Below are 571,556 nucleotides of genomic sequence, written 5' to 3'. Positions count from 1 at the left end.
TCAATTTTAAAACCTTGAACAAAGACTGGTTCTAAAAAATGGCAATGGGTAATACGAAGTCCTACACCCCAGTTAATTGTGTAGAAAGAATTGCTACTCCAAGATGGAAGAAAACATGGTATGATGGTTTATTCAATTAAAAAATGACTTTAAAACAAAGAGAGGAAAATAAGGCAGAATAAATGTACAAACCATTTACTGGCTACCTTAATTAATATGACATAATGATCAAATGCATATGGACCAACATTTTATATTGTAGGCTGGCCATTATAAGCTTTTGGGCTTGTGAGGCTGGGCCTTGGAACCAAGACCTGTTAGTACAAACCTGCTACATTCTTTCACCGGCCTATTCACGAAATGATTGTCAACATCAATTTCTCCTTCTTTGTTAGTTACATATTACAAAGAAGAGTGCTTTACCCATATTTGGCTTTGGACAAGATAAAAAAACAACAACTTTATTTAAAAATATTCTATTCCTTTAAAAATATATACAGAGAAAAGGATTTGCATAAAATATGATAAAAGCCACAGGAAACACAAAGCCACATTCTGATAAAGTCAAGAAGTTGGTGACATGCAGATAATCAAAACCAGCCATTACAGTTACAGGAGGGTCAGAGCCAATAAACTGAGGGGAGGACAATCAGATCAAATTTTTCTCATACTCTCTACCCAGTATTTTTGTTCTATAACTTAATAGTCAGCTCGAAAATTTCAAGTGAGGTATCATCTTATTTCTACCCACCTCAGATAATGGGGAAGTCATTTCTATTTGTTAAATACACTATCAGAGGAAGAGACTGTCTCCATTCAGAGAATACAGTAGGAAACTAAGGTGGCTGAGAATTCTTTTATGAATAGCATCATAGAAGCTGGGAAACATTTGTTGAAATCCAGGTGCATTCTCTTGTAACCTGTTACCTCAAGTCAAGACAAAATTGTACTTGTTTCTAAGAGCAGGGAGCATCCCTGGGCTCCTTCACAGGTAATTAGGTAGAGCAACCTCTTAGTCCATAGGCTGCACTGAGGGTTGAATTCTTCTCGGCCATCAGTTCAGAAGCCCAGGCATTCCCGTTGTGCCCAGTGACAGTGAGGAATGAACTAAGGATAGGTGGTGTTAGAAATATAACAGAGAAGATTATTGTACCAGACACCATTATTAATAAGAGGCTTCAATAGCTTTAGGATCTTGGCTATCAATGTAGCTTTCAACATTCAAGTTGGCTAATCTTTCCATTTATAAGCGGAAGTTTGGCACCATCAGTATCTACTGTGGGTTGATGTGAAATGAGTTCTTATGGGGAAGACGTCCCGAAGGTGAAGCTTGAAGACTTTGCACTCTTTCCTCCCACCAGGTGTTTGGTGCTTCTTGACCCTGGAGGGGTCCCCAAGACCCCAGGGTCACTATGGCCTTCCTGGGGGGACTGAGCCTGCTGGGCTTCTCTCAGTTCCCTAGTAATGAAAGAGGAAAAACATATCTTACTCCATCCTAAATTAGAGATATTTTTTTAATCAAAACCAGTGTATACATAGATATTTCTTTTTCATTCAGTATTTATAAACAAGCCTAAGGTATGCACAGAAGAGAAAATTGGCTCATATAAAAAATGGCTGGCATTCCCACGCCACAACACATGGTAGGTTCGGTGTCCTAAATCCTACTGATTGGGGCATAAATGGTCTTTAACTTAAAAAAAAAAAAAGTGGGTGAAACCACTCTACAGGCTACATATGAAAGTCCAGCCCATGGGGCAAATCTGGCCAGCCACCTGTGTTTGTAAATAGTCTATTGGAAAACTTAGCCATAGCCTAGATTGTTTCTCAACTCCGTTATCCAAAACCTGCCTTTCCAGTGTGGCCGTCTTCATCCTTTCCAAGTGCAGCAGCTGCTGGAGCTCTTCTGTCCTCCCCAGGGAGGGACGGAGGATGCGGCTCTGGGCCAGGGCTGCTGCCGAAGGTCTCTCCCCTGGATCGGGGCGGATCATACTCTGATGCCATAGGGAGATAGAAGCTTCACCATTTATGAAATCTCCCCACCCAAGCCAACGCCAGGCCAGCTCTGCTGGCGGGTTTTGTAAAAACTGCTTCTCCTTCATGCAGAGGGAAGAACTAGATGGAAACATAGCTCCACCAGGGAAAGGACAACACCCCTATCTGGTAGCATCAGTCCTCCCTGCCTTCGGTTTATCTTTAGTATCCTCAGTTTAGAGCTAGTTGGACGACTAACTAGGAAGAAACTTGAGGTCCTGAAATAAAAAGTGACTTGTCTAAGTCATGGACAGGACCAAGATGCAACTCCAGGTCACCCAACTCCTGGTTCACCTTCCTGTCTACCACAACGTGCTCCTTTTTCCCTGAAAAATTAAGTAAGGAGAGCACAGCATGACAATATTCCTGTAGCACTTATGTCCAGTGGGGAGTGTCTGTGACCTAACATGACTTGAATACAGTAGAGAATGCCTCATTCTATACAGCAATTAGCAGTGTCATGTAAATGAAGACAACACGGAACCTTCCATTAGGGAACCAATGTTCAGAGCCAGCTCCACCGGTTACTGTGTAGTCTTGAGCAAGTCACCTAACTTTGCTAAAGCTCAGCTCCCCTTTCCTGACATTTGGGATAGCAACGTTCACCTCCCAGACTGTTGTGGCAATTAAATGAATCAACATACATGTATTACCTGAAACAGGGCCGGCACTGAGGTACTCAATATTACCCACTAAATTGAAGGGGGACTTACACATAAAAATAGGTGATTACACTATGAACAAAGACACTGAGGAAGGCTTTTCCTCCTCCTCTCAGGAAAGCAGAAGTCATCTGAGGAGCAACAAGTTGGTGACTAAATTTGAAGTTTTCAGGTAAATTGTGAAACTCAAATGTACTCTCCAAGAGAGTAAATATTTCTAGAACTGTTTTAGGGATTCTAACAGATCCTGTTCCTTAAGCCCTAAAGTACATCTTATATATACATTTTGTTTTCCTAGTATAATTCTAAGCTTCTTGACAGGGTAGATGCTTTTTGTACCTCTCTGTACAATACCTCCCCTTCCTTGTCCCTGCATACACTCAGAGGGCATTGAGTACAAGTGACACATAAATTCCTCAGTTGACATTACTTCTCTTCCAGTAGCTCAAAGGATTGCTGGTATTGTCTGTTATTAATAAAAATAGCTTATACTGCCTAACCAGGCGGTGGCGCAGTGGATAGAGCGTCGGACTGGGATGCGGAAGACTCAGGTTCGAGACCCCGAGGTCGCCAGCTTGAGTGCGGGCTCATCTGGTTTGAGCAAAGCTCACCAGCTTGGACCCAAGGTCACTGGCTCAAGCAAGGGGTTACTTGGTCTGTTGAAGGCCCGTGGTCAAGGCACATATGAGAAAGCAATCAATGAACAACTAAGGTGTCGCAATGAAAAACTAATGATTGATCCTTCTCATCTCTCTCTGTTCCTGTCTGTCTGTCTCTCCCTATCTATCCCTCTCTCTGTCTCTGAAAAAAAAAAAAAAAGCTTATACTTTCTTCTATACACTCAGAATTTCGTTTTTTGTTTGTTTGTTTAGTAATAACATCACTGATTTTTTAAACTATAACAAAAATTATATTTTCTAAATGTCCTTGAGAAGATTTCAACTTGTCCTGTGTCTCTCTGGGCTTTGTTGTAATGGTCCCCTTCTACCAGCGACGACACCCTCACCACCTCCATTCCCTCCCCCTCTTGCAATGACATTTTTAAAAAATAGATATTTCCATCTTTTCTTCATGTCATGAAAGACGTCACCTTGAGTAGACTGTAGAAGTCTTCCGAGAGCGCCTGAGGAATGTGTGGAAGGTTCCCCTCACGGATGTGATGCCACGTGGCACCGTTGCTGGGTAACGACTCTGTTCCTGCAGCCATTGCCATTGTCAGTCCCAAGGCAAATATGTCTCCTTTGGGGAGGTTCTGGTAATCCTTCAAAACAGAAGACGGGGAGGCCAGTTTGTTCACCAAGTGAAGTGAGTTTCTAGACTAAAATACAACTGGCAAGAAAGGTTCACTGTAGTGAGCATAAACGGACTCAGTGGGCAAGGTCCCATTTGCTGTGGTGAGTGGGTTACTTCTAGACAAAACAGAGGACGGAGCACAGACACACCCGATGAATATTGCTGTGCCAGGCCTGCCTCCACAGACATCCTAGAAGGTGGGCTGTAAAGAAAGGTCATTTCATCTGTGAAATATGAAATGTTTGACATGCAGCAAAGCTGCTGTTTCAATTCCTGGTCAGGGCACACACAGGAACTGCTCATTGTTCCTCTCTCTCTTTCTTTCTCTCTCTCTCTCTCTCTTCCCCTTCCTCTCTCTCTCTCACTGAAATTAATAAATGGGGTGTGAATGAATCAACATTCGACCTAACTGTTGTCAGAGTCTCTTTTATTAACAAAAAAAAATCTTAAAAAGAAAGGTCATTTTGATGACTAGAGCTGGTATGCTGTCAGACAGTAGCATGATAAAAGTAGGTTGGACCAAAAAGTCTTCCTTCCTACTAGGCACTCCGTGAGTTCTGGACTTCTAAGAAATACTAGACACTGTAAAGGACCTTTACAGAGAACAGTACAGTTATTGATTAACCCATGAATGAGCCAGCTTTCCTTATATCCTTTTTTTCAAGGGGGGGGGGGTATTTCTCTCCTAACTCTGGTCTCCATTCTGAATAGGAAAAGGGGATGATATACATTAAATCTATAAATATATACTTTTCGTTTGAGAGTCAAAAGGTTCAGCGGACTATAGGGTAGCCCCATCTCCCTCATCTGTACCTCCTGTAGAATCTCTTTAGCCAGGAATTGGATATCTCCCTCTTCCACTTTGGGTTTGCTTATTGATGTTGCAAGACCCAGGTCTCCTAAGAAAAAATGAAAGAAAGAAAGAAATAGAGCTCTTAAAAAGCATGTCTTTCTTAAAACCAGAATAAGCAGAATTATCAGAATAAATTTTATAGGACAGTAGAATACAGGTCAGGGTAGACGCAGACTCACCAATTTTGTATATCACGTTAGCGGAGAGAAACCAATCGGCGTCATTTTCAGTCTCTTCTTGGACTACGGGAGAGTCGCTTTGCATCTGATGACAAATGAAAATGTTACCTGCAGATGTACAGAATTAACATCAATAAGAATCCCTAAGCTTTTTTACCCCCAAAACTCTTTTTATGTATTTGTCATGATAGCTACCCTCCTGTTTTCCTGTTCTGTGTACCTGTAACAGGCTTCTTTTCTGCCCTGGGATCTCACACTACTATGAACAGCTCAGTGATTGATAACACCTAGCTGAGTGAAGCTGACATCAAACATAACTCCATCCTCTGAAGAAGCTGGTGGCCTCGAAGAAATAAGAAAAAAAACAAAACCCACAACACAGTAACATGTCCTTGAGCTTCGCATTGGTGAGGGCCAGAACCACTCATTTCTGCTCGCTTCGCTCTGTGAATGAGTATAGCACTAGTCAACACAGCCAGGGTGTGGCTTGCTGTCACTCGTCTATGTAGTAACTTAAATGTTCATTCTCATATTTCTGGGAAAAAGCCTTTTCTTTCTCTGTCCCCTGGACCTGGGAGAACATGGTAAAGGCTGTTTAGGGAGAACAAATGAAAGAGAAGGATTCTGCCAGCAAACAACATCTTGGACATGTGATGGACACCCAGGCACCGATTCTGACAACAGTGAGAGGAGAACTATTATAAGTGGGGCCGGACGGGCAGAGGGAAGCCAAACTGACTCGGTTTGATGTCCAGGTGCACCATGCCGGCGTTGTGGATGTACTTGAGCCCAAGGGAGATCTGTAGAAGAATGTCTTTGAGTTTCGGCTCTTCGAAATGATGCCCGGACTTTGCGTTTGCAGATATAGCAGCCTGTAAGCTCCCACCTAGAAAAGAACAACCAAGAGTCACCCCGCAGAATGAGAGCAAAGGTACGACTTTCAGAAATGAAAGCGTAGTCAATAGTCAATCAATGTCTTGTGAATGTGCTCAGTCCAGCAAGTCTAGATTACTCCAGCATCAATGCAAAAATGTAAAAGTGTCTTCCTCGTCTATACCACAGACATGTTAGCAAGAAGAATTACAAGGCTTTTACAGAGAAAAGAAAAATGCTGTGTCCTAGATATTCAACATGTGGTCCTATTGCCTTGAGTGTGCCTCAACTAATGTTTTTAAAGTCTTACCTAATTATTAACGAGAAGGCCAATCAGCCTCAGTCATATAGCTGACCCAGAGGTGACTTGTAGGGGATCTTGGCAATGGTGAGGGAGAAGGAGGGAACGTTTACCTGGTTCAGGGCTCTGAAGGGACAATAGGGAAAACCAGGTGGCCACTGATCTCTAGCAGTTATAACCTAAGTCATCTAATCATCTCATTTATCGTCTGAGTTAAAACCATTAACTGTCTGCAGTCCAGCCTGGCTGCTGTGACAAGCTGGGGGTACAGGGGTGAGGGCAGTGTGGGGAGACAGGGCATGAGGGGAAGGGAGGGGTGCAGGGGAAAGAGGGGGGGAAGGAGTGAGGCCCTGGCTATGCCGCTACATTACAGGTGCTTTGGACTCCTCCTTTATTGAGAACCACAGGGCAAAGTCTCTACGTGAGTCATCCTTAAGTACAAACAGGACAGGGGCGAGGCCATGCTTTATTTTCTGTCATTAGTTCACATTTGAAAGATTCAATGTCTCTGAATTACACTTGATAAATCAAAGTTATATTTTAACTGGTAAGTACTCAGGGAAGTCAGTGGGCCACCATGACAAACTGACAGAGATTCCCCATAATCTATCATGTCTGGCTTAGAGCCACTGCCTGGCTTTCAGGACCCTCTCTAGTCTTCCCACACTTGACCTTGCTGAGATTTCCTACTATAGGGGCCACCATCCATCCCATTAGTCTCCTTACTGTCTGCTAAGCTAGACCTGTTCCTGTCCCATCATGCCCTTTGCCTGCAGGCTGTTCCCATAACTGAACGCCTTCCTTCTCCTCCCTAAACTTGTCACCCTTCTGCAGGGTCTCCTGCAAGTGTTACCTCCTGTAGGAGATCTTCTCGGCTACTCAAATAACAACTATCACTGACTTCTTACTATGTATTGGGTATTGTCACTGCGCCAGCATTTAACATGGATGGATGCTAATTCTCAAACCAGCCCCTTAAATAATTACTACAATCCCTCTAAGGCAGTGAGATTAAGTGACACCCCAGCAATCGTCCAGCTTGTGGGGTCTGCCAGCTTTAAGCCCTAGCCCCTTCCACCACTGCCTGTGGCCTCCTGCTCACCTTCACCCTCTCTGAACACTTTGTATCCACAGTTATACCATCTGGCTTTGCACCTAATTGTCTTTTCACTGTAAGAGAGCAAGTGGAATAAAGCTCCTTGAAGATAAGGACTTAACTTATCTCACTCTGCAGTGTTTCTCAGCCTAGAGCTTAATACAGTGTCAAGCCTATAGAAGGTATTCACATGCTTAAAAAAGTTAAAAGATGTTTTGTAGTAGAAATAATCACTGCATCTTATGTTTTTGAAAATTTGAAAAATTTACAGTGCCCCAAGTCTGTTTTTGTCTTGCTTTATTAATTCTTGTTATTTGATATTATCTTCTTTTTATAGTTAAAAGTTATAGAAATAAAACCAATATTCTTATAGAGAGAGAGAGGAAAGGAATAGGGAATCTCAGGTCATGAAAAGAGGAAATTAGGAAGAGGAGATGGTTTTGAAAAGTCTCAATCTTTTAATCCCAAGTCTAACGATGGGGTCCAGTTTTTATCCCAGAGAGACTTAGAGAAAGGGATCTGGGGTAAGCTTACTGGAGGGAAAACCCCACAAAGTTCACAGGCCAGGCTACAAAGGAATCAGGCTGTAAGGAGACGACAAGGGAGAGGTCACATCATTATGTTGCAGGATATGTGTACTGTTTTCTCTGTTTCTAGCATTCCATAATGTTATTTCCTCACTGACTTGTATCCTTACTCTATTTACACAATGATCTCTGTGCTCAAAAGCCAGGCTGGACACACATTCTCGAGGCTCTATGGTGGTTACTACAATTAGTCAAAGACAGATTGTACTGTTAAAGAAGCTCCAGTGGCTATGGAGAGGCAGAGTGTCGGGGAAAGGGGGATGCTGTGACCATGCCAGAATATGGATCATGACTCTTCAAATGGTTGCAAGCTTCTAGTCAATATGGTAGTACATTTCCACTTTGCCACTGAGCTTTCTGATGAAAACTATTTCCGGCCCTGGCTGGTTGGCTCAGTGGCAGAATATTGGCCAGGCATGTGGATTTCCCAGGTTCAATTCCCAGTTAGAGCACACAGGAGAAGTGCCCATATGCTTCTCCACCCCTCCCTCCCTCTCACTTCTCTTTGTCTGTCTGTCTGTCTCTCTCTTTCTCTTATCCTCCCACAGCCATGGCTCGATTGGAACAAGTTGGCCCCGGGTGCTGAGAATGGCTCCATGGCCTCCATCTCAGGCCCTAACAAGAGTCCAGTTGCTGAGCAACAGAGCCACACCCCAGATAGGCAAAGCATTGCCCCCCTAGTGGGATTTCTGAGTGGATCCGAGTCAGGGTGCATGAGAAAGTCTGTCTCTGCCTCCCCTCCTCTCACTGAGTCGGAAGGAAGGAAGGAAGGAAGGAAGGAAGGAAGGAAGGAAGGAAGGAAGGAAGGAAGGAAAAGGGAAGGAAAGGAAGGAAGGAAGGAAGGAAGGAAGGAAAAGGGAAGGAAAGGAAGGAAGGAAGGAAGGAAGAAAGAAAAGAAAGAAAGAAAGAAAGAAAGAAAAGAGGGAGGGAGAGAGAGAGGGAAGAAAAAGAAAAAAAGAGAAAGAAAGAAAGAAAGAAAGAAAGAAAGAAAGAAAGAAAGAAAGAAAGAAAGGAGGGAGGGAGGGAGGAAAGAAAGAAAAGAGAGGAAAATGAAAGAAATGTAATTCCGAGCACAACAGTACATAACTGCTGTTATGTCAACCCCTTAACTGTGGATTAGAAATATGTTAAATCAGAGGACCAATCTTTGTGAATTCAGTAGCCCAGAAACGTAGTTTCACTGGTTACTGTGTACACGTGGTCCTGCAGGACCTAGGAGAGCAGACATGGAGTCACTGTGTGTCTGTCCCAGCGCCCTATCTATACCCTTACTCTAAAGAGAGCACTAATGCTCAAGGGCAAGAAGCAGCAAGAAGCACAGACAACTTCCCAACTTGGGAGTCCACTCAGCAATTAACCAAAAAGTGGCTATATAAATGTACCTCTCCCTCCCCCAAATAGTAGACATGATGCCTTGCATGTTTACCCAGCAAATGGTGAAAGGATGATTTACCATTCAAACCACCAGGTAAACATTCTCCCTTTGGTGTGAAATGTGAAGGGAACAATAGCTTCTATGTACCAGCTACTCATCATCGTAGAAACAAATGTAAAATAGTGTAAACCTGGAATTCCTTTTAACTCAACCATTTCTTACAGCTCTCTGCTTCCAAGCAAAACTCGAATGCAGACATTTAGATATGATTCTACTATGCCTGGCAGAAACCACAAGGGAGAGGTCAACATTTTTTCCTGAAGACTCAAAAGTTCATGTCTCTGTAGATATCAGTCTGCATACTTACCATTGCAATATTCATTCTGAATGATCATGTGGTCATCTTCTACCCACGCAGAGTAGTAACGCACCACGTGGGGGTGATGCCCAAGCACGGCGTGAGCATAAACTTCGTGCAAAGCCGAATTCCTAAGAGACAGAATAGCATGGAGGAAAATGAATCAGGATACTACACATGCAGGTCTTTTTAAAAGACAAGAGATGGCACATTATGACCAATGGCTGAACACTTATTGACTGCTCACTGCTTGCTTACTATTTTATCTCTGATCTTCATAACTGCACAGTAAGATACAGCAGCAAGGATAAAGGCTTTAGAAAGTTCAGTGACTGGTCCAGAGTCAAGCTGGTGATCGTAGACCTCAGACCAGGAGCATGGTCATCTTGGTACCAGAGTCCACGGTTTTTGAATTGAATTTGGCATAAGGAAGGAGGAGCTTAGGTGGTGCCACCTCAACCGCAGATAATGGTCTGGGTCTTAATGTCACTGTACTGTAATAAAAAATTCTTGCTGGGCTTCACAAGAAGGCCACCATGGGCTTGACTGTGGACATTGTCATGGGCCCTCTGTCTTCTCTATGAAGACTAGGCAGTCAGAGTCCATGTAAGACTTGGCCAATATGTAGTCACAGGGACCCCCTTGGAGAGGTATTTATTGTGAGGTAGGAAATCCAACACAAAGCAAAACACAGTGTTTGGTGAGTTTTAGTATAAAAACAGAGTTCTAAAATCTATCATTTCAGGTCGAGCATAAGTATTATATCCCCACAGTACATAAAAAGCATTAGCTGAATCTAAAAATGTGCGTTTTCCTGTGAGAAGGAAGAAGAGTTACTTCTGGGAATGAAATTTACATTTCTGTTTATCCTTGCTGTAGTCCTTGAAACTTGATTTTTGCATTCATCATTAATGCAAAGTACAGATAAAGCAGGGAGTTAACAATAACTTCCTAACTGGCAATATTTCTGATGGACTAAACAGGCACTATAAGATCATTCCCTGAAACTATTTACTTAAAAAAAGAGACTAGGAGTGAAAATCACCAAAATCTCTTTCTCTCTCCCTCCCTCTCCCTCTCCCTCTCTCTCTCTCTCTCTCTCTCTCTCTCTCTCTCTCTCTCTCTCACACACACACACACACACACACACACACACACACACACATACACACACACACACCACAAAATAAGCCAAAATAATTATGGTATATTTGAAGAAATAACTTATCTTTGATCTGGAAAACTCATAAAGACTATAAATGTGAGACCACATACAGTGGATGGGGTAGAGCGATTTTTAAAAGCAGCAAATGTGTTTTAATGACTTTAGTGCTATTAAAATATTTTGACAAGAAAAAACTTTCCAAATCCAAGTTTATCCTTCTAGTACTACATTTAAAAGTACTCACTCATTTGACAATTCTGTAAAAGACTTCATGGAGCGTTTTATTGCATAAACACATCCATCCAGCCTCTTAATGCACTTGTAGACTGTGCCAAACTCCCCGACCCCGATCTTTTCTACCTCCATGAATTCTTTTTCATAGCGGGACGTCATGTTGGTTTCTCGTAGAACACTTCTCTGAAATATTTTAATTTTTAAAAAAGTTAAAATAACCTTTCCTAATATATTGTGAGCAATAGAATTAAGGCATATTATATTCCTCAATTTCCTTAAGTTTTCAAAAAAAAAAAAAAACTTCTGGGGCAAGGCCATTGGTCGCTGACTGTGTCAGTCAGTATGCATGGTAACAAGACCCACCTCCCCCCAGTTGCTGTATACCTCCTTCGTACTCTTTATAACCTTCTATATGACTAGGTCCTGCCATTTCTCTTTTCTCTATTACTTTTTTCTATATTATTTCCTCTGTCTAGCCATACTCTTCTTACCTGAATGTTCTCAGAGGGGACACATCTATTCCTCAGCTGAAGGACTGACTGGGATAGAGCATGTTAGAAAACAAAACCAAACTCTGACATATACCCATGTGTCTCACACTCTGGCTGCTAATGTTTCAACTCAGGTTGAATAAACATACGTGTGACCAATTTTGCTCCCTCAAGGATCTTAGTGTGGAAAGGAATTGTCCAGTTGCTTATTTGAGATTATGTACTCAGATAGAAGAGCCTCTCCCCCTTCTAGCCAAATGCCAGCATCATTCCTTACCGGGTAGCAAATAACCCCAGGCAGTCTGTTCTCTCATAGCAGCTACTCCTCAGGGTTCCTTTAACTATTACTGGGGAAGGGTGTGTGTGTGTGTGTGTGTGTGTGTGTGTGTGTGACTTTATACAATGCTGAGCACAGCAAATTCCCAGTAAATCTGGTGGCTGTGATGGCAAATTTCCATAAATTTATATGAATCTCAAGCCTAGCTGATTTACTCCCACAAAGTCAACATTTCCCAGTATCTCCATTAGCAAAAGCGGTGCTTTTTTTTCACCTAACTTTGAGTTTTAAAGATTTCGACTCTTACTAGCTCTTCCTTTCTGACCGATCGGTCTGCATCAGCAAGCTGCACACGTCCCACTGCCCAGAGCCAGCCTCAAGGTCTGCTTCCCCCACGGCCAGACTGGCCCTGGCTACCAGCCCCTCCCTGTCGCCTCTAACAGTAAGAATTACTTTTGCAAAATGACACAGTAGAATCAGACATAAAAACTCCTGAGCAGTCTACCAGCCGCTCACCCATTGCCCTCCCATCCTCAGCTGAGACGCCAGGGAGCCAGCTAGTCACCCACATCACCCCGCAACCGCAGCCTCTCCCCTCCCCCTTTGTACACTGAACATTAAACACGGCCATGCCTTCATCATAAAAGTCTCAATGGCAATGTAATGCTTCACTGACTTTAAACTGTGATTCGCTTGCCATTTTATTAGGCATTTTGTACTCCCCTCCCCCTTTTACTGTATTTAATTTTTTTTTTTTTTTTTTGCTCTTAGAGTTAAGGCTGTAATAATCATTTCTGGTGATAGTGTTTACAGCATTCTTTTAGGTTAGGTCATCACATGAGAGATACTAGATCAAAGATTGTGAACATTATAAAAATCAATACACATCGGTGCTGACTACTCCTCATAGGACAGTGAAGAAAAAATCAATAGACACATTAATGTATTTAAGAGCTAAATGGTTACATAGGACCTTTGGTTCCATGCCATTTTTTCTCTGTTTTGTTTTTCTATGTTGAGACCTTGGATATCATGATTTTCCCTTTACTTCTCTACTCCAGGAGTGTAGAATTTTCCCCAGATTAAAGACAGAAACAGTAGTCTTTAATATCAAAATACTCCAAGGTGATGATTCAGCAATATACAAATTAGACACTGTCTGGTAAAGTAATAACCAGCTAATGATGTGCAGCCTGATGAGAGTCCAAAGCAATTCAGTTGCAAAGCACATTAGCTACAAACTGTTGGGGGTGGCGTGGGGTGGGGTGAAGAAGGGAAGGAGTGGGGGGAGAGAGAGGAGAGGGAGGAGAGAGAAAGGCAGAGGGAGGAGACAGAGAGGCAGAGGGATGAAATGAGTGTGACTATGGCTGAGCCAAAGAACTGTGCTCACCTTGGCAGGCAGCCCTTGCTCCGCCTTGCCTTCCCCTGGATCAGCTTCCTCCCTTAAAAAAAAAGTGATATCAATATATAATTAGCATTTATTGATCCTGGTACCATGCTGGGTTCTGGGGCTGTAAGGGTAGATGTCACAATTTCTTCCCCTCTTCAGTTTACATCTGAGGACAGGGAAACAGAACATTTCAATGTAAGAACCTCAGTGAGGATAAGAACCAGCTTATCCATGGGTACCATGGACAGCACCCGGTGATTTCCAGAACAACAGTCTTTCCCAACAGAGAGGATGTCTCAGCTAGGATTCCAAGAATGAGCAGGAACCAGATTAAGAAAAGAGGGGGTTTTAGGCATATAGAACAACATCTGCTGGGAACTGGAGGAAGGAGAGCACAGAACACATATGAAACTGCTAGTGGTCTTCCCTGCCACCTGCACATCCCCCTTCCAACACCCTCCGGCCCCAGAACCTGGCTTTGTATGCACAAGGTTCACAGGCAGACTGTCAGTATACCGGGAGCAGCACTAACCCTGGCTAAGATGCTGTTGATTATGTTTCACTCAACTGACATCCCTGACAAACATCCTCTCTGGCATGAGCAGCTGCATCCTGAATCTGTAAGCAGGATTTTAATTTCTAGATCAACCAAACTCCAGCTCTTTCTTCTGGGGACAGGGTAGTACTGGCAAACGGAGGACATCACCCTTGTGGGAATAAATAGATGCTTGACATTCATGACCCTAACATTATGTCCTCCTTTATAAATGAACAGTGCAATAACTAAGAAACCTACTCTCTCAGAAGCACTTAAGTAACATGACTAGAATGTCACCACCCTCCTTGCCAGAAATTCAAATGGACCATCTAGTCCAGCTAGCATCAGTGAGAGGCAAAACCATTCATTCTGTTGGCTCACCAATAATCCTGTACAGCTAAAACTGCAGGAATTCTTGATAACAGGTGGGTGGTTTGCTTGTGCTGGAGTCCTGTTTACCTAAGACCCAGGAGGCGGTGTTACAAAACCCGTTCTGGGCATGAGGCTGGTTAATACATCATCACCGATCCCAGAACAAACAACTCAAGGTAGCACAGTAAATGCTGTGCAAACTTCCGGTTGTGAGCCTCACGTTTAATTTGCTGAGTACGTGTCAGCGCACATGACTGGCCCGTTTCAGAGGTGGTGCCATTCTGTGGAAGAGCAGCCTTGGAGACACACAGCCAAGTAATGCCCCAGAGTAACACACGCAGCACAGCAGTTTGCCTTTCATTTTTTACCACTGCTGAAAAGCAACACTATCTTCCTGTAATCAGTCAATCCCCACCACCTGCTGAGAAGTTCAAATGCTTGCCTCCTGGCTCTCATCACCAGCCAGACAAGTCAGGCTAGAAACAGTGATAGACTCTTTAAAGTGTGAACTTCAACTTCCCAGCTGCTACCCTTCTGTTAGCCAGAGGAGACGCCTGGGAGGCAACTCCATCGCCCATTTAACTTCCCAACGGGAGATGGAGGTCTGCTGCTTGCTTACTCCGTGCTGTCCCTTCATAGAGACAGCACCATATGGTACACTTCAGAACGGAAGATGCTGGGATCTCTGAGATAGAGCTGGTAGGAACCAACACTGACCTTTGGGACCATCAATGTCCATTTCAGTCGAGCAGCCATCTTGTTCCTAATCTCACTTTAACCCACTCCCTTCCCCTTGACCATAGTAGGATCAGTTCTCCAAGTCATGGGCACCAGGACACTTACAGGTCTCCTCGGGTCTTCCTCTTCCCACTAGGCGGAAGAAACTGTTTTCTGTAGGACTCCGGAGTAAAGGGGTTGATATTAACCAGAGCAGATGAGGTCGCTTCATCTGTGAAGGAAACAGGTGCGAGCCTGAAATGCTTCGAGCCCCGGGAGGGCAGCTTCCCTGATGAAGAGATCGCAGACTCGCTCAGATGGCCCTGAATAGGGATGACAAAAGGCAAATCAGAATGGGGCTAAAAACCCAATTTTTCTCTGTTGGTTAACTAGTTAATATTTGGACCAAAGACCGTTGTTGCTGAAAAGGGTCTTAGAGGTTATCTGGTTCAGTGCAAACTAGTTGCCTCCATGCTGGTCCTCTGATGAGAACAACAGATTCCCAGCCCACCTCTAGAAGCTCCGATTCATGGGACCAGCACGGGAACCTGTACCATTCTTGTGCTGCCTCACCTTCCCCGGGGCAGTTCTGATAGCCAGCTGGGAAAGCCACCAGATCTAATCCTACCTCCAACTTTTTAAGGATGACATTTAAGCGTAGACATATGAAAATGACTAGTCCTTGTGTTCTTAGAGTGTATACTTGAACTTCCCTCAGTTATTCACAGAAACATGTTTGGTGCCTGCTAAGTGGCAGGTGCCAAGCTGGATGCTGGGAGGGGTGCAGAGGGGAATTCCAGCTCTTCAGGAAGGAATGGCCCACTAGGCAGCAGTTCACTGATATGTCGGAAATAATCACTTTGTAAGGGAAAGATGTCATAGACTAAACATGGAAAAAGAAATTTCGAATTCTCCTTAAAATGTAGGAAGAGCTGCACAGAATAGAGTTAAAAAAACAAACAAACAAACAATAGAGGCCTCACCAGGTGGTGGTGCAGTGGATAGAGCAGGGGTTCCCAAACTATAGCCCGCAGCCGCATGCGGACCCCTGAGGCCATTTATCCGCCCCCCCCCCCCCCCGCAAAACTTCCGAAAGGGAAACCTCTTTCATTGGTGGTCAGTGAGAGGAGCACAGAATGCGCTGCAAAGCGCGACATCGCTCATGTACAGTACTACTTCCGGTGACGTGGGACGCACGCGTCACGGCTCCGGAAGCGCGTCATATCACTTGTTACGGCTAGCAGTGACAAATATGGAACCGGACATTGACCATCTCATTAGCCAAAAGCAGGCCCATAGTTCCCATTGAAATACTGGTCAGTTTGCTGATTTAAATTTACTTGTTCTTTATTTTAAATATTGTATTTGTTCCCGTTTTGTCTTTTTACTTTAAAATAAGATATGTGCAGTGTGCATAGGGATTTTTTCATAGTTTTTTTAATAGTTCGGCCCTCCAATGGTCTGAGGGACAGTGAACTGGCCCTCCTGTGTAAAAAGTTTGGGGACCCCTGGGATAGAGCATTGATCTGGGATGCTGAAGATCCAGGTTCAAAACCCCAAGGTTGCTGGCATGAGCGTGAGGTCATAGACATGACCCCATGGTTGCTGGCTTGAAGCCCAAGGTCACTGGCTTAGCTGGAGTCCCCAATTAAGGCACGTATGAGAAGTAATCTATGAACAACTAAAGTGCAGCAACTAAGAGTTGATGCTTCTCATACCAATAAATAGAAAAGTGTGTAGGACTTACCACTCCAAGTAGGTTACACTGAGAACACAGGCCTAAAACCCAGCTAGGAGGAAACCAAAAAGTAGAGGGGAGAGGTCAACGTACCAGTGATCTAAGTGTTCAAGAGTACCTGGTAGACATGGGGGTTATGATACAACCTTATGGCGTAAGCATGGTACTGCGAGGCTCTTTCTAGTAGAATTCTACCCTTCTCACAGTCTCTGCCCGTGACTTTTCAGTGTGGAAGCAGAAGGTAGATTATAACACGATTCACTACATACAAATGCAGTTAAGGACTGACTACGAGGCTACAAAAAATGAATATTGAACTTGGACCTACTCACTCAGTGAAGGCCATAGAGCACACACAATAACCTGACTTTTTTTTTTTTTTTAATGAAGAAAAAGATGTCATGGCCAGAGTCAAGAGTTTTTACAAGAGTTTTACCTATGTCTTAGAATTCAAGCAATGAGCAAAACAGCCCTGGGGTTGCCGTCAGAGAGCCATCAGTGACAAACTCACACGCTTCCTATACATTAATTACAGGGCTGAGCATCGGTTCAAAGGAAATACAACTAACTATACCGTATTTCTCAGTTGTCAGTGTGATTCAGGAAGTGACTTTGGAGTTATAGTAAATTATTCCCTGAGAAATAGTTTGTGTGTGTGTGATGCTGATTATCACATGGGAACTAAAAAACGCCTCCATCACATAGGACACAGTGAGGCATCCATACCCGCAAAGCTGCGCAGAGCTCTGATTGCCACACCACAGGGACAACAGAAAGGCCCCTGACACTTTTCAGATAAAAGGAAGGAAACGTATTCGTATCAGGGCAGGTGATATTAGAACCCCTAGTTTGCCAATGTGAAGGCTGATGGATTTTGTGAGCTCCACTTATACTACAAGGAAGATATTAGTTATAGGAATATGAATTGTGTTGCCAGAATGGAGGAATTATGAGGAATCCCTATGCAAACTAAAAGGACATAGTTTAGAAAGGAATTTCATAGAAGCAAAGCAGATTGAAATTTATGAAAAGATGACCAGGTTGAGAGTGTAAATATTCTCCGGAGAGTGTAGCTAATTCCACAAGTAACAGCCCGTTATAGATGGGTAAGAAAGGAAATTTGGGGAGTAGCATCCTGACTTCTGAAAAGGAGGTGAGAAGGAAGCAACCTCCCACCAAAGCATAGCATCGTAGTGACTTGGGAGTGGGGAAAATGTTAAAGGCCAGTTGGTACCATTAGTTCCCTGATGCTTGAATCCCTTCTCCATTTCTACCAAGGGCTCATTTAGAGAAGCATCTGTTTGTCGTTCCATTTATTTATGTGTACGTTGGTTGATTCCTGTATGTGCCCTGACCGGGGATCAAACCTGCAACCTTGGTGCATCGGGACGGCGCTCTAGCCAACTGAGCTCCCATGCCAGAGCTTGTGGGGACTTTTTGAGGGCAGTAAATGGATGTGACAGCAGAGGGTCAGCTTGCTATCAAGGTGTTCAATTCAGTTTTCAACAAATGAATAAAATACATATACCATACCATTGCTTTTTCTTGCATACTTCTGCTCAGCCCATTCTCCACTGACTTCATGTCAAAATCATGCCAACTTTCATTGACCTTCACGTGCTTCCTTCACCTTCCTTTCTTTCCCTATCACCCCGCTGAGAAGCAGTCCACCCAGAGACTTCTGGCCCCTCCTGAAGTACCTATGATGTGGTATCACAGGCATATCTCTTCTCTCAGAGACTGTCTTAGGTCCCTTGCCCACTGTCAGCTCTCAAAAAAAAAAAAAAAAAAAAAAATCTGTGGATGATTGACTGGTTGGTACTGGGACTGCTGAAAAGCCCACAGATGAATATGTGAGCGTGTCAAAGTAGTTTGTCTCCAACTCAGACAGGAAGCCCAGGATCTCCTGGAGATGCGGTGCCCATCCTCAGCAGGCAGGACAGAGATCAGCAGACAGTGACTACGCATCAGAAGTGCAGATGTCATGATGATGAGCTTACGGGCGCCACGCTGAGCCAGCAGAGAGCAGAGCACATGCCATACCACACCTCCCACACCTCCCACACCTCCCACACCTCCCACACCTCCCACACCTCCCACACCGCGGCACCAGCCTGTTGGAGGCAACCCTGCCCCAGCTCTGGCTTTTTTTTTTTTTTTTTTTTGCATTTTTCTGAAGCTAGAAACAGGGAGAGACAGTCAGACAGACTCCCGCATGCGCCCGACCGGGATCCACCCGGCACGCCCACCAGGGGCGACGCTCTGTCCACCAGGGGGCGATGCTCTGCCCATCCTGGGCGTCGCCATGTTGCGACCCTCCTGGGTGTCGCCATGTTGCGACCAGAGCCACTCTAGCGCCTGGGGCAGAGGCCACAGAGCCATCCCCAGCGCCCGGGCCATCTTTGCTCCAATGGAGCCCTGGCTGCGGGAGGGGAAGAGAGAGACAGAGGAAGGCGCGGCGGAGGGGTGGAGAAGCAAATGGGCGCTTCTCCTGTGTGCCCTGGCCGGGAATCGAACCCGGGTCCTCCGCACGCTAGGCCGACGCTCTACCGCTGAGCCAACCGGCCAGGGCCCCAGCTCTGGCTTTAATGGCATGAAAGGTGCAGCAGGAGACCAGTCGCAACAAGAATAAAGAAATGCGCTCATGACTCGGGACCACTGCTTCCTGCAGTCTTCAGCTGACACACAAGTGGCAACAGGTTACCTGCCGACATAGGACACAAGAGCCTGAGCTCAGCAAGCCCAAGGAGGGGAGGGGACTATGCTCCAAGGGCTCACGAGAACATTCCTCTGTTAGGAAATATGAGTAAATAATCCCAGGAAAACAGAGCCTGTTGGCGTCATCAAAAGAATAGACTAGAGCCAAAAGATCGGGTTTCTAGTCCTGTCTCTGCCATTGGCTGAACCAAAAGCCAGTTTCTGTCCTGAGACTGACTTTATCATGTGTCTGTGAAGGGGTTGGGCTTTAGAGCCCAACACTCCTTCGGGCGTCATTGTTCTTTAATACTTAGGGGCTGTGCCTGCTCCCAGCGTTTCAAATACGTGCTGGCACCTGTGGATTTGAGTAGACAGCTGGCGAGGCACTAAATTCCATTTTCTGGCAATTTTAAGCTCCATTTTCACCAATAAACACATAACTGGGGGGAGACAGCCTGGGAGGCAGGTCTATCACCTACACACTAAGGAGCGCATCCCCCTTCTCCATCAGCTAAACTGAAGGAACCTGGGCCCCTGTCCCCCACAATGTACTCACTTTGGGCGTGAAGGGACTGGCACAGTGTGGCAGCCTGCTCCTGTCGTCTGGCTGGGTCGGTGTCGTAGGACATTCGGGAGATCCTGACACCAGAGCCCTCCAGACAGACTCTGGGCTCACGTTGCCTTTTCCCTGAAACGTGCCGAGTCCCCGCACTTTGCTGAGGGGTGTCGTAGGAGGTGTAAACTTGGCCTCCACATCCGGGGCCTCAGACTTCTCTGGGGTGTGGCTCGAGGCCTCCCTGCCCTCTGGCGCCGCGTCCTCCTGTTCTGTGTTCCCGCTCTCCTCTTCAGAGCAGAAGTTTAATTTCTGCTTTAGTTCTCTGTTGATACTGGTCTCATCCATCTCAGCTAGAGAGCCTTACAGCGTACGCAAGGGGACCTGCCGGAGGGTGGGGGGTCCAAAGGTGCCGATCTGAGGAGGGGAGACCTAAGCCCACCAGACCCCCCGTTCGGGCCTGCCTTGCCCTCTGCCCACTTGCCACGTCAGGGGGCCACACCGTTCGCGCTCTCCCTTAAGTACCACGTGCCCATGAGGTCTCAGCTGCTCCCTATTTCCAGGCTGATGAAAGGAAACACCAGCAGCCCTTTGAGCAGTTAAATCCACTGTATGTGAAAACTCTCCAGGAGAGCACACACAGGCTCTTCCGGAACCCCTGGGCTCCAGACTTCTAGAGAGGTTCTGGGCTCCTTTAGTTCTGCACAGGTTTTAAAGCACCCATCAGTCAGTTTGGGGACGAGCTCATTACTGGAAAGAAATGATTTTCACTCTTTTATACCTACCATTTAGAAATCTCACCGTCTCCTGCCTTCCACTCCCCACCCACCACTGGCTGAGAGGAATTCATCAGAATTCAGCATCACCTGGTTGCAATCGTCCTTAAACAGCCTCTCACATATCTAGGCTGGAGTTCATCTCCCAAGTAGACACACCTCAGACCTTTATAGAGACACACCTCAGACCTTTATAGAGACACACCTCAGGTCTTTATAGAGACACACCTCAGACCTTTATAGAGACACACTCAGACCTTTATACAGACACACCTCAGACCTTTATAGAGACACACCTCAGGTCTTTGTAGAGACACACCTCAGACCTTTATAGAGACACACCTCAGACCTTTATAGAGACACACCTCAGACCTTTGTAGAGACACACCTCAGGTCTTTATAGAGACACACCTCAGGTCTTTATAGAGACACACCTCAGGTGTTTGTAGAGACACACCTCAGACCTTTATACAGACACACCTCAGACCTTTATAGAGACACACCTCAGGTCTTTGTAGAGACACACCTCAGACCTTTATAGAGACACACCTCAGACCTTTATAGAGACACACCTCAGACCTTTGTAGAGACACACCTCAGGTCTTTATAGAGACACACCTCAGGTCTTTATAGAGACACACCTCAGGTCTTTGTAGAGACACACCTCAGACCTTTGTAGAGACACACCTCAGACCTTTATAGAGACACACCTCAGGTCTTTGTAGAGACACACCTCAGACCTTTGTAGAGACACACCTCAGGTCTTTATAGAGACACACCTCAGGTCTTTGTGGCGACACACCTCAGGTCTTTGTGGAGACACACCTAAGGTCTTTGTGGAGACACACGTCAGGTCTTTATAGAGACACACCTCAGGTCTTTGTAGAGACACACCTCAGGTCTTTATAGAGACACACCTCAGGTCTTTATAGAGACACACCTCAGACCTTTGTAGAGACACACCTCAGACCTTTGTAGAGACACACCTCAGACCTCTGTAGAGACACACCTCAGGTCTTTGTAGAGACACACCTCAGGTCTTTGTAGAGACACACCTCAGACCTTTATAGAGACACACCTCAGACCTTTGTAGAGACACACCTCAGGTCTTTGTAGAGACACACCTCAGGTCTTTGTAGAGACACACCTCAGGTCTTTATAGAGACACACCTCAGGTCTTTGTAGAGACACACCTCAGACCTTTATACAGACACACCTCAGACCTTTGTAGAGACACACCTCAGGTCTTTGTGGAGACACACCTCAGGTCTTTATAGAGACACACCTCAGACCTTTATAGAGACATACCTCAGACCTTTATAGAGACACACCTCAGGTCTCTGTAGAGACACAGCTCAGGTCTTTGTAGAGACACACCTCAGGTCTTTGTAGAGACATACCTCAGGTCTTTGTAGAGACACACCTCAGGTGTTTATAGAGACACACCTCAGGTCTTTATAGAGACACACCTCAGGTCTTTGTAGAGACACACCTCAGACCTTTATACAGACACACCTCAGACCTTTATAGAGACACACCTCAGGTCTTTGTAGAGACACACCTCAGACCTTTGTAGAGACACACCTCAGGTCTTTATAGAGACACACCTCAGGTCTTTGTGGCGACACACCTCAGGTCTTTGTGGAGACACACCTAAGGTCTTTGTGGAGACACACCTCAGGTCTTTATAGAGACACACCTCAGGTCTTTGTAGAGACACACCTCAGGTCTTTATAGAGACACACCTCAGGTCTTTATAGAGACACACCTCAGACCTTTGTAGAGACACACCTCAGACCTCTGTAGAGACACACCTCAGACCTCTGTAGAGACACACCTCAGGTCTTTGTAGAGACACACCTCAGGTCTTTGTAGAGACACACCTCAGACCTTTATAGAGACACACCTCAGACCTTTGTAGAGACACACCTCAGGTCTTTGTAGAGACACACCTCAGGTCTTTGTAGAGACACACCTCAGGTCTTTATAGAGACACACCTCAGGTCTTTGTAGAGACACACCTCAGACCTTTATACAGACACACCTCAGACCTTTGTAGAGACACACCTCAGGTCTTTGTGGAGACACACCTCAGGTCTTTATAGAGACACACCTCAGACCTTTATAGAGACATACCTCAGACCTTTATAGAGACACACCTCAGGTCTCTGTAGAGACACAGCTCAGGTCTTTGTAGAGACACACCTCAGGTCTTTGTAGAGACACACCTCAGGTCTTTGTAGAGACACACCTCAGGTCTTTGTAGAGACACACCTCAGGTCTTTATAGAGACACACCTCAGGTCTTTGTAGAGACACACCTCAGACCTTTATAGAGACACACCTCAGACCTTTGTAGAGACACACCTCAGACCTTTATAGAGACACACCTCAGACCTTTGTAGAGACACACCTCAGGTCTTTGTAGAGACACACCTCAGGTCTTTATAGAGACACACCTCAGGTCTTTATAGAGACACACCTCAGGTCTTTGTAGAGACACACCTCAGACCTTTATACAGACACACCTCAGACCTTTATAGAGACACACCTCAGGTCTCTGTAGAGACACAGCTCAGGTCTTTGTAGAGACACACCTCAGACCTTTATAGAGACACACCTCAGACCTTTGTAGAGACACACCTCAGGTGTTTATAGAGACACACCTCAGGTCTTTGTAGGGACACACCTCAGGTCTTTGTAGAGACACACCTCAGGTCTTTGTAGAGACACACCTCAGGTCTTGACCAGTACACATGCCTTAATTCAGGCACCACCCCTTCCCCCCAACTCCAGGTATTGACGGTTCAAACTTTTAAGAAATTCTGCAGATTTTCAAATTAACACAAGAAACGGTAGAAAGGTCAGTAACACGTAGAAGCAGATACGTATCCCTTGAAAAGGGCCATGACTTTGGCCTGCAGTGCCTGGGTTTGTAGAATATGTTTTCCTGCCATTTGGATATCTTTGGTGTATGTTATTCAGTTTCTTTCTCAGAGACACCAGCCCTGGGAAGGGGGAAAACTCATTGAATGAAAAGAAAAAAGCCACCCATATCGCTTTATAAGAGAAAGCATGTGAAAGGCAGTCCATGGAAAAGGAAAATGACATCCACGAGCCCCTCCCACATCCTCAGGACAGACTAGGGAGGTAACAGACCTGAAGAGTTATCTTCGTGATAAACATGGACCAGAGGAGAGGCCCTGAGGAAGAATTTGGTCTTGACTGAAGCAAGTTTAATGTTCCTTCTCCTGATAGTGCTTGGCTCCCCTCGGCCTGTCACCCTCTCCCCTTTTCTCTCTCTTCACCAATCCCTCCACCCTTTCTCCTCTCTCACTCCTTTCCCACTTCCCACCTGCTCCCCTCCCCAACCCCGGCCTCACTGCAGTCTGCCCTACACCAAGCAGTCAAAAGGATCCTTTTTTAATGGATCCTGTCCTCAGACCCTCCAGGACCTCCCATTTCACTCTGAAGACACAGCCAGCCCCTGCACCAAGGGCCATGGGGCCTTAGGATCCACCCCACAACCTGGCTGACTCCTTCCAGCCACTGCGCACCTTCAGGTCTGGACTCCTGTCCCTCCAGATGCCAGGTGTCCCCTATGACACCTTCAGGTGTCTCCTCAAAGGTCCTTTATCAGAAACGTCTTCCCGACAACCCCACATAGTCCTCATCCCCCATCCTCTGGCCCCTCATCCCTTATCTTCACAACACTTACGGCTACATCGTATACTACAGATTTAATGGCTCACGTAAAAACTGTCTCCCCCGTCCCACCTTCCCACCCCCAAGAGAATCTAAATTCCAAGAAGACAGGGACTTAACTCGTGTTTGGTGTTCGATGTCTCTTACCTGGAACGGGGCTCGGCACATAGTAGGTGTGCATCAAGGCGCTGCCTGTGCATTCGTTCTGTGCGTCCTCATGATGGACACCCCTGCAGAATTAATATCTTTTATGGGTTTCATATTTTTTATTTTCAACTCCAAAGCAAATTTCAGAGGTCTGGAGAGGCAGGGATATATTGATTTTAGATAACTTAGTACCTTTGAATGTATATTCTGTTTTATTAATCCCTACACCAGACTTAGCTCAGCTTCTGGGGTATGTGATTTACTGTCCTTTCAACTTGGGGCACACCAACAAGGGCCTGCAGCCCCAGTGACTCGGGAGGAGGGAAGGGAAATACCAGTGTGGGCGTGGCTGACGTTACAGCTAGTATGGTTACAGCTAGTGTGGTCTGGCGTATAAAATCAATGTGGGGAGGCCAGGAGTCTGGAGCAGGTAAACAAACTGCAGGATGTCTCTGGTTGGCATCGGGTCCTCAGTATAGGACTGTGGGACAGATAAGGGTGTAGAGAGGCCTTTAACATTAGGAAGATTATTCTCTCCATCTCCTCCATTCACATTCTCAGTTTCACCCGGTTACACCTCAGCTTGTCCCATAATCTGAACTCCTGTCTGGATCACAGTTGATCATAGAGGCAGGTTACCTGGTTCTTGCCTGGATGAAAGACTGTCCCCAGCAGAGAGAATAAAATGGCTTAGTTATATAAATGTGTTGATTCTTCTCCAGTAAATATATAATTGTTGTGCCATTTGAATGGAAATAACCTCACTTGATTTTTTGTTTTGTTTGGTTTGGTTTTTTGGAAACTGGATAAAATGATTTGGTACTAGAGTAAGAATAGACAGGTTAATAGTGAAGAATACATAGAGTAATAAACATCAGTAATTAATATTGCACTTTAAAGGGGAATTATAATCATGGGACATGAAAATTTTACTTAGTAAGAGGTATAGCAGTTATTGGATAGCTATTCAATAAAAATATGTTAGAGTATCACTTCATATCACATATCAATATAAACATTGAGTGGATGAAAAGATCACATGTGGAGCCCTGGCCGGTTGGCTCAGTGGTAGAGCAATGGCCCAGCGTGTGGAAGTCCCAGTTCGATTCCAGTCAGGGCATACAGGAGAAGCAACCATCCACTTCTCCACTCCTTCCCTCCCACCCCTCTCTCTTCCCTTCCAGCCACCATGGCTCTAATGGTTCCAGTAAAGTTGGCCCTGGGCATTGAGGATGGCTTCATGACCTCGCCTCAGGCAGTAAAATAGCTCGGTTGCCAAGCAATGGAGCAGCGGCCCAAATAGCAGAGTGTCCCCTAGTAGGAGGCTTGCTGGGTGGATCCCGGTTGGGGTGCATGAGGGAGTCTATCATTCTGCCTCCCTGCCTCTCACTTAATAAATACGTAAGTAAATAAATAAATAAATTACAAAAAAGACCACACATAGAAACTCAATCTATAACTAGAAGAAAATAAAAGTGAATGTTGATCAAATTTCTGGGTGGGGACCATCTTTCTAAATGTCAAAGAAACCTAAGAAATCAAAAGAATTGCTAAGTTTGACGACAGAAAATTTAGAACTTCAATATTTTCTTAAGCAATTAAACAGCATTGAAATCACATAACAAATTGGAAATATTAATAAAAATTATGCCAGACAAAAGATGAATACTAGTGTATACAGAAGTCATGCAAATTGATAACAAGAACATAAAGACCCCTCAAGAGACCCTTCATGAGCAAAAGGCATCATGAAGAGGAACCACAAGTCACCACCATATTTTGAAGCCATGATTAGATCCAATCACAACGCATCATCCTAAACCCACATGTCATTTCCATCTGGAAAATTGGCAAAAAAGAAAAAGGTTTCTAAATGGCAGTATCGAACTTGAACATGAATGAAACTGATGCCCTTATACGTGAGTAAGTCAACAGTTTGGCAGAACAACCCAGCACCTTAAGAACACAAATACCGTTCAACCCGGCGCTCCTACCCCTGGCAGTCCATCCTAGTCAGCAACCTCATGGCTGATTGCATTTGCCCTGCCTGTCACCCCTTATTCTAGATTCCATTTCTTGCCCGCTGGCTGCCTTTCCTGCTGAGCCATAAACCGGAAGAGAAGGGATGTCTGTCTGCTTCACAGCAGGGAGAGCCTGGGGTAAAGCAGGCACTGAATGTTAGTTTAGGGAGAAATTTGGCCAGTGCTTCAGGCACAACAAAAAGGGGACAGGCTTGATCATCCAACAATGGGAACGAGAATGGTTAAGTACATTTCAAACACACAAACAAGGGAAACCATTAAAATGCTGCACATGAAAAGTTCTAATAGAACGGCAAAATCCTCACATTTTGATGTTAGAGAATTAGAATACAAAATTGATATGCAGTATTATTTCTACATATAAATATAGAAAAGAAAAACATCTAAATCTATATTTTAAGCTATACCATTATTGACATGCTGTTCAGAATAGAAGATGCCCACTCTGACACTCTGTATACGACTGTAACAAATAAACCTCCCACGCAGAAAGGGCCAGGCAAGGACACTTGCTTGTCTCAGTTTCGCCATTGAGTGGAGGAAGAAAAAAACCTCAGCAAAGAATTTGAACTCTAATCCAGGGATCACCCTAGCTTGCCTTTTATTTATTTATTTAATTTACTTTTTATTGATTTGAGAGTGAGAGAAACACCAATTTGTTATTCCATTTATTCATGCGTTCATTGGTTGATTTTCTTGTATGTGTCCTGACAGGGGCTTGAACTTGCAACCTTAGTGTATCTGGACGGTGTTCTAACCAGCTGAGCTACCCAGCCGGGGCAGAGCTTGTGTTTTAAATTCATACTACCAGTGTGGTTCAAAGAATGAATGTCAAGCAGAGAATTTAACTCAAAATAGTCTTGGGTTAGTGGTGCTTCCAGATGGCTGACAAGAGCAACCACAAATCCCCTCTGGGAGAACTGGACCAGGGGAGGGGCCGCAGCAATGTTGAGTCACCATAGGAATGCAAACAAGGCACAGTTTGCATGCCAGAATCCACGAAATCCTAACAGGGGCCAACTCAGTGCTGAGATTAGAGAGCAAAGATACTTTTTCATATAATGTATTTCATATACATACTATGTTTTTATATATTGTAGAAATATTTAGATAATGAAGATCTATTTTACATCATGTATTTATATAATGAAGATATATTTAGTATTTGGAAAGTAAAACGATTGTATTTAAAAACCTTTGAGTTTGAGAAGAAGCATAGCCCAGGGTCTCTGAATGTGCCCTACATCCCTTCCTGTCCCTCAACACTTGGCCCTCACCAGACCTACTCTGATAGCTAAATTCAGAGGTCTGGAAGGCAGGGATATGTTGATTTTAAATAATTTAGTAATTTTGATGCTTCCCTCTCTCTCTCCTCTCTCTTAAGCCAATTTAGAAAAGAGAGAGGAAAAAAAACGTTTTGAACACCTGTAGTAGGCAAGGTACCAGCTTAAGGCTGGCGGGAGGGCCAGCTGTGCAGAGGTGTGAGTCTCTACTTTCACACGTGTGCTTAGTTGACAAGTACTTGGTGAGCACCTGTTACACAAGGCAGTAGGCATTTGAAGATAGACATTGTGGCTGGTGAGCTAGAACCCATACATTAGAGAAGATGGGAAGAGGCACTCGGTTTCCGGTTTGGACATTTTGGTTTCGTGTTTACATAGGAAATTGACTGGGGTGGGTAGTATGAGTTTCTTTCCTGGTATATATACAGTTTGAGGGTATTAAAGTAGAGGGTGCTGGGGTGGGGGACAGGGCTTAGAAAAGATCAGGAAATGGGAGTCCCTCAGGGGAGAAAGAGGACAATCTGACCTAACACTGGTGGCTTTGGACAGTAAGGATTTTGAAGAGCCCTTATTTTCTATTTTAACATAACATTTTGAACGTCTCAACGCTTGGGATAAATCTGGTGACGGAATTACTTTCAATGAACCAGGAGGAGCTATTAAAGTAATGAGAGAGGACATGGTGAGGAGAGGGACTTTTTCAAATACCCAGCTCATCCCAGGGTCAGGAAGGCGGACAGCTTGCCCCCTCTCTGGAAGGACCCGTGCCAGGCGATACCCAGGGGGTATTTATGAAGATTCTTATCCTATGTGCCAGAGACATGATGATAATGTGGTTTATCCCCTCTTCCCAAGGAGATAATCAGTGACTGCCCAGGGCAGTGACTTCCAGGCCAAAACCTGTGACATAACAAAGACTCTATTTATGCAGCATTTTACCCAGAAAGAATAGGAACTGCTTTATCAGTTATAGATTTAGTTCAGCCTCCCCCCTAAGCCCCAAGGACAAGTGAGCATCCACCACACTTTGTGGAGACTTAGCCTGACATGGATGGGGAGCCCCAGGCAGGGGCCAGGAAGGCCAGGGCCAGGGCACCATCCGGCTTGGTCCAGGGTGCATGACCTGGGGTACAGACACGCTGCCCCAAGCCGGACCCCAGGCCCCATCGCCAGCCCAGCTGCTGCTCATGGCAGCCTACATCCCTCCCTCTTCTGCTTCACTTCCCAGCTCAGCGGAGGCTCTGGCCACACACCCAGGATTATGTAATACACATCCGCCATGGTCCCTATGACAAGGGGACTGTCAGAAATAATGGTGACATATACAGATTCGCGGCGGTACAGTTATCCCACGGAATCCTAGGCGAGAAGGCACCATAACCCAGGCCCAGGTAGACAGGTCCAGGTGGCTGCGGGTCCTTCCACCAGGTTCCCTGTCTGCGAGCACGCACAGGCAACCGAGAGCTCCCAGGCCAGGCTCGAAGGTCAGGGAAGCCTGTTGCGAGGACGCCTTCCAGGGCTTGAGCGCACAGCCGACCTGGGCGGGGGGCCAGTGGGGGCAAGGCGGGGCCGCACGGGGCAGGTGCGGCCGGCGGGCGGGAGCGCGGGCCCCGAGGGCCGGCGGCGAGGACAGTTCCGCAGCCCGCCCCTGCGCCCGCCCCTCACCGCCCGCGGCTCCTCCCCGCTTCGCCATGGTGGAGCGGGGCGACGCGGCGCCGCTGCTGCGCTGGGCCGAGGGCCCCGCTGTCTCCCCGCCGCAGGCTCCGGAGCTCCAGCCTGGGGGCCGGGGCTGGGGCGGCGGCGGGGGCGGCCGGGTGGCCGCGGAGCCGCCGAGGAGGAGGGAGCCCGCGGCGCTGGGTGCCTCCGAGGTGCTGCTGCAGTCCGGGCGCCTGGAGCTGGGCGACGTGGAGGAGGACCAGGTGGTGGCGGTGTTTGTGGTTACCTTCGATCCCCGCTCGGGTGAGAGCCTCCCCAGGACCGGGGGCGGGGAGAGGGTCGCCCCCCGACACTCACCCGGCTTGGGGGGGTGGCAAGGGAGGGGCTCGCTGCGCGCGCACCCGCACCCACACACCTGCACCCCCACCCCGCCGCCGGCTTCTGCGGAGCGACCGGGATGTCCCCGGGAGGTCGGGCGCGCGGGACGCGGGGCTTTGTTCCCTGCGCCCTCCGATCCCCTCCTTCCCTCCTCGCTGCCTCTCGGCGGATCGCGGAGCGCGCCCCCTTCCCCACGGCCGTGTTTGCGCTTCTCTGGGAAGAGAGGATCCAGTTTGTGGCCACAGACACGCTGGCTTTTGTTTTCTTTTCTTTCTTGGATAAAAGGGTTTCTTGTTGTTTGTTTTAACCCCTTTGAAGAGGAAGAGTGCTTCCCAGGTTAACTCCTGAAACTCAGTGTCCTACGCGTCCCCGCCCTCGCTCCCCACCTATCCCTGCACGGTAACTTTCCGAGCCGCCACGTCCCCTCTCTCTGACCGCTCTCTCTGACCGCGCTGTTCCGAGGAACCTGTGCTGGCTGCGTTAAGGGATGGGTCTGAGGGACTCAGCTGGAGACTGATTACAGAAGAGGGGAGCCTGCTCGGTCAGGCGGGCGCTTGCTGGGGTGTGTAGAGAATCAAAGGTTATCGCACAGAACCTTTAGCGGCACCAGGTCGGGAAGTCCTGAGACTCCAACCGCGTCCCCAAACGCGTCCGAAGCCAGTGAATGGGTCTTGGCTGGGAGGGGCCTCCCTGGGAGAGCTGCTTTGTGGTTGTGATTGGCGGCAGGAGAGTTGAGGTCATGACTGTAGGGTTTAAGAAAACCCAGGTGCGTGTTTGTGTCCCTAACTTCAGTGGAGTTGCTGGAATGTGGAGTGAAGAAGATAGATCTGCTCTTTCTGAAATTCCCTTCCTGGTACTCCAACCATGAGCGATGAGCATGGCCCCCATTCTGAAGAACTTGGTGGGTGCCCAGCAGTGGGACAGAAGAGGGTAAGGACCCTGAGACGGGGATTCAGACTGGGCAGAAGATACGCCTCCTGCAGGATAATGTGACTTGGGTCAGGAGTTATAAACCAGCAAGACACAGGAAGTGACAGTTTGTGCGGAGGAGACCCGGCCTTTCGGACTCTGACTGTTCCTTGGCCTCATCCCAGTGGCTCTAAACTTTTCTGACTGACCAACCCTATGAAATTAATTTTACATCACAATCAGTACACTCACATAGATATTTATACATACTTAACGCAGACAAAAGTTTCATGAAATGGAACCAACCCCTTCTACAAGTAGTGCATACTAGCATTTTCTGTTCTGTTTGTAAAACAGGTTTATGTTCTGCACACATTGATTCAAGTATGGTTAGGCCTCCCAGTTTGAAAAATGGCTCTCTTTGGACCAAGTAATCCTTTCTGCTAGACAAAAACAGATACATTGTAACTATTAGTATTCATTATGCCCTACCTCATCACCTTCAGGTAGATATAGCAAGTCCACTGATAACATTGTTTCATTCAACTGGTTTTATTATAAAAGGCTAATAAGAAAAAAATCTATTCCTGACCAGGGCCACTGTCTGTGGAGTTTTCACATTCTCCCCATGTCTGAGTGGGTATTCTCCGGGGAATGCAGCCCCGCACCCTCCCAGAGATGCACACAGGAGGGAATGACATTTCTAAATGGTGCCAGTCTGAGTGAGTGTGGGTGTGAGATTGGAAGGCCGTCCTGCCCAAGGTGGCATCCCATCTGTGTCCTGAGCTGCCAGGAGCGTCTCCAGCCACCTGTCACCCTTACCTGTGGGTTGGAAAAGAATGATTTTACTTGTTTGTATTAATCTTCCTTAAATGCTTGTGTAGCTAACATTTATTTCCGTGCTTAACGTTTGTTTGCAGTGTTTTGGGTGTTTATTTAGAAGGTTTGGTGATGTTTTTGTGACCAGCAATATGTTGTAGGAACTTAACTCTTGTTTGTATCAATTGGCCTTTGGTAAGATTGGTTCCATGATATGTCCTTTTTGTTTCAAAGTCGCAGTTTCCAAGACCCCAGGGCCCCTGTTAAGTGAGGACTTGCTGTTGATGGGAGCAGGAGATGCATTCTGGGAAGTGTTTAGCGGAGTAACAGGAGAAGTGGAACATTAACAGGGTCTGATTTAGCAGCAGTAGCACTGGCATGGGGTTTAGGAAGGAAAGGGAGAAAAGAAAATCCTGTATTACCCACAGATGGGATTGATGAAACTGAAAAACGGAGCTGAGACCCTCACTCTGCCTGGTCAGTCACAGCCAGTCAGCGTGGTTTTGTGGGTTTGTGTGATGGTTTTCAGATGAAGGTGTGTGTGAAAGAAGGGATTGTAAGTGAAACCCAAACACTTACTTTATGCAGGCAGGCATTTTACTGTAATGGTGTTTCATTCAATTCTAATAGCCACTGTTATTTGATGATCATTTATACATGGGAGTATAATTCTTCTGGGTAGAGAGGAAGAGAGTAATTCTTTTATCCCTTTAGATACAAGGTTTGGAAAGCTGGGCGTCTGTAGGAAAAATCTGGGAGGAAAGTAGAGACATAAAAGATGTTATTTTCATTGGACTCATGGTTCAAAGGTTATGGTTATTGGATATGCAAATGATGTGAGGACTTAGGGCAGGGGTCAGGAACCTATGGCTCACGAGTCAGCTGTGGCTCTTTTGATGGCTGCATCTGGCTCACAGACAAATCTTTAATAAAAAAATAATAACGTTAAAAATATAAAACATTCTCATGTATTACAATCCATTCATTTCCTACCACTCATGTTCATGGTTGCGGGTGGCTGGAGCCAATCACAGCTGTCCTCCGGGACAACACCGAATTTTTATTGGATAATGTCTAATGTACACGGGTCGTGAGGTCAGGAAGTAAACTTCCCTTCTTTTAATCAAGTAGTCAGCTAGCTAATTGCAGAAACCCTTTTGACGAAGAAGATGGCTAAAAGAAAAAAAGATGAGGAGTATTGTACTTTTCAGCAGGAATGGACAGGAATTTGCCTTTGTGGAGAGAGCAGGTTCTGCAGTGTGTCTAATATGCAATGATAAAACTGCATCAATGAAACGGTCAAATGTAAAGCGGCACTTCGACACACGCCATACTACATTTGCATCAAAATATCCAGTGGGGGACAGCAGGAAGAAAGCATGTCAAGAGCTACTGTGCAGAGTGCAAGCTAGTCAGCAGCAACTCTGTGTTTGGACCCACAAGGTGACTGAAATTCGGCTAGCTTTGCTGGTGCTTTAGCAATTGTGAGAAATGGAAAGCCATTCACAGATGGGAAGTATGCCAAAATATTCGTGTTTGATGTTGCCAGTGAACTTTTTGATGACTTTTCGGATAAAGACAAGATAATCAAACGAATAAAAGACATGCCTCTGTCAGCAAGAACTGTTCATGATCACACCATCATGATGGCAAATCAAATTGAGGCAACACAAGTGAAGGACATAAATGTAGCACCATTCTTTTCTCTCACTTTGGATGAGTCAACAGACATAAACCATTTATCCCAGTTCAGCGTGATTGCAAGATATGCTGTCGGTGACACACTATGTGAGGAAAGTCTTGCTGTTTTGCCTATGAAAGAGACAACAAGAGGGAAGGATTTATTCAAGTCTTTCACTGAGTTTGCTAAAGAAAATATCTACCAATGGATAAACTTATTTCAGTGTGTACTGATGGTGCACCGTGCATGGTGGGGAAAAACAGAGGATTCATAGCTCTTCTTCGTGAACATGAAAAGAGACCCATCCTAATTTTTCACTGCATCCTACATCAGGAGGCGCTTTGTGCTAAGATGTGTGGTGAGCAGCTTGGTGAGGTGATGTCACTGGTCATTCTGGTGGTCAACTTTATTGTTGCCTGAGCTTTAAATGATCGCCAGTTTAAAACACTGCTGGATGAAGTTGGGAATAATTATCCTGGTCTGCTTCTGCGCAGCAATGTGCGTTGGTTGTCAAGAGGGAAGGTGCTCAGCCATTTTGTGGCTTGTCTGAGCAAAATCTGGACTTCTCTTGAAATGAAAACCTTCGAGCATCCTGAGTTAGCTAACACTGAGTGGCTCCTGAAGTTCTACTATCTCGTGGACATGACTGAACATCTGAACAAATTCAATGTGAAAATGCAAGGCATTAGAAATATAGTCTTATCCCTTCAACAAGCAGTGTTTGCACTTGAAAACAAGCTGGAACTTTTCATCGCTGACATTGAAACAGGTCGTTTACTACACTTTGAAAAACTAGGAGAGTTTAAAGATGCATGCATAGCAAGTGACCCTGCTCAACATCTTGATCTCCAGCAGCTAGTGGGCTTCATATCTAATCTCCTGCAGTCATTCAAAGCGTGCTTTGGAGAATTTCGTGAGCGCACTCGTCTTTTTAAGTTCATCACCCATCCGCACGAGTGTGCAGTGGACAGTGCCAACCTGAGTTACATCCCCGGTATATCTGTCAGAGATTTTGAGTTACAAGCTGCTGACCTGAAGACCTCAAACATGTGGGTGAATAAGTTCAAGTTACTGAATGAAGATTTGGAAAGACTTGAACGACAGCAAGCAGAGTTGGCAAGCAAACACAAGTAGGGAGAAATGAAAAAACTTCAACCCATGGACCAGCTGATTGTCAAAACTTGGAACGCACTTCCCATCACATACCACACACTGCAGCATGTGAGTATTGCTGTACTGACAATGTTTGGCTCTACGAATGCATGTGAGCAGTCTTTCTCACATCTAAAGAATGTTAAGAACCAACCTGCGATCATGTTTAATGGATGAAAGTCTCAAAGCCTGCATGAAGCTTAACCTCACCACGTATCAACCAGACTACAAAGCCATCAGCAAAACCATGCAGCACCAGAAGTCGCATTAATGGTTAGAAGTACTTTATTCATCATTGACTAACAACAGCATAACAACGTTATTAAAAAGAATTCAGAGATTTATTGTACTTTAAAAGTGTTAGTGTTGCCTGACCAGGCGGTGGTGCAGTGGATAGAGCATTGGACTGGGATGCAGAGGACCCAGGTTCGAGACCCTAAGGTCGCCAGATTGAGTGCTGGCTCATCTGGTTTGAGCAAAAAGCCCACCAGCTTGAACCCAAGGTCGCTGGCTCGAGCAAGGGGTTACTCGGTCTGCTAAAGGCCCGTGGTCAAGGCACATATGAGAGAGCAATCAATGAACAACTAAGATGTTGCAACGCGCAGTGAAAAACTAATGATTGATGCTTCTCATCTCTCTCCATTCCTGTCTGTCTGTCCCTGTCTATCCCTCTCTCTCTCTCTCTAAAAAAAAAAAAAAAGTGTTAGTCTTAAATAAAACGCACATATTTACTTGTATTTAGTGTTAAACATATTGTATGGCTGTCATGGAATTACATTTTAAAATATGGTGGTGTTCATGGCTCTCTCAGCCAAAAAGGTTCCCGACCCCTGACTTAGGGGCTTCTGTGCTCATGGACGTGCATGCACACACACTCACTCCGACAATCACACACTCAGCCTTTATCTGGAGCAGGGAGTCCCTAGGATGGCAGTGCTGGCCATCTGGGCTACAAAGCTACTATTGAAACCAGGCCCAGATGCTAACGATGAGGCTGGTGGTGAGGTTGGCAGCCAGGGTGTTGCTTTCTCACGTGTTCTACCCATTATTGAGAGCCTTGATTTAAAATCTGTATTTTGTTCTTTGGGTTTCTAAGTAAAACGTTCTTGCTTTCCTCTGCTTCATTAGGGAAGAGGTACTGTCGCACTTGGAAATCAGCCCCCTCCCCGTCAACGGACGTGGCATAGCTGTCTCGCAGTGTGACTGAGGACTTGTTGTGGACCCGCACAGCGTGGCACCTGTGACTCTGTCTCTTGGACTCTGTTTCTTTATGAGATTCACTTTGAATATTCAAAGTGTGGGCAGTGTACATTCTTATGCTGTGTGTGTTGGTAATGGCACAGTTTGCAGGGGGGGGAGGACGTGGCTGAGGGAAAGAGAGACCTCAGAGTTTGTTAAGATGTTTCTTTTCCCTTTGTTCTCCTGATTAGGGGTGAATGACTACCTGTTCCTCCCTCATTCTCTACTGTTGCCCACGTTACATCTGAACACCTGTTTAATTTAGTGCATCCGAATGCCCCTGTGTTTTGTAAAATGAGTGTCAAAAGTCACTCACCCTGCTTTTCACCTCCGTGGAGTCAGGGAGATGCAAGCCTTCCCTTCGTAGGTGGCGGAGACGTGGCGGTGCCCCGGTACTAGGGCGAGGTGTGGCATTCGGGCCGTGACTTGGAGGCTGCCCAGGTCCTCTGACTTGTGCAAACAATAAATGGCTCCAGCCACGGCTGGGAAAGTGACCAGGTGGCATGAGAATGGAAAATTTGGAGCATAAACTTGTGATGCAAAGAGCAGTCCCGAGCATGGCCAGCCGAAGGAGGCCAGGAGAAGGCCAGTTCTGAGAGCCAGCTGGCAGGTCTCTGAGCGCAGTGGTCTCGCCGCGTCCTTTCTCCGTATTATCCCATCAGAGGTCCGTGAAATACAACCGTGGTTCATTTCTTCAGTCCCACACTGGCAGGCTCTTTCCCGGGCTGTTGGTGACCCACCTGCTGTGGTTTCCAGGGGGAAGTGTGTCTGCGGCCATCTGCTGTGACTTCTGTCTCTTCTCCTGAAAGTCTGTGGTGGGTAGAGTAGGTGTGGGAACCTACTCGCACCCACCAGGCACCGAGCGCCCACCCTGTCAGGAACTCTGCCCGGTGTTTCAGGGACCCTGCCTCTAATTTCCCCATCAGTCTTCTCTGTGTTGATGAGAAAAATGGACAAACAGAGCCACTACGTTACTGTAAGTCACAGCGCAGAGGGACAGAGCCTGGCCCATGTCCAGTGCCTGCCCTCCCTCCCCACACCACTCCGCCCAGGGGAAAGGACAGAGGTCTGTGAAATGGACGGTTTCCCACGCACGCCACATGCCCTGGGTTGGCATAGGGCTGACTTGAGAGCCCCAGGGTGAATTTTTTTGTGCCTCAAGATTCTCGATGCTGCCTCTTCCTTCCTCTGCTTCGGCTGTATCCTCGCCCTAGCTGCACATATTTCAAACTGGTTAAGACCGAAAATTAAGAGATACGAGATGTTTACTTTTTCTGTTGGAGTCTAAACCAAACAATCTTTTGAAGTCTCTCCCATGTGACGTCAGGATCACGAGTGCTCCTGGATTCTTGCCTTTATTCCTGAGACAGGACTCCTCTTTATTCTCCCCTGGAATTAGGGCAGGTGTGTAGAATGAAGGAGAAAAGCCGCCAGAAAGGGGAGAAACCAAGGGAAAACTGGTCAGAGGAGGCTGTGACCGGGCCCCCAGCGGGGGCAGCCACCACATATGAAATGCAGACCCCCAAGAGGGAAATTCTTGATGGGAAAGCACCCAACAATGAAAGGGAAGGAGGAAGGAAAGTCACGTATTTCCCAAGAGAAGGAGATTGTTTTGATTCAAGATCATTGCCTTTTGTACTTTAAGTACACCCAATGAACTTCTTAACAGGTAGCGGCAGCTACAGCCTGTTCTCCCTAAAGAAATGCTGGTCCAGGAAATACAGACAGGCCTGGGTCATTTCACATGGAAACAGAAACAGAAGACAGAGGCAGCCTCCTGTGCAGATAGGACGGAGTGTATGCAGATTGTTTCGCTCCTAGAAGGTCCCTGTGCAGCTAGAGGCGAGGCAGGGCCTGTGGGTACCTGTCACGGCTCCCAGGAAAGGGTGGGCGCGGAGATGGCAGGGTGAACCCGTCCACGCCCCGGGTTCCTGGCTGAGTTCCCAAAATGCAGGTGTGCGTGTTTGTAAAGCCTGTCTGGAGTGTGAACACGGAGCGTGGGACAGGGAGTGTTTGGCGTTTCTGGCCTTCACCGGCTTTGCCACAAGGATGGCTGTGTCGGCAAAGTCACTTGACTTGAAGCCTCTGCGAGTTTCGCGTACAAACTGGTTTCCCGTTTCTGAGAATGTTTCTGTTGAAGGGTGACCCGTGGCCACGGTGCCTCTTCAGCCCCGTTTATCACACAGCATCTCACTGATTTTTTACTTTTGCCAAGGCCATTGTGCTGATCTTTCAGTGATGTTTACTGATTTGTCGGTTGAAAATTTTTTAAACCTCAGAAAAGCTGGAAGAACAGAACAGTGAAAACCTATAGAGGGGGATCCTCGGGTTACGACACAGTTCTGTTCCTATGACAGTGACATAACCTGAATTTTGATGTAAGTCGCAACATGCCCTAGCCTAAATCCCTTACTTATGCTAACACAGTTGTAAAATCATCATCTCTAGAACATAAAAACACAACTAAACTACAGAAAAAGAATACTGCATATTCTTCTGCCCTGTACAGCCAAACTAGTTTGCCCAGGTAGTCCGTCAGTACGATGCTAATGGCGTAAGCTGAAACACTCATGTCTCAATTATTTTAAGTTTTTATGGGAGTGAGCGTTGTAAACTCAAAACGTCCTATGTTGAGACTGTCGGAACCCAAGGACCCCTGTAAATCCTTCACTCAGGTTCTTCATCTGTTGACATTTTACCACACTTGCCTTATGCTTAATATAGTCAGTTCTGCCGTATTGTGAATATGCATTCCCTAAAACCACTGTGCTATAAAAATCATGCAGTAAAAGTCACGGGTTTGTGGGTAAATGGGGTCAGGAACATGACACTTAAAAACTGTCTGTGACACATTTAAAAAAAATGATAGGAACGTAATTAAAAAAATGGTAGGACAGTTTTACATCTGATCAATAGTTAAATCCGTAAATACTCAAAATATGGCATTTTGCCTTATAAAACACCTGAGATTTGCACACAAACGCAGGTGTCAGGTTTTGAGCTTGTGAGATATTGTGAAATGGTGGATGGAGAACTATGTGAGTTTTGACGGAAACTAGTAACACGGGAGGCGGCGTGAGCTGAGGGTGAGCTGAGGTGATGGGCAGGTGTTTGAGATACGTATAGGGGGGTGCGTTTTGTGTGCTCCCATATAGCTCAGGTCAGTGGGGTGTTGTCTGCACACGTGAACCTTGTGGTGAAAACCACAAATTAAATACCTGCAAACATGAAATTGCCTGGGATCAGATTGTTTCCCTAATGTATCAGTTGCTGTAGCACAAATTCAGCCAGTACATTATCACAGAACTGACTACTGTATGCATATATAGACTTTTTAAAATTATTTTGCTGACCTGTTTGAAAGTAAGTTGCAGATATCGTGAAATTTCATTTCTAGATACTCCAGTGTAAATCTCCTAGGAGGCTTCCCCTTTCACCATATCCTCGCCAGCTTTGTTGTTGGTTGACTTATAGATGGCAGCCTTTCGACAGGTGTGAGGTGCCTTCTCATTGTGGTTTTACTTTGCATTCCTCTGATGGTGGGTGGTGTTGAGCATCTTTCCACATGCTTGTTGGCCATCTCTGGGTCCTCTTGGGAGAAGTGTCTGTTCGGGTCCTCTGCCCATTTGTTATATGGATAGTTTGGGATTTTTTTGGTGTTGATTTGTTTTAATTCTTTGTAAAATCCTGGATATCAACCCCTTATCAGATGCATCCTTGGCAAATATGATCTCCCGTTCAGTGGGCTGCCTTTTCATTGAGGGTTTTCTTTGCTTTGGCCTTTTGACTTTTTATATAAACTTCAGAATTATTTTGTCAATATCCACAAAATAACTTCTCAAGGTTATTTTGAATCTCTAACATAGGCAGGCACATGTGTAATCTCCTCTGTTCAGATTCTTCCCTAATATATCAATTGTATTGACATAAATTCAGTAAGCATTGTATCAGAACTGACTACAGACAGATACAGATAATCTTCCTTTTTCCTGAGCTATCTGAAAGTCAGCACAGGCATGCTGAATCTTCCCTTCTAAGTTCTTGTGTATAACTATTGCTCCTAGGGTAATAATGAGCATTAATTCATCAAAAAAGTGCCTGTCCTCCATAAAGCTGAGGGTCCTTTTGGTTTTCTTTTGCTTTTAACGCCTGTCCTGTGCTAATCCAAATGTGTATCAACAGTTAAGTAGAGAAACAGTGTTACATTTAAAGGATGGAAATCGTAAATAAACAAAAGTTGCTCCATGCACCAACATGGATGGATCTTGCAAAAAAAAAAAAAAAAAAGCAAACTGTGATCAGAATTCTACAAATTTCAAAACCAGCAAAGCTAATGTATGGTGTTAGAGGTCAGGATAATAGTTACCTTGAGAGAAGACTAATGACCTGGAGTGGGCACAAGAGAGACTTCTGATGACCAGACAATGGTTTGCATCCTGGTCGAGGTTCTGGCTACTTAGGTAAGTGCAAGCCGGGAAAATTCATTGAGCCAGATAACGCTAGCACTTTGTAAAGCATTTTCTTCTATATATGCAGTCCAGAATTTAGGTTAAGTTTTAACAAGTTTTTGAGTCCATTTCTGGAGAAGCTACATGTGCTGAGCTCTGCACGCAGCCTTTTTCTTTGAGTGATTTTGTTTCTCCTCATGTGCGTTCTCCCCTCCCTATAGGAAACATGGTGGAATGGTGTTTACCTCAAGATATTGACCTTGAAGGTGTTGAGTTCAAGTCTATGGCCAGTGGGTCTCATAAAATCCAGTCTGATTTCATGTAAGTACTTCTGAATGTAAATCTTCTCTCCACCCTATACTTTCCCCAGAACATAAATGTTCGTACCAGGGGGTCTTCTGGAAGCATGTGTAAATACCTTGGGGGGGGAATATATATATATATATATATATATATATATATATATATATATATATATATATATATACACACACACACTTTTGTGTTTATATCATTTCTCTAGCAAGAAGGTCCCTACCTTACATTAGGTTCTTTTTTTTTATGATTTTAATTTATGTTTACATAGATTCAAGTGTCCCACCAAATATATGTCCCCCCCACCCCCTTATTCCTCCTTGGCCCCCCCATGCCCCCTCCTCCATCAATACCTTCCCTCCTTCCCTCCCAGATTTGCTATCCTGTTCTCTATAATGTTGTGTTCTGTATATATAATTTCATTAATTTCTTTCCCTTCTCTGATCCCATCTTCTCTTCTACTTTCCCTCTGACTGCTTTCCCTCTGGTCCCCTTGATCCCGCCTCTGCCTCTATTCTGTTTCTCAGTTCACATTGTTCATTAGATTCCTCAAATGAGTGAGGTCATATGATATTTTTCTTTCTCTGCCTGGCTTATTTTACTTAGCATGATAGTTTCCAGGTCCATCCATGTTGTTGAGAAAGGTAAGATTTCCTTCTTCCTCACAGTCGCGTAGTATTTCCATAGTATATATGTACCACAGCTTTTTAATCTACTCGTCCATTGACAGACACTTGGGCTGTTTCCAGATCTTGGCTATTGTAAACAATGCTGCAATAAACATGGGGGTGCATTTCTTCTTTTGAACCAATGATTTGGTATTCATAGGATATAGTCCTAAAAGTGGTATAGCTGGATCAAAGGGCAGTTCCATTTTTAATTTTTTGAGGAATCTCCATACTGTTTTCCACAGTGGCTGCACCACTCGGCATTCCCACCAGCAATGCAGGAGGGTTCCCTTTTCTCCGCACCCTCTCCAGCACTTATTATGTGTTGTTTTGTTAATAAGCGCCATTCTGGCAGGTGTGAGATAGTATCTCATTGTGGTTTTAATTTGCATTGCTCTAATGATTAGTGATGTTGAACATTTTTTCATATACCAATTGGCCATCTGTATGTCCTCTCTGGAGAAGTGTCTATTCATTTCTTTTGCCCATTTTTTGATTGGATTGTTTATCTTCCTGGTGTTGAGTTTTACAAGTTCTTTATAAATTTTGGTTATTAACTCCTTATCAGACATATTGGTGAATATATTCTCCCTTTCTGTGGGTTGTCTTTTTATTTTGTTAATGGTGTCTTTTGCTGTGCAAATCTTTTTAGTTTCATATAGTCCCGTTTGTTCATCCTGTCCTTTATTTCACTTGCCAGTGGAGATAAATCAGCAAAAATATTGCTACTAGAGATATCAGAGAGTTTACTGCCTATGTTTTCTTCTAAGATGTTTATGGTTTGTTTCATGACTTAAATTTAAGTCTTTTATCCATTTTGAGTTTACTTTTGTGACTGGTATAAGTTGATGATCCAGTTTCATTTTTTTGCAAGTACCTGTCCAATTTTCCCAACACCATTTGTTTAAGAGACTGTCTTTACTCCATTGTATACTCTTACTTTCTTTGTCAAATATCAATTGTCCATATAAGTGTGGATTTATTTCTGGGTTCTCTGTTCTGTTCCATTGATCTGTATGCCTGTTCTTATGCTAGTACCAAGCTGTTTTGAGTACAATGGCCTTGTAGTATAACTTGATGTCAGGAAGTCTGATACCTCCCACTTTATTCTTCTTTTTCAGGATTGCTGAGGCTATTCGTGTTCTTTTTTGGTTTCATATAAATTTTTGGAATATTTGTTCTATATCTTTGAAGTATGTCATTGGTATTTTAATAGAAACTGCATTGAATTTATAGATTGCTTTGGGTAATATTGACATTTCAATGGTGTTTATTCTTCCTATCCATGAACATGGTATATGCTATGTATCTTTGTTTGTATCTTCCTTGATTTCCTTTAACAATTTTCCAAGTACAAGTCTTTAACCTCTTTGGTTAAATTTACTCCTAGGTACTTTATTATTATTTTTGTTGCAATAGTGAATGGGATTGTTTTTTTAATTTCACTTTCAGACAGTTTATTGTTGGTTTCTAAAAATGCCATTGATTTCTGACTATTGATTTTATATCCTGCCACCTTGATGAATTTATTTATCAGGTCCAGTAGTTTTTTGACTGAGACTTTAGAGTTTTCTATGTACAGTATCATATCATCAGCAAATAATGATAGTTTTACTTCTTCTTTTCCAATTTGGATGCATTTTATCCCTTATTCTTGTCTGATTGCTGTGGCTAGGACTTCCAGAACTATGTTGAATAAGAGTGGTGAAAGGGGGCACCCTTCCCTTGTTTCTGATCTTAAGGGGATTTCTTTTAATTTTTGCCCATTGATTATGATGTTGGCTATGGGTTTGTCATAGATGGCCTTTATCATGTTAAGGTATGTTCTGTGTATCCCCACTTTCCTAAGAGTTTTGATCATAAATGGGTGCTGGATTTTATCAAATGCTTTTTCTACATCTATCGATATTATCATGTGATTTTTATCCTTTCTTTTATGTGTTGAATCACACTGATTGATTTGTGGATATTGTACCAGCCTTGTCTCCCTAGATTAAATCCCACCTGGTCATGTGTATGATTTTTTTTATGTATTGCTGGATCCAGTTTGCTGATATAAGATCTACCGGAAAGTTCTGTCCGTTTCTATCACAACAAGTTTCGACACATAAGCACATGTCACTTGGCGCATGTGTGCCTCTCTATTTTTATCACTTAATGTATACATACTGACATAGCAAATTAACCAAAACAAAGTTGATTCATGTTAGTCTTATGTGTGAAGTGATAGTGTACCCATAGCTACTGATAAAGTTCATTTACGCCACTGTAATTTTTACGAATTTCAACAAGGAAGAAATGCTACAGAAGCATTTCTGTCACATCCACCATATTCCCCAGACTTAGCACCCTCCAACTATCACTTGTTTTTGTCCTTACAAAATTTTTTGAAGGGAAAATTCAAAAATGAAGAAGATATCAAATAAGCACTGGTTCAATTTTTTGCATCAAAAGATAAAACATTTTTAAAAAATGGGATATACAAATTGCCCTCATGCTGGCAAGAAATCATTAATAATAATCGCAATTATATTATTTAATAAAGTTTATTGACGGTAAGAAAAATTTGTATTTTGTTTTATTCCAAAAACAGACAGAACTTTCCGGTAGACCTTATATTTTGTTGAGAATTTCAGCATCCAAGTTCATCAGGGATATTGGTCTATGGTTTTCTTTCTTTGTGCTGTCTTTACCTGGTTTTGGAATCAGTATTATGCTTGCTTCATAAAAGGAGTTTGGAAGTCTTTCCTCCTCTTGAATTTTTTGAAATAGTTTGAGAAGGATAGGAGTTAGTTCTTCTTTGAATATCTGGTAAAATTCGCTGGTGAAGCCATCTGGCCCAGGACTTTTGTTTGTTGGGAGTTTTTTGATAACTGTTTCAATCTCATTTGATGAAATTGGTCTGTTTAGGTTTTCTGATTCTTCTATATTAATTTTTGAAAGATTATATGTTTTGAGAAATTTTTCCATTTCGCCTAGGTTGTCTAATTTTATGGCACACAGTTCTTCATAGTATTTTCTTATAATCCTTTGTATTTCTGCTGTGTCAGTTGTTACTTCTCCTCTCTCACTTCTAATTTTATTTATTTGAGTCCTCTCTTTTTCTTCGTTAAAGGTTCATTGGTTTTGTTTACCTTTCAAAGAACCAGCTCTTGGTTTCATTGATCCTCTGCATTGTTTTTTTATCCTTTATGTCATTTATTTCTGCTCTGATTTTTATTATTTCCTTCCTTCTACTTCCTCTGGGTTTTACTTGCTGTTTTTTTTCTAGTTCTTTTAGATGCAGGGTTAAATTGTTTAGTTGAGCTTTTTCTAGCTTCTTAAGGAATGCCTGTAGTGCTATGAACTTCCCTCTCAAGACTGCTTTTGCTGTGTCCCATAAATTTTGAGTTGTTGTATGTTCGTTCTCATTTGTTTCACGGAAATTTTTTATTTCTTCCTTGATCTCATTGTTAACCCATTTGTTATTTAATAACATGCTATTTAGTTTCCAAGAGTTTGAATGTTTTTCAGTTTTTCTATTTTAGTTGATTTCTAGTTTCATGCTATTGTGATCTGAGAAGATGCTTGATATGATTTCAATCTTCTTAAATTTGTTGAGACTCATTTTGTGTCCTAGTATGTGGTCTATCCTAGAGAATGTACCATAAGCACTTGAAAAGATGTATATTCTGCTGCTTTAGGGTGAAAGGTTCTGAAGATATCTATCAAATCCAGTTGATCTAGTGTGTCCTTTAAATCTGATATTTCTTTGTTAATTTTTTTTCTTGAGGATCTATCCAGTGATGTTAGTGGGTTATTAAAATCCCCTACTATTATAGTATTGCTGTTAAGCTTGCCTTTTATGCCCATCAAAATCTGCTTTATGTATTTAGGTGCTCCTGTATTAGGCACATAGATATTTATAATGGTTATATCTTCCTGTTGGATTGCTCCCTTTATCATTATGTAGTGACCTTCTTTATCCCTTACTATATTCTTTGTTTTAAAGTCTATTTTGTCTGATATAAGTATGGCTACCCCAGCTTTTTTTTCATTTCCATTTGCATGAAATATTTTTTTCCATCTGTTTACTTTCAGTCTATGTATATCTTTTGTTTTGAGGTGTGTCTCTTGTATACAGCATATGTATGGGTCCTGTTTTCTTATCCATGCAGCTACCCTATGTCTTTTGATTGGATCATTTAATCCATTTACAGTTAAGGTTATTATTGATATGTAGTTGTTTATTGCCATTTTATTATTTTAATCTACATTCCTCTTTTACTAGATCCCCCCCACTTTGTTCTGTTTACAACAGGCCCCTTAACATTTCTTGTAACATTGGTTTGGTTGTAATAAATTCCTTGAGGTTTTTTTTGTGTGTGGGAAGCTTTTTATTTCTCCTTCAATTTTTAATGATAGCCTTGCTGGACAGAGAAGTCTTGGTTGTAGGCTCCTGTTTTGCAGTACTTTGAATATTTCTTGCCATTCCCTTCTGGTCTCTAATGTTTCTGTTGAGAAGTCAGATGTCATCCTTATGGAGGCTTGTCTGTAGGTAAAAGACTGCTTTTCTCTTACAGCTTTAAGTATTCTTTCTTTATCTCTTAATTTTTGTATTTTAATTATAATGTCTTGGTGCTGGCCTTTTTGAGTTCATCTTTAATGGAACTCTCTGTGCTTCTTGAACTTGTGTGAATTTTTCCTTCATTAATTTAGGCAAATTTTCAGCTATGATATGCCTGAACAAAGTCTCTATCCCTTGTTCTTTCTCTTCTTCTTCAGGAACCCCTATGATGCAGATGTTATTTCTCTTCATGTTGTCACAGAGCTCTCTTAGAGTTTCCTCAGACTTTTTGAGCCTCTTTTTTTTTTGCTACTCTGCTTCTGTGCCTTTGTTTATCTTGTCTTCTAATGGGCTGATTTGATCCTCAGCTTCATCCATCCTGCTTTTAATTCCTTCCAGTGTGGTTATTTCTGATATTTGTCATTTCTGACTGATTCATTTTATTATTTCGATGTCCTTTTTTATACTTGCTATCACTTTATTTAGGTGCTTGTTATTTTCATCCATTGTTGCTCTAAGATTTTTAAGCATCCTAACAATCATTATTTTAAACTCTGCATCTGGTAATTTGGTTATTTCTGACTCATTCAAGTCCTTTTCTGGAGATTTCTGTTGATTCATTTGGGTTGCATTTCTCTGCCTTCCCATTTTCTCTATTTACAAGAAGGGTGTGGCCATAGAAGTCTGATGGGTGTGGCCTCTGTGTTCCCTAGGTGTGGTCTGTCGGCAGGCCTGCCACCCCCTCTGGCACAGCCTTGGACTTTTGGATATGAGTGTGTCAGGTGCCCGCCCACTGTGGGCTGTCGCTGCAGTTTCTGCCTCACCTCAGTGGGTGGGACTGTGTTCAAGTACCGGGGCTACAAGCCTTGGCTGGCCTTGGCCTTCACTCTGCCCCTGAGGGTGGGATTGCGCACCTGCGCTCAGCTGCAGGTCTCAGCCGGTTCCCGGTTTTCACCTTGCCCCTGCGGGTGGGACTGCAGGCTGGACCACTCTTGTTCACCCAGCCTGCAGCTGTGGGTCGGACCACTTTCGTGTGCCCCTTCCACCATGGCGGCCACCCTCAGCCTCTGCCCCCCCCCCCCCCGCGGGACTGTGCTCACGCCGCTCTCGGCTGGTCCTGGCTTTTGCCCATGGGCAGTACTGCACTCGTGCCCAGGCTGCCTCCACCGACCAGACTGTGCTTCTGCATCCCGCTGCCACCTGCTCTCCCAGGAGCACTCAACAGTGTGTGTGTGTGTGTGTGGGGGGGGGCGATGCAGCTCAGACTTAGCACTCAATACTGTATCCCTGATGGTGCCCTGCTTCTAAGCGACTCTGCTCTGAGTGCAGCAGGAGAGCTTCTGTTTGGCTGGTGACCTGCTTCTTTTTGCTGGTATTGCTGGTTCCAGGAAAAATATTCACTTTGGATTTGGGGAGTGACGCATCCCAGGGTTTAGGGTGGCTGTCCCTCAAAGTGTTTCCCCCTGTGCCTCCTAAATTACACTCTCTTCCTGCTATTCCGGTCCTCTCATCTCTCCCGTACCCTGGAGTCCCGGGTGAATGGTTGTGAAAGAGATTTTCTGCATGGTCCCTTTAAGAAGAATCCTGGGTCTGATACTATTTCTTTCTCACAAATAGTATCCTGGCTTGTTTTGCATCTAAATACTGTCCATACGCTTCTTCTAGACTCTGGGGCTGCAGGCTGGGGCTTCATTCCTAGGGCCCAGGACCCTCCTCTCTTCGCTAAACTCACTTCCCACTGCGCAAGTCCCTCCGGGCTGCTGTTTGCTCCGGGGAGCTGGGCAGCCCTCTCCGCGTTTCTGCTTTTCCTACCAGTCTCAGTGTGGCTTCTTCAGTGATCCTTGGTTAAAGAGTCCTCTTCGTTTAGTTCAAAGTTGGTTTTTCCAGATGATTGTTCTTTCTTTTTTTTTTCTTTTTTTACAGAGACAGAGAGAGTCAGAGAGAGGGATAGATAGGGACAGACAGACAGGAACAGAGAGAGATGAGAAGCATCAATCATCAGTTTTTTGTTGCGACACCTTAGTTGTTCATTGATTGCTTTCTCATATGTGCCTTGACTGTGGGCCTTCAGCAGACCAAGTAAACCCTTGCTTGAGCCAGCGACCTGGGGTCCAAGCTGGTAAGCTTTTGCTAAAACCAGATGAGCCCACGCTCAAGCTGGTGACCTCGGGGGTCTCGAACCTGGGTCTTCCGCATCCGAATCTGACACTCTATCCACTGCGCCACTGCCTGGTCAGGCAGATGATTGTTCTTAAAAATTAAGTTGTAATACACTTTGGTTCTGGGAGGTGGAAGTTGGTATGTCTGCCTACTCCATCGCCATCTTGCCCCTAAAACTACATTAGGTTCTTAATGGGTGTCGTGGCCCCAAAACGTTAAGAACTCCTTCCACAGAAGTTCTCTCCCTTTCTAAGAAATGATGGGACCTCACCTGAGGTTTGGCTTTAATGAAAGCATGGAATTTTGTTTAGTTTCAGTTAACTGAAGATACTCATGTGCTAAAACTTGACATTCCAGCTTTAAGGTAAGGCCACAGTCCTGTGTAATCTAGATTCTTGGGGGAAAGAACGTCAGGGTAATGCAGCAGTTTTACTCTCCTCCTTGGGCTGAAACCACGGCTGATAGGGTAAGAGAAAGAGGAAGGAAGTGTCACAGCTCCCATCCCATTGCTCCGTTAGCGGCGTCAGGGCCTCAGGAAGTGAGGACATTGTCAACACACTTTGTGCTAATGAGGCAGAACGCTGGTTCTAGATGGGCCCGAAGATGAGTGTTTGTACTGGTTCGTCCATCAATGCACTGGCTGTTATGCGGGAGAGGAGAAGGGATGTATGTGCTCATGGCCATGGGCGGCTGAGGGGCAGGCTTGCCAGAGGTTGGTCCTGGCTCCAGCCAGCTGACCCTTGGCGGGCTCCATCACTTCTCTGAGCCGTGCATGTCTCATGTGTGAGGTTGGGCAGCTGAGGCTAACTCTTCCCCCTCTGAGTCTAAAAAAGTGGATTTTTTTCGAGCTGGGCTTTCTCACGGAGAGCTCTGGGCACAGTCCGTTCTTTCCTTGGGGACTGCATCTCAAATGGGAAAAAAAACCAAAACGAAACAAAATCTCTCTGATTTCAAACCCCACTACGTGTTTGGTCCATTTTAGCTATTTCCGGAAGGGGCCCTTCTTCGGCCTGGCCTGCTTCGCCAACATGCCTGTGGAGAGTGAGCTGGAGCGGGGGGCGCGCATGAAGTCCGTGGGCATCCTGTCTCCGTCCTACACCCTGCTTTACCGCTACATGCACTTCCTGGAGAACCAGGTTCGGTACGTGGCTCCCAGACGTGCGTGGGGAGGCAGCCAGGTGCTGCCAGCGGGTGTCCCAGGGAGCCATCGGCCACCCGGGTGCGTGCCACACAGCAGATGCCTCTCCAAGAACACCCAGGGCCGTGCTTCTGCTTCAGGCGCTGGTCTTTTTGTTTCTGGCGCCATCCCACGCGGTAATTCTTCCTACTGTGATGAAAGCTCTGGCGGAACTACAAGCACTGTCTGCAGGGTCATCCCCATCCCACAGCCTCCTTGTGTGAAGCTTGAAACAGAATGGATGGGAGTCCCCACATTAGAAAGCTGTTACTTGGAGAGAGCCACTTACTGCAGTAATCATTTGTTGAATGTAGTTGATGGTTGTTTTATTTCTTTTTAAAATGGAAATCGCCTGACAGTCTCCTCCAGGGCCTGCCCAGAATCTTCCCCATTTCCTCCTCCCTGAGCCCTGCCTGTGCACCTGGCTAGATGCAGCGGGACCGCTGGGAAGAAGGACCCTAAGGTCCTGCGTGTGAATGGCATGCCACACACGGTCCTTTACTTCTCAAAATAATATTGCGGTGGTACCGGTATCTCCTAAATCATAGCATCTGCATTGTAAGGAGGGAGAAAAGAGCAGGTTTGAAATCTCACAGTGGAGGAGGGGCAGCCGCAGCCCTGACTCTGGGAGCTCTGTCACTCTGCAGGGGAGACGGGTGGAGGCAGCTGGTTGCCGGCTGGATGATGTGAATCTTGACTCTGAGTGGCTTGTGTCTGCGTCTGCAGGGAGCCAGCAGTGACCATGTGGGGAGATGGTTAGTCTTTGATGTTCCGGGCCAGCCATAATCCGGGGAGCCTCCCCTTGCCCAGTGAGGCTAGACTTTGATTCTTTCTGGTTGCAGATGGAAACTGTAGGTGCCAAGAAAACAGAAATGGCCTACAAATGTTTAAGTGCCTTTTCTGTTCCTCCCTGTGTTAGTTTCCTAGGGATGCCGTTATAAAGTACCAGACGCCGGGTGGCTCAGAACAACAGTAACGCATTTCTCACCATTCTGGTGGCCACAGGAACAAAACGTAGACGTTGGCAGGGCTGGCTCCCTCCGAGGCTGGAGACAGGACCCGCCCTGGTTGCCTGCCAAACTTGGCCTCCCCGGCTTCTAGATCATCACCCTGATGTCTGCCTTCGTCCTCTCATGGTGTCTTCCTCGTGTGTGTGTGTGTGTGTGTGTGTGTGTGTGTGTGTGTGTGTGTGTATGCATCCAAATGTCCCCTTTTTATAAGGATACCAGATATATTGGATTAGGACTCACGTTAAGTACTTCATTTTAACTTGATTACCTCTATAAAGACCCTATCCCCAAATGAGGTCATGTTCTGAGGTATTGGGGGGCGTAGGGCTCCAACACCCCCATTAAACATGGTGCCAAATAGCAGTCACCATGCTCCTACATCTGCCTTGAAGGCTGGATTCTCCATCGTCCAGCAGGGCCTCACTGCCGCCTTCCTGGTTTGGGAGTCAGCTGACAGGGCTGCCCACCGCCTAGTCCCTGCCGTCCAAGCAGGCTGGGGGTGGGAAGAGAGGAGACTCTGAGCTGCTTATTTATTACTTGGTGCAGAACTTCTGAGCCTTTAGTGACATCCTATAATTGCTTCCACTGTTCAGGACACAGGGGGAAGTTTCCTATTATTCTTTCCCAATAACAAAGCCAGCAAGCAGGCGTGATTTCTACACAAAGAGCAGCTCAAAGCGGGACTCTGTGGTCCTGCAGGTTACCCTTCCCTCGGCCCACTGCTGCATGCTGGGAGCGCTGGGATCCTCAGCATGCCTTGCTCAAGAACAATGGGCATTAGTCACAGTCTGTTAATCCTGACTGTTTCCCGTGAGAAGGGGAATGTGTCCCACAGCCATTTGGGGAGCCTCAGACCCCATGTTGGGGCTTCTCCTAAGGGTCTGCTCTCACTCCCCAGGAGACGTCCTAGGCAACCCTCCAGGGTTGTTGCCCCTAAGTAATACAGCCTTGGGGCGGAGGCGGAGGGGGCTGTGTCAGGGTGAAGACAGAGAGCTGTGGCAGCCACAGTCTCCGTCTCACTGTGCACCTGCGTGTTTGCAGGCACCAGCTGGAGACGCCGGGACATTACTCCCACCTGGCTGCCTTCTACGAGGACAAGAAAGGGGTGCTCCATGCTGGCCCCGGGAGGGGCGGCAGCCTGCCCCCTGTCTGCTGGCTGCCTTCCATCCACCGGTACATGTACCCCGAGATGAAGGTGAGCTCGGCGTCCTCCCACATGTCCTGGGCTAGTGTCTGTCTACGAAGTGCTTAGTTCTTTTTCTAATTAGTAAGGAATTCATGTCTTGGGCTCATGCCCAACGTCTGCTTCTGATAGAGTAGGAATGCTGACTTTAGCATGTGGGTTCCTTTAAAACGTAAAGCAAGTTATGTTAAACCATGTGCTTTTTAGACATGTCCTAGTCCTTGTGCAGCGCCCCATTGACAGGCCAGTTGTAGAGGGGTTCCCTGGAGGAAGAGGTGGGTTTGGTTCTGTGGATCACTTTCGATATTTTAAAGTCAGACATTTGAGAAAATGATGCAAGTTTAAACTGTTATTTCTTAGTTACAATACTTTGGATATTGCTTATTATGTATTTTTTCTGAAGCACTTTGCCCTTGTACTAGAATATATTTGTTTACAGTTAACAGCACCCGGCCAAGTGTTAGGTATTAAGAGGGATCAAAGATGGGTATGAACTTGAGGCTCCTTCTTTCCAAACCCTTCCTTGTAGATGATCAGAAGATACTTCAGTGAAAACTTGGGCTCCCGGGTAGAGAAATTAGGTCATGAGTTTAAAGTAGAAATCTGAGAAGGCTTCTTGGAAGAGGAGGTGATCCCTGAAGTGTATGGCTAGGCAGAAAGTGAGGGATGCTGACTCCAGACTGGGGGAAGGCATGGGCAGTAGTGGCTCTCAAATTAATGGTTTAAATCAATACATATTTATTATCTCACAGTTTCTGTGGGGCAGGAATCAGGCATGGCTTAGCTGAGTCTTCTATTTCATAGTCTCTCACAAGGCCACAGTCAAGGTGTCAGCCAGGATCGAGGTCTCATCTGGGGAAATGTATCCACTTCCAAGCTCATGTGGTTGTTGGGAGCATGGAGTTCCTCGAGGGCTGTTGAACTGAGGGCCTCCGTACCTTGCTGACTGAGTTGACAGGTTCCTGTGTTTAGCACAAGAGGAGGGACAGTTGGAGTTAAAGAGCAGTGGGCTGTTCAGCAGCAGGCCCTGTGGGTCTTCCTCCTGGTCCCTGTGCAGACACCTCATTCTGCACAGTAACTAGTCTCGCCCGGGACTGTTGGAACATTTTTTTTTTTTTTTACAGAAACAGAGAGTCAGAGTGAGGGATAGACAGACAGGAACGGAGAGATGAGAAGCATCAATCATTAGTTTTTCGTTGCGCATTGCGACACCTTAGTTGTTCATTGATTGCCCTCCCATATGTGCCCTGACCATGAGCCTTCAGCGGACCGAGTAACCCCTTGCTCGAGCCAGCGACCTTGGGTCCAAGCTGGTGAATTTTTGCTCAAGCCAGCGACGTTGGGGTCTTGAACCTGGGTCTTCCACATCCCAGTCTGACGCTCTATCCACTGCGCCACTGCCTGGTCAGGCTCGCCTGGGACTGTTTGTTCACCATTTTATCCCTTCCAGGGCTCAGTAATGTGAGTTGAATGTCGTCACTGAGGCGTGCTGTCCCTTCAAGGACATTTTTACTTCTGACTTTAAGAAGTTACGTTCAGTCCTATTTCCTCGGCATCTCTGTCTCCTGAGTGAAGTAGTTAATGACCCTTGAACTCAAACTTTAGTGTCAGGGGAGCTGTTGAATTATAGAAATCTAATTTAAAGAGGAGACTTTGAAAGGGGGAAATATCCTTGCATCTGTTTGGTTGTACTTTGGGGTTTTTTTTTGGGGGGGTGATTCACAACACCTGTATTGAATATTTTTGCAGCGACATTTCTAACAAGGTGTTCTCCCCTCGCTCCTTCCTTTTTAAATGTTTTCAGATCACACACCCTGCCGGCTGCATGTCCCAGTTCATTAAGTTCTTTGGAGAACAGATCCTCATCCTTTGGAAATTCGCCTTACTTCGAAAGCGCATTTTGATATTTTCTCCCCCTCCTGTGGGCGTCGTGTGCTATAGAGGTAATAAGGGGTCAAAGTCAGGGGCTCTTCCCGAGTCCCCCGGGGCAGAAGCTGCTGAGTCTTTCTGTGGTTGATCAAGTTCAGAGGAGTTAGGGTCATGTCAAGGGGGTGTCCCAGATTTTAGGTCTGGAAGTGACGTGGTTGGATTTATATTTTAGCATGTGGACTCTGGTGGCTCTGCCGAAGATGGACTGGGTGATGTACCAGTAGTCTGGTGACAGATAAGGGTCTGGTCTGTATTATTCAGGTCCTTTGCCCATTTCGTTATTGGACTGTCTGTTTCCTTGGTGTTGTATTTATTACGGAAGCAGCCCTAGTGCCCATCAGAAGATGAGTGGATAAAACGCTGTGGTACACTTACACAATGGAATGCTCCTCGGCCACAAAAGAGGAAGGGAATCTTAGCTTTTGGGACAGCATGGAGGGACCTGGAGAGGATTATGCTAAGTGAAATGGTACAGTTAGAGAAAGACAAGTACCATATGATTTCAGTGACATGTGGACTCTAATCAACAATATAAACTAACAAAACAGAAACAGACTCATAGAGACAGAGAACAGACAGCTGTCCAAGGGGAAGGGGATGTGGGCGAGGGTGGGTGAAAAAAGGGGAAGAGATTAAACAAAGAAAAAACACCTCATAGATCCAGACAACAGTATGGTGACTACCAGAGGGAAAGGGGGCTGGGGGCGGGGGATGGATAGAAGAAGGTGAAGGGGGATAAATGGTGATGGGAGACTTGGCCTGGGGCGTGAACTACAATATACAGAGGATATGCTATAGAACTGCACCCCTGAAACCGATATACTTTTATTAACCAGTGTCACCCCAATAAATCCAGTCTTTATTAGAGCCAAGAACATGGCGTCGAGATATGTTTAAGCGGTAGGCTGGACAGCATTCGGTGTGTGGGTGGGTGGTAGGGTCCTGGCGTGTGTGAGGCGGTAATGGAGGAGGAGTCTAGGATGACAAGGACAGTAGGACCACCAGATGGAGACCGGGGAGGAGCAGGTGGTGTGGGAGTTAACTCTGGACATGGTAAGATGTGAGATGTTCTCGAGGTGTCTGCTGGGCACTGGTATCATTGGGTCAGGACCCCGGGGGAAAGTGAGGCCAGAGATCAAGTTGAGAGCACCTCATGCACATACACCTGCTGGTAACCGTGAGATGGATGGCCTCCCGTGGGGAGAGCAGGGAGGGGAGGAGAGCCAGTGATGACAATGCAGGCACAGGAGCTGGAGGACAAAAGTGGAAGACAGGAGACCGAGGCGGGACTTCAGGAGGGGAGGGAACCAGAAGATGGAAGGGCTACAACAGTGAGAGTTTCGAGGTCAATAGTGCCAAACCATGAGCAAGCGCAGTGTGGGGAAGACTGAGATTGGGTAAGACGGCGCTGGTGTGGCCGTGAGGTCAGGCTCTGCTGGGGTACCGAAAGGGCTCCCCCCACTGCCTCAGAAGGCAGGACCCCCTGGTCCCTCAGGTACTGGGACAGCACAGCAGGGCCCTCGGCAGCGCCCGTGGAGGCTGACTGCTCAGAGATGGACAGCAGGCTCGGCAGGAGGAGGGCTAGGAGGGGCCGACTCCCCCCTTACTGCCCCGTCCCTGCAGTGTACTGCTGCTGCTGCCTGGCCAACGTCTCCCTGCCTGGCATCGGGGGCACCGTGCCCGAGTCCAAGCCTTTCTTCTACGTGAACGTGGCTGACATCGAGAGCCTGGAGGTAGAGGTGTCCTATGTGGCCTGTGAGTACGGGGCCCTCCCTGCCCCTTGCCCATGTCCCTCCCCTGAGGGCCTTCAGCAGTCCCCCAACCCCCCAGTCCCCTTTTCCTTCTGGTCCCGGGGCCCCGGGGCTCCTTGTTCCCCGGGCAGAGTCAGGCTGGTGCCCTTCAGGGACAGCCTCCCACCTCCCCTCTGAACTGGGGCCCCGCAGGTACCACGGAGAAGATTTTCGAGGAGAAGCGGGAGCTGTACGACGTCTATGTAGACAACCAGAACGTAAAGACGCACCACGACCACCTGCAGCCCCTGCTGAAGATCAACAGCGCAGACCGCGAGAAGTACCGGCGGCTCAACGAGCAGAGGTAGCGTGCGCTCCCTCGGAGAGGTGTCCCAGGGGTGGGCACCCGAGCGGGGTCTCTGTGGAGCCCATCCTGCATACCCCTCCCCTCATGGCACATTTCTGCCAGCTGGCCCGCCCCTGGGCGATGGGTGGAGGGAAGCTTGCAGGTGAAGAAGCAGGGCCCCCACATGTTGTCCCCGGTAGGGTGGTGGATAACACAGGGTAGTGGCTCTGGCAGACCTGGAAGTCTGCGAGCCCAGGGAAGAGAACGGGCGCTGGGCCTCTGGTGGACAGCTTGTGCCTCGCCTCCTGTAGTCCTTTTCCCCTGCCTTTGGACTGGGGGTGGGAGGGGGACACGATTACTCTGGGTCACCCTCCTTTCTGGGAGGCGGTGGCCCATGCAGAGTCTGACGGTGACTCTCCACCACAGGCAGTCACTGCTGTACTCCCAGGAGGTGGAGGAGGACTACAGCCCGTGCGAAGAGGACCTCTTTGTGCTGTAAGTCTCCTGGGCTGGGGGCCTCCACGACGGTCCCTGCCACATCACACCACAGTCCAGTGCTTGGGTGTGGGCAGCTCTGCCTTCCAGGGGCAGGAAAACGAAGTTACTCCGGCATTTCAAAGGGCGGGTATCCTGGCTGCGTAAGAAACGTGGGCGGGGCTCAGTGGAAGTCAGGGCTGCCCTTTGCTGAGGGAGTTGCAGGCGTGGGTGTGACTGCCTGCGGTCACCACCCAGTTAGCAGCTGGCGCTCAGACCCTCCGGCGGCCTGACTCTCGGTCACTGGGCTGGTCAGGCCTGCGTTGTGCCCCCTCACACACACACAAGTTGTCAGGTTCACAGTGGGCATTTAGAGCTGGGCTCCCTACAGGCAGCCCTGAACCCTGAAATGCCATTGGTGGGGACCCAGAGGAGTTAAAGAAAGAAGCAGGTGAAGGTCATAAGACACAGTGGGTCCTGGGGTTTGTGTTTCTGTCGGGCAGTTGCGTCCAGATGTCCACAGCATAGAAGCTCTGTCCCTGAGGAAGCAGGGACTTGTCAGCCACAGCTTCCTTTGAATACAGCAGTTCCTTCCACTGAGTATTATGGGATAATCTGAAAGCCGAACTCTCACACTGAATGAAATCTGTCCCCCAGATCTGTTGGTGCTCAGGATGGGAGCCCTGGCCTCTACCCCTTGGTTCAGTTCATGCGCAGCTGTTGAAATAGTGCTCAGGGGTGAGAAGAGAATACAGCGGCTTCCTGTTTGCGCTTCCTTCCAACCCCCTGTCCTGGGAGGACGTGGGGAACAGTGCTTGTATTTAGAACCCTTTCTGGCTTTGATGTTGAGAACTTCATGTTGGTTTTGCAACAATGCACAGTGCTGTGATTCTAAGAAAGTCCATTCTGATGCACACTTGTGAAGCTGTTCAGATAGACAAGTATCAGGGGGTTCGGCAAAGGGCCCGCGATCTCCTCCAGGTGTGACACCTTGCGCCGTACCTGAAATCCCTGGGCCTCTGGAGCTTCCTTGGGCACTAGGCACCTTTGTGAGCCTGGAGCCCCGTGGGACCCAGCGGAAAAGTCTAGACACTTCAGGCCTGTTGTGAACCTGGTTCCTATGTCCATGCCGTACCCGTACCAGAGACATCGGTGACATTTAGATCATGCTCTCCGCATAATTTTTAAAACAGTAACCGAAGAAAAACAAACACCCCAGGGAGATGGGAGCTGTGGCAGTAGCCTGCTGCTTGGCCTTGTCCCTGTGCCCTTCACTTCCAGGGGCCTGCTGGCTTCCAAGGGTCCCCATGCTGCTCCAGCTCCTCTGAGTGCCACCGTTATGTGGGGATGGTCCCTGTCGGCCTGGTGTGGCCTGTGGTGGCTCCGGGGCTGCGGAAGCCCTTCACCTGCGGCTGCTCTGACTACCCCACCCAGGCTCGGGAGGTGCAGTTAGTTCACTTTCTCACTCGAGGTTTTGACCTCAGAGCTGCATTATCAGTTGTTTTGTTATAACTCCCCCCTGTGACTAAGCAGAGTGGGAGGAACACAGGGCCTGGGGGCCTCTCCCCAGCTGGGTTTTAACCTCCAGTCCCCTCTCAGCGGGGAATTAAGTTTGTGGCTCAGAGATTACGCTCATCACACCTCGATGAACGCCAGGGGTTTCTTTGCAGATCTTAGTAGCTCTTTACTAACCCTTTTGTTGAACTTTTATCCCAGTTTCTTCTTTTTTTTTTTTATAGAGGTTTCTGATTTTGAAACCACTTAAAGGCACGTTAAGCAGAATAGAGTTACTTGGTTCACCGTGTGTGGACCGCTGGCTGAGCTGCACTCCCTCTCCTGTGTCTTTGTCTCGTGAACGCAGGTTTTTCCTGGAGCAAAACAACCGGATATTCCAGACCTTGCTGGAGGTGTCCGCCAGTCAGGACAAAACTCTGACGGCGGAGCATGCGCGGGGCATGGGCCTGGACCCCCAGGGAGACCGCAGCTTCCTCATGGACCTGCTGGAGGCCTACGGCATCGACGTCATGCTGGTCATCGACAACCCCTGCTGCCCGTAGGGAGAGGGCCCAACCGGGAGCTGCTGTCACGTGGGACTTCAGCCCAGGCCCCACAGGGCTTTTTTTTTTTTTTTTTTTTTTAATTAAGTCAACACAAAGGAACACCGTTTTTACTTCCCAACAAATGTAACTTTTGCAATCTGTTCTTCCCTTGCCCGGGAGGGGTGAGACAAGGCCGCTGCAGTCTGGTGTCCTGCTTTGGTGGGACGCTGGGGTGCACAACGTCCTCCCAGAGCCGCTGTCTGGTGTGGTCGCTGGCGTTCCTGCCAACGCTGATGGCTCTCGCCTCCCTGCTGAGTGGCTTGAGGTGTGGCAGAGGCCAGGTGTCACTAGGGGTGGGCTGAGCTTTGGAAACTCCAGGGCGGCCTCTTCAGGAAGAGTGTATGGCCTGCATCCCCTACATCTTCAAGAGTGAGACTGGCTGTCTTCCTGGGTGGCCTCGGACAGCTGTGTCTCCTGTGGCAGGAGCCAGACCACACGCCCTTCCGAGGTTGTCGTCAGTTTTGGGGTCCAGTTTTGGGATCAGATCCATCTTCCTGTATATTAGGACAAACCTGTGTCTCCCCATGAGCAGAAGCCTAAAGGTGGGACAAGAGGATGCTTCCGACCCCAAGTACAAGCTTTCTTAAGGACTAGGTGACAGGGAGAGGCCGCGGACCCGTCCGCTGGAAACAAGGTGTAGCACAGAGCCTTGAAACGTCCCTTGAAGTTAATGGCGGCCCCTCCGTGTAATGCTTCTCGTTCTCGAGAGTCCCCCCTCTTAGGGGGGTTGGGAGAGACCTGCGGGCCAATGCTGGGCCTGGAGCTAGCAGCTGGATTCATTTTCCAGTTCAGTCTCCTTTAAGGGCTAACCATCCTCTTGGAATAATTTGGGTATTTTTAAAGAGTAGCGTTTGTTGCCCAGAGAGAGGAATTGTTTGGGACAGAGATGCTGCTTCCTCTGAGGAGTCCCCTGGGGGCGTTCCTAGCAGAGCCCCCGGATCAAAGCGGATTCACTGGGTTCTGGAACCTGGCCGGGATTGGCGCTGGTTAACTCTGAGCCTAACGCATGTTAGCAAGACCGTGCCCTGCTTGGAGCTCTCGCCAACTTCTCTTGGGCAGAGATGACATCCAGTGAGCTAAGTAATGAGGGCTGGCGACCTATCAGATTTGTTAGCAAGTACGACAGTGCCTTCACCCAGGAGAGCACTTGGGGACCCCGAGTGTCAGTGAGGAGTGTCTGCTGTCCTCTGAAAGGTTCAGTCTGGGACAGCACCTGTGGGTTCCCCACCTGCTCTCTCTGGCTGGGCGTCCGATGGATGTCGGCTCCAAGGAGACAGCAATGGTGAACCACAGGAGTCGAGTGCTGGGGCCATAGTTTAGGATTTTGACTTGGGATACTAGGTTATCAGTGACAGATAATTCTCTCCCCTTCGCCCTTCCTGCCCAGCTGTGTGTGACAGGAACTGCCATCAGTGACCAAGTTCCGGCCAGGCCAACTTCCAAAGCAGAGAGAAGTGACTTTCAAATGGATGGAACACGTGTCTTCTTGCAAGGCAACCTTTCTAGGGCTTAACTGCTTTGCTCAAAACTATTTTCACGGTAGAATTCAAGACTACGGAAATTCCCGTGTGGACTTGCAGATGGATACAGCGACGTCCAGGTCCAGGTGGTGTCTCTTATATAAATATATGAACAAGTCCGGGCATTGAAGTGTACACTGTGCATCTAAGACATTTTTCTTCTCTGCGCATGGGTTTGGGCATCCTGTAGGTAACATTCGTGTTTACAAAAGAAAAAATTACCTGTGTTTGGAACCTGAGGTTTCACTGCCGTTTTCCTTGAAGAGCAACATTTCTCTCTTGCCTCTTGAGGGCCGGGTCAAGCAACGGTTACTGTTAGTGGTGTCCAGAAGATTCACGGTTTTCTCAGTTGGGGGTTGGTGGGTGATCAGAGCCTAAAGGGCAGGTCACCTTCTCTCGAGGACACGGACAGACCCTCTCTCTGTGGGACTGGGGGATCTGTTGGAACAAGTCCCTTCTTCAGCACTCCTGCATGGCCTGTCTGCATGCAGCCACTTTTGTTTCTGTGTTTTGTAACCCTAAGCTTGGCAATGCGGAAGAGTAGGTGCAGGGGTGAAAATGAGGTTCCTGCAGGTCCCCTTGAATGGTGGGGCAGGGGCTTGAGGCCCCTCTCAGGTCCACTGCTATAGGCAAGCCATCTGTCTGGCGTGTCCTTGCATCCACCCTCACGTTCATGCCAAGGGCTGGGGGCTGGGTGTCTCAGAGGGGAACGTTCCCGTGGGGCTGTGCCATGTCTCACTTTGGTCATGTGGAGCCTGGGCTTTTCTGTCCCCTCCCTGTGTCCCTTTTACATGGGAACCAGGACCCAGTCCTTCCCTGCTGGGCTGGGACCTCACATGGCGCCGCCTCTGCTGGGCTGAGCAGCATGCTCACCGGCTCTGTGGTTCCCTTTGTCATCGCCCGAGCATTTCTTGCCTTGCTCGAGAGATGGAGGTCACCTTTGGAAGGCTTGCTTTGTACCTGGCTCTCCCGCCCCCCGCCTTCTCCCCAGGACCTCAGGTGGGCAGCACAGCCCAGCAGCATTGGCCACCAGTTTTCTAGAAGGGGGATGAGTGTGCGAGGGACCAGGCCCAAGCCCCTGCTCAGTGACAGCGGGAGCTGGAAGCCACATGGGTTTGGTTTCTGTCCCGGTTGAGATACTAAGAAGCCATCCGCTTTAGTTTGGAAGGTGTTGGTGAACATCCTCCCAGGCCCAGGCTTCTAGGTCCGTAAGCTCGGTAGGAGCGGGATGGTTACTGTGACCACTGACCCGGAACGGGGTGGAAACCTAACCGGGGGTGTGGTGCCTTGACTGAGCGGTGCTGCTGGTAGCAGGTCTCCCCCGTCCTCTGCCCAGCTGCCTGGGTCCCCTGTGCAACTTTCAGCCAGATCTAGTGCCACGCTGGGAGCCCAGTGTGCCACCCTGGGAACATTGCTGACTTGAGACACCCGGGCCCCCCTGTTATCTTGGGACCAAGTCAGGAGAGATTCCAGATGGCAAGAGGACTTGTGAGGCCCAGAATCCAGGCTTGGGGTTTCCTGATGCTGAAGTGGATTTTTTTTCTCAAGTTTGCAGGCTTGGTAGGTGGTAGCATTCAGCCTTTGCGACCACGTCAGTTGTCTTCTAGCTTAGGACTCTTTCTTTGGAAGGAATCAGGAATGGTAGGGCTTATCTCCTACCAGTTACAAAGGGTGGTCTGAGTCACTTGCGGAGACTCAGCGGTGGCTTTGGTCAAGCATGGAGCTTGCCTGGGGCAGACCCACCCCAGTGCAAGTGTCCCTGCTGGGGCCCGCACGGTCCTCCACACGTTCTGGTAGCCATGAACTAGAAGGCACGCGCCTCCCACGCCCACGCGCCTCCCACGCCCACCGTCCATTCCAACATCTCTTCTTCCCGTTCGGCTGGGAAGCGGAATTCATCCAAGTGTGGTGGAAACCTTTAACACTGGGATTTGCATCTGTGTCACTGAACCTTGTTCTGAAAGTCATGGTGGGAAGTGCACGTGCAGCCCAGGGTGCAGGTACCTCACGGGACCCCACGTGAAGGCTTGTTCATCAGCGTAGCGACCTGGGGTGTCTCACCTGGAGGATAAAGACCAATTAAATCAAGGCTGCGTCATGATCTTCCCTTCTGGGGGCCAGGAGGACCAGCTGGTGATCCGTCTCAATTCACTGAATGCCCTTCCAACACAAGAAAAAGATGAGATTATTTATTCTTTAAACCGAGGCCTTGAGGGGACCTTCTGCAAAGAGTGGTAACGATTTAACTTTCTCGTGGTCATTCAGAAGCCTTCCAGGAAGAGGCTGGGACCTCAGGGACCATTTTTGTAGTTTATTGTTTTTTGGTTGTTTTTTTTTTAATAAAACTGCTTTGCCCAGGGAACGGACTGATGCTTCTCCAACCCCAGAGCCACTTGTCTAAGCAGAGGTGAAGGATGGGATGAACATCTAAGACAGGGTTCCGCTTGACACTGAACTTGCCTTAGTGTGATGACAGTTCTAAAACCACGAGCAAGTTAACCTGGGGACCGACCCGCACGCACAGCTTCCCTTCCTGCTAGGGTCCTCAGCACTGGGCTGAGACCCGAGACGAGTGCAGCCCTGGGAGTCTCCCTGCCCTCCTCATCTCAGCTCTGCTCGGGTCCTGTGGGGAAGGCCCTGCAGACTCAGAGGCTATGCTCCCAGGCCCGTCCCCGTCCCCTCGTTTCTCGTTTCAGGAAAACCCTCTTCTGATTTGGGCAGGGGGAGACGAGGAGTTAAGGGCCCCTTTGACTCCCAAGTCACGGCTTTTTAATATTCCATTTGTGTCACTAATATACCTCTGTTCCCAGGAGCTGTTGGAGCGCCGCATGTTATGGGAAAAGGCTAACTGTGAATTAAGTCAACGGTGTTTCTTATAAGAAATGGAAGTTTTATTTTTGTATCGCTATTCCTGTGTGATGAGTTGAGTTTGCAGATGTGGCAATGGAAGGAAATTTCCAGACTGTAATCCCAGAAGACATGGGCAGCTTGGGAATTTGGAAGCAACTGATACCCCCTCCCCATAAAAGTTTTAAGACTTCCGTGTTCTGGAGAGTGAAATAAGGACTGCAAGGTCTTAACAGCACTTTGTAGGCGACGAACTCGACAGTCCTGGGGAGGATGACAGATCGCCCCCAACCTTAAGTACAGAAGGGAGCAGCTGATGAGGCCTCAAGGGGATGGGGAGATTTATTCCTGGCACTTTAACCCCCTTTCAGAGCCGAGCAGGGCAGGCCGCACATCTGGAGAGGAAGTCAGACTCCTAGTGCTGCATAACTAAGGATGGAGGGGTGAAGCCCTGCTTTCCTTTTTTAGTTTGTTCTAGAAGCTCAGAACCCTGGGCTGTCAGAGGTTAACAGGGTCTAAATTGAGGAAATGTACTTACTACAATGGCAGGTAAGCGGGAATGACTCCGAATGACTCACTCAGGTAGAACGCCCATTTAGACTAATGACCTTTTTGTTTTGCTTTCTAAGGACAGCTAGGGAAAGCGAGGTTGGGGTAGGGTGTTATAAATGGGCCGAGGTGATCCAAAAGAATGAAAAATCTACAGAGGTCACTGAGTTAGCTAATGGCTCGTTTGACATCAGGAAAACTTCAGCTGGGCAAATGAAGCAAAGAGAAAAGAACCGATTTTGGATGGTGGCCTCAGGCAGGGTCCAGGCTAGTGTGCCCTCGAACACCATTGAGAGGGAAGTCATAGGTTATGGGCTGTGGACAGACAGGGTTGGAGGGGCACAGAGTAGAAGGAAACAAAATTTCACTTCCTTATTCACCCCAAGCTTGTCGGCTCAATCTTTTGTAGGTCTGGGAAATGAACCCTTTCTGAAGAAATAGTTGTAGCTTTGGAAGAAAACGTCTTCCTACTTTACCAAGTTAAAAAAAAAGCGTAGCTCCCCTGTCGCCTTAAATGTCAAACCCCTATTTTGAAGACTACCCCAGGATAAGAGTTCTAGCAATAACAGAAACAATCTATTTTTGTTTCAAGTCTTTACCTCACGTTATGAAATAACCAAGTCAGCTGGTAAATTTTACCCCGAGTACTAATGCTTACAGGTATGCTGTTGCTCAGTCTGCAATGGTGGTCATTGTAGAGGCCTAAAGGAAAGCTGGGGCTGATCCTGAATTTCAGAGTAAATGTTTCCTGAATTGATTTTATTCTGTGGGACAAATAACATCTATGTATATCATACCTGTATATATCGGAACCAGGTTGTGTGTAGAGGTTGATATAACTATATTTACAGAAAACAATTTTTACAATTAAAATTCACATTTTAACATGAACATGTGTGCTGCCGTCCTTCACCTCGTCTAAGAAACGTTTGTAGTAGGAGGGAGTGACAGCCCAATGCAGGAGCGGGACCCGCGGGCTGCCTGGGACCTCACTTCCTGTGACGGTGAGGGGACCAGAGCTGGTGCCTGTCCTCCTGATGGCCGAGGTCCGGATAAACATCCTCCAGGGGACAGAAAGCTAAGCTGGGAGTAACTGGGCCACCGTTAGGGTCAGGACTGCGCACCCTTAGTCCCAACTGACGGCTCTAGGGAACGACCCCGGGGACCGACACCCTCCGCTGTTTCACGTCTCTTCCCACCAAAGGTTAATGTAAGACATCCCACTGTGTTATTTATATGTGTGACTGAGAACTACATACATGCGTAGTGTGTGTGTGTATTGCAGACATTAAAGGTTCACACTAAGCCTTATTTTCAGGCACTAAATTGCTAATACTGTTGGCGATGTGTTCAAAGCCAGGTTCCTATGCGACCACGGTGTTCCCTACTTCCTCCGTTGTCGTGAGGACAGAATGAATCAGTTGCTTGTCAAGCCCCAGACACAGGAATTATAAGCATGTGTGCAGATCAGCCATGGGTTGAGCAAAGGCTTTCTACCGAACTGCATTTAATAGGGAAAAAAAACCCACCTTAGCTTGTGGTGAAGTTAGTGTGAGGGAAGGTGCACACCGAACAGGAGGCGGGGCCTCGGTTCTCTGGACGCCTCAGCACTCCAGGTGTGGACAGGGACTCCCCTCTCCGCACTGCACTGTCACTGGCCTTTCTATGGACATGATATGGAAGGACCAGAAAACCATAGCCTCACAGGAAATAGTCTGAATCAGGACATATTTATATTTTAAGTGAATAAAAATACAAATCCCCATGTCCCATTATTTCAAGAGGAGGATTAGAGGCACTCCCGCTGGTGGCCCAGTGAGGAGGAAGGGAGCAGGTGCCAGCCAGGTGGCCCTTTACATCCTTCTAGAATGAGGACAAGCCACATCTTCTAGGCTCATGCGCATTGTTCTCATACCGTGGTGCCGCCTCCGCCCTCCGTGGGCAGTGTGGCGGGGTGGCCCTGACTGCACGGAGCACAGCTTTCAGCCCCTCTCTCAGGATGCCCCCGTAAGCCTTGTTTTCCGTGCTCGTCACATGTGGGTCTTCCGTAGCTGCGGCCTCTCCCTGTGGAGCACCGGTCTGCTCTCTGCGGGGTCCCTGGGTGCAGGCACATACCACCCGAGTGGAGTCTGCAGCTGAAGCCTGCTGGGTGCCCCCACACTTTCCTTCCTCTTTGCAAAGGGAAGGCGCATGCTCTTCCCACTCCCTACGGTGCTCAGCCCTCTGGCATGTGAACCTCAGGGCTCCAGACAAGGGAAGTGGCGAGGGCGGGGCTGGGAGTGATGACATGACCCACTGGCTCACCCCTGGCTGGTCAGGGGCCCCAGGCCTCTGCTTTCAGACACTGATGGGAGAGCTAATCAAGCTGCTGACAGGTCATTATTTTTCATGATAGAGCATGGATTTTTGACATATATTAATGTCATGCAGCTCTCTGAATTCCTTTGGAGTTAGAATTCTGTTACCTAGTTATTTATGTGCTTACATCTCTAAAAAATGGAACCAAGGAATGTAATGTTGAGTATTTCATCTTAGCGATAAAAAACATTTATGTATTCCTAAATGAACTAATTAGGATAAAGAGCATTCTAATAAATTTTAATTATTAAAACCTTATAATATTATTTTCACAACTGTATATCAATGATTATAACATTCTGTGCTGAGTTAACACTTAAAGAACTAAAATATTTCTGGCATAAAACCAGATAGTAGCATCTTCTGCTGAAGTATATGGAAATATACACACAAGGAGAAAAATCATTTAAAAATTTTCAACTACTAAAGACTAAAGACCTTATTTATATTTTTGTAAATGGATGATAAGTGTCAAATTGCTATGTATTTAAATCACACTATGTTTAAAAGAGTGAAGTAACAGTTTTTATTTTAAAATATCAGTATTTACAGGATGGCATAAAGCATATACTTTGGCAACTCTCACTTCCCATGAAAAATTTTAGATGTCAACGTAAAAGTGCGACGGGACACACTGTTTCTCAGAGGCCTCTAGGAAACACACACTTTACAACACGGCCCAGGAGAGGCTGGGGGCGCCTGCAGTGGAATCACCTGGGAGGACGGCTGCTCTCTAGGAAAATGCAGATTCCCGGGCTCCACCCAGATTGACTTATTTAGGTTTGGGATGGATGCCAGGCAAGACTGTATTCAGCATGCACCCCTGGCGATTCTCATGCAAACCAACATTTAAGAACCACCACTTTAAAAAACAACACGAGTATTGTACAGGGTTTCGGCCGGGGCCGACGAGGGCACCACCTCGCCCGCACTTTTGACGGAGCGGAACAAGCCATGTGAGGACTCAGGGCTGCCCCAGCAGCACCCACAGGGAAGCCCGTGCCAGGACAAGGTGGCGGCAAGTCCTCCGATGGCCAGAGGACAGTGGGAGCAAGTCAAGGGTCCTGCTTGCCCCTGTGGTGGCACGTGGGGGAGAGCCAGGTCAGGCCCCGCCCAGCGCTGAGTGTGCGACTACCCTGGACCCAGCCCGCGGAGGGGCCGTCACGGCAGTCGGACATGCGTTCATGGAATGGAACAGGGCAGGATGCCTGGGGGTGCTCAGAGAAGGGAGGATACTTGCCAGGGGTCCTCTGACAACACTGGGGATGGGGGAGGTCTCTGTTCCCTTTTGGTCCCACCGGTGGCCTCCGGTGCCGTCCCAGGGGCCACCCTGGCCGCTACGGGGCCGTGCTCCACTGCAGCTGCTCCCTCTTCCTGGGGTCGCAGAAGAACCGCAGCTTCCGGGGCAGCAGCTTCACCTGCACGGGCACCGCCTCATACTCCTCGCTGTCGATGCTGAAGGAGCCCCCTGTGCCCTGCGGAGGAGACAGTGCCCACAGCTTGCACTCCCATCGCAGGGTCCGGTTGGCACAACAACCCGGTGCAGCTCAGGCCTCTTCTCTGAGGACGTGGTGCCGACAGTGGGCATCGTACTGGTTCTGGACACATCCCAACATGGCCATCCGCGAGGGGGGCTTTATTGTTATTGTTTGGTCTCTATCTCCTACCGGGACACTTCGGGGTTTGGGAAGTAAGGTTTTAATTTTCAAATACATATTAAGAGACAGGGGGCCCTGCTATATCTTTGAGGAAGGAATTCATAAATGTAAGATACGCTCCATGTCCTTCCCTACCCCAGGCTTTCTCAGTGAGGCGTGGGAGGGCACATTCTCCTGGGAAAGCCATCACCTCATCTGGCTGTGCTCAGGGTTCTCCTGTGGGACTTGTGCATTTAGCTTTGTGCTTAAGATGCAGCAAGTGACATTGCAGATTCTATCAGCCACTCCCAGAACTCACTCAGCATTTCTATGTTGACAACCTGGTGCCACTGACGTCCTTTCTGGACACAGTAGTCCAGTGGCCACATGTCCTCAGAGGCCAGCGGTGGTGACTTTTTGTCCTGAGGTATTACTAATAACCTTACAATTTAGGTGGTTTTTCCAACATTTTCCCACTTATATGGGTGATATTCTTCTATGCTTAGATTAGCATTTCACAATACAGAAGAATTTAGTGCCATTCTGAAAACTGCTTCCAGGTCTTTCATGACAAGTATGAAGGCAGAAACCACCGTTAACATCGGAGCATTTCTGTGTGTGATAACACTAACTCTTTGCATAATTTACATATGGGGAAAAGATGCTCAGGAGACCCAAAGATCACTTTACAGAAGCGTGGCTTCAAAGCACTAGATTGTCATCTCTCTGGTCTCCTTTACGTGACCCGCAGCCTGACAGAGCGCCCAGCACCCCCTGGGGAAGCGGCACAGCAGATGGGCCAGGACAGAGCAGGCCGTGGGCGCTGGGCCCACTTACCTCGGGGAGAAGCAGGGTGCACTGGCTGGCCTGCAGACACTCGGTGCCCTCCGTGTGCAGCGTGGGGTCTCGTACCTTCTTGCTTCTGTCAGCAGAGGAGAAAACAAGCTTGGCAACCAGTCCTGGCAACTGCGTGTGACACATGTGACTACAAGATTGCAGCACGTCCATTCTGCTTTTGGTGAGGTCAAGTAGAGGGACCAGGACCCTCTGAGCACCGTGGTGTTCTGTGAGTCATTTTCCCCACGAGGCCACTTGCTTTTGCTCAGCACTGCACGATCTCTGGACTGAGAAGCCCTGCTTGCTGTGGAAAGCCATGCGTGACGTCCAGGCTGATTCTAAATCGTCCACATGCACGGTGGGCAGCGTGGCCAAGCGGTCTAAGCATTCAGTTAAACAGTCCACATGTGCTCAATTCTTGGGCTATTAAAAACCCCAGATTTAAAAATCAGAACTAAATTAAGTTCTTTGGGAAAAGTACTAACCCTTTGTTACTTGGCACTTTTGTGAGTCAACTCTTAGAGAAACTTTTTAGTTTCACTTAAGGTGGACATTTCCTTTCTCTTAGGACCCCTCAGGTTTACACTAAGCTCTCTGAATTCTTGACGTCAGAGGCATACGTAGCATAGTGCGCCCTTCCCTTCCCTGAGCGGCGCTGGAGGAAAACTGTCCACATAGCCCTCCCTGCACAGCAAGTCAGGGGAAGCAGACAGGGAGCAAAAGCTAATCTGAGCAAATTACAAATTAGTCCCTTCTTTTTCACTGACAACAGTAATTCATCATCAGTTTTCTAAAGCAACTTGACAACATCCTATGCAGAGACCTGGAGGAAACAGACATCACCGGATTTCACATCCTGTTACTGCTGCTCATGCCAGCCAGCATGAGGGACTTCACGCAAACACTATCATCAGTTTTCTTCTCTTTTTGGATGTCAGTAGCTCTGACCCCACTGGTCAGCCTCTCAGCTAAGACAGTGAGACTACTGCACACAGAGGGGATGAGAACCGTCACCCCTCCCTCCCGTCACTACAGGTGCGAGGAAACCAAAGGCTGCGAGCAGCTAGGCAGCATCTGAAGAATTTGAACCAAAGGCAAAAAAACAAAACACCGCAAACTAATGAAAGACATTGTGCTGGTGCTACTGGTGCAGCAGATACTGTAGCCATGGAGAATGAGCCACTGAGGCAGAAATGCCTAACCCTTCGGTGGGCAGGAGAGGGAGCCCTGAGCTGGAGCACAGCCAACACCCCGGAGCAGACAGCCAGTTGGCATGGTAACAGGGCTCCTCAAAGAGAGCTTTGAAGACTGGGGAGGGCCTAGCGCAGTCTTAACCAATAAAACTCTGACAGAAATAGGGCTTAGCAAATCAGACAGGACTTGGAAGGGTATTTTGTGGTGGAAAATGAAAACTTAGCACACGTCCTAAGAACTAGATACCTTTTCAAGTTTCTCACTAACACCCTGAGACTAGGACAAGGTGGACTGACGGACAGTGACTGATGCAGTGAAGGACGTCACAGTGAGAGAGGCTTTCCCCGCACATACTCTCATTGAGACGCAAGAACAGTCTGTAGGTAATAGGGGTGGTTATGTTACTTCAGTCCTCACGCAGGGAATGGGTTCAGAGAAGGAAGGATCTGTCCAAAGTATGAGCCAGAAAGTGGCAGAGTTCATCAATTCTGACCCTGAAGCTAAAATTCCTGATACATCCCCTGCTCCCCTGAAATCTCATTTCCCTGAAGAGGCAGAGACTGCTCCCATCCTCTGAGCTTCCCAAACGGTGCTGTGCATCCCAAACCAGACAAGTCTCTCTGTGGTCTGTCTCAGGCTTCATGATTGCTCTGAATACGATCAATACCAACACCATACCACACAACGGCTTCTGCCTCATTTCCCCCAAACCCCTGTAGTTACAAAATCTCAATGCACTTACCCTATAGTTATAAAGTCTCCTTTGCTGACACTGTCGGGTTCAATGCAGATGTTCATAAAGTCTTCTGTGCTCTAAAAGGTTAGGAAGACAAACATTACTGCTCTAAATTCTGGCTAAAGCAGCCTGTTGCCATCCTTACACCTTGGAGGTTCATATTTTGAAGCTGTGTATCATGCAGGGGACTTACTTTTAGTGACTTAAGTCCTGAGTATATTTTTGGTCCTTTTTTCTTTTCACATTAGGATCTTTATTGGGGTACAATTTATATACTATAAAGTTGTCTCCACTGTTTGTTTCCATTATCTATATAAGATAAATAAAAACTCAGTGGGGGCTTGCGAGGCTCTGTCACCAACAGCTACCGCAGCGGGAAAGAGTGGACAGAGCAGGTGTCGGGTGGGATCAGGAGCTCCATTCCGGACATGCGGAGACTGAAGTGCCCACTAGATGCCTCGGAGGGTAAGTTAAGCAGACATGCACACAAGTCCAGGGTTTGTCTTTTGCAATCAGTGCAAATGCAGATATCAACGTGTTGTACTACAGCGACTGAGATGGCCTTGTCACCAGGTGCTAGAGAGGTACCTGATAAATTAAATAGCCACTCCTGATAAGAATTCAATGAACCAGGAACAGAAGAGAGCTTCCAACCCTATAAAGGGCATCTACAAACCAACCCACGAAGGAAGCAGTGAGACCTGTCTCTCCACATCAGGAGGAAGACAGCGGTACTTCCACCACATTTCTACTCAACACTGTGCTGAGGTCCTAGCAGGCTAAGTATCTGAAGGAAAGAACAAAACTTGCACTATTTGCAGCCAATATGACTGAATTGATAGAAAATCCAGAGGGATCCATAAACTTAATGAATAAGAATTTAGTTTGCAGACTCAGCATCAATGTAAAAAAAGTCAATTCCATGTTCTACTAAATCAGATAGTTAAAAAATAAATTTTTAGTAGATACTATTTATAATAACATCAAAAATTAAGATAACCAGGGATATATGTTTGGCAAAAGACCAAATGTTATAGAGAAAACTATAAAATGTTGTTGAAAGATGTTAAAAATCTACACAAATGAAGAGCTAGGCCACATTCTTTCAATTGGAAAGTCAATATTGTAGAACTGTCATTTCCCCTCAAATTGATCTACAGGTTCAATGTAATTCTGATCAATGTAACAGGTTTTTATGTGGAACTTAATGAAACAAACATTCCAAAGGATTTATAAAAGGTCAGAGAGTCAAGAATAGCCAAGAGACTCTTTAAAGATAATTTTAAAATGGACTTATACAATAATTGACAAGCACAGAACTAGTACAACTATAGATAAATAGATAATTGAACAGAAACCAGTCATTCCATATACGCAGACACTTGGTGCATGACCAGTTTATCATGATCAGTGTTGGGTGGGGTGGGGTTGGACATCTCAGTAAGCGATACTTGGACAACTAGCTTTCTATGTGGAAAGAATAAAAAATGGGGGCCCTGCCTTTATCATTCCCAAAACTCAATGACAAGTGGAAGTATTTTTTTTTTAATTAAAAAAATGGAATCATTTGAGGCATCATTTTAACCTGGGTTTTCATTTAACAATCCAGGCTGATCATCTTTCCACGTCAGGAAATAGAGATGTTTTGAATAAATGTTGCAGAATGAACTGAATCGGCCCCCCGATCAGCTTGTCTCATGTGTTTTCCTGTTAGAAGTATGGTGAGCACTGCTACACAGGAGACCCTAATTTTCATACATTCCACACCCCCAGCGCCTCTTTGAGACTGGAGATTTTATATATATATATATATATATATATATATATATATATATATATATATATATATATATATTTTTTTTTTTTTTTTTTTTTTTTTTGTATTTTTCTAAAGCTGGAAACAGGGAGGCAGTCAGACAGACTCCTGCATGCGCCCGACCGGGATCCACCCGGCATGCCCACCAGGGGACGATGCTCTGCCCATCTGGGGTGTCGCTCTGTTACAACCAGAGCCATTCTAGCGCCTGAGGCAGAGGCCATGGGGCCATCCTCAATGCTCGGGCCAACTTTGCTCCAATGGAACCTCGGCTGCAGGAGGGGAAGAGAGAGACAGAGAGGAAGGAGAGGGGGAGGGGTGGAGAAGCAGATGGGCGCTTCTCCTGTGTGCCCTGGCTGGGAATCGAACCCGGGACTCCCTCACGCCAGGCCAACGCTCTACCACTGAGCCAACCGGCCAGGGCCTGGACATATTTCTTTAAATGACACATAACCATTGTGGGCTCTTACGTGGCAGCTTCATTGTCTTTGACTAGTTTGTTGCACTTGCTTTAATTCTTACCAAGGCATGTGGAAAAAAGGAAACACAAGTGTTGCCATTAGAGATAAGCAGCCAAAATAAGATTATACATTTTTATAATCGGCACTGAGATAAGGAGCACTCAGCCCTGTGCATGTAACTAATCTGGGGCACCATTGTGCACACACTGAACTCCATCCATTCACTGGTATTCAGCTACAGTGTCAAAGAAGATGAACGCAATACTGAAAATACGTGTGATTGGAGATGGGGTATAAAGGAAAATGTATAATTAGAAATCTTATCTTTCTCTTAAATTCTTCTAGAACAGAGCTATTTTTCTTTAGACCTTCATACATTTCATTTTCACCAGTGTTTCTAGAACACCACGATGTAAGACATAAGGGACTGTCGATATGGTGCATTACTCTGATGACTTCTTCAGGATAAAGTCTAGCAATATATTTAATAGGTCCCAGGGTAGGATTATATTTTAATGCTTCATATACGCAACCAGGATGCCATTGAGAAAGGGTGTTCTGAGAGACTCTCCCATCAGAAATGCGGGAGACTGCCCACTTCCCCACCCACCCTGAACACCTGCACGTTTTCACACCCACCCTGAACACCTGAACGTTTACACACCCACCCTGAACACCTGCACATTTTCACACTCACCCTGAACACCTGCACGTTTACACACCCACCCTGAACACCTGCACATTTTCACACTCACCCTGAACACCCGCACGTTCTCTAATCTATGACACCTCTTCAACAGTTACTATTTCAATTTGCATTTCTTTGACGTTGAGTGCTTCTTCTGGTTCCTTACATATGAAATACAGGTAAAAGTTATATGTATCTAATGATGTAGAAATTAAGGTTACATGAGCTGATAGGCAGAATTCTTAGGAGAGTGCCTACCATGTAGAATATATTCAGTAAAACGGAAGCTATTTTTTCATCTTTATTTCTTTTATGAATTTCTATTCTTGCCCTTTGCCTGATGTTTGTATTAGCCCTTTGCCCATTTCTTCTTGCTTTATCCTAAGGAGTTTGTTATTAAGGGAAGCTCTTAGCTCCTGGTCTGCCACATTCCATTACTCTCCCCAGTCTGTCATTGAAAGTTGTGTCTATAGTCTCTTGTTTAATGATAGACAAACGCATCGATGTGATTTCTGCCTTAGGTTCCATGCTTTGAAGGGCCTTGTCCTTTATATTGATAGTCACTTAGATTCCACTCTAGGGCTTTAGTGGTTCTATTTCTTTATATTTAATTCATAAGCCAACTGGAATTAAGTTAGAAGGTAAAGGGAGCTATGTTATACAAGGAACATGCATTCCTTTTACAATTAGGAGAAAACTTGATACTCTGAATATTAATACTGGAATCAGAATTCCCAGGTCATATATCTCACTCTACATTCATCACTATGGTCGGGTCCACGTGCTGGTCCCCAGACCAACGAGTCCATTGTGAACACACTACTCTGATCTGCACGAAACCTGATTATGACAGTTAGTTTAGAGTTGAGGGTAACGGTCCTGTTGGCATTCTCAGCAACATAAATTACGAAGGTCTTCCCTATCTCAGGGTCAGTAAACTGCCTGTGAATGGCCAATGACTGCTGGGGTTTCAGGTCGCACGGTCTGTCACAACTACTCAGGCCTGCCACTGCAGCACCAAAGTGGCCCATTCAATATAGATGTGAGTGGACATGGATTGTCCCATTCAACCTTACTTACGGATATTGAACTTGAACTTCATACACTTTCCATGTATCATAACTTTGTTTTATTTTCTTCCAACCATTTAAAAATGTACAATCAATTCTCAGCTAGACTAAAACAGGTGGCAGGCCAGGGTGCCAGCCCCCACTTTATCCCGGCCCTTTCTCGTGGATGGTCTCTAGCAGCCTGTCTGCTGAAACCTTCTCAAGTAAAAGTTCCACGAATTTCATCCCTATGATAAAAGAGAACAGGCTAACTTTTCATTCTTCAAGGCCCTCAACTGAGCAATGCCTGGGACATGTGACCAAGCGTGGGAAGCCCCAGGACACCCCTTCCCTCAGCTGTGGCTTCCCATTGCTGTTATTCCCAAAGGCACAGCACGCCCTCTCGTTCACTCCCCCCCTCTCTGCCCCACGGGGTAAAAATAAACACCCAGTCAGGGGAGAGCTCGGGGCCTGTCGCTCTCCCAGACACCCAAGGCTGTCCTAAGAAAACGCACACGTACCGTCGGGTCAAGCTGACTGTTCCGTGTCGTGATGGACAGTTCGATGGTGGACAGCTGCACATCCCTCCAGACCTCTGGGCTCACCTCTTGGGAAAGGGCTGTATGAATGCATTAGACATAGGTCAGCTGCTCCATTAACATCTCCTGGCTTTCCCATCATTGGCCAGCTGCCCAGCTCGGGCCCCAGTCCACCTGCTGACTCCCCACCTTCCTCCCTGCAAATGGCTAATGAAGGAGAAAGCCAGGCTCAGGATGGCTCTCTCTGCCTGAAACATGCCAACCAATGCAGCCAGAAATATATCACAGTTGTGGACAGACAGAGGGAGCCATTGTTTGTCTCTAATGACACAGGCTCCCATTCCTGGGACACTGTGCTGGTCTGTGCCCTGCTCTGTGGCACACAGGAGGCTGACTTCAACGATCCCGAAAGGCTTCCTCTCTCGGTAGGTCTGACACTCACTTGGGGTCAGTAGCCCTGTCCTGACCCGGCCTATCCACATTCAGCCGCGCACTGCTCACCGTCCTGTGGCTGTGCCCAGTACGACGCGAGCCTGCGCAATATCCTCCTGTACAGAGAGGGCCGCGGAGGGGTCTCCAGTGCCCCACTGGGGGGTCTCTCCTTCGGGCCCGTGTACGAGATAGAGGCCTGATGAGTCTGAGGCCACTCCTTTCAAAGTGAAGAGAGAAAAACATCTGTCATGAACACACGACTCCAAATGCTGGGAGTTTCTCTATGCAGAGGTTAGCATCTCACCTACACCTGCTCGAAAGCCAACTCGTCCCTCACTGGATGGAATTATCTCCAGTTGGGGGCATGGAGTCCTCAACCTTTCTTTTCCCATTAAAGACCTGTCTTGAAGACCATGAATTCAGTGACTGACTGCTGCCCACACTGAGCTCTGTAACATCTTTATATATGTTGCTCCTCGATTTCTTCCCAAATACACTCACTCCTCCACGAATGAAACAATTCCCTTGAGCAATAATAAGGATGCATTTCACTAACCAGAATTTATTTAGAAGGGTATGTTTTCAAATGTTTTGCAATGGATGCATGCTACTTTTATAATTAGAAAATCACGTGACAATCTGAATGTTAACATAAGAACCAAACTTTTCACTTCAGTCAAACATCGCCTGTCAGTTCTCTTATTAGCCAGCCGACCTGTGAATGTACTATTGTGATTTTCACAAAAGCTGAGCACAGTATGCAGGCCACAGAGAAGGACAACTTCTGTTCGCGTTTTCATTAATACAGATCGTTCAGTTTTGCTCTGTGCCAACATTTGTCGGCATGTAGCCCATGGAGCACTGCCCAAGGGACTTCTCTGATGACGGAAATGTCCTAGGTCTGGACTGACCAACACAGTGACCCCCGACCTGCTTTTGGCTAGCCTGGTTTAAAAACTGTCATATCATATACAAGCCTGTGTGATAAGATATATTAAGAAACAAATATTCAGCTAATTTCTAGACCAGGGGTCCCCAAACTTTTTACACAGGGGGCCAGTTCACTGTCTCTCAGACCATTGGAGGGCCAGACTATAAAAAAAACTATGAACAAATCCCTATGCACACTGCACATATCTTATTTTAAAGTAAAAAAACAAAATGGGAACAAATACAATATTTAAAATAAAGAACAAGTAAATTTAAATCAACAAACTGACCAGTATTTCAATGGGAACTATGGGCCAGCTTTTGGCTAATGAGATGGTAAATGTCAGTTCCATATTCGTCACTGCTAGCCGTAACAAGTAATATGACGGGCTTCTGGAACCGTGACGCGTGCGTCCCGCATCACCGGAAGTAGTACTGTACATGAGCGACACTGCGCTTTGCGTCGCTCACTGATCACCAGTGAAAGAGGTGCCCCTTCCAGAAGTGCTGCGGGGACCAGATAAATGGCCTCAGGGGGCCGCATGCGGCCCGTGGGCCATAGTCTGGGGACCCCTGTTCTAGACATTAATACAGACACGCAAGTAACTGATGAGGTATCAGTCACTCTATTCAAGGTCTAATAGAAACGAGTGAATGAACAAGCAAAGGGAAGTGGAACAGTAAAAAAAAATTAAATATGAGTCAGTATGTGAAGGGTGACTGCTTATCAGAACAGGAACGCTTTCGCGTCTGTCCATAAGTACGCATCCCCCATTGTAGAACTGGAGCGTGTCACAGACATCTGGAGTGACGAGTTTATTACAAGCCCAAGTCCGCACATCATGGAGCAACAATAACCCAGGGAACATTCTACATACACGGTAAACTGCTTTTACCTGAAGAGTGCTGAAAAAGTGAGCTGCTTTGGTCTTGAGAGGCCCAAGATACCAGTACCTGAGAAAGAGCAAGATAAAAATCTAATTAGAATATTAAAGGAGCGATCAATGGGCTAGATACCATTCCTGACAGATAATACAGGAGAATTACACCTCTAGTACCAGTGAGTGTCTGCCCCGGAGGTTTAGGGCTTACAGTCTGGCATAAAAGACTATGCCAGTAGATTTTCAATCTGCATGTCAAGGCCATGTCAAATAGCACTTAATTATTTTCTGGGGTGGATCGATCCTTGCAATTTACAAGGGACGTATAATCAGGGTCTCCCTGAGCCTCTCAGTCCCCGAGTCTGGCTGTAACGTACCTGTCCAACCAGAGCCCAGATGAGCGCACATTCAGAAGAGCACTGAGTGAGGAAGGACAACGGGGGGGGGGGGGGGGGGGGGGGGGGGGCGGGGGCGGGCTGGAGAGCTGACGTGCTACCCACAAGCTCAACATTCTCTCTCACACAAACACGCAATTAGAATTTGTAAAGCTGCCTGATTTCACATCACTCATATTCTGCAGCTGTAAAACGGCAAGTGTGAAAGCCGGCAGAGAGGAGGGTCTACTGCACAGTGCTCAATACATACAAGCTGCCGAGGACAGAATGTGCCTGCGTGAACTGGGGAAAAGCTTCAAAGTGGATTCCTCCCCTAAGATGCACCTTTCACCAGCCAGCCCATCTTAACTGCCCCCTATTTGATTTTGATCAATATGCATTTATTTGGTGCTTATGGATGTAACAAAAGAAATATAGAGTATAATATTCCTGACTTTCAGGGCTTATAATATGAAAAAACATGGTCCAACAAAGTTAAGAGCAAACAGTAAATGACTATATAAATATATACGATGCCATATAAACTATCACTGTTTATTGGCAGGGAGAGTCAAGAGGAACAAGAAATCACGAAGGGCCTCACATCACTGGGATGGCCATGCTTGTACAACGACCGCACAGGAACAAAGTCAGGGCATGAAATTAAGACAGGTGCGCTGGATTTGGACCCGGGACAGAGGGAAAGAACTGGCTCTGTGCGAGAGGGGCAGCCGAGGAGCTGGGGACACTCGGACAACAGCCTGAGCCGAGTGCAAGAGGAAGGACACACAATCCTGCAGTTAGAGGTGGTGATGGACCCCGCTGGGCCTTGCCACAGCAAGGGGTCTCGCTAAGACCCACTGAGTCATGTGGGGCCACTCTAATTATTATTCAAGCTAACCCTGGAATACTACCGATGACGACCTTGGTCAACTATTTTGGGGCTTTTTTCAGCTAATGTAATAATTTGCTTCTTTTCCCAGATAGCCAGACAGAAACATGTCCTGCCTAGGGTTTACCCCTAACTGTCTGCAGTTCTGTCACCTGTGCCGAGAGCAATTGTGACACGACACTGACAGCGGCCAGCTAGGAAGTCACTTCTTGCCTCCCTGCTGTTTCTTCTATCACACGCAGAGCGAGTCCATGCCGAGTCCTGGCTGAGGCACTGGGTAACAACCGGAACTTTAAAATTCCTTGCTTGGAAATCAATGAAAATATGGGCGGTGTGTGAGCTACTCCTAAAGGGACTGGTCTAGGTGTGCGCTAACCCGTTGGTCAGCACATTTCAGAAAGCAGTGTGTCCGTGTCAGACTCTTTCAGGGAGTTGCTAGAATGACTCGCCACTGCAGATCGAGCACGAGGTGACTTGGGGACTCAAGATCACCCTGGCGAACTTGCAACAGAAAAGATGTGAAATACTAAGGGGCACAGAGGGCAAAACAGTACAGCAGTCTCTCCCTCTGACGGCCCACCACCAGGACATCATGGCAGGGAGAATGAAGTGACACAGAGATTTCTCTGAAGAAGCTGCAGGAACGCCTATGAGGTAGAGGGGTTCCTGCAGAGGCAGATTTAACGGCGGGTGCACCAGGCGCACGCCTGGGCCCCGACTTCTGAAGGGCCCCACAAAATCCCAACTTTACACTGTCTTCTAATGACATCAAGTTTGGTTTCATATGCAAAATTTTAACATTAATAGTACATAATATTTTTTATTTATTTAAAAATATGGTTAACATGTATTTTTATTTTCCTTGTCTCGCTCTTTTTTTTTTTCTTTTTTTTTTACATTTTTCTGAAGCTGGAAACGGGGAGAGACAGTCAGACTCCCGCGTGCGCCCAACCGGGATCCACCCGGCACGCCCACCAGGGGCGACGCTCTGCCCACTAGGGGGCGATGCTCTGCCCATCCTGGGCGTTACCATGTTGCGACCAGAGCCACTCTAGCGCCTGGGGCAGAGGCCACAGAGCCATCCCCAGCGCCCGGGCCATCTTTGCTCCAATGGAGCCTTGGCTGCGGGAGGGGAAGAGAGAGACAGAGAGGAAGGCGCGGCGGAGGGGTGGAGAAGCAAATGGGCGCTTCTCCTGTGTGCCCTGGCCAGGAATCAAACCCGGGTGTCTTGCTCTTTTTTTAAGGGGCCCAATATTTTCTTCTGTGCCTGGGGCCTCAACTGACCTTAATCCGCCTCTGGGTCCCTGGTGAGAGCGGTGTGAGAGTCAGCATCGCCCATTCACCTACACTACAGCTGCCAGCCCGTTTGTGTGGAAAGGTAAAAACCGACATCCTGGACATGACATGAGCCTTAGTGTCCCCGCAGTGTCCCCACAGGAAACCACTGTCCACATGGCCTCCACATCACACACCACATGGCACACCCCCTCGCCAAGCTGAGTTTCATGTTGCACAACAGCCTCTCCAAAAATAAGACCATGTCTGCGGCCACGGCCACGGCCCTCTCAGTGCCACCCCCCTAACCCAGGCCCATTGCTTCCACCTCGCTGCACAGCCAGGTACCACCTCCCTTCTTCCTGAGCGGCCCCAGGCCCTCCGGAAGAACACCCCTCAGGGAGTCCTCCCACCAGCGCTGTGGCCCGGCAGTGCCTTTTACTTGATCCCCAGGTAAGTGGGGTGTGGGATAACAGGTAAGCCAGGTCCCCTTCAGTGTAGCTCGAGCCTCAAACAGTTTGTCAAGAAACAGATGTATTCCCCTCTTCCTCGCCCACACCAAGCTAGGGGCTCCCACCAGCCCTTCTGCATGGGGGATCCAAATCTCGCTCCAGTAATCAAACACAAGTCAGCCTCCAGACCCAGCAGATCTGCTTCTAGAAGATCAGCGAACACTGACGCCCCAAAGGCAGAACAGGAGAAAGATTTTTCTGAAAACAATCATCGCACACCCACAGAGGAAGGCCTTACTTGCTAACTTGGATGCCGGCGTCTCTGAAGGACCCCCAGCGAAGGCCAGTCATGGCAAACACGGGCTGCTCCTTTTCACCCTGGAAGTAAAACACATCTTACTCACACGAATGGTCACAATAACTTGCCACTCTCTACAGGGAAGTGAGCAGCAAATGGTCGCGGCCTCGTTTTCATCCACCAGGATTCTAAAAGGAAGCTGGTGATTTAAGCAATCAACTAAGTGTTCAGAAAAAGTGCTTGAGAAAACCACACTCTCTCAATGGCTGGCAAGAGAACGTATTCTCATACATCAGACTATGCATCAAGGAGGACCTAACGGTGCCGGCTCTTGGACCTGTCAGCAGTCGAACCAGCCAGAATGTCTGTTCTCATGAACACGTCCCAGGCCAAGGTGACTGAAGCCTGCAATCCCTTTAGAAGGTCAAGAGCTCTCAGGACTGAAATCCGGCACTCCAGAACGCTTCACTGAACACAGGAAACAGATACCTGTCATGATAAGTTAGCTACAAAGTGATCTGGATTTAGTTCAGTGCTTTATGGCGAAATATTGCATATAGATTATAATCAGTGAGTTTCTAACACATCAGTGAGATAAGCACAAAAAACGCACAAAAAACATACACAAGAGAGCCACCGCCTCAGAGAGTCAATGCTCTGTGAGGGGCCTTCCCTAAAGGATGAGTGAGACACACCCCAGAACAGGGGACTTCTCCGGTCGCTCAGAACCCCAGCTAGCACCCAGAGTTCCCTGCGTTCCAAAGAGAACTGCTGCACTAGACACAGCTCCACACTCCCCTCCTACATGGGAGCAGGACCTGCTGGCTTCCACCACGGCCACCGTGGAGACTGGGGCAGCAGGAGGGGCCTGACACTGAGCTGCCAGCCTGGAGAGAATCTGTGGACTGGTCTCAGGGCGGGGTGCTCCCCCATCCCGTGGTTTCTCCCGAGCCCACTATGGGGAAGCCAGGCGAGGGGCTTCTGGAAGGATCACACACAAACAGGAGGCCTGCAGGTAAAAGACGTGCCTCTCATTCCTGTGTGTCTGCAGGAGCAGAAGGCCAGCCTGCCGCTCTGCTTCCTGCCCCTGTGCAAGCAGAGGGAAAGGGAATAAGGGGTGGCAGGACGAAGGGTGACAACAGGGCCACCCCGGCTGCACTGGGGGTGCATTCATCTCCTGGAGCCGACTGGGCAGTGTGCAAAAGGGCGGGGCTTTCAGCCACCCCGACCAGATGAAGCTAATCATTCATTCATTCATTCGTTTCCACAGAATTTCCATTAACAAATATATGTTATACATTGGGGACCAGCGATAAAAAAAAGTCTGTCCTCAAAGGGCTCAAGGTGCAATGGCGGGGGTGGTGGTGGTGTGTGTTCAGACACAGACAGTAACAATACAATGCCAGCGGCTCAATCAACAGAGCTAAGTATTGAGTGTTCTGAAATACGGAGCAGATGCCACTGTAGAGCAGGTGTGGGGGGAGCAAAGGGGATGGACACTTGGGAAGAAGACACAGAACATCTAAAACAAAAGTAATTGTAAAGAATAAGGTGCTCGGATTGGGGGAGGCTGGGGAGAAGCGTGGAGAGAGACAGGAATGAAGAAGGGTGTTCTAGCCTGAGGAATGGACCCAGGTAAGTTGGCTGGACCAATAGAAGCGTGAAATCCCCCAATGGTCCATACGACGTTAATAAGTGTTGCTACTGTTAAAAATAATACTGATAGAAGATTTCATGGTGAAGTAAGTTGGAAAACGCCAAACTTAATTGTTTTGAACAGGTTATGCTTACTGAAGTTCCTCTTCGAGTCTTGAATATGTGAACATGCACTATAAATTTCCCAAAGGAGAGATACGGTGCCGTCTCCCAGCGATGCTATCTGTGCCGCTCTGGTCTGGGAGGGTATTGTGCATGGCTGACAACCCTCAGGGTGCTGGTCTAGATGCTCCCCACACGCACGGTGTGGGCACCGAGTGCTGAGACTCCTGCCTGGGGCTCAAGACTCTTCTTTTTCTGCTTCTGGGGCAAAGAATTTTAGGAATATTCTGTTCAGATTAACTGAGAAGCCTTGTGACCTCAAGGTTCCACTGATTTGGGGGACTATGTCCTAGCAAGGGGTGGCGATGGCTCTGACGACAGGAAATGTGTGTGAAAAGATCTAGAGAAGCCCAGCTAGCAGCTGATGGACACAGCCACCAGGACTCCTAAGAGGCCTGAGGGTCAGTAATGAGGCTAGTCCCTCTTGGAGCAAACACAGGAAACAAGTGAGCTTTGATGGACAGAGTAGAAGCTGATGGATGGTGTGTTCTCCCAGCCAATGAAGGTCTGGGCGGTAGTCAGGTTATGGGACGGACAGGTCGGTAAACAAAACCAGAAATGCACACACGGCCAGATCTCAGGAGCAAAAGGTTTGCTGCTCAGTTCACAGATTCTCCTGGAAGGAGAAAATCCCGAGGAAAATGGCCTCATGGTTTGCAGAGGAAAATAACTGGGAGAGCTGGCTGGAATAAATGCTCAAGGAACAGTGGAAAAAAATAATTCCTGCCAGCTGGACAGATGCCTAATCTAGGAACCTGAGGAATTCTAGACGCAGGGACAGAAACAAAGGAGGAGCTGGGAAGTCAGCATCTGCAGAGAAGGCAGAGCCGGTTCACAGAAGGGAGCCCTGAAGTCAGCGAGGACTGGGGGAGGGCAGAGGGGGTGCCCTGCAGTCAGCGAGGACTGGGGGAGGGCAGAGGGGGTGCCCTGCAGTCAGCGAGGACTGGGGGAGGGCAGAGGGGGTGCCCTGAAGTCAGTGAGGACTGGGGGAGGGCGGAGGGGGTGCCCTGCAGTCAACCAGGACTGAGGACTGAGGACTGGGGGAGGACGGAGGGGGTGCCCTGCAGTCAGCGAGGACTGGGGGAGGGCGGAGGGGGTGCCCTGCAGTCAACCAGGACTAAGGGAGGGTGGAGGGGGGGAGGGGCCCTGCAGTCAGCCAGGACTGAGGGAGGGCGGAGGGGGTGCCCTGCAGTTAGCGAGGACTGGGGGAGGGCGGAGGGGGTGCCCTGAAATCAGCGGGGACTGGGGGAGGGCGGAGGGGGTGCCCTGAAGTCAGCGGGGACTGGGGGAGGGCAGAGTGGATGGCGCTAACCCTCACCAGCTGCCCTGCACCCCTCTCTGGCTCTGGGTGGGCAGGGTCTGAAACAGTCCAGTCAAAAGAAAGGACTAGGAAGAATGCCATATATCTTTCTGGTAGTTACTTTAAAGTCGAGCACTACGCATCACAGACATCTATCTTGAGAAGATGCCTGTGAAGATTCACAGGTGATGCCTGACCAGGTGATGGCGCAGTGGATAGAGCATCAGACTGGGATGCGGAAGACCCAGGTTCGAGACCCCGAGGTCGCCAGCTTGAGCGTGGGCTCATCTGGCTTGAGCAAAAAGCTCACCAGCTTGGACCCAAGGTCGCTGGCTCGAGCAAGGGGTTACTCTGTCCGCTGAAGGCCTGCGGTTAAGGCACGTATGAGAAGGCAATCAATGAACAACTAAGGTGTCACAACGAAAATCTGATGGTTGATGCTTCTCATCTCTCTCCATTCCTGTCTGTCTGTCCCCATCTATTCCTCTCTCTGACTCTATGTCTCGGTAAAAAAAAAAAAAAAAAAAAGATTCGCGAGCCACATCACCTGGAAACGGTGAAGTGGAAAGAGCACGGACCACACAATAGAAAATCTCACTTCTACTTCTGTCCCCAGCACAACCAGTCACATGAGTAGGGAACTCTTTAACTTTTTTTTTTTTTTCATTTTTTACTTATTTATTTATTTTTGTATTTTTCTGAAGCTGGAAACGGGGAGAGACAGTCAGATAGACTCCCGCATGTGCCCGACCGGGATCCATCCGGCACGCCCACCAGGGGCGATGCTCTGCCCACCAGGGGGCGATGCTCTGCCCCTCCGGGGCGTTGCTCTGTTGCGACCGGAGCCACTCTAGCACCTGGGGCAGAGGCCAAGGAGCCATCCCCAGCGCCCGGGCCATCTTTGCTCCAATGGAGCCTCGGCTGCGGGAGGGGAAGAGACAGGAGAGGGTGCCCTGCAGTCAGCGAGGACTGGGGGGGGCGGAGGGGGTGCCCTGCAGTCAGCGAGGACTGGGGGAGGACAGAGGGGGTCCTGACAGAGAGGAAGGAGAGGGGGAGGGGTGGAGAAGCAGATGGGTGCTTCTCCTGTGTGCCCTGGCTGGGAATCGAACCCGGGACTTCTGCACGCCAGGCCAACGCTCTACCACTGAACCAACCGGCCAGGGCCACTTTTTTTTTTTAATTTGTGAAATAAGATTCCAGTACAGATCTTGCCTTCTTCATGGAATTGGAGGTCCAAATGAGATGCGAACTCACACAGAACAAAAGGAAAAAGCTAAATTAAAGCTTCCAAGAATTATTACAGATTCCAAGGATGACTTCTTTTTAGGGAGACTCTTCAGTTACATGTTTAGCAGGGTTTTGGGTTTGTTTTTAAAAGAAGAGGAGGCCCTGGCCAGGTAACTCGGAGCATTGTTCTGACATGTGGAGATTGCAGGTTCGATCCCCAGTTGGGGCACTTACAAGAATCAACCAATGAGTGCATAAATAAATAGAACAGATCAGTGTTTGTCTCTTTCAAAAAAAAAATCAATAATATATAAAAAAAAGAGGGCTTCAGCTGTCATGCTATGGACCAGGCTTTGCCTATTGGTAATGCTTTCCCCATATTCTGAGAGCCATTTCCAGGAGTGAGGAAAAAAGAGAAGACAACTCCGCTTCACTGGCTGCCCCAGAACGCACAGCAGAGGCCGCTGTGTCAGGTCTTCCAGGCACTGATCTGAAAAGTCTGCTGCTTCCTGCTCTGTGTACTGAGTCAGCAGTACAGAGCCCGTGGAAATCTGACACCGGTGTCATCAAGTCACAAAATCAGTGCATTTGAGAGAAAAACATAAAGAATTCCAGTTACTTCCTAGGTACTCTGAAATATATCACAACTCCATCGGGAAAAGCTACAGAGGAATGCTTATACACAACAAAGAGGCCAGGAGATGAAGTCTAAAGTTGATAAATCATAAACTAGTATCATATACTTAACACTGCTGAACTGTACACTTAAAACTGGTAACAATTATAAATTTTATGTATACTTAAATTTTTTTTAAAAAGCAGCATCGTAAGCATATTTATGGTGGTAACAAGAATAAACAGGTAAAATAATTTTTCTCTGGGGATTTCTACTTGGGGCAGAAAAGGGTAAGAAGAGGGACTTGTTTTCATTACCTCATTTTCTCATTTGAACTGTGACATTTTATTTTCTTTCTGTATATTACTTTGCCAATATTTTCAAACTCAAGAAGGGATCTTACCTTGATCTGCAAGACATCAAGTGGAACTGTCTCTCCTTTCACAATGGCAAGTGTGGCATCAGTGATATGTCTGCAAGATGAGAAGGAAACGGTCATGCTGTGAGAAACAAGCAACACCCCTGTTCCCGCCCCCTACACACTGCTGCCCACGGTACTAATGGTTGGCCAGGAAAACACGACAGAGTCTTTCAACATACTCTGAGAAAATGGAACAGAGACGTATAAAGAGTGAGTGATACAGATATACTGGGAGGCTCTGAGAGATATGTGAAGGGAAGGCTTTGGCAAAAACAAGTTTACACAGGTTCCAATCACTTATTTACTTAACATGGATGGAGTCTTTCCCTTATGTCTGATCCTGGAAAATACGATACCACTTAAATAAGTGGCAACAGAACAAGAACATGTTTCATTCATTTTAAGAAATTCAAGCACTTCACAAAGCAATATTTCTTATTAGGCTAACAACAACCAGAGGCTAACTAAAGGACGAGATGTGATGGGAGCTATCTTAGTAAAATAGAATCCAGAACCCCAGATATACTTCACTTATATTCCAAGATTACTAGGATATACTTTGTTTTAATTGTAGATGCTTTTGTTCAAAGACACAATACTGTTCCTATTTACATTCTGAAAGTCAGCTGAAAAGCTATAGGTAAAAAAGATATGTACCACCAACATCCATTCAGGACATGAAACTATTCCAGGCTTGGAAATAGTTCTAGGGTTCATACCCTACTGGACCGAAGGCTAGACATACATTAATACACAACAGAGAGTCGGCAAAAGAAACAATAAGTCAATAATAAGAGATCTGCCCATGGAGCAGGAAGGAGCAAACCCATATCAGACACGACTGTCTCCTCACCAGTGCGCCCACCCGCAGATCTTGGCTGGAACGCCGCACCTGCCCTACCAGCCTAGACGAAGCCCTTCCTGTACTTCGTCACTGAACTGTGTTCATTGCCTTCACAAGTTACATTTTTCTTTACATCATCTGCCTCCTCCTGGAGACTTAGAAGTTCCACAAGCTTAGTGATGATTTACATCCATTTGCTGACCAATATAAAACCTACACCTCATATCTATAAATATCCACAAATATTTCCTTCTGTATCTCTAAAAAAACTGCTCTTAAAAAAACATAAAATGCCATTATCTTATCTAAAACATTTAAGTAATCCTTCTAGATCAACATACATTTATCAATGTTGAAATTTCCCCAATTAACTTATATATTTTTTTCTTTATTCAAATCATTATCCAAATAAGAGCTATACATTGCAATTTGTTTATGTCTCAAGTCTCTTCTAATCTATAGATTCCCTCTTCTCTTTTCCCTGCTTAATAAAGAAATGGGCTGTCTCACTGAGTTTCTGGGTTTTGCTAATTGTAATATCTCCATGGTATTATAATGTGTCTCCACTTCCCGAACTTCCTGAAAACCAGTATCTAAAATAGAAAATGAGCTTTGAGTTTTTGGCAAAAATGCTCTATAGGTGGTGGTGTGTATTTCCATCAGCAAATAAATAAACTCTGATTGTCTTTTTGTGATGATAGAAAACAATGATAATCATTCACTACATTTATTAACAGAGTTGCAAAGTGGTGATCTTTTATTTCTATTATCCTTCCTAATTTAATTGGTGTACAAAGAGAAACATTTCCTCAACATCAATTTGAGCATCCTGAAATATAGATTGAGAAAATCAACATAAATACTTGTTTTTTTCTTTACCAATTTTCAAAATAAGTTGATTCCCTAGTATCCTCTAAAAGTGACCAACGAATTTTTAATTTTTATTTTTCTTAGTATCATTATGAACTCATAAATGGATTAAAAATTTTTGATATATTCAATACATTACAGTTACTAGTATTCTATTACCTTTGTTACTGTTATAATATTTTTAGAAAAATAAATATATTATTTACTAGTACTAAGATAAAAAAATTATTGTGCTTGGAGTTTAAGTATACCTGTAAGACAGAAGTTATTTAGAAATTAATTTCCATTCAAAAAAGGGTAGCTCCTCTTCTAATATGGCCCCTTCTAATTTATTCTGCTCTGCAGAGTTCTGATTAATAATGTGAATTTGGTATGAAAGTCACCTTTCCCTGGCAAATGACTGTAACTCCTATAAAATGGTCTTTCCTTTTTTTTAATATAAATACTTTCAAAGTGAAACAGTTTGTAAGAGAATTTAATTATAGAATCTAGACTCAGTAATTGTATAGTCATCTTATTTGTTATTTACTGTTTTCCATCCTAAATAAATTTTCAATAATGTGCAGAAAGTCTTCAATGTATTGGGTAGTTTGCTAGGCATAATCACATTTTATCTAACCAGTCATTTATTTATTTATTTTTGTATTTTTCTGAAGTTAGAAATGGGAAGGCAGTCAGATTCCCAAATATGCTGGACCAGGATCCACCCGGCATGCCCACCGTGGGTGATGCTCTGCATATCTGGGGCATTGCTCCATTGCAACTGGAGCCATTCTAGTGCCTGAGGCAGAGGCCATGGAGCCGTTCTCAGCACTCGGGCCAACTTTGCTCTAATGGAGCCTTGGCTGCAGGAGGGGGAAGAGAGAGATAGAGAAAAAAGAGAGGGGAAAGAATGGAGAAGCAGATGGGCACTTCTCCTGTGTGCCCTGGCCGGGAATTGAATCTGGGACTTCCACACACTGGGCTGACACTCTATCACTGAGCCAACCGGCCAGGACCTGGGTTTTTTTTTGGTGTTTTTTTTTTTAATTTTAACAATCTTATGAAATAAATACTATTGTTGTGCGTTTGACAAATACTGGGAAAGAAAGTGAAGTTCAGAGAGATAAAATTAAATGACAAAGATAACAGAGCAAGCATGTGGCAAAGAAAGAAAAAAAATGTCTCCAGGTCTAACTCCAAAGGTGTGCTCTCTTCATCCTGTGAGGCTGCTCTGGATAAACCAATTGGACGACTAGGGATTCCCAAGTGCAGTCCCACATCTCCATATCTGAGTCCCCCAGATCCCCCCACCAGTGCGGCGAGGCTTCAAATGTAAACAACTAAGTCAGGAGCCATCTGCAATGAGTGTTGCTAACAACATTAGGTACAACCTTAAGATACTTTAAAACCCCAAAATCTACATGTCAATGCAAATGCTTAGATTGCATTCTAGGTTCCTTAGTAAGCAAGTTGGAACATAAATGACCTATTTTACTTTCTCATATTTTTCTATGAAAATGCCTTTACCCCATTCCCCCCCTCCCAGTACAGATACTACCTGTGAAGTTTAGAAAATGAGATTCAGTTTAGGAAAAAGCAAGACAGATGATCACTTGCTTAGCTGAATCTGACATGCATATGTTAATTGTGTGAGAAGCTATCAGGAAGGGTCATGAAGCACTGTACTTATTCTGAGTTGTAGTTAGCACCTTGAAAGATTTAGGAAGTGCTTTGGAGAGACTGACCTTAAAAATAAATATTGCAACTTAAAAAAAGCCTTTCCATATTAAAATTTTTTCCCCAAAATTGCTTGGCAGAAGACAGCTAAAAAGCAACCTTACATTTATCATTCTCCAGCAATAGTTGCAAGTTCTAAATAAATCAGCACAATAGCACATAAACTATTTTTTATGATTATTTACCTGCAACATTCCCAACTCGAGATTCCCTTTTCCTCCACACTAATCACAGTATAACAAATCTAGACAGCAGAGCAGAAAGCAAAGCCTTGTTCTTTTCAAAAGCCTCAGGCATCTGCCATGTTAAGAGGTCTACACAATTCTGAACGGTGGACAGACTGGTTTAATTACCTAAGAGCCCTGAGACGTGCTCTAAATTAAGTTTTCTAAATCTTTAAATTAGAAATAGAAGCAGCAACAACATCAACCTAACTACAGTGGGAAATCAGCTCCCCCAAAACTGCAGGTGAAGACCTTGAGGGTGGGCACACTGAGCACCCACTGGCTTTGGGATGGGCAGGGGGTGCTCCAAGGAGCACGGTATCCCTCCGGATCACTGCCAGATTTGAGAGTGTTGGATTTGAGAGTATTGGCGAAGCAGTTTAAATAATCTGTACTGATACAAAGGGAAAGACTAGTGCTCTAAAGGAACCAAGATCCAAACTAGATAGGTTTTATTTTAGATAAGCAAAATTGTCCGAGCAATTCATTGCTATGTCTACTGCCCCTGAGAAATCCTAAACAGGGAATAAAAAATATGGCGAACTGAACCGGGCTTCGGGATGACTGGGGAGGAGCTAAGCACCCGTGTTAACACGGGCAGGTAGCTAGCTAGGTATCGATGGGGAAAGAGAGAAAAGGAAGTTGGACATCATACCGTATCAAACAGGAAAGCCCGCTCCCATTTAGCTTATTCTGCTAAATGCTAGAGCATTCATGGGCTCATCTGCACATTCCAGGAGCGCACTGAGCCCTCAGCCCTCCCACTCAATTTCTAGCCACTTAGAATCTTCCCAGGGCATTGTCATCCCCGTGCTGGGGGGAGGTGCTTCTATGCTTCTGCTTTAAGGTTTGCTAGTTGTCAGTCTAGCCTAGAAGAAGTATCTGATTGGTTAGTGGGAGGAACCAACACGAACCTGTGAAATTTTAATAAAAACTGATTGGCTGGTTTAAAGGAAAGCTATTCCTTCCCCAGCCCCAAAATATAAACAAGGGGTTAACAGAGAGCCATTCCTTATTTTGCCTTTGGCCTCAAAGCCGCCCTGCTTAGAGACACGCTAACTCTGTTGGCTCCCAGCTGCACAGTCTCCCAAGTGCAGCTTGCAATCTCCCATTCCCAGGCTTGCTCAGCCACAAATGCTCCATCACGTTGACGACCTACTGGACTTTGTTTCCACTTTCGGCAAAGAGAGTCTGACTCAAAGTACTGGTCTGTCCCAGGGGGATAAATCCGATGGGAATCTTGCTGAAGGTAGCCTGGGGAGAAAAAAAGAAGAGGCAAGTTTTATTGTGATGGTCAGAAAGTCAGGCTGAACAGAGGGACAGACGTGTCTCTTATGACAAGTAACAGTCAGTGACCCTGGGTCCACCTCCCTGCCTCCCTTCCACGCCCTAGACCAGCAATCAGGCAATACTAGCCAAGCAGTTGTTTTTTTCTTTAAATGGGCAGTCCATAAAAACAACATGACTTTAAATTTGAAGGAAAAATTTTGGTACTCATTAATAGCAACTGGTTGAAAGAAAGTTAAAAAAAAAAAGAAGGGTCTTAAAGATATTAAAGAAAGGCACACAACTGTGACAGAGACTGTTATGTTGTCACACTAAATGAAAAAGTTGAAGATAAAATTCAACTGAAAATATCTGATACAGGTACAGTAGTGGATGACAGGTGCAGCGCTGGATCAACTATCTCAAGTATGAATAAGGCAAAGAGCGTGAGCAAGTCTGAGTAGCAGAAGGTAACGGCACTGTCACTGATTGAAATACCATGAATAAAGAGACACTGTAAGGTTCCTAAAGGCTATTTTGAGGACAATCCACTGTTAGTACCAAAGGGACCAGGAAGGGTCTTCTTTCTTGTTGTTTGCAAAATATTTTAAACCATTGTAGAAAAATATCTAAAATAACATCACACACACTCATACATCCAAGAGCCCAATGTAACAAATATTTTGCTGTATTTGTTTCAGATACTTTAGAAATAAAATGCTACAGATACAACTGAAGTCACATCTCATCCTGCTCCTCTCTGTCCCCTGCCAGGGGAAGCCATCATCCCGAGGTTGAGTGAGGCCTTTCCGTCCACGGTGTTATCCCCTTACTACACCAAGCATCCATTAACAGGATGCTTGTTTTGTACATTTTAAAACTTTGTAGAAATGCATAATCTCCATTGGCTACCAGTCTTTTCTACTCACCACTTTTTTTAGATCCCACCATGTAAATAGTTATAAATCTAGTTCCTTCATTTAACTTCTGTGTGGCTTCCCATATATGAATGTACCACAATTTATAAAGGAATCCTTTGAAAAAAGATTGTATAGAAAACTTGTATATTTTAAAGAACTCTTGGTAAAAGCTATGGGATACTCTGGGTTCCCAAAGCAGAAAAGTCCACCATGGGTTAATAACCCATGTGTCCAGGGACACAGGCAGCCATATTTGTCTTTCTAAAATCCAAGAAGCAGAACTTGTGCCCACCCTAAAATATAAAGTGAGGAAAAAGCTAAAAGAAGGAAGGTCACTGGCTAGAGGGCGGCCTCATCCAGCTAGAGCAAGGCTCATCGGCTTGAGCACGGGACCATCAACATGATCCCATGGTCGCTGGCTTGAGCCCAAAGGTCACTGACTTAAAGCACAAGGTCACTGACTTCAAGCCCAAGGTAACTGGCTTGGGCAAGGGGTCATCAGTTTGGCTCGAGTCTCCCTAGTGAAGGCACGTATGAGAAGCAATCAATGACCAACTAAAAGTGACGTAACTACAAGTTGATGCTTCTCATCTCTCTTCCTCTTCACTCTCTCCCTTAAAAAAAACAACCAGAAATGTAAAAGCTAAAATGCAATCACTCTTCTTAAAAGCTTACCTCGTCTGCTCTTCGAAGAACTCCAGTAATAACCTACAAATGTTAAAAAAAAATTATAAACAACGTGTACTCCCTTTATCACAAAAGAACTGGATTCCATTTTCATGGTTCACAGACTTGTTCCTGTTTTCTTCCTAGAAACTATGTCAAAAGATGTACTGCTGGCCTGACCCGTGGTGGCGCAGTGGCTAAAGCATCAACCTGGAATGCCGAGGTTGCTGGTTCGAAACCCTGAGCTCGCCTGGTCAAGGCACATATGGGAGTTGATGCCTCCTGCTCTTCCTCCCTCCCCTCTCTCTTTCTTCTCTAAAATAAAGAAATAAAAAATATTAAAAAAAAAAAAAAAAAAAAAAGATGTACTGGCTCTTGAAACAGAGAGCTCTCCAACAGGATCAGAGCTAAACTAAATCTCATTCTGGACCCAAGGCCCATGGTACAATAAGGACCTTAGCAAACCAGGTTTTATGTTCTAGAAGATGGGTATAAATGTGCTGTTCTCATAGATTACACAAAAGATAACCCTTCCTGGACCGAGTAAGCATTACGAATGTGAAATTTTAGAACAAGGCAGATGTGCACATCTGAACATGGAGACCTCTGCCTCTGAGTGTACTCTTAGGAGTTCAAAAAACACGTGACAGATATGAAGTGAGAATGGGCAGAGGCCCCTTTTAAGGGAATCTTTGTTTATTTTATAAGACACATTCGTCATAGGCGAAACTACTACTCCCATACAAGCCATCTTCAATATATAAAAAGCTTATTGTGCCCACCACCCACCATTTGGTTTCCTATTTTATTCAGTTTTATCTGACTTAAAAAAAACAGCGCATGTGAAAAACATAATGTCATACTTGTTTCAGAAACAATCCTAGAAATGGATTATAAAGAATTTCCTAGGCCCTGGCCGGTTGGCTCAGTGGTAGAGCGTCAACCTGGCGTGTGGGAGTCCCGGGTTCGATTCCCGGCCAGGGCACACAGGAGAAGCACCCATCTGCTTCTCCACCCCTCCCCCTCTCCTTCCTCTCGGTCTCTCTCTTCCCCTCCCGCAGCCGAGGCTCCACTGGAGCAAAGATGGCCTGGGCGCTGAGGATGGCTCTATGGCTTCTGCCTCAGGCACTAGAATGGCCCTGGTTGCAACAGAGCACCGCCCCAGATGGGCAGAGCATCGCCCCCTGGTGGGCATGCCGGGTGGATCCCGGTCGGGCGCATGCGGGAGTCTAGTCTGACTGCCTCCCCGTTTCCAACTTCAGAAAAATACAAAAATAATAAATAAAAATAAAAAAAAGAATTTCCTTAAATTATATCCGCATCACGCCAATGCTCTAAGATCAACTGTCTGCCTTCCTCACCTTTCAAGTGGTGTCAAACCACAAAGTGGCCCTACCTCCTGCAGTGTCCCATCTCCCCCGGCAACAATGATCACATCGGTGTTTTCCATCAGTTCCAGGAGTTTCTTGGCTTGGCCCTCATAATCTGTCTGAAATACAAAGGAAGCCTTTGGTAAATTTATAATCCTAGGGCCACCTGTGAAAGGTTTCAAAATACAGGGTTTTTTCTTTAAAGTTGTACATTGAATGTTTTCTTAAATTCCACCCAATGGATAGACAGGAAATACTAAACAGCTAACAAAGCAACTATATGTGGCTTGCATAGTTTTGCACTTTTGGAGCCGGAAGGGCCTGCAGAACCCATCCAGTCAACTTGTCACAGGACCCCTTCCCAGTCCAGTGCAGACTCTATGACATCATGTACCAGCGCCTTCCGTCTGAAAGCAGGAAGTCCAGTATAGATGCAAATGAGTAGAGGCAAAGGGACTGAAAAGAGCATCAATTTAGGATCCCAAGAGACCTAGGTGAAGTCTCAGCTCTGCTACTATTTGGCTGAGTGGCCGTCAGCCCTCGGGATCTTAACTGCCTAATCAGTGGAACTATGTGTATTAGGGGAGGGCACAATCATAGCTTCCCCACAATACTGTTGTAAAGCCGTATGTCAAGCAACTAGCAAGGTAACCACTCCTAACTGTACTGTGCTAATCAAAGGAAGCTATCCTTGCACGTAGGAATACCATACACAAAGCACATGTAGGATTCAAGTTAGTCAAAATGTACCCAGGCACTACCATTTCCACTGATATCTCATCACAGATACATATGTAGACTAAATGAACCATCTAAGCCACCGCCTCTAAAACCAAATATTGAATTTTAATAGACATAAAGCTAAAATAAGGAGATACAAAAGAACTGCTCTGAACACAGACTGCTGACCAACAGACTCAAGCAGAATACCAGCTGTCAAGGCCGTTTGTTATGACCAATAGATAACTACATAGTATGGAGATAAATCTAAATAGGTCAACAATTTTAATAAATGTTAAGGATAAAGTGGTCTGGGCAAAAGACAGAAAAGATTGATTTTTAAAATATCTTGCACCGGAAACCCATGTAAATTTATTGACCAATGTCACCAAAATAAATTCAATTAATAAAGTATAGTCTTAAACACATCTTCTGAGATAACATAATTCCCTGTAACTTATTTTCATCCACTTTTCTTCTCACCTAAATCTTGCCAATTCTGAAGTTTTACCATGTAAAATTCCTCACCAGAGATAATTCTTCACCAGACAAAAAAATTTTACCCGTCTGCAGAACTAGCAAGAAATTAATTACTCAAACTCGCAGTTTGTTTTTTTAAAGAGTTCTTACAGTTATAACAATTTTCATCTTCCAAAAGACGAATATCTTCACACGAAAGGAATCAAGTTGACACCCCCATCTAATCCTACTCTGAAAATGAAAAGCCGATAATGCTTTTTAACAAAGGAATTGCTTTGATGAACTATCAGAACAAGTACACAACCTTGAATTCTCTGTTCTCGTTTTAAGCGATTTCTGTGAAAAAGCCCAGAGAGGAGGCTATGTTATGAGGAGCAGTAGCGTGGAGGAAATCAACCCTGTGGCGCAGTCCTCACCTTAACAACAGTCACGTCCATGCCAGATAAGTGTAAAATCGGGGCAGCATTTTTTTCAAACAAAGTCCTTGCTTTGCTGTATAGACAAAGGAAAACATACAAATATTTTACCAAAGTTCTTAAGAGGAGGAACAAAAAGCCCAACCACTCTCTCTAGTGCTGAACAAGGATCAGACTAAGGAACACGCTTCCCTTTACTTTGTTCAAGTACAGGAGGTTTATCAATGAGAAATGAGTGTCTATGGATAGGAACTGACTCCCTCACTCGGGAGCCTCCAGGAGTCTGTTACCCTTTGTCTAACACAATAAGCTCTTATCCACTGGGATGCTTCAGTTCCCAGCCCAGTTCCTCTAGAGGAATAATGTACACCACGTGGCTCCACTCAGGCTACAAGGTCGGATTCATTCACCAAGTATGTATTCACTGAGCACCTACTACATACTAGAGAGGCGAGGGAGCTGGAGATACTGCAAGACAAAGCAGACAAAAATCCTTGTAAGTTAAGTGGGCTGTATTGAGTCCTCAAGGAATTTGTTTAGGCTCCAGTGGCGGAAGGAAGATAATGTATTCACTGTAACAGTTTTCATATGGCCCCAGGGCACAGACTGAACCAAACAATATTGTTTAAGTCTAAAACAGCAGACACAACCTTTGGGGGAGAAACTGCATCATTTGTAACAATTTCAAATACTATCTCCATTTCTTAAATTTCAAACCTGCAGTAAAATCCCTGGAGAAAGAGCAGTCCTTTTCCATGAGGGCCACATTTCTTCTAGGATAGAGAACAGTTAGAAACCATCTCACTGTTGGATGATCAGCAGCTTGCACCGGACTCCCAGGCAGGTCATGCCCTTCCCTGTGCTTCCCCAGCTCTATGCACACCCCTGGCTTTGCATGATGATTAGTGTGTTTTGCAAGACAACCTTAGGGACCAGACTAGAGGCCTTGTAAAAACAGACACCAAATCTCATTAGTCCCCGAATCCCCTGGCCTCTAGGAGTAGTCTGGCACAGGTAGAACATGCTTAATAGTATTGATATTTGGTGAATTAACGCACAAATGAATGAATGAATAAACCCACCCCTACTAAGTCAGAGGGGGAAAAATGACATGATTGTGATGTCTTGTGATAAGAGAAGTAGTTTAAAAGCCCTTAGAAGAGTTTTTGTATTTTTTAAGTGTCACACACATCACTCTGATAGTGATTCTTGTCCAAATCAGGTCAGGATTTGAAAAAGCATAGGAATCAGGGATGCAGAAGTTGCAAAAAGTCTCCAATGGTGTAGTCTTGAGGCTAAATAAATGTTAAACATACCAGTCAGTTGACCTGTCTTTTACCAAAATGTTTCCAACTGTCACATTAGAAACAAACTAGTACTTTCAAAACAGTCCACTAGCCGAATATCTTACTTTTACATCCACATTTACTCAGTCTTCTTTCTTTCATTTATTTTTTCTTCTTTTCAAATGAGAGGAGGGAGATAGACAGACTTCCCACATGCACCCTGACCGGGATCCACCTGGCAACCTATATCTGGAGCTGATGCTCTGCCCATCTGTGGCCATGCTCACAACCGAGCTATTTTTAGTGCCTGAGGCAGTAAAAACTAAATATGTATCAAGTCACCTACTGAATACATAACCAATCACTTACCCTTTGCAAGCTGCAGGATTGAGGAAGACGGTGGCCTTCTTCACTTGTGCATTGGGAGGAATGAGTTGATTGCCAAACACCTAAGGAGGAAAAAGGAAAACTTTTAAGTAAATGTCCTTTTATTCAGTTAGTGATCACACATATTCTTTCATTCCAAAAGAATTTACTTCCAGAAGATACACTATCTACTGTAGGGGGAAAAAATGTTCTTTTATTATTTCATATTAACAAAAACACAATAAACTACAACAAAGAAGTGTACCTTTATTAATGAGCCGAATTTGGAATTTGATATTGTAATAGACAAACCCTGATTTACTAGAGGTAACTTTTGTCTTCTCCATAAGATATGGATAGATTTATTATAAACACACACAAATTTTAATCTATGTGTCTTTAGTTTTCAAGGTGCAATCGTTTTCTATTTCAGCTTATTACTAACAGTTATTCATGAGGACTCTTTGTGGTACCAATTAATCTTCATATCTTTATATATCTATATATATAAAATAAACCTAATACTCTATCTGCCTCCTCCTCCTTGCTACCCTGTGTGATAACTGAACAGCATCAGCTGTCACAGGAAAAGAAATGCAATTTGTGTTTACTGTGCACCTACTGACGACCGCTTTCACACATTATTCTTAGTTCTCAGACACCGAGGTCTTAAATATTCCCATTTTAATAGATTAGAAAAACAAGATTCAGAAGGATTAAGTCAAAGTCACAATGTTAATATATGACAGCCTAGAATTGACATCGACCTGCAGCACCCACACTTTTCTTATGTTGTCAGCTCTGCAGAGCAGAGGAGGGACGAGGACAGAGGTCTGGGTGCGGGGACTAATGGAGCTTCTGCTCTCCCATCCGACAGGGCAAGATCAATAAGAAGGATGAACAGGAAAGCACTGCAAAGGGCTAAATTTTGAGTCTTAGATGGTGGGGAGCAAGTCTGGGCAGAGAAGGCAGAATTCTGGCACAGAATTTCAAAGTAAATAGAGGGAAAAGTGAAAGTTAATAACAAGGTTTTTATGAAATAGCTGACTCTAAGTCCTGACAGCCTCCTCCTGACAGCCCACTGGAGATCCTGTCTCACCACTGTCTCTTTCTTGCTTTAGAAAAATAAACTTTGTCTCTATACTTCAAAAAGACACAATTTCTTTGTTTAAAAAAAATCTGTACATTATAATTTCTGCTCTGTTTTAACTCTTCCTGAATTAGACCTTGACATTTTGCTGCCAAATCTCCAAATGTAATTTGTTCTTGTTCTACCCCTACCATTTCTGGAGTGTGGCTGACATAATATAATTAACCACATTCTCATGCCTGCGTGATTCCGACCTGCAGTTCCAGATCATTCCTCCGTGTCTGGATTTCTGGTCTCTAGAATTCTTACTTGCAACTCAAGCCTAGGGTTTACAGCAGTGAAGACGATAGTGAGCTAAGCTTACATGACATTAAAAGAGTCATACGCTTTCAAGAATTTAGACTGGAAAGGAAAGGACATAACCTAAACAGGAAGAGGAACTAGAGGAGGCTCCGAGGATGCACTCACTTTAATCAGATAGCAGGAACTAAGTGTGTGTTGGAAGTGGAGACTCAGAACAGTGAGAAGAGGGACGTTTATAAAGGGAACAACAACTCAAGGAACATGGTCTCTGAAAACGTAAGAGGAGATGGAATTCAGAACAGAGGTGGAGGCTTCTATCTTAAGAAAGGGAGGACCCTATGACCATTCTTTCTTAAAGAGAGAAAGAAAGCATGCCTCTCCCAAGATAATTTTCTAGTAGCTAATGAAAATTAGTTTGGGGCCGTTTGGCCAGTTGGCACAGTGGCAGAATGTCAGCCCAACATGTGGAAGTTCCAGGTTTGATTCCCGGTCAGGGCACACAAAAGTGACCATCTACTTCTCCAATCCTCTCCCTCCTCTCTCTCTCTCTCCCTCCCTGCCACAGCCATGGCTCAAACAGTTTGAGTAAGTTGGCCCCAGGCACTGAGGATGGCCCCATGGCCTTGCCGTAGGACCTAAAAATAGCTCGGTTGCTGAGCAATGGAGCAGTGGCCCCAGATGGGCAGAGCATCACTCAGTACGGGGCTTGCCAGGTGGCTCCAGGTTGGGGCACATGTGTGTCTCTGCCTCTCTATCTCTCACTTAAATAAATTTTTTTAAAAATGAAAAGAAAATTAGCTTGGGGTGGGGAATACCTCAACTTTAATATAAAATTTATTTGAGATAATTTCCAAAACAATTTAGAGCCATGAGCTAAAACAAGCAAAACAGTCATCAAATCCTGAAAACACAGATTTAGAACAGCTACACAACCACTTAAGAGAGGAGTTTACTAATAGTATCTATTGTTATCATTCACAAAAATGTGTCAGGATTGCCATCCACATCTGCTACTACATGCATCATACCTTCTTGACTTCCTGTTTCTTTCCTGGTATTTCTGACATCACAAACTTAAATGACATGTAACAAAAAGGCAACTCAGTCATGAATATGCACCTGCAAGTTATATTGGACACATCTGGAGGGGAGGGAACAAAAATGTGGTCTTGAAATTGAAAATATTTACAACTCAACTGTAACTAATATGGCGAGATACATGAATATTTAAGCGCTTGATCATGGGACTGGGATTACAGTGCACATGGGATGAGTCAGTTGTGCTAGAAGAGACAGGCTTTAAAAATACGAACCAATAGTTTTAAGATTTGACTTTGAGAGGGAACGCCTGCTCTGAACTGATATCCCCGGGAGTTATTCGGGTCCGGGATGATTCAGGGATTAGCCCCATCCTCAAGAACAAGGGCAGGCAGGAACCGCTTCCCAGAGCTACCGCCCACGTGCTCCTAGGACCGATCCACAAGTAAACAAGCCTAAAGAGGTGGATGTTGGAGCTGCTCTTCACCAGATGGTTAACTTCCTTCGGCTCTATTCAGCTGGCGCTCAGCCTGATGCATCCCCTGATAGTGGGCAAAAATAGACCTCAGGATAGGAGGAACTGAGCAAGCCCAAGTTATCTGCAGGATGGAGATAAGGTGCTTTTAATGGTTTCCCGGTCAACAGCATTACCTGAGCTTCTTGACAGGCTGCTCTCCTTAGCAGGTTATCACTATCAAAGTAAACAAAGGAGAATGAAGTTAGCTTTAATAAGGAGGTTCAAATCCAAACAGATAAAATGGGGTTTTAAAAAAAATATGTACAACTCTTCCCTATAAAATACCCAACTGAAAGCTTCTTAAAGACATCTAACCAATTATAAGCATGTTTAAAAAATACTTTCTCTGAATGAAACACTGTGCTATTTCCACATAATGGCAGGGAGAATAATGCCCTCTAAAATGTCACATCCTAATCCCCAGAACCTGAGAGTATGTTACTTGGCAGATGTGACCAAGCTTAGAGCCCAGATCTGGGTGGATTATTATGGATGGTGGAGCTGTTGAGAGGCACATCTGACTACGGAATGATGGGCAGAGAGAGATGCAACCCTCCTGGCTTTGAAGATGGATGTCGAACATGGGGACCTTCTAGACGCTGGAAAGGCAAGGACATAGTTGTCCCCTGAAGCCTCCAGAAGTGCAGTCCTTGCCAGCACCCTGATTTGAGCACAGCGAGGCCTGTGTTGGACTGCTACCCCACCGAACAGTGGCATAACAGATCCACACTGGGTCATGTCACTGAGGTCAGGACCACGTGGTAGGGCAGCGAGAAACAAGGAAGGCACCTGTCCTGCATCTTTCCTGTCCAGCAGAAATGACTGAGGTCACTAACCAGAAATAAATTTGTTGTTCAGTTACTTCTCCTGTTTTATCTAAATCTCCTATTTTTATATCACTGTCAGACATTTGCTGATACCACAAATGGGAAACGGTGGCATGAGGCAAACTTTTGGCTTGCAGAAATAAAAGCACTATCAAATTATGTTCATCTGTTTCACACAGAGGTCTCTAAACTGTCTGTCATTTATACCATAAGGAGCACTTTACATGGCTGACTGCTGTAAGAAACATCTCTAGTCCACGTTGCTGGCACTGCTCAGGTCACTGTTGTTAACCAGGCCGATGTTAAGAAAACTAGTACCCAGAAAGGATGACCAATAACTAATTTATAGAAAAGAATTAAGAGGAGAAATAAGTATTTCACTTAAATTTTCATAACACCAAAGTCTTTAATTTTTGCATTTTTACAGTAATTCAAATCTAATTTTGATAGTAAAGGTTTAACCGAAAGAAACTAAACAACCATTTGCTTTTGGCCGCAGGGGCAGCCCGGGCTGCTCAAGGGTCTGTCCTCCACAGGCAGGGCAGAGGACCACCTTCGGGTTCAGAGCGTCAGCGTCCATCAAGAACCCTACCGGAGGCCCTGGCCAGTTGGCTCAGCGGTAGAGCGTCGGCCTGGCATGTGGGGGACCCGGGTTTGATTCCCGGCCAGGGCACATAGGGGAAGCGCCCATTTGCTTCTCCATCCCCACCCCCTCCTTCCTCTCTGTCTCTCTTTTCCCCTCCCGCAGCCAAGGCTCCATTGGAGCAAAGATGGCCCGGGCGCTGGGGATGGCTCCTTGGCCTCTGCCCCAGGCGCTAGAGTGGCTCTGGTCGTGGCAGAGCGACGCCCCGGAGGGGCAGAGCGTAGCCCCTGGTGGGCGTGCCGGGTGGATCCCGGTCGGGCGCATGCGGGAGTCTGTCTGACTGTCTCTCCCCGTTTCCAGCTTCAGAAAATAAAATTAAATTAAATTAAAAAAAAAAAAAAAAAAAACCCTACCGGGGGTGGTGTCATGCTGCCCGTCTGAAGCACCTCAGAGTGCAAGCTTACTCTGAGTTGACAGGCCCCTGTGACGTCTAACTAACATGGCACCTTGTCTGCCAGGCTCGGTCCCGCTTGCCTGAGTGACAAAGCTCCACGCCCAGCCTCTGGCAAAAGGGAGAGCCATGCAAGCTTCCCCTCCTCCCTCACCCAAAAGGCGTGAACGCTCATGCATCCCTCTCCCCGCCCCTGCCAACCCTCTTCATCATGGTTCTTCATGAATCATTCTAACACACACACACAAAAGGTAAATTTGGGGTGCCCCTGGCCTGGAACTTGAACGCAGCTGCCTTACTACCTGGGGGTACTTTGTCCAACTCCTCCTCCAACCACTTCCTTTAATGTTTTCTCTAGTCCAGGGATTAACCTGTGCTCCGATCTCTTAGCCTAGGAGGGAGGATTACGCTGTGCCGGTCCTGTATGCCTCTATAATCACTGAGTATCTCTCTCTACCTCCTGTCCACCCCCTGCCGGCTCCTCCCTTCCACTAGGGACAGGCCTCTGAACATGCCAGGCGCCTCCAGGTCACAGTACAGACCCCCTCTTCACTATTTCAGACCCACTGGTTCCTGCAGACCTACCTGAAAAAGAATAGCCCAAATAAATACAAGAAAATGGGGCAACACTTTGGATCATTTTTTCCTAAATTCTTCTTTGCAATAAGTAAAATTTTGATGGTTAACTTGTGATTAAGAATATTATTAAAGATGTCTCTCTTGAGCTTACTAACACTTTGATTTTATCAGTGCTACTCCAAATCAAAAGACTTTTTGATGGTTAATCTCCTGAATTTTAATGTGTCGAATGGCATATGCTGTAAGTACTAACTGTGAGCAAGCCAGACTTTGTATCAATTTAGATACTACAAAAGACAATCTCATTATAATCAAACTTACTTTTATTAACTATCAAAAATGGTGTTAGCCATCTTGGACTTACTCTATGAACCAAGCTGTTGTTCCTCCAAAAATGAAACAGTTTCTCAGAAGAAAAAGATTTCCCCTATTGAGGTATTCTGACGGTCTGCAGCAAGCTCTGCAAACTATTTCAAAAGGGACATTCTAAGAATGTTTTAGTAACAGCAGCATTGTTGGAATAAAAGAGAAAGTACATTAAAATTTATAGAGCAACTCCCAAATAACAGGTACTGGAACAGATGGTTTCATACACCTTAACTCTTTGTAACAGCCTCGCAAGGCAAGCGTTCTCATTTTCAGACAAGGAAGTTGAGGCCCGGAGAAGGAAAGGGGTTTGCCCAAGACCACGATGTGACTAAATGGTAGAGCTGAAATTCAAGCCCACGCCAACCCAACTCCAATACAAATGCTTTACTGCTTTCTCTTCATGTCAGACGATACTAAATGGGCAACGATCATTTGGATGTATATTTTATGGTACATTTATGAAATTAATCACATGACTTTCTACTCTTATTTAAGAGAGCTTTTTAGATTGACATTCCTATATTTGTATAAGTTCTGGTGCAAGAAAGCTGCCCAAAGAAATTGGTGAAACAAACTCCTTCAAACAAGTGCCAGATACAATGCAATGAACACGATCTGGTCCTGCCCCGAGGAAGCTTAGATCAAGTGACACGGAACAGCTTGTGGTCAATATCGGTGGTACAGAAAAAGACGTGCTCTTGATGCATAACATGCCGGCACTGTACTAGGGATCTGGGACTGGTAAATAAGCCCAATATCCCCCATCTCCTTACAGTTTATTATTCAGAAGGGAAGAAAGACAAAGGCAACGGGCAAGCATGATGTGATGACTTCTGTCTGCTCCACAAAAGAAGCCCATTATCTGACCTAGTCTAGAAGGAAGTAGAGAAAGCTTTTTACGGGAAGTGACCCTGAAATTGATATCTAGGGGAGGAATCCAAAATAGCTAGGCAAAGAACAGGAAGGAGAATGAATCCAGGCCAAGGCAGCAGCAGGCGGAAAGGCCGCAGGAGCCAGAGCAGACTGCAGGAGCCCGAGGCTGGTCAGGACTGTGCGTGCAGGGCTGAAGAGAGAGCTGAGGAGTTGGGTTCAGAGGGACCAGGGCCTTGTAAGCTATTCAACAGTTAAGAAATTTGGACTTTATCCCAAGGGCCTAGGAAGCCATTGAAAGGTTTTAAGAAAAGTGATGTCACCGGCTGTACATTTTAGGAGGTCATCTGGTTGCAGCGTGAAGAAGACGCAAAGGGAGACTAAATCTCGGGAGACCAGGGACGGCTCTTCAGGATGTGCAGCTCCATGATGACAGTGACGATAACTGGACCCAGAATCCCGGCAGGGGGACACGGTGAGGAGGACAGACCCAGCAGGTGTTTAGCAAGTAAACTTAAGGAGTGTTTGTGGGAATTAACAGAAAGGGAGGGTCTACGGCAGAGCCCCCGTTTCTACGTTGAGCCACCCGACGGAGGGTGGCACTGTTCCTAGAGGCGAAAGGCAAGAGAGGGTGCAGTGTGGAAGCTGAGTGTGGTCCAGACCTGCCGATCCGAGAGAGGGAGGAGACTCCAGGTGAGCAGAAGCCGTAGAAAGTGGCAGGCTTGGCACTGGCACAGCTGACAGGAAGCACCAACTGAATCTCAAGTAAACGAGGTTGCAGCTCACCCGCAAGCCGAAGGAAGAATGTCGTGGACCGTGGAGGAAAGGGTTAACCACCACTGTCCTAATTTCCCATCATGCCCTGATGTTGCCTCTACTCCCAACAAACTCTGCACATTCTGCTATTCCTAAAGGGCACAGTGATCTGGCCCTCCAAGGACTTGATCATTGTACCCCCTCAGCCTTTAAGAAGCAGAAGGCCAAACATGTACCACCCACACCCTTACCCCCACCACACGCAAAACTGATTGTCTCAGCTTTCCTCCCTGACTTGAATTGTCTTGTAGTCATAGATAATTCGCCATGTTCTCTCCTACAGCACAGACTCGTGTGGATGAAAGGTTATCTGTTTAATAAATAAGTGGCAAACGTTTTGTCCTGTAAGAAAACTGGAAAACTGAAGTTATTCTTTGTATGAGAACCTGGCATGCTTTGAACCGAGAGATCGGCTGGGGCAGGCCTTCAGGACGATTACTACCAAAGGCAAGAGGAAGAATCATTGTAGTGAGTACAAGAGGGGAGAAAAAACTGGCAACAGTCATGAGCTGCTAACAGATCAAGAAGACCCCAGGGTGTGGGTATATGTGTATGCGTGCATGTGCGTGTGTGGTAATGGAACTCGTACCGTCTAAAAAGGCTCAGTGATAAACCACAGGAAATGCTCCAGTGACTGCATCTGGTTATCAGAGAAATCCCAGACTGCTAATGGGCCAAGAATCTGAATGTGAGCTAAAGACCCTGTTACAAAAAAAAAAAAAAAAAGATACTGTGTATAAATTCCAAGCCCATGTTTTCTCCGCTAAACCATGCTGTCTCTGGGGAAAACTGAAGTTAAACACAATTTAAAAGAGGTGCTACAAGAGGTAGTTACATCAAAAAGGGTCCCCAAAGACCTGCTCTGAACTAAAATGCAGGTTTTCTTTGACAGAAGAAAATGAGAGCGTCTGGATTATAAAATGAAAAAATCTGCTGATGTCACTCAGCCTGAGGCTTTAGAAGAGCACGAACATGCCCGCCACTCCCTGAAATGAGATGCTCTCGATTTATTCTAAACTGTACATGTTTTATTTATTACCTTAGGACTGCAAAATAAGATAAGTTGTAATTTCAATAACAACTTGATATGGAGACAAAAGTCACATTGATCTATTCTATTTCCCTAAAAACAGTACCTCCTACCACAGTCCAGAGGCAAATTGTACAACAGTTTCTACCACCAGCTCTCCCTGGGTGTATGCAAACATAATCTTCGCCTTACACAAAACAGATGCGAGGTTTTGATCTTTATAACCAGTACTGTACCTTTTCCAAGATTCCTGGAATAAATAATCATTACATTGCCAGGGGTGCTGCCGCGTGGTACCCATGTGAGGATGGGATGGGCATAGAGACAGAAGAACTTGAACCTCAGAGAAAGGATACCCCCCCCCCGTGTGCAGAGTGGGAGAGCGTTCTCAAATTCCACATCACCCCCACCTTCCACACACCGAGCCCCGACCCAGGCAAATATGGATTGTGGCAATGAGCCCTGCACACACGGGGAGACGCTGACCATTGACTGCCCAAAAGAAAGACGTGTAACCAAGCAGGAGAAAGAACGCCCACTGAGGAAAGATGCTTGATCTTCTGTACCCAGAGTGTTCATGCAGGCAGGAGAAAATGGGCAGTGCAAGAGGGTAGACACTGTCAGAGGACAGCAAAAATGTCAATGTTTTGCAAGGATTTTAGGGCCTCCTGGTTTGGTCTTCCCACCAACCAAAGGATGGCATCTCTTCTTGATGTCCTGACCCCCCATCACGGACTCCCTGCTGCTTAAGACATTTATATCTTCTTACCTCTTGGGAGCACAGTGAGATAAAGAACTTCCCGAATGTCATGAAAGTATCAAGGGTCAGGAAGAAATACTACTGATTCCCACACTGTCAGTGGTGGCTGTCTTCGTTCCAATTCCCTTTAGAGTGCACAAGAGGAGAGAAAAGAGAAGCCCCTCAGGTGACCACTGGCACTAAAACCCATCCTCTCTGTTGCTGATGGTGAAAGTTCAGCCAAAGAAAAACACAGCAGACAATGTCCACCACCAAATGAGAAGGACAAGGGTAAGACTGCCTCCTTCCGGACAAGTAACAAGCTCACCACACTGTGTTCAGGAATTCTGAGGTCAAATGGGGCCTCTGGGTGGATTTCTTCAGTTGGTGGTATATTCAGCAATGCAAAAATCAACATTTTTAATAATAATAACAATAATAATATAAAGTAAGTTAAGAGCATTTTCCCAAGACTGAATTAGGGAGGGAGGGAGGGAGGGAGGGAGGGAGGGAGGGAGGGAGGGAGGGAGGGAGGGAGAAGGGAGGGAGGAAGGAAGGGAGAAGGGAGGGAGGGAACAGGGAGGGAGGGAGGGAGGAAGGGGAGAGAGGAGAAAGGGAAGAGTCAGTCATGTCCATGGTTAACAAGAATAAATGACTCAGCATTGAAATTAAAAGTCCAGTAAAAATAGCTACTCTGAGAAATGATCCAGGACAAAAGGCATCGCAGTATCTTGTGTCTCAATAAAGTCAATCCTCCCAGAGGGCTTTAGCCAAACTACTTGTATGTTTTACCCCGTTTAATACATAAGATTAGTGATTTACCCCAGACATATAAGTTTGCCCGAGTTTAACCATGGCTGCCCCAATATTTACAGCAACTTTCAAGTCTCTGCTCTCTGTTCTTACTTACTGTCTTTATTTCCTTGTCCAAGTCTCAAAGGCCTACAGCAGCTGGGCAAGTAAAATGCCTGTATCTAAGGTCCAAACCCAAGTTCCAGTTCCTGAAAACCTACAGTTATGGCTGGCAGAGTCCTTAGAAATTATCTAGTCCATTGTTTTCACCCCCTTACACACATCCTGATCCCCATCAACCAAATGGTGTGACAATATCCCATTAGTAACAAAGTTCATTACATCAGTGATGGTCATTTGGGCAAAGTCTCTCTCTTTCTCTCTGTAGTTCCAACCTGAGTCTCTAAGCCCCAGGGATTCTGGTTATGTTCAATTAAGCTGTGTTTTGCTCAACAGCGCCATCTGCTTTGTACTCCTGGAAAAGAACTGATTGATGTTTGAGAAAACTTCCCACCCGGGGATTTGTCTATCATTAGACGGAAGTTACTAAAAGACAGCACTAGAATTTAAGTCTCCTGATCCTCAACATGGCAGTTTTCTCTCAACATTCTGCCTCTATTCTATTCTCTATGGACATTACCAAGTGATAGAAATGAAACCAATAAAGCCCCGTCCACTGTTTAATGATGTATACAGGCAAATGCCCCCTCTATGGTCAGCTCACTTCATGAGTGATCACTATAGTCATGTACTTTTTTCTTTCCTGCAAGTGGGCTTAGGAAAAAACCCAATTAAACCTAATCACACTCTTTAGTCATTAATTCAAGAGCACTTATTGGCCAAAGACTCAATTTCCCCTCAATGAGAAAGCTCCATTTATTATAAAAACAGTTAATAATTTGTAATAGCTACAGCAAAACTCAAATTTGTTGCCTTTTCTTTCTTACCCTCTTAAATATGGAAACTCAAACCCACCTTCTTCCAATCTTTTTAAATTTTATTTTATTTATTCATTTTAGAGAGGGGAAAGAGAGAGGGGAAGAGAAGGGGGAGAAGGTGGAAGTATCAACTCCCATATGTGCCTTGACCAGGCAAGCCCTGGATTTTGAACTGGCAACCTCAGCGTTTCCAGGCTGACATTTTATCCTCTGCGCCACCACTGGTCAGGCCACCTTCTTCTAATCTTATTAGGTCCCAGTCACTTTAGTCTATACAGGGCGGGTAAAAGTACGTATACAGTTGTTTGTACAGACAATAACAACACAGGAACAAATTGTTTTCGCTTACTCACAACTGCAAGCCTACTTTGCCCCGCCCTGTACTTGTGTATCCTTTGGCAGAACAAGCCATTGCTGGTCGAGATTTCAAGGACCTCCTAATTTCTTGGGTTTTCTCCACACAATTTGTTCCCCTTCCAATTCAGAATAGGAAATTAATGAAAAATGGCATCCCCTGAGGGAGCCTCTCACATAACTCAGGTGATCATTTTGGTAAGTTCTATAGAACTTTCCATCAACCTAAGAAGGAGACGGATTCTGCAGACTATCCCCTCACTCGACTGAGGAAGACGGAGGTAGGGGAAGCCAGATCTCCACACCCAGCTCTTTTCTCCTTCTAGAACATGCACTGATTCTATTTCACCCTCTTATTCTAGCCTCAGCTTTCCACAAAGTATCGATTTCTGGTCCTGCCCAAAACCTAATACTCACAGGAGCCAAGTGGCAGAGCTCCGTGGACTGTCCCCGGCTGGCTGCTGTCTCTGTGCCTGAGCCTGGATGTTCCACCGCCGGGCCGTACTCTGGCTATCACTGAAACGCGTCATTCTTTGAGCTGCCACCACTAGCCACTTGTCCAATGATTTCTACTCCTACGTCATTTTCATAACTATTACTGGGCTCTTTAATGGCCCAATAATGTCTCCTACTACCTGCTCTTTTTCCATCCGTTCATTCTCAACCAACACCTCAAATGCATACATCCTCAGCCAGATGCTTTCCTTCCATATACTGAACATTAACTTTACTAAGCAATCAAAACACTTGTTCTTTCTGTTTTACTGACCATTATACATTTGCATACACAACTACAAACAAACACAGAGTATCAATTATAAACAAGGTACTCGAATCTCCAGGGATTGTAACAGCTATTCAAGTTGTCTCCCCCCTCCCCTCCGCCACCCAACAAGCTGTTCAGTATAAACAGTGCAGGCAAAGTGGTCCTTACTCTGGGCTCCAGGATACAGGACAGATCTGGCCAACTTCTGACCTATGAACTCACATTATACTGTCAGTATTTGTGCCGTGGCCCAGCATGAAATGTTTGAGATTTCATGTCAGTGATTACTGAGAGAGGGACTAGTTTTAGCGTCAGCTATGATCATTCTATCTGCAGTGCTGGGAGTGGCTAAAACCACTGATATAAACATCACTAAGAATTATGTAAAAATAAACAAAATAAACTATAACTTAAATATTTATCTCTTGCCCTTCCATCTCAGCCCCCCCCACACCAATAAACAGGAAGAAACAAAATAAATAATGTAGTTTAAAAAAAAGAAAATAATCTGTTTTAAAAATAACCTGACAAAAGAGTTGAAAGGAAAGGAGATATAATGAAATTTCATTGCACTTAAAGAAAGAAAAGTTCCCCGATTCTGATTCCCAGTCAAATCTGGGCTGACAGGCATGTTGTTCAATTGCCCGTATATGAGCTTCTTTAAATGGCACCTATTACTACCCCAAATTTTAGCAATTGTTTGTGCACAGAGAGACATACACCTCACAACAGCTAAAAAGTAAAACAAACTGCTTTCTTATAACTGCAACAGGATCGGAGATGAAGAGAAGGCGGGGGGGGGGGGGGGGGCTCGCTGCCCTCCGCTGTGGCTGAATCAGCCCGGCAGGCCCCGGACCACAACTGCGAGGCCAGGGCCCTCTCCGAGCTGCTGTCAAAAAACTATCTGCTTTTTCCAAAATCTCAGAGATGCTGGAAAATGAAGCACAGGACATCACTGAAACCGTGACACATACCAAAAGAAAAAACACTGGTCTGGTCAAGGGTGGCTCGTGCATCATTTACCCCTGGATCTAACACACTTCCCCCAGTAGCCCGTCAGGGTCTCGAACTCAACATGTCTGAAAGGGGACAGAACACCACCGCCCTAAACCAATTCTCCTGGCAACTTCCCTCTTCCTGGATTGCCAATTACCCTAGTCCTGTTGCCAAAAAATGATTTTCCCTTTGTCCCCTCCTTCAACCAAACACCACTCAGTCACCCAGTAACAACAACAGCTAGCCTTTGGTGAGCAGTGACTGTTAGCCAGGGACAGTGCCAGGCACTTGACATGCATGGCCTCAATCCAACTAACTTGCCCCAAGTCCCACACCCAGCAGGTGACCCAGGGAAGGCTGGAGCCCTGGCGGGAGAGACGGAGGCCCAGGTTGAAGCAGGACATCTCTAACGCCACGTGGGGCCACGGCACAGGCACCCTCGGCTCAGAGCTCTCTGCGTCTCTTCCGGAGCTGAAACATCGGAGCCACTGGGAGAGGTGAAGGGGAGGGTAGCGGGCTTTGAATCATGGCTCTAACGCTAACTCGCTGTGTGACCTTGGGCAGTTACTTGATCTTGCTGTTCCTCAGTTTCTTCATCTGCATAGGGCTATTCATCTCATCGTACTGGGAGATGAATAACCGTCTTAAAAAGTTGTTAGGAAGATCAAATGAGTTAATCAATGTCAAGTGCTTAGGCCCGCGTGTAACACACGGCAAGCACTGCTTAGGTGTTAGCTGTTATTACCACTATTACTACCAAGTTCTCAATACAACCGAGTGACACTGCACCCAACCCTCAGGCAAACTCATGCCCATTTATTTTTACTCTTCTTAGCACTTGTTTTAGACCAGAGAACTTGAAAGGTAAGCTCCCACCAGTTTATGGAAGCCCATGCACAGTAACCAGGATTAATGTTCCTATGTCCAAAGGAAGGAAAAACTCTAATATTAACAAAAATCCAGGGACACAGGGCCCAGGATCATTACAGCATCACATCTGCTTCGCACGTTTCATGTCGAGGGATTTATGGTGTTTAGAGGATTTACAAACCTCCAAGGTCCCAGGAATTCCTGCTAAACTGAGAAGCTGTGTGCTCCACAGAAATGAGCAGGAGGGAGCTGGGTCAAGGCCAAGGTGGGCGGCGGACTCGCTTCCACAGCACTGACCGGAGGAGTAAGCGGAGAACCAGGAGCTGGAACAGGGCACGAGCGGAGCCTCCATTCACTGCTGAGCCAGGAGGGCTAGCCGAGGAGCTGTGTGTGCCAGGGCTCACCAGCCAAAATCCCGGGGAAGGGACCAGAGCCAGGATGGGCAAGGACGAGGTCCCCAGTGATGGAAGGGACAAAGAGAGCGCAAATCGGATGCTCCAGGGCTTGCTGGCTCTCCCTGCTCTGTCCTGCCCCCTTGTGGTTACATTCTGTCAGTCTGAACACTACTCTTCCCCAAGCTGTCTTGTTACAGAAGGTGAAATAAATAAAAGGCTCCGGTCCCATAAGACCATCTGGCATATCCTGTCTTCCTTTCCCACGGCTGTCTCTTCAATCCCTCGCTGCCCCATTACCAGCATTAACCCATTCTAACTTCCAGAGTACTCAGTGTCTATTACATCACAGGCACTCATAATCGCGAGCCTTTATGGAACCCCTTAACCCTTCAGTGGTCCATGGAGATACTGTTACTATCCCCACTTCAGGGATGTAGCAGGGCTGCGGAGCCCAAGGTCACAGTGCTATAAGCGTCAGTTGTCTGACTCCAGAGACCCCTTAATGCCACACTGCCTCCTCCTCTGCTTTCTATTAGCAGACCTCCCCCCTACAAGGGCTGGGAGTGGGACGGTCCACAGGTCACCGTGGATGGGATGAACGAAGCAACTGGATGCAGAGATGAATGGATATGTGATAAAGCCAATATAGTAAAATCTAGGCTCCAAGTAGCAGATAGGCAGGGGTTTACTGTCAAGTTCTTTCAGCTTTGCTGTATGTTTGAACATCTTCCTAGAATAAAGGAAAAATACAATTGTCCATATATTACGAACAGGGAAGAAGGCTATAATAAGGACAAAAACAGGAAGAGGTAGAGCAAAAGAGAAAAAAATGGTAAATAAAGAGGAGAACAAATCAGAAGGGGAGCCAGACAAAAATATAAATGAAAACACATGCTGTAAACCGAGGGCGTGGAGAAGGAACCCAAGGCTCTCGGAGGCTCTGCGATGCGTGTCTTGGTTCCCCAAACACAGTGTCCGGTTTTCCCTGCTCATCTGTATTAAATGCTAATAAACGCGTTTCATCTGAGCAGTGAAAAATGAACAGGAACACAGCAGAACAGAAGAATTCTAACAAAGTTATATAAAAGGCATTTAAAGGGGAACGTCATGAATAAATACAGCACAATTTGTATATTGAAGTAAGCATTGCTCTCCAAAGCTGTCACAAGCAAAGAAATTATGTGAGATTTAGAGCATGTTTCACCTGCATCCAAACCCCAGTCTCATGAATAAATAGCCATATGACTTAAGACAAGTCACTAATTCCTCTGCACTTCAATTTCCTTATCTGTGATGCGGAAATATTATTACCTCTCTCGCGAGGTGATTTTGAAGATTAAAGGAGACCATATACATGGAAATGACTAGCCCAACACCAGGTACAAAGTAATTCTTCATTAGATATTGTTTTTCTTTCCTCTTATTCTAATAATGCCATCATTGCTTCACATAGCTTTGTGACACAGTTTTTGAATTACTGGCCCAATGAAGAAGAGTAAAAGTGCTCCAGGTGCAGGGAAGAATATATGCAAAGGTAGAGACAGGGCCAACAGAAAAAAGGCCTTCCTTTAAAGACTGCTGGAACACAGAGGCCAAGCTTAAAGGCGATGGAGGGAGCAAAAGGCATCGGAAAAGAGAGGGAAGTAAGGACAGACTCAGGAAGGCCTTGCATGCCATGCCAAGGAACCGGGTCTTTGTCTTCTAGGCAGTGGAGGGCAACTCATAGGTTGTCAGTGGAAGACATATGTGATCAGAGTTCCCTTTCAGGAGGAACATTCCAACGACTGCACTGTACAAGACCAGGGACTGTATTAACATAGAACAGGGATCGGGAACCTATGGCTCGCAACCCAGATGTGGCTCTTTTTTCTTTATGTTTTTTTCTTTTTTTATTTTATTTATTCATTTTTAGAAAGGAGAAAGAGACAGAGAAGGAGATTGAAGAGAGAGAGACAGAGAGAGAGAAGGGGGGAGGAGCTGGAAGCATCAACTCCCATATGTGCCCTGACCAGGCAAGCCCAGGGTTTCAAACCGGCGACCTCAGCATTTCCAGGTCAACGCTTTATCCACTGCGCCACCACAGGTCAGGCCAGATGTGGCTCTTTTGATGGCTGCATCTGGCTCTCAGACAAATCTTTAATAAAAAAAATAATAACGTTAAAAATATAAAATGTTCTCATTTATTACAATCCATTCATTTCCTACCACTCATGTTCATGGTTGCAGGTGGCTGGAGCCAATCACAGCTGTCCTCCAGGACAACACCAAATTTTTATTGGATAATGCGTAACGTACACAGGTTGTTGTATGGCTCTCACAGAATTACATTTTAAAATATGTGGCATTCATGGCTCTCTCAGCCAAAAAGGTTCCCGACCCCTGACATAGAATGTCAAAACAAAAACAAGATGCGAAAAATATGAGTCCAAAATCTAAATACCATACCTGAAAACACTACTAACAAGTATACAGAATGATACTGAAGCCTGGGGACACCAGCATTTATGTAAGGGACAAGCAGAGCAAAGAGACACCTCATGGTAACTGAAGAGGAAATGGTAGAAGAGGATCAATCTTGGCAGACAAGGATTGAAACGGATCCACTGAATTTAGGCTGTTATTGACCTTGTCGAGAGCAGGTTCAATCGGTGATGGGGCTGAAACCAAACCTGAATAAGCTGATTCTGACGTGGAGACAGGGACTGCAGGTGTGAGGCACACATTCGAGAATACGGTGCAAACAGAAGAGAGACGGGGCAGTGGATGAATGGGGTCACAGTTGAGAGATGCCTTGTTTAAGCCAGGAAGATTGTGACAAGTAGAGGGAAAGAAGTAGGAAAGATGAGTTTAAAGCTACAAGTAAGGAAAAGGATAAACATGAGTGGAGGAAAGAATGGGACACAGAGCAGGGGTGGAGGGCTGGCCTGGGCAGGAGGATATCAACCCCATCCAATGACACAGAGAACACATGTGTACACAGGCGACTGTGCAGTGAATTTCAACCTTTGTTTCTCACGCACTCATAAACTAATTACTAAAGAAAAAGGGGCCCTGACCTCTTCTTCCTTAGTAACTAATTTATTTGTGCCATGAGATGAAAATGGTTGTATTTAGTCAGGGGCACTGACCTTAGTAATTAGTGTGTGTTTGTGCCATGAAAAAAAAAGGTTGAAAATCACTGGTCTAGAGTTCTTTATCTTCTCTTTGAAATAGAGGCTAATGTTGTCCGAGAAGGGGTATGGGAAAGGTAGAGTAGGAAACTGAAGAAATTTGTGAATATTTCAAAAGAAATTTGTGGGAAATAGAAGAGTAACCAGGCTGTGGGTGTAGTGTATCATTTTCTTCGGGAGCATTGACCAGCCTGGCTTTGTGAATTCAGAAGTGGCCCGTCAGCAGGGCTTGGGATTTGCCCTCTGAGGACTCAGCCTATATTCTCGGGTTTGTTCCTTCCTCCATAAATAAAGCATGTGACATGAACCTTCTATGTGCCGGACCTTGGAAACAACACTGAGAAAGACAAGCAGGACCTCTGCCCTTTAGAGTCTTATAAGAGAAGAAACAAAGAGAACAAAAAATGACAACAGTAATGAGCACCGCATAGGAGACGTTCATAGTACTATGAGGAAAATGTAGGAAGACTGCTTAACCTAGATTGTCTCCCCAGACAGGGCAGAAAAATACCTGAGACCTGGAGACATGGTAGAGGCCGGCTATGGGAAATGGGAAGAAGAGAAAGGGAGAGTGCTCCATGAGGGAACAGTATGCACAAAGGCCCTCCAAGGAAACCCAGAGCACGAAGGACATGTCGCTTCACAAGACCTGAGAGGTCTCTATACTGAAATGTAGGGTGTGGTGAGGTTAGAGATGTATACACATGGGGCCAAGTCATAGAAAGCCAGTAAGAACTTTGGACTTGAGTCTAAAAGCAACAGCAGTCTGTACTTTTCATTAGATTATTCTGGCAATGGTGTGCAGCAAAGGTTAGAAACAGGCAAGAGCAGGTGCAAGAACAGTTAGGAGCCATTTCATAAGAATCCACACCAGAGATGATGTTGCGTTTGTATATACTAACAATGAAGAATCTGAAAAGGAAATTAAGAAAATGATCCTATTTATGATAGCATCAAAAGAGAATGAAATATGTAAGAATAACTTAACCAAGAAGGCAAAAGACTTGCACACTAACACCTATAAAACATAGCTGAAAGGAATTCAAGACACACACAAATGGAAAGACATCCCATGTTCATGGACTGGAAAACAATATTGCTAAAATGTCCATGCTATCCAAAGTGACCTACAGATTTGATGCAATTCCTGTCAAAATCCCACCAGCATTTTTTGCAGAAATAGAAAAAAAAAATCCTAAAATGTATATAAAATCTCATGGGACCACAAATAGTCAAAACAATCTTGAAAAAAAAACCAAAGTTGGAGGACTCACATTTTCTAATTTTAAAACATATTACAAAGCTACAGTATTCAAAACAGTGTAGTTCTGGCATAAAGACGGTGCAGGGGGCAATGAAACAGAATCAAGATCCCAGAAATAAATCCATGCGTACATGATCAAATGATCTCCAACAAGGATGCCAAGACAACACAATGGGGGAAAGACTGAAAATGAATTAGAGACCTAAACATAAGACCTAAAACTATAAAACTTCTGGGAGAAAACATCACTGGAAGTTTCATGACATCAGATTTGGCAATGATTTCTTGGATATGACCCAAAAGCACACACAGAAAATGGAATGACAGCAAAGTTAAAAACTTCTGTGCATCCAATGGTACAATAACAGAGTGAAAAGGCAACCTATCAAGTGGGAGAAAATATATGCAAATCATATATATATCTCATAAAGGGTTAGAGAATGCCTACAACTCAACAACATAAAACCAAATAACCTGATTTTTTTTAAATGGGCAAAGGACTTAGACATTTCTTCAAAGAAGATAAATAAATGATCAAGGATATAAAAAGATGTTCAACATCATTAGTCACGAGAAAAATGCAAATAAAAACCACAAGATATCTCACCCCTTAGGACAGCCATTACCAAAAAACAAAGAAAATAATCAGTGTTGGTGAGGACGTGGAGTAACTGGAGCCCTGTGTAGGTGGTGGGAATGCAAAATGGTAGAGCTGAGATGAAAAACAGTATGGAGGCTCCTCCAAAAAATTAAAAACAGCACTATCACATGGTCCAGCAACCCCACTTCTGAGTATGTATTCAAAGAAAACTGAAACAAGATCTCAGACACAGCTGCACACCCCAGTTCATTGTTTGAGCATTATTCACAACAGCCACAGGTGGAGGCAACCCAGGTATCTACCAACAGATGAATGAATAAAGACAATATGGTATAGACATGTAACAAACAGTATTCAGCACTAAAAAAAGGAAATCCTGCCATATGCTACACATGGATGAACCTTAAGGACACGATGCTAAATAAAATAAACCAGTCACAACACACAAATATCATGTGATTCTACGTATTTATGGGAGGCCTCTAACGCAGTCTAACAGAAACAGAAAGGAGGAGGGCGGCTGCGGGGGCTGGCGGAGGAGGAAGTGGGGAGCTGCTGTTTGGGGGAAGACTTTCAGTTTTGCAAGATGAAAAAGTCCTGGAGCCCTACTGCACATGAATGTGAATATACCTCACACTAATTACTGCACACAAAATGGTTCGTGCGAGGGGATAAATTTTATGTTACATGTTTTTTTACAACAGTTTTTTTAAAAAGAGGAATAAATTAAGAAATGACAAAATAGTACCAAAGCACTAAGGAGAAAGTCTGAGAAAAAGAGGAACAGCAGGACCGTGGGCTTTGCATTTGGAGTGGTGACTGGTACTGTCAAGGTGGAGGCCGCAGAACGAGGCCCCGGGCTCCTACCACAGTTCGGGTTCGAGCTGTCTCAGATCCAACTCAGAAGGAGTCCTCTGCAGAGTGGTGGGTGCTGGGTGCTGGGTGCTGGGTTCAGGGGGGAGGGGGAGGATGAAGTATTTAATAAACACAGTTTCTGCTTTGCGAGATGAAACTGTTCCGGAGATGGATGGTGGTGATGACTGCACTGCTATCTGAATGTACTTAATGCTTCTGAACTGTGTACTTTCTTATGTGTATTTTACCACAATCATTTTTTTTAAATGAGGACTCTGATGTGCTGAGACTTAATGGGACTTTTTAAAGTCTTAAGACTCCACTATACAGGAAATGATTATGGTACCTCTAAAGACACCCTGAACAGAGGAGATGGGCATTTCCTCAAATCTCCACCTCGGAACAGAAACGGCAGTAACCCCCGTGGGCAGGGCCTACACTGGGTGCCCCTGCAAAGGGAATCCCAATTCCTGTCGCAGCAGGAGGAACAAGGAGCTGGTAAAGGGGAACCCTGGCCCCAAATGGTGTCCCTCATGCCCATGATGCCAAACCTGCACTTAACAACCGATCTAACTGCAGTTTCAACCTCTCCTGGAAACACAATCTTAAGCAACCAGCCGGGAATTTTCTGGTCAGGCAGAACTTTGTCACAAGGCCTTCTGTACCCCCCACAGATAGAAGAGGCATGATTAACCGTTTCCCAGTCCCTTCCTCCCCACCCCAAATATCCTGGACCAAAAGAATCCTTTCTTTACTTTTGTTAATAGCTCCCTTGCCCCACCCTTCTTTGTATCAAAACCTCCCACTTGGTACAACTCCTCAGAGCACCCTTCCAGGCCTTGACAGGATGCTGCCCGGTTCATGAATTGCTGGGTGAAGCCAATCAGATCTCCAATTGTACTCGGCTGAATTTTGTTTTTTAAGGGCGCCTTCCCTTGAGGACTTACGTATAGTTACAAAAGGGAAGAAAGGCAATCATATGTGTCATATTCCATTTGTTAAAACCTTTTTTCCACCCCCTTCTTTTTATATATTACCAACTTCAAGCTTTTTAGGTCTGTTCTTTATATACTAGCTAACGGAATTCAAGTGCTTAGCGTTGAGAATACTTAGAAGGGGGGGCTGTCTTCTCCAGAGCCGCAAAAAGCCAGACACTGCGTCATAACATCACCCGACAGCGGTGAACAGAGAGCGTGCACCCAAATATCAGTGTGAACCCCTTTCTAACGCGGGGACTTCATTACCAAGACTGACTGTTCGCCTTCTGTTTGACAGAGCAGCCATTTAAGACACCTGGATTGCAGAAAGACTTGTTCTATATTTAAAGTGGAGCCCTTAATCCCCCCAAAGCCTGTAAATTGATTGGCTCTCTTAATAACCTGTATAATTTTATGCAAAAACGGTGTTTGTCTAAATCTTATTACCATATTAAATCAGAAGAGGGACTCAAGCACTCTCTCCTCCCTCCAGGCCTACAGGCTAATAAAACCCAAGACTGCTGAATTCTTTACTCAAACAAGAGGTCTGAGAGTCTCTGTCTCATTGACATTAACCCAGGCTGAAAGGACAGGTGAGGAAAGTCACGGGCTGGTGGAAGCAGCATCCAGAAGTGTCCAGCAACCAGAGTGACAGAGCTCAAGAGACGATAGTAAGACACTGAAGAAATAAAAATCCCAGGAGACATGAGTTCCAGCCCGGGTCTACTATTAACTTGGCAGGTGGCCTTCCTCCTCGCCTCTCCCGTTTCCTCCCTGCCTCCCTCTCTCTCTTTCTCTGTCTTGCCTGGGCCTCAATTTCTTCCCCTTCCCATCTCACAACTATTGTATAATCTACAGTCACTGCAGTATCAGGGCTGGTTACAAGAAGCCTCTGTCTTTGTGGCTATGACAATCCTTTTTCTCCCTACACTACAATGTTCTACAGAGACAAGCCGGCTGACATCTCAGCAGGAGGCCCTTGAGGACAGTCCTGTCCCGTGAGGCAACGGGGGGTGGAGTGGGGGCCCTCAGAGACTCACCAGTGTTTTTCATACAGCCAGTGGCCTCCCCATGTCAGCAGGCAGATTCCAGCTGTGGTTTTCTTCCAATGATTTTGCAGTGTTTTAAAGAACACAGTCATCTTCTAGAGATTTGCTAGGTTAGGGAGGCAGAAAAAGAAGAAAACATATATGATTATCCAGGGTCAGCACGCAGAAGCCCTACGACCCCGCCTTCCATTCGTTCATTCTCTCTCCGTTCCCCTTCCCTCGCTCCTTTCCTTCTTACGGCTTCTCTGGCCCCTTCCTGCCTTCTCCCTTCTGGTCTCATAGACTTCATCTTCTGACCTGCCCACCTACCTTTTTAAATTTCTCTCTTCACTTCTTTCCACCTGAACTACACTGCTTCCTCCTCTGATCACTTTCACCTCATTGTATTAGGAGGAGGGGCAGAAAGGGAAGGGAATTCCAGGCTTCCTCTTTTCCCTTTCTTCTTACTGTCGCTATAACTCTGTTTAAGAGTATTTGTCAATCTACCATGTGTATATAGAAGACTCAACATCAAATCAGTAACATAAAGAGCTTATTCAAAAAGAGAAGAAAACACTAGAACCTCAAGAGGGGCATCAGCAGAGAACACGCACAGAAAACTCAATGGAGAAGAAATGCACGTGGCTATGTAAACACGTTCAACTTCCTGAGTAGTCAAAGCCACGCAAATGACAAAGAACTACCACTAGTCACCTATAAAATAAACAAATGTTCTGAAATGCTCATATTCACCGATGACAAAATAAAATGAGACATTCTCACACACTCCTACAGGGAAGGCAAGTCAACCCAACTTCACAAAGGGACAAAGGGAGGATATATATTCTTACTCTGTTTACTTGATAGTACTTGCCACTTGGCGACCCTCACTTGTTAATTTGTTTATTAGCTCATCTCATGAAAGTAAGGACTTGGGACTGTTCTGGTCACTGCTGTGTCCCTAAGTGCCTGAAACGATATCTGGCACATATGTCCTTGCAATAAGGAACTGCTGAATTTGATGGCATTCAGGATATGCTGCCCCAAAAGGTGGCGCCTTGGCATACTGGATATTTTAAGTTGAAGGAGTCTGAGAGAATGGCAGAAGCAGGAAGGTCACTCTGACCTCTTTCCCTGCCTCACCTACAGTGTGTCCGTAAAGTCATTGTGCGCTTTTGACCGGTCACAGGAAAGCAACAAAAGATGATAGAAATGTGAAATCTGCACCAAATAAAAGGAAAACCCTCCCAGTTTCTGTAGGATGATGTGGCAGCATGTGCAGATGATGACGTAACACCGTGTATACAGCAGAGCAGCCCACGGCCATGCCAGTCAAGATGTGGACAGTACAGAGGAAAGTTCAGTGTGTTCTGTGGCTCGCTAAATTTGATTCTGTGACCAAAGTGCAACGTGAATATTGGCGCATTTATAACGAAGCGCCACCACATAGGAATAACATTACTCGGTGGGATAAGCAGTTGAAGGAAACCGGCAGTTTGGTGGAGAAACCCTGTTCTGGTAGGCCATCAGTCAGTGACGAGTCTGTAGAGGCTATACAGGATAGCTACCTAAGGAGCCCTAAAAAATCTGTGCGTGAGCCCACATCGAACTGCACTGAATAGGTATGAAACTGAGAGAGTTTTCCTTTTATTTGGTGCAGATTTCACATTTCTATCATTTTTTGTTGCTTTCCTGTGACAGGTCAAAAGTGCACCATGACTTTATGGACACACTGTACTTACCTGAAACAGGTCAAAAAGCCCTCAGGTGAGAGGTGCCCTCCCTACACCTAGAGGAAAGGAGCAGCTGTCTCTCCCATGACAACGGGATGCCAAGCAGAATCCTCAACAAGCAGCCTGTTAGTTTCCCATTTCCGACAGTCACCTCCTACCCTATGTGAACCTAATCCTGCCTTCCTCATCAGACCTAGCATGCAACCCTCAGGTCTGTTGGGGAAAGCCATGTCTTTTGAAGGCCCCCATGTCACATAAAACTTGCGTTAAATAAATGTGCATGCTTTTCTCCTGTTAGTCTGTCTTTGTTGGATTCATTTCCAGACCCAAGTGGGATTCTAAGAGGGTCAAGGAAAACCTTTTCTCCCCTACTTCCATTTTTCTTACCGAAGAATTTTTGCTGGTGTGGAAGAAACTCAAAACGCAATGTTAAGTAAACTCAGCAGGCTAAAAAAAAACTATATATAATTGGTATTATCCCAATTATGTCCAAACACAAATATAAATTGAAAAAAAAAACCCAACAGAAATAAACACCAAAAAATTTTAGTCCGCTCTTGGTTGTGAGATAACAGGTGGCATTTATTTATTGAAGTGCAATGTATTTTCTAAGTTCTCTAAAGTGAATGAATAATTTTCTAAACAGATAAATATTTAAACAAAATTTTTATAACCATGTTGTATGTGGTAAATAAACTAAGAAAAAGCAACTGCTTGCATTGAAGATTCTAGTTCTTTGATTTCTCTAAAGTCTTTCTTTAGCTACAAAGACTCTCTTCTTGACCTAACTTTAATCAGCCTCCTTTGAGCTCTCTACTGGACTAGGTCCAACCTTGGGCTTCCCTCTGCCTACTAGAACCCAGTTTCAGCAAAAATCCTGTTAAGTTCGTTTAGTGAAATGACCCCACCCTTGGTATCTGACCACCCTGGCCTGACTGTAGCAAAAATTCTGTTGAGTCATTCTACTAAGAATCCCCCGTATCTCTGATATTTCCTCTAAGTAAACTGGCACTCATTGACCTCCACCTGATTCTTGGCTATAATCCCCTACCTGTCCTCGATGGAGTCGAGTCCAGTCTCTCTCCCTTATTCCACTACAGTGGTGTCCACATCCATGGTCATGCCTCTCCCCCTACCCCTTGAATAAAGTCAGCCTTACCATTTTTTAACAAGTGTCACTAAACAATTTTTTTCTTTAGCATCACCATTGGTTAAAATTCCTCCCAAGGCAAGAAACAGCCTTATCCCCAACAACAGTGAGACCAGGCCAGAAAGCACATCTTTCCATCAATCAGGGACACAGTCCAAGCTGGTACCTAATAGAACCCAAAGGCACATCTGACAACAGACAGGACACGACACAGTGGTGCATGATTGTGCACAGTCGGGGACATCTTCCCAGGAGTGACAGTAACACTAAGCTTTGAAGAATGAGGAGGAGTTACCAAAAAAGGAATTAAGGAGACTGATGTGTGCAAAGGCATAAAGATACCAAAAAGTGTTCAGGAAAACACAAGTAGGCAGCCAGATATAAATAAAGAACAGGGTAACTATGGGAGAGTATCAGAACAAGGCCTCTCTAATTTGAATGTAAGTTGCCAAAATGCTGAGAACTTGTGTAAAATGATTCCTGAGCAGGACCCTCGATATTCTGATTCATTCTGGTTGGGCTGTCATTGTTACTGTTAACAAGTACACTCAAGTTTCTAATGGAGGTCAGCACCACACCACGTTTTGAGAAACAATGGTCAGGAGACAAAGGATGACGAAGATAGGGAAGGTTCGGAAAAGATCGGGAAGGACCTTGAATCTGTGCTAGAGACTTTGGGTATTAAGATGAAGATGATGAAAATCCAGAAGGGAGTTCAGCAAGTGAGTGATCTGATTATATGGGAACTGTAGAAAGATCACTTTATAGCAGAATGTAAAAGAGATCAGATGAAGCTGAGCTTAAAGCTAAAGAGAGCCAGGAGGAAGTTGTTACCTAGTCACCAAAAAGAAAGAAGGAGCAATGGAGATAAGAGGATGGATTTGGGAGAGCTTTATAAAATAAAATTTGGCAGCACTTGGTAATCAATTAATTGACTATAGGAGGTGAGAGAAGAGGAACCCTGCCAGGTTCATTCTTGGGTGACTGACTGAGTAATAATTATGTCAATTACTGGGTTTTGGAGGGTGGGTTTGTGGAGTAAAGGCATCCACATAGAAATGATCAATGAAGGTCCGGATTTAGCAGTTTGAAGCTAGGAGAAATGGTCTGGTAGAAGATACAGACTTGGGACTCTTGGCTACGAAGGAGGTCAAGTTTGAGTGCAGATAAAACCATCCCAGGGTAGGGAGAAGAATGCCAGTAAGTCCGAGAACAATCTAAGCGTCCATATGTCTGTTTAAAGGCCACCCATGATCCGTGAATAATTCATATGTTATAAAAAATAGTGGAAGCACACAGGCAACCCAGTGTATTGTAAAGAGCACTGGTTCAAGGGCCCTGAAGCCTAGATTCTCGGTCTAGCTTTGTCACTCACTAGCCACGAGGACCTGGGTAAGTCATTCAGCCTCTGCCTCTACTTCCTCATTAATCAAATAAGGATATATTATACCACCTGCTCTGAAGAACTCATTAAGCTGTAAGGATTCACATCTGATCAGGCTGTGACTGCACATTTTTCTGTAAGCATTTAAGTTGTCATCGCAACAGGTGACGTCTTCATTAGCAATGTACACTCCTTCTAAGTACCCAACAGAATTCTTCCTTAATCTCAGTAAAAGTCTAAATTTTTATATGTTCTGATGACCATGTCGCGCCTGAAAAGCAGGTATTTTCATTTTTCCCCGAAGAAATAGCAATATCTAACTGTATTCGACCCCCTCGCCTGTGAGGTGGATGTGTGTGTGTGTGGGGGGGGTCCCTCACTAGACCTTGAACTCCCACAGGCAGGGTCTGCCTCTGCAACCTCTAGCAGACAGAGCCCAGCAAAGCACCTGGAATGAATGAACCAATCAATCCATCAGAAACTAGTGGCCCCATTTTGCAGATGATTCGGGTGCAGGCCCGGAGGAACAGAGTCAGGGTCGCTCACGCGAGCGACAAACAGCTCTGGGGCCAGAACTCAGAACAGGCGACTTCCCGGGTAACCGCAGGGACCCCGCCATCCGCGCGGAGTCCTACCCCCGACGCTGGCGCCAGGCCCCCACGGCGGCGCCCGTACCCCCGACGCTGGCGCCGGGCCCCCACGACCCAGCGCGACTCCCGCGACTTGGCCGCGCGGCCCGGGGCTGCCAGCTCACGCCTCATCCCAGCGCCCCGCGCCCCGCGCCCCGCGCCGGGCCCGCCGCACTCACCGAGGCCGGTCGCTCGCCGGCCCGCCTTTCCTGTGCGCTCCCTCAAAAGTCCTCCGCTTCATTTGAGGGAAACCGGTGTCTCCGCGCTCGGGTTCCGCCCCGGGTCCGAACGCGCCGGGAGGATCCCGTGTGCAGGGGCCGCCACCTGGGGGCCGCTTTCATAGCCCATTCACTCATTTATTCATCCACCCAGCTTCCATTCATTTACCCATCATCGCTCTCAACAGTATTTTATAGAAAGCCTACCCAAGGCAAACACTATTTTAGGACCTGGCATTACCTTAGAAAAGAATTCAACAGGGCAATGTTAGATGGTGATGGGGACCGCAAAGACGATGAAGCTGGTGATCAAGGAAGCGGGGTGGGAGGGGGACCTATTTTAAATTTGGCAAACTTAGGCCTCTCTGAGTGAAAAGCAATTAATTCGAGACCTGAAAGGTGAGAAAGAGCGGGTCAAACAAAGATCCAGGGGAAATGAGATCCCAGGGGAGGGAACAGCCAGTGCAAAACTCTAAAGCCTGAGGCAGTTTGGCAGGTCAGGGGTCAGTGTGGGTGAAACCAGGGGCTGGGTAAGGGGTAGCGATGAAGCCAGAGAGGTGGGCAAGACAGGTCCTGGTGGTGAGGAGTTCTGACATTACACCCGATGGGATGGGAAGGCGTGGAGGGGATTCAGTCCCGGAAACACTGTGATCTGGTTTCCGCTTTAAACATCTCTCTGGGAATAGATTCTAGAAAGCCAGAAAGCTACAGAGAAGCCAGGGCCAAGGCTGACCGCCAAACAGCTGTTCTAATTCTCAGTTTCCTTCCCCACCCCCATCCCCTAACCCCTACCCCCAGTGGGTATGGAGGCCAACCTGGTCAGTCAAGGCTTCTTTCTTTCCTCCTTCCCCCCATCATTCTGTCAAACTCAACACGTGCTAAGGGTTGTGTACCTGCGAAGTGCTGGGATGCGCTCACATACAGCACCCCTCTGGTCCCTGCACTAGTAGAGCTTGCAACCTGGTTTCCCCACTTACAGGCTGCCTCACAGTCCAGCTTCTGCCTCTGCCCAGTCCTGCTTCCTGTGCGCTTTTTTTTTTTTTTTTTTTTTTTACAGTTGTTGATTCTGAACACTAAACACTGCGTGTTAGAATGATGCCCACCACCACCACCACAAAGATGTCTGGCTTAAATCCTGGAACAGGTGTGATTAAGGCTCTTGAGATAGGAAGTTTATTATGGTGAACCCAATGTAATCACAGAGATCCTTATAAGAAGGAGACCAGAGATGCAGGGAGGGGTGGGGAGGGAGAAGGAGAAGAAAAAGAAGAGGAGGAGAAAGAAGAAGAGGAGGAGAAGGAGGAAAAAATGAGAAAGAAAAATGATGGTACCCTTCTAGCTTTGAAGATGAAGGGAGAAGCCATAAACCAAGGAAAGTAGGCAGGATTTTGCGTGGTAAAATGTTGTAACATTGTGGCGATGGTTACACCACTCCATGAATATACTAAAAACCACTGAATTAGGAACTTTAAATGGAAACGTATGGTATGTGAATTGCAGCTCAATAAAGCCATTTAAAAGAAAGAGAGATGGGGAGAGATAGAGGGGTCAGGAGAGAGAGAGAGAAAGAGAGAAAGAGAAAGGGGTCAGGGGTGGAGAAACAGATGGTCACTTCTCCTGTGTGCCCAGACCAGGAATTGAACTCAAACTTCCACACGCCAGGCCTATGCTCTACCACTGAGCCAGCTGGGACATTGCCCTGTATGGGGCTTGCTGGTTGGATCCTGCTCGGGGCGAATGCGGGACTCTGTCTCTCTGCCTCCCTGACTTAGAGAGAGAGAGAGACAGAGAGACAGAGAGGGAGAGAGATGGTCCGTCCCATGTTTTCCCTTAGGATCACAGGTGCACATAAAACCTGAAACTGCTACATCCACTGTTCAGCCAGGAAGGGAGTTCACCTGGGGCAATGCCAGCTCACAGAGGATGGGAGGGGAAAGATGAGAAGAATCTGGGCCTCTCATGACATCATTGAGCCTAACAGTTCTACTATGCCTAGAGCTTGCTCAAACTCTAGACATCCTATCGTGTGAAATAATAAAATCTATTCCTATTAAGCCAGTTGGGGATTTCTGATCCTTGAAGTCAAGAACACCGACTTGATAAACTACAAGCCAGAGGCTATTGATGGGCAGGAGGCACAGTGAGGACAGTGTTGTTTATTTATTTATTTTAAAAGATGATGTGGTTTTAAGGGGAAAAAAACAGGTAAAAATAGATGGCAGAAAGGAGCTAGTTCACATCAATGGTATGCTTAAACATTTCTTGTTTCTAATATCATTCTCCAGCTGTTTCCCTGGACCTGTACTTTGCTTGTATTCAGGTTTATTAACAATAAAACAGAGTTAAGGCCCTGGCCGGTTGGCTCAGCGGTAGAGCGTTGGCCTGGCGTGCGGGGGACCCGGGTTGGACTCCCGGCCAGGGCACATAGGAGAAGTGCCCATTTGCTTCTCCACCTCCCCCCCTCCTTCCTCTCTGTCTCTCTCTTCCCCTCCCGCAGCCAAGGCTCCATTGGAGCAAAGATGGCCCGAGCTCTGGGGATGGCTCCTTGGCCTCTGCCCCAGGTGCTAGAGTGGCTCTGGTCGCAACAGAGCAATGCCCCAGAGGGGCAGAGCATCGCCCCCTGGTGGGCAGAGCTTCACCCCTGGTGGGCGTGCCGGGTGGATCCCGGTCGGGCGCATGCAGGAGTTTGTCTGACTGTCTCTCCCCGTTTCCAGCTTCAGAAAAATACAAAACAAACAAACAAACAAAAAACCAGAGTTAAAAGTTCAGAAAAAGTGGTAGGACACTCACATCAGCATGAATAGCCTTATATGTGTAGCATCTCAAATGAATTCTGCTTGTGGGAATAGGTGCTCCCCAGTCAGAACTTCTATCATAGGAAATCATCTACAAATTCTTCATTCATTTAGGCTCATTTACTTATTTTATACCCACAAATAATTCTTTAGACTTGTTTCCTTTAAGAAGAAATATAAAATGGTGTTCTTAAGGAATTTATGCCTAAAATCTCTTATTATAACCTTTAATACCCTAATGCATCTACTACTACCAAATTGGAAGCATGTAAATGAGACCTTTCAAGAAATCAGTGAGTTTCTAGAAAAGAGAATATTTTCCACACGATAACATGGGATCTTACAAGAGCCCTCTGTAATGCCGATTCTCATGTGTGATTTACATGGGCTGTACCTTTCCCTGAATTTGACTTCTTTTGTTAATGTGTCCTTTTGTCATCCGCTGCCACCTACTCCTCCTGATGGTATCTGGCTCCTTGCTGGCACTTATCCAACTGCCTGTTTAATATAGGAGTGAAAAGGGACAAAGGCAGGGTCCACATTGATTGCATCAAGCAAAGTCTCCAGTACTGTTTTGCAAAACCCTATTGGCCAGAGGAACCCAATTTCTAAGTCTTCTGCAACAAGAAGGGGAAATTCTATCTATAATAAATTTAAGTAGCTTTTTCAAAGACCTTATGTTTTAGAAGAGTTTTAGGTTTATAACCAATTGAGAAGAAGGTACAGAGATGTCCCATTTGCATAGCCTCGCTCATGATAACTATCACTCACCAGATTCTCTCTCTCTCTCCCTCTCTCTCTCTCTCTCTCTCTCTTTCTGCCAAAGATAAGCCTATATCAGCACATTATAATCACCCCAAATTCAAACTTTCTTTACCTTAGGGGTTCACATTTAGTCTTGGACATTTGTAAAGCCAGTAGCCAAGGCCACTATCACAGCAGCCTGGCCCAGGCAGGTTCACATTGGATTCGGATAGTCGGTAAAGAAACAACGGAGCCAAAAACTGATGGGCCATCATCTTTAATCCTAGCTTGCACCAATGGGCAAGTAAAAACACACACTGGGCTCCAAAACCCACTCATTCAGTGCTCACAAAGCTACTAACTTATCCGAGTTTCCTAGAATCAAAGGTTTCTAGCTCACCAGATTTATTCACCTCTATTCCCCATCTCCTTCCTTCCCCCTGCACAAACTGGCTTCTCACTCAACACTCCACCATCTTGGCTGCTTCTCGTGGCCTCCTCTACGTGGCCTTTCTCTGCTCTGCTCTCTAATGCTAATCTCAGGAACCGAGAGAGCAAGATCTTGGCCTGCCCCACTTTATAGTGCAGAAATCAAAACCTTTAATCCCATATACAAAATAGGGAAGTCTCTAATACAAAGTCACTTATCAGAGACATGAAGGGATTGCACCACCCCACATCAGAAAGGGTGGGAAAGGCTTAGTCCTAAAGCCAAGCCCCAGGCTACAAGGATCCTGCTTGCCCACAGCCCGCCCCCAACACACATTAATATCACCTGGGCAATGGCTTCCACGTGGGCAGCGCCATCTTTAACAAAGTGAGCATAATATATTTTATCTGCTCAACAACATTCTATGGGTTTAGACAAAAGTATAACGGCATATACTCATCTTTATAATACCATACAAAATGTGACACTGCCCTTAAAATCCTCCGTGCCCTGCCCATTGATCTCTCCTCATCCCACCCCAGCCACCACTGATGTTTTTATTGTCTCCATAGTTTCACCTTGTCCAGCATGTCACATAATTAGAATCACCTACTCAGTATCTAATGCTAATTATGTTCATGTAATTTTTATATTTAACTCCAAATCACAGTTCTTAAAAAAAATGCAGCTTTTAAAAAGCCGTTGTGAATTGTATTAATTGGACTTAAAATGTATATAATGTATATAACAAATGCAAGAAACTGCCATCCATATTACGAAAATTCTCCAGAAGTCTAGGTTCTGAATCAAGGACAGAGTGGCCCAAACCTTAGGAGGACAGTTTCTGAGTGTAGAATAGAATCAAGATGACTGACCCAATGGTAGGAGACTATCAGCGCAATTGTAGCAAAACAAGGCAGGCATCAATCAACATTAAGGGGGCACTTGAAGGCAGCATAGCGAACAAAAAATAACACTGCACCCAATCACGTTCTTACCTCATTTACTGGATATTCGACCTCAGGCATTTAAAGGAGCCTTACTTGCTTTAACTGGGAAATGGAAATGATACTTCCTGTGCCTGGGGGCAGGGGCTGGGTCGGAGTGCCTGTACCACATCTCAGCTTTACAATTCCTTTGCACAGCTTTACTTTCTATCATTGGCCTCCTTGTCCAAAATTGTTCACTATCCCAAACTGCAAAAATGCTAAGCACAAATAATCCTGCAGCTAATTGTGCATGTGATTGATGCAATTAAGTTCTGTGACTTAAAAGTCGCTGATGTTTATTCTAAAGCTCTCGGTGTATTCATTATGCCCCCGTGGTCTCTTATCTTGAACCTGAAGAGGAAGGTTCCAATCTTTGTAGGTTGAAACCAGGGCATGGAGCCCTTGGCTTTTTGCTTTGGTAGCGCAGCCAGCCTGAATAGCGCACCACTAGGTGGCGCTGAAGATCCGGCCGTAGTGGGTGATAAACACGTACAAACTACCTCCCTCTGGATCTGGGTCTATTGGCTGGCACTAGGCTGTTACTTCCTTCATTGTCAGGGATCTTGGGGCTGTCTTGGCTTGAATCTAATGCAAACAGTCCCTCCTCAGGGCTCAGCAATTTGTAAAGGGGTCTTGGGTTCAGCAATAATATTTCCAGGGTCTTAGTGCAAGGTCATTCATGGGCGAATATTTCTGCTTCCACCCTGCAACCTACACTCAGTCCCCCAAGTTCGAGGCCTTGCTTGTGTTTCTTCAACCATTTATTCAAGCATTTAGGGCATGTCCCATGTGTCAGGCATACAGCTAGGAGTGATGCGGTTTGAGAGATACAGGACCCCAGCGTGTGTTCTCAATCTGCGGTCAGTATCCAGCCTCGGTATTGCGCATCACGGTGACTGCTCAGGTCCTGCGCTCGGGACCACGTTGCTGGCAGCCGAGCTGTGTTTCAGGGAGGGACCAGAAGGGAAATATTGTGGTCCTTGTTTCACAACTGGCCCATCATCCCTCTCTCCTCTGACATACACCATCAACAGGACTGGGTATGTGACATCCTTGCCTACCTCCAAATCAAGCTGCCCTTACTCCTTCTTTTTCTTCTTAATTCAGCTTTTGGTATTTAACTCTAATGTAATATAGTTTTTAGTCTTTCTTTCTTTCTTTTTTTTTTTAGTAAAATGTCTGCCAGGAATACATTATCATGGACTATTACTCTAAGGTTGAAAAAATGAGCTATCCATGAAATGATGTGGAGACACTTTAAGAGCAGATTACTTAGCGATAGGAGCCAATCTGAAAGGCCGTATGTTGTATGATTCCAGTCATCTGACACCCGGAACAAGCAAAGCTGTGGAAGCAGTGAAAAGATCAGTAGTTGCCACGGGTCGGGAGGAGGGAGAAGATGAACAGGTGGAGCACAGAAGACAGTCAGGGCAGTGAAACCATTCTGTAGAGCAGTGGTAGTCAACCTGGTCCCTACCACCCACTAGTGGACGTTCCAGCTTTCATGGTGGGCAGTAGCGGAGCAACCAAAGTATAAATAAAAAGATAGATTTAACTATTATAGTAAGTTGTTTTATAAAGATTTATTCTGCCAAACTCAGTGAAAATTTGACATAAAGTACTTGGTAAGTAATTATTATTATATGCTTTAACTTGCTGTAACTCTGCTTTATAAATTTTATAAAGTAAAGTTACTTCCCTACTTTATAAATCACCATTACTGTGGAACCGGTGGGTGGTTAGAAAATTTTACTACTAACAGAGATACAAAAGTGGGCGGTAGGTATAAAAAGGTTGACTACCCCTGCTGTAGAACACCATATCCATGGGTATATGTCATTATACATTTGTGTCCCCCACAAGACGTGCTGAAGTCCTAACCACCAACACCTCAGAATGTGAGCTAATGTGGAAATAGAGGCTTTACAGTGATAATTAGTTAAGATGAGGTCATATTGGAGCAAGATTAACCCTTAATCCAATATGAGTGGTGCCCTTACAAGACGAGAGAAAGACGTAGAGGGAAGAGATGCCACGTGAAGACATAGATACATGAGGGGAAGAGGCCTTGTGACAACAGTGGCAGAGACTGGAGTGATGCACCTCCAAGCCAAAGAGTGCCAAGGATCACCAGAAAGCACCAGGAGCTAGAAGAGGCAAAGAAAGATTCTGTCCTCATATTGCAGAAAGAGGATGACCGAGTTCTCTGTTCTCTTATAATGGTGCTAATCTCCCTTCCAAGTACTAACCAGGCCCGACCCTGCTTAGCTTCCGAGATCAGACGAGATCCGACGGTGCGTTCAGGGTGGTATGGCCGTAGACAATGGTGCTAATCTCATTCAAGCAGATGGTTCACATCTCATGACCTAATCAGCTCCCAAAGGCCCCACCTCCAAATACCATCACATTGGGGGTTAGATTTCAACATATGAATTTGGGGAGGGGGGGACACACAAATATTTAGTCTGTAACAGGCCAATAAAGAGATCATTAATGTTAGGCAGATAAAATGTATTATGCTCACTTTGTAAAAGATAACGCTGCCCACGTGGAGGCCGTTACCCAGGTGATATTAATGTGTGTTGGGGGGCAGGCAGAATCCTTGTAGCCTTGGTTTTGGGATTAAGCCTGTCCCACCCTTTTTGGTGTGAGGTGGTACAATCCTATCATGCCTCAGAGAAGTGACTTTGTATTAGAGACTTCCCTATTATGTATATTGGATTAAGGGTTTGGATTTCTACACTATAAAATGGGGACGGAGCGGGAGTTTGCACTCTTGGTTCCTGAGATTATCATTAGAGGAGAGAGGAGAGCAGAGAGCAGAAGGAGGCCACGTGGGGTAGGCCAGGAGAAGCAGCCAAGATGGCGGAGTGCTGAGTGAGAGGCCAGTTTGTGCAGTTTGACGCTGGAGAAGGAAGGAGATGGGGAATAGAGGTGAATAAGTCTGGTGAGCTAGAAACCTTTGATTCTAGGAAACTCGGATAAGTCAGTAGCTTTGTGAGCACTGAATGTGAGTGGGTTTTGGAGCCCAGTGTGTGTTTTTACTTGCCTGCCAGGTGCAAGCTAGAATTAAAGACTATGACAGCCCATCAGTTCTTGGCTCCGTTGTTTCTTTACCGACTGTCCGAATCCAATGCGAACCTGCATGGGCCGGGCTGTTGTGATGGTGGCCCTGGCCCTGCCTCCTGGCTTTACAATTAAGATTAAATGAGCCCATAAAGATGGATCCCTCATCTAATATGACTAGGGTCCTTCTGTGAAGAGATTAGGACAGGGATCTGTATGCACATAGAGGAAAAGCCACGGAAGGACCCAGCCATCTGCCAACTCAGGAGAGAGGCCTCGAACAAAACCAAACCTGCCAGCACTTGGATTTCTGACTTCCAGCATCCAGAACTGTGAGAAGGTACATTTCTGTTGTTTAAGCAGCCACCCAGCCTGGGGTATTTTGTTACTGCAGTCCTAGCAATCTACTACAGGCACACAGTAGACACTCAATAAAGCTGAAGGGAGGGGTGAAGTATACAATTAAAATTTCACAGTTGTACTGGGGACTAGAGAGGATAAGGAAAGGTTGCTGAGAACACATAGTAATGTGACCTGGCATAGGGTGGGATTAGTTGAAGGGCTGATCTAAAGAAAGGATGTTGCCCTGTCCAGTTGGCTCAGTGGTAGAGTGTCAGCCTGGCGTGCAGGAGTCCTGGGTTCGATTCCCAGCCAGGGCACACAGGAGAAGCGCCCATCTGCTTCTCTACCCCTCCCCCTCTCCTTCCTCTCTGTCTCTCTCTTCCCCTCCCGCAGCCGAGGCTCCATTGGAGCAAAGTTGGCCTGGGTGCTGGGGATGGCTCCATGGCCTCTGCCTCAGGCCTAGAATGGCTCTGGTCCATAATAGAGCAACGCCCCAGATGGGCAGAGCATCGCCCTTGGTGGGCATGCCGGGTGGATCCCGGTTGGGCACATGCGGGAGTCTGTCTGACTGCCTCCCCGTTTCCAGCTTCAGAAAAAAATAAAATAAATAAAGAAGCGATGTTTAGGTTGAGACCCGAAGGGTGGGTAGCCATCAGTCAGGCAGAAGGGGTTGGAGGTCCATAGAAGGAAAGGAGTATGTTTTAGGATCCAAAAGGTGAGCCCAGAGAAGGTTCTAGAGGAGGCTGGTGAGGCAGGGCAGAGTCAGACCAGGCCAGGCATCTCAGACCCTATTGAGAAGCTGGGGGTAACAGGAAGCCAATTGAAGTCCTGGGATGACAGGCTCTGGTCTGTGTAACAGCAAGATCACTCTAGCTGCTGAATAGAGCAAGGATGGATGGAGAGAGACCGGGAATCTGTGGGACGCAGAGTGGGAAACCATGGCTTGAACGAGGGGAGTGGAAGTGGAGATGAACAGGCAGAAACTTCCTGTTTCCGAGCACGAAAGCCATGTGGAAGGTAGGGATGGTAGCAGATTAGGGAAGGAATCCATAAGAAGAGGAATAAGTAGAACCTGGTTTATTAAAACCCTAAAAGTATTAAAAAGGGAATTCTGGGAGGAGATATTCTAAGGATCGGGGGAAGATGAAAATCAGGATCATTGTGCCCAATGCTGTTGGGTCTGATCATCTCATAAAACCCCCTCAGTAACACAAGGAGCCCCAACACGTATTGGTTCGCCATGGGAAATAATCATATTTTGCATTAATAGTGTTGGCTCTCCGCCCATTTTCAAGCACTTTCAGATCTGATTTGTTTCTGCTGCTCAACAGATTGTAGTCTTGGTTGCCTTTTAATTATTGAATTGCTGTTCTTTATCTGTAGTCTTGACTGGTAACCTTTTTATAACAATTGCCCAAGACTCGGAACTGAACAGTGCATGATAAAAAGCCACAATAATAAAAATGCTTAGATTAAATAAGAATCTCCTAACATGTAGCGAAGCATGCTTGAATGGATTGTCTGAGTCGCTGACAGGATGATGTATTTTGGAAGTCATATCAGCTAAAGAAAATCATTTTGATCCCAACATTCGATAAGCCTGTCCTAACACACTCGTCACAGGGCGGCTGAGTGAAATAACCTCACAGAGATTATCAATCAATAAATAATGTCTTAATAATCTGTTGGTATTTATGACTGATGATTTAAAACTTATTTGCTAGTGACTTCAAAAATTATGGCATATTTCTCTTCATTGCCTCATACCCATGTATGTTTATAACTCGTGTGTGTGTGTGTGTGTGTGTGTGTGTGTGTGTTGTAAGTTCACCAGAACAGCCGTATTGCGGTTCACAAACTAGAAGCTGCTTCTCTCTCTTATTTTTAAATAAGAGTAAGAAATGAAAAAAGTCTCACAGCACATTTAAGAAAAATCCCAACTTTGTCACTTGCAAATGCAGAATGGCTTTATAAATAGAGAATTAGAGAGCTGTGTTCTAAATTCTAGTCTTCCTTTACCAAAATGGCAAAAGAGGCACCATGTGGCAAGAGGTTTGATTGGGCAATTTGCAAAAAATAAGATAAAAGTGGCCAATAATGCCACGAAAAGGTACTCAAGCTCCTTAGTCATCAGAGAAATACAAGCTGAAATAAAAACAAGACATTATAGCAGAACAGATATGATGAAAAAGACTGAGGCCACCAAGCCTTGATGAAGACATGAGAAATGGGAACACGCACACATTCCTGGTGGGAGAAAACTGGCACAACCACACTAGAAAACTATTTGAAATATCTGCCAAAGATGAACGTGGACATATCCAATGATTCTACTGATAAGGATATCATTATATTAATTTCTGGTTTCTGCTATCACAAATCACCACAAACTTCATGGCTTAAAAGAACAAATGTGGCCCTGGCTCATTGGCTCAGTGGTAGAGCATCATCAGCCCAGCATGTGGATGTCCCGGGTTTGATTCCCAGTCAGAGCACACAGAAGAAGCACCCAACACAGGAGAAGCACCTATCTGCTTTTCCACCCTTCCCCCTCCTGCTTCTCTCTCTCTCTCTCTCTCTCTCTCTCTCTCTCTCACCCTCCTGCAGCCATGGCTCAATTAGAGCAAGTTGCCCCTGGCTCACACGCTAAAAAGAGCTTGGTTGCTGAGCAATGGAGTAACACCCCAGATGGGCAGAAGTATGATATTAATACAATACCCCCTAGTGGGCTTGCCGGGTGGATTGCAGCTAGGGGTAGTGTGAGAGTCTGTTTCTCTGCCTCCCCTCCTCTCACTGAATTAAAAAATAAAAATAAAAAAGAACAAATTTATTATCTTGTGGTTCTGCAATTCAGAAGTTTGAACTGGATCTCCTGGATTCAATCTAGATGTTAGCAAAGCTGATTTCATTGATCATTTGATCGTTTCAGCTTTTAAAGGCAGCCCACAGTTCTCGGCTGATGGTCCCAAAGCCAACAGCAGCAGGCAAGTTCTCACACTACATCACTCTGACATCCTCTAATGACCCCTGTGATTACAGTGGGCCCAGCCAGATCACCCAAGATCACCCAGGATAATCTTTCTATCTTAAGTTCAGTTGATGAGCAAGTTTACCTCCATTTGCTACCTTAATTTCCGTTTGCCACAAAATGTAACATATTCATAGGATCTGCGGATTAGGATGTAGACATCTGTGTAGACCATCATTGTTTTCACTGCTGTGGTCAACAGAAATGCACATACATCTGCATCAAAAGAGACATATAAGGATGTGTAGAGTCTGTGTGGTCATTATTGGCCCAAAGGTAAAAATGACCCAAGAGCACATCAACAGTAGAATAGATTGTTATAGATTGCCTGTTGTGGTATATTCATAAAACAGAATCTTCTATAGCAACGAATGAGTCACAGCTCGGTGCTGCTGCTTAAATGGACCCCACAGACAGAATGCTAAACAAAGCCAGACACAAATAAATGCATATGGCAGGCTTCCATTTATATAAAGTTAAAAAACAGGCAAATATGTCATTTATACATCAATAAAGCTGGAAAAAAAGAAAAACCCAGCCAAACGTGGTGCTAGATGTCAAGATAGCGACTCTACTTAGGGAGGAAGGAGAGAGGGGATGACTCGGTGGGGAACTAGTGCTTCTGGGTGCCCCTGGGTAACGTTCTGTCTTGATCTAGGTAGTTACAGGGGTGTGTTCACTTTAGGAAAATTCATTGAGCTGCCCAGGAAAGATTTATGCACTTTTCGCATCCGTGTTATGCCTCCATAAAAAGGTTTTTTTTTTTTACAAATGACATGCTTGTGATACTACTGTTGCTTATTATTTTTTCCCTGTTGGTCACGGGGCAGCCCTGTGGAGAGGCCCACGTGCCTGAGCGTGGAGGCGGACCTTCCGAGGCCCCACAGGGGGCCCGCTGAGCCTCTGCACGACTCAACCATTGACACCCAGAGAAGAGGGTCCCTCTTCCTTTCACTCCCTACACACCTAACAGAGCAGGGGGTCAGGAGGTGGCCTGTGCGTGGGACAGGGGCAGCGTGGTGGCTGCACAGCAAGAGGACAGAGAGAGGACCGCGTGAGAGGGCAGGTGACATGGGGACAGAGAAGCAGAGCTGGGGAGGCAGGGCGCCACAGAGGCTTCCTCCTTTGTCTTTTCTCCAGGCCGGGGAAGGGCTGCAGCGCAGGAGGGACCTTATTGTTAACGTGCAAGTTCCCCCTTCCGGAGTCAAGTTCAGAGACAGGCCTGGCCTGGCCTGGCCGGCGGAGGGGAGCGCCAGGGAGAGCCGTCACCACACCGGGCCCGGGCAAAATCTAGCGCGTTGACTTCCTCCTTTCCTCTCTGCTCGTCACTGTGGTTTGTGACTGAGTGGGGGGGTTGAGCAGGACAGCCAAGCCTTTTAGAGGTGCCAATACTCCAAGAAGAAATAAGGAAGAGTGGCTGCTAAACGTGCCTGGATTCTCCGTCCTGCTCTCCTGTGCCTCATCTTTCTTTTCCTCTTTCCCGTTCGGGGACGCCCCTGCCGGCCGGCGAGGTGATGAACAGCGCTGGGGGGGCGCCCGGGGCGAAGGGGCGGGAGGCTCAGGGAGGGAGGCGGGAGGCGCCGGTCCTGAGCCCGGTTGGCAATCGGACCTCGGGCACGCGGACCGCAGCCCAGCTCCCCGGGTCCTGTCTTCCTTCGCGTGCGCTTTTATTCTTGTACCCATCGAATATTTATGGAGTGTCTACGATGCGCCAGGCACTGTCCATACTGTTGTGGCAAAACAGACACAGTTCTTACAGTCTAGGATGGCAGATAATAGCAAAGAAATGGCAAAACACGACCATGTGCCCGCAGGTAAGAATGGCCAGGAAGAACAACGGAACCACATTGTGTAGGAAACTTGCCCGGCAGGGGCTTCCTACTCCCCACGGTGGCAAGGGAAGGTTGCGTTTCAGCAGGGACCTGAAGGATGACATCAAGTGGAGGGGAGACCCAGATCCTACCCACAGGGATCGCACACCAAGGAAAACAAGAGATGATGAGACGCACCAGGTCTGGACTCCCCAAACCTGAGAGAACAGGTGCAGGGATGACTTCCCACCTTGTTTTGTCCTGTCTGCTCTTTGGCCTCAACCTGAAAGGGGGCACCTGTCAAAGGGAATCGTGTCCGAATGTTTCCTGTTCTTGTTAGAAGCATATTAAGCGACAGAACGAGCCAAGTCTGCATTTTTTGAAAAACAGAACTTTCTAAATGAAAAGAACGTGTGAATCATGCTGTTATTAGAATCTCGATGACTTCTTATAATAACAAAAGTCAGGAAGCAGACCTATTTGGGAAATTAACTCTCTTCCTCCTTTTCATTAGGGGAAAGCTTGATTCATTTGCAGAAAAGAGGCAACTGAGCATATTCAAAGATCTTCTTCACACACTGGTGACGTTTCCCTCTCGGGGGACTTTGAGCTATTGCTAACAAAAGTCCTGAAAGCCAAGTTGTGGGTATGTGACAATGGCCACGCGTTGTTTCTCCCTGTTGTCTACCTCTGTGTCCATGCATCTGATGCTGGCTGGGACTAGAGGCGTGAATAGAACAGAACAGACTCTCCCTCTTCTCACGAAGCTTAGCTTTTGCTTGGGAAGGCAGTCAATAAATAAACAGATCAGTGGGTCTGTTAGCCATTGGTGATGAAGAGAAACAAAGCAGAGAGAGGGGGCAGAGAGAGATTCGTAGGGGAGGGGGGCTTACTCTCTATGTACATCAGTGAAGGCACTCTTTGAGCAGAGACCGGAAGGAGTGGAAGGAAAGACTCTTCCAGGCAGAGGGAACAGAAGGTGCAAAGACTCTGAGGTGTTAGAAACAGGAAGCTGGTATGGCTGGACTGGATGAGCAGTGTCTTAGTTTGCATGTGTCCCCTGAGACAAGGATTTACATGCAAGTGGTTTCTTTCTGGAGGCGATCTTAGGAGGCACAGAAAGAATAAGGAAGTGAGAGAGGAGAAGAAGATGGCTTCTGGAACCTCCCCATGAGGCCAGAGAATACTTCTGGGCAGAGGCAGGATGGAGCAGAGGTCAGTGCCTGCAGGTGACCTCAGGGGCAAGCCAGGGGATTGCAAACATGGCGATGGCCTGCTGCTAGAGGAGGGAGTGGTGGAGGTGAGCTCCGAGAGCATGTGGGGGCCCAGACCATGAAGGCCTGGTAGGTAGGCCATGATGAAAATGTTTGGATTTTATTTTCAGCAAGTTGGGAGGCATTTGGAGAGTTTGAGCAACATGATCTAACTTCCATTTTAAAATAAAAATACTGTAAGTGCTGTGGAGAGAACAGACCCAGAGGGAGCAAGGATAGAAGCAGGGAGAGCAGTTAGGAGATCTTTGCAATAATGCAGCTGAGCGGGTATGGTGGCGGGGCACAGGATGGAGCAGGCTAATGGGAAGAGGTCGTTGATTTCTTGGCAGGTTGGAAGGCAGAGCACACAGAATTGGCCAGTGGAATAGGCGTGGGCACGAGAGAAAGAGGAGTTAAGACTAACTCTGTGGTTTCTGGTCTGAGAAAATAGAATAGACGTTTACTGAGATGGGGTGGGCTTAGGGAAGAGTTCTGGACCTGCTATATTGGGCATGCCTCCATGTAGAAGACAGGCAAGTGGAGACGATTGGGCATAGTGGGATATGTGATCTGAAACCAAGACTCAGGCCTGCCTACCTGACCCACACGCTTGGCCAATTCCCTCCTGGGAAGCCCTATCTTGGTGAGATACCCATGATCTCTTTAAATCTGAGCACCTCTGTCCTCAGCCCACACTTCTGGGTAGGTATAACCCTTCACTCAGTTCTCCCATTCCTCCTCTCCTTACTCTGAAATCAAAAGATGAACAGGAGATTAAGACATATCTTGTGCTTGGAGAAAGACCATTTTAAGGGCTCCCTGCAACTGACTTCCATCAGAGCATCTCTAGTGTACCTCTGAAACAAAGACGCTTAAGTTATACCCGCAGCCTGAATAAACTGGCTTCATCTCATGCTCACCTGGCAAGCCTCTGAGACAGGGTTTCTCAACTACCTTGGTATGTGGATGAGAGTATTTGGAATAGTGGAAACAAGGGGCTTTTTTCCCCTAGAGACACATACTAACACCAACTTTAGAAATAAACAATCTCTAAAGTTCAGTGTTTTAACACAGCACAAGTTTACTTCTTGCCAACATCCAAGTCCATTGTGAATCAGTCCTGGTGGCTCTTCCATGTGGTGATTCAGGGATCCAAGTTCCTCTAATTGCATGTCTCCTCCACTGAAGAGTCCTTCCCTTCCAGCACTTGGGGCATTTTATGGCCAGGTCTGAGAATGGCATGCATCACCTCTGCCCACATTCCATTGGTTAGAACTCAGACAGATGGTTCCACCTAACTGCTAGTGAAATTATGGGTAATATGGTCAGCCCACCTGCCCGGGAAGAAGAAACAGGACTGACGAGTACCCATCCCTTTCTTACACAAAGTTATCCCTCCTAGTAAGTTAACACAGTGGCGCTCTGGTTTTGTCTTGATTCTCTTATGAATGGTACAGCATGACTTTACTTTGCAATGTGTGATTGCTCCCCGAGAACCAAAAAGATCCAGTTTCCGAATCTGTGAAGCTGAGAGCCAGATCATGCTGACCCCAAAGTGCAGTCAACCTGGGAAGCTCATCCGGAAGGCTGCCCACCTGAGTCATCAGGAAGGGACATTACCTATGCTCTGTTTAATACAGCCGTGGAAGAAAAGCGTGTCCTACATTTATTTCTAGGATCGCCTCCTAATTCTCCAGGAAGCCAGGTTTTACTGCTGTCATGTGCTCCCCATGGCCAGAAAGGTAGCTGAGAAAGCGTGATTCCAAAAAGAAAGAGAAAGGGAGGGACGATAAGGAGGGAGGAAAGGCTAAATAGAGAAGATTAAAAACCTATAAATTGGAGAAAGGAAGAGAAGCTAAAGGTGAAAGTCAGTACAGGAGAGAAAGGGGGTGGGGTGGGGAGCCAAACAGTAGAGAAAGGTGGAGGGGGGAGGCGAGGATAGGTAAATGCAGGTGGAAAGAGGAAAGGATGCCTTTAGGAGACCCTTGGAGACAGCCTGGGAAAGGAGAGGGCTGTTACTAAGGCAGCAGCCACAAGACTCTTTGGGTGTGGGGAGCCCAGTGCCCCCATTGGGGGAGCAGAACCCTACTGGCCCCATCCAGGAAGCTGGGAGAGAAAGGGGGGCTGAAGGGGCAGGGAGGGATGGGAATGAGGGAGACAGAAAGCAGAGACACACAAGAGAGCAGGGGAAAGCTGGCGCTGCAGGAGAGAACGGGTCACCCCCCCCCCATGCTTGCCTTGCTGGGGCTTTGCCTCCTGAAGATACTCGAAGCTCGCACTTTTCAGCCCTCGTCTGGAATAAACACACTTGTGCAGCAAGAGACAACAGTGCCCCCATCCATTCCAGCTGCCCCCCTCACACACACATACCTGTCCTGGGCAGTATCTGGGCGCACCTGAGTGCACCTGGGTGCTTCTGGGCAGGTGCGCACACGGCCTCCTGGACTTTCAATTGCTCTGCGTGAGGATGCCAGGGCTGGGGCTGGAGGCCAAGGGGTGCGACGTGGGCGGGGTAGGGGGTGTAGGAGCTGTAATGAAGGTACTCAGAGAGGACTGAGGTGCAGCAGTGGCGTGGGATTGGCCACAACGGGTCACACTGGCTGCTCCTTCTGGTTTCCTCCTGGGAACACTGGTTTACTTGACCACGTTTTGCAGACTGCTGGCAGACAGAGCATGCGCAGAAGCTGTCGAGATGGTTGGGGCAAACACACGCATGTAGGGGAACTCCCCTCTGGGCAATTCCCGCAGCTGGACAACTAGGCCCTCGAACTCCGCTGGACGGGTCACTATGCCATTCCATCTGGTCGGCCTCTGTGTTGTGTTCTCTCTCTCTTCCTTTTGTTTTCTCTTTTGTATTGCCTCTCCCTTGTTCTTCTTCACCCTGGGCACGTCTGACAATCCTCGTGGACACTTAATAAGGTATCCTCAAGGCCATCTTTCTTCAGGCGCCTTGGGAAACCTTCTTCTATTATCACCAAGCCTCCTCACCACCAGAGTCCAGCCAAGCCTGTCAGTTTGAATGCACTGTTTACTTTACAGCTGTTTAGGGCAAGGAAAGAGACAGCTGGTGCATGTTGTCTGGTTTTTTTGTTTTTTGGGGTTTTTTTTTGTATTTTTCTGAAGTTGGAAACAGGGAGGCAGTCAGACAGACTCCCACATGCTACCGGCCGGGATCCACCCCGGCACGCCCACCAGGGGGTGATGCTCCGCCCATCTGGGCCGTCGCTTTGTTGCAACCAGAGCCATTCTAGCACCTGGGGCAGAGGCCATGGAGCCATCCTCAGGGCCCGGGCCAACTTTGCTCCAATGGAGCCTTGGCTACTGGAGGGGAAGAGAGAGACAGAGAGGAAGGAGAGGGGGAGGGGTGGAGAAGCAAATGTGCGCTTCTCCTGTGTGCCCTGGCTGGGAATCGAAACCAGGACTCCTGCACGCCAGGCTGACACTCTACCACTGAGCTAACCAGCCAGGGCCATGTTGTCCAGTTTTAAAGGAATATCATTGACAGCACAGGCTGGGTAGGAAAACCAGGTCATCGCCGCAGGTACAGCTGAGCGGGGTGGTCACGGTGCAATCTTGTTTCTATCCAGACATCTCTGCGTGGGGTCAAAGGTACCCCTCATTAGTACCCCTCTTTTCTGTCCCATTGGCGACGTTCCCTGGATCTGGGGGAAGACCACGGGCACTTGCTGTGCCTCCTGTTTCCACTCCTGCCTGCCTCTTTCTTCAAGGTTCTGGAGACCAAGGTTCACACGTTCTCAGAGCTGCCCATGTGTACCAGGTACTTCCTGGCTCCATTATTCTGGATTTGCTCTTCCTTTCAGTTCTCACTCTATTTCCTCCTGTCCTTGCTTCTAGGGTTTCCTGGCCCCCCTTCACTCTGATCCAGCTTATTTTAGTGACTCTAGCAGCCCCAGACGGCCATTCTATTTTAGTGACTCCCTTAGCTTGCCCCAGCTCCTGCCCTGGGCTTGGCAACACCGGCCTACCCTAAATGTCCCACTTGTCTTTGACCAATGCTAATCGGTGGCTCCGGATGCTGGCAAGTCCCAGCTGGGTTCAGCCTCGTAAACAAACATTCCTAAGAAGTTGCGTCTTTTTTGTTTTATTGAAGACATTGCCTCCCCTTAAGTCAGCAGGGGTAGCTAGGGAATACCTAGAGAGCCTGGCATGTTTGGAGGCATATTGGAGACTAGTATATAATACATGTCTGAAAAATATAAAGGCAAAAGGCTTAAGGTGGAGAGAGAGAAAGAGAGAGAGAGAGAGAGAGAGAGAGAACACCCTGGAAACTATGCTCACTGCACAAGTAACTACAGGACAATGGTTCCTGGTGACATGTTGGAAGGGGATGACCTGCACCCACCTGCAAAGGGTCCTGGCCCAGAGGCAGCGCCTGGCAGGATGAGCTGACTTAGCAGAAGGGTGGCTCCCTGCAGTTGAGAGCCTGAGGGTTGGAGGCTTACACAACCATTGGGAGGAGCTGTCACCTGATTCATGGGAGCAGCACTGAGGTTCTCACGGGGCATCTCAGAGAAACCACAAAGAAAGCCTTGAGGGGTGAGTCAGCTTTGAAACTCTGCCGAGGCCAGAGACCATGGGCAATACAGCAGCCAGAGGCTGTACTTTTCTGCTCATACCTTCACCACCCTCGCCAGGGCCAGAGAGCAGCTGCTAGCAAGTGGTCGGGAGCCAGGGAAGAGGAGAGAGAATCAGCCGCTCCACTCCATCTGCGTACTGCAGGCAGAAGGAGCCCGTTCTTGATGGCATTAGCTATTACACAGGACTGACATATTCAGTACGAACCGAAATCTGTTCCTGTGATTAAAAGGATCAGGAAGATCTTAGACCTGTCCAGAACTTCCCCCAAGGCAAAAACTAGGCCACTGAGCAAAGGGACACGTGAGCAACGAGTCGTCCTTCTTGTTCAATATAATGAGTGCACATACTTGCACTAGGCAGGGGTGACAGTTAGACAGATAAGGACATATCAGAACTGACCTGCAGTCAGAAGGTTCAAGAAGGGTGTGGACTTGGTATTCTGACTTGGTCTTTCTTTCTGTGATGTTTCTTATGACTAGAGGTTGGACTCACACACCCATGAGCAGTGAAACCAGGTGCTAGTTTTCTGGTAGGTACCCTGGGACCAGATAAAGGAAGGTTGGGGGCGCACATGACTTGGTCATGGGTTTATAACCCCAAACCACTAGGTTTTCTACAGGGTATTGAATAGCATGCTCTCCTGCTCAGTGATATTTTTGTATAAAAAAAAGCAAATCTCTTAATAAAACCAGATCAGCATAAACTAGTGTTAGCTGAACATATTATGCTTCCAAATGGTGACTCTTCTATTTCTATAAAGAAATGGGAATATTTAGTTATTTTCTTTCAAATCTAGAGATTCACACATGCAGAAGAATCATCTTAGGACCTTGGAATCATCTTAGAACCTGGACAGGACAAGGCTTGGGAATCTGTATTTGCATTTTAATAATTATTCTAGCAACTCTGACTTGAGACAACTCTTTTATTATTAGAGATCAGATGGCCACTCGTTACTTAATGTAATCTTTCATTTTCCCCTAAATTTGAGTGAAACTAATTACTGTGAATCTTTTCATTTAAATTTATAACATTTTGGAGAGCCTTAGGTTTTAGCAACTTCACCAGATAGCAAACCTACTAACATTTCTCTCAGATGAAAAATTAGTCAGTTGGTTCTAATACCTGCCTTTGAGCTTTCTAGAAGAATACATATTTGCCCCTTTTTGTGGCTCCTTTCCACCAGGTGACAGAAGCAAAAAAAAACAAAACAGTTAAACTTTAGATTTTCTGCAGTTTCTCCATCCGAACCTCTGCTCCCATCGATAACAAACAACGCTGAAGTTCAGTCACTAAACATTTTCCAAAGCAAAGACCACACATCTGGTTGAGATGCAAGCCTGCTTCCAATGGGGAGTAAAAATCTCAGCTAGCCCATGTAAGTGGAATTTAACAAGATTTTTAAATAGATAAGATAATTTCTTCATGCACTCCAAGGTAATCAGATAGACACAGGTGTGGCTAGAATAGTAAAAGACAGGGGGGAGGCGAGCCATCGGTCGAAGATTTAATCAGAGGCTCCCATCAACCAACCTCTTGGGTCCCTTTCCTCTAAGATCCTGCCGTTTGTTTTCCTCTACTAAATTTCTTCTTCAGTTTGGTCCCCCATCCCAGCCTGGGAGAGCATTTAGAGTCTTGGTTTTAGCTTCTACCATATTAGATCTATTCCTCCTCAGCTGTGATTCATCCTCCAATGTGGCTCACGTACCTATGAAGAGGTTCTTTCAAGCTGGTGATAAACGCCTGGAGAGACCCTTCACTTTCCTGCAAGGCAACCTCACACACACACACACAGTCATACATACACACACTACCCTAGTTTGCACGCGGAGCCTTGATATACACCCATGATGGCACGAAAAAAAAGGTAGAGAGGTATCCCATACCTTCCCTGCAAGAGACACGAAGCGGGGATGAGTGGGTCAAGGTCAGCGCAGGGAGCAGGGTAGTAGGAAGGTGGCGGGGTGGGATGGACAGGCGTCTGTGAAAGCCTATGGGGACACTTGACAACAACCGTGAACAACCCATGCCTTTATTTATCACTGACCGGGTGTCAGTCACTGGGCCAGCAGTGCGCATGTGTTAGCTTGACGACTCCGCACAATCCTTCTGAGCATGAACTTGTGGCTGCAGGCATGTGCTCTGGGCGGAAGGGCTGGGGTTTGAATCCTGACTCTCGCACTTACTGGTTGTGGCCTTGAGAGAGTTATTTACCTGCCTGAAGATGCTCATTTGAAAATGATGATGGTAATAACAGTAGGCGTGGGCTTGCGGACTTAAGCAGGGAAGTCGGTCTACCACAATGGATAAGCCCACAAATTTTAGTGGCTTCATGTAATAAAGGTTTACTTCACACATCTAACAGTCCATGTGGGTGTCCATAGGGGGACTTCCGTGGAAATCTAGGGACCTGGGTTTCCTCCTTTCTGTGAGTCTGCTAACTGCTGGGTAGAGAGAGATCTGGGGAATGGACTGGGAGGGGGAGGGGAGGCCTTATGGACCAGACCTAGAAGCAAAGCACATTGCATAGTACCTGGAACTCAGTCACGTGACTGCTGCAACTGTAGAGTGGTCCAGGGAGTGGGGGTCTGTGAATCCAGGAGAAAAAATATAAACAAACTCGGTCTTTTCCATAGTTGTGAGGATTAAATGTTAATTCCTTGGACTGTACCTGGCACAGTAAATGATAGTGATTATTACTAGTTTTATTGCACTAGCTCTGGCTACATTCCTTATGTGTCTGGCTGACACCCGGCCTTGGATTTGTGATGCTTTGGGGGTTCCCAAACTCTTGGAAACTTTTAGGCATTAAGCCTGGTGCTGGTCTGTGGCACCATCCTGGCATCTTCTCTGAACCTGCTGGTCATAACCCCCTGCAGGATGGGAGGGTCATGGCATCTGGGAGTGGGAACATCCAGAAAGGGAGTCATCAGCATGAGAGGCTGCGGGGAGGTCAGGCAAAGCCAGGACAGGAAAGCGACCCCCGGACTTGACAACCAGGGATCACTGGTGTCTTTGGCAGACTCAACTGAACAGCACAGCGAGGGGGGAAGGAAGAACGCGGCCGCTGAGGAATGAATGGGAGGAAACCCTGTGGAAAGTCCTCATCAAGGAGCTTGGCTGTAAGGACAGAGATAAGGTGCCACTTGAAATTCAAGATGTTTTGCTTCCTTGCATAAAACATGGGGGACATTTGAATATGCTTTTAGATATTGGGGAAGGAGATGAGTGTGAGTCTGTAATTACTGGAGGGAGGTAATGACAGATAGAGCCAGTCCAGGTTCGGGGAAGATGAGAAGGGCTCACAGGTCAAGAGCACAGGAGGAAGAACTAACCTAAAATAGGAAAAGGATCATGTTTTCCTCGTTTGAGGGTAGGGGGTGAGGGCACTTGCAAGCCCAGGTAATGACTTGGTGTAGGGGTGGAGAGCGAGAAGGGGACTCACGTCTGGAGGCTGATTTTCCTCTGTCGAGTAGGGGGGTGAGATTATTTCTGGGGTCAAGGGGAAAACTTAAACTGTTGCTTCTCCAGTTGAAAGAGTATATTAGCCAAGGTTCTCCAGAAAACTAGAACCAATAAAATGTGTGAATATATCCATTCTATTGAGACACAGAGGGATTTTAAGATTTTAAATCACATGATAGTGGAGGCTTGCCAATCTAAGGCCTGCAAGGTAGGCCTCCAGGTTGGGGACCTAGGGAAGAGTCAATGTTGCAACTCAACTCCAAAAGCAGTCTAAATCATAACTTTATCTTTCTTCTAGAGACCTCATTCTATTTTCTCTAAGGCCTTCAACTGATTAGACAAGGCCCACCCACATTATAAAGAGTAATCTGCTTTACTCAGAGTTCACTGCTCCAAATGTTAATCTCATTTAAAATGAAAACAAAACAAAAAACCTTCACAGCAACATCCAGACTGGTGTTCGACCAAATATATGGCTACTGTAGCCTAATCAAGTTGACATATTAACATTAACCATCACAAAGAGTATCAATGATCTCATTTATATCAATAGCAAAAACATGAGATGATATAGGTAAAGGGAAGACTACAGCATGTGTAGAGACTCTTTGGGGTTCTAGGAGGGTCTACCTGGTAGTAGGTGCTGTTTGGACTACAGGGTTTCTTGTGGGGCCTGAGCTGATAAAGATAGCAAAGGAGAGTCATGGAGGACAATCTACAGGGGCCCACCCCACCTTCAAGGAGAGTCACCCTCTCAGCATAGAAGGACAGACCTTTGAAAGTGAGCTTTCGAAATGCTAATTCTGACCTTGAAGCCCCTGGGGACCCTTGTCCTGATGTGCAAACAGCAGGACACAGGTACTTCCATGCTAACAAACCATTATCTTTCCATTCTTTCTCCTTCCTCTGTTCTCTATGTCAGCCAAAGGCATCTACAGTTCCTCACTGAGATCCATATGATTATCTACCTTGTTTGCCAGGCTGTACTTTCTCAAAGTAACAGAACTTCCAGCTGAGCTTATTCCCCCCTTCTCTCACGAGCCTGAGGTCTTTTCACGCAGATCCTGTCCTTGGCAAGAATCGTTGGAGAACAGCCTGGGACATACCTAGTCGTAAGCCACCTGCTCTGGGTTGAGGGTGGATCTATTCTGGTCAAAGGCTTTGTGGTCTGGACAAAGGAACCAAGAATGTGCCTGTCAAACTGTTAGGCGATACTAAATTTGGTGGCCAGCTGAATTTGAGCAGAAAATCGTGCAAAATAAGGTTTAGCAACTGGGGAAACATAGGCTCACGGGAAAGGCAATTGGATGCAATTCATTGGAGTCTGTGACCACAGAATTCTATCTCCATGACTGTGATGAGCTGTGTGACTGTACCACAGGGACCAGTCCTCTGGTATGAGAGACAGTGTGTCCCATCAAAAAGTGTTGGAGCCAAAGGGACCTTGGAGAAGTCATCCCCTCCTTTTATGAGCATCAGAAAAAAAAGATATTTTTTCCAACCTTAAAAGGGTATGGTTCTCAGAGTTCACATCCTCTGAGCTTTCCGGATTCTGTTCCTGATCCTCTGAATCTGAATTCCTTGCACCTCCCTGCTAGTCCCCCAGGGTCATGCTCAGGGTTCTGAAGCTCGTTGTCCACATGCCTCTAGATTGTCAGCATCTTAATAACAGAACCATGTCTTGTGCATCTCTGTGTTTCCAACGTCAACTACAAGAAGTGCCTGCTACCTAATTAATAGTCAATAAATATTGGTTGAATAATAATAAAAAGAAACTCCATGATTGTTCGTGTCTTATAGTTATCATCTTTCTTCACCTCTGATTCTCTCCTCCATGCACAGCCTAATTCAGTGACTCTCTTAAAAGTGTGAACAATTAGACACATTTCACCAGATCATTGAGCAGCACAGCACATGGAGAGAAAAGACACTCTGTGCTGAGATGTTTTACTTCTGGTAAGAGAAACTGACAACTGCACTGGCTTATTTTTAAAGTTATATCTGACATGAAGCTTGCGGTCAACAGCAACACTGATATTTCCATGTGGCTTTCTGCGTCTCTCTCATTCTGATGTCTGCAATTGATCTTGAATCCAAAATGTAGGACTTTATGTATGTTTTCTGGGGTTTAGCTCAAGGTTAAATTCAATCATAATCCCTTTAAAGTTGATGCTGTCAGTGACTTCATTAGCAATTCTTCATAGGCTCAGGTCACTGGCAAATTGGACATTCTATGTTTCCTGTTTTTACTCACTCTTTGACAATGATGTTAAAAGGATTGGGACGAGGACAAAAGCTCTGATACTAAACATCCCTTCTATGTTGACCCAAAACCACTCATGAAACTTATGGGTAATCCACCATGAACTAAAAGAATGCACTCCAAAATCCTGCCCATCATCCTTCCTTTCTCCACCTTACTCACAAAGATCTTATAAATGACACGATAAAAACATTCTCTGAAGTACATACAAACATATGAAGGGCCTGAAGGATACCCAGAATACTCAGACACCAACCTGATTGGCACAAAGTACCAAAAACTAAGAAGACCTTCTAGGAAAAACATGTCAGAATTAGAAGTGTCTGTCACAGAGCAGGCTCTCTCTTTCCCTGACAATAGCTCGGGTTGCTCTCATGAGCAGAGGTGACAAAGCCAGGAGGTAACAGGCAAATGTCCCTTACTCTTCAGCATGCCTGCTTTAGAACAAGGTGGGTGACATCCCTGCTCTCATTCCCATTGTATGTCAAACAATGAGATTGACAACATAGCCAAAGATGTGGAGCACCAGGCCAGGCTTTGCCTTTCCCGCCTGATTCTGGAACTCCAAGATTAAGCAAGAGGCAGGGAGGTAGAGACAGACTCCCGCACACACCCCGACTGGGATCCACGCAGCAAGCCCCCTACCAAGTGATGCTCTGCTCCGTTGGGCCACTGCTCTGTTGCTCGGCAACTGAGCTATTTTAGTGACTGAGGCCAAGGACATGGAACCATTCTCAGTACCTGGGGACAACTCAGTCAAACCATTCAAGCCATGGCTGCAGGAGGGGAAGAGAAAGAGGAAGAGAGAGAGAGAGAGAGAAAGAGAGAGAAAGAGAGAGAAGGGGGTCATTGGGGGGGGGGAGAAGGAGATGGTCGCTTCTCCTGTGTGCCCTGACCAGGAATCAAACCCGGGACTTCCACATGCCATGCTGACGCTCTACCACTGAGCTAACTGGCCAGGGTCCAGATGCTTTCAAAAAGGGACAAAGTAACAAACTCATTTTATGGAAGAGTACTAAAGTTTGAGTCTTTGCAAGGTAGCTTAGAGATTAAATCACCAAATTGTCTCCTTTCACAGGTAAGAAAACAGAAGTCTAGAGAGGTCCAATGACTTGCCCAAGGTCCATATCACCAAAACATAGAACCATTCCTTGACCCTGGGCTTTGCAAACCAGAGTCCCCTTTGCTGTCACATAATGCTGGTCCTTTTGCACATGAGTTGTAGTTGTAGTGTCTTTCTTATCCTTTATTTCTGCTCTTTCCAATTCGCAGGTTTCTTTTTTTCTTCCTAGACAATTGTAAAGGAGAACAGAGTTTGAATAGTTCTGGCTGCCGCTGGTATTGTGCCACATTTTCTTCTAGTCAGAATAAAGAAGGTGGTAAATTTAGAGACAGGGAAGCCAATAATGGGAAAACAGTGTTGGTGGGGACATATGAGGCCCAGGTATATCACAAAGATACTAGGGAGGTGACGACTGACCACAGATGGAGGGGAGTAGCCACAGAGTGCCACTGCTGAAAAGCCAGAGTGACTCCAGAACATATTTATAGAAGGATGACACGCAAAGCCCAGGAAGCAATCATTAGGCTGCAATCTACATTAGTCAGCTATCTATTGAATACGATGCCCAGTTTGTCACACTTTGAAATGTGAGAGCCCAGAGTTGGGGACAACGTGACAGGAAATCGTTACTTAGACTGAATGGTAAGGAATCTGGGTTGCAGAAGGCAACCTTTCCCGGGATCCACCCCTGGTCTGGTGGCATGTGCAGGCAGGAGGAAGGAGGGCGGAAGGGGAGGGGAAGTCGTCTCAGCCAGAAATTTCCTACCAACCTGCCGGCCTCCCATCATGGAATTATGGAAACGATTCTGTCTCTTCTCCTTGCAATCAAGGTTAAGATCCCCTGCCTGATCTCTCTCTCTCTCTGCAGAGACTTGAAGCTTTAGCATAATCAATTCTTATTGATTAAGGATGGCTTCTCTACCTGTGCAGGGCTCTTTCAAAGTTACCACCTCCACTGGCTGGTGACAGAGACTTCAAGAGCAAAGTGATTGAGCTGACTCTGGCTCATGGCTGACCCCCACATGGACCACAGCGGCCTTATGGCCTCCGCCTGATTTCTGAACTTGTTTTCAGCCTGAACATGAAAGATTTGTTCTACTTGGTCTTCACCAAGTCCCTGTGGAAGTCAACGCCACCATTACCTGACTTCTCTCCATACCTGAATTTCTTTAGATATCGGCGAGGGCTGCAGGGACAGGTCAACCCCGAGGACTCCACAGGAGGACTCTTTTGTGACTTCAGACATTTCTTATGCAGCAATTCCATGTTTTGGAGAAAGGTGGGGATGTCTTTAAAGCAAGTCTTCTCTGTCATGTCTCCTTTGCCCTTCTACAGAGATTTTAAAGCTCCCTTTAATCTCTCCTGAAAAAAAAAAAGAAAAAGACAGAGGAGAAAGGATGTTACAGGGATCATATTCTAGGTTACTGCAGGCCAAAGATGGGAGGGAAAGTCCTGGTTCTGGCTTGCTCCATTTCATCCCAAAAGAAATCCCCTCAAAAAATAAACAAATAAGAGGACATTGCGTCCCAGCTGCAGTAGGAAAACTCAACAAGCCAAGTCCCCAGTGGCTGACCCTAGGGGCCAGGTAGTCCTTGCTTCTCCAAGGAGCACAGGCTCTGCTTGCTCTCTGTGGTCCCAGAGCTTGGGGGCTCTCTCTAGTGAGAGCTCAGGGGCACACAGGGCCAAGGCGGTGGACAGTATAGAAGAGAGTGACCCAGTCCTCACGTATCTGACACTGGAATTACAGGAGATGAAGTGTGCCAACATCAAGAGGCCATGAATGGGTGGGGGTTCAGGCTTGTGGGCATACAGACCTGGGATTAAATACTGACTCTGTCAATGCCTTGCCCCCGGCTCAGGGTGAGTCTCAACTGTGTCCAAGGACAAACCCACACACCTTCCAAAAACTACCACTCTCCTAGGATTGAACCGCACACCTAGTGTTTCTCACTGAATACTTTATCTTGAACATCTTTCCATCCCAGCACACTGAGATTCACCTTGATCATCTCCGTGGCTGCATGGTATTCCACTCTGTGCCACTCTTGCCTCCATTTCCCAGGAACGAATGCCAGTGTGCTTACTCTTTCTGTTATAGCAAACAACGCTACCATGAATGTCCACGCACAAGGACCTGTGCGCGCATATAGCTATAGGAAAATCCCCCAAAAGAGAATTGCTGTGGGTCACTTTACAACTTATTGTCAAATTGTCCCCTAAGGAGCCTCCACCAATTTGCCTACCCACTAACGGTCCCCAAGAAGCCTTTCAGGGAAGGAGTGACAGAGGAAGGACGACAGGCATGTAGATGAAGGAAGGAACTAAAAATGTCTTTTGTCATTCTTTGACTCACCCAGAAAGCACCGTTGATGCTATTTTGGGGGGTCCTTGGGCACTGAGGCCATTGAACATGAGAGAACAGTTGCACTATTCTTGGAAGGGACATCTGTCAGAGTTGGGCTTATTCTTGGCAACTCAGTGACACACTGCGGGCAGTTCCAGGGGATTCTTGGCTTCCTCCAGCAAGGACCCATTTGCGGCTGAATATTTAGCTGTTTTCCCCATCCTGATTTCTATCCTACAACCTATTTGAAGAATCGATAAGGTTGTTTTCCCAGAAAAAAACAAACAAACAAACAACTGTGATGTAAAGCCCCCAAACCACGGCCCTACACTCTATTTCTTGTCTGGGAAGGGTGCATGGATAAAGCATGTTTTTTATTTTGGTTATTTAATGTTTAAACTTTCACATAACTGATCATCAGTATAAATTATCACCTCACGATGCATCTTGTTTATCTTGCTCTGCCAAGTCCCACCGCCCATATTATTTTGAAGCAAATCCCAACCAACTTAGCATTTCGTTCATAACTGTTTCAGTGTCTACCTCTAAAATGCCAGGTCTTTAAAAAAATATATTCACATCGCTGTTAACACACCTAAAATAATTAACAATATTTTTTGAATGCACCTCAATTATCCAGTCAGTGTTCAAATTTCCAATTGCTTCATAAAATAATTGAAACATGACATTTAAATGGTAAAAAAAACATTCAGGGCCAGGAGAACCTGAGCTCAAGTCTCGGATCTGTGTCTGTCTCTTTGGGTGACTTGAGATCATTCATTCCCCGGGTTCCTCATTGCCTCTTGCTTCCTAGAATTTGGGGGCTTGGAAGAGGGCAATCAACTTTAAATACTTACAAATCATGCTGATAGTGCGAGGAAAGGGACAGGGGGGGGAAACGCTGTAAGAATCAAAACTAGAGGAAAATCTCATTTCTGCATAATCGTGACCAGATCAATAAATGTCTACTAATATCGATAAAAGATATTATCTACTCTCATCCCTGTGGAAGAGATATGTGAGGGTCAGGTTAGTGATATTTCAAGATGAAGTAGATATAGGAGCTGCCTTTATTTTAAAGCACATACTCTTACTAATTCTAGTAAGAGTGTAACCCCCACAGATACTCCTTCAAAATATCCTCATGGTAGTTAGGGGGCAGGGGACAGGACAGGGGGAAGGAAGAAAGAAGATAGACTTGATGATTCTGGAAGCCCAGCCATGCCATGGGTTGCTGTTACCAAATGAGACAATACATGCACACACAGATGATAACGTCCATACACCTGTTAATAGAAAAGCGAGGACCTCCACATGGTCCTAACTCACTCCTCATGTTGTCCCAACTTAACTTCTATTCACAACATTCAGATTCCTCTTCTAAAGAAAAAGCTGCATTCTTCATAAAGTCTAGGAGACAAGAAGAAGGAAGGGGAAATATCCACACAGAGATTGATGTTGGCAGGAAATAGAAAATACTGCTAACACCCTTTAAAGTCCTTTTATCAAAGAGATCATGTCCAGTGCCTTTTCCTCGCTCTGTGTGGGGCAGGGCAGGTGACAGAGCAGGTTGTCTAAAGGGAGGGCGGGCAGCCTGACCAGGCGGTGGCACAGTGGATAGAGTGTCGGACTGGGATGCCAAAAACCCAGGTTCAAGACCCCAAGGTCTCCAGCTTGAGTGCAGACTCATCTGGTTTGAGCAAAAAAGCTCACCAGCTTGGACCCAAGGTTGTTTGCTCCAGCAAGGGGTTACTCGGTCTGCTGAAGGCCTGCAGTCAAGGCACATATGAGAAAGCAATCAATGAACAACTAAGGTGTCACAATGCTCAACGAAAAAAAACTAATGATTGATGCTTCTTATCTCTCCGTTTCTATCTGTCTGTTCCTGTCTATCCCTCTCTCTGACTCTCTCTCTGTCTCTGAAAAAAAAAGGGGGGGCAGGCAAATGGAAGGAACAAAAGAAGAGTCTGTCTCCATGTGGTTTGGTGCAGACGGAATGGAGAGCACCTCCCCCCAGCAGGTGCGCCTATCTGGAAAGCGGTACATCTCTATCTTCTCAATAAGGGGGATCCTCCTGCAGTTAAACAGCTCAGGGCCAATGCAGGGCGGGCACCTTCCCTCTCTCTTGAAGACAACAGTGCTCTGGGTTTGAAGAGGCTGGGTTTCTCTGAGTTTAACACCTGCAAGGCACAGTCTTCGCCCTTCCTCTGAACGTAAGTACCCACACAGGCAGATGCCTTCTTCCCCTTCCTGCACAGGGGACTCTAACAAACCACCCCTGTTCCAGTGGCTTCCTGGCGGGCTGGCGGAGGGGGGCAGGGAGAGATACCCAGTGGGGATTTGGGGTGGGGTCCTTACACAGACAACCTTGGGAAGACGCAGGTGGAGTCTGTGGATAGGGGCAGAATCACTTTCTCGCTAGCTGTGACCCACCAGAGCGATGAATGAAGAAGCACAGTTACAAGGACTCTGACAACCAGATAGCAGGAAAAGCGGTTACTTAGCAATCTACACAGACTCTCGGTCCCCTCCCCTCCATGCTCTCTCTCCTACTGCCACACACACACCCCACACTGCCCCCTCTAATATGCCTCGAAGATCACAAGGCTCTTTGTGCGTGAGGAAGTGAGGGAAAACAGAGGGACCTGAGACGTGGGGAAGGAGAACACAGTGAAAGTGGGAGGTTGCAGTGTGAATGACCTGCTCCCAGTGGTGAGCAGAATAATAAGCAGTTTATTTGTTCAGTTTCCAGAAACCACGAAAACTGAACGAAAGTAGAGGAGACAAGCAGAGTTCATCCCTACCCCATTCCATGTCTTCCCTTCCCAAGCCCCTACCTCCTTTCCAGACAGCCTATGAATGAGAACTTGTCCTAGGTGGTCTATGCCCCTCTAGTTCCAACCCAGTGGGCGCTGACCTCCTTTTTTTCATTCAATTATTTCATACACATCACTGTGTGCCCTACTACGTGCCAGGCATGACGCTAAGCTCCGGGGCGACAAAGTCAAACACAGGCACCGTGTCTGCCCTAAGGGTGAAGGGGAATGTAGCCAATGATTTTGAGATAGGTTGTCACGGTGACAGATGATGACTAGAATTAGGGGGGTGATCATATTGTAAGGCAGATAAACATCGAATCACACTTGAAACTAATACAATATTGTCTACCGAATATTTTTATGTCAAAATAAATGAATAAATCAACCAAGCAACCAGCAGGCGGCAAACCAAATCGCTGAAAATTAGAATAAAAAAGCGCAGTCTTAGAAATCAATCAGGGGCACAAAGCGAGGGCAGAGATTTTGTTTCTCTTTTGATTTTTTTTACCCTAGACTATTATTTTTGGCAGAAAGCTTCACCAAGCTTTATCTAAATTCCTTTCCACAGTTTCAGTGAAGCATAATATCACTGGTATATAAAGAATCACACATAATTAATATGCACAATTTGGTGGGTTCAGACATATGTCAACGCCCGTGATACCATCACTATAATCAAGAGAATAATTGTACCACCTCCCAGAGATTCCTCTGTCCCTTTGAGTGTGTGTGCGTGTGTCCAAGTTAAGAACACTTAACATGAGATCCATCCTCTCAACAAATGTATTTTGAAGTGCACAAGTCCATATTATTAACTCGAGGCCCTATGTCCCAACACAGAGCTCTAGAGCTTATGTATCTCACAAAACTGAAATGTTAAACCCGTTGACTATCCACTGCCCACTCCCCCAGCCTCCAGCCCCGGCAACCCCTGCTGCACTGTCTGTTTCTATGAGTCTGATTATTCTAAATACCTCATATAAGTGGAATCGTGCAGTGTTTGTCCTGTGACTGGCTCCTTCCTTTCACATAATGTCCTCCAGGTTCACCTATGTTGGGACAGATGGCAGGATTTCCTTCTATGTTAAGGCTGAATCGTATGCTTTTGTATGTGCACACCACATTTTCTTTCTTCGGTCACTGAGCAACGGGCACTCGGGTTGTTTCCGCATCTCAGCTACTGTAAACAGTGCTGCAGAGAATGTAGGGTGCAGATACCAAAGCTCAGGTGACACAGCGCTAAGAGGACAGGACTTACTCTTGATGAGGTGGTCTAAAAGGTTATCTTCTTTGAGTGGTGGGATTCAGCGGCTTCCTTCCTCTTTCTTCTCCCGCCCTCCTTCGGTTGGGTTCTTCCATCAGATATGATGGCATATCAAAAATGTTTCTCTCAAATGGCTAAATGCCATTGGATAGTTTCATTGCAGAAATGTGTTCAGTATCTGAGGAATTGGGTTATCCTAGAAGAAAATGCATAGGCCAGGAGATGGAATATTCTTAAGATGAATCCACACTTAGCCTTCAAAATAACTAAAGTTAGACTTTATTTCTGTTTTGTCCTAATTTTAGGGCAGATGAAGCTTGATCCTTCAATGTTTGGTAGTTACATTAAAAGACAGATCTCTCAGGGCTAGAAACCAAACCCTCAAGCTTGGATAGCTAGACGACTTTTTAAAGGCCGTTTTGTTTTTACGACCATTTGGTTCAGAATTAATGAGAACTACTTTGCATAGCCATGACTTTATATTCCAAACAGTACCTTTTGGGGATTCTTCCCCTCACCTTGTAGATATAGATTATCAAAATTAATTTCTTTTGTTCCCAACCCATTTGTGTTCTAGTCTATGAACCTCAGAGATAATTATCTTTTTAAGTCCCACGATTTTAGAACATTGATTGGGTTATTAAAACCAGCAATTATGGTTGTAAACACCTGAGGAATTGGGGGCCCGTTGGAGAGAAAATCCACTTCAAAGATTCCACTGAGGGTGGGGGATGGGGCCCACGGAGTAAGAACTTCTTCTTTGTCTTGCTTAAACCCTTGTTATTTTTACATATTTTGAAATGTTTCCCCTTTTTCCTCTAGCAGTGATCATTCTTCTTGTGAACAAGATCCTCAGAAGGCAACCAGTGACTCAGATTTTAGATCTGCCCCCAAATCTTTTCAATGACAAATGGGCCCCAGCAGTGGAATTGCATCGCCATAGAAGGTGAACCATATGTTATCATACAGATGGCGAAGATATCTGTTGCCTGGGATCTACAGTGCCAGATATGTTAACTCCATTCCAAAATACCCCTGAGTTCTGACCAGATGGCTTGGTTGGTTAGCCGTTAGAGCATCGTTCCGATATGCAGAGGTTGCCGGTTCGATCCCTGGTCAGGGCACATACAGAAGCAGATCAATGTTTCTCTCTCTTCCTTCCTCTCTCTCTAAAGTCAATAAAATAAAAGCAAAAAGACAAAAACAAACAAACAAAAAACAAAACCTTTGAATGCCCATTCACTAGTTTATTCTCAGGGCTGGAGGGAGCCAAAAGACTCCCCCTCCTACTTGGGAGGTCCAAACCTTACTAAGAAGTTGGGTTATGGGGACAGGATGTGAATAACAGCTCGTCAGTATCACAGCATGATGAAAACTTTATTTTGACTCGCACAGCTGCGCAAAGGCAAAGTGCAGTCAAGTTGCTTGGAATGAATTTTCTTGTTCCACCATTCTTCCTCCCTCTGCTCTGTGTTTTGTAAAGATTGACCCAGGGACCATGGCACCTGTATCCCTAGAAATCAGATGGCTTCCGTGTCCTCATATTTTCACTGGAACATTTCCATCCCTGTTCTCTGATTTACTGTTTTCCAAGTAACTCACTGCCATGTTGACGGCTGCTTCTGTTATTATCTGTCTCTCTGACGCCCACAGTGCACTGTAAACTCCTCAAAGGCACAGATGTTTGTCTGTTTTGCGCACTGCTCTGCCCCGTGGCCTGGCACTGTGCCTGACATAAATCTGTGCTCAGAAACAATGCCCTCCGAATGATTCTGGTATAATCTAACAAGTAAGAAAAGTGGTTACCACCTCTTACAGAGCTGATCTGCATATGTGATGTAATTTTTAAATTGTTACTGACTGTACTTATTCAAGTGGTTTCAAGTGTTTAATAAAAGTGAGGTGAGTGGAATATATACTAAGAACAATAAAATTAATTGGTTTCCGTTATAAGTAGCATTGCTCTTCTTCTCCCCATAGATTAACAGCCAGAGAAAAAAATTACTTCCCAGGGAGGGGAAGTCTAGGTATGGACTGCGTATCGTGACGTGACTTCCTTTCAAAGAGGAAGGCATGGAAAGGGGAAGAGCACTGAACAGTAGAGAAACATGGCAAACACAACCTCAGCCAGGTGATCAAGGTCAATATCAACGCATCAGTCATGTAGACAGTGTGCATCCTTGGTACCACGTGACCCCAGAACACTCCTAATCCCAGTCTAATCATGAGAGAAACAGCAGACAAATCCGAATGAAGAAATGGTCCACTAAATACCTGTCTCAGTGCCTCAGAACTGTCAAAGTCATCAAAACCAGGGAAAGTCCCAAAAAACCGTCAGGGCCCAGAGGAGCCCAAGGAGGCCTGACAACTAAATGCAATGGGGCATCCTTGGGGAGACCCTGAAACAGAAAGAGGTAAAATTAGGTAAAAAACTAAAGAAATCTACATTGAGTATGGACTTTGGTTAATAATAAGGTATCAGTCTGGGTTCATCCACTGTAACAAAGAGACCACAGGATTGTCATGTGCCAATAATAAAGAAAAGGGAATTGGGCGGGGGGGGGGGGAGGGGATGTACTATCTTTGCAGTTTTTCTATAATTTAAAAGTATTCTTAAAAAATAGTTTCTTTTTAAAAACAAAACAAACATTAGTTCTCTTGTTGTAAAGGGCACATGGTCAAAATGTGAAGAGTAGCGTAGGGAGGAAAAGCCACAACGACCCTCTACCTCCAAGGTGAGCCCCTTTTTTCAATCTCAGTGACAAGAAGAGCTGAAACGGTCACCTCATCTCCACCTGACTGGTGGGAGTGAGGTGGTCCTGAGGCAGGGCTCTTTATCCTGCCCTCAAACGCTTGAGAGATAGAGGTACACCCACACACATACAAATACAGCATGGGAGGGGGGTGTCGCTGCAGCCCCAGCCACTGAGCCAGAGGAAGAACCATGGCCGTCATTGCTATATGGGCTGCAGCCCAGTCGCTGGTGTAACACCCTGACATGGCAAGGTCAGGCCACAGCCAGTGGTGCCAACAGATGACCATGGAGACAGGCCTTCCCACTACCTCCAGCCACCAGAGCCACCATCCACTTTGTAGGGACGCTTTGCAGAAAGTCCCCTTCTGCTGCCACTCTTTACACAGGCTCCAACTTCCGGTCCCCGAGTCGCACCTCTGACCAGGTCCCATTAGTCAGTGGGACTTCGCATGGGTCATTTAAACTTTGAATTATTTAACAATAAATATATACATATCTAGTACCTTTGATGGGGCAGGCACTGTTTCAAGCACCTGACGAATATTATAACCCATTTTAATCTCACAACGGCCCCACAAGGTAGACATCATTGTTGTTACCCTCATTTTACAGTGAGGGAAAGTGAGGCACAGGGTGCTAAATATCTTGCCCAAGGTTACACCACTCACAGGTGGGGCCACACATGAACTCAAGCAGTCTGACTCCCAATTCCTTGCATGTAAACAGTGAGTTATAATATCATCAACCAAAGCTCTTCCATTAGCTCACACAGACACCAAAAAAAGGCATATCAGGGATGGATGTCTACTTGGACTCACAGTTCAGGCATTCCTAGGAAGAGGAGAAAGCAGCCCCCCTCTCCGGCCACCTGCCTTGCTCTTCGGTGGTGGCTGTAAACCACGTGGTCTCACGCACACCTGCTTGGAGACAACTGCTACCGAGTGAATGCTTCCTGACACCTGCTCATTGGCAGAAACAAAACCTAATTTCTTGGCCTTGTTTTCCTGGTACTTACCCTAAAAAAAAAAAAGAAAAAGAAAAAGAAAACAAGGTTAGACCCAGCAGAAAGAATCTTTCTGGGGACAGTAGTTAAAAATCATACCTGTTTGGATGTGGCTTTGAAACCTCAGACAGGGACTAATTTTTTTTTTTCACTGTCCTTTGAAATTCTCCTGTGACCTTTATCCTAGATAAAAGACAGTAGCAGAAATGTTGAGACAAACTTTCAAGTCCTGCAGAGAGGTAAGTGGAAGGTCCAGACCCACGCATACAAAGTGCCCGGAGATCGGAGACTATGTTGATACAATATGTCCGTCTGCCCCAGTGGACCTGACTTGGGACTGAAGACTCTGCCAAGTCTGGCGAGATCCCAAGTGATGCTGACACCGCTGGTCCAACGACCACACTTTGAGCAGCAAGGTTCTAGAGCATTCTCTCCCTACCGGAAGGGGAAAGAGCTCTGGCAAAGAAAATGAGTGTTTTCAACTCCAGATCTCCTCTCCTGGATCCCATTTCCAGTCGGGGTTGTATTTTTGTAAAGCTGAACCCCTGGGGAGAGAGTGGCAGTCACTAAACAATAGTTGAATACCATAACCGTGAGTCTGCATTTACACAACCGATGTGTCCACTGCCTTGAGCTTTGGGGGTGGTGAGTGAGCACGGGTACCTCAGGACTCCAACACTGGCCAGGTTCCAGTCCAAAACCCTTCTTGGAGGAGTCAGTCAGGTCCAGAACCCGCTGAATAATGGAAGGGGGCAAACTGTGCAGGGGATGAAGGGAGGCTGACGGGTCCTGAGGAGTGACCCTGGGCCAGGCATGCTCAGCTGGGTTAACTCTTTCATGTTCTAAGGCAGTTAGGGGGGTAGATGTTGGAATTCCCATTTTCATATACGCAAGAACCCAGGCTGAGGGGGCCAACGACACAACCCGCGTGTGCAAAATCCCAGTTCAGATCTGCATAAGAAAACTCAAGAAGGTGCTCTGTCCACTGCCTTCTTGGAAAGAGCACCCAGAGCTGTTTGAGGAGAAGCAGGGACAGAAAGGGGACCCCTGGACAATGAACTTCAGCAAATGATCTGCAAAGAAGGCCAGGGTCAGACCTGTCTGAAGAGGGTCGTGGGGAAAGGAAAGACATCTAGAATACCCGGGAAGGGGCAGTCACGTGGACAGGAGCTGTTGACCTGACTTACCATGTGGCTTCAAGTACAGGAAAGGGTTGACTCAGCAAGCCGGGGATGCCCGAACCCTGCACATTCCAAAGAAAGTTCTGCCCTCGCCTGGCTCCTGGGAGATGAGCTCTGAGCTCCTGGAATATCTTGCTTGTTCAAAGCATCTTTGTTTACCTGTCTTACGTGGGCCATGCATGATAGTTTGTGCTAACAATGTGATTGATGGTGGAGGCGGTGTCCATGGGGTATCGGTTTGACCTATAGAGGGGCTGAAGCAGTGGTGGGATTCAGCCGGTTTGCACAGGTTGGGCAGAACCGATACCTAATTTTTTGTTGAGTTCGGCAAACCAGTTGTTAAAATGGCACTTGTAACCAGGGTTCTCTGTAAGGTGGGCACCTGGGCAGAGCTGTCCAATGTGGAAATCACAAAATTGACATTCCTTACTCTTTTTTAACATTCATCTGCACAACAGTGTGTTCTAAGTGCCCATAGGAATGTTCATTCCATCCTAGGTGAAAAAAATTGCAAGTGAGGATGCCAATCAAGAAGCAATATGGAAATAGCTTAAATAACAGTTTTATTGTTTTTTTGTCAGGTATTATTTAATATTTTTTCATTAATATTGTAAAACTCTTTATAAGATAATCTATTTTTGTGTACTGATTTTTATTGTTCTTATTTAAGTATTAAATGCATGAAATAATAAACTACCTTTTGGTATGTCTTTTTTTACACTTAAGGCGTCATTAGGACAGAAAACCGGTCGGTAAATTATTTGAATCCCAGCACTGGACTGAAGCTGAGTAACTTAGGTCAGTTAGATGGGTGCTCCATGCCTACAGGACTGACCTTCCCCAAGTCCCTGGACACTAACGTTTGAGTGGCAATTCTCCTGTTGTCACACAGCGCTGCTGTGAGACGTAGGCACTGTCTGCACAAATGTACGGGGAGGAGACAACGAGAAGCTTGTGTCTTGTCTCTCCTCTTACTTTTGCCAATTTTAATCCAAATCCTTTCCATGTGACAAGCCATACCCCTGAGCATAACGGCTTTTCTGGTTCTGTCCGTGCTTCTAGCAAACCACTGAATCAGGGTGGTCTTGAGGACCCCCAATAAACTCACGTATAGAAGAATTTATCACCACCATTGAGGACACACTTGAGTGGGTGGACGGGGAAAGCCTTTAGTTTGGTTTAGATCAGTATTTATTGAGCACTTACTATATACCAGGTACTACTAACTATTGGGGTGTGAAGATGAGGGTCAGAATCACTGTCCTTCAAGACAACCCAGCTCATGAGGAGGTCCCCAGGAAGACAATGATTTCACGTGTAAGCGTTAAGTCCCCTGAGAGAGACAGCACAGTGCCAAGGGCTTGGGATAACAAGAGCACCCAGCAGGATGGACATTCAGGAAAGGAAGGCTTCCTGGAGGAGAGTGCCCCTCCATGGTCATCCCTGATTTAGGGGACTCGGTCACAGTTCCTGGATTTTTGTGACTGAAGGCACAAGTGCTGAGATGAGGAAGGGGAGGTATGTTTCCCATAAGCCCAGTGGACTGCACAATTCATCACAGATGCAGAAATCAAAGTTGGGCTTTGTTGGGAAGAGGAGGACCAGTTTGCTGGTCTCTCTGTGGCTGACCTCAGGATGACCACTGGGCATCCAATCCAGGCATTACGCCTTAGATCACTGCTGGTATCATCACCCATCCCTGCAGTACAAATCCATAGGACCTGTGGGAGCAGCACCCCTATCCTCCTCACCCCCACCCTGGCTGGGCAGAAGCTCTTCCACCCTCCCTGCTGAAAGGCCTTGCTCATTTCTTAAGATCAACTGGGGTTTTCATTCTTTCTCTTTCAAGGGACATTACTACCAAGGAGGGGAGGGGACCCTTAGGATTCTAGCCTCCTGTGTCTTCAAATTCTTCTCCACTATTAAACCTTCCCCACCATCCATTCTGTAAGGCACTTACCTTCGACTTTCACTTACATTGGACACATTTTATTGTTGAATTCCATTGCTTCCAGGATGCTTCTTTAAAAATAAAATTCTACAGCTAATTGCCATGTTCCTATTTCAGACTGAATCTATGGAGACCTTCTTGTACAGTGGCCAACACTGTGCACGTCTTTCGACAGAGGCTCCCGGCCACAGTGCTCAACGCTGTCATGAGGACGACACACACATGCACTTGACCGCTATTTAAATGCACCACAAAGGTGCAGCAACTTATCTCTCACTCAGGGACACCCCTCTCCCTCAAACCCCCCCCCCCATGGACATTTCTCCTTTTGACTGTCTAGCCTCAATGTCTGATCCTATGTTTGGCGAATTGTCTACTCTATGATTCTCAATGGGGGTCAGGGCTCATTGGCCAAGAGAGAAGTGATGAGCTTCTCATCCTCCCATCCTCCTTGGAAGGCGCACCACCTAGATTCTGAAAGAAGCAGGGACCCGGGGTTCATCCTGGTGAAGGCAGCGGCAGAGCAACATGTGGTCACCAGGGCAACAGCAGCTGTGGTATTCAGAGTCCATGGGTGGCGTGGTTGGGATCCAGACCAGACTGGGTTGTGTTGCTGACCCTCCACCTGCTCATTTCTTCTTGCCTGAACTACAGACTTCCTGCTATTCACGTCATTTCAGGAAATTACTTTACCACTTGGAGCCAGTTTCTCTTCCTTAAAACTAGATATGCTGAGTGACACGTACCACCACTTAAAAATCATGTGCCTCCCAACATCCTCTCTTCTTCCCTACCTGTCCTACCTGGCCATGAGCCAGACACTTTGAAAAGGCACACGGATAAAAAGGGACCGTGAGATTCTAAGTTAGGACCAGAGATGGTGAGTGAAGAAGACAAGAGAGAAAGTTCTCTCCTCATTAATAGCTAGGAAACAGGTTGAGAGGTTAACATGTAATCAGTAATTCCAGCATCTTACAAAGTCTCTTTAAAAAGTTATTAATGTCAGCAATAGGAGAAAAAGAGCAGTCAATTTCCTCCTTTTCTCTTCTGCACCTCAGCTCTAAAAGTATGTATCTTTGGCTTACATATGCTCGAAATGTTTGCTATTTACACTGCTCATAAAAATTAGGGGATCAGAGAGCATGCAAATACTCTAGTACTTTCAGCCTTTTTATAGTGCATTTTCACCAATGAAATAAGTTAGTTTTGCATCTCATTTGCATAATTGAACTTTCCTTAACTTGTTTACTTTTCTGATGTTCTTGTTTAATAAAAGAAATCAGCCTGACCAGGCGGTGGTGCAGTGGATAAAGCGTCGGACTGGGATGCGGAAGGACTCAGGTTCGAGACCCCGAGGTCGCCAGCTTGAGCGCAGGCTCATCTGGCTTGAGCAAAAAGCTCACCAGCTTGGATCTAATAAGGTCACTGGCTCGAGCAAGGGGTTACTCAGTCTGCTGAAGGCCCGCGGTCAAGGCACATATGAAAAAGCAATCAGTGAACAACTAAGGCGTCGCAACGAAAAACTGATGATTGATGCTTCTCATCTCTCTTCGTTCCTGTCTGTCTGTCCCTATCTATCCCTCTCTCTGACTCTGTCTCTGTAAAAAAAAAAAAAAAAAATCAAATGCTTTTTTTATTGCTTCATATTCATTTTGAAATATCCCCTAATTTTTGTGAACTGTATATTTCCTTTGAGATCAGTTTTCAGTCTGTTATCTACATGAGAGTTGTTCCATCTTTTCCTCCACAAAACCCCAGGGGGACTTATTGTCCTCCATCAAATACGGCAGCGCTGACCGCTTCCCCAAGCAGACACCATCACTTAAAACACACAACATTATCTTCTTTATTTAATTGTTTAATCAGTTTACATTCCACAACTGACAGGTTATTTATTTTTTATTGTTTTTCCATTAATTACCAGACACTTTTTTATTTTCTTCAATCGATGGAAATACAGTATCGCTGCCAATTTGAAAAAGAAAATTGCACGATGCAGTCTGTGTCAGTGAAGTCCCCGAATGCTCTCTGCTTCCTCAGCCCTCGCAAAGTCACAGGAACCTAGCAGTGTCCCTTGTCATCCCCCCCTCCTACTTCCCTGTGAAATTCACCTCTCAGAATAGCACAAGAGTTTCAAGATGTGGTTTGGATCACCTTTCGTGTAATTAATTATGAGAAGGAACAGACAGTACAGTAGATCTGATAAGATGTAGCATTCTTGTTAAAATTAAACAACACATTTATTCACATCGTATCAGAATAAAATTAACATAATATTTAATCTTATTTTAGCACCAATAACCACAGAAATTGCTACCTCCAAGGGCAGAGGCGTGTTGGAATCCTGCAGTACACACCGCTCTTTGTCCAACCAATCAGAAAGCACTATGCAAATTAAAGTAAAGGTAAATAAATTTATATTGACTGAGCAAATAATCTGATGGACCATAAACACTCCAGGTGTCTGAGGGTATCCTCGGCTATGGTCCCTGTCTAATGATCATATATATAAACCATACCAAATCAGCTCAAGTTCTTTTGCTCAGTAACACAAGGCTCAGTAAATGAGTCAAACCTTGTCATACTGGCTCTTTGAAAGGCTTTGAGAATGAGGGGTTGCTTGCTAACATTTTATCTTGTTCTCTACGCTAAGATCTTGCAACTTGTCTTTTTTCCCCTGAACAAAAGAGGTTTCTTTAAATTGAAGGAAAGTCCCGGGCAGGGGAGAGACAGGCAATGGTGGAACGAGCAAGTCCCAGGGCAAAGAACAGAGCTTGTCACTGCCACCTCCTAGGACACCCAGTTTGCCTATGGCCACTGCTTTTCCCAGAGTATCCTCTTTCTGCATTCAATTTTAAGATACAAATTTAAGGAAAACAAGGGATAGAACCAAGAGCTCCAAATATTGATGAGTTGTTATTAGCAGGTGACTGGACCAGATAACAAAAGGTTGTGGAGATCTTTATTCTTGACAAAAAAAAAAGTCTGTCTGTTCCCCTCCCCCCATTGCTGTAAGATAATGGGAGCTGAAGTAAGAGACTTGCTTTGGCCTCCATGACCTTGATGGGTCATTAGGATTATGCCCGGGAACAGGGCTGATACTCCTATTGGGCAGGTGTGACATGTAGTGGATAAGCAACTGGTCTTCTCCTGTAATCAGGCAGATGGAGCAAAACTTCCAGAAGCCAGGACAGCAGCCTAGACATGGCTCTTGTTCTTTCTGCTCTGGGCCAATGCTGACCTCCAGCCTCCATCAGATGTGAGATCTGGGAGAGTCATGGGTGAGGAGGACCCCTGCAGTCTCATGACAGAGAGTGTAAACCTTCACCATCCTATCTGGTACCCAGGGGCCATGGGCACTGGGCACTGGAACTGTGGCTGATATGAATTGAGATGCTTCCTAAGAATAAAATTCATTTTGGATTTCGAAGGTGTCATTTGGGGGAAAAAATAAAGCATCCCATTCTTTGGTAATTTTTTATATTGGATTTTGTGTTAAAATAATACTAGTTTTGACATGTTGGGTTAAAAATCTGTGTTAAAATTAAATTTCACCTGCTTCTCTAGACTTTGAAAAATGGGGCTACTATTTTTATCACCACTGGAATGATATTTAAAATCACATTTGTGGCTCGCATGATGTCTCTGTAGGATAGCACTGGTTTAAATGGCCTTCCTGAGGCTGGTCCGGAAGCTGATAGTGATGGAACATCAGACAAGAGGAAGGTCTGGAAAGGAGGGGTGGGGTTAGGTCACTGGTCACGGCCACTATAAACCCCTTCCAGAGGCAGCTGGACTTCTCGATCCTGGAGGGGAGGCGGCTTTTTGTGTGATTAGATAGCCCACCCTGCCTCTCTTTCCTACTTCCTCTCACTTCCGGATGCTCTGCCTTTGTGGGGCTCCCTCTCTGCTGCCATGCTGAGGATGTTCTGTGGCTGTTGCCCTCTTCCCTCCAAAAGGTTTATCTTCATTCTATTCCCAACTCTCCTCTGCTAACCGCTGCCTCGACCCCCCACTGCCTGCCTGGGGTTTATCCATTCTGATTTGGCAGCTTCCCTTAGGGGGACTGCCTGCTCCTGATCCCACAAGCCTGAGCTGTATAGTGAGTCACAGAGCACAAAGTGGTTCGCATGCATCCTATCCTTGGGTCGTCTTCCTCTTACCCTAGCATGGCAAAGTTCTGTCAGGGACCACAGTAAAACGCGAGCGTCAAAGAGTGTGTGTAGTGGGGGGAAGGCATCTGAGAATGAAAGGTAGATCGAAGGTTTTGAGCACAAACTGGCTGTGAGCTTGAGGCTACACTCTGAGGACTGGAAGTGGGGTGAGCATCGCTGGGGTACCCTCCAGGTGGACCTCCATACATGAGCGCACACCAGCACTGGACAAAAAGCCTCTCTAAAAATAGCAGCAGACTGGCCGAGGAGACTTGGTGTCCTGGAAGCCCGTCCCCGGGAGCCCCGCCCCCGGAAGCCCCCTGCTCCCTGACTGGCTGGGAGGGCACGGAGACACGGTGAGGTAACAAGGCTTGCCCGAGGCCTCACCTGACCCCCAGGTCTCCTGTGTTCAATCTTCAGGATCACCTTCACCTGTCAGACTTGCATGACTTGCTTTCACGTTTTGGAAAATCTACTTGACTTGAAAGGCAAAAGCCTTCAGAACAGAGAGTTACAAGCAGACACTAGTGACCGTCAGAGAAACAGCCAGAAAAAAAAAAGTCCTATGCCAATGGCTTCCCTCCCATTCAAATCCCACCCAGTCAGGATTCTGGGGCAGTTCACATAAAGTCCTCCGAAAACTGAGGGCTACATCATTGCATTCGCTTAGTCTTGAGTCCCTCCCCCTACGTTTAGTAACCACTTTTATTTGTACATTTTTTACAGATAGTCTTGAGTAGCAAAAACAGTCTCACCGTGGGCGGAAATGGGAAAGGACCATGAGAATGGGTTAGTGAAAGCGCTCAGTGAGAAGGGCATTGTCACATTCACAACAACACAGACACCCTGACACATCCAGGCTGGGAAGGGGTCCACAGGTGACCAGGAAAGGAAGGGAGAGGCTTAACCAGAGGAAGAAATGGGGGCAGGAGAGGACAGAGGGACACAGAGTCCCCACAAGGAGCCACGTCCAGTCCCTGGCAATGAAGACAAGGAGCTCTGATTGCTGAGACTGGTGTCCGTCGAACAAGGCCAGGTGTGAGCTTCTGCTATGCAACTCCGGAGCTCACACCCAGTTTTCTGTTTCTCAATAGTGAGCAGACACCCCCTACAGTTGGGTAGTCCCCCTGTTCCTGGTGGAGCTCCACCCAGATAGGGAGCAATGACTTGGCCATCCCTTAGAGAGGAGGTCTCGCCACAACACCAAAGCCCAATCGCCTACAGAGCAGAAAGCGTGTGGACCCCTCTGGGAGTGAATTCTTCCCTTGTGCCAAAGCTAGGGATCCGTTTTCCCAAACAGGTTTACACCCAGAACCTCTCCCAGGGAATACATCACCTAGAGGCATTCCTGTAAGAACCCACACGCCTCTCATGATGCCATCAGCTTCACTCACCACCAACAAGACAGACCCCGGTTCCTTGAACCCTGTTCCCACCTTAAACTGAACAGACCATTAGAACATTTCAGAATAGGATCTGCTCCCTCAACTTGGGCGTGGACAGCTAGAAATAATGTTAGGAATATGGTAAAGGAAAAAAATAAGGCATTGACCATGGGCCTTGGTTAAGTGCTACCTGTTTTAGCTCATATATGTGCTCTTTGCCCCACATGGTTTACTCACGCCATCCCCTCTGGCAATACGCAAGAGGAAGGACGAGTGCCCTTTGCAAAACTGGCTCTGGACAAAAGGCAGCAAGCCCGGGGAAGGGGAAATGAGGGTGCCAACTCCTCTGGAGGACCTGAATGATGGAATGACATCCCACGGGCTGAAGTTGACAGGCGGCCAGGGTGACCTCTCATGCAAGATGACCCTTTCCACAGCCGGCAGGGGGTCTGCTGCTGCGGGATCATTCGAACAGTGCATAATGGATGTGACACTTCATGCTTGCAAATTGCTTTGCAATTTCTTTTGTCACCCTTGATATACCATGAGGTAAAGTGTTATCACTGTTCTCATCTCGTGGATGAGGAAGTTCAAGTATGGAGCAGACAGAGTCACAGTGCCAGAGTCACAGGTCACCGCAGGGCAGAGCCGGGAGGAAGTTTACACTCCCTGGGTTACACACGTGTGGCGTAACCACTGAGTTACTCCCACGACAGCGCTCTTACACCTATATTAGATGAAGATGGCATGCAAACAAACAAACAAAAAAAAACAAAAAAAAAAGAAAGAAAAAGAAAGAAAAGGAAAGAAAATCCCAAAGTATAAAACTTTTAGCTCTGTTCCAAGCCTGCCATGAAGCTCTGGCATGGGAGCTTGTACAAAGCCCTCTCTGCTATCTTTGGGGGCTCAGAGCACCTGTGTTCTCACTGCCTTGAACACAACAAGGTCAAGTCCACACGGATCAGTGTGGTTCTGCAACCAAGGCCTGACCTCCTACCCCCAACTTCCAAACCAGGGACAACCACTGACCGGAAAATGTTGGGGCCATAACCCTGGTGTCTCAGAGCAACGGAACTATAAACAATCTTTTTTTTCTTTTCTTTTTTTGTATTTGACTATTCTAATTTTCTACAATGAGCAAGTATTATTTTGAAAAAAGAAATCAACTAGCCAATAATAATGTCATCCGAGGACAAACAATAATGTTTAAGAAACACCTTGCACTGTGGCACCATCAATGGAAGGAGGCCGAACATAGCCCGCCAAGTCGACTGCTTTGAGAGACACCAGAATCATTCATGTCCATCAACTCAGGTGTTTAAAAAACTGTCCCCTTACTCCATGATGTACCAGATGGAAGACAGCACAGAAGCCCACTGGGTGGCATGCCCCAAATATTGTTACCTGTGACAAAATCAACTCTCACTATGACTCCTCCTATTTCCCTGGAAAGGGCTGGATGTGTCCACTTGGATGGTTGGTCCTCAGGGCAAAGAAGACATTTTTAGAAAGTTGGCTTTACCTTAACTATGAGTCAACCATGAGTCCTACACAAATGACACCAAAGATAACCAAAGTGTATTTCTTCCCTCTCTTCTCCCCAGATACTTGAACATCAGGGAGTTAGAGCTCTCAGCATACAATGTGTAAAGACAGTCGATTCTACATGTTGCTAGATTTGCGACACACTGGATTTCATCATTCTGAATCGGTTCTCAGGTGGGCAGCTGCAGAGACCAAAACAACATATCCTCCCACGGACTCAGCCCAAAGAAACGTGATCATTTCATTTGAGGCCTCTTAGGACTGCAGATCAATATTAAGATGTAGGGCCCAGCCTCAGAGTTCTTGTAATATCTTCTTCCCTTATCCCTAGCAAGAGCACATACCAACACAGCACCAGGGCCCAGGGCATCGCTTACGGCCGTGCTGTCTTGATTTGGTGGGGTTGTCGGGTCTGTGTGACTTCATGATCCCTGAAGTTGAAAGGGTAGAGCTGTGGAAAGGCTGGAGCTAGCTAGTGGGAAGGAGGGCTGAAGCTGGAACAGGCCCATTTTAAAAATGTTTGTTCTGTGTTGATGCCCAGGAACCACAGACCTCCTTATAAAACCTACCTCCATGACAGGCAAGGGGGGGGGCTGCTTGGATGCCTGCGCCTCTCTCGAGACAAACTCCTTAACTATTCTAATTGACCACTGTTGATGCAGAAGAAAAGTAGGAGTGGAGAAAGGAAAAGGAAAGAAGAGAAGAAACCAGAACTCCCAAAATGGGGAGAGAAAGAAATAGAACCTCTTTCCAGGCAGACACCCCACTTTCCTGAATCCTCAATCTCACAGGAGAAAGAAGGAAATAAAAGTTGAAGTGGCCCCTACACTCAAGGCTGACACGCACAGAGCTCAGAACACATGACGTCACACAGACCAGGGCACAGACTTTGCATGCAGCCCTGTAAGGAATTTGAACTTGACCCGGGGTGGGGGCTGGGAGCTTTCGTGAGGTTGCTGAACCCTAAATCCCGCAGGACGCTGGGTTCTACTCTGATAGGGAGTTAGAATTGGACGTAAAGAGTCTCACAGTCAAGCCTCCTCCTTCTTTCTCCTTCACTTCTTCCTTTTCTTCTCCCTCAGCCACCTCCCACCACGGAGCTTCAGCAACTGCTTGGAGCGGCATGTTTTAACCTGAGCTCCAGTGTCTGTGCTGGGAGATCCAGGTCGCCTGGGAAGGTCTCCCACTGGCCAGGACTTGCCATTCATACAGGGCACCCCTCCCGGCCATGTGGCTGGGCATGTTCTGGGCCCCAAGCCGGATCAGACCCCAGAGTGTGTGTGTCTGTACAGATCTGGCCCCCTTAACAAATAATAATAATAATAATAATAATAATAATAATAATAAATAAATAAATAAATAAAAAGCAGCTCGGGGCTCCTACCCTGCGATGGTGACTTGGTAGCCCAGATGGTTTCCTTCTTTCCCAGGAGCCCTCCCAACATTTCAGGGCAATTTTAAAGGGGTGCCATAAGCTGTGTTACTGGTCTACCATAAAGATTAGTGCTTGGAGAGAGTGGACGATCTTTTTATGGCAAGCAGGGCATAAAAAAAAAAAAAGAGTGGATAAATAATGATAGGTCTGGAGGCAAGATCCTCAAATGTGGTTACTCCAGAGAAGTTTAGATGATGGATAGCCACTGACCCCATTGAGAATCCTTCCCTCGTTTTCCTGCAATTGGAAAACAGCCGGCCTTCGGGTCGGGTCACACACAAGCCCTTGGCCCCAAACAGATGCTGGTGGACACCTGCCTTTCTCTGCTCAGTGGAGCCCATTCAAGACCTTTGGAAGGAAGACAGAGGCTTCTCAATCTGAGATACTTCTCCTCACTTTTCCTTAAGCCCAAGCATGCTTTTCCCCTTAAAGAGGAAAATCTGACTTCTCAAAGAAAACTTGAAAACAATTCCCTGTACAGTTGAAAACTGGACCTTCTTGAAAATGATTTCCCTTTTTATAGACTAAATTCTCTGCTTTAGAAACCTTTCTTAGAAGCAGCATTGGAAGTCAACAGGAGTCACGGGCAAGAAAATCTTGCAGAGGACACCCACACCTGTGTCCAGATACATATTGGCACAGGTATGCATAAAATGCCCCAGAGAAATACACGCATACAAAGACCACATTCAGGCCCATTCGTGCACAGCAGGGGTCCTATCCAGATGCAGGTTACACACACACACAGCCGGAAAGAGAAGATGAGGTGACAGGCGAGACTGACAGGTGGGTGGATGAGAGAGTGGGAGAGGCAGATGCTAAGGAGTTAGCAGGTCAAAAAGGCGGAGGCCTGAGGAAGGATGATGAAACAGGGCGCACGAGTGGGAAGGGAGGCTGCTGAACGGTTGGCAAGGTACTCAAAGCGTTATTTCTTCCTGACGCTACTGAATTCTCACCCACAAGGCTGATGCATGACTGCAGACCTCGGGGACTCCCTCCTCGCCTCCCCGGGGCTGCTCAGCCCCAGCAGGGTCGCTGAGATGGCGGTCAGCTGCTCCTGCCCACTCTACCTGGCAGCCCTCTGCCCCTCCGGCCTTCACAGCTTTCTGGCTGACTTTGTAGCTCCGTCACCTGGTGCACGCCAATTTGCTCAAGTGAGCCGGAGACACCGGGCTGGATGCAGGCCACCTCTGTTTGGGCGCTAGGCACCATGGCGGCTATTTTGGGATTCATGGCCTTGACTATCAAGAGGGGAAGGAGGAGAATGGGAAGAGTCAAGAGTTCTCCATCAATTTACACAATATCATACAAACGTGAGCCCATGGGGCATAGAGGCGCTCTCTCTGCATGTGATCCTTTTCCTTTCGCCTGGACAGAAGTCGCCTCTGGGGAAAGGGTGGATGTCCAGTGATGAAGGACAGCTTCCACGATGGGGAGGGAAAGGTCTCGTGTGGTGGACAGACTTGTACAACAGCAGCAGGGGTCACCCCTCCTGAACTGTGTCCCCCTCGTCACTCCTGGCTCTTGTGCCCAGCTATGTAGTGAACTCCAGAAATTAGAGGATGAAATCCCGGGGTGTCCCAGAACTGTGATGCGAAGAGCCACAGGGTCCTCTGCCCAGTGGTTCTGTTGTTCCTTTTCTGCCCTCTGGGAATTTCAGCTGCACTAAAAATAATAGAAAAAAATGCAACACGCACAATAAAACCCACACTCAGAAAACATCCACCACACACACACACACACACACACACACACACACCCACTCTCCAGGGATGGGAAGCTGCAGAATTGGCACCCACATGAGCCTCGTTATTATTCCCGGTCTTGGGGCCTCGGGGCTGGGCCCCGACACCACCCCGCTGGGTAGAGGGACAACAGTCATAATGCAGGGCTTTCATTTTAAAAGGTGAAAAGGAAGAAAGGAAACCACCCCAAGTGGTGACTTCACACATACACATGCACGCACACGCACACCACACACAGACATCACAGCATCACTCCAAGGCTCCGGTCCTGCCCAGGGAGTGCAGGTGGGGCTGGGGGCAGGGTGGCCTCCTGCTTAACTTGGTGTAAGGCAGCTGGAAGGTAAGATTAGGTTTTCTGAGCATCCTCTGAGGTGTTCTTCGGTCGATGCCGATCTCGCCTCTCAGCAGGCTGCTCTCTCCCCATTTCCACCTCTAGGACTTGGTCCAAAAGTTTGGCAGCAAAGGGAAAACCTCCTTCTTGATTTGTTTCCTCCTCCGCTCCTTGGGTGTCGCTGGTGGGCCAGGACGGGAACCAGAACAGGAAGAACAGGTGAAGGCATGGTTCCACCAGGGCCTCAGAGGTTTGGTGACATTCTGCAGATAAGGGCGTCGCTTCTCTGTGGTATGATCGGTGTTGGGGTGACTGGCCCAGGGGGGTGGCACTCTTCCTTCTCCACATCGGTGCCACTCCAACCCACCAGCACCGTCCCTTCCCAGCCCACCACCCCGTCCTCGTGCGTGACGGGGATCAGGACCCTGTCGCGAGTGGTGACGTTCACTCTGTCTTCAATGAACTATGGAGCCAAAAGTTAAGAGCTGATGGAAGAGCCATGTGGTGGGAACGCCTTCCCCATCTCAGTGATGGGGCAGCAAACACAAAGTCTGACAGGATGCGGATGCCTGAGCCAATTCCACTCCCCCTTGGCATTGGCACCATCTGGGGTTAGTTTTGTTTTATATATGTATATTATATATATATTTATATATATATATATGTATGGGGTTTTTTTTGTGTTTTGTTTTTTGTTTTAGCACACTGTCCCATTCTCGGGTCTGGATTTAGGGCAGTTGGTCCTCGGGACAGGTTGGACAGAAGGGGCCAAGGTACAGAAGAACCCCGAGATGAGCGTGAGGCCCAGGCCCCCCCACGCACAGAACATGGACCATCCATAGCCATGGCTGATGTCGTCTGGGAGTCCGTACAGGTAGCGAGGGTAGCGTGACAGCTCAAAGTTGATCCCGGCCACACAAGTGCACAGTGATATGATGCAGAAGGTTCCTGAAAAGCAAGGGAAGAAACAGGGGGCGGTGGGGTGGTGGGAGGAATGGGGAGGAGAAGGGAGAGGAGAGGGAGAGAGAAAAAGAGAGAGAAGTGAGGCTCATTACAGTTTCAGTTTTCTTGAATAAGAAAAAAAAAAAGAAAAGATCGAGGTAAGAGGAACTCGCAAACAAGTTCAACATCTGGAAATATCTGCGGAGAGGAGAACAAAATTGAGGGATCAAGCCTTCCTTGCTCTGCATTAACTGTCCAGTCTTGGACAAACTCAGGAAGCATCTCCTTTGGGAAGATACTAAATAAACGTCATAATAGAGTTTTGTATCAAGTGGAGCAAGGCAGAGAGCATTCAGTTCATTTTTTCTGAAGCTTTTAAAAAGTCACTGTCTTGACCCTGGCTGGTTGGCTCAGTGGTAGAGCATCGGCCCAGCATATGGAAGCCCTAGGTTCAATTCCTGGTCAGGGCACACAGGAAAAGTAAACATCTGCTTCTCCACTGCTCTCCCTCCCCCTTCTCTCTCTCCCTCCCCTATCCATAGCCACGGTTTGAATGGTTCCAGCAAAGTTGGTCCCAAGTGCTATGGGTGGCTCTATGGCCCTGTCTCAGGTGATAAAATAGGTCGGTTGCTGAGCAACAGAGCAGCGGCCCCAGATGGGCAGAGCATTGCCTTATAGGAGGCTTGCTGGATCGATCGCTATTGAGGTACACACACAGGAGTCTGTCTCTGCCTCCCTGCCTCTCACTTAAAAAAAATTCACTGTCTTTCTTTGGAGACACAGAAAACACTCTATTTGCTACTTCTTTAAAGAGAAAGATATCATTATTCTTTTCTTTCTATACATAATGTCTACCAATATTGGGTTTTCCTTTAATCCATTCGCCAATAGGTCATCCAAATTCTGGAAGCCCTTTCCTGTTTCCTGTAGGACATTTCTCAATGTGTTGTCCTTGGCATGCTAACCCCATGAGACACACTTTTACAAAGTGGCAGTGGCATCAGCATGTCCGAGAGGCTCCGTGCTCAACTCCTCACCACATAGATCCTCAAGCCACTTTGCACACGCTGACCTTTCTGACCTTGTCTTGTGAGGCATTTCACAAACTTACTGAATGTTATGACTTCCTCTTTAAAAAAAAACAACATTGGTCCCATGAACCATTGAGACGGCTGATATAGGAGACAGGATGCTATAAAATGCTATAGAATTGTACACCCATTTTAAACCAATACAGATAGCTGGTGTACCTGATTTGAGTTCAAGAGCTTTTCCCAGTTATTTTCTGTGTCTTGTGTTTCTCCTGTCACCACTGATGAGAGCAGCAGCCTAAGGACATAGGTAGGCATAGTTTGGAAAGGTTGGGTTGGGTGGATGGAAGGTAGAGGGAGAAGGATACTTTTTAGGGGTTGAGAACAAGAGAGGTGCATTATGTTTATGTTTATTTAAGGCCTCTTGTCTCCTGGTGGCCAATTTATTCCAGCCCTCAGGCCTGTGAACTTGTGATAATGTCAATGGCCATACGAGAACCAATCATACCTAATATTAAGTGCTGCATGCTAGAAACTGTGTTAAGTGCTTCCCAGGTACTAACCCTTTAATTCTCACAACAAATCTGTGAGGTAGGTTCTTTTATGATCCCCGTTTTACTGGCTGAGGAGATTGAGGCCCAGAGAGCTTCACACATTTGCTTAAGATCACACAGCTAGTAACTGGCAGGGCCAGGCTGCAAACTCAGGCAGGCCCAGCTCCGGAGTCCACAGGCTTATCCTCTGCACTATTTAAGACTGGTGTCACACAAGGTGGTTACCCTTCGGGGGTCCCCGCTGCTGTCCACCTGGACTCGGCATGAATTCTGTATCTCTCAGTCAGGGGTAGGGTGGTCTGGTGTTCCAGGAGTGCTTGCTAAAGCTAATTGCTGCCCCTCCCCCACAGCAGCTGGTTCAGTAGGTCCAGGTGTGGCTTGAGAATCAGTATTTTGACAAGTTCTTGGGTGATGCTGATGCTGCTAGTCCAATGACCACACTCTGGAACCACCAAGTTAGGAGAAACGTTTTACTGGACAAAGAGGAAACCAGTCGTCCAAGGTCCAATCACAGGGGAAGAAATACTCATGGGCAATAAATGTGAAAAATGCTTAATTTTACCAACAACCAGAGAACTGAAAATTAAAAGCAGAGTCCTAGAGCATCATCCAGCAAGTTAACGAAGTTTTATTATTTTTTATTATTATTTATTTATATTTGCTTTGCTTTGTGCCTGAGCACCCAGCTCCAAAACTGGTCAGGGAGCTGTACAATGGACCATCCTGTTAGACTAGGGGCAGTGATCAGGGAAAGAGTTCATGCCTTTGGCCTATGACTGCATTTTGGATAGAGAGCCTAGTCCCTCCTGGGGACACAGTCTTAGACAGGATGTTCGGGGGCTGGAGGGCGTATGTGAGGCGCTGCTATTGGAGGAGGGGCCAGAGGAAGCCCCAGCGAGTGGGGTGAACACATGAGCAGAGAGCCCCTGAGGTCTGAGCTCTAGGTGGAGGGCCTGCAGGGGTGGACATACTTTGGTGTCTCTGATCTGCATCCCAAAGACCACTATGTCGTGAGTGGACAGGACAGTGCTGAGACCAGTCAGGGGCCTGCTGCAGTCCTCTGGGAGCAGGGGGGTGGGGTGGGACTGCTAGGCGGGAGCAGGGCACCAGGGAATGACTGTTCAGTGAAGGATTGCTTGGAGAGGCAACTGGAGGCGAGGCCTCGGGGTGACCCAGGCACAAGTGCTGCATATGTATCTGTGTGCACGTGTGTGTTTGTGCCCAGGTGTGTATGCGTGCACATGTCTGTGTGTGTGTACATGCATGAGTGTGTAGGGACAGCCACAACATACAGACACTAACGGCACCATCATCACTTGGAAGAACAGCGGTCCCAGACTTGGGAGAGTTACAGAGCACGCACGGGTCCCCCCTGCTGTGCACTGCGGTTCAGACGCAATTCCACAATGGCGTCCAGGGCAGACCAGGGCGTGCCCCAAACTTTCTGAGTCAGAATCTCTTGGGGAAGAGGGAGGAACTCTTTCATTTTTAAGAGTTCCTTAGGTGACTTCTGTTGATCAGCCTGAGGAGCCCCTTGTGTTAGGGCTGGGGTCCTTGGTATCACCAATAGACACAGACCCAAGTGGGGGGAGGAGCCGAGGGGGCCAGAGGGAAAGAGGGGGGAAGCACTAACAAGGAGGGACAGCCATGGCCCAGGAGTGCAGGAGGTGAAGCAAGCTTCATTTGGACGCCAGTTTCAAATAATCCAAATTCCTACCAACCAGAGCTGGCCTGCTTGTGCCTCAAGAACACATTCAAGTCCTGGTTTGGAAACCTGGGCATGCAATGATATTATTTACTAGAATTTAGACTGAGGACAGGAAGTGTGTGTGTGTGTGTGTGTGTGTGTGTGTGGTGTGTGCGCACACACACGCTGATTTCAAATCTCCGCTGCCCTTGAGATATGAAGGCACTTGGAACCATAGCTCAGAGCCTGGTAGAAAGTTCTGAGCTACATACATCTGTGGGCTGAGTCATCACTTTATAAATCAAAGCTCTCGATGGGACTGAGGTCAGCTAAGGACTTTACATAAACCGTTTGTACACAGGGTACTTTAAAAAATGTCTCCTCATTGGAAGGTGCGCGAGATTCCTGATTAAGCCCAGTGATTTGTTCTGGGAAAGAAGGTTGACCTCAAACAAGTTTTGTTCCTCCCAAGTGGCCATGAGCTGAAACAGCCTTATGCGCACAATTCTAATAGCGTCTTCTGCAAGAGGGGTGGACAGGACGCAGAGGATGCGGTTGATAAATCAAGAGTGACGAGATTCGGTCCTTGTGGACCTAATTACCCATTGGAAGTGGCCCAATTTGCTGATAACATACATCTTGTTATGTTAACATGGTTAATTGGGAGGGGGGCGTCTTCCCGCCTTAACTTCCTGTTAGTTGTTCTGAGACTTTAAAACCTTTTGAAATTTCTTGTGTTATTAGCACTGGTCACTATTTCCATGGATGGGGGAGAAAACTTTCAGGGTGCTCCCTTAAGATGGCCTGTTAAGCAGGCCGTCTATACAACCTGCTAGGAAATGCCGTGTGCCAATGAGGAAAAGCGGGCACAGGTTGGGTGAGTTTCCACGCCCGCCACTGTCCATGGTTGCATTCCAGGATTTCCATTTCTCCGTCCTTCCACACTTACAAACTCCAATTTGAAAATGTGCATTAATAATTAGAAGTGGGTATGTGCAGGCGCAAGGCAGATTCTCAATAAACTGATGGACGGGCTGCATGATGTGTTGTCATTGTTAATTAGCAGCATGTTCTCATGTTCTGATGACTGAAATAACCATGCACTCTGACACACAGTGGGGGAGATGGGGTACAGCGGGCAATGGCTCAGCCTGACTCAGCTCTCTGTCCAGTGTGATGGACCTGACTCTCAGAACTGAGGAGTGTGGAGTGGAGTCTTCCCTCCTACCGCCGTGGCCACCACCTCACTGAGGTTTTGGGAACTAAGATTTTAATTGTTTCTGCTGGAGAGTCTATCTCAATAGATTGTACAGCACTGGGAATTGCAAGCTCTCTCCATTCACCCAGAGAACAGTGGTCCTTTGGGCAAGTACGAAGTCCTCCTCTGTCCCCCAGTAGCAGACCTTCAGTTCTGGCACTAGGTCTTTAGAGTCTGCCACTTTATGTCTCATGAGCAGTTACTGAGAGACCTGTGAGGGATGACGAGAGGCCCCTCACTCCCTACATGATAGACATACAAAAGAGCGTTCTGTGTCTAGTTAAACTTATACTCACCCCAGGGCCTTTGCACTTGCTGTTCCCTTGCCTGGAAAGGCCTTCCCCTAGCTCTTCTTGGGTCTCAATTCAAATATCATCCTTGCAGAGAGATCCTCCCTGGCTCTCTTCTAAAGCAGTGCCTCCCAGTGCTTTTCAAACTGTGTTCCACGGAGGTGTCTCAGGAGCAAGAGGGGAACCGAAGAGGCACCCAGCCCTCTCCCTTCTCTTTGGACAGAAGAGCCTCGCTTTGATCTGTTTCCATGTGAAATTTCATCTGAAGAAAGGAGTCCAGTGATTTAAACATTTTTGAGAAGCACTGGCCTAGTCTATTCGCAAGCAGACCCCAAGGTATGTCATAATGGGGACTGTGCTTTGGACAGCCAAGTCCGAGGACATTCATTAGCTGCAAGCCCCTTCCTGTGGCAGAAAGGGCTGGCCAATCTCAACCCTCGTTCCTGCTGGTTCTGGAAGGAGCCTCAGACTCCGCCTCAGCCCAGCCCTCCAGGCAGCCAGCCCAATCTAGTCAGCTGCAGCTGGCTGGAACGAGAAATGAAACCCAATTACCCTCTCTGTGCCAGGATGTTCAGTCACACGGACTCGGAGCTCAGGGAGTCCAGCTCGTAGAGACAGCACCAACCCACGTAGCTTGTGCTAATAAGACTCTTCGCCATCAAGGGAACAGGGCCCTTGAGAACCAACCAGTGTCCCTGTTTGCAAATCCATCTGTCAGTGGGAAGGCATGGCCAACGGGCAGAGCAAACTATGTCAACATAAGTGCTTCCCTCTGAGTGTTCAAAAACAACACCTGCGTCCTGGCATGACTGTCCCCACATCCATCAGGTCACCTTGTGACCAATGGCCCCACCCCGGCCACTCCTACCTGTGTGTCTGGTCAGCACCTGTCTGGGGGGGGGGTGTCCTGGGATTGCTGCCCACCCTCTGTCCCCTGCCCCTGTCCCCTGCCATGCCAGGCACAGCTGGAGTGAGAGTGGAAACAGTTTTCCTGCCCCGTCTGCCGACTCTGCGCTCCAACGCCACGTATAGCCTCCTCGCCCACCTCCCTCACCTTGCCATCATCGCTAATTAACACTGCACTGGTTGCCAAGTATTAGCTCCTAGTCTCTCCCCCAGTTTTAGCTTCTTGGCTGTTCGACAACTTCCTCCTTCTTGGATATCTCTGGCCTCAGCTCCCAAGCTGCCCCCTGATCCAGGACTGGTCCCATGTCCGTAGTGTCCTTCCTATCTTCTGTCTGCGCCTCTCAGCCTCCTTCCGTCCTCTCAGACTTGAAAGACCAGTGCCCGAGTGCATTATAGGATCATGTGATATCGTGTAGCATGTGATAACGTGTCCCCCACCCCCAGGGACACAGAGTGCTCAATGCTCCCCGGCTGTGCACAGACTTCCAGTGCTTCCCCCACAAGCCCCAGTTCCCTGAACTTCCTGACTTCTTTCCAAGCCCTGCTTCCCTAGTAGGGCAATCAACCATCCCAGTCTGCCTGGGAGTTGGTGGAGGTGGCAGGTGTGTCCCCGGAATGTGGGACTTTCTATCCTAAAACTGGAAAGCCCTGGGCTCTGTGGGACATTTTTGGTCCCCATACCCACAGGTTCCCTCACAGGCCTGCTCTCCACTCCAGTGCCACCACGCTGTGATGACAACATAATCAATTCTTCGCTTGAGAGTTAAAGAAAACAGGACGCCTTAACCCAGCAGAAGCACAGACACGTGGGGCCCCGGAACGCGTTGCTCATGTTATGACATGCCAGGCCGGCATAGCACTGTTTGGGGGCAGCTAACTCCTTTGCAACCCTGCAATGTCACCAGGAAACACTCAGTCAGCCACCCAGTAAAGGTTCCACCCCAGCACCACCATGATACATTTCAGCTGACAGTCAGAATTCTGGTGTTAAACCCGCTTCTCAGGGGAGGGTGGACCACGCAGCTCCACTCCCTTCTGGGGCCAGCAGGGCGGCCCTGGTGGTACTGCCACACCCACGGGCCCCATGGAGAACCTGCCTCAGCACTGAGGCCTCAGGCTTGGCAGCAGAAATGCTCTTACTAATTCAAGAAGCCATTGCCTAGGAAACCAAGGCCCCCCCGGAGGTTCTCTCAGGAATCTGGGGCAGTCACATATTGTGCAGACAGGCGTTCTCCCAAGCAGCTACTCCTTCCGTGACCACATCTTTGCTGGAGTATCATTTCTGCCGCCTCCCAGGACTAGGGACCCATCTGTGTGACATTTTCCACTCTTGTAAAGGAGAAATGATGCCTGCGTATCCCTAACTCCTACATATTGCCTTGTTGCGATGTGATGGGGGTGGGGGGGGGTGGGGGAGGGCTCTGCTCTGCCCCAAGCCCAACGGGTCACTGCAAGGCCATCGCTGTGGTGGTGCCCTGCGAATGTACATATCAGGGACGTCTGGGAGGCAGCAGCTCACATCCACCCTAAGGCCCGTTCCCGCCAGCTCCTCTCCCTACTTTAAAAACTGGAAACAAGCAAGTCAGCAAACAGAGAAAGGATTCCTCCTTCTCCTGCAAAAGCCTCCAAGGAGGCGTCTGCATCCTCGGGAGCGGATGTGTATAAAACCCTTCTCTGGCTTGGATTAAATGCCGAGAGCACTTTACAGCTTGGCTCAGACCTGCCTGGAATACAAATGACTGTTGGATTATACACCACCATGTCAGCAGCAGCCGACTGACAGGTCACATGGGTTTTCCACCCAAGGTGCCTTAGGGGTTCACTGGGACAAGGCAGGGGGCGGTGACAGCCTCCAGAGAACACACTGCAAGGGATGGGGCCCCAGGGTTAGGACAAAACCATCCATCATCACTCTGCAAACCCTACCAATGCCCCAGGCAGAGACACTGTGAGACTGTCGTCACAGCCCTGAGGAAAGCAGCGTGGTGTTTCCAAGGCTGTGTCTACAGGCTCCGGGGCTGCCTATATGTGGATGGGATTACGCCACAATCATGTACCATTCTGGCTCAAGCACCAAAAGGGACTGGCCCATTCACACAGGTTGGCGTTGTTTCCAAAGTGAATGCTTCTAGATTCCTAGCGTCTAACTGATCCCCTGGTGTGCACCTGTCTGCAGGGCTGCCACCAAGTCTGGAAACCCAGGTGTTGCAGACTGAATTGTGTCTGCAAAATTCATGCCAAAGCCCTCACCCCTAGTGACTCAGCATGTGCCTGCACGTGGAGACAGGACCGCTAAAGAGGTAATTCAGTTAAAACGAGGCCATTATGGTGGGCCCTAATCCAATTTGACTGGCGTCCTTATAAGAAGAAGTGAGCAGGGCATACAAAGAGACAGAGAGGGAAGACCCCATGAAGAGACAGCAAGAGAGTGCCCATCTGCAAGCCACGGAGACAGGGCTCGGAGGAAACCACCCTGCCGACACCTTAATCTTGGACTTCCAGCCTCCAGAACTATTAGAAAACGAATCTCTCCTGTTTAAGCCACCCAGCCTGTGATACACTGTCTTGGAAGACCTGGCCATCAAGTACAACAGGTGAATCCATAATAATTATCCTTTACTATAACATTTCAATATATGATGAAACAAGACTATCTATGTTTCCAGACTTGACAGCCGCCCTGTAGCTACAACAGGCATCTAAACATGGCCACACAGAGCAATGGCTACTGGGCCTCTCGTGTTTTTTAATTCATCTGGTCACCTTTGCCGATGTAGCTATGCTTACTCCTACTTAATGCCAATCAACTCATTCATTCTCTCAGGTGTATGTTCAGATTCGATCACAAGACCAGTGTGCTTGGTGGCCTCTGTGCCAAAAAAAGAGCCTTTACAAATATGTGACAACATCTAACGGACTGAGCAAATAAAAGAGAATATTGGTGGGTGTTCAGACAGCTTTGTCATGGTGGGAGGTTACTCAAGGTCAAGGCAACATCACCCGGGCTCTCTGACCGCCATCCCATGTTGCCATCTGCTCCTAGTCAATGGTGCATTCCTGCACACTGTCCTACAAATGATCCTCAATGGGCCAGTCCAAGTCCCTAGTCTCCCAAGATACCTTCCCTGAGTGTGCCCAGCACAAGATCATCCACGCTTGTTCTCAACTCCTGAAACGTTTCTGGTCTGCAACAGCCCACCTGACAAGGAACGAAAGGGACACCTCTTGTTTTAGCCTGTGGTCAGCTAGGCTGTGACTTTCTCCAGAATCGGCACGGTAGCGGGGTCTCCTCTTGTGTTGTGACCCACAGCTCTGAGCGTTAGACCCAGACTACGGGGAGGGGCAGACGTCTCAGCTGGGGAGCTCTGAGGGGAAAACATGAACTTCGAAACCTAGAGGGGAATGAAGTAGCCATGGCCAGCCTTCCCATCTTCCTCCGAAACATTTTTGTGACTGCTGCGGCGTGCGCACACGTGTGAGTGCACCCGTGTGTGCCCACGCCTGGACGCGCCTACCTGGGCTTCAATGGGTCCCTTGGATTTCAGGAAGCTCTTTAATTTTTACAGACTTTCGGCACCCGAATGACGCCCTCTCGGCAGGATTATTTTGAAGAGCGATAATAATAAGTGTGAAAAGGCTTAGAGAAGTTCAAATTGCTTTCTTTGGGGAGGGTATGATATTAGAAATTGCAAGCTTTGAGTGAAGGTGAAGACAGATTGTTCTGGAGGGCAAGAAAAACATGTGGCCGCCGCCTTCCCGACCGTCACCAGCTCCATTCTCACCCGGCCCTGGCCCAGGTGGATGGTACCTCGGGACGTGACTGCTCTCAACAAAGAAAGTGCTCGTTCAGGACCCTTCCTTAGGCAGACTCTGCTGGAGCCAGAACCACGGAAAGTAGGAAAATCTCAGAACATGCTTCTGAGGCAGACCTGCCTTGGTAATGCAACTTCTCTTGGAGAGGTGACAGCGTCCAACGGGGGGCTCCATTGTGACACTGTGGGTTTGCAAAGAAGCTTGTATGGACAGAAGGAACGAGCCCCGAGAGACGCACTGGGAACCGCCATGGAACGTGAGGTGGGGACCTCTCAGAGGCACTGCCAAGGCTCTGGTCCTTTGGATTGTAGAAGTGGCACATGTAATTACTGCACACTCATTCCTTGAACACCTACTATACAGTGGACTACAAGGGCTAGATTGTTATACTTTTTAGTCTACACGGTACACTTCCCCTTCTTTCTTCTTTTGCCCAAACAACACCACCAATCTTTCTTCTGGCGAAGCTATTCTGTGACCACAGTGATTAATTCAGGCATGGGCGCTTAACTCAAACCCAAGTCTCCATTTCTGTATCTTCTGTACCTATTGAGAGGTTGCTGTGAGATTCTATGCATGCATCGAATTATATATGTAAACCACATATGCATATGTATGTTTTAATCTACATAGCACAGCACACAGAAATTATATAATTCCCAGAGTAATCTCATGTTAAATACTTCGCTAAAGGTCCCAAATCATAAATCCCATGCCAATGCTTGGATTTTTCAGTAAAGCCAAACTGATTGCAGAAGCATTTGAGAACTATCCACTACACTTGCTTCCACTGCCCCTACTGAAAAAAAATCCCCCAGGGCAAGCAACTACTGGCCCATTTCACTTGACCTTGGATATTTCATGCATTGTGGAATAAAACATTGGAAAGATCGAAGTGGGTGGTCTGTGATGACCTATGAACTTTCTAAATAGGGTGGGAAAGAAAGTTCTAGAAAGAAAGTGAATCAAGAGTGTAGTGTGTGAAAAAAGCTCATAGGCACAGACAACAGTGTGGGGATTACCATACGGAAAGGGGGTGCGGAGGAGGACAGGGGGCGATAGATGGTGAAGGAGGGAGACTTGATTTGGGGTGGTGAGCACACAAATACACAGATGATGTATTACAGAATTGTACACCTGAGGCCGGTATGAGTTTACTAACCAATGTCATCCCAATAAATTCAATAATTTTTTTTTTAAAAAAACCAGTGCTCTGATCATTGCATGCAAGCAAATTGGATAACCTTGAAATGGGAACATTCCTAGAAACATAAAATCAAACAGTCCTGAATCACAAAGAAATAGAAAATCCGAATAAACCTCTAACTATCAGGAGAATTGAATTAGGATAAAAAAAAAGAAAAAAGGCCCTGGCCGGTTGGCTCAGCGGTAGAGCGTCGGCCTAGCGTGCGGAGGACCCGGGTTCGATTCCCGGCCAGGGCACACAGGAGAAGCGCCCATTTGCTTCTCCACCCCTCCGCCGCGCTTTCCCTCTCTGTCTCTCTCTTCCCCTCCCGCAGCCAAGGCTCCATTGGAGCAAAGATGGCCCGGGCGCTGGGCATGGCTCTGTGGCCTCTACCTCAGGCGCTAGAGTGGCTCTGGTCGCAACATGGCGACGCCCAGGATGGGCAGAGCATCGCCCCCTGGTGGGCAGAGCGTCGCCCCTGGTGGGCGTGCCGGGTGGATCCCGGTCGGGCGCATGCGGGAGTCTGTCTGACTGTCTCTCCCCGTTTCCAGGTTCAGAAAAATGAAAAAAAAAAAAAAAAAAAAAAAAGAAAAGAAAAGTGCATCCTGTCATCATTTCAATGCGAATCTCTGCAGCTCCCTCTCCATCTGGGCCTCCGCGCGGGTGGAGGAATAGTGGGTTCCAACTGGCTCCTCACCTAGGCTGAGAGTGGCAGCCACAGCGGGGCAGAGAGGAACGTCCCCAAGCTGTAAATAGGGCGTTTCCAAGAGAAACGCGGCTCCGAGCAGGCCATCTCCCTGCCCCTGCTTCTCTCGCCTCTCCCTGTTCTGAGCCAGCTCCTTCTGGTGGACGACAATGACCCCTGGAGCAAGTCCTGAGAGGCTCTAGGGCTGAGGGCACTCTTGCCCCCAGATTTCTTGCTTGGGATGATGCTCAAAGTCATGCAAAACCTCCTGCATATCCTGACACTATAGCTCTCTCGGGAGGCACTGGTCACTCAGCTTCCCATTTGGCATACAAGGCTTTTGCAGAGAAAGCTACCTCTCTGGGGAGCGCAAAGCCCAGTACAAGGAGATCTATCATTACACTTGAGTCCCCGTCTTGGTTATCCTAAGCTCTCTCTGCCCAGAGGTGTACGAGCTGTGCTGCTCCAGCACCCTGGAAGGAAAGCTGGGAAGGACAGGGATGTGGCTTAGTGGCGAGACAACGCTATGAAGGATCAGAAAGTCCAGGTTCTGGTTTCATCCCTGCCCCCTGAAGTTGGCACACCGCCTCATCTCTCTGGGCCAGGATCCCTTTAACCATAACATATAGGAAGTGTCTGCTTCCTTCAAGTGAAGTACCGCGTGATGTTAGGTATAGGGGTGAGAGGGTGCCTTCCTTTCTGAATTGCTCTGGGGCTGCATGTCATTTATTTTGTCAAACATGAGCCACCTGGAGAGAAGATACTGCTTGTCACCTCCCACCATGTGCAGAAGGGCTGGTGGATGAGACCATTAGATGTCATTACTCGATATCACTGTGCATATGTGGCTCGGCTCTGAATTGCCTTGATTTTAAACGTGGAAGGATGGGGACCCAGCTGTTTAAGTGTCTGGAAGAAATTGTCTCCTGAAAGACATCTCTCTGGCTTCTGCCCTATCTGATCCAAACCAGTGCCATGTTAATTAGGAGAGAAGGAGGCTTGGGGCGGTAGCCAGAGATCGTGCGAGACTGCCACCTGGTTTGCTTTACGTTTCCATATGCCTGGCCCATTTGTCAGTGTGGCCTTGACTTCCTTTGAGATGGAAACCTGTACCCAAGTGATTTTTGCATGCCGTCACCTCACTGCTGGGTCACTGAGCACATATATAGCTTTACACGGATCAAACACTGATAGGTAATATTTATAATGTGATAGGTATTGTTTCAAGTGCTTTGCAAATGTTAACTCTTTAAAGCAACCTGAGAGGACAGTGAGGCACAGAGAGGTTAAGTAACCTGCCCAAGGTCACACAGCTTGTTAAGTACGGAGCCAGGATTCAAATCCAGGCTTTGGCCACTTGTTATGTTGCCTCTCATTTCTTGGGAGTGTATATTGTCTCTGGAGCTGGGCCGTAAGAATGTAAGCAGAGACGCTCTTTTCTTCCCCAGTAGGGTCTTATGCATAATGGTCTTTAGAGAAGATTGGGGGAGGAGACCCCAACATTATCAAATGTGGCCCTGAGGAGGTTCCGGGTGCCTATCAAACTCAGTAAAATCTTGTTGCTGACTTCTTCAGAGAACTAGGAAGACCTGTATACAACTTCACTCCTTATTTGTGCTCAATAGAAGGTGGACTTCCTGTGGAAGTATGTGAGTTTTCTTTAAAAAGAAAAGAGGGACAGGATTTATTGGAAGGAGGTGGAAGCTCACAGAATTCTAGGCAAAGCTGTGGAAGAGGACAAGGCCTCGGAAAATAAAGGGCTGCAGCCAGGGGGCGCTGTGACCTGGTGGCAGGAATAGTGACTATCCCTTGCCTTCATGCTGAGGACACGACTCAGCTCCTCTCTTCCTCCCTCCGTGACCCTTCCCTCATGAATGTCATGGGCGGTGGGGCTGGCTTCATGGTCAGGGACACGCATGAGCTCTCTGTGAGGGCAGAGAGCCCAGAGAAGAAACAGAGTCAGGTTCAGAGCACTGACTCTTTCCATCAGACTCTTCATAGCTTCCCAACAGGCCAGAAAACAAACCCAGGGTACAGAGTAAGCCGGTGGTTGGAATAGAACCCAAAGGAGCTCAGTATGGATCCCAGCCCAGCAAAGGCTGACAGTTTAGGATGATTTGCTTAAGGCAGGGGTCCCCAAACTTTTTACACAGGGGGCCAGTTCACTGTCCCTCAGACCGTTGGAGGGCCGGACTATAAAAAAAAACTATGAACAAATCCCTATGCACACTGCACATATCTTAATTTAAAGTAAAAAAACAAAACAGGAACAAATACAATATTTAAAATAAAGAACAAGTTAATTTAAATCAACAAACTGACCAGTATTTCAATGGGAACTATGGGCCTGCTTTTGGCTAATGAGATGGTCAATGTCCGGTTCCATATTTGTCACTGCTAGCCGTAACAAGTGATATGACGCGCTTCCGGAGCCGTGACGCCTGCGTCCCGCGTCACCGGAAGTAGTACTGTACGTGAGCAACACCACGCTTTGCGGCACCGCCACATACAGTACTCCAGGAGCACAGGATGCATCTCTCACTGACCACCAGTGAAAGAGGTGCCCCTTCCAGAAGTGTGGTGGGGGTGGATAAATGACCTTAAGCCATAGTTTGGGGACCCCTGGCTTAAGGGACTGTTCATGTCTGGGTAAAAATACATTCACCTGGAAGGGCTGACTCACACTGGCAGGCCAGGGAAGGGAAAAAAAACAGGCCCCCAAAACTGGCCTCCTGATCCCGGCCTTGGCCTTGGGCCTTGACACAGGGATGTTGGTCACCTGGAGAACGGGGCAAGGGCAGAGGACCCAGATGGTGCCGGGCTCTACCGGCGTGGCCCTCCCTCTCAACCTTCCCATCAGAGAAGTCAGTCACCTCTCGTCCCTCAGGCTGCAGGGCCTGACAAGGGGGAGCCTGCCCTAAAGAGGTGCAAGAATGTCCTCCAGGTTCCCTCGGCTAAACTGACTCATGCTAACAGTCTGAGACCCAAAGGCTTCTGAAAAATGTGATTTCAATGCAACCTGTCTCAAAACGTTAAGTGCTGAGCCAGAAGGGATATTTTTAAAATTAACTAATTATTATTTTAAGTAAATCCTAGCCTGGATCTGTGGTGGAATCTTCAAGAAGAGATTCCTAGGCTTTATTAGGGAGGCAGCTATTGGCATTCCTTCCGACCCAGGGCCAAACATCAGGGGCTCAAATATCACCAACTAAGGACTACATGGTGAGATTTACATTCTATCTTTACATAAAGCTGCTTAAGCATTTTTTAAAGATAAAAAGTAGTGTGTTTTTTTTTGTTTTGTTTTTTGCTTCATTCACAACAGAGTTCAGTTACGCAGAGCTATATAAAAACAGAACTGTACTAATGAAATGTGACATTCTAAATGAGAATGAATAAATAAAGACCTGGCAGTCTGCTTCTGAAAAGTGGCCAACGCTGAGTCTGGCAGCAGCCACAAGTGGTAGATGAACACGAAAAGCCCTCTGAGGGGCAACAATGAGAACAGGGTGAGGGGACTCAATTCTTCCTCCTGCCCTGGTCACCGGCTCCCCTGAGGAGCTGCTCCTTGACTCCGGAGCACAGGTGCCCTTTCTCTGTACCCCACCCCGGTCCCTTCTGTTGCAGCACGTGTCACTCCACCTCCACCACCTGCCTGGCTGGCCCTTAAGGACAGGGAACACACACATTCTTGTTTGTGTGTCCTGGGTGCTAGCACGAGGCCTGGCACACAGTGGGGACTCAACCCTGTTTACTGAGTTGAATTTAGTTTGTAGAGCGGGTCATTAAGAAGTGCAAGGTCTCCAAAGACACTGCTCACAAAAATTGGGGGATCAGGGGATGTGCAGATACTCCAGTACTTTCAGCCTTTTTTCTAGTGCAGTGGTCGGCAAACTGTGGCTCGCGAGCCACGTACAGCTCTTTGGCCCCTTGAGTGTGGCTCTTCCACAAAATACCATGTGTAGGCACAAAGGTCAGCTTAGGAGTACCCTAATTAAGTTAATAACAATGTACCTACCTAATATAGTTTAAGTTTAAAAAATTTGGCTCTCAAAATAAATTTTGATCGTACTGTTGATATTTGGCTCTGTTGACTAATGAGTTTGCCGATCACTGGTATAGTGCATTTTCACCAATGAAATAAAAGTTGGTTTTGCATCTCATTTGCATAATCAAACAACTTTCTTTGACTTGTCATTTGCTTTTCCGATGTTCTTGTTTAATAAAACACAATATCAAGTGCTTCTTTTTTTATCGCTTCATATGCATTTTGAAATATCCCCTAATTTTTGTGAGCAGTATATTTGAAACACTGTTGGAGTTAGAGGGTACTGACTCTCCTTTATGTCACTTTAGCAGAAAGGACCCAAGTCCAATAAGTCAGAGTTACCAGCAATCATATTAAGGTTCAAAATGAAGAAGAACAAAATAATGACAGGAGTAGCCAACAAGGACAAATGAAGCTGCCTGCTGCTATGAAGGCTTAAACCCAGGGAGGCCACGGGACATCAGCTAGCTTTCTGCTCTCCAGGGTACTCAGAACGAGCTAAGTGACATCAAATTGGTACAAAGGGGTGTCTGAGTTCAGAGGAGGAGTCTGGTTTTAGGGCACATGATTCAAAAGGTTTCTGGAAGATGCTGACTCTAAGTTGAGCCTGGAGGGAGCACCAGGCGTCCACAGGCAGAGGAAGGTGGCACAGAGGCCGATCGTGACAAGTGGTTTGGAGAGGAGCAGAGGACTTGTGGCCGAAGGCCCAACTGAGACGCAACTGTGGCTGACGCTGGCTCCACGCTGGGGACACGGCCTTCATTCCAGCAACAAACATGGAACGCAGAACGTCTCTCATCAGAGAAACGACACGGTAATAGGCGTATTTTAGAGAAACGGTGGGGCGTCGAGGTTGGATTCAGTGGGCAGTATGGAAATGAACATTTATGAAATACAAATCCCCGGCCAGGGGCTTTTCTTATATTATCTCCTTCCAGCCGCACAACAAACCTGCACAGTGGGCAACTCTATCTCAATTTTACAGGTGAGAAGAGGCAGGCTCAGAGGTTGGCAATAAGTGGTGGGCAAAGATTTCCATCCACCAAGAGCTAAATGGCTTTCAAACCACCGCAAGGGTGCTAATAAGGGCCGGCGTGGCACTCGGGGAATGGAAGTGAGTGAATGGGCAGCGAAAAATACTGCAAAGGAAATATTGGCAGATGTTGACAGTTGATGGAAAGGTACGGGTAAAACCAGAAAAGTGAAAAACAACTCAGCGGTGATTGACAGACTGAGGCACCAAGAAAGCCAAGAAAAGCTCTTTTCATTGGGGAAAGGGAGCGGAGGGGAGCTGACCTTTATCAGGTGCCCACAGTAAGCACGTATGCAGTCAACCTACAGCACACGCAGAGCGTATGCAGAGAGAGGACAAGCCTAGCTCAAGGCACGTTTGAGGTTCCAGAAAGATGTAGATGTCCGGTGAACAATTAACCACTGGAGCCTCGAGCTCAGAAAAGACCGTTTCACAGGCAGGTTCCAGACTCACCAGTGCAAAGGTAATTCCCACTGTGAGGGGTTGGTGTTGTTGACAAGGGAACATGTTTGTAGGGAAAAAGAAGAGAGAGTTGGCACCCACAGTTACAAGTAAAATAGAGAGCAAAGAAAACAGAAAAGACAGAGAAGAAGCATAAGCAGGTGCGTGCTGTCGTGGGAGACAAGAGACAAGAGTTTCAGGAAAGATGGAGAGAGGCAAATCCTAGTGAGGTCAGGAAGAGGAGGCTCAAGGTGACACGTGGAGCAGCCGGGAGGAAGTGAGTCTCTAAGAAAGCACGTTTGGTGACACGGTGGGAACAGGAAGCAGATGTCAAGACACGAAATGGGCTGGTGGCAGAGCTATAGAAGCAATAAGTAAGGATCCTCCCTTTTTGCAACATGAGCCCCAGGCTTTGTGTTTTGTCTCAGAGCACAGGAAAAGATGAGCCCCTACCCCCCGCCAGACAGGCTCATTGCCTATTTCTCAGGGAAAGAGTCCTTGGGCATAATCGGTCTCATCTTTTCTGCCACCCCAAGAGCCACGCCCTCTGTCTACAAGGATGAGACACCCGTGTGGAGCTGTCCCTTCCCCTGTCAGGTCAGGAGCTGCTAGAGGACTGCAAATATGTCAACAAGTTAATTATTATCTGGGGAAGTAGAGCTGTGTGATCATTAAAAACCCTGGCTTCAGAGTCAAATAGATTTGAGTTGAAATCCTTGGTCTGGGAACAACGTGAACTTGGCCAAGGTGGTCCAACTATCTAGGCAACTGCTAGGAGCTTCAAAGAAGGTGGGATCCAGGGATAACTTGATCGCACATGAATAAAAATGTAGAAAGTGCTCATTCTGTGCCAGGTACAGTTTTTTTTCTTTTATAGGACAGAGAGAGGGGGATAGCTAGGGACAGACAGACAGGAAGGGTGAGAAATGAGAAGTATCAATTCTTCCTTGCAGCACCTTAGTTGTTCATTGGTTGCTTCTTATACATACCTTGACTGGGGGGCTCCAGTGGAGCCAGTGATCACTTGCTCAAGCCAACAACCTTGGGCTTCAAGCCAGTGACAACTGGGCTCAAGCCAACAACCTTGGGCTTCAAGCCAGCAACCCCACATTCAAGCTGGTGAGCCCACACTCAAGCCAGATGAGCTGGTGCTCAAGCTGGTGACCTCGGAGTTTTGAACTTGGGTCCTCTGCATTCCAGTTTGACACTCTATCCACTGCGTCACCACCTGTCAGGCAGTTTTTTTTTTTTAAATTAAATTTAACAAGGTGACATTGATCAATAAGAGTACACAGGTTTCAGGTAATCATTTCTACAACATTTGAACTGTTGATTGCGCTGTGCTAAGCATGTGACACAACTTATTTAATTCTCACAAGGCAGATACGGTTTCACAGATGCTGAATCCGAGTTGTAGAGAGGAGAACGTCGACCTGCCCCTTGCCGGAGCGGGGCTGAGGAGCCAATCCCAACCCCCGGCTTACAGAGCTAAACGAATGCAATCCTGTAAGCCCACGTCCTCCGTGCTGGTTAAATCCTCAGCCTTACTTCTTGATCCCAGGTGGCGTGGCCCAGGGTCCCTCTCTCTTCTCCTCCAGGTCCCAGGAGCAGAGAAGAAAGGGTGGGGATTCCTCTGAGGACTGTAGATGAAGGCTCCACCATTTACATAATTCCAAGCTTGTTTCACGGGTCCCTGGGCCTAGCTCATTATCTACAAAATTAGGGTAATGACAACCTTAAGGGCTACTAGGAAGATGAAAGGAATCATGTTTGAAGAGCGCTGGCCGCTGGTGCAGCCGAGATGTGCGGGGAGCTCTTACCTTCTCCCTGTCTGCCTCTCCTACCTGCCTCCCAAGGGGGCTGGAAGGCCAAATGAGACCTTGCCTTCCCTGTGGAGCCCATGAACTGACAAGTGTCACCCCACCGCACCTCACCCCTGTTCGCCCTCTTTTGGGTGGCCAGTATCTTTTCTCCCTAAGAAGGAAAAATGGAAGATGTCCTTGTCTTGTTTATGGCTGAAAAGACGGAATTCTTTGGTTTAGTATTTTGCATTTTGATGATGCCAGTCATTAAAGCTCTCTCTCTTTTTTTTTTTTTTTTTTTTACAGAGACACAGAGAGAGAGAGAGTCAGTGAGAGGGATAGATAGGGACAGACAGACAGGAACGGAGAGATGAGAAGCATCAATCATTAGGTTTTCGTTGCGTGTTGCGACCCCTTCGTTGTTCATTGATTGCTTTCTCATATGTGCCTTGACCGCGAGCCTTCAGCAGACCGAGTAACCCTTTGCTCAAGCCAGCGACCTTGGGTCCAAGCTGGTGAGCCTTGCTCAAACCAGATGAGCCCGCACTCAAGCTGGCGACCTCGAGGTCTTGAACCTGGGTCCTTCCGCATCCCAGTCCGATGCTCTATCCACTGCGCCACCGCCTGGTCAGGCGATGATGCCAGTCATTAAAAAGAAAACAGCTCACTTAATACACTGATGGGTCTGAGTGTCTGACTCCTTGCTAAAATTGTGAGCAACTCCGAGGTAGGAATGAGTTTCATTTTTCTTTTATCCTGCACAGGATGGACAGCGTAGCTGGGACTCAACAACTGGCTGGTTAGTCAATGACTGATAAGCCAGGGGCAGGTTCTGAGGGTTAATAAGTGGGAGGGGTGGGCCTGACCAGGCGGTGGCTCAGTGGATAGAGCATTGGACTGGGATGTGGAAGGACCCAGGTTCGAGACCCCGAGGTCACCAGCTTGAGCACGGGCTCATCTGGCTTGAGCAAAGCTCACCAGCTTGGACCCAAGGTCGCTGGCTCCAGCAAGGGGTTCCTCGGTGTGCTGAGGGCCCATGGTCAGGGCACATATGAGAAAGCAGTCAATGAACAACTAAGGTGTCGCAACAAAAAAAACTGATGATTGATGCTTCTCATCTCTCTTCATTCCTGTCTGTCTGTCTTTATTTGTCCCTCTCTCTGACTCTCTCTCTGTCTCTGTAAATAAAAAAATAAAATAAAAAAATAAGTGGGGTTGGGCTGGCCTCTCTCACAGCCATGCCCTGGACACCTTTGATCTTTCAATGCTTCTCCAGATAGGGCGAGGGTTTTCCAAACCCCACATCAAGACGGCATGGTAAGAGACATGATCTGATAGCCAGAAAACATTTGCGATCAGACTTCCGGAACATCAGGGAGATACAGCAGCTTCACATAGGCCCACATTCTCCAATTATTTTATACTCGGGGTTAACATGCAGGTCACTACCCACCTGTCCCAGCAGCCCAGAGTCTGTTAGCACGAAAGGCATGTCCCCGAGAGCAGTTTCCTCCCTGCCCTCACTCCAGGGGCCAGCTCCATAAGCCCTGTCCAGTGTAAGGCCTCCAGGCCTCCAGAATCACTCCCCTTAACACCCATAGGCCTTCAGGGCCATCAGCAACCCTGCCCCGTACAATGTGGACAGTCAGACAGTTCAAGTTTGCCAGCGAGGTGCAGGGATGGGTCCTGAGCCCAAAGGTGTGTCTGACTGTGCACGTGGGGGCCGCCTGGCCCTCCTCCCTGTCTCTCTGATTAGGACCACTCTTCCAAGCCGTGTCTCTGGTACCCAGAGAGAGCTGGGGCCCTAAGCCCCATGTACATGCTCCCACTCACCTGCCGGCAATGCCCTCTCAGCCTGCCCTTTGGGCCCTGTGCCTGGGGTGGGCCATTTTCCCTGGGGTCTGGCACTCTGGCTTTAATCCCCGTATGCACGGTGCATCTCAGACATCCAAGTAATGGGGGTGACAAGGAGCTTTTCAGGGCAGAGGCCTCCACTCCCCCTCCCTTGGGTCTGGCTAATTTCTGGTGCTACTTCTCACCTGTCCTCGAATCCTTCCCTACCCCCCCCCCACAGGACAAAGAACATTCCCCCTCACTTAAACCTGCTCCTCCCTCCTCACTGTTTCCTGGGAGCAGCTTTTAAGCCCAGTAGGAGGGGTTCTCTCCATTTACTCCAGGATCCGGCATTTTTTTCTTTGATTTATGACATGTTTCAAGAGCCAGGAGCTTGCCTGACAAGTGCCCTTTCTCTGAGGCTTGCACACCTCTCTGAGAACATCCGAGAAGAGCCCAGGAGGGGCGGCTTTTGAAGTCGCTTTAGAAACCACCTAAGTTTCCATGGCAATGGAGCATGGTGGAGCCACCACCACGGCCTGGGTCTTTCTGATGCCCCTGAAAAGGCTGCCCACGAAGCCTGTTTTCTCGGCACCCACCCCGGGAATGGAGAGGGTCTCCAGTCTCCCTGCCCTCTCTGCCCCTGCTTGCCCTTCCCCCTCCCCCACTGGCTGCCGGTCCACCATCCAGAAGCAAGGGACCCACATTCAGCGCAGCGATGTCGGTATTTCACCCCAGGAAAGACATTGTTTTCAAGGACAGGAGGACACCTCAGGGTGTCATGGCCTTGGAGGCTCTAAGGATCTGCCTGCCTGTTTGGTATGTCCCCATGTCACCCTCTCCAGTCACAGTTGCCTTCTTGCTCAACTTCCTTAGACCCAACAATCCCATCCCAGTCGCCCTGCAATTGTTTTTTTTTTATTTGAACAAACGATCCTACCCCATGTCTAATTATGACCCTTCTTCAAGCCTCTGTTCAACTGTTGCCACCTTTGAGAGGCCAGCATGCCTACCCACAGCCCCCTCATCCACAAGAACACCCCCATCACTCTCCCTTCCTCCCCGTTCCTTCCGTAGTTCTCATCACTGGACATCACATCATAAATTTGAGGTACTTCCTTTTTGTCTGCCTCTCCATCCAGAACACAGGCTTTAAAAGCACTTTCTTCTAGCCCTGGCCGGTTGGCTCAGTGGTAGAGTGTCGGCCTGGCGTGTGGGGGACCCGGGTTCGATTCCCGGCCAGGGCACACAGGAGAAGCGCCCATCGCTTCTCCACCCCTCCCCCTCTCCTTCCTCTCTGTCTCTCTCTTCCCCTCCCGCAGTGGGGCTCCATTGGAGCAAGGATGGCCTGGGTGCTGGGGATGGCTCCTTGGCCTCTGCCCTGGGCACTGGAGTGGCTCTGGTTGCAACAGGGTGACACCCCGGAGGGGCAGAGCGTTGCCCCTGGTGGGCAGAGCGTCGCCCCCTGGTGGACGTGCCGGGTGGATCCCGGTCGGGCGCATGCGGGAGTCTGTCTGACTGTCTCTCCCCGTTTCCAGCTTCAGAAAAATACAAAAAAAATAAAAATAAAAAAATAATTAAAAAAAAGCACTTTCTTCTATTTCCCTCTGCAGTCCACATGATTTAACAGTGTCTGGCACACAATGTAAATGAATATGATACGATATGACATAATTTAACACAACGATAAAGCAATACGCACAATAATACACTACGATATGATAGAAGAAGTAATATATACATAATATAATATGAATGAATGAATGAATGAGTAGGTGGTGATTAGCTGGAAAGACGTTATCTGTTCAAGTAATGTCCTCTTCACCATCCCATGGCATGTGTGTCTTTGGGTGGTGCTGATATTGATCCTATTGGGCTGCTCAAAGCAGAATATCACTAAATGTGGTTATTTAAGAAAGAAGTGACTTTGTAGCTAAAATAATAATAATAATATCTAAAAATTGATTAAGAACAATGTCAGGAATTGCTCAAAATCTTCAGGTGAGTTACCTCTAGAAGTCACAACTAAGCTTCTGGTGGGCACTCTCATTCCCCCTGCTTCAGAGATCAGAAAACTGAAGCCATGCATCAAAGATGGTTAAGTGACTTCCCCATGTCACACACATGGTCAAGGCTCCATTGGTCCTGAACTAGCTCTCTGTGATAAAACCCTAATTCCCCCTTATAGTTGGATGATTTTAGTTCATGAACAAAAAGTTTACCCCCTACACCCATCACGTGGCAGGGAACTGAAGAGGGCCCAGGGGTGAGTGTGGCAGGGACTCCCAGAGACAAGGATCGGTTCTTCCCAGCCCTCTCGGATGCTTTCAGCAATGACACTGTTTTCTGTCTCTTTCCAGGGTCTGCTCTGACTCAGCCTCTTCCTCTGGGAGTTCAAGGACAAAGCATCCCGTGCCCGGCGAACGTGTGGCTTTCTTAAACATTCGGGCAGGAAGGTTATAGGGCATTCTGGCATGGTCTTCATTGACCAGATTTAAGCTTACAGGGCCAAGGGTGTTTTAGTATTCTCTTCCAAAGGGCAAGTCTATAATGAAGGCAGGTCCCATTGGTTGGCAAGGGTATAACCCCTTTGGGGTTCAACTCTAAAGTGAAAGGAATTCTTCTCTGCCTAGGTTGCTGGAGTGACAGACCCTGTACCCCTATGTGACATTAGGCAAGAATGACTGTCATTTCCTAACGCTCCTGACAATGCGTCTCCTCCCCCTGATGGCTTTGTTTAGAACGTAATTATCAAATGCTAATAAGTATTCAAATATATTCCTTCCAAAGGGCAAAACATGCTCCAGGGGATGAAGTAGTTTATGGAGCTCTGTTTAGGATTTTGAAAGAAAGGTCATAAGACAAAAAAAAAAAAAAAAGTCAAGAGAAGTGTTGCAGAGTTCTAGTGAAATTACCCAGGAAACTATAAAAGCAATTTAGCAGAGTAAGCAGATAAGTTTTACACCCTTGACTGGTCATGGTAGATCATGGACACATCTCTACCCATTAGAATTGACTTTCCTTAGGCTATACCTATAATGGTAACAACCACCATTTATTGGGGTTTGTTATAAGTTTTGCCTCACGGTAAGTCATTGGCTCACTGAATGTACCCCCCCCCCATTATCTAATTTGCATGGTTTCTCCTCTCTTACCATGAGGCATACTGCCTCCTGGACCTACGGAAACACTGTGCTAGCCATATTTCCTGGCTGTGCTGGAGTGAGGAAAGATGGTGGGAGAGGCTGATGGGACCCTGGAGGTTGTTCCCCTTCAGAGGAGACCCTAGAATGACTTCACTGCCTTAAAGAAATGGTCCTCCAGGCAAGACCCCTATGCCTTAGACTGTTCGTTTTCAGCTTGTAAGTTTTCATAATTGCTGGGCCTTTCTGAGGGTCTTTGTGCATAAGAAGAGGGGTGTCTGGGGTTCCTAACACCAATGAACTGCTCTCTGGTGAGCTGGTGGGGGGGGTGGCATTTGGCCTCAGTGGTCTGTGACTCACCGCAATCACTCAAACTAGACAGCTTGAGCTACGTCTCCTTGTTCCTCCTGCCTGCCTGGGAAGGTAGGAAAGGTGACACTGACCACGGGTGGCAGGAAAAGGACATGTGATGGTTTCCTTTCCCCATTACCACCCATGACCCCAATTACAACCGCTGTCACCTCCCTCTGCCCCTTGGCGTTTCAAGAAGGAAGGAGCAGAAAGGGGATGGGCAGAGGTTCTGGGAACACTGGCGTCTGCTTAGAGACACCGAAGGGAAGCCATGCTACTGTGGGCAGACTCTTCCAGTCACAGCGGATACTTTGAAATAATAAACACTTGTTTTAAATAGGTTGAAAAAAAATCAACTAAGAACAATAAGAAACATTTCAGAAAGTAGTGGTGGCCCAGGAAACCCCCTTGGAATTCCAGACAGAGTGGCCATGTGGGGAAGCACACGGGCGCAGGGACCAGCCAGCGCGGTGCTGGAGGTAAAGCTCCACGTGCCAGGACAGCAGGGCAGCCCGTGGGGGGAGTGCCTGGGGAAGCACATGGGTGCAGGGACCAGCCAGCGCGGTGCTGGAGGTAAAGCTCCACGTGCCAGGACAGCAGGGCAGCCCGTGGGGGGAGTGCCATGAGCGGAGAGGAAGGAACAGGAAAGGAGGTGAGAGAGGTAGCATGGGCTAGATTACACAGGGCTCCTGCTACATACTGAATGTTTGTGGGCCCCTCAAATTTCTCTGCTGAAGTCCTAACTCCCAAGGTGACGGCATTAAGAGGGGCTTTTGGGAGGTGTTTAGATCACAGGGGTGGAACCCTCAGGCACAGAATTGCTGCCCTTATTAAAGAAACCCCAGGCCCTGGCCAGTTGGCTCAGTGGTAGAGCGTCAGCCTGGCATGTAGGAGTCCTGGGTTCGATTCTCCGCGGCCAGGGCACACAGGAGAAGCACTCATCTGCTTCTCCACCCCTCCCCCTCTTCTTCCACTCTGTCTCTCTCTTCCCCTCCCGCAGCCAAAGCTCCATTGGAGCAAAGTTGGCCTAGGTGCTGGGGATGGCTCTGTGGCCTCTGCCTCAGGTGCTAGAATGGCTCTGGATGCAACAGAGCGACGCCCCAGATGGGCAGAGCATCGCCCCCTGGTGGGTGTGCCAGGTGGATCCCAGTCGGGCACATGAGGGAGTCTATCTGACTGCTTCCCTGTTTCCAACTTCAGAAAAATACAAAAAAGAAAAAAAAAAAAGAAACCCTAGAGAGCCCCCTCCCTCCTTCCACCAGGTGAGGGCGCAGCACGGATGTGCCATCTGGGAACCAGAACGCAGGTTCTCACCAGATACTGAAGGGCTCAGGGCCTTGATCTTGGACTTCCCACCTTCTGGACCAGTGGGAACGAATCTGATGCCATTTCTAAGCTACCCGGTCTGTGGCGTTTTGTTAGAGCAGCCCCAAGCTGGCCAAGATAGCTTCTGAAGAAGAGGAAAGAATTTGGATTTTAAGTCCAATTGGAAACCCTTGCAGCATTGGTAGCTGATAGGTGACATATCTGCTTTGGAGGTGTTTTTTTTTTAAATAATTGTGCTAACTGTTCAGTGAAGGACTGAGCCCAACTGTTGGACGGCAGAGGGGAGTCAGGACGTCTTGATGGGGGGCTCCAGCCTAGATAAAGAGCCTGTGGAGGCTTAGTCCCAGGGGGCAGCAGAGGTGACAGGATGTCTTCTGAGAGTGTGGGGGAGGGGGAGGGGGGAGGGCAGAGGCTGGATGCTCCATCATCTAGTAGACCTGCGTGCGTGAGGCGGCGCTCTGAGGCTCACCCCGCGTGGGGACAAGGGACCGCTGCAGTCACACGCGCCCTCGCCCTGTGGTCCTCTTCCTGTGCCCCCTCCCCCGCCCCCCGGCCGTGTCACCCTAGTCCTGCATTCTGGAACACCACCGGTGAGTCATTGAGACGCTTGTCTCTGGCAGCTGCCTGCACCCAAATGGTGTTGTGCCAGTTTGGGCTAGATTCTCCCCAGGAGGCCCTGCCAAAGGGAGAGCTGGAGCCCACCCACCACCCCCGGCCTCCTGGCTCGACTAACAGCCCTACTTCATTAATCGCCTCCTCTGGGCTGAGTGTTAATTAAACAATTTGTTGCTAGTTATTTCACAAGGTGCAGGGTGCCCTCTCTTTCGCCCGGGGATACAGTCAAACGTGGAGGAGAGGGTGCCGGCCCGGAGTACTGTCTTCCTTCTTATCTAAGACATTGTGAAGGGAGTTCTCCCGTCTTCATCTTCAGACCCTCGACTCCACATGAACCTTTTCCGTCCTGGCAGACCCCTCCTTTCCTGCCTGCTCACCAGGACTAGTCAGCTCCCAAGCTCCGCTGAGGTTGGTCCCCACCAGGTGACCTCACCTGTCACCCAGTCTAAACCTTTGGGGCCCAGTCTGGGCTCAGTTACAGATACCTGAAATCCACTCCGGGTACAGGCTAAGGCCATGGGCCTTTGCTGTCCCACCTTGCTGTCAGTCTCTGTAGTCTGAGTGACTGATTGCTGTGTCCATGAGGTAGCTGTCACAGGTAGCTGATTCTCCAAGTTCTTCAACAGGTCAACCTAGAAGGTTAACTCTTGGAGGGCAGGGGCTGGTCAGGTTCTGGGAGGGGTTGAGGCTGAAATGTCTCCTTTGGATACACAGGGTTCTGTAGATCCAGGCATCATTTCTGGGAAGACACCCCAGCCTATCAGAGTAGCTCCCTCTGCCCACAGGTGTCCGGGAACCACAGCTTTCATTCCTGGATTGGCTCCTCCCAGACTCCTAACTAAACCCCACCCATGGGTTTAGCAGAAGACAGCTACTCTGGGCATCTGAACCCCCTTGGCTGTCCGTAGGGACACTGACATTTCCTCTGTCCCTGGAAGCTGGCTTCAGCAGCCCAGAAGGAAGTGGTCAGAGTCCACAGGTCCTGAAGACTTAGCACCTGGGCAGCTGTGAGCCACGTGCCTGGCCCGGAAGGTGGGGGGAGGGGAGACGTGTGCGGGGAGCTGGAGGGGAAGAGATGAAAGCGTCTGCTCCGGAGCTCCCGCCCCAGGTTCCTGCTCAGGGTCCCTGTTCAGCCCGGGGCCTGTGTGCTCAGCCTTCTCAGACGCCGGGGGAGACCTTAGAAAAGCCCCGAGCTCCTGGAGCCTGTCTTTGCAAAACCGAAAGAGTCTTAGCGAGAATGCTCACTACAAACAGAGCCCTTGTACGTGGTTTATTTTTTTATATGTCGGGGTCCATGCAAGATTTTGACAAAACGTGAAAACCAAGAGGACTCAGCTGCTACTAAAACAGAGTTGGGAAACCGGGTTTACCCCTTGTTTAAGGAGGCTGAGGGGTGGGGAAGGTCAGCAGGGCTGGGCTTGTGGGACCCTAGAAGGAGGGGTGTGGGCACTGCCCTCCCTCCACTGCCCGGGCTGTGACCGCTGGCCTGGGACCCAACGGCCAGGCCCCAGGATGAGATTTGCCGTCTCCTCCTTTCCCAACCCTTTGCTCACCAGCCCCCAGAGACCTGCGCACAACTAGAGGGACCACCACCTCCTTACCCCAGGTGACCTGCTCTTCCCTCCCTTCTCTGCTCGGAATCCCAGAGCCAGGCTGTTCACACAGCAGGGACCTGAGCTAGGCAGACGCAGGTGGTGCTTGAAGTCTTAGACATCTGTTTCCGTGGGTAGAACTCACTTTCCTTTCTTTCCATAAATATTTCTAATTCCCTCTGTCCAAGCCCAACTCCCCTCTCCCTAACTCTGCGCAGTCATCCACCCGCTCTCCCGGGGAGCAGACTGTGACGGGCACGCCCCATGGTTAGCTGCGCTTTGATCTGGGACTCACACCTGGAGACCAAAGAGCCCATCGGAGCTCTTCAGGGAGAAGAGAGGCGCATGGAGATTGTGGATGAACATTTCCTGCCCACGACTGAGACCTGCTCCTGCCTAGCTACACAGCCCTCCACATCTGTAATCCTTTTATAAGGACCGATGGGTCCCACGGCCGGGGTGGAAACAGAGGGGCAGGGAGACAGAGGGGCACGAGAGCAGATCTGGTCCTGAACTGCCACCTTTGGAGTGCCTCACTTAGAAACAAGGGCAGCCAGCATTTAGGATTCATAAACCAAGAGTGAGGCTTTTACAAAGGGAATCTGCCCAGACGGCACTGGCTTCCCACCCTGAAGTCCAGAGTGTGTATCAGGGTGTGTATAAAATGCCCGAGGGCCTCCTGGGTTCATGCTTGCTCTGTGTCTGATGCCTCCCTCAACGCCATAGCCATAGCGGCACGGTCGGTCTCTCTCACACCAGGCAGTCAGGCCTCTGAGGGTAAGGACAATGACGTATTACTCTTATTACCCTCTGCATCCCCAGAAGCTAGTGCCATGGCAAGTGGTGAAAAAGAATGTTTTAAAAGCCTTTGATGAATGAATGAATGAATGAATGGATAAAGTCCAACTGGAGCTGTGGCTTTCACCTGCTGTGCACTTAGCCATTCTCTCAGGATCCTGGTCACCAGGCAACCCCCCCCCCCAACCCACCCCGATGCCTGTGGCCTTACCTCCCATGAGGAAGAGAAGCCCCGCCACATACTGCATGAGGCCTCGGTCCCAGCAGCAGCCCAGCACGCCGATGATCCAGCCGAAGAGGATGATGGCCACCGCCATGCCCATGAAGCCAGCCGTCATCCTGCGCAGGTCTGCGGGGAAGCAGGGGGGCAAGAGACAGCGTCAGAGCCTGGCACTCAGGGTCGGGGTGCACCCTGGCCCCAGGCAGAGGGGACAGGTGGGGCACTGCACGGGTCAGGGAGGAGCCTGCCTTTGGCAGACAGGTTTTGCACAGCGATTCCTTCGTAGAGGAGAGAGCCTCAGAGGGCACTGCATCGTCAAGGGAGGGACCACCACCATCATAGAGGGAGTTTCTGGCACGCCCCCTCTGTGCCAGGCACAGCCTGTCCTTCCAGCATCTGTGACTACCTTCTGAGCCAGGTACTGTTTTATCCCTATTTAAAGATGAAGCAACTTGCTTCACGCCATACATCCAGTGAGTGGGAGAGATCAAGGGAATCCAACCCAGATCTGTGTGGCACCCGGGTCCTAACCTCAGCATCATTCACCTGTGAGCCACGTGGGGTCTGGGCAGTCGGCTCCACCTGCCAAGAGCCCCTCCCTTCCCTCCGAGGTTTGCTGGTCTCTCCAGGAGGTAGGTCACCCGTGAAGAGGGTGCTGCCTGCCACCTCTGGTCCCTTCTCCTGCAAGCCAGCTCCCAGGGCTCAGCTTTCCCTGTATGTGGGGTTGCAGGGTGGGGAGCCAGACTTCCTGCTCTCGAATGGAGCGTCCCGGAGCAGACCCTCTCAGCCCCCACCCCCCAGGTCAGCCTAGCTTTCTGGGTCAGGCAGTTCTCAGCACCACATCTCACTGGCCCGCAGACAACGCCCGGCGTGGGTGCCCGGAGGAGGAGGCTGTCTGGAAAGAAAGTATTTTTAGTGGCAGGAAGAGGGCAGAGCTGCTGTCCCATCTTAGTGAGCCTCACGCAGCCCCTCCATCGGCTCTGCCTTTTCCTGGCCGCCCGCTGCCCTCCAGTGCAACCGCACACCCCAGCCTCACACTCCTCCCCTGGACCCCAGCCTTCTCACTTGCTCCTGTGTGACACCCCGCCCACCTGTCATGGACTCCTTCCATCCAACCCCAGAACCCCCTTCTGTTATGTGCAGTCTGTCCACCTACATCAGGCCCACCTGCCAGCTCCAGTCCCTCCAACAGGTTCCAAACAGGGGCGAAGCCATCGCCTGGGCCGCTACCCCTGGGGACATTGCCAGAGAACCCTGGTGGCGAACTACATTCACACTGCGTGCAAGCACAGAGATCTCTCCTCACCCTTGGGAAACAAACGCCCACCACGTTTCTGTGGGGAACACTGTGGGATACGCACACCTCATGAGGGCATCCTATCCTCTCTGGTCCTCTCTCACTCCGGCCGCCCCCATCAGGAGCCACGGAAGACCCTGGCTCACTCTGCCTTGAGATCTTTCAGTCCTCTCCACTCAGTAGAGGGGTCTGGTCCACATCCTTGCCTTGACAGTAAAGATCAGCCAAGAAAGAAACTGGTTGGGAAGTGGGGGTTGGGGGAGGGAGACAAAGGAGGATACAACACCTGAGCTTTTCCCACGAGGAGGGGGCCTGGACAGGGAGCAGGATGGGACCTTTACTGTCACAGTGGCAGAAAGCCACCCACTGTGCAGTTTCCTGCTTTACCGAGTTCTGCGTGGTCCTCCCTCGGCCCAGGAGCATGTGCCCCAGCCGGGTGGCAGTAGTACTCATTATAGGCGTTTATGCAAACTTCCAAGGACGCCTGATTCTCCTGCCCACAGTACCGATTGCTCATGTCTCCAACTGTGGCAGAGGTAACTTGGTGGCGAACGCCACCTGCTCGCAGCGCTCAACATGCGCCACGCTTCCTGAGCACGCTCCGTGCTGCAGCTCAGCCATCCACACCGGCGTGGCATTTGGAAGTCCCATGCCTGCCCGCTGGGCTGACACCCCTGGGAATTCAGCTGCTCATGATCATCCTGGCTCCTCCACCTGCCCACGACGTGTTCTCCACTGCCACCAATCAGCCTCAGTCCCTTCTTCCTTCGCCACCGCAACAGACTCTGTAGTGAGCCCGAGCTGTTTATTTTATCCTGAAACCATGGTAACTCAGAGCAGCGTCAGCAACCACTTGGAAGGGAGGTAGGACAAGAAATCTTCCTATTTTACAGATAAGAAAAGCAAGGGCCAAAGGAATTTAGATAATCCACACTCTCAATTGCATGCGAGAATGAAATTCATCATGTAACTAACAACTGCTGAGTTATCATGACAGCAGAACAGGGGAATGTAGCCTCGCTTCCTCCCGAGGTAAGAGATGTTTATTAAGATAGAAATTTATAAGGGTGGAAAAAACAGGAACGGAGACAAGGACAACCACATGAAAGCCGAGGGATAGTGTGACTGACTTGGCAGGTGTCAGAGCCCCCGCTGGGCAGGAAAACTGAAAACCAACCTGCCTGATCCCCAGGGGGCTCCTGTACTGGCCCCAGCAGGTTCCTCTGAACGGACAGAAAACAAGGGTTTGGTGGAAGTGGTTTGAGATGAAAAGGAACCAGATCCCATCACCACCGCCAGCTCCCCTGTCCTGAGGGTAGAGTGTGAGTACTTAGGCCTGGGGTGGGGGTGGGAGGAGTCTAGCACAGACAGCGATGAGTGGCCATGTTGAATGCTTCCTCTTGAGACCCCAGCCCGGCTTAGTCGTCTCCCAGAAGCTGACCTCTGGGAGAGGCTCTACTGGGGGTGACCAGGGCCAGAGGGAAGACCATCACCCACTGCTCCTGGGGATGCCCCGTCAGAAGCCCACCTACCCGCGCAGTGCTTCCAGGCACCTCTTCAGCACCCCAGCCAGACCACCCAGCACCCCCGGGGTCTGAGAAAAGCCTGTGGCCAGGGAGAAAAAGAGTGTGAGGAAACTCTACGCAGGGAGAAGAAACAATCCTTTAAACAATGTTGATGTGCCCAGAGAGATGGAAGAAGAAATGTACTTTGCCTCCATGAAATAAGAACAGGATTCTATTGAAAAGAACCAGGTAGGGAACAAAAATAACACCTTAACATAACAACCCAAATCGCTGAGATTTATATTATAAAATCATTTCTAATTCATGGACGAATAGCCCTATCCTGTCCCCTCCCCCAAAAGGTTAAAGGAGGCTTGCAAACCTTTGCACACAGTACAGCAGGATAAACATAATCAATGAGGAAATGAAGGAAAGGGAAGATAAAGAAATAAAAGAAAGATGAAGTCAGATTTACCTTCACACACCAAACTGAGACCACTGCTCATACATGAGTTGAAAGGCATCAGATACTATTTTCATGGTCTTAAAATCTTGAATGCTTTTTGTTGGCACCTGGGTAAGTCCCTGGGGCTACTCTGTCTGTTGAATATCCCATATATGCGGACGCCTACTCCTGCCCACCTGGGTTACCCTTTGTGTCAATGTTGTCTCTTTAAAAGTAAAAAAACCCCAAAAACCAAATAACCAGAAACCCTGCCTTTTCGAGTCTTTGTGTCAGCTCACTGAGCCCATAGCAGAACTTTGCATCCAGGAACTTACATCATTTATATTTCTTTTCCTGTCTCTTCTAGCTTTTTTTTTTTTTTAGAATTAAAGGAGAAAGAAAGAAAAGAAAACTTGAAGCCTTGAATAAAATATTGTGTAGGGTTGGCCTAAGACTAATCCCCGTGGGGGGGAAAAAAAACCCCAAACAGAATAAAAGGCGAACTCTGTGGGCTGAGGCCGAGATAAAGAAAAGCCTTCTTATGATTCTCATTGGGTTGCAGTCTATTATCTGCATCCCGCCACCCTAACGCTTAACATGCTAATTTTTGAAGTAAGAGAGGTGCTCTCTACACTTTTGAGGCAAAGAATGTAGTTCAGGCCAGGCTGTGGAAGGAGCGGGTGGGAAGAGGGTCGGTAGTGAGGGAGGGGGGAGGAGGAGAGAACAGAACCACTGCCTGCACGAGGAAGCAGAAAAAGCCGTCCCCCCACACGGAAAGATGTTGACTTTGAAGTTTACCACTCATATTCACATTCAAATGGAAAGGTACTGCTTGTAGCTCTACAAGGGAAACCGAGGTGTATGCATTTAATAAATAAACACCACGTAGAGAAGAAAAATGTGTATGTGCTCTGAATGTCTTTCTGTTTGCTCTTTCAAGACCTTGTACAGACACAAATGATGATGATGATGGTGGTGGTGGTGGTGGTGGTGATGACTGGATTAAGGAACAGCAACGGTGAGGTTAAGTCTGGGTTAGACCTTCTGTGATGGTGAAGACGGAAGATAGAGAGGGGGATGCTGTCCCAATGGCGCTGGCGTCAAGAGTGTGGAGTGACCAGCAAGGCCACGGTCATCCTCCCTTCCTGGCCACATGGGGCAGCTCTGGGTGAGGCCCGTTGGCAGGATGCTCTCCCTCCTGCATGACGGCCGGTGGAAAGGGGTCAGCTGCTCTGGGAGCTAGGCATACATTCGAAAAACAAGCCAGTCCCTGGGGGTGGCCTTCTGCACAGCCGCCACCTCTGAAGGTAGCGGGCAGCTGGATTCCGGGTAACCACAGAGAAACCCACCAGATGGGGACGGAAGCTCAGATTCTTGGAACTGGGCTGCCCCAGTTCAAATCCATGGCTGTGTGGGGAAATTGGGCAAGTTGGTTCAGTTTCTGTACCTGTGCATGGAGGTTATGGCAGCACTTACTTCAAAGGGCATTTTAAAGAAGATTAAATAAGTTAATATGTTTAACTGCCTAAAATAGTACCTGACCCAATGCTTGAGCTACATAAGTATAAATAGAAATGGAAGTTACTTAAATTGGTTCTCTCTCTCTTTTTTTTTCATGTACCACACCTTTGCATTTGCTATAGAGGAACACACAGGAGCTGAGGAACATGTTGGGGTCAGCCCCTAATTAAGACTTTGGTGACCAGAGGGAGCAGCCTTCTGGAATCTCTGTGCCTTACAGGTCAAGGTGAAGGCTCTATTTTTCTGTTTATTAACACTGAGATGCATTCACCCCCAAGTATTCATGCATCTTTGCCTTGGAGGACCAAAACAGCTGGAGGCTACAGCAGCTAATAGCGGAGGTGGCCATAGAGGCTACTTGAACCCTGGACTCTCGCAGTGAGAACTACACTGATCTAGCAGGAAGAGACACACACAAGATGGCAGCTCTGCTGGGAGGGCTTCAGCAATCTGGCTAATTAAAACCAAAACAGAGAAAGAGCTAACAGGAGGTTTCACCTGTAGCTTTCTTCTAGGGTGTAAATTGGATCAGCATTGTAATGCAGTTCTATTCAAGAAAGTATTTTTATGTGCAAACAAATTCTTCTTACATTTCCATGAGAAAAATGCTTGACTTGGCACTTTGATCCCACAAAGGTCTTCTGCTCCATCTTTCTCCAAGCCCCACTGCCCAGGTTCTCATCATAACAGACTACTCTTCCCTGAAAGACCTGCCACGTTTCCCCTCTGTCTCCTTAATGGCGCTGTGCTCTCTGCCAACATGGCTGCCCACATGCTCCACCTGGTGAGCTTCTCAGCATCCATAAAAATCTCCTTGAAAAGGAAATGTCTGGGAGCCTTCCTGGTACGTTAGCACACACTGGTGACCAGGGGCTCCCATAGCGCTTGGTCCAGGCGTCCCCAAACTACGGCCTGTGGGCCACATGCAGCCCTCTGAGGCCATTTATCCGTCCTCCCCCCACCCCCCCGCTGCACTTCTGGAAGGGGCACCTCTTTCAATGATGGTCAATGAGAGGAGCACTGTATGTGGCGGCCCTCCAATGGTCTGAGGGACAGTGAACTGGCCCCCTGTGTAAAACGTTTGGGGACCCCTGGGCCTTGGTCAATATCACTCCTCCAGCACTTTCCACATCTCTTATTGCAACTGTTTGTGATTCCCTCCCTCCAATAAATGTGTCCTTGCTCAGGGCTGTGTCCATGTCTGCTTTATTTTGTTTGCATGTCATTGACACAAGCAGGTGTTTTGCTAAATGAGATCACCATCCCACGCTGTAACAGTTACTAAAACGACATGCACCATGGACTAATGCAGGCTGAGGATGTTCCTACCCGGTTCAACCCACTTCTGTGACCCAAATGTCATGGTGACTTGAAGACAATTTCCCTATGCTCCAAATGAAAGAATTTTTTAAAAGCCAGCATGACTCATCGTTTAGAAATTCATTATCGTTTTTCTATCAAATACCACACATCAACATAGGTCCCGAGGCCAGGTTGCATGGAGCCATGCAATGTGAGGGCTCCCCCCATGAAGTTTAGTGAGCACATAGGAGACTCCCACAGATTATGAACCCCCAGATGTCTCTGCTCCGCCCCTCCATCAGGAAAAGATCACAGGTAGTTACAGTTAAAATAAATATTATTTCTGGGCCAGAGGATGGGCTTGATGCTTCCTCCTCCTCAACCCTACCTCCGATCAGAGAGCTGCCATAAACAGGGATATTACAGGATGCCGCCATATACAAATCGCTCCCATTGTCAAAACAATGGAAGTCAAATTGCAAAATGTCTACTCGCCTGATGAAAGCTAGGTCAGCAGCTAAAGCGAGAGCCTAGAGACAAAAAAGGAGAAAGGGGGGGGGCAGAACTGAGAGGTAGAGTCCCAAACCAAAAAAAAAAAAAAAAAAAAATTACTAGAACGACCCCTTGTCCCTGCGGCCACACTCCTAAGCCAACAGCAGAAATTGCATAAGAAAACAACGGAAAGGAAACTGTGGAGGGGGCATGCGAGGAAGGACAAGGACAAGTCTTGCAAAAGGGAGGGTGTTCAGTTAAGTTTAAGTGCCTAAGAGACATCTTATTAAAGATGTCCATTATGGCGCTGGCTGTGTGGTCCAGTTCATGTTGATATTTAAGGGTTGAGAAAAGAGAGAGAAGAGAGTGGATGGCTGGAATGAGTAGGGCAAAATCTAGCCTAAGGGGCACCATGGGAGTGAAACAAAGCAAGGATGTCAATGACAACAGATGCGGCTGGGATGAAATGAGACATACCGTCACAAAACATCCAGCAGAGACTTGCTGAGTGCCAGCTGTGTGCCAGGCGTTGTGCTAGCAACAGGGAACAGGGTCTCTTCTCGCATTGAATCTTTCTAGATACACAACAAGGAAGTCCCTCATGATGTTGAAAAGGCTCCATTAGTGGAAGTCAACTCTGTTAATTCGGAAGCAATGCATTAGAGGTAAGGAGTTAAAGCCACTTTGAATACTAGGCTTTCAAGTTGACTGATCGTAGAGAAGAGGAGGGAAATGGGTTATATAGGGTGAAACATAAAAGAAAGAAAAGTATTCTTTCTTGGTTTTTTGTTTGTTTGTTTTGCATAGATAAGACTGAAATCTATTTCTATGCGGAAGAGAATTAGCAGAGAGGATGAATGTGATGATACCAGAGACAACGCCCTCGCACATACTCGGAATTTTATCCACACTGAAAGGTCAGACTCACACCCAAACTCAGGAATATCCCAGATTCCACATGACAGACGTCCTTTCTGAAACCTCTCGAGTCGTCCCCCCCACAATCACCCATTCCGTAGGAGTGCCCACCACATAGCAGACTCATGGGCCAGACCTCTCACTTAGTGCATTCATTCATTCATGGCCTCATTCACCTGTTCATCATCTACAGAGCTCCATTTATCAGCCAGGTATGTAGGACACCGGCCTTTCCCTGAAGACAGTCATACATCCATAAAGCCTTGGGCCATCTGCCATCTCTCATGTGGTCAGTCATTCCATCCCTTGGAGAACCCAGGGGGCATTATGTCTTCTCGCGTCTAGTAAGAGTAAGGGCTCTGAGTCTCCACAGAATGAAGGAATGGCTCTCATCCATTCAGTAGGTACATGATGGAGGAGGAGCCCACAGAGCACCTCCCTGCAGATCAGTTAGCAAGGGAGAAAGGAGCTGATGTGTATCCATCACGTAAGCTCCGGGCACTGCTGACAGTACACAGTGCACCAAGAGCCAGTTGAGGAGATAGCCTTCTCTATTTGTTCTGCCGAACAGTGCTGCCTAATGGCTTCCCTTTTATGTTCTCAAATGTTTTCCACTCTGTACAGTTTGTTCTCTGTGCTCGAAGTGTCTCAGGTGACTGGAAGCACTTTTCACGCTTTGCGTGTCCTCAGTCACTTGTGAATTTTGGCAGTGTTTGGCTGTTGGGTCTTTTGTTAAGTAAATGCTTGTTATGTGTCCCTGCCAGGTTCTGGAAGAGACAAGCATTGCCACCCCTTCTGGCCCCATGTGTGCCCCTCTCTCCCTCTGCCCTCGATGTTGTCTTTGGTCTGTGGCCGCCTAGCAAAGCCTGTTCCAGCAAGATTCTCATTATCGAGGCCTGGGTCAACAGCAGATGTGTGAAAAGTTAGAAGAAAATGAAAAACATTGGATAAAAACATTTTTTTTTCAGTTCTCCCAAAGAAACTGATGTGTTTGATTTTCATTTGAGTTAGTGGGGGAAAAATAGAGTGTGGATTTTTTTTTAAGTGTGATGGATAAAATATTGAAGGCAAGATATTTCTGTGCAGACACCCAGGCTTTTCTACACCTCAAATGACTTCTGATGGGACAGGAGCCAAGTTGTATATCTGACACTAGCTCCTCAGGTCTTCACACTTCCTGTGCCCTCCCAGCCAGCAGCAGAGAACAATTCTCACTCTCATGGGTCATTTCTTCCTTCTGGGGACACTGCCCTTGTCACTGGAAAAAGGAACAGGAGTCAGAGCCTACCGTGCTTGTAGGATTTAGATGCAGGAGCGGGGGGAACATTCCTGCGCCCTGGGCTGGACCTCATGGGTCTGTGAGTAGAATGGACTCTCCTGGCAGAGCCATCTCAATGTTCTTGATGAGGTTAAAAACAAGGAACACACCTGGCTGGTGGTGACGCAGCGGACAGAGCACTGACCAGAGCGCCAAGGTTGCCGGCTTCAGCCTGAGGTCTCCACTTCTACCCCAAGTCAAGGCACATAAAAGAAGCAATCAATGGGTGTTCAACTAAAATAGAACAACAAGTTGATGCTTCTCTCTCTCTCTCTCTCTCTCTCTCTCTCTCTCCTTTCCCCTCTCTCAAAAAAAAACAAAAGAAACAAATAAACAAATAAAAAACAAGGAATGCATTCTCCTGCCTGTTCAGAAGGTCAACACCAGAGGACACAGGACAAGAAGACTCAAAGTTTTGGAGCTGAAAGAGGCTGACACCTGGCTCTTTCTGCCTCTGGGAGCTTATGACTCCCACAAAGAATTCAAAGAGAGTGTTCTCTATTGAAAGGTGAGAATTTAAATTTATTTAAAATGTAAAATTTTAAATTGTGCTTTGGCTGCACTGAAGTATCTTTGCACCACAGCCGGATAGCTCAGTTAGTTAGAGAATCGTCCCAAAGTGCAGAGGTTGCTGGTCCCATCCTTGGTCAGGGCACATCCAGGAATGGCTTGATGTTCCTGTCTCTCTCTCTCTCTCTCCCTTCCCCCTTTCAGTTAAATCAATAAAATAATTTTTTTAAAGTATCTTTGCAACCTCCATAAATCAGAGCCGAATTTCCACTAATCTGATGTCTGTTATCTCTAGATCAACAGTGTAGACCTACCTTTCTCCTCAGCTCCTGGTCCATACGTCTCATGGCTTTCTGAACATGTCAACAAGGCTTGGGCCTCGAATTCTGAACCTCTAAAACCCAGTTCCTCACCCTCACTCTCTAAGCGCCCCCTCTCTTGAAGCCAACAGCATCACCATTCTCATGACCGCCTTTCCCCTGAACTTCAGTGGCATTTGGAATCCCCCTCCTTTCTTGCCCCTTTATGTCTCGCTAGCTGCCAAGTCCACCAGATTCTGCCTCCATGGAAATTAATGCACGTGTTCCCTCTTCTCCATCCCCACAGCCTCTGCCTTGACTTGGCCAGCCCAACTTCACCCTAGGGCCCTGGTCGGCAAACTGTGGCTTGCGAGCCACATGCGGCTCTTTGGCCCCTTGAGTATGGCTCTTCCACAAAATACCACATTGGGTGCTACCTCAATAAGGAATGTACCTACCTATATAGTTTACGTTTAAAAATTTTGGCTCTCAAAAGAAATTTCAATCATTGTACTGTTGATATTTGGTTCTGTTGCCAAATAGTTTGCTGACCACTGCAGGGTAGCCAATGAGCCCAAGCTTTGGTATCAGGGTTAGCAGCCTACCTGCTCCGTAACTTTCTGACCACAAGACCTTCAGCAAACCTCAATCTCCCCGTCTCTCAGTAGAAGCGATACAATGAGAGGATTCAGTAGGAACCCAGATATAGTGTGGTTCCCTCTCGCTGACCCATGCCTCAGAGTCCTTCCTTCCGGATTTCTCTGCCCTGACCTACTCCACACTCTGCTGCCAAATAAACTCTTCTAGAGAAAAACACTCACTCACCTCTGTGGCCAACACCCTGAATGGCTACCCACCGCCTGTCAGAGGAAAGATCATACCAACAGCCTTGTTCCCAGCCCTCCGTGTGTGACCCTCATCATCAACATGATCTCTCTTCTCTTTTATGTCCTCTGTGCTGCGGCCACCTGGGTGGCTGTCCCTGCTCCAAGCACGCTCTCCACTCCTCTAGTCTCGGACTTAAGCTGACACTGGACAGAGGCACCGGCTCCATTTCTGTGTGTCTCTAGGTCTTCCCCATCCATGTCAGACCCACTCTCACCCCCCACTCCAGCCCCCACTGCTAAAAGTCTTCCTAATGCTCACGCGGAAGATCCGTTCCCCTTCTGACATGTTCCTGACCAATTTAACTTGATTTGTGGCAAAAAAAAAAAAACCAAAATAAATAACAACACATACATATAATCTACCCAACTTTTAGCACTCTGCAGGGATCACTCAACTGTCCAAGTTAAATAACGTCTATGTTAAGGAGATACCATTACCGGTACAGAAACATAAAATTGATAGCAGCTTGGTGTATTTCTGAGGGTGTGAGCATAGACAGTGATAAAAAGTAGGCACTAGCTTTCTGTGTCAAAATTATCATATTTCTGTATAGCAAATTAGTTTGAGAAATAAAAGTCATTTGCAAAACTCTCCGGTGAAGTATTCATTTCCAAATGCTATAAGCTGACCAAAAATAGCCTTCTACATAAGAAATGTATTACAGACATTAAAAAAAAACCCATAGTGAAAACTGAAAGCAGCCTAAACTATTCCAATAATTGGAAAAATAGTTAAATAAATTATAATATACTCTCATTATGGGCCATTATGCTACCATAAAATGTTTTTGAAGAAATTAAATGATATTGAAAACAGCAAGATTTAAAATTATATTCTGTGTGCTCTCAAATATGTAATAATAATTATTATTACAAATGCTCATGATAATAACAAGCAAGAAAAAATAAAAAAGACCAAAAGAAAACATACCAAAAGGTTAATTGTGGGGGAAAAGGATTATGGGTGATTTTTATATTCTTCTTTATCCTTTACTGTGTTTTTTCCAAACTCTCAACAATAAGCCTGTGTTGCAGTTACAATCAAAGAGGAAAATATTCAAAGCGTGATTTAAAAACAAACACAGAAACAAACAATGTCACCGAGCTTAGATGAAGCGGATGGGGATAGAGGAAGTTCAAGCGGCTCTTTTCAATGTTCCCTACTCAGAAGTTGTCCCTTTGTGGGGACCCTGGGTTTCCAAAGCCCAATCACAAAGCAGCCTTCCTCATCAACAGCCGTGAACCAAATATGTGAGCAGCTGCGTGCTCAGTATCTCTATGGTTTTACTTCTAGACAAGATGCCCCGAGAATGCCAGAGAATAGGAAGCAGGTTCCTGTAAAAGAACAGAATGGATTTCTTTCCCCCCTCCCTATATTATCTATGTCTCTGATGGACAATGCACACTAGTAAAAGTCTCTATTTTATTGATTTTGTTCTTTAAATTCTCAAGACGATTGTGCCATTTCAGCATGAGGCAACCTTTCAGGAGGCCCCCTTTCCAAGAATCAGAGCAGAAGAAGCCCCTGTATGGTTCAGAATGACCACAGGTTGACGGACACCCGTGAGCGGGGCAGGAGAAACGCGGTGCTGTGAAACTGGTTTACTAGAGACAAGCAAGCATAGGGGCGAACACGTGCCCTGCAGAGTGTGTCAGTTGTAAAATCCTGAATGTCAGAGAGGAAGGACGGAGTGGCAGAAAATTGCTTTGAACTGGGCACCAAGCCTGCCACACGCAAAGTGTTCCAGAAATATTCTTGATGGACCCACTGACAATATATGAACATGAAAGCCCACAACGTCACAGCAGTGGGTGACTATCCTCTATGGTCCTTGTGACGTTACGAAGCTGAGCTTTCTTCCACAGATCTAAAGAAGAGCAGGAGTCCACCAATCACAGTGATGCTTTTAATGTGTTTTTTAAAAATTATTGATTGATTGATTTTTAGAGAGAGAGGAAGGGAGAGAGATAGACAGAGACAGAAACATTGATCTGTTTCTGTATGTGCCCTGACCAGTGAATCGAACCTGTAACCTTGGTGTATCGAGATGATGCTCTAACCAAAGGGGCTATCCGGCTAGGGCAGTGATGCTTTTTAATGTAAAAAACTTGATGAATCTTGAGAACCAGAAGAGCCTGGAGTTCAACTGCCTGGGTTCCTGCAGTGGCTTTTGTCAGCCATGTGACTTTGGTCATCTCGAAGCCTTGGAAAAATGGAGTCACTAACAATGCCTCTCTAAAATGTGAGGGTTAGAAGAGGATCACGCATGACACGTATTAGGTTCTCCACGAAGGTGAGCGATTTGGGGGAACTGGACTCCGGTGTTGGCAAAGCAATTTCTTTCCATTTCCTCTCTGAATCTCTCTAAATACGCCTTAGTAAATGGCTTAGATAAAATAACATCAAACATTTTTTTCCCAGGCTCTAAATGCATTAAGTCAAGTGAAAATTTTCTTTTGTCAATAAACAGCATGAATTTTGTTGTCAACCCATTCATGCCACTGCAAATCTCTTGGGGGACAAGATTCAAGAGCAATAATGTAGGCGATGATCCGGCTGCCTCTGCCTTTGCCTGGTGTTCAAGCCCCAGTCTCATGTACAGCAGGTGGTTGGACAATTCACATTTGGATGAGGCTGGCGCAGAGCATCAAACCTAGGTCAGATTTTATACCTGGTCCCTGCACCCCCCCCCGCCCCGCCCTCATCCTTCAGGTCTGACTCAGTGCCTCGCTTCATAATGATGCATTTATCTGGCACTTCCCATGTGCTGAATAAAGCCTTGTTCTAAGGACTTTGCATTGATTAACTTGTTTAATCGTTACGATGACCTTTTGCTTTGGAGACAACTCAGAGGGACACCTTGCCCAATGGGGTCACCTTTTACTGAAAAAAAAGCTGATCCAATCAGACCCTCTTGGGGGGATGTAGAAATGTGAGGGGCATATAGAAAGGGCAAGTAACTCAAGCTCAGCCTGGCATCCAAACAATGCTGAGTCACTGTTCCCATAAAGTCCAGGCTCAGCCTTGGGACCCAGGGACACTGGGTAGCTAAGTGCATGCTGCCTTCCATAATTCCACTCCCATGAGTCTTTGCAGCAAAAGCTCTCATCACCTAAGACAACCTGGGCCTGCCTCTTCCTGACAACCTGCAAGAGACTCACCAGTAAAACCCAGGAGAGCCGAGAGATGTTAGACTCCTTAAGCTCAGTGGCTTGCCAAGCTATTTGTAAGAAAAATGTCGACCATTTTAAATTAAATTAGTGAGTTTGTATCGATTGTTTTACTCAGTGCCAAACATGGTGCCTCCCACTTGAGCTCCGTAAATGCCCTAAATGAATGGGTGCATTGTCCGAGTTCTGCTTTTAAACTGAATACATCCAACACGATCATTTTGTGAACAACCCAAGTTACCAATTTTACAACCTAAAGGTAAGAGAATGACTTTGAATCGATGAATGAGACCTTTCAGAAAAGTTACTTTTTGTAATTTTGCTTTCCCCCCAAAGGTTCATTTTATGCTGTGAACATGTTTTTCACGGTGGTCCATCCCAAATTTATACATAACATTAAATTTGCCATCTTAACCATTTTTAGTTGTACAGTGGAATTAAGGACATTCACATTGTTGTGCAACTGTCACCACCATCCATCACCTGCATTTTTTCCTTTTCTCAGGCTGAACTAACTCCCCATTCCTTCCCCACAGGTCCATGGTAACCACCTTCGACTTCCTGTCTCGATGAACTTGACAATCTGGGAAACTCACATATAGTAGCCCCCTCATCCACAGGGGTTACGTTGTAAGATCCTCAGTAGATGGCCTGAAATTGCAGATAGCACTGAACTCTAAATGGCATATGTTTTTTTTCCTGTACATACATATCTGTGATAAAGTTTAATTTATAAATTGGGGACAGTCAGAGATTAACAACAATAACTAACAACAAAACAGTTAACACACTGCAAAAAAAAACCCAAACAAACCCAAAGTTATGTGAATGTCTTTGGGGCCATTATTAAGCAAAATAAGGGTTATCTGAACACAAGCACCGGGACATCGTGACCGTCAATCCGATAACCTAGGTGGCTACTAAGTGACTGACAGGTGGGGAGCTTATACACCATGGACACACTGGACAAAGGGCTGATTCACTTCCCAGGCGGGACAGAACGGAACAGCAAGATGCTTCTTCATGCTACACTGGACCGCACACAATTTAAAACTTATGATTCATTTATTTCTGGAATTTTCTGCTTAATCTTTTCAGACCACAGCTGACCGTGAGTAACTGGAACCACAGAAAGTGAAACCGTGGATAAGGAGGAACCCCCATATGCGGGATCGTTTGGTACATGTCCTTTTGTGTCTGGCTTATCCTCACTTAACATGTTTGCATTCACTTTGTAGCCTGTGTCAGGTCATTGTGGCACAATATACCTAACACACAATTTACCATCTTAACCACTGTAAGGGTACAGTTCGGTGGCCATGGTGGCGTGTTTTCAATATGATGGTCTCAGTAATATCTACAAGACGTTGCACGACATAGCCCTCCTCGCTTTTCAGAGCTTGCGTCAGAAAAGACGTGAGGAGGTCAGCACCAGGACCTGGCCCTGCAGAGGACTTACAAGTCGCCTCACCTTTCAAGCCTGTTATGGTGACTGGTCCCACACCCATGGGGGGGGGGGCAGGATTATTATAAACCATTACTATCTTTAGTTTCTTGGGGAAAAAAATGCCCAAGTACATGATCTCAAGAGAAGGAGTAGGAGCAATGGCACAAGGAATCAGAGACCTGACTTGGGGAGGCATCTGTTAAGGGGATGCTGCCAGGTAGAATTTGTCGCATCTGCATTAGCAAAGCAGCGTGACTAGGGGCTGTACGCCATGGCACAGACAAAGGCTCATTACACAGACCCAGGCACTGTGCGGAAGGCCACGAAGGCGTGCCACGCCAAAGCAAAGCGCCCGGAATAGAATGTTATGCCCCTTCTACATCTGGGAGAAATTGGGAAATTTTCCAGAAAGTAGAGGATGTTGGGGTGGGAAGGAAGCAGCACCCAGCATGTGCAAGACAGGCAAGTGTGGAGGAGGTGCCTGCCCCATGTCCTTCCTTGGTGTCCTTCAGGTTGCTAGGCCCAGGATGGAGTAAGGACAAAGTGGTGGCACTGAGGCACACGTGTCCCCGGGGCTCAAAAGAAGAGAGAGAACACAGCTCAAACCCCAAGCGAGAAGAAAGGGTGGGCTTGAAAGGAGTTGAAAGCTTCAGTCCCACCATTGTGTTAATTAACAGAACAGTGATTTGCCAATGAACACCCAGCAGGGGCGATCATCCGGCAGATAGAGAGGCCCTGCTTTCCTGATGGAATCTCAAGTGCATGAGCCATGAAATTACTTCTAAAAAAAAAAAAGAAGACAAAGACAGTCAGTGAGGACAAGCACTTACATTTGTGTACAGAAGAGACTCTTGTTGTTCTGTTTCTTGAAGAAAACAGGCTAATTACAGAGATTCGAGATGACACAGAAATACCAGCCTCATCATCCCTCTTAGGAAAACAGAAAACTAAAATAAACTCATAAGAATACTGACCCTGTGCAGAGCATGGATGGTGCACCTGCAGCCATTTTACCTACACCATCCTGTTTAACACCCCCCTCCCCCGCCAACAACCCACTATCACCCTCATTTCACCAAGGAGGAAACGGCAGCACAGAGAGGGTAAGTAACTCATTCAAGGTCACATAGCAAAATGGAATCAGAACAAACTTCCATCTTCCTTCTGGAGAGACTCAATAGCTATCATACAACTTTTTTTTTTTTTAATGGCCTAAAATGGTTTTGGTGCAGGTTCCAAATAAAATGCAGGGAGGAAACTTGGCCTCATCTCTTCTTGCCAGACATCTGCAGTGGCTTTGTCCTGTGTCTCTCATTGGCCCTTCACCATTGCTCATGGTGGTGATACGTGCAGGCTGATGCCAGCTTGAGAGTCTCCGCATTGGCCCCAGTGTACATCTCACCTTGTCGCTATTCCATACTTAAAATCCTGCAGTTGCTCGCACTGCCTTTAGAAGGAAGTCCCGGCTTCCCCATGTGCTGGGCAAGGCCCTTTGTGCCCTGGCCCCATAGCCTTCTCCAGCCTCTCACCATCCCCCACCCATCTTTTGCCCACAAACGTATCTTTCGTGCTACTAATACGATTCAATGGGGAGAGCCCCTCAACTTGTCATGGGCTCTCCAGCCTCCACTCTCCTGTGCCTGGGCCTTCACCTGCTGTTTCTTTAGTGTTAAAAATACCCTCCCTGCTCCCTGGATAAAGCCTTCTGGACCTTCAGAGCCACCCAGGGCTACCTCCTTTGCAAAGCCTTCCATACCCAGCTAGCCAGAGCTGGCTTCTTTCCTCTGCTCTTGGCACCTCCCAGACTGACCTCTGCTAGAGCTCTTCCCACACTACTCTGCGATGGTGGCTTTCTGCTGTGCCCCTCTCCCCAGTGAGACTCATTCATCCATCCATCCATCCATCCGTCCATCCACCCACCCACCCATCATCCATCCATCCATCCATCCATCCATCCATCCATCCATCCATCCACTTGCATATGTAAGCTCTGCTGGGGGCAGGAGACACAACCGTCTCTGGTTTATCTGCTCTGTCTCCAGCCTCAAACTCAGTGGCTCTGTAAGTATGGTCCCTGGCAGCAGCCTGGCCAAACTGAGAACTTGTTTGAAATGCAAATTCTTGGGCCCCATCCCAGACCTACTGAATGGAAACTCCAGAGGTGAAGCCCAGCAGTCTCTGTTTCAACAAGCCATCCAGTTTGGAAACTGCTGCTTGAATACAATGCTTGGCACATCATAGTCAATAAATGTGGAATAAATGGACACACAGCTGTCACTAGAAACTACTGGCGACCTCACACGCCATGCTCCCCTGGAAAGGTGCCAGGCTTTCTTTCTTGGCTTCCCTGTCTTGCCCAGAGACTCCTGGATCACCATACGGTTGTCCCTGAGCATCTACAGGGGATTGGGTCCAGGACCCCATGCAGAGGTCCATCCACCCAATCTGAGGATACTCAAGTCCCTTGTATAAAATGGCATAGCATCATATAACCTATGTACGTCCTCCCGTATACTTTAAACCATTGCTAGATTACTTACAATATTTAATACAATGAAAATGCTACGTAAATAGTCGCTATACTATATTATTTTGAGAATAATGCCCCAAAGAAGTCTGTACATGTTCACTACAAACACAACTTCTGTAGGTCCAACCACACACTACACATCGGCAACAGTGTAACATTTCTTCCAGAATATTTCCCATGTGAAACTGGCTGAATCTGAAGATGCAGAACCCACGGATACAGAGGGTCGGCTGTATTTGCAATCCTGTTATAGCCCTGCTGCGGCTGACAGGAGGCTGGGTGATCTTGGAACAAGTCAAATCAACAGATCTTTGGCTCCTGTGGCCTTCCAGAAACATAATGAACCTCATAGTCAGAAAACTCAGGGGCAGGACCCAGCCCTGACTCTTACTGGACCTCTCTGGTCCTCCAGCCCTCTTCTGAAAAGCAGACCCACCTACTTCTTCACGGGTTGATGTGAGCATCAAGTAAGAGAGTCCATGTGCATGTCTCCTTCAACTTGAAAGCATCCTATCCATGTTCATTGCTACTAATGAGGACCGAAGTGTTTCAGTACTAACATTCTATGCTTCTGTGCAATCCAGATAAAATCCCATTTCAACGAACGCTAAAAAAGATGGTGCTCCTCCTGTGAGTGGCGGGTTACGATGCAGGTTAGGGCATCAGACTGATTCTCACCAGCTCAGAGGCTTCCAAGTGTGCAACACAGTAAAGCGACTCACCCTCTTTGTTGTGCACAGTGTCCTCAATGGTAAAATGGGTCCTTACCACCACCCATCTTTCAGGTGTTGTTTGAATATAGGTAAGATAGTCCATGTATGTATATTGGAAGCATTCAAGAAATGTGGGGACTATTGCTACGGCCATTGCTGTCATCCCAAGGGGGAATGAGCAGAGGATGGTAGATGATCTGGTGTTAAACAACCTACCAAGAATAATTTTAGTGAGCACAATCCTCTGATTCTGCAACACCACACTCTATATTATTTTTGTGTTCTCCAGACTATGGGGCACTGTTTCTTTGGTTTCGGTTTGTTTTGGGTTTTATTTGGTTGGTTCAGACATCGAGCAGGGAAGCCATTCAAATCTTTCAAGTTAAGCATTTTGGGGACCACCACTGCCAAGGAAGTGCCCAATAGTTCAGAGTGAGGGTCAGTCAACATTTTCTGTAAAGGGCCAGACAGTAACTATTTTAGGCTTTGCAATCTATATTCTCTGTTGCCATTCACTGCCCCTCAACTCCGTCATTGTACAATGGAGGTGCTGTAGACAACACGTAAACAAACGGGCCTGCCTGGATCTGGCCTGTGGGCCATAGTTTGCAATCTCTGGCTTAGAAACCCAAGAACGGAGGTGATAGAATCACGGTTTCTCCTTGTCCCATCTCCACTTAGTGTACATCATTTCCTTTGCTAATTCGTTATGGAGAAACTGGCTATCAACTCTATTTATCTCTATAGTTCAGGCAGCCTAGGGGGAGGGTGTGAATTCTGGAAATGCATCAATTGCAGCAAAATCCCACTTCAACTTCAGAATTTGAGTCAGGTCAAGTTCATTACAGGATTTTCATCTCAACAAATGACATTTGAAGGTCCAGTCTTAGAAAACAAAACTATTGCCAGGCCTGCCCACACCGACTGCTTCTCTCTCATCCTAATTAGAATGTGATGGATTTTATTAAACGGAAATTTTAGCATACAGCATACATTTCAACTCATCTCCGTTCTTCTAGGAGTTAATCAAAGTTACGAAAACACGGTCCTTTTGGCCCAACATACACGTAGAGTAAAAAGGTAGAAATGTCTGTGCAATGACAAATAATCTTAATACACTCAGATCTCCAAGTGACATGGGGTTGAACCGTTCTGTTAGAAGTCATTAAGATACGTGAGTGGTGGATGAAGCTCTCATTTTCATATCCAACTCCAGGACCATCCAGGAGAGAGGACTAGAAGGCTGGTCAGGATAGAAGGGGACAAGGTAATGAATGGAGGGGGTCAGGAATGCCCCAATAGCTCCAGGCAGGGGCTTCATGGGACAAGAGATAGAGAAGAGGCCAGAACGCAGAAAGATAAGAACCAGAGCCCAGGAGGAAGGAAACAGCAGAAATCACCAACCCTACAAGCTGCCAGGGAGCCAGACAAATCATATTTCCAAGGGTACTGCTCGGGGCTTCTGACACTCTGGTAATGTGACATTCAACATACAATGTGCAGTGAACAGATGTGAACTGGAAAATGACAGGGCGGAGAGAGGTGGGTGGCAATTTTATCTGCCATTTGAACTTGAACAGCCTGGTTTTTAGGAAAACAGATAAAAAACAATAAATAGTGCAGCGCACCTCCTCTGTACCCAGTGGCGACGGGCTCCCATTCTAATGAGGATTGAACGCAACAGACACATTTCGATGCCCTGCCACAGGCACTAAAATGGAAATTATCTGTAGAGCCTGTCACAGCCGCCTCATGACACCGGAATACCCAGTCCCCACGCCAGAAAGACCCAGAGGTTTCCATGGCAGGGGGAGAAGAAGCCCTGCTGCCTTTGTCCCATGGGTCCCAACCTTCGGGACAGTCCCCAGACTCAAAGAGGGCGGGTCCCAAAAGATCTGAGGAGTGAGCACACACCCTCATGAAGGAGTCGTTTCTCTGGGGTCCATGTTCGGGTTTTGTGGGTGGGACGCAGGGAAAGCGAGAGGATGACAGTACAATTAACCCTCACACCTGTATTAAAGCACTTTCGTATAAATTAGTGCACCTGATCCTTGGCCGGCCAGATAGACAGGGAGGGGTGTTCCTCCTTCTATAGCCGGGGAAACGGGTCCCATGGTCAACGTCAGGGAAGGTCAAGGCAAGCTGTATGTACAGATCATGACCTTGTCTCTGGACTTGGGGAAGGGCATCCAGGGTGGTGAGGTCCCTCCTCTTGCGTAGGGACATGTGATCAGTGGTGCTGCCCTCGCCTGGCTTGGTGTGGACACCAGGTGTCTGGCTGCCCATGGGTATGACGCAAGCGCCCGAAGGCCCAGTTGCCCAAACAGCACCAGTTCATCTGAGGAGCTGCAATTCTGTGTCCAAGTTGTTAGGACTCGAGGCCTCCAGCTCCAGCTTGTGCTCAAGTGCCCCAGTGGGACAGGGGAGGGTCACAGACACACGTTAGATGCCATTGGAAGGAGTCAGCAGGAAGCCCGGGTGGGTCAAGTGGAAAGCCTATGCGGACCTGAGAAGGGGAGAAGGAGGGCTGCACAGGCCCAAGGCAGGGGCATCGCGTGCCCACATGCTGCACAGGAGGCCACAAAAGGGAGCATCGCCCACAATGTTGCCCTTGAGGGACCAGATGTGCTCAGAGTAGCGGACATGGCGCTGGACCAGACACAGAAGGCCTGTGTCCCGGGCCCAACTCTGTTGCTAAGCAGCCACACAATCTTAGAAAAGACAAGGTCCCCAATTTCCTTGTATGTAAATAAGTGTAACAGGTTGAATGGTGGACCCCACAAAGGTATGTTTAAATCCTAACCCTTGGTATCTGTGGATATAACCTTATTTTGAAATAGAGCCCTTGCAGATGTCATTAAGTTAAGGATCTCAAGATGAGATCATCCTAGAATCCACTGACTGGGGTCCTTAGAAGAGAAAAGAGAGGGAGGCTTGGCACGTGGAGGCACAGGGAAGAAGGCCACATGTCGAGCGAGGCAGAGATCAAAGTGATGCTGCCACAATCAACAAGGACCTGAAGGCACCAGGAGCTGACGGAGGCCAGGAAGGACCCTCCCCAGAGCCCTTAGAGGGAACGTGGCTTTGTCGACACCTTCATTTAGGACTTTCTGGCATTCACAACAAATTCCTGTTGTTTTAAGCCCCTCAGTCTGTCAATTGCATGGAAGCCCTAGGAGACTCGGTGGAGATAAATGCCTATCCTGCTGCCTACTAGGGTGGCCTACTAGGGTGGCACAAATGACATTTTGCAGCTGCAAGGGACGAAGTTGTGAAGGGGACACACTTTCGGGGAGACCTTTCAACCCTCCTTCTAGAGAGACTTCTACCTGTAGTAACTCGTGACCATCTCCTTTCTCGGGGATGAGGGGGCTGTCAGCGTTGAGCACACGACCCAGTCAGTGTCACCTCCTCCATGAAGCCTTCCCTCACTCTTCCCCAGGCAGTATGGATTGCTTCTTCCTCTGGCACTAAGCCTGGCTTATTGCACTTCACGCAATTGGTCTTATATGTTGAAATGATAATATTTTTGATAAATTGAGTTAAAGAAAACATGTTATTAAAATTAATTTCACCTGTTTGGTTTTAGACTTTTTTTTTTAAATTGAGAGCAGTGGAGGCAGAGAGACAGACTCCTGCAGGCACTCTGACCAGGATCTACCTGGCAAGCCCCCTATGGGGCTCTGCTCTGCTCATCTGGTGTGTTGTTCCATTGCTTAGCAACCAAGCTATTTTTAGCACCTGAGGCAAGGTCACTAAGTCATCCTCAGCACCCAGGGCCAACTCACTTGAGCCAATCAAGCCATAGCTACAGGATGGGGGAGAGAGAGAGAGAGAAGAGAGAGAAAGGAGAGGGAGGGGTGGAGAAGCAGATGGCAACTTCTCCTGGGTCCCTGGACTGGAAATCAAACCCAGTACATCCACACGCTGGGCTGACACTCTACCACTGAGCTAACTGGCCAGGACCAAACTTTTTTTTTACGTGACAACTAGAAAATGGAAAATTACACGTGTGGCTCAGATGATATTTCTATTGGATGACGCTGGCCATGGGTGGTACACTTGCATTAGAATGTTGACCAGTCTTTCAAATAGCCACATGCCTAGGGCAAATGCAATTTATATCAGCCACAGGCGGGGAAAAAAAGCTAATTTCCTACTGCTCTGTCTAGGGCCTGCTTCCACGTGACTACATAAAAAAAGCTCTCAACAGACTTCTCCCGAAGGTAATATGTTCCTCTTTCTGGGGGTTAAATAAAAAAACAAGAGAATAAGTATCCTTATTTCTCCATTCTAGCCTTCCCTTGGCTTAGTATCCAAAGCTTTACCCAGGTTTAATGTTGCTGTCAACAGTCAGGCCTTTGACTGATTTGGCTGCCTCAGGCCTTCCGTTGGCATGGTTAACTGCCTTTAATAACAGGTTGGTTGGAGCGCAGATAATTACAGACCCAAACTAGCCAAGGTTGTGACATATGTCTCCTCTAGTCTGTCCATCTTAGCTCACTCCACATCTGTCCACCCATCTCCAGGCAACCGTGCATGAACTTACTTGCCTCCCCGCTTGTCCTCTCTCCCTTCCTCCCCTGCCCTGATTTTGTCTCTGCGCAGGAGCGCCGATGCACTTGATCCTGCACTGTAGGGGGCACAGCACACGGTTACGGAGCGGGCTTTGGAGCTCCACTACGATGCAGCTCCCAACACCGACAGGTGGAACGCCGGCAGTAATGACAGACACAGGGAGGGAGGGAGGGGAGAGGAATGAATCGCTGAAGAGCCCCGACTCCCAGCTCTGCAGAGCATGCAAAGGAAACTGACACCCACGCCCACAGACAGGCAGACAGACACCACGTGCCAGACAAAGGGAAAACCAGGTTAGCTAAACCCACAGGCAAGAAGCCTTCTTGCCCTTCCCCACCAGAATATATTTTTCTCTTCCCAGAACTTTAATGACATCTATTGTCTGTGAGGCTCCTCTTTGTAACACTTCCTTGAAGTGCCCAGCAGTCCCAACAGGTGGGGCTAAGCCTTAGCTCCCTGGTGACAGCCACTTTGTACGCACATTAAGGACACTCACTAAGTGTCCACTGTTGCTATTGACGAAGAATAAAAAGAGAGCAAACCTACTATGTGGAAACTCCTGAGGCCACCTTTCCCAGTGTTGGAATAACTGCCCCAGATTTGGAAATGGAGCAGAGGGTTTACTGTGGGTGCTCTGACTGTAGTGTAGGAAGGTGTCCTGCTGGCTGCCTGGGACTGTCTCATTCTCTGGGGTGCGCACCTTGGCCCGACGATCTACTTACTATGGACTAGGAGGATATTCACAACTCTGTCAGGGTAGATGTGAACTTTTAGAAAACTAAAAGCAAAGCAAATGATTCTACCCAACAGTGATGTGCATATTGTCCTGTAGGAGACACAAATGTCTTCCAGCCTGGAAAAAAGAGAAGCCCAGTGCTTACTGCTTTTATCCTGTGGTTCATGTACCAGTTTTGTGTCTAAGATAGGCGCTTTTTTTTCTTAATTAAGTGAGAGACAGGGAGGCAGAGATAGACTCCCTCATTCACCCCAACCAGGATCCACCTAGCAAACCCCCTATTGGGCCATGCTCTGCCCATCTGAGGCTGCTGCTCCATTGCTTGGCAACCAAGCTATTTTAGCACCTGAGGTAAGGCCATGGAGCCATCCTCAGAACCCAGGGCCAATCTGTTCAAACCGAGCCATGGCTGAGGGAGGAGAGAGAGAGAAAGAAAGAGAGAGAGAGAAAAAGGAGAGGGCCTGAAAAGCAGATGGTCACTTCTCCTGTGTGCCCTGACTAGAATCTAACCCAGGACTTCTACACACCAGGTCGATGGTCTACTGCTTAGCCAACCAGCCAGGGATGCCATCTAATTCTTTTAACTGAGTATATTTTAGATGCCTTTCCCTGTGGGAGCATTATAAACTCCCAATCTTTAATGGTCTTTGAACCATTGCTTCTAGGAAGGTGTTTCAGGAGGAGAAGGTCACCAGGCCTGGGGAGAAGGTTTTGGAGAGTCAAAGAGAAGAAAAGTAGGGCATTAGGACAACTGGTCACCATTTAAGCTCAAGGCAGAGAAGAGAGCGCAAAAGCAATGATGCGACACACCATGTCCTTCCAAACCCTGTTTTGTTCCTTCTCTGTATTTAGAACACCTTCCCTGCTCTGCTAGCCATACCCCAAAGCCCAGGTCAGCGGCTCCTGAGCATCGTCCCTGGCTCCCACCTCCAGAGATTCGTCCAAACCTTCTTTGTGAGAGCACTCCTGGGCCCTGGCTTTACAAGAGAACTTAAACACCTCTGCTCAGATCTGCATGCACGGCTGAGGCTGACTACCAGTGTGGGACTGCCCACCGCCGGGAACAAGAGTATGGGACAAAGACGCTATTCTGGGAATGGGTGGAAATAGTCCCAGCGTGGAACGAAGAAGAGGAGAAAGGAGGTTCTGGGACAGACGAGACAGCTATGGAGAAGGAGGGGCAAACCTGTGCATGCTAAGGAGACACGCACATCTTGGCCCGAGCTGAAGCGGTGGGCAAGGCAGGAAAGCGCTGCTGTGTTTGAGAGAACAAGGCAGGAGCCAGGGCTCCTGGGAGCTCAGGGTGGGATGCACTAAAGAAAGGGGAGGTGCAGAATAGAGAAACTTCCTGGCACTTCTGAAACTCAGGCAAGTTAACTTGCATATCTCTGTGTTCTTGTCGTCTGGTGAATAGATAATGAGGAAGAAAAAATATAGATAAGCAGTGAACCTCGACTTTCAAACTCCCACTGTATCGGCCCGGCGGCCACCAGGACAGCCCCCACTGGTGAGTGAATGATGACCCATCATGCTTGTAATGTCAGGGTGTCATTTCCCCTGTCCGTGCCTGTTCTTCCTCTTGACCATCGACTCCTCGGGAACAGATACCAACTTATATTCATCATTGTGTTCCCCAGAATCCAACACAGAATTGGTCACATGGGACACTCATTGTTCTTTGAGTTTCTTGAATGTTTGTTGCCTGTTGAGTTTTCTTTTCAAATGCACGATACCGGTGCGCGCATTTTCAAATATAGCAAAGAAAAAAGGGGCAAGAGACATTCTGAACCCAAAGTCAGATGTTATTTAAAAAGGAAAGTGAAACAGAAAATCTCTGGGGTCAGAAAGAAAAGGATTCATAGAGAGAGGCAGGTATGCAGGGACGATCTAGCTTCTGGAAGCCATCTGGGTCTCCCTTTCACGGAGCTCCATATGCAAGCAAAGAGCCCCACAGAACGACACCTATGAACCATCTTCCAAGACACGCAAAGACACTAACCTAGAAAAGAGGTGTGAAATGAATCACTCCGGCAGAAGCCCAATGGTGTCAGACAAACCCAGTGAAGGACAAGTTACTTTCCTAAGACATTTGTGAGTACAAGGGACATTGCATTACCAGAAACCGGAGAGAGAAGAGTCAGAAGGCTTGAGTTCTTGTCATGAGTCTGTCCTGACTACACACCAGTTAATCTATCAAAAAGTCACTTCACAACAACCTTCCCCAAATGCTTACGTTGGCAATCGAGTGTAGTGCTGCCCCAGTCAGGGACAGACTCAGGTCCGGGGACCCTGTTAGGTGGCTGCAGCCAATAGCCAGGGGTAAGGAGAGGAGCACTTGAACTGACCTTGAAGTAAAGGCAAGACCTGAGTGGGGCTGTGTGGTACCTGAAGACAAGAAGCAGGAAAATGGGAGGGGCGTCGGGATGGGGGAGATCCATCTGGTCGGGATTTGCGATGATGTGAAACCTTTCCAAAATTAAAAAAAGAAACAAACAAACAAAAAAGCTAACATGTACGGAATCCATGCTGTTCACATCTTCAGAGAACACTGATTATGGTGTGCCGCTTTCTAATTTGGGACGACTGGGGGGGAAGATGGTGTGCCTTCCTCCTGATGAAGATGTCCTTCTGGACCTCTCTCCTCGATGCCCCATCTCTGGAAATGTGGGAGTAGCTTCAAGAATGCCAGATGGTGGGGTCACTCCCAGCTCTGTGACCTCGGACAAGTCAGCTCCCCTTCCTGGGTCTCAGACTCCTCATTGGAACAAGCTCCCTGAAGCCTCAGCAGCGCCTCCTGCAGCAACCATGAAGCACAGGCTTCCCCATCAAACCATTCTAGCAAATTGTAATTTTCTGCTCCCTGCCTAACAGTCTAATTTGCCTCCCACATGCTCTTGCAGATGGCCTGGTAAAATGACCACGTTGGTGTCCAGGGCACTGAGCCTCGGGGACAAGGACACACCACTGTGGTGGGCAAAAGGGCTGGAGAGAACAGTGGAGAGGAGGGGTGACCGGTTAGTACAGCATCCCATACATTACCTTCTGCACCCACCTGGGGTGCCTCCCAGGCTCCCAGGCTCAGGGACTGGGTCCCAGCTGCTCCCCAAGCCACACAGATAAACCCGGGACTCCCTTCCTTCTCCATGTATCTAGACAGAAAGATTTTTCAGAAGCAGCAGTCATGAACAGGAATCCTTGGTTTCAAAATGGGGAACCACAACTGGAATTTCGCCCTCCAGTTAGACCCTCAGTGTTACTACAGTATTCTGGGCCACAGAAGTCAAGCAAAGATGCCAAATAGCCTAGGGTTGATCTCTAAATACCACCTTTAGCCCTGGTCCAAGCCTCCTTACTGAGTCCCCAGCATGTTAGGAAGCCCACCTTCATACACTGTGGGACCCCTCCTCCATCCTTGACTAGTGACTTCTCACAGACAGCACCCCACCCCCCCATCTGGGACCCTGGAGACAACCCTGACTCCGCCCCTTGTATAACCAGGGCTGGGCCCCTTCCTGTTGCCCTTGCTGCCCTGAGGCCATTGTTATAGCTCTGGCTCTCCTCTGAGTGTCCCCCCTCCCTCGGGCCAGAGCGCTGCTGGCAGGCAGCATGGGCAGGGCACCCCCCAAGACTGCCCCTGACTGGGCGGGACAGATGCGTTCCTGGCATCATTGCACATTAGAAACTAGCATCATTATAATGATGCGTTCCTGACATCATTGCACATTAGAATACGATACAAGCTCTCGCAGAAGGACCGGTGAAGGCGATTATGTTAGGTATTATTCAATAGAGAGAGGTCATTGGCTTTCAGGTGGGAAAATCAGTGGCAGTGATTAGATGGCTTGTCCTCAGTTACTTAGATGGCTAGTGACAGACTGAAACCAGAACCTGGAGTGCCCCACGCCCGGTGCCATGACGAACTGGGCTCCTACTCAAGACTCAAAAAACCCTGCCTACTATTTATAGCGTGGTTTCTATCAGAAACTATGTTCTGAGTTCCAAAGCACCACATTATGGGGACATTTGGAACACAGCTCATTCCGAATTGGAAGCCACCAGGTCTGCAGAAGGTCAGTCTGCCTGTGGACTGGCTGGAGGGGGTCAGGCTCAGAGAGTGACGTGATTACTGTACTGATTTGCTCAATGGCAGGATCTTCACGCCAAGTGCCCTCAGGACCCTGCCTTAAATTTTGTCCAAAAATTATCAGGGAGAGGAACCTCTTTTAATGTCTCAAGGCCACACTTACTTAATTTTTTTTCCTCCTCATGGCACTATTTCTAGGGGAAAAAAGCTGAATGAAACGCTTAAATCACTGATTCTGGAGAGAAAACTTCCATGATCTCATTACTTCAAGTATCAATTGAGTTCAATTGCAACCCTCAGCCTCCAGGGAACAGAAGGCGTTCTCGGAGTGATGGTGGCGGCAACAGTGACATTATCCCCACGCCCTCTTTACTCTGCTCAGTGATGCTCAGGGGACAAGAAAGTCCAATTTTGATGACATCATGTCCCCTCGGCTCCCTCTTTGTCTCCCCAGAAGGACAAAATGTCACAAAGGCCTTAGAGCATTATTGTCCCCACGCAGAACTGGTGGAGGGCTTTAGTTCACGCCTCAACTGCAGCGACCTTCTTGATGGCCTTGCTCTTCAAACCGCAGGGACTTCTAAGAGATGGCTCAGCAGTCACCATGCCAAGTCTCTGTGGTTAAAGCTATTCTGTACCTGAGTGTCCCACTCTTCTCTGGAAGGCACATCAGGTGTGGCCTCTTGCCCCTGAACAGGTGCAGATAAGATGAAGAGGTGAGGAAGGCAGTGATCGGCCTGTGGGGTGGCTCTCTCGGTGACAAACCTCGCTCTGCCACTTCATCTTCCTGAGGCTCTGTTTTCTTCTCTGTCACGTGAGAGGCCTGGACCAGTTAAGCCTTGAAGGTCACTGGCTCTCAAGACCTTTGAGCATCCAAGAGAGAGGACCAGAACTTCCACAGCAGGATGGCACCCTGGCACACAGGCTGGAAGGTGGTGGATGGGAGCGAGGTATCAGGGAGGGGGAGGTGGGGGCATTTGCCGCTGGAATTGGGCAGGAAACTCCTGCAAGATGAGGCATGCAAGAAGACGAGGGGTAACTAGGGACGAGGACTGAGTGAGATGTGCTGGCACTGCCCCTTCCCTGGTGTAATGACATGACCTTCCACCACCCTCTCTACTGCTTCGCTCTTTATTCCCCTTCATTGGGGAGGGGGTCAAGAGCAAAAGAGACCCCAGGGCTCTCACTTCATCCTGACTCCCAGGGTGTGGCTGGGCACACAGCTGGGAGGGTCCCAGATCTCCAGCATGATGAGGAGGGTGAAGATAATTCTATTACTGGTAATAGTATGTTGTTAATATCCTATCCCCACCTGTTAATTAGTGCCGCCGCCACCCTTCCTCCTGAGTGGGAAGCAATGCTGTGTAATCATGGCATTTTGCGGGTGGTACTGTTTATTACATGTGGAGCCTCAGTGGCTTGTGTGGGAGAAAGAATTAATTATAGCTTTCTGGTTCCAACCTGTTCCCAACCTGCACCCCGGGCGGTCTTCCCCTGCCCCTCACGTGGAAGGCCCTGAATGTCTACATAGGCAGAGTATATACCAGGTGCTGGCTCGCTGTTTACCAGGAAGGCAGGGAGGGCATGGCTCTGCACCCCAGGTAGTGACTAAGTCATGAGGCTGGCTCTGGAGCTGCCACCGAAGGACAGAGGGGATGTGGGGGACACCTCTGAATGTCTCTGGGCCTTGGTTTTCTCTTCCCAAAACAAGAATAACAAATCAGCCCTGTGTGCGCTCTGAGCTTGTTATAAGGTCAAAATAGTGAAACTCAGGAAGCTGTGCGATGCTAGGTGAATTCTTAATAATTGTATCATGTGTACGTGTGTGTGTGTGTGTGTGTGTGTATGTGTATGTGCGCACACATGCACGTATGGAATTCCCTCTGTAAAGTCTTCTGCAAGATATCTGTAGCCAGGTTTCTTTGGCAATCTAACCAAACTAAGAATCTAAAATCAGAATGATTAGATACAAATATGTTGACGGTTAGGCAATAGGACGTGAGAGTGAGGGGGACACACGGGGTGTACGGTGCAGCAGGGGATTGTGGGTAGACAAAGGGAAGGTTCAAGGGAACAACAGGTCAAAGGCATCACAGGTGAGTACAGAATGTGTGGGGAGCACTTATATAAAACATGGGACAAGAACCCAAAAATGGGCTGGCTCAGTGGAGGCAGTTCAGAGCAGAGAGGCGGAGGAGCACTGGAGCGAGATGGGGCTGAGGAGAAGAAAATATATGCATGTATAAAAGAACTATTTACGTAATTCACTTCATCTGTACCTTGGAATCTGAGAACATGTAAACGAACCGGGCATGGATGAAAAATAGAAAATGACAGAATTTGCTCAAAATACCGTAAATCTACATTAACACTGGCGCTGGTGGAAAATTATACACAGTGTGAATTCCCAGTGTCCAAATGGACCACAATCACACAGGCTAAAATTGCTGGAACAGGCAAAGTGAGGCACCTTAAATAACAGGACCCAGGGAGGGTATGTGCGGAAACTTCCGGTAGTGTGGGGATGACTCACGGTGAGTCTTTGCTCCAGACACGTGGAAGGCTTGGCAAGACAACATCCCCAGGTGCACGCTCCATTAGAACTTCTATCTGGTTTGCTTTGGAACAGGCAAAACTCTTCTTTCTCTTTCTTGAGCCCACTCCCAAGAGTTGGATTCCAGCCCCAAGCAGCCCCAGAAAGTTTCTGCTTCCCCTCGATGCCAGATTTCAGCTTTTTGATTTCCTCCCCCACCCCCTCCGCTCAAGACTTCCAGTCTCTCCTTTTTGTCTGCTGGATGAGTCAAAAGTCTGCCATCGATTATTACGGTTTGGAAAAAAAAAGTGATCTACCCACAAAAGCCATTTGGGGGACAACTGTGGACATTAGAACGTGAACTAGACACAGGCAATGTTAGGACAGTACTGTTTGTTTTGTTGGACGCGATGACTGCGGCTATGTAAGCACGCTGAGGTATTCAGGGTCACGAAGTTGGCAGTTAACACCAAAGCACTTCACCAAAAATTAAACATATTCGACGGGCAGAGAAGAAAGGAAGAGGAAGTAAATACAACAAAATGTTAGCATTTGTTCCATTTGGATTGTGGCTCTATGAATGGTCCCTATTCCATCAGAATACGGAATTATACATTTTCTCTCAAGGGACTAAGGGTCAGAAGTTTGTGTCCCATACGGGCTGGAGGGCGAAAGGCCAGGAGTAGGCAATGACAGCTCTGGGCTCTCAAGCCCGAACTGTACGTAACACCTCTGGTCAAAAGGCCTTCTGGGGGGCCAGGCGGATTGAGTTTGTTTTGAATGTGAGAGGTGAGTATATGGGTGTTTGTTGCCCTTTTCTTTCAAGTTCCAGGAATGTTTACAATTCTTCATAATAAAAACACTATACGGATTCCTTAAAAAATTAAACATAGACTTACCATATGATCGGGCAAGTCTATTTCTGGGTATTTAACCAAAAGAAGTGAAAGCAGGGTCTAGAACAGATAGTTGCACACCCACCCGTGTTCATAGCAGCCTTGTTCCCAATAGCCAAAAGGTGGAAGCAACCCAAGTGTCCACAGACAGATTCCTGGGTAAACAAATGTGGGAGATAGACACATAGAGATTATGATTCAGCCTTAAAAAGGAAGGACATTCTGACACATGCTATACGGATGAACCTTGGGGACACTATGCGAAATGAAATAAGTCTGTCACAAAAGAACAAATACTGTGTGATTCCACTTACATGGCATATCTGAATAGCTAGTTCATAGCAACAGAAAGTAGAAGAGTGGTTATCAGCTGAGGGGTGGTTGTATTTCATGGGTGCAGAGTTTCAGCCCTGGCCGGTTGGCTCAGCAGTAGAGTGTTGCCCCACATGTGGAAGTCCTGAGTTCGATTCCCAGTCAGGGCACACAGGAGAAGTGACCATCTGCTTCTCCACTCCTCCCCACCCTTCTCTCTTCCCCTCCTACAGCCATGGCTCAAATGCTTCAAGCAAAGTTGGCCCTGGTTGCTGAGAATGGCTCCATGGCCTCACCTCAGGTGCTAAAATAACTTGGTTGCCAAGCAACAAAGCAGCAGCCCAGACAGGCAGAGCATTGCCTGGTAGGGGGCTTGCCAGGTGGATCCCAGTCAGGGTGCATGCGGGAGTCTGTTTCTGCCTCCCTGCCTTGTACTTAAATGAAATGAATGAATGAATGAATGAATGAATAAATAAATAAATAATGAAAACGGTCCAAATGGCCAATTTTATGTTGTGCAGGTTTACCAATGTAAAAAAAAGTTCCATAAGAAGGAGTTGAAAGGAAGACATTAGGAACACTGATAGCAGGCCGCCTCGGCCTGGCCTTCATCGCCACCCGGCTCTGTAAGGGTTCCCCAGCCTGTGCCAGCCGGCACCCACCCCACCCCGCCCAGCCTGCTGTGCCTGTCCTCTGGCTAAGCCTGCCATCTGAACTTTCTTCCTCTTCTTTTCCATCTGTCAAATCCCACTCATTTGGGGAGTCAAGCTCGGATGCCACCTTGTTTTTCAAACCCTTCCCAACTCTTCCGACCTGAGCGAGTCTCTCCTCCTCTGCTGCACTTTGTTGGTCTTCTCCATAAACATGTGTTTACACCTCCCAAGAAAAGCGATGCTCCGATGCCAGCCAAGGCTGAGTTCGCGGTAGATACCGTTCATCGGAGGGTCCCGGCTGAGCAAGGGCATAAATATTCCTTCAAAGAAATATGTCCGTTTGAAAGGTTATGGGTAACACGGGATCAAGAGCTAAAGGTCAGAGCTGGGAAATTATGACCCCTCCACTCCCAACCCCAAGCTAAATATTAAATTTCTAACCATATATCATCTCGGGATGGGCCAGGCAGTTTGAGCATATCTGGTTTGGAAAACCCAAATGCAAGGTAAGCCAGATTGTAGAAAGTGATGTGGGTCCTTAAAATCCAACAAGGAGACCTGCCAGTACCCAGTCAGAGCTGGGAATGAATGGGGCTGGCCCTTCTGGAGAGAGAGAGAAGCAGATACAGAGAAATCCTGATGTCCCCAACAAGTAAACGTCACTTGGTTCTGTGTGACAGCTGATGTCTTCAAACCTGCAGGAAAGTATCTTTATGGACTAGGAATATAACACATGCACAAATAAACCGATAAGAATTCTCCACTTGAGAACAGAAAACTCCCAAAGCTTCTTCATGGCAGCCACATGTGCCGCTGAGCCTTGGAAGCCCATACTGCACGCCATTCTGGATAACAGGAAACCACTTCCTGGCTCAAAAGGAAAGTACTGGCCCCAAAACCCAGCAAGGAAGGGAGGCAGTGTACAGAAACGGAAGCAACAAGTCACCATTTAACTCAATTTTGGACCTGCCCTCTCTTTCTTTCCTTTAAGCCTAAATGATTTTCTCTCTCTCTCTCTCCCTCTCTCTCTCTTTTTTGAAGAAAATTTTAACTTGAAAGGAAATGGATTTGTATTTTAGCACTTGAAGTATTTCTAGGTGAGAAGCAGAAATGTCCCTTAGTGGTAATTGCTGGGGCCGAGAACAAGATGTTTCCAGCCACACGCTGGGTCCCTGCAGGCCACCTACTGTCACATACTGCTCAGAGCCCACAGCAGCTGTAGTTTTTAAAGAAAAAAAGAGACTCTTTCCTCACGTCTAGAGATCCCAGGCTGATCACTGAGGTGCCCATGCCTGTCCCTCTGCCAGAAACACCCTTTCTCCCCCAAAGTCTGCAGATGAAATACGCTGTTCAGACCCGGAGGCTTCTGGTAAAAACGACAGACCCTACACAAAGTTCTCCATTCAGATTCATTTAGGGCATCTCCCCAGAATGAACGCCTCTGACGCCGAGCAAGGATGGCTTTGGAAAGTACAGGGACTGTCACGCTCTTGATGACTTTGATAGCATGGTGTTGCCTAGCAACAGCTAGTGTAATTGGCATGCTAGCGTGTGATGGGCTAATCAGAGATAAGATCCTAGGACTAGCAGGGCCTCCCACACCGACCGATCACTCGAGCTCTAAGCGCTGTATGCAGCAGAACGGTGCTCACAACTGTTTCCGTGCTATATTAGGTTGTGTACAGACACGCCTTCTTTTTTCCATTAGGCTGTATAAATGGAAGTCCAGGCCTGGAGATGACCCAGTTTCAAAATCAATTTACTAGCAAGACCACTCCATGGGTCCGGAAGGGGCTATTAGGCGAGTGGCTCTGACTTACTTCTGTGGCAAGCTGGTAATAAGCAAGACAGCTCCTCTTTCCCTTATGTGATACCTTATCCACATAATCAACAGAGGAGAGTCTAGAAGAGCTACCTGTCTTTTTTTTTCCGATGAATTTTCCACGTGTACTGCCTAGATCTTAGGAGTGGTGTGATCAGGGAAAAGTGATAAGCTCGCTGGCGTGTTCCCACTGCGTGTGCGGTCAGAGGAAGGAGTTGTCTCTGCCACAGTAAAGAAACCCAAGAAGATTCCACCTCTTAGACCCTGTGGATCAAGACCTGGTAAAACCACGCCAGATTCAGTCAAACTTTGGGACCTAGGGAGACCGAGTAAATCCTCACTACTGCTGAGACGGAGTACCGGTCAGCTTTCGGACTGTCCCGGGACACCAATGTGGATGTGTTTGCAGAAATGGTATATGTATACCACCTGCAAGTCTGTTCCTTTGTTAGAAGAAATGATCTAATGTATATACAATATCCAGCATACCAATTTGTAGTCAGCAAACAAATGAGTGTTAGTAAATACAATGGCTGCTGCTACACTACTTACCACCTCCGATGAAAAACTGTTCTACTATATTGAGTTATAGTTGAAATTTTAAAATGCATTAATGTGTACACCTGATTTGATGTACATGTGCACTGTGCAGTATTTACCACAGCCTGTGTAATTACCACACCCAGGCCCTCACATCGCCCCTTGCTTGCCGTGAGAACACGTAAACTCTCTCTTTTAGCAGATCTCAAGTATACGATACAGTTTGTTTAACTATAGTTATGTTGTATATTAGGTCTCCAGAACTTATTTATGTTGCAGAAGCAAAACTTTGTGTCCCTTGACCACAATCTCCCTGTAACTCTTTCCCTCCAGCCCTCGGGGAGCTGCCAATCTACGCTTTGTTTCTATGAGTTGGATTATTTTAGATTGAGCACATAAGTAAAATCACACAGTGCTTGTTTTTCTGTCTCTGATTTCTCTTAGCATAATGTCCTCCAGATTCACCCATGCAGTCACAAAAGGCAGATTTTCTGTCTATTACACACACACACACACACACACACACACACACACACACTGGGCTATTCAGGCTTAAAAGGAAATATACGTACAAATAATATATCAATATCTATGCCATCTTTATATAGTTAAAATTAAATAAATATATATGGATGGTAAGGGTATTTCTATGTCTTGGCTGTTGTAAATAATGCTGAAATTAACATGGAAGCTCAGGTATCTCTTTGGGATACTGACTTCATTTCTTTTTGGAGAAATACCCAGATGTGGGTTGTTGGATCGCAAGGTAGTTCTAGTTCTGATTTTCTGAGGAACCTCCATATTGTTTTCTATAAAGGTTATACCCATTAAAACATCTGGAAGTCTGATTGGGACTTCCAAGAACCCAGGGAGTTTTACTTTACTCACTGTTATTTATTGGTGTGGCTCTTTAGAAATGAGTGGCGGTCTTACTGATGCCTACCTAATTTCCGGTGAAACTTTGAAATGGCAACAGCACCACTGGGCATGTGAACACTATGGCTCGCCCCGGCCGCCGTGGCTGGTGGGCAAAGTTACTGCCAACCTGAACTAGGTATTACTCTGATCCATTTTCACAGACTCTCCAACCATTTCTAGGATTAGGTTTTTGGGTATCACAGGAGGGTCCTTCCGATCAGTGGGAAGGGGCTTTGGGAGGAAGCACCACCACCTCAGGAGGAAGAGATAACGAACCTGCCTCCTCATTGTTTAGAAGAATTCAGAATGAATCAATTAACATGACTGGAGTATTTTTCACCCAGAGAAAAGCAGCTCAATCTTTAGTGAATTCATAGGTCTGCTCACGGCAAACCAGGTGGTCGTATTAGTGGTACCCTTTTTAAAGTAGAAAGTCAGGCATATCATTTGTCTCAAGTAAGCACCTCCAGCCAAAGCCTGACTGTTTAGGCAGCCTGACAAAAGGCCATTCAGGGTGAGTTCTAATTGAGTACCTACTTCGGGCTTGGGATTGTACCAGGCACTGCATGGGAACTAAAAACACCCTTGAGAGGCTTCCTGCTCCTCTCTGGGAACTTCCATGGTCACCTGATAGACGTTCATGCTGAAATAATCGTATCAGACTAAGAAAAACTGGTTCACTGGCAGAAATATCCCATGTAAGTCACCTGGATATACTCCAATGCCTCAACAGACACAACCTTACCACAATGAGAGCTCACCCCCCCCCCCAAAGAATCGGCTGATGACAGGCTAAAGAGGGTACGTGGCTTGACCACTTCAGCAAGTAACTACAGGTAAGTGGGAGAAGGTATTTAAACAGCAGGTGGGTAGAGAGTGAGGAATGGGCTTCCTGTCCAAAGGGGGAGGGGACCAGCAGGATGACCACGGGGGAGGGGAAAGAATGGGCATGAGTTTAGGGTTGTGTGATAGAAGACAGAGCAAGAGTAGGTGGATGAGAGGCCCAGAAATGGAACTGTGTGGGCGAGCCATGTGGCGACGGGAGACAAATGTCAGGCCCCAGGGAAAGGCAGCAGGAGGCGGTGGGTGGCAGGGGGTGTCCGAGCCGCTGGGTGACCACACGAAGGCTGGGCGTCTTCCCTGTACTAAAAAGGGGTCTGCTAAACATAGCGTCCCTTCATGAAACCTCTTTCAAGTCCTGGTTGACCGTGGCACAAGCGAGGACGGGCCTGAGGAGGGATTCATCTGTCCCCAAACCCATGTTAGGTGGGGACAGACGCTATGCTATAACTTCCTTCTGACCCGGTGAGATTAACTAGAAATACAACATGACCTTCAGGAACTCAGACAAACAGGAGAAGAATTTTGTCCCGACTGTAATAGGTTACGAGGAGTTTACGGGGATGCCGAACTCTCTCTTTCTAAGCCCAGTGTTTCAGTTTCCTTACCTGTAGAATCAGAGGTCACGTGCACTTGAATTCTAGAGTTATTATAAAAATACAAAGAGACGGTAAAGGGTTTAGCCTGATACACAATAAATGCGCAATAAAATAATATAAATATTATCTAAGCTTCCTTCCGCTCTAATATTCCGAGGTTCTGTGAATTTGGTCTGAACTAGTTTGATCTCCCACTATAGCCGGAGGACAGCAAATGCCCCCAAATTGCCCACAAAGTTTAGGTCGTAGGAGACATGCCTGCCTAGCTCATGATATGTTCTCTGTGGCTGGCAATGGCCTCTGGCGACACAAAGTGGATTCTAATGAGCATCTCACCCTCCTGGCATAGCTGAGTGGTCTGACTCAAGCTCGGACAATTAACTTTTTTCTCCTGGGATTGTTAAATTCGGGACAGGCATGCAGACTGGGGTTAATGGAACTGAGTCAGGAAAAAGACTCCTCTCCCAAATACACACACACACACACACACACACACACACACACCAGCTGCTGAGCCCATGGTTCCTTCCCGATTCCTGCCCCAATTTCATTTGGGAGCGCATCTCTCAGTCTGCTCCATGAGTCATCCCAGCTGCCTTCTTTCCTGTCCGCATTTTCCCCAGTAGATCTCCACTGCTTGCAAACAAAGGACAGGCCCAGGGTGTACACATGTATGTGCGTAAGCACATCATGTGGAAAGAAGACCCGTAGTTTTCATAATATTGATAGCTTCTCACTCTTCTTGACATCCCCCCAGAATGCTGGAAACCCAAGATTCAAGATCTTCGTGCAATAAGGAAATGCCGGGGTAGCCCCATGGAGACCACAAGCAGCACGTGACTTGATTCACTGGAGACCCCAGTTCCTGAAAGTGGATTTTTATGCTTTTGACTTCCCCCATATTTCAGAGTCCAGGGAATGGTGCCGAGGTTTCTGCGGAGTCTCCAAACAACCCTTTGTGCTAGAATGCCACCAATAAGTAGATAAGATTTTTAATCAAGTCATTGCCCAGGAGGGAAAGGAGCTGAAGGAGGAAACAGAGGATTAATGATATCCACCACAACTCAGAGCCTAGAAGGAAGGGGGGGGGCGCGAAATTTCAAAACCACCTCTGTGCCTCCAACTCCTGAAGTCTTCCAGAAGTCACCTACCCATAGGCCCAAGGTTTCCAGTCGTCCCGAGTGTGACAAATGGGTGCTGAAAGGTCCTGAAAGGTAGAGGAATGCCCTGGGAAATAGGGGAAAGGTCTGAGGGTCTAATGGGCAGCACGGAGACAACACTTGGTAACACTGCATTGAGTAACTGAAATGGGCTGAGATAGAAGAATTTCAATGTTCATACACACACACACACACACACAAAGGTAAATGTGTGAGGCGATGGATAGTGTTCATTAATCCAATGGGGAAATCCTTTCACAACATATATACGCGTACCAAATCATCATTTCATATACTTTAAATACCTCTTATAGTTTTATTATAAACATTGTTATTTTTAAAAGGGTAAACACATTTTATTTGTCCATTAAACTGGGGGAGGGGGATTGCCAAGTAAAAATATGGTAAGAGAAGTAACACTACCAGTGAACAGTCTTCTCTACATGTCAAATTTAAAAAGCAATGCCAAGAGTCCACTGCCAGTGTGAGCTCCAGCCACACTAAGGGATCGAGGGCAACCAACGCACGCGGGCTGGGCTGCAGCCTCCCTTGCTGGCCCAAGCTTCTGTCTGCGCAGATCATTCCGTTTTCCAATCCCCCACGCTTCCAAGGGGGTGAGGTGGGAGGATGTGACAGTGAAGGGAAGTAAGGGGCTTCTGTGTAGTCGCACTGGCACATGTTGCCATGACATCCACCCTTCTCAAGAGACTCCAGGGCCCGTACAGGGAGGGACTCAGCACTCTGTTGAGGCGCGGCTTTGAATCCTGTGTGCGGGGTTTGTTTGTGGGACTGAGTCAATTCAGCAGGTGAGAAAGGCTAGTCTACTACCTGGCGTACCCGACTCAACGTATCAGCGTTGTTTCCTTTTGTTGTTACGCATGCATTAACACTCATAAAGTGATTTTTTTTTAATTGCCCTTGTTGTGAAAAAGAAAAAGTCCATTAAAGGAAGCCATCTGCTAATGCTGACAATAGTTGAGAAGAGGTTTTTTAAAGTGGTATTTGGTTTAAAATAAAAAGTGGAGTGTTGACTCTGGCAGCAGATCAGATACATGAAATAAACAAGTTCACTTATGGGGACCCCCTGGAGGTCAGAAAACATAATTTATGAGTACCCTGGCCAGTGCAAAAGCTGTCATTCATGGGGGAATTTTCAATAATGTAGTGATATTCACAAATTGGTAGATTTGAAAACACCTTGTGATCTTTCCCACTAGGTTGTCGGCTCTGGAAGGGCAGCCCCAGGTAGTTCACAGAACCCCAGTGCCTAGAGTGGTACCTGGCACTCAGGAGGTTGAGAGACAGGCAGCGGCCAAGGGGTGTAAGTGCCCACTAGTTCCTAATGGGAAATTTAGATTACTGATCAAAGTGCAACAGGAAGACTTTGGACATTTCCACACTGTGGAGTGATATGATATGGGTTCTATTTTATTTTTTTTTTTTGGTGGCAGAGACAGGGAGAGTCAGAGAGAGGGACAGATAGGGACAGACAGACAGGAAGGGAGAGAGATGAGAAACATCAATTCTTCCTTGTGGCTCCTTAGTTGTTCATTGATTGATTTCTCATATGTGCCTTGACCGGGGAGGGGGGGCTACAGTAGACCGAGTGACCCCTTGCTCGAGCCAGCGACCTTGGGCTCAAGCGGTGAGCCTTGCTCAAATCAGATGAGCCCATGCTCAAGCTGGCAACCTCAGGGTCTCGAACCTGGGTCCTCCACATCCCAGTCCGACACTCTATCCACTGCACCACTGCCTGGTCAGATGATATGGGTTCTATTTTAAAAGGCCACTTGGGCTGTTATGGGAGCAGATGTGACAGGAAGAGCATTGGTAGAAGGAGGTAGACCAGGTATCCCCATGGAAAAGACTACTGGAGTGAACCAAGTGAGGAATCATAGTGGCTTGCATTTGGGGGCACTCAACTGGTTCACAGTAAATTGGAGACTAGAACCAAGAGATTTTCCCAATGGACTGGGTGTGGGATTGAGAAAAGAGGAATCAAGCATAATTTAAGCAACAGGGGGGATGGTGATACCATTTATTGAGACAGGCAAGACAAGAAGGGATTGGTTTGGGGAAAGAGACCCCAATTCTGTTGGGGCAAATGGAATCTGAGATAAGTATCAGACATTGTGTGGAGATGGCAATTAGACATCAATTAAATAGCAGAGGTATCTGACCCTAGCACTCCGAGAGGTAAGAAGGGTTGGAGATTTAAATTTAGGATGAATAGGTGAGCACCTGAGGCCTACTGTCCCGAATGAAAAGTGGATAAAGGTCTAGCCAAGACGCATTCAGTTCCCCTCAGTTACAAGAGAAAAAGAATAATCCTTTATGGACCAAAAAAAAAAAAGAAAAGGAAAAAAAAAGGAATCTGAATTTTCATTATCTTAAGACACAAAAGTCCTTCCTACACTTGTCAACCTATCCTAATAAGTCAAACACTCAAAAGATGTGGTTAGGATTTTTTTTTTTTTTAATGTTGGAAATGTTGGCTACTCAGGCCACCATTTTCACGATTCACTTAAATATATTTGAGGCTCATTATGTCCCAGATAAGGCGAGGTTGGAGTGGTATCTGGAAAGAAGTAAAGAAAACAGAAATAGACCTTTAAAAGAATGATTTATAGACAGAAGTATTTGAAGCTCAGGAAAGAAAAAGAAGAAGTAAGAAAAATGAAAGGTGCTTCTTCTACAGAAAGAAAATTTCACCCACCCAACACTCAGCTCTCTGATGAACCAGGTGTGACACCAGAAAATCAAGTGGAAATGACTTCCTCAAATGGAAATGACTACAGGAAAAGAGCCTACATCTTTATTCTGAATGGGAGGCTGGACTTGCCTGTTACCTGGCTTAAGGATCTAGAAGAATTAAAAAAAAATGTGAGCAAGGCCAGAGAGGAGTATCAGGAGAAGCCATTGCTAAAGTAACTACAGGGCTCAGATTGGGGTCAGGGTGGGGGACGTCATTGCATTACAGAGAGAGATCACAGTCCCCTCCATCTATACTTGCCCTGCCCACCTGACCTCACTCTCTGAGATATAAATGGGAAGTGAAGCAAACAATTGGAAAAGATATGCTGTGTGTGCATGTTAAGATGTGGACTGTTTTACAGGGGCGAGGGGTGGGGGGACAGTGATGGATCTGTCATTTGGGGCTCAGCAGCCACACATTAGCCTCTGTGACATCCAGCGACAGGTCTGCTTTCTTCTAGACGTATAGTTGAGTCTGAAATTCCCTGACAGACAGAGAGGTGTCGGTTTCTTTTCAGAGGTGTCGGTTTCTTTTCAGAGGTGATACCCTGCCTCGAAAATGCAAGGAGCCAAACAGGCTGAGCCAGCCTTGCTTCCAAGGCAATGACAAGCTGAAAAGATCAAACAGGGCGGAGAACGGTGACAACTTATGTGGACAACTGTCTTCCGGATCAGGGTAATATGCCCTCAGTTACTAAATCTGCTTTGCAGATGGAAGGCATCGACTCCTCCCCCCAAACTAACACACAAATACACAACACAACAATAACAAAGTCGAATTTTTAATGTTAGAAGGAGAAGAAACAAAATTTTTTCTTAAGTTTAACCCAAACACAGGAACTGTACATAGTCCCCAAATAACCTTACTAGGACACAGCATATTTGATTTGAGTGAGGCACTTGGTAAAATTGTATACGCCAGTTAGAAAGAAAAAACCATGGATAACCCCCAAAAATTTTGACACAAAACCCACCAAGTTTAGATATTACCAAGAAGAGGATGTGAGATCTTTTCTAAAGGCATAGAAAAGTTCCTACAACTTAATATTAGTAAGATCGAGTCCCCTATTCAACTTCCTTAGAAAGGTTTTCACTCATACCTCCACACACGCATGTGCGCGTGCGCACACACACAATAGGATTGAAAGATTGTGTATTCCAAGTGTTCTGCGTTCAATCTAAAACATTCAGACATTTCAGACACCCAGACTTCTGTGCACAGCCAACAAATATTGACATACAGGCTGGGGCAAAAGGAAGTTCACAGTGGTTTTTGTGGAAAACAATACAATAATAAATAATAATACAAGACTAAACTCTGTTCTGTGTACTCACAACTGTAAACCTACTTTGGCCCAGCCCTATAACTGACTTTTTTGCTGCTTCTCCCCTCCCCCGTTAAACCTTAAGGAACTACAGTCAGTCCTAGGTTACTGAGGTGATTAGCACAGATGTCTGAAGACTTTAATCAACCTGACCGCAAAATATGTATCTGGGCCTGAAACTTTTGCCATTCAAATAGGCATTACATTTTTTTATTATTATAGTATAGTCGACATATAATATTATGCTAGTTTTGAGGTATAAAAGTATGCATTTTTAATATTCAACCAAATTTGTTCTCAAATTGACATTTTTGGGCAGGAGGTAGAGCACTAAATAACTTCTTAGTTTATATCTATAAGAAGAGATGTCTGGAAAAAGATATCCTATGTGAAATTCTGTAAATGTATATCCATTCTCAAATGTTCCAGAGGTAAAATACTTTCCTGGTAGAATCATAGTACACCTGAACAATCTCGCAACTGGAAAAAATTTTCCCCAACCTTTTGTCATGGGATGTCCCCTTCTGTTGTCTCATCTTTATTTCCACCTTATGTCTAAGAGTCTGGTCTCTTCTGCAAGAATAATCTCTCCTTTTAAATTAGACAACCGCCCCCTCACCTCCTAATTAACATGGCAGTGTATTAAATTTTCATTGATCCATCAACGTGGCCATTTCTAAATACACTGCAAGAACCGCAGCCCCCAATCACCAAGAACTGTATGGAGTAACAGGTGGTTCATTTCCCTGTGGCTTCCTTATAAGAACATGGTGGAAGAACACCTGAAGTCATATTATTTCTCTTGGAACCTAACTCTTACCTACCATAATAAGAAACAGGGTGTAATACAGCTTGCTTCTGGCACAGACGTTCACCCTGCCTGCTCAAGCCAGCAGCATGAAAGGTATCTACTATATTTTTTAGCTCCTTGTCTATTTCATTGAAAAATAAGGGTCTGACTTTGACAACCTCTGTGCAGGTGCTGTTGAGACGGACGGAATAGAAGGATCTGCTGTTTGCAATTCACATAGCACGTCGCCACGACCCCGAAATGATGAGGCCAGTATTTCCAGGCTGCAGGCAGTTTCCAATACAGGCCACTGCAAAACTGTTCCACTGTGTCTTCACCAACCAAGGTTGTACAATTTTAGGCGTGATTTACTCCGGCTAACTGTTAAAATCAGAGGGAGAAGAAGCAACCTTGAAATGGTAGGAAAGGAGCAAAAAAGGAAAGCAAACAGCAATCCTCATCACCCAATATATAAAGTGAGGTGGCGATCCGTCCATCACATATGCAAAATCCGGAAGGGAAAACATCTGTCCGCATCCGAGGATATGCTAAATTATGAGAAAGAAACATATGGAAATAGGAAGACACACTCTCAATTCCCAGACATGGGACACAGGGACATACATCTTCAGACAAATACAAAGTGAATACTAAATAGGATGCAGAAGGTGCTATGTGTTCTGGGACTTTGTGAACGCCATTGGTACCCTGCTTCATTACATTCTGCACACATAGACTCTTAGGAGCAGAAGGTCCCTAGTAATGATCTAGTCCATCAGATTAAATTTTCACAAGTTTAGTTCAAATGCCGGAGATGAATATACAGCCACAAGGAGAAGATGGCCGGTGAAGGTAAACACCAGGGGAAAATCAAGTGACAAGTTGCTGGTTTGAGAAAAGAAGTCCCACGAATGCTTAAGCAGTCACCGCACTGGGCTGACATGTACGAGAGCACTTTGAACATGCAGTTCCACAAATGAAGAGACTCTTACACCAGGTGTGGGTGAGGGCTGGAGTTGTTCTCACCCTGCATCCACCACTCAGCCCACTTCTCCCTGGAACCATCTCTTTCTCATGCATCTGTGCCATCTTCTCCCCACTGAGACACATGCAGACAAGAACAGGTGTGAGAAGAGTGTATGTAGAGGCCAGGTTGGGAGTGTGATCCTCACCAGTGGTTTTTAACTGCCACTCCACAGACTGGTCCGCCAGAAATTCTGTGCCGGTCCACGAAAGAGTTAACCACCTGATGTTGTACAATTACAGACCCAATGATCTTAGTCAGATTTGCTTATGCTCACGGTGATTTCTGCCTTAGCAGTTCCCAGAGTAATCCCCCTATTTTCACTGGTCCCCAAGTATAAAAGGTTGAGAATCACTGGTCCACACCTGTATATCGGCCTATAGAGGTAATCACTTTAAAGAGTGCTTGCTAATATAATATTGTATACCAACTCTAATAAAAGTAACAAAGTTATAAAAACTTGAAAAAATAAAGAGTCTTAGCCAAACTGGGTGCCTGGCACTGTGGAGCCCCAGGAGATACCCTAAGAAATGCCACCGACTCTCTCCTTAGGGTCCCGGAGGCCTGCTGGTGGAATTGTGTTGAAATGCTGATTTCTGGTCAAGAAGTAGGGAGTAAGCACCGAGTTAGTGTCATGAGCCTGTGAAGGCGGTATGCCCCGGGTGTTTCCGGTCTGGGCATCCCATGAATACGCGGGAAGGGGATGAATCACACCGTGGGGGCCCAACTCAGGACTTCCCATCTATCAGCTACTCGGAGGGCCTTTCCTGGGAACCAGCTGTAAGGAAACAACGGGAGGCAGGGAGAGGCCTTTAAACATCGTGGCCATTATCTTTCGTGTCTGTCAAACAAGGTCTCGCCCATGGAGATGGGTTAGCACGGGGTCCCTAAACTTTTTACACAGGGGTCTAGTTCACTGTCCCTTAGACCATTGGAGGGCCGGACTATAAAAAAAAAACTATGAACAATCCCTATGCATACTGCACATATCTTATTTTAAAGTAAGAAAACAAAACGGGAACAAATATTGTACAATATTTAAAATAAAGAACAAGTAAATTTAAATCAACAAACTGACCAGTATTTCAATGGGAACTATGCTCCTCTCACTGACCACCAATGAAAGAGGTGCCCCTTCCAGAAGTGCGGCGGGGGCCGGATAAATGGCCTCAGGGGGCTGCATGCGGCCCGCGGGCCGTAGTTTGGGGACCCCTGGGTTAGCACATAACTGAATGCTCGGCCACGTGAGGAAGGGCGTGGCACCGCTGGAGCCCGCCCCCTCACACGTTTCAGGTTCATGTGCTGACCGCTGAGCAGAGGTTCCGATGCTTTTCCTCCCGCACCTCTGGACACAGGCGGGGAATAGAAAGCAGCCCACGCGTGCTGAGGGTCGCTGGCCCTTCAGGACCAGCCTCGTGCCCCAGCTGTTGGGACTGTTGGCTGCTGAAGGCTCTGCAGCTGAGTCCCTGTCCTGGAGCTGCCCAGGGCACACGTATGACACCTCATCCCAGGCTGTGCCCTTCCCTGCAAGCAGCCTGCATCCAGTGACTGGCAACACAGGGGTAAAAGACCTGTCCCCTTGCTTCTACTGGGACCCCTCTTAAGGGCCACCATGCTCAGAGCACCTCATAGGTGGGGAAAGCCGGGCTAGAGCGCGTGAGAGAAAAGCAAGGGGAGGAACTGGGCAATCTCCTGTAAAGCTTTGCTGCAGAAAGGGGGTGTGCGGAGAGCCACCTGGCAGGGGACATGGGGCCAAGGGGAGACATTTTTAACATGAGAAGAACAGATATTTGTGTGCACCTGAGATGGAACCATGGAGAAGGAACAAGAAAAGAAGGGTGGGTCAGGCAGAGGGGTACGGATGGGGGGCAGGTTCTGGTTTGAACTGGGAGGAGGAGGGGCGGCCGATAGGCCGAAGCACCCTAGCAGCGGACACTGTGTGTTCTGGCCCTGTGGGCAAGTCCATACTTATGCAGAGATGCACTCGGGAGGTCACAGCTCTTAGATCTTGAGTATTCTGGCTTCATGGACCCTGGTCTCATGAAAAGACCACAGTGTTTGAGAGCTGAAGATGCCCAGCTCTTTCCAGCCGGGGCCACGATACTCTCTGTCCCCCTCAGCCCACTATTTTGTGGTCACATGGTAACGTCTGTGGGTGACAGCACCGCCTTGTACATCGATTTGCCTGTGAGTGAGAACAAGACGTGGTTGAAGAGGCCACTGGGTACTTTCCCCCTCGTAAGCATGTATGTGTCCGTGTGAGTGCCCACCCCAGCGTCTGGGTTCTTTACCTTCGTCCCTTGAACTCTGTTACTCGTTGTGCATCCTGTCAGCAAAGATGGCACCACTCTCAGCATGCTGATGACACCACGCCCCTGCCCCACAGGAGCGACAGCAGTGTCCCGTGGCCCTTGCCTCACTGGGGACAGATGTGTCTGTCTTCTGTATGTGCCACTTGCAGAGGAAGCTACATACTTTTCTCTCATACTTGGGAGCAGGTAACCGACCTCTGAGGAACAGATCTGGCAAAAAGAATCCCTGTTTAAAAATTAGCAAGTGTCCCAGAGCCAGCGTCTAAAATGCCTCCTCGCCTTCTTGCCTGAACCTCATTCACTCGCCGGGACTCGGCCTAAGTTCTCATCCTCTCATGGGAATCCTCCTCAGCTGTTCCAGGCTGGCCGATGTTCTCCTGCAGATCACGCATGGAGCTCCCCGTCTACGACTGCCCTGAGACGCTTGATCTCACATCCTTTGGCGCAACCACCTGTCACACAGAGCAGCCCCCTGACCTGGACCCAGGGTTCCGTGAGGGCAGAGGGCATGGGCTATGCATTTTGCTCACCTGTCTCAGAGCTCAGAGCTCAGGGCCGGTCCTCAGGGATGCAAGCCCAGCCTGGTCATGTCCTGCTCACCAGTGCCTCTCCCAGCTGCCAACGTGGACTGTCAGATCCACAGCCCTCACTCCAGGTATCACCTTCTACACTGCTGGCCAGACAGACACTGGTCTTCACTCCGTTCTCTTGGGTCCCTTGGCCGCATTCTTGATATCCCAGGACTGGCTCCCCTTTGAATGAATGTCTCTGCAAGTTTTCTTTCTGTGGCCCCTCTGGCTACCCTTCCCTCTCTCTCTCTGTGATTCAGAAATCCACCTGGGGGGCCCTCCCAGCTCCCCCTGGCCCCAGGACCCTCCTACCCGGGCCACACCCTCCTGTGCCTCCCTCGGTCCTGGGAGTACAAAACCTACATAGAACCCACAGTTATTTGGGGTGACCAAGGTCTGCCCTGCACGGGGAGAAAAAGGGACAAGACAAGCAGGGGTCTCTTTCTTGCTTTTGCTTCTACGTGGATTTCTTTGCTTTTCTCCAAGCAGCAGGATTCCATGAACCTTTCTCAACTGGGGGAATATTTCTGCACTTGCCCGGCATATTTCCATTTTATGGTTTAGTTAAGAGTCATGCTGAAAAAGCCATTGTGGGGATGTGGTGGGAAGTAATCCTGGCTCCAGGGGACAGATGGAATGACCCACTGGGATCCTGCCATGCCTATTCCCGAGAGGGAACACGCAGAATGTTTCTGTCTGAAGTGCATTTCCGTAAACCTGGGCTCACAGCCAGTCTGCAGAGAGCCAGCTCCATTAGCAACATGGGTGGGGGTGCTTCCCTGCTCCGCATTTGCACTCGGAGGGGAAAAAGCAAAACACCTTCCTTTGAATTTCCCATTTTGCTCAGACATACAGACAAAGACGAAAACAGGAGGTCAGCCATTTTAAGCTGCTGGAGAAGCCTGGGAACCCTGCACGGAAGTGCCTCCTCGAGAGAGAGACGGTGCCGGAGAGGCCAGCAGGTTTCACCTTCTCTATGACGATGTTTATTCTCTTTTACACACACACACACACACACACACACACACAGGTTTCACCTTCTCTATGACGATGTTTATTCTCTTTTACACACACACACACACACACACACACAGGTTTCACCTTCTCTATGACGATGTTTATTCTCTTTTACACACACACACACACACAGGTTTCACCTTCTCTATGACGATGTTTATTCTCTTTTACACACACACACACACACACACAGGTTTCACCTTCTCTATGACGATGTTTATTCTCTTTTACACACACACACACACACACAGGTTTCACCTTCTCTATGACGATGTTTATTCTCTTTTACACACACACACACACACACACACAGGTTTCACCTTCTCTATGACGATGTTTATTCTCTTTTACACACACACACACAGGTTTCACCTTCTCTATGACGATGTTTATTCTCTTTTACACACACACACACACACACACACAGGTTTCACCTTCTCTATGACGATGTTTATTCTCTTTTACACACACACACACACACACACCTCATTCCTATACAGTATCACCTTTAAAAATTACATCTTCCTTCATTAATTCAACAAACACCCTGCATTATCTGTACCTCATGGGGGCTGAGCAGGGGAAGAAAACAGCAGAGGGGACAGCCAAGTGGAGACTGTAGCTTGAAGACCTCTGAGAGTGACAGTCAGCTGGGGGAACAAGAAGCAGGGGCCCAGATATTCTGGAGGGGGGGCACCTCCAGGAGGGACCCACGCCTCACAGGTCTACTTTGGTCCCACCCTGTACACTCCCCGCCATTGGTCACTAGGACATCTCGGTTATTAGATCCATTGTCATGATATCCATCACACAGCTTGTGTTCAAGTCACCTTTACTTCACTTAATAATGGCCCCAAAGCACAAGAAGAGTGGCTCTGGCAATTCAGATAAGCCAAAGAGGAGCCATAACATGCTCCCCTTAAGCAAAATGTCTGTTTGTTTGTTTGTATAGGAAAAAAATATTGTGTCTGTAGGGTTTGGTAGTATTGGTGGTTTCAGGCACCCACTGGGGGTGTTAGCATGCACCCCTGTGGTGGTGAGGGGGGCACTGTAAGCTTTTAGCACAGTGAGAGTCAAAAAGTAATTGCTGAATGAATGGAGCGCCTTCCCATCCCATTATCAGATAATTGGTTTGTAAAAGGAAGTTCAAGCCTTCAGAGAGGACAGAGAACACCTTGCCCCTTCTCTCTCCCTGTCCACCGGCTGGTGTGAGGGGCAGTGCTGTCTCAGCAGGGCTGGAAGCCCTAGCTCCGCCCTCCATGTGAGGGACTCTGCTGGGAGTGAGGCCCACAGTCACAGTGGCACAAATCCACCAAGCCAGAAAGGGACATGAACACGCAGCTATCCATGAACAGGCAACCCCACCTGCAAAAGCCTCTGAGTTCCATTCAGGGTCTGCCACCTCCCTTTTGGGAGAAAGGAGACGGAATCGTTTTAGGGTCCATGAAACAGATTACACACTGTCAGAGAAGAGTGGCAGAGTATATTCTGGGCTGGACAGTCTGAGAGGTCTCTAGGATGAAAATGAAAAAGGGAAGGAATTAAGCAAAGAAAAAAAACTTAGAAACACAGACAACAGTGTGCGGACTGCAGGAGGGAAAGCGGGCGGGGGAAAGGAGGAGGGGAGAGGGGAGAGATGGCGATGGAGGGAGACTTGGGGTGGGGAACACACACTGCAGTGTGCAGATGATGTGTTACAGAACTATGCACCTGAAACCTGTATAATTTTATTAACCAATGTCGCCCCCATACATTCAACAAAAATTTTTAAACAAAATAAAGCCGAGGTTAGCCAAGGATCTCATGCAGTCCGATAAAGAAAACAGAGTGAGGGCAGGAAAGGGAATCTGTGTTCTGGAAAGGGGGCAGAAGTGAGAAATGGAGGAGAAAACACAGGAAGGGGAGAGAGTTAAAAAAAAATAGTGGAAAGACCAAACAAAATGCTGGCAGAAAGAGAGTAAACAGTAAACTAAGGGGGGCCAAGCATGTGCAGCCCAGAGAATGGGGGGGGGGGGCTGAAATGCCAAGCAATCTGTGCCTCCTTCTCTCCTCCAACACAAACTGCCCCTGAGTTCATGGAGACAAGCAGTGTGTTACATCCTGGGAAACAAACAGGTCTTCAGCACAGGGAAATCTATCTCTCTGGGCAACAGGGGATCAAGGCAGCGTCAGCTTGGCTTTGAAAAGTCAAGTACCTTGAGAAAAATGTGTTATGAGTCTTGTGTGGAGTTTCTACTGGGGGAGGGAGGAGAGCAATACAACCATTGGGCTCCTGGGCCGGAACTCGCTGACATGCTTTCAGGGTGCGCAGGGAGGAGAGGGAGTGGACAGGAGGAAAAATGGGAAGAGTGTCAAAGGATTCCATCAGCGGGCTCCTTGGCCCCTGGGGACGCAGCAAACAGGTTATTAATAATAAATACTACACACTCTTATTTTTATGATAGCTCCAGAGGAATGCACCCGCTCGACAACCATCATCTCTGACCTTTTCGCATCCCTCCCAGCATGCTAACGACGAACCGAGCAGTTAGAAAGTGCTCCGTGCTTTATAGAAAGGTTCCCCCAACATTATTGCAGGTGGTCTTCTAAGCAGCTCTGGAGACAGGCCAGACAGACGGTGTCTCTCTTGGACAAAAGGAGGAAGTGTCATTCTGTGAGTAAAGCAATTTGCCCACGGTCACTGTTGAGGGTTGGATTATGACCCCCAAAAGGGTATGCTGAAGTCCTAATCCCCAGTACCTGTTGTGAATGTGACCTTATTTGGAAACAGGAAATAGGGCATTTGTAGACATAATGAAAATATAAGCTAAAATGAGGTTATACTGGGGTAGGATGAGCCCTTAATCCAACATGACTTGTGTCTTTATAAAAAGGGACCCAGACACAAACACACCAAAAGGAGATCACCATCCGAACATACAGACACACAAAAAAAAGATGGTGGCCACGTGACCACGGGAGCAGAGGCTGGAGTGAAGCACCATCGAGCCCAGGAACACCAAGGATTGCTGGGAACCACTGGAAGCCAGGAGACAAAGCATGGCTCTCCTGGCACCTTGAATTTGGAATTTCAGCCCTCTAAACTGTGAGAGCATCCATCTCTTGTTTCAAGCCACCAGTCTGTGGGACATTATGTGGCAGCCCTAGGAAATTACTATAGTCCCTCAGGTACAGCTGAGGGGTGTGGCTGCAATCCTGGTCCCCAAACGTCCCACCCAACATTTCCTAATGCTCTGCTAGGGAGTCTCAGCCTACCACTGGTCACCCTGGCTGGGCCACTCTGACATGCTCTTCTTTTCTCCCAGGCCACCAAGCCACGCCCTACAGCTCACAGAGGTCCCCGTCACATAGCAATAGTATGTCCTGGGCACCAAAGTCTCTTCCCACCTCTCTTGACTCCCCTCCTCAGCAAATTCCATTTCTGTAGGCAATGCCTCAGTTGTCAGTGAGGAGAAACTGATATATTGGTAAAACTGCGGGGTAAAATATTGATATATACATTTTATAAAGGGGATCTTTATTGAGCACTCTGCACCCAGACCTTTATATGCATTTCCTCTAGGACATCTGTACAAGTCCAGGGACCATTGTCATCTCCACTTTACAGATGGGGGAACTGAGGCTCAGGCGGGTTAAGGGAATGTGCCCTGGTTTGCACAACTACTAAGGAGACAGGTGTGAATCCAGGAGCAATGATCTGAGAGTCCCGACCACCCTTACATCAGACAGGAAGCATTAGTCAGGGCCTTCGAGGCTTGACTGCCTCACTGTTCAGAGGACGACAGTGCCCTTTGTCTTTGCCAAGGTCACACCCCAGTTGAGTCTTTAACTCACATCACAGGGGCCAATTTGAACCAGCATGTCTAAGGGATGGATTTGAAGACAGCAGCCCGGTGGGAAAGAGGAAGGGTTCTCGAGGCCACGTTTTCCCCAGTTTTCACCTGCAACCATGAAAATGCCAAGTGTCCACACTAAAGAGGGACAAGTGATAGAGATTATGGGGCAGGAGCCACTGTCTCCCCCCACATTGGTCCTTGGTCCCACTGCTGGGCCACAGATGCATATTTGTTTGGTCCACAAAGTATTTAAAAGTATATATTTTTAATGAGCTATGACATCAACACCTCAGGAGGTATGACCTCCAGATCTTGATTTCTAGCTTTTATTGAAAACATCTGAAGGTCTGGCAGCAGTAGGCCTGCATGCTCACACACCATAGTGAGCCGAAGCTGAGAAGTGGCGAAATGTGTTAGCCGCAGGCCCCACCAGTCCCTACTCTCCTCCCCAGTGGCCCTGTGACAGCTGTGTCTTCCATCACTCGTGTGTGCTGCTTTTCTTACCTCCAGTCCTTCACCCCCTTTGGGATTCGCTGCCTGGCCTGTGGAGTAGATACTTCAGTCAATCCCTGGCCCAACTTTTTAATATGTTCCTACTTGAGAGCGATATTTGCTTTTAAATGGGGCATGGCCCAGGGGTACAGCAGGGTTGCCTCTCGGAAATTATTTTAGGGCCAGAAAGGGGGATTGTTCCCTCATGAAGTAAGACTTGAAGGTGTTAGCTACAAAATAAATAAAAAGAAGTCACATTTGTTATTAGAGGGAGAAAGCATATACTTCCACTATTTCCTGGAAATGTAAAATTACAACTAGGCTCCAAAATAGTTTAGGTACATTCATGGGTGATACAGACGTGAACAGATAGCAAGAGGGAGTTGGGGCGATTCACAGAGCCCCGGAGAGGTCGCTCCCCCAGCCCACTCCACGCCCTAGGATCATCTTCATGCAGAAGAGCGCCTCGTTTCAAATGAGCAACTAAAAGTGATCTGCCTTTCACAGAAATCTCTCCCCCAACCCCCAGGACATACACGAGAGCTGGGAGGGGACAGTTCTTAGTGACACCTGATGAAAGTCATCTAAGGCCTTGTGCAGTAGAGGCCGCGCTGTGTCAGAGCCAGGCACGCGTCCCGGCCTCCCACCAATTAGCCTGACCTCGGCCAGGCCCTTCCCTGATGCTCAGCTTCCCTCACTTGAAAGTGAAAATACTCCTGTCACCTCCAAGGGGTTCCCTGAAGGGGCCTTTGAGGCCATGCAGAAGCACCTGCTGGACTAAGCTTTGATATCTTGTGTGACTGACCAGCCAAGAGGCATATACAACACACCCGGAGAGGAGGAAAGAGAGATGTGTCATGTGTTTTGCTCTAAATATCCTGGCTCTCGACATCAAGATCCTAAAGGAATTCCTAACTGTTGACTAGCCTGGCACAGCAAACCCCCAGGGTGCCATGCCAGCCCCATTCATGAGTCACGATATTCCGACTCATTTTTCGCCAGCGTTAATGAGCTGCTCCGTTTCCAGCCCTGGAGACTGGCGCAGCGTTCGTCTCCTCTAAATGCTCTGCCCCTGTCAATCCTCCAGGACCCACTAGCCTAGGGACTCCTGGACTGTGTTGTCCCTGGAGGACAGACTCTCTTTGGCCTTCCCAGCCATTGCTCTGTCTGTTCTAAAAAAGAAAAAAGAAAAATGTCCTGAGCATTTCTCAGGAGCTCCAGGAGGGACAGCCACAGAGCGGGTGACATGTCCCACTTCTCTTGCCGCTTACAAATTACTCATCGCACCTCTGCCCAGCGGAGGGGGGGGACTCACAGATGCCTTCTCACTTGCTCACTGAAGTCCAAAAGCCAGACCTTCAGCCAGTCCTTCATCTAGAATGTCAGCAAAGTGACAGTGCGGACCTCAGAGCATCAAATGCCCAACAGAGTGCTCCCGGATCCCGGGACACAACTGCCCACGTCCGTGGAGTCCTGACTCTTTCTTAGATTCTACCCCTTGATCATACAGTTATCTAGGTCTCCCCATTCCACAGAGCTCTTTGCTTCTAGAGGACAAGTTAATAATCTGGCTAATTAACAGGTCTTTAAAATGTATACCCATGTTAGGCTTGCGGGCTCATGACAGAATCGAAGAGGGAACCAGCCAGTTATATTGGTGCCGTGGGGACAGCATTGCACCCTGAAGCCTGAGAGATGTTCAGGCTGCAGGGGACCTGTCTGCACAGGCCAAAGCCAAAAAGGTCGTCACTTTGGCATGACGACACTGCCCCATGTTTATTTCCTTGTACCAGAACTGAGTGATCTTTGCCCCAGCCAACACCCCTGGACAGGAACGTCCCCTGTGCCTGGAAAGTCAAGGACTGACTACTGACACCCAGAAAATCCTTGGTGACAGCCTAAGTCTGCACATCATGTCTTAATTTGTGAGGCCTACCGAAAAGCCCTAATCGGGATCACCAGATAGCAGGTCCCTTCCCGCGACACAGTGCACTAATTAGCTGCGGCATTTGTCAGACTAGCTGTCTTGTGGCAAAGGGGTCTCCAAAGCTGAATTAATTGAGCCATTGCCCTGCACAAAGAGGCTTTGCCTTGTAAGAATCATCAACCTCCCCACCCCTCCCCTTCCAAGAAGGATGAGCTGAAGAGTGTCACGAAGACAAATCTCCATTTGTGGTTTGCACAACAGGGAGAGTTGCGTTTGCAAAGTCTAAGGCCTACAGGTGTTGGTAGGCAGCTTATCTTAATGATGAAGGAGGCCTGGTGTGAGCAACACGCAGCCTACTCGAGCTATTCTTTTGTTTCCCTGACTCCTGAGAGAGAGTTCTATTATGATTTGAAAGAAAGAAAGAGGGGGGGGAGGGAGGGAGGGAGGGAAGGAGGGAGGGAGGGAGGGAAGGAAGGAGGGAGGGAGGGAGGGAGGGAGGGAGGAAGGAAGGAAGGAAGGAAGGAAGGAAGGAAGGAAGGAAGGAAGGAAGGAAGGAAGGAAGGAAGGAAGGAAGGAAGGAAGCATTTCAAGAGGAATGATCAAACTAACACTCAGCCTTGGTGTTATAGATACAATAAGAGGAAGGGGGCGATGGCTCAAACATGTTAGGATGCTGGCTCAGCATGTTGTGTTTCTTTTTTTTTTTTTTTCATTTTTCTGAAGCTGGAAACAGGGAGAGACAGTCAGACAGACTCCCGCATGCGCCCGACCGGGATCCACCCGGCACGCCCACCATGGGGTGACACTCTGCCCACCAGGGGGCGATGCTCTGCCCATCCTGGGTGTCGCCATGTTGCGACCAGAGCCACTCTAGTGCCTGAGGCAGAGGCCACAGAGCCATCCCCAGCGCCCGGGCCATCTTTGCTCCAATGGAGCCTTGGCTGCGGGAGGGAAGAGAGAGACAGAGAGGAAAGCGCGGCGGAGGGGTGGAGAAGCAAATGGGCGCTTCTCCTGTGTGCCCTGGCCGGGAATCGAATCCGGGTCCTCCGCACGCTAGGGCATGTTGTGTTTCTCTTGACCGTTTGGTCATACTTCCAAGACGGCCACAGCAACCAAAGACGTTACGCCCTCACGCTACAGGGAAGGGACAGTGGGAAGAAGCCCCTCCTGAGGATCTAGCCTTTATTTGGAATCAAAATCCTTTTCAGAAGGCTTCTCCCTCCCTCTTATTAACTACAACTCTCCCATAGACATGCCAGATGCTTGGGCAGCTGGAAAGGGAGGGTGTCAGGTGACAGAATGGGATGGTGGTGACTGGCTCAGGTCAATCAAGATGCATCCTCCCTGTCACTATGTGAACGGAATCCAGGTCCTGTAGCAAGAAAGGGGTGGTTATATGGCTGTGACACAGACAAAGTGTGCCACACAGCTAAACCTATAAAATAAATATAAGTTCACTGTCCGAATGAGATGGCATGCATCCAAGGGTTCTAAGGGAATTCAAGAATGGAAGCAGCCAAGCCTGACCTGTGGTGGCGCAGTGGATAAAGCGTTGACCTGGAAATGCTGAGGTCGCCGGTTCAAAACCCTGGGCTTGCCTGGTCAAGGCACATATGGGAGTTGATGCTTCCTGCTCCTCCCCCCTTCTCTCTCTCTCTGTCTCTCTTCTCTAAAATAAATAAATAAAATTTAAAAACTGCAAAAAAAAAAAAAAAAAAAGAAGGATGAAAGCAGCCAAAATACATAACCTCCTCCTATAAATGGCCCCCCATGCTAACAATAGGTTTATTGAAGGTGCATCCCCTATTCATAAGAACTCCAAGGCGGAGCTAGAGAAATGGCTGACGGGAGCCTAAAATAAGAGGATATGAGCCACCCTAAGCCACATGGGCTCAGCAAGCCTTGTAAAAGTAGGTAGGTTATCATCACAATTGTTTATAGTCATTAAGGTTAAAGTCATCTAACAATTGGGTTAATGATAATGGATCAATTAGGAGTGATCAGAATGCAGGCTGGAATGGAGTGGATTTAAGAGGTTGGATAAAAGCATGGCAGTTGCTCTAAGAAAGTGGTAAAGAGAAATTCAATACAAAACCTTCAACAATACCATCAAGAGTGTTAATTATGCAAGACGCAACCTCAAGGAGGGGGCACCAGGCTGGTGGGCTCTACCCTGAGGCAGAATTGATAAGGACACCTCGCTAAAACCTGTTTATTCTGGGAGAGACTGGAAGAAAATAAACGTCAATAAAACACTGATAAGACTTAGAGTGTGTGTGTGTGTGTGTGTGTGTGTGTGTGTTAGTGCAAGATTCCTGGATTTTGTATGAAAGAGTCTCCCAATTAGAATGCATTGGGCCATTCCATTTGATGCCAGTGTAGCCACTATTTTATGAAAAACAGCTGGTCACCCCAAGTCAGTTACAGAAACTGTGAGGCATCTGCAGGAGTAGACACAGAGGCGCATGTGCATGTGTGCGAGAGAGACTGGACATACAGAAATGACTTCTACTAATAAACCTCTTGAAAAATCACAATTCCACATCCATTGAGAACCTATCTATATCCCCCCATCCCAAGATTTAATATTTATTAAAATGTTCATTTTTGCCCTGGCTGGATAGCTCAGTTGGAGTATTGTCAGGAAGCGCAGGGGTTGCTGGTTCAATCCCCAGTCAGGGCACATGCAGGAACAGATCCGTGTTTTTGTCTCCCTGTCTCTGTCTCTTTCTCTCTCTCTCTCTCTCTCTCTCCCTTCCTCTCTTGCTAAAATCAGTAAATAAAAAAAAAATCTTTAAAACTATAAAAAATTCAGCCCTGGCCGGTTGGCTCAGCAGTAGAGCGTCGGCCTAGCGTGCGGAGGACCCGGGTTCGATTCCCGGCCAGGGCACACAGGAGAAGCGCCCATTTGCTTCTCCACCCCTCCGCCGCGCTTTCCTCTCTGTCTCTCTCTTCCCCTCCCGCAGCCAAGGCTCCATTGGAGCAAAGATGGCCCGGGCGCTGGGGATGGCTCTATGGCCTCTGCCTCAGGCTCTAGAGTGGCTCTGGTCGCAACATGGTGACGCCCAGGATGGGCAGAGCATCGCCCCCTGGTGGGCAGAGCGTCGCCCCTGGTGGGCGTGCCGGGTGGATCCCGGTCGGGCACATGCGGGAGTCTGTCTGACTGTCTCTCCCTGTTTCCAGCTTCAGAAAAAAAATGAAAAAGAAAAAAACAAAAACAAAAAAAAACTATAAAAAATTCATTTTTAATGGACAATTACAAAATCTAAAAATCCCTATTACTGGGAAAGCAACGTGGTCCAATCAAGAGAAAACTTATGTCTGCCTACTTGTTAAAATTCTTTAGGAAGGGAAGTAGGAACTGCGACAATGTGGAACAGAATTTCTTATTCATAAACGTTTCCCCATTTGATGCTTTTTAAATGTATTAGATGAGCTTGTAATGGGATAGGATAGGGTTGGCGCTTCATACATAAAAGGGCTGTGTAGGGAACAAAGAGTATTTACACAGTGTCTCTGAGAAGGGACGCATAGTATGAAGAGCCTGGTTGCTGAAAGGAAAACACCAGACCAGTGCCATTGAGCATCTTTAAAAACTATGTTGGGGAGAAAAGACATGGGGGTGCCTCAGAGATAACATCAAACTGGTACAGGGAGAGAAAGAGAAGAGTCAAGCTACTGCAAAAAGAGACAGGAAAGTCTTACAAACCTGTGCAATTGGCAAAAAAAAAAAAAAAGTGTTAATGAATAGCATGGTAATGAATACATTGCAATATAAATCACCTAAACTTCTCACATGGAATGAAACACCAAGGACCAGGTAAGAAAGAATGGTGTCCTATGGAGACCTGCTCAGTGTGCCACTAATGACTTAAAGTCAATAAGACATTGATCATCATCAAATAGTACATCTGAGCCCTGGCCGATTGGCTCAGCAGTAGAGCGTTGGCCCAGCGTGTGGAAATCCTGGGTTCGATTCCCAGCCAGGACACACAGGAGAAGCACCCATCTGCTTCTCAACCCTTTCCCCTCGCCCTTCTCTCTATCTCTCTCTTCCCCTCCTGCAGCCAAGGCCCCATTGGAGCAAAGTTGGCCCAGGAGCTGAGGATGGCTCCATGGCCTCCACCTCAGGGCTAGAATGGCTCCGACTGCAGCACAGCAATGCCCCATAGGGGCTGATTATCACCCCTGGTGGGCACGTCAGGTGGATCCAGGTTGGGCGCATGCGGGGGTCTGTCTGTCTGCCTCCCTACCACTTCTCACTTTGGAAAAATACCAATCAAACAAACAAACAAACAAATAAAACAACAGTACATTTGAAATGGGGCAGAAAGGATTACCTTCCCTCCATGTAAACTATAACATTTCAGTTTCCTAAATGCTAGGTTCAGTTCTGTCCTTAAGTATATAATAGAAAGAGCTGAAGTTCCAGATAAGAGCAGTTGAAACGGTTTCCAGACTATATGAGCTGCTGTATGAAGACAGAATTCCAAAGAGTTTGAGCATTTTTCATTTGTAAAAGAGGGATTCACCTTGTTTGTGCCATAGGCACTTCCGGCTGTCTAGGTGAGACTGTGAATGCCTTCTCAGGACAATGGTTTTAATTGTATAGAGCAGAATACATTGTATTGTATTACTAAGAAAACCAATCATGATGCTATCTAGTTTTCATAGTGTTTTTTCTTTTAAGAAATTGGTAATATAGCCATATGTGTTTCTTTACTAACACAGTAAGTAACAAGGTCTGATAGCAGTTCTAGTAGCACCATAACTTCAAACTGGTGATGAGTATAAATCATATTTCTATATATCTGCAACAATTATAACACAATAGATATGAAAACAAAGTGATGTCTACTGCAGGTATTCATAGTGAAAGCAAATACTAAATTTCAATTAGATGTGAGTGAGCAAAGAGATGCAACTTTTCCCGTGCAGGGTCATGATCTCCCTGGGTTTCTCCCACAGGCTTCTTGGGGGTTTGGGAACCTGAGGCTTAGTACCCCTGCCATACAGCAAGGATGCGAAATAATATAACCAATGTTTATCACATAATGAATAATGTAACTAAGACCAATATATTTCACGTGGTCATAAACATGAAGGCAGGCCAAGAGAGAGACATAAGAAACATGAGCAAAGTGATTTTAGGACCCAAAAAGGACAATTTTACAACAGGTCTTATAAAGATGTGTACTGCATTATTTTAGAAGATTGCACTTGCTGGAAATAACAAACTTGTCAATTTTAGCCATAAAAGGCTCCTAAGAGAGGAGAGCTGTATGCACTTAACCTTTATGGTTGACATTAGGGAAAATAATAGAACCCTTATTTGAGGACATCATTTGTAGGAAAAGATAAAGCTCTGAACCAATATCACAATGTTTCTCTCCTTCTTTAAGAACTTACTCTTGTTCTAAATCAGTGTTTTTTCTCTTCTCATAATTAAAATAAATTGCAGTCCACAATAATTGCATAGGTGTGTTTCACTACAGTCCCTACTCTTAGGTTCTGGGCACTAAAACTTGTGCTCCAAATGTAGATGTAAGGTGTATCTCATGGACCATAAAATATCATATTTGCAGTGAAGTGGGAAGAGAGTGATTTTAGGGTCCAGGGAAGAAGCTGAACGGAGTGAATGGGTGGGGGGTCATTGTGCCAAAGGTAGCAAGGTTTAATGTAGTCAAGTGCTCAGGCAGAGGTTGAGAATAAGATAAACGAACTGAAAGTTACCTGACTGCAAAGGTAAATCAGCACCCTGGACAGCTCAGCCATGGAGCTATCCACCCTAACATCTTTGCTCTAACAGGTATAGAAATCTGTGTGAAATATCTGTGCTTACCTGGTCCCACCTTACCCTTCCAACCCAGCACATACCCACTCAATCCCACTCAAAATTTAAAAAATGTCCTAAAAAATAATAATAATAAAGTAATTAATTAATTAATTAATTAAAAGGTCCTGAAATTGTTATTATCTCTTCTTGCCCTCTCTTAAGAGAATCAAAGGTCTTCGTCTATTGTGGATCTCCCTCAATTTATGTTAGAGGAATGACTGGTGAAGACATTGGCAGGGTCCTTGGGGCCCCCAATGCTTCTCTGAGGCTCCCTGGCAGGAGGGAAGTCCGTCTATCCATAGTTCTGTTTTTGTCCTCAGATTTTACATCCCTCTGACTCCCTTTATTTCCAAAGTTAGTCACCAAGTCTGGACCGCAGCCAAAGCCTCAACAATATTAGTAAGAACATTTGATTCCCTTTAATAAAACTGGAGACAGCCCTGAAAAATTATCGTTGTTCACTCTGGCTCTCTCTCTCTGCCTTCTCCAGGGACAGTCCTTCATCCTTTCCACACTTTTCATCACAACAGCAGAGAGTCCGGTTGAGGAAGCTGTTGACACATTTTGGCTACCTTTCGAAATTTTTTTTTCATTGACATGAATAATTGTGTTTCTTATAAGCAGAACAAAAACCAAAGCACTTCAAGGGATAAAAATGTAAGCTTAAATATAGAGAAGCTAGACTCTCTTAAACCTGTAAGAATATTCAAGCTTGGTTCACAGAAAAGGTGGAGAAGAAGACTCAGAGTCCTGAGGAGATGAAGGGGGTAGAAACGCAGAAGGGGGTAATGCAAATAGCAATGGCTCAGAAGTAAATAAAGGCTGTAGAAATGGAACTGAAGGGGGTGCATGAGTGAGAACCTCAGAAGCCATCAAAGTGAAGCGAGGTGGAGAGCTGGGTTGCCACAGCTCAGAAGGCACAAGGTTCTACTTTGGAAGGGTAATAACAGAGAGAAGTGGGTGAATGGGCAGGAAGAGAAGACCAAAGAATACAAGAAGCTTCTTTCCAATGAAAACAATTCAACTCTTGAGCACAGCTGCATGCTCACATACATCCATGCATGTGCAAGTGCACGTACACGCACACACCAACTCCCGATCTTCCCATTTTACCGGACTAGACTGAGAAGAGTAGGTTGCTTCACTACTTTGTCAGAACTGTGTGCTACACCAAATGGGAGATTCTAGGGTTGTGGCAAGAAGTGAAAGGGGACTTACTGTGTATAATATCACCACCATGGCCCTGGCCGGTTTTCTCAGTGGATAGAGCATCAGTCTGGTGTGTGGATGTCCTGGGTTCAATCCCTGGTTGGGGTACACATCAGAAGCAATCATTTGGTTCTCTTCTCCTCCCTCTCCCCCTTACTTCTCTTCCCCTCTTGCAGCCAGTGGCTCGATTAGTTCATCTGTCAGCCCCAGGCGTTGAGGATAGATCGGTTTATTTGAGCATTGGCCCCAGACAGGCATTGCCAGGTGGATCCAGGTCAGGGTGCATGCAGGAGTCTGTCTCTTTATCTCCCCTCCTCTCACTTAAAATAAATAAATAAATAAGTAAATAAATAAATAAATAAATAACATCACTATTACAGCCCGAAAACATGCCAGCTGATACCATAAATTCTTTAATGTTCTTTGAGGATAGCTTATCCTAAAATAAGCAAACAAAAATAACTACAGGATTTAGAAGGTTATATTAAACTTAAGGCATAACATATTTTAACACTCAAAATGTATTCATTGCTACTGCCTACTGGAGCCTTGATTAGTTCCAGACCATAAGCTGTGGAGCAAGGCAGAGGGGACAACAGAGTCCCTGAAGCCTGCTATAAGGATGGGAGCTAGCTCTTAGGTTTGCTTTGCAAATAATTAGATGCCCACACTTCATTCCCTCATTTGATCCTCCTAACACTATGAGTAAAGGGTAGGTTTATTCTTGTTTAGCTAATAAGGCAACTGAGACTTGTTCAAGGAGGGAATGAGACTTCCTCAAGGTCAACAGGCTATTAAGTAGCAAACCAGCACCTTCTGGCATCAGGTCCAATAATCAGCGTATGTCACCTTGCTGTCTGTCCATCAGTGTAATTAAAACAAACGTTATTTTTCACTTTTCTCTGATTTGCTTTTATTCATTCAGTTAATATTTATTCAGCACCGGTGTCTGGAGAAAGGAGGCTGGAAAGAATGGGGTGCTGTCTTCAGGGAGGTTTCGGATAATGATCAAAATCATATTCATGAGAAGAGATGATAATAATGCGGTATGAGTCTAATAAGAGAAGAGCAACAGGGCTTACACTTGAAGTAGCCACGGAAGTCTAACGTTATTAGAGACAGCAGCAACAGCATATCTTTGAGTTTCATATCCTGCTTCTCAACAATGCAGGTATCTTTCTTGAGAATAACCTGCCTTCCAAGAAAGTTAAGTCTTTTTAGGAAGACAAGTGGGAGAGAGAAGCTGTTCTTGTCAAAGGTAACAACATGCGTAAGGCAAAAGATTTGAGGCAGAGTGGTGCGTTCAGGGAACTATTAGTGGTTCAATTCTTCTCAAGAATAGAATGTGAGAGGAACCTGGAGAGATGGTGGGGTGAGGAGAGGTCAGCTCCAAAAGGGCCCTGCATAGCACTGAGAGATCTGGGCTGAACTTGGGACTTATTTTCAACAACAGAACACAGTGACTCTGTACTTGTATGCGTGTGACTTGCACACTGCTGCTCTCTCTCAGAATCCAGCCCAGCCACCACATGAACAAGCTTGCTTGAAGATGGGAGACCCCATCTTTAGACCAGGGGGCACCATGGAGAAAATCTTCACAAGGGGGTGACATGATCAAATGTTCATGCCAGAGGGACACTCTGGCAGCAATGTGGGCTTAGCCAACAGTTTGGCAGAGAAGGAGGAATTGAGGCGGGGAGACCAGCAAAGAAGGTTGTGTGGTAGTCATGGCAACAGATGAAGAGGATGGAATTGAGGAGGTGGTAGAAGGGATGTGTCCAGGGAACATTTCGATGTAACATGCGCGAGGATTCTGTGTCTGAGCGTAGGGGTGAGGGGAAAGCGGGCTACCCGAAACAATGTTAAATAATTTTAAAATAACAGTGAATGCCTTGAGAACAGAGGTCGTGTGATTTTCATCATTAGTCCTCTCTCGTCTCGTGTTGAGCCCAGCACATTTGAGGAGGTCCAGAAATGTCTACGAAACGTTACTGTTCTCAAGTTTCTTTCTTATTCTCCTCTGCGGTAGCCCTGTGAAGTTGGAGCATGTGGGCTAATCATTTACTTGTTTGTTTCCCAACTCGAGGAATACCTGGCTTGGGGATCTGAAGTTAGTGGGCACTCAAAAGGTCATGAAATTAGGAAATTTTCCAGATTTCCAATGGAATGACAGGAGAGGATCGCATGAAGCAGACATTTAGATTGAGTGGAATAGTCAAATGATGGATGTTGGGCACGTGCATTGCAAAAATGGCCACAATCATTCATTCTGTTCTCCTCCCTGTGCCCACATTCCTTTACCCATGACTTTGTAGTTCCTTCTATCCAGGGAAGGATCTGTTTCCCCACCCCTGCAATCTGGACTGAACTTGTGACTTATTTTCAGCAACAGAACACAGTGACTCTGTCCTTGTACGCGTGTGCCTTGCACACTGCTGCTCTCTCTCTCAGAATCTGGCCCGGCCACCACATGAACAAGCTTGCTTGAAGATGGGAGACCCCATGGAACAGGGACCCACTGTTCCAACGAAGGCCATTTGGACCAGCCAATCAGCTGAGGTCTTTCTGGACCAGTGGGCCCTCCGCCAACCTCCACTGACTATAGATGCATGAGTAAGCTCCTGGGGACCAGACCACATCTCTAACTCAGAAATTTGTGAGTTAAATAAATAACTGCTACTTTAAACCATTAGACTTTGAGGGGTATTGGTAGCAAAAGCTAAGGACAGACTATCTTTGTAAAAGCAAATTGTAAGACACTCTTCCTTGGGTCCCCGCTTGGAAGGAAAGTGGCATTCCAACTGCTGTGGAAAACCAGTCCCAGAGACAGAGTCCTGGTTGTCATACCGCTAACACTACCCCCTACCACATCCCAATCCATCCATCAACCACATGGGGATAAGATGTACTCAAAAGGATGCCAGAGGGTACACGGGTCATAGGTTGCAGGTGCCCAGGTATGGTTCCACCACTGCTGGAGATAGGGGAAATTCACGGAGCGATGGCTAAGACCTTACAGTCTTCAAGTAACCAGGGCTGCTTGTTACTCAGCATTGCTGTGTTGAGCCTTGAGGCCCATGCATTATAATACCGCCAAGGAAATCTGTGTGTGTGCTGTGTGTATATAAGAAAAAAATCAAACAAAAACCCACGTAAAAGGTGTATACTTGATGTACTTTTCTATTTGTCTGAAATGTTTCATAATTTAGAATTTTTAAAATTAATCTGGTAAAAAAATATGTTACATTTTCTTGTGTAATAACATTATTTTAGTCCTTTCCCTTACACTGTCCCCAGGGGGTCCTATATTAATAGTGCTTTTTTGGCTCATTACTACAATAAGAGATAAAAGGTCAGCAGCTCCATATTTAATATAGCCCACTTTTATAGCCCTTAATCTGTCCATTCATTCAACAAATGTATTAAGCATTTTCTATGTACCATGTATTTTGGGCCATAAGAACGCAGCAGTGAACAAAACAATGTCCCCCTCACTCAGAGCTTATGTTCTAGTGGGGGGAAATAAAATACATATAAATATGGACTAAAGTCAGGAGCGCTGTGTCATGTAAAGACAGCATGGCCAGGGAACAGAAAGGCATTGAGGAGGCTTGGTAGACGGATGGTCCATGAAGGCCTTATGGACGAGACAGCATTTGAGCAAAGGAAGGATCTCAGAGAGGCGGAGTGCTGTTGTGTAATCATTGGTTTCCTGGTCTAGGTCTTCTTTTCATTGTGACATCTTGAAGGTAGGAACCATGTCTTATTCATCTCTGTATAGTCAAGCCCAGTAGAGTGCCAGGCCCTCAATAGATATTACTGGATGGATGGGAGGGAGAATGGATGAGTGGGTAAATAGATGTGAGGGTGGGTGGGTAGGTGGGTGGGTGGGTGGGTGGATGGAAGATGGATGGATGGATGGATGAGTAGGTGGGTGGGTAGATAGATAGACTGAACAAATAGCTGGATAGATGAATGGATGGATGGATGGGTACATGGGCTGGGAGATTAATTCCTCCTCAGGGCTCTCTGGATGGTAGGGATTTAGTAAACACTGACTGGACCACCAGGGAGGCTTCATCCTACATTCTGTCTGCTCCATACCACCCCCAGCCCTCCCACAGTCTCACCCTGCTACATTCTCCGTGTCCCACAGCGACAGTCTTCTTCTGACATGTCAGATAATGGACCTGCTTGTTCTGTTTATTGCTTATCTGTCTCCTATCACTGGGACGTTAGCACCACCAGGGCTCTGTCTATTTTGCTCATTGTCATAACTCAAGCATCCCATACAGGGCCCGGAACACAGCCAGAACTCAGAACATAATATATTGAATGTCCGAATGTGACCCTGTCCATCTCAGTGTGTCTGGAGCTTGGTATAACATGTGTCTGAGCCTCTTGCCTGTCTAGCTGCTCCTGCAAGAAGTCAGCTGTAGGTGATCCATCAGTCACTTGTTCTATCCAGAGACTGTAGTTCACCAAAGAGAAGTGAAGTCAGGCCCCGTGAGGACTTTATAATTAAAAACATACAATCTATTTTGGCCATCTAAAATTTGACCAAGCTGAATGCACAGAGAAAATAGAAACCAGAAACAGAATACCTAAAAAATATAGAACACTTCTGGTTCATAAATACAAGCTAAGTTGTTTATTATCTACAAGCCAGTAACATCCCATTAACTATGGAATAAAGTAAATGAAAAGAGTCTGCTGGGAAAAAATGACAAAATATAGTCAAACTGTTATTTGTGGTTCTCTTTCCTTTGCCCATGTGTCAGTCGGGTGGGAACGTACCATGGTCTGTCAATCAACCGTACCCTGCCCCGGAACCTTGTCATGAACTCTGCCTGTCACTCTCTTAACAGGATTCTGACAGGTTCCTTAGTTTCATTCACTCCTGCACCGAGGGCTTTGTAAACTAGTTAAGGTCTCATTATCTTAACTAGGCTGAAGCTATTCTTCTTCAGACAAAACCAGCCTTCCACCCCCGAGTAAGACACATTATCTGAAACTACCCCTTTTCTCCACAGGTCCATTTCAAACGCTCCTATTCTGATTTCTTTGGAACCCAGCTAAGGTTCCCTGAGCTTAACAAGGCTAGAGATATTCTTGTCAGTTAAAATTTGCTTTCAGCCTGAAATTATCCACACTCTTTCTGAAATGGCTGCATTTTTTTTTTCCTCTCACAGTCTAAATTAGATTAACTAATTTCAGGCTCCTCTCTCCCTAAATTACAATTTGCCAAGATGGCCCAGAGATGGTCTCTTTCTCCCAGAAGCCAATCTTTCTTCTAATTCTCATCTCTGCAGTCAGATTGTGATTCCTTCACAGCCTCCTCACAGCCCTGCCTGTTCTGGAAAAGTCCAGCGCCCTTTAAAGAATGACAGGTACACTATCCATCAGAGGAACCTGTTAAATGCAATAATAGGTTACCTAGCTTCCTCAGATGTCATTTTAGAAAAACCTTGACACATTTGGGGTTTTATTACAGAAGAAGCTTTGGTTCCTTGATTTTGTGATCTTATTCACACAGCAAAACAAAACCAACTGCAAAGTTTAGAAACAAATAAACAACAGCAACAAAAAGCACCCACTCCGGCAAAAGCCAAGACTTTACCGAAGACAAAAAAAGAAAAGAAAAGACACCTGGCTAATATAAATCTCAGGAGGAAGCAACAGGATTTGTAGTGTGTTGCTAAATGTGGCAAGATCTTTTACAATTCTTTTCTCCTCCAATTAGCCTGCATATTGTTTCTAAAAGTTCTATTCTAATGAGAGGCGGACCTTTGGAAATTAAATTTGGAAAGGTTGTTTTGTGTTGTTTGTTTGTTTCTTGACAGAGGCTGTTTGTGACATCGTCTTTCCCAGACAACTACTGCAACAAAGCAAGCTTGTCAGGGTAGTCTGTCCCAGGGTTGCATTCATTATTCACAGGATTTTGGCAGGGGTGGCCACTGGGGGTGGGGCAGTCAGGAAGAGGTGAGGGAGGTGGTCAGGAACAGGGCAGAGGGAGAAGGCAGAGGAGAGAAGGAGGGGTGGAGAGTAAGAGAGACAGGGCACGTTGACCTGGTCCATACACCCCGCTTCCACGCAAAGAACAGAGAGCTGGTGGGCCAGATGAGGACCGTGAACCTGCTGGCCCCAGGCGCAGCCTGTTACCATGGCTCTCAGCTGTGAGCCTCCTGCTGCTCAGAGCATGACGCTGGTCATTAACGATAAGTATTTTTGCACAAGAGGTTTCTCAACACAAACCAACTCTGTCATCTGCTGTTCCGCTGACAAACAGCGGTCTCTGCCCACGCGGATGGCAACTCAGGCTCTGCTGGTTGCCCCAAGAAGCTACATGCTGGTCTCCAACATGACAAAGCCTGAAGGAACTTCCTGGAGAGGCGCTCTCATCTTACACCCTAAAATTAGGCTCCACACAGTGTCAGGACTCTCCTCCAAACTATGCTTAAACTGCATGGAAAACTGAGGTAGAAACTGGTCTAGAAGGGCCCTGATGGGGCAGGAGACACCTCTCTCTTCTTTATGAGTAATTTACTTTATAATAGAAATGTAGCACCTAATATAAAAATATGTAATTCTAGTTGTGTGTGTGTGTGTGTGTGTGTATAGAGATACTCAGAATCTACATCCGAGGTGCCCACCACCCAAAGTCAAATCATCTTCTGTCACCAAACGAGTGACCCCTTTACCCTTTACTATACCACACACACCCCCACTCTCCTTCCCTCTGGTCACCACCACACTGTTGTCTGTGCCTATAAGTTTTTGTTTGTTTGTTTTTCTTGCGTGTTCATTTGTGGCTTCCAGTTTTATATCGCACATATGAGTGAAGTCACACGGTTCTTGACTTTTCCTGTCTGACTCATTTCTCTTCACACGATAGTGCCCAGGCCCGTCCATGTTTTAACGAGCCTTCGAGGTGATCCTGGCGCGGCTGAAGGTTTAGAGCCAGCGGACTAGGACGCGTTTAAGGGGAGTAGGGAGGCATGTGCGTAACACAAACCTCAGGGCAGGAAGAACCTTCCAAAGTGTGCAGAAGAATTGACCAGGCTGAGAGAAACTGGGCACTCTGCCACATGAGAGAAGTCACCGAGTTTTCACACCTGACTGCAGAAACTCACATGGTAAAAAAAAAAAGGGAGGCAAAGATTGGGTCGTCCATATGTGGGAAGAGGTTTGCTTAAAGTGGAAACTGACTTGTTCTACTCTCTGTGCCAAAGAGGGAAATCAACTTAAACGTACCCAAAAGACACTCATTATCAACCAAGGGGTTAAGTGACCAGGAAGACCTGGGCTGGAAGAGCGATCTTTATTCTAAGGACAAAATAAACATTTATAAAATAAACAGATTCATTTGGTTCTTCCCAGCTGATTCTCATTCAGAAGGTCTGAGAAGGGACTTCTCAAATATGAATTATTTTGAATATGCTTTTTTAACAAAGGACCCCACCTATCCTGCCTTCGGTGGTCCGCAGAAGGTGTGAGGGATGCTGGTTTAATGATTTATTCATCCAATAGCAGGAAGGTCGAAACCAATGACACCAAAAAAATCTGCCATTCCTCTTTTATTCAACTATTGTTTGTTTTTAAGTCGTGTTTTTGATGCAATTCATACATTTCTACCAGAAGACACTGGAAAAATCAGGACAAATTTCTGAAGTGGCAAAAGGTCACTGGAACCCCACAATGTAGGAAATTTCCCAGATTGTGGTGGAATGGGGCTGGGAAAAACATTGCCCACACAAACACACGCGTGCGCACGCAAACACACACACACTACATAAAAAAGGAGACACATCTGAAATTCAGTCCTATGTCCCCTGAATCAAATGGCTGGGAGAATCAGTCACTGACTTGCTAGACATGAGAGTTGGCAGGGACCTGGGTGGTCAGCCTGTCCACGTCTCAGTCCCTGACTACAGCCAATCCTTGACCTCTACAGGTCTTCCTCCCGTGGAACAGAAATTAGTCTCATTTCCTTTCTTTTGCATGCTACCTTCAGACTTATGGGTAGACTGTTCTCCGTTGGAGGAGAAGAGGGGCGATGAGCAATTAAGGAGAAAAACCCTAATTGGATTATGCAGCTAAAACAAATGTCAAGGCAGAATGCAAAATCTCACCCCTTTTCCTTCTGCAAATGGCCCTCCCCACATCTCTTTCTAACCACAGCATTTAATAAGTTAATGTAGCAAAATGAGGACAGGAAAAAGGGGGAAAAACATTTTGTTTTGTTTTGTTTTTAATCCTTAGATGTCATCTTATTCCTTCATTTCTGTGGCCTTTTGTCTCTGCCAGTTTCCATAGCAACAACAACCAGCAAGCTGCTTGCCTTCCCCTCTCCAGCTCGTTCGCAGAGAACTCCAAATGGGGTCAAACCCAGCTCCAGGTCGAGGAAGAAAGTGAAAGATTCATTTCCTTCTCATCGACGTTGACATGTGGATTTGTTGTGAAGGTGCATATTTGTTTCTAGGTCTTGACTTCATTCAATATTTTTTTGGCTGCAAGCGATTTTTTGTTTGTTTTAGATCTTTGTCTTTCTTCCCAATTTGGGGGATGGGAGCAGTGAGTTTTATTTCTAGCTGCATATTGGAGAACATACAGATACATAATTCATATAATTTAAAAAATTTAATGTATTGATTGATCTTAGAGAGAAAGAAAAAAAGACAGAGACAGAGAGAAAAACATTGATTTGTTGTTCCTCCTATCCATGCATTCACTGGTTGATTCTTGCATGTGCCCTGGCCAGGAATTGAACCTGCAACCTTGGCACATCAGGACAATGCTCTAACCCACTGAGTCACCTGGCCGGGGCCCTATAATTTGTATAATATTGAGAAACTGAGGCGTATTGCATGATCTTGCAAAAATAATGGCATGTGGTATTCAACCCCCCCACCAGACTAGTAGGTCGAGTTTTATGTAAGGGCACAATAATTACTTTTATTTTATAACTTTAGTGAATTTCTGCTGCAATGCCCCCTGAGTGTTTTGTGGTTTCCTTAGATATTTTTCTGAAGTGAAGACTATGCCACCAACAGGTGGTAGTATGGCCACCATTAGGGTCCTCTGAGAAGCACACATCTTTTGATGAGTTTTAAGTGAGATTGAAATAGCATGATTTCGCTTCCTTTAAAAAAACATATGCCCTTATTTAAATATGTTTGATAATAGCTTTATATACCAAATTATAGGAACCGGAATCACAGATGATATTTCTGAAGTAAGCTGTTAAAAGAAATATCTCAGAAGAAATTTGTACCTGTGATCACTGTTATAACAAATTACCACAAATTCAGTGGCTTAAAACAACACAAATGTATATTACTGTTGTGTCAGTGAAAACCCAGGTGTGGGCGGGGCTACGTCCCCCTCGGGGGCTCCCGGGGAAAGCTGTTCCCTGGCTTTGTCCGGCTTCCAAGAGCTGCCTGCCTCCCTGCTCCAGGGCCTCTCCTCCTGCTCAATGTTAATGGTCCAGCATCTTCAAATCTCTCAGACTACTCCTCCTGTCTCCCTTTTATAAGGACCCTTGTGTTTACATTGGGCCCACTATGACCATCTTCCCTGGGAAGGGCCTTCATTTAATGACATCAGCCATGCCCCTTTTTGCCGTGAAAAGTAACAGACAAGTTCCAGAGATGAAGATATGGACACTGGGGGGGGGGGGGGGCTTATTCTGTCTACCCCCAGTACCGCTTTTATCAAATCATGCCGAATACACTTCGTATTTTACTTTGACTCTGGCCTTTCTCAGCCTTTGGCAATTTGCCCTAAATACTATGCGGTTAGACAACTCTCTGATTCAAGCCAGGTGGGCAGTTCCTATGAGCCTGAGGCTCACCATTCATGAGCAGTCGGGTGCACCAGGTCCTGCCTGCTCCCGTCTTTTCCTGTCTTCCTGCCCCACTACCCCCACCCCCACGCAGCCAGGTGCTCTCCGTCCCCACCCCCCACACTCACAGCATCCAAGGCCACCATCTGCCACAAACAATACATTTGATAAGGGGTGAGGGACTCTGCTTTAATGTTCAAATCTTCTTTCCTGGGAGCATATGAACACCCTTACTTTTTTGCTCTGCTTTCTTTCTTTTCTTTGTGACAGAGAGGACAGATAGGGACAGACAGACAGGAAGAGAGAGAGATGAGAAGCATCAATTCTTCATTGCGGCACCTTAGTTGTTCATTGATTGCTTTCTCATATGTGCCTTGACCAGGGAGCTACAGCAGAGTGAGTGACCCCTTGTTCAAGCCAGCGACCTTGGGCTTCAAGCCAGTGACCTCTGGGCTCAAGCCAGTGACCATGGGGTCATGTCCATGAACCTACACTCAAGCCAGAGACCCCACGCTCAGGCAGGCGACTTAGGGGTTTTGAACCTGGGTCCTCCACGTTCCAGTCCAACGCTCTATCCACTGCGTCACTACCTGGTCAGGCCACCCTTGCTTTTCTATTTGATTTTATATTTGCACCTTCAACGTGATGAACTCATTTTTTTTTAAAAAATCTCCTTTGCTAATGTTAAACCACCTTCACTAGACCTGTTGCTGAGTACAGTCTCACATTCTGACCGCCTACTTGGCCTGACTTCAGAACTCTGTCCTTCCTGCAGCTGGTTTCTTGAGCCACGACTCCCACCCCTCCCCCTGAACGGCTCTGGATGCCCCACTGCTGCACCCTGGCTCCCACTGCACATTGCTGATTCTCCCCACCGGCACTGAGATCCACCAGAGATGGCTGCCCTTCCCATCCTGCTGCCACTGGTGATGCGATTCCTCCCTTGAAAGGATCCTCTCTCCGCCTCCAGTAAGAAGAGCCCAAGAGAAGGGAGGTGGCCCACCTTCTAAAATGCACATCTCTATGTGAAAGTCTGCCTACATGGTAATGCCTTAACCCCACCCCCCCCATCTTCTCTTCCTGACACCTGCCATGGAAGTCCTGATATTTTTTTTTCTGAAATAGCCAACTACATTTTAATAGATAGCTCCAGCTTCCTTCCATTGATATAACTCTCCAATGCACAATTATTTGCGATGGGTAAGAAAATGCACCCAAAGCAAACATGCTTCTCCAAACCTGTTTTTTCAAATGTAAAAAATCCAAGGACCTGTTTCTGAAACATTCAGGCAGACATTGGAGACACTGTGGGTTCGGTTTCGGACCACCGCCAGAAAGCGAGTAGCTCAATAAAGCGAGTAGTAACCTTTTTGCTGGTGGAGAGGGTCCTGCCTTTGGTTTGTAAACAACACAACATCTGTAAAGTACAATAAAGCGGGGCACAAGGAGTTACAATTGTAGTGTGACTATATGGGAACATGTCACCACTGACCAGCCAGGATTGGATTTGACAGCTGTGAGCAGTAGAAGGCATCGGGTCAGGCCCCAACGCCCTCGGCACAAAGCACAGACCACAGTCACAAGGCTAGTCATTGGCTGGGGTGAGAGTTCAGTCGCCGCTGTCCCTAAAACTCCATATGGTTTCAAACATCACAAACATGCTCACAAGCTGAGCAGTCCCGATCTCACGGGCAATATGGTGCTGGCTCCTGGAATCACTGAAAAAGAGATTCATTCCCCCTTTTTACTCTTGTTCTATCCAATGTAAGGAAACAGACATGCCCCACTGCCTTCCTTCCATCGTTGTCCAATGTCAAATAGAGGGCGGCACTCTAGGGTCCCAGTGTTTTTGTTATTAACGATCTTAATGAGACGTTTCTGGGCAGCATGAGCATGCCCTCCGATCTGAACCCCAAAGATTATTTTTCTATGTTTCTTTGATTTCCAGGGAAGAAAATAAAATTGGGAGTGAATAAAAGGAAAGGTGAAGGGAAAGCTCAATTATATAATTGACTAATTTTCAGCATTTATCCACTGATGAGAATCACTGTTAAACATAGTAAGGTTATTAGTGAAGGCTTTAACTGTGTCACGACCAAAACTCTACTTTCGCCTTCTTACACCTAGGCTCCTCTCACTTCTGTAACAGGATTTCAAAACATTCTTGCTTTTAAACACACCAAACCATCTTGTGGTATCTGCTGGGGGTCTCTTCAGTATTTTCTACACCTGGTGTTTGCAATGAACTTGAAGTCTTTAATAAAGCCAGCATGGCCTCCTTATTGTCAAAATGACAAAGTTGGCACCAACCTATGTAGAAACATATATATTCACAAACACACAGACAGATTCAAAATCACCCACATAAATAACCTGAAAGATGTAGCCTAACGTATAGACAGAACAGAGTCTCCATAAGCATTTATTCACTCTATGACCATGGGCCAATTCCTGAATATCTCTGAGACTTAGATTTGTCATTTATCATCAAGGTAATCATATTGAAAATGAGGCTGATGATATTTGAAATACATCCTAGAATTTTATGAGAATTAAGTGAGTAGATAAATGCAAAGCACATACAACAATGCTTGGCAAGTAAGTTCAATAAGAGCTCCTTGTTGCTAATTTCAGTGATAGTAGTGAGGGAGAGAGAGGAGGAGATGGGAGGTAAAGGTAGGAGGTGAAGGTGGAGGCGAAGGGGAGGTGAAGGTAGTAAAGGTGGTGGTGGTGGTGGTGGAGGTAGAGGAGGTGGAGGAGATGGTGGTGATGGTGGAGGTTGAGGTGGTGATGGTGATGGTGATGGTGGTGGTGGTGGTGGTGGTGGTGGTGATGGTGGAGGTGGAGGTGATGATGGTGGTGATGGTGGAGGTGGAGGTGATGGTGATGATGGTGATGGTGGTGATGGTGGAGATGAAGGTGGAGGTGGTGATGGTGGTGATGGTGGAGGTAGAGGTGGAGGTGGTGATGGTGGTGATGGTGGAGGTGAAGGTGGTGATGGTGGTGATGGTGGAGGTGGAGGTGGTGGTGATGGTGGTGATGGTGGTGATGGTGGAGTTGGAGATGGAGGTGGTGATGATGGAGGTGGTGATGGTGGAGGTGGTGATGGTGGTGTTTGTGGTGATGGTGGTGATGGAGGTGGAGGTGAAGGCGGTGATGGTGATGGTAGAGGTAGAGGTGGAGGTGATGGTAATGGTGGTGATGGTGGAGGTGGAGGTGGTGGTGATGGTGGTGACAGAGATAGAGGTAGTGATGGTGGTGATGATGGAGGTGGATGTGGCAGTGGTGGAGGTGGAGGTGGTGATGGTGGTGATGGTGGAGTTGGAGATGAAGGTGGTGATGGTGGTGATGGTGGAGGTGGAGATGAAGGTGGTGATGGTGGTGTGATGGAGGTGATGATGGTGGTGATGGTGGAGGTGGAGGTGGTGATGGTGGTGTTTGTGGTGATGGTGGTGATGGAAGTGGAGGCGGAGGCGGTGATGGTGATGGTGGAGGTAGAGCTGGAGGTGGTGGTGATGGTGACGGTGATGGTGGTGATGGTGGTGATGGTGGTGATGGTGGAGGTGGTGGTGGTGGTGGTGATGGTGGAGGTGGAGGTGGTGGTGATGGTGGTGATGGTAGAGGTGGAGGTGGTGATGGTGGTGATAGTGAAAGTGGAGGTGGAGGTGGTAGTGGTGGAGGTGGAGATGGTGGTGATGGTGATAGTGATAGTGATGGTGATGATTGTGGTGGTGGAGGAGATCATAGTGGTGGAGGTGGTAGTGATGGTGGTAATGGTGGAGGTGGAGGTGGAGGTGGAGGTAGTGGTGGTGGAGGTAGTGATGGTGGTGGTGATGGTGGTGATGATGGTGGTGATGGTGGTGGTGATGGTGGTGGTGATGATGGTGGTGATGATGGTGGTGATGGTGGAGGTGGAGGTGGAGGTGGTAGAAGCAATGATAGTAAGAATTTTAGAATATATAGTTCATTGGTCAAGGATGTCCAAGGCCATATAGTGGATAGTGGTGGGCCCAGGTTTCCGTCATTCAACAAACATTCTCCTCCTGGCCAGTTTCTTGAAAACTCAGCACTTACCAATACTTTGTGCTCCCAGTGAAACCAGAAGAATGGGATTCAGATTCTCAGTTTTTGACAGATATGGAAACACAGGCATATAGCCAGGCAGGGACCAAGGAGTAAAATATATGTTGTGAGTGAGTGAGTGAGTGGTAGTGGCTGATGGTGGTAGTGATAATGATGATGGTGACGATGGTGGTAGTGATAGTGATGATGATGGTGATGGTGGTTATGATGGTAATAGTGGTGGTGGTGATAGTGACAGTGGTGGTGGTGGTGGTCAAAGTGATGATGGCAATGGTGGTGATGGAGGTGATGGTGACAACAGTAGTAATGGTGATGATGGTAGTGAGGATGATGGTGGTGATGGTGGTGATGGTGGTGACGGAGGTGATGGCGATGGCAGTGACAGTGGTGGAAACAGTGATCCCTGGAGCTGCTCAAGTGGCTAAAGAGACAGTAAGAATGAGGTAGAGGAGGAAGTAAAATAGTACAGGCCCCAGTGAGGACGAGATTCTTCCAGTTGGCTCGTGGACAGTGACTCTCCAGGTCTGCCTGTGGCAAGTGATGATTACTACTCTTTTTCAGTTGAAAAGATCGTCAAACATTTTAAATTACAATTGTCAATGATGCAATGGTGTCTCATCATGTGAAATGATCTAAAGCTACAAAGCATCAAGCCTCCTCTCAACAGCGGAGCAATAGCTCCCTATAGGGAGCAAAACCACAGAGTGTGGGCACTCTTCTCCCAGAGCCACTGGGAGGAAATAAGCAAGCTTCCTCAGACTTCAAACAAGAGGCTCAGAAGCATCTAGGTTCACAAAGGTGCACACGCACCATCTTTCCAGCCCTTTCTCTAACGGATTACTCAGACGGCTCCCTTGAAATGCCAAAACAGCCAGACAGAGCCACGTGTGCCTCTGCTCTAGATACATCTGTCACTCAGACGGGTGCCCATCATGTTGAGCTAATGGGAGAGAGGTGAGACAATGAGACGCTGAGAGGGGAAAACACAGCATCCCAAACTGCACGCTGTGTTTCGACTGCATTCACGGGCTTCTCTCTCCCAACAGAAGTTATGAACGAGCAGTAAAATCATCTCTTTGTGGGTTTCTTTCTCTTGTTCTCCCAAATCCACTGAAGGTGCAAACGAACCACAAATCTGCAGAATGCCAGGCAGCAGGAAGGGAGTTAAGGGAGCCCACAGTCTGCCTCAGACGTGCCAGGCCTCCACAGACGTGCCAAGATCACTAGTGAGAGGAATGTAGAGAGGGAAGGTGGGGGAAGCGGGAGCTTCCAGGCACAGGGGGCTGGAGGCTGGGGCTGGAGAGAGAAGGGACAGAAGCATCATATGTTACCTGTGGACCTGCTTTCAACTTGTCATCTTGACCACCTGTCCCTTTGTTTCCAGTCGCTCCCTCTGTCCTGCAGCCCAGCTGCCAGGAGTTTCTAAGTGACAGGATGCATCTGGACGTTAGGTGTGTTCCTCAGCATATGGGGTCAATGGGATTTTCTGAAAGCTCCAAGCACAGCCCTTTCTCCACCCTCACCCTCTGCTCTAGCCCTAGGAACCTTCACAGGATAACTAAATCATGACAAAGAAGAAAGAAGCCATTCATTCATTCAACAAAAATGTATTGAGCACTGACCGTGTGCCAGGAAGTGTTCTAAGAACTGGGCTGCTGGAAGAAGAAGGCAGAGAGGAAGACGGAGACCACAATCAGGACACGTTAGGGAGCAGGAATTCTAGGAAGGCCGGGCATTTGGGTGACCCTGTCAGCTGTCACCCTGGGCTCCTCCTCGGGTGCCTGTCCATATGCACAGAATCAAAACCACGAGGAAGGATCTCCTGGTCATGCCTGTCACCACCTCCCATCTCCATTCTCGACACCCCTCCTGACCACCATCAGTTGGCCATGGCCACTTCCAGCATCCTCAGGGCAGAGCCAGGCGCTGAGGGGGAGAGAGGGGAGAGGGCAGATATAGACCCTGGCAGGTGGGGATGAGTGGAGATTCGTAAGGGCCCCTGTGCCCACTCAGGAGCCTCTGGAGGACAGGGCTGAACTGAGGACCTAACCCCATCCCCTCCCACTCCCAACAGTGCCACCTGCCCCTGTGACCGGCCTCCTGATACCGATGTCCCCTCATTTCTCCAGGCTGCCCCTCTTGAGCCATGGTGCTGATAGGGCTCCTCTCTGAATCGCCGAGGCTGCACTAATCAAGCAGTTCATGTCATTGTCTGCTATTGATTCAGAAGCCCGGGGAGAAACTGCCCCTCCTCATGAGAGGTGGAGATAAAGACGAAACAGAAGAGCCCCCAGACTGTTGGCGTTCCCACCCCTCCCAAGACCTGACCTGGATTGAGAACCATTTTCCAAATCTTTACCAGCTGCCTGGCAACTTGCCACAGATCAATAAGTCTTCTTCAGAGTTCCAACTTGCAAAAATATTTACTGTACATAATTTAATAGAACCCTCTCCTGGATAAGGAGCTGACACTTTTAATTACCTGGATCAAGTGCTCTCCTTCTATAGGATACGGCACACGCGCAGCTCAGAATGCCAACTAACTGTTTCCCAGGGCTCTTCACCATTGATTTGCAGAGAGGAGGGTCCGCAGGGTGACGACCTCCACATGGGGCAGTTGGGGGCAAAGGTAGCCACAGACATCATCACTAGTGATTTTTTTCCCTAGTGGGAATTTTAAAATGCTGCTCCCTCTCTTCCTGTTGGCTTCATTTCTCTACACCCTTCGGTAGATCTTGATGTGCTCAAACACAGACATATCTTTTCCCCATTTCTGGAACTGATTGTGTATCTTCTTTAGGACTCTGCCTGGGGCCTCTGGATCCCAGGTATTCATGTTCTTCAGGCCCCAGAGGATACACGACTGATAGTGTACGATCCAGAACTGACCACAGCAACTGCTACAATGGCAACGACAGCTTGCATGGGGCTATGGGAGGAAGTCCGCCCTTCATCTGGCACAGTGGATGGACCGAGCTTCTGTCCAGTTCTGGCCCAACGTGGGCAGGGGCCCCATCTGTAATGTGGGCATTTCCCTCGAATGTTAATTAACTTCCTTTGGCATCTTAGACAAAAGCACTCCCCTGGCAATCACATCCTGCATGGCACCTAAAATTGGTGGGTGTGCAATAAATATTCAGCTCCTGACAACAATTCCCACACTTGCTAATGACTGTGTGGGTGCATCTGATTTCATAGGCAGAGAAACCCAGTAAGACGTTGCTGAGCCCAGAAAGAGAATGATTAACTCAAAGTAGCTACGCCTGACTGTGACACAGCACCAGTGCTGGGGAAGCACAGAGGATAGAGAACGTCCTCCTTGTACAAATCAGGAGGGGTCCCAGACTGGCTAAGGCCACCACCAACGGAGTCATACAAATGTTCATGTCCAAGGGTGTTTTCTGCAGCCCAGAATTTTAGAGCTGAGCCTTCACCTGAGATGCCATTGGGACCTGAAAAAATGTAGGTGCTCATTCTGGGCCATCCCTAGGGACTCTCTAGGAACACTGGAGGGGCAAGATGAAGAGAATATGATGGTAAGAAAATGTGGAAATGTCACTAAAACGATGGATTCAAAATGGATGGGGACAATTTTTCACTGGAGTGCTCTTTGGTGCTCCCCAAGGAGCCCCCTGCAACCTGCTCCAGCTGGGGGGTGGGGGTAGGGGAGAAATGAGCAGTAGAGCCCCAAAATATTACAGTTCTCAAAATGATGAATGAGGCACTCGGGCTGGGGAGTACGGAACGTAACTCACAGCACTCACTATAAGGCGAGGGAGCGCTACAGAATGCTGACGCGTTCTGCATATGCTGCAGGTGAGATGGGCAAGAGCTACCTTTCTGTGAGGAGAAACAGAACTGCGGGGAGGGGGTGAATTAATATGCATTTCACGCCTCTCTTTTCTCCAGGCACACTCAACCATCACCCTCCTCCTCCACATACACGTACTGCTGCTTTCTGTAATTTGAAAAGAGTATCTAGCGGAGATGCTTGAAAACCTTTGTGGACATTCACATGACAGGCATGTGAGCTTTTAAATTGATGACACATCCCTGGGAAGAACTGGAGGGGTGGAGGGGGAAGGGAGCTTGTGTGCAGAGAATGAAGAGAGGAAGAAGAGCACAGGGGAGGAAGGGTAGCGGTTCCCATAGGTCACGGCAGTCACGCTGACCACTGATCTGAATGAACAGAACACATTAACAGAACGTGCGTGTCTGTATGTGCACGTATAGGTGTATGCATGAGCCACATGATGGTCACAGCAGCCAGATGAGGGCGATGGGCCTCCAGGGGATTTTATTTCTTTTTGCTCATGGGTATGATCTAATTTTGGGAGTGCTTAAAAAAAAATGGGAGTTTTTAAACATTTGGAATGTGGATGTAGATAGAGGGCACCTGAATTTTATATTAAGGAACAAAATTGTATATAATGACAGTAAGTGGGAGAGAGTCTTGGGTCTTAGGCAGTGACACAACATTATCCAGAAGCATGAGTCTGGTTAGACTGACTTAGGACAGCAGACGTGACAACTGGAACTGTGCAAATGGTCAGCCCCTTGCTTGCAGGGCCTGCCACATACCCCGAGAACACAGGGTAAGCCCATTCAGAAGACACAACTTCGTGGAGAAATGTTACAAAGGGAGCAAGAGGAAGTCCTAAACAAGACCAGTGAAAGGGGCGGGCACATCAAGGGTTTCAAACAACCCTTTGTTTGAAAATCCCAAGGTCTGCCACATGGCCCTGAGACCAAGCAGCAACAGGCCCAAACCACTCACCCTTTTTCAAGGCCGAGCAAACACACACTCAACACCCTCTTCCCCCACAGTACCACTCGCTGAGACCGTTTTCATCAACGTTCCCAGTGACTTCCTTGACCTCGCTTCCATGTCCAACTCACTATCCCCATTACCCTCCTTCCCTTTCCAACAAAATTCTTCAAGAGATATCTATTGTCATTATATCTAATTTCTCATCTCCCATTCTCTCCTGAAGCAAGTCCGAGCAGATTTTTGCTCCCTCCACTTCCCCCAAACTGTTCCTATCAAGCTCACCATTGTGCTCCATGCTGCTAAATCCAATGGAAACGCATCAATTCTCTTTCCACTTGTCCTGTCCACAGCACCTGTTACATTCATCATTCATCTCCTCCCCCTTGAATAATTCACAGGCCTTTAAGCACCATACAAAGGTTCCTAGTAACTCACTGGCCACAATATTTCCATCTGCTTTGCTGCCTCTTCCTCATCAACTTGACCTCTTAGCATTGAAGTGCCCAAGAAGTCAACTCAACTCTTTTCTACTTGTATTTACTCCCTTGATGATATCATCTAGTCTGTGGCTTTGAATAACATCTCCATGCCAGAAACTCTCAAATATATGTCTCTGGTCCCTACTTCACATTGAACTCAAGATTTCCAATCCAATTGCCTACTTACTATCTCCACTTGGCTATATTAACACAATACTTCTCCCATAAATCTAACTCCTTCTTCTGCCTTCTCCGTCTCAGTGGGTAGCAATTCAACCTCTCAGTTGCTTAGGCCAAAAGGTCTGGAAACCATCTTTGACTATTCTTTCTCTCACACCTTGCATCTACTCTGTCAGGAATGCTGTTGTCTCGGCCTTCAAAATCAAGACCCCAATTGACTCTTTTACATCCTCCATAACTACCGTCCTGATCACAGCCTACCATCTCCTGACCAGCAGTAGCTGGTCCCCTTGCTACAGCCCTCTTCCCACCTCCAAAATACATTCAGTTCAAGGACCAGAGAGATGTGTTAAAACATAAGTCAGGTCATGGCATTCTTCTTTCTAAAACCCTCCAATGGTTTCCCATTGGGTAGTTTCTCTCAATCCATCAGTTCCTTTTCTTCCAACACTTCACTTCCTCCTGTGACAATACTACCCACCTGCCCCCATATCGTTCTCCATCTAGAAGCCACTACCTTTCTAAGTGAGAAATCGAATCATGACACTCTCCAATTGAAAGCCCTTCACTGGGGTCTGATCAACCTCAAGATAAAGTCTAAGTTCCCTACCATGCCTTCATGGTGAGCCCCAGCCACCTCCTCTTTGCTGTGTAACACTGTTGCTCATATGTCTCCTCAGCCAGGGGCCTTGATCAGCTCATCTGACTAACAACAATTCTGTGTATTCTATATTAGTAAACTTTTATTAGAATACCTTCCCAAGAGTTGCCCTCTTTGTGTGAATATGATCTCTGTTCACAGATTGTTTTCAGTTCTTTGTGATCTGGGATCACATATCCTATTTTGTTTTCTCTCCCTTTGTCATCTCTCTGATAATAACAGGTCACGTGATATTTGTTTAATGAATGGGGAAGAACAGAGGTGTAGGTTGTGTAAAGGGATGCTTGGTAAGTGTTTCTGGGCGATGGTTCATTACCTCCCCCCTACACACTTGTGGCGCCTATCATACAATGTTCTGTAGAATGGTCAATGTGCTAGCAGATTCATACAACTTGTTTTTCAAGTCCTTTGAACAACAACAAAAAAACCACCAGGAACAAATGACTTCACCTGAATTCGTTGCAATGACAGAATAGATTTATCCTCTGGGACAAGAATAAAGGCAGCTATGTTGACCTGATAAGTATCAGGATGAAATTATGATGATCTGATACCGTGGTTCAACAGGTTATGCGCTGGCTTGTAGAATCTGCGACCCAGTCATGGGAGGGAATTGGCAAGGGGGACAGCAACCACAGCGCCCAGGCTAGCCAGAAACCCAGTCTCCTCCTCTTGCCCGACATCGGTGGGGGCACATGCTCCCGCCCACACAGACACGGCTATGCATCTGAACCCCTAATGGGGGTAGGGAGATGGTTTGAGGGGTGCTATTACTTCATTCGTTTTGCCACGACATGCTTTAACCAAACTCCATGCTATCTCTTGCTAGGCAGCCAAGGCTGGATTGGAGGACAGTGACAGATGCTGGACCCCCAGAAGGAAAGGTTTGAAATCTCCAGTGTCAGTGCCTCAAGAGCCCGGCCCTCCTGTTCTGAGACTCAGAGGCTGACTCTAAGCGCACAAAGGTAATAAACCTAAAGACATCATAGATATGGGGGGGGGGGTGCATATTAACAGGGAGGGCCAGTCAGGGAGGAAGTACATCATATCAACATGGCCCGAGAGTCAGGAGACCTGATTCTAACCACGCATTTCCCTAGTCGCCTTGAGCTAGTTACAGAAACTCTGAGCCTCATCTACAGAAAGAAGCGGTTGGAGATAAAGCTGATCTTATACTAGCTGGTCTTCAAAGACCTCTGCAGGTCAATGAGTCTATGACTTGTTATAGGAAAGGAAAAAGGGGAGGCCGTTGGTCTGGATTGTTTAACCTGGTGGTGGTTGACAATGACCGGGCTCCTTGGCCCATGTTAGAGGAGATTCACAGCAACAGAATCAACCTCTTCTCTGGAGAGAATAAAGACTTGCTACCGGGTGTTACAGCAGGATAGAGTGAAGAGTGAAGGCAGCAGTTCATCAACCAGAGTGCTGGAACTCACAGGACGATCCAGAAACCCTGACGGCCAGTCACACGCTCAGGGGCCCAGGTATCTCATCCCCTAGGCCAGAGCTCTTCCTACCATATCAGGATGGCTTTCATGGGCTTAAAACTCCCTCATCCCCATCTCCCATGGTGGGAAGCGGGGTGGGAAAGAATCTCATTTGTTTCTCCTCCTATTGGCAGATGCTGCATCTCCCAGGCCCTTCTCAGATTCCTCCCAACAAAAAAGGTATTAGCTATAAGATATCACGTGTGAAATTCGGGCAGAATCCCAAATGGGCACCTCTCCATCAGTCCAGTAACAATGCCTCTGCCTCCAGAGGAAAAGTAATGACCCGAAAGGAATACACACACAGTCCCCCTTGGGAGCTGACCTCACTTCCTCCCGCTCCACTTGTGAAACAGACATGAGCGAGCACTTGAAGGTCTTACGATACATTTATGAATGATGTAAGGTTCCAAAGGTAAGATGCAACGTTAATAGGTCATCCTAAAAAATTCAGCCTTTGACTTCCAAAGCTGGCTAAAAATACTCAAGGCCCGTGTCCTGGAATGCTCGAGGTGGCCAGGCAGGGATGGCTTGCCCCGGTGTCTCTCTGAAGTGTTAGTAGCATTCATTCATTTAGAAATCATGCTGAATTATATACACTCTACGTTTATAGGAGTAAGGTGTTTGTTTAGAGTAAGTTTTCAACTAGAACTTTAATAAAGGGGATCCCTAAAAATACGTTATTTTTTAATAGGCTACCAATATGTTGCCCTAGTTTTGTCCATCACGTAGGACAGATAAGCCTCCTACAGACTGCATGGTGTCTACCGCCGGTCAACGTATCCCAATTTCACAGACCACGTCTCCTTCATCCCATGCTGGTCACATTTCCTCCATCCCTCATTTCAACTGCAAATGCATTAAAGACCACCGAGTAATGAACCGCCAGGATCTCTCATGGTGATGAAGTATAGTTTAAGATCATCCTCTCAAAGACACTAGGATTCTTCCCATGCCCTTCCAGCATGCCACAGCAATCATTAGAAATCAGAGTGGGAGGACCGATTGGAGGTACAGGGCATTATTAGATCATCACCCAAACCTGAGATTTCGAATAAAATAAATATGGCTTTCTTTCAAAGACCAAAATATTAAAACATGTTGCCAAAAAAAAGGTGATTTCATCCTGAAGCCACAGTGTGTGTGTGTGTGTGTGTGTGTGTGTGTGTGTGTGTGTGTGTATGTATTCAGTGAAGAGTCTGGAGAGGGCCCAGAGAAAAGTATCCAGGTTCAACAATGGCACAGAAAACAGGACCAGGAAGACACACAAAGTTCACTGTTTGGTCTTCGGTCACACTGTTCAATTCAGTAGTCACTAGGCACACATGGCTGTTTGAACTTGAATGTAAATTAGTTAAAATTAAATTAAATTGAAATGTCAGTTCTTCAGTTGCACTAGCCACCTCTCAAGGGGTCCATCCGTCCATGTGGCGAGTGGCGACGGCCCTGGACACACAGACCCGGGGCATTTGCATCACTGACAGCTCTCACCTGGAGTAAATGTGTTAAGCTCTGTGGGCCACACAAGTGGTCATAACTGCAAAACTACCTTTGTGTGCAGTGTGAAAGCAGCCATAGACAATATGTAAATGAACAGGCATGGTTGAGTTCCAATAAAATTTGATTTACAAAAGCAGGATTCCGTTGCCCCAGTCTGGGGGACCCATTCCTAACCTAGGGACGTTCAACTCCCAGGAGGTCTTGAGTAACAGCAAGGCATCTACCCATAGGCACCACCACCAATCGCCATAGACTGACTAAACAATGTGTCTAGCACACAGCTGGACCTTAATTTATCAGGATACCTCTGTAGCGTCATGACTGGTAAAATTCAGGTGCATTTAAAATCAGTACTCCTTGCAAAGAAACATCTGTCGTTGTGTATTATTCTCAAGAAACGAACCATGAGTTTTATCTCGTTTATTATGTTTCTCTAATATAAGTAATGCACATTTGAGTTAGGGGGAGAAAATGAGAAAGCAAGATAAAAAGGAAAGGGGGGATTACCTGAGTTTCCACTCAGGAGACTTTTAACTGTTGTTAACATATAAATAGGAGCAGGTGGCTCCTAGGCTTGGCGCTGTGTTCCCAGAATCTACGACAGTACTCAATGAGGGATAGGTGCTTGACAAATAATTTGTTGCATCGAAAATATGATTGCAGGCCCTGGCCGGTTTGCTCAGTGGTAGAGCGTCGGCCTGGCGTGCAGAAGTCCCGGGTTCGATTCCCGGCCAGGACATGCAGGAGAAGCGCCCATCTGCTTCTCCACCCCTCCCCCTCTCCTTCCTCTCTGTCTCTCTCTTCCCCTCCCACAGCGAGGCTCCATTGGAGCAAAGATGGCCCGGGCACTGGGGATGGCTCCTTGGCCTCTGCCCCAGGCGCTAGAGTGGCTCTGGTCGCAACAGAGCGACACCCCTGGTGGGCAGAGCATCGCCCCCTGGTGGGCAGAGTGTCGCCCCCTGGTGGGCATGCCGGGTGGATCCCGGTCGGGCGCATGCGGGAGTCTGTCGGACTGTCTCTCCCCGTTTCCAGCTTCAGAAAAATACAAAAAAAAAAAAAAAAAGAAAATATGATTGCATATTATAAAAACAGAAGAGCTCCTGAGTGGACTTCAGGAGCTCCGTAAACTTCTGATGGCATTCGTAATGCTGGGTGCATGCCAACCTTTCTGGAGCAGTCTCCAGTTTGCATTGGACTACCAAAGGTATCCGTGACCTAAAAAGGTGGAGAAACCTTTAGTTATCTCCAGGATGGAGGCTGCAAGGCCTTCACATTTCTGTCCATCGGTGGCTGAACTCCTGTGAGGGGCAGTCTTCCATGACTAACCAAAATCACCTATCTTGAGCCCAAACCATTCCAGGTGAAAGAGATGCTTGGCTTGAACAAAATTCACTTGGGAGAAATGGGGTAGGGAAGTTCTAGTGTCTTTTTTTTTTTTTTAAGTCTAAGGACATGAATCTGACACTCCTTTTACCTTCTTTGGGCTCTGTCAGCTCTACAGGCTTGACTGTGGCCCAAAAGGACTCAGACCAGAAGCCCAACCCCTACAAGGGCCAGCTAAGACTGAGATGCCCCTGTGGGCATGCCCTAGTCACAAAAGCAGGTCTTCCACCTCTGGGAAACACCCCCGGGAAGGTCCTCTCAGTGGGTGGCAGTGCCTGGGATGATGGGAAAGGTTTAGCATGGTGTTGGCCATCATCAACGATGACGAGTTTACACAGAAACACAAGGAAAGTTTTCTTCCTCAAGATACTTTTCTAACGTGGGCGGAGAATAATTTGAGAATTACAGAAAACCATTTAGAGCTCTCCCGGGCGTTTTCCCTGCACCTGTTTCACTGGGATGCACGTTTAGGTTTCTTTTCCGAATCTTCATCATAGAGCAAGTCACATCAGTGCCATGAATTGCGAAGCGTGAAGGGCCTTCTGGCGCCTAATGCAACCTGTGTGTAGGAAAGCAGGCTTCTTAGAAGCAGTGCTATTTATAGAATATGCATTTTCCTCCCTTATCACTAAGAGCCTGGGTAGGAGGCAGGAATTCTTCGCTTCTGAGAAAATGATCATTCTGCCCCTCCCACTTCTTCTCCACCTGGAGTTCTAAACCAATTATAGCACCCCAATCATTTCCAAGAGCAACCACTATGCTGTTACAAAGAGAGGATTAGGACTTCAAACTGAGACACAGCTAAGAGCTAATCATTGCTTCGGAAACAAAAGGCCCCCGTTTTCATGCAAATGGACAGTTATAAAGAGTCTGCAGAGATAATGACCAAAAAAAAAAAAAACCAAAAAAAAAAAACCCCCGCATAAACTATGATAAACAGATTTATGGCTAACACAAAATGCGTGCTTCCAAAATCACACGCAACAACAACAAAATAAAGTGGCAGATGATTCTTTAAAGGGATGTTAAACCTGATTCAAAACTATGATGAGAAAATCGGAAGCCCGCCTGTGCCTTAAATGAGACACAGCTGTAAAATGAACTTGCTCAAAGGCGTGCAGCATCTCAAACGGCATTACGTCTAAAATGGGGCTCCCGGCTCCCCTCCCCACCCCCACCCTCACAGACAGGGCCTTTAGCCCCACCATCCTCAGTCAACAGCAGCTCCATTCTGGAGTCACTGAGGACAAAAACCCTGCAGTCATCTGCTTCACTCCTCTCTTGTTCCACACCCTGCGTGGGATCTGTCAGCAGATCGCATTGGGCAAAGTACATCCATAGCCCTCTCCCTTCTCACCACCTCCCCTGCCACCACCCTAACACAAGCCACTACCACTTGCATCCTGGAATATTTAAATAGCCCCGCCCCCAATTGTTTCTACTTCTGTGAGCCCTGCTTTCAGGCTATAACCTTTACAGTTTATTAGTTTTATTCATATTTTGTCACTTATCTGATCAGAACTCATCCCTTTCAAGCACCAAGAGCCCCAAATGATCTGCCTGCCTTCCCCCTTACCTCTCTTACACCATCTCCTACTAAGCTTTTCCTTACTCTACTCCAAATTCATGACCTCCAGGGAGTTTCTTGAACATGCTTACACTTCGATGCCTCAGTGCCTTTGCACTTGCTGGTCCTCTGCCTGAAATGCTCTTCCCCCGATCTTCCCCGGCTGGCTCGCACGTGTCTCTATCCAGAAGCCTCCCTCTCACTGAGGCCTTTCCAGACCACCCTTCTCCAAATCTCAATTTCCACTCCCACCCTGATATTTTATATCCCTTACCACACTTATTTTCTACTTAGTGTTTTCTACTTACGACACAGTTTTTTTCTACTTAGCTCTTATCCTCACTCAGCCCTCTATCTTTCATCTACCTTGCTCAGCATCCCTGCCTCACAAGAGAATGCAAGCTCCCTCAGAGCCGGGCTTTTTTTCCTCTTTTGTTCATGAAGGAAGCAGCATCACGGTGCCAAGCGCAGTGTATGTATGGCAGGAAATAAATTGTTCTGGAATACATAAACAGCAAAAAGGCAGTACTCCGCACCCCAACTGCTAATTACAAATTAAAAACAGAATGTAATTAGGAAAAAAATGAAAAGTGGCCTATGTACATAAAACTGGTTACATAAATAATGATAAGGCCATAAAAAGATTCACTATGCAGCCCTAAAAAAAATAATGATATAGGATTTACTCACTAATACGGAAGGATTAGCACAACATATTAAGTTAAATTAAAAAGCTGCAAAACAGTAGGTATATTATCCCAGTGTAAATATTATATAAGCATTATATGTGTATGCATCGCATATATTTATTATAAAGCCCCATTGTGTGTGTCTGCGTCTGTGTGGGTAGTTAGATGGGGTGGGGAGGAGGCGGGGGGGGGGCGTAGATCGGTAAATCTTGGTAGAAGAATTTAAGGAGGTTCTTGTTTTCTTTTTTCTTTCTGCATTAGATTTTCTATAATGAGCAGCTTTGGGGCAGAAACTTTGAAAGCGAAGTTTTCTTTTTAGCATTTACTGAGGGTGGGCTACCTGCAGAGGGCCTGACTAGACTAAACATCCCATAAACAGCGGCAGGCAAACCCATCAGCTCAGCCTCCAGAAGCTAACTGACAGCTGGCTTGTCAGAACTGCAAAGGGAGATTTTGTTCCTTCCCTTACCAAAAAAAAAAAAAGCACATATAAGGAAATGATAAAAATTTGGATGCCCAGCTCACTAATGTTTTGTGCACTCCAATCTCCAGTACAATGGGGAATGGAAGAAAGGGAGTCCTCACAACAAAAGGGCTCCCTTTATCAGCTGTGGCCTCACTCCAGCCTTGCTCTCTTTCTGCCTGGGCACCCAACCCCACGTGCAGCCCCCCACTCGGGAAGACTGGGGTGGCGCATATACACATTCCCACCTCCGTGCCTTTGCGCTCTCATCATCAGTGTGTCCAAAAGCCCCCCATCCTTCCAGGCTTGCTAGAACCTTCTTCCTCAGGAAGCTTTTTGCCCCCAGATTCCCACAAGTCTATGCTCCCACGGCGTTTCTGACTGACTCTGAGGATATAATCCTGAGCGCTGGGTCATGATTATTGCTGCTAATAACAGCACAAATAAGAGTGGACTGTGTTTACTAGGCTCCCACGCAGGCAGGGCAGGTAATGAGGACCCAGCAGAGGAATGAGACAGGATGGACCTCGATCACCTCCCATTCCTGGCCAGCCTGGACGCTTCTGATTTAATTTGGACTTCCGTGTTCCCCAGCACAGTGCAGAGAGCATTTTGTGTAAGTGAGGAACTCCACAGTAGACGCTGGCAGCAATGACAATGAGCCCAGGCTGCCTTCAGTCTGCAGGAAATGGCTTCCACATCTGTTTAAGTCCAACTGCTGGATCCTGGAGTGAGGGCTGGGTCCCATGCCCCGAGCTTCTCTTTTCCTGGCTGCCCCTGACACTCACCTAGGGAGCATTACTATTGTTTGTTTGTTTTTTTATGTTGATAAGTAGGACCTGGACGTGTAAATCAGAAATCCCAGGACAGGGTCTGGGCATCCGTGCTTTTCAGCTCTCCAGGTGGCTCCAATGGCAGCCAGGGCTGACAGCCACTGGTCTCACGGCCATCTGGCCACATGGCAAGTGTGAGCGGTCCTGCCTCCCCCTTCAGTGCTCTGCTCAGGCCTGGGACTATCTGGGGAACCAAATCACAAGAAACGGAACCACTGCTGAGCCTGTAGATACTTCCAAGAAACTGTGGAACACAGGGGAGAAAAGGCAAGTCTAGACACCTGGCTACAGGATGTGAATAAGGACCACCGCCTTCTGCTCGCGCCCCCCACCTGGTGCGGCTTCCTTGAGAAGTCTAGACTTAACCCTCTGGGCCCCAGTGACCAGCATAGTGTGGGCATTTATGACACCCAACAAATGTCACTTGCCATAGAGGTCAATGAGGCTACACTGTTTACACAGGTGGCATCATCAACACTTAAGGGCAGAGAGATAGCCAAGTCTATGAGGGCAAATCACTTTGAGACAGGCGATTGGCATCATAGAAGCATAGGGCCTCTTTTATAGGATGGTAAGCCACTACAGCATGACAGTCACCATCCTGATGGCCGGGGGAGCGTCCTCGGTGGCCTGGAAATACCCAGGGCTGTGGCATTTGGTGCTGGCTGCCCACAGATGCTGAGCCTCATGCAGCCAATGGCACATGCTGTCAATATGGAGTCAACAGCCAAAGTGCTTTTCTCTACAGAGAGGAGTCATACTCCAAAGGACTCCATTTTCTTTTCTTTTTTTTGTATTTTTCTGAAGCTGGAAACGGGGAGAGACAGTCAGACAGACTCCCGCATGCACCCGACTGGGATCCACCGGGGGCGTCGCTCTGCCGCGACCAGAGCCACTCTAGCGCCTGGGGCAGAGGCCAAGGAGCCATCCCCAGCGCCCGGGCCATCTTTGCTCCAATGGAGCCTTGGCTGCGGGAGGGGAAGAGAGAGACAAAGAGGAAGGAGGGGGGGTGGAGAAGCAAATGGGCGCTTCTCCTATGTGCCCTGGCCGGGAATTGAACCTGGGTCCCCTAGCACACCAGGCCGACGTTCTACCGCTGAGCCAACTGGCCAGGACCGGACTCCATTTTCTTGAGAAGCATGTGCATGGGACATGATTCCACAAATAACACAGATGAGGCACATTCTCCCCCGGGATCCAGGTGAGCCAGGATGGGAAGCAAACTAGAAACGCATCTTAATCTCCAGAAGTCCCCTCCCTCCCTCAAGAAAAGGCCAGTCCTCCAGCCAATTCACAGACCGGGGGTGACAGCTTGAACATGAAGAGAGTTGGACTCATACCACCCAGTTCTGCCTCCCTTGCTACTTCCTAGCTGCATGACCTTGAACAAGTCACTTCACCTCTCTACGTCCTGGTTTCCTTTTCTGTCAAATGGGGATGAGAAGAATCATTTCTACCATGGATTCATGGAGGGATTGAATACATACATGGTATGTATTAGTCAACATATATAAGGAATGGGGTGGCAGCAATGTGGTGAATGCATGAATGCAGAAAGGGTTGAATGACTGAATAAGTAACAGATTCCAGGATTTGCTCAGGATGGAGAATGGGCCAGAAGCTTCAGGTGTGTGGGCTGCAGAAGACAGACATCAGAGGGACCAAAATGAGATTGGCCACCACAAAACGGAAGACAGGCACAGACCTTTGAACTTTCACGAGGCTCAGAAATTCTGAGTCACGATTCTCTGCTCCCAGAGCTCCCTCCAGTCACAGACGCCATCTCAACTTTCCCAGCTCAAATAGGCATGCCTGCTAGAAAGCCCTTAATCAACTCAATAGCCGACATGGAATGAACACATAGGATGTGCCAAGCCCCTTAATACATTTAATCCTCACACCAGCCTTATAAGTCGGGCGTATTAGATTGCTGTTGTACAGAAGAGCAAGCACTGAGGCACTGGGACACTCAGAAACCTGCCTCAGCTAGGAAGTGGAAATCCTAAGCCAAGTGGTCTTGCTCATTGGCACAATCAGACAGACAGTTCTTTCATGCCACGCTTCAGAATTTGGCCTCTTCATGAGATTATTTTCACCATCAAAAAAAATGCCCAAGTTTTCCCCCTTCTTGACATAGACATGAAGCAAATGAGTTGAAACCAATTGGGGCGCCAGAAGGGTAATCAAGTGGGCACAGCTATTGCAACTGTCAAGCTCCTGTAAGCCTTTGGAAGGCTGGAAGGGACACCTGTGCCTTCTGTCCCCGTGCCCATGCTCAGCGCCACAGATGACCAGAAGCTTTGGAGGCAAGAGTGGCAGCATATCAAGAGGCTCCTCTTCCTGAAGAAAACCTAACACAAATCACAGTGTCTCGGGTATTCCAAAGCCAATTTCTTTCCAAATAAATTGTTCTAAACACTGTGGTCCACTAGGAACACCAAATCTATTGATTTTTATGCTATCGGTAAGCCTTCTGCTTTGCACTTTGTTTTGCTGGAGACCAGGAAGAACCACATTTTGCAATATTTGACAATTCTCTCCAACTATCACAATCACTATTTTTTTTTTTCTCAACTGTTTACAACTTGATAAAAAATTGTTCGTTTCTTTTGGCAGAAATATCTCATATTCAAGCTTGGATCCAAGGTAAGCATTTCTGGCACATATGGCTTAAAATAAAAAGATCTCTTTGAATTAAGACAGCATGGAAAATACACATTCATTTAGCCCATTTCCAAAAGTCGATTTCTAGCAGTTCAACAATATTTGACAGTATTATTCTTAGCACATGTGGTAGAACTGTTGTGTTATTCTCTGCAAGGTAACAGATATCTAAGATCAAAATGAGCTGTGAATCAGACAGACTTAAAGTAGCAATGTTCCAGATGTCTTGTACAGGCTTCCACAGGGTCAGGTTTAGTTGAAAAACAGTCAGGCAACATGGAACAGGTTTGAAGAAAGGAGACATATTTCAGTCCCCAATATATTTCTGTTCCCCCTTGAGTGTCAAGTGGTATCTGCCTTATGCTGAGTGAAAACGTTCTTTAATCTCAGACAAAGCATGTATTCAAAATAAAGACTAATGAAAATTTGAACGAGTGCCAAAATCCACACCCTTGGGATTCTCCCCACCCCTGCTAAATTAACTCAAGTCAACATGGATACAGGGACACCCAAACATTTTAGTATTGAAACACCCAATTATTAATTTTTCAGCCATATTTCCACCCCTCAAAATGAGCTGGAGGAAAGGATGGCCGACCATCATCGTATTTTATGTTTACAGACTCAACATTCAATACATTTGCTTGTTACTTACATACAAAATGCCATATTGTAGGCTAATGGATTGCAATTGAATGGATGGGTGGATAGGTGGATGGGTGAGTATGTGGATGGATGGATGGATGGACAGATGGATAGACAAGTAGACGAATGGGTGGACAGGTGAATATACAGATGGATGGACAGACGAACAGATGATGGATGAATGGATATATGGATGGACGTATGGATGGGAGGAAGGAAAGAAGGACAGACAGACTTCCCATACCACCCTAGGCTGTGACTATACTGCAGTCATAATCACAAGGTCTCAAAAGAAAGCTTATTCATTAACATATGTTTCAACTAAATTTAAAATGAATCTGTAATTCTCTCCTAAACACTCACCCTCTTTTTAACAGCCAAAATTTAATAAAATAATTAAAAATAAATATTGGGCTGTAGATAAATGCTTCTGGCATTTTGCACTTGTGGGCGTTAGCAAGAGTCACATCCCACAGCTTCTGACAGCCCAATTCAACCATCACAGTTACTGTTTATTTTATTTGTTCAATATACAGCAATGTGATGCTTCATCACTAATCCTCAGCTGCTGGCAGACTCGGACAAATTTGGCTCTTATCCTTAGACGTAGGTAAAATGCTGTTTTCCAACTCACTCTGAATCATACCTTCGAATGAATAACTTCTGGGACTGGGTTGTGGCTCCAGAGATTCTAATGAGTTCTGTGCCCAAAGCCTGATTAGACCACATCTTCCTGAATCACACAGAGACTCTTTATCTTGGCAGACATCCTGGCAACTTCAGCGCCAGGACTAAAGGTCATTTTGGCATTAAAAGTCCCTCCTGTGGCTCAGAGGGACCAGCAGTTTTTCTCTGGGTCTGGTGCTCCTGCCACCTGCTTTAGTTGTTCATGCTAATTAAACACACAGCCTCTACCTGCCCTTCTCTCCAGCCTGTCAGGTAGAAAAGGTCTGCCTGCCTCACTGCCACACCTGCAGCCATTGCACAAAGCGGAAAACACAGGACTATGGCTGCATAGGGCTTTGCTCTGGCTCCGGCATGAAACCTTCTCATCAGGAGACAATCTCCCACTCTCCTTACGAGGAAAAGACAAGTCCCCTCCACAAAGGCATCTCTAGGCTTGTGACTAGATGCCCCTTTCAAATACAATGGTGTTTCTCAAAGCAGCCAAGGAAGCAAACTGAAATTTCTACCGCCCACTCTGACCACAGAGCGCTTCAACAAGACCTCTTCTGAGACCGTTTCAACAAGAACTTTCCAGACGTAGCAGCAGCAAAGGCAGGATTGAGGAATAGTGGCAAATAGCTAATGTCATTGGGTGCTTGTACATGCATGGGTCTACCCACCCAAGTACAGTGTGTCATCCAGAACTGAGAACAGGTTCAAGAACGTCACTACCAAAAATAAAGTGACACAAAATTAACAAAATCAGTCAGCTTAATAAGAGCACTGGCTTCAGAAATGATTTTTAAGACACAAAGGAGACTGTCATCTACAGAGAGTCAGAAAAAGATAGCGGATGAATAAGACGTTGTTACCGTTTACTCAGTACTATCCAAGGGACAGACACCTGTCTATGAACTTCAGGAGAGGAACAGCACCTGTGTCTTCAGCATGTGGCTCCAAGCACTTAGTATGTGCTCAATTAATGCTTACAAATGGCAGAGATAACCATGCAGGTGTATGTGTGTATGTATGGGAGAATGTGTGTATGTATGAGTAAACACACACACACACACAGAGATCCAAAGGCAATTCTGCAGGCCTTCCCAGAAGTCAAGACTCCCCCAAACACCAATGCTCTGATTCTCTCACAATCAGCAATCAACTCTCTGACTCTGAATTAGGCAGCTCAGATGCCTTCATATCTTCCAAGCATCACCCTAGAAGGTGGATATTAGGACATCAATCCCAAATATTTTTAAGTTAATTGTAAATTAATATCCGTATTGGGATGCTGATTTTACAACCAGTATTTTTAGCTTTGGTTAGTATCAATTTTCCCCTCAGACAATGGGGTGAACCATTAACTCAACAGTCTGGATTTCCTAGGGTTGAAAAGCAGGCCTAGCCTCACCAGTTGATCCTTAATCCTTTGATACAAAAGCCAGCAGGGGCCCTGGCCGGTTGGCTCAGCGGTAGAGCGTCGGCCTGGCGTGCGGGAGACCCGGGATCGATTCCCGGCCAGGGCAAATAAGAGAAGTGCCCATCTGCTTCTCCACCCCCCCCTTCCTCTCTGTCTCTCTCTTCCCCTCCTGCAGCCAAGGCTCCATTGGAGCAAAGATGGCCCGGGCACTGGGGATGGCTCCTTGGCCTCTGCCCCAGGCGCCAGAGTGGCTCTGGTCGCGGCAGGGCGACGCCCCAGAGGGGCAGAGCGTCACCCCTTGGTGGGCAGAGCATCGCCCCTGGTGGGCGTGCCGGGTGGACCCCGGTCGGGCACATGTGGAAGTCTGTCTGACTGTCTCTCCCCGTTTCCAGCTTCAGAAATTAGAAAATAAAAAAAAAGAAAAAAAGCCAGCAGGGCCAGTGGGTGCCTGAATTAGGTTTGGCAGCTGCTGTGGGCAGCATTGCTCTTTCCCTCCCTCTCTGGGGTTCAAACGTGGGGTCACAAGTGAGATTCCACCACAGGCCTCACTCACAAGACCCCACTGGCAAAGAGGAGCCAACAACACATCTCTAAAATCAAGGATCATATTAGTATGTCTCAGCTGTCAATCATACATAATCAGGCTCACAAACAATAAACAGAACACTCTCTTTTTCGATGAGTAAAATTTTATTTTTACATATTGATGGTTAGGTGGGAGGGTTGAGTAGGTTAATAAATAATTTGGTAGAAGAAAAAATAGTAATTTTTTAAAAATAGATTTCCTTGATTAAAAGAAAGTCCTAGGTAACCTTCAATCTCCTGCTCTCAAGTGGTGAGTGACCCCTACGTGCCAAGTTCTATACCCGATAACAGCAGGACACAAAAAGGACATACAGCTTGTGCCTTTGCAAAGTTCATCACTGTGTCATAAAAAGTCAAAAAAGAATTGTAAATCCAAAAATAAAAGCTGAATACCAATAAAAGAAAACAATGCAAAAGAAGAACCATAGAACCAAAAAGAAGCACGTGATTAAACACAAGATGAGGAGGGCCGAATATCCAGTGTTCAGATGCTGGAGATGGGGGTTCTCAAGGCTCAAATACTTACAGGAAGTTTCCTGGGGAAAGTAGAACCTAACCCAGCCCTGGAAGAAGGGGTCAGACTGGCCAGCGGGAAGAGGCGCGGGAGAAGGCATTCCAGATGGGGTAGCCAGCTTGGGCACGTTCTGGGACACCAATGACCAAAGTTGCGTTCCCATCGGCTGGTATTGGGAACTCCTTCATGAGAACCTAGAATGCGTAGGCTTCAGGCTCTTCCGGAGAGTACTGTTCGCACAGTGGAAGGCAGCGTTTCAGAAGATGAATCTGGCAGGGGTGTGCAGAATCGACTGGAGTTGGACAGAGACTGGTGACAAGGAGATCCAGCTTCGGGTGCAACATGGCTGAGACACTGGTGGGAGGAACATGCAAGGAACCGAGTGGAGGGACATTCAGAGAAAGACAGTCAGGTCTCGGCAACAGATTGGACACATGCCCCAAAACAGGACCAAGCATCAAGAATGAAACTTGGCTTTCACTGTTGATGAACATCATGAAGAAGACCTAATTGTGGGTAAAAGATGACTTAATGATTTTTAAGCAAAGGGAGCTGAGACAATAATGGGATAGCCGGGTAGAAATGGCCAGTAAGGGGGTCCATCTTCTGCTGGGGCATGATGAGACTAGGGCACAGACTGGGAATATCTGACCACAGCAGATAACTTGGCCATTAGGATGGCTGAGAGACCTCAGAGGAGAAACTGCAAATACTGAAGAATAGAGTAACCATCCGGAAAAAGCGGAAAGGTATGGAGAGCCATCGATGGAGACCCGGAAGGCCATCAGAGAGGGAGAAAGAACAGTCAGCTCAGAGGGCGGCACGGTGGCCATGGAAACATCATCAGCATCGCTGAGGAAGAAACAAGAATGAAGAGGCCTGAGCAAGGACACAGGACCTGAGCCAGCTATCTCCTCAAGAGGATCATCTCTGTAAACTGGTGAGGACAGAAGCTAGACCACAAGGGGCCGGGGAGAGATGGGGAATAGGAATAAGCATTTGATGGAAGAAGGCGGCTAATGTGAGTAACCACACGGTTGTTCCTATGAGCACTAACGGAGCAGTAAATGCAAGAAAGTAGCGAGAGCAGACAGTGGGACAGCCACCGAGAGTCCCACCCCTGCTCCATTGGGAGAAACACTTCTCTGTCTTCAAGAGAGTACAGACATCCTGCAGCGAAGAGCCTGACTCCTCTTTTTCTTACAAGCCCAGCCCTCCAGGGTCTTGCGGGAGAAAGCGATCCCCCGGCACCAACATCGTGCAGGAGGTCTGAAACCCATCATTGCAAGAGCAGGAGCCATCTGGCTGCCGTGCCTTCCCTGCAATGCTGATTCCAGCTGGCAGGGGCCGAACATTTCCGAGGAGGGACGAGGGAAGGAACCTCCTGGCTTTGCAGGCAGGGCCGCTATGGCTGCTGCAGCTACATAAAAGAGACATCAGGTGGTGGAGATACTCAACGGAGGCCCAGACAAAACGCTGCACCACGGGTGGCCAGAAGTGTTTGCTTTACTTGTGTTCACCTCATTGCTCGCGGTATCTCGCGGCATCGTTTAGTGGAAACTCTGTGCAGTTCCTGTCTGCTCCCTATCAGAAATTGGATTTCAATCAGTGATTTTTTGCACTTTGTGATTTCCTCGTCTCATCAGGAGGTTCCTAAACAAAGTGTAGCTTCTTTCTGAAATAAGGCCCTCCCTCCAAAGACGCGTGTCTGTAGTACAGAAAGTGCAAACGCAGACTTTTACAAAGAAAAGCATAGAAATCTGTCCAGAATGCCTGCATTTGTCCACTGAAAGCCACCATTACATTCTGCATTCAGATTGTCAACCTGCATGCAGAGTGAACTTGGTTGGAACATCGTTAACTATAAAGGACAGCTGAACTATGCAGCGGGAAGGCATTTCAGCTAAGGTTAGGCAGTCTTTGGAGCCCAACCCGCCCTGTGGGCATAGAATTTTCTTTAGTTATTGTATGGGAATTAATGCACCTATTCTACTAAAGAATCATAAAGTGGTCTGCAGTGCATTTCAACAAATCAGCAGGAGATGTGGAGGCATTATCAGAAAAGCTGAGGGTGAAGCTATGAGTGACAGTATCCTAGGCAGGATTCAAGTCTATCAAGTGAGAGGGGACAGATAATCTGGGGACATGGGCAAGAAAGAGCCTGATGTCCAGGGTGAACCCAAAGCATAAGTGACCACAGCACTCAACAGCCTAGATAGCAGTGAAAAGGGGATTTCTCTGTTTGGTGAGCAGAGCAGTTGCCAAAGAGCATGGTGAGGCTAGGGAAAGAAGAGATCTTGGCCAGTTCCTCTCTGACTCCCCTTAACAACTAAAAATGCTCTTTCCAACTCAGTCAAGTGCAGGAGCGAGACATGACAGTTTCCCTGCCTCTGATTTTTAAAAAAGTGACGCCAAGCCTGACCAGGCGGTGGTGCAATGAATAGAGCATTGGACTGGGACACAGAGGACCCAGGTTCAAAACCCCAAGGTCACCAGCTTGAGCATGGGTTCATCTGGTTTGAGCAAAGCTCACCAGTTTGAGCCCAAGGTCGCTGGCTTGAGCAAGGGGTCACTTGGTCTGCTGTAACCCCACGGTCTACATATGAGAAAGCAATCAATGAACAAAGTGTCACAATGAAAAACTAATAATTGATGCTTCTCATCTCTTTCCGTTCCTGTCTGTCCCTGTCTATCCCTCTCTCTCTCTCCCTGTCAAAAAAAAAAAAAAAAATGACGCCAATATCTCTAAGTGGATTTTTAAAAGTACTGCTTTCCAGTTGTCTTCTCCCTCAAATATTTAACTAGCTCAGAATTTGGATGTCTATTGCTTGAAACTTTAAAATACTTATGTAAAAAGAAGTGGCCCCCCTTCTGATCAAACTGATATGTCTTTGCCTAATAAAAAAAAATACAATATAGAGCTAATTCCGCTCATTTGAGATGCTTAGGAACTTTTTCTTTCAGAGATTCCACCTGCTTTAGAAACTGCCTTTGCCGCCCTACATGGACCGCCAGGAGAGAATTTAAATTCTGCTTAGTTGTCACCCTACATGATCTGCAGGTGCATCTTCTTATGGATGCAAATCATAGAAGCAAATTTAGAAACTGTTTTGGAATATGTGACCTTTGGTGATTGAATTTGTAAGCTGAAGTCTAGAGAGGTTATTTACAAAATCCTTATACTATACTGGGGGGATGCTCAGAAAATCTTGTCTCCCAAGTGACCTCTCAGGACCTCTAGGATATCTAGGGGTTCTCTGTCTCTCTTTTCTCTCTTCCTCTTCCGTAGCCATTGCTCAATTGGAATGAGTTGGCCTTAGGTGCTGAGGATGGCTCCATGGCCTCTGCCTCAGGCACTAAGAAGAGCTTGGTTGCCAAGCAATGGAGCAAGGGCCCCAGATGGGCAGAACATCACACCCTAGTGGGCTTTCCAGGTGGATCCAGGTTGGGACATATGCAGGAGCCTGTCTCTCTGCCTCGCCGCCTCTCACTAATAAAAAAAAGGAAGATAGCTAGGGGTTAGGGCTTTATTTTCCAACTCAAAGAACAGAATGTTGTCTCTTCTACTTTCGCTTTTGGGGGGAAGCTTTTCTAGTCCTCCCTCATTGTCAGCCACAGGGACATCTTCTTCAGGTTTACACTAAGTTTATCATCAAGATGCAAGCCCATCTTTTCTAACCCTATCCTCTCTGGGAGCAGAACTCATAAGCACCTTGTTAAGGAACCTGCTCACTAAGATATAAAATCCTAGAAGAGCCCTGGCCGGTTGGCTCAGCGGTAGAGCGTTGGCCTGGCATGCAGGGGACCCGGGTTCGATTCCTGGCCAGGGCATATAGGAGAAGCGCCCATTTTGCTTCTCCACGCCCCCTCCTTCCTCTCTGTCTCTCTCTTCCCCTCCCGCAGCCAAGGCTCCATTGGAGCAAAGATGGCCTGGGCGCTGGGGATGGCTCCTTGGCCTCTGCCCCAGGCGCTAGAGTGGCTCTGGTTGCGGAGGAGCGATGCCCCGGAGGGGCAGAGCATCGCCCCCTGGTGGGCAGAGCGTCGCCCCCTGGTGGGCAGAGCGTCGCCCCCTGGTGGGCGTGCCGGGTGGATCCCGGTCGGGCGCATGCGGGAGTCTGTCTGACTGTCTCTCCCCATTTCCAGCTTCAGAAAAATACAAAAGGAAAAAAAAAAACTTGCAGGAAAGGAACAGAAGAAAAGAAATGGGATCAGACAATTGAGGAGTCCTTGGTGACCCTGGCTAGAACAATAACAGTTTTTTAACCTACCAGTCCCTAATCAAAGCCACCCCACCTCCACCATCGAGAATATGTGTGTCTTCTCTTTGTGGTTGGCTCTCTCTCTCAACCTTGGTTTCCACTTGCATTTCTACTGTATGACCCGTACATCCTTTGAGAACTCACCATCTGTCCCTGAATGTCCACTTGTCGCCACCCCTCCTCTCCCTCAAACCCCAGGCCCCTGTGCTGTCCCTCCCCCCGCTTCCTCCTTCCCCTCTGCTCACTTGGTTCAGAACCTCTGCCAGCTCAGGATGCCTTCTGACAACTGATCAAACCTCCTCCCCTGCTTTTTCCAAATCTGTCCCACCTCAGACAGGCGACACATGAAAATATACTACCAGTAGATTTTAAATGTAAAAGAGCAAAATCAAACCAGGAAAATAATCAACACACTTTTCTAAGCATAAAACATTTGGTGGAGAATCACAAAGAATCGAACAGATTTCACTACATGATCTAAATCAGCAAATAAAACCAAAACAAATATCAACTAAAAATTCATGAGACAAAGAGAGAAACAAATTTGTAGTAAATAGTATAATATCAATAGCCTAGAATCAATATTTTTTAATAATATAATAAATCAATTAGAAAACCAATAACAACCCAACTGGGCAAAGAACCACCCATACACAAAGCATTCAGATGTAACTCGATAATAAATTCTGAAAAACAATCTAACTTTTCTAGTAGTAAAATAATTTAAAACCAAAAAATGTCCTTTTTTTTTTTTTTGCTTATGAAATTGGACAGCTCTTTCAAAATAATACTCAGTTACGCTATAAGTTCAGAAAACTAAGTACTTGCATACATTTCTCATGGGGAGCGACCCAGGAATCTCATTTCTCTAAATCAATCCCAAGGAAATGATGCAAATAAGCTCTGTGTGCAATATTAAAAGTGTCACATTATGTGTCATAGTGAAAACTTAAATATATTTATACTATAGAGGACTCATAAAATAAATTATAGATGTTTTAATTATATAGTAAATATTTTCACATAGATGCACAGGGGGAAAGATAAGTATCTATCATCTAAAAAGAACATTTATAAATCAACAATAAATCTATAAACATGACCAGACATGGACAGGCAATTCACAGAATAAATAATCAATAATTATTTTAGTTTATCATAAAGTCATGAAAGAAGATAAAACTAACATCTAATCCTAATTCGTCACATTAGAAAATATTGAAGTGTATTTTTAATAGAACCATGAGTATATTAATGTCTACATACTAGTATCTGTAATCAAAAGACTAAAAAAATATTCACCAAAATACTAAAAACAGTCATTTCTGGGTACTGAGATTATCTATATTATCTTATTTTCTTTCTAGTGCTTATCTATATTTTCCAAATTTCTACAATAAACATTATATCACTTTGGTAATGAGAGAGATGTTTCAAATTGTGTTCAACAATATATTGGTGAGACCAGAAAATCTCTAAGCTATTACAATGTTAAAGAGCATAAAGAACATCTATGCCTCCCCAGGAGCAAAGGGCATCTGCCCATGAAGGCCCTTCCCACTCACTCCTTTTAAAGAGCAAAGATAATTGCAGAATACTAATTAGCAAATGCAAGAGGATTTTGCCTGTGGTTCATGCTTGGCTTCTTCACGCTTCCTGATTTGGTTGGGCTTATCTGGCCTTCTTAGTTGGAAGGGAGACTAGACTACATGAACGACGTCAACCACAGCCAAGAAATCTGGAATGTAGACCAAATATATCCAGTCCTTACTATGCGTTAAGTGCTGGCTGGATGGAAAGACAGTTTATGACCGTGAGATTCATCCAAAAAACCAGACAGGATAACCCAGGGATGCACATATCTACAACACCAGGCGGGAAATGGGGAGTTCAATGAGAAAGAAGCAGATATTAAAAGAACCCATTTAAAGGAGAGCATTGGGAGGACGGGGCACCTAGGACAACCTTAAGAAATTGGTAAGAGTGAGACGTGGAGAGACAGAAAGGGAGAACAGTCTTGCCATGCAGAACAATAGGAGAAAAGGTACCTAAACACTCAAGCACGGCACCCGGTCTGCAATTGCAAGTGATGCATTTACTAGAATAATGGTATCTACTCACTGGGTGGTTATCAAAACTAAATGAGTTCATCATCTCAAGCACTTAGAACAGTGCTCAAACCCAGAAAATGCTCTGTGACCAGTTAGTGCTGTTGCTTTACTGCTACCACTATTATTATGACTGTGGCTGCAGCTGCTCCTTCTGTTTGTGGCGTGGAGAAGTGATGTCAGAGCAGGAGACTGGAAAAGTGATTTAAGATCATTCTCTGGAAAGCCTCCAATGCCGTACGATCATAAAACATTTTTCTGACAGAACTGATGGGATCTGAGTTTTACTCTGGGAATATTAATCGGGCAATGGTAATAGAATGGAGTGAAGTGGACGCAGAATTTAAGAACACTAGATAAGAAAAGTGCAGTGTGCTAAGTGCTCGGCCCTGAGAGGGTGTGCCGTAAAGAGGTGTTGAATGAATAAAGGGAAGGGATGGATGCTGGAGACATCAAAAAGGGCAGCAGTCCCGGGGCCTGGCAACAATGAGATACAGAAAGAGAGATGGAGGCGGTGAAGATGACTGGCACTAGGAGGGGGACCAGAGAAGTGTGGGGACATAGGGTGGTCAGATGGGTGGATGCTAGAGTGGGAAGGGCAGGGGAGATAAGGTGACTGAGAGCAGGCTGGACCAGGATGCTGGAGCAACCCCCAGAGGAACTGCCCAACAGGGTGGTGGGAACTAGTATGAGGATCCGAAGAGAGCTTGGGCTGGTGACACAGAACTGAGAATCACTTAGATGGGAGTGGTACTCGTGGTGGCAAAGGCCACGTAGTGCCTGAGAGCCCTGGAGGGGGGGAGTGTGTAAGAGACCAGAAGATAGCTCAGAATAGAACCTTGCTTTGGGAATGCCCACATGGGGTAAGCAGAAGGTGGGAGAAGCAATTCCTGGGGGGGGGGGGATGCACAGAACCAATAAAGGAAATGCCCTGCTGTTTTCTCAGAAGAGCGCACAACTGCTTGAGAAGAATAGAGTCCTTCCATCCTATGGCAATCCTGCCTGCCCACCCATCACCCACTCTTTCCCCTCCTCCACCACCATCTTTAATCACCGAGACACACAATGTGTGGAAGATCACACAGGTGGCAAGATAAGAGGAGAAAGAGAATCAATTAATAACCACATAACAGAGCTCACTGGTATTCTTCACTAAAGGTGGTCCCCTTAAGCCAAGGGTCAGGAACCTTTTTGGCTGAGAGAGCCATGAACGCCACATATTTTAAAATGTAATTCCATGAGAGCCATACAACGACCCCTGTACATGCATTATCCAATAAAAATTTGGTGTTGTCCCGGAGGACAGCTGTGATTGGCTCCAGCCACCCACAACCATGAACATGAGTGGTAGGAAATGAATGGATTGTAATACATGAGAATGTTTTATATTTTTAATGTTATTTTTTTTTATTAAAGATTTGTCTGCGAGCCAGATGCAGCCACCAAAAGAGCCACATCTGGCTCGCCAGCCATAGGTTCCCGACCCCTGCCTTAAGCCCTAGATATGTTAGCTCCTGCCGTGAGCACCTAAGCTGTCCCAGAACAGCTGTGTTTTAGATTTGAAACTAAAAACCTGATTGGAATCTTGTTTCTTCTACTTTCTGGCTGTGTGATCTGAGTCAAGTCTCCAAACCTCTCTGGGCCTTGTTCCTATCATCAACAAAATGGAGACCATGATACCCAACCCGCATCGGGTTATTTTAAGGATTAAATGGAGAAATACATTTGGTGTGCTCAGCACAGTGCTAAGACATAATAAATAGTGGCTTTTGTCTATTATTTATATTAAAGGAGACTTTGCCAATAAATATTCTTTGTTCCTTTTCTTCCCTACCCCTGCTTTGGAAAGAGCATCACATTTTTTTCTCACCCCAGACACAAAGATTTTTCAGTGTATTTGTCCCCATTGGGGCGTTCATTCATAGAGGGGGATTGGTACAGGCAAAAAGTAGTAATCATTGATCCAAAGACTCTCTCTCCACCAAAGACCGGTTGCACATCTTGTATCCCAGGGTAAATATTAGCAGGTGCTGCCTGGGGCTTATCTATGAATCTCTGAGTCCCTCACAGGGTCCAGGGTGATGCCTGTGGCAGGGTGGAAACACACAGCTCATCGGGCATAGGGAGGCCACCCTCGGGGCTGGGTCCTGCCTGGACAGCAGGGCACTGGCTGTTCACATGGACCAAGCTCCCCCAGCAGGCATCTCACAAGCAGGGACCTGACCAGGTTCTGAATCTGAACTTAATTGAAGTACAACTGTTGGATCCTTACCCATCGCGGGGTATTCGTGGAAGAAGCTGCAAACAGGATATTTGGCCTTGTACCTTCTGTAAGCTACAAGAATCCTGCTAACATAGGCATAATTCCGGCCAGACACATTTGCAAGCTACAAGGTCGCATGATCGAAGAGGAGGCGGAGTTGATCAAAGACAAGCTCCCATCTTCACAACAGAGCACATGTGACCGAAGGGCAGCCTGGCTCCTGGTGGGAGGGAACAGCACTGAATAAAGATACAATACCTTGAGGAAAAACCTTGTTGTAAATTGGTTAGCCATTTAAATAGCCAAATTACCCAAGACATAATAATTAGGGCAACAATCCTCCCCCTGGAACTCCTCTGTGTGGATTAATGGACCCTTCTCAGTAAGCCAAGCTAGCAGCAGTAATAGCATTTTCCTTCCCTCAGACTGTTTACATCATTAATTCCCTTATCCAAACTGCCATTTGTGCTTGCGCCTTCTGTGCCCAAAGGTTAAGTCTCTATCACACTGCCTTTGGCTCTCTGGCTTGCAGTAATGGCAGGCATATGTTAGGACACAGAGATTCTTTTCTGGGTCTTCTGTACATGGCGTTCCCGGGACACTGGGTGGAACAGTAGGCCAGCTCCATTTGTGCTTTGCAGACTGCCGGGACTTGGTGTGTGTGTGTATGTGTGTGAGAGAGAGCACGTGCGTGTGTGTGCGTGTATGATAAACAATGCATAAAATTTACCATTTTAATCAGTATAGATCAGTGGTATTTTTTATGTTTACTTATTGACTTTAGAGGGGGAGGGAGAGCAAGAGAAAGGCAGGACCATCGATCTATTCCTCCACATGCCCTGACTGGGGATTGAACCAGCAACCTTGGCACTTCAGGATGATGCTCCAACCAACCAAGCTATCCAGCCAGGGCTGTAAGTCAGTGGTATTAAGCGATTCACATTGCTAGGCAACCATGACCCCCATCCGTCTCCAGAACATTTTCATCCTGCCCAACTGAAACTCTGTATCCATCAGACGCTAACTCCCCATTTCTCTCTCTCCCCAGCCCCTGGCAACCACCGTGCTACTCCCTGTCTCTGTGAATCCGACTGCTCTGCGTACCTTGTATAAGGGAAGTCGCGCAATGTTTGTAACTGGCACATTGCACTTAATATAATGTCCTCAGGGTTCATCTGTGAGGTAGCCTGGGTCAGGACGTTCTTCCCTTTTAAGGCTGAATAATATACAATGTTCCGTGGCATATATTTACCACATTCTAAAAATTGGTTCATCTGAATTTTTGTGTTTTTTACATTAATGACTAGCAATTATGGAACTTTGTACTGAGGTGAAATACACGTAACATTTAACCATTTTAAAACGTACAGTTCAGTGACATCAGGTTCATTCACACTGTTGTATAACCATCGCTGCCACCTATCTCCAGAACCTTCTTGTCTTCCCTAAGTTTATACCCATTAAACAGCAACTCCCGTTCCCTCTCCACTCACCCTGGTAAGCATGCCCGCCACGGCTTTTTTTTTTTTTTTTTTTTTAATAAATTTTTATTAATGGTAATGGGATGACATTAATAAATCAGGGTACATATATTCAAAGAAAACATGTCTAGGTTATTTTGTCATCAAATTATGTTGCAAACCCCTCGCCCAAAGTCAGATTGTCCTCCGTCACCCTCTATCTAGTTCTCTGTGCCCCTCCCCCTCCCCCTAACTCTCTCCCTCCCTCCCTCCCATGTCCTCCCTCCCCCCCCACCCTTGGTAACCACCACACTCTTGTCCGTGTCTCTTAGTCTCATTTTTATGTTCCACCAATGTATGGAATCATGTAGTTCTTGTTTTTTTTCTGATTTGCTTATTTCACTCCTTATAATGTTATCAAGATCCCACCATTTTGCTGTAAATGATCTGATGTCATCATTTCTTATGGCTGAGTAGTATTCCATAGTGTATATGTGCCACATCTTCTTTATCCAGTCTTCTATTGAAGGGCTTTTTGGTTGTTTCCATGTCTTGGCCACTGTGAACAGTGCTGCAATGAACATGGGGCTACATGTGTCTTCACGTATCAATGTTTCTGAGGTTTTGGGGTATATACCCAGTAGAGGGATTGCTGGGTCATAAGGTAGTTCTATTTGCAGTTTTTTGAGGAACCACCATACTTTCCTCCATAATGGTTGTACTACTTTACAGTCCCACCAACAGTGAATGAGGGTTCCTTTTTCTCCACAGCCTCTCCAACATTTGCTATTACCCGTCTTGTTGATAATAGCTAATCTAACAGGAGTGAGGTGGTATCTCATTGTAGTTTTGATTTGCATTTCTCTAATAACTAATGAAGCTGAGCATCTTTTCATATATCTGTTGGCCATTTGTATCTCTTCCTGGGAGAAGTGTCTGTTCATGTCCTCTTCCCATTTTTTTATTGGATTGTTTGTTTGTTTGTTGTTGAGTTTTATGAGTTCTTTGTAAATTTTGGATATTAGGCCCTTATCTGAGCTGTCGTTTGAAAATATCAGTTCCCATATAGTTGGCTGTCTGTTTATTTTGATATCAGTTTCTCTTGCTGAGCAAAAACTTTTAATTCTGATGTAGTCCCATTCATTTATCTTTGCCTTCACTTCTCTTGCCATTGGAGTCAAGTTCATAAAATGTTCTTTAAAACCCAGGTCCATGATTTTAGTACCTATGTCTTCTTCTATGTACTTTATTGTTTCAGGTCTTATATTTAGGTCTTTGATCCATTTTGAATTAATTTTAGTACACGGGGACAGGCTGTAGTCGAGTTTCATTCTTTTGCATGTGGCTTTCCAGTTTTCCCAACACCATTTGTTGAAGAGGCTTTCTTTTCTCCATTGTGTGTTGTTGGCCCCTTTATCAAAGATTATTTGACCATATATATGTGGTTTTATTTCTGGGCTTTCTATTCTGTTCCATTGGTCTGAGTGTCTATTTTTTTGCCAATACCATGCTGTTTTGATTATCGTGGCCCTATAATATAGTTTAAAGTCAGGTATTGTAATGCCCCCAGCTTCATTCTTTTTCCTTAGGATTGTTTTGGCTATTCGGGGTTTTTTATAGTTCCATATAAATCTGATGATTTTTTGTTCCATTTCTTTAAAAAATCTCATAGGGATTTTGATGGGAATTGCATTAAATTTGTATATTGCTTTGGGTAATATGGCCATTTTGATTATATTTATTCTTCCTATCCAAGAACAAGGAATATTTTTCCATCTCATTGTATCTTTTTCGATTTCCCTTAACAATGCTTTGTAATTTTCATTATATAGGTCCTTTACGTTCTTTGTTATGTTTATTCCTAGGTATTTTATTTTTTTTGTTGCAATCGTGAAGGGGATTATTTTTTGAGTTCGTTTTCTAATATTTCATTGTTGGCATATAGAAAGGCTATGGACTTTTGTATGTTAATTTTGTATCCTGCGACCTTACTGTATTGGTTTATTGTTTCTAATAATCTTTTTGTGGAGTCCTTCGGGTTTTCGATGTATAGGATCATATCATCAGCAAAAAGTGATACCTTTACTTCTTCTTTTCCGATATGGATGCCTTTTATTTCATTGTCTTGTCTGATTGCTCTGGCCAGAACTTCTAGCACCACGTTGAATAAGAGTGGAGAGAGTGGACAACCCTGTCTTGTTCCTGATTTAAGGTAGAAAGTCCTCAGTTTTATGCCGTTTAATAGGATGTTGGCTGATGGTTTATCATATATGGCCTTTATCATGTTGAGATATTTTCCTTCTATACCCATTTTGTTGAGAGTCTTAAACATAAAATTGTGTTGTATTTTATCAAAAGCCTTTTCTGCATCTATTGATAAGATCATGTGGTTTTTGTTCTTTGTTTTGTTGATATGGTGTATTACGTTAACCGTTTTGCGTATGTTGAACCATCCTTGAGATTCTGGGATGAATCCCACTTGATCATGATGTATTATTTTTTTAATATGTTGTTGTATTCGGTTTGCCAGTATTTTGTTTAGTATTTTAGCATCTGTATTCATTAGAGATATTGGTCTGTAGTTTTCTTTCTTTGTGCCATCCTTGCCAGGTTTTGGTATGAGGGTTATGTTGGCCTCATAAAATGTGTTTGGAAGTATTGCTTCTTCTTCAATTTTTTGGAAGACTTTGAGTAGAATAGGAACCAAGTCTTCTTTGAATGTTTGATAGAATTCACTAGTATAACCGTCTGGGCCTGGACTTTTATTTTTGGGGAGGTTTTTAATAGTTTTTTCTATTTCCTCCCTGCTGATTGGTCTGTTTAGGCTTTCTGCTTCTTCATGACTCAGTCTAGGAAGGTTGTATTGTTCTAGGAATTTATCCATTTCTTCTAGATTGTTGTATTTGGTGGCATATAATTTTTCATAGTATTCTACAATAATTCTTTGTATTTCTATGATGTCTGTGGTGATCTCTCCTCTTTCATTTTGGATTTTATTTATTTGAGTCCTGTGTCTTTTTTCCTTGGTGAGTCTTGCCAAGGGTTTGTCAATTTTGTTGATCTTTTCAAAGAACCAGCTCCTTGTTTTATTGATTTTTTCTATAGTTTTTCTGTTCTCTATTTTGTTTATTTCTGCTCTGATTTTTATTATCTCCTTTCTTCGGCTGGTTTTGGGTTGTCTTTGTTCTTCTTTTTCTAGTTCCTTAAGATGTGAAGTTAAGTGGTTTACTTTGGCTCTCTCTTGTTTGTTCATATAGGCCTGAAGTGATATGAACTTTCCTCTTATTACTGCTTTTGCTGCATCCCAGAGATTCTGATATGTCGTATTTTCATTTTCATTTGTCTGTATATATCTTTTGATTTCTGCACTTATTTCTTCTTTGACCCATTCATTTTTTAGAAGTATGTTGTTTAGTTTCCACATTTTTGTGGGTTTTTCCCCCTCTTTTTTGCAGTTGAATTCTAGTTTCAAGGCTTTATGATCAGAAAATATGATCAATTTTTCTAAATTTTCTGATATTGTCTTTGTGGCCCAACATATGGTCAATTCTTGAGAATGTTCCATGTACACTAGAGAAAAATGTATACTCTGTCGCTTTGGGATGAAGTGTCCTGTAGATGTCTATCATATCCAGGTGTTCTAGTATTTCGTTTAAGGCCACTATATCTTTATTGATTCTCTGTTTGGATGACCGATCTAGAGCCGTCAGCGGTGTATTGAGGTCTCCAAGTATGATTGTATTTTTGTTAGTTTTTGTTTTAAGGTCAATAAGTAGCTGTCTTATATATTTTGGTGCTCCTTGGTTTGGTGCATATATATTAAGGATTGTTATGTCTTCTTGATTCAACTTCCCCTTAATCATTATGAAATGACCATTTTTGTCTCTGAGTACTTTTTCTGTCTTGTAGTCAGCATTATTAGATATGAGTATTGCTACACCTGCTTTTTTTGGGGTGTTGTTTGCTTGGAGTATTGTTTTCCAGCCTTTCACTTTGAATTTGTTTTTATCCTTGTTGCTTAGATGTGTTTCTTGTAGGCAGCATATAGTTGGATTTTCTTTTTTAATCCATTCTGCTACTCTGTGTCTTTTTATTGGTAAGTTTAATCCATTTACATTTAGTGTAATTATTGACACTTGTGGGTTCCCTACTGCCATTTTATAAATTGCTTTCTGTTAGTTTTGTATCTAGTTTGATTCTTCTCTTTTGTTTTTCTATCATTTGTTTTTGTTTGTTTGTGTTCCATACTTCTTTCCTCTGTTGCTACCTTTTTTAAGTCAAGTGTTTTTGTGGTGGTTTTTTTAAGGGTGGTTACCATTAAGTAATGAAAAGGGTACCTACCATATTCATTGTAGTACCCTATCTTATAAGTATTTCTGCACTTCATCATCCTTTGCTACTGTTAATCTCCATCCTCTCCCCCCTTTTTTTCCTTTGTTGTCACAGTTTAAGTTTGGTTTTATTGTGTTCTTGGTGGAGCTGTTACTTGTGGTGTTGTTTTCTTTTGTTCTTTGAATCTGGTTGGAAAACCCCCCTTAGTATTTCCTGGAGTGGGGGCTTTCTGTTGATAAATTCTCTCATCTTTTCTGTATTTGTGAATGTTTTTATATCTCCTTCATACTTGAAGGATAGCTTTGATGGGTATAGTATTCTTGGCTGAAAGTTCCTCTCTTTCAGGGCTTTAAATATTGGGGTCCACTCTCTTCTAGCTTGTAGAGTTTCTGCTGAGAAATCTGATGATAATCTAATAGGCCTTCCTTTATATGTTGTACTCTTCTTTTCCCTGGCTGCCTTGAGAATTTTTTCTTTGTCATTGGTTTGTGTCATCTTTATTATGATGTGCCTTGGAGTGGGTTTGTTGGGGTTAAGAAAACTTGGTGTTCTGTTTGCTTCTTGAATTTGAGGCTTTAGTTCCTTGCACAGGCTTGGGAAGTTCTCGTCTATTATTTGTTTGAGTATATTCTCCATTCCATTTTCTTTCTCTTCTCCCTCTGATATACCTATTATTCTTATGTTATTCTTTCTGATGGAGTCAGACAATTCCTGTAGGGCTTTCTCATTTTTTATTATTTTTGAGTCTCTTTCTTCTTCTCTCTGTTGTGCCTCAAGTTGTTTGTCTTCTATTTCACTAATCCTATCTTCAATCTGGGCTGTTCTGTTAGCTAAGCTTGTTACCTCGTTTTTCAGCTCATGAATTGAGTTTTTCATTTCTGTTTGATTTGTTTTTATAGTTTCAATTTCCTTGGTAATATATTCTTTGTGTTCATTGAGTTGTTTTCTGATCTCCCTATATTGCCTTTCTGTGTTTTCTTGTATATCTCTGAGTATTTTTAAGATTTCTATTTTAAATTCTCTGTCATTTAGCTCCAAGGCTTCCAATATGTTAAGTCTTTTCTCCATAGATTTTTCCACATCTATTTGTGTTACCTCTCTTTCTTTTGTATCCATAATATTCGATTTCCTCTTTCTTATTGGCATCTGAGGGTGGTCTTATTGATAGCACTAATTAGAATTAATAAAGAGTAAAAAAAAAAAAAAAAAAAGGGTAAAACACCCCACAAAAAAAAACAGTAATAATTTATTATTTCCCCCTTTTTTTTCTCTCTTCTCTTTCCCTCCTCTCCCCTCCTCAGGGAAATATCGTGCCTATAATGGAGGGCCTGATTTGGGGTGAAGAGTTCAAGGGGCAAAAAAAGGGAGTAGGGACCTACTAAATGCAAAAAAAAAAAAAAAAAAAAGGAAGAAAATCTTAGACAAGCAGAAGATGATTTGCTTGTAAGTGATGGTCAACTAAGAGATATAATGAGAGGGATAAGAGGGAATCAGAAAAAAGGACCAAAAAAGAATAATAAAAAAGAAAAAATAAAAATAATAAGTAAAAATCTGTTGTATTAAGTGGAGCGAAGACTAAATACAATGGAGACCTTGGGTTGGGAGGACCCAAAATGCCACAAAAATAAACAAACAAGAGAAAAAAAAAATAAAAACAAAAGCAAAAAAGAGAAATAAAGCCAAAAAAAAGCCTTGAGTCCCAAATTAACTAATTTGTTCGTGATTGAGGATTATATGGGAGGAAAGTAAAATGAGAAAAGAAAAAATGAATAGAAAGGAAAAAATAAGAAAAAGAGAAAAACGAAGGAAGAAATAAAATAGGAGGAGAAAAAAACAAAATAAAGCAAGACAAAAAAAAACAAAAGAGGAGAGAGTGAGAGTTAAGTGTTTTGGAGTATAACCTTAAAGGAGGGTGAGGATGAAGAAGAAAAATAAAATGCAACACTCATGGGTAGTGTAGTTCAAGAAAGGGGAAGCATAAGATGGGCAGAGAATAGAAGGACCGAGGTGGAGGAAATAAAGGCAAAAAGATAGAAGAAACAAACAACAACAACAACAAAAAATTAGTGGATCAAGTTGTAAAGTCTGTGGGTTTTTCTTGATTTTGAGAGGTTAACTTCTTCCTTTTTCTTTTCTCTCCCTCTTCCTAGTCGGTGACTCTGTACCCCAGGCTCTGCCCCTGTGTCACTCTTAGGTAGGGATTTGCAGTTGATGGGATTCTATGGCAATGTCATATAATTGGCTTTAGTCTTGCTGGTAGTCACGGCTTGTTGGCGTTTGCAGGGTCCAACGATGAGAGAGTTTGCTTTCCTGGATTCTCTCTCCTAGTCCCCCCTTTCTGAATTAGCAGCCTGGTGATCCAGCTATAAGGCTGCAACTGCTTCTGCCTGGGGAGTAAGAGGCTCAAAGAGCTGGGAAATCCCCACTCTATCCCCACTCAGTGCAAGGCTTTGGGAAAGGCTCTGACAGTCAGGGCCTCCAGTGTAATCAGGCGGGGGTGGGAGTCAATTGTTATCAAGGTGACTGTTCAGCGCCTATCATTTAGTTGGACCTCTCAACCCAGGCTTTCCACACTTTGTAGCCTGTTTTTGCAGGGAAGAAGAGGCACTAGTCTCTGCTTACGACTAGTGTAGTATAGACCTTATTATCTGCCAAGTCCTTCTTGTTAGCGTTTATCCCTGAATATGGAGGCTCTATCAATCAGAAGTTGCCCCCGCCCCTTTAGCGAGAGGCACTAAAAAATATCACGCCTCTTGTCTTGGATCGCTGAACTGAGAGAGATCTTATCAATTAGAACCGAGGGTGCGCAGATTTTATGGGTTAAGCTAATTTCAGTGATTGGGTCGCAGCTGTGTTTCCGAAGGTATTTTAGGCTGCCTGCGCGCGCCCCTCCCCCAACGCTTGATTGTTAGCTTGAATGGCTGGGTGAGGTGCCCCGCCCACGGAGAGAATCTCCCAAGCCTCTCCCGCTCTCCCCGCTGCTGGCGGCTGGACCGCACCAGGCGCAGGATCATGGAGCCCCCTGGGTGTGCGGGCCAGTAGGGCGCCCTGGGCGCGTGGAATGCCCAAGGCACGCGCGCGAATGGGGCGCTCCGGGCACCGGTGGCCGGCGACCCCCACTCGCAGTGTGCGGGCCGCTGGGAACGTCAGCGGTGCTCAACCGGACCGGGCGTGCACGCGGCGGCTCGTGGCGGCCGCTCGCGGTGGCGGTTCACGGGGGCTCGCGGCAGCTCGCGGGGGCTTGCGGCGGCTCACGGTCGGCCGCTCGCGGCTGCTTGCGGTTCCCAAGTATATGGGCTGACTCACCGCAGGCGCACTCCGCCACGGCTTTTATACCCAGCCACAGCTTCCGCATCTGAGAAATGGACATTGTGATCACAGCCTTCTATGCAGGAGTCATGGGAGTGCCAACTGGACCATTTTCATGAGGTTCCGGCCCCTCTAGTGCCACCTGAATTCTCTTTCTGGGCAGTGCTTACAGCCAATTCAGTGGCAACTGGATTTGAAGGACATGTGGGAAAGAGGCCAACACATCCCACACGGCAAGGAGTAGAGTTGTTCTTAACCTTTATCTACACATATCTACAAATCATCGCTCTGGGTGCAATTAACCCCTTTAAGCTGTGGGCTGGAAAACCCACAGGAATGATCTAGATGCAAGGTCCTTTGTTTTCACTGCAACCTTTCTGGATCCAAACAAAATGAAAAGAAAATGTGGCTGGTTTAGATTACTCATCGTAACCTCCTATAAGAGAGAGAGAGACAGAGAGATATCACCCACGCATCAGTGAAACAAGAATTCATGAGACTACCATCTTCCAAAAGAGAAGAAAAATAAGTCCCTATTCGAATTAAGCATCTCACTTTTGGCAACAGAGCCGGTTTCAAATGTATATATTGTGTTTATTAGATTCTAACCAAGAGGAGAAATTGCACATAATCAAATCCCAGGAGGATACTCACACAGCCCCCTACATGTAACAGAGGCATATGGACAGTGGCAGAAAAGGAAACACTAATTAAATCCCAGTTTCCTCCAAACACTGCCAGATCTTGCAGATGTAAGTTCACTTCCTGGGTTGTTGAGCATTTACTAAAATAGTTCCAGATTTCAGAGTGCATACTGCAGCACGCGGAAGGTTCTGGAACAAAGCTTTCATGAGCAGTTGAGTGTTCCTCCGCCACTGGGACGCACCTTGCACAGCCTAGGAAAGTAGAATGGAGCCAAAACAACAGGGGAAGGAGCCTTAGTCAGGAGGAGGGGCAGGAACAGCTGAGGAATTTTCCAGAAACATAGACATGTAATATAAACTAATTGTGAGTGAGGGGGAAAAATGAAGGAGGGGGGTCAATAAAGATGGACAGAGAAAGAGAAAAGAAAGGAGGGAGGAGAGTCTGGTAAGAGATAGAAGTAGGGTGGGGGGAGTCAGGGAACACAAGAAGGAGGAGCAGAAGAAGGTGCCCAGGCTCCTGGAGAGGAACAATCAAAGTTCTCAATCTCTTCTGACATTTTATCAGAGAGAAAGGGTGGCTGGGGACACGCAGGCACCTGGGCTGTTGTTCTAGTAACCAAGCAGGTGGCCCTTCATCCCGCTAGTTGTCTCGCCCATCTCCCCACACTGAGAGCTCTGGCACATGAAAGGGTCTTTCTTACTGAAGACCACTGTTCCATCATGCATGTCCAAGCCCCCGGAGGGCATCCCCCCCCCCCCAGAGTAGATGAACAGAACCGAATGGGACCGTTTGCCTTTCCACTGGTTCAGGGCAGGTAAGGCAGACAAAGGCTACGACAGAGGCCACAGCAGAGGTTGTGGGATTCGGAGCAACAAGTGAGCGTTTCAAGGAGCGGCCGCCACTCGGATCCTAACCGCTCCAGGAGGAACTGTGGTCTGTGATTTTCATGTGCAATCTGGCCAATGTTGACACAAAATTTAAAAAGCAAAAGCAGCCACTGTGCACAGAACAGTCACCAGAATGTCAGAGCGCTGCTCCCCAAGTGTGTAGCCAGGAAGAAGGGACAGAAGAGAGGACACCAGCCACCTGCCCTCCGCAGAGAATCGAAGGGAGACCTCATGGGGCCTTCCAATCCCACGTAGAGCAGGGAGTTAGGGGGAATCACGGATAAAGAACACAGAAATCGAGGAAGGAAGGACCCAGGACTGGCCACAGAGGCCCTGGGAAGGGAGACCCCAAAGACCCCTGAGGTAATCCCGGGCATCCGGAAGGTGGCACTCCAGCTCTGCCTCAGGAGCTGCCTTGGGTGCAAACAGCAACAAACTCGGTTAATGGAATGAGCAATGTCAGAGACTCGGTTGTCACAAATGATAAGAAACTGGCTTGCTCTCTCAGAGGAAAGAGGCCATTGAGAAGCCCCCTTCTCTGAAACAGCCCCTCTACCCCACACCAGGAGGCTCCCCCTTTCTCCAAAACAGGTCTTTTCCAACGACACGGGTGGGTGAGAGGAAACAGCTTCCTCGTCCCACCTCCTGCTGACAAAAAACCCGCACATTTCTACAAAACTCAGGTACGCATGCAAGCAAGGGGGTCTCGGAGGTGGCCCAGAGTGGGGTCGAGGTCTGTAAAAGGAGTTCTCTCTCAAAGTCTTTTTTCACCTGTACTCTTGCAGCTAAACCAATTAGCCACTCTGATTAATCATCTTCTTTGTTACGGGGTGGGGGTGGGGGGTGGGGGGGGCGGGTGTTTTAAAAAAGACCCTTGAAATTGGTGCATGGATTATGTATGCAAATCAATGCCACTCAAGTGCTCAAGTTCTCTTTCCACCACATTCACTTGTTTACGGGGCCTTTCCCGCCAATCATACGGAAAAGCGTATTTCATCCCCGGCCCTAGTCTGATGGCCCTAAATCTCAAATCAGTGAGGTAAGAACTAGTAGGGACTCAGTCATAGTCATGCAAGAAGCTTAAAAATAAAACTCCTGGAACATTCTACCCAATTTTAGTCTGCACATATTATGACCCCGGCTCTCTGTTCAGAAGGAAGGGAGGGGCCTCTGCCATGTGCTTCTGAGGAGCAGCAGAGAGTCTGCTCTCTGATGTGGCTGTCCCACATTCCCGGGCTTCTGAAAGTCCGCTGGTATCCACTCACTCCTTTGTTCAGCGCAGATGACCAGCAAAGACCCACAGGTAGGCAGACAGTCTCTGCTCTGCTACTTAGCAGTTTTATCCCTTAAGCTCTCAACCTCTGCTAGGAATGGCTACAGCGCCTACTCAGACTTGTGAGGATAAAAGATACAGCAATGCATTCGAAGCCCGTGGCAAACGTTCAGTTGTGTCGCCGCCGTTAGAACAGTATCAATTACTACGACCGGCTCCCTTTAAGCCAGAAATCCTCAGTGCCCCTCGTGACGCACGGTGACACACAAGTACACAGGGAGGGGCAGACAGGTTGAGAACGCCCGCTGGAGGCGTCCTCTCTCCAGACCATGCTCTGAGCTTGCGCGTCGCCAATCAACTATGGATTGCTTGTGATTCAGTGACTTTGCTTCATGACTGCAGAAACCCTAACCACCTCACAAGCCCGTGGGGGTGAGATGAGGAAAATCCGTTTAAGATTAAGGAAAAACAGGCGGTGGGGAGACGTGCAGAGAAAACACAGTGAAACGTCCGGTAGAGTGACGAAAGAGGGTCATCGGCGGAAACTGAGTGAGGGGCAGACAGGACCTTTCTCTGACGCTGAACGGATCTCAAGATTAAAAGTTTAAAATAAAATAAGTCTGCCACAGTCCCAGATCCCTAAGATCCTATTAACACGAACCTGGGCTCCGTCCTCACCTTGGATCTCCGGGCGCCCCCGTGCGGCCTGGGCTTCCCACGAGCAGGGACCATTTCTGTTCCTCTTCGCATCTCCAGCGCCATGCTGCACCCGGCCTGCGGTGGACTTGCAACAAATGCTACATGGAGGCATGAGACGATTGATCCTCTTTCCCAAGCCTCTCGCCTGAAGACCAGTGAAAGGACTCCTTCCCCCTTTGACTCTACTGCAAGCGCAGAGGGTTTCACGGCATTTCTTTCTTTCTTTCTTTTTTTTTTTTCTTCTGTGTCTTTGGAACCTCAACGAGAATAGAACGTGTGTACCATGGTCAGCTGCAGATGCCAGCCAGGAAAGGTTAACGGGGATGGAAACCAGCCCCCATTAGCATCTTGACACAAGATAAAGCGGATGAGCAGAGGAATTGGCCTCCTGCAGAAACCAAAGGCAAAGGCAAATCTGTTTGCTAAGAACACACTCCCTGCTCACCAACCGTCCCCGCTCGACAGGTAGCTTCTTCTTAGTGCCTCGTAATGATCCTCAAGCATCTGGGATCTGCCAGACCCGGAGCTAAATGTGCTCACGAATCAGGAGACCAGATAGCCTCTTAGGGAGCATCATCGCAGGCCATGCCAGAGCTACTGCCCAGACAAGCAAAGAGGAATGAAACAGCCACTGCACCTGCTCCACCCGATGCTCCGGGCTGGGCGTGCCCTTTCCTCCCGGTCCTGCTCTAGAGGCCCTCTGTCCCCGCCTCTCTGCATCTTCCCAAGCTGAATACCCCACTCTTATTCCCCTGGAGTGCTACCCAAGATACACCCCCACAAAGACTCAAGATCTCTCGCACCCCCACCCTCCCTCCTGCCCTGTCCTTAGACTTCCGGAACCTGGATGCCTTCTTCACTCACGGCTAACAGTCGAGCCAGTGCACAGGCGCAGACACCCATCATATCCACAGCAGGCTCCCAGGTAGGCAGCTCCTTCAGGCCCTGGGACTGAAGGGAAGGATGCTTCTGGCCCTATCATCTGGCCCTATGTCAAGGACAGCAGGCTCCAAACAGCCCTCCAATCTCATGGTATTAAGACGGCCAAATGACAGCAGCAAGCAAAGTGCCGTCAAATGGTATTAGATTAAAAAGGTCCCGTGTTCGATCGATGTCTGTTTACAGGTGACTGCCCTGCCGCATGGTTGGGGGCACACTCCACCAGGGTTCCGATCTGAAAGGTGAACAGGGCAGGGGTTTCTACAAGAGATTTTCTTCACTTCTCCATAGGAGAGAAATGAGGGTAACGTGAACACAGTTCAGGGTTTATCTTCTCCTGTTGTCTTCACTATCTCCCCTTGAGGACTGAACCCCAGTGAGAGACGGAATGAAAGCCTCTGTCTCCCCGAAAACCATGCCGCTTTCTGCTAGGTCAGGTTGGGAACTGAGGGGACTGGGTCTGTGGAGAAGGGACTCAGCGTGTTAACCCCCTTGCAGAGAATTTCATCGCCAGTCTTTGTTCAGTTAACAGTGTTGGAAAACTAACAGGGGAGAAGGGGGCGAGCATTGGGGACTAAATTGCTCTCCTCCTTTTTCTCTCTGTAAAGTACAGCATAGGGAATGTCGCCAATATAATTGTAATAACTACATATGGTGTCAGATACGAGAGTTACTGGATGATCACTTAGTAAGTTATATAATGTCTAACCATTGGGGTGTACACCTGAAACTAATAATATGGTATGTCAACTGTAACTGAGAAATGAAAAATAATTTTTTTAAATGTTTATGGTGGGAGGATGTAGTCACATGCCAGTGGGCACCAGAGCTGGTCAGAAAGAGAGATGGTCTCTTGCTCTTGATTTGGGTCTAAGGCCTTGAGCCTCAGAATAAAGTTATAGCATAACTCTCCTCAGAAAGGCTGAGCTCTCTTTTCTGGGTTCAAGTGGCTGAGATGGGCCAGGGTGAGAGAGGGACCCTAAAACTACACCTTTATTCTTGGTAATCATTGCAATGAATATTTATAAACCGTTTCTGCAGTTTCCTGATTAGTCCTGTCTCTAGCATTTTCTTTTATCTTGACAGCACCCTGGGGGGTCAGCAGCAAGCGTCACTCATAGTTGACAGAGAAGCAAACCTGCCCAAGGTCACTCAGCTACCAAGTGGCACACACAGGATTCAGGCCCAGGCTCCTGACCCAAGTTCTCTGCCCTTCCCAGGGCCAGGCAGCCTCCGCCACTGACCTCAGAAGTTTGGGGGGGGGGGGGAGGCAGGGGTATCACAAAGAAGAACACGAGGTGCTCTCCTTAGCTAGCTTCCAAATCAAAAGATTAGGAAAGAAATAACATCACGACAACCTCACACCATTTTTGGATTTCCGCCATTTGTGATGGAAAATATGAAATGTTATCCATTATTAGAGTCATAAAGACTTCCTGTTCCTTCTCTGCGTGTCAGGCCTGGTGCTAGCCACAGGTACGTAACCTTGACGAGCACTACACTTAAAACTGCTCTGCTGTTAACAGCTGAAACGCCCTGCTTTGCTCTCCCGAAGCAAATTAGAGGGACGCAAGGAGAACCTTCATTGTCCATTATGCAAAACAGCATCAAGCCACGCTGGGTGCGTGTTCAGCTGGAGACAGGATTCGGAAAAGCTGAATTGTCTCTCCTCACAGCCTCTCCCTCTCTCCTTCCTTTCATTCCCACCACCCACCCCGCCCCCATAATAACTGGGCTGCAGATACAATTTCTGGGCCAGAGCTCCTTAGTACTTCCATCTCCTAGCTCCCCCCCCTTTTTCTGTTTGGCTCAGAAAAACAAATGAAAAAACCCAAGACAGTCAGAGGTCTTAACAGCAAAGTAAATTGGTGTAAATGAAACAGTTGCCAGAGACCATAACTCCTAGTTAGTACAGTTCAGGTTAGATCTCTGAAGCTATGTCCACTTGGATTCACCCCAAATCCCAGATGAGTCCTTCTCTCCAGATAAGAGAGATTTGGGCTCCCCCCACCCCGTCTTGCCTCCAAAACATAGAACACTCTCTGGGACTGAGGTGGCTCTACAGGTTGCTGTTAGATGTTGATTTCCCGGGCCCCTTTGGCCATGACCCTGGCAACCTCGGTATTACAGCCTTAACCCTTCCCCAGAGTCCTGGCCAGAGAACTCCATAAAATAATCTGAAAGCAAATGTGATGGGCAGAGGGTGAATTAAAGGTGGAAGATGGGAGGAAGCCAGCAAGGACATGGTGCCTTTGCGGCTGGAGAAGACGGGGCCCATCAGGGACTTCTGGGGCCTGGGCTGGCTGTCCCTCGTTTTCCTACCCGGGGACTCGAGCTGGTGAGAGCGGGTACAAGCCTCTGCCCCCAGTGGGGACAGGCACTGCAGGCATGATGCCACATAGTCCGGCTGCTAGACAAGGCTAGGGGCTCCAAGACACAGTGGTGAGGTGACAGTGAAAAGATATTTCCGAGGAGTCAGAAAAAAAGCAAAGATAAGAGGAAATAAGCTCAAAGAATATGACACAATAGGTTCAGAGAAGGAGGAGGAAATGCAATAACTTTGCCGGTACTTGCCACCCGCATGAGTGTTCTGGCTCTTCTCAATAAGAACAGCGTCATGTGCTCCAGGGGACTTTACTACCTTCTTGCACAGGTGGAGAAAAGCTTGTCAGTGCCCTGGGGGGAGACAGGTACTCAAAAGCCCCCACTAAGAGGCACAGGGTGGCTGTTTGCAACATGACAAACAAAAAGAGAAATCTTAGACTTTCTGAAATACATATTGAAGATGAAATGACCAAGAGCCAATAAAGGAAGAACAGGCAGGGTTTTCATATGGGGGGGGGGGCGTATATGTCTAAGGAATGCACAAATCCGTGTGTAGAATTCCAGGGCAGAGACACTGAGGATAAGGAAGAAAAAGGTGACCGGCAAGTTGCCAAAATAATGCGCCTCCCCCACCCCCACGATGGGTTAGACAAGATTGATTTTCGGGTTGTTGGGGGTTTTTTCACTGTAATAAGATGGAAATCTCAGCACCACAAAAGAGGAAGCTTGGCCCAAAGCGCCTCAATTTCCCACCAACCAAAGGTGAGACTGTTCCTTTCCCTCTGCAGTTCGGGCACAGGGCTCTTGCTGCTGGCGTGGTGACCAGGCAGCTGATGAAAGGAATAAGGTGCTTCGCCTCTTTATCGCCTCCCCGGGGGCAGGAACTGTCAGCGTCAGGGTCAGTTCTCTTACCTCATTCTGAACGGGGGAGTGCTGCGTTTCTGTGTGTGTTTTCCAGTAGATCAAAGAAAGGGTGACTCGACAAAGAAAGTCCGCCAGGTGACTCGACAGTGAGTCTGCCGAGAAACCCACCCACCATTATGGAGTCTCATGCTCTCCGTGAAGGGGGCACGCATCCTGGTATAACCAACTTAAGAATGACAGACAATGGGCACCATCTGTTAATCCCAGCTGCTTCTCGTGAGAAAGGAAAATCTGTCACAAGATGATGTCAGAGGCCCCAGAATCCTGAAGAGTTTTCCCAGAGGGCCTCCCAAAATTAGGAGGAGCGACCAGAAGTCACTGTGGTCGAGGTAATCGGGTACAGAATGCACCTGCAGCTGCAGGACTTATGTCACACTTTCCCGAAGGAAGTGACAAAACAGTCTCAGAATCCAGTTGCGGCAGCAGCGACATAAAAAATCCTCGTGTCTCCTTGAAGCCCAACTCTTCATATGCAGAACATCACATGGATTCCTGCCTTGTTCTCTGACAACTGTCTCTCTCCAAAGGCAGAGAAAACAATGAGGGGAAAAGCTATCCTGGACACAGCGCTGGCCATCAAGGAAGAGCCAGATGGCGATGTGTAAGTGGCAGGGATCTCCCGAGTACATGGCCACTTTATCTCAGGATCTGTCTCAGCTTGGGAAAGGGATGCTGGGCACAGGTGACATAGTCATTACTCAGCCAGTCTCTCTGAACAGAAATTGGGTCTGTTCTTTGCCATCCAAAAGCTTACAGTCCACACAGAAGATCGATGACACCCAAGGCCATTTTATCAGTGACAATGAGAGGCAGGAAGGGCAAGTGTTACAGCAGCTTGATGAAGGGAGGACACCTTGGGGGCGGGACGAGGTGGTCAGAGAAAGTCTGACACTTGAGCTGCCTTGCGGGAGGCAACGGATTAGAGAAAGGGAATGAATGTGTGTATGTTGGGGAAGAGGAAGAGTGCACTGTCCACGCCTAGGCAGTGATTTGAGAGTTAGAGTGTGGATATACACATGTCTGGCATTGAGTTTGGTCCAGTGGAGACTTCCTATATGGCTATAGTAGTAAGCAATGAGATTGAACAGAGAGAAGGCGGTACAATGCCTTTTAGGTATCGATCAGCCACACCTGTCTTCTCAGAGAACAGCCTTGGTCCTCAGAGTAGGAACCTGCAACCAAATCTGTTCTAAGTCAGTGTGTTTCCACCAGAAATTTAGTGCTGGTCCACAAAGGAGTTAACCACCACAAGCAACCAGAGCTTATGACTAACGACATCAGACTCTATCATTTATGTAATACAGGTGGTGGATGACTTTTAAGCAAGGGAACAGTATGGGCAGGGAGCAAGAGTACATGGGAAGGAAGGCCTTGCCATCTGGCCCGGCAGGAGACAGGTTTCTCAGGGTGTTCTGTGGATGCACCGGGCCCAGCTGGGAAAGAGACAGAAAGAAAGCTGGAAGAAGAATCAAGGTGGTGTGTGTTCTCTAGCACACACATACTCACACACACACACACACACACACACACACACAAACCCAGAGGGACAAGAACCTGTCAGCCAGATGGGGGAGGTGAGGACAGAAAGACTGGAGAACAGCTTGGTCAGTAGCAAGGTCAGGAAATGCAGGGCAAGGAATGAAGAGAGAATGGGCCAAGGAGCCAAACTGTCCTGTGCGTGGACAGCGCTTTTACAACGTGCATGGCGTCTGCTGCCTGGATGGGGGCCGCTCTCTGGAAGAACCACGCGGGAGCTCATGGCATCAAAGGCACCGGGAGGCCAGAGAGTCAGCACAGAACCGGGGAAACACGGGTGGAGAGCACGTGATGGGAGCGTGGGACCGCTGAGGAACATGGGTACGAACTTGAGCGAAAGGAGAGAAGACCGTTGCTGGAGGAAAGAGGAAAGTCAAAGCCCTCCTTTATTTCATTTTAAGCCTTTTTTTTTCGGGACAAGAAAGCTCTGCTTCCCTTGGTAGGCAGAAGAGGTAAAGAGCCAGCAGGTGAAGCCAAAGCTGCAACAGGTAAGGAAACAAGGTCAGTGCAGAGTTTGGTCCCAGGTGGGCACCAGGACCTTACAAAAAGGGAGCTGAAAACAGCAGTGGTGGGAAGGGTGAGTGGAATTCCACGGCGAGACAGTCTCACAGAGGAAACCCTTCGTGCAAGCAACGATGGAAAGTCAAAGTTCAGCTAAACAATCACCAACCATCCCAGAGAAGAAAAAGAGAGGAGATGTCTTTTTTAAAAAAGGCTAACTGGGCAACTAAAGATGTAGGAACAACATGGGAAGAAGGGACCACAACCCTGGGGTGCCCGTGCTCTGCAGCAGGGACTTGGGTGTGTCTGTCGGCTGGGCCGGGGACTCCAAACGTGTTAGACAATTCTTTAAAGAGCTCTTGAGCTGCGTTTGGGAGGAAAACAACCAGGAGAAGATGAATCCACTGCTCGGGGAAGATGACGTAAGGCTCACAGATGGCAAAAGAAGACAGAGCTCCGACTGTGTTTGCCTTCCTGAGGAAAGCGATCTTGGGAGTGAGGAAGGGAAAGTAAACATCATCAAGAAGTCAGTGAAGCATCCGAGGGTGGAAAGATAATAGGGGAACAGTTGGCTTCCTTAAATGAGTTCAACTATTCGCACCCAGAACTGAGAGTGTAACTCTGGGGAAGTTTTCAGAGAGACAATGAACTGGAGAGGAGCAGATGCTGTCCAGAGCAGGATGGGGGGGGGGGGGGAGGCGGAGGGCAGTCCACCAAAAGCCCCAAGCTGACCCCCCAAATAGAATTAATTATGAAACCAGGGGGTTGAGTATTTAGAAGAGAATGTGTTAATTACTAAAAGTCACTGGGGTTCATAAGTTGTGCTAGGTAAGCTCATTTTCTTATTTTGAGAGAGGGGCTACTAGACTGCTTGCTATATATTTATTGAATATCCTGTCTCATTCCAAGAAGGACTCACAGTTCATTAAAGAGATACCAAAAACCTACTGAGAGACCACAAAAGTTACAAAACTATGAAAGAGAAGACAGGAAACAACAAAGACTCAGAGAGACTTTGTTTTTTTTTGTTTTTGTTTTTTTTTAGAGATAGAGGGAAAGTCAGAGAGAGGGATAGATAGGGACAGACAGACAGGAATGGAGAGAGATAAGAAGCATCAATCATTAGTTTTTTGTTGTGACACCTTAGATGTTCATTGATTACTTTCTCATATATGCCTTGACCGTGGGGCTACAGCAGACCAAGTAACCCCTTGCTCAAGCCAGTGACTTTGGGTCCAAGCTGGTGAGCTTTGCTCAAACCAGATGAGCCTGCGCTGAAGCTGGCGACCTCAGGATCTCGAACCTGGGTCATCCGCATCCCAGTCCAACGCTCTATCCACTGCGCCAGAGAGACATTTTTTAAAGAGCCATAAGTAAGAGTAATATTAAAATGTGCAGCAAAGAGTTCTGTACCCAGTTTGCTAACGTGAATTGAGTTCGCTTGCTAACAACAAACCCTAATCGGGCTCTAACCATTCTGGTAGGTAGCAATGAAAGAGAAAGCCTGATAGGTTATTCACTTCACACCACTGAGGAAATTTTAAAAAGAAGCAGGAAAATGACAGGAAATGGGGAATGGATGGAGGCAGGAGGAAAGGCAGAAAGGTTGAAAGAAAGAAGCAAAATAACATTTTAGCATAATAATCTCCAGGTTCATCCATGCTATTGCAAAAAAATAAGGCTTCCTTTTCTTTTTTTATGGCCGCATAGTATTCCATTGTGTAAATGTACCACAGAGAAAGACAAAGACCATATGGTCTCACTTATACGTGGAATCTAATAAACACAATAAACTCAGGACAAAATAGAAACAGAGGCATGGACACAGGGAACAGATGGACAGCTGTCAGAGGGGAGGGGGATGAGGGGATTAGATCAAAGAAGGTGAAGGGATTAGCCCCCCCAAAAAATATATATATACACACACAAAACACACAGATAACAGAGTGGCAATAGCCAGAGGGAGAAGGGGAGGGGTTAGGGTAGAGGGAGGAGGTCAAAAGTAAGGGGGAAATGGGACTGAAAGAGACTTTGCTTGGGGGTGGGGGCGGGGCATTATATAACACCATTACATAACATCATGTTATATTACCTTAAAACTGTATGGTGAACCATGTCATCCTAATAAATTTAAAATAAATAAATACATAAATAACATTTTAGCATTTATTCAGAGAAGGGGGAGGGGACAGGCTGTGCTGGAGAGAGAACTGTGTCTCAGTGACTTAGACCAGGAGACCTGTGATTTGTCTTGAGATAGCCACAGTGACAGCAAGCAAGAAACATGCTTAGAGGTCAATTACTACAAGTTATAGACACACACCTCCCCATGCGCTGTGTTTCTTCATGAAAGATATAAGCCTTCTGTATTAAGAAACTCAAGGTAAGAAGTTTTCATGTTTGGCAGACTTGGATTAAATATCACTTTCCTCTGCTTACAGCTTTGTTTGCTTGGCTAAATTTATTAAACAATTTGAGTCTGTGTTTGTTCAGCTATAAAAATGGATTAATTTTACATACCTCAAAGAATTATTGTGAAAATTAAATGCGGGGAGGAAAAGCACAGTTATTCCTAAGACTAGACCCAATAGAAATTTATCCTGAGAGCCCTCCCAAAGGGGACAGTGGACGATTGGAAGCAGCAATGATTTCAAGGAGTTTCTTGCAGTCAGATGTAACGAATCACCTCCAACCATCTCTCCAACTCTATGTTCTATTCTTATTTGTAATGCAAATTAGAGTCAAACAAAAGTCCCGGTACTTTAAAGGTATTCTCAGCCCCTAAATGTTGGCTTGATTATTTTAAGCAGCATTCAGCACAGATTAATTTTAGGACAAGCTGAATACTAATAAACTCTGGGAAGCTTTCCGCAATCTCCTTCTAAATAGCAGCACAGGGCCCCACACCCTCTGTGCTAGTCAGTCCGGGGCACAGCTTAGGGGAGATTCAGTGTCCACTCATTCATGGGGATCAGAGACAGCATGAGGTTGGGCAGGCCCATGCCCCTAGCATAACCAATGTCCCTAGTTGGGAAGGGGTTGGAAAGCAGTGTGCCTGTCTCCAGACAACACCGTACCAAGGCACACCCTGACCATGTCAACGATGACCTTCAGATAGCTCTTGTAAGGTGTCATCCCACCTCTAAGGAAAGGGGTTTCCTATAGGCATGTCCAGTCTGGCAGACCTAACCCTTTCGCTCACAGCCGGTCCTGTCTTCCCCCTCAAAAAATTATGAGCCTCATTATCCTTATCTCTGTGGTGACCCATTCTCCTTGAACATTCTTTGACTCTGCTCTCTGAATGATTCCTAACCTGCTTGGCTCCCAGCTGAATTCCCAGAATAGTCAAGTCACCCCATTATAATAGTTCCTAATCGCCCTTGACATCTTTGAAATAACATTGACCAGCCCAGGCCCTTTTGGCCGATGGTCCCCCTGAGTCACCCTTCAGACTGGATTAGAACAGACAGCGGTATTTGGTGGTTATCCCTTTGTCTAACAAACCTCGCCGACCCAGTATGTTGCCCTATTGTTCCGCCCTAAAATACTCCGGAATAAACCATGGCATTCTATGACAAATACCACTCTCCTTTTCCATTCTTGGTAAAGATACAATGGAATCAGAGAAGGGCAGCTGAAATCATCAAAAGACAGAAAGGTCTCCCTCAGAAGGATGAATTAAAGAAATTAGGAGTCTGCCAGACGAATAAACATGTTAGGAGGAGACAATGTCAAAGTTTTCAAAGCCCTAGGATAAAAAATGCATGCATAAACCAAATACCAGAATGCCAGGGTAGACACCATCCCTTGAATCTTAAAGCAGACAAATGTAGGGCAGTTGGAAAGAAACGACTAATAATAACAATAAAACTGGTGGCACTCAAAGGCAGTAAAAGCTGAAAATGTAAACTTAAGGAGGGTTTAAAGCGACAGAAAAATCTACATAAGAGCATGGAGAGGAGATTAAACATTTCTAACCTCCGAAGGCGAGCTTGGCTCCCACATTACATGCCATGTTGACTATCAATAGCTGAGCTGTTGGGGCCATAGGAGCTCTAGGCTTGTTGTTCATCTGTTGTGGAGGTTAAACGGGACCATCCCGGTATAAGTATTTCACACAGTGCCTGGCACACAAAAGCTCAATAAATAGCAGCAGCCACGTGGCCAGAATCATTATACAATTCAGCTGAATCATTTTGGGTCAAGCTCAATTCAGTAATCCCCCGAGCCTATCCAAGGTTTTGTTTTCGGTGGGTTCAGTTACCCACAGTCAACAGCAGCCTGAAAATACCAAGTGAAAAATACCAGAAATAATTCATAAGTTTTAAATTGAGCCCCATTCTGAATGGCATGATGAAATCTCGTGAGACCTCCTCTGTCCCCCACCCAGGCCATGAGTCATCCCTTTCTCCAGCGTGTCTCTGTGCTGTACACCTGCCCCGCCCAATAGCCACCTAGTAGCTGTCTTGCTTATCCGATCTACTGTCAGAGGATCGCAGTGCTGGTATTCAAGTTTCTCTTCTTTTACATGATAGTGGCCCCAAGGCACAAGAGTAGTGATGCTGGCAATTCGGATGTGCCAAAGAGAACCTCTGAAGTGCTCCCTTTAAATGATAAAGGTGAATGCTCTTCACTTGATAAGGGGGAAAAATTGTATACTGACGTTGCTGAGATCTAAGTAAGAAAAAAAATCTATTTGTAAAACTTTGAAAAGGAAAAAGACATCTGTGCTAGCTTTTCTGTTGGAACTCAAATGGCAAAAGCTAGGGCCACATTAAGTACTTAGCTAAGCTGCAAAAGGCATTAAATGGCAAACAGAAAACGTGTTCTGATGGACGGCAACGTGTTGCGCCAGAAAGCATTGAGCCTACATGGACCATGACTTCAGCAAGGGAGCCTCTGGAAGGAGTGACAGCAAGCCATTCACTGCAAGTGAGGGATGGTTATACCGATTCAGGAATAGATTTGGACTGAAAAACTATAGAAATTATTGGAGAGAGCGCATCTGCCAATGAAGACGCTGCTTCCCAGGAGGACGGAAGTTGATTAGGGTTCAGCACTACCCATGGTTTCCACATCCACTGGGGGTCTTAGAACGTGTCCCCTGAGGATAAGGGAGGCTGCTATAGTATGGCACTTCTGCAGAGACCTCATTCGATCTTCAACAGGTCAACGACTGCCATCTTTCCACAATCATATTCTTCCCTCTGTCCTTCTTCCCTGCCTCTCAGTGTCACCAGTTCTGTTAAAGGCAGTCCCAAGGTTGCAAACCAGGTAAGTTCTGTAAGTCTGTTCTTAAGTTGAATTTGTATGTAAGTCGGAACAGGTGCATTTACCTATTAAACGCGACTTAGACAGATGTCTGCCTTAACATAGTATGTATTTTTACCTTTCTGTGCATATACATACTTAACCATTTTTAAACCTATGGGACTGATCTAGTTTGAAACTTGCAGACTGTCTGTATTTCCCTTCCTCCTCTCTCATTCTCATTCTTGGGCATTTCAGACAAGCCCTTCCACACTTAGAAAGAGGATCTAACACCAGAAATTTTCCAATTTCAAAAAAAAAATAATTTTGTAAAGAAGAAATACACATTAGCTAACTACCATGCCATCCTCTGCCCCAGTGGGAAAAGATTTCTGGAACTAGGCAAAATTAATGGTAACTCAGAGTCCATCCTGGGGAAATGGTACCCCTAGTTGCAGGAGACAGGGTGGGGACTCTTTAAGGAGAGGGAGACCATAGGTGCTATTCCTTCTGCTTCCCAATTTGAGAGGTGGGTATGATTATCTCCATTCCTATTGGTCTCTCTTACCCGAGGCTATGGTACAGTTACTGGATTCCTAAGGCCAGGGACAAAAGCAACCCTGGGCAGAAGTGGTTGGATTTCAGAGCCAAAGAGCATTTTAGGGTATTTTGAGCCAGCTTCCACCTTTCGCTGATAAATGACTGAGGCCAGAGCATTAGGGAAAGAGCTGAACTTGAGCCTGGCTCTTCTCACGTGGCTGGGTCTGCCTGTGCTCAGGGATTGTAATGTCCACTCAGCCAGCTGTGTGACCACTTAGCCTCAATGCCAAAATGAGGATAAGAGTCTCTCCTTCATCAACTGTAGGAAGCATTAAATAAGATGGTTTAAATAAGTTAGTGTGGCCCTGGCCGGTTGGCTCAGTGGACAGAGTGTTGGCCTGGCATGCGGACAATCTGGGTTCAATCCCTGGTTCAGGGCACACAGGAGAAGCAGCCATCTGCTTCTCTTCCCCTCTCTCTCCCCCTTCTCTCTCTTTCTCTTCCCCTCTCACAGCCAAAGGTTCGATTGGTTCGAGCACTGACAGGCACACAAAGGATGGCTCAGTTGGTCTGAGCATCGGCCTCAGGCACTAAGGATGGTTCAGTTGTTTCAACCATTGGCCCCAGACGGGGTTGCCGGGTGGATCTCAGTCTGGGCACATGCAGTGGTCTGTCTCTCTTTCTCCCCTCCTCTCACTTAAAAGAAATAAAAATAAATGAGATAGTTCATGAACTATACTTAGCACAGTGCCTGGCACTGTCTAAGCATGTAATGAGTTATACCTACTATTAGAGCTCTTCATTAATATTTCCTTCCCCCCTTTCTCACACCCATGCAGTTGGGAAGGAAGAATGAACAATGAGAATGTGTTTAGATTACCAGCTCTCTACCATTCCTGCATTTTCAAGTGTTCATTTATTTAATAGGCTGTGTCTTGATTACAGTGTTATATGGCTTTGAATTTACATTCGCAAGTACGTTTGAATTTCAGTAACATTCCTCTCCGGGGAACCATGCTATGTCAATACCTTGTATCCGATAAGGCTTAAACTGGTGGCGTAAACGACTCTGTAACAGAATTGTAAATAGCGTGATAACTCACAAAATTCCCAATTATTCTCTCCATTCCAGATTTACCAGGCATTGCCTCTGCAGAGCTGTCTTTTATGCTCAGGACCATGGAATGGAAATAATGGCTAAAGTGGGTACAAAAAGGAAAGCCCATTGATTATAGGCAAGGTGGTTTCATTCTATGATTTATTCTCCACAGTTGGAATAGTATCTTTGATTCTTCCCTCTCCTGCCGTGGTCTGTTTCTCTCCTTCTCCTTCCACCCTTCCCTTCTCCCCCCTCCACTGACCCTTTAAAACCTCTCTCCTTCAGGCCAGCGTGACAGACGTCTCTCTCGTCATTACCAAGCCCAAGGACACATTTCAGACCTGACAACCATTTCTCCCCTCCCTCGTCACTGTCACTGGAATCCTGCTAATTCTCTGGCCTCTCCATCTCAGAGTACCTTCTGCTCTGTTGTATCTTCAAAAAACAAATCTCTTCTTTCTATCAGTTCTTCATCCCTGGCACCCTGGCCTGGTTCAAACTTTTATCACCGCTGACCCAGACCACCGCCGTAACTCTCAAATAGGTTTCCTGGTCTCCAGAGTCAACTCCCTCACAACCTCCAAAATATGCTCCACTCCAGTGGCAAAATGCTCCTTCAAAAAACCAAATCCACCTGACCTGTGGTGGCACAGTGGATAAAGCGTTGACCTGGAAATGCTGAGGTCACCGGTTCAAAACCCTGGGCTTGCCTGGTCAAGGCACATATGGGAGTTGATGCTTCCAGCTCCTCCCCTCTTCTCTCTCTCCCTCTCTCTGTCCTCTCTAAAAATGAATAAATAAAATAAAATTTAAAAAAAAACAAAAACAAATCCTATCACATCGCTCTCTCCTGCTTAATTTTTTTTTTCACCTACAGAATAACATCCAGGCTACCCCATACAGCACACGAGTTTGCGACTCACTGGCCCTGGCAGCCAATCCTGCCATATCTCTTATATTTTCCAGTGTATTCCACTTGCTTTTCCGCAATGCCATGCCCTTCCCCTTTGTACACATGCTGTTCCCTCTGCCAGAAGTGCCCTGGCCCACCTCCAGGGATGGCCAAGACCGCCTCCTGGTGGCAGGTGAAGGCCGGAGGGGGCTCCCCAGGAGGAAGGTTCTGTGCTCTCCCTGCCTGGAGCACAGCACATGGGAACCTCACACTACCAGAATTCATTTGCACTTCTGCCTTCGCCTTCTCTAGACAGCTCCTGGGGGGGGGGGGGGGGGGGAGGGCGCCAAGACTGTGCCTTCACGGCCTGCGGTCCCTGGTCCCTCAGAGGCAGGAGGCGCTTCTCCACCTCTTGCTGCTCAGCCTGATAAATGACTAGAGAAGACAGACGAGTATTTCTTCAAAATGATATTTTTTAACACCGAAGAAGGAAAGCTGACAACTTCTCCGCGTCTGCTCTTGTGAGCGGCATTTTGAGAAGCTTCCAAGAAGAAGGAAAAAAAAAAAAACAAAGTTGGTGGGTCTCACCAATCACACCCGAGAACACTAGCTTGTCCCCAAGGCGCCATTCAAATTCCACGTGCTGATTTTCTTTTTAATTCATTCTTATTCCAGGTGCAGCCTGCAGCTATTTTAAAACTGAGCCTTAATGTCTTACAAAGCTCAGCTCCCGCAGGAGCAGGGCCCTTGAATTGCCCCCCAAATAGCCCTCCGTGCATCTTGACAAACCAGGCCATCCCTTCCCTGGGGAGGGGAGGGAAGGAACGAGAAGGGGCTCCCTCGTCAAAGGGCTGTGCTTCCCTTTGCGAAAGCATTCATTCCTAGGTTCACTATTTGTTTTCAGAATGTTAACAGTTTGAAGGGCAGCCAGAATGCTGCACAGGAAACAGAACGCGTGGGGAGGGGAAAGCTTCCTCTGAGCGTGGTCAGCAGGCCATCTGTGGCAGCCACCTGAGACCCAAGGGGTCTGAGCACACGTGCTCACCCCGCGCCCCACTCCAGATCTCGAAATCGGGCTAATTTTAATGCATGTTTTCTGAAAAGCAACTCCATGCTAAAGAAAGCTGCCCCAGCAAATGGAGCTTCGTGTGCGGTGCCCAGAGACTCAGCCCTGCCTCTGACCTGCCAGCGCCGGCAACAGTCAGGGCTGTTTCTCTCAACTCATTAATGAAAAAAGGCATGTTTGAGTGGCTGGCTAAAGCCAGCAGGGAGTCCACAATATTAATGCCGCCCAGCCACGGAACTTCCCCAAGCATGGAACCATGGCCATTTCATGTTTGGTCGTCCCAGGCTCTTTGTTCTAAAAGTAGCACTCGCTCTCCAACATTGGGGGGAGTTCCTTTCTCCTCATCTCCCACCCAAAAATACAGCACAGATCTGAAAGAATGGCCAACTCCATCTCCTTTAGAGTTACAGTCTGGAGGATGGGCACCTGACCCCCTCCAGGTCACTCGGAGCCCCGCCTATAAGATGTGCCAGGGAAGACTGGTGGTCAAGGCCCCAGGTGCCCCACTGTGGGAAGTGAGGTGACATGAAGGCCACCCAACTTAGGTTTCTGTCACTGTTCTGGACAAGCAAAGAGCCCTGTCCATGACACAAGCTCACTGAAGTTCAAATGGAGTCCGTGTGACGGTTTTGACCTCCACGATCCCAGAACTGACTCAGTTGAGCACCTGCAACTCCATGGAGGTATGTGATAGGAAGCCAGCACCAGCTGCAGGGATGACCGTCTAAGATGTGCCCGTGGATCTGCTCATAGCGGCTTCCCCAGAGGCACGTCAGCTCTTTGCAGGAAGTTGGGTCACGGGGGTCAGACTCAGGATTCACAGGTGGGGCCTGCCCTAGTCACCCACCGCAGTAACAGGGCCCCTGAACCAGCTGGGAGTATGGGCCTCTGAAATCAGCTCCAAAATTAGATCCTGTCCTGTTGCCTTGGATGAAAAAGGCCGTCTCCCCTCCTGGGAACTCCCACAACACTGGCTCTACCTACCACTAACTTTTATTTACAATCTGCAGCATTAATGACAGCCTTCGAGTCTGAGTTTGAAAGAATTGGACAGTTTCCCAATTTTTTAAATTTCACAGGCCTCTCAAATCCTCTCGTAAAAGTATTAACCTATTATTTTGCTAAGTAACAGTGTTTTAAAAAATTCAGTACCATCTATTAACACCATCCTCTCATGAAAGGAAAAGCATTTTCAGAGCAAAAACAAAACAAAAAAAACCCATCTGACAGAACCTCAAAATACACAAATGAGAAGTTTACTACATTGCCATGGCCTCCTCTTCTGCTCTCCAATCCTATTTTACTTTTTCCTGTTTCGCTTTGGACCAGGGGGACCTCACAGAGCAGTCTCCATATACAGAAATGCATTCCTGAATCACTCGCCTTGTGAGTTCTTAGCCCCAACCAACCCAAGGCACGGACCCTCCCAAGATGAGCTTGTAAGCTCTTGACACTACAACAGAACCTTACCTGTTCTGTTGTTTGCAGGTCACAAAATTCTCACGCATGCTCTGCTGTCCTGTAAGTTCACATACTTCTTACCACATTGTACAGATGAAGAAGTTAAAGCTCTAATTGTTACAAAGATTTTTGCTTTCTATGGGGCCCGCTTCTGCCTCCCTCCAGTGTTACTCTTTGGTCCTTATTTTATTTACCCCCTTTAGAGATTTCATCCAGCAACGTGATTTTAAAATTTCACCCTTAAGTCCTCCCTTCTCCAGGGGTGGCAAACCTCTTGTCCAAACCCCTAACACGCTCCTTGGGGCTGGTTCCCGGGCAGAGGGTGTTTGCTGAAGAATGAGAGAATGAACCGTTCTTCATCCAACGTGCCTTCTAGACCCTCCCCTTGCCCGGCCAGTTCCCTTCAGAGGCGCTGCAGGATTTTTTTTTTTTTCTTTTTCATTTTTCTGAAGCTGGAAACAGGGAGAGACAGTCAGACAGACTCCTGCATGCGCCCGACCGGGATCCACCCGGCACGCCCACCAGGGGCGATGCTCTGCCCACCAGGGGGCGATGCTCTGCCCATCCTGGGCGTCGCCATATTGCGACCAGAGCCACTCTAGCGCCTGAGGCAGAGGCCACAGAGCCATCCCCAGCGCCCGGGGCCATCTTTGCTCCAATGGAGGCTCGGCTGCGGGAGGGGAAGAGAGAGACAGAGAGGAAAGCGCGGCGAAGGGGTGGAGAAGCAAATGGGCGCTTCTCCTATGTGCCCTGGCCAGGAATCGAACCCGGGTCCTCCGCACGCTAGGCCGACGCTCTACTGCTGAGCCAACCGGCCAGGGCGCGCTGCAGGATTTTGATGTGCCTCTTAAAATGCCATGCCCAGCACCAAGTGTCATGCACCAGATGGGCTGAGCTGTGCAGAGTGCCAAGGCCCCTTGGCCCTCTTGGCCCGGGCACGAAGCCTTTATTCATGAAGTCCAAGGCTGTATTTGCTCCTCTGGCAGCTGCTTGTACTGCTGACTCCTGTGCAGCTGGAGTCAGCTCAAATTCTTAGATATTCCCCAATGCTGAATTTCTCAATCGGTATTTTCAGTCCAAGAATGGGTCTTTTATTTATGTATATTTTTTAGGAGCATATTCACACATCAATTTCACTTATTTTTTTATCTTTGTTTTAATTTTCAATTATAGTTGACATTCCAATTTTTTTTTAACGTTTCAATGCTTGTTCTTTTTCCAATTACAGTTTACGTTCAGTATCATTCCGAATGAGTTTCAGATGTACAGCGTAGTGGGTAGACAATCGCGTACTTTACGGAATAGTCCCCCCCGATACTCCCCGGACCCACCTGGCACCGTGCATAGTCACTACAATATTATTGACTGTATTCCCTGTGCTGCGCTTTCCACCTCTGTGACTATTCTGTAACTACCCATCTGTACTTCTTAATTTAGCCCTATTGTGTTGCTTATTGTGAGTCTGGCAAAGTCAACGTCGCCCAACTTTATCTGACTCTTCGTAGCTTACCTCTCCAATTAGATGTTAAGGTCCTCGAGATGGGGGTCTTATAACCTTTAATATAAGGAATAAGTGTGCATGTGGGGCATGGTGACACAGCGGAGAACTGATAAATAAGCACTGGTTTGTTCAGCTCCACTGTTACCTTAATATCCTCCAGGGCTCTCAAGTTCTCATGAATGATATGTAAGTCCCAGGGGTTCACACCTGAAGATTTCTTCCAACTGTCCCGGCTTACCCACCTGTCTCCAGCTCTGACTCATGCTTGTCCCCATAGAACCTGCTGGACGCACCCAAAGCAGCCTGCTTATACCCAGACACATTCTGCTCCCTATAAATGATCCCCCTAGTCCCCATCACTGCCTTCTCAGAACTCACTGCATCCACAGCCCCGGACCCTCGGCCTTGCTGGCCTAGTCCAACGTGCGGGAGAAAGATCTGGAGAAAATCTTGGAACGTTCCGCTTAACCAAAATAAAGGAAGAATCTTCATTTACTTTAAAACAGGATCTGTCCACAAAAGGGTTTGCCGTGGGATATATTTTTATAAAAGACCCCCTTTGTCTGTTTAAAACAGGACTCGCTGTGCCTGTCAGTGGTGGACTCACGACTTCCCATCAACACATCTATCGTACGGGATGTTGCGTCGGGACCTTCGCAGAGAGCATTCTCTGCAGCGGTGCCGTTTCTGCACGCGCCAGCCAGAGGCCTCGAGACACAATCCATCACCGCCTGAGTGATAATTAATTCTGTCAACAAGTAAGTGTGCACGTTGAGATGCGCCTTCTCTGTGTATTTCGGAGTTTTTCCATGGACGTCATCACAGAATCAAAAACAGCACAGAGGCCGACTCTGGAAGGAAGTCTGACACTCACGTTATGGGCAAGGAGTATGAAGGTGGGCGGGGGGGGGTTACGGCTACCTGGTCCTACTTTCGAGCACTAGTGATTCTTCTATGAAACCTATCCATGAGTGTCTTTCCTGGAAGCTCGAGATGGTGCCGGCATCCTCCCATCACAGGGTGTCACAAAGCACTGGGTGTCTCCAGCTATTTTATAGGGGATTCGGGACATCAGTGTCCTTTTATCGGAAGCTCCCGAAGACCAGTGGCACCTCAGGGCAAACTCTTCAATCACCTGTTACAACAAAGGACCATCATCTACATGCCTCAGTGCACGTTAGTAAAGAACTTCCACCATGTGTATCCTGACTCATTCAAGGGTTGTTCTCAATTTGCCTTTTCTTAGAGAAGCAGGGGCACCTGGACAGGGACTTCCAGGGATCCCGCCCAGTTCCTGGGATGGGACTAGGTAGAGGAAACTTTTGGGAAACCTGCTTATAATTAGAGCAAAGGAAGAAATAGAAACCAATGCCCGGCCACTCTCTGGTCATAATTAATGGTCAAGTTGTTGAAATAGTGCTTGTTTAGATGGGCAATAATAATCACTGTTCTGTTATTTGCAGAATGCCGTGTTTTGGTTTGGTTTTTTAAATTAAGTTGTCATTGGTCTGTCTCTTTAACTTATTTGTGCCTTAATATCTCTACAAAAATGCCTCAATTTCTCACTCACTCACTATATCTCAGGGATCCTGAGGGTTTGAAAAGGTCGTGTTTGTATGTTGTTTTATTTAAAAAAGAAAACATAAGCTACTGTTACCATGTCTGCAAGTCATGTAGGTCCGGGGTGCGAGCTGCTCAGGGAAGGTGTCACAGAGAGCCCACTTACTGGGGACCGAAAAGCCAACAGGGTTTTTGCAATTTAGATTTTTGGGGGAGAGAGGTGTGGGGAACTGGCTGCAAGCTGACAGTCTGCCCAACCCCCTACCTCACTTGCCTGATTAAGTTGCAAAAGGCTAAGCCCTTCCCCACACCTCCGTGTTAGCTGATACTCATCCTACCCCCCATGTTTCTAGGAAAAACTGGAGACAAGTTTCTTCTATCCTGTTTTGTGTAAAGTTAAGATGTTATGTATGGTGGGGGTTTTCTGCACTTGGTAAAATTCTTAGGTTGCCTTGGAAATATAATCAGAGATCTCATTGATTTGCTAATAGCCCACTTTGTCCTATAAATAAAGCAAGATGCGGTTTTGGGGTGCGCTCTCTTCTTACCAACAGGAATTGTAGAGCCCTCCCAAATCCATTCTTTAATTCTTTTTCTTTTTTAGTTTCCCATGATTTTTATTTTTTTAAATTTTTTTGTTATTGATTTTAATTTATTGTGTTTACATAGATTCTAGTGTTGCCCCGAATGCATCCCCCCTTCCCCGTATTCCTCTCAACATCATCCTTGCCTCTCTCCTCATAGCGTCCTCCCCCCTTCCCTCAGGTTTATCCCATCCTATCATCCCCTTTCCCTCTGTCCTCTTTTCCTCTGGTTCCTTTGAATCCCCTCTGTCCCAGCTCCGTTCCTCAGTTCACTTTGTTCACTGGAGTCCTCAAATGAGTGAGGTTATATGATATTTTTCTTTTTCTGCCTGGCTTATTTCACTTAACATAATAGTTTCCAGGTCCATCCATGTTGTAGCAAAAGGTAAGATTTCCTTCTTTTTCATGGCCCCATAGTATTCCATTGTATATATGTACCATTGCTTTTTAACCCATTCATCCACTGACGGACACTTGGGCTGTTTCCAGATCTTCACTATTGTGAACAATGCTGCCATAAACACGGGGGTGCATTCTTCTTTTAAATCAGTGATATGGTGTTCTTGGGATATATTCCTAAAAGTGGGATGGCTGGGTCAAAAGGCAGTTCTATTTTTAATTTTTTGAGGAATCTCCATACTGTTTTCCACAATGGCTGCACCAGTCATTCCTACCAGCAGTGCAGGAGGGTTCCCTTTTCTCCACATCCTCGCCAGCATTTATTATGTGTTGTTTTGTTAATGTGCACCATTCTGACTGGTGTGAGGTGATATCTCATTGTACTTTTAATTGCATTTCTCTAATGATTAGTGATGTTGAACATTTTTTCATCTGTCTATTGGCCATCTATATGTCCTCTTTGGAATGTGTCTATTCATTTCTTTTGCCCATTTCTTGATTGGATTGTTTATCTTCCTAGTGTTGAGTTTTACAAGTTCTTTATAAATTTTGGTTATTAATCCCTTATCAAACATATTGTCGAATATGTTCTCCCATTGTATGGTTTGTCTTTTAATTCTGTTCATATTGTCTTTAGCTGTGCAGAAGCTTTTTAGTTTGATATAGTCCCATTTGTTCACCCTGTCCTTTATTTCACTTGCCCGTGAAGATAAATCAGCAAATATATTGCTGCGAGAGATGTCAGAGAGCTTACTGCCTATGTTTTCTTCTAAGATACTTATGGTTTCACGACTTACATTTAAGTCTTTTATCCATTTTGAGTTTATTTTTGTGAATGGTGTAAGTTGATGGTCTAGTTTCATTTTTTTGCAGGTAGCTGTCCAATTTTCCCAACATCATTTGTTAAAGAGGCTGTCTTTACTCCATTGTGTGCTCCTACCTCCTTTGTCAAATATCAATTGTCCATAAAGGTGTGGGTTTATTTCTGGATTCTTTGTTCTGTTCCATTGATCTATGTGCCTGTTCTTATGCCAGTACCAAGCTGTTTTGAGTACAATGGCCTTGTAGTATAATTTGATATCAGAAAGTGTGATGATACCTCCCACTTTATTCTTCTTTTTCAAGATTGCTGAGGCTATTTGTGTTCATTTTGGGTTCCATATAAATTTTTGGAATATGTGTTCTATTTCTTTAAAGTGTGTCATTGGTATTGCATTGAATTTATAAATTGCTTTGGGTAATATAGACATTTTAATAATGTTTATTCTTCCTATCCATGAACACGGAATATGCTTCCACTTGTTTGTATCTTCCTTGATTTCTTTTATCAATGTTTTATAATTTTCCGAGTACAAGTCTTTAATCTCCTTGGTTAAATTTACTCCTAGGTACTTTATTTTTTTGGTTGCAATAGTGAAGGGGATTGTTTCCTTAATTTCTCTTTCTGACCTTTCATTGTTGGTATATAAAAATGCCTCTGATTTCTGAGTATTAATTTTATATCCTGCCACCTTGCTGAATTCATTTATCAGATTCAGTAGTTTTTTTGACTGAGGCTTTAGGGTTTTCTATGTACAGTATCATATCATCAGCAAATAATGATAGCTTTACTTCTTCTTTTCCAATTTGGATGCCTTTTATTTCTCATTCTTGTCTGATTGCTGTGGCTAAGATTTCCAGAACTATGTTGAATAAGAGTGGTGAAAGGAGTACCCCTGTCTTGTTCCTGATCTTAAGGGAATAGTTTTCAATTTTTGCCCATTGAGTATGATGTTGGTTGTGGGTTTTTCATAGATGGTTTTTATCATGTTGAGGTATGTTCCCTGTATTCCCACTTTGCTGAGAGTTTGATCATAAATGGGTGCTAGATTTTATCAAATGTTTTTTCTGCATCTATTGAAATTATCATGTGGTTTTTGTCCTTCCTTTTGTTTATGTGATGGATCACATTGATTGATTTGCAAATATTGTACCAGCCTTGCCTCCCCAGAATAAATCCCACTTGATCATGATGTATGATTTTTTTTCATATATTGCTGGATCCGGTTTGCTAATATTTTGTTGAGGATTTTAGCATCTATATTCATCAGGCATATTGGCATATAATTTTCTTTCTTTGTATTGTCTTTGCCTGGTTTTGGAGTCAGAATTATGCTCACCTCATAAAAGAAGTTTAGGAGTCTTCCTTCCTCTTGAATATTTTTGAAGTAGCTTGAGAAGGATAGGAGTTAGTTCTTTGAAAATTTGGTAAACTTCGCCTGTGAAGCCATCTGGCCCAGGGCTTTTGTTTTTTGGGAGTTTTTTGATAACTGTTTCAATCTCATTTGTTGTAATCGGTCTGTTTAGGTTTTCTGATTCTTCCAGATTGATTTTTGAAAGATTATATGTTTCAAGAAATTTGTCCATTTCACCTAGGTTGTAATTTTTTGGCATACAGTTTTTCATAGTATTTTCTTACAATCCTTTGTATTTCTGTTGTGTCAGTTGTTATTTCTCCACTCTCATTTCTAATTTTATTTATTTAAGTCCTCTATCTTTTTTTCTTGGTGAGTCTGGTTAAAGGTTCATCGATCTTGTTTACCTTTTCAAAGAACCAGCTCTTGGTTTCATTGATCCTCTGTATTGTTTCTTTAGCCTCTATGTCATTTATTTCCACTCTGATCTTTATTATTTCCTTCCTTCTACTACCTCTGGGCTTTACTTGCTGTCCTTTTTCTAGTTCCTTTAGATGCAGGGTTAAGTTGTTTATTTGAGCTTTTTATAGCTTCTTAAGGTATGCCTGTAATGCTATGAACTTACCTCTCACTACTGCTTTTGCTGTGTTCCATAAATTTAGAGTTGCTGTATGCTCATTATCATTCATTTCTAAGAATTTTTTTTTATTTCTTCTTTGATCTCATTGTTAACACATTTGTTATTTAATAACATGCTATTTAGTTTTCAAGTGTTTGAGTATTTTTCAGTTTTTCTGTTGTGGTTGATTTCTAGTTTCATGCCATTGTGATCAGAGAAGATGCTTGATATGATTTCAATCTTCTTAAATTTGTCAAGACCCCTTTTATGCCCTAACACAGGGGTTGGGAACCTATGGCTCGCAAGCCAGATGTGGCTCTTTTGATGGCTGCATTGGCTCGCAGACAAATCTTTAATTAAAAAATAATAACATTAAAAATATAAAACATTCTCATGTATTACAATCCTTTCATTTCCTACCACTCATGTTCATGGTTGCATGTGACTGGAGCCAATCACAGCTGTCCTCTGGGACAACACCAAATTTTTATTGGATAATGCATAAGGTATACAGGTCATTGTATGGCTTTCACGGAATTACATTTTAAAATTGTGGCATTCATGGCTCTCTTGGCCAAAAAGGTTCCCAACCTGCCCTAACATGTGGTCTATCCTAGAGAATGTACCATGAGCACTTGAAAAAAATGTATATATATTCTTCTGCTTTAGGGTGAAAGGTTCTAAAGATATCTATTAAATCTAGTTGATCTAGTGTGTCCTTTAAGTCTGCTGTTTCTTTGTTAATTTTCTTTCTTGAGGATCTATCTAATGACGTTAGTGGGGTATTGAAATCTCCTACTATTATAGTATTGCTGTTGATCTCTCACTTTATGTCCATCAAAATCTGCTTTATATATTTAGGTGCTCCTATATTAGGTGCATAGATATTTATAATGATTATATCTTCCTGTTGGATTGCTCCCTTTATCATTATATAGTGACCTTCTCTATCTCTTACTATAGCCTTTGTTTTAAAGTCTATCTTATCAGATATAAGTATTGCTACCCCAGGTTTTTTTTTCATTTCCATTTGCATAAAATTTTTTTCTGGCCCTGGCCGGTTGGCTCAGTGGTAGAGCGTCAGCCTGGCATGCAGAAGTCCTGGGTTCGATTCCCGGCCAGGGCACACAGGAGAAGGGCCCATCTGCTTCTCCACCTCTCCCCTTCTCCTTCCTCTCTGTCTCTCTCTTCCCCTCCCGCAGCCGAGGCTCCATTGGAGCAAAGATGGCCCGGGCGCTGGGGATGGCTCCTCGGCCTCTGCCCCAGGCGCTAGAGTGGCTCTGGTCGCGGCAGAGCGATGCCCCGGAGGGGCAGAGCATCGCCCCCTGGTGGGCGTGCCGGGTGGATCCCGGTCGGGTGCATGCAGGAGTCTGTCTGACTGTCTCTCCCCATTTCCGGCTTCAGAAAAATACAGAAAAAAAAATTTTTTTTCCAACGTTTTATTGATACTTTCAGTCTATGTGTATCTTTTGTTTTGAGGTGGGTCTCTTGTAAACAGCATATGTAGGGGTATTGTTTTCTTATCTACACAGCTACTCTATGTCTTTTGATTGGATCATTTAATCCATTTACATTTAAGGTTATTATTGATATGTAGTTGTTTATTGCCATTTTATTCTTTAGAGCTACATTCCTCTTTTACTATATTCTTTTTCCCCTTTGTTCTGTTTACAATAGGCCTCTTAATATTTCTTACAGCATTGGTTTGATTGTTGATTTTTTTTTTTTTTTTTTTTTTGGTCTGGGAAGCTTTTTATTTCTCCTTCAGTTTTAAATGATAGCCTTGCCATTCTTTAATTCTTTAAGCGTATTTTTTTAATTCCACATCGTTCCCACTCAGGACTTGGAATTACTAGTTGCTCTGGTTCATGACACCCACTAGCTAGTAGCTAGAAGTGAGTTCTCAGAATCCCTGTCTTCTGGGCAGAAAAGAGATTGTATCTAGTGACATAATCCCCCAGACCCCGGGACACCTGTTAGAATGACCCAAAACTTGGTTTCAAAATGGGAATTATGATTTTTTTCCAGTGAGACAGCATAGTTGATACTGAATGTTATTTATAGATTTGACTTGAGCAGCTTTAAAACCATTTCTTCTTGTTTCCACTAAATCATCTCATGGAAATAGCTACATATTACTCCTTCTTTGTTTTAGAACTAAATTACCTATTAAATCAGGGGGAGATTGGAAAAGTGAATTATGTTAGTAAAATCCTCAAATTGCTTTCCACAACATCAATTCAGTGAAATGCACTCCTGCCTTCAGAGGTAATGGCCCAAATTTAAAGGCATATAATCAACAGACAGGATTTGTTGAACACGTACTATGTGGGAATGTATGCTAATCACTACAGGGGACGTGAAATGCACTGGGACCTGCCCTCTGAAAATGAGTCACCCAATGGGAAAACAAAGGCATGAAAATGAGCAACAATACAAGGTGGTGAGTGGCCAGTAGTTTGAGCTACCTGAGTTACAGGAGCCCACAGAACAGCTCACTTCTGTCTAGGGTGTCCATAGAGGGGCTGGAGTTCAACTGGGCACTAAAGCATGAAAGGAAGGGGGCCCGAACAAGGGCACAATGTGTGCAAGAACATGAAGACAAGATAGAATAGGACAGTCTTCTGTAGTAGATAAAGCAAGTTTAAATCCTGACACTTATGAGCTGTGTGACCTTTGGCAAGTTGCTTGACCTCTCTGAGCCATGACAGTCTCAGTAGAAAAGGGGGCTACTAGAGGAACCTAGTTCACAGGCTCATTGGGATGAGTAGAGGAGACAGTACAAGTGAAACACTTAGAAGAGCCCACCCTTAGAAAAGAGGCTAAACCCTCAGCATATGTTAACGACTGTTATACCTGCCAGGTTGGTTAGAAAAGGGCCCAGGCAAGCCCTGGTTGAGCTCTATGATGGATCAAAGACCAGGGATGGAAGGACCTTGTTTTGTAAGAACAGCTTACAGCCAGAGAGAAGAAGTGGCTCATGGAGCTCTGTGGTACCTGTTACAAAAATGAATATAAGGGAGTGAGTGACATAAGAAAAAGGGGTCACAATCATCACTGTCAGACTCTTCTCACCTAGTGATAACTGAAGTCAACTCACCCTTGCCCAGCTCTCAAAACCTCTCTACAAAAACCTCATTAAAGGAATGTCAGAAGGAGCCCTGACCAGTTGACTCGGTGGCAGAGTGTCGGCCCAGCATGTGGAAGTACCGGGTTCAATTCCCAGCTAGGGCATACAGGAGAAGCACTCATCTGCTTCTCCACCATTCCCCCTCTCCTTTCTCTCTATCTCTCTCTTCCCCTCCTGCAGCCAAGGCTCCATTGGAGCAAAGTTGGCCCGGGCACTGAGGATAGCTCCATGGCCTCTGCCTCAGGTGCTAGAATGGCTCCAGTTACAACAGAGCAACGCCCCAGAGGGGCCAAGCATTGCCCCCTAGTGAGCATGCCAGGTGATCCTGGTCGGGCACATGCGGGAGTCTGTCTCACTGCCTTCCTGCTTCTCACTTCAGAAAAATTAAAAAAAAAATTTTAAAAGGAATGTCAGAAAAAAAGTAACCCAGGGAAACACTTAAGGATGGTGCCTCATGATCCCCACACTCTCATTCCTTGCCATGGGGAAACCAGAGTGACTGAGGGCGGAGACAACCGAGAGTAAGTTCAGGAAGGCGGGGAGCATGGAGAGGCATTGAAGCGTACTGCCTCCCCAGCCCCAGCCTCTCGGAAGGCTCGACACTGCCAGGACAATACTATTGGAACCTGGATACAGCAGTCTGCAGAGAGGGTGGGATGTTTTCATCCATAAACCGTTGCAAGGGTAGGGACTCTTCTGTAACTGGGGTGACAGGCAAACAGAGAACACAATCAGGAGAGACATTAAGCGCCTCTGTCTGATGTACCTGGTTTAGAGGGAGCACTTAGCAACAAGAAAGCCTGCAAAGTTGTTTCCTGTTGGCTAACGGCAACATCCACAGTGAAGATGGTCCAGAAGAAACAGACAGAAATAAAGAAAACCGGCAGTCCGAAAATGCACGGAGGGATTGAGGAGGCTGAGCATGAAAGCATGCTTCCACATTGGGGCTGAGCTGCCTCGCTATGCGGCCAAAGTGTGGTGGCATTTCCGTCTCTGATAACCTGAGACAGAACAAGGTACTGAGGACATGGGAACACTTAGCAGCAAAGGCAAGCAAGAGCTATGGCTTTGGCTTTTAGGAGGCTTGTAAAGAGAATTTATGTTCTTTTGCATCATTTTGATTAAGCTTTAACTGGAACCATACAGTGTTTATTTAAAAAGCCCATTATTTTAATTGAAAATGACACTTTGAGGAAGAATGGTAAAAGCCACCAAAAAATAAAAAAATAAATATTTGTTTATTTACTTATTTATATTTTATATATATATAAATTTTTTATATCTATCAAATTTTGATATATATATCAAATATATATATATAAAAAACAAAATGACTTGGTAAAGGCAGTTGACAAACAGAAGTGAGGTTAGAGTGTGGTAGGTATATAGGTTGCTAACCTGCATGAAATTTTAGGATCAGAAGAATCTATTCCAAGGAAATCCCTGAATGTCAGCTTCTTACTGTCTTGGAACATCCTCCTCCCAGAGCTGTAGACCGCCCGCCTGAGGATCTGAGCTTACACAAGCTGCTCCCCAGGCTGTAGACAGCCCACTTGATTGCCTGCTCTTGAACCAGATGTTACCTGGAGCTTTCCACCACACCTGAGCACCTAAGCTTCAACCAGGAACTCCCCAGGGCAGTGGACTGACCATACAAAAACCAGCAGCTGAACCAGGTGCTCCCCCAAAGGTCTTGACTTCTGCTACTGGATTCTAAAGCCACATGAATCTTACAGAACTTCGGGCACCACAGCTCTCTAATCAAAGGACACGGACATATCAATATCTGGGGGAATCTACCCTATCCTGAACATCGACACAGTCACTGCATTTGTAACTGTTGACCAGCGAGAAATAAGGGCCTCAGCGTAACTCTGCAGCTCTACAGAAACAGCATGGTGTGGGACACAGCACCACAAGTTGGGTGAAATAAGCCTTGTGCTCCCTGATCAGCTCCAACGTTGACTTTCAGGGTGAACGTGAAGAATATTTACTGAGTGTCTGCTAAGTGGAGGCCCCAGCTGGGTTCTCACAGCGCAATGGGTACTAGCCTGGCCCCTCCTTTAGCCTACAGTTACAGGATATAAAGTAGAGAGTCAGACCAGGAAGGCCCTTCAAAGGCTCTTTAAGAATATCCTGTCCAGAGAAGGATCCACCATGAATTATCCTGAACGCTGGATGGAGCAAGATGGCCGAAGGCCTGGAGAACGGCGTGGCTTTGTGGCGGCTGATGCCAGCAGGGTTTCTGGGCTCTACGCACTCCAGAGTCTTTGCAGACATGGCTCGGTTCTCAGTCAGATGCTTGGGGTCATCAACAGGGGATGCCCACATATAGGCCTGCGCCCTGGAGGATGCTGGTTTGAAGCCAGGGCTGGCCTATTGTGGAAAAAAACAAGGCCAAGGGCAGGTGACCATGGGTGGGCTGGAAACCGTCAACCATCTTCATCACCACAGTCTCAAACCCACCGTTGGCTCATCCCTGTTTTGCTTGGGTGACATTCTCTCTTCTCAGTTAAAAATGAAGAACCTGTACTCTAGGTAGGAATAATTCATCCAGCCCCTAATTATTTGTTACCTTGTTAGGAAAGCAGGAAAAGAACCTTTAAGCGTAGAAATTTGAAGTAAGTAGAAGGTCCAGAAAGCAGGGGGAAAGGCCAAGAAAGGGAATAGAGTTTCGCTTCTTGGCTATTTTGCCTTAGGCCACCATCCTTCTAGCTCTACGGCAGCTGTTGTGGAAACCTCAGGTAGCAAGAAAGCTCAGGGGACACGTCGGTCCTACTGCAGCCACACTGGCCAAGCCCCAAGCCCCTGGGAGCATCACCTGCTTTCAGAGAAATGAGGAGCAGAACAGTTTTAGAGGGGAAAAAAGGAGTCCAGGCCAGCCACACTTTCTGAAACTCCTCGTGCAGCAACAACATTGACATGATCCATGACTTGGGTCTGGGCCTCCTCTCCTAATCTCAATGTACAGACAGAATTTCCCGAGTAATTAAGAACTTCTTGATCATCAATCAACCAAAACACAGTATTTCTGGAAAATATCCTGTAAATAATAACCACCCCTTCGTGTTATCACCCGGTACAATTTATCACTGGTTCTGGGTGCCCCGTAGACTAAAGGCAGCAATGGCTTGCGGAGGAGGAGGAGGACAGGGGGGTGTCGAGATATCCTCTGAATCTCCTAGGTAGCAAGAAAGCTCAGGGGACACGTCGGTCCTACTGCAGCCACACTGGAATCCATTGAAAGATTCATACAGCCTTCCTTAAACCAAGAGCCAGCCGGAATCTACACACTCCTGGGACAGGGAGGATAGAAGGTTGAACCCACCAGGAACACCCCGTTGATGAATACCTCTGGGTGTCTAGCATTTGCTGAGAAAGCAGTTACAACTAGAATTCTGAGCTATTACCAGAGGATTGATGGACACCAGAAACTAGGCTCATCTCTCTACTCAATGTCCCAGGGTCCTGGGGACGAGGTGTCCACCCTCAGGCATGCCCCCTGCCAGTGAGGACAGCAGCCAGTGACCATGGTCCCAGGCAGCCTCAGAAGGATTCTGGAAGATGAATAAAATGATCCTCTCCCACAGACAGAGTGTTACCCCCAAAACAAGTCTTACCAGAAGAGCAGCTGTTCAAGGTGATAGTGCCATTTGGGGTTCCAAGTTTCAATATTTTTCTTAAGAATCATAAGAGAGGCCCTGGCCGGTTAGCTCAGTGGTAGAGCATCAGCCTGGCAAGCAGAAGTCCCGGGTTCAATTCCCAGCAGGGCACATAGGAGAAGCGCCCATCTGCTTCTCTACCCCTCCCCCTCTCCTTCCTCTCTGTCTCTCTCTTCCCCTCCCGCAGCCAAGGCTCCACTGGAGCAAAGTTGGCCAGGGCACTGGGGATGGCTCTATGGCCTCTGCCTCAGGCACTAGAATGGCTCTGGTTGCAACAGAGCGATGCCCCAGATGGGCAGAGCACTGCCCCCTGGGGGCGTGCCAGGTGGATCCTGGTCGGGTGCATGCGGGAGTCTATCTGACTGCCTCCCCGTTTCCAACTTCAGAAAAATACAAAAAAAAAAAAAAAAAAGAAAGAAAGAAAAAGAATCATAAGAGAGTCTTAAGGAGCCATTGTCTCATTTAGACCTCAAACAGCCTCTCTGCTGTCAGATGCCCTGGGCTGGATTGTGTATCAGGAGGAATTCAAGGAGGAGGAACCTCAGGCTCCCCAGGACAAGCACACGGGGACCCCACACCGTCAGCCAAGCACCCCATCCAAGGCCAGTAGATGGAAGTGAGCTTGAGTCCCAATAGCAAAGAATCTTAGGCGAGGAAACTCAGACCTGTTATCACAACACCCTTCCAAATCAATTGAACTCCACTGACACAAAGAGAGAGTTGTTTGCCATCGTGACCATATTTAAAAGTTGCGGGGCCAGAGGAACACCTTTATGTCCTGTACCCTCCAACCTCTGGGGTCCCTAGAAAGAGAGCACTGAATGTGGGGTTACAAGATCTTAGTCCTTCATGAGTTATGTGGCCTTCAGCATGTCACTTAACCTCTGGGAACCTCCAGCCCCGCACCCATTAATATAAAATGAACACAATAAAACTGAAGTCCAGGGATGTTGTAAGAATCAAATGAAATAATGTGCCTGAAAGTACCTTAAAACTCTAAAGGGGCCACAACAATGTCAAGTGGTATTGTACAAGTATTTGGGAGCCTTCTGGAAACATATAAATAACAGAGGGGCTGGTCTCGCTTCTCCAGTCTTCATCTAACCCTGTACCGAAGAGCTAGGCCTCCACCTAACTGCCCCGCATAGCTACCCATTCATTTATTCAATAGACATTCATTAAACTTCCCCAGAGCACTGGGCACCATGCCAGACACTAGAGGTAGAATAAATGAGCCACCCTTCCTGCCCTCAGAGAACATTATCTAGAGAATTCCAGCACTGCCTATTCCCACCACTGTTTTATAGTGGGAGTTTTGGGGTGTTTTTTTTTCTGAAGCTGGAAACGGGGAGGCAGTCAGACAGACTCCCACATGCGCCTGACCGGGATCCACCTGGCACGCCCACCAGGGGGCGATGCTCTGCTCATCTGGGGCATCGCTCTGTTGCAACCAGAGCCATTCTAGTGCCTGAGGCAGAGGCCATAGAGCCATCCTCAGTGCCCTGGTCAACTTTGCTCCAATGGAGCCTTGGCTGCGGGAGGGGAAGAGAGAGACAGAGAGGAAGGAGAGGGGAGGGGTGGAGAAGCAGATGGGCGCTTCTCCTGTGTGCCCTGGCTGGAATCGAACCCGGGACTTCCGCACGCCAGGCCGACGCTCTACCACTGAGCCAACCGGCCAGGGCCCACTGTTTTATAGTTTTAATCTATAAGTCCCATCACAGCAAAATTCCTTCTCCCAGGAGCAAATATAAACCATCTTCCTGGTGTAGATGAGCAGGCCTGAACACACAACCTGTGAGGTGCCTGAGGCTGAGTCTGCCCCGGTACCACAAAGCCATGAAACTCAACCAAGCCCCGCCCCACCTCATCGTTGTGGCCCTTCGAAAGTCTTCCATGTAGAAATGTGAGGTTCCCGGTGGACCCAGCCTCAGTCTTAGCAGACAGTAGTCCTTCGAAACAAACACATTCAACACTAAGCCAGTAAATCAGAGGTTTATCCTCATTCTGTGGGCCATGTTGACCATGTTCACCATGGGGACATGTAGCAGGTTAGGTACCGACACTGAAGTCAGACAGACCTGGGTTTGACTCTTGGCTTTGTCACCTGTGATCCTTTGAGCTTCCTGTGTAGCTCACAGGGCCATTCTAAGATTCAATTTTCACATCTGCAGAACTCAGATAATAATACCTACCCCATAATGATATTCAAATAATTGAGTGTGATAGTATTGGTAAATAATTTAATAGTGCTTGACATTTAGAAGCACTTTATAAATGGTAACCACTATTATTTTTAATTATAGTAGTCATTATGATCTACGTGCTTGCAGAACATAGCCCATTCCCTCCTATGCCCCTTGACATCTCTACGGCTTGTATAGATGCACAGAGAAGGCGACACCTCCATCGACTCCGGGGCCAATTATTTCCAACCATGGATCCCGGTTCTTCTTGCCCTTTTCTGAAAAACTAGCTTTCAACCCTGAAGGTTAAGAGATATATTTACCCTTGGTTTCACACACACCCCCACCCCAATGGACAAAATAAAAGAATAACTCACAGCCTAAAACAATCATTTCACAAATCAATTGGGCTTCCTGCCTGCCGCTCTGTTCAGACATGACACCACAGCACACTTCTTCACAGGGGCCCTCCTGCCTTCCAGCTAGAGTTGTTTCCCCATCCCACACCCTCGTGTGCAGCTCTTCCACCTCCCTCGTGCCTGTGCTCGCCTGCCTCGCTCAGCTCCAGAACGCTCAGCCCTCGCTGAGCAGATTACAGCAGCTGGCACAGCCTGCCACGACAGTCCGTGTGGTGGAGAATTAACCTTGCCCAGAGAGAGGTCTGGCTTTTCCCCTGGGCTTCTGGGAGATAATTCTCTAAGCCCTTGGGAAGTCATGCCTGATAGGGGCATCTTTGTTTGCTGGGGCCTTGGGTCATGCAGGAGAGTATAATAACGAGACGTGGAGCCCTGGCCGGTTGGCTCAGCGGTAGAGCGTCGGCCTAGCGTGCGGAGGACCCGGGTTCGATTCCCGGCCAGGGCACATAGGAGAAGCGCCCATTTGCTTCTCCACCCCTCCGCCGCGCCTTCCTCTCTGTCTCTCTCTTCCCCTCCCGCAGCCAAGGCTCCATTGGAGCAAAGATGGCCCGGGCGCTGGGGATGGCTCTGTGGCCTCTGCCCCAGGCGCTAGAGTGGCTCTGGTCGCAACATGGCGACGCCCAGGAGGGTCGCAACATGGCGACGCCCAGGATGGGCAGAGCATCGCCCCCTGGTGGGCAGAGCGTCGCCCCCTGGTGGGCGTGCCGGGTGGATCCCAGTCGGGCGCATGCGGGAGTCTGTCTGACTGTCTCTCCCTGTTTCCAGCTTCAGAAAAATGCAAAAAAATAAAATAAAATAAATAAATAAATAAATAAATAAATAAATAAATAAATAATGAGACGTGGAGTTGGGGACTTTGGGTTACGTGGCATCAGCTCAATTCAGGAGGTGCTAGAGACAGAAATCAACCATGTGGTGGGTCAGCCACGCCTACAGGACATTAAATAAAAACTCGGGACACCGAGGCTCAGGGGGCTCCCTGGCTGGCAGAGCTCTGAGCACAGTCACACACTGATGCCCGGGAAGCAATGCGGCCCATGACTCCACGGGGAGGGCACAACTGGAAGCTTCACATTTGGAACTTTTCTGGACTCTGCCCTTTGCACTTCTGCCCTTGGCTGACTTAATTTGTATCCTTCTCCTGTAATAAACCATAACCATAGATATAACAGCTTTCAGAACGTCGTCTGAGCCCTTGTAGTGAATTAGAGCGATCTGGGGGCCCCCAAACTTGCACCTGGTGTCAGAAGTGAGGACAGTCTTGTGTGAGTTGTTCCTCTACCACTGCAGAGGCCACTGGGAAATCCCTGCAGAGGGGCAAACAGGCTACAGGGTGCATGAGGGAAGTCCCTAGGAAACTGAACAACGCCCTCCTTGGATCACTCCTGCCAGCAGAAGGTGAACCCCAAAGCCTAAAATTTGTTACTCCGCATCCACTTGTGAGTTCCTACGGAGTCTCAATGACCCACACTCCCTGAGTTAATGTGCACAGGTAGACCCCTCAACCCTCTCTCTGTCCTCTGATCTCCATGCACCAGATGGGTGAGGTCCTGTTTCTGAGGCATTTAGGATATCTAAGTCTGGAATAAATAATCACAGTAGGTGGTAGATTAAAGGGGTATCATCTGGAAGACTGTACCTTGGAAACTGCCACCTGTGTCCACGTGTCTCATCTACCCAGGAAATGTCACTGCCACCATTCTAGTGAGCCTGGTCCTCAACCCAGAAAAGGATATTATGATATATAGACAGAGGAAGGGAAAAGAGGCTCCAGAGGGTGTCTGAGGAAGCCACAGACCAGCAAGAGTGTTGTCCATGATAAGCTCTGAGTCCCTAAAAAGCACGCCCCATTAGGATGTCTTCACCAGGCTCGCAGGGCCCCCCTGCTAAGAAACAAAGCTCCTTTTCAAGGTTATGCTGCTATCTGCACTGGTTTGGTGTCCAGATAACCAGGGAACAAGGAGATACATTCTCGTGTGAAGGCTCTGGGGCAAATACCGGAAGAAGAAATAGCAGCATTTGGATACTAATAGAAATGGAAATTTTCAACAACAACAAAAATATCAAGAGAGAAAGAAAATATATTTTGGCGATAATGGAACTGGCGTGAGCTGAAGCTGGCTGAATGCTATACTGGACCTCACCTAGCCGCAACACCTTTCTCTGTGGACCGTGAATTCCAACCACCTAGCTGCCCGAGAACAGGAAGCAAAAATGAGGGAACAAACCAGATTCCCGTATGTTGCAGACGAAGAGGTTTCAGGATTGTATCAGTCACCTAAACCTAATATTTGGATTTCCCTTAAATTGCATTGTCGTCAACGGCTGTTCAGGCTGAGTTGCTTTAGACAGTAAATTCTGGTTCTAGCTGCCATTTCACATTATGCTAATGTATGTGAGAAGCTGTCTCCCTGGATACCGTAGCAAATTGCCAGCTGAATCACAGAAATGCTATCAACTTTTTTTTTCAAGTTTTCCATTTTTGCTTTGCCATTGTGCGTAGCCAAGAGAAACCAGGAGTCAAGAGGGGAATAGATATACATATCTATCTATCTATATGTGATATGGATATCTCGTTATATCAAGGTACCATTGGATTGGATTTTTCTCTTTGAAAAAGAAAAAAAAATGTAGCTTTCTCCCTTGTTTCCAAGCAACCCACATGCATGCCTCCATTTTATCTGAAAGTCACTTCATTGCTCAGATATGTCAGGTGCAGGAAACCAGCCTTGACAGCCAGCAGGGGGAGGCAGAGAGCCCAGAGCCTGAGTTTCTATAGATTCTATGCAACATCAGAGCCTGAACAGGTAAGGGTATATGCTGAGCCCAAAGAGGGAAAACGCAAATCAAATGAACTCACCACCTCTTAAAAGATGGCCCGAGGTTCCTAGTGTGGCACAAACAGCCTTGGCTTGCATTCTGGTTTTGGTGTTGGCATTGCTTTCTTTTCTCCCTGGATGAACCCCACCCCATGCAAACAGTTCCTTTGTCTGTAAATGAGGAGAGGGAACTGGATGACTAAGTCTCTAGATCTCTGTTCTGGTGTTTGCTGCCTTTTGGACTGTGCATGACAATACTTTATGCTCTTCAAATGGGGGGGAGGGAGTTTGGACCTGCTTGCCCAGCAAGAACCTTCCAGGTCTAAGAGCTAAGATTCTGTGATGCCTGTGGTGCAGAACGGTAACTGCTCCTACCGCCGGATGGTGGGAGAGACCTATGTGTGCAAAGGGGAGACATGGCTGCAACAGAGCACAGAATGGCGGCTCTCAGGGCGGGGGAGGGGCAGCGGAAAAGTGTTCGAGCATGGCATTTCCGTTATACAAGTGCATGTGTACATCCTAGAATCTGCTGTTCCTAGCGTCCACAATACTGTATTGTCCACTTAGAAACTTGCCAAGAGGGTAGATTTTATGATAAGTGTTCTCATCACAAAATAACAGTAATACTAGCAATAAATAAGAACATGGAAGGAATCTGTGGGAGGTGATGGATGTTTCTGGCAGAAATTGTGGTGACGGTTTCGCAAGTATATACTTATTTCCAAATCCACCAAGTTGTAGACATTAAATATAGACAGCTTTTTTGCATGTCACTCAAAATTCAATCAAGTCATTCTTTTTAAGAAAAATACAATAAAAAAATTAAAAATAAATAAAAAAGACTTTTGCAATAGACCCAGCACACATGTCCTATCTCCACTACCTTCTCCCTGTTGGAACTCCGGCCCTGGGCTCCACTTTGCCACTCTCTGGGCCTCGTTCTCTTTCCTGGGGCTGCGGTGGGGACCACAGCACCTGAAGGAGGGCCGTAGCAGAGCAGGAGCTCGGTGTCCGCAGGCAGCAACGGTGATCACCTTCACTTCTACCTCTCAGTCACCTGCTTGGGTTTAGACTTCCCAGTCCGATGTTTTGGTAGCTTGGGAACCATATATGATAATCCCTGCACTGGGGACCCTCCACCATCCAGAGTTCCTTTGCCTAGTTTCCAGCTGCCCCATTTCCTTTGCTGTCCCATTCCCAGCCACCGAAAAGTGCTGCCCGTGCTCCAATGCCTGCTGTTCCTGCGGACGGAGATTCCACCTTCTGCTCCGCTTCACCCCGGCCCTCACCTTGGATCAATTCAAGGCAATGTGTTCAAATGCCTCTGGGAGCTGATCAAGAAACCTAACCAAGCGAGGGTGCCCAATTTAAGGCAACAGAAGGAAGGAAAACTGGGGCCGAACAGATGAGAGCTCGCCCTTCCCTCTCCCTCACCAGCAAGGCATTCAAATGAAATATTTTTAAAACTCTGTGCCCCAAACAAAACAACAATGCAGAAATAGGCCTCACTTCACCAGTTTTTGACTGCAAGCCATCTGTTCGTTATACTTGGGTTTCTTTTTATGTGTCGGAAGATACCTGCTTTGAGAATTCACCAGTCTCTTCGATGGTGAAGGCTAAACTTGGATTACCATTTATATTATTACAAGTGATCCTCTTTTAAGTTTAATAAATCCTAATGCTTTCTTACTATACATCCTATGTCATTATCTTTTACCAACCATTTTAAGCCTAATCTCTTTAGCATTCTATAATTTTTTTCAATGAGAATACTCCTGAGAATGATGTCACACCTCCAGGGCTTACCCCCAAAGCATGAAGTTGACAGACATTTCAGCGAGAAGCAACTTTTCTACCCTAGAAACTGTAAATGGTGTGGTCAGAGTCTTCAGATGAAAAGTCCCGGGGAGAAGCAGCCCTGACACACGTCATTTTAAGGCCAAGTTTAAATAAAGTAAAGAAATGACAGTCTGTTAACTTTGGACAGAAGACCGTGGGTTGGGACACACTGTAACTGACAGTTATGTACACTGCAGGGTAAGAAATCAAATTATACCTGGGTACTGTAATAGATGCTCTAATTTTGTTTCATAAGTTTGCACTGGAGTTATTACTGTCATTGTTTTACTTAATAAATGTGGTTTCGTGTGATAACACTTTTTACTTATGCAATCACCTTGCAGGCTTGATTACCTGGGAACCCAGCATGCACTTACTAGGTCTCGTCAGTAACTTTAATGAGTGTCGGCAGCTGCAGAGCTCTGGGAGCTAAGAGAGCCCTGTTCGGTCCTCACCCTCCCATGCCCCCACGTGTCTGGCAGCGTCCTGCATTACCTCCCTGTGGCTCTTCCCCAGATGCACCGATTATGTGCTTCCCTGGACAACTGTCCACATGCATTGTCCAGGTCCCCTTTCCTGTCTTTGAATGCATCTCTAGGGTTCCTGAGGGGCGTTTTTGTTTATTGGCTTGTTGGTTTTTGCCCCTGGCATAGAATTTTCCGGCAGAGAAACTGCTTCTTCTTTGGGGATTGTGGGATTCCCACACAAGTTCGACTGTGGGCCTCCTGGGAGCCTCTTACCTATCACTGTATCCTTGGGACCTGGCACAGTGACACGCCTGAGGAAGACTGTTGACGCTGGACTGTGTTTTTAGGCAAAGTGAGCCCAGCTGACCCTTTAGGGAAACACAAAGCTGAATGCAAAGCAAAGGTCTACGAAGGGCGTCGTCCCTTCTCACAGCCTGGAGTTCAGAGAAACATCTTCCTGTGGTGAGGTGGGAAGGGAGCAAACACAGTGAATGGACTTCAGTGGTTTTTGGAAAGAAAAGACTGTAATGAGCCCTGGCCGGTTGGCTCAGTGGTAGAGCGTCGGCCTGGCGTGCAGGAGTCCCGGGTTCGATTCCCGGCCAGGGCACACAGGAGAGGCACCCATCTGCTTCTCCACTCCTCCCCCTCTCCTTCCTCTCTGTCTCTCTCTTCCCCTCCCGCAGCCGAGGCTCCATTGGAGCAAAAGATGGCCCGGGCACTGGGGATGGCTCCTTGGCCTCTGCCCCAGGCGCTAGAGTGGCTCTGGTCACGACAGAGAGATGCCCCGGATGGGCAGAGCATCGCCCCCTGGTGGACGTGCCGGGTGGATCCCGGTCAGGCGCATGCGGGAGTCTGTCTGACTGCCTCCTCGTTTCCAGCTTCAGAAAAAGAAAAAAAAAAGAAAAAGAAAAGACTGTAGTAACTTGAGTCCCCCTGACTGCCTCCCCGTTTCCAGCTTCAGAAAAAGAAAGAAAAAAAGAAAGAAAGAAAAGACTGTAGTAACATGAGTCCCCCTTGGCCCTGTGGATGGTGAAAAAGGCTTGTCATGAACAATGGGGTTTGCTGGTCAGGGCTCCACTTGGTGAGGACTGCCAAAGGTAACGGAGGAAGAGAAGCTGATTTAGTACCTCTCGGGGATGGGGTGGAAGAGCCCAAGCGGCCAGGTGCTCAGCTGGAACCTCCCGCTGTGGAGAGCCCTGTGATAAATGTCAAGAAGCCTGCAGAGGACTGGAGGAAGGGGAGCACAGAGTCCCCGCTTTGCCCCAGGAGGGCGTCTGACCACCCTCCTGTGCTCCGAGGGCCAGGCCTTGCATGGTTCACAGCCACATTATTTTCAAGTCCTCTGATTTGAGTTATTCTTATCTCTCCAACTCAGTAAGAAGCTCCTAGAGAATGCCCACCACTCCAAGTACGCTTTTATAATCTCGAAAACACCGTACGCGGTCTTTGGCCTGACGAACCCTTGCTGAAACCATGGATGAAAAAGATGCCATTGGCCTGGCCAGTTAGCCCAGTGGTAGAGCGTCGGCCCGGCGTGTGTAAGTCCCAGGTTCCATTCCCGGCCAGGGCACACAGGAGAAGTGCCCATCTGCTTCTCCATTGCTTCCCCTTCTCTCTCTTTCTCTCTTTCTCTTCTCCTCCTGAAGCCATGGCTCAAATGGTTCAAGCAATTTGGCCCCAGGCATTGAGGATGGCTCGATGGTCTTGCCTCAGGCGTTGAAATAGCTCCATTTGGAGCAATGGAGCAGCAGCCCAAATGGGCAGAGTATCGCCCCCTAGTGGGCTTGCTGGGTGGATCCTGGTCAGGCACATGCAGGAGTCCGTCTCTCTGCCTATTTGCCTCCCACCCCTCACTTAATAAAATTAAAAAAAAAGAAAAAGAAAAAGACTCCACTTGCGTCAACCTATGGGTCACTAACCCAGAAGTACTTTTCAATTCCTTTTCACTCAGGGAAGGAAAATATTTGATGAGATGATCTGATCTGAACTAGAATAAGCAGAGGCCCCATGGGGACGATCCAGATGAACAGAAGTTGCTCCAGTTCCATCACTGCCCGGGCCTCGGTGGAAATCTGACTCTGACTTAGAATCATCCCTACAGCAACAAATTTGAACAAAACCAAAGTTATGCTCAGCCTCAGCTAGAGGGACCCTTGGGGAGACCTTAGAGACCTCCAAAAGTTATGGGTTTAATCAGAATTCAGATAGGGTGACGGAAGGAGATTTGACTTTGGTGGCCAACACACAATGCAACAATGCCCATGAGGGGTCACATAGACTGTCGCTCCATTAAGTTCAATTAAAAAAAATTTAGGTTAGAATTTAGAAACAAAACCAAAAATACCATTTCCCAAACTCGATTATTCCCATCCCTGCCCCCTGACACTTCTGCAGTCTGGTGGTTCTGGAATGAGGTCCAAATGGTGCTTGTTTGCATAACGACAGAGGATTTATATCCGGTCCCATACAGTAACATTTCTAGCCTGGGCCAAAATGAAACTCCCTGGACCACCTCCGTAATGGAAAGAATGTGGATTCGGGGAGCGTGGGAAAGCAGATCGACTGGAAGCAGGCTGAGCAGGGTGGCCGACTCACCTGCCGCTGTCAGCAGAAAAACCTGCAGACGGTCCCTAATAACAGGGAGCTCTGTCAGGGGAGCTGGCTCATGTGTGCAGGGTGGCTGCATCCCAGCCCGGGGACAAGTGAAAACATAAGCTTTATTTGCAGAAACAAGAGAGTTTGCAGAAGAGGGGTCTCGGGAGGGAAGGGAAAGAGTTCTGAGGCCTCAGTGATGTTTCTCCATGCTGCAAGCCTGACAGGCTCTCGGAGACCTTTCTGTTGAGTTATCCTGTTTTGCAAAATGTACTCGAAAGAAGACTCAATGTCCGTAGCAAACATTTTAACATCCAGGCCTCAGAGCAAAACTGTCTACGCGTGTGAAATAAACAAACCTCTATGCACAAAAGTCCTTTCACTGTTCTTTGCCAGAGACAGCCTGGGTTCTGCTTCTCCCTTCCCACGGTTCTGACTTTCTTCCCTTGTACCAGGAAGCACAGGTGGCTGCCGCCACCAGGAAACCTCAGCCCATCACCTGGACACGATGCTTCTCTGCTTTCTTCCTACGTCTCCTGCCATCCCTTAGCCGACTCCTTCTTCACCCCACATGCAAGCTCGGTGCGCTTTGCACAACTCTGGCCCTCACTCTCCTCTGTTGTTTAGGAAGCAAATGCTCTGTGACTTCACCGTCACCTCTAATCCATGACCCTCAAATCTGTATTCCTTGCTCGGTTTTCCATCTACACTCCTGTTCAAGTGCCCCCAGGCATCCCCAGTGGGACAGGTCGTGGCCACAAACTCTGCATGACTCAAAAAGAAACCACGGTCAATCTCCTCATTATTCCAGCTCTCTCGCTTGGTTTGGCCACCCAAGCTCAAAAGCTGGAAGCTACTCATTTGTTCATTCAATGATGACTTGTGTGTGTGTCTTATTTCCTATCTCCTTCACAGTCAACCAGAACCAAGACTTTAATTCCTACTCAGAACACTATCTTCCTTCCTCTCCGTGTATCCCATGAATGCTGACTCAATTTTAGGCCCAACTCATCTCTCCCTTCTCTAACTGTTGACCACACTATCACTTGGGCTTGTGATGGTTTCATGAAGACATGTTATAAATCTCAAAGTCTTCTATAAGCTTCTGGATGTCAGAAATGGGGTTTGTAGGGGTTTTTCTTTTTTAAAGATCTGCCTATCCTAGCATATAAGTGAATGAGCTGATTTTTGATAAAATGCTTATTTCAGGGCTTGACATAAAACGTTTGGCAAAGGAATAAGACTGAGCTACGTGAAATGCTCCCAAGACCTGCACAGCCCCAACCTGCCTTGCTTTCCAGGTGCGCAGAGAAGCCCAGGGGAGCAGGCCATCACCAGCCAGGCCTTCTGGAAGATGTGGGCGCTCGTGGGTATTCACTGGTAGAGACATGTTTGGGTCTTGGTGAGTCAAGCAAACACAACTCACAGAGACTTGAATTGTTTGGGGAGTGAAAATGGAACGTGGAAATACATGAGCTGCTAGTTCCTTCCTCCTACCCATCACTTTTAATCATGGAAATGCTCGGATTCACCTCTTCTCAGTTCTGTAACTGGGTGCCTGCCCAGCGGTGGGAATGAGAATTCTCTGAACGACGGATCTGGACTCACGGGCCAGTCCAGTGGGGGGACCACACAGAAGACAGCTGAATCCAACAACGAGGAAGCAAGCTGAGGCCCAGGGAGGAAGTGATGTGCTCAAGGTCACACATCTACTGGCCCAAGGTCCTCGTCCAATGACACCAGCAGCCCCAGCTGACTTCTCCCTCAGCTTCATAGACATGTTGCATCCCCCGCAAAGAGGCTTTTTTCCTTTTGACCCATGGCGACCACAAACAAAGCAGCACTGACCTCCTCCACCCCTTGCGAGGACAGAGCGCCAAGAGACCTCTGTGTTCTTCTCTGTCTCAAAACAGAACTTAATTGGGGTCAGACCAAAAAAACAAACACCCTCCCAGCAGCCCTCTCGGCAAAACCCAACACGGAGCACCGGGCTGACCTCCGATGGAGTTAGTGGCAGGGAGACAGGTCCCCGTCATCGGGCAGTGGCCCTCAAGAAAAGGAAATCAATCAAGGGTCACTGGGGTTAGGTTGTTTAGGTTTGCTTAAATATTATTCGAGATTGAGTGAAAAATCTACACTGTCCCCCTTTTTCTCTTACTGGGATTCAATCAAGATCACGAATCACGAGTATGGCCTTTTATTCACCTTAAGTCAGACCAGGCGAGAGCCCGTGACAGTCCTCCAGGGGGCCTCCTCGTGGCCTTTTTCCCAAGTCCTGGAGGTCCAAACACCGACCACCACCGCGCTGCCTCCTTTGCCTCCGTAGGGGAGTAAGGCCTTTCCAATCAGGACCCAGATCTGTTCCTGGGCTTCCGGTTAAGACTTACCTCCATCGGTAAGCCCCCCACTTCCTGGGCTCCTTTCTAACGCAGCCCCTACCTGCGTGTGCCTCCACTGACGTCATCTCGTCCCCTGCTCCGCTCTGACTGTGCTCTCCTCCGCCCCTTACTCTCCAAACGAAGTATGTGGTTTTGTCACTGCTGTTGTGTTACTTCAATGAATCACACACACTTATGGGCGTATATCCAAGAAAATGAAACTCTTGAAAACAAAAAAATACATCTCTCATGAGCCCACCACCTGGTGATGAACACCACGCTGGCTTAACATTTTGGTTTATTTCTGCAGAGCCCTTTCTTGCACACGTGTCTCTATCTCCTGATAATATTCTAATTGGAAAGATCACCGATGTATAATTTTGCATTCTGATTTTTTCATTTACCAATCAATATGCAAATATTTCTTCACATCTTTAAAAGTTCTGCACAAATATTGCATTGAGGCCCTGGCTGGTGGGCTCAGTGGTAGAGCGTTGGCCCGGCATGTGGATGCCCCAGGTTTGATTCCTGGTCAGGGCAAACAAGAGAAGTAACCACCTGCTTTGCCACGCCTCCCCTTCCCCCTTTTCTCTCTCTCTCTCTCTCTCTCTCTCTCTCTCTCTCTCTCTCTCTCTCTTCTGTTCCCACAGCCATGGCTTGATTGATTTGAGCACAGTGGCCCCAGGCACTAAGGATGGCTCCATGGAGCTTCTACCTTAGGCACTAAAAATAGCTCGGTTGTGAGCATGGCCACAGATGGGCAAAGCATTGGCCCCAGACAGGGGTTGCTGGTGGATCCCAGGCAGGGCGCATGCAGGAGTCTGTCTCACTATCTCTCCTCCTCTCACATGGAAAAGAAGATATATATATATATTGCAATGAATCGTTACAGCATCATCTACAACATGACTGAACCAGAATTTATTGACCCCCATTTTGGGGCATTAAGAACATTACTAGTTTTCAGTGAACAATTTGAATATAAAATTTTTGTGCATATTTCAGATTGCTTCCTTAGGCTCGAGGCCCTTAGTCCAAGGGAATGAGCGTGCTAAGGTTTAATACATATAGCCATATTTATTTCAAGTATGCCTATGTCCATTTAATCTTCCACCAACACACCAATGATGCATGATGAGTGTTTTCTAACTTTGTTAGGCAAAAAAAAAAAAAAAAGAGAGAGAGAGAGATGTCATTAACATACGCATTTGCATCTCAGATTACTTGGTGAAACTGACCACTTTCCATGTTTATCAGAAATGCAGAGTTCCCTTGTGTAACTGGATCCCTCTCTCACTTCATGCATTTATTTATTGGGCTCTGAACTATTAGCATGCCCTTGACCGTATCAAGATAGTTTCTTTTCGTCTATCGTGTTTGTTGCAAGCATCTTCCTGTTTCTTTGCCATTTCATTTTTTTATTAACCCATAGCCTGCACAGTTTTGGATTTGGATGTAGACAAACCAATCAGTCTTTTCTTTCGTGATTTCCATTCAGCTTAGACAATGTTTCCCCCACCAGGACGTCAGATCAATACTCACCTACCTGTCTTTTCTGCTCTCATAGTTTTCCCATTGACTATTCCCACTCTCAAGGTATTTCTAACGAGTTTCTTTCCTGGGCTCTCTCTTAATCAGGGTGGTTTTATCCTAGCTCCTCACCTGACTCACGTGCTGTCATTGTTCTCAGAGCAGGAGACAAGTTCCTTTCGAATGATCTCTATTTCGGGTGAGATGTGGGCTGCAGGCAGTTGGCTTGGCTCTGTTGTGACTTTCTTCCAACATGTCCACAGGGCACACAAATGGTACCCCAGCAGCTACCTAGCCACCACAGCTCTGTCTCTTTGTGCACAGGAAGGAAAGAAGAAATGCCCAGGACCTTGTGACCCCTCCCAGGGATCTAGTAACACCCCCCCACACACACACACACACACACACACACTCCACACCCACTTTCCCTCTCTCCATCTTTCCCTTTTTCTGTTCCCCTTCTCCTACCCTCTGGATGTCTCAAGTTTGGGAGTGAATTGATTAGTCAGAGATGCTAGGGACCCTTACCCCTTCCTTTCCCCCTCAATCCACGCCCTTCCTGAGATGAGAGCTCCCTTCCTCCTGTCCCCCAGCCCTCACAGAGAGCTCTGGGTGGGGTGTGTGCTTGGCTTGCATCCCAGAGAAGTTGGAATCAGAGAACCTCACTGCAGCTCTGGTCTGTTTCTCTCACTCTCGTCCGGTTCAGCTCTTGCCGGTGATTGAACAGAGACAAAAACTCCCTCTTGTGCTCTTCTGTTTGCTCTCATTAGAAACCAAAGAGCAGGCGAGTGTAAGGAACACCACATGCCCAGGATCCGAGAGGCTGAGTGGGGTCCACGCAGGCCCAAAGCCAGTGGAGAAACACCATGTGTTCAGGGGACAGAGCAAGCCCTGCAGGACCAGGACCTATGTTGTTCACAAGTGGAACCTAAGACCTCAAAGGGGCCAGGCAGTTCTCGGGGTTCAGGGGAAGTTGTTAAGGAATGAGTGGGAGTGCCCGTCTCCATCACAGACTCTAGGAAGTGTGGTGACTGACATGTACACAGTCAACTTAGCCGGATCCTCAGAGAGGTTTTAGGTTTTGTTTTGGTAACCAATCCACTTTTTAAAAAATTGATTTTAGAGAAAGAGGAAGGGAGAGGAGCAGGTGACAAAGAAATAGAGAAGAGGGAGGGAAAGGAGGAATGTGTAGGTTTGTTCCACTTACCTACACATTCATTGATTGACTCTTGTATGTGTCCTCATCAGGGATCAAACCTGCAACCCTGGCGTATTGGGGCAACACTCTAACCAACTGAGCTACCCAGCCAGGGCCCACTTTTTGTTGTTTTGTTTTTTCAATCCTTAGCTAACCTGTGTCTCACAAACATACTTTTAACACTGCATTCTCAAGATCCCTTCTCTGGGCCTCACCAGCAAAATGATAAAACTTTGATTAGATTATCTCACACATCACTTCTAGCTATAAAATTCCATGATGAGATTAATAAGTTAAAGATGAATGCTTTCATTGATGGTTATAAATTCTATTCTGTCCACACAGGCCCTTAGAGTACCTCCCATAACTTACATGTGACTGCTACTTTACTGGAAACGAAAGTTCAAAAGGGAATCAGAACCACGAACGGCTTTTCTGAGCCTACAGTCCACACCGCACCATGGGCCCAGACGTCGTTCTGAAAGCATTCTGCACCCGCCAGGAAACTATTATTAATACAACACGCTCCCCACCACAGTAATTCAGAAGCCTTCATTCCACGGTTCTGAATTTGGTAGAGAGGCTATTCCCAGCTTCATGGGGGAAAAAAATCAATCACAAATGAAGATGTGCAGCCGGAAGCCCATTTGCCATGGAAACCAATACGACTGGGGGGGGGGGGGGTCCCCTCTGAACACTGATATTCCAGAACATTCTAACTAGTGCTCATGGAAAGAATATGAAAATAAAAATCAATATGATCACTTTTATGCGACCTTAGAATTTGGCGGCCTGTGGTCGGGAGGGCGGGCTCATTTGACTATTTGCCTAATTAGGAAGGGAAGCTGCCAGCAAGGATGCCGTGCAGGTCAATGCCAAGTATAAACGCTGTCGGTATCACCTGGCCTTTTGGATTCGTTGCCTCCCGGGCACACAGACGATGCAGAACTGACCAACCTGTCTCCCTTCTCTGTCCTTAGCTCTCTCACCCAGCTCGGCGCTGCCCCGTTGGACAGTGCACTGGCATGGGCTATTGTGAGGGCCTGGGTTGTGAGGTGACACGAAGAAAAAAAGGATTTTATGAACGCAAATGTGGGAAGCAGAATGGTCATGCCAACCCTTGGACCAGGTTTTGTACCCAGAGGAGGTGAGCACGTCTGATCCTGCTGGGAAGTATATCAAGGCGACCCCAGATGAAGAGATGAGAGTCTTGATGGACCCAATTTTCACCCCTACTTCTGTCGCTGCGCCCATCCGAAAGTCCTGTGCGTGCACCAGTCAAGCCACATGGGACTCGTCCCAGCTGCTTGGACATCCTGCCATCTTCCTCATCTTCAGGATTTGGCTCAAGTTGCGATATAGTCAAGAAGCCTTTGTTTACCACGTCTTCCTGGGAATTCCCACCCATTCCTCAAAGTCCAACGTGAATCCTTCCTCCCGTAAAACTCTCACCAGTGGGGCTACTATCTGTGTGATGACCTCACTTCCTCGCTGTTGTGTATGGTATTTGGTCTTCCCCAGTGTGCCCTCTGCTGAAGTGACTCACGTGGGAACACAGACCTCACATTTTAAGCAGCGAAGACAGAGGCAGCATTATCTTCCTGTGTTAACCCCAGCAATGAGTATCACAGGCTTTCTATATGACGATGGATCAACAAAAGGTAGGCTGTGGAAGGGGGACAGCGACCATCCCTGGTGTCATCTGGATGAGACATCTTTTAGGACCACTTCTCCTATGGAGAGCAAATCCTCATGCCCTAGAGCAGAAGTCATCCAACTTTAGGTAGCGCATAAAAATATCCTCAGAGTTTGTTAACATGCAGATTCCTGGGCCCTGGTTACGACGTTGATTCATAGTTTGAATAGACAGAACAAGCCTGTGCCATTAGGTCAGCCCACTCGGGTGATTCTCGTGCTGATGGTCCTGGGACCATAGTTTGGAAATTCCACCCTGGGGAGTATTTCATGTACTAGGGACAACGAAGTCAGGGAGGCTGAACTAGGTGATAGCAATTTTTCCAAATGGAAGAAGTACTTTTTGGTGGAGAACTCATGGGGATGATGCATACAACTCTCCACATCCTTTTAACCAGCAATACAAGTCAAGGTGATTCAAGCTTCCCTGGCAGAACGCAGACACCAGGGGCCATGGGCATTATAACACCTCCAGTCTAGCTCTCAACATCCGTCTATGCTGAGATGCATAGGAACCCCGAAGAAGGACTAGCCCAGAAGGGAGGGAGAGCTATGGAGGACCATCACGTACCAAGGTTTCCAGGGTTAACACGGAAAATGGAGACAATTCTTCCTCAGAACAGAGCTCACCCCACTGAGAGCAATAAATTCCATCTTCAGTTCTCAGAGTTGGAGCTATCTTGCTTCCAGCGAGGCCCACAACCCACACCTCCACTCTCATGCCCCTGAACGTCTTTTAATCAAAGCAATATCTTCTAGGCCTACTATGTGCCAGATGTCACACCAGGCACTGGGATAGAAAGGTGACGTGCCCCTCACCCTGGGGCCGACGAGCCCTGCAGTAAATAATTGTTCATACACAATGACAAGTGTGCTGATGGAGACTCACCCAGGAGGGACCCCCAAACTCCTGGGGGAGAGGAGGAGAGAGGATTGGTTCCGAATCTCGGAACTAGTAACTCCTCCAAGATTATCACATGCTAATCAATACACTCTCTGGCCATCTGCTCTGGGTGACAGAAGTACTTTCCAACTAATGGAAGTGACATCATCTATCCCCCCCACCCTGGTTATTAGAGAGGGCAGCTCACAGCTCTGCTCACATGACCTCCCTGAGATTTTCTCCACCAAGCGGGGATGTCACCAGGCTGGGGATGCTGCCCAGCTTTGGGGCCTGACTGGCGGAAGCCCAAGGGCCTTGGGGCAGGGCCCCCGAAGGGCATGGGCCTGCCAGCTGTTAAAGGCGGGGTGGCAGGAGGTCCATGAATGTCACTGAGTTGGAGAAAGCTTTCTGGCAGGAGAAAGAATGGAAGTTATAGAAAGAGGGGGGAAGGGGATATTGATCCCCTAAATTTATATGAGCTAATCAGTGCTTAATCCATAGGTATGCTTTTTCTTTTCAACTGAGTTAAGTTGTATGGGGAAAGCAATGCCAACCAGATTATGTGGTTGTTATCTGAAGCACTAGCTGGCCCGCCGTGGGAGAACTACCCGATGGGGACAGCTAGGCCACTGTGAGCCTACAATCAAGGGCACAAGCTCTCTGCCCTGAGGGTGTGGTCACTGAGAGGGCCCTTCCTGCCTCTCATTGGGGATGCTATAGGAGAAACCACACCTCCTATGAAAAGAAAACAGAGAAATGTCTGGTGCTGGGCGCAGAATTATTTTACTAAGCAAGTGTTTATTTTTACGAGGCCTCAGCAATTTTTTAAGGCTGCATACTGAGTCACTACAGTCATCGATCCCATTAATGGATTACCTCTGGAGAAGGAATCTCATTACACATTTGTATGAATCGCAAAATGCAAATGCATTTCAAATTTCCTTGGCAGCCCTGTTGTTCTGTTCGTGAGCTCAGTGATAGAGTCACGGGTCTGGAGAGCCAGTCCCTGACAAGAATCTGGAACCTGGAGGAAGCTTTGTCTATTCACTCAAGAGCTAGGTATTGAACAGCGCCTGGCCTTCCCTGTCTGTGCAGGCTCTGCTCTGGGTGCTGGGAGCACTCCTGCAAACCAGAAAATGTCTCATATCCCCTTGGAGTTTCCCATTGTTATTAACCACTCCAAGAGCCACAACATCCCAAATGGTCCCGAACCCTTTTACGTAGCTACTGAGCGTCATGTTCTGAACACCAGTTAGGGTTGATGCCTCTAATCCAAGAGCAGTCAACCTCTTTCTGCCCGAGAGGGAAACATTTAAAAAAAAAAAAGGCAGCAAAGGATGAAATAGAGGGAATGGGGAAGGAAGACAAGACGAGGAGACGTGGCCAAGAGGCACACATTCTGAAGGTGGATTAATTTATGTGAGATGGGACAAGCAAGGCCACTGGAAAGTAAAGACAAAGCACACGAAGAGAGAGTGAAAAAGGGAAAAACCCGGTGGCTAATAATCATTTCTTCCAATTCAACCTTTCTGCTACTTGAATGAAAAAAATTTTTTTCAATGTAGGTAAAATGAGGTAAGACAAAACTGGCTCAAGTTCTCTGGAAAGCAATCTGGCATTATATATCAAGAAGCTAAAAAAAAAAACACATAATAATAAGTACATGTCTTTTGAGCCAAGGATCCCTGTTCTGGGAATTTACCTGAAATAAATCATCAAAACTATGGACAAAGATTGATGCACAAGGATTATTATTACAATGTTATCATAACAGCTCTGAAGTAGCACAACACAAACGTTTCACTTCAGAGGAAAGATGAAGTAAATTATGTGTATCTCCATGAGGATACCATTAAAATTGTGTTCATGAAAAGTCCTGATCACAAGGGGAGAGATGCTTATAATTATGAATAAAATAAGGGATGTAAAATTATATAGGGCGTATGACTTATGCTGTGGAAAGAAATGCAAAAGGCTACAAAGCCACCACAGTAGTTTGTCTCTTGGTGGTGAAATTTTCTAGATGGTGTATTTCTGTCCAATTTTTCTATTCTAATGTTTTATTTTGATCATCCGAAGAAATGAAATGAGCTGATTAAATTAAAAAAGGAAGATAAAATAGGAGGAGGGGAAAACATTAATGAGGAAAAATAAGGAACCAGGGGGACAGGGCTTCGTGTTGAGACGGAAGAGTTACAACCGGGGACTTACGGGACTCAGACGGTGGACACGTGCTTGCTGCCTAGAGTAGCACTTGGTGCCAATGTCCGTCTTGGCGTCCCTCCCTCCTTTCAAGATTGAGCAGACGGAACCTCAGATTTCAATCTCCCTGACAACTCTCTCCTGAGCTGCCCCGAGTCTCTGGGATTTTAAGTCTCCTTGGGCTTCCACTATTTCCAGCTTCAATGTTGCATCCTAGCTAATCTTAGAAACTTGATACAGTGATCCATGAAAAAAAAAAATGTTTCAAAAGAACCATGGCATTTTTCAAAAGTGATTTTTAAAAATCCTCAATAGTATAATCAAATCGTCACACACCCCCACCACCAAAAAAAAAAAAATACATAGTCCTGACTATAATCAATTGACTCTTTAGTTTGCATGCCCCCTCTAGAGGCCCCAGGCACTGGAGGAGATAAATTAGACAGCCCTGGAAAGCTTCTAAAAGGGTGCCAAGTCTGCTCAGCACTTACCCTGTGCACGGTCAACTATAAATACTTCATGACCAGGCTGACAGTGACGACTGCATTGATCAATAGTGAGCAATGAGATTGCAAGCCCCTTCCACACGCCACCAGGATGGGTGCGAGGGAATGGAGGGGCATGGCCACATGTGGGGGGACACCCCATTCACCTGCTGGTCATTGCCAGCTGACGGCAGCTCTGTGTCCCCAGAGCGGGAGCTGGAGGTTGTGACAGCTGATGTGGAGGGGTGCCGGCCATTTCCTCCCCGGTCTCCTTTGACCATGCAATTTTAATCACCCCAACCTCTAGCAAGGAAAAAGGAGTCTGGGACCGTGTTGAATTATTCACGGCTCCAATCGGGTAGAGCAGGAGAACCCCTCTTCTGAGAGTAAGTAATAGCTTCCCTCGCATTGATTTCCTGCCCCTTGATGATCCCCTGGTGAGAATCCAGCCTAAAAATCAAAAGAGAGAAGAAATTTTACTGTCTCCTGACATCCAGGTTCATGAATGATTAGTGAATTTGGGAATCGTGTTGCAATCCTCAAGAAAAATTTGGAAGAGCTCAGTCTATTTAAATTTATTTAAAATATCACATGTATTTCAAAATGAATTTTCATAGATTAATGGCCATGATCAAATCGGTCTGGTTTAATAACAGAATGAAAATAGTTGTTGGCCTTGAGACGTGAAAGCCAAGGAGATAGACGATTCCGGCATTCATTAGATGCTGAACTGAATTAGCTTTTGAATGTAATAAATATACCTTATTTCTATATTCAGAAAGAAAAATGTATATACTCAACAGAATGCAGCAATTCTTCCCCGTGCTTCATAGAAAGCACTTTCCCACATTCCGAGACCACAGCCGTGCTGACCATTCTGGGGGGGGGAGGGGGGGGGAGACAGCCGCGGGGCTGCTCCCAGGAGTGCATGAGAAACCAGCTCCTTCAGACCACTCACTTCAGAACCTGTCCTCCCCCAAGCTCCGATGCAAGCACACCCACTCAGCAGGTGGCCGCACCTTCAGAATTTATAGAATCTCACATATTCATGGCTGAGAGGCCAGGACGCTGACCTCAGACCTGGAATATCACAGAGGACTCCTCCGAATCCAGACTCCACCCACCTCCCTCCATCCCCATCCATGGCTGACAGAAGAATTTCCTAAGGTATCACGAAGACACAATGCTTACACCATGTAGCTCTACCACGAATCATTTAACTTCTGTAAGCCTCAGTTTCCTTATCAGTCACATAGATATAAATCATAAGCTCCTCATAGGACAGTTGGGGTTTAAGTGAAATAATGCACCTTGGGGATACGACACAGCCGCTGCCCCACGTCAGGCATTTAATAAGTGGTCATTATTAGGACATGAGAATGCAAGCTCCATGACAGCAAGAATTGCTGTCTCCTTCATCTGGTCCCTAGGACAATGACTGGTAAGAGGTAGGAATTCAATACATTTAATAAATGACACATCTTGGGCCCATTTTACATGCCGCTGTCCCTGCCCCATTCTCCTAGGCTGAGATGGTCTTTTCTTCAGCTGGACATTGCTAACTGCACATAGTCCCTTAGCGCTGGCCTCTGCCGCCTGGAGCTGCAGTCACTGCTCTGTGTTCCTAGCAGCCTGTAGGGCCCCTGAGGGCGCCCCTTTCACTGACTAGTTCAAGTGCTGTGCACACCACAGGCCCTCAGTAGACACCGGAAATGAAGGTCCTGCCCAGTCATTCTAAGGGTGGCTCCCTGTTAACCAGAGCGGCAAAGAACTCTAAACCAGGCTCTGGGCCCCTTTCTTTCAATTTAAGGAAGAAACAGAGCCAAATCAATAATTTTTTAATTGCACACTTCTGTCACTCTACCGAGCTCAACAGCTGGATTTCAAACTTTAACCATAAACCAGAGGTCCCCTGCCTGTTCTTAGAGTGGAGGTATGAAGGAGTCACTTTTACTTCCAGGAAAGAAAAAGAACCTTTGTGGGAGGCCCTGAAGGCAACGTAGGGTGGGGGAGGGCAGCAGAATGTCGTGCTCACGTGGCACTCGGATAAGCCAGGCGAGGGAGGGAGGGAGGGGGCGTGCCTGCTGGCCTGGTGTTGCATTTCTGCCCCACTCACAGCCTGAAGGAACCTGCCCTTCCTTCTCCTCTACCCCCACCCCCAGGAGGATATGCCCAGGAGCCTGGGGAGGAGGTAGCTGTTGTACAATTCCTTCTCCAGGTTTCCTTGGCAACAGTGCAGCATCCGGAGGCTCCAGGAGTGAGGCAGTGGGCTGGGGAGTAGAATACGGATGCTGATGGAGGTCCCCTGTAGTGTCACCCCAAACCCATGTTTAGCAGCCTCTCGGCCTCAGAAGGTCACACGGTCATACACACACACACACACACACACACACACACACACACACCCCTCTGACTGCTCATTTCTAATTTGGTGCTAGATGCCCAAGCAGAGAGCCTCAGGGAAACATTACTTAATTAGCCTCATTTTGCCAACGTCGGGGGCCCAAGATGGAATGATACCTCGCACCAAGGGTGCTCCAAGTCTTCTGGTTGGGTTTCTGGACTTCGGATGAGCCTACACATCATGGGGCATTATCTCATTTTGTAGCAGCAGCTGGTTCACAGGCTGAGGACAGGGATGGGGGCGTCAGGGCTCTCACCCGCTGAGGCTGTGTGATTCGAGGGACCCAGCCTGAGAGTGACAAATGGAGGGAGGGGAGGGATGCAGCGAGAATACTTGGAGGCAAACTTGCCTGGAAAGTGGAAAGATAGGGCCTTCGGCTTGGAGACAAGTTCCACCCCAAAACCTCATTTGTCAGCCAGTCAGAGCCCATTTCCAGAGCAACCGTGTCTGTTATAAATGATGACTGGGTCTCTCGGCTAGTCCACAAAAGCCTATTTAACTCATAATGTGGACCGAAGACTAAGACTATACATTTGCAATGAAAAGCAATAGGGGAGAAAAATAATCCTGTTGTGATACTAGTAATTAAATGAAAAAGAAAAACAGAGAAGTGGAAAATAAATAGCCTCCTTTCATTTCTTTTGAATAGCAGAGCTCTTGGGTGGAGGGGTAGCTAGCCCGGTTGCTCCTGGCGAGAGGGGGTGGTCTTCATTTACTTTAGATAATGGAATAGAGGGTGAGTAGCTGATGGTGGGGGAGGGGTGGAGGATGAGTTAGGGCCATCCTTTGTGATAATGAAAAAATAGCATATTTGGGGAAATGGCAGAAAGGGGAGAAAAGAATGTGAACAGGATTGTCTCCAAAGGTGTAGGTGCGGCTCCTTGGGGTGAGGAAAGCATGGATTTTGCTGGCACAAAGGCCTGGGCTCTAGTTTCGCCTCTAACTCTTATTGGCTGGAGCTCAGGGTAACGGATGTGATCTCCAAGTCTCAGTCACCTCACTGGCAAATTCAAAGGGTCACTTCAGTCCAGTGCCTGCATAGCGGACACCGGTGAACTGCCCAGACCCCATCACAGAAGGTCCTGATGCCCCAGGTCTGGGTGGGCCGTCAGCCTCAGGGCTGAGCTCCTACAGGGGTTGTTCAAACGCACAGAGACACAGGTCAAGGTCGCCTCTGTTCTGACGGCCCACGTCTAAGAAGTAACCAGTGTGGGAGAACGAGGTTAGTGTGGGAGAACGAGGCCCAGTCATCTAGGCTGGAGAACGAGGCCCAGTCATCTAGGCCTAACAGGAGAGTCTGGAGGACTGCTGCAGGCCAGAGCTGTCTGAGGGGTGCCCCGGCTCAGGCATGGCTCTACCTCCCACCTCCACATGCAAGGTGTGGCTTAGTTCCCCGGAGAAGTCCTTTAGGACCCAGCAGCATCAGGCCTCTTGGCCTGCGAGACCTCCAAGCTCAAGCCAGAGTCAGCTATCAGGGAAAGACAGGGAAGGTGCAGACGGCAGAGAACACCAGCCCCAAGGCCTACGTATGGCAGGGGGTCAGCTCCCAGAAGCATCTCATAAGGCGCTTACCAGGTGCCCCACATGCTTGCTCAGCCTGGTAACTCCATCACTAAACCCATGGCCAATAAAGTGTCCTTAAACCTGATCAACTCATGCAGCCTTTCTTCTTAGTCTTGAACAAAGACATCTGGGATCCCTCTTAGCAGCCAACACTACCGGTCACCATGGCCGAGTTGATGGCCTTAGCGGCATTCTGTGGTCCTTCCAGAGGACCCTACTCACTCCACCTGACCTTCACTTTGTGTCTGGTTCTTGTTCTGCCCACTCCATGGACTTGGCCTTTCAGGTCCTACCTGCTTCCCTTGAGATAAGGTACCAAGGAACTGCAAAAATTGTTAACATTAATATTTTAAAAGGAAGAGTCAGGCCCCCTGTAAAGCCAGTGGCCAGGGCCACTATCATAGCAGCCTCCTGGCCCATGCAGGTTTGCATTGGATTCGGACAGTCGGTAAAGAACAATGGAGCCAAGAACTGGTGGGCCATTATTTTTAATTCTAGCTTCACCTGGCGGGCAAGTAAAAACACAGACTGGGCTCCAAAACCCACTCACATTCAGTGCCCACAAAGCTACTGACTTATCCGAGTTTCCTAGAATCAAAGGTTTCTAGCTCACCAGCCTTATTCTCCTCAGTTCCCCATCTCCTTCCTTCTCCCTGCATAAACTGCATGTAAAGCCAGCAGCCAAGGCCAGGGCCACCATCAAAGCAGCCTTCTGGCCTATGCAGGTTCGCATTGGATTTGGATAGTCGGTAAAGAAACAGCGGAGCCAAAAACTGATGGGCCATAGTCTTTAATTCTAGCTTGCACCCGGCGGGCAAGTAAAAATACACACTGGGCTCCAAAACCCAATCACATTCAGTGCTCACAAAGCTACTGATTTATCTGAGTTTCCTAGAATCAAAGGTTTCTAGCTCACCAGCCTTATTCTCCTCAGTTCCCCATCTCCGTCCTTCTCCCAGACACAAACTCTACACAAACTGGCATCTCACTCAGCACTCCGCCATCTTGGCTGCTTCTCCTTGCCTACTCCACGTGGCCTCCTTCTGTTCTCTGCTCTGCTCTCTCCTCTAATGATAATCTCAGGAACCAAGAGCGAAAGCTCCCGCTCCATCCCCATTTTATATTGTAGCTTCACAACCTCTAATCCAATATACAAAATAGGGAAGTCTCTAATACAAAGTCACTTCTCTGAGGCATGATTGGATTGTACCACCCCACATCAAAAAGGGTGGGAAAGGCTTAATCCCAAAACCAAGCCCCAGGCTACAAGGATTCTCAACACACATTAGTATCACCTGGGTGACGGCCTCACGTGGGCAGCACCTATTTTTAACAAAGTGAGCATAATACATTTTATCTGCCCAACACTGCACAAACTGGCCTTTCACTCAACACTAGCCATCTTGGCTGCTTCTCCTGGTCTACTCCATGTGGTCTCCTTCTGCTCTCTGCTCTGCTCTCTCCTCTAAATGATAATCTCAGGAACCAAGAGAGCAAGCTCCCTTTCTGCCCCCATTTTATAGTGTAGCTTCACAACCTTTAATCCAATATACAAAATAGGGAAGTCTCTAATACAAAGTCACTTCTTTGAGGCATGATTGGATTGTACCACCCCACATCAAAAAGGGTGGGAAAGGCTTAATCCCAAAACCAAGCCCCAGGCTATAAGGATTCTGCCTGCCTTTAGCCCACCCCCCAACACATATTAATATCACCTGGGCGGCGGCCTCCTCGCGGGCAGCGTCATCTTTAACAAAGTGAGCGTAATACATTTTATCTGCCCAACACCCCCCCTTACCCCTCTTTTCTGAAGAGAAAAAAACCCCTAAAGAGAGAGATTAAAGGGGCAAAACTTAGTAACTAATCATAGTTTAACTATAGTTCTCTGGAAGGACTGAGGCTACTACTTGCTAGACAGAGCAAAGAAGGTAAAACTTATCTGAAAACCTCCTCTTCCCCTTCCTTAAGAGCCTTTAGGAGACAATGTTTGCATATCTTAATTAAAAATTCCTACACTGATTCTAACTCTTCCTCCCCTCCTGGAGTCCTGAGAGTGACCTATACCTCTAGACAAAGGGATCACGAGCTCACTCCCCTTGCTTGAAAAACCTGCATTCTATAACATTTTATATGCTTTCTAATAATCATCCCTTTTGAAATCCTTTGTATGTATAAAAACTTGTAAACTAAACAAAGCCCCAACACTTTTAGCAAAGGTAATTTCATTTAGCTTCTCTCCTTATCCTAAATTAAACATTTCATTGTGGCAACAGGGATGGGGGGTAGACCCTAGAAGATTTGAGAATGTCTTTGCCAAGTATGTAAAACATTTATCACTACTGTGTTATCTTGTGGTCTTGATATGCGGGAATGCTTTCTCCTTTTAATAGATCCTATAGATAAATGTTGTAAGCTTGTTAGTAATTGACTATTGTACCATGCTCGCCCTCCTTACCCACCCCAAACAGTACTTGATTTTGTATAAAAGCAGGCTCAGAACTATATAAGAGCCTACATGATTTGGGACCGTGCCCCATGTAGCTAGCCAGTTAATTAGTAAACTCCTCAAATTTCTTCTGTATCCTGCCTTGGTGTCTCTATGTAACCCATGGATTAAAGTACAATTACTGGCGCCAGTTGACTCAGCGGTAGAGCGTCGGCCTGGCGTGCGGGGGACCCGGGTTCAATTCCCGGCTAGGGCACATACGAGAAGCGTCCATTTGCTTCTCCACACACCCCCCCCCTTCCTCTCTGTCTCTCTCTTCCCCTCCCGCAGCCAAGGCTCCATTGGAGCAAAGATAGCCTGGGTGCTGGGGATGGCTCCTTGGCCTCTGCCCCAGGCGCTAGAGTGGCTCTGGTTGCGGCAGAGCGACGCCCCGGAGGGGCAGAGCATCGCCCGCTGGTGGGCAGAGTGTCACCCTGGTGGGCATGCCGGGTGGATCCCGGTCGGGCGCATGCGGGAGTCTGTCTGACTGTCTCTCCCCGTTTCCAGCTTCAGAAAAATACAAAAAAAAAAAACATAAAATAAAGTACAATTACTTTACAACACCCTACCTCCCTTGTTGGGACTTAAGCTCCATCTTTTCCCCATGGTCCTAGCTATGAAAAAGTTCCCAGGGGACTCAGACCTGGACAGAGTTTCAGCCCGCCCCCTCTCATCCAGCTGATGGGTTACAAGCTTCAAGGCCAACCTATCTCCCTACAGTTCTCAGTCCTTCTTAGCCAATAAGACAGGACGGCAAATTCCACGACCACAGCCAGCACCACCCATGGCCCCAGAAGGCACTGAGGTGAAAATAAGGAGTACTCCTGCTCCCACAATGGTAATATCACCTCTACTGCCCCCCTCCACCCACAACCAAACAGGATCTTCCATCCTCTCCTCTGGACCCTCCTTTCCCTGTACCCCCCAGCCCTCTTGTGGTATCCTCTGTCGGGATACGTGTTTTCATTTTGGAAATGTCAGCCTTCCTGGAAGGCAAGAATGGGCTATACAGCAGTTAGAAGAGAGGCATTTCCATACTTCCCTCAACAATTTCAATACAGATGTCCTCAAGTTGTGTTCATATTCAAAGTTCTGAAAATGTTACTTTTTAGACACTTAGTATGCAAATCCTCATTTAGAGCTTACGTTATTTCTAAACGGCAATCATATTGGACAGAACTGACAAATCAGAGGGCTGCATCCTGCCGCTATCCGCTATCCCACCAAGGATTCCCCACACCCACGATTTTCTGCTCTGAAGCTCCTTTCACAACATGCCACACTGTTGCCACTCAGCAAATAATACTCCCAGCCACTTTCTACTCCCACACCATAAACATCTGATGGAAGCTCCCATCACACACACACACACACACACACACATACACACACACACACACACTCTGCAGACAGCATACCCACAACAGACCCACCAACACACACCGCCTGCATGAGGCAAATTCACCCCCACAGGCCACATAGAGTCACAGAGGAAAGGCCCCTGAGTCCATGATATGTCATTTCCAAGCCTTCCCGCCAGACCCTGTGGGGACCTCTGCACTTGGCACAGCCCTGTGTTCCGATAATAACAGCACCTGGTAGTACTGCTGGGTCACCAGACTTCACAGGATCGCCAGGTGATTCTGCAAGAATCATTTTATTTAAAATTTTATTCTAACTCTCAAGATAGGTATGATTTACCTCCATTTTACCAACAAACTGCACTGGGTTCAAAACACTTACGTTTGCCCAGGATCATATACCTAGAGGGCAATAGAGCTGGAACTCAACCCAACTGCCCCCCCCCTTCATGGAGCTTGAAGCTATTTCTAAATGAAGGAAGACGATGGAGACTTGAGCTAGAGATTTGAGCCTAGATATTAGGAGGATGCCAGAGGATGGTCATCGATAACACCAAAAATGCAGAAAGAAGAAGAAAGGGAGGGAGGGAGGGAGGGAGGGAGGGAGGGAGGGAGGGAGGGAGGGAGGAAAAATAGAGGAAGAAAGGAAGGCAGGGAAGGAGGGTGGGAGGGAGAAAAAATAGAGAAAGGAAGAAAGGAAGGCAGGGAAGGAGAGAGGGAGGGAGGGAGGGAGGGAGGGAGGGAGGGAGGGAGGGAGGGAGGGAGGGAGGAAAAATAGAGGAAGAAAGGAAGGCAGGGAAGGAGGGAGGAAGGGAGGGAGGGAGGGAAGACATCTGTCCTCTTCCATGCTGTTTACCCAACTAACAAAACGAAATGTGGAAGGAGAGCAAATTACCACTATAACCAAATAAAATCAGACAAATGCACAAGCAAAAGTCCTGCTTCTTTCTGTGAGAGGCTGTGCTAAATGTGACAATATTCCGTTTCCCAGCTCCCAGCAAGAGCCTGCCCATGCTCCCTGCTCCTCTGAGCCCTCTCTGACCACCGATGCCCTCCAGACCAAAAGTTCTCAGACTTTAATGTGTTAAAAATCACACAGATTTGCCCTAAGTAGCTCAGTTCGTTAGAGTGTCATCCTGAGATGTCAAGGTTGTAGGTTCGATCCCTGGTCAGGGCACATACAAGAAGCAACCAACGGATGCATAAATGGGTGGAATAACAGATCAATGTTTCTCTCTCTATCTCTCTCTCAATATAATTTTTTTTAATCTTAAAAACAAAGTCTGTTGGGTTGGAAAAAAAACAATCACACAGATTCCTGCCCACCCCCACCCCCAGAGATTCTGACTCAATAGGTCTGGGCTGTGCTCGAGAATTTGCATTTCTGACAAGTTCCCAGATGCTGCTGGTCCAGGGACCACTCTGAGTAGCACTGTTCTAGATTCTGATAGGACCTTTACAACATGATAGAACTGATCGCTTTTCCTGTTAGGTCATCTTGGTTCCCAGATACCTCTCCTCGGCCCTCTGTGTGGTCCTACCACCATCCTCAGAAGCTCCTGAAACCCCTTTCACAATGTGCCACAGTGTTGCCACTCAGCAAATAATACTCCCAGCCACTTACACACACACACACACACACACACACACACAGCCTGGAATGAATCCTGATCACAATTTGAAACTGCTACTCTGGCTTAAAAGGTCTCCTATCTTGTTTTGGCCATGAGACCCCTGAGCCTTGTACCCTAGTTCTAAAAACAGGGCTTCCCTCATAACCACTGTTCTCTCTGTCTTATTCTAACTCCCTGCTACTCCAGATTTCTTGCAGGACTGGGGCCTGCCCTGATTGGGCCAAGCCTCCTCCCTGTCAAGTCCTGCAGTCCCGAAGCCCCACAGGAGGCAGTCACATCTGCTGACCCACAGCCTCAGTGACAAGTGTCTGCTGCCCAGACATCTGTGTCTCACCCAACCCAGACTCCCTATTACTGAGCTGTGCCTGCCCCACGGAACTCTCAGCTTCCGGCCTGGTTCCACCCCTCACTGCCTGGACAATGAGCTCTGACTGTCTCACCTGTTGGAAAGATGAATCACCTGCCACATTCAGCACCTGGAGCTGGGACAGATCCCCTTAGGAGGCAGACCCTAGACCAGGCGTGGCCAACAGTTTTTGCCCCCGGGCCAGATTAGAACAAAAACTTTTTCATGGGCCTGACAAAATATTAAAATTAAAAAGTGTTAAATACAAAAACGATTCATTTAAGTAAACAAAATTTTATTATGTAATTTGTTTATGAATAAATGTGAGTGAGTGAAAAAAATTTTAATATACAATATTATTTTAATAAAAATATATTTTATGTCGGCCTAGTGTGCGGAGGACCCGGGTTCGATTCCCGGCCAGGGCACACAGGAGAAGCGCCCATTTGCTTCTCCACCCTTCCGCGGCGCTTTCCTCTCTGTCTCTCTCTTCCCCTCCCGCAGCCAAGGCTCCATTGGAGCAAAGATGGCCCGGGCGCTGGGGATGGCTCTGTGTCCTCTGCCTCAGGCGCTAGAGTGGCTCTGGTCGCAACATGGTGACGCCCAGGATGGGCAGAGCATCGCCCCCTGGTGGGCAGAGCGTCGCCCCTGGTGGGCGTGCCGGGTGGATCCCGGGCGGGCACATGCGGGAGTCTGTCTGACTGTCTCTCCCTGTTTCCAGCTTCAGAAAAATGAAAAAATATATATATATATATTTTTTTTTTTAATAAAAATATAATTACATACCATATAAATATCCAAACTGTATCACAATCAATCGAAACAATATTTAAATAATAGAATGAGCTTGAAAGGGTTATACTGCAAATAAAACAATTATTTCGTTTTACAAACAGCCTGGACACGTTTTCAGTTATCAACTGCAGCTATTGTCTATGCTATAGTGCCACCTGATTCAGCACACTTGACCACAAAAATAACGAATTGTTTGACCTTGGGTGCGCACTGGCAAACTCTGCCTAAAAGAATGTGGGTTTCACATCCCCGCTAAATGTCAAACAGTTCGTATCGAGTACAGACCAATACAAAAGTTGTAAGTCTTTATAATGGAATTTTTAAAAAAAATAAAGAAGTATCACAAATCCATTCGACCAATTATTGGAAGTTAATCCTAGATTAGTCACACGCGGAATTCTTTTCCACGTATCACTATCTTCTTAAATATCTCGATTTCCAATAATCAAAGACGCTTCCACTTCTGAGTAGCTGAGATTTTAAAGTAGCAGAGAATATTAAAAATTTAATCGCGGGCCGCATAAACTCATTACGCAGGCCGGATCCAGCCCACGGGCCGTATGCTGGCCATGCCTGCCCTAGAACATTCCCACTTCTGCCTCGCTATAAGAAAAAAACAACAGCCCATGCTTGTGTGATATGGTAGCTTTGTCTTGCATTTTGCATGTATTTCCCCTGCAACAACTGCTTGTGGATTTAAGTGTGGAGGTCGAGACCTGTGATGTGCGCACGTGGGCAGCATTGGCCCACCCTCTCTGGGTCGTCAATAAGGAGGAAGCAATGAGCAGTTTGATCCCTTGCCTGGTTGGCACCTGGAAATACATGGTCCAATTTGGAAAGCAGAATACCTTTTAATATCCCCTCCAGCACCTGCCACAGGGCTCCTCCCGGAACGGGCACCACATGAATAGTGAATGCATAAATGAACAAACGACAAAGGATGCCAGTTGGGTTGCGCCCAGTTCTCTTCTCTTCTTCGGTGTCTTTATCAGTATGCTCGGCAGGAAGAAAGCAACGTCCAAGCTGCAGAAGCTGAGAGAATGCCTCCAGGCCACACTTCCCACTAATCCCCGGCACGGATCTGGACCCACACATTCAGATGAGCTGTGGCTGCAACACGGCAATTACACCTGCACGGTGGTTCTCAGGTTTGCTTCAGATGCTTTTAACAGGAAGGGTTGTAGCCCTGGCTGTGTTTTTCAGTGGATAAAGTATCCTCCCGGCAAGCTGAGGTTGCAAGTTCAATCCCCAGTCAGGGCACATACAAGAAGCAACCAATGTTATACACAACTAAATGGAACTAAGTAGAACAACAAGTTGATGCTTCTTTCTCTCTCTCTCCCCCTCCCTCCCCCCCATCAATAGGGAAAAAAAAAATTTTTTTTTAAGAAAAGGATGTACCTTTCCCCACCCCACCCCTACTCCAGTCCTCATCCGTTCCCTCCTCCTAAGACCCCTTCATTTCTGTCACTGACCCAAGTAGGTGGGATGAACAGCTGCATGTGTGTTAAATTTTAAAGTATCTCCACACAACCTTTAATCACCTCACTGTCATTCCTTTGGGTTGGGTCCCCTAAGAGATTAAAATGCTATCAGGGAAAGTGATCCAAGAAGACATTAACACCTTAGCTCAAGCAAGCTCATCAAATTAGTCAAGACGATGTCTTGCAGACCTCTGAGGAGATAGGACAGAGCACAGGTAGGTTTTGATGGAGATGAGGAGTGTCCAGCAGCAGTTCCTGCTGCAAAAGCAGGTCTAGGTGCAACACCACATCGAGGAGTTTGTGTTCTCCGCCTGGCTTGCCACACAAACACCCCCGGAGCCTGGGAGAGTGGGCACAGGGCGGCCTGCAGGCTGCAGGCTGTGTGTCTCCTAAAGGTTTATGACATCCCCTGCAAGGGCTGGGTCAGGACCGCTTTGCAAAGCGCTGAGACTTTAGACTACCAAGTGACATGCGGCGATGCCCTGTTGGTTGAGTTTCGGTGCTACCGAGCTTTCTCAGTTCCAGGGACGGTTTCATGCTTGCAATGATCCCTGCGGACACCAGTCTTGCACGAGAGAGGCAGCTCATACCAGATTGCACACAGTAAGAGCCTCGCAAGGGCTGGGTTCCATGCTGCCAGCCGCAGGGGAAGTAAAATGGCTGACACGGCAGGAGACTTAAGCTTCTAACGTCTGGGATGTTTACCTCATTAAGCTGTTTTACATAACATCAGCCAAAAACAGAAAGAAAAAAAAATAGCTGGAGGGAGCCTGCTGGAGTTCAGACCCGGATTCTGAGTCCTTGGTCTCATATCCCTCCGAGACCAAGATGGGACCTGTAGGCAGCCCCTTCGTCCTGGCTTGGTGGCCTGGTCTGCGAAGGAGCCAGCAGGGAGGGAGCTCATCCTAGGAGCCCCCACAGCACCCTCCGAGGGGCATGGTGGCTGATATGAACAAAGAGGTGGTAGCTGTTATAATCATGTCTGCTCTTTTTTGTTTTGTTTTGTTTTGTTTTTTTGTTTTTGTTTTTTTTTTTTTGAAGCTGGAAACGAGGAGAGACAGTCAGACAGACTCCCGCATGCGCCCGACCGGGATCCACCTGGCACACCCACCAGGGGCAACGCTCTGCCCACCAGGGGGCGATGCTCTGCCCCTCCGGGGCGTCGCCCCGCCACGACCAGAGCCACTCTAGCGCCCGGGGCAGAGGCCAAGGAGCCATCCCCAGCGCCCGGGCCATCCCTGCTCCAATGGAGCCTTGGCTGCGGGAGGGGAAGAGAGAGACAGAGAGGAAGGAGAGGGGGGGTGGAGAAGCAAATGGGCGCTTCTCCTATGTGCCCTGGCCGGGAATCGAACCTGGGTCCCCCGCACGCCAAGCCAACGCTCTACCGCTGAGCCAACCGGCCAGGGCCTGTCTGCTCTTTTTATCCCAAGCCTTATGGTCCCGCATTCATCCTGTCGTAACCAGGGATAGCTGAGGACCCGGGATCCAAGCAACAACTCGGGCTGCGAGGCAAGTCCAGTGGGTAGATGAGCAGGCTGGCCCAGGAGCTGCCAGGCCAGTCCATCAAGAAAGCAAAAGGCAGGTGCTATTGGACAAAGAGCTAACTTAGGTCCAAGACCAGAAGGCCGAGGCCAGTGGAGAGAGGCAAGGAGCAGCCTGGAGCCCCAGAGGCGGGTGGTACCGGGGGTGTGGCTGGAGGGAGTCATAGACACACCAGGAGGCTGGACATAGACACACCACATCAGGGGCAGGACTGCTAATTCTGAAAGAGGGGAGGGTGTGAAAGAGGCCCTGGGAGCGGCCAGGTGAGAAGGGACCAGGTAGGGCGGGACCAAGCAAAGTAAGAGTTCAATGCCAACAGCCACACCAGAGCAGCAGGACAGGCTGAGTTCTTACCACACAGCCTGGGCAGGGGCTGGTCCCCAAGACTAAACTAATTAATCTACAGGTCCCCACTGTGTGGGGACAGAGCCAAATGTGTCATTCACGGGTCTGCACCAGACAAGAAGACAGTCTGGATTTTATTTCTTCTCCCTCTTGGCCTCATGTCCACGAAATGTCCTTGCTCCTCCCCAAGGCCCCCTCTCCTGTCTTCTCCCTACCTGCTTAACTACCTGTCTCCTTTCCCCTGATCCCACTGTCCAGGGCCCCTTGTGAGTGAGTGTCTGTGTCTACGGGGGTGGGGTGAGTGCCCTCAGGAGCACAGCGTGGGAGCAGGGAGGCGGGGAGACGGTCATCTCTCTTTCTCCCTCCCTCCCTGGCCAGCTGGGAATGTGCCATGTGACCACCCAATCTAATTAGCTGAAATATCAAGTCCTGACAGAAGGAGGCTTTAAAACAAACAAATAAATAAACAAACAAACAAAAATCCTCCAGCATTCCTGGCTCTCAGACTCTTGAAAGATAACAAAGGTGTGATTGCAGGGAAGTGAAGATCAGGCTCCCCAATTCCCACAGCTGGGGGCAATTGACTGGGGTGGGAAGAACTACATCTTTTTTTTTTTTAATTCAGTGATAGGCGGAGAGCAGAGACAGACTCCCACATGCTCCCTGACCGGGATCCATCCAGCAAGCCCCTTACCAGGCGATGCTCTGCCCATCTGGGCCAGGGCTCCATTTCTCGGCAACTGAGCTATTTTAGCACACCTGAGGCAGAGGCCATGGAGCTGTCCTCAGTGCCCAGGGCCAACTTTGCTCAAATCATTCTAGCCATGGCTGCAGGAGAGGAAGTGGGGAGAGAGTGAAAGATGGAGAAGCAGATTGTCATTTCTCCTGTGTGCCCTGACTGGGGATCGAACCCTGACTGGGGATCGAACCCAGGACTTACACGTACTGGGGATCGAACGCTGTACCACTGAACCAACCGGCCAGGGCTGGGAAACTCCATCTTAAAAATGCCGAGCAGCATGAGAAAACCTGAGCTCACAGGCACTGCATCTCAGGGCTCCGACCCAGAGGGAACCTCCATGGCAGCTGCCCAGAGTCCCTGCCAAGCAGATTGGGAGATCTGGCAGTGAGAAAGGGCTGCCTGTCTCACATCTTCCAGGGGGAGACCCCTGCAAGCCCCCCCAGAGTCTACTAGTGCAGCCCCAGGCCCAGCTGCCCGGACCATGCCTTCTCCGACTCCTGTATGCTTGGTCCCCATCATGGGTACCCATCATGTGTGGGGGGGCTCCCCTCCCAGTCATCTCTCCTTGCTCTGCTACTGGGCAGTGTCCCAGCCCCTGGCTGTGCTAAAAGGACATGTCAAAGGGTCCAGTGGCAGTGAGAGCAAAGGCCGAGCCACTCGGATGACCTCAGCGGCTCTTGGCGGTGGTGCAGGACACAGAATTCTGCAAACAAGCACTGTACGCTCACACCGAAGAGCCTGCGGAAGGAGATAGCACCATTTAAGATGCCGCGGCCATGCCAGCCTACTACTACCCTGACCCCTGCTCATCTGATTCTGTCGTATTCAGAACATTAAGCCAGAAAACTCATCAGAGAGTGCCACTGGCCAAGTTCATCCCCTGCCGTCACCACCCTGTCCTCGGCCCGGTGGCACTTGTCTGTCCTGCTCTAGCTCTGGAAGTGGCCAGAGGATCTGGGTCAGGAGCGCAGTGCACGCAGAGCCCACAGAGGTTGGGCGAGCGCTGCCCAGTCACTGGGGCCTGAGGGGAGGCAGCAGGCAGGCAGGGTGGCGGGTGGGCTGCCCTGGGCAGGCAGCCAGGCCTGGGTGAACTGAAGGCTCCAGTCCCAACTCCAGGACTTCTGCCTTTTGCCAGGGAGCTCCGGCCAGGGTGGGAACGACAAACTAGGGACACACAGTATGTCACCTGCAAATGAGGTATTCAGACCTCATACATGGAGACCAACACACACACACACACACACACACATACACACACACACACACACACAGGGGTTTGATTTTTCTGGCCTTCCCAAGGTGGTTATTATCTCTTTACACTTGGATTTGAAAGCCTTCCACTTGCTGGTCACCTGACCAGAGGGTGAATGAGCTCAGACCAGGTAGTTAAACTTCTCATGTGTGGGGCTGGCTGCTCCAAACCTCAGCATAAGTTTTGAACTAAACTGCTTTTCCCATCGGAAATGTTTTCCCACATCCACAGTTGATGATCACATGCAAATTCCTGGTGAAAAATGTATAACCTAAGTCAGGGGTCCCCAAACTTTTTACACAGGGGTCCAGTTCACTGTCCCTCAGACAGTGGGGGAGGGCCGGACTATACAAAAAACTATGAACAAATCCCTATGCACACTGCACATGTCTTATTTTAAAGTAAAAAAACAAAACAGGAACAAATACAATATTTAAAATAAAGAACAAGTAAATTTAAATCAACAAACTGACCAGTATTTCAGTGGGAACTATGCTCCTCTCACTGACCACCAATGAAAGAGGTGCCCCTTCCAGAAGTGTGGCGAGGGCCGGATAAATGGCCTCAGGGGGCTGCATGCAGCCTGCAGGCCGTAGTTTGGGGACCCCTGACCTAAGTTAACCAAAGTCCAAAATATTTACCAGAAGTTTGTTTCAGGAAAAAGAAAAAGAAAAAGAAATCCAACATCTTTCCTTTGGCAGAAATGATCTACTGAGAAAAATTATAGAATGTACGCTGTTCTGGTCAAATTATAATAAAACAATAACCAATCTCATATCAAGGCAATGTATTTGATCCCACTGACAACATAAAAAAAATTAAAGACTCTCCAGTAAAAAAGTGAGTCTGATTTTTTTTTTTTTAATGTCCAAAGCTTGATGTTAGGAGTGTGGTAATCTTGGTAGTTTCTACTTTATTTCCAAAGGGGTTTCCGGCCCACTTCCCACCTAATGCCGTCAACATCTGACCTTTGAAAATTAAAATGGACGTTTCCTGTGCTTCCCCATTATGCCAGCATTGCCAATAACACGCAGCACCAACCTCAGATGAGACAGGTGCTCACCTGCCCTGTGGCTAAAAATAGCTGTCATGAATGTCAGGGCCAGCAAATGTTCTGTGGCCGCTTCTGAGCCCATTAGGCCCTTCAGTAAAGGAGGCAGGTGAGCCTCACAGTGAACAGCAGCCCCCCACCCCCACCCCCCCGCACCCGCACGGGGTACCTCAAACCTTTGCAAATGTCAGTGGCTGAGGCAGCTTTGACCGGTTAAAAATAGATGTGTGAGCACCCCAATTCACAGCGTAAACTGCACACGGGATTTTTGCACAATCCAGCAGCACCGCAGTGCAGGGATGAGGACACCAGGGAGACCGGGCCGAGAACATCCCACACACCTTAGCATTTAGTCTCCTCAGTGGAACGCATTTTCAGTGACGCCGCCAGGAGTGACCTCATTGAATTCCAGATGTCCACGGCGTAGCCAGCCCACACAGCTCTACCAGGTCTCCCTCGAAGGGAGCCTGTGCAACCGACACTAAAAGAAGTCACCTTACAGAAAAAACATTCACAAACGATCTTCATGGCTTGAGGCAATTTTACTCTATCGTAATTGTTGTGTTGCCTTGTAATTGTTTGCTGAGTGAATGTGGCTCTCTTCCCCTCACCCCCTTCTACCTCCAGATGTGAGCTCCCGGAAGACCTCCCAGGGGCCTCAGTAGCTGCTGTGTGCTGGATACATAAAGAAACTCAGCACCTTTGGTTGAATTGAGTGAATTTGAGTCGAAGCTCCTATGTCAATAACTTCCTTCTTTGATTCCATTAGGACCCCCGTAACTTAAATGCTATGTATAAGTGGCTACACAGCAAGGCTCATTGTGTGCCCTGAACATCCCTTCAGGCGTCTGTGACTGACTGCACTAGTCCCGTGCAATGTGAAATGGAAGCAGGCACGGCCAGGTAGTTATGAAGTCAGATCTTGGCACATCTACCTCCAAAAAGAAAATGAAGAGCCCCATCATTAGACACTCGAGGGCAACTCTCACATTAGAACTAAATAAGCACATGGTGTGCTTCGCTGATTGGCTAACACACAAGGATGGTCTCTGAACAGGGCCCTCTGTCCCCATGTGCTGGTTACTGCCTCTGATAAATGACAAAGCTTGTAGGGGCAACTGTTTGGGTAATGCCTTTCCATCCACGGATGCCTGCCTTATGATTTTGGGCCAGTGTCATGGACTAACGACCATCCGGACACCTGGCCACAATCTTCTTCTGGAGGCCCATGAATAATCAGTCTGTTCTGTTTCAGTCTACTTGTCTCTCCCCCCCCCCCCAACCCAAACTAGGGATGTCTGATGAAAGCCCAACCATCCAACCAAAAAATGAAATACCCACTGCTAGACGCCAGGCATGCCAAAGATAACCAGGCAACAATAAGGTGAAAAAAAAAATACTCATGGCCTTCTTCAAAGTTTACCATCCTTGTTAAGAAACAATAAAAGGCCCTCCTTCACATATCAATGTAAAGTGAATCTTAACCTTGAGACATATGAAAAAAAAACTGGAGTAGCAGAGAAATGACCAATGTAACAAAGGAAGCAAGGCGCTCACTAGGCGTAAGGATGTGCTCGCCTGAAGAACCATGCCAGCCATGAGGGTGAGCCTTCCTGACGCGCACAGCAGGCACCCGCCCCCGTGGAGCAGAGGGTAAAAATAGCTGGCTAACTCTGCGTGCTCATTAAGTTCCCCTTCCGTCATAATTTATGTCTCTGAGGATCGCTGATCAAGAAATCTCCCCAACAACATAAGCAGATATTGTGATCTTGGCTGGGTGACTGCATGAGAACCAGGGTCCCAATGCCCATCATGCCAGGGGAAACAGAAACTTGTAAGTCGAAGACCAGGTCCTACCCCTTGGTGACCTCACTCAAATGCCAATTCCCAATGCGGTGTAGCCGGGGATGAACAGGTTGCCACAATAATGCTCCACGCAACCTGGAGACATGCTAGAATTAAATCCTAGGGGTCGGCTTGGTCAGGGAGGTGAAGGCTTAGATGCCTGCCAGGGTAGTGAAGGAAGATCACTGTTCCTTGACTCATGGCTAGTTGTTTTTTTGGTTTTGTTTTTGGTCTAGTTTTAGAAGCCAACTCCTCCAATCTATAACCTATAATGCAATCAAAACCAAATGAGGCAATGCTGACCCACAGATGTTGACACTTGAAGGAATTGCCACCATGTTCTGAGACGCCCACTGGTCTCAGAAGGAGGTGCATCCAACTGTCCAGACCAAGCTATCGATGGGCCTTCAACACCCTACACCCCCGCCAGCCGTCCAAAGGTCACGGTCAAAGAGAGGAACTCAGGTGTACTTACGCAGGGCATGCCACTCATCCTGACGGATGGTCTTGGTGATGTTGAAAGTGAGGTTCCTGGGGATGGTGGCTGAGGAGTAGTGGTATTTGATATACGTGCATCGCTCGATTTCTCCTGGCAAAGACAGACAGAAAACCAAACGTTAATGAGGCAGCAACCATTTGGGGGCTAGTTTCCAGGATCCAATTTTCTGTCCTGGGGAAAAGGTCTGGTTTCATACTGAGCCTGGAGACACCTACAGTTGATACACAGCAGTGACTTTGACTCCAAAAGAGCAGGAGAGTAGATCTAGAGTCAAACACCACTGATGGAGATAGAAAAGCACACACCGGCATCACTCAGAGGTGGGGAGAGCCACAGTTGAGGCTGATAGCATGCTGAGAAGGTGGGACCCACATTTGTTTCATCTGAAGAAAATCAACTTACAGGTCAAGGCATCAAAGGACATTAACAGTTTGCACCACCACCCCACCCCATCCCGGACCAACAGAGAGCAGGCTTCAACCTTAATAAGGTCATCTGCGCTCATGACATGCACTGCCTTGTGGAATGCCAAGCCATTGGGGGCCTCTTCCCTTTTCTCTGTCCCATCCCCCAACCTCACCTCTGAACACAAAGCATCCAGATCAACCTGTATCTCCTCAAATCAGTCTTCTCTCCGATTTCTTGGACAAAATTACAGCCTCTGAACATGCTCAACGCCTGGCCCGCTAGGACCTTTACTGGTAAGTTCTTATGGATCGAGGCATGCTTTGTTAGCCAAAGTATCTAAATATTCCTGGATCTTCCAGCAGAGGTTCTCAGTGTGGCTCTGGGACCAGGACGCCAGCAGCCTCCGGGGGTGTGCTAGAAATGTAATTTTCCAGGCCTGACTGCAGACCTACTGAATCAGAAACAAGGGGTCAGGACTGCAATCTTCATTTTAATAAGCCCTCCAGGTGAGTGTGCTGCACACTTCACATTGGAGGAGCTAATAGAATTGCCAATGTATTAATTCATAAATCCACCGTGTTTGCAAATGCCAACAGGAAGGCGCGATTAGGAGTTCTTCCCTTGACACGGGCAGCCCCTGCAGGCATCCCTATTGACGCTTGCTCATCTGAGAGATATTAAAACTCCATGTCAGGACATAGGGAAGAATCAGGAAAGGAGTGGCTTTTAAAGGTTAGGGGTTTTAAAATTTGGTTTTGCACCTGAATGGATTTGGAGGGTAATCCATTTTGCACCCCACTGATTTTCAATTTCTAAGTGGTGGCAGCTGATTGAATTGTTTGACCCCCGGTTCACTGTCAGCGGGGAACCTGGCCACCGGCAGGCTGAGTGCAAATAATTTAGACGGTGGCTCTCATGAAACCAATGCCTTATTGTCGATCATAACTGGACAACTGCCCAACCGCCAGGTATTGGCAGACGCTCCTCCCGCGGGAGAGACGCTGTCCAAAGCAGCAAAGTTTGGGGAAAGTGTTATATACACTCTTTCCTTGAAACCCACATGCTCCAACGTTTATTACTCGCAGGACCTCCCACCCTACGCCCCACAGTCAGCCCACAGCCGCCCCCTCTTTAGAGTGTCCCTCCTCCATGACACCCAGCTGGCCACTAAATTCAGTCAGTTCCACCTCAGAAATGTCCCTGGACCCAGCCTCGCCTCTCTGCCGCAGTCACACAAATACAAGGACCCATCTCAACGATCAGCCATGCTCACTGAGGACTTACTAGGTCCTTGCCATGCACTCTGTTGACAGCGGTTTCCACCTTTACTCACATCACGGTGCTCACAGAGAAGAAGTATGTGAGGCACTCGGATAAACAGACGCCCCTGTCGGGCCCTGCCCAGCCTCCCTATCGGATAGAGAAACCTACATCCGCCCACTTGTACCCCATTCACATCCTGTACTTATTCCCCAAGCAGAAACTCTGTTATAAACACAGTCTTACCTAATGCTTCACACCACCCAATTCAGGAGGCGTCATTATGATCCCCACCCCTGTTTCAGAAATAAGGTTATGTAACTCACCCAAGGAAGTAGCAGCTCCAAGGTTGGAACCCAGAACTGTCTGTCCAGAGTCTCCCTGCACCCGGCCACCCTCTCCACAGTGGCCTGGGGTGTATTCCAGATAGGAGCACACGGTTTTCTTTATACCCAGGGTACCCCACGCTCCTCGTCGGAGTCCCAGCCCCCACGCCAGCTCCCCTTCAGCCCAGTCATCACACACCCTGGGCTCCAGCCACGTGGCCCTTCCCCCGTTGCCCTGGCTACGCCCTACCTGTTCAGGACTCTGCACCTCCTCTCCTCCCTGCCTCTCTTCATGTGACACATATCCTCTTGTCCTGAGAGGAAGCCCAAACGGCAGCTGCAAGGCAAAGCCTTGCTTCTATCCACAGCATCCCGCAGTAGGCATCACCCGCCCCCCCCGCCCCATTCTCTGGTCCTGCTGCAGCAGGCACACCAATGGGCTGTGATTTATCTGTTTACACACCTCACTCCCCCACTAGATTATGAGTTTCTCAAGGGCCGGGACTTGTCTTATCCATTCATCTTTATCTCCCGAGTTCCCGGCACAGGATAAGCATGATAACATGTGCTCTGAAGGAAGAAATGACTAATAGAAGGCACCCTTCCCAAAGACCACAGCGGGCAAGGGATCCAACTACTTCCATTGGACGCCAGGGATGGAAATAACTGAGGCCAGTTTGAATGTAGTGAGTAAAAGGAGGTGACTGCTGCAGAACTCTGTGAGGCCACAGCAAATACCTCCTCCCTGTGTGGGCAAGGGAAGGAGAGACTTGTCAATCACAGTCGGGCAGAAGAAGTGGCAAATGCACAGGGAAGCGTCTCACTGCACCTTGTAGATGTAACCCAAGGGGCCGATAGGGCAAGATTTTACAAAAAGAATAAGAAAAGAAATAGAAAATATATAATGGGCAGAGGATCATAACAAGAACGCCATCAGCAACTGCCTTGGCCATGCACTATCTGGCCACGTAGCATTGAGCAGGGGTGCCCTGCACAAGGATACCTCCTGGGGACAGGAGGTTTCAGCCCCAGCTGCTGCCCCACTGGCCACTCTGTGCACCTGCTGAGGTTCGGGGCGTGCCCCTACCAGAAGGGCTGCCTTCACCTAATTTGCACAGACGTGTCACACAAACTAGCAGCCACCCTACACGCAATGACTTCAAGATCGCACAAAAACACTCCCGGACTTAGCTTCGGAGACCCAAACAAAATCCCACCGGTCACAGCCAGGTAGACGCCCACTGCTAACACCTGAGAAAAGTGCCCGATTTGTCAAGGAAGCTCAGGTTCTCTCGTCATTAAAACTAACCAGACCAATGGCCACAGGCTCCAGGCAGGCTGCAGTCGCCTCTCCCTTAGGCTCAATCACCCCAGGGCACCCCACCAGAGCAAGGAGCACAGACCGGCACCTCAGGTGGCCGGCCAGGGAGCCTGCCGGAGCCTCTGCCCCAGCCGGAGCCCCGTTGGAGGCCTCGCTGTTTGCTTTGCCTCAGGGATGCAAGCATCCTGCTTTGACAGCAATTAAATTGAAAAAACTCAAATATTGCCTAGGAAGAAAGGCAAAATGTTTACCCATGTGTCTGTGGGTCCTGTCAGTGTGCCGGGCTTCCATAAACACAAGCACCATCTGGGCACTGAATTCATGTGCCCAGAATGTGGGCTCCCCAGTACAAACAGGTTTCCCCGCTACGAACGAACGAACGGTGTGGAAGCCCGCAGGCTCACCTGGGAAGGAGAGCACACCAGCCTTCCAGACTCCTGCATTCCAGCCCAGAGATTGTTCTTCCCCTCAGGAAGCCTCATCCAGTGAGGGGAGAGGGGTTTGGGGGGTAAGGGACCACTTCATACCTTCAGCCAGCCTCAGCTGTCTGAGCTGGTGACCCTCCTGCATGTCAGGTTTCCAGACAGACAGAATACCCAAATGGGTAACTGCGGGGAGCTTCAAAAAGGGACAGTGCAGGGACCTGGTGCTGGCATAACCCGGAGGCCCAAAGAGGAGAGCTGTCACCTGAACAGGGAGAGGATGGCCATGTAGGAAAGGTGATCCAGCCTTTAGCAGAGGGTCACAGCCATCCTGGGGCAAGGGTTCGGGGTGTAAACACCCAACCTCTCGCTCCCCTCACCTTCATCTCCCACCGGTGCCCCCCAATAGCTGAACCCGACTAGAAGCCAGAGGGCAGCCCAGCCTCCAGGAGCAGAGAGGCGGGCGAGGCTCTGGGGCTGGGTCCTGGGGACAGACAGAGCCATCCAGCTCACTCCCCCGAGGCCAGATGAACAAGGGCACAGATGGACCCTGGGACATGACGACACAGAGGCCAAGAGGGGGTGGGGTGGGGAAGGCACACAAACACTGAAGTGTGGCTCTGACCACACCTTACAATGATACCAGGACACGGTCTTCCTCTCCCGCGTGTCTACTGTTAGCGAGATGGGGGTCCCACGCACTGGTCGGAGGAGTCTAGTCTATGCCCTGGAGTTACAGAGCAATAGCGGGGACCTCCTCACGTAGTGATTTTAGCGGCAGCGCTGAGACCCACCCCCACTCCATGGAGAACTATCTTCCCTAAGCAGGGCCGCAGTACTTTAAATTCTCCCATTAGAAAGTCATTCCTTTGGGTCAGATATTGTTCTTTCAGGCACTCATTTTTTTTTAAATACTTTATTTATTGATTTTACAGAGACAGGAGAGAGAGGGGAGCGCGGAATGGGAAGTATCAACTCATAGTTGCTTCATGTTAAATTGATCATTGCTTGCTTGTTGTATGTGCCTTGACCATGGAAGCCCAGGGTTTTGAACCAGCAACCTTGGCATTCCAGGCTGAAGGTTTATCCGCTGCACCAGCACAGGCCAGGCCAGGCACCCATTTTTAAAGCTCTTTTTAAATAAGTCTGAAGAGGTAGCATGAGTCACTGATGTCTAGGTATGAATGCGATTCCACGACCCCCTTCCTCCAGACCAGAGGGACCTCGAGCCGCAGAGGCCCCTAGAGAAAGGAGAGGCTGAGGAGGCAGGAAGGAGCCATGGTAGCTCGTGAGGGAGGCTGAGGGTATACTCCAAAGGCAAACCCACAACTTAAGCAACTGAGGAAGAGTCAAAAATGGAACACACACCCCCAACCCCTCACTTTAAAAGTGAGTAGCCCTGGACGGATAGCTCGGTTGGTTAGAGCACTGTCCCGAAGCACAGAGGTTGCCAGTTCAATCCCTAGTCAGAGCACATACAGGAACAGACCAATGTTACTCTCTCTCTCTCTCTCTCCCTTCCTCTCTCTAAAATCAATAAAATAAATATTTTTAAATAAATTTTTAAAAAAGTAAAGTGACTGGTGCAGTCACTATGGAAAACAGTTACAGAGTTTCCTCAAAAAATATATAGTAAAACTAGAAATAACATAGGGCCAGTAATTCCACATCTGGGTATTTAGCCGAAGGAAGTGAAATCACTATCTCAAAGAGATATCTGCATCTCCATGTTCATTGCAGCATTATTCACAGTTGCCAAGACATGAAAACAATCCAAGTGTCCACCGACAAATAAATGGATTGAGAAAATGTGAGAGCCTGACCAGGCAGTGGCACAGTGGATATAGCGTCAGACTGGGACACAGAAGACCCAGGTTCGAAACCCTGAGGTCACTGGCTTGAGCACAGGCTCATCTGGCTTGAGCATGGGGTCACTGGCTTGAGTGTGGGATCATAGACATGACCCTGTGGTTGCTGGCTTGAGCCCAGAGGTCACTGGCTTGAAGCCCAAGGTCGCTGGCTTGAGCAAGGGGTCACTCACTCTACTATAGCCCCCTAACCCCCATCAAGGCACATATGAAAAAGCAATCAGTGAAAAACTAAGATGCCACAACAAAGAATTGATGCTTCTCATCTCTCTTCTTCCTGTCTATCTGTCCCTATCTATCCCTCTCTCTGTCTCTGTCAAAAAAAAAAAGACTGTGTGAGAGAGAGAGAGGGAGGAGGGAGGAGGGAAGTGGGAGGAGGGAGGAGGGAGGAGGGAGAGACAGAAAGCCATTCACACAATAAAATAGTATTTAAACGTAAAGAAATGAAACCCTTGCCACTTGGGACAACATGAATGGACTCTCAGGGCATTGTGCTAAGTGAACTAAGTCAGACGGAGAAAGACAAGTACCATATAATCTCACTTACACGTGGAATCTTAAAAAACCAAACTCACAGATACAAAGAACAGATTGGTGGTCTCCCAGAGGTAGGGGCGGTGGGGGTAGAGAAAATGTACAAAAGTTACAAACTCCAAGTTATAAGATAAATACTTTCTGGAGACGTAATATGCAGCATGGTGACTATAGTAAACAATACTGCACTGTATATTTGGAAGCTACTAAGAGAGTAAATCTTAAAAGTTCTCATCATAGGAAGAAAAGTGTAACTATGGGAGGTGTCGAGTGTTAACTAGATTTACTGTGGTGATCATTTTGCAATATGTACATATATCAAATCAGCATAATGCACCCCTTAAAAACTAATACAATGTTATGTCAATTATATCTCAAAAATGGGGAGAAAGTAGAGTGATTCAGGCTGGTTATGTGATGGTCAAACTTATTCCGGAAAAGTGGGGTTAGACAATATTTAAACGGTTTACTTATCGTAGGGCTTTAAGAGTTCCAATGGATATTGTGACTCCCCAGAAGGGACAGATATGGCACATAGACATTCCCAGACTCCTCTGACCCAACATCCTTTTTTATTCAAAGAGCAGTTCCTACTGCTAGACCGTGAGTTCATCAAAATCGGAAACCAAGTCTCTTGTTTACATTTCCCCCGCCCAGGGCCAGGCAAACCATCCGCACACAGCGAGCCCTTGGTATATATTTGGATGAACGACAAATGAACATCAGGGTGTGTTGCTTGGTCAAATAATCTACAAGGTAAGCAGAGTGGTTGGCTCTGAGGATTTGCCAGTCTCTTCTTGGAAATGACCAGCAGAGCACGCCCAGGGTGGCGTGTGCACAATGCCTTGAAATAAATGAAGGATCTCTGTGGACAGAACCAGAGCAGTGGCTCTCCTCGAGTTTGGCCACAGCGGCATGGGGTGGCCTGCCGGAGTACAGGGGAGTCACACTCATAAGGGCAGCCCTCACTGATGGGGTGAGAGCCACAGAGCGAGCACCCCGTCCTCTGGAGGATAACTGTGGGGTGCACTCTGCACAGTTACTCAGAGGTTTACCTCAGAGACCCAACCTGAGGCTCACACTGCACGTGTCATTGGTTTCTCCTCCCTCCCGCCCCTGCTTCCTGGAAACCCCAAGTCCTTGTCTGAGGCTCTACTTTGGGGGGAGGGCAAACTGAGAAGGATCACCGACAGGAGAGTAGCGTACATGGTTTACGTGTTCGAAACAGCGTGGGTGGTAATGAGGAGATGGAAATGGTCCAACTTTGTCCTGAGGTCACTTTGAAGGGTGACACAGGCACTTAGAGCTGGGGAGGCTCCTCTCTTTCCATCTCAGCTTCCCCACATCCTCCGTGTTCCTTCCTTCTGTTGGTACCCGAGCACCCTAGAGACCAGGGGCGGACCACCAGGCCACGTCTGAGAGTCCACGTGGTTGTATGTCTCCTTCCCCTATTCAATGCCTTCCAGATGCCAGACACTCATTTTATCCCATCATCCTCACAACAAGGTAAACATTAGAGAAATGACCCTGTTTGACAAAGAAGGAGAGAATCTGGACAGATGAAGGCCCGCCCCGCCCCACCCAGCAGCGGGGAGGGAAGCCAGCGTCTCCCGGAGTGACCGCGGAGGTTTCTGACTCCATAGCTATAACCATCGGCTGCCTGGGTGAGGATTCCCCAGGAACAAAGACCACTGTGCCGCCACAGGGCCTCGTACGTGAAGGAGCTCGAGACGTCTACTGATGAAGGAAGAAAGGGAGGAAGGGACGTCACTCATGTCTTGTCTGCTGCTCCTCTTCCCACAGTGCCAACAGCAAGAGCCCAGAACACTGGAGTCTGTCCCACTGACCGGCTCTGGCCTCAGCCGGCTGCAGCGCTGGCCTGCATGGTCTCACTTTGACGTCTGTCTCGCCCACTGGGCTGACAGTTCTTAGTCATCTTTCTAGCCCGAGGCCTACGCTCTGTGCTTAATAAGTGGAAAGATTAAGTAGAAAGCAGAAGAACATAGGAAAAAATGAAAACCAACATTCTTTTAAGAGATGAAACCAGTTAAAGCTTCAATCTTGGACTTTGTCTCCTCTCTAAAGAGCATTTTCTCAAAAGAAAAATGTTGAAATTATATCTCAGCAGACAGAGGAAATAGGGAGACTCTCGTAGTGAATCATGAAAGCTGTGTAGCAGATTTACCGACATTGTTGACTTCTTTAGCCCACTACAATGGGGGGTAGGGGAATGGAGGAACACACAGGAGTTGAGGGGGTTAAAGGTTTGACATTAGAAGCAAAACTGTGTCTCCAATGAAATGGGAAGGAAGGAAACCAGGAATGTCCCAAGCGGTTCAAGGAAGGAAAATGGGGCTTGGGGTTCTCATCCCCACCCCAAACCTATGTCCCCAGGTGGGGCAGGAAGGGAACAGGAATCAGGAGGACACACCTTGGACAACTCCACCAACTAACCATGTTGATGGGAGCTCTTGTTATTTAAGATATAACTCTTCAGCCTGACCAGGTAGTGGCACAGTGGGTAAAGTGTTGGACTAGGTTGCTGAGAACCCAGATTCGAAATCCTGAGGTCGCCGGCTTCAGCACAGGTTCATCTGGCTTGAGCGCAGGGTCTCTGGCTTGAACGTGGGATCATAGATATGACCCCATGGTTACGGCTTGATTATGGTTATGTCTTGACCATGGTTGCTGGCTTGTGGCCAAAGGTCACTGGCTTGAAGCCCAACCCAAGGTCACTGGCTTGAGCAAGGGGTCACTCACTCTGCTGTAGCTCACCCCCATCAAGGCACATATGAGAAATCAATCAATGAACAACTAAGGTATCACAATGAAGAACTGATGCTTCTCATCTCTTTCCCTTCCTGTCTGTCTATCCCAGGGGTCTCAAACTCGCGGCATGTGGCCCGCCGAACAATTTTGTACTGATTTTTTTTTGTTTTCAACTGCAGTGAGAAGTGTTGAGTAACAGTTGCCTTTTGTAGACCTAGTGCGGCCCACCGAACGGCTGTGATCTTGCTCTGCGGCCCACATGCTGAGTTGAGTTTGAGACCCCTGGTATCTGTCTCTCTCTCGGTTTCTGTCAAAAAAAAAAAAAAAAGATATAACTCTTCACATAAGCTTATTTCAAGTCACCCCCCACCCCTCCCATGCCTCCTCTTTAGCTCCTCACCCCCCAGGCCAAAGGGTCTGCAAGGTTGAGGACTGCCACAGGCCCCACCAGAAATAATGTTTCCTTTCCTTCAGACCGAGAAAGAGCGTTATCTACGTTTTTATTTTTAATAGTTTCATAGGCTTTCCACTGTGTATGCTTTGTTTTTTTTGGTGCTCGTGGTATTGGCATGACCTTTTTAGCATCGTTTTGCATGTACTGCATAGATGGAATCCTAAATATTTAATTCCTCCTTTCTGCTCTACATTGCATAAATGTTTGTTATGAGCAGTGTTCGGGGTGGGGGGCATGATTCACACATATAGACTTTCATTGTTAAGAACGCTACTCCTGAGTGCCAGCCCCCCTCCACATACCCCACCAACGCGTTTCTGACCCCTCACTCCATCCCCAAACACCTTTCTACTGGCTACTATTGTCACAGTGACTTGTATATTAATCATGCCTCTGTAGTAAAAGCTTTGAGATGGGAGAGTTTGTGTTTTCCATCTTTGTATATATACCTGATGGCCAAAAGAGTACTTTGAGTATTATTACTCAATTTAACAATAGCTCATGCTCCATGAATGCTTTCTAAGCATTAGGTATCACTCAAGAAACTTTATTATGCAGCATTATCTCGTTTAAACCTCAAAGGTAGGTCCTGTTAACATCCCCATTCCACAGATGAGGGCACTGAGGTTTAGAGAGGTGTCCGTCCTGCCCAAGACGCCCAGATACAACATATCACAGGCGGATGCAGTCCCACCCAACATGCTTCCACTTGTGAAGAGAAATTGGAAGGGGAAATCAAACTTTTCAGAAAGACAGAGGCCCTCCAAGGTTTTCTATGGGGAACAAGTAAAGCGAAACTTTCCCATTTGCTGGGATGTCTGGCACCAAGACTTTGCTGCTCTTATCAGACGAAGACAGGGCACATGCTTCCATAGTTCCCCTAATGAGTGGGACAGAGGACAGCTCCTGCCGGCCCTGGGGGAGAGCGTCAGAGTGTCGACTGCCCCTGCACCTGACCAGCGGAGTGCCTGCCACATCTCTGTTCCCACCCGAGAACAAGCCACTTCCCAACAGGGCCCCTTGGGCAAGTTACTCACCCTCTCCGGTAAGACTGATGAGGAATAAACCAGAAAACCTATGTAAAACCTGCTCCACGGTAAACATCCAACAAGTGCTCACGTGATTTATTGGTTAGTCTCTGGGACACATGCCCCATGCCTGTACAACAGCCCATAAATATTTAAAGATGGCCTCACACCCTTCCCACACCACCATCCCCAGGTCTCTCCTCTCCATCCAGGAACCTGAATGCTTCCAGGGTCTGTAGTCACAGTCAGAAAATCTCAGCACAACAGTGCTCCTCCCCACAATGTCCAGTCTACGTGCCCTCCCAGTGCAGCACTGACCACAGTCGTTCCCTCCTCCATCAGGCCAGTGGGGACCCCACAGGAGCACAAGCTCCCCCGCTCTGGGAGCCACAGCTCTGTCGAAGCAGCCTGGCTCCCTGAGCACCATGGGCAGCCATGTCACAGGGCTGGTCACACAGAGGGAACAATGCCCACGTGTTTTCCTCCAGGGAGGCTGGTAAGCCACCACGTGCTGGGTCAACTGTCTTTTCTTGTTTTGTGGTTGTTGCTTTTTTGTATTTTGGTTTGGTACCCCCTGTGGGATCTCCTGTCTGTTCCAGCCCCTGAAGAAATGTTTGGATAGGGATCCTGCCATTCTGCAAATTCAGTCAGTTGCACGCAGTCTGTCGCTGCGACATCCCCATCCTCTTTCCTGTCCTGATGAACACCCCACATGGGGCAGCACTGAAGAGGAACTCTTCCCCACACACACACACACACACACACACACACACACACTTCCTTGGGACCAGAAAGCAAACCATTGGGAGAGCACCCTTCAGGTGGGACCATTCAGCCTGCCGTGACTTTACCTCCCTGACCCACCTCCCAGTCCCACTTCCCTGTCTCATCCATCTGAAAATGACAAGAGACCCTGCCTACACCATTCACCCCATCAACCCACCCAGAACCATCTCCGTAAAAAGAATGGGGTCAGCCTCACAAGGGGAGCTCGCTCCGCCTCTCCGCACTACAGCGTCCCTGCTGCGCACTCACCCACCGTTCTTTAATAAGCCCCAGGGACTGCTCTCCAGGTCTCCCTATCACCGGCTGCTCACCTGCATCCGCGGAATCCCAAGAGTCTCCTTTATCGAAAATCTGAATACTGCCCACCTGCCTTCCACACTCACAGCACTTTAGAGGTCACAGCTCCCTCTGACCATCTGTCTCCCCTCTCAAACAGGATGGTCCCACTGGGGAAACCACTTCCCACGCTTCTTCCTGTCCCTTGACATCATTCGGTGTTCAACACGCCAATTAAGACACCACAGTGCATCCTCACCACTGGGTGAGCACCATGTACCTCTCATTACAACCGACGTGCATGGTCCCCATTGACCCCACAGAGCGCGGTCTCCATCCTGCTGACCCCTCACTCTGTTCACACAGCGTGTTCTTTCCACCGCTTTATCAGGGGCTCTTGTCCTTGACTCAGCATCCAACAATCACCTGTGCTAAATGTCACCACACCTTGCGTGGGAGCTGCAAACCTTCTATCCTCATTTCCTCGTTCCTGGGTTCCGAATGTCTCTCCCCCTTCTGAGTCTCTCCGCCTATTTTAAACAAGACATTTCCAAATGTCAAGACCTCATGACTTCCTCACAAAAGGAAATAAAGAATGAGGTGCTCCCACGCTCCCCGGGGCAGCCCCTCTTCCCGGCAAGGCTTTGGCTGCCTTCTCCCTGAATCTGCTTGGGCACTTTCCAGGCTGAAACAGGCTGCCTTCTCCCCGACTCTGCTCGGGCACTTTCCAGGCTGAAACAGACTGCCGGGGAAAGAATGAGTTGGTGAGCTATGGCTTCAAATTGCCACTTGGGGGGCAGTAAATAATCTGTTCCCCGATTCCCTTCACGTCCCTAATGACCTCCTAGAAAGTTCGCCGTCCCAAATGGCCCTGCCCTCACGGCGGCCCCTCCCACCCCAGGGCACAGACACCCAACACAGGAGTCCGGGGCTCCTGCAGGCACAGTTTCAGCGGGTGGCGGGCTCATCCATCTCCAGGCCCTGACAGACAAACGAGGCGAGAAGGAGACCAAATCTGGCTTTTCACTGAAAAACAATGAGCTCACGCTTTCTCTCCAGGGACCGAAGGAAGTGGAGACAGATCGTGAGATGGGGAGACAGCTGATGGAGACAGGCAGGAAGGAGGGAGAAGGCCAGTCTGCGTGTGTGTGTGTGTGTGTGTGTGTGTGTGTGTGACTGAGACAGAGAGAGGGACAGACAGACAGGAAGGGAGAGAGATGAGAAGCATCAGTCCTTCACTGGGGCTCCTTAGTTGTTCTCTGATGGCTTTCTCATATATGCCCTGAGGGGGGTGGGGGGACTCCAACAGAGCTAAGTGACCCCTTGTTCAAGCCAACAACCTCACAGTTTCAAACCTGAGTCTTCTGCGTCCCAGTCCTACGCTCTGTCCACTGTACTACCACCTGGTCAGGCTAGTGTTTTTTTTTAACATCGCTTTAAATAAGAATACCCAGCTCGCCTGACCAGGTGGTGGTACAGTGGATAAAGTGTCAGACTGGGATGCAAAAGACCCAGGTTGGAGACCCTGAGGTCACCAACTTGAGTGCAGGCTCATCTGGTTTGAGCAAGGCTCACCAGCTTGAGCCCAAGGTCACTGGCTCGAGCAAGGGGTCACTCAGTCTGCTATAGACCCCCAGCCAAGGCACATATGAGAAAGTAATCAATGAACAACTAAGGTGCCACAAGGAAGAACTGATGCTTTTCATCTCTCTCCCTTCCTGCTGCCTGTCTGTTTTTGTCCCTTTCTCTGACTCTCTCTATCTCTGTCACACATACACACACACAAAAAAGAATCCCCAGCTCCTGGGACAGAGGGAGACATCGGTGTTCTTCCGATTAAAGAGTGCAGCAAGAGCGATTGTCCTGGGGGGGTGGGGAGTGGCAAGAAGATAAACAGAGTCAGACATCCTGCACTCCTGCCTCTTCTCAGGAAAGCACGATGCCCATTCATGAACTGCAGATAGATGCCAGGGCAAAGACGGCTCTACCTTTGTCCGCCACTGCCCCTTGGACACGGGGCTTGAGGTTGCATCTTGGACAAACCCTAGGGATAGCTTTTCCAGTTGTGGGTCTTCTTCCAGCCCCAAGTGTGCATCTCGTAAGGCTGAGGGCACTTGTTTCCTGCAGGCTGGACCAGGTAAAAATGAGAGAACACAGGCAGCTGCTCAGATGTTCCCAAAGAGCTGACTGAATGTTTGGTTCCAAGCAGAGGGAAAAAATAAAAAATCCAGATAACCGCATTTTCTAGTTTTCATTTGAAAAAAAGAGTTATATCATGCTGATCTGACTTCTTACAAGTCGATACAGAGATGGGGAGGAGGAAAGAAGGAGAGAAAAAGGAAAGAGAGCAAAAGAGAGATGGGGTGGGGGTGGGGAGGTGGGGGGGCAGGGTTGTATACAAGAAACCAGACCCAAATAATTGGTTCATTAGTTTGCTCTTCAACCTATTAGGCGCCTTAGCTAAGAACAGAATGAAACCTGGAGACCTCAGGAAGGAAGCAGAGAGCCCGATGCGATGATGTTTTCCTCCATACCACTACTCACACGATGGACTGTTTTCTTGTTTAAGTTAATTAAAGTGTGTTAACTTACCCAGACCCCCTACTGGAAAGGAAATTCAAAACCAGACATGAGTGTGTAAATGGTGAGTTACTCTCTCCCCTCCCTGCTGTGTCTGGACGCTGTGCCAGGGTCAGGAGCACGGGCCCTGGAACCAGCTCGCCTGGAGTCAGGTCCCGGCTTGGAGACTCTGAGCATGGGATCCTGGCCACGCTCACGTAGCCCTCTGTGTTCGGTGCCTTCACGTTAAAGGGACGTGATGCATACATCTGCCCCCCTAGGGTTGCTGTGAAGATACAATGAATTAATATAGGGGAAGCACTTAGCACGGAACATTGTAAGCGCTCCATAGTTATGTCTGTGGACACAGTCTACTGCCACAGAAGACCTGAGTTATTACATGTATCAGATGCCAGGCATGTCCTTCATGCCGTACAGCGAGCACACACCCAGCATGGGTTAGTCAAAGAGTTGGAGGCCCTAAGAGACCACTTCCCAGCATGCTGTCTTCTCCTGCCTGACGTGCTTTCTCAGCCATGGCTCTCGCTTCTCCCCCACTCCCAGCTCAGGGCATTTCCCTATAGCTCCAACTGGCTATGTCCGATCACCCTGCTCCTGCTTCAAGGACTGAGACCCCTCCATTCCCAGACCCCTCGAGCACTGGTCGCACCAGTGAGCTTCTCCACCACACTCTACCACGTCGCCCCCACCCATCTCCAAGACCCTCAGACATGTCAACAGAAGCATCACTACACCTGCACGACACTGAGTGTCATGTGACAGCCCACACCCAGGAAAGTAGTGACTTAGGACGACACATGGACCTCTGAGTGGAATGAATATACTAGCCCTAACCTGATGAATCACTGGTCCAAGCCAAGGTGGAATTTCTCATTTGTTAACTTTCTGGAATCTCGGCCCCACATTCCACCTCCCCATCAAAATAGCAAAACCTAACAGAGTCAAATTACCTAACAGTCCAACAACACCAAGGTAAAGGTGAGGGAAAAGGCGCTCTCAGACACTGTTGTTGGGAGCATAAGTTATTACAAACACTTGACAGAATTAAGTATGTGTATGTATCCTATGCAAATGTATATACTCTGCGGTCCCAAAATTATACCCCCTACACAAATTCCTGCGTATTTGCGCGAGCAGAAATGTTCAAGGATATTCAAGCACTGCTCACAAACACCAGTCAGAACCTAAAGATCTACTGATTAAGAGGAGGACAATAAAATGTGGTTACATGATACAATAGCTTCAATAGATGAACTAGAACTGTGTATATTAACAGAGACAGAGAGGGAGACCTCAAATTCTGTCCTGTGGAAACAGAACTATAGAGTTTGTCTACAGTACCTCTGTTCTTTTCTGTGTTTTAGAATCTTGTTGTTGTTGCTTTTTTCCTCCCACAAAATATAGTCTCATGGGACCCAATGAGAACAAACACAATTACTTCTGGAGAAGAAATCCACTCATCACTCCCTTAATAAAATCAAAGCCACCTTATCCAAGTTCTAATGGTGGAAGACCCTCCATGGGGGCCCCGGGTCCCCACCCACGGGTTTTCTCCCAGGGGCTTCTCACTATCCGACCGTCCGCGAGCCCCACCTCCACTCTGCACATGCAGGGGCTGGCCCCATGGGAGACAGATGCTGAGTGGCATAAATGAGACAGAAACACAGGAAAATGCAAGGATCACAGGATAGGGTGAGCACCACACAGTGCGGGGGTCAAGGGGACAAGAGATCACAGACAGCTGAGGACATTAGGGCAGGCTAATGGAGGATGGAGAATACAGGGTAAGGTGTAGCCCGGGACCAGCCCACAGCTGAGGGGTCAGCAGCTAACTCCACAGGAAACAGGCTGCCCTGACTACCCTGGGCCAGACGTGGTTGGGCCCCTGTGGCGCTGTTTGGGCTGGTGGCAGAGCACTGGGGGAGAGCACAGGGAGGGGCTGTCATGGTGGTCCAGGCACCAGAGCAGGGCCTGAGCACGGCAGGAGATGTGGACAGTAAGGTCACGGTGGGGCCCTTCTGGTCCACGCTGGTTCCCTGGCCGTTGGAGTGGCATCCTCACTCTGGCCTGGCATTTCTGCCAAGACCGAATCAATCGGCTGCTGCAACTCTCAAAACATAGGAGCAAAGAGCCCTGGCTGGTTGGCTCAGTGGTACAGCGTCAGCCTGGTGTGCAGAGGTCCCGGGTTCAATTCCCAGCCGGGGCACACAGGAGAGGCACCCATTTGCTTCTCCGCCCCTCCCCCTCTCCTTCCTCTCTGTCTCTCTCTTCCCCTCCCGCAGCCGAGGCTCCACTGGAGCAAAGATGGCCCGGGCGCTAGGGATGGCTCCTTGGCCTCTGCCCCAGGCGCTAGAGTGGCTCTGGTCGCGGCAGAGCGACGCCCCGGAGGGGCAGAGCATCGCCCCCTGGTGGGCAGAGCGTCGCCCCCTGGTGGGCGTGCTGGGTGGATCCCAGTCGGGCACATGCGGGAGTCTGTCTGACTGTCTCTCCCCGTTTCCAGCTTCAGAAAAATACAAAAAAAAACAAACAAAAAACAAACAAACAAAGGAGCAAAGAGGTGGCGAGTGGCTGCCCTCTGGGACCCCAGGCACCCAGACTGAGGGAGCAGAGCGGAGCAAATCACCCTAATGGGATATCCCGCTCCCTGAGAGGCTGCTCACGTCCTCCTCCAGCGCTGCAAACATTACTCCAGGCCCCTTTATGTTTTGCATCCAGGGGGACACTGAAATCAGCAGCCAGCACAGAGAAGCAGAGCGAGGTAAGACAGTCAGCTGTCTCTTACCTAGTTCTGCAAGGCCTCGGGAGCTATTCCATTCGCTACAATGAAACAGACCTGGTGCAGCATCAGCCTGGAGAGCAGGCTATCCGAAAGGATCCAGAAAGCACAGCCAAGAGCAGGAATGCTGCAAAGGAGGGGCTGGAGGCAGAGGAAGCTCGGGCAGATCTGCAGCATCCATGGGCAGGGGGCTTGGGGCAAGGGGAAGGGAGCAAGGGGCAGGGCACAGATGGAATGATTAAAAGAGGCATGGGCTGCTAATATTGGAGGAATTTCCATCACTTATGTTTTTCCTGCTTACAGAAGACAGAATACATTGAGATTTTTAACATGAAAATAAATATCAGTTAGAAAGATGCCACTTCTGGAGAGTCACTGCTCCACAGCGCAGACTGTAGAGATGGTTTTAGGAACGGAGAGGGACTCCACAGAGCCGGGGTCTGAGGGCAAGAATGAAGCCATCAGAGCAAGTGGAGTCTGAGCTACTACTGAGGGACACTGAAGGAGACCCTGAAATGAGGACTGCTACCTGGGGGTCCCCATTCTCTCCTACCTCTGGCCCAGGGCGTAGCAGGCCCCCCGTCAGTTCCCAGGATACCTGTCTCGGTGCCTCCCTCTCCTGGGCCAGCCACGCCCGTTCCTCCCTTCCTGGGGTAGCATCACCGCCAGGCTCTGACAGTCTGTCTCCGACTGCTCTGGTGTCCCGGCCGGTCCAGGTGTCCCCCTGCTGCCTCTCCCCTTCCATGGGCTACCTGACACTCCTTCCCTCAACACGCCCCTCCGCCTCCCCAGGCCTAGGGAGCCCTGAGTCTCCCTGCTGCTTCAGTTGGTGAGCAATGCGGTGTGATGGAACTGTACCAAAATTCAGGAAACCCAGGGTCACCCCGCAATGCGGGGGCACTGACGACTAGTATGCATAGTCTGCTCGGGCCACCATAACAAAATGCTGCAGGCTGCGTGCATTTATTTTCTCACTATCTGGAGACTCGAAGTCCAAGGTGCTGGGCTGGGTTCTGTTGAGACCTCTCCTCCTGGCTGACTTTTTGCTATGCCGCACATGGCCTTTCGTCTGGTGTCTCTTTCTCTTTTTAAAAGGACACCAGTTCTACCCAATCAGGACCCCAATCTTATTCTTACTTCATTTCACCGTAACTACTTCCTTAAGGCCCCGTGTCCCAATACTGTCACATCGAAGGGGTTAAGGACTTCAACATATGATTTTGGGGGCGGCACAATTCAGTCCATAGCACAGTAACGGTGGCATCTAAAATCAGTAGGGAAAAGATGGTTTATTCAATCAACGGTATTCAGCAACCGGAGTAACCTTCTGGGGAGAAATTAAATTGAAGGCATACTTTGCACATTAAACCCAGACAAATTCCAAATAGAGCACATATTTGTTTGAGGGGAAAAAAGTGAAGTGTGCTAGTTAAAAGTACTAGAAGAAACCAGGAGAAACTCCTTTTTGTAGCCTTAGAGGAAGAAAGCCTTTATAACTGTGACACAAAAGCCATAGAAGAAAATACTGATCAATTTGACTACATAAAAATACAAAATTCCCCTGTAGCAAAACCCACCACAAGCAAAATCAAAAGACAAACCAAGGGAAACATTCGCAACTCCCATCACAGACAGAGGACTAATTTCCCTCGCTTATAAAAAGCACCTACACACTAATAAGGAAAAGACCAAGAACCCAATTTCAAAATGAGCAAAATATTTGAAGAGGTGCTCAAAGATATTCAAAACGAGAGAATTCCAACTTGAATCTACATTCAGATGTCATCTTCAACTACTATTCTGGCAGAGGTACAGGAAAGTTTGCTAACACAATTTGCGGTGACGAGGTGTCGGGAAACAGACCCGTGTGCAGGCTGCGCGTGGGCTGCTGTGGGGAGTGTACATTTTGTAAATTTTTACAGCCTCTCCAGGGGCCAATTCATCAATATCTCTCAAAATTACAAAGGCTCAATCTGACCCAGAAATTCCACTTTTAGTGATTTATCTGAGAGATGTGGTTTCGCAGGTGTGAAATGACATAGATCCAAGGTTATTCATTGCCACTTTGCTTATAAGAGCAACCTAGATTTCCATCAATAAGCGCAACTGGTTAGATAAATTATGCTGCATCCACACAACGGAAGGCGATATAGCATTCCTTTTTTCAAAAAAGACAAAACTCTTTATAAACTGATAGGGAAAGCCTTACGAGATGAATTAAGTGAAAACAAGCAAGGCACAGAACAGCGTGTGATATATACTGCATTTATGTGAGAAGGGGGAAAGAAATGATAAGAGATATATAGGTATATACTTGCATACACATACAACAGCTCTAGAAGGAAACTAGTAATTGGTTGTCTATGCATGGGAGGAGAATTGGGAGGTAGAAGAAATGAGAGGGAAAGAAATGTCCCCTATATATTCCCTATACTATGAAAATGTTGAACCATGTGACTCTCTGGCCAATGCAATAATAATAATTAGTAATGAAAATAATTCTGATTCCCGCCCTTCAGGCTTCTACATCACAGCAGCACAGTGCTCAGCATCCTTGGCAGACTCCTTTCTGTCCTAGGCACTCAGAGCCCTCCTCTCCCCACAACTCTGGACATCCCTCTCTAAACCCCAAGAGCAATGCTGACCCTTCTGGGAGAGACTTTAGAATGGCTGACCCAGCCAGGGGCCAGGCTCAGGTTGGGGTGGAGACCAGCGCCGTCATTTCCACCGCTAACTCTGCCCCGAGTGTATATACCAGTCCTGCCTGAGCCTCCCATGACGAGGGCCTGACTGTGATGGCCACTGAAATCACCAGCTCCTCCCAGCTGAGGGCTCTACCTTCCCCTTGCCAAGGTGAACAGCTGCGTTCCCGGCCCTGCGTGAGCCTCCCCCCGCACTGACCCTGCTTTATCCAGCCGGCCCCCAAAGGTCTTATCTGCCAGCCAGGATGTCCCACTGGTGGGCCCAGCCCACTTGTTCCTGGCTGCCCCCCGGTACCCCTTCCTACTGCCTGCAAGAGCTCTGACATCACTTAAGCGCCTCCGGTGGCCAATCCATTGGAGCTCTGCTCCTGGAAACAGCTCTTCAAGTCTTGCCCATGGCTACATTCTAGCACACGGTAGTTCAGGATCCTCTCTTGTCCTTTCATATCAGCTCCAGGTTACGTTAACACAGCTCAGACCCTCCTGTGAGGTCCCCAGCAAGCTCAGGCACTGCTGCTATTAGACGACGAAATGGCACTTTGGTGCGGACCTTCACAGCCACACTGGCTCCGCCACTCTCTCTCCAAAGGACACAACTGCCTTCTTGGTTTGGGCTTCAGCGACCTTGTCAGTCGATTCAACATCAGGCCACGTGGCCCTGGACCTCCTCAGTTGGCAGGATTCGGGGACACCTTCCAGCTCAGCATTACCAACAAATAACTTCGGCTGTTTCCCGGGCTCGGACAAGAACGTGACCTTGATTCCTTCTAGGCTTATCTTCAACCCACAGCGCATCCCTGACTTTCAAAGCAGCCTGCACCTTTTGTGTGCCCTCTTGTGTGAGTACTCCAAGGTCACAATCACCAGCACAGAGCAATCAGCTCTCAAATGACTATCTAAATGGAGGTTGTTTGCAGCTTATCCCAACTAGAATGTAAGCTTATTTCTCCTTTATCTCTCTGTAACACCTAGGGGAGCATATGCTCTGCATATGGATGTGCGATGCATGAGGAAAGGATGCAGGACCAGAAGTCAGGAGACTCAGTCCTAAGTCCTCGTGGTGCAAGTCTCGCACCTTCTCCCTGACTCAGTTTCCTCCTAAGATCTAACAAGTTCAGGGATACGCAAGTGTGCCCCAACCCGCAGCACAGGAGCTGTACAAATTAATGTGCTGAGAGCCACTGCATCAACATCGTGTCTAAGAAGTATTTCTAGAAAATACAAGCTCTAAGCTGTCCAGGTGGACCTGTGATGCTGCCACGTGCCAGACCCCTGGTGCCTCCCTGAAGACATCGCAGAGGCAAGACACCTGATGTGAGGGCTGTCGATGTTGCCAGTGGCCCCTGGCGAGGCCACCCACCACCTAGATCGAGAGCGCCACTTTCGTAACAGTTCCCATCGTTCCATCACCTGGAGAACAGAGAAATCCTGTCGGCCCCACCTGGACCCCCTTCTAAGAGAATGTGCTTCACCTGCTGTTCCTGCTGCTTAGACTGAACCGTGTGACCCTCCTGAGACTGGGAGGGGGACAGGCACCAGCCTCCCATGTCGGATGCTGAACTAAGGCGGATCAAATCCGCCCTCCGATGACAACACAAACACAGGAAGGATGCAGCAGAAGTTGGAAGGTGTCAACAAGGGTAAGTGGGTACCAAAATAAATAAATAAACAAACAGAATAACTAGAATAAACCAAAGAAAATGCAGGTTAGAGTTTCGTGGGAGACAGGGAGGGAAGAAGAGGGGTGGGAAGACCAGCTGAGGGAAAGGAGAAGCAGCAGCCCCCGGAAGGTAGGCGGGATCTGGGGATGCCTCAGTTCCCGATGTAGAACCCCGTCGGGTGCATCCTCCCTGGAGTCAAGCCAGCCGGACTGGAAAATCCCCGGTACCTGAAAAGGCCTTCAGGTTTCAAAACGCAGCTCCCTCTCTGGACCACGGCTGCTGGCACCGCCCCTTCAGCCCCTGGAGGATCAGCTCTGCTTTCTTCCCCGTGACCTTGACTCTCTGACCATGAACCGAGTCTATTACCCTAACTCATTCACAATTGGTTTCTCCCTATCCCAAACCCTGATTTTTTTTGTTTTTCTTTTTTTCCTATTTTGTTTTGTTGTTCTTGCCCAAGTCACAATGGGCAGGAGGGAAAAAAAAAAAAGTTATTAAGATCTAAGAGGTTTCGAGAAATTGAAGCTTTAAATCAAAAGCATTTTCAGGAGAAGCTGATCAAGGACCAAAAAGTTAATGTCATTATTAAGACCATTGAGGGGACGCTGCTCTGTGTACGGACCCCAATGAGGTGCTCAGTACCCGCCTCCCAGAACAGCACTGAGAATGGCATCCTGAAGCGGAGCCGTGGCTGCCTGGGGCTGTGGACGTCGGGGCGCGTGTACAGGGTCAGCAGGGCAGCTGCAGCTCAGCTCCGAGAACGGGGACATGCTGATGGGGATTCAGAATACCTGTCTGCAGTCTAGTCCCGGGATCACCTGTGTCCGCCCCTCGCTGGGCCTCCCAAAAGTTTATTTGTACCAGGGTCCAACAAGGCTGCAGGGAAAACACTCAGCCCGAGGGAGGGTGACCGTGCACAAGCTTGGTACAAGGACAGCGGAGCAGAGTGAGGGGACGCCGATGCCAAACGCAGCAGGCTGTGCTGCTCTGGCGTGCCCGGGCTCCTGGCTCCAGGGAATTGTGCCAGAGCCCAAGGAAAGAGATGTTAAATCCAATCAATGAAAGGACCATTGGCCCAGTGTGCCTGTAAGACGTTGCCCCCCACATGAGGCAGCACAGATGGGTAACTCACAAAACAGAGGGAGGGATTCTTCAGTCTCTAATGAAATGACAACCAAGGGCCCGGCTCCTGGGAGGCCAGGGTGCAGCAGTAAGTCGGACCAGCGGCATCTGGGGCCGGCTGGGAGAGAGAGGCTCCCTCCCACCCATCAGACGTGGGGAGCGAAAGCAACCCAAGCAGAGGAAGCAGAAGTCATAGGGCAGGTGACCCTGGCATAGGGGACATATTCTGAAGGAAATGACAGCGCCCTCCAGATAGCCGAGAATATTTGGAAATACTTACGAGACATGCCTGGGGACTTCCTGGACCCACTGGGAGGAATTTGCAGGTCCCTAAAGAAAGATGGTGGGGGGGGGGGAGACTAAAAATCAGGACACGCTAATCCATGCTTAAAATCTAAACTAAGATAGTTGAGCAATTGCACAGCTCACTCCAATCAGGTAAAATTCAGTCAACAAAGGCTGACTGAGCAACAGTGCAAGATGGAACCTTCCAGAACCTCACTATATAATTTGTGTTCCACCAACTGCCATTCTCACTAGTAATGCTTAACCGTCTGTGCTGTTATGCAGTAGACCCCGTGACAGAGAGCAGCCCCCACCCCCCGGAAGAAATCCACAAAGAATGTCTCCAAGTGAAACGAAGAAGTTTCTGAGCAGCATCGGTGACAGGAGCTCTGGTAGGGGAGCCCCCGGCTGGAGGCTGGCCCCAGAGGCAGCTGGTCCTGTCATGTCTGAAGGTGATGTTTCCTCTGCTGAGTCCAAACTTGGCCGCTCTGCACTCCGAGGCAGCCGGCACACTAGGGCTAACTCAACCACTAATGGGCATCTGGACAAACCCACAACCCTCCGCTCAGAACCTGCCACCTGCCAGAAATGCTCTTGTCTAGCTAACGCCGTACATAATTTCATACATGCGCAGTTCTCCGTCATTCGTGCCGTTAGGCAGCAGGCGCTGTACGAGATGCACGGTGAGAAAATCAAATACAGTCTTAGAACTTAACAAAGTAAGTGGGGGGGGGCAGGAAGGAGGAGGGAGATGAGGAAGTTGGAAGCTGGAAATCAAGTCTGAAAACACTGCATTGATGAATGAAGAACTATGCAGCGACAAACACATCCAGGGTTAGGATATAAATGAGTGCTTCTAAATTGTCTGCAATCAGAAGATGATACTTACTTACTTTAGCAATATTTCGACCAAATATTTTTTCCCCCTACAGAAAATAAAGAAAAGTTTCAATGCCAGACCTGTTTGGAGAATGACTTAGTAGAGCCTGGACGCCTACCACTTACTCGGTTTAATTCCGAGTGCACTTTCAACAGTTAAGGGTGACACCGAAGACCTGGAGCTCGAACGTGCGCATGTGAATGACAGGGTGAGGAGCAGAGGTGGCCGAAGGTTAAAAGCTGCTTTCTCCCGCCCCGGCTCCCTTTAACCCCACGGTGTCGACAGATTTCAGGTCTGGGAAGAGATCGGCCAGGACACAGCTCTTACGCGGAGGCCCTCTGACCTAGGATTTGTCATGACTTAGCGTCAACATTGTTTTTCAAATGAGGAACTTTAGCCAGTGAAGGTACACTCCAACTCATTCATTCACGCTCATGTAATTCTACAGTAAAGAAAAACTCAGACCAGTTACAAAATTCAGGCCTTTGACGCTGTCCGGGCCTATGGTGGCACTGATTTCCTTCCGGGTCTCGATGAAGACCATGTCAAACTGCTGACCACTGAACGCCAGTGTCCACGTCATTCTTCTGTTGGTTTCCCCACTAACTCTTCCCAGCCAGGTGACCCACTTTCCTTACCCATGTGATTCCAGATGGACTGGCCCCAGAAGTGGATCAAAACCCAGTACAGTTTAAAAAGCTCCCTGGCTATAAATAATGTAATCCTAGTAATAAAGGGCTTCTCAATCATGCTGTTCTCAGGCCACTGCCCAGGAAGAAGGTGGGAGTCTCCCCCTGGTCCTTAGGACACATGCCAGGTTCTAGCCCCCCCAAAACTCCTACTTCCTAACTTTCTCTTCTGTCATAATTCTTGTAGGTCCAGCTTCACAGCATGAGGACTTCTAATGTAAGCTACTAGGGAAGAGCGTGCAACTAGGAATAATCAGACCCAGGTAAGAAGAATTAACGCAAGGTCTAGCCCCGAATGAAATGGCCAACAGTCCCATAGCAATGCCTGCAGTGAACAGGCAAGGGGGCCGAGCTGGCAGGTGAGCCCCTGCAGCAGGGCACTTGGTGTTGAGATGAGCCTCCTAGCCGGGCAGCTGGTAGCGCCATGATTCCAGGAAGGGCGTGGAAGATCAGGGAAAGGCTCAGCCCCAGAAATACTTGCCAAGCGTTTAAAGAAATAAGGGGTACAGTTAAGCATGATGAAATTCAAGAACCAGACTGCAGGACCAGTGAAGGCAGAGGGGCCCACATGCTTGTGGTTCCCAGTCCCAGCTCAGGACTCTGAACCTGAACTCACTGTCACTACAGATCTGAAGTAGCAAAGACACATTCACATGCAAAGAAAAGCAATGTTCGCGGGTAGCACCCCTCCACAGCCAGAGCACAGGATACAGTCACCCAACCCACTGGCTTCAAGAATCTCCTCCTCCTGCAGGAAGCCAGTCTCAATGGGGCCCCTCCTTAGTTGGCCAGCCTACCTACATCAACCCTTCCTTCGTCAGCCTCTCTATGCTGGTCACCCCTGTAATGTATATTCCCACTGTACGTACCTTATCATGAGCTTCAACAAACACGCATCAAGATTTATTATGTGTTAAAACCTCAAAGGCCTTATTATCTAACTAGACATTAAAAGATGTATTTATGAGCACATCATGGTGAGGATACAAATTTGCATTTGTTTCTGGTGCCTGGCTATTTTATGTATCTAATTTTATAAATTCCCTAGTGGAAGGATCACACCCTCTATGGCTTTCGAAGTCTGTCTTACCCACGCAGCTCACTATTATTCTTGGCACATGAGGAAGATTGGAGGGTGGTATGGAGGAGGAGGAATGTTGGTGGGATTTTCTTCACGTGTAGCCTTTCAAAATGTGATTTAGAAGCAACAGAGTGCAGGGCACAATAAAACCTAGACTTTTACAGTTGGAAGTGACCTTAGAGATATTTTGGTCATATTTCACAGATAAGGTAATGAAGAACCCCAGGAATCAAGATCACAAGTCAAACAGCTAGTGACTAATGATTATGCAATTTGGGAACTAATGGAGGCACCACTGTTCTCTGCCAGGTGACATTGAAAAATAGCAATTAGCAATACTTCTGATAGATAATAAAAGAAAACACTTCCATCACATGAATTTGAATATATCACGGTGAAATAACTCCTGAAGTACCACCATGTCTAATACAAGCTCAATGTGACACCGTAAATCTTATGAAAAGTATTAATTTTGTTCCCAAGAAAGCGACAGAGGGAAGCAGGAGAGGGTGGCCATCAGAAGCAGGGTGGACAGAGGAGGACAGGGCTGGAATAAAGATCACGCTTTTGCATATATCTGTTTTCTTTATTTTTTCTTAATGATGATTTATTGAGTTGTACAGTTGAAACCTGAGTGGGTGTTTTTTCTTTAATATTTATTGTATTGATTTTAGAGAGCGAGAAAGAGAGGGAGGGAGAAAGAAACAGGAACATCAATCTGCTCCTATATGTGCCCTGACCAGGGATCGAACCCACAACCTCTGTGCGTCGGGGTGATGCTGTAACCAACCGAGCACTCCAGCCAGAGCTAGCTGTGTTTTCTTTAAATTCTTAATTTTTTAAACCTCCTCCACCAGTTCCCTCCCTCTACCACTGTGACATGCTAATAAGCACAAAGAATAATAAAACCCTCTCTAGACTATTTCAAAGGCTTTACTTCGTGGAGGGAGGGTTAGGGGACGGCCAACCCTGTACATCGTCAGTTAGCTCACTGAGATGGCTCTCCTCTTGCATGTGGGCTGAGATGGAGGCTGGACGGAGGTGGCTCGGGAACACGGGGCCCGGGAGGCGAGCAAGCCCATGTGGAGCATTCAGTGGAAGCTTTGGCCAACATGAGCGAGCCCAAGAGAGACAGAAAGGGCTGCTGGGAGAAGGTGACAGAAGGGACAGGAAAGTACATTAAATACTAAACGAGACAAATATCAAACGTCATCTCCTTTGCCATGAAGCCAAGGGTCAGCCTCACGCTGGGCTGTCACGCGGCCCTGGGGACAGAGGACACTTGTCCGGGGTGGCCGGCCTTAACACTGGCATTAGAAAGCCATGCCCTCCGCTCTGCCCTGAAGACCGCCTCTCCTGAACCCTTCCGTCCCACCCCGCTCAGCCCTTTCTCTCTTAAAGGTCACTTTTAAATTCTAAATATTGTCAAAGAGGGTCTGAACTGCAACTATTCCTCTAGACCTAATCTTTTACTGTCAGCAAATTCGGAGTGAAAAAAAAAATCAATAAAAGGATTAGCTGCGAGTGACATTGCATATTACAGCGGCAGAAGGCTGTGTCCGCGACCAGGGACTCACCAGCTGACTGACACCAGGCAAACGTTGCAGAGGATGACTTTCTATCACCCTCTGTCTCTCAGAAGAAAAAAAAAATTAATTAATCAAAATGACTTTTCTTAAAAAATGTCTCCGCTTGGCAAAACCTGCCACTACTTTGCCGAAACCAATCTTAACCCTTGAGAACAGTATTAACTAAAGAGCAGATCTTGACAGAACCCTTTATCTAAGAAACCTAATTCTTTACATTGTTGGGAGCCAGGCTGAAGGAGAGCACTTTCATCCCAATTACAGAGACACCAAGCACATTCTAGCAAGTACAGGCGGTCCCCAGGTTACGAACGAGATAGGTCTGTCGATTTGTTCTTAAGTTGAATTTGTATGTAAGATGGAACAGGTGCATTCACCTATTAAATGCAACTTAGACAGATGTTTGTCTTAGCATAGTATTTATTTTTACCTTTCTGTGCATATAGATACTTAAACATTTTCAAACCTACAGAACCTATTATGTTTGTAACCCAGGGACTGCCTGCATATCTAGACCCTCAATTTTCCAGCTACAGTCTTCTTTTGTTCTCCCCCCATCCCATTTTTTTAAATGTATTGCTTTTAGAGTTAGGAAGGGAGAAAGAGAAACATCGGCTTATTGCTCCATTCATCCATGCACTCATTGGTTGATTCCTACATGTGCCCCGACCAGGGATCGAACCCACAACCCTGGTGCATCAGGACGATGCTCCAACTAACTGTGCTACCTGGCCAGGATGCTGTCTTATTTTCTAGACCAGAGTCTTAAGTTTAACCTCAAAGCCTGGCCCATAAAATCAGTGAGTCTCGCCGCACAATAAAACCTCCACTATCGCTTACGCAGCAATGTCCACTAAGCAAACGGCAGCTGATAATTCAAAAGTAAGTGAGAAAAGGTTTGGGAGGGGGCGAGTCCAGACACCCACACACATGATGTGCACGCTCCTCATGCACGGGAACATTCGCATTGGCCTCCATTCAGAGTATCTGTTGCTTCCTTCAGACAGATTTCCAACAGGCTTCGATACGTGATTTTGGAGACATTCAGAAAATTATAATGCAAAAAGGAAGTACTGCTAGAAGCAGGCAAACTGACCGTAGCCAAGAGATAGTCAGCTGACATCAAAGCAGGACTTAGGGACACAAAATGAAAACATAAGGTCTCAAAACCCAGAATAACTTGGGGACAAGCAGCCCAATAACCGTTGGGGATATAACCATAATGTAGCAAGATATAATCGACTTACGATGATGACAGTATGTCACCCACAATATCTGAAAGAATGATTGTTACAAGTGAGCCATTTAAGAAGGAAAAAATTTACAATCAATTCTATAGGGGTTTTTTTTTCTTTCTTTCTTTTTTTCTTTTAATCAAGTGAGAGGCAGGAAGGCAGAGAGACAGACTTCCACAAGCATCCCAACTGGGATCCACCTGGCAACCCCCGTCTGGGGCCATTTGGGGTTGATGTTCTGTCCATCTGGGGCCACTGCTCCATCACTTGGCAACTGAGCTATTTTAGTGCCTGAGGTGAGGCCATGGAGCCATCCTCAGCGCCTGGGGCCAACATTTGAGCCATGGTTGCAGGTGGGGGAGCGGTGGAGAAGCAGATGGTCACTTCTCCTGTGTGCCCTGACCAGGAATCGAACCCAAGACTTCTACATGCCCAGCTGATGCTCTACCGCTGAGCCAACTGGCCAGGGCCGGTGTTTTTTTTTCCCATTAAAATTGTTTTAAGCTTTAAATTTTAACACAAAGCCTAAGTAATCTAGACGTTTAACCTCTAGTTCAGTTCAGACCTCAACAAGTATAGAAGAAGCAATTAGGAGTTATTATATTAAAGTGAAGAATGCTAAAATGTCTATGCTTCTATGTCTGCCCAGATGCAAAATTTCTTTCTCATAATTAATGTTTTTAAAGATAACATCTCCACTAGAATTTCCTCAAAGCCTAATCTGCCCGTTCAGTTTCCCAGGAAATGCTTCTGTGGTGGAGCATTTGATGCAAAGGCAGAACCACTTCTCTCGCTTGTGGGGCTCTTCCCCTTGTGTGGAGTTGGCACCAAACACAATGCCCGGCCCTTAACCATGAACCTGCTTTCCTCCTGTGGACAGACTTTCAGCAAAAGGAAGAAGTGGGAGTTGTTATGTTTAAAAGCCCAGAGTCATAATATGGAAATAGCCGATGGCTGAGCAAATGCCACCGGCACCTGCTCCCAACGTGGCATGCAGGGCCAATCCATCCAGCATTTGTATGACCCTTCCAAATCCTTTCCACAACACAAATTCGAGCAACCTTCATGGATGGACTGAGGTTGACTTTCAGAAAGAAATTATTCCAGGCCTAGGTCATTGTTATATGGCCTCAAATTAAACTTACATGTTGTCACAGTTGTAAGTCTTTTCAAATCTTCTTTGGTAGCTGCGCGTGCATGCTCAGCCACGCCCACAGTTCCACTTAAAGACAATGAAGCCATCCCAGACACCCAGGGGAAAGGCTTGGGAGGGGCGGTAAGCGACCGGTTTCATTCTGTTTCTGTCACACGTTGTATATAATTCGTTCAACTCAATCAGGGAATATGTATTGTGTATCTATCTACCCCTTGGAAGGTGTGGTGCTAGGCATTGTGGGTACACATGCATATATGACATGTGTCTAGCCTTCAAGGAGCTTATTATAGTCTACCTTGTAGCATTTACCTCTACTTGGAGTTCCTTACGGGGAAAGGTTATGTCATATTCATCTCTGGATCCCAAGGCCAAGTGCAATGTGCAACAGTCTCTGGGACACTTAGCCGGCCACCCACTCCAGGCCTTCCAGTCTAGACTACGGCAGCCATGTCCCCGTGCACACACACCTCAATACATCTGTGCAGGTCTCAACAATAGCAGTACCTCAAAGGAGTATTTTAACTAGGATTTAATGAGGAGGAAAAAAGAATTTATGGGGAATGACTATTTTTGCTTTGGGATGGAACTCATACATAATTATGTACAGCAAACTAGAAGCACTCTGCCTTTGATATCTCATAATCGTTCATTCCTCCCCCCTCGGCTGATGGGGCTGCACTTGTTTCTGTCCTCATCTGTTCCAGATCAGTCTTCCCAGGTCCCCCGCAGTGGCATCCTGAGCCACGGGGAGGTAGCAGAGTTCTCACGGATCACTGTGCTGGGTGCGGGACTGGCTCTCTGGTGAATCACAGGGTCCCACCATCCACGCCCGCTCCCTGTTCTAGGGCCAGACCTGCTCAGCCTGTGTCCTCTGCTGCCCTGCAGTGTCTGAGAGTCTCACCAGCTTCCTCTCTGGTGTAAAAAGTAACTTCCTGCGTAATTCCAAGCTGAAAAATATCCCCTGAAGCCCCTCATCATGAGCAATACTATGTAATACTATTAATAACCTCCCTGGTGGCAGCAAATCAGGAGCAGGGGGGAAGGGAGTGGCTCTCAGTAAACGTTTGTGAATGGATGGATTACTGAAAGGAAAGGAAATTACAAAACTCACTGCCCTGTGAGTTGGAATCCTGGTTCCAACTCTGCAACCCAGACAAAAGCATTTAACCTCGGGTGCCTCGGCTTCCTCATCTGTAAAAGAGCACTAGATGCCACGCAGCATCATTGGGAGGGATAGAGGAAATACACACAAAGCACCCACCATAGCCTGCAGCACAGTAAGCACGCGTCAACGGAGTCGCAGTCCTGGTGGCACTGGCCCACAGGACTGGCTCAACAGGGACTCCAACAAGAACTGCAGACATGCACCCCCTGCCCAGTCCTGCGCTCACACATGCTCACATGGCCGTGTTTCGCTGTGAACCCTCCACCCGCCAGCCCTTCTGGGGCACTGCCCACATCACTGGCTCTCCCCCAAGCGTCCTAACAGCATCCACGCAAACACCACTCGGAAGGCAGCACCGTGAAGCAGAGAAAAGCAAGTACGGTTGTGCACCCTGACCCGAAGTAAGTCCGGCCAAGCCACAGCCCTGAAACACCAGCAAGCAGAATATTTTAAAGACCTGAGCTCTAGTCCTGGCCCTATCATCAGCTGATGACGTGGGCAGGTCTTCTAAGCTCCCACGCTGTTTCTCAATGGGTAAAATGGGTTTAACATTAGTACCTACATAGCATCACGATATGGACACAATAAGGCCTGCAAACTACTTAGCACAGTGTCTATCATATAGTAAAAACTCTAAAATATGTGCCGTTTTTAAATAGACAATATATTTATATTAAGGAGCTAAGAGTAGAAAACTAAAAACCGAGGGGTTCAACCTCAAGCATGTATTTTATATTTGGGGGGGGTGTGCATGTGTGTGTGGGTGTGAAGTCTGCACCTATGATAATCACTAATTATTTCTATGGTGTAAATTCGTCAGTCAGAGGGAACTGGAAAACAACACGGCGTATGACTTTGATTGATAGAGGAGTGCGGACTTTCCCGTGTGGTCTGGCGCGTGTCCTCCGCCAGCCTCGCCACCCCCAGCAGGAGCTTCTCCATACGCAGCAGCATCTCCTTCTACGTCCAACCCGTGTGCTGGGCCAGGGAAGCAGCGGTGCCCAGGAGCTTGGGGCCCAGCCAGGACCTGGGAGAGTACAGCTACTGGGGGGGGGAGGGGGGATGGAAGGCTGACCAACAGAGACTGGTCTGGGATTATTAGTTCTATCTCAGGCACTTCTAGACCTTTCTCCATTTGCACACAGGCCTGTCCCCCAACCCACAATCTCCTCCCTGCTACAGCTAAGTGTCGCATAGAATCCTTGCCAGCTAGTGGGACCTGAGTGTCCCCCACTCCTTCCCTTCAGAGCAGATAAAAGGGGTCCTGCGAGGCTATCAGCTGTATCACTAGTAACAACTTACTTCTGAACCACCCACAGGGCAATGCCATAAACTACATTATCTGACCCTCATAACTACCCCAAAACAATCAATGGCCCCCATTCTATAGATGAACAATAAGGGGCATGCTCAGGTTAAGTCCCTTACTACAACACAATTGAGAAAGACTTGAGAAGAACTGCAATGAAAGAAAGAAGGTTCCATCAGCCCTAGGCCTCCTCCCGCCAGAGACTCCAAGAATCCCGTTACAGTGGTGGGGAGGACTCTACCCAGGGAGAATCCAGGTCAAGAAAATCAACGCACACTTTGTTGATGAAAGGAACAATGAGTATAACCGTGTGAATAACGATATGACAATACCTATCAAGAGCCATGAAAATGTTCACTTTGGACCTAGTATTCACACTGCAGGAAAGCTCAACTAAGGAAATAACCCAAAAAGAATTATAAAGATATTTTCAAAAGAAAAAGAAATGTTTATCACAGCTGTATAATGGCAAAAAGGTAGAAATCTAAGTGTGCCAATAATATATGAAAGCCTAAGCACACGAAACACATGCTTGATTTGTAAACAAAAAGCCTAGGTAACAAAATGAAAAAACATCTGTGTAACAGTAAAGAATAATTTGTATTCATGGGGATAAGAAGAACAAGGTAACACAGACCATTAAAAAAAAACAACTTGATTTAGCCTGACCAAGCAGTGGCGCAGTGGATAGAGCGTTGGACTGGGATGAGGAAGGACCCAGGTTCGAGACCCCAAGGTCACCAGCTTGAGCGCAAGCTCATCTGGTTTAAGCAAAAAGCTCACCAGCTTGGACCCAAGGTCGCTGGCTCGAGCAAGGGGTTACTCGGTCTGCTGAAGGCCTGTGGTCAAGGCACATATGAGAAAGCAATCAATGAACAACTAAGGTGTTGCAACGCGCAACGAAAAACTGATGATTGATGCTTCTCATCTCTCTCCATTCCTGTCTGTCTGTCCCTGTCTGTCCCTCTCTCTGATTCTCTCTCTGTCTCTGTAAAAATAAATAAATAAAAATAAAAACAAACAAACCAAAAAAACATGATTTAGGGGTACTAGTGGGATCTTGAGTGAAATTTTTTTCCTTTCTTTAATTCAGAGTTACATAAATATTGCTCAACTAAATTATTGACGTTCCATGTAAAGGTTTAAAAAATAAAATAAGGGAAACGTGCTAAAAATCTCTAAGCCCTCTAATAGCTCCAATAAACTCGGCAAGTTTCTCAAGACTGGAATTGGTGTCTTTTTTATTTTATTTTTTTTATCCCCAGGGTTACCTTCAAATGACTGGACCTCAGTAAATACTGGGGGAATGTCACCAACAGCCTGGAGCCATCTGGTCAGTCAGAACCTAGATCACCCAGGAGCCATGTGTCCAGACATTTAAATGAATTGGAACTTGAAGGAAATATCCAAGAAAAACCATTTAAAATAAAAAGAGATCTGAGTAGAATCTGGGGAAGAGAGTGCTTGATTGAAAAGTTCCACATTTTGCCTTTTTGATGCCAATTCCTTGAATTTCATTTCCTAGGAGCATGAGCACAAAGTGGGGTCAAGGGTGCTTTGCTTTCCTGCTCTTCTGAAAGGTCTGAAGACCTTCTCCCAGACAGAGCTCATGTTGGGAAGAAGTCCTGAAGTCTATGTTAAAGTCAAAGTCGCCAGGAGAATTACACTAAATCCAAAGCAGGAAAGAGGCCCTGGCCGGCGAGCTCAGCGGTAGAGCATCGGCCCAGTGTGTGGAAGTCCTGGGTTTGATTACTGGTCAGGGCACACAGGACAAGTACCCATCTACTTCTCCACCCTTCCCCCTCTCCTTTCTCTCTCTCTCTTCCCTTCCTGCAGCCAAGGCTCCATTGGAGTAGAGTTGGCCCAGGCGCTGAGGATGGCTCCATGGCCTCCACCTCAGGCGCTAGAATGACTCAGGCCACAATGGAGCAACACCCCAGATGGGCACAGCTTGCCCCCTGGTGGGCATGCCAGGTGGATCCCGGTCGGGCGCATGCGGGAGTCTGTCTTTCTGCCTCCCCACTTCTCACTTCAGGGAAAAAAAAAAAAAGAGCAGAGACTCTGGAATAGAGGAGAGAGAAGTCACAGCTCAGAGTGCGGTTCATCTTTATCAGCTTAAGCAAATCACTGAACCCTCCAGGACTCATACTTCTGGTCACTGTCCTGGCCCTCTCAGAGGGATGTCATGAAAATCACATGTGTTAGGAAATGTATGTGCAAAGGATACATGAACTGTGAAGTGCTCTATAGAAGCCTGGCCACAGGAATTCACAATAAACGTTGGAGCGCTTGAGTGCAGAAAGGGCTGGAAAGAAGCTACGTGATTGTGATTTTCACAGAAACGCAGAGGCAGAGGTAAGGCAGGGTGCTGGCCAGTATTTGGAGCAGCAGGATTTCACCATTTCCCTGGGGCATGACGGGAAGGAGCTGGAAGGCTGCAAGCCAACTGGCCTCCGGGGTGCTGCCCCCAGGGGAGGGGCTCTGCACACTGCCCTGTGGGGGCTGATGTCTCTTCTCGGGACCTGAAAGAGGTAGGAAGTCTCAGGATCAAAGACAGTTACACCACATTCCCTAATTATGCATCCAGGGACAACACAGGGATAACCATTTTGAAAAAAAATAAGAAGAAAAAATAGTTTTCAGTTTAAGGGACTGGAAGGCAGCCCGTCACGAGAGCGCATGTCAGATGCCTCCTCTGATCAAAGGAATGGAAAGAAATGAGGAATGTCAGCGACAGGAATCTGAGCACCTGCACATGGTGAAGTAACTAGACGCCCAAATCTGCCTCAGAGGTGTCGTTCCTACTAGGACCTGACCAGGGCTCGGAGTGGAGATCTGGCAGGAGAACACCACGACTTAGGACTCATGCCCACCCGTGGTGTGGACCCTGTGTGGCTGCGTCGATGGGGAAGCCGGAGCACCCTGTGTTGGGGCAGCTCGGAGTCATTCAGAGAAACAAATGATGCTAAGGGGCACTCCAAGGTAACAGACATATGGGCAAAGGGGTGATTTCTTAAAGCCTGCCTCGAAGGACAAGATGCAGTCCTCGTGAGCCATGCTGAACAACGCATCTGGCTACGAGTTAAGCGCCACATGCCTTCAAATCGTTGCAAGGAGCCCAGAGCAGTTTTGCGGGAAAGGACCTTAGATTACAGAGGCCTATGCCCTCATTTTACAGATAAGCAATCTGGAACCCAGAGAGGCTAAATGACTAGCTCTCAGCCACAGAGCAAGCTCTGGTCATGACCATTCTCTAAGCATACCACACGAAAAGCACAAAGCTGGCAGAGCTCACCTGGGACTGGGAGGAAACTGTCCTAAAGCATGGAACGCAATGACAAGAAAAGGGCTTGTTTAAAGCCACCTGTCGGCACCAAATTTCAAGAGGTGACGCAGTCGTCACATGCAGGGACACTGGACTCCAGCTATAATTACATGTTTAGATCCCACTGGCAGAAGCAGAGCTGCTGTTCGTCCTCTGTGTTCTCCTTTCAAACCTGAAAACCCAGCGACTTGGCAGTGACCCAGACCTTGGTTCCTGGTGCCCTGAAAACACCTGCCGCACGAAGGACCAGTTGGGGCAGGGTCTGGGTCATTCCCACAACGCTCAGGAAGTCAGCCCTCCACACCCCCAGGAATGCTCCTTACCCTCTCTGTCCATATGTGAGATACAAGGGCTCCGATCTTTGCGAAACCTTAGGACCCACCTCGCCTCTGCCTCTCTGAAAATGATATATACTTCCCAGGAAGTAAATATATCAAACACTTTGACAGGGAAGTAAATATATCAAACACTTTGACAGGGACATACCATTGCTTCCACTGGGTGAGGCCGGGTGTGAGCCACTCACAAGGTGTCCACGGCTGGAAATCTGGTGCAAAGGGAAAACTGATTCTTCCCCAACAAGAAAGCAAGCTCAGCGGGACCCTTAATTTCTGGTGACCTCTTAGCTCCGTTTCAGGTGGTAGTCTGTGTTCCTTACCCTCCTGGGGCCCAATATGACCACTTTGAGAGCACAGTAGGCCCCGTCTGAGGGAGTCTTTATAATGGGAAGGATGCTTTCATCACCATCCCACCAACAAGAGGTCTAGTGGTCCACATCTTGGGTACTGTAATTCTGGCATATGCTGCAGGCTGTCTCTGAATATCAGCCTCCCTTTTCTTCCTTAGTAACAGTATCCCAAATTTAGCTAGGCATGTTGCTTCCTGGGAGAAAGACTACATTTCCCAGCCTCACTCATAGCTGGGAGTGGCCATGTAACAATGTCAATAGCTAATGCACCTCTCTGTGAGCCAAGCCCTATTCTAAGCACCTTTACGTGAATTAGAAATTCACTTAATCCTCAAAACAACTGTAGGAGCAGACACAGTTATTGACTCCTTTTTACTGTGGAAACTAAAATACAGAGAAGTTAAGTAATTTGCCCAATTCATATTGCTAATGAGTGCAGAGCTAGGATTTGAACTGAAGCAGGCTGACGCCAGCCAAAGTTCTTACCACTAATTACACTACACTGAGTTCCAGTCAATAGAAGCAGAAACTTTGTGTGGAACTTCCAGAAATGTGCCTTAAAAGGAGGGGCGCGTAATTCCCCATCCTTTGGGTATTAGTTGATCTTAGTTTACTTCTAGCCAAAGAGTCTGGAAATGGAAACAGAGTAACTTTGATTTGAGGGTAGAGCAGCCAGACAAACACCATCTTAACCAAGCAATTCAGGTTAACAAATGACCTTGTTAAGTCATGTTAAACCATATTATCATGTACCCCAATATAATGCAACAAGAGGCGTCACCTCTGTGGAATTCTTCCCCAAATCCAGTATCTGCAGTCTAAGCAGAAAGGAACCTCAAATGAACCCAAACTGAGGGACTCCCTACAAAATATCTGACCAGTATTCTTAAAAACTGTCAAGGTTGTGAAAAAACAAACAAGAAAAGACAGAGAAAATGTCACTGATTGAAGAAGACAAAGGAGACATGACAACTAAATACAATGTGGTGTTAGGACAGGATCCTGAAACCAAAAAGGGATGTTAGTATAAAAACTGGCAAAATCCAAATAAAGACCGTAGGCAGATCAATATTAATAGTATTGTGCCAATGTTAATTTCTCGGTCCTGATAGATGCACCATCATTATGTATGATGTTAACACTGAGAAAAGTTGAATGAAGGCCATATAGAAACTGCATGTACTATCTGTTTATTCTTCTGCTAATCTAAAATTATTTCAAAATAATTTTTTTTCAAAATGAGGAGCTTGTGCTTTTTCCCCTCCTCTATCTCTTCCTGTTGCTGGTCTGTTCATTTATGACAATCGCTGGAGCTCCAGCAGCTACTCGGATCCATGAGGCAACCTAGAGGTCACCTTGAAGATGAAAGTCATATCCTGAGGATGGCTGGGCAGAAAGATAGAAGCCTGGGTCCTTGATGAAACTCAATCCTGTCTTATCCAGCCTGAACTCCTAACTCCTAACCTTTTTATTATATTTTTAAATCAGAAAACCTCTCTTTTATATATGCCACTTACTGGGAGATTTTCTGTCAAGTGCAGTTGAACCTAATCCTTATTAACAATAGCACTAGAGTGAAACCCTGTGTAATTTCCATCACTGATATAAAAATAAGAATCGTAGCCTCGAAACTGACCTTAGAGTCCCTCTAGTCCAACCTGTCACTTTTCACATAAGTACAAGAAGGACTGACGAGGTGAAACACGTGCCCAGGGCCCATCTCCAGCAGCAAAGTAAACGTGGGAACCCAAGTCCTGGTCCAGCCCGATTTCCTCCCCGGTGTCTCCCTGCTTGGTGAGCATTCCGGACACCAGCTCTGCAGTAGCGCTGTGATCCTCCACCTGAAAGTCAGAGTGAAGAGCTGCAATGCAGTCTTCTGATTGTTGCATTCACTTGCCTAGCTCACTCTGACGATAACAGTCTTAGGTTTTTTCATTTCTGAATCGATTACTAAACACAAACACGTCTGCAAATTACGCTACAATTATGTGAATTTCACATTGAGTGTTCCTGACCAAGCAGCTCTAATATTACACTGGTATTGTTATATTTACTCAAAGGAAGATGTAGAAAGGAAAATGTGTGCTAGCATACCTACCAAACAGCATTATAAGTAAGAAAAAAAAATAAGGTTTCAATAGACATGGTCACCGATTGCTAAAAACCCTGACAAAATCACTTCGCCAGTCTGGGTGGCAAATTTCTTAATCTATAAAATTAGAGGTTTAGCTGGGATTCTCTTTACATTGGGCTTCCTGCTAAGTCTAATAGTGCACAATTCTAAAACACTAAACAGTCATTCAGTTTTCGCTATCTGTACATAAACAACCATTTCAAATATATATGCCTTTGCTTTCTTCAACAAATCTGCTTAAAATGTGCTGTTCACTAAACAGAGAATATTAACCTGTGGTAGATAATATTAATGGTCCCAACTCATCACCCCTTCCTATCCACTCACCTCTGCCAGGTAACTAACTATGCAGTCGCTTACACCATCGAGGAAGTCAGTTTCCCCACCTCTTGAACTGGGGCTTAGACACATGACTCTTTTGGCCAGTGTTATATGGAGGGGGTGACAGTATTTCAGTGCCAAGCCTAGGTCTCAAGGCAGGACATGTTTCCACTCACCCTCATGACATGTTTGTAAGAATGACACGCTGAGGTTACCTCGCTGGTCCTGGGAGGAGAGTGAGAAGCACCAAACGAAGAGCCCCAGCCAAGATGCCTCAGAAAACCCCCATCAGCCTATAGGTGCATGAGTGTGCCCAGCCAGCCAGCAGAATCACAAAGCAAGCGGAGACCAGAATAGATCAACTACGCCCTGAAGTGCTGTAAGTCACTGAGGTTTTGTGGTTGCTTGTTACACAGCAAAAGCTAGCTGATACTCTAAAACCTCAACTTTGGAGGGAACCTATTATTGGCAAGAACGGGCCATGTGCATTTGCCATAAAACGCTCAGCAGGAAATGGACTTGGTTTGCTTGTGCAGATGGATGCACATACCCACTTGGCAGCACACCCACAATTCACTCTCGGCCCACAGATGGGCAAGAGCATCTGCCTTCCCTGCATGCACACTCTCCTGACCTTTATCCCCCATACCCCCAGCAGCCCACGCAAATGCGGAGCTCCCGACACACCACCATCTTTTAAAATCATGACTTACAAACCATTTACACCAGTCCTGGTCTTTTTCAGTGCCTGAATTCACCCAAACGTGGCCCATTTTGATTAATGAAATGAAGCACTAGCATTGGTCCCACGGGAACAATATAATTCTTTCCTAACTATGCATTGTTAAGAAATGAAATTAGATGTCAACATCCTATAATGGGGTGAGTGTTTTTTCATCCCCTTAGGCAGTAGCTAAAAAGCAAACGTATTTAGTTGGGCCCATTTTGCTGTTTTTTTAAATCACTCCACAAATACTCATTAAGCACCAACTTACCCCTGTGCAAACGCTGTGCCCGGTGTCCGCCCCCGGTGTGGGCAGTGGCCAGAACCAGAAAAGCCCAGGGTGGATCACATGCCAGCCACAGAGCAGACCAGTGCCAGGCGGCCCTGCAGGGGTCAGAGGAGGACAGTTGGCCGCACAGCCCAGGGACAGCAGAGGGCCATTAAACAGGAGTGGAACAAGGTGAGAGGCAAGCCGCTGGAGCAAAGGAAGTGGGCCAACAGCGAGCAAGGCACCTAGCCTCCAGCCTCCGACTCCAAATCTGAGACGGCCTCCTGCTCCTGTTCCGGGCCTCTCTGTGGTTCCTGCAGGGGAAAGGGGGGATCCTAAGGGAGGTGGCCAAGCCCTGCAGGTGGGGAGAGGCGGTTACTGGCACCAGAATGTGGAGCATCTGGAAAATTAGCTCCTGGCAAGAGAGTTCTGGCTGCTAAGCACTGGGAGGGATCCCTCCTCTTCTGCCTACAAATGCACACACCCACAAGTAGACACTCACTCCTGCACACACTCACACACTCTCTCTGCACGCACACACATACCACACTCTACCCCTCCCACTCACACACACACTGTCTTACACACTCTCTCCATCTCTCACACAAAACATACACTCACACACACACACAGAGTTGTCAGGTCTTGTCTGACCCACCTCGGAAACATCTCTCACCCCCCTCTTAATCAGCCATGGGCCAGCACTGCCTTCCATTACTCCACCAGAAAATCCTCTAGGTCTAACGGGGAGGGGCCCCTGCTGCCAACTTCTCTCCCCACCCAGGCTGACCTGCCCCTGTCCACCCAGGTAACCCTCATAAAACTCAGGCGGTCTCCTCACTCTTCTGCTAAGAAGCCACAGTTCCCTCGGGACTTCAGGACAATGGCACACCACACACACACACACACACACACACACATGCACACGCACGCGCATGCACTCAAGGCTCTTAGTTTTCTGGCCCCAAACACCGGGCCCTGCTCAGCCCCGCCAAGTGCCCAGTCACTCACTGAGCTCATCACTTATCACATCCCTGGCTTTGCTCCTGCATCCCAATCCAGGCCCACCCAGCACTGGACAGGCCCCTCCCCCTTCCTGGTCCAGCCCGGTGGAGGCTTCTTGTAGGGCCTTTCTGGAGCCCTCTCTCCACACCCTCGTCTCTTACCGCTCACCACCCCTGCACCATGCCTCACAGCCTGGGCCACTCAGACCGCCACCCTGTCAGACTGGAAACTTGGACACAAGTCCTGCATCTCGTGCCTCTCTGTGACTCTCTTCCCCTTCCCTGAGGCCTTCAGCAGAACAGAAATCCAATTTTTTAAAAATAAATGTGCTGAGTTCAAGTTTAATAATTTCATCCCTGCGAGGGCCAATTAATTGTGTTAATCCCACATCCAGCCGGTCTCCATCACCGAGCACAAGCAGCCTGGCCCAGATCGCGGCTGGTTCGTAGTAGTAACTCAGACCCGCAAAGAGGAAAGCCGCCCAGAGCACGAGCCCTCTGGAGCATCAACCAGGATCACACATCAGAAAGCGCTGCTCCCCTGGTGGTGACCAATGCCTGCCTCCAGCCACTGGGGTAGACAAGTCAGAACAGCAGGTCAGGGAGGCAGGCTGAAAAAAGTAATCCTAGAGAATGATAAGTACTACACAAGGACCAAATTGGGGAGGGGGGTTATAAAGAGTCACGAGGGGGGAAAGGGAAGGGTAAGGAGGAGGCTGTGATGTTGGAGCTGAGACCAGCCGTGGGAAGCATGGGCTGCACAGATTCCCTTCCAGAAGTGAGGCTGATACAAAGCAGGCAGCCGATACCAGGTCAGCGTCCGAGGGACCCAGCACGACGAGGCTGAAGGCTCAGATGGAGACCCACAGGCTGTGGGAGGTGAAGGTTCTTTTTCTGAACTGGTAAATTAGATATAACATCAAATTTCCTACCTTAACCACGTTCAGGTGCACAGTTCAGTGGTGTTACATTCATTGTGTTGCTAAGCAACCATCACCACCACCACCCATCTCCAGAGTTTTTTCACTGGTCAAGTCTAAAACTCTATACCCATTAAAGCAGTGGTTCTCAAAGTGTGCACCCTAGAAGATTTCCAGGTGCACCCTATGGTATTCCAGAGAAATATGTGCCTGTTGGGGACCAAAAAACCAACAGGGTTTTTGGAGTTTAGATCTTTGGAGGACAAAGGTGTGGGGAATTGGCTGTAAGCTGACAGTCTGCCCAACCCCCCACCTCACTTGCTTGATTAGGTTGCAAAGGCTGTTAAGCTGTAGTGCTGGTGTAATTCTACACTACCCCCCCATGTTCCCCAGAAAAACTAGAGTCAAGTTTCTTCTATCCTTTGTTTAGTGTAAAGTTAAGATGATATGTATGGTAGGGGTTTTCTGTACTCAACACAATTAAGAGTAAAAAGAGAGGAATTCTTCAATGTATTGATGAGGAAATGAGAGTTTGCCTTTCAAATATATGCCCAAACATTGAAGAAATCACTGGGACACATCAGGTTCATGTTTCTCATAAACACAAGAATGGAAAAACTTAACACATTTGCACCAGAACGTGCCGAATTTACTAAATCTTACTAAGAATGTATCTATATATATACATATATAAAGATAACTTTGTCTTTTTTTTTTGTTTTTTAACCCCTCTTTTTTATGAATTCTAAAAAGCATAACCAAAAATGAAACATAAAAATGTTTTTTAATAGAATAAATTCAATTTTGTCATATTTATTTTGTTTAACTACCATAAAAGCATGCTTAGACTTTATATATTTTTTTCCTTTAATATTTGACTTAATTATTATAACATATTTCTCAGAAATTTGTATATAGTGTGCCTACAATTATTTGTAGGATTTTAAATGTGCCCTGACTTCAAAAAGTTTGAGAACCACTGCATTAAAGCAACAATGTCCCAATGGCCCCCTCCCCTGGCAACCACCATGTCTCTGCTCTCTGTCTCCTGAATGGGACTGCTCTATAGACCTCATAGAAGTGGAATCATAGGATCTGTCCTCAGGACGGGCTGGGTTGCTTCCACCTTTTGGCTGTTGTGAATAGCACTACCATGAACATGAGTATGCAAATATCTCTTCAAGACCTTGCTTTCCATTCTTTTGGGTTGTTAAGTTAATTAAACAAGGAGTCCATCAGACTGAAACAGCTTTCAGGTCTTACTAGCCTTCACAAACCACCCAACGCCAGAGACTATTATGCCTCAGGGTTAAGAAAAACACCTAAGAGCAACCAATAACAAACAGCCAACTAGGCTTTCCCAAATAACACAACCTCTTAGCGATGGCCAATCAAACAACTCCCTTGTTTTGTTTCCACCTTTTCTCTATTAAAGTCTCTCCCCTGGTTCCTGTTGATGGAACACTCCTAACACTTCCAGTTCGGCACCACCCACTTCCATTTTTGCACAAATAAACTCTTAAAGTTTTTAATAAGTCTCAGTTTCTTTTTTAACCATTCACAGACCCGGAAGTGGAATTTCTGGGTCATATCATACAATTCTCTGTTCCACTTTCTGAGGAACCGCCATACTGTTTCCCAGAGTGAGGAGTTTTGGTTCTATGGTACGTGACGTCGAAGAACACGATGGTTTTGAGCGGGAGAGTGACCTGATTTTGTTTAGATTTTTAAGTTGACCCCCTGGCTGCGGTGAAATGTGCATTGTAGGGGCAAGAATGGCAGCAAGAGAGACGGTCGTGATGGGTGCCCCCGAGACAGGCGGTGAGGACGCAGAGGGGATGTGAGCTAAGGCGCCGGAGGGACAGAATATGGAGGAAAGGTGACACAGACCATAGGTGGGACTGGTGGGGGAGGAGGTGCTAAAGAGTCTGGGGCCTGAGTCCCCAAGTGCATGGTGACATCATTTCCTGAGAGAGAAGAGCAAGGGATATAAATATCTCAAATAGTTCACAAAAGGAACAAAAACGCTGCCAAAACCCTTCCCTCCCTTCTCGTGCCCTTTCCAGCTCCTCCTTTTTTTTTACAATCATAAATCTTCATCTAACCTCCATTCTCAGAGGCCTCCCTAACTCCTCAAGAAGAACAGCAAATGACTAATCCAGAGGTCACCCCCAAGAGCAACTTCTGTGCAGCAGGAAGGCCACTGTTCCCCTCAGAAGACAGGGACCCCCGCTCCACCTCCAGACACCAGGGGACCGTGTCAGCTTGTTTCTCTGGCGTGCAGGCTGGCAGGGAGCCAGACCTCATCTCCAAACAGCAGGTCAATCAGCGAGTCCCCGCTTATCAGTGAGTCCCAGCAGTCGGGGGATCTTCTGAAACCAAGTCTCCCAGGGCCAGGTTCCAGGCCGAGAATGGCCCCTTTCCACTGATCTGGCCTCTTATCTCAGAGACCCCCCAGGAGTCCTGTTCTTCCTGCTGGTCTCCTTGTCCCGGTCACATCTCATAGATAAAGGTGACAACTTTGGGGAGGCTGAGATTATTTTTTGAATCATTCAACAAATATTTACTAAGCACCTACTGTGTTCTTTGCAACTGGCTGGTCTAAGGGACACAGAGATGGATCAGACATGGATTTTGCCCTTGAAGAAGTTTTAGCAGAGACATCAATTGGCAATATGAGGTCACACAAGGTTAAATATCAAATAGAAATACCAAAGAGAAAGAGATTGTGTGAGCTGATGTCTGTTAGCCAAAAAAAAAAAAAAAAAAAAAAAGTGGGACTCATGCCGACCTTAAAGGAAAAACACTATTTTTGCAGACAGGAGGAGAGAGGATACGCCAAGCAGGGCAAAGTGCTCCATCAAAGGCCCAGAGGCAGGGCAAAGCGGAGCCACCGGGAGGAGCGCTGGAGGCGGGGGGCACACGGGAGGCTGGTACAATATCCAGCCATGAGGAGATAAGGGTTCAAAGAGGGACAAGAAGAAGGAACAAACGTGTTCATACTACTTACATGCCAAGCCTTATGCTTGAAGCTTCACCGCGGTTACCTCAACTCAATCGGCACAACTGCCCTGTAAAGGGTGAGGCTGGAGTTACAATCCCCGTTGCACAGGTGTGGACCCGAGGCTTGGTACAAATGTATTTCCAACTCAGACTGCAGCTACAGAACCTGGTCTCCAGCCACTCTGAGAGGTACGTGCACAGTGGGTATTGTCGGTGCCTGTGGACCACCTCTTTCTGTGTTGTTGCTAGTGTTGCCGGAGATTTTGTGTTTTGGGGTGTATGTGTGTGTGTGTGTATGGAGGAGGGAAGAGAAGATCTATTTTTCTTTGCTCTGTTTCTTATCTTGAAGCTGTTGTATGGAATGAGGAGGGTTCCTCTCTTGGGAAGACGGGGTGGGAGGTGCTCTCTGACAGGCGGCATACTGTCCTTAATCTTGACCCTTTCCTACTCCCAAAGTTATCATGTGACTCTGCAGTTTGTCCCCATTCGAAGAGGAGCATGCACTCTTGCACCGGAGATAGCCAGCTTGGCCGTGTGACTTGCCTTGGCCAGTGGAATCTGAGCTCACCTCAACTCAGCCTAGGCCAGAGGGAGCGTTGTGTGTTGGTGTGTTCACCGCTGCTAAGAGAAGAACACACTCAAGGTGGTCCACTAGTCTCAGAGAAGCGGAAGCCAGGTGGACCTGGCCTTGACCCCTAAGGCAGCTGGGAGCTGATCTGGCCAGACCAGATCAGCAGCATTCTGAGAACACTCCCTGATTTGTAAAGCACTGATCGATCCCAAATCCCTTGTCATTCGATAAGTGCATCTGAGGCCCAGACTGGGGAAAATGATGTTGGAATCTTCCCACCAGTTAAAAATCGGGTCTCCTGATTGCTAATCCGCTGCTTTACTCCTAACCCACCCTGTCTCATCCACAGGATTCCCTGCAGACTTTTAGAAAATAAAGAAAATCTGAGGTGCCAACCGAGTAATTAAGCAGAACAGATGCAGTTGAAAAGTATGAAAGCAAGATTTAACCTGGATAATCCCTCCATAATTCAGAGTTGATCTTTCTAAAGGGTTCCTGTTGATTTCCCTGGAGGACCTCTCCTCTTGAGCTGGAGCCACAGGGAGTGGCAGAGCTGACTCTATTAACCCTGTTTTCTCCCCAGGCATCAGTCTTTTGTCCCTAAAAAAACATGGACTGCCCTGGCCGGTTGGCTCAGCAGTAGAGCGTTGGCCCAGCATGTAGAAATCTCGTGCCAGGGCACACAGGAGAAGCACCCATCTGCTTCTCCACCCTTCCCCCTCTCCTTTCTCTCTCTCTCTCTCTCTCTCTCTCTCTCTCTCTCTCTCTCTCTCTCTTCCCCTCCCATAGCCAAGGCTCCAATGGAGCAAAGTTGGCCCAGGCACTGAGGACAGCTCCATGGCCTCCGCCTCAGGTGCTAGAATGGCTCCAGTTGCAACAGAGCAATGCCCCAGATGGGCAGAGCATCACCCCCTGGTGGGCATGCCGGGTGGATCCTGGTCTGGTGCATGTGGGTGTCTGTCTCTCTGCCTCCCTGCTTCTCACTTCAGAAAAATACAAAGAAAAAAACAAAACAAACAAACAAACAAAAAAACATGGCCCAATTTCTTTTGCTTCTGAATTTCTGTTTTAGTACTAGCATGGATGGTACTCCAAATCAAGACTTTGTTTTTTCCCAAATGACTTTGTATTCCAGGAACCAAGGGACCTGGCCGTCTAGGTAACTATCAAGGAAATAGACCTTTAACTACTGAACGGCCGCTCTGCATCCTGGGCCTGTCACCTTTCCATGGAGAACACCTCCAGGTCTTACTGGGAAACTCATGTGAAGGGACAGCTACCACAAGACTCTGAAAGGAGCCTCCTATGTCATCAGCCTAGGGGAGCAGGATGACCTCCGTCAGTCAAGACAATTCTCCCTATCCACACCAAGCCACCGCTGCAGGACTGACTGGACAAACGAAGAAGCCACCAGGAACTCCACGGCTACAGTGGAGCCTTGGGTCTGTTCTGGATGAGCGCCCCAGCCTGCCCGAGAGGACTGATTGCAGGAAGGCTTAAAATGCCTTTTGATGCAGAAATGCCATTTGTAAGAATCGATCTTGGGCAGCCTTCTGAGATCTATGCAGAGATGCTTATACAACATTGCGAGTCATGAACACTTTCCATTGTTAAATGTTTTTATACTGCAAAGTATTTTATTATACAGTCTATGGATGATTTGTTTTTCTCTTATGTTTTGTAAATTGTCTACCTTGAGCATGTTTTTTTCTTTACCACTTGGAGGCAGCACAGGTAAGTCTCAGGCCCTGGCTTCATTCTTGGGTCTAAGATTTATCGGCCAGGTGACTTAGGACAAATTTGCTTTCTTTGTACCTCTGTTTTGCCATCTGTACAAGAAGGGTCTGGTAATGTCTACCTCACAATGTCACGAGAATCATAAAATCATCTCTGTGAACTGCTTAGCACGATTCTGGGCACATAGTCAGTGTCTAGTCAATGTCAGCTACTGCTATGGAGAAAAGGAATAGCACCTGTTATTTAAAAAGAGAAAAAACATATTTTGAAGTTTGGCATTGGCCTCTAAGGTGTCTAACAGAATCTTCCCAACTGAGTTAAAGGCCAGCTCTGTCCAAGGAGAAAGGGCCCTCTGATTTGAGGTCCTCCACCAAGCAGCTGGATTGGAGGCTCGACCTCTCCACCCCTTACCACCCCCACCCCACCTCGGCCAATATTCTAGCTCCTACGGCCACAGTGCTTGCAGCAACCACAGAGCAAGGCCATCTCAGAATATTTTCAATTTCAAAACCCTCCTGAGTCCTGGATGAGGCCACAGCCCCGTCCGGTGGTGTAGAAGTGACATATGGTCATACTCTGCCCTCAAGTTCCGGGACTCACGGACCCCAAGTCTGTAAAGAGACACCAGGAAGCAAAAGGAGGTAGTTGTCTCTGAGGTGCCCCCTGTTTTGTAAAGTCTGGAAGCCAAGTGGGCATAACCTGTCAGAACCAGAGGCCCAGAGATGGCACCTGAACGCAGCCACCAGCCCTGCGCCACCAAGACGAGCCTCCCAGCAGAGGGCAACAGGTAGCAGGGTGGCGGCTGCCAGGGAAGCCACTCCCAGCCGTCCAGGAGGTGGCTGTCCGCTTGTATCCCATGCTGAGACGCTGACTTTGCCTCCCTGTTTGGCACCTTTTCCCCGCTGGACCCCCTTGTCAGGGGGCTCAGCACAGTAGCTGCCACAAGCTCCCTCCGACTCAGCACCACACCAGTCCTTGTAGTGTGAGAGCGACCCCCGGCCATGACTCCCTCACTCCCCGAGAGTCACATGACCTGCTCACCCCCCCCCACACACACACACACACACTGCAGCAGGCTGTCCAAAGGCCATGACATCGTGTACCTGCTCTGCTGGTGGAGCCTGGCTGCCATGTCCCAGCTGTGGAGCCCATGGGATGCAGGTAACACAGCCAAGAGGGACCTGGGAGGGAGGGGCACTGACTCGGAAAATGGTTCTGTCCCTTGTAGCTGCCACCCCCCACCCACCCACCCACATGGCTGTCCGTAATCCAGTGCAATGAGTAAACGCCCCAGAGGGGCAGCCCTCCCTGTTAAAGTCTATTTGGGGAGGGAGGAGGCATCTTTCAAGATTTCAGAGTCAGATCACGGTGGTGTGGGTTCACCTAGCCTTCCCTTCTCCCCTGGGACCCCGACTCACTTTGCGCAGAGAGCCTTAGGAGCTACACCTGCGTGGTGACGCTCACCCTTCAGTACCCATCCTCCCGCTGCCAGCTCCCAACCCGGATAGGAGCTCCGTCCGCTCAACAGACAGGACACCCCCAAAGCCCAACCTGTAATCTGGTCCTCTAGCCTGCCCTTGAGCAGGGAAGGAATGAATGGGGAATTAAGAAACCTGGTGGAAAGAGTCTAACCCTGACAGACCCAGCTGGTGACCACCCGTTTCCGGCTGTGTGACCCTGGCCAAGCGTCTAACTCTTTAAAGGGCCCTTTCTTCACAGGTTGAACAGAAAAGCAGCAACCCCACCACACAGGGTTTCGGTGAGATCTAGACAAGCTGATGACTAGAAAGTGCACAGAACCTGGCGAGGGGTCAATCAATGACAGCAGCAGCAGCATCATTACCCACATGGGCCTCACCAGCCGCTCAGCGCACACGTGCAGCTACCCACACAGCAGTAACATCCCTGAAGTCAGTGGCAACCCCAACTGCTCATGCCACTCACCTCTGTGCCCCTCCCTTCCCACCCTGCCCGGCAAGCTGGAGAGAGCAGACCCTTACACATTTGCTGAGGGAATGATTTAGTGAAGGCCATTTGGTCTCCAAAATGTGCCTTTCTGTATTTTATCATCCTGTGAGTGATGCATAATTTCGTGACCTTTTGAATTTCCATTTAATCATGCATCTCGATTAAACCCTGATTTATTTCCCTGACCCTGAAGAGCAGACAGCTCTTTCCCTCCATATTATTTCTGCCCATGCAAATACAAGCTCTTGGCCAAGTGCATCCCTTTGAGTAACCAACCACTCCAAAACTCTGTGGCTTGAAACAATAATGTTTCATGTCCCCGGTTCTGTGGACTAACTAGGAGTCTTGTGAGTGGTCTCACTTGGTTCCAAGTCAGAAGACTCATCATTTCATCATTAGTAGTGGAGCCCAGGCTTTCTGACATAACAGCCCCCGTGGTCCCAGAGGCAAAGTGAGAAGTTTCCAGATCCCTGGAGGCCAGGCTCTCACACAAACTCAACATCATTCCACAACACTCATCCATCAAAACAAATCCCAGGACTAATACGATTATTTTCAGGGGAGAGGAGTTTGAAGGGAGCAATAGATCCCATCCCCAATGGAAGGATCTTCAAAATATTTGGGCTAGGTTTTTTTGTTTGTTTGTTTGTTTGTTTATTCCTTAGAGACAGAGAGAGAGCAGAGAGAGGGATAGACAGGGACAGTCAGACAGGAACGGAGAGATGAGAAGCATCAATCATTAGTTTTTCGTTGCGCATTGCGACACCTTAATTGTTCATTGATGGCTTTCTCATACGTGCCTTGACCATGAGCCCTCAGCAGACCGAGTGACCCCTTGCTCAAGCCAGCGACCTTGGGTCCAAGCTGGTGAGCTTTGCTCAAACCAGATGAGCCCACGCTCAAGCTGGCGACCTCGGGGTCTTGAACCTGGGTCCTCAGCATCCCAGTCTGATGCTCTATCCACTGAGCCACTGCCTGGTCAGACTGGGCTAGGTTTTTAAACCAGACCAAGTCAAAGAAATATACAATTACCCCATGTAGCCATGTCCCCACTGGAACTCCCAAAAAGGTCAAGAGTGTCTGATGTTGGAAAACACATTTTTCTACCCTAGAAATTTTTAAGGCCATTCAAGGTTGCCTGAAACCTCCTCTCCCTGAGTGACTTCATGGACTCTTACTTCAAAGCCTTCAGCATGCTCATGTCCCTCAAGTTGATGCCTCTAGCTCCACTTCTGACTCACATATCACATCTTGACTTCACTCCCCAAACTTGCTCCATCCACAGTTTTTCCAATCTCAGCAAAGGGACCCGTCAGTGCCCCCGGCTGCTCGAGCCACACATCTTGTTTATCCTCAGTTGCTCCCTTTCTGTCACCTCCCACTCCTAATCCATCAGTAAACCCCACCTTCCCCCAGTTTCCTCTGGCTGCCCTAACAAACCACCACAGGGAGGTTGGCTGAGAATAACAGAAGCGTATTGTCTCATAGTTCTGGATACTAGGCATCTGAAATCAAGGTGCTGGCAGAGCTTGGTCCCTCTGTAACCTGAAGGGGAGACTCCTCCCTCGCCTCCTCCTAGCTTCTGGTGGTGGCTTTGGCCTTCCCTGTCTTGCTGCTACATCACTCCAATCCCAGCCTCTGTTGTCACATGGATTGTCCCTTTGTGTCTCAGTCCACATTTCCCTCTTCTTACAAGGACTCCAATCCTATTAGATTAGGGCCCACCCTTATCCAGTGTGGTCTCATTTTAACTTGATCGCATCTGCAAAGTGCCTATTTCCAAGTAAGGTCACATTCACGGGCACCAGGGGTGAGGACTTCAAAATATTTTTTGGAGGAGGGGGTCATAATTCAATCTATAACAACCACTATAATTCTAATTTAAGCCACCATCATGACTCACTGTAATAGCCTTTATAGGAATCTCTCTGTGTGACTCTTGACCTTCCTACAGTAAAATCTTGGAAGACCACCTAAACTCCTTGCCTGACATTTCATCAAAGCCCAAAGCTATGGTCTGCACAGCCTTTCCCAACATCACTGCCCTCACCCTTCTCCCCGTCATGTTACAGCCATATTGGAGCACCTCTCTGTTCCTGCCAAGCTAGGACCCACCCACGCGAGGGCCTCTGCCCCGGTTGCTTCCAGTGCCTGCAATGCCGTCCTCCTTATTCAATAAGTCACTCTTCTTGTCACTCAGATGGAGATCTAGACATCACCTCTTCAGAGGTCTTCCCAGTCATTCTCTTTCACGAGTTTCCTAATTTGACTCCTTACGCAGCACCTGTAACTGTGTGATTTGTTCACCCGTTTGCCCTCACCCTTCCTGGGTCTCGTTTCCCCCAGACCTTGGGGAGGAACTAGCAGCATAGTCTGTTCAACGAATCCTCTATAAGGATGCAGATGGCTCTTCCTCAACAGCTTGAATTTTAAAAGAGATCTCATAGAATTTTAAAAGAGATCCTAAGAACACCTTAAGCCAAGAAACAAATCTCACTAATATGCATTTTCGGAGTTCTGCCAGTCTGGTGGGAGAGGTGCTCTGTAGAATAGAAACGTTTAGCATTCCCCTTCTACTGTACCACACGGATAACCAAATATGGTGCCGGCACAGACATCCATTATATCGATAACAACTCCATCTGGTTTCTTCAGTTATGTCCATCCTCTTTTTGCCAAACCATACTTCATTTTGTTTTTAAAGGAAAAAATAAATAAAACATTAACTTTGGCACTATCAGAAACTCCTAATAAATAAATGGCTAAATGTTAGTTAAAGTGTAATAGTAGGTTTACTTTTATAGTTTTAAAGTTATCCAATGAACAAATATTTATTATGTGCCAGCAATCTGGAAGTTGGGGATATGATGGTGGTCAAGAGATTGTTTTCTAGTTCAATGTAATTAAAATAAAAAATCCAAGAGAAAATGGTAGTCTGGCCTCAGAGGTTCAGTAGGGACTAAAGGCCTGTCAATCAAGGTCAGGGAAGCTGGGATGAGTTAAGAGTCCCCTCTTCCGAAGCAGGGAACACTGAATGCACAATCAGGGTTCAGATTAGGAAGAGCTAAGGCAATCCTCAGCCTCAAGGCTAAAAAAAAACACGTGGAATTGCATAAAAAGAAATGCTGGGGGACATCAGAGCTTGTAAATATGGAACTCCCTGACAATAGCAAACGTAGGTATAGATGTGGAGCAACCGGAAGGTTCACACATTGCTAGTGGAAGTATAAAATGGCTCAATCACTTTCAAAAGCTGCCAGCTTCTTTGAACATTAAACATACACTCACCAAATAATCCTACCCCTAGGGATCTAACCAAGAGAAATAAAAATCTATGTCCAGAAAGACTGACACACACCAAAAATTATTCATAACAGATGTATTCAAAATAGCCCAATCTGTAAACTACCCAAATGTCCATCAGCAAGGAAGTAAATGAACAAACTGTGAAATAGTTACATAACAGAATAATACGCGTTAATAAAAATGTCCACAATAAGGATGAATCGCACAACACTATGATAAGCAGAAGAGGCTGGTCACAAAAGAGTACGTGTGTATGTTTCCATTTATATGTAGTCTAAAACAGGGGACACTAATCTCTACTGAAAAAAAGAAAAGCCCTGGCCGGTTGGCTCAGCGGTAGTGTTGGCCTAGCGTGCGGAGGACCTGGGTTCGATTCCCGGCCAGGGCACACAGGAGAAGCACCCATCTGCTTCTCCACCCCTCCGCCGCGCTTTCCTCTCTGTCTCTCTCTTCCCCTCCCGCAGCCAAGGCTCCATTGGAGCAAAGATGGCCCGGGCGCTGGGGATGGCTCTGTGGCCTCTGCCTCAGGCGCTAGAGTGGCTCTGGTCACAACATAGCGAAGCCCAGGATGGGCAGAGCATCGCCCCCTGGTGGGCAGAGCGTTGCCCCATGGTGGGCGTGCCGGGTGGATCCCGGTCGGGCACATGCGGGAGTCTGTCTGATTGTCTCTCCCTGTTTCCAGCTTCAGAAAAATGAAAAAAAAAGAAAGAAAATGAAAAAAAGAAAAAAGAAAAAATCAGATCTGTGGTTCCTACAGCTGGAGAAAGGTGGAGAATTGATGAGGAAATGTATGGGGGGGGGTAGAAATAGTCTGCTTCTTGTTTGGGGTGATATTGATACCCAACACAAACAAAACACTTAAGACCCAGCATTTTATCATACGTTAACGAAGACCCAATTTGTTTTGTTTTGGGGGTTTTTTTGTTGCAACTTTTAGTCTGCTTTGGCATCAGGTTAACAGTAAAGAACACAAAACACCAGCCAACACCTGGCAGAGAGGGATGCTCTCTTAAATGTTCAAGTGTATGAAGTCTTGGAGGTCTTGGTGGCTATCATGGGTAATAGCAGGTTGGGGTAGACTGGTCCAAGACAATTTTGTGGCAAAATACCTCTGAGATTCAAAAACAACTAGCTCACAAATCTTATAAAAAATAAAAAAGTTCCCTTGTGAGCATTTACTGAAGGTCTACCAGGGCCGGGCATGGAAACGGGTGTTGAGTATTCGGCCCCAATCTGATGAGCTCTCCTCCGAGCGAAGGATGGGATGACGGCTATAAAACAAACAAAAATGTTAATGAGATTGTTTCAGATGCTGGCTGATCACACCCTCACTTTGTATGTTGTCTTGCTTTGAAGTTTTTTGGGGTTCTTTTGCTAATTAAAATATGAAGTTGGGAGACACAAGAGTGTGTAGCCATAGATTGTGTGCACGAGGCTATGGCTACAGGGCATTTGCTTAATTGCTTACCATAATCCTGGCACACAGTAGCCTTTCATCAACTGTCAGTTAGCATTATTATCATTATTATTATTTCCCTCTTCTCCCTCCCATCTAATAAGGAAAACATGAACTTTGAGAATGGATGTGCCATTAAAGACACGTCCAAAAATATTCATAGCATTTTCGATCATAATAAACTGGAAACGACCCAAACAGTGGGATGGATAAATAAATTGGGGCACGTTCGTATAATGGAGTACTTCCCCACAATAAAGAGGACAAGCTGCTGCTACACAGCAATTAACAGCTTAGATGAATCTCACAGATGTAATATTGAGTGAAAGAATCTGAACACAAAAGACCACACACTACGTAATCTCATTTATATGAAGTTCAACAACAGGCAAGACCAACCTATGGTAAATCGAAGTCAGCAGGCTGGTTCCATTTGGCAGGAACGGTTGACTGCAAGGGGCACAAGGGAGTCTCCCTGTGTAGTAGAAATGTTCTTCACCTTGATCTGAGTAGTGGTGACACAAGTATATATATGTGTAAAAATTAAATGGGGTGTTCCCTACAGATCTGAGTACTTCACTATATATATGTTATAATGCAATAAAACATTTTTTTAAGATTATAAGTGTGACCCTGGCAGGTTGGCTCAGTAGTAGAGAGTCATCCCAGTGTGTGGATGTCCTGGGTTTGATTCCTGGTCAGGGCGCACAGAAAAAGCAACCATCTGCTTCTCTACCACTCCCCTGTCCCTTCTCTCTCTCTCTCTCTCTCTCTCTCTCTCTCTCTCTCTTCCCTTCCTGCAGCCAAAGTTGGCCCTGGGCACTGAGGATGGCTCCATGGGCTCGCCTCAGGCACTAAAACAGTTCAATTGCCAAGCAACAAAGCAATGCCCCAGATGGGCAGAGCATTGCCCTGTAGAGGGCTTGCCAGGTGGATCCTGGTCTGGGCACTTGCAGGAGTCTGTTTCTGCCTCTCCATTTCTCACTTAAAAAAAACTGTAAGTGCAATTAGGGTAAAGTACATTTATAAATATGAGTATTTCTTGCCTAGCCTGTGGTGGCGCAGTACATAGAGCACTGACCTGGAAAACTGAGGTCACTGGTTCAAAACCCTGGGCTTGCCCCGTCAAGGCACATAGGACAAGCAACCAATGAAGAGCCAGAGTGAAGCAACTACTTCTCATCCCCCCCCCCGTAAAATCAATAAATAAAATCTTTAAAAAAGAAAGAAATAAAGAAAGAGAGAGAGAGAGGGAGGGAAAGAGAGGAAGGGAGGGAAGGAGGGAGGGAGCAAGGGGGGGGAGATGACTATTTTCTTATATACTATCTCGGATATTTTCATTCCCTGATGGCTTCAGTGAACGAAAATGCTGGACCTCGTCTATAATGAATCGTTCATTCATTCGATACACATTTCCTGAGCATCTTCCAGCTGCCGGGCACCATGCTAGGTGCCCAGAACACATTAAACACATGAATGACCTTGACAACACAATCCCCGTCCTTCAGGGGCATCCCTGAAATGAGCAGCCAGCCAGGTAGCCTACTACCCTGGGGCAGCTGGTGGCAGCTTCTCTTAAGTGTGGCCCAAGGGTCCTGCGGGATGTTCGATGACTTCCACCGGAGAAACCTTAGACCCTAATTCGAATCCAGTCACGGAAACATCACGCATGGTCATCCATTTCTCCCGATGAGCAGCATGGGCAATAGCGCCTCAGGTCATGGTGTTTCACTGCGGTTGACATTTCTAGGTCATTGGTGGCAATGGCAAATATCTTCCTGGAAGGCTCCTCATTTGTGACAACGGCAGGGGAAAAGAGGCTAATTTTAGAGCACATGGCCCAGCTTCCATCCTGCAGAGCGACATCCAGCCGGTGGCCCTTTGTTCTCTCGGCAGCGTGGTGGAAATCATGAAACAACTGCGGCAGCTGCTCACCACCCTCACCAGGGGCCCCAGGATTCTGCCCTCCCAGTGGTTCTAGAGTCAGCCCCAGGCGGTATTAATGCGGGGAAACATGGAAAACTCTTTGCCCTTGCCTCTGGCACGAATTAATAATTGAACATCTTTGGAATCTTATTTTAAAGGATCCAAGTTAATTGATGGCGCGTCCCCCTGGTCGTTGTGCGTACCTTCACAACGCTGACTGGAAAAATGGGAACAAGTAGGGTGTCCAGGGACTGTCCTGCCTCACTGAAGAGGTCTGAAGACCAAGCAAGTTTGATCAACCTGGAGCTAAAAATAAAGTCCGCCTCTCGAGGGAACAGAAGTGTATGAGAAATAGGACCAGGAAGGCCAGTGATCCCTAACATCATTGTAGTTCTTACTCCTCCGAAGGCCAAGCCAGCAATTATTCCTGACTTGAATACAGACAAGACCAGAAAGGAGGCCCAAGAGACCAGTATTTGGGATCCACATATGATCAAAAAGAAGGATGACCAGATGTCCAGGTTTGCACTGGGACAGTCCCAGTTTACACTTGTTATAAATGTTAAGAGAGCCCTCTTTAACTCTCAAAACAGTGCCAGTTTGAACAATAAATCATATGGTCATCTTATAGCTGGTAAACTGAAATGACACACCTTCAGGAGAAAGGAACCAGGGTCCACTAATCTCCTGTAGTTGACCTTGGACCCCGCTCAGATCCCAGACCCCTGGGCCCATAGACCCCGAGAAGAAATACAGTAAAAAAGGCATTGGACCTAAAACATGAAATTCTATGAGAAAGAAAAACCTCAAGAGAAGGAAAAGTGAAAAGGACAAATACCCAGGGAGGCAGGATAGAAGGGCTTGGACCACAGGTGAGAGAATGCTATACCCTATGGGAGGCCCCAGTGCATTAAACTGGATCATTGAAAACAATAGAAGTTTGCTCTCCTATAGTTCTGGAAGCCAGAAGTTCAAAATGGAAGTGTCAGCAGTCACTCAGTAACATCTCCAATGTCAGGGTCCACGAGAAGTTCCAGAGACGTTCCAGAGATGTGCTTAACAAATAAGTACAGTTTGTCTTTGGTCCGTTCCTATTAATTCCCTGAGCTTCCAACGCCAAGAGGAATTTTCCAGCGAGCTGACTCCTTTCACCTGGAGAGTTGCAAATGCCAACTGTAATTAAAACAGCAACTTAATTTTCCAGTAGGTTTCAGACGGCACGGGTCACTGGACTTCACTTCCTTCTAAGCAGTTAGGGAGCTAAGTTTCTTGGTTGTTGGTTTTTTTTTATTGTTTGCCAGATTTTACTGCAGTCCTTCTTTCTCCTGAAGGGATGTATTTGTTTTAAACTAAAGCAAACTAAAACTTCTTTTAAAAATGTATTGCTTTGAGCCTGATTGGGTAGTGGCGCAGTGGATAGGGCATTGGACTGGGATGCAGAGGACCCAGGTTCAAGACCCCAAGGTCGCCAGCTTGAGCGCGGGCTCATCTGGTTTGAGCAAAGCTCACCAGCTTGAGCCCAAGGTCGCTGGCTCGAGCAAAAGGTTACTCAGTCTGTTGAAGGCCTGTGGTCAAGGCACATATGAGAAAGCAATCAATGAACAACTAAGGTGTCACAACAAAAAACTGATGATTGATGCTTCTCATCTCTCTCTGTTCCTGTCTGTCTGTCCCTGTCTATCCCTCTCTCCGACTCTCTCTCTGTCTCTGAAAAAAAAAATGTATTGCTTTGACAACTTTTTGAAATATCTAACACCTCTAGAGCTAAGTAGGGACACCTGAGAATGTCACATCACAAAACTGAGGTTGAAGCAGGAAAGCAGTTCTCATCTAAATCAAACAGACGTGCTCCCAGAAGCATTTTTTAAATTCCTTTGACAAGAAACAACTAATTAACATCCTGGTAGGGGGCATCAGATATATATTTTTTTATCCTTGGTAAACTTCCACCAACAAAAGGACAAAAATAAAAAAGGAAATAAAGAAAAAATAAAAGGGGAAGGTAGACTAGGTAATCCCAAAAGCTTGCTATTTATTGTTTTGTCTTTTGAGTTTGGTTGTTGAGGACAACAGGACTTGAAATTCTATGGAGGAAGAAAATGACGAGTCATGAGAAAGAAGAGCTTTGCAATCTCCTTTGAAAGCTTTTTATTTTGCATGTTTTCTTTTCTTAGAAAATAATGAAATGCAATGCTCCTATCTCTACCTTGCTTGTGTTGCAAAACCAAACGTCCATAATCCTTAGAATACTGTACGTTAGGCTCAGCTCAACAAATGTTTATAACATTCCCGGCACCGGGGTAGGTGCTGAGAAAACAGAACCCACAAGATGCGATCCACTTCCCCCTTCTGGTGATGAGGGCAGGCAGAGGCACTAAGGGATTTCCAAAATGAGACAGGGGGAGTCCTGCCCTCCAGGAGTTTACAGTCTAGGGGACAATGCTTGTTGATATTAAAAAGGGGTCAAGAAGAGGAAAAAAGCTCGTTGCTTCGTAATGTTTGAGGTTCATTACAGACAGACAAAAATCGGCTCACAGGGCCGGAGTTCATTCTCTTGACACTTAAAAACTAAATGTTTAATGCCACTCTAAGAAAGAAGTAACCAGATACACAATTCCATCATATGTATCTATCACTACTGTCATAGAATGTTTGAGATGAAAGGATTACGGCGATCTCCAGCTCCCCTCTATACAGCGGAGGATGCCGAGGCCCACAAGGTTAGTCTGCCTGAGCTCACAGAGGCCACCAGTACAGACCAAGGGGTTAGACCCCGTGTCCTGGGTCTGAGGTGGGTGCACTGCCACTAACAATCCTCTCCTCTGCGGACAGGAGGACGTCTTCCCTGGGCTCCGCAGGGGGCTCCTCAGGGGGCTCACAGGGATGATGGGAGGGGCCCAAGAAGGAGGAACCCACCACTCTGGCCCCCGCTCCCCCCTACCTCTGCTGATGAAAGATACAGACAGCAGGGCAGTCCTCAGGAGACTGTCACAATTACAGACAGTGACAGCACCTGCCCTGGCGCAAGTCATGAGACAAGGAAGGTGACAGCCTCCTGGCCACCTGAACACCCAGCAGAGCTGAGTTTTACTCTCCCTGCCTCATTTGATTCCAAAAAAATCTCTCTTCCTGCAAGTTGGTCATAATTTCTACTTTTCTGCGCTCTCTGATAGAGCATCCATCAGCAGAGAAGAAAGACACGCTGAGACAGGTGGAGCGGCCCTCAGCATGCTCAGGAGAACCTTAAAACAAAGAGGTGATGATAAAATAACTATGAGAAAACAACCGGGGACATCATCGGAATGTTGGGCATAAAACAGACCCTGGAACTGGACAGAAATTCAGGCAGAAGCTCCTAGCTGACCCAAACTGGATGTTCTAGAGTTCAGATATTTTTTTCTTATTCTGACTCATGGCCTTGATCTACCTGCAAATGGGCAAGACATACTGTATTTGGCTATGGAAGCAAACAAACTAAAATGGCTATCTGTATAGCTCCACAGACAAGCTGTATGGCGCGCTTTCGTTCAAAGCCTGCAGGTTCACACACACACACACACACACAAAAAAAAAAAAAACATGGTAAAAAGAGAAGAAACATAATGGACACGATGGAACAGGGAAAAGCCCTTATCCATAATTTTCTCCCCTACCATCGGGATATATTACATTCATGCACAATCACATTTCAGGTCAGTCTATAGTCTCCACGTGGTATGTTCATGCTGGACCCTGAATTTCATCTCCAAGGATGCTGGTGGCGGTCCTCTGATGAAGGTGAGGCGCCTTCCCTATGGCAGGATGGGATCTGTGTTGTATAATCAATGTCCTTTTTTATATATATAATCCTGCGTTGTTTGGACCCTCTGTAACCCAAAAGCATCCGATTCTTTATATGTAAGGGCACTCAAAAAAGATCCTACAATAATCGCCCATTAATAAAAGCATTATCAATACCAACTCCTGTTAACCTACCCCGGACAAGCAGCATTAGACAGCACACGCCTGGATTTCAACTTATATCCTTTCTCCATATGTCACTAGAAAGTCCTTCCTCCAGGCATATTTTTTCTCCTGAACCCTCTTCCTTCATTCTTCCATTTTTCTTTTCCCTTGCCCTGCCCTGCCCTGCCCTGCTTCTCTTTTCCTGCCAAGTGAAAGTCGTATTTACTTATTAAACAGAAGACCTTGAATGTTTATGTTCCAGTTTTCCAGGGGAATTTCCACACTGCTCTCACTTACTTCTACTAATAACGGGTTTGATTGGACAGAGCAGATCAAATACAGTGGATTTTTTTTCTCCTCTCCTCATGAACTCCATCAAAGGAAAGAGAGACTTGGAGAAAACAAACAGAAAATATCCCAGTTCCATAAAGAGAATAGAAAAGAAGAGAGCAATACATGGAATGTTACAACACAGTTTTGGAAAATGAAGAGCAGGTGAAGGAAGGTACCTGACTGAAAACACCCAAGAAAGTTAGAACCTCAGCAAGTCGGAAAGGGGATGCTGAGTAGGAGGGCAGCAAGCGATTCACCGCCCTGAGCCGGGGAAGAGGCTCAGGACTCTGGGCACCAGGTACACAGCAGGGGCGGGAAACCAGGGCTCAGACAAAGAAACAATCTAAGTAGCAACACATCACTCATTAAAGGATTCACTGTTTCAAATTTGAGACAAACTTAGAACTTAGAATTCTCTACCTAGCCAAACTATGGGCCAAGAATGAGAATAAAAGCATTTTCAAGAAAACAAGGACTAAAAATACACACTCTCTACAGAAGCTATTATAGGACGTGCGACAGCAAAAGAGAAAATAAACTAAGAAAGAAAGAAAAAAAGAGTGTGACTCACATGGAAAAGGGACTGCAACCGGGAGGGGGGTCACTTAACATTCTAGGATCACCTGGACTGCACCACCAGCCCGAAGAACCACCAGAGGAGGAGAAAAGAGGGCTTCAAGTGGGAGAACACAGACCTTAGGGGTGATGCTCTGTGTTGAGGTGTTTGGAAAACAATGCTGATAGAAATTTGACAGATCCACTAGAATCTTTGGGGGAAATTAGCAATAGATATATAACACGCTGAACAGATTTTTTTAAAGTTTTCTGAAGTGCCTCGGACACGGCCCCTTAAGTCCTATGACACTTTTGTGATCACCACACCACATCCCCATCGCGCTTTCTTCTCTGCAAAGGCGGGCTCCATGACCACCAAGTCCAAACACATGAATTAACAAGTTCCAAGTGGGTCAGTCACGGAGTGGGTTATTGCTGAGGCAACTGGGGCTCAGTCTCACCTGGGAGACAGCGTAGAAAACACTTCCAGGACTTAGGCTGATGTGTGCGGAGCTGGGCTCTTTATCCACTGATTTTCCTGGGCCATGTGTGGAGGCTGGCCGGGGTGAGGGCACGAACTGCCTGGCCTGGCACTTCCGATCAGCCCCACGTGGTCCCAGAGGGCTCTGGTGGCCAGAGAGTTATTACGCCTAGGCAAATAAAAGGATGTACAAAAAGCAACTATAATCATAGCACACAATTTAGCTCAGAACTAAATGATATTTACACAGTCCCACTAATGTAAAGAGTGACAATGGGCTTAATCACAATTGTGATAGAGTTATACTGAGAAAATTAAGAGGGAGGTAGAGAGGAAGAGTAGGGTCTGAGAACTAAAGTTCCATCAACTTGAATTTTTTTTAAAGTATACTTTAAATTATTTTTATTTATTTATTCATTTTAAAGGAGACAGAGAGAGAGAGAAAGAGAGAGAGGAGGGGGGGAGGAGCAGGAAGCATCAACTCCCATATGTGCCTTGACCAGGCAAGCCCAGGGTTTTGAACTGGCGACCTCCGCGTTTCAGGTCGAAGCTTGATCCACTGTGCCACCACAGGTCAGGCATCATCAACTTGAATTTTAATATGAAATATCTAATACTAGCTAAGAAACAGCAGCATATTGTTTTTAAATATGGTGATAGATGAGGAAACAATTAAAACCTTCCAAAGATACTGTCTCTCTAAAACACTGTCTTGGGAAATGGAAGGCAAGGAACTATTTTTTCCCCCCTTATAGGACACTTTTAATTGTATTTTACTATCACTGTTTTACTTTGATTTAAAAGTCTTAATAAAAGTATTAATAAAAATTAAATTAAAATTTTAAAATTGGGTCTCATTAATATACTCTAAATTAACATTTTTATAAAACCTGCAATTATCTTGTAAATAGTGTAATCATATTGTGTTGCAGTTTATTAAATGCATTTTATTAAGGGTAAACATTTAAAATATCCCACCACTGGGGGGAAAAAAAGCCAAGGATATGGGTGCTTTGTAACAGATGTATCAGCTCATCTCATCTTCATAGCAACCTGGTCAGTTTCATGTTACCTTTCCCTTTCTTCTGCAGATGACAGGAACCGGAGACTCAATTTGCCCAAGGTCATAAGACTCATAGAATAAAGTAGAGACTCCACCTGGGTCTTCTGCCACCCAGGTGCACCATAGCTCACGCTGATGCCGCCTCTTTGTCCTAAGCCACATGCCTCCAAGCGAATAACTGCAAGTTTTGCCTTCTTGCAGAAATGTAGAAAGGATATGTAGAAAGACACCGGCCTTCCAAGCTACAGTTGCAAGGTGAATTTCCACCTCACCCTGCCCTCCCACCCCGTCTAAAATCTGACCACTTTATCATCACAGCCGGACTAGGTAAGGGACCAAAAGCAGACTACACCCCACTAACCCTTTTCAGTCCCTTGATGATGGCTGGTCCTGCCCTGCTCCAGCCCTCCGTCACCAGGAGGGGAGAAGAAGCCTCTTTCTGAGTCACTGAGAGCTCACCCAAAGGAGGGGCAATCCAATTCAAGTTCTACTATCTCTCCACCTGCTCACTCACCAGCCCTTCCCCCTCCCAATTTCTGAGGCTGAAACCAACAGGGATTTTTCACTGAAGACACTTAGCAAGTATATCTACAAAATGCATCAAAGCAGGCCCTGGCTGGTTGGCTCAGTGGTAGAGCGTCAGCCCAGCGTGTGGAAGTCCCAGATTCAATTCCCAGCCAGGGCACACAGAAGAAGCACCCATCTGCTTCTCCACCTTTCCTCCTCTCCTTTCTCTTTATCTCTCTCTTCCCCTCCTGCAGTCAAGGTTCCACTGGAGCAAAGTTGGCCTGAGCACTGAGGATGGCTCCATGGCCTCTGCCTCAGGCGCTAGAATGGCTCCAGCCGCAACAGAGCAATGCTCCAGATGGACAAAGCATCGCCCCTGATGGGCATGCCAGGTGGATCCCAGTTGGGCGCATGCAGAAGTCTGTCTCTCTGCCTCCCAGCTTCTCATTGCAGAAAAATACAAAAAAAAAAAAAGCAACAGAGCATGTTGATCAAACATTTGCTGGATGCCCCCTGAAGGCATGGGTGTCCCACAGAACACCAGGCATGGAAGGGGCTTGGCCAATATCAGTGCCCTGCCTACATCCCCAAGACCCCCTCAGCCCCATAGGCCGACCCCAGTCTGCACCTGCCAGTACCTTCCAGTCTTTACCTGCAAGATCTCTGGCCACCAGAGCCCTCTGGGACCACATGGGGCTGATTGGAAGTGCCAGGCCAGGCAGTTCGTGCCCTCACCCCGGCCGGCCTCCACACATGGCCCAGGAGAATCAGTGGATAAAGAGCCCAGCTCCGCACACATCAGCCTAAGTACCTGGAACTGTTTTCTACGCTGTCTCCCAGGTGAGACTGAGCCCCAGCTGCCCCAGCAATAACCCACTCCGTGACTGACCCTGTGCCAGCTTCCTCCTTGCCCACCCTCCTCCAGGGGCCGCCCCACATCCTTGTCTCAGGGTGCATTTCTGGGGGAACTCAAACCAATACAGGGCCTATCTGACTCTGCAAAATGTCTCAACAGAGCCAACTGTGCCAATTGTCCTTGGGGATCTGCTCTAATACACAGATCAGGAGGACACCAAATTAGCACATCTGTTTGTTAACACAAAATATACCCGTCAGAAAGTCAAGTTTTCTGAAGTGCCTCGGACACGGCCCCTTAAGTCCTGTGACACTGTTGTGATCACGACACCACATCCCCATCGTGCTTTCTTCTCTGCAAAGGCGGGCTCCATGATCACCAAGTCCAAACACATGAATTAACAAGTTCTGAAATAGTGAGGGCTCGGGGTCATTTCTGCATTTTCATTTCCTGGTGTTGCCTCTTTGGCGAACAATCTGCAGAATGGTCAGCTATTCACTTCTCATGAATGAAGTCATCATCACCATCATTCACCATCATAGGCCGCTTGCTATGAGCCAAGTGTTCTAAACACTTTAGGTAGATTGACACATTCACCCTGCACAGGAGGGATCAGTATTAGCCCCACTGTACAGATGGAGACACTGTGCCTAATGTCACACGGGAAATGGAGAAGCCTGAGGTTAAATAAAACCCAGGCCACCTTAACTCTGGGCCCTGTTCAAAGCATGAAGGCAGAGGCCAGACTCCCAGAGCTTAGGTTATGCCTGAGACTTCTGCCAATCTAGGAATCCGCCCCAGGAGAGGAGCCCTTGTAGGGCTGGGGTCGAAGTGGGCGCAGGGTTGAGACACAGATGGAAGCGGTTAAGGTGCTGATAAAGCCCAGCATCGCAACTCGGCGACAAGGCTCCCTGCCACGAAAGGCGTGTCCTGCAGTAAATACCATAGTTTCACAGAACTGCACGGAAGAGAGTAAATGATGTGATATTTCACACACGTCCTACGCCAGCCATGGAGGGATGCTGTGGAGGGGTCCCTTGATCCAGAAAAACATCTCTAAACCCCCACTTCACTGGGATTTAATAGCCGAAGACATTGACTTCAGGTCCCCAGCTGAACTGAATATTTGATCCCGGCATGACTCTTGGTCTTGTGAGATGCTGTGGGTTCGCTTCTAATCCCCCTCCAACCTCCCCCTTCATCACCTGGCTTCCTTCTGGCACCCACACTCCCACCCTCCTCTGCGCGAAGGTCAGCACCCACTTTTGCTTTGTGTGTAGGACCGCGTTGGCATGAATGACACCACGTCCATTCTCCCTGGCTAATGAGAAAAGAACAGAGGAGGGCTAGAGAGGTAAACAAAGCATTCAGTTACGGCCAGCTGTTCAAACAAAGGTTTCTCAGTGGTTCACACAGAGAAACAGGCGGCAGGATGGAGTCACAGGGCGCACAGCGCACTGAACTTGGAGTTGAGGCAGCCGGCGCCACGCTTGTTCACCAACAGCAATTTAGTTTAGGGGGAAAAAAATCAGCCATCCCATTAAATTAATGTTGTTAATCTGAATTTTATTGGTTTTGTCATTTTATTTGTTTTTAGTGTGTAAATCTCCTTTGGTTTTATGGACACATAAGAGCTTTAAGTGCTAGAAGTTTATATCTAGCTTTATTTTCTACATATTTAAATAAAATTATAATAAAAATAATTTAAGTAAACTCTAGGGGTCCATAAGAATGTTCCCCTTAAACAGTCCTCTACCTCTTACAAACAGGCCTTTGTCCTCAGACATAAAGGCCCCTTGAAGGTCATTCTTTGTTCTCCGCTATGGAACCATGTTCCTAACAGATGCTCCATGCAGTTTTCTATTAATGGGGGTCACTGGACTTGGCCCCTCATTCACCTGATCCTCACTCTTATGTCTCAACAGTTTCTTAATCCTTTATCTTCCTTATCCAGCCTATACCTCCCAAGTCTTCAAATTTCCGTAAGTCAACTCTTACTTTTCAACAAATCAAAGTTGGGAATGCTGGGCCGGGAATTCAAGATGGTGCACCAACTGATAACTCCAGTGGCTCCATTTGTTCCTGTAATATCCCTACGCAGCTCTCCTGCTCACTGTTACTGTTATATAATGCTGGGCCTCCCTCTGCCCTTCCTCTCCACCTATTCAACTCCTTCTCAGGACCTACAGAGTCCACAAGCTCCACTCACACCCACCTGATTCACTCATTTTGGCCTTTACACCTGGACACTGCCTTCTAAAGTAACCAAATATTCCACAAGACTCTCCAGTCAAGGATGACAAACCCTTGGAGGACAGGGATAATATCTCACTACATTCTTTATCCCCCGACTTAGCCTGCACTCCCCACCAAAATCAGAGTCTGTGTGAACAGCATATATGCCGTAGGTTATGTGGGATGGATCCCAGGAACAGGAATGAAGAATTGAGAGAGGAAGAAACACAAGAAGTGAGAAAGCCAACACAGAGTTGCATTAACGGGCTGGTCACCATGTGGCTTCCTGGGAATCAATCGAATTTGACCCTTTGAAGATGAACAGAAGATGGCTCAGGATCATTCACCAAAGAACAGAAGGAGGGATCATTTTACCACCAGCTCTCACCCTTGTCTGGTCAAGGTTTGGCCCGTGGGGTGTGAACTCCTTTGCATTTCCAAATGGCATGTACGTGAGTTCCAATGGGCCGCCCAAGAATGGTTTCCAGAAACCCCTGGACAGAAGGAGAGAGGCACAGTGCAGCTGAAGTGAGATGCTGTCTGGTTACAACTGTGGGAGGTCAGCTGTCCAGCATTGGCTGGAGTGAAAGATGGGCCGAGAGGATGGGAGGCAGGACACAAAGATGTCCCATACATCCCCTCAGCACTAACAGAGTGCTGTGCTCACAATAGGTGTGCTGTGATCACTAGTGGCCTTTGCACATTAATCAATGACCTTCTGTGGTCCCGATTTCTAGAAAACTTAATGCTTCCTTTTTAAGTCAACCATAAACAATCTTTGATCCTCACACTAAAAACGCCCTTAACTGTGAAAATAGTCAGACAATATGACTGTGATTTAAGATTTTTACGTAGTATTTCTGTGCACTAATTAATTATATTCTCGAAATAAGCTTCTCTCCCTGCCTGAGGTAGCACAATTACCTTACCCAGATCCAAGGTTATCTGGCTCAAATGGGGATTAAATTGCTGACCAAATGAAATGGTCTCTTCAACTCAAGTCCACAAACAGTTGCTGAGTCTGTATTATATGCAACATGCTGTTATAGGTGCTGAAGAGATGTGACAAGTATGCCATGGTCCCTGACCTCAAGAAGGTTACCCTCAGACCGGGGATGACACGGGTCACCACCAAAGTAGACAATAAAAATAGCCCCAGAGAAATGCATGCACTGAAGGACTTCAGAAGGAGGAGGCGCGGGTTCCAGTGGGGGCATTGGGAATGACTTCCTGAAGGAGCGGGAGCCGACTGACCGTTCTGTCTGAAAGGATGCTCCCAGACACAGGCATGAGAACAGGAGGAGTCAAGAAGGTCCCAGCAGTCTCGTTTGGCTGGGCAGTCACCCTCACCTGAGCCCTCCCGCTCCTTTCTAGTCCAGTGGTTTGCAAGCTGTTATTACATGGAATCCCAGGAATTCAAGGACCAGATGGACAGCAATGGGACAGATGGGACAAAGCATAGAGCTCTGAGGGTCCCCCTCCCATTTCCACAACAATAGCTAGAGTTAGAACAACAACAAAAAAAAAATCCACCACTGAACATGCATTTAAAAAGTAAAAATCACTCTTGGAGTTGAATGCACAAGTACAGAAATTAGAGACCTACTTGGTAGTAGACCAGCTGGCCACATGAACAGGACTTTGACCTTCACAAGGGCTTGGTTTTTTCACCTTCATCCTTCAGCTGCTTGTGAAAAGTCTCCAACTATTGCTGCCACCTCAGAATTGTTAGGCAGCTTGAAGGGAATCTACTTAATATGTGATGGAGCGTTTGCTGGTAGCCAATGGCCTGCCTCTGGCTAAAATGCAAAGCAAGTTCCCAGGTCACGATATATTCCACCTCCTTTCCCCACATAGGAGGCTTGAGCAGTTAGATAAATGAGACATGCTTCTTGGCTAGTCACCCTGCAAAAGCCATTCATCACCCTGGCCAAGTGAGTGAGTGGCTATCTGCAGACCTGACCACATGGGTTCTGAGGAGCATCCTGGTGAGTTCCCCCCTCTCTGAGGAGCTAGACAAAGACCTTTCATGTTACTGGCCACACTGCCTCCCGAGATTCCCTAGAGTTGCACACAGCTGAAGATGAGGGAGAGATGTTCCTGCTAACTGTGTGTGGAGGGCAAAGCAGGGAAAAAGGAGAAATTACTGATGCTTTGGCCTGCAACTATTAGGAGATTTTTTTTTTTTTAATTTGAATTCAGTAATTAAGCAGAGCTAGTGAGCTGATTTCTGAACATGAACTGCTTGGAGATGTATACCGTATTTTTCACTCCATAAGACACATGGGCATTTACCCTTCACTTTTGGGGGGGAGGGGGAAAGTGCGTCTATGGAGCAAATGTTCATTTTTTTTAAGCTGCTGCAGGGTGTTGCGCTGGTAAACATGTAGAATGAGCGCCAGCAGGAGCATAATCATACCCGCCACGGTGACGTGTGGAACCACAGCATCTGCTGAGTGATCTCCTGGTTCTGGTTTCCACAGTTGCATGCAGCACAGGAGGGAAGGCGAGTGATGTTGTGTGGGCGTATTCCTCTGGCATCATCGAGGGCAGACACGAGAGGTGCGCTACAGTGGTGGAGGGCTCCGCTGCAGCTGCTGGAGCTCTGTGTGAAGTGCTGACGTCACTTGCTGCCCTGTTAGTGCTTGACCATTTAGGGCACATATTAGCGAAACCACACACAAAAGAACTTAAAAGAAGTGAAGACTCATCTTGCTGTAATTCCTGAGGGTCTCACCAGCCAGTTGCAACCTCTCGATGTTTCCATCAACAAACTGTTTGTTTATAGTCTTTATGCAAGAAGAGTGGAACAAATGGATAGCTGCTGGTAATTATGATCTGACACCAACTGGATGAATGAAGAGGCCCACTGTCACTCAAGTTTGTGAATGGGTGAAAACATCATGGCAGTCAGTGAAGAATGAAACTGTGGTACAGTCATTCAAACAATGTGGCATTAGCAATGTCTTAGATGGCACTGAAGATGGTATCATATATGAAAATAGCAAAGAAAGTGATACCAGTGATTGTGAGCAACTGAGCTTCTTAAATTCTGACACTAGCAATGATGAGTTCCTGGGGTTCCCGGACAACTACAAGAGTATTTGGACATTAAAGTCTCTTCTCATTTGTTAATAACAGTGCTAATGGTCGTTAATACTACTGTAGAGTTTACATTGTTCAAATATTATTGTGGTATATTTTATTAAATATTTTAACACACCATTTGGTTCAGAATATTTCTTTTCTTATTTTCCTCCTTAAAACCCTAGGTGCATCTTATGGTCAGGTGCGTCTTATGGAGCGAAAAATACAGTAAATCTTTCAAAGTAGAATTAGCCCAAAAACCTATGACAAGGTCCCATGTGAGTTCACTCTTCCTGGCTACTTACTACTAGGTTTATATACACCTGGGCCAAAAGTAAAAATCAAATATCAGCAAAGAGAAGGGGAAAAAAATAATTATTAATTTTGTCAATTGTGCATCCTTAATACTTCTAATCTAGAAGTTAATGTTTCTGGCTTTGTCATAAAATGCCAAAATTGTTAGCTTCACTGACTTCTAATTGGTACACATGCTTTAGTTTATTGAAGGGTGTGATCACTAGAATGAACCCAGTGATATAAGCACTCATTTCTGGCAATAGAGAAGGAAAGAGAGACACAATTAGCGACAGCATTCATTTGTCCTGCTCTTTTCTCTCCCAGGATCACAACGTGTTGCATCCGAAGAAATGGCTGAAAGCCTTTCAGTCTGACCCTTCCTCCCACCCTTAATTTCTTTAATCCAGAATTAGCATCAAGTACCCTCAACCTCTGAATATGCATCTTCTCTGTCTCTATGCAAGCTGGCTCCCCTACCTCTGAGGCAAGAAGCCAGATCTAAGAGACATTTTCCATACCAAAGAATTGTCAGAAAAGATACCATTTTTTAAGCAATCCTATGTAATCTAAATGGAAAATTAACATATTAGATAGAGGCTAGCAGATGTCATGTTCTTCAAGTGGTAGGCAAAGGTTTCCCGTGCCTATCTTAGTCAGCTCTCACAAAATACCACCGACTGGGGGCCTAAACAACAGAGATCTATTTTCTCACAGTTCTGGAGGGTGGAAAGTCCAAGATCAAGGTTCCAGCCGGGTTCAGTTTCTTGTGAGTTCTCTCTTCCTGCTTGCAGATGGCTGCCTTCTCACTACGTCCTCACATGGTCCTTCCTCAGTGTGTGGGCACGGACAGAGAAGGAGTGAGCTCTCTGCTGTCTCCTCTTCTTTTTTAACTTTTATTGAATTTATTGAGGTGACATCAGTTAATAAAATTATATAGGCTTCATGTGTACAATTCTGTAATACATCATCTGTCTACTGTATTGTGTGTTCACCCCCCCAAGTCATGTCTCCTTCCATCACCATTTATCCCCCTTTTACCCTTCACCGTTTTCACCCAGCCCCCTGCTGTCTCTTCTTATACGGACACTAATCCTGACTGCCCAGGCGGTGGTGCAGTGGATAGAGTGTCGGACTGTGATGCAGAAGACCCAGGTTCGAAACCCCAAGGTTGCCAGCTTGAGCACGGGGTTGCCGGCCTAAGCATGGTATCATTAGCATGATCCCATGGTCACTGGCTTGAGCCCAAAGGTCACAGGATTGAAGCCCAAGGTCGCTGGCTTGAAGCCCAAGGTCACTGGCTTGAGCCCAAAGTTGCTGGCTTGAGCAAGGGGTCACTCATTCTGCTGTAGCCCCCTGGTTAAGGCTCACATGAGAAAGCAATCAATGAACAACTAGGTGCTGCAACGAAGAAATGATGCTTCTCATCTCTCCTTTCCTGTTTGTCCCTATCTGTTCCTCTGTCTGTCTCTCTGTCTCTGTCACACACACACACACACACAAAAGCAGACACTAATCCTTTTGGATCAGGGTCCCACCCTAACAACCTCATTTAACCATAATTATTTCTTTACTCTACACTAGGAGGTTCAGGCTTCAATACTGAAATTTGGGTGAGGGGAAAATGAGATGGCATATACATTTGGTTCATAACAATACCTATGGAGAAATTTATTAATCTCAGGAGCTTAAGTAAATATTTACTCAATCAGTCAATATTTATTCTGTTCCTACTATGTGCTAGATGTTTTCCTGGTGAGAAAGGAAAGAAGGAAAAGGAGAAGAAATGTTTGAAAGAAGGGGAAGCATAAATAAGCATTCACGTTCTATCAGTGACTGCCTCTCTTTCTTATGCCTTTAATTTTGCATATTAACCTTTAAAGTGAGTTAACATTAACGGACCCTCAAAACGCTGCCTCTGCACATTAAGGCTGATGCCTCAGGAAGAAGTCATCTTTCTGTTATTTCCTTTACACCCAATCCATCAGTAAATCCCACTCACTCTACCTGTGAAATATCTCTAGAATTCCAAGCACTTCTCACCACCTCCACTGCCAACTTGCTGGCCCATGCCGCCACCATCTTGTCTCTGTTGTGGTAACAGCCTCCTAGCTGCTCTCCCTGCTTCTACCATGTCCTCCTACGGCTGGCTAGCTGTCGACACAGCAACCAGAATGGGCCCCGCTGGCTTCCCAGCTCAGAGTAAAGGCTGAAGACCTTACCGTGGCCCTCCGTGAGCACATCACCTACTGCTCTGCCCCTCCACCTCCCTCCCTCACTCACTCTCCACTCCACTGGCCGCCTGGCTATCTTTCAAACAAGCCCAGCACACTCCAGCCTTAGAGATTTGCACAGGCTGCTTCCTCCCTCTTCCCCCTCTTTCCCCAGAAACCTCCTGTCTCAATCCTCTCTTTGCTTCAATGCCATTTTCTTGGCATTGAAGTGAGTCTTTCCTTGTCCTGCCTACTTAAAATTGCAAACCAGTGCCCCCACTCCACCCTCCCTATGTCCCTTACCCTGCTCCATTTTTTTCCCCAAAATACTCATCCTCTATAGACACATTATATAATTTACTTATTCTGATTATTGTCATTTAACCAGCACGAAGGCTCAGCCAGGGCAAGAATTTTGTTTATTTTTAACTCGTGTATCTCAGGTGCCTAGAACAGTGCCTACAACACTGTCAGCACCCAGTAAATATATATACTGAGTGAACACATTACACATCATTGCTAAATGACCACAATTAAAATACGCAGAGTTTATCTGAAGGAGGGAAGATGGTGATGAACAGAAAAGACTACTGTGTTCCCATTAATGGGTTAGCATTTATTAGCACATTCCTACAAATGTGTTTATCTAATTATTTGGTTGTTACTTTGGAAAGTGGCCAGAGGCTGAAAGAAGACTCCAGAGAAGATACCTAGTACCTTGAAAAGACTTGAAGTATTTCTAAAACTTTCTTTTTTTTCTTTTTTTTCTTTTTCTGTATTTTTCTGAAGCCGGAAACGGGGAGATACAGTCAGACAGACTCCTGCATGCACCCGACTGGGATCCACCCGGCACGCCCACCAGGGGGCGACACTCTGCCCACCAGGGGGCAATGCTCTGCCCCTCCGGGGCATCATTCTGTTGCGACCAGAGCCACTCCAGTGCCTGGGTCAGAGGCCAAGGAGCCATCCCCAGCGCCCGGGCCATCTTTGCTCCAATGGAGCCTCGGCTGCGGGAGGGGAAGAAAGAGACAGAGAGGAAGGAGAGGGGGAGGGGTGGAGAAGCAGATGGGCGCTTCTCCTGTGTGCCCTGGCCGGGAATCAAACCCGGGACTCCTGCACGCCAGGCCGACGCTCTACCACTGAGCCAACTGGCCAGGGCCTCTAAAACTTTCTTATAACCCATCAACCACTCTATAGAGTAAATGACTATGAACTTGAGCTCTCAGGGGAAATGAGAAGTGGGTATGGAGCACCAAAAGCTTAAATTTCTTTAAAGTGTCATGTTTTAGCTTTAAAAGTCATACACGTTTATGGTCCTGGCTGGCTGGCTCAGTGGTAGAGCATCAGCCTGGCATGTGGGTGTCTTGAGTTCAATTCCCAGTCAAGGCACACAAAAGAAGTACCCATCTGCTTCTCCACCCCTCCCCCCTCCTCCTTCTCTCTCTCTCTCTCTCTCCCTCCCTCCCTCCCTCTCTCTCTCTCTTCCCCTCCTGCAGCCATGGCTCAACTCACTTAGAGTGAGTTGGCCCCAGGTGCTAAGGATGGCTCCTTGGCCTCTGCCTCAGGCACTAAGAAGAACTCAGTTGCTGAGCAACAGAGCAACACCCCAGATGGGCAGAGCAGTGCCCCCTAGTGGGCTTTCTGAGTGGACCCCAGTCAGGGCGCATGTGGGTGTCTCTCTCTGCCTCCCTTCCTCATTGAATTAAAATTAAAAAGTGCCCTGACCGGTTTGCTCAGTGGTAGAGCATCGGCCTGGCGTGCAGGAGTCCCGGGTTTGATTCCCGGCCAGGGCACACAGGAGAAGCACCCATCTGCTTCTCCACCCTTCCCCCTCTCCTTCCTCTCTGTCTCTCTCTTCCCCTCCTGCAGCCAAGGCTCCATTGGAGCAAAGTTGGCCTGGGCGCTGAGGATGGCTCTATGGCCTCTGCCTCAGGTGCTAGAATGGCTCGGGTTGCAACAGAGCAACAGATGGGCAGAGCATCGCCCCCTGGTGGGCAGAGCATTGCCCCTGGTGGGCGTGCCGGGTGGATCCCGGTCAGGCGCATGCGGGAGTCTGTCTGACTGTCTCCCCGTTTCCAACTTCAGAAAAATACACACACACACACACACAAAAAAAAAAAAAAAAGTCATATACATTGCATTCCTCTGTATAATACATTCATTTGTTTTCATATAAGAACATTAAATTATTTCATAGTTTTATTACTTGATTTCCTCAAGAATCTTAAAGTAGAATTCACAAAGCACAAAGGCGAGTCACGTTTGCCCTGGGCATCGCATCACATACTGCTGGGGAGTAGAGGAACTCACTTGGAGAATCACCGGACAGTTTCAAACAATAGAAGAGCAACTATGAGCAATACAACGTCAGAGGGAAGCAAAAAGACAAACTGGCCTGGTTTCACAACTTGGCCTTGGCTAACCCTACCTGACCCTTCTTGACGGTCCTATAAAAACAAAAGGCTCCCCTGAATTACACAAACTCTGTGTACATTTCTGGCTTTGCTTTCACAGTCTCCTGATGACCAAACACTTTGTTCTGAAGCTACAGAGAGCAGCTGCCTGGCCCACTTTCTGTCTCCGCGCTAACGTCCTTTGGCAGCTCTCACTCGGAAGAAGTCATTTATTACAACTGACGAGAGGAATGAAGGAGGAGAGTATTTTTAATGAAAACGAAATCCATGTGCATTTCCATTTATGGCTAAATAAAATGAAAGAAAGTGTTCATCTTTTTGGATAAAATTTTGGGGAAGAGGAGGCTGAGCTCGGACCCTGCAGTTCAGCCAGCTCACCTTGCGCTTCCCCCAGCCCGGTTCCTGCTCTCAGCCGCCTTTTCTCTCACCCCTTCAGCCCCCATCGTGCTGGTGCTCCAACGCCTGGACCGAAGGCCACACTGGGGTTAGGGTAATACTCAGTGATGGGTTTAAACCTGACTCTGACCCTCTTTCATTGCAACTGTCCTTGAAGTCCTAGAAAAGTTTCAACTTTCAGCCCATGTTATGGGCTGAATTGTGTCTTCCTCCCCACCCCCGCCACATGTCCAAAAATTCACATGTATGAAGTCCTGATCCCTGCAACCTCAGAATGTAACTGTATTTGGAGATAGTGTCTTTGAAATCAAAATTAGGTCCTAATTTTGATGGCAGTCTGTGTACCAGTCAAAGTGGGCTCACATCCAATCGGACCAGTGTCCTTATAAGACGCAGAGATGAGGACACACACACGCACACACACACACACACACACACACACACACACACACACACAAGACCGGGTGAAGACGCAAGGAGAAGACAGTCATCTATAAGCCGAGGAGGAAGGCCCCAGAGAAACCAGCCCGGCCAGCACTGCAACCTTGGCCTGCAGCCTCCGGAACTGTGAGAAAGCACACTGAGTGTGGGGTACTGTGCTACGGCGGTGCTCACACACCAGCCCTGCAAATAACAGATGCAACTCAGTAATGGGGAAGGGGAGGGGCGGACGAGGGGAGGATGTTGATGAGGATACATGACCAGGTAACAAAATTAGAGCAGCAAGTACAGGGAAAATCAAATTCTGCAAGTCTCATTGTGTTTTTAGACCTAGAAAGCACCCTGGCTTTGCTCTACAGTAGTCTACCCCTCACATCCCCCAAACATCCTTGCACCTCGCAAGAAATTCCTGCTCTCTTGCGGGCAGTGGGAGGCCTTCCAGAGCCCCAGAGGAGGCCCCGATCAGCCTTGCATGGGCATCTGTATGTGAAGTACAGGGGTGAAAATGGTGACCCCTACACCCCGACAGCGGGGGCCAGGACGGCCCAACTCCCTGTGAGCTTTCAGAGCAGCAAGGGCTTTGCCAACCGCCCAAGATGCACCTCCTGCGTCTCAAGAGGCCAAGGGACCACAAACTCTGCTTGTTTTACATTCAAAACGGGTACAAGTTCTGACCTACCTCAGATGCACCAAACACACTGACAGCAAGCGCTTGGCACATGAACAAATGTATGCCCAGCTCTGTGTGGCAGAGGTCGGTAGGGGAAAAGGGAAAGAAAACAGGTTTCTGTCTTGATACCCAGTTTCCCGAAGTGAAGACAGCTCTCTTCTCTCAATAGAAATTATGCTGAGGAGCTGATTCCCTAAAGGACCCCGAATCCAGTCAACCCCGCTTTTCCTGCCATGAGTAGGGTTTACCCGGGAAAACCCGTAATTCCGGCATTAATACAGTATCGGTAAAACCTGCCAATAAATCTTCAAAGAAAATCTGTCAGCGATGCTGTTATTAAATAAACGGATCAACATATTGCATGGTACAAATGCGAACAACACACCTTATTATTGTAATAAGTTCAGGTCTCTTCCACGCCAAATGTCGTCTGTGAAAGCCATGTAATGGCCCTCATCCTCCATTCATTCGCGCCTAGTATTCGAAAATTCATTCAGCCATTCCATCAACAATTAGAGCACACCTACTATGTGCAGGCAGGGTGACAACAGTAGAGATAAACAGACAAATGCCTTCAAAGCGTTCGTTATCAGGTAAGGTGGACAACTAATCAACAGATGATAATGCGGGATGATCCGTGCTACCCCACAAGCAAAGAGGAGGAAGAGACAGAAATCAACAAAGGCAGAGAGGCAATGCTTGTACTGAAGGAACTTGAACTTCAACTTCCGATCAGAGAGGTGATGAGCCGCAGGCCACACTGGCTTTAACACTTGGCCATCTCCACCCAGTCTGACGATCAATGTCCACTACCAACTGCACCTCATTCCTGCATCTCAACTGTGATTCGGCGAGTCTAGACTAGCCTCTGCTTTCTGACGTCCTCAGAGAAGATGAGCTGGTCTTATATCGAGGGCAATAATTTGGTTTCTTTTCTCTCCACACTTAGAAGAAGACCCAGTAGCTGGAAAATGGGAGAAATAACAGTAGAGAAAACCCACAAAGGGCACCTCTGGGCTTCTGGGTTTAACGGCCCCTGGAGCACAGGCCACGGGATAGTGGAGGATGGTGGGCCATGCTGGTGTGAAATCCATATGGTGGCTCCAGAGTCCTGGCCCCACCCACTGGACACATTTTATTTAACCCCAGCAGCTTCAACTTTGCCATCTGTAAAATGGGATCATACCATCTACCCTGCCTACCCACAGTGAGCTTGGAACATCAAAGGAGCTGTGGTACGTGACAATGCTCTTCAGCCTAAAGAACAATGCACGAATAGAAGAGGAGGTTATAATCAACCTAGCCACAAAGCTGCCATGGGGCCCGATTAAAATACACTGCACCCCTCTGGATCGGCAAAGTGTGAATATGGTTAAAAAATAGGGACAGCCATACTCTCAAACAGAGACAGTTGGTGTGTGGGCAAACCCTGATAAGCACTTTCTATGCCAGGAAACCTGCATATGCTCAGAAACTAGCACGTTCTGTTGGCCTTATAGCAGTGATGTAGGAGAGCCTGCAGAATGAATCTAACAGGCAGCACCGCTGCCAAGCACAACTGTCCCTACTCCCAGGGAATATGCAGAACACCAACCCTTGTCAGTGGAACAAAACACACCTGGCGCTGTTACACAAAGGAAACCCACACAGGACCCACGCGGGGTCCATGCAGACAAGAGCATCTAGCAGAGGGACCATGTTTTGAACACTGACTGCTATGGACTGAATGTTGGTGTCACCTCAAAATTCATATGCTGACACTTAACCCCCAATGAGATGGGATTAAGAGTGGGGTCTCTGGGAAGGAATTAGGTCATGAGGGTGGAGCCTTTGTGAATGGAATTAGTGCCCTTTATTACACAGCCATGGGAGTACACAGTGACAGGATGGCAGTCTGTGAACCAGGCAGTGGGTTTGATGACCCCACAAGCCATCTAATCTGACGGTACCTTCATCTTGGACTTCCCAGCTGCCAGAACCGTGAGAAATCAATGTCTGTTGTATAAGCCACCCCAGTCCATGGCATTGTCATAGCAGACTACACAAACTAAGGCACTGACCCACACATTTCAAAGCCTGGGAGCAAAAACCCTTTTTCATAAGAGTTCTTGATAGTGAAACTATTTCCACAACCTGAAAAATGGTTCACAAAAATAGTACTCTTTCTATCTGATTACAGTAAATTTTCCAAGACAATGAATGCTTTGTTTGGCTGAACCATTTAATCGTCATTCACATTCGCTAATGAAACTACTAATTACAAAATCTCTGCATTGCAGGCAGTAAGAAGGGGGTGCTAGCCTCTTCATCATACCTTGGTCCTGCAGTTAAGTAGCAATTACTCTTCAATGCCCCCCCTCTTTTTCACTGATCCTCATGTCAAAAATCCCACCTGAACCCACTGAAAACTGAAACTCACTCAAACACACAGGTAAGCCAACACTAACACACTCACTCCTACATACATTAACCAAGACCTAGAAGAAGAAAACTAGAGGGAATGACAAGGACCATAGGAGGCCCTCACATTCAGATTATTCCTGTGCAACAGCTAATTCAGGAAGGTTCTGCTCTCCGCACAACTGAAAATGTAAGCTTTAGTAATATGGTCATTAAAGTTAAACTTTATCACAACAAAAATATTTGATAACTACTAGGGTCAGTTGTACCAGAATATGCCTTATTTATTTATTTATTTATTTATTTATTTATTTATTTATTTATTTCTATACAGCTCCCTGTCATTTATCAGTCTCTCCAGCTGCTGTCAACAAACGAAATAGAAGGAAGCACTGAGACACAATAAGACAGGTTTGTTTCAGGCTTGTTATCAATACAGTAGCTCCCAAGACACGAGAACCATCTTGAAGAAGCTACACACCCAATGCCCCAAGCTCCAAGGGCATCTTTCTCCACCTGCACCAGAGAACACACAAGTCAATCACGTCAACCACTTCTATGGAGGCTCTTTAAAGAGCAGTGAGGGCTGCAGCTGAAGGAATCAATGTCTACCCCATGAACGCTAGCAAAAAGAGAGGTGAAAATCTATTGTTTCAGTTTTTAAAGGTTAAAGGGAAGAACAGAAAGACTGCATGAAACATTTCATTGCTGGTCATTCATTCATCAATTCATCAAGAGTTAGACAACAGGGGTAGCTTTTGCCAAAGCCAAATTAAGTTCATCAGAGCCAAAATATTTTTCCCAGACTTGCAGATAACAGAGTTAGAATTTGATGACTTATCTAATATTCCAAAGAAGGTATTTCAAAGGATTATTTTAATAACTTAGAAAAGTATTCAAATCAAGCTTGAGGAAATGAATTATTATCTCCTTTCAAAAGATCCATGGAATGGAGTAAGAGTTTTGAGGTTACTTAAGTCAGAATCTGTCTTCTTAGAAAGTGGTCAGACTATTTAAAGGTATTTGTGTATTTAAACAAACATCAAAATGTAAACATTCAGTTGACTGTCCCTTAAAACACTTCAATGCTACACTTCTCTGAGGTCTATGTAATTATTCTATTGCTCAAAAATACTTTTGGAATGCTTTTTTGGGGATAATTCTTAGAATAAGTTTATGAGGCACTCAAGAAAGTCAGCTTATTGTCATGCACTATACACACATATGCATATATGCAAACACAGTTGACCTTCATTGTAGCTAGAGAAGAACTTCAGAGTAAATACTTTAAAAATAACTTCTATTTGGTTGGGCTCACTTGTGTGTATTTAGGTTACAGTACAGGTTGTTGTGGAGCTTCTATAAATTTATGCCAACTGAAATCACACGACCCTGTGATGACTCAGGAGGCCATATTAAATCAGGAATACCAGAGAGGCTTGACCAGTTCCTCTGCACTGCCCACAATTCCCAGCTGACTCTCTACCCCAACTTGGTTTGAGAAAATGCTAGCATCTCTCATGCTTCGCAAGAAGGAATGTGTATAAGTGTTTGCACTTAGGCCAAGTTCCAAGTGAGAACCTTTCAGAGAGAAAATGACCACTCAATCAAAAGATCCAAAGTACCTTAAAAATGAACCCACCTGGTAATTCCCAATCCAGCCTTATTTCAAAAGACCCGGACCACTCAAGCATACTGCATTAGAAGTTATAGAATTGGGGAGGGGGGTCAGAGCATCTGCATATTTTTTTAGCTTCCCAGGTGATTCTAAGTGCAACCTGAATCAAGAGATGCCATTTTTATTGTACAGACAAAAGCTGTAAAACAAAGAGGTGGTAACCCCAGGTAAGGGGCAAAGCTGAAAGTGAGAGTCCGTGCATTGACTCAACCTAGCCTGGTAATCTTTCTATTAAATGTCACCAACAGCTGTGATTAAGAACAATGGTGCATTTGTACAGTTGATACATGTGAAATTCTGATTTTCTATGGCTATCCAGTAGTGCAAGTCAAGTTTCTGTACCCAATCCTGGGGCAGAACATGGCTGAGCCTGGGAGCTCTATTCTGATCTGCATCCCTCTTTGAGACGTCTCAGTTGATGGTTCTTTAACAATAAATTGCTAGCCATTTTTCATTCCATTCAGCAAGCTGACAATTCAATTCAGAATGAATTAATGGGCAAAGCCTTAATCAGAGCCAGACATGTAAGAAAGTAAAAAGGCTAACTATTTATAATGATGTTAGAAAAGAAGGTAATCACAAAATACACATTCCACCTAATAGCTAAAAGTTCACATGAGAAATGCATTCCTTTAGCTGAAAGCTTAGTCTCGATGTCTGTAGCAAGTTCCTCAGGAAGGGCCAGGCATTGAGTTTTATTGGTCATTTACAATTGATAGTAAAAGATCTACTCAGACTTTTTCCTGAGATGAAGGGCTAGGATAAGAATGAAGGTAGAGAAGTGTTTTCATTGATAGAAATGGGATCCCACCAAGGGAGGGAAAGATTCTAAAAGGGGAAACAGAGGTCTCCAAAGACAAACTTCACGGATGTCCCTGGATCCAGGTCTTCTGTAGATAGTACTGTATGGTCAAGCATTTTTTGTTTTGGTTGCGGTTTTGTAAATATAGATGACCAAGGTGGGGGGAGGGCCAAAGACAGATTATTTACAAAGCAAACTTCAGCTAAAAAGTAAAAACACAGCCTGAAAGAAATAACAAACAGGAGAGTTTCAGACATGTGCTTGCCCGTAATGCACTTCTGCCAACAGAGGTCTTTTTGGCAATTATCTAATACAATGACCTACATGCAAATGATCCTGCTTAATCCATTCTGGTTTCCTTCAAATTTTAACTCTAATAATCATCAACACTTAGTATGTGCCAGGATCCATTCTCAGGTCTTTACTTATATGAACTCACTCAACCCTTAACATAATTCTACAATTAAAAATAAAATCTCAGCCCTGGCCGGTTGGCCCAGTGGTAGAGCATTGGCCTGGCGTGCAGAAGTCCCGGGTTCCATTCCCGGCCAGGGCACACAGGAGAAGCGCCCATCTGCTTCTCCACCCCTCCCCTTCTCCTTCCTCTCTGTCTCTCTCTTCCCCTCTCGCAGCCAAGGCTCTATTGGAGCAAAGATGGCCCAGGTGCTGGGGATGGCTCCATGGCCTCTGCCTCAGGCGCTAGACTGGCTCTGGTTGCAACAGAGCCACACCCTGGATGGGCAGAGCATCGCCCCCTGGTGGGCGTGCCGGGTGGATCCTGGTCGGGCGCATGTGGGAGTCTGTCTGACTGCCTCCCCATTTCCAACTTCAGAAAAATACAAAAAAAAAAAAAAAAAAAAAAAAAAAAAAATATATATATATATATATATATATATATATATATATATATATATATATATATAAAATCTCCACTTTACAGAAAAGGAAACTGAGGTTTGGAAACATTAAGTACCTGGTGGAGGGTCACACAGGACATCATGGGGCTTGTGTTTGGAAGCCATAGAACTCTGAGACCCATACTGTTAACTACCTATTTCTAATGAATGTTTCTAAAACAGAAGCCTGGTAGACAAACCACCCTACACATAAATGTTTTAAAACTGGATTGACATCAAAAAGCATTTTTTTAAATTGTGTTATGATAAAGTTGATAAGCCTTGGATTTAAAACTGTAAGGTCTTTAAAGGAGCAGTTTTGTATTTAATCTGGTGTCAGTGATTAAGGTTAGTAGAACATTCTTGCCTTGGCATTGTGGAAACTTTTCAATACCAAAATTTCAAATTGCCATAAACTCTAACTTCAAGTGAGTGAGTAAAAAGAAATAATAAATTGAGAGAGAATTCTGGCTGGGAAAAAAGTCATAGGGACTCATACTGTTGGGAAGGGTACTTGCAGCATGGAGCTTTTTTTTCTTTTTTTGATAAAGTCATGAAATATAATAGAAAATCATGAGTAGAAAATTTTAGCAAGCTGAGATAAAAGAAAGGTCTGGTTGTTGAGGAACAAATAAGTGTCTGGTGGATAAGATATATAAGAAGAAATATTGTACACACTAAAGGTGATAAGACTTGAAAGAGGAAGTTGAGAAATTAACACGATGAAAATGATAAAAATTTTCAGGACCATGGACAGACTCCCAAGAGCTCTATTGACCAAAAAGGCTCCTGGTTGGTCTGTTCTCTTCAATTTTGAAATACTAACCCGGATTAAGTTGAGTGATCTTTGACAAGACTTAAAAATGGAAGGAAACGGAAAAAAAATTGAAGGAAAAGGTATTAAACTTCCTTGTTTCTTGAAATTTTGTTACATAGATAGATAGATAGATAGATAGATAAATATATCAATGATGAAGAAACACTATTGTAATGCTGATACTGAAGGATCTAGCATTTATTGTGCTAACCTGAATATAGACAGTTTACATGGTGCCTTAATGGTAGCTCCAATACAGGTTTTCATATTAGAGTTCAAAAGAGATGCATTAAATTATTACATACATGAGTAAATAATAAAATACTATCAACCAAGTACACTTTAAAATTTCATTGCTTCACTAAGAAGTTTATTTTTTTAATTCATTTTAGAGAGGAGAGAGAAAGAGAAGGAGGAGGAGCAAAAAGCATCAAAGCCCAGGGTTTTGAACTGGCGACCTCAGCATTCCAGGTCTATACCTTATCCACTGCGCCACCACAGGTCAGGCCAAGAAGTTTATTCTTTGCACACTAAAGTGCAACTGGTTAGCAAGACAGGAGAGCCCACTGTTTCCAGTTACTTAGGGACTCAAACTTTCCCAAGGTTTTGCTATCTTCAATCCTGGCTTCCAACATCAACCAGAGTGTTGGCATCCAAACAAAAGATAGAAGAACAGAGAAAGGAGGGGGTCACCAAAAAGGATTTTATGAAATAAACACAGAAGTGATATATATCCCTTATATCCACATACCATTAGTCATAACTCTGTCATATGGTCACACCTAACTGTGGAGAATGCTGGGGAAAATACCATAAGAAACAAGAAATAAGTTTAGTGAACGGAAAACTACTGTTTGTTCAATGGGCAACCATATGACCTAGACAGTACATTTTAAAGAAGAGTGTAACACAATATTTAAATGGGAATACTATTCTATCTAACTAGTTCCCCATCAAGTCTGGGGAAATGCTGATTATAAAGAGCCAGAACAAGAATCCAGCCACGAGGCTACTCATGTTGTATAAGATGTAGTTCTGAGTTTCTCCCTCTCTAGACACCATGTCTGAGGCTACTGACAACAGTGAAGAGATGTGACTTGGTTGCCTGGGGCCACCAATAGCACCTGCACTTTCCTTCACTCATCTGGTGCAATGATGAAGGCAAAGTAAAGTTCAAAATGGGAAAACACACAGGCACATCCCCAATTCAACCAGCACTACGAGGCAGCATCCTGGAGTGTGGGGGCTGAAAGAACACAGAAGAAGACAATAGTCCTGGTATGACCATACTGCTATTTACAAGTCAGACAACAGATGACAAACTTTCTTGCGTCTCAGGTGCCTTGTACCTGCTGATTATGCCCCATATATGGGTGAGGTGCCTCAGAGTTCAACTGGTTAAAGAAAAAAGGTACTCATGAAAGGATATAATTGAGAGAATGAAGAGCTACTTACTGAAAGAGAGCACATAGGTGTTAGAAAATTAGAGAAGAGAGTGACCTATTGAATATACCTATTACTGTGATAGCTGTGGGGAAAAGTGGCAGTAACCTAACAGGAAAAAATCATAAGCTATCAATTTTCCAAGAGCTTGAAAAAAAAATTGGTCATGACACACCCTTTGAAAGACATTTATGGAAATTCAGAACTTAGTCAAATACAGATGGAGCCAGACATACTCCCAGGCACAAACCCAAAGGGTAAAGGAAAAAGTCAAAAGTTAGGTGCAATTATAGGTAGCTAGGAAAGACACTTCCCACATGGTTTCTAAATTGGGACCACTTTCCTCCCGATTTGAGTAGGAGGCAAAGGTGAAATTATATACCACCTGCTCCATCAACTTGCACCTGTTACTGTCTAGAACTTACAGTTTTTCTTAGACTCTGGAGACCTTACAATCCCCAAGGAAGAAATCAAAGAGGCCAATGAAATCCGCAGCATCTCAAAAAAAATGTGTAGACAAGCGACTACCTATAAATATAGCTCATAATTTTTAAATTTTTTTACAATATCCAGATTCTTTTTTTTCCCCCTAAGAAAGGAAGATTTTGTGATTTTAATTCCAACATGTAGACAATATCTGTTGCTGAGAAGCACCAGAAATTCTTGGGCTTTGTTTTCCAGAAAAATTTACAGGATAATAAACAAAGAAGACTAATTCTGCACCACCATAGGTCTTCTGTGATTTAATCAGTGGCTCTGACACACAGACACAAGTGCAGCATTTTTAGGATGACAAGGCAAGAATGTGGCTGTTCAGCCTGAAAATAAAGCAGCTTTATCTCAAAAATGACCTGAATGTCTTCAGAGCCAAATCATCCTAAGATTCTGATTAGAGCGGATGACACTCAATGAAACACTGGCGAGCTGTTGATTACAGGATCCCTACAGCAGCTGGTAAGAGAGATTTGGGGACACACTGGCCTATCTTTAAAAAAATAAAACCTCTGCAAACTTTCTCAGAGTACCGTTCTTCAAGACACAACCTATCACATTCCAACTAACACTTGAGGACAAAACATCTCAGAATGTCCCACCCATGGCCAGCCACCTGGTGTACAGAACAGTTAGGCTACTCAAACTGCTTCCTCTTTCTAAAGCAGACAGCAAAGCCAACACGCCTAACAAGAACACAGACCACTCTCCAATCCTGTTTCCTTCAGAGAAACTCTCACTAAACGCCCCATGACAATAGATGTTGACACGCTATAGAAACTCTTTTCTAAGGAGCTTAAAACTCTTGGCTCAAATTATCCCTCATGCCTGGCGTGTGAGCGAGATGACAGATGATTTGCTTCAAGAAAGTCTTTCTACTTCCCTGCTCACCGAACATATATGTTTCTCCCTGGGTCACATCCTTTTCCTTCCACCCATTTCTCTGTCTTCCTTTCTGCCTCTTCCTCTCCAGCAACTGCTCCAGCAATTGTTCCCTCCCTCTTTTTTTCTGAACCCTCAGTCTTGTCTCTGTCTCCTGGATCCTCACCATGAGATACATAGCCTACAACTATGCTATCCTAATTCTAATTTTAAAAAAACTGTTTTAAGTCCCCTTTAATCTAACTCTCTCAGTCCAGCTACCATTTCTCCCCCTACTTTTGTACCACAAATCCTTTTAAAAGTTGGCTAAATTCATTGTCTCCAAGTCCTCCCTTTCTCCCATTCGCTCTTGAACCCACCACTGAAATCACTGACGTCCACAAAGTGAAATCCAAAGTTTGAGTCTCGGCCCCATCATACTTGACTCATGGCAGCCTTACACACCTCTGATCACCCTCTCCTTCTTCAAACACTTTCTTTATTTGGCTTCCGGAACACCACGCTTCCCTAATTTTTTTTCTCACTACACTAGCTGTTTGTTCTCATTCTCTTTTGCTGATGTCTCTTCACCTCCTCAAGCTCTGTAAAGTCAGTGTGTCCCAGAACTCAATCCTTGGACCTCCTGTCATCTCTATTTACACCCATTCTCTAAGTGACCTCATTCAATCTCATAACCTTAAATACTACAATCTGATGACTCCTAAATTTACATCCCCAGTGAGACGTCTTCCTTGAACCCAGGACAATATATCTTATTATTGTCATCTCCACTGGAGCATTTAAAAGTCACCTCAGTCTGAAAGGTGGTGGCATAGTAGATAGAGTATAGACCTGCGATGCTGAGGTCCCAGGTTCGAAACCCCTGAGGTCACTGGCTTCAGCACTGGCTCACCTGGCTTAAGTGTGGGGTCACCAGTTTGAGCATGGGATCATTGAAATGATCCCATGGTCGCTGGCTTCAGACCAAAGGTCACTGGCTTAAAGCCCAAGGTTGCTGGCTTGAGCAATGGGTCACTGGCTCAGCTGGAGCCCCCCAGTTAAGGTATGTATGAAAAGCAATCAATGAACAATTAAAGTGACACAACTATGAGTTGATACTTCTCATCTCTCTCTCTTTGTGTCTCTTTCCAAAAAAAAAAAATTAAATTAAATAAAAGTCATCTCCAAGGTTATCATATCCAACATTCTCCTACAATCTTATCCACCGTATTTAATGGCAACTCTACCAGTTCCTCAGACTAAAAAGCCTGGTGCAATCTTTGACTAACCTTTTCCTCACCCACCCTGCATCTGATCCATCAGCCAATCCTGACAGTACTCCATTCAAAACATATCCAGAACCCAGTCTCTTCTCCCATCACTCCAGTCCCAGTCACTGTCTATGTTGGCCCGTCTCCCTGTCCCTATACATGCCCCCACTGTTATCTGTTATTAAACTCAGCACCCCAAGTGGTCCATTTAAACCATAAACCTAATAATGTCACTCCTAAGAACCCTATAATGGCTTCCCACTCACTCCTTCTTGTGACCTCCAAACCTTATGTGAGATGGCTCTTTACTCCTCTGACCTCACATCCTACTAAAAGTCCCCTCACTTGCTCCCTGCCCCAGCCATTTGGCCGTCCTTGTCATTTCTCCAGCATGCTAGCCACTCTCCCACAACTGAAATCCTCTCCCCCAGATTACCCAAAGCCAGTCCCCCCATGTCCATCTGGTCTTTATTAAGTCACCATCTCCGTGAGGTCTTCCCTGGCCACTGCAGTTATAATTTCAACCCTGCCACCACATTTCTAATCTCTTCCCACACTTTCTTTATTCTTAGCACTAATCACTATCTAATCTATGACATATTTTACTTATTCACTTTGTTATTGTCTCATCAGAATATAAACTCCATGTGGGCAGGGGGTTTTGCCTAGCTGGTACGCTACAGTACCCTAAACCTCTAGTACAAATCCTGACATGTAAGTATTCACCAAACACTTGTTGAATAAATGCATGTGTAAACTGTATCATTTATTCATGCACCATGAAGGAGAAACCCCACTGGGAAAAGTCACCATCCTCTCTGATATCGCTAGGAACCCATCTGTAGGTAAGTACCCTCGGTTCAGGTACAACCCAGCCTTCAAGTCAAGACCCTTGGCCAAGGGGCTTCTGTAAGCTTCTACCACCATCCAACCTCATCCATATCACTCTATTTAGGACCTCACCATTCCCAGCCCCTCACTGATGCTAGATCTAAGCCTACCCAAGTCTCTTAAAAATCAATGTTAAGATAACAAAAAGACTTTTTTTTAATTAACAGGACAATCAAGAACAACTAACTACAGCCCAGTTGTGTTTGAGGCCAAAGAAATTCATTCTGTATTTCTCCTTCTGGGAATTCTTCCATTAAAATAAGCTGTTTTTTTCTGAATTCAGCTCTCACGGTGGATGCAAAGCCCCCTGAATGTCCGTCTGATCTGCCAGAGTCTTTACTGTAGGACTCACCATCTTCAGAGAGTCCATTTCTTTCTTCTAAATAATAAAAACCCCAACGCAGGGATATCATCATTGTTGTTCCTAAATGCACTTCACTACCTGGAGACCATCTGTCTTCTGTGAGGAGCCATTATGGTCTCTGATGCAGCTCCCGTTTTAGCAGCGTATTGATCTATGAGCGCGCAGCCAGCCACCACACCTCAACGAATATGTGTGATAAAAGTTGATATGGGCATGCTGCTGGCCCCGGGCATGAAAGTCTTTCTTTGAACTGTTCACAACTCTTGCTGACCCAAAGAGATAAAATGCCACCATCCAGTTTGAAATAAACCTCTGGGTTCCTACAGATTTTAAAATAAACATCTATGAGAAGAGACAGTTTTCTAGGGCGAGGGTTATCCACCATTTTAGGAGACTCACATTACTGTATAGCTCATCACACTCTGTATAATTACTTTTAGAACTAAAGCCAGCTCTTACAAACACCAGTTTAGTTGGGATTACTTACTAGCCAGCAGTTACTACTGAATGTATAGTCTGAGTTTTGAGAGCTGTAGCACTTTATACAACTTGGGCAGAACGGGGTGGAAATCAGTTTCCTCGCTTAAACCCAGCACAGACATAAGTAATAAATATCCTGGAGTTATGGTGGTCATAGAAAATATTTCCTTGATATGAATCATTTATCCAACCTACTTTAGAGAACTGAGCAATCCAGCTGCATCTATATTCATCTACTGAAACCAAAGAACTACTATTCTTATCTAATGAGGAGGTCCTGGGCTCTGCCCTTAGCAAATCCTGGGGCCACAGGAAAATTCCTTAAAGCCTTCACTGTGAGATGGCCCAGCCTGAACAACCCATCACTGCCATTTTGAAAGAGATTCCACTTCTCTCTGAAACCCTGAAGAGTGAACACCTCTCTTATCCATTGCTGAACTTGGACTCGGTGATCTTCGTAAGCAAAAGTGTGTAGGTGGACCCCGATGCCTTTCTATCCCCAAGCCCCCTGTGGTGGCTGGATGCTTCCCATGACCAGTGCTGCTCCCAACCACAACAGAGCCAGATGTGCCAGGCCACTGGAGACGGGTACGCACCATGTCTTCCAGCGTCACTGGTCCACTCCTCCTGAAGGTCACGAAGAGCAAAATGAGCTATGAACCAGAGAGGAGACAGTTACAGAAACAGACAGTCTCTGTTTCTCTGTCATTATCTGACCAAAATCAGCACCAGAAAAGATTTGAGGAAGCTGCCCCAAATAAACAGTTGAGAGGGAGGCTTCCCTGCAATAGACTGAAGACATTCCCAATGAGAAAAAAGGATGAGACTTGGAAGTCAGATCCTGAAGGAATGGTCAAATGAGCCAAGACTCAGTGGTAAATCTGGAAAAAGTATATCCATGACAGGAACAAGAGCCGTGGGTAGCCTCCTCTTTATCCAATATGCTATGGAGGCGGGAGGAGAAGCCTAGGAAAAGCATAAAGAGGAGAGAAAATGGGCAAGATCATAATGAAGAGGCCTAACCCAGGATAAATGGAATAGCCCCACTTGAAATTCTCCCCTTCCGAATCAGAAATATGGGTGCTTTAGGAAAACACAAACCCTAACAAAGGAGATCAGTTGAAGTTTATCACGTGCATCATAGAACAACTCACAGCAGGCTACCCATTAATAGTGAATCTCCCCAGTCCAATGAAATAACGGCTCTTTGTTAAATAACATTTCCAGATTGACCGCATTCACGGAGATAAACTTTCGCTCATTCCACAAATGTGTGTTAAATACCTATTACGGCCCATACATTATGCAAAACACTGCAGATAAAAAGATGAATAAGAAATACTTCAAAAATAGTCTCAAAAAGAAAGGAAACATATGGAGAAACAAAATGTCACCGGTTCTAGGGAGGGGGTGTGTTTGGTATGTGACAGGGGGCTAAGGCAGGAGCAGGCAGTTCAGTCTGGGAAGTAAGGGCAAGAGAACCCAAGCAAGATCAGGATGGGGGCCTGACACCGATTCCTAAAAAATAAGCAAGTGTTGGCCAAGCACTTGGGGTGGCGGTAGAGGGCAGCAGGAAGAGGGACTCCAAGCAAAGGAAGAAGCTTCCTAAGTAAAGGCTACTGAGGCATCAAACAGCTTATCCTGCTTGGGGACCTAGAAGTCCTTCATTGAGACTGGAGGAGACATGTTAGCAAAAGGAATTGTATGTGAAAGGATGAGATGGACGGATGAGCAGGGGGCACATTGCCAGGCAGGTGAGGATTTATGTGCCAAGGTGATGACGATGAACCTTATCCTGGCAGATGGGCAGTGGGGAGCCAGTGACAAATCCTGGGTAAGGAGATACCATGATTAGATTCACATTTAGAAATAATCGCCCTGAATTGAAAGCATTGACAAGAGATGAGATTAGAGAACGGAGAAACCAGAGTGCTGCAAGAGTCCAGGTCGGGAGGACCTGATAGCAATATTCGAATAGGACAGGGGGAGGGGCACAAAAGCATCAGGAGTAGAAGTGACGTGGTCCTTGCTTAGGTGAGTAGGGCAGGCGGGAAGAGAGCCGTAAGGACAATGCCCGAGTTCCTGGCTTGGGCAAGTAGACAGGCAGTGACGTCATTCCCCAAGAAAAACATGAAGGAGCCTGACCAGGTGGTTGCGCAGTGGATAGAGCGTCAGACTGGGATGCGGAAGGACCCAGGTTCGAGACCCCGAGGTCGCCAGCTTGAGCGCGGGCTCATCTGGCTTGAGCAAAGAGCTCACCAGCTTAGACCCTAGGTCACTGGCTCCAGAAGAGGGTTACTCGGTCTGCTGAAGGCCCGCGGCCAAGGCACATGTGAAAAAGCAATCAATGAACAACTAAGAAGTTGCAATGCGCAACGAGAAACTGATGATTGATGCTTCTCATCTCTCTCCGTTCCTGTCTGTCTGTCCCTGTCTATCTCTGCCTCTGTAAAAAAAAAAAAAAAAAAAAAAAAAACCATGAAGGAGAAATGATGCTGAGGAACTAAGGAAAAACAGGTTCTTCTGGACCCACGGGACATCCAAGTGGAGAGATCCAGTAGGTGAGATGTTTTGGTGGGAAGGTGAGCGAGAGTCTCAGCACAACAAGTTGTGACCATCGAGGGGTGAAAATAGATGTGAATGAGATTGATCAAGGAAATTGCGAAGCGTGAGGGGGAAAAGTGGAATCCTAGGGAACACCCGGGGGCTGAGAAGGAAGGGCCAGCGAAGGAGAGGAGTAAGGATGGAAATAGAAGCAGACCTGGGAGGGAATGGCACCTCCAAAGCCTGAGAAGGTGAAGCTTTCAAGGAGAAGGGGCAGTCCCGGCCCGGGGTCAGGGGAGGACACCGAGTGGCAGCAGGCTGCGATGAAGGCAAGGAAGAGAGAGTTCACACTGAGTTCTTCCTTTGGGTTCAAACACCTTCCCAGATGTTCGTGCTCAGCCTCCAGTTTGTCCCACGCTCTTCCTGTCTCCACGCCTTATCTATTTAGAGTTCAATGTCTGGTGCAGTTAATTGGAGGGAAGGCTTTAGTTTAACTTTCCGACCCTTGGAACTCTTGGGTTTTCCGCAGGAAATTTACAAAGGGGGTGGAGGGATTTGGACATCAGAAATAAATCAATTTCAAGCCCCAATTTCTTCAACTTAATACACACCACATCAGAGGGGAATTAGACTTAATTTTATTCTTTCTAAATCCTTCCCGTGAGCTACTGTGGGTGAGAACTGCCGGTTAGGGGTTACCGGGCTCTCCTCTTCTCTAAGTGTCCCTTGCGACTGTTGTCTGCCAGTCACAGAATACCTCAGAGACAAAGTTTTCCAAGAACGTTCTTTAAAGAACCTGTCTTCTGTACATTCAACAGTAAGTACAGTCTGGATAAAATTTTAACTCTTTTGTCAGAGTTGCAACAACCTTCCACACAGCCTGACTGGGCATGCATCTGTAAGCCCCATTTGCTTCAGATCTTTTTGTTTGTTTGTTTGTGTGTTTGTTTGTTTAGGAAAAAAAACATCACAGATGATTTTTAAAGCACCTTCCCAATTCCGTTTTGTTTCCCTGTCTTGAGAAAGGTAAACATCATCCCTCATTTGGTGTTGATCGGTCCGTGCCTATTTTTCAATACATGTAAATGCAAATATGTTTCCATAAACATTATCTGATGCGACTGGATCTGTTTTGGAGCTTCGTATAAATGGTAGCAGAGTCTACATTTCATTCTGCAGCCTGCTTTTTTTTTTCACTCAAGTGTTATGATTATCCGTTTGGAAACATGAGGATCTAGCATATTTATTTTAAATGTACCGCGATCACTTCCATGGTATGGATACTTCATTATCGATTTTTCTTTTTTGCATTTTTCTGAAGCTGGAAACAGGGAGAGACAGTCAGACAGACTCCCGCATGCGCCCGACCGGGATCCACCCGGCACGCCCACCAGGGGGCGACGCTCTGCCCACCAGGGGGCGATGCTCTGCCCATCCTGGGCGTCGCCATGTTGCGACCCTCCTGGGTGTCGCCATGTTGCGACCAGAGCCACTCTAGCGCCTGGGGCAGAGGCCACAGAGCCATCCCCAGCGCCCGGGCCATCTTTGCTCCAATGGAGCCTTGGCTGCGGGAGGGGAAGAGAGAGACAGAGAGGAAGGCGCGGCGGAGGGGTGGAGAAGCAAATGGGCGCTTTCCTATGTGCCCTGGCCGGGAATCGAACCCGGGTCCTCCGCACGCTAGGACCACTGAGCAAACCGGCCAGGGCCATTATCGATTTTTCTATTAATAGACACCTACATTTTGTCCTCTGTTTATTTGCTCATTCTGCTGTTACAAACAGTTAGTGCCATGGACACTCTCGGATATGTTTCACGTACTCGTTCATACACAGCTGGGAAGAGAAGCACTGGGCTGCAAGGAACACATGTCTTCAGCCTCATGAGATACAAGCCAGCTGCACCTCAGTGTTGAGTTGGTTGACACATCGCAGCACATGAGCCCAGAGCTTCTTTAAGGTTAAAAACAACCCTGTTCTGGCCCTAGCCAGTTGGCTCAGAGGTAGAGCGTATCAGCCTGGCATATGGATGTCCCGGGTCCGATTCCTGATCAGGACACACAGGAGAAGCAACCAACTGCTTCTCTACTCCCCCTCCCTTCTCTCTCTCTGTCTAGCTCTTCTCCTCCCACAGCCATGACTCAATTGGAGCAAGTTGGCCCTGGGCACTGAGGATGGCTCCATGGCCTGCCTCAGGTGCTAAAATAGCTTGGTTGCCGAGCAACAGTTCTAGATGGGCAGAGCATCAGCCCACAGGGGGCTTGCCATGTGGCTCCTGGTTGTGGCACATGCAGGAGTCTGCCTCTCTGCCTCCCTGCTTCTCACTTAAGAAAAAAAAAACCTATTCCACCCAGGTCTGCGAACCACTCCCAATCCTTGGGGAAGAGAAGCTGTGTTTGTGTAAACAGAATTGCTATTAGAAAGAGGAAGAGAAATTGAGGGCAAAACTCAACAAGAGAGGCTCTACAGCAAATAAAGTGTCCAACAGGGTGAGGCTCAGCATTGAAAACAGCAGAGCCATTTTAAAATGCAGGAAATGGTGTAACCTTACGAATAGGACCTGATATCAAGTAAATTGTCTTTTCCTGGCAAAATACTTTGACGCCAAAAAAAAAAAAATCAATCAAAATAATTCAGACACTGCAGTCTCCCCTCCAAGCGGCAAAATTGATGAAACTTCTTTGAGAGCCAACAGCAGCTCCTACTCAGGATAAATATCACCTGTAAAGAATCCTGGTGACTGGTGACTCCTAGAATGGGCCTTTAAACATCATCTCTGTGTATACAAATTTACCAAAAAGTAATAATAATAATAAACTTTTTCATCCTTGAATCACCTGTTCATTGTCTGACTTATGTTTCTACTACTTGATGTTATTTTTAATATCTCTGGTATGATTTCTGAAAATATGGTAGTGATGGCTGCCCCTTGGGAAAGGGGCTAAGAGTCTGGGGGACAAGGGTGGGTGGACAAGTGTTACCTTGTCAATTAATTAACAAATTTAAAATCAGGCTAAGGCTTTGCCTTATCAATCCACAGATAACCTCTCTGGGAACATGCCCTGTTTCTGCAAAGCCTCCCCACCTGCTCCAAAACTCCAGCATCCCTCAGGCCCCTGGCACGTTTAATCTCCCCACAAACTGACCTTGGTGCCTGTATTTGTCAGTCTTCTTTAACACTCCTTCTCTTTTTGCTCTTTGAGGACAGGAACTATGGACCCCACTCAGGGTCCCCCACCCCGAGTAATGTGCCTGCCATAGCTCCCGCTCAAAACACATTTTTAAGATAAATACAGTGTTGTTCATCATACAGTAATTTTTCTAAATGACCCAAAGAATGTATTCATTACTTGTTTTATATATGGCTGTTCTTTAAAAATCTAATTTAGAAAAACGAATATCTTCCTCCTCGGAGCTAAGGTGAAGTTCCCAAGCAGGTCCCACTTCAGTGAGATTCTAAAACCACTCCCTATTTCTTTTTCAATTCGGGGGGGTCAATAGACCAACCTCTTCTCTACCCCATCCCTGTCCCAACAGACTACAGTGACAATAGAGCACAGGGAGTGAGATTCCAAACCTGGAGCCGGAATACGAATTCTGAGACCTCCCTTTCCTTCTCATAAGACTTGGCAAGTTACTTGACCTTTCTGTGCCTCCATTTCCTCAATCATAGAATAGGGATTAAAAAAATAAGAATACCCACCTTGGAGTGTTACTATGAAAAACAAATTAGCAAAGACAGGTAAAACTCTTAGAAGAGTGCCTGGTATCAAGATTGGCAATTATTATTGTTAATAATCCTTCCCACCAAGTCAACTTTGCAAGTTACTGATAATGAAGTTGGGACAGAGAAAGGACAGAAACAGAAAGAAGCATGTGGGAATTCTGTGTGTCAAAGATGGTAAATTAACATAGCCATAGCATAAATCGAAAACCCTCTCCCCTCAAAACATTCAAGTAGCAGTCTCTTCAAGTGTAGAATACCATACTTACAGTCAAGCCCAAGTTACTGTGCTTAATTGCCCTCATCTGAAACAAAGCAAGTGCTTGTTCTTTTTAGAGGCTCTACCACCCGCCCCCCAACTCCTGTAGCACTGTTTAACAGGTCAGAAATTTTTCACTGTATTTAATTTTGATTATTTAAAAAAAAAATTTTTTAATTCAGTGAGAGGAGGGGAGGCAGAGATAGAGTCCCCCCCACATGCACGCTGACCAGGAACCACTCAACAAGCCCACTAGATGGTGATGCTCTGCCTATCTGGGGCATCACTCCATTGCTTTGCAACAGAGCTCTTCTTAGAGCCTGAGGTGGAGGCCATGGAGCCATCCTTGGGGGTGGGGGGGAACTCGCTCCAATAGAGCCATGGCTGCAGGAGCGAGAGAGTGAAGAAGCAAATGGATGCTTCTTCTGTGTGCCCTAACTTGGAACTGAACCTAGGACATCCACATGCCAGGCCGACAATCTACCACTGAGCTCACCTGCCAGGGCCTGATTATTTTAAATTTAAATAGCCACATGTGCCTAGTGACTATCCTATGGGGCAGCATAGCTATGGCCCCCACAAGCACCTGGACATGGTTTTTGTCTCTGCTCTCCTGCTCCTGGGCTACTCATCTCCCTCATCCCAGAAATCAACACCCACAAGGCCAAGCTACTATTTCCCACCTTCATGGCGGTGCATGTGCTGGCCTCTTTGCCGGAAATGCCCTTCCTCTCCAGGCTCCTCCAAACTCCATGAAAATCTCATTCAGAGTTCATTTCTCTAAGGCAGTGTTTTTCAACCAGTGTGCCCTGAGACATGGTCAGGTGTGGAGAAATTAAACATGGGTCCCCAAACTATGGTCCGAGGAGGCTATTTATCCGGCCCACCGCCAGCCGCCTCCATCCAAACATAAACATTCCCCTCATAATCCCTCCAGCTATCAGCGACAGGAAGAGTGGAGGCACAGGGAACGCTCACTGACCAATCACCTCCTAGGATTCATCCTGACCACTAGCAATGAACCAATAGTAGGCCACCTCTCATCCACACTCAGGAAGGTCCCGCTCGGGCTGACGCACACTTGTCATTGTGTGGCCGCAGCGAGTAATTGAAGCTGCTACTCCTCCCCAAGGTCCCGATTTCTAATCCTGGTCAGGACTGGAGGTAAATGTTGCCACCACTAGCTGAAGCCTCAGCCTCAGCTGGTTATGTCTATCCTGATGGTGTATATAGATATTTGACCTTTTTCTTTTTAAAAGAGGCCCCGCAGAGGGTGATATCACAATGTTATCTAACTTTAAAGCTAAAGTTTGCTGATATTCCTTTGGACTGTTTTTGGTTATCTGTTGCCAAGGAGTTCCCCATTCTGGCCAACAAAGCTATTTTGACATTGCTCCCATTTTCAACCACATATCTATGTGAGCTGAGCTTCTCAAGCTTGACTGCGATAAAAACTAAAAACAGAGAGAGACTGAGAACTGTTGAGGAAGAGCTTCGTGTGTGTCTTTCTACCAATCCTGCCAGGATATCCCTTTTGTGTTCATCGAAACAGGCCCAGGTTTCACATTAAGTGAGTATAAATACATTTAGAAACTATATTATTAACTATATGTATAATATGTACTGTGTTACAGTGTCATTTTGGTAGGTGGTGTGCCCCAGGATTTTGTAAATGTAAAACATGTGCCGTGGCTCAAAAAAGGTTGAAAATCACTGCTCTAAGGCACCTCTGGCCCAGCCCCCTCCCGCCTTACCTCACCTGACTGCTGTCATAACCTATCACTGCCTTCTCTGGGTTTCTCTGCATCTGTTTCTGTTGCTCTTGTCATACTGTAGCTGTCATTTATTCTCTGTGATGCTAATAGACCACGGAAATGTTAAAGACTGGGTCTTACTCATCCCTTCATCCTAAAAATGGGTGTCCATCACGTAACACATGCACAGTAAATATTTGCTGAGTATATTCTTAATTTGTGGGTATGGACAATATTTTATGAAAATAAGTTTCAGGCTATAGACAACCACTCAGTGATTAGGGAAACTATATAGATCAAATTTTATTATAAGGCCTGTTATCAAGTCATTAAAAAAAAATGTTCTGCCCTGGCTGGTTGGCTCAGTGGTAGAGCATCAGCCTGGTGTCTGGAAGTCCCAGGTTCGACTCCTGGCCAGGGCTCACGGGAGAAGCACCATTCTGTTTCTCCACTCTTCCCCCTCTCCTTTCTCTCCATCTCTCTCTTCCTCTTCTGCAGCCAAGGCTCCACTGGAGCAAAGTTGGTCTGGGCAGTGAGGATGGCTCCATGGCCTACGCCTCAGGCAATAGAATGGCTCCAGTTGCAATAGAGCAATGCCCCTGATGGGCAGACCATCGCCCCTTAGTGGGCATGCTGGGTGGATCCTGGTTGGGCGTATGCAGAAGTCTGTCTGCCTCCCCACTTCTCACTTCGAAAAAATACAAAAAAAAAAAAAGTTCTTAGCATCTCAATTGAAAAGGTCTACTTATTTCAAGCCATATCATTATAGCATTTCAGTACAAATCAAAGACTATGAATGTTCCCTGGAACAAAATCCTACCTGTAGCTGCTCCTCCTAAAGGTCTGAGAGTGTCTTAGATTTCAGAAACTGATCCTGTCATTGATCTGTCCCCAGTGCTTGCAGTGACTTACCAGGGAGATATGCACGAGGTTGAAAAGCAAGACTGAGGACCTGACTTTGGACACAGTCTTATGGGAAGTCAAGGGTGCTCTATCCTTGCTGTAGCCTCTGTGCAATCCAGACTCCAAGAAGGAAATCATTAAAATCTAATCCAATGTGAAAAATAATGATTGCGGGTGATTTGTGTCTATTTGGTGACATATGTTATCCAAAAAAGTACTGTGTTTCCTTTATTCCTTTACAAAGCTTTCACTCAAAAAAAAAAATTTTTCCTTGTTCAATTATGTAGCATCTGTTACAATATTAACCTGCCCTGGGAGCCACATTGGTTCTTTGTTGTTGTTGTTTTTAATCATGATTTTCTGACTAATCCTTTATTGGGACTTCCGCACAAGTGTTCTTACAATGAGAAAAAACACTGGATGGATACATTTCTATGAACCTAATTTGTATGAGGTACTTCCCCAGTGGCACCCATCTGGTGGCTGTCTTTTACAAATGATTATTTCTCCTGCCCTCCAGGAACTTACAGTTCAATCAGACAAACAAATAAATACACAGTGACCAGACATGTGTATTTGTGGATATAGTCACAACAGCAGGGCATTAAAGACACAGATTTCAGAAAGAACATGAGTTCCCACCGTCATGGTGGTGCATGTGCTGGCCTCTTTGCCAATGAGTTCAAAGGACTTGATCTCCAAATCAAATAGAGTTGAGTTTTGTTTTCTTATCATTTTTGTGGTTTTGTTTTATTTAAAATGCACAAACAGGCCCTGGCCGGTCGGCTCAGTGGTAAAGCGTCAGCCTGGTGTGCAGGAGCCCCGGGTTCAATTCCCGGCCAGGGCACACAGGAGAAGCACCCATCTGCTTCTCCACCCCTCCCCCTCTCCTTCCTCTCTGTCTCTCTCTTCCCCTCCCGTAGCCAAGGCTCCATTGGAGCAAAGTTTGCCCGGGCGCTGAGGATGGCTCTGTGGCCTCTGCCTCAGGCGCTAGAATGGCTCTGATTGTGGTAGAGCGACGCCCCAAGATGGGCAGAGCATCGCCCCCTGTTGGGCATGCTGGGTGGATCCCAGTCAGGCGCATGCAGGAGTCTGTCTGACTGCCTCCCCATTTCCAGCTTTGGAAAAATACAAAAATAAATATAAAATGCACAAACAGCACTTTCTAATGAAATGTACATTAATTTAACAACTGACTGAATTCTTTGGGGTTACATGACCATTTAGCTAACTCTCTAATTTTCCCATAATTTTAACAGGTTTTTAACAGTCTTTCCTCCGGTTTCCCTTTTCCCTTGTCCAACATGTATCTCCCAGAATTTTAATCTAAGATGTTTCAAAGACAGACAAAGACCTAAGATATCTTTTAAGTCCGATAATGAACACTGTTAAAACAAAAATATTTTCCTACAATGCCCTGAATCTACCTATATGGATATCAATTTCATTTTTTAAAATTCCTTCCAAAATCTGCCCATCCAGGAAGAACACTAAGTCTAGAAATTACATTCTATATGTTATCGGAATGGCTTTTGAATCCTACTAATAGATGCACTTCTTTCCCAAATGTGTCTGCTGCTGCTGCTCCTGCCGCTTAGAAAAGAAGATCTGGCTTTCAAAGATTGTGTTTTGAGGTTAAAAATGAAGATAGTGACCTCAAGACTCTGAAGATCTGTAATGCTGACATGCCATCTATCTCAATGATACCTAACAAGAATGTCAAATGGACAGCAACGGCCCTGGTAAGCAGGTGCTGGCAGCTGACAGTGATTGCTGCATTTTGGGTGATGGGGAACAGGACTCCCATTAGTTGCAGTGAAATACAATGCCCTGCCAACTCTAGGTATCAGTGCATTCAATCCCCCTGCTGTGCCGTGTCCATTTTCTGTTGCTGCAATTAAAAATTAGTCAATACAAAGTCACAATGTTGTACATACTTCCCCTATCCCTTTCCCTGTCACTGTGCTTCCAGCTTCACCGGAAGAACATGTCACTATGGTAACCAATCCCTCCGGTACACAGACCAAGTCAACCTCTCTAGCCAGATTGCCGAGCAACACGGCATCAAAGCCCTGTTTGCAACCGTAACCGTCAGAAGCCATGGGTCCCATCCCCCTTTTTCTAAGTGGGGTTAACCAGCACCACACGGAATGATGCCTGCCTTGTTCCAAAAGATTCAAGAATGCCCTTCAGTAAGTCATGAAGTGTTTATCAGTCACTATTAAGATGAGTTCTTCCTCACATTTCAGCTAACTGCCTACCATTCCAATTTTAATAAAAGCAGAAAGTGGTGGTTATAGTTAAAACAACACTTTAGGAACCCTAGAATCTGAAAACTGTTCTAAAGTCACCCATGGTCAAAAACTATTCTGACTGCTCTGTTTTTCTACTTCTAAAACCAAACTCAAGTCGCTCTCTTCTGAAATTCTCTACTGTCCCAAATATCTTTACAAAGTTGTAGAGCTCCAGATGAGTCTCCTTGCTCTCCTAAGTGCCTAACCGTGAAGCAGATGTCATATTTATAATATTAACACACCCATAATAAAATCAGCTAAAAACCCCTAGTCAAACTACAGAACTTACAAAACAAGCCTGGACCCACCTCACCTAAGTCTCAATGGACACCTAGCCCATACCCACTGCTTGTCATTCTTAAACAGTTAGCATTGTTTATGAACTTTTTTTTTTGGTCTGATCCATTTCAACACTTTTATAAATCAAAGAACATCTGTTCTCACAAATTATATTTTAAAACAGCATCAAACCTGCATTATATGAAAAGACATTAAGAACTGCTGTATGTATCCCTGGGCCTCAAAGACTACGGATACACAACATTGTTTTCAGCTTACCTTCACCATTTGATTGTTGGAAAGAATGAGACATCGCAGGGAGAAAAACAAGACATAAAATCACATCCCATCTCCCAGGATGCAGCTGCCATGGAAGAATGATACTAATATACATCCAAACACTACTTCAGTGGGTAACTGGAACAGGAAGGTCCCCAAAGGATGTATCATGCAAGATTTACAAAATGCTTCCAAGAAGCAGACTTAAACATGTATGTGGTCCTACTAAAGTATCAAATAAATTTTTATCCTTTGCAATCACAAGGTTTATTTTTTTTCTGTTTTGGTACATTTTAGGTATTTTGTATATAAGTCTTCTGAAAACAGAATTTTTTTTTTCTGCAGTGCCAATACTTAGGTGTTATCTAAGAACTACTTTTTTGAGCTTGTTAGACCCTGCTAATTTTCCATGCACACAGTTACCTTTGTCAGTCACTTTCTCAAAAGAAGAAATCAAGAACTGCAATATAATGCTACTGGTCCACAGGTTTCGAGCTGCCTTAGGGTAGGAGCTGGGATTTACTTCTGTTTAGTTGACCAATGCCTGCACCACGCCTGGTGGAGTACATACAGTACCTAGCAAACATCCCCGTCAGCCATAAGGACAATTTCCCTTCAATCAATTCAATATCTGAAATGAAGATTAAAACTAGGAGTCTGTCTACCCCAACACATGATTATTAAAGGGTTTCCTCTGCTAACAGCACATTATAGATCCCCTTCCTTTTCAGAGACTGACCAAGCATTATTCCAAAACCCTGGACCATGAGAATCTCATCAGACAAACGCAAGACAAGAGGCTGGGCAGCTTGGGGGGGGAGGGGGGGGGGGCGAAGTTATGGCCACTCCAAGGCTCAAAAGAGCCTGAATAACCTGACCTCCTGGAATCAGGAGACCTGACAGACCTCGGCCAGGGTTAGGAAGGAGAGGGCTGCCCGGCGTCGCTGGGGCCAGGCCCTCCGCAGCGCCACACCTCGCGGCTCGTGCTTACCTTTCCGGATGAGGGCCGCGATCTCGGGGTCGAAGCCCTGCCGGTGGCACTTTCTCCAAAGGCCCATGTTGGTGGAGTTGTACTGCCGGCTGCACTCGTCAGCCGGACTCATGGCGAAGAGCTGCCGGCGATTCCGGGCCCGGAGGAGTTTGCCCTCCCAGCGGTCCAGGCGCGAGCGGCTCGCCCGGAGCGGCAAGTTGTTGTTGTTGTTATAAATGAAGCCCGGGTCGACCCGGCGGGTGTTGAAGGCCTTGCACCTGTCCCTGTGCTTCCTGGCGTCCGTCTCGTACCAGTGGTCTGAGCAGATGGCCACGGCCAGCATGCCGAGGGCGCAGAGCGCTAGCGAGAGGCCCGTGTAGAGCAGTAACCTTCCGGCAGCCATGCCTCGGCTTCGCGGCTACACCATGGGCATGATCCGCCGGAGCCTCGCCTTCCCTCCGCGCGCCCGAACAAAGCGGCGGGCGTCCGAGCCAAGGGGGGGAGGGGGACAGAAGGGGGACCAGCGGCGGCAGCCCCTCGGCCCCCGCCTGCTGGTGCGCGACCCGGGGACTGCGGGGAGGAGAGATGGCAGCCTACAAAGTTCCGACCTGGAGAGGCCCCGGCGGGCTCCTGGGCATCTTCCGGGGCAGGTGCAGCCTCCGGCGGCGGCGAGCCGGGCAAGGCCGCCTCCCGCCTCCTCCCTGCCCCGCAGGAAGCGACTGCTCGCAACCGGCCTAGTCTGCCCACAGCCCGGCTTCGGGCGCCGCTGCCCTCTGGCCGGAAACTAAACACCAACTACCCTCGGCTGTGGTGGGGCCGCTGGGCTTCCTCTGTGCTGGGTGACCCACTCGTTCGGCTTTCCTGGGTAGGGGGCGGACTGTCGGGAGGAGCCAAAGACCCTATGAACTGAAACACCTGCGATGCGGCCGGCCAGCGAAGGAAACCTCAAGATGCCGCGAGTCTCGCCTAAGTCTCCCTCTAAGCGACTCTTCCCGTTCCAGTCTGCAAGCAAAGTAATGTTCTTTTTCTCAGTGTCGGGTCTTTTAGAAATCTCCGTCCTCTGGTCACCAGCAAGTCCCTGTTCCGCCTGACCAGCACACTGCGCTCAGAGGTGGGCTCCCCGTGGGCGCACGGTCTCGGCCGACCTTTCGCTGCGAGCCCCTGGTTCGTCTGCCTCTGGCCTCGCCATTCAAGCCTCCCCTCGGGCCGACGGCGCGGTCACCGGGACAGAGTTACCGGACGAGCCTTGGCCCGGGGTTTGCGGCGACTGGACCGCAGCTGGCGGGCGCAAGGGGCGGGCTGCGCCGAGGAGGGCGCACCAGGCAAGGCGCACGGCGCGGGGCGCGCAGAGCTGGGCGCACGGCGCCTTCAACACCATGGACAGGTCGCACGATCGCGGCGCGACGTCCTCCCAGCAGCCAGCCCCCCGGGCGTCATGCCGCTTTCCTCAGCGCGGTCTTCTTCCTGGACAGTCCACCTGGCCTCCTCCTTGCTCGCCTCTCCAGCGACGCCGCCGCCTCACTTCATCTGGCTCCCAGGTAGCCTCGGAAACGTGCTGCCCAGGTGCAAAGAAAATACTGCAGGCACCGAAGAAAACGGCGGCCCCGACCCTTCAAAACAACCCGCCCCCTTTCCCTGCCACCTGAGCCCCGGCGCTCTAGCACCGCGTCTGCTCTGCCCAACTGGGGTCAGCCGCTCTTCGATTGTACCATTTTCTTCGCGGCCCAACCAGGGCCGAGATGCCGGCTCACTTGGTAGCGTGCAGAGAATCGCGTCTCAGCCTCTGTGTCCCACAATCAAGCTCCCAGCGCGCGGTGGTCGCCGAGGTGAACGGGGAGAGGGTGGGGGAGGGAGGCTGGGTCGCTCGACTTCCCCTCCCCGCCTCCTCCTCTGGCCTCGGCGGCTCCGGGGCCTGGCGGGCTCGGCCAGTGCTGGGCAGCGAGAGCCGAGGCTGCGCCCGGAGGCCTCGGGAAATCTCCTGGCCCGGCTGCAGGCGCCGGAGGAAGCCGCTGCCGCGCTCGCTCTCTCGGGCGCGGGGCGCTGCAGCCTTGGCTAAAACCCACAGACGAGAACACGGAGCGCGCAGCCAAAAGCTAGTGATGTCATCCGTGCAACGTGAGCCTCATCTCTTATTTTTCTACCCTCCTTAAAGATAAACTGCACCATTTCCCAGGCACGAAATGTCTAAGCCTTATTCTTTGACCAGGCAAGTCAATGGTGTCTAGATAGGTATGTGCCCAACCACATCCATATTTATGCACATATACATATGTGTGGTATGTAGCATGTTTACATGCATTATTATAAATTTAGGGATGTTGCCTCCATCTCCTGTTTATCTCTTTCCAGTGGTGGAAAAATCCCCTCAAATCGGTCACTGTTCTTTAAAGAAAAGATTGCTTATTGCGGAGTCGGCATTCAGGGAGGCTGAGGAAGTTCGCTGCATCCCCGTTTTGGGTCGCTGGTGTCTCGAATTGTGTTTGATCTTTGTGTCCCCCCCCCCCCCGAAAGCCACCGGCGCTGTCCTGCTAGCTACAGGCGTTTGCACCCGGCGCTGAACGCGTCCGCGGGTTGTCACCGCCGGCTCCGGTCCGGCCCCGCGCCAGCGCCAGCCACCTCGACTCACACCCACCTCCTCCTCCCTCCCCAGAGAGAAATGAAAAAAAGAAAATTGACCGGTCCTTTCAAGATAAAAGGAAGAAAATTTTAATGGGGCGGGGGGATACTTAACAGATATTTTTAAAACCGCTCAGAGTATCGTGCTTTGAGAAGGGGAGGTGGGGTTCAATGAAACGTAGGTGCAGGATTTGTCCTTATCTGGGTGGCCGCTGACTGAGGCCCTGCGGAGGCGCTGGGAGGTAGCGCGGGACCCCAGAGCTGGAGCTGGTGGGCCGCAGGCGACCCTCACTTCATCTCACCGCTCCGCTCACGTGAGACAGCGCCGCAAAGGCCGGGAGCCTCCCTCCCAGGTTGAAATCCCAGGTTCTTCACTCTAATGCTCTCACCCCTCGTTGTCACCCTCACTCGGAAGTCGAGGGCCCGCACTGCCGCGCAAAGAGCTGCCCTGGGGGGGAAAAGAGAGTGTGCGGCACCCAGCTTTGCACAATAGGGCCTGCAGGCCAAAATGAACGCACCTCCACCATATTTTGTGTGTGTGTATTTTTTCCTCCTTCCTGCATTTTGAAAACCGCCAACGAGGCGTTTCAGTGCCATCTAGTGGGGGAGGGGCGTGCCTCGCTTTTCGTCCCCGGATGCTGCAATGGGATTTGCTGAAGGGATAGCAAGCAGAAAGGGAAGCTGTTCACTCGGATCTTGGATGCCCGGCTGGGCGAGGGGCTGTCGGCATGTGCCCTTTGCCAGATCTCGGTCGGCTGGGTTCTCTAGGACAATGAGGCGGAGCCAGGAGACGTTGGCCTCAGTGTCTTCTCACCTTTCTTTTTACCCTCCTCTTACCAGTTCTCCCTCCCCCAACCCTAAAAAATATGGAAACAAACCCAAGCACTCTGTAGGCATGCAGACAATGTCATAAATTTCTGGAGCTATTCTCTTCTGTAAAGCCCAGAGCAGTTTTAGGATAACAGGATGCCGCGTTTGACAGTAGGGAGGAGGAAGACAGGTGAAGTGACATCTACAAGGTCACTTAGGAAATTGGGGCACAGCCAGCATGATAGCCTTAATCTCCTAATTCCTGACCCTCTTCTTCCCTGAGAACCAGCTGAAGGAGGTGCCCCTGAGACCCCTGGCAGCCCAGACAGTGGCCCGTTTACAATCAATATACCTGGCCAGTTGCCTTTATCCCTCCTCCCTCTTACATTATTCCACCCTGTTCTTGATCTTCTTTTATAACTCTTCTCTTGGCCTGTGCCTTAGACCCTCTTGCAAACATGTGTCTCACCCCCCACATAGCCTGATCCTCCTCCCTAGTCCTGTGATTTGGGAGGGGGAGAGGACCCACATGGCATACTGTTTTCCTCTTTTCTAATCATCATTAAAATGCTATTTTAAAATTTTTGTCCTTGATGACCTTTCCAAAAGTCTGTGAAAGATGTTGATTTGAGACCTCCTTTGAAGTGCAATTTTCTTGGACAGCCCCACACCATTTGTGGATGAACCTGGCTGTAGCTAAAAAGATGGTGAATTCTTCTTTGATACTACACAACTACGTGATTTTCTTTTCTTGACTGAGTAATTGACCTTCCTTCTGTCTTCCAAGTCCTTCCATCCTGTTAGCTAGCTACACTATCTCTGTATTTCCAACCTAGTCCTTCCCCTTTGCACCTACACTGTCCTAGGATCACAGGATCTCAAAATCAGAAGTAACTATTGTGTGTCAACCACACAATAATGCATTAATCTCTCCCAGAACATTTTCCAAAAAGTAGCTGACCAGCTTCTGCTGGCACGCTTGCTGGAATGGGGAGGTCACTCTCTGGGCAAGCTCCATGCTCCACTGTTGGATTCTGTAAGTGGTTAGACCACTCTTCAGCATATTCACTTATGCTGAATACTACCCTGGATCCCAGTAATCCTGCCCATTGGCCTTCAAAAAGCCCACAGATACCTGATTACTCTTCCATGTAATGATCCTGCTCATACTTGAGGTCGCCAGTATGTTTCCGTAAGCCTTCTTCCTCCAGGCTAAACATCCCTTGTTCATCTCCTCCTGGTGCTTGCTTGTACTCAACAGTGTTCCTTGATCTAACAGACATGTCAATCAATGAAGAAAATGTGCTCAGTCATTTTTTCACACAACCCATAGGGAGTTCTAATGATCCTCGCTTCCTCCTCTTGAGCCTTTAGGTCACTCCTTGTGAATGTTATCCTGGGATCACTATCCTAGGATCTTGCCCCAAACTGACATTAAGATCATGGATTTTTCAGTTTGTGAAATCCACGTTTGAAATTTGGAATTTCTTTTGCAAACACACACACACACACACACCTCAGTCACATGCTCCAAGCTTTCTCTAAGGTCAATGCCTGACCTGTGGTGGCGCAGTGGATAAAGCGTTGACCTGGAACGCTGAGGTCGCCGGTTCGAAACCCTGGGCTTGCCCAGTCAAGGCACATATGGGAGTTGAAGCTTCCTGCTCCTCCCCTTCCTCTCTCCCCTCTTCTCTAAAATAAATAAATAAAATCTTAAACAGAGATGAGATATAAGTAAAAGTTCTCTCAGTCTCCTAGGGTACAGTTCACCAGAGCAGGTAAATACTTTCCTATGATTTCTTCACCCATTGTGAACTGTCTTCGGTTATCATATTTGTTCTACTCTACACCCCAGCTTCAGTCTGAAAATCATTCCCCTTGACATTTGTCAATTGGAAGCAAAATAAAAGTTGATGAGGTGTGCTTTCTCTTTGCCATCTATCAATAGTACATCATTTGCTCAGAGAAAAGTCCCCTTATATATTTGTATTCCTGTTTTCCTAATTAATGTTGCACAATGTAGACATTATTTAAAACCCAAAAGTTATCTTCCTCTTTAGCCCTCTGCCACAGTCCTCCAAGCCTGTGATATACTGGCTTTTATGCTTGAATAAGTATCCTTCTTTCTAAACCTCATCCCAGCACAGAGTCATATTGGTCTGTTTACTATTCTCTTTCCTATCTTCCTTTTTAGAGTCCTTGTAGCAAATGGCTACTTGCATCTCACCCCTGGGTATTTCAGCCTCCTATTTGCTTTTTATTTTCTTCTTCCTCCCCATACTATCATATTCATCTTATTATTTTACTTAATTAATAATATTATTTTTGTAATAATAAATAAAGTGGGTCTTATAAACAACATGTAGTTGGGTCTTGTTTCATTATACACCCAATCTGTTTTTTTTGTTTGTTTGGTTTTTTTTGTTTGTTTTTTAAAAAATTTTTTATTTATTTATTCATTTTTTTTATTCTTTATTTATTTATTCATTTTAGAGAGGAGAGAGAGAGAGACAGAGAGAGACAGAGAGGAGAGAGAGATAGGGGGGAGGAGCTGGAAGCATCAACTCCCATATGTGCCTTGACCAGGCAAGCCCAGGGTTTCGAACCGGCGACCTCAGCATTTCCAGGTCGACGCTTTATCCACTGCGCCACCACAGGTCAGGCCACCCAATCTGTTTTTTAATTGGTATATTTAGACCAATGATGTTTACAGTGATTATTGATATAATTGAATTCATATTTACCATATTTGTTACTGCTTTCTATTCAGTGCTGTTGGTCCCTGTTTCCTTTTTAGTTTTCCGCTCCTTTTCTGCCTTTTGTGGTTTTAATTAAGCAATTTATACAATTCCACTTTCTCCACTCTCCTAGTATATCAATTATACTTCTTTTTCTAACTTTCCTTTTTAGTGGTGACCCTAGAGTCTACTATATACATTTACAACTAACCCAAAACCAGTTTCAAATAACACTATACCACTACATGGGTAATGCAAGTAGCAATACAGTGTTCCCAATCCCTCCCTTCCATTCCTTATAATATTACTGTCATTCATTTCACTTATCCATAAGCTATAATCACCAAATACATGGTTCCTATTATTCTTTTGAACAAACTGTTATCTGTTAAATTAAGAATAAGAAAAATAAAAGATTTGACATAACTTTACTTATTCCTCTTTTTTCATGTGTGTGATAGACACAGATAGGGACAGACAGACAGGAAGGGAGAGAGATGAGAAGCATCAATTCTTCACTGCGACACCTTAGTTGTTCATTGATTGTTTTCTCATATGTGCTTTGACCGTGGGGCTACAGCAGACCGAGTGACCCCTTGCTCAAGCCAGGGACCTTGGGCTCAAGCTGGTAAGCCTTGCTCAAACCAGAAGAGCCCGTGTTCAAGCTGGTGACCTTGGGGTTTCAAACCTGGGTCCTCCAAGTCCCAGTCCGACACTCTATTTACTGCGCCAATGCCTGGTCAAGCTGACTTTACTTATTCCTCTTTAGTGCTCTTCCTTTTTTTATGTATACCTCAGTTTCTGACCTATATAATTTTTTATTTTCTCTAAAGAGCATTCAGGGGGATAGGCAGGGTTTCTGAAGAACTTCTTTCAAGAAGGAGGATCTGCAGGTGACAAATCCCCAACTACCACTATCCAAGCAACCACTGACTGAGCAAGTCATTTCCCTTATCTCTTTCCTTGGCTTTTACAAATGTGAAGTCATCTTCAAGCATTCTTCCTGCTCTGAAATTCTGAGTAAAAATTTATAGGGCAAGTCAAATAGCTTACTCGGTAAGGTGAATATTAATAGAATACTTAGAGGAAGCCTTGTTTAAAGTGAAAAGTCTTTCTTAAATACAAATAACCACTCCTTAAATAGTCATTCCATAAATTTTCCTTCTCAAATACCAGCTTCTCTTAAAGGGAAACTCATTTAATTGTCTCTGTTTTTCCTACAGCGGTTAACAGTACAGAAAATCTAAAATGTAAAGGTCAATGAACTGTGGACTTTAGGGAAAGATTAAATATTCATTTTTAAATAAACAAGGAGTTGGAACATTTCCAATATTTCCATTTTGCTTCAGTGGCTACCAAATGTTATTTGGACCCAGAATTCTCTCGGGAGCATAGACATTAGACATGAAGGCCTCTGAAGGAAAAAATCTGACTTGATAAAACGGAAGGGAAAGGAAGCATCTTGCAGTTGGACAAATTATCACAGTGAGACAATGCAGGTCATCTCTGGCATTGGGGACTTAGCATTCAAGGTTCAGTTTACTCCCCAATAATCCTAAAGTCCACATCCTGTAGTAACAGATAATTTTGCTAAAACATTAATTTTCAGAATCCTATACCCCAAGTAGCTGGTGCGTGATCCCAGCATCCAAAGTCCATGGCAGCTTTTTCTGTCCTTAACCTGTTGCTTTGGATGTGCGTCCTCTCATCAGCACTAGGCTGCATTTGGGATTGTGTGCCGCAATGGTAGTAAATCATTGGGCATTAGTGAAGGTCTCCTGACTGTATTTTTACAGTACAATACAGCTACCACAGATAATACAAAACTCCATAGTCTGCTCGATGCAATGCCAGTTAGGACTCTTCCCACTGCAACGGACAGAAAGCCAACCCAAGTCGCCATCCTCAAAGGGTTGTGGTCTGTTGTTGAAAGGCCTCGTTTGATATTCAGGCACGCCTTGATCCAGGAACCCAAATGATGTTATCGGGATGCACTTTCTTTCCCTGCGTTGGCTCTGCCCTCACTGTGTTGGCTTTGTCCTCATTCTCCACTTGGCAGCTCTGTGAGCACCCACCCTCCCAGGCCACGGTCCAGCAGAAGAGAGAGCACATTTCCCAATACCAACACTGATGCAATCAATCTGGGTCACTGCCCACTTCTGATTGGTCAGGCCTTGGTCAGATGTTCCACCTCTGGAGACAGAAAGGCACCCCACCCAAGCCGCAATCCCCATGGATTGAGTCATGGAGAAACGGTTTGCCAAGGGAACTCCAGGGGGCTCCGACCCAGAGAAAGAGCAAATGTATGATGGACGACCAAAACATTTAGCGTTGCCGGCGAATGTTTAAGATAAAACTGAAGTAAACTGTGGCTTTTGTGTATGAGAGAGAGTTGGATCCTAAACAACTGTGGTTTCAATATGGAACCCTTCCTGTTTAGAAAGCCGGGGGAGTTCCTAGGGCTCTGGAGAAGGCTACTGTCCCAGGGACTATGGGAAAGTGCGGCTGCTCCACGGCTGCCCCAAGAAAAACGTCCTAACTGTCCTTCAGTACCCATTGCCGCTCTCCGTTCAGAAATTTAACTGTTAATATAATTGGAAGAGAACCCCTGCTGTGAGTCCACCATTTTGTGCCTGCACCTAGGACTGCATTTTTCCCTGAGCCAGCCTTTAGTACTTCCGGATGTATTGGTTAATGTGTTTATTTTTGCATTACTAGCAAGACCCAGGAGTGCCTACGTTTATTACTTGTTTATTTCCATGCTTTCTAAACATATCTTAGAATAAGCAAATCACTTTTAGGGGGAAAACTTATTTTATGCTATTTGAATTTTTGAACTAACATTGTTAGGCTACGCCCAGGGGTAGTCAACCTTTTTATACTTACCACCCACTTTTGTATCTCTGTTAGTAGTAAAAAAAAATTTTAGGTTTTATTTATTCATTTTTATTGGAAAGAGAGAGAAGGAGAGAGAGAGAGAGAGAGAGAGAGAGAGAGAGAGAAGGGAAGAGGGGAGGAGCAGGAAGCATCAACTCCCCTATGTGCTTTGACCAGGCAAGCCCAGGGTTTCGAACTGGCGACCTCAGCATTCCAGGTCGACACTTTATCCACTGCGCCACCACAGGTCAGGCAGTAATAAAATTTTTTAACCACCCACCGGTCCCACAGTAATGGTGATTTATAAAGTAGGGAAGTAACTTTACTTTATACAATTTATAAAGCAAGTTAAAGCATATAATAATAATTACTTACCAAGTACTTTATGTCGGATTTTCGCTAAGTTTGGCAGAATAAATCTTTATAAAACAACTTACTATAGTTAAATCTATCTTTTTATTTATACTTTGGTTGCTCCGCTACCACCCACCATGAAAGCTGGAATGCCCACTAGTGGGCGGTAGGAACCAGGTTGACTACCAGTGGGCTACGCTTTAAACATCTCTGCCTCAACCGGGAAAATGTAACCTGAACATTTTCCCTGAGAGCCCACTTGTATCTCAAAGGGCTCAATGACTCAGAGTGTGAAGAACCACAAGCCTAAGCTCAAAACCTGCAGAACACCATTTTGCCTGTCCCTCTGGGAAGGCCACGGGACAGGAAAGTGTCATACAAGGATTGTGGAGACAGACTTGCATTAACCTGGCTCTGCTCTGTAACCATAGGCAAGTTACACAGTTTCTCTGAGCCTCTTTCCTCTCATCTTTAACATAGGGATAAAACAGCTCCTACATCAAAGGATTGTGTAAGAATTAAACAAGAAAATTGACGTCGGGTATTTAAATCAGAATCTGATGTAAGTATTGGATATTTATTAACATTACAACTGTATATATTTGGTTTTCCTGTTTGTCTCCCCTGAGTTTTCAAGCTCTATTACGACATAACTCATCCACCATTCAACCTCAATATGTTAATCACCCCCCCCATATATATTTACATAAAGAAGACTTACCCTCCTGGAATTTGAAATTAAAAATTAACAAATAAAATCTCTTTCAATTAATCACATGTATATAGCGCTGATTATGTGTTGTTGAAGCTGGTATTAAATACTTTACTGGCCCTGGCCGGTTGGCTCAGCGGTAGAGCGTCGGCCTAGCGTGCGGAGAACCCGGGTTCGATTCCCGGCCAGGGCACATAGGAGAAGCGCCCATTTGCTTCTCCACCCCTCCGCCGCGCTTTCCTCTCTGTCTCTCTCTTCCCCTCCCGCAGCCAAGGCTCCATTGGAGCAAAGATGGCCCGGGCGCTGGGCATGGCTCTGTGGCCTCCGCCTCAGGCGCTAGAGTGGCTCTAGTCGCAATATGGCGACGCCCAGGATGGGCAGAGCATCGCCCCCTGGGGGGCAGGGCACCGCCCCTGGTGGGCGTGCCGGGTGGATCCCGGTCGGGCGCATGCGGGAGTCTGTCTGACTGTCTCTCCCTGTTTCCAGCTTCAGAAAAATGAAAAAAAAAAAAAATACTTTACTAATATTGACCCATTTAATACTTATGATAATTCTATGAGGTAGGCTCTATTATTATCCTAACTTTACAGATGAGGAAATTGAGGCACAGAGAAGTTAAGTCACTTGCCTAAGGTTACACAGCTAGTAAACACTAGGTTTAGGATTTGAACCCCGAGGACCTGATTCCAGAGTCTGGGCCCTTAACTTCTCTGCCATTTGCTTTTCATCATTTTGACCTGTTGATAGTGAAGAAAACATTGAAAGAGAGAAAGATAATTATCAACTTTTCACATTTGTTAAGCCCCTTCTGTACTGGGGCTTTCACATTATTTAATTTAATCATCTGATCACCATTAGTACTTTTAAGAACAATCAGAAAAAAGATTTTTTTTTTTTTTTTAGAAAAAAGATTTTTATAGAGCACTTAAATATCAGAAATTATTTCATTTAATCCTCTAACAGCCCTATGAAGTAGATACTATTACTATTGCCATTTTACAGATGAAGAAAGTAAAGGCTTAAAAGGTTAAGCAACTTGCCCAAAGTCACATGGATAGTAGGTTGTAAAGCCAGATGTCAAACCCCACTTGTCTGGCTCTAAAGCTCTTGTGTTTAACCACAATACTCTCCCATCTTCCTGATCTTGTGCGGTAAATATTATGGTGCTATTATTATAGCACATAATTGGTTATTCAGAATCCATTCAGAGGATACTAACTACGAACACGATTACCTGCCACTCTGAAGGTGGGAAAATGAAGCCACAGAGACTACATAGCTACAAAGCTGCCCCAGCAAAGCACCCGTCTGGTCACTGGGAAAGCTAACCTCAGGCTAATTTGTGGAGCAAGTGAGCATTTCCTTTGGAGTTTCCAAACTCTCCTTCGAACCTTTTTCTCTCATCCTAGTAATTCTAATTCCCCATGGTGCTATTAGAAAAATAATATATTCTGTCCAAATTATTATGGCTCAATTAAGAACTAAAAATGGGTTAGAGAGGATCAGATGAAATATAAACTTGGAGTTCTAAAAACGCCGATGTTCTCAGCAGACAGTTCAAAGGCAGGACGTTTCCATTAAATAAGAATTGTCAACATTTTTAAGAACTCCTACCACCCAGGGCAGAACAGTGGAGAAACCAGAAACAGAGAACTTTCGGATTTGGAAGTCTGGAAAACATTTTAAGAGCTGACAACTCAGAGTCTGATCTAATGGTAATAAATATTCAAACATTTATAGAATTTCTGTTGACCAAGTCCAGAGATATTAAGGTTCAAGTAACTCCTAGGTGGGCAGGTCTGACCTAAAACGGAAAGGAATAGCTCATAGCAAAAACAATGTAGTTCACATATTATATTAATTCTCACACTGCCTCGCTAAGAAAACCATTACCAATTTGTTTCACGGATGAGAGAAAAGGCTAAAAGAGTATCTTACATCTCTTCAGTAGGAGATAGAATTCACACCTCGTTCTGATTCCAAAAACCAGTATCTTTTAAATCATGCTGTCCCCGCAGAACTGAACAAGAACATGCCTCTCCCAAGATCTCAAAATCCACACCAATCATGGGAGACAAAGGTGAACTACCAAAGGCCAGAGGGCTGGAAGGATACGGTCAATGCAGAGTCAGCCACGCTAATACAAGAGCATGTGCCTGCCGTTTATACAGGCACTATGCCCCTTGAACAAGAGCCTTCTCAATGGCCCACTGGCTGTTTTCTGGGGCACTGCCTCCTACCCAAATGATCTAAATGACAAGATTCCTGGAAACTGATAAGGACACACCTCTCAACGACTTCTATTCAACATTTTGCTAGAGTTCTTAGACAGTGAAGTAAGGCAAGAAAAGAATAACGTAAGGATTAGAAAAGAAAAAACTAAAGATATGGGAATTCAAAATGATTTACAAATAATGTAATTACACATATAAAAAATCCAAAAGAATCTACAAATAACTATTAAAATTACTGAATTGAACAGAATTGCTGGGAAAATGCCTTATTGTAAAATTGAATTGTTTTTCTATGCCAGTCTTCCAGATAGATGGTTTGGTTAAATAGAAGGAAGAGGACAGGACATCCTAGGAAAGGGGGGACAACATTATAATAATAATCAGCATTTACTACATGCTAATTATGTGGTAGGCACTATTCTAAGTGCTTTACATATAATACTATATTTAATCCTCAGGATAATCCTATGAATTTGACAAATGAGAAAACTAAGGCACAGAGAGGTATTAAGTAACTTTCCCAAGATTTAAGCAGAGAGGTTAAGTAACTTGCCTAAGGTCACACAACCAGTAAGTGGCAGAGGCAAAATTTAAATCCAAGGAATCCAGCTTCACAGCCTATGCTCTTAACCACTCTGCTCACCTACCTCCCACCATGAAAAAAAGCTGTCACATAAGAAATGGGATGGGATTGGCCCTGGCCGGTTGGCTCAGCGGTAGAGCGTCGGCCTGGTGTGCAGGGGACCCGGGTTTGATTCCCGGCCAGGGCACACAGGAGAAGCGCCCATTTACTTCTCCACTCCCCCCCCCCTTCCTCGCTGTCTCTCTCTTCCCCTCCTGCAGCCAAGGCTCCATTGGAGCAAAGATGGCCCGGGCGCTGGGGATGGCTCCTTGGCCTCTGCCCCAGGCGCTAGAGTGGCTCTGGTCGCGGCAGAGCATCGCCCCCTGGTGGGCAGAGCTTCGCCCCTGGTGGGCGTGCCGGGTGGATCCCAGTCAGGCACATGTGGGAGTCTGTCTGACTGTCTCTCCCCGTTTCCAGCTTCAGAAAAAATACAAAAAAAAAAAAAAGGAAATGGGATGGGACTGGGAATGAGAAGGTTCTGGAACAGTAAAAGAGGTTTACCAAAGCTATGCTATGGGACATCCACCCTGTTATAAATGGGCAGCGAGGGGGTTGCAAAAAATAGCTGAAGGATGATGTTGATGCTGATATGACATGATGAGTGGTGATGATGTGACAACAATGATGATGACGATGGTGATGATGATGATGATCATGATGATGATGATGATCACGATGACGACAGGCTTCTAGAATTGCTGTGGGCAGACTGCAGACAAGATTCACTGAGTTCACTGCACAAGACAGAGGTAATTATCACATTGCTAAAGTTTTAAGAAAAAGAGATAGGGAAACGTACTGAGCAAGTGAATACAGGGAAGGAGCTCTGCTGTGCTGATCATGTGCTGCTTGATTAAGGGAAACTGGCTAAGGACCCAGAAACAAGACCATTCCACTTGGTAAAAATAGAAACAGCTCAAGAGCATTTTTTCAATCAGACTGGCTTCAAGAATATCTTCTTCAGGCCCTGGCCGATTGGCTCTGCAGTAGAGCATTGGCCCGGCGTATAGAAGTGCCAGGTTCGATTCCCAGCCAGGGCACACAAGAGAAGTGCCCATCTGCCTCTCCACCCTTCCCCCTCTCCTTCCTCTCTGTCTCTCTCTTTCTCTCCTGCAGCCAAGGCTCCATTGGAGCAAAGTTGACCCAGGCGCTGAGGATGGCTCCATGGCCTCCACCTCATGCGCTAGAATGGCTCCAGCCACAACAAAGCGATGCCCCAGATGGGCAGAGCATTACCCTCTGATGGGCATGTCAGGTGGATCTCGGTCGGGCACATGCAGGAGTCTGACTGCCTTCCCGCTTCTAACTTTGGAAAAATACAAAAAAAAAATCTTCTTTGTTATTCACACATTCCTTCAATCAATCTGTAAATTCTGACTGAGTTTTTGCTATGCATTGGGCACTACACTAACCTTAAGGATAAAATAACGAACAGAATACACATAGTCTCTACCCTATAGGAGCCTCAAGTGCAGAATACAAATATATAAACAAATAACTATACAGAATGAGTGCTACTCCTTATATAGCTGGCATTCACTGAGCACTTACTCTGTGACAGTCATTATTCTAAATATATTAATGTATTTGATCTCACAGTGATTCATGTGACTTAAGTACCATTATTATTGCCATTTCCAGATAAGAAAACTAATATATATCCTGCACTCAAATCTGTTATCAGATACGTGTTTTGCAAATATTGCCTCCCAGTTGTGGCCTGCCTCTTTATTTTCTTAACAGTATATTTCAAAGATGAAAGTTCTTAGCCCTAGCCATATAGCTCAGCTGGTTAGAGCTTCATCCCAAAATGCAGAGGTTGCTGGTTCGATCCCTGGTCAGAGCACATACAGGAACAGATCTATATTCCTCTTTCACTCTCTCTCTCTCTCTCAAAATCAATAAATTTTTCTGATTTATGTTTCCCGTGTTCTATCCAAGATTTTGCCTTCCCCAAAGTCACAGTAATTTTCTGATATATTTTCTTAAGGAAATTTTATAGTTTTGGCTCTGCCATTTAGATCCATGATACATTTTTGAATTGATTTTTGTATATGGAAACACAAAGCCTCTGGCTTAGAGAACAGACCACTTATCACCCAGAGAACATGTTGTCGCCAGTTCTCAAGCCCGGGTCCCGCAGAGCAACACAATGAGAGCCTGATGTCACCCTGCAGATGCAGCGGGTTAAAACCATACTGAATGAGAGAAATTTTTACTCTAAACTGTAAAGAAATCTTCTGGGGGGGCGGGGGAGGTGCTGAGTCTCCTTCTGTTTTTCCTCGTTTATATCCCAGCTTTCACCCAAGGGTGGCCTAAGAGAGGAACTGTGCAGCAAGGGAGGGTTCGGTATTTTCTCCACCGCTGGTTTTGCTCTGCTCTCACCAGACTCCGCAGGAACAACGCACTTCGTAACCACAGAGGACAGAAGAGACATGATGATTAAAGGAAACTGACTATTACCCCCATATTCACATTCACACGGTATATTTGATCTCAGAGAATCACAATAAATATCCAATTACCATATTTCTAACAGCCATACTTCACTCTTATCTGAAATACATGTAAGACAGGCAAAGACAGGAAGCCTAAGGGCTCATCGTGCCTTGACTGATCATTCAAGGGAGCTTCCCCAAAAGCATTTGAGCTGTTCCTTTGTCATCCTGGAGGGTTTACAACCTGGATGAGAACTATATACCTTTCCCTGGTAATGTGAGAAAATAAGTATTGTAAGAAGTAGGAGAACCTATATGATTCCGGGAAGGAGTACTTATAGGGGATTCATAAATTAATTTACTTAAAAGAGTAAGTATCCATCTGCCCCTTGGACTATGACACATGGGAAGAACTTGAAGTTGAGGTAAGCTTTAATTCTTGCTCTATCTAATGGCAAGGAATATGTGCTATACAATATGATAATGAGCCTGACCAGGTGGTGGTGCAGTGGATAGAGCATCGGACTGGGACACGGAGGACCCAGGTTCGAGACCCTGAGGTCACCAGCTTGAGTGGGGGCTCAACTGGTTTGAGCAGAGTTCACCAGCTTGAGCCCAAGGTTGCTGGCTTGAGCAAGGGGTTACTCAGTCTGCTATAGCCCCACGGTCAAGGCACATATGAGAGATCAATCAATGAACAACTAAGGAACCGCAACGAAGAATTGATGTTTCTCAACCGTCTCCCTTCCTGTCTGTCCCTCTCTCTGACTCTGTCTCTGCCACAAAAACAAAAAGCATGATAATAAAATTGATTACAGGCCCTGGCTGGTTGGCTCAGTGGTAGAGCATCGGCCTGGCGTGCAGGAGTCCCAGGTTCGATTCCCGGCCAGGGCACATAGGAGAAGAGCCCATTTGCTTCTCCACCCCTCCCCCTCTCCTTACTCTCTGTCTCTCTCTTCCCCTCCCGCAGCCAAGGCTCCATTGGAGCAAAGTTGGCCCGGGCGCTGAGGATAGCTCTGTGGCCTCTGCCTCAGGTGCTAGAATGGCTCTGGTTGCAACAGAGCAATGCCCCAGATGGGCAGAGCATTGCCCCCTTTTGGGCATGCCAGGTGGATCCCGGTCGGGCACATGTGGGAGTCTGTCTGACTGCCTCCCCGTTTCCAACTTCGGAAAAATAAAAAATAAAAAATCGATTACAGAAGAGGCTTTCTATTGTACCACAACCTCAAGTAAGAAGTATATTTTACATTATGACCCAATACACACATACATATTGTTTCATGAAATAATAATTACCCTCCCTACATGTAATGTGATTGGATATTCCATATTCTGATATCTTTTAAGGCTAGTCACCACCCACTAAGTTGATTTCATAACCAATAATTCACAGCCCATGATTTTAAAACACTGAGTAGTAGGAAACAGAAATATGGAAGGCAATTCCTGAATATAAGAAGTGTCCTTAAAGAAGCCTTAGCTTGGAAGTACAAGTGAGTAAACTGAGGTCTAGGGATCAATGTCTACAGGAGGTTAAATTTTACTCTGTTATGTTAGTTTGCCCACCCTTAATATTCAAACTTTTCCACTTGGTCAATAAGTTTCCATTGGCCAGTATCACAAGCTTCTTGTATTCAACTCTGTGTGAAAAAATGTCACCGGAAGATATCAGGTCCTACTAATCCCTCATACTTGTAAATACTATATATAGAAAAAGGACATTTGCATGTATAAATAAATTAATTATTTTGAGGTAGGGTGATTATCCTAGATTAACCAAGTGAACCCTAAATGCAATTATATGTATTTCTGTAAGAGGGAAGCATTAGGTTATCTGACACACACAAGAGGAGAAGATAATATGAAGAGGAAGCAGTGAGGAATTTGAAAATGCTAGCCTTGAAGATTGGAGTGATGTGACCCCAAGTCAATGAAGCTGATTCTGTGACCCCAAGTCAAAGAACTGATTCTTCCCTCGAACCTCTGCAGGGAGGATGGCCCATCAACACCTTGATTTTGGCTCGGTGATACTGATTTTGACTTCTGGCCTCCAGAACTGAGAGCATAAAGTTCTGATACTTTCAGCCACAATTTGTGGTGTTTTGTTACAGCAGGCTCCGGAAACTAATATGAATCCCATTAACTTGATTTCTATTGGGTCACAGTGTATACAGATCAGAGTACTTTGCCACCTGTAACTTTATACCTTGCTATGTTCCAAGAAAGAGTTATGGTAAATTTAAAAAAAAAAAAAAAGAAAGAAAAATTTTAAGAGTTACGGCAGCTTAAAGAGATCCACAAATGTACTGATAACGCAAATAACTAGGTGAAAAGAAAAAAAACAGAGACGGATAAAGAAAAGAGAGCCAACAACAAAGTTTATGAAAATATACATAATAGTTCTTGCCATGAGTCCACTGTAAATTTGGCTTTAAACTTTCTAACAGCCAACATGCAAAGGATGATTCAGTGGCCACTAGATTAAAAAAATACAAGCCAACTGCACAGAAACACAAGAGGTGAAATATCTACCCAGAACAGTTTGAACTGAGCTATGCAAACTAAGATGAGGGATACTTATTATACCATGTGTAAATGTAACTGTAGTAAACTTCTTACACCAGACCCAAGTTTCTATGACTACTTACTATAGAGTCACATGTTAAAATTTATTAAAGCAAATACTACAGCACAGACTAATGTCAAAATATATACTTCTATACGAGGAAAGTGAGTGTCAATAGAATAGCTTCTAGGTATAGGGCTCACTGCTGATGTCCCTTATTGCCAGGGTCTATTTTATTTTATTTTATTTTATTTTTTTTTACAGAGACAGAGAGTGAGTCAGAGAGAGGGATAGACAGGGACAGACAGACAGGAACGGAGAGAGATGAGAAGCATCAATCATTAGGTTTTCATTGCACAGTGCAACACCTTAGTTGTTCATTGATTGCTTTCTCATATGTGCCTTGACTGCGGGCCTTCAGCAGACCGAGTAACCCCTTGCTGGAGCCAGCGACCTTGGGTTCAAGCTGGTGGGCTTTTCCTCAAACCAGATGAGCCCGCACTCAAGCTGGCGACCACAGGGTCTCGAACCCAGGGTCCTCTGTATCCCAATCTGACTCTCTACCACTGCGCCACCGCCTGGTCAGGCTGCCAGGGTCCATTTTAGAGTATTAACGCAAGGCATTGGATAATGCCCAGAAAATAAGCAGTGTTCTCAGCCGAACTATCTATCGCATTTAATAAACATTTCACACCATGTGTACGGGATATGGCTTGCTTGAGAGTAGATTTGGTATGGAAAGAAATACTCATTAAGTTTCTACTATGTACCAAGCAGGGTCTGGGTAACTACTGAGTCGGATCAATATCCCATCCCTACCCCTGAAGGAGCATCCAGGCCAGGGGGACAGGGCCACGGAGGGGAAATCAAGAATGCCTCCGGCAGATGATACTAATTGCCTAGTAGATGATGAGGGGACAGGCGGAAGGAGAGGTGTCTGACACCCCATGTGGGTCAGAGGACTCTTCAGCCCCTAGAGTCAAGGAGTGCCCTGTCAAGGCCTAGAATGGATGAAAAGAGAAAGAAAACACCCAGAAAGAGGAGGAAAGGAAAAAAGAAAGTGCATTTCATCCTCCACCATAAGGCACACACACATAGCCATTGCTTCATAGGTTTAGGGGCAGCTGTGTAGCTATTTCCAACACAATATAGTTGGCAAACCCTGCAGGGCCTACAAGAAAGCCGGTCCTCTTTCAGCTGAACCACCAAAACCACAGCCCTCCACATACCGGGAGGGCTATGCCTCAATGCGCAGGCGCCAGGTCTGGGCTAACACTTCCTGTTCTTGCCCTAGGGTTCCCCTCTAGCCACCACGCTTGCTCTTCTCCACTGCTCTCCGCAGCGGTGACGGGCGAGTCCTGGGCTCGGTTGAGGGCGGGCCTTCCGGCACACGGGAGCGTGGGAGAGGAAGGTCAGCGGCAGGTAAGGCTGTCCTGACTTTTGTGGGGGTCTGCGGTGAGGTGTGGGCGGTTGCTGGAGAGGTCCGGCAGGGGTCCACGACCTTGTAGGGTCGCCAAGAACAGAACGAGTCCATGTCATTGTGAATCACCTTGCAGGGTTCGCTGGTATCACACAAACAACCTGGCCTTTTTCTGCGTGGATTAGGGGATTTTACAGACACAGGACGCTGGCGTCGTTTCCTCCCCGGCACAGTTAACTGGCTTCCTGATTAGGTAGCTCTCTGGGCTCAGTTTCTGCTCACCGGATGGTTTGTTGCACCGTAGCTTTGCAGAGGGTATGCAGATTAATTTCCTTTCCAGCTTAAGAAAAATAATTGTAAAGTGATATCTAAGAAAAATAGTCGTGGAATACTCTGCCGATTCTACGTCCGTTGACTTGACACAATCCCTTACATCACACGCAGTTAGAGGGGTTTAGCGGTGTTGAGCTGCATAAAAGCATTCGTGTCTATATGACCCAAGAAAATAATCAGTACCGGGAGTTAAAAATAGTGAAACCTTCTGTTTAGATTGTTTTCCTGTGACGCACGTGTGCAGTGTGTGTGTGTGTGTGTGTGAGAGAGAGAGAGAGAGAGAGAGACCCTTGGGGCCCGAGAATCGGGGCAGGCACTGTGCCATGAGTCTTGCATGTCAGCTCGAAACGCGAGAGAGAGAGAGAGACCGAGACCCTTGGGGCCCGGGGATCGGGGCAGGCACTGTGCCATGTGTCTTGCATGTCAGCTCGAAACGCAAGACTTGGTGTAACTGCCCTTACACAGTAGGTGAGAAAACCGGGACAAAGCATACAGTGTGTACTCCACCAATACCATGTGGCCAGTAAAGCACAGAATTCCAACCGGATTTTCAGCACCAAATCTGATGCTCCCTTCTAACCACTGGTTTTTGAGAAACTGGAGAAAGCTCTCTCCCCAGCAGGATTTAAACACACGTACACACACATTTCAGCATACATTTTTTAAAGTTCGATGGGATTCCTCACACCGAGGGATCTCCAGGTTAACAACTCCTGCACTGTTCAAAGAAAAAAGGCAAACTGAATCCAAAGTAATATTTTTTTTAACCAAAGCCCATACTGAAGTAAACAATAAACTTGACCTTTTAGGTGCTTCCGACCTGTCAGGAAGATCAAAGAAGCCTGCCCCTTTATGCCAAAGTAAAAATATGGGAATTTTCTTGTATGGTTTTAACCTGTTTGAGTAATTCGGTTTTGCTTAGTTAGCATTTTAAGCTCCAGTTTATTTTTCTTCATGATAACGTTTACATCACATATAAAGAAAAGTGATTTAATGGTACACCTTAGAATGGCTTCATGTGAATAAAACCACTTATTCTTTTAAACTATTTCCTATTTACACATTAAACCAGTGATTTTCAACCTTTTTCATCTCATGGCACACAAACTAATTACTAAAATTCTGTGACCCACCCACCCCCAAAAAAAAGGTTTTTTTGTTTTGCCAATCTGACCTATATGAGTATAATTTCACTTCGTTCATACCAGACGGCTATTGTGTTGGCTGTGGTCATTTTTTTATTTAACAGTCTTAAGGGAAAAGAGGTGGATGCCCCTGACTAAATAGTCAAGTATTTCATGTTTTTAAAATTCTTGCTGCACACCGGTTGAAAATTGCTGCCTTAAAGTGAATAACTTTATTCCTCGTTGAGGAAAATATAACCCGAACCCATCCCCATCCACGTAATGGAGCACGAGTCAGGATGGAAATGAATCTGAGAACTGAGCAGGCGGAAAAGGAAAAGGAAAAAAGAAAGAGCAAGACTTGCACGGATCCCAGGTTTGGGGGTTAGAGGGAAGCCAAGGAGACCTTGGGCCTGACAGTTCTACCATGTCGGGCCTTCAGGTGGCGTTGTTGGCCCAAGATTGCTGGGTTGGTTTCAGAATGGTAAATGGTTGGAGGTTGACAACTTTGGGAAGTTGATTTGAGGCCAGCCTCTGCTCTTGCAATGGATCTTGATACGGATATGAAACTTTCCTTAATTTAAATACTGGTTCTGTTTTGTTTTGTTTTCTGGCAGAAGCTATTTTGAAATTTACTTGGCACCATTCCTGTTGGAGAGGGGTTTTTGTATATTTCTCCCACTGGTTTTTCAGGATAGATTTATGACTTTTTTCTGTTTGGAGATCAACTACTTTTCCTCTCAGCTGAACTATCCCTAAGGATGGTCTGTTAGCAGTCTCATCTCACTGTGTACAAAATTTCACATAAATTAGCATATTCTGCCAATAGTTACCCCTGCATCTTAACTCAAATGGAATAAGATAGTTATTCCACCAGCAACATTCTTGATTTTTATGTCTCACTTATATAATTTTTTATATAAGCTGTAATTTCTGTGTATTACAAATATCATTCAACATCCTATGCCTCTAAAGAAGTTCCTCTTTTCAGCTAATAACAACTTAGCTAGTTTGCATTATAGCCGAATATATAAGATGGAAGATAAGACAATATCAATTCATAAGTGCCTTCTATTCAGGAATAAAATGAATCTTTGGAGCTCTTCACTTTATTTCTGTAAGACTTCTATCTCTGTTTGTTTTTCCCAGATGACTCTCAGTCTCCAGGCAGAATCCAATCCAGCAACCTAGAGGCTAAATGACCTCATAACTCATTAGCAGTTCTCAGCCATCTGGAGCCCTGGAGGGGCTCAGTGTTCAAAGGGCTGATAATAAAAACAACAGCATAATTATTTCTCTGCAGTGATTAAACCTTTAGATGGCAGGCAGTCAGCATATTTATTCTTTAGACTGCTTAGGTGGGTGTTTTCTGAAGGTATAATAATGCTGTGGTAGGGAAGCTTGTTTCTCTGTCCTCATCTAGCCTACAAACAGGGAAACTGACCATCAGTAGATAACCTATTGAATCATAAGACAGTTCCCTGTAAAAGGGGCAGTAGAGCGAGGGAGCAATAGTATGTGAGCACTAAATGTAACGATTGCAAATGCAAACCCTGCAAAGGAATTAGCCTCTTGGACAATGGCTGTTTCTTAACTCCGAGGCATGTCCTGCCAACAACATGGATGGGTTCACGTGTGACTTACTGTGTTCTCATTTTTTAAGCTGTTCTTTAAGTAATCAGGGAATTTCTTATACTAACCTGCTTGTCTTCTCATTTTCTGTAGGAACTCTTGCCCCTTGCTGCCCCAGAAATGAGTTCGTTTTCAGAATATGCCTTACGCATGAGTCGTCTGAGTGCCCGGCTATTTGGTGAAGTTGCCAGGCCTACTGATTCCAAGTCCACAAAAGTGGTGAAACTGTTCAGTGAGCAGCCTTTGGCCAAGAGGAGGGAGACTTACGACTGGTATCCAAATCACAACACTTACTTTGCACTCATGGGGATACTGCGTTTTTATGGCCTCTACAGGTAATAACAAGAAAAGAGCAAACCATAAGAGATTTTTGTCGTAGATCAGAAAAGGAAAAAAATAATAATAAGCCTATCTTTATAGTTTTATGGTTCTTATGATAGTGCCCAGGTAGTTCAAAAGGTACAGTTTGGTGGGGAAAGGTTTTCAAGATATCCATAATGGGCATACCAAAAATAAAACATGCACTTATTGGAAGACAAAATGTAATTATGCCTATGACGTGACTTAACATTGACTAGATACTTAGCTACAGAGAGGTGTTTAATTTGTCATCAAGAGCACTCCAGTTGGATGCTGAGGAAAGCTGGTGCACACACTGAGCAGGCGCCTGGTGGTCCAATGGGGAGAGTCCCTGCCCCGTGGCCAATCTGCTTCCTAGCTGGTGTGGGGAAGCCTCCTATCTTTCTTGATGGCAGTTTTGTTGGAGTTCTTTTTGCTTTCCACCCTTTTCTGGCACTTTTAGCTGGTACCCTTTTCGATATACTAACATGACCTAAATAAGTATAGTTTCCCCTTTAAGAGTAATAGGCAGTAGACATTATAATGGAATAATAATGTACAATAGTAAGAGTGGCCGGCTCTTCCCACCATGTAGTTATATATTTGAGGATGTATAGTGGGAGTTTAGGACTATATACAACTCTAGAAAGAAAACACCTATGAATCAAATACCTATGTGATCATTTTCTCTAGAAAAAGAAATCTCAAATACCAAACTAATACAAGCTCATTATAAAAGAATTCAAATAGTGCATAAATCTATAAACTTAAAATGCCTACCTTTTTTTTTTTTTTTAATATGTTTTCATTGGACTTCTCTTAGGGCAACAAAACAAAAATTAATTCAGGGCTGTTCACTTTCATATAATAAAATTACTAGTTTATCCCAGATAACTAAAGATTGGTGCATTCATTCAACAGATTTTTTTTAAGTACCTACCATGTGTGGGCACTAAGATGGGCACAGGGGAGCCACCGTGGACAAAACAGGATAGATTTTCTTAGTTAATATATTATTAGAGATTATAACCCATGACATATTTTGAATTTCTCGAATTGCTTTTGGTGCAGTTTCGCTTGTCATTAGTCTGGTCTCAGAAAATAAAAATTAATTTTATTATGACCCAAAAGAAAATATCACTGGAAGGCGGGTGTCCCAAGTAGTAAATTATAACCCAAACCAAAACAATTGACCGATTTTAATGTACCTGTTTGCTGCCACCCTCCATGTTTGGAACAACAAAGCCCTGACTATCTTTAGGGTCAGGGAAAAAACACTTGACATTTTGTTACCCGTTGAAAAGTGCCATTATTTTCATGTATTTAGTTATAGTAAATGGCGCCTCGGACGCCAAGGCCTGTGTGACATCAGGCAGGATGAGACCAGACCCCTACAATAAAGAAAATACTACTCCAAGATCTGCAAGGGGGAGGGAGGCACAGGTTCTCAGAAACAGTGATCCGTTCGGTCTAGCAGGTACAGTACTTGGACCATTTCTTCAACAGAGATAAAGACTCCTGCCTTTGGAGCTCTCTTTCTGGCTGGGGGTGGATGAGAATGGGGGGCGGGTAGAAGAGAGGGAAAACACAGTGCATAAGTAAATTATGTGGTGTGTTATAAACTTGGGCATCTAGGGGAAGAAACACAGTAGAACTGGCTGGGCAGGATCAGGGTGCTGACAGGGCACTTGGTGGGCGGGGAGGAGGCAGGTCACAGGATTAAAAAGGCAGGTCAGGGTTGGCCTCGTTGAGAAGATAAGGTTTAAGCTGAGACTTGAAGGTGGTGAGTAAGCCCAGTAGAACCTGGGAAAGAGCTGTCAAAGCAGAGGCTAGCAGAGCAAAGGCCCTGGGGCAGACACGTGCACCTGGTATGTTCCAGGAGCAGCAGGGACCACAGGGCGAGTGGTAGGACTGCGGGCAGATAATGCTGGCCCTCAGGACTTTGGCTTTTGCTCTGGGTGAGATGGGGAGCCATTTGCAGTATTGTGAAGAGAAGGAGTGACATAAGGTGACATACTTAGAATTACTCTGGCTGCTCTGTTGAGAATAGGTGTTAGGGGCAGTCATAGCTAATCCCAGAGGTCTGCTATATCATCCTTCATGTTCATGGACTGAAACAGCATACCGTATAAAACCACTATTTTAAAACAGCCTAGGGAGTTAAAAATTGGCGAGCAAACCCCTATCACATTTAATTCATGTGCCACTGTTGCCCACACTTGACAGATGCAGAGACTGAGATGCAGAGAGGGAAGGTCACTTATTCAAGGTCACAGAGCTACTAAGTGATGGAGCTGTGATTTGAACCCAGATTCGGATAGGTTCCAGAGCTGACATGTTTAAATAACACACTGTTCTTCAGGTGTTTGATTTTAGAATGCATGTTTACACACTGTGGGCAGTCTCCGTCTTCCCCCCATCCATGTGTCTCTAGCTGTTGAAGTTTTTACCCCCTTTCCACTCTTCTGTGTGTTTCCTCCACTGTTATAGGGAAATTTGGGGTAGTTATTAGTATTGTATCATAATTAGATAGGTTTGCATGGCTAGCCTAGGAATTAACTGCTATTGGTGACATTGTTTCTGTGAGGGGGACTGTGACTTAGAAATGAACTTCTGGAATACAGTGCATCTCTATGTTGGGGACTCCCTGCCCTGTCTGTCCGCCTAGCTGAGCATGTGCTTTGTAGAAGTCAAGGATTAAGTACCAGAACCCCCTAAGGGGCTAGATTGGTGTGCTTTTCCAGTCCGTAAAAATACTGGCTAATTATCTTTTCTTTCTTTATTCAGAGATGAGCATCAGGACTTCAAGGATGAGCAGATGCGCCTGAAGAAGCTTCGGGGAAAGGGGAAACCAAGGAAAGGAGAAGGGAAGAGAGCAGCAAAAAAGAAATAGTGTTAGTCCATCCGAGAGACCCCTTCCTCCTCAGCGGCTGAGAGCAGGAGAGAGGATTTCTTCTCTCTCCCCGTGCTAGAGGGGTGTAAGCTTCCAAGATGAGGGCTCTTCGAAGGAACACAGTCATCTCCCTGTCGAAGTCTGATCCAGTTCAGTTACGACTGGTTTCTTGAACACATTCTAATTCTGCAGAATTACTTTGGTCTTGGTTTTGTAATCTGAGGTTTACCTCACTCCCCAAAGAAATGGATGTGTGTGTTATTGCTGAATGGCTTGTCTGGGGTGAGAGTGGGGTGTTGGGGAAGGGGAGGGGGAAACATTAAATAAGCACCCAGAGTCTCATTACTCCCTCTTGCTCCTCACGTGATGAGGCCTGAAGCCTTTCATCTCTGGCTATTCAGCCACTGCCTCCACCACCAAGCCCACAAACTTTATGTGCCTCTCCACCTACTCCTTTGAGAACATCTATTAAGATAGATTTGCGGGGTACAAGTGTTGGGGACCGAAAGCCAACAGAGTCTTTGCAATTTAGATTTGGGGGGGACAGGTGTGGGGAACTAGCAGTAAGCTGACAGTCTGCCCAACCCCCTACCTCACTTGCTTAGTGAAGTTGCTAAAGGCTATTATTTTCCACATCTTTATGTTAGCTATGGTGCTGGATTGTATATACTCGTCCTACCATGTCCTACACCCCATGTCCCTCGGAAAAACTTGAGACAAGTTTCTTTTTATCCTTTGTTTTGTGAAGTTAAGATGTTCTATATGATGGGGGTTTTCTGCACTTGGTAGAATTCTTGGGATGCCTTGGAAATGTGACATGCTTTAATGATCTCTTTGATTTGCTAATGGACACATTTTACCCTATAAATAAAGCAGGTAGGGGGATGGAGGCTTGCTTTATGAAGCTGTCTCTCACATTGCAAAGAGACCTCCCAAGCCCATCCCTTTTCTCTTTAAGCCTATTTTTCTTAATTCTGCGCCATTCCCACTCAGGACCTGGAATTACTAGCCGTGCTGGTTCACGGCATACAAGGCTGTACCTGGTAAGAGAGTATCGAGTATCTCCTGTGTGCACTGGTAACACGGGGGTTAGCAAGAGAAGCAGTCTCTGCCTGGGAGGACTGACATTGTGTAATCACTACTACTGCTGTGTGAAATGCACAAAGGAAAAAGGCTTCTAGGAGAGGGTGGGTGGATGGATGGACTGAGCCAGAGAGAGCAAGAGCCCCAAACCTCAGTAGGGTGTAGAGAAGGCCTCCCTATAGAGATGGTGCATAAGCTGGCCCTGAGCCTGACTGAGGCAGGAGAAATATGGGAACAGTGTGTAAGGCACAGAAAACAGTTAAGGTAAGGCCTTAACTGTTCAAGGAATTGAAAGAAGACCTCTAACTAGTACTGGTTGGTCATAAGGAAACGGAGGTCAGGTCATGAAGGGCTTTTTGCAAGTTCTGTGAAAAAGTTTGGACTTCACCAGAGATCAGAGTGTGTAAGTGTTATTTCTGTGGGAGGCAGCCCTTGTATATATTTCAGTAGCTAGCCCTTCCAGCAGTGAGCCCCTAGTAAGGTGGTGAGGACTTCACCAGAGATCAGAGTGTGTAAGTGTTGTTTCTGTGGGAGGCAGCCCTTGTATATATTTCAGTAGCTAGCCCTTCCAGCAGTGAGCCCCTAGTAAGGTTGTGAGGACTTTGCAAGAGTTGCTCTGAAGATCTCTAGCACTGTCTAGAAAATCTTTTAAGTACCTTTTTTTAATTATAAAAAAAAATTTACCATCTTAACTGTTTAACCCGTTTCCACCTCTTTCTTGGGAAGAGAACACTGCGCAGGCAAGAGAGTATACAGCAGCTACGATTTCTTTCCCTAAAGCTTAAGTATTAGCAATAAATTCCTTGTGAATAATCCCTGAACTAGTAAGAACCCCACTACATCTGTTTAGATAAATATTTTCAAAAGACGCATAATCCAGATGGTATGGCCAGGGCCTATATTACAGTCGTTAAAAAATTAAAACTACAAAAAGTGGATGATTTGTGTCTGACAGACGTGGGATCCAGCAGAAGGCCGAGGACCCACTGAGAACTCCCCTGAGCACCTGCCGCACTGACACGTGCTGACTGTAGGAGACAGCCACGTAGACCGAGTGTGTGAAACCGAGTGTTGTAAAATAGTGACAAGATCGCAGGGATTTTGGCAGGTGGATGACCACCCCAGGCTTGCAGCCTGAGCCCAGGGCAGAACGTCCCAGTGGACATTTTGATGTAGGTCATCTCCAGCTTCTGGAGAAGGCCTGCGTAACAGGAGCTTAGGAGAATTAATGTGTGACTTGAAAGAGAGTAACTCAGCAGCCAGGCAGAGTTCGGGAACAGTCTCGGTGGCTGGTTCACTGATGGACCCAGAGGTTGCAAGGAGCCTCTGCGCTGTTTCCTCAGAAGTGTGTGGAGACCCCGCAGTCGAGTGCCACCGCTCCACACTGAGGAGTCAGAAGACTGAAGCTGAACTGTATTTACCTGCACTGTGCCCAGAAACCAGCTGATAAGCGCTGAGTGACTCAACAGCCCACCCTGAACGTGGAGCAGATGAGAAGTATAGGGTGCACCCATATTTCCCCATGTATAGAACGCACCCTTTTTCAAAAAATTTGGGGTCTAAAAACTGGGTGCATCTTATACGGTGGTTTTTTTTACTTGCATTTCTCACTTTTTCATGGGAATGAATTTTATGATGAATAAAACTTTAGTTCAATAACTTTATGTAATACATTTTTTTTTCAAATGTTGGGCCCCAAAATTAAGGTGCATCTTATACATGGGGAAATACGGTAGAAGACAAGGGAAGAGTGAACTCTACGCCTTGGAAGCAGCACATTTCAGTGACCCAGGGTTAAAAACAAGGAGTCCATAGCGTGCTCTTGTCAAAACCAGAACTCTCACGTTTGGTACTTTATGTGCATGGAGGATATTCCCCTTGATTTAAATGGCATAATAAAAAGAGACTGGGCTTTGGCTTCCAAATCATGAGTTTGTGACAGTTCTACCTACTGGCTATGTGACCTTATGTGTCTGCTCTGACCCTCCTACCTGAGTAAAGTCATAATAATACTTCACTAGATGAATGAAATATTAACATTTATGAACGGGACTATGTAGATTTTAAAGGTTAATCAAATATTTTCATAGTTATTTGTGTAATTAGAAGGAATCATGTCCTAGCAGAATTTTCCAAGGCCGTACTGACAAATACCAGCTAAAAAAAATACCAAGTTCTCTACGTTTACATGCAGCGTGATAGGTTCAGGGAGAAGCAGGTGAGAGATGAATTGTATTACTGATGTTCGCATGGCTGCCAGAAACTCGTTTTTAAAAAGCATCACACACACACACCTTGGAGACATTGTGAGTTCCATTCAAGACAGCCAAATACTTAGCAGGAAAGGGAGACAGTCTTTTTGCTGGTGAAGAGTCTTGCCTCCAATTTGTAAAAACCACATCAGTGCCTGACCAGGTGGTGGCGCAGTGAATAGTGCATCGGACTGGGATGCGGAGGACCCAGGTTCGAGACCCCAAGGTCACCAGCTTGAGTGCAGGCCCATCTGGTTTGAGCAAGGCTCTCCAGCTTGAGCCCAAGGTCGCTGGCTTGAACAAGGGGTCACTCTGTCTGCTGTAGCTCCTGGTCAAAGTACATATGAGAAAGCAATCAATGAACAACTAAGGTGCTACAATGAAGAATTGGTGCTTCTCATCTCTCTCCCTTCCTGTCTGTCTGTCCTATCTGTCCCTCTCTCTGTAATTCTGTAATAATAATAATAAAAAAAAATCTTACTCATGAAGCACCTTCCATGAAAGCATAAGTCAAAATTTAAAATTCCACCTTCTTTCCTTTTTCTCTCTTTCCTCACGGTTTCCCCCACAGCTTCTCCATGCCTGCTTTTAAAGATTTAGAGGCAGGAACAGACGTCAAGAGCCATAGATGGGTGGAAAGTTCTTAAACTTGCCAACCCTGTCTTCATGGCCCTTTTCTGTAAGCACTCATTAGTAAGTTCAAAAGGAAAGTATTCCTCCCCAAAAATGAGATAGAATCAGCAAAACAAACAGTAACACATTCAAGAAGACTTAGAAAAACAACCAGTAAAACCCTGGATATTGAGATAACTGGAAAGCCAATGAAACATTTTGCTTAAGACACCGACATGTTTTTTAAATGCAGCAAAACAAAGCAGCAAAATGGGGTTGTGAAACTAGAGAGAGGGCAGGCCAAAGAAACTACCCATGTGCAATTTTTCTAAGTCAGAGATCTGACAGTATTATACATTCATATTAAAGTAGACACTAGAGTTCCGCCGAGGTCGATTCTAAGACAGTTTTCATTCTGCTTAAGGAAACGTTTTCTGAGACAGGAGATAGTCATTCATACAGGGCTTTCTACATCTACTGCACTAAATACAAACTCGTAGTTATTGACAGTCTAAATTGGTGCTCGATATAGATTATCTTCCCAAAAGACCCACAAAACTAATTGAACCATTGAATTTAAAATAAAACTGTATTCCGAACAAATTGAAAGTTTCAGAGAGGACACAGTGTGAATCTTAAAGTCTGAGTATATCAAGTATGAGAAATGACCAGTGCATTCAGCACCAAACAAGTTAAATACAAATTTTTAATAAAGAAGTTAAAGGTAGGAGAGATCAATGTGGTTTGAATCATCAGAAACGATTTCGAAAGCAGTGAAAGCAAAATATGTGAGTAATATCGACATTTTTGGAGCACTTACCACACACTGGGCATCGGGTTTTGTGGGCCTTATCTTATGTAACCCTCATGTGATAAGTATCCCCATTTTACAGATGAAAAAACTGAGGGTTAGATAGGTGTCCAAGATCACACAGCTCTAAGTGTTTTAGACTGAGGTTTACATCCAAGCCATGTGATTCAAAGCCTGTATTGGCAATCACCACACTGTTACAGGCAAGCTCTTCACAAGCAGAGAAAAAGGGTTAGACATAGAGCATGTGCATGTGCAAATTACCTACAAACAACAATGGAGATTACAGCCCAGGAGAGGAAGAAGGGATAGTGATCTCAGGAGAGACCTCTGTCTTTTGGTGTAAGTGTGCATTTTACCTATTCTAGTAGCAAATATGGCAGGAATGGCTGGTTGCCAAGCATGAGCATAAACTTGAGCTCCAAATTCTGGGCCGTTTGGTGAGTAGGTGGTGCTGACCCAGAATGAAGCCAGACTGGTGGACCAGCCAACCAGGGCAACTCATCTGACAGGTGGTTATCCTGAAGGAGCAGGCAAGGGCCAGGTCGCTCTGGGTCTCCGGCAATGACTTGACAGGTCAGCAGAGACCAGTCAGAGGGGACGAAGTGCAAATCTCACCAACGGATGCAGGAAACCAGCAGCAATGTGAACCTTGAGGGAGCAGAGTGCACCAGCTGTCAGTGTGGGGGCAAGGGAGCCCCTGGGAATAGATTCTGCTGCCCAGCCAAGCTCCCCCATGTTCTCGTTGATTCTGCTCACAGGTAAACTCTCTGCGGAAAGGCTGGGTGGAGTGGAAAAATAAAGTTAAGATGGCAAAATCACTAGCACGTAAATATAAAAAGTGGATATAACTCGTTGGGGTTTAAGTCAAGGGAGAGTAAAGATTAAGTCTTTACGAATTTTATTCACACACAACCTTTCAGAATTACAACTACTATGCAAAACTTGGGCTTTGTGGACCCAGTGTTCTCTTTGGACCTCTTCCCTTCGTCCAGGTTCTGCTCTGGCTCTCGATGGGGGACCAGAGGGAGTAAAACCAAGACTTGCCTTTGCAGTGGCACAAGACCTACCCTTGTCGATCAGTGGGATGGCATGAAGGTAGTACCACTTCAGGTGGCTCAGCCCTCCTGCATCGGAATCACCACGGGGGCTTGTCTGAGTATCGGGCTGGGGTGCTGCCCAGGCAGCAGCGTTTCCCACCAGCACTCCCAGGGGATTAACATGCACCCTAAGAAGGCATGAGAATCAATATCTTTAGGGATTCTGGTGGAAGCAAACTTAACCCTGATTCCAGGATACATATTTAGCCACAAAATGCAGGCGTCCAGGTGACCCTGTGCTTGAGAATGTATCCAAAGTGTCTTGAATCAATTTTAAACTGTGATGTCCTCATAACCAATCTCCTTTAGCCTCTGATTTGTGTAATTCTCTCCAAGGAGCGTAGATGTCCGTCTGAGCTTACTCTTAGTGAGTCCTTAGCATGAAAAATTGCCTGCCATTCAAGTACATTCTAGTATGACCCTGTCTCTGCAGTGGTGTGTGCGGGGACGTGGTCAAGGAGGCAGAGGTAGTAAGGGCATCCTGCTCCCTGGTACTCGGTTCCAGCCATGTGGTCTGCTCCAACCCTCTGTGCGGGCTGTAAACTTCGTCACAGAAAGAAAGACATGACAAGAATGATTCTTCTTGGGAAAAATAATCACTTGATCTTTCCTCCTCCTTCATTAGTCCTCTGAAGTCTCCACGGAGGCGTTGCACAAGCAGCACTAATAGCAGGGAAGATTAAAGTGCAGGAGGGCTCAGAACTCATTTGGAAATCACAGCCTGTTTTTAGCACAACAGGTGGCCCCCCAGGATTCTCTTTCCACATCCAGAACCAATCACCAGCACCAGCTCCCCAGGGAGGGCAGGCGGCTGGGGGAAGAAGGGAAGGTAGCCAGGAAAACCAATCAGTCTGGATCACCTACTCAACTATACCACCCAGACACATGGTGTTATTGTCCAACATTCTGCAAAGAACTACCCTGTGATTTTTTAAAAAGAGGGGAAGGTTATTTTTTTTTTAATGAAGAACATTGTCATGAATTCAAAACAGAGTATCCCAACTGATGCCTCTTTCTTTCTTACTAAAAATTAAACACCGGGAAGTATCATCAGAATAACCCAAAATGGTAAGTTGGGTGATGTTTTTCTCATTTCTATTATTCTGCAGGAACCCCGTCACTTTAAAACTGTGCGAGTCTTGCCTGACCTGCGGTGGCACAGTGGGTACAGCATTCACCTGGAGTACTGAGGTCGCTGGTTTGAAACCCCGGGTCAAGGCACATACAGGAAGCAACTACTAGGAGTTGATGCTTCCTGCTCCTCCCCACCACCCATCTCTCTCTCACTCTCCTCTCTCTAAAAATCAATAAGTAAAATCATTAACCCTTTGAGTAGTACAAACATTCATGTATATCCTCGTGGGAGGTACACGAGAAATGCTCAATAACAAAAATTTTTATTTTAAAAATGTATAAAGCAACATTAAAAAAGGCAAATGTATGTTCTTCTTGTTTCCATAAATTGATTATCAAACAAACATGATTTTACGTTAATAAAACTGGAACTGGAACTAATTTCATTTTTTGAAAAAAACAAAACGAAACACCTCACTCCTGGGGGTCAGCGAGCATGAAAAGAACTCACTACTCAAAGGGTTAAAGAAAGAAAAACCAAAAATTGTGCAAGTGTCACAAGTGCTGCTTCCCTTCGCACCTCCCCCAGAGACCTCCACGAAGGAGTTCACCACTGCCCTGCTGCCTGGACACACTGGAACTGACCAGGGCCGCATGAGCCTTCCCCTCACCTCTCCTGCTGTGCTTGCTCCCGGGCCATCTGAACAGGTGACCTCCAGGATGAGTCACCCTCGAGTTACACCCCTGGCTGGCTCAGGTCCAATGCGGAATCCTTTCTGAAATGCCCGTCTCAAAAGGAGAGGCTTCCCATACTTTTACTGACTTAACTTACCCTCCCTTTCCCTTTCTCTCTTCTTCTCTCTCTCTCTCTCTCTGTTCATTTTAAAAACTGAGAGTAAGTTGCAGACAAGATTCCCCTTCACCTGTAAATACCATAGCATGTATTTCCTAAAGCAAATAATTGTTTCATAACCACTGTACAATTACCAAAATCAGGATAATCAAGAAATTAACATGGATAAAATGTTATTAGCAATTCTACACATGATATATTTCATCTATTGTCCCACTGATGACATTTATAGGAAAAGGAAACCCCAGATAATGAATTGCATTCAGTGGTCATGTTTCTTTAATCTCCATTCATTAGAAATAGTGCCTCAGTCTTTCCTTGATTTTCCTGACCCGGATATTTCTGGTGGATACAGTCCAGGTATTTTGAAGAATGTCCCTTGGTGTGGGTTTGTCTGATGTTTTCCTCATGGTTTAGTTCAGGTTACCATCTTTGGCAGCAGAATCACAGAACTGGTGTGTGTTTTTGTCCGTGGTCCACATCAGGAGGCGCACGATGGCGCGTTACAGGTGATGCTGAACTTAGACTACTAGATGCAAGTGATGTCTCCCCAATTTCCCCACTGCTACTTCACTATTTCCCTTGTAATGGTGATTCTAATTCCATCACTCCTTCTACATTAATTAGTTGGGATTTTAACTATCCAAGAAAACCCTTCCTTTTCCCCATTTATTCTTTCTTTAATTCATTCATATTAGTATGAACCTGTAGATTCTTGACTCTCATGATTTATTTTGATGCTCAGAGGGTCCCAGATTTACCCAGTGGGAGCCCCGTGGACGTGTACCTTCCTCCTGGGAGCACTTCCTTCTTTCCAACACAGAGATGTTGGTGCTCATCTTGCACTCTCCGAGGAGCCCCAGCCTGGAATCAGACATTTCTCTGAGGAGATGTGGTTCTTTTTCATGAACAATGGCATCTGGAAACCAAGATCTGGGAGCAAGGCTGCTCATTGCTACCGGATGTCACTGCTCTTAGGTCCTCTCAGAAAGGAATGCTAATAAACACATACGCACATGCATATGCATGCCCCCATGCATATATCTAAATCTATTTCTATATCTAGGTAAGGCCAGGGGCCACGGTCACCACTGTGGCCACTCACATGCAGGTTCGCATTGAATTCAGCCAGACAGTAAAGAAACGGCAGAGTCGGAGGATGATGGGCCATTCTGTTTATTGGTGTCTCACCAAGACAGGCAAGCCACAAGAGAAGCCAAGGGAAAAGCAGGTTTTCTCTTCTCCTTGATCCCTTGCCCTCTATGGGGTGCAGAAATCCTCCTGCACCTCTCGGTGGTGGGGGCAGAATCTCTTTCCCAGTAAACATTAGCAAGATATCGGCCCCTATCAAGCAGGAAGGCGACCTGCAACCTCACAGACCACTATTGTGAGGTTGGTTGGCAATGGGAGAATGTCACATGAGGAACCAGGCCCGGGAACTTTGGCTGGAACCGCCCACACCCATGCGCACCAAAAGAAACTTCCCAGGAGCCCTTTGAAAAAGAATGACCATCTGTCAGCCAGTGAAGTTTCACCACTTCATATCAACTCGACCACCATAACGACCCTATAAATTACCCCCACGCAGGAGAATCCGCACGACTTCTCTTGTGGACCAGAGAACCTCGTCCAGGAAGCGCTCTACTAAATAAAGCTTTTGCTATTCCACACTTGGTGCCTACGCTCTTCTTTCTTTCTCAGCAAGGAAAATACCTTACAACTATATCTGGTGTTGCCCAGCCCCCAATGCAAACTATAAGCGGGCAAACAAAAATCATATTTACAAACTGATTTGATACATTCCACCCCTTTTGCTTGCTTTACAATCTAAACCACAAGTTTCTTCCATGATGGTCACTGTGCGAGGAGTGAGGTACATTGCATAAACAGAAACAGTAATTAACAAATCATAAGCTATGGGTGAAACAAGAGAGCTGTCAGTGGCACCAAGAGAGGCGAATCTTTTCCCTCTGGCAGAATACAGGCCAGAGTTTTGTCTGCAGACAACACAGTAGCTGGTACCAGAGGCTGCCCTGAGCAGGCATATCAAACCTTATTGACCAATACACCAGCATCTGCTGGTTCTATGTGTAGTAAAATAAGAGAACTCATTATTGGCCATAAGGAAATGACGAAGATGCCCTTCATAATGAGCACTCAAGGGGTAATACACTTCTACCTTAGGTGGCCAGGTGCTGGTTGCCCAAGGAGTTAACTTGAAGTCCACCTCTACCCCTTTCCCCACAGTGCCAACAAGGCCACCCATCTCAGATGGGGGGTCTTGTACAGTCCAGGGCCAAGTCCACTGAAGCCGTTGGCCTTTAAGAAGGGCTGTTGGAGCAGGTAAGAGCACGTTGCCCTGCTGTCCGAAACCTGGCTTGAGTAAAATGTCCTTGGTGCGTATCTGCAACTGAATGGGGGCAGCTGTCCGATGCAGGAGGGCCTCCACTGGAGCTGGGCTCCCCTGTCGAGGTCTCTCATTCAAAATCCAGAGTACTGTCCATAAGCAGTGTGTCCATCCAGTAAGGGAGCTGGTGCCCCCTCCTGTCATAGTCCCTGCTTTAAGAGTCCATTGTGCCACTCAATGATACCAGCAGCCTGGGGGTGGTAGGGAACATGATACTTACAGTCCACCCCCAGCTCTTGAGCCCATTGCCTCACCACTGAACCAGTGAAATGGGTACCATTGTCACTTTCAAGAACCAGCGGCCACCCATATGCAGCATTCAGGTGGTCCAGAGCCTGTATGACTGCCCTCTGGTCAGGGTTACGAGTGGGGTAAGCAGCAAGCAGTCCGGTGGCAGTATCTACACAAGTGACTGCATACTGGTACCCTTCTGACTTTGGTTAGGGTCCAATGATGTCTATCTGCCATCGTGCCAGTGGAACATGAACCCTCTGGATCTGTCCGGGTGACACCAGTGGTCTCCAAGGGTGCTCCCTGGAACACACTACACATTGCTCACAAGCTGCAAGTACCTCTGCATAGGACAGGGCAAGTTCTATACCTTAACCGTAGCCCACATAGTTTTCTGTCCCGCATGGAGCAGGCGCCGGTGGAGCCACTGTGCCACATCACCTGCAGGTGCAGTCTCCAACCATCGCACCCTTGCCAAAGTATCTGCCTCATCATTCCCAGGATGGGCTAGAGGGGCATGCCCCATGACATGATATACTGTCACCTGCTTCTGGTGTCCTATTTCCCATAAGTCCCACCACATAGCCTGACCCCACAGTGGATGATGCATTACCATCCACTGTTTAGTGTGCCGAGTAGCAATCCAAAGGGTCAGTCCACGATAGCCCAGCTGTCAGTGCAAATTACCAGAGCTGAAGGGCAACTAGCAAAACAGCTCTTAATTCTTCCCATTGGCTGCTCTGGCCTGTACTCGTGTCCATTCAAATAGTCTCAGAGGCCGGATGGAAGGCTATGGCCATCCATTTGGCAGTCTCGCCCCTGCTGGAACCATCAGTATACCAGGCATCCTCGGGGATGGGCACCCGCCCCTTCTGGTAGGGACTGACTTCAAGTTCTGCCTCCTGATCCCCAGCTGCACCTGACTCTAAGGTCGCATAGGTGACTGGACCCAAGACTTCCTGCAGTTCTGCCCTCAATGGGTTGGTGCTAAGAGCACAGCGTTGTTGCAGGTAGGCACCCCACTTAGCCAAGGTGGAGGTTTGGGCCATACCACTATGGGGTTTGACCAATCTCTTACCCATCCTGCAATAGGGTATATTGTCTTGACTTTAACGGGTGCTGTGATCATAATACTCTCAGTGGCCAGGAGGGTAGCATACACAGCTGCCAGCTGTTTCTCCACTAATGAATAACGAACTTCAGCACCTTTTCACAATTGGGACCAAAACCCAATAGGTTGCTGTAAGCTCTCTGTCTGTTGCCACAAGCCCCATCCAAACCCCTCTGAGGTTATATGAACGTCCAGCTCACCGGGCCTGGCAAGATCAAACACATTCAAAGCCTGTGCCACCTTGACAGCTCTCTTAGCTGCTGCAAATGAACTGTGTGCCTGCTCAGTCCAAACCCAACAAACCCCCTTTCAAATAAGGTTGTACAAGGGGTGTAGTAACTGAGCCAAATGGGGTATAAATGCTCGTCAATACTCCAACAAACCTAAAAATTCCTGTAACTGTTTTACCATAGTGGGCACGGGGTATGCTTGGATCTTATCTGTAACTGCGTCAGGGATAACTTTTGTCTTACCCGACCAGACAACTCCCAAGAATTTTTTTTTTTTTTTTTTTTTTTAGTTTTCAAGGTACTTTATTTTTAAAACAGGTCACAACACGGAGCTTCTGGCCCATTCTGCCCACATACAAGCTACAAATGCTTGCTCGGCAGCTGAGGGGCACTCTTTAGTAGCATGTTTGAAAATTGAATAAAAATCCATATAAAACAAATATTCAAATAGTTTTCATAGGAACACGGATAAGTGTGACCCCGGTCTCCTAGCCTTCCATACTGTTCCATCTGTGCCCACCCTACTTATGACATTTCAAAACTAGCAATAATTAAGTTAAATGGTGCCTCCGAATCCCTTAATTCAAGCTCCACACACAGTGACAGCTACAGGAACAGCCTCTACACATTGATGCGGGCTGAGGCACAGGCCGCCGGGTGGCGCTTGATCCCACTCTCCCAGGCGCAGGACACGGGCAGAGCACCAATGTCCTGCTCCTCCATACCGGGGCCGCCGTCCTGCTTCTGGACTTGCTGCATCAGTTGCCACATGGGTCCTGACATCACGTAGTGGATGGTTGGCCTCTGGAAGCCATTGAAGGTGGAAGCGGCAGCCACGGTGTAAGCCCCCATGTTCTCAAAGAGCATCCAGTCCCCCACGTGCATCTCAGGCAAGCCACAGCGCTCGACGATGCGGTCCAGGCTGTCACAGGTCGGTCCCCATATGCTGGACGAGTAATACCTCTCATCCGGTTTGGGCCTCTTCTGCAGAAGGGGTTTCACGTGGGCATGATCATAGAGGATGCAATTAAACGACCCATACACGCCATCATTCACGTAATACATAAAGGTTTTCTCGTTCGACTCCTCCTCATCATCAGAGCCTGTTTGCTCCTTTAACACCAACTTTTTGGCAATGATGTTAACTGCAAGTGTGAAGGCTGATGCAACATAGTATCTGCCTGGCTCGGCAATGACTGTCACTCCTGAGTCTGACGGAAAGTACTTGTCCAGGGCTGGGTTGATGACACTGGCGATCTCTTCAAATTTAAGCTTTACATCCTCAGATCCAGGAAAGCCACCACCAATATCAAGCAGATACATGTTGAAACCAACCTCAGCCCCCGTGTCAAAGACACAGCGGGCATCCGAGATGGCCTGCACAAAGGTCTCAGGGTCAGTACAGCCACTTCCCACGTGGAAGCTGACACCGATGACATCAATATTTAGCTCTTTTGCCCGTTCCAAAAGAAGCCTGCTAGTTTTGAGTGTGGCACCAAATTTAACACTGAGACGACAGACTGCTTTGGAATCATCGGTGGCAATCCGCAAAACCAACTTTGCCTTTGGGTGTGCCCTGGCAACTTTCATCAGCTCGACTTCACTATCGAAAGTCATCATCCGGACTCCATTATTGGCAGCATATTTAATCTGAGACCCTTGTTTACATGGATTTGCATAGATAATCCTCTCTGGAGGCGCCCCAAGACTCTGCACCAATTGTATTTCAGTCTTGCTGGCACAGTCGAACCCTGTCCCGATGGCAGCGAGGGTCTTCACTATGGTCCTGCTGTCATTCCATTTGACCGCATAAAAGGGGGTGATCTGAGGAAGAGCTTTTAACCATTTCAGATGTTTCTTTAGGATGTCTCCCAGGTCCGCAACATAGAAGGCATCCTTATCATCGGAAGAAGAAACTTCGTTAATTTTTTGGTCTAAAATGTCCTTGGCAGTAAAGCCTTCATCAAGGAAAAGGCAGTCAAACTCTTCATTACTGAAGCTGTTCATGGTTTCTGGCTGTTCTTAAATGCAACAAACAGGAAAACTAAGATGGATTTAAAGAAATGATTGCCAGCTTTTCACAAAGGCAGTCCTCCAAGAATTCCAAGTCCTGTGGAAGATGGGTGCTTGCTCTCTCCGGGCAGCAGAAGTGTCCTCCGCGCGCAAGAGCGCCTCACGCCGACCCCATGAGGACGCCGCCGCAACCGAGCGCGCAGGACCGCCGGCCGCCCCCGTCGGCCGCCCGCCCGCCCGCCGCCTCGCTGCCTCCCGCGGAGGACTGCCGGCCCGAGGTGGCGCCGCAGCGCTGTCAGAGGGGCGGCGGCGGAGGCTGAGCGGACTGACCCAACTCCCAAGAATTTAAGAGATAACCCAGGTTCTTGTAATTTGTTCTCATTGACTTGGCAGCCACATGTTTTCAAATGGGATAGTAGGGTAGGGACAGCTTGCTCCAATTCTGGAAGAGAATCACTAGTTAGCATGATATCGTCAGTAATGGTACATGCGAACTGCTTCTGGCTGTTTCCATTTAGCCAGGTCAGCAGCCACCAGCCCATAGCACAAGGTGGAGCTATGCAAATAGCCCTGGGATAACACTGTAAAGGTCCATTGTCTCCCTTCCCAACTGAAGGCAAATTGGTCTTGACTCTCTGCAGCTATATCAATAGAGAAAAAGGCATTGGCCAAGTCTGCCACAAAGTGGTATGTCCCCAACTCATGCTTGCTGATCTATCATGTGAGCTATTGAGGGAACAACAGCATGCAAAGGGGGAACAACTTTATTAAGTTCTTTGTAATCTATCATCATTGACTATGTCTGGTTTGCACACAGGCCATACCGGGGAGTTGTAAGGACTGTGCGCTGGCTGGATGATCCCCACCTTTTCTAGTTCGAGGATCGTCCCTGTGACTTCTTCATAACCACCTGGCAGGCGGTACTGCTTGGTGTTAGTCACATGCCGAGGAATGGGTAATTGCAAAGGGGAATGTGATACATGTCCCGCAACACTGCCTTCACAACCCTGATCCACAGCCAGAACTCCCCAGCTGTGGTTTCCAACCACAATGCTTGCAAGACATCTACCCCAAAATATATTCAGGAATAGGAGATACATACACCTTATATGGCTTAGGAGGCAGTCTCCCTATCCACAATGGAATAGTTATTGGTTTCACTTGAACAGTTTGGCCCCCATAACCGTCAATGGCCACTGGGGTCCCAGCAAACCGCTCTGGGTTCTCATAGAGGAGGGAACATTCTGCACCCGTATGCACCAAGGCCAACACCTGTTGCACATTGGAAGGGGACCAGTGGATAGCCAGTTCCACGTGTGGCCCCCAGTCCCCGCCCATCCCTGTTAGACGGGTCCCTTGGCCCTTTTCCTATTCAAACTGGTACAATGGGTCTTGGGAGTTCTCCTCTCCCTCAGTTGTCTTCATCATATAATCTTGTAACCGAGCTGCCCGCGCACCAAACGTTTTATTGGTAGCTGCTGAGGCCTTTCATCTCAGTGGCTGAAACTTCTGTTCTGGTTTAAGCTGTCACCAAAGCTCCAAAAGAATTTTATTAGACTGGCCATCCAATTTCCCCTTATCTGCTCCAGCTGCTATCAAATCTACCCACATCTGTGTTCAAGTAACCTTTACAGGCCTGTTTCCCTTGTTAGTCGGGGGGGGGGGGGGAGGGGGACATAGGCAGCAGCCCTCACTGCTTTATGATCCCAAGAGGCCTCCAGCTCTCCCAAATCTGCTACCATCTGTGTAACCGCATTGATGAGCTGCCCCACATAGGGGCCCAAGATAGCCACAAGTGGCCCAAAAAGGGCTGACAGGGCACTAGCAAGGATAAAGTCCCTCATTTTTGCCATAAACACTTCCTCGTCTGGTCCATGGGACTCAGGGTTGAAAGCTGCATTCTTCATACCTAGTTCCTGAAGGACCTTTACTAACTCACTGTAGCACTGCCACCAACCCTGGCAAGTCTCCAGCATTCTGCCAGACCATACAAATGGCAGCCATCACCCATTCTAATAGAGTATGGTCTCCTGGGTTGTCATGGCAGTTCTGAAGATACTGCCTCAAGGATGAGTGTATGGTAATGGCGGCCAATTTCTGTTGCTCTCTGTTCCAGAAAGCATGTGTGGTGTTGGGCAGATAAAATGTATTATGCTCACTTTGTTAAAAATGGCGCTGCCTACGTGAGGCCGTCGCCCAGGTGATATTAATGTGTGTTGAGAATCCTTGTAGCCTGGGGCTTGGTTTTGGGAATTAAGCCTTTCCCACCCTTTATGATATGGGGTGGTACAATCCAATCATGCCTCAGAGAAGTGACTTTGTATTAGAGACTTCCCTATTTCGTATATTGGATTAGAGGTTGTGAAGCTACAATATAAAATGGGGACGGAGCGGGAGCTTGCTCTCTTGGTTCCTGACATTAGAGGAGAGAGCAGAGCAGAGAGCAGAAGGAGGCCACGTGGAGGAGGCCAGGAGAAGCAGCCAAGATGGCGGAGTGTTGAGTGAGAGGCCAGTTTGTGCAGTTTATGCAGGGAGAAGGAAGGAGATGGGGAACTGAGGAGAATAAGGCTGGTGAGCTAGAAACCTTTGATTCTAGGAAACTCGGATAAGTCAGTGGCTTTGTGAGCACTGAATGTGAGTGGGTTTTGGAGTCCAGTGTGTATTTTTACTTGCCCGCCGGATGCAAGCTAGGATTAAAGACTATGGCCCATCAGTTCTTGGCTCCGTTGTTTCTTTACCGACTGTCCGAATCCAATGCGAACCTGCATGGGCCAGGAGGCTGCTGTGATAGTGGCCGTGGCTGCTGGCTTTACATGTGGTAAGGTACCAAAAAGTTGCAAAATTAATATTGATATTTTAGGAGAAAAGGCCAGGCTTTCTGTCCCATCTTTTCCTTGGAGAGGAGAGAGAGAATGTGCAAGCTTCCTGACTTACAAGGACAATGGGTCATTTAGTTTTAACTATAGAATAAGGGTTGTCTGAGGAACTTCTTTACTCTTACAATAAGAGACAGAATTTACATACTACCCTACATTGATTTTGGTTCTTCCTCCATTCCTGGAATACTGAGAGTAACATACCTCTAGGCAAAGGAGGGAAGATAAATACTGAAAGATTTGTAAATGTCTTTGATTGTGTTACCTTAAAAGTTTTAATGTTTCTATGGATTCCCTAAACAAATGTTATAAGCTTGTGCCATGATGTCATGCTCCCCCCAGCCTGTGTGTGATCAAGGGTATATATAACCAGCCTCTGAGATGTATTTGGCACACACGATTTGGGTCTACAATGCCCCGTGTTAGTCATCTGTGGCCGGCATAGTTAATAAATCTCCTCCTCTAATAAAACCCTTCAAAATTCATCTGGACTTGGTGTCTCTACATAAACCCACGGAAGTGAGGTACAGGTACTTTACAACATTTGGCACTCAACGTGGGGCTATGCTGTTTCGCTTCACCGGGTAGAGACTCTCTGAATCAGCTGCTCTTTCCGGGGCGCTGCCTGATCCCGCTGGAAACTCGAGAAGAGGCACCACCTGAGATATTATCAGGGCTCCCCGTTTTCCTGTGGGTTTGGACAGTTCTTCAGCAGACAACTCCCGGTTCCCAAATATGATGATTTGGACAATTCGGCAGAGAAATCAAGGAGGTAGGTAAAGCAACTCTTTTGCTTTACTGAATTCTAGCTTTCCTCTTAATTCTTGCTTTCTGTTTGTGACTGGTCAATCTGTTTGGGACTAGTATGTAGGTAGGGCAGATCATTCGTTTTGCTGTTTGTGACTCCGGAGATATGTAGGTAAGGCAGACCTTCTGCTTTACTGATTTGGGACTTCGGAGGTGTGTAGGTAGAGCCAATCTTCTGTTTTGCTGTTTGGGACTAGTCTGTCTGTCTGGATCTGCCATATGAGGATTGGACGCAATCTTACTCATGTGGTGGGCTCTCCAAGACCAAGACATCAGTGGAGTTTTGGGTTCTGCCTTAGGCTTATCTGGGACGCATCTGGTTGTACTCTGGAAGAGACATCCATTGTGTTTGCACATTTATTCGTACTCTAGAAAGACAATTAGTGGGAACTGAGTCAACCAGGTTGATCAGAACTGCCTCAGGCTTCCAGAGGCGTCTGTTTGTGTTTTCACATTTGCTTGTGCTCTAGGAAGACCATTAGTGGGGACTAAGTTAACCCTGAACTTCCAGAGACATCTGGTTGTACTCTCAGAGAAAGACCTGAGTGGGGACATTTGGTGGTGCCACATTTGGTGGTGGCTCTCAGGAAGAGATCTGAGTAGGGACTGAGTTAAATCAGTCCTGTCTCAAGACTTCCAGGGACACCTTTGTGTTTGTCGAGATCTCAGTCTTTATTTTTAATGTTTCTGTCTAAAATCCTTGAGTGAATTGTGTATAAGTGGAAATCTCTGGTGCCAGAGCCTAAGCTCTTCCTTCCAAGGATGCGGCCTGTGAGCACCTGAGAGGCCACTAGGGGGAACCCTTCCCTTGTCTATTGAGCTGTGTACTTAAATAGTAAATAATCTGTTTTGTCTTTTTGTTTTGTCAGAAAAATATCCAGTATAATTTTGATTTGAATAAGTAAAATGTGCTCATTTAAATTTCTTGATTTATAATTTGTGTATGTGAAGTCTTTGTTTAATGTTTGAGCATGTCTGTTTTTAAGGCCTGAATTAAGTTTTTTACATGCACTTCTGGCTTCAGGGCACTCTGTCTGATTTCTCCCTTGAAGAAATTATTTTCTTCTGTTGGCTCCTTCCCCTTGTCTTGTGTAATAATTAATACCTCTATAGTCAAACATCCTTTATTCTGAGTGCTAGTTAATTTTTGTCTATCTTATCTTTCTTGCCTTTTATTGGTGTGCTAATTCCTGCATTTTTCCAGACAGTTTCAATTTTGTAAATCAGCGCCCCAGACATTAAATATGGGGGGGGGAGGTTGAAACCTTTGATTCTAGGAAAATCAAATGAGTCAGTGGTTTTGGGAGCCGTGAATGGAAGGGAACTGTTCCGTCTGCCTCTGGGGGGAAGGGCTGGCAAGTAAGCAGTTTGGGTGAGAGAAAAGCTGAAAGCAGGGCTGGGATGTGCTGTGTGCGGAGCGGCGGGGGGAAGGGTGTTGGAGTAAGGGTGAGGTGACTGGAGGGAGTATAAAATAGAAATGAGTTCCAGAGATTTAGATATCCACCTACTGACCAGAAGAGGTTTTGCCCATTTGGAAAATACAGGGTAGGAATAGTATTAAAAATTGGAACTTTGCTTTAGAAAAATCTTAGAAAAAGAAAGGACCAGGTAAAAAGGTTTAGAGATTAACAAACCATGGCTGTGGACCTTGCTGGTTATCAGTTCCTTGAAATAAATTGCAACTCCAGAATGATTAATGGGATCATGAATAACAGGATTATAGGAAATAAAGTTATCAGGAACAGGCCCTCCAGCTGCCTCTCCCCTTCCCCTCCCTAGGACCTGGGGGTCACATGCGCCCTCCATGGGTTGGTGGTGGTGGCTTGTTGCCCTCCACTGGTGTGTAAAAAATTATAAAAAGGAAAATAAGTGTAAAATATACAAAACTAGCACTGGGAGAAGGGTTCCGATTCTCTCCCGCGGGGCCAAGGCAGGTGTTGGGTCCCCTCCAGGTCTCTCAGTTCCTTTGTGTGGCATTATTGTTGTCTAATGTGGGAGGTATGAGATTCACAGGGGAGACTCACTGCTTTAGCCACAATAGTAAAAAATTGTAAAAATAATTCTCAGGGAATTGTGGGGAAATTAAAAACCTCATATGGGCTAATGCAGCTGTTGGGCAGATAAAATGTATTATGCTCACTTTGTTAAAGATGGTACTGCCCACGTGAGGCCGTTGCCCAGGTGATATTAATGTGTGTTGAGAATCCTTGTAGCCTGGGGCTTGGTTTTGGGATTAAGCCTTTCCCACCCTTTTTGATGTGGGGTGGTACAATCCAATCATGCCTCAGAAAAGTGACTCTACTAGAGACTTCCCTATTTTGTATATTGGATTAGAGGTTGTGAAGCTACAATATAAAATGGGGGCAGAACAGAGTTTGCGCTCTTGGTTCCTGAGATTATCATTTAGAGGAGAGAGCAGAGCAGAAAGCAGAAGGAGGCCACGTGGAGTAGGCCAGGTGAAGCAGCCAAGATGGCGGAGTGCTGAGTGAGATGCCAGTTTGTGTAGTGTTTGTATCTGGGATAAGGAAGGAGATGGGGAACTGAGGAGAATAAGGCTGGTGAGCTAGAAACCTTTGATTCTAGGAAACTCGGATAAGTCAGTGGCTTTGTGAGCACTGAATGTGAGTGGGTTTTGGAGCCCAGTGTGTGTTTTTATTTGCCCGCCAGGAGCAAGCTAGAATTAAAGATGACAGCCCACCAGTTTTTGGCTCCATTGTTTCTTTACCAACTGTCTGAATCCAATGCTAACCTGCATGGGAATGGCCATGATGGTGGCTTCTGGCTTTACAGCAGCCCACCGTTGGGAAAGTCAATTTGTAAAATTTATGATTTCTAATTTGCTGCTTTGGTTGTAAGAAATAAAGCCTGACCAGGCGGTGGCGCAGTGGATAGAGCATCGGACTGGAATGCAGAGGACCCAGGTTCGAGACCCCGAGGTCGCCAGCTTGAGCGTAGACTCATCTGGTTTGAGCAAAAAGCCCACCAGCTTGAACCCACGATCGCTGGCTCCAGGAAGGGGTTACTCGGTCTTCTGAAGGCCCATGGTCAAGGCACATATCAGAAAGCAATCAATGAACAACTACGGTGTCGCAACGAAAAACTGATGATTGATGCTTCTCATCTCTCTCCGTTCCTGTCTGTCTATCTCTCTCTCTGACTCACTCTCTGTCTCTGTGTAAGGCCAGGAACCGCCATCGTGGCCATTCACATGCAGGTTCCCATTGGATTCGGACAGACGATAAAGAAATGGCGGAGTCAGAGGATGGCGGGCCATCCTATTTATTGGTGTCTCACCAAGACAGGCAAACCACAAAAGAAGACAAGGGAAAAGCAGAAAACCAGCTCTTCCCATGAAGGGCAAGGGATCAGAGAAGCCCCTGCAATTGTGATAGCAGGAACTGTGTGTCCAAGCTCCTGGTCTGTCCCACTTTATAGTGTAGAAAACCAAAATCCCTTAATCCGATATACAAACAAGGAAGTCTCTGATACAAAGTCACTTATCCAAGGCATAATTGGATTCCTCATGAGAGTGCACCACCCAGATCATACAATCAGTCAAGGGTGTGGGGAAAAGCTTAGTCCCAAAACCAAACCCTAGGCTACAATGACCTGGCCTGCTTATAGCCTGTCCCCCACACCCAATATAAGTCACAAGCGAGCAAACATATATATCATATTTACAAACTTATTTGACCAACACTCTGTAAAAAATAAATTAGTTAAAAAAAGAGCCCTGGCCGGTTGGCTCAGCGGTAGAGCGTCGGCCTAGCGTGCGGAGGACCCGGGTTCGATTCCTGGCCAGGGCACATAGGAGAAGCGCCCATTTGCTTCTCCACCCCTCCGCCGCGCTTTCCTCTCTGTCTCTCTCTTCCCCTCCCGCAGCCAAGGCTCCATTGGAGCAAAGATGGCCCGGGCGCTGGGCATGGCTCTGTGGCCTCTGCCTCAGGCGCTAGAGTGGCTCTGGTCGCAATATGGCGACGCCCAGGATGGGCAGAGCATCGCCCCCTGGGGGGCAGAGCACCGCCCCTGGTGGGCGTGCCGGGTGGATCCCGGTCGGGCGCATGCGGGAGTCTGTCTGACTGTCTCTCCCTGTTTCCAGCTTCAGAAAAATGAAAAAAAAAAAAAAAAAAAAAAAAAAGAAAGAAAGAAAGCTAGACAGCTGCCGGGGGGTGGGGTGGGCAGGAAAGTTGGCTTAGTTCTTAGAAATGCTGAGTTGTACAAGAAAGGGACAGGCCTGCTGAAGGCCTCTGTCTCTCCCCCCTTCCCTAAGAACGCTGGTCGGCAAACTGCCGCTGTCAAACAGCTTGCGAATCATATGAGGCCTTTTGCCCTCTTGGGTGTAGCTCTCCAATGAAGTGCCATGTATGGGCGCTACCTCGGTAGGGAATGTTCCAACCTACATAGTTTAAGTTTAAAATTTGGCTCTCAAAAGAAATTTCAATTATTGTACTGTTAATACTTGGCTATATTGACTAATAAGTTTTCTGACCACTAGGTTAAAATATATGCATTATTTTAATGCCTTTTGTTAATTCTTTTTATTTGCTATTTCATAGCCCTGTGATATTGAAATCTTGATTTAGATATTTGGGAAATATGTAATAATTGTTAATAATGTCTTTTTATATAATGTTTAGTTTATTATCATTTTAAAACAGTATTGTTCAATGTTAGGTCACCAAAACCCAGAGTAACAGATATTACTATTGATTAGCCTAACAGTAAAATTACAGCAAAAATAAAGTGTGGTCAACAAATGCTTAAAGGTCAATTGTAAATAATAAAAAAAAGGGGGAGTCATATCCTAGAACTCTTGAAAATCTATTTTTATCATGCTTTTTACTTAAAAATTTCTTTTAAATGCTAATGTACTGAGTTATTCAGCAGCAAAGAGACTGGAATCCTACGGGAGACGCCAAACCTGTAACTCCTGTCAACTTTTATCCTCTTTTATTTGATCCAGCTAATAATGCTGTTTTTGTCTTTTTCCAATCAGCTCCTAATATATGGGAAAAGTTTATATAAGCAGATAAAGCCCCTCAAGCCCCTCAGCGAGATTCTGAGCACGGTTTTTAAGGTCTATAATGACCAAGAGAGGTACAGAAAAGAAAAATAGAGCCCAAAACGAGATCAGGCAAAGTACTAGCTCTTGGCATACGCCCTTAAAGTCTCCAATGCCCCAAAAGGGCTTCATAGGACTCCATCAGGGCCCTGCTTCAAGAGTGGAAAAAAAAGGTCATTAATCTAAGGCCTGCCAGGCTTCTCAGCCCCCCACCAAGGACATGCTTTTGCTGTGGGAAGAAGGAACACTGGAAGGTAAGCTGCCCCCTCGCTCCCCTAAGGGAGAGTTCAGTCTTTTCCAGCCCTGCTCCAGCCACCTGTGACCTAACCTTGCCCAGCCTGCTGGGACTTGCCACTGAAGGCTAACGGTGCCCATTGCCGTCAGTCCCATCTCGCAACACTGTGGACGAGCCTAGGATATTTCTTCCAAGTAGCAGGTAATTTGATCTCATTTCTTGTGGACATGAAGGCCACTTACTATGCCCTGCCTGAATATTTGGGTTTTATTTATCTCTCGAAGATCTCTGTTGTGGGTATTGATAATCTTATTTTCTGCTGCTTTAATGTATAGTGTCTCCTTTATTACTCTTGTCTCAATGCCCCATGACTATTTTAGGCTGGGGCCTGCTCCTAATTTAGATAAATTTACCTCTGCCACCCAGCATAGTGTATCCTAAGGTTCTCTTCACCACGCCACGGTTGCAGAGCCCCAGGGAAAGTCACCCTGGGTTTATCTCTCTAGTTTAAAGAAAACAAAAGCTCTATTTCCATATGTGCTGCAAAGGGCTTTTCCAGTCTACTTGAATCATTGCCAGCTAGAAGCAGAGGTCATTGGGACTTGGACTCTAGTTGCAAAGTGTGAAAGTGCGACCTCAACTCCAGTGCCTTGTGGACTTTTCCGGAATGTGTGTGACTCCTGCTCCTTGGGACAGTTCTTAGACTGAAGTGGGGTTGGGTTACATTTACAAATAATATGAAGTGGTAATGGTGTCAACATGGACTTAGTGAAATCACATTAACATGTTAAGGACATTTAAGATCATAAGAATTTTATTTTAGATCCTGTTGTATTAGTTAAGACTTTGCTTGATAATCTGATATGCTTTTATCACTTCATTATATTAGGACACTTGTTATAGTATCTATTCGCATTGGCTATTTTAATTTTGTTGTCTATTTTATATTTTTCCAGTCTGCCTCAAAGTCGGAACATGGGAATTCAAATGACTATGAAAATGCTACCTAAAACCAGTGGGGTTTTTAGGAAATTTTAATAACTTCACTAAAACCCTTGTTACTAAAGGATTGTTAGCAACCAATTAGAAAAAGATTTTGCCAACAAAAAAGGGATAATTAGAAAAGCCAGACTTAGAATCTATTACAGAAGGTATACTATCTGAATGTTTAATTTATGTCCAAATGAATACTAAGCAAAGTAGGGAAATTGTTATAAAAGCCAATTAGTTCTATGTAAGTTGCAGAAGGTTTATACAGTTTGTAAGAAATTAATCAGTAACATTTGTTTCTTTAATGAACTGTATTGCTAATAATGCTGTCTGTTAAATATCTGTTACATGTAATACACCTTGTTAAATTAAGTCAAAGATTTGGCTTAGAATATAAAACCAGTGGGGAATGTAATAAGGTACCAAAAAGTTGCAAAATTAATATTGGTATTTTAGGAGAAAAGGCCAGGCTTTCTGTCCCGTTTTTTCCTTGGGGAGGGGAGAAAGAAGAATGTGCAAGCTTCCTGACTTACAAGGACAATGGGTCATTTAGTTTTAACTATAGAATAAGGGTTGTCTGAGGAACTTCTTTTCTCTTACAATAAGAGACAGAATTTACATACTACCCTACATTGATTTTGGTTCTTCCTCCATTCCTGGAATACTGAGAGTAACATACCTCTAGGCAAAGGAGGGGAGATAGATACTGAAAGATTTGTAAATGTCTTTGATTGTGTTACCTTAAAAGTTTTAATGTTTCTATGGATTCCCTAAACAAATGTTATAAGCTTGTGCCATGATGTCCCCCCAACCTGTTAGTGATCAAAGGGTATATAACCAGCCTCTGAGATGTATTTGGCACACACGATTTGGGTCTGCAATGCCCATGTTAGTCATCTGTGGCTGGCATAGTTAATAAATCTCCTCCTCTAATAAAACCCTTCAAAGTTCATCTGGACTTGGTGTCTCTATGTAAACCCACAGAAGTGAGGTATGGGTACTTTACAACACATGATGCCATCCACCCTTGTGTCCCATAATCATAGTAACCAGACTACCAGGGATTCAGTAGATTTCTGCCTAAATTGCGCCCTCAACTCCATCAGCTTTGCCTGGGTATAGGGCCAGACCACAGAGTCTTCCATTACCTGGACAGGAGGCTGTGGCTGCCCCTGAGGGACTCTTCACTGCTGGGTTTTTACCTTCTTAGTGACCACTGGTCGGGCTCTGAGTGTGCACATGGCAGCTTCAGCCTGAGCCTTCTCATCCTCCGAAGAGGAGTTGCAAGCGCCTGCTCCGCTGACTCAAAGCCAATCCACTGGCACAAATGCTGCTGCTCCTTTGGCAACCGTTTAGGCTCCTGTGGCTGCTGGTCTCTGGCCAGAAGCTGAGACTCAAGCTCTTGAACCTGCAGTTGTTTCTCCAACAACTGCCAATGCAAACGTTCAGCTTACAGGGCATACTACAACTCGTAAATCCGTAATTCCTTTTCCAGTGCTTGCTCCAATTCTAGCCTTTTCTGCCATTCGATTTGCAATTTATTCTGGAGTTTTCAACCTCAGGTGGCTTCTAGCACAGAACTCCTGGTTTTCTCTTGAGTAAAAAACACTCAGCCTATGGCTCCTAAAAGGACACCCATGGAGAGCCATAACAGCAACCAGTTCTCTACCCCACCCCTCAAGAGTGGTGGCCCCATACTGATCTGATCCGAGCCCTGCCACAAACTACACTAGTTGTAAGAACAGGGGCTGTGCCTGACCAGGCAGTGGCGCGGTGGATAGAGCGTCAGACTGGGATGCAGAGGACCCAGGTTCGAGACCTTGAGGTCGCCGGGCTCATCTGGTTTGAGCAAAAAAGCCCACCAGCTTGAACCCAAGGTCGCTGGCTCCAGCAAGGGGTTACTTGGTCTTCTGAAGGCCCACGGTCAAGGCACATATGAGAAAGCAATCAATGAACAACTAAGGTGTTGCAATGCGCAATGAAAAACTAATGACTGATGCTTCTCATCTCTCTCCATTCCCGTCTGTCTGTCCCTGTCTATCCCTCTCTCTGACTCACTCTCTGTCTCTGTAAAATAAATAAATAAATAAATAAAATTAAATGTGTCTAACCCCATAACCTCTCCAAACATTAAAAAAAAATTTTTTTTTAAAGAAAAAGAAAGAACAAGGGCTGCCGCTACCATCATGGCCATTCACATGCAGGTTCTCATTGAATTCGGGCAAACAGAAAAGAAACTGCGGAGTCGGAGGATGGTGGGCCATTCTGTTTATTGGTGTCTCACCAAGACAGGCAAGCCACAAGAAAAGCAGGTTTTCCCATGGAGGGCAAGGGATCAGGGAAAAGAGAAAAAGAAATCCTCCCACACCTCTTGGTAGTAGGGGCAGAATCTCCCTTCCAGTAAACATTAGCAAGATAATGGCCCGTCTCAAGCAGGAAGGCAACCTGCAACCTCACAGACCACTATACCTGGCATTGCCCAGACTCCAATGCAAACTATAAGCGAGCAAACAAAAATCATGTTTACAAACTTATTTGACCAACAATCTATCTGTAGAAATGTTTAAAATACCAATGATTCTGGCTCCATTCCAGCCTTCCCCTTCCCCTGTGTGTATTCAGCAGGAAACCCAGCTCCCATCAATTACAATGTATTTACTTTGTCGCTAAATACTAGGATACACAAAAAGGAATTTGAGAATGGTTGATTGAATTTTTTACAGTAAGAAGTTCTGACTTCTTCATTCATTAAAATGAATGAAGTAGACCTGTTCCGGGAACTACTAATCGGTACACCCTCAGCACACCTTTCTTTGAGTATTCCCTTAACCTTTCTCACCCAAGGCAGCTAAATAAATAAACCTTAAAAATGTGATGTTCATTTGATCCTCACTTTATTTGCTAGAATTTAGCCTAAGGGTATAGTGATATATATATTTGCAAAAATTTAGCTATAAGGATGACCATCACATTATTGTTTATGATAATAATAACTTAGAAACTACCTAAATGTCCAACAATGGGTAATTTATTAAATAAAATACAGCAATATCGCAGAACACACTCTAGAGGTGGGATATTGGTTAACAACAGATTCTAAATCCAAGCAGTCTAGGTTTGAATTCCAGCTCTACTGATTATTACATATGTGACACTGGGTAAGTTCCTGCCCTCCTACGTATTTAAGTTTCCTGTGTGTAACATGAAAATAATAGTGGTATCTTCCTCATTGGGCAGCCATGAAAATTCAATTTAATATACATAAAGGACTTAGAACTATGCTGGCATATAGTTAAGTACATTGCAAGTTCTAGCTGTTATTATCAATAGTATTATCCTATCAATAAAAATGAAGGAGGGCCTGACCTGTGGTGGCACAGTGGATAAAGCATCAACCTGGAAACGCTGAGGTCGCCAGTTCAAAACCCTAGACTTGCCTGGTCAGGGCACATATGGGAGTTGGTACTACCTGCTCCTCCCCCCTTCTCTCTCTCTCTCCCCTCTCTATAATGAATAAATAAAATCTAAAAAAAAAAATGAAGGAGGAAAAATATAATCTTGGAAATATGCCAAAATGTTAGTGTTTACACCCAGGTGATGACATTGTAAGTGACTTTTATAATCATCTTGCTTTTTTTTCTAATTTCTTATTGCTTCTCGGTATTTTGGCTAAGATCAAGTGAGTTTTTAACCCCTCTACAATCAACATTCATGACATGTTTAATTAGAGAGAGAAAGGGTGAAACAGAGAAAGAGAAACATTAACTTGTGGTTACACTGAGTTGTTCCATTTAGTTGTACACTCATTGGTTGCTTCTTGTACATGCCCAGACCAGGGATCAAACCCACAACCTCGGTGAACCAGAACAATGCTGTATCTGCTGAACCACCCAGTCAGGCCAATTTCAAAATTTTAAAGAATAAATGAATGCTATTAGAGCAATTGAAAAAAAGTGGATTTTTCCTTTCCAAGGTCACAGATGCAAGTATTTGATAGTCAGTGTTGTATGACTTTAGGTTTGATGGCACTGACCTGGTCACTATTACATTATAATATCTTTATCTATGTAGTTATTACTTTATTAAAAATAATTTTCAGAGGCTTATTTAAATTTGTTGTCACTTTAATTTCACTCAAAAAGCTGACTTTTCTTCTGATACTTTTCCTGCAATTAAATAATGTTCCACCAGGTGGCGGAAGTGCCTCAGTCATGGCCCAGTTATTTGGCCAATAAGGATTTTACTACAGGAGGGTATTCTACATAATATGTTGAGATAAAGTATGGTTTTATTTTTTGCAATGTTTTAATCCCTATGAAAATCTTGAACTTAATTGAATATGGGAGATATGACATATACCAAGATTAATTTTAAAAGAAAATAGATAAAAATGAAAAGTATTTAAAAAGAAAAACTAAGAAAAGTCAGAGACAGCCCACACTGCTTAGGCAATCAATTATTTTTAAAAATAATATTAGTTTGTGTTTCTAGTACTTCTAATCAACTAGAAAGTTCCAGGTTGCTTTCTCTTTTTTATATATATATATATTTTATGTCTTGTTTGTAGAGAGAGGAAAGAGAGATAAAGGTGAGAGGGAGGAGCAGGAAGCATCAACTCATAGTAATTGCTTCTTGTGTGTGCCTTGGCCAGGCAAGCCCAGGGTCCCAAACCTGCAACCTCAGCATTCCAAGTCAATGTTTTATCCACTGCACCACCACAGGTCAGGCCCAGATTGCTTTCTACGCCTCTCCTGAAATGTACTTTTCATATAGGTAAAGTAGAACAGCAAGAAAAGCTAACATTGCCCTGGCCGATTGGCTCAGCGGTAGAGCGTCGGCCTGGCGTGCGGGGGACCCGGGTACGATTCCCGGCCAGGGCACATAGGAGAAGCGCCCATTTGCTTCTCCATCCCCCCTTCCTCTCTGTCTCTCTCTTCCCCTCCCGCAGCCAAGGCTCCATTGGAGCAAAGATGGCCCGGGCACTGGGGATGACTCCTTGGTCTCTGCCCCAGGCGCTGCAGTGGCTCTGGTCGCGGCAGAGCGATGCCCCGGAGGGGCAGAGCATCGCCCCCTGGTGGGTGTGCCGGGTGGATCCCGGTCGGGCGCATGCGGGAGTCTGTCTGACTGTCTCAACCCGTTCCCAGCTTCAGAAAAATACAAAAAAAAAAAAAAAAAGAAAGAAAAAGCTAACATTTTAGGTTTCTCCTAATTGCAGGATATTTTTTTAAATCCCGAGTTTTAGAGAAACCTTTGAGAGTAGTCAAAGCCCCACATTACAGCTGCAGAAACTGGCATGTCAAGAGACAGGCTGGAGACACGGAACTAGCACCCAGGTTACACAGGGATCTTGACAAACGTGCTCAAACAGGGCACACAGGTTGATTTGTGAAATCTGTGGTCACTTTATAAGGCTAGGCTTACAAAGCCAGTTCTTTACAAACCAAGTAGTTCCTCTTAGTCACTGCACTAGCAGTTCAAACAGGTTGAAAAGTAAACTCTGGATAGTAGCGGTTAGACCAGTCACCTGGGCTTTCTCCAAGTGGGAATGAACTAAAAAAAAAAAGAAATGTACTTGCTGAATTTCTAACCAATATGAAATTTAAATAATCCACAATGGTAAAAGAAGAGTAAGCTGGTCCATGGTGCAGATAAAATTCTAACAAGTACAACCTGGTTGGGGAGCTCAGTTGGTTACAGCGTTGTCCCAACACAACAAGGTTGCAGGTTCGATCCCCACTCAGGGCACATACAACGTGCATAAATAAGTGAAACAAATTGATGTTTCTCTCTCTCTCTCTCTCTCTCTCTCTCTCTCCCCTCTCTTTCTCTCTCCCTTCCTCTCTTTGTCTCTCTCTAAAACCAATAAATAAAAAAATATATATCAAGTACAAATATCTGCCTTTCTCACACTGAATTTTAAACTGCATGAATGCTTAATCTAACTCTAATACTCCTCAAGCGGACCTCCCAACTCCCTCTGGCTTAGGCTTCACATCCCCACATGGTTCACCTTTGGTGCCCTGAGATCAAGTTTTTTTTTTTTTTAATTTCTTTTCTTTTTATTTATTCATTTTAGAGAGGAGAGAGAAAGAGACAGAGAGGAGAGAGAGACAGGGGGGAGGAGCTGGAAGCATCAACTCCCATATGTGCCTTGACCAGGCAAGTCCAGGGTTTCGAACCGGCGACCTCAGCATTTCCAGGTCGATGCTTTATCCACTGCGCCACCACAGGTCAGGCCTGAGATCAAGTTTTACATGAATCTGCATCTGTTCCACGGGGAGTCAGCGGGAGACACGTGGGTACTCCCGTCAGCCTCCTGCCATTCCCTAGCCCTGCATTCTGCAACCCAGAGCTATCTGTCAATCTCAGGGAAGGCCTTAAGTCATCATTCCTTGAATCTACAGTTGCTACAGCTTCTTCTAGAAACTCAGAAAAAGAAGAGAATGAAGAACACAGGGAGGCCTCAAGATAGCAGAAAGTCTGCCTTTCCAGTTGGGAGAAGGACATTCTAACGCCTTTCCTGCTGTCGACTCCTCAGCAGCGGCAGCTCACCAAGTCAGAGGTGTCTCGTTCAAACGCTCTAACTGAAGTCTGCAGTCCAACTGGTTCTCAATGAAGGTCAGCTTTAACTCCTCATGAATCATTACTTTTGCTTTTTTTAGCTGATGGATATATCCTCAGACTTGGGTGGAGGACCATGTGTGTATATGTGTTTCACATTTAAAATAATTCATTTATATACAAAAAAAGTCAAACATTAAATCTCTGGGCTGGTGATAACTTTATAAGTTTAAAAATAGAAGAATACAACAGATGGAAAAGTTGAACTGCATCAAATATATAAACTTCTATATACCAGAAAGATATATGGAGGTTTGAAACACAATCATTTGAGGGAAATACTAAAACAAACATTATGGACTAAGGATTAAATAAACTTGTACAAATGAGTAAAAAACAACAACAACAACAAAAAAGTAAAACCGCTCTGCCCTGGCCTTTTGGCCTAGTGGTAGAGCGTCAACCTGGCATGTGGAAGTCTCAGATTTGATTCCCGACCAGGTCACACAGGAGAAGCGCCCATCTGCTTTTCCAGTCTTCCCCCTCTCCTTCCACTCTATCTGTCTCTCTTCCCCTCCTGCAGCCAAGGCTGCACTGGAGCAAAGTTGGCCTGGGCACTGAAGATGGCTCCATGGCCTCCACCTCAGGCGCTAGCATGGCTCCGGCCATAACGGAGCAATGCCCGAGATGGGCTAAGCATCGCCCCCTAGTGGGCATGCCGGGTGGATCCTGGTCGGGCACATGCAGGAGTCTGTCTTGACTGCCTCCCTGCTTCTAACTTCAGACATCAAATAACTGAGAATTAAAACAACAAATATATGACATTTTATTTTTTATCTACTTAGGAAAGATATGTATTAAAATGGGAATACCTCAACCAATGAAAGTGTGCTAAAATGGGTCCTTTCATGTATGGCTGCTGGTGGTAAGAATAAAAATTAACACAACCTCTGAATAGCAGTTTCACAATGTATCTAAAGAGGTTTTAAAATATTCTACTCTCTGTAATTCTACTTTTAGTAACCTATACTAAAGTAGCAATCAAAAATACACACAAATATTTTTATATTAAGATGATCAATATGGCATTTTTTTATGCAAGTGAAAAATTGACTTAACATCTAATAATAGAGGTCTGTTTAGGCAAATTTCATGAATAAAACACTAGGTAGCCATTTAAAATGATGGCTATAAATAATTTTTTAAATAAGAAAAATGTCTGTCCTATAATATTAATTGTAAAAAGCAGGGGATAACTACTATTTGAATACATTAATAGAAAGACCAGAAGGGACAGGTCGATAGGGATTGTCACTGGGAGGTGGGATTTTAATATTATTTCTACTTCTTTAGACTTTTATGTTGTTTAAAACTTTCTACATTCAGTATTTAATTAGAAAAAAGAGAAATAAATGAAGGAGGAAAAGCCTACGAGCAAGATAAGACATTAACAGAATGACTATGATTTGCCCACCCTCCCACAACAACAACAATTTCTTGAGAAGAGCCCACAAATCTACCCTCCGGGTAGACCTCCTGGCCTGATGTTCCCAGAGAGGAGTCGATCTATTGCGAGGTTCGTGTGGTCAATTAAGAAATCCCTAGTTCCTGCCGCATGACTTTATAGGGTACTGGGTTGTCTGCAACAACTTGCATAATCATCTTTTTAACAATCCCAGCAATTAAAGGGTTGCCAAACTGGAATTGTTACTTTATTTGAAACAGGTACATGCACCTATGCACGCACACACAATACTAGAAATTCAGAGCCAACTGTCCCGCAGGAGAAAAACAGGTATAATTGGTTCTCCTTTCAATGAGAGAATATTCTTCAAAACCTAAATATCAACAAATTTTTGTACCTTTTTTTCCCCTTCAAGAAATACAGATCATTCATTGCAACCTGCCTGGTTAGAAGCCAGGCAGGTGAGACCCTCTCTCAGTGGTGTCAGAACGCCCTGGACCTTAAGATAACAAACGAAATCAGTGGCTAGTAGGTAATAGAGACCCACTTGGCTTTGGAGTGGAATAAACAATGAAGGAAGTTCTCAAGTTGCACCATAAGAACCAATCTTCTCAAGCAGAACTTCATAACAAGTGGACAATTATCAAAACATTTATGAAGAATGCTAACCTTACACTCACCATTGGGTTTCTGTTAAGCTGATTTCCTTTAACTTAAATGTTCTCATCAAGTGTAAGAGTGTGTGTGTGTGTGTGTGTGTGTGTGTATAAAAGAGAGAGACGGAGAGAGGTGCAATTAATACTGTTTCTGCGCATTATCAACAATATCAATAATGTGTCGCCCCTGTCTTCCTTGTAAGACCAAATACTTCCTCTCTGCTTAGTGAGAATCTGTTTAACGAAACGTGGGACAATATCTGAGACAACACCCCATACTAGTCCAGCGACTGTTTTAAACATAAGAACACCACTTCTCCAGAAGTTAAAAAGCTAAGAGTGACACTGGTTTGACTGGAACCGGGTTCTCTGAGCTTAGATTCCACTGTTACTGCCCCACTCCCCGGGCAGTACGGTATCTTTGGTTGCTTTTCCCAAAGAAAAAAACCAAAAACTAAGATATGAATACCAAGATCATGTCTTTGAATGCAAAAAGAAACAGAAAATTAAAACAATTAACCAAATAATTCCATGGGGCAGGACAGGAAGATCACCATGTGTGATGAGACTAAATCTCACTGTTCTGGGATGACATCTTGGGAGATGACACAGAGGTGGTCCCCACACCAAGTTCTGCTGTCCAAGAGAGTGAGTAACTGAGGTACCCAGAAGGGGCAGGAGTGAAAAGGAGCCCTGGCCAGGCACAGAACAAGCATCAGGGGCAGTCATGTGACCTTGGGGAGAAGGATGGGAGTGGCTACAAGGCAAAGAGCAAGCAGCTGTACACAGTCTGTTCAGCCCAACCATGTTATTTGGGTCTGATGCAACATACGGTCATGTGTCTTCGGAGGAACGCTAGGAGGGAAGTGATTGAGAACCACCACCACCCCCAACTCGCAACCAGGGCACCTCTGAGACTGTGCCTCTGAGCAGTGCTGATACACAAACACACCGTTGGCCTCTCCTTTTGAATGTTCAATTTATCCTTTACTGCTCTGACAGGTTTTTTTTTTTACAAAAATTATTGATTTACTTTGCATGTTTACATATAACAAACTAATGAATTAAATGTGTACATTCAAAACGCAAGGACCTCATGTCCCACCTAACTCCTTTGGAGAGCGCTGTAAATCTTAATTCTGAGGCTCCCTGTGGGTATCAGGAAGCTGAAGTTCAGATCAAAACAACTTCCCCACTCTCCTCATGAAAGGATCTAGCAGGTTGGAAATTTCATTGCATGGGCCATCAGCTTTTACTGGTCCTTGCACAATTGGGCAACACCACTTCAAAATGCTTTCTCTGAGCCACGCCCACATCCCCTCTGCCCTCGCCCAGACTGTGTTCTATAACCTCTTCGTGCTCCCACACAATGGCACACCTACCCCTCCTCCGTGCTCCCACACACGCAGACCTACTCCTCCTCCGTGTTCCCACACAACGCACACCTGCCCCTCCTCCGTGTTCCCACACAACGCACACCTGCCCCTCCTCCGTGCTCCCACACACGCAGACCTACCCCTCCTCCCTGTTCCCACACAACGCACACTTACCCCTCCTCCCTCCTCCGTGCTCCCACACACGCAGACCTACTCCTCCTCCGTGATCCCACACAATGCACACCTACCCCTCCTTCGTGCTCCCACACACGCAGACCTACCCCTCCTTCGTGCTCCCACACACGCAGACCTACCCCTCCTCCGTGCTCCCACACAACGCACACCTACCCCTCCTCCGTGCTCCACACAATGCACACCTACCCCTCCTCCGTGCTCCCACACATGCAGACCTACCCCTCCTCCGTGCTCTCACACAACACACACCTACCCCTCCTCCGTGCTCCCACACAACGCAGACGTACCCCTCCTTCATGCTCCCACACAACGCACACCTACCCCTCCACCGTGCTCCCACACACGCAGACCTACTCCTCCTCCGTGATCCCACACAACGCACACCTACCCCTCCTTCGTGCTCCCACACACGCAGACCTACCCCTCCTCCGTGCTCCCACACACGCAGACCTACCCCTCCTCCGTGCTCCCACACAACGCACACCTACCCCTCCACCGTGCTCCCACACACGCAGACCTACTCCTCCTCCGTGATCCCACACAACGCACACCTACCCCTCCTTCATGCTCCCACACACGCAGACCTACCCCTCCTCCGTGCTCCCACACAATGCACACCTACCCCTCCTCCGTGCTCCACACAATGCACACCTACCCCTCCTCCGTGCTCCCACACACGCAGACCTACCCCTCCTCCGTGCTCCCACACACGCAGACCTACCCCTCCTCCGTGCTCCCACACACGCACACCTACCCCTCCTCCGTGCTCCCACACACGCAGACCTACCCCTCCTCCTTGCTCCCACACACGCAGACCTACCCCTCCTCCGTGCTCCCACACACGCACACCTACCCCTCCTCCGTGCTCCCACACACGCAGACCTACCCCTCCTCCTTGCTCCCACACACGCAGACCTACCCCTCCTCCGTGCTCCCACACAACGCACACCTACCCCTCCTCCGTGCTCCACACAATGCACACCTACCCCTCCTCCGTGCTCCCACACACGCAGACCTACCCCTCCTCCGTGCTCCCACACACGCACACCTACCCCTCCTCCGTGCTCCCACACACGCACACCTACCCCTCCTCCGTGCTCCCACACACGCAGACCTACCCCTCCTCCTTGCTCCCACACACGCAGACCTACCCCTCCTCCGTGCTCCCACACACGCACACCTACCCCTCCTCCGTGCTCCCACACACGCAGACCTACCCCTCCTCCTTGCTCCCACACACGCAGACCTACCCCTCCTCCGTGCTCCCACACAACGCACACCTACCCCTCCTCCGTGCTCCACACAACGCACACCTACCCCTCCTCCGTGCTCCCACACATGCAGACCTACCCCTCCTCCGTGCTCTCACACAACACACACCTACCCCTCCTCCGTGCTCCCACACAACACAGACGTACCCCTCCTTCATGCTCCCACACAACGCACACCTACCCCTCCTCCGTGCTCCCACACACACAGACCTACCCCTCCTCCGTGTTCCCACACAACGCACACCTGCCCCTCCTCTGTGCTCCCACACACACACACCTACCCCTCCTCCGTGTTCCCACACAACGCACACCTGCCCTTCCTCTGTGCTCCCACACACGCACACCTACCCCTCCTCCTTGCTCCCACACACGCAGACCTACCCCTCCTCCGTGCTCCCACACACACAGACCTACCCCTCCTCCGTGTTCCCACACAACGCACACCTGCCCTTCCTCTGTGCTCCCACACATGCAGACCTACCCCTCCTCCGTGCTCCACACAATGCACACCTACCCCTCCTCTATCTTCCCACACAAACGTAGACATGCTCTACCCAGATGCTTTCCATGCTGTGTGGCAATTTTTGGTCTCTCCTAAAAGGACCAAGAGCTGTTTCAGGGCAGGGACCTCATCTCTCCTTTTTATATGTCATTACCAAACACTGGGCCTGCCACATACAACTGGGTAAATGAATCTATTCACTGATCAGAATGGATCACCTACTTTGTTCTTGCTCTGTGCTAGGTCCTGGAGACACAGCAGTGGGCAAGACACACGTGGTTCCTGTCCCCAGGAACCTTGCAGCCTATTATTAAAGAGCCTTGCCATTCCATAAGCTTCACTGAAGAAATGATATTTAACATGATGAATGAATGTCAGATCGAGCTAACACAATGTAAACAATGTCCTACTCTATAGCATTACCTTATTTCAGTTTACAACAGACTCGGAGAAACACTGACTTGGATTAGGGTTTTCTTTTTCTTTTTCATTTTATTTTATTCATTTTAGAAAGGAGAGAGAGAGGGAGAGAGAGAGTCGGGGGGGGAGAGAGAGACAGAGAGACAGAAAGAGAGAAGGGGGAGGAGCAGGAAGCATCAACTCCCATATGTGCCTTGACCAGGCAAGCCCAGGGTTTTGAACCGGCGACCTCAGCATTTCCAGGTCGACACTTTATCCACTGCGCCACCACAGGTCAGGCGGTTTTCTTAAGTAAGCTAAATTTTATAAGGAATGCTACCAGAAAGACAATGCAGCTCAACTGACCCGAGGATGGCTACTAATCTTCCATCGCAATATTACATGATATTATTACAGCAAGATGAAAACAGTCACAGACAAACCTCAGATAACTGAATTCTGTTCATTTTGAATCTGTGAATTACTAAGAAACTTGGCTGACCTGTACTTTGACATTGCACACAGAGAATTTGATTTCCAGAGAAAATTAATAAAACAGCGAACCATTAAATAGCTCTTCCAAGTTTTTAAGTCTTTAACATATAACATCAGAATTGACAATGAGGCTGTAGCTGCTTCCCTCTTTGGGATCATGACCTGTGAGTTTTAGTCACTCTCAGTAGGACGCCTGATGAGTCAGAAATGAATGACTTGGCCGTGACTCAGGTAAGAACACTCCAGGTGATGTTCCAGGTATTGACTCTATTGTCATACCTTGCGCAAGGATTCCACAGGTTCCAGTTTAAGATTTTTCTTTTTTAATGCAGAGTCCTGCCTTTAAGAACAGAGCTGGAGAATCTTAATTCACCACTTCTTTTCTCTCACCATGTCTAGATCTTTAAGATAAAAATGTCTCTACATTATAAGAGTAGCAGGATGTTCACATGGAATGGTCAGTTCAGACCACGAGACTACAGAAATCTGATACCAAAGAGAGTTTTGAAATAGACCACCCTAAAGAAATTTTTCAGTAGCTATCTGAAAACTGGTACGAAGGCTCTTAAAAACCTTCACCACATTGAGCGTATAAGGAAGCAAATGGTTGAAAAAGGAAAAGAATTTGTGACAAAATTTGCTTGCACAAAATTGCGCTGCGGTTCTCCCTCCTGCCCCCTAGGGAGCGTTTTGGGAGGTCCTTCTCCCTGTGTATCAAGTGAGGAAAGACAGCAACGGCCTGGCACCTGAACCCCACCTGGAAACCCTAAAGCCAGAGCAGGACTGACATCAGATCCAGCAGTGGGATAGAGAGAGTGGGAGGGTGGGGTGGGGGCTGCTGCGGGGCCCGATCTCCAGAGTATGTCAGAGAAAAAGATGCTGGAGCATTTTATTTATTTATTTTTTTTGTATTTTTCTGAAGCTAGAAAGGGGGAGAGACAGTCAGACAGACTCCCACATGCGCCAGACCAGGATCCACCTGGCACGCCCACCAGGGGGTGACACTCTGCCCACCAGGGGGAGATGCTCTGCCCCTCCGTGGGGTCGCTCTGCTGAGACCAGAGCCACTCTAGCGCCTGGGGCAGAGGCCGAGGAGCCATCCCCAGCGCCTGGGCCATCTTTGCTCCAATGGAGCCTTGGCTGTGGGAGGGGAAGAGAAAGACAGAAAGGAAGAAGAGGGGGTGGGGTGGAGAAGCAGATGGGCACTTCTCCTGTGTGCCCTGGCCGGGAATCGAACCAGGGACTTCTGCACGCCAGGCCAACGCTCTACCACTGTGCCAACCAGCCAGGGCTATGCTGGAGCATTTTTAAGACCACTGTGGCCCTCCCAGTAGAAAGCTAGCCCGAAACAATTTTAAGTCCCGCCCCAGGACCTGATGCAGGGATGAAGGGTGGCAGAAGAAAAGAGTCTATGAGGAGCAAACCTCCTAAAGTCCAGAGACCTGGCCCAGCCGTGGGAAACACTTCTCCCACATCGCGGGAAAAGTAGCCAGATGTTCCCAGGGGCTGCCTCCAAGGAACCCAAGAAAACTCCCAGGAGAAATCATGTCAGTTTTAAGCAGCCGGCAGGCCTAGAATCGCAAAGCCATCACCCAAATGTAAAAGAAAAACGTCCCTGCAGTGCCATGCCAAGCCAGAGTGAAGCCCGAGGCCACAAGAAAGATCTGTGCCCCCTACTTTTCAAAATGTTCTCCCACATGTCGAACCAAGGGGAAAAGTGAAGAAAAGCTCTACAATTGAAAACCATGATTACATATGAGGTCCTGGGTTGCACAATCTGTTCCCACACCATTGTAAACCCTCATAAACACACCCATCAACAGACACGATGACCTGGTGGCCCTTGCACTGATTAGAAACACTGTTCCCATTGCACAATAACTCAAGGTCATGAAACAAAACAAACAAACAAAAAAACAACAACAGCTGTCTTTATTTACATTTTTTGGTATGTTGTTCATCCTGGAGTTTTTGCATAAGACGTTTAAAAATATCGCATGAATATTTATCTTGACTACTGATGAGCCCCTTTAAGTTTTGCACCTGAGTGAAGGGTCTTCCTGCCAGCCCTGCTTTCCAGCTCTGTCTTTCCTTCTTTTTTCACCCCCTTCAACCTTGGGGACCCCAAAAACCTTGGTTAGCAAGAAGGGGTGGGAGCGGAGGTGAAGAGGCCTTCCCTCCACAGATGCTCTGCGCTGGAAGAGGGAGGGAGGCCAAGGTAAAGATGAGTTCTCCGATTACACTCCTGTAAGATCTGCTTGTTTGATGCAGTGGTCATATGAAGCGACACACCAGCTTCAAAACACTCACACAAATGCTGGCAGTTGGGACTTTGACTGGAGACAGACAGACAGAGAAACCTCCAACATGATAAAGTAAAAGAACTTGGGATTTGAGGTCAAAGATTTGTGATTTTGGGACAATGCCCTGGTCCTCGGTGTCTCATCTGTAAATTCAGTGAATATTATTGAATACTTTCCAATGCTCAGAAGACATGATGAGATCTTTTGGAGGAGACATAGGCAAAGAGCTGACTGTCCTATGTCAATAAGCCTCATGGTAGAGATATGTGCAGGATGTTACCACAGTGGGGCCCAGAGGGACAGCGATGGCACCAGCCTTAGGAAGGTGAAAGCGAGGGGAGCTGGGGAGGAATAATGGAGCTCAGTCATGAGAGGCTGCGGGGAAAGAACGCCTTGGCCAGAGGGAACGGCATGTGTAAAAGCACAGACTCATAGAAGCAGACAGTTGGGTGCCGGTTCCCAGAGGCTGGATGGAGGGGGAAACGGGGAGAGGGTGAGCCAGGGGTACAGAGTTCCAGTGATGGAAGATGAATGAGTTCTGCAGATGTAACAACGTACAGCAATGTGACCCTAGTTAAAAATAGTTGTTGGGGACCGAAAGCCAACAGGGTCTTTGCAGTCCAGATTTTTGGGGGACAGAGGTGTGGGGAACTGGCAGTAAGCTGACAGTCTGCCCAATCCCCCACCTCACTTGCTTAGTGAAGTTGCTAAAGGCTTTTTTCCACATCTTTATGTTAGCTGGATTGTTTATACTCGTCCTACCCACCATATCCCTCGGAAAAACTTGAGGCAAGCTTCTTTTTATCCTTTGTTTTGTGAAGTTAAGATGTTATTTTTGGTGGGAGTTTTCTGCACTTGGTAGAATTCTTGGGATACCTTGAAAATGTGACTTTGCTTTAATGATCTCTTTGATTTGATAATGGCCTGAGTTTGCCCTATAAACAAAGCAGGTTGGAGGATGGAGGGTTGCTTTTTGCAACCTATCTCTTGCGTTGCAAAGAGATCTCCCGAGTCCATCCTTTTCCTCCTTAAGCTTACTTTCTTAATTCCGTGCTGTTCCCACTCAGGACCTGGGATTACTAGCTGCGCTGGTTCGCAGCAAATAGTGTATTGTGTGCTTGAAATTTGGTAAGAGGGGAGATCTTAAGTGTTCTCACAACAACAAAAAGAACAAGAAAATGGTAATTGTGAGGTGATAGATAACTTAATTAGCTTGATGGTGGCAATTATTTCACAATGTATACATATATTAAAACATTAAGTTGCATACCTTAAATGTATACAATTTTTATTCATCAATTATACCTCAAGAAAGATGACGTGGGGAGGGAAGCATGAAGGAGAGCCATAGCAACTCCACTGGTTTAATGTACAAATTCAGTGAAACACTCTATTTAAATCTTGTATATGCAGAAAAGTGCTTGAGGATATGTTATCCTCCTCAGCCTGTGGTACTTATAAATTTGTTGGCCAACACCCAGGCTGCTAGGACATTGGTCCCGGTTACACTATGCACACTAGGATGTGCCTTTCATATTGTAGCTTTTGGGAATGGTGGCCTCTGAAATTTTGCAGCCAAAGACAGTGGTTCTGCTGAGACTTCTTTCAAGGATAATCAATAAGTCTTATAAGCTTCCCATGTCTTAAAATACATGGTGAAATACAGAGGCTTAGATGTCTCTTAGGAGAAGATCCTTAGAGTCCTCTTGATCCTTAGTCTTCCCAGCAAAAAACAAACAAACAGACACATATGCCCTGTGGGTGAGAAACTCTAATTGACATAAAGACTTTGGAACCTGCCCATTCTGACCACAGTCTGTTTGAGTACCTGTAAAACAGGCTGCCACAGCACGTGAGTGTGGCCTGCCCAGGGTGAGTGCCAAGCCAGAAGGCATGCTGATAAGGTCTGGAATGTCTGACATTGTTTTTATCTGATCTCTTGCCAACCAAATACAACTGTCCAGAAATGAGACAGGGCAGGCCTAAGAAAAACCTCCAGTCCACTTTCTGGGACAGCACTGTAGAATCTTGCTTTAGAAGGAAATGATTGATCTTCCTTGGTTAATCATGTTAGCCCCCACAGTGACATCTTACATAAAATTTTTAAGTAGTGACTAGTAAAACTATAGAAACAGAAAGTTCTTCCAATGTAAAGTAAAAACATCTTAAAGTAAACAAAATATGCCTGACCAGGCAGTGGCGCAGTGGATAGAGCGTCAGACTGGGATGCCGAGGACCCAGGTTCGAGACCCCAAGATCGCCAGCTTGAGCGTGGGCTCATCTGGTTTGAGCAAAGCTCACCAGCTTGGACCCAAGGTCGCTGGCTCGAGCAAGGGGTTACTTGGTCTGCTGAAGGCCCACGGTCAAGGCACATATGAGAAAGCAATCAATGAACAACTAAGGAGTCGCAATGCCCAATGAAAAACTAATGATTGATGCTTCTCATCTCTCCGTTCCTGTCTGTCCCTGTCTATTCCTGTCTCTGACTCTTTCTCTGGCTCTGTTAAAAAAAAATGTTAAAGTCCACCATGATTATAATTGGATAAAAATGAATATTTACCTGGTTAAGGTCTACAGGGAATGTGAAACAAAAAATGATTTTATCAGGATGCTAATGAGTATGAGTTTCTTTAGGAGGTGATGAAAATGTTCTGAAATTAGATTGTGGTGATAGTTGCATGACTCTGAATATATTAAAAACCACTGAACTGTAATTTTTAAATGGGTGAATTTTATGGTAAGGAGATTACATTTCAGCAAAGCTTTTATTTTATTTTTTTCAAAACTATCTGCATACAAAAACAACTTTATCAGGGTAGTAAGATTATGGGTCTTCATCTGCCACACACACCCCCAAATTTAGCCAAATAAAAAGTGGTTTCTTTGGACCTCAGATGCAGAGGGAGGGGTGGAGTGTGGAAAGAGTCCGAGGCAATGCTAACAGGAATGACACATAAATAAGAAAGAGCAAGTCACTTCTCTTTTCTCCAGGTTTCCAGCCTACTTCTAGCGTCTCTTGTTGGCCAAGCCTAACAGGAAGCCAGCCAACACGGGAGCAATTTGGTCTGCGAAGTCCCAGGTCCAGCATCACAGAGCAGAGGAGAGAAGAGTGGATTTTGAGCTAACGGACAAAAACTTAAAAATCAGTACAAATGCTCTTCAGCAAAAGAAGGGAGGACTTTGGGGGGGAAATCACAGAATCAATAAATCTGGGCTTTAATGGAAAGCCCAGAAATGGATAAAATTAATTTAAAGTTGGTAAATAACAACTAATGGTAACTTAAACATAACTAGTTTCTTTGTGTTTCCAAAAGATAACTTAATACTATTTAAAAAGTTAAAAGGCAGAGGAGGATGGTTAAAGTATGCAAGATCTGTATTGTTTTAGGAGGATAGAAATACTAAATAATTTTGGACAGTGTCAAAATGATAGATGTTAACTATATATGTTTAACAGTGTGGTACTGGCATAAAGACAGACATACAGAGCAACACAATAGAAAAGAAAGCCCAGAAATAATTCCTCATGTATGTGGTCAAATGATTTTTGACAAGGTTGTAAAGACCATTTAATGGGGAAAGGACAGTCTTTTCAACAAATGATGCCAGGAAAACTAGGTATTCAGATGTGAAAGAGTGAAGTTAGATCCTTTCCTTACACTATTTACAAACATTAACTCAAAATGAATCACAGACCTAAACATCAATATAAACACTATAAAGCTCTTAGTAAAAAACAAAGGAGAAAAGCTTCTCGCTACTGAATTTAACAACAGTTCCTTGGACATGACGTGAAAAGCATTGGCAACAAAAGTAAAAATAGATTGAACTACATCAAGATTAAAAACTGTGCATCAAAGGATACAAACAACATAGTAGAAAGTCACCACACAAAATGGGAGAACGTATGTATAAACTATATTTGATAAAGGGTTAATATCTGGAATATATAAAAAAATTTACAACTCGGCCCTGGCCAGTTGGCTCAGCAGTAGAGCGTCGGCCTGGCGTGCGGGGGACCCGGGTTTGATTCCCGGCCAGGGCACATAGGAGAAGCGCCCATTTGCTTCTCCACCCCCACCCCCTCCTTCCTCTCTGTCTCTCTCTTCCCCTCCCGCAGCCAAGGCTCCATTGGAGCAAAAATGGCCCGGGCGCTGGGGATGGCTACTTGGCCTCTGCCCCAGGCGCTAGAGTGGCTCTGGTTGCGGCAGAGCGATGCCCCAGAGGGGCAGAGCATCGCCCCCTGGTGGGCGTGCCGGGTGGATCCCGGTCGGGCGCATGCGGGAGTCTGTCTGACTGTCTCTCCCCTTTCCAGCTTCAGAAAAATACAAAAAAAAAAAAAATTTACAACTCAAAACAGCAAAAAATCTAAACATGATTTAAAAATGGGCAAAGAACTTCAATAGACAGTTCTCCAAAGAAGACATACAGATGGCCGACAGATGAAAAGATGCTCAATGTCACTAATCATCAGAAAAATGCAAATTAAAACCACAGTGAGATGTGAAATATCACCTCACGTTCTTAAAGATTTTTTTATAAACAGTCTAATTTACCAATCTATTCTTTCTTTTCTAGCTTTATTGATGTATGATTGACAAATAAAAATTATATACATTTAAAGTATACAAGGTGATGTTTCCATATACATATACACTGTAAAATGGTTACCAAAAACAAGCCAATTAACATTCAATTAACATATCCTTCACCTTACATAGTTATATTTTGTGTGTGTGTGCATGTGTGTGTACAGTGAGAACACTTGAGACCTACTTTCTTAGCAAATAAGTATACAACACACGAAGCTATATATTAGCTCTTCAGAACTTGAATTCACCTTGTAACTAAAAGTTTGTAACTTTTGAAAAATATCTCCCCTTTTCCCATCTATTGTTTTATGGCTAGAAAGGTTTGTGTTCCAGGAACCTCTGCTTACCAGTAAGTCACAAAGACATTCTCCTACCTTTTCTTTCCTTTTTTTTTTTTTGGTATATTTTTCCAAAGTGAGAAGGGGGGGGCGCCAGGCAGACAGGCTCCTGCATGCACCTGACCGGGATCCACCTGACATGCCCACCAGGGGGCGATGCTCTGCCCATCTGGGGCATTGCTCCATTGTGGCCGGAGCCATTCTAGCGCCTGAGGTGGAGGCCATGGAGCCACCCTCAGCGCCCAGGCCAATTTTGCTCCAATGGTGCCTTGGCTGTGGGAGAGGAAGAGAGAGATAGAGAGAAAGGAGAGGGGGAATGGTGCAGAAGCAGATGGGCGCTTCTCCTGTGTGCCCTGGCCGGGAATCAAACCCAGGACTTCCACACACTGGGCCAATTCTCTACCGCCGAGCCAACCAGCCAGGGCCTCTCCTACCTTTTCTTTAAGATGCTTTATACTTTTAAATTCTATATTCAATCCAGAATTAATTCTTATAGATGAGATAGTTGAGATAATTGTTAAGGTACACTTTATTTATGAGATAGTTGTTAAGGTTCATTTTTTTTAATTTATTGATTTTTAGAGGGGGGGAGAGAGAGAGAGAGAGAGAGAGAGAGAGAGAGAGAGAGAGAGAGAGAAAGGGGAGGAGCAGGAAGCATCAACTCCCATATGTGCCTTGACCTGGCAAGCCCAAGGTTTCGAACCGGCAACCTCAGTGTTCCAGGTCGACGCTTTATCCCACTGCGCCACCACAGGTCAGGCCAGGTTCATTTTTTAAAATACACATTTATATCCAGTTCTACAAAATTTGTTGAAAAAATCTTCCTTGTCGTGTTGCTTTGGCATCTTTGTTGAAAATCAAATAATTATAAAACTGTGTGTATGTTCCCCAGATTTCTCTTCAGTTCTATTTGTTTATCCTTATACCGGTACTATGCTGCATTGATACTTTTATATTTATAGTAAATAGTGAAGTCAGGCAATGTTAGCCCTCCAACTTTGTTCTTCTTTTACAAAATTGCTTTAAATATTCTAAGCCCTTTTTGCTTCCATACAAATTTTTTAAAGCGACTTTCAATTAAAAGAAACAAAAGCCTACTGAGATTATGACTGAGATTGCGTTGAGGTGCACCTGGAGGAAAACGGCTATTTTAATAATACTGAATTGGCCAATCTATGTGTTTAGGAAAAACCCAGTCCTCATCCTGCGCTGTCTTGCCTTTACTCTCATGCTACCACATTCAAAACACTACTGACTCTAGACGTGTGGGTTTCTTCCCACACCAAGCAATTCTGTGACACCAGCTGGAAGTCCTACAATTTAACTCAATTCTGACACTATCTACCTGCAAACAGCATCAGATCCCACAGGTTAATGGCTCGGTCCCATGAGACTGTCCCCTCCCCCCAATTCAGATACCAATTGCAGTAGAAGGTGCTCAGGTTACCCACAACTTCTGTATCACGTTGCTATAATCAGAGGTTCCCATGATCTCTACCTTATCAGATTTGATTATTTGCTTAGTACAGCTCACAGAACTCAGGGGAACACACATTATGCCTGTTGATTGTGTATAAAGGATATGACAAAGTATGCAGATGAACAGCCGAATGAAGAGTTCCACAGAGCAAGGTTTTGGGAGGGCCCAGGTACAGGGGCATGGGGTTGGGTTGCATTGTGACAAGGTGCCGAGGAATTGCAAAAATTGTTAAACTTCGTATTTTAAAAGGAAAAGTCAGGCCCCCTTACCCCTCCTTTCTGAGGAAGAAAAAACAAGAAGAGTTTACAGGGACAATAATCAGCTAGTCATAGTTTAACTATTTCCTATAGTTCTCCGGAAGGATTGACACCACTTGCTAGACAGAGCAAAGAAGATAGAACCTATCTGAAAACCCCTTCCTCTTCTCCTTTCTTAAAAGCCTTTATGAAACAATGTTTAAGTACTTGAATTAAAAATTCCTACACTAATCCTGACTCTTCCTCCCATCCTGGAAGTCATAAGAATGATGTATTCCTCTAGACCAGGGGTCCCCAAACTACGGCCCGCGGGCCACATGCGGCCCCCTGAGGCCATTTATCCGGCCCCCGCTGCACTTTCGGAAGGGGCACCTCTTTCATTGGTGGTCAGTGACAGGAGCATAGTTCCCATTGAAATACTGGTCAGCTTGTTGATTTAAATTTACTTGTTCTTTATTTTAAATATTGTATTTGTTCCCATTTTGTTTTCTTACTTTAAAATAAGATATGTGCAGTGTGCATAAGGATTTGTTCATAGTTTTTTTATAGTCTGACCTTCCAATGGTCTGAGGGACAGTGAACTTGCCCTCTGTGTAAAAAGTTTGGGGACCCCTGCTCTAGACAAAGGGATCACGAGCTCCCCCCTTCCTTGCGTGAAAATCTGTATTCTGTAACTTTTTATATGTTCTCTAAATTATCATTTTTAAATTCTTTATATGTGCAAAACTTGTAAACTAAGCAAACGGGGACTAGCTTTAGACTTCCTAATAAGTTAACCCCAACACTCTTAGCAAAAGTAACTTCATTTAGCTTGTCTCCTTATCCTAAACTAAACATTTCCCACTCTTGTGGTGACAGGGATGGGTTATAAATCCTGTAAATCCTAGAAGGTCTGGGAATATCTTTGTCAGGTATGTAAAACATTCATCACTACTGTGTTATCTTATGGTCTTAGTGTGTAGGGATGTTTTTTTCCTTTTGATAGATCCTATAAAATCTATAGGATCTATAGTATAGATCAACATTGTAACAAGACAGCAAAAACTCAATAAGCTTGTTAGTAAATGACTTTTGTACCATGCTCCGCCTTCTTTCCCCCTCAACCAGTATGTGATCATGTCTATATAACCAGCCTCAGAGCTAAATTCTGGGCGTCACGATTTGGGTTTCATAATGCCTCGTGCATGTCTCCGGCTTAATAATAAAACTCCTCCTAAAATTCTCCTATAACCTACCTTGGTGTCTCTGTGGAACTCGCGAATTAAATTACATTACAACAGCATCACCCTTCCAGTACATCATTGTGTTCACCAACTGAACAGCTCTTTGAAACCCACACTATTGGCATTTTTATGGAGGCTGCATCACATAGGTTTGATAAACTCCATTTCCAGCTCCCTTCCCTGTCCAGAGAATGAGTGGGGCTGAACATTCCAAGCTTCTAATCAGGGCTTGACCTTCGGGCGACCAGCCCCCCAGCCAGGAGCCACCCGGGAGTTCACCCAGTCACCTCATGAGAACAAGAGACATTCCTACCACCCAGGAAATTCCAAGGGATTTAGGAGCCCTGTCAGGAACCCGGGTCAAAGACCAAATTCTAGAACAAAAAAGCTCCTAGTGCTCTTAACACTTAGAAAATTACAAGAGCTTTAGGAACTCTGGGCTAGGAACTGGGGTCAAAAACTAAATGTTAGAACACAGATTCTTCTAGCACCCCTATTTATAAGTGTTTCAGGAGCCCTGTGTCAGGAATTCGGGGCAAAGACATCTATTTCTCATTATTTCACACATGAATATGGTATGTTTCATCATTTTTAAAGATCTTATATAATTTCTCTCAGCAATGTTTTATAATTTTCAGTGTAGAAGTTTTACATATTATTTGTCAGATTTATTTATTTTTTAAAAACGATTTTTATTTGTTGACTTTAGAGAGAGAGAAAGGGGGAGTGAGAAGCATTAACTCATAGTAGTTGCTTTTCACATGTGCCTGGACCAAGCAAATTCAGAGTTTCAAATTGGCAACCTCAGCATTCCAGGTTAATGCTCTACCCACTGCACCACCACAGGTCAGGTCGTTCAATTTATTTCTAAGTACTTTATGTTTTGTAAAATTATTATAAATGGAGTGTTTTAAAATTTTTCATTTTTCCAACTATTTCTTATAGTATTAAGTGAATAACTGATTTTTGTATATGACTTTGTATCCTGGGACCATGCTAAATTCACTTATTAGTTTTAGTGGTTGCTTTCTAGAGTCCAGAGGATTTTCTTCATATTCAATCATATTATCTGTAAATAGGGACACAGACTCAACACTTGATTTTTTTTTTTTTTTTTTCATTTTTCTGAAGCTGGAAACAGGGAGAAACAGTCAGACAGACTCCCGCATGCGCCCGACCGGGATCCACCCGGCACGCCCACCAGGGGCGACGCTCTGCCCACCAGGGGGCGATGCTCTGCCCATCCTGGGCGTCGCCATGTTGCGACCAGAGCCACTCTAGCGCCTGAGGCAGAGGCCACAGAGCCATCCCCAGCGCCCGGGCCATCTTTGCTCCAATGGAGCCTTGGCTGCGGGAGGGGAAGAGAGAGACAGAGAGGAAAGCGCCGCGGAGGGGTGGAGAAGCAAATGGGCGCTTCTCCTGTGTGCCCTGGCCGGAAATCGAACCCGGGTCCTCCGCACGCTAGGCCGACGCTCTACCGCTGAGCCAACCGGCCTGGGCCAACACTTGATATTTTATCAATATTCCAATCTATCCTAAATTTATATCTCTATTGTGGCCAAATTTGAAAATAGGCATTAGAGACATTAAATGTACAAAATAACAGTAGTAGAAGTTATGTCTGTAAAATTTGGGTACTATTAAAGATGAGCTCTTTAACAGTCTACTATATACAAGGTTCTCCCAGGACAATGGCATTCAAGCAAACAAAAATAAAGTCTAAGACTCTCATTATTGTTCAGGTTACATAAAAGCCTAGCACAGCCCTGGCCAGTTGGCTCAGTGGTAGAGCGTCGGCCTGGCGTGCAGGAGTCCCAGGTTCGATTCCCGGCCAGGGCACACAGGAGAGGCGCCCATCTGCTTCTCCACCTCTCCCCCTCTCCTTCTTTTCTGTCTCTCTCTTCCCCTCTCGCAGCCAAGGTTCCACTGGAGCAGTGATTGCCCGGGCGCTGAGGATGGCTCGGTGGCCTCTGCCTCAGGCGCTGGAATGGCTCTGATTGTGGCAGAGCTACGCCCCAAGATGGGCAGAGCCCTGGTGGGCGTGCCAGATGGATCCCGGTCGGGCAGATGCGGGAGTCTGTCTGACTGCCTCCCCATTTACAACTTCAGAGAAAAAAAAAAAAAAAGCCTAGCACAGTGTCTGGCACTTGATGAGTATGCAATAAATATTTGCTGAATGAATGAAGAAATGAAAAATGAGACACCACAAAAATATCTTAAGAATGAGAAGATACCACTAAGGTTTTGCTGCAAATGTTTGTAATAAAAAATACATACTTCAAATAATACTAAGAATTTAAGATATGAGAAAATTTCTAGCTGATAACACAGAGCTACATTATAGGGTCTTATTAAAACCTGAGCAAGACACAACAAAATTCTTGTCTTATTAGGCTCTTATTACTTATAAATCATGATACAAAAGGTTTAATTCCAAAATATCAGAAAACAAAAGGCATTATCAAAATAGAATTATCAGGAATAGATCCTTGGCAGATAATATATATATATATATATATATATATATATATTTATTTATTTATATATTTTCTATTCAGTGAGAGGGGTGAGGCAGAGAGTAGACTCCTGCATGCACCCTGACTGGGATGCACCTGACAAGCCCACTAGGGGGCGATGCTCTGCCCATCTGGGCAGCAACGGAGCTCCACCTGAGGTGGAAGGCATGGAGCCATCCACAGAGCCCAGGGCCAACTCCATCTAACTTGCTTTAATTGAGCACTGGCTGAGGGGGGTGGGCAAGGAGAAATAACAGGGAGGAGAAGGGTAGAGAAGCAGATGGGTGCCTCTTCGGGGACATCTGCATGCAGGGCCGACACTCTACCACTGAGCCAACTGGCCAGAGCCAAATTAATGCTATATTAATAGTAATAGATGCCTAATGAGTTTTCAATTGCCTGAAAAAAACATTTCCTTGGAAACTTATCACAGTGTTTCATTACCGTAAGTATGTATTACTTTTATATAATAAAAGAAAAATTTCCTCCAACATTTTTTTAAATCTCAAATGTACAGAAAAGTTAAAAACAATATTACAAACATACTACTTCAAGATGAATCCTTCATCCAGATTCTCAAATTGTTAATATTTTGTCACCTTTTCTTTTTCTTCCTGCAATTTTTCTATTTAAAATTTCAAACACGATGACATTTCAGCCCTAAACACTTCATCACCATCTTATAAAAACAAGGATATTAATCAACATTAATTTACCATTATCACTTAATATACAGCCCATATGTAAATTTTCCCAATTGTCCCCAAAATGCCTCCTATAGTTTATTTTCTTATCTAGGATTCAGTTATGGTTCATGTTTTGCATTTGGTTGTTAGGTCTCTTTAATTCCTTTTAATTAATCTAGAATAGCCCCCTTGACTTTCTGCTCTTGACTTTTTGCCTTTTGTGATATTGAATTTTTTTGAGTTAGAGTTAGTTGTCTTATATAATGCCCCACATTCTGGATTCGATTGTTTCCACATGGTGACATTCAGGTTAAACACCATTTGGCACAAATGCCAAATAGATGATGCCTTCCTGTCAGGGCTTACATAACGTTGAATTGTCACCTGTTGGTGATGCTAAGTATAAGAGTTTGGTTAATTTAGTGACTGTCAGATCTCTCCATTGTAAATGTATACTTCTCCATTTATAATTAATAAGATATTTGTGAGGCGGTATTTTAAAGCATGAGGCTGTCCTGTTCCCCAACACTGTTTTACTCAATAATAGTTTTAGCAACAACTGATGGTCCTGACCTGAAGCAATGATTACTTTGACAGTTGCAAAATGATGATTTTATAACTCTGTCATGCCCTTGCTCTTGAGTGCACCAAGATGCATCCCGTACAAGTTCAATTTATATATTTCCTGCCCCAGATCTGGAATCAACCATTTCTCAAAGGAGCCCTTGTTACTTTTAGTGGAAAATGACATTTTTAAAATTAAAATCCAGCCATCAGGTATACTTATTGCTACTCCTAGGCACCTCTTCCACTGGGCAGAGCTAAGACTTTATCTATATCTATACATAGTATATATATTATATAAGTGTATATACACATATGCATATATATATACTTACTTGGTCTATGCATTTATACTTACATAGTAAATATTTCTAATTCTATCACCCCTTCTCTATATATTAACTAGCATACATTCTTCTTAAAGTTATATAATGTCTATGTAAATGTGCATGTATATATTTTCACCTAAATCCCACATTAATACTGCTACTTCCAATTCAAATCCAACATCACAGGGTTCTTCTTCAACTTCTGTGTTCTGTACAGGTTTTTTACTTTTTCCACATAAGAACCCAGATTCCCAACATCAATATATGTACTCATTTGCTCTAACTCACAATAAATACAAATTGTTTCAGAATTACGAAACCAGTATCACTACCAACAATAAACCTCCTAAGTAAAATTAAAAGATTTGCTTGCAGTTCATTTTGTCCTTAGGATATATTCTGGTCAGTACTTAGAAGCAGAAGCACTAGGAAATGTACATAATAAGGAATGTATCAAAGGGATTTGATCTTATGCAATGTGGAGCTGGTTGCACAGTCTAGATGAGGCTGGGTGTCCACTGCCAGAATCTAAAACCCTCAGGGCAGAGAGTCGGCAAGAAAAGGTGGAGGTTACCTGGGACAGGCAAGGATAAAGTGTGACCTGTGAGGTGGAGCTGGAATGCAAGGGACTGCACTATAAGCCAGACTCTCACTACCTCAGGCTGTCATCACAATTGCAGTGACAGGGTCCTGCAGGAGAAGCCACCCCCATAAAGGGGTATCCCCTCAAAATGGTAGCAGTTACCGTCATTTCTGGTATACAGAAGAGAGCTGTTGTCCCAAGAGTTACCCTCACAAATGCATTTGTGGAAGAGGAATCTGGGAAACAGTTTCAGTGTTGCTAATTTGACACAGGTAAATCTATGATGGTCTGCAGTCAGAAAATTACATTCCAAAGCCACTTGAATTATTTTCTCTGTGTTTGTTACGGTATCAATTTGATATACAATTAAGTTCATTTTATTAAATTTTACTTTTTTTCATTTATTTACATGAGTCCTAGAGTAGACTATCTTTATTTATTTATTTATTTATTTATTTTTATTTCTTTGTATTTTTCTGAAGTGAGAAGGAGGGAAGCAGAAAGACAGACTCCCGCATGTGCCGGACCGGAATCCACTTGGCATGCCGACTAGGAAGTGATGCTCTTCCTATCTGGAGTGTTGCTTCACTGCAACGGGAGCCATTCTAGCGCCTGAGGCAGAGGCCATAGAGCCATCCTCAACACCTGGGGCCAACGTTGCTCCAATGGAGCCTGGGCTGTGGGAAGGGAAGAGAGAGAGAGAGAGAGAAAGGAGAGGGGGAAGAGTGGAAAAGCAGATGGGCACTTATCCTGTGTGCCCTGACCGGGAATCGAACCTCAGACTTTAACATGCCGAGCTGATGCTCTACCACTGAGCAAACAAGCCAAGGCTGAGTAGACTATCTTAAAATATATAACAGGGGGTGGAGAGAGGTAGAAGAGGGTAAAGAGAGAATAAATGGTGATGGAAGGAGACTTGACTTGGGGTGGTGATCACACTATACAATATACAGATGGTGTTTTACAGAACTGCACACATGAAACCTATATAATTTTATTAATCAATGTTACCCCAATAAAGTCAATAAAAAAATATATACTCAGAAAATTCTCCATCCCACCTTATTCCCTCCACCTCATTCCTACCCATTTTTTATCAGATACAAGTTTCCCCTTGTTTCTTACAAAAAGGTAGCACACTGTATATAGTCTACCATACCTCACAATGAAAGCAAACTTAAAAAAAATTTTAACACCCAAAATTATAAAATCCAAGAAGTATATTTCAAAGAATTCTGTATCTTACTAACACACTGAAGTATAATATAAGCAAGAAGTTATAAGATGAAATAATATACTGATATAACTATCTTTTGGTAAATGTTAGAAATATATCTAACAAATTTCATGAATCTAAAAGCAAGGCCTTCCTTCAAGAATTAAAAAGTATGGGAAATGTGAGTTCAGTAGAGATGACAATGATGCTGAAAAGACTAAAAATCTAGACTTGATGTAGCAGGATTTCATTAAACACACACACACACACACACACACACACACAGAGTTTTGGCCTTGACCAGTGAGTTGGCTCAATGGTAGAGCATAGACCTGGCATCTGGATATTCCAGGTTCAATTCCTGGTCAGGACACAGGAGAAACAACCATCTACTTCTCCACCCCTCCCCCTCCCCCTTTTCTCTCTTTTTCTCTCTTCCCCTCCCACAGCCATGGCTCGATTGGTTCAAGTGCATCTGTCCTGGGCACTGAAGATGGTTCCATGGAGCCTCTGCCTCAAGTGCTAAAAATAGCTTGATTGCAACCATAGCCCAAGATGGGCAAAGCATTGGCCCCAGATGGTTGTTGCTAAATAGATCCCAGTCAGGGTGCATGCAGGAGTCTGTCTCTCTTCTCCCCTCCTCTCACTTGGAAAAGGAAAAAGAAAAGTTTTTGTTGGCTGCAAGTTTCATACATACCAATAATCGGGTGGGGGATTGCTTATATGGTTTTTTATTATATTAACAAAAGCATGATTCCTAGGTCACTGCAATCACAAATTTTATTCATTGTTGGTTGGACCAAAATGTGGAACAGTGTTCAATTCATGGGACCACATTTTAAGAAGAACCCTGAAAAGAGTACACAGAAAGAAGAGAGAATGCTTTGAGGTGATAACTAAAGGAAGGACTTCCTTTAACTATTTGAAAGGAATTACATAGAATAAGCTCATCCCATGTTACTCCAGAAGGCAAAATTCAGACCAGAATCATATCATAAGAAGAGGATTTCAATTCAACCTCAGAAAAAAAAAATTACAGTCCCATGTACAGCATGAGTGAAGATCCCATCACTAAAGGATTTAGACAGAGTCTGAAATTCCACAAAGGAGATTCCATGTGTCTCTCAGCAGGAAGGTTGTGCTGAATCAACTCTATGATTCAATTTTGTATTCACACCTAAATAACTTCTGAGAGTAGCCATCTATTAAATAATACAAGATGTGTTATTTGTAATGATGACCTTGATTCATAAATAAAATATTGAATTGTTATTATCTATACATCATTAACTGTGGTTGGAGCTGTGGACACTTCCGAGAGTCTGTTTGCTTTCTAGTCATTGACTATATTAATGTGGGATCAGATCTGGCTGGGTAGGTCTGGCTGAAGGGTAGAATTACCCCATGTCTGTTAGAATGCAGGTTTCAACATAGAAACACCAGCTGGAAATAGACTCATCTCCAGGGAAGAGAGGGTCAGACATATCAGCAAGACGTCTCAGCAGTGTCTCAGTCATAGGCTGGAGCAATGTTCTGAACATGGCTTCTCACCTAGATTGGTTTTCCAGCTTCCTGTGAATACGTGAGTGCCTTAGGGGAAAAGGGCATGGTGAGCAGACCTAAAAGAACTGTGACTAAAATGCCTGTTAAGACTTTGGTACCCACAGAACAGAACACAGTTCAACACCAAGGGAGGCGCCCTTTCTCTTTCTGCTCAGAACACAGACTGGCTTGTTTCTAAGGTCACAGTGCCACAGGTTTCAGCACCTCCACTGTGCCCACGGCAGCACTGCGATTGGGGAGGGAGTGTCCCGGAGGAGACAAAGTGCATCCCATGGTCAAGGACCTGCATTTACTTCTGCACGCAGTGGGGCTTCAGAAGCTAAAGAGAGAAAGTAAGGTGTTCTTCATTAGCATACATAGATGTCTTGGTGATTTCCAGTAATAAAAGGGGGCGTACTTGAGTGTAGAATCCCTTCTGGAGAAGGTAACAAGAAGTAGCCATTTCTGCAGAGTAACCAGTTTATTATTCTATACATGACGTGTCTGTAAATTAAACATACCTGTAAACTCTTGAACATTTCTCCCATTGAGAGAGAGGATCTAAATCCACTCTCCCTGAATGGGGGCTGGACTTTGTGACTTATCTGTGCCCAGTAAAATGCAGCGGAAGTGATGATGTGTGACTTTGGAGACCAGGTCATAAAATGCAATACAGCTTTCACCTTGCTTACAGGAACACCACCAGCATTTGGAGCCCTTAGCCATCTTGCAGGAAGTCTGACTACCCTCACGCCATGAAGAAGCTTAAGCCACATGAAGAGACTACGTTTAGGTATTCTAGCTCAGTGGTCCCCAACCTTTTTTGGGCCACAGACCGGTTTAATGTCAGAAAATATTTTCACGGACTAGCCTTTAGGGTGGGACAGATAAATGTATCACATGACCGAGACAAGCGTCAAGAGTGAATCTTAGCCAGATGTAACAGAGGGAATCTGGTCATTTTTAAAAAATAAAACATCGTTCAGACTTAAATATAAAAAAAACGGAAATAATGTAAGTTATTTATTCTTTCTCTGCGGACCGGTAACAAATGGCCCACGGACCGATACCGGTCCGCGGCCTGGGGATTGGGGACCACTGTTCTAGCTGACTCTCCCAGCTGAGGTCCCAGCTTCAACCACCAGCTAAGTGAGGAAATACCAGATGACTCCAGTTCCAACCCATTGCGACGCCCCCCACCCCGCCCCAGGCACTGAGCCTTCCCAGTTAAGCTCTCAGACATCCCAGAGCAGAGATAAGGCACTTCGTCTATGCTTTGTCTGAATTCTGATTAAAAAGGTAACTTTCTATTTTGTAAAGGGCAAAACTATAGTTTGGACTGAGCATTACTACCACTCTCATTTTATAGATTAAAACAACAACAACAACAACAGGGATTTGAGTTTACCTGCTTGGAGATTAGATAGCCAAAATGTGGTGTGTTGACACTGAAATCCTGATCTCTGGACTCCAAAGTTACTTCTTTCTTTATATTTTCCCACCGAGATATTCGGGGGCTTTAGAACGGCCTAGGGAAATCAAATAAGATATATCCAGAAATTGAAGACAAGATCAGAAAGTGTTGACTACATGAAAGCTAACAAGAAGCAATACAAAGTGGGTTGTATCAGCCACCCTGTAAAGAAATAACTGTGTAAGATATGATTTACAGATTGTTGCTGGTAAAGAAGGCCACCATTTAAAGTGGACCCAATGAAAAAATAATCTTAGGACTTTTAATGTTATGAGGCAGTGTTTTAATGATGCAATGTTTTCAGAGGCTGATTAGAAAAAAAAATAGAATAAGACAAAGAATTTTAAAACTGGCCAGTGGTGTTTCTGATTAAATCAAGGGGGAAAGCTATAGAACTGGCTGATGGTGCTAGTTTAGTCTGCTTAAAAGAATGTCCTTATAGGAAAGGGGGGTATTTTGAGCTATAGCTTGATGACATTGTCCCTTAGGATCATCTTCATTTTTTGTTTTTCCAAGCCATCTTTTGATTTAAATTCAGTTCCTCTGAATTTAGAAAAGAAAGTACAATGAAACTAATAGAGCCT

The 571,556-nt window shown here is 46.5% G+C and overlaps 5 protein-coding genes and 1 pseudogene across 6 annotated transcripts; 2 read left to right on the top strand and 4 right to left on the bottom strand.

Moving 5' to 3' along the window:
- Positions 1 to 1,301: 1,301 nt before the first annotated feature.
- WEE2 (WEE2 oocyte meiosis inhibiting kinase) lies at positions 1,302 to 20,131 on the bottom strand. Its single transcript, XM_066255280.1, has 11 exons — positions 19,787 to 20,131; positions 14,922 to 15,118; positions 13,169 to 13,220; positions 11,021 to 11,193; positions 9,621 to 9,742; positions 5,761 to 5,907; positions 5,022 to 5,129; positions 4,803 to 4,888; positions 3,787 to 3,957; positions 1,852 to 1,994; positions 1,302 to 1,458 (listed from the first exon to the last, which is right to left on the bottom strand). Exons 1-11 carry the CDS (start codon positions 20,129 to 20,131, stop codon positions 1,302 to 1,304), a joined length of 1,701 nt encoding a protein of 566 aa, XP_066111377.1.
- A 9,268-nt stretch (positions 20,132 to 29,399) lies between these two features.
- On the top strand, positions 29,400 to 63,461 carry DENND11 (DENN domain containing 11). 2 transcript variants are annotated; one of them, XM_066262471.1, is made up of 9 exons: positions 29,400 to 29,694; positions 40,239 to 40,338; positions 48,689 to 48,847; positions 50,935 to 51,088; positions 52,881 to 53,019; positions 54,629 to 54,760; positions 54,949 to 55,099; positions 55,508 to 55,576; positions 57,417 to 63,461. In XM_066262471.1, the coding sequence occupies exons 1-9, from the start codon at positions 29,427 to 29,429 to the stop codon at positions 57,610 to 57,612; spliced, it is 1,368 nt and encodes a 455-aa protein (XP_066118568.1). In that variant the 5' UTR covers positions 29,400 to 29,426; the 3' UTR covers positions 57,613 to 63,461. The 2 variants fall into 2 exon arrangements, with proteins under 2 accessions (XP_066118568.1, XP_066118569.1); XM_066262472.1 differs by lacking the exon at positions 48,689 to 48,847.
- Positions 63,462 to 65,337: 1,876 nt separating this feature from the next.
- Positions 65,338 to 123,288, bottom strand: AGK (acylglycerol kinase). Its single transcript, XM_066262468.1, has 16 exons — positions 123,242 to 123,288; positions 118,179 to 118,293; positions 99,031 to 99,070; positions 95,952 to 96,031; positions 94,297 to 94,372; positions 92,707 to 92,799; positions 91,320 to 91,352; positions 89,618 to 89,712; positions 84,784 to 84,853; positions 79,420 to 79,499; positions 76,144 to 76,201; positions 74,387 to 74,534; positions 73,868 to 73,965; positions 69,339 to 69,409; positions 67,403 to 67,487; positions 65,338 to 66,403 (listed from the first exon to the last, which is right to left on the bottom strand). The coding sequence occupies exons 2-16, from the start codon at positions 118,277 to 118,279 to the stop codon at positions 66,266 to 66,268; spliced, it is 1,266 nt and encodes a 421-aa protein (XP_066118565.1). The 5' UTR covers positions 118,280 to 118,293; positions 123,242 to 123,288; the 3' UTR covers positions 65,338 to 66,265.
- A 48,259-nt stretch (positions 123,289 to 171,547) lies between these two features.
- TMEM178B (transmembrane protein 178B) lies at positions 171,548 to 491,718 on the bottom strand. The gene is made up of 4 exons (XM_066262467.1): positions 489,516 to 491,718; positions 389,554 to 389,667; positions 202,586 to 202,723; positions 171,548 to 173,988 (listed from the first exon to the last, which is right to left on the bottom strand). Exons 1-4 carry the CDS (start codon positions 489,895 to 489,897, stop codon positions 173,738 to 173,740), a joined length of 885 nt encoding a protein of 294 aa, XP_066118564.1. The 5' UTR covers positions 489,898 to 491,718; the 3' UTR covers positions 171,548 to 173,737.
- Positions 491,719 to 508,763: 17,045 nt separating this feature from the next.
- Positions 508,764 to 516,647, top strand: MRPS33 (mitochondrial ribosomal protein S33). The gene is made up of 3 exons (XM_066262466.1): positions 508,764 to 508,883; positions 512,064 to 512,305; positions 515,097 to 516,647. The coding sequence occupies exons 2-3, from the start codon at positions 512,091 to 512,093 to the stop codon at positions 515,200 to 515,202; spliced, it is 321 nt and encodes a 106-aa protein (XP_066118563.1). The 5' UTR covers positions 508,764 to 508,883; positions 512,064 to 512,090; the 3' UTR covers positions 515,203 to 516,647.
- Positions 516,648 to 527,310: 10,663 nt separating this feature from the next.
- Positions 527,311 to 529,237, bottom strand: LOC136326471 (ornithine decarboxylase pseudogene; annotated as a pseudogene).
- Between the last annotated feature and the right edge of the window lie 42,319 nt (positions 529,238 to 571,556).

This window comes from Saccopteryx bilineata, chromosome 2, assembly GCF_036850765.1.
Source record: "Saccopteryx bilineata isolate mSacBil1 chromosome 2, mSacBil1_pri_phased_curated, whole genome shotgun sequence".
Taxonomy (NCBI): domain Eukaryota; kingdom Metazoa; phylum Chordata; class Mammalia; order Chiroptera; family Emballonuridae; genus Saccopteryx; species Saccopteryx bilineata.
This window is presented reverse-complemented; position numbering and strand designations above follow the sequence as displayed.

Bases quoted from the DNA above. Each gene is read 5' to 3' on its own strand.
- WEE2 (XM_066255280.1), bottom strand. From the start codon at position 20,131: ATGGATGAGACCAGTATCAACAGAGAACTAAAGCAGAAATTAAACTTC. The intron at 5,908-9,620 runs GTAAGTATGCAG...GTTCTTTTCTAG, and splicing joins TCAGAATGAATATTGCAATG to GTGGGAGCTTACAGGCTGCT. The intron at 5,130-5,760 runs GTCAGTTTGGCT...GTACATCTGCAG, and splicing joins GCACCTGGACATCAAACCGA to GTAACATTTTCATTTGTCAT.
- DENND11 (XM_066262471.1), top strand. From the start codon at position 29,427: ATGGTGGAGCGGGGCGACGCGGCGCCGCTGCTGCGCTGGGCCGAGGGC. The intron at 54,761-54,948 runs GTGAGTACGGGG...GGGGCCCCGCAG, and splicing joins AGAGGTGTCCTATGTGGCCT to GTACCACGGAGAAGATTTTC. The intron at 55,577-57,416 runs GTAAGTCTCCTG...TCGTGAACGCAG, and splicing joins GAAGAGGACCTCTTTGTGCT to GTTTTTCCTGGAGCAAAACA.
- AGK (XM_066262468.1), bottom strand. From the start codon at position 118,279: ATGACTGTGTTCTTTAAAACACTGCAAAATCATTGGAAGAAAACCACA. The intron at 96,032-99,030 runs GTAATGCTGTTG...TTTCCTCCTTAG, and splicing joins CAGCCTGTCAAGAAGCTCAG to GTGTTTGGCAATCAACTCAT. The intron at 92,800-94,296 runs GTGAGGACTGCG...TTTGTATTTCAG, and splicing joins TGGACGTGACTGTTGTTAAG to ACAGATTATGAGGGCCAAGC.
- TMEM178B (XM_066262467.1), bottom strand. From the start codon at position 489,897: ATGGCTGCCGGAAGGTTACTGCTCTACACGGGCCTCTCGCTAGCGCTC. The intron at 389,668-489,515 runs GTAAGCACGAGC...TGTCTTTGCCAG, and splicing joins CGCGGCCCTCATCCGGAAAG to GAGAAATCGAGCGATGCACG. The intron at 202,724-389,553 runs GTAAGTACACCT...GCTTCCCCGCAG, and splicing joins GGATGAGTGGCATGCCCTGC to ACCTGCGCAGGATGACGGCT.
- MRPS33 (XM_066262466.1), top strand. From the start codon at position 512,091: ATGAGTTCGTTTTCAGAATATGCCTTACGCATGAGTCGTCTGAGTGCC. The intron at 512,306-515,096 runs GTAATAACAAGA...TTCTTTATTCAG, and splicing joins CGTTTTTATGGCCTCTACAG to AGATGAGCATCAGGACTTCA.